Consider the following 576,716-nt stretch of genomic DNA (forward strand, 5'->3'; position numbering starts at 1 on the left):
CCCTTAAAGACGTAAGAATCAGTAATGATCAACGGCATGAAGACGCAGAAAGCAATGGAAACAGCAGCACATAACGTTTATCCATAGGATGTGTGATCCGTAATTGAAAAGTGTCATGATAACCCCTCCATTGGCAAAAAGATTCCGAAATCGTCCCCCATTCGGATCTCCGGTAGGAACTGCCATGAGGGAGGTGACCAGGAGAAAAAGACTGAATAACCAAAGAAAGGATAACTTTCTACTAGTGCGGGAGTGGCGTGTCAGAACCTTGAACGTGCTAGTGAAGCTAGAAAATCTGAAAAGGAAAATGCGGAGTCTCAGTCTAGATACAACATACGACAGTGAAGTGAAATGGAAAGAAGACAAGGATTTCTGGTCAGATGAGTATAGGGTAATACAACAGCAGTAGAAAATAGTATAACATGAGTAGAATTCGTTAGAGACAGAAAGGTAAGTTACGGCGGACAGTTCAGTGATAAGGTTTTTCATATCTGAATCGACAGCAAACCAACACCGACAACGATACTTCAGGTATACATGCCGACGTCGCAAGCTGAAGATGAAGATGTAGAGAAAGTGTTTGAGGTTATTGAAAGTGTTGTGTCTAGACAAGACAGCCTAGACACAATGAGAGGAAGCCGACAGGCACGCACTAAGCTAAAACAGGAGGGCGTGAGGTCTCAAAATGGATACGTAATGAATGCTATAAAGAAAAGTACGTAGCTTCTAGAATACTTAACTTTAATCCATCCTTTTGGTACATCTGGAGATTGTGGCGATACAAGTGAGACTCTTTAGATACATGCAATGTTATTAGTGGCGCCTTGCTAAGTCGTAGCCATTGACTTAGCTGAAGGCTATTCTAACTATCTGCTCTGCAAATGAGCGAGGCTTCGTCAGTGTAGTCGCTAGCTACGTCGTCCGTACAACTGGGGCGAGTGCTAGTCCGTATATCGAGACCTGCCTTGTGTTGGCGCTCGGTCTGCGATCCCTGACAGTGGCGACACTCGGGTCCGACATGTACTAATGGACTGCGGCCGATTTAAAGCTACCACCTAGCAAGTGTGGTGTCTGGCGGTGACACCACATTCCTCCCCCGTAAATCGGCGAACGGTCGTGTTATAAGGCTTCCGCCCGCCGTGGGGAGGACCCCATGTTGACGTATGCGATGGGGTGGGGAGTCTAACAACAGGCGAGGCTGTGCCACCCGCACTCGGCCATTCGGTCCGAGGGGAGCTAGGAAACGCCTGAAAACCTAGTCCAGGGTGCACGTCAACATGCGGTGTATGCGCCCGTAAAGAGACAGGAGGGGCCGAAGGGTCGACCTCCATTGCGTCGGGGTACCAGACGCGCGAAGACGCCATGTGGTCCGGAGCAGGCAAGAGTTCCATGGCGGAGGACAGCTGGTCACGGGAAGCGATCGGCGGCGCGTGACCCAGGGAGGCGCTTAGCGGCTGCAGCGAAGCGTCCACTGCGGGCGGTGCCGGCTTGAGGACAGGCGGCGGCGGAAGCGGCGCGTCGCCATGGGGCAAAATGGAAGGCATCGTCGGGAACACCTGGGGATGAGGCGAGCCAGTAGATGGGTCCCCAGGGCGCTGACCGGACGGCACCGTCGCTGAAAGCAGACGGGGAGCGGCAGAACCCGTGCGACGACAGAGGCGCAGCTGATTGAGATGCCGACGCACCTCACCAGAGGCCCCCAAAACCAAATACATCGCGCGGCCGAGGCAGCGAAGAATGCGCCCTGCGAGCCAACGCCGTGAACCTCGATAGTTGCGATAGAATACAACGTCGCCTGGAGCAAAAGCAGAAGTCTGCCGCTGCACAGGAACCTGATGCGGCGGATGCAGCAAAGACATCAAGGTTCGATGAGGACGACCGTGGAGCAACTTAGCCGGCGAGCGACCATCTCGGGGCTGAGAGCCATACGGGGACAAAAAGAGCAACAACGCGTCCTCCCGAGAATGCGACTCTTTCAACTTCAACATCTGTGACTTGAAAGTCCGGACCAATCGTTTAGCGGCACCGTTTGACTGAGGCGAAAATGGCGCGGATGTCAGATGTTGAATGCCATTGGCCTTGCAGAAAGACTGAAATTCTGCAGACACGAATTGTGGGCCATTGTCGGAAACAATAGTCTGCAGAAGACCTTCAATGCAAAAGATAGCAGACAACGCTTGGATGGTGGCAGATGACGTCGTGGAAGATATCCGGACAACAAAAGGATAATTACTGAAGGCATCTACCAGAACCAACCATCGAGCATTCCAGAATGGACCAGCAAAATCGATGTGCAAGCGTTGCCAAGGGTAAGTGGCTTTTGGCCATGCAAAGACTTTCCGCAGCAATGCGGATTGTTGTTCGGCACACGCCATGCAAGAAGAACACATATTCGTAATCGCAGCATCGATTCCGAACCAAGTACAGTGCTGACGAGCAAGTTGCTTCGTTCGCACTATACCCCAATGTCCTTGGTGAAGAACCCGTAAAACAGAGGACTGTAACGAACGTGGGATCACGACTCTGGACTGACCATTATCAGAACGCAACAACAAAACACCACGTCGAACAAAAAGTCTCTCCTTGTGAGGAAAAAATCGGCGAACCAACAGATCCTCGATCCGCAACTTTGACAAGGGCCATTACGTAGCAACAAAAGGCAAAACGGTAACAAGGACAGGGTCAGCAGCTGTGGCTGTAGCTACACGACGAAAATCAATCGGAAACGATTCGGCCACTTCATCGGTTTCCGAATCAATGAACATGCAAGCAAGTTCGGAAGAATCGATTGCTCTATCCTCACATAGACGAGAAACTCTGTCTGAAGGCACAGTCTGATTCACTGATAGGACCTGATTTACAATAGACAAGTTAAACAATTGAAATAAATCTAAACCAAACAAGTTCACCGCAGTAGAAGTACGAAGAACGTAAAATGACACAAGTTTTGTTTGTCCCTTGTATGTTGCAAGAAGAGTGCACTGGCCTAACACAGGGATATTCTGACCTGAATAACAATTTAACTGAACATTTGTGGCACGCAATGGAGGTTTGCCCAGTTGTTTGTACGTGTCGTGACTGAGCAATGAAACTGCAGCTCCGGTATCGAGCTGGTATGGTATGACCTTGCCATTAAAGTCCAAATCTACAAAAAGTTTATTGTCCTGCCGACGACAAGAGCGACTGTCTCGTGCAATGTGAACTGATACAGGTACAGCAGCACTTGCTAATTGACGTGATTTCCGGCGACGTCGACGCACACATTTTGTGGGACGAACACAGTCACTGTTAGAGAAAGTGGCACTGGACGAAGTGGAATTAACGACATGAACGTCCATGGGTGAAGGTCCACGAGCTTGAGTGTCGTTGGTTCGATTCCGGCGTGAAGCAAAGGCCTGGAAGGATTAAGAGTGTCTGTCTGAGCTTTTTCTGGCAAACACTTTGAACATGTCCTTTCTTATTACAGAAAAAGCAAATAGCTTGGCGTGACGGGCAATTGTCACGCGAATGTGTAGTAGCACACCGCGGGCATGATTTCACTGCATTTGTGTGCTGTCGCGGCACTCCTGGTTTAGTGCGTGGCGGCAGCTGCGCGGACGTGTGTGAGGGCAGTTTACCGGGCCGTGCAGCGCGCCCGGCGGGCCGGTTAATGTTACACATGGCTGGCGAAGTTGCAAATGATTCCTGAGCCAAGCCAAGCGTGTCTTGTCTATCCAATATGTCTATCACGTGTTGAAGCGAGGGATTGACGAGTTTCAAAATCTGTTCCCGTATACGAACATCAGAAACGTTCTGTGCTATTGCATCATGTACCATAGTATCTGAATAAGGGAGGCCACATTCACACTCAAAAGCACAATCCCTTGTAAGGCCTTGCAATGTTGCAACCCACTCCCTATTAGTTTGACTGGCCGTACGTTTTGTACGAAAGAAAGTATACCTTTTTGCAACTACATTAACTGTTTCCTTGAAATAGGCATCTAACGCCGACAAAATTTCTTCGTAGGACAGAGTTGCTACGTCGCGTCGGGGAAATAATTTCACTATCACATGGCACGTCTGCACTCCTACACACGCCAATAAATGAGGCTGCCGCTCGTTACCTTGAATTCTGTAGCCGGCGAGATGAAATCCAAACTGGCGTGACCACTCCGTCCATGTTTCCTGAGCTGGGTCAAACGGCCTAAAAGGCGGTGCAACTGCGAGTTGTGGCTGTGGTAGCGGTGGAGCGGCGGATGCCGCATCGTTTTGCAGTGCACGTTGACCCTGGACGAGCTGTCCAAGGGCATCCAATAACGCCTGCGTCTGCTGATTCTGCAAGCGAGAAAATTCGGACAGTACATCTGGCGAAGCCATGACACAAGTAAATGTAAGCAATTAGAAAGAACAAGACCCTTTCCGTTGACTCGTCGCCAAAAATTGGTGTGTCTAGACAAGACAGCCTAGACACAATGAGAGAAAGCCGACAGGCACGCGCTAAGTTAAAACAGGAGGGCGTGAGGTCTGAAATAGGATACGTAATGAATGCTATAAAGAAAAGTACGTAGCTTCTGGAATACTTAACTTTAATCCATCCTTTTGGTACATCTGGAGATTGTGGCGATACAAGTGAGACTCTTTAGATACATGCAATGTTATTAGTGGCGCCTTGCTAGGTCGTAGCCATTGACTTAGCTGAAGGCTATTCTAATTATCTGCTCTGCAAATGAGCGAGGCTTCGTCAGTGTAGTCGCTAGCTACGTCGTCCGTACAACTGGGGCGAGTGCTAGTCCGTATCTCGAGACCTGCCTTGTGGTGGCGCTCGGTCTGCGATCCCTGACAGTGGCGACACACGGGTCCGACATGTACTAATGGACCGCGGCCGATTTAAAGCTACCACCTAGCAAGTGTGGTGTCTGGCGGTGACACCACAGAAAGGGTAATATAGTATGTAAAGGGGCATGAAAATCTAGTAGTCATGGGGGACTGGAATGCAGTTTTAGGGGAAGGAGTAGAAGAAAAGGTTACAAGAGAATATGGGCTTGGGACAGGGAACGAGAAAGGAGAAAGACTAATTGAGTTCTGTTACAGCGAATATCCTGTTCAAGAATCACAAAAGTAGGAGGTATAGGCTACTTGGAAAAGGCCGGGTCATACGGAAGGATTTCAGTTAGATTACATCATTATCAGACAGACACTCAGAAAACAGATACTAGGAAGTGCGCGGAAGCCAAGACAAAATGACTTCATGAAAAATGTGAGGAATTCGAAAAACATACGATTGTCGGGAGGACTGATTCAACGATAGGACTGTCAAAACAACCTTTGGTGAAATTGAAAGAAGAGGTGGTGCTTAGGGTATTCCCCTGTTAAATGCACAGGAAAGAGCGGATAGGGGGAAAGAGTATATTGAAGGCCTCAAAGACAGGGAAGATTTGGTTGGTTGGTTGTTTGGGGAAGGAGACCAGACAACGAGGTCATCTGTCTCATTGGATTAAGGAAGGATGGGGAAGAAAGTCGTTCGTGCCCTTCCAAAGGAACCATCCCAGCATTTGCCTGGAGCGATTTAGGGAAATCACGGAAAACCTAAATCAGGATTTAACCGTCGTCCTCCCGAATGCGAGTCCAGTGTCTAACCACTGCGCCACCTCGCTCGGTCTGACAGGGAAAATTTGTCTGATGTGATAGAAGAAGACACAAGAGTCGATTTGAAGGGATAGGGGATCCATATTAGAATCAGAATTAAAGGGGCTTTGGAGGATTTAAGCTCAATTATGGCAGAAGGCATGGATAACATGCCATCAGAATTTCGAAAATTAGCGGGTGAAGTGGTACTAGAACGACTATTCACGTTGACGTGTAGAATGTATGAGTCTGGTGACATACCATCTCGCTTTCGGGAAAATATCAAACACTCAATTCCGAAGACCGCAAGATCTGAAAAGTGCGAGACTTATCACAGAATCAGCTTAAGAACTCATGCATCCGAGTTACTGACAGAAGAACCCCGAACCGAAAAAAAAAATTGAAGGTGTGGTGTCACCGCCAGACACCACGCTTGCTAGGGGGTAGCTTAAATCGGCCGCGGTCCATTTAGTACATGTCGAACCCGCGTGTCGCCACTGTGTGATCGCAGACCGAGCGCCACCACAAGGCAGGTCTCGAGATACGGACTAGCACTCGACCCCAGTTGTACGACGACTTTGTTAGCGACTACACTGACGAAGCCTTTCTCTCATTTGCCGAGAGACAGTTAGAATAGCCTTCAGCTAAGTCCATGACTACGACCTAGCAAGGCGCCATTAGCCTTACATAGTTTGATAGTTATCGTATGAAATGTCTCATCAAGAACGTTGTAAACCAACAAGGATAATTAAAAGTTAAGTATTCGAGGAGCTGCATACTTTTCTTATTAGAATTCACAACTTATCCTGTTCCAGAATTCACGCCCATCTGCGTTAGATAGCGTGCATTTCGGCCTCCTCTATCTACAAGGTGTTGGCACATTTGCCAACACATCATTGGCGACGAGGATGGGATGTTCGCATACGGGAGCAGATTTTGAAACTAGTTAATCTCTCCCTTCAACACGTGATAGACATATTGGATAGACAAGAAACGCTTGACTTTGCTCAGGAATCATTTGAAACTTCGCCAGCTGTGTGTCGTATTAACCGGCCCGCCGGGCGCGCTGCAAGGAACTGTAAACAGCCTTCGCGCACGTCCGCACAACCACGTCTCCCGCGAAAGCGAGCAAATGCAGTGAAATCATGCCCGCGGTGTGCAACTAGACATTCGCATGACAATTGCCCGTCACGCCAAGCTATTTGCTTTTTCTGTAATAAGAAAGGACATGTTCAAAGTGTTTGCCAGAAAAAGCTCAGACAGACACTCTTAATCCTTCCAGGCCTTTGCTTCACGCCGGAATCGAACCAACGACACTCAAGCTCGTGGACCTTCACCCATGGACGTTCATGTCGTTAATTCCACTTCGTCCAGTGCCACTTTCTCTAACAGTGACTGTGTTCGTCCCACAAAATGTGTGCGTCGACGTCGCCGGAAATCACGTCAATTAGCAAGTTATTCTGTACCTGTATCAGTTCAAATTGCACGAGACAGTCGCTCTTGTCGTCAGCAGGACAGTAAACTTTTTGTAGATTTGGACTTTAATGGCAAGGTCATCCCATACCAGCTCGATACCGGAGCTGCAGTTTCACTGTTCAATCACGACACGTACAAACAACTGGGCAAACCTCCGTTGCGTGCCGCAAATGTTCAGTTACAAATTTATTCAAAACAGCTTATCCCTGTGTTAGGACAGTGCACTCTTCTTGCAACATACAAGGGACAAACAAAACTTGTGTCATTTTACGTTCTTCGTTCTTCTACTGCAGTGAACTTGTTTGGTTTAGATTTATTTCAATTGTTTAACATGTGTATTGTAAATCAGGTCCTATCAGTGAACCAGACTGTGCCTTCAGACAGTGTTTCTCGTCTGTGTGAAGAATTTGCAGACATTTTTGCACCGGGCCTTGGTTGCACTACAAACTATGAAGCACATTTGGAACTGACCGTAAACGCGCACCCGAAATTTTTCAGAGCGCGCAATGTTCCTCACGCATCGCGTGATGAGGTCGCAAGAACATTACACGATTTAGCATCACAAGGTGTGAGTGAATGTGCGCAATGCCTCTTCCATTTCAGCTCCGCTTCATCGCTTACGCCGTACAGGTGTTCCGTTCGTCTGTACGACGGAATGCGAACGCGCCTTTCGCCAGTTGAAGTCGGCGTTGCTTTCTAATTCTTGCCTTACGCCATTCGATCCCTAGAAACCCCTTTTGTTGATGTAGATGCATCGGATTTCGGGATCGGTGCTGTGCTTGCGCACAAAGTTGGCTCGCATGATCGCCCTATTGCCTTTGCGTCAAAATTGCTCTCGTCTGCGCCAAGAAATTACTCACAGATAGAGAAAGAAGCTTTGGCTCTCGTCTTTGGTGTTACAAAGTTCCATGATTTCTTGTATGGTCGTCACTTTACCATCATCACAGACCACAAACCTTTGACGTCTCTTTTCCATCCGAACAAGCCTGTACCTCTGCGTACAGCGCAGAAATTCATTCGCTGGTCTATTTTCCTCTCGCAGTACCGCTACGATATCTTGTATCAGTCCACTGCTAAGCACGGAAAGGCCGATGCGTTGTCCCGTTTGCCTGTTGCTGAGGATAAAGCATTCGATTCTTCCGAACTTGCTTGCATGTTCATTGATTCGGAAACCGATGAAGTGGTCGAATCGTTTCCGATTGATTTTCGTCGTGTAGCTACAGCCACAGCTGCTGACCCTGTCCTTGTTACCGTTTTGCGTTTTGTTGCTACGCAATGGCCTTTGTCAAAGTCTCGGATCGAGGATCCGTTGGTTCGCCGATTTTTTGCTCACAAAGAGAGACTTTTTGTTCGACGTGGTGTTTTGTTGTTGCGTTCTGATAATGATCAGTCCAGAGTCGTGGTCCCACGTTCGTTACAGTCCTCTGTCTTACGGCTTCTTCACCAAGGACATTGAGGTATAGTGCAAACGAAACAACTTGCTCGTCAGCACTGTACTTGGTTCGGAATCGATGCTGCGATTACGAATATGTGTTCTTCTTGCATGGCGTGTGCCGAACAACAATCCGCACCGCCGTGTAAAGTCTTTGCATGGCCAAAAGCCACTTCCCCTTGGCAACGCTTGCACATTGATTTTGCTGGTCCATTCTGGAATGCTCGATGGTTGGTTCTGGTAGATGCCTTCAGTAACTTTCCTTTTGTAGTCCCGATGTCTTCCACGACGTCCTCTGCCACCATCCAAGCGTTGTCTGCTATCTTTTGCATTGCAGGTCATCCGCAGACTATTGTTTCCGACAATGGCCCACAATTCATGTCCGCAGAATTTCAGTCATTCTGCCAGGCTAATGGTATTCAACATCTGACATCCGTGCCGTTTTCGCCTCAGTCAAACGGTGCCGCTGAACGATTGGTCCGGACTTTCAAGTCACAGATGTTGAAGTTGAAAGAGTCGCATTCTCGGGAGGACGCGTTGTTGCTCTTTTTGTCCCCGTATGGCTCTCAGCCCCGAGATGGTCGCTCGCCGGCTAAGTTGCTCCACGGTCGTCCTCATCGAACCTTGATGTCTTTGCTGCACCCGCCGCATCAGGTTCCTGTGCAGCGGCAGACTTCTGCTTTTGCTCCAGGCGACGTTGTATTCTATCGCAACTATCGAGGTTCACGGCGTTGGCTCGCAGGGCGCATTCTTCGCTGCCTCGGCCGCGCGATGTATTTGGTTTTGGGGGCCTCTGGTGAGGTGCGTCGGCATCTCAATCAGCTGCGCCTCTGTCGTCGCACGGGTTCTGCCGCTCCCCGTCTGCTTTCAGCGACGGTGCCGTCCGGTCAGCGCCCTGGGGACCCATCAACTGGCTCGCCTCATCCCCAGGTGTTCCCGACGATGCCTTCCATTTTGCCCCATGGCGACGCGCCGCTTCCGCCGCCGCCTGTCCTCAAGCCGGCACCGCCCGCAGTGGACGCTTCGCTGCAGCCGCCAAGCGCCTCCCTGGGTCACGCGCCGCCGATCGCTTCCCGTGACCAGCTGTCCTCCGCCATGGAACTCTTGCCCGCTCCGGACCACATGGCGTCTTGCGCGTCGGGTACCCCGACGCAATGGAGGTCGACCTTCGGGCCCTCCTGTCTCTTTACGGGCGCATACACCGCATGTTGACGTGCACCCTGGACTAGGTTTTCAGGCGTTTCCTAGCTCTCCTCGGACCGAATGGCCGGGTGCGGGTGGCACAGCCTCGCCTGTTGTTAGGCTCCCCACCTCATCGCATACGTCAACATGGGGTCCTCCCCACGGCAGGCGGAAGCCTTATAACACTACCGTTCGCCGATTTGCGGGGGAGGAATGTGGTGTCACCGCTAGACACCACGCTTGCTAGGTGGTAGCTTAAACGGCCGCGGTCCATTTAGTACATGTCGGACCCGCGTGTCGCCACTGTGTGATCGCAGACCGAGCGCCACCACAAGGCAGGTCTCGAGATACGGACTAGCACTCGACCCCAGTTGTACGACGACTTTGTTAGCGACTACACTGACGAAGCCTTTCTCTCATTTGCCGAGAGACAGTTAGAATAGCCTTCAGCTAAGTCCATGACTACGACCTAGCAAGGCGCCATTAGCCTTACATAGTTTGATAGTTATCGTAAGAAATGTCTCATCAAGAACGTTGTAAACCAACAAGGATAATTAAAAGTTAAGTATTCGAGAGCTGCATACTTTTCTTATTAGAATTCACAACTTATCCTGTTCCAGAATTCACGCCCGTCTGCGTTAGATAGCGTGCATTTCGGCCTCCTCTATCTACAATTGCCAACACATCAGAAGGTATGTCAGATGACGATTTGTTTGGCTTTAGGAAAGGTAAAGGCACCAGAGAGGCAATTCTGACTTTGCGGTTGATAACAGAAGCAAGGATATCAATGATACGATTCGCTAATGACATTGCTATCTTGAGTGAAAGTGAAGAAGGGTTGCATGATCTGCTGACTGGAATGAGCAATCTAATGAGTACAGAAAAGGGACTGAGATTAAATCGAAAAGAAAGGAAGGTAATGAGAAGTAGTAGAAATGAAAACAGCGAGAAACGTAACTTAAGAATTGATCATCACAAAGTAGGTGAAGAAATTCTTATACCTAGGCAGCGAAATAATCATGACGCACTGAGCAAGGAGGAGATCAAAAGCAGACTGGCTCTGGCACAAAGGGCGCTCCTAGTCAATAGAAGTCTAGTAGTATCAACAATAGGCCTCAGTTTGATGAAGAAATGTCTGAGAATGTACTTTTGAAACATAGAATTGCATGGCAGTGAAACACTGACTGTAGGACAAGCAGAATGGAGGAGAACCGAAGCATTTGAGATGTGGTGCTCCAGACGAAAGCTGCAAATTAGGTAGATTGATGGGGTAAGGAATGAGGAGGTTCTGCGCAGAACGGAGAGGAAAGAAGATGTGGAAGACACTGAGAAGGGACGGGATGATAGGACATCCGTTAAGGCGTGACACAATGACTTCCATGGTAGCTGTAGAGGGCAAAAACTGTAGAGGAAGACAGAGATTGGAACACATTCAGCGAATAATTGAGGACATAGTTTCCAAGTGCCACTCTGAGATGAAGAGGTTGGCACCAGAGAGGAATTCATACCATGTCGTATCATACCAGTCAGAAGACTGAACACTCATAAAAAAAAACAGAGGAAGGATGAGCGCAGTGTGGTGTAATTGTTGCTATCTGTCGGTCGCGTGCCTGGGTCACCAGTTATAACGCGACCAGTTATTCATTATTTATCATTTCTGGAAGGTATTTACGGATATTATGTTTTTAATCTTTGTCTGCTCTGGAACGTTATTTTTCTTCTTTAGACCAGCATTATGGAAAATTCTATGTTGGTATAAATAACTGAATTGACTGTGCCCGCGGTCAGTTCTGTTGAGGCTGTATGTTGATGTTCATAGCAAACTTGCTTTCAGTGCCAATAGTTGTATTTCACTGGCAACTATCCTTTCAGATTTGGATTTCAGAGTGGTTATCACGTAAGAGTGTATAATATGTATAACTGAACCAGAAGCAGTTATAGGGATGGAAGACCAAGAAGAACTGCAGGAATTATGAGCTGTGTAAGGCAGGACCAGTCATGGCGAATCAAAAACTTCACATATGCCAGGTGTGCGTGCCGCGTGTGGGCCAAGTTTCGGCTTGTCTCCGCTTTGCTCGTTCCTTCCCTTGCCGGAAGTACACGCTAAAGAGCGACATTTCGTCTGGTATTGCGGTGTGGCACTTTTCGGTTGGGGCAACTCTCTTCAGATCAGTAGAATCGTTGTGTCAGCGCAGTTACTCTTTGCTATTTGTTAGAGGTACGCAGCACATTTACATGTCCAGTGACTGTTTGCACAAAAACAAGCAATCTATCGATTCTGCTATTTGTTCATGGTATTCAGGACGTTCACAGGTCCAGTGACTTTTTGCACAAAAACAAGCCATATAGCGATCTGTCAGCACAAGTCTTTGAAAATTAATGGAAAAACGGAAGACAGGGAGGAGAATTCCCAATATACACTATGTGATCAAAATTATTCGGACATCTGGCTGAAAATGACTTACAAATTCGTGGCGCCCTCCATCGGTAATGCTGGAATTCAATACATATTATACACTCTCACAGGCATACTTTCAGTCAGGTGCTGGAAGTTTTCTTGGGGAATGGCAGCCCATTCTTCACGGAGTGCGGCACTGATGAGAGGTATCGATGTCGGTCGGTCATGCCTGGCACGAAGTCGGCGTTCCAAAACATCCCAAAGGTGTTCCATAGCATTCAGGTCAGGACGCTGTGCAGGCCAGTCCATTACAGGGGTGTTATTTTTGTGTAACCACTCCGCCACAGGCCGTGAATTATGAACAGGTGCTCGATCGTGTTGAAAGATGCAATTGTAATCCCCGAATTGCTCTTCAACAGTGGGAAGAAGCAGGTGCTTAAAACATCAATGTAGGCCTATGCTCTGACAGTGCCACGCAAAACAACAAGGGTGCAAGCCCCCTCCATCAAAAACATGATCACACCATAACACCACTGCCTCCGACACATGCTGGCAGATGACGTTCACCGGGTATTCGCCATACCCACACCCAGCCATCGGATCTCCAAATTGTGTACCGTGATTCGTCACTCCACACAACGTTTTTCCACTGTTCAATCGTCCAATGTTTACGCTTCTTACACCAAGCGAAGCGTCGTTTGGCATTTACCGGCGTGATGTGTGGCTTATGACCAGCCGCTCGACCATAAATCCAAGTTTTCTCACCTCCCGCCTAACTGTCATAGTATTTGCAGTGGATCCAGATGCAGTGTGGAATTCCTGTGTCATGGTCTGGATTGATGTCTGCCTATTACACATTACTACCCTCTTCAACTGACCAGTCTCTGTCAGTCAACAGACGAGCTCGGTCTGTACGCTTTTGTGCTGTACGTTCTCCTCACGTTTCCACTTCACTGCCAAATCGGAAACAGTGGACCTAGGGATGTTCAGGAGTGTGGAAATTCGCGTACAGGTACATGGCACAAGTGACACCCAATCACCTGACCACTTTCGAAGTCCGAGTTCCGCGGCGGCCCCCATTGCGCTCTCTCACGCTGTCTAATGACTACTGAGATCGCTGATATGGCAGAAGGTGGCAGCACAATGCACCTACAATGGAAAACGTATGTTTTTGGGAGTGTCCGGATACTTTTCATCACATATTGTATATTATGGCGCTGCATAAGCGACAGGTAGTGCAAATTTGCTATGAAACGATATTAGAGCATCATGCAAAAAGAATTTAAACGTTCAGTAGGCACTAAAAGAGCAAAAAATTAAGATCGGCAGTAAGGCGTCATTTTTCGATACATCGAGAAAAACCTTGTGCCGAATTTTCAGGCTTGCAGCTCTTGAAGTGGTAAGAGGTGTGAATAGTGGAATTTCTGAAGTCGCACTTCTTCTTTACTTTCACTGAGGACAGCAACGTCATAAACGAATCTTATTATCCTTTCACCTTGAATTTAAATCCAGCTCTTGAAACGTTCTTTTATTTCCGTCATTGCTTCTTCGAAGTACAGACTGAACAGTAGGGGTGGAAGACTGCACCTCTGTTAATTTTCTTCTTTTTTTCTTTCTTTTTGAGTCATCAGTATTCTGACTGGTTTGATGCGGCCTGCCACACATTCCTCTCCTGTGCTACCTTCTTCATCTCAGAGTAGTATTTGTAACCTATGTCCTCAATTATTTGCTGGATGTATTCCAATCTCTGTCTTCCTCTACAATTTTTGCCCTCTAAAGCTCCATCTAGAACCATGATGTCTTAACGGATGCCCTATTACCCTCTCACTTCTCCTTGTCAGTGTTTTCCACATATACTTTTCCTCTCCCATTCTGCGCAGAACCTCCTCAATCCTTAACTTATCACTACACCTAATTTCCAACGTTCTTCTGTAGCACCATATGTCATATGCTTCCATTATCTTCTGTTCCGATTTTCCCATAGTCCATGATTCACTACCATACAACGCCGTGCTCCAAACGTATATTCTCAAAAATTTCTTCCTCAAATTAAGACCTAAGTTTGATACTAGTATACTTCTATTCACCAGGAATGCCCTTTTTGCCAGTACTAATATGCTTCTGATGTCCTCCTTGCTCTGTAGATCATTGGTTATTTCGCTGACTAGGTATGAGAATTCCTTAACTCGTTCTACTTCGTGGCCATCAATCCTGATTTTAGTTTCCCGCTGTTCTCATTTCTGCTGCTTCTCATTACTTTCGTCTTTCTTCGATTGACTCTGAATCCGTATTCGGTGCTCATTACATTGCTGATTCCATTCAGCAGATCATGTAATTCTTCTTCACTTTCACTCCGGGTAGTAATGTATTCAGCAAATCACGGCACTGATATCCTTTCATCTTGAATTTTAATTCCACTCCTGAAACTTTCTTACATTTCCATCATTGCTCCTTCAATGTGCAGATTGAACAGTAGGGGCAAATGACTACAGCCCTCTGTTGCACCCTTTTAATCTGGGCACTTCGTTCTTGGTCGTCCACTCTTATTATTCCCTCTTGTCTGTTGTACATATTGTATGTTACCCTGATTAGATTAGATTAGATTAGATTTTCGTTCCATAGATCTGTGCTGAGGAGATCCGCGTGGATGTGGAACATGTCAATTTTTTTAAGCTGAAATAACAATACTAATGGTATGAATATATACAATACATCAGTTGTTTCTATTAAAAAATTCTTCAATGAAGTAGAAGGAGTTGGCCACTAGTAAGTCTTTCAGGCTCCTTTTAAATTGATCTATATTTGTAACTAAATTTTTATGTTTGCTGGCAAATTATTGAAGATGAGTGTTCCTGAGTAGTGGACCCCTTTTTGAACTAAAGTAAGTGCTTTTAAGTCCTTGTGCAGATCATTTTTGTTCCTGGTATTGAATGTATGAACTGAGCTGTTCGTTGGAAAAAGAGATATATTATTTAGGACAAATTTCATTAAGGAGTAAACATACTGAGAGGCAGTAGTTAGTATACCCAGTTCTTTTAAGAGGTTTCTACAGGACGTCTGTGAATTTACTCCCCAAATAATACGTATTACACGCTTTTGGACTCTGAAAACTTTTGTTTGACTTGAAGAGTTACCCCAAAATATTAAACCATATGACATTATTGAATGAAAGTAGGCAAAGTATGCAAGCTTTTTCATTTTTATGTCGCCTATGTCTACTAACACTCGAATTGCAAATACAGATTTGTTAAGACGTTTCTGCAGTTCTGTGGTGTGCTGCTCCCAATTGAATTTATTATCAAGTTGTAATCCCAGGAATTTAAGACTGTCAACCTCTTCTATCTGCTCTTCTTCATACTTTATGCATATGCTGCATGGAAACCTCTTGCAGGTTCTGAATTGCATATAGTGAGTCTTTTCAAAGTTGAATGTCAGTGAGTTAGCTTTAAACCATTTATTAATATCCATGAAAATATCATTAGCAGATGTTTCTAGAACTACACTCGGCATAGTATTTATTGTAATATTTGTGTCATCTGCCAACAAAACGAACTCTGCTTCTGGCAGTGTAACTGATGAGAGATCATTAATGTACACAAGAAAAAGCAATGGCACTAACATGGGTCCTTGTGGGACACCACATGTAATTTCTTCCCATTCTGATGATGACTGATGACTTAATTCACTAGTCCCTTGCACTGACACCCTTTGTTTCCTGTTAGCGAGGTAAGACTTGAACCATTTTGCAGCACTGCCCATGACACCATAGAATTCTAATTTATTTAAAAGGATGTTGTGGTTCACACAATCGAATGCCTTTGACGAATCACAGAAAGTACCTACTGCTTGTAACTTGTTATTTAATGAATTAAGTACATTTTCACGTTAGGTGTAAATAGCCTTCTCGATATCAGAACCCTTCAGAAATCCAAACTGTGTTCTTGATAATATGTTATTTGTGGTCAGATGGCTGAGAAGCTGCCTGTACATTGCTTTTTCTAAAATTTTTGAGAATGCTGGCAAAAGTGAAATCGGTCTGTAGTTTGATGGTATCTCTTTATCCCCTTTCTTGAATAGAGGCTTAACATTTGCATAGTGTAGCCAGTCAGGAAATGCCCCAGTTATAACTGATTGGTTACGCAAGTAACTTAAAATTGTACTAAACTCACAAGAACATGCCTTAATCAACTTTGTTGATATTTCATCGTAACCACTAGAATGCTTTGTTTTTAAAGATTTTATTGTGGAAGTTATTTCTTTTGGTGAAGTGAGTAACATATTCATGTACCTGCAGCTATTTGTAAAGGCTGGTTTCAGATATTCAAGGGCATTATATACTGATCCTGACAATCCCATTCTATCAGTAACGGATATAAAGTACTTGTTAAATAGATTTGCCACACTATGCCCATCGTTTACTGATGTGTCATCTATCCTTAGTGCTATTTGCTCCTGTTCCTTTCTGATTCTACCAGTCTCCTCTTTCACTATATCCTATATTGTTTTTATTTTGTTCCCCGACATTGCTATCTTCTTCTCGTAGTGCATTTGTTTAGATATCTGAATTACTTTTTTAAATATTTTACAGTATTCCTTGTATTAAGCTAAATCATCAGCCTTGGAGCTATTCTTGGTCGAAAGATACATTTTCCTTTTTGTCTTACAGGAAATCTTTATTCCTTGTGTAATCCATGGTTTTATTATGGACTTCTGTTTAATTTGAGTAACTTTTTGAGGAAAACTGTTTTCAAACGTGCTACAGACATTGTTCATGAATGTGTTATATTTTTCATTCATGTCATGAGCACTATAAACATCTTTCCAGTTCATATCTTTGAGCAGTTTTCTAAAACACTTAATTTTTGGTTGATTGACTACTCTCCTGTACTCAGATTTAGCAGTCTTGATAATCTGCTTAGAATTTACATCTAAAACAAGGAGCTGCATGTCATGTTCTGATAGTCCATTTATAACAGGTTTTATGATATGATTTTGTTCCTTTGATTTGTCTATAAATATGTTATCAATGGTTGTCCTTGAGGATTTAGTGATCCTAGTTGGAAAGTTTACGGTGTGAATTAGATTGAAAGACAACATTACTAACTGTAGTAAATGTTTACCGCAAGATTGCATTAGAAAATCTGTATTAAAGTCACCAGCAATCAAAATTTCTTTGTTTCTTTCTGTTAAATAACCCAAAAGAGCTTCTAGATGATTTATGAATAGATTATAAGTTCCTGCAGGTGCTCGGTAAATAGTTACTATTATATAGGATCTGTTATGAAACTCTACTCCTGTTGCACATGCTTCTAGATGCTGCTCTTAGCAGAATTTGTTAATGTCAATGTTCTCGAATTTATGGCAGTTGTTAATAAATGTGGCAACTCCTCCTCCACCCATATCTACTCTGCAGACGTAGGAAGCTTCCTAAACCTCAACTCCATTTTTTTCAGATCTTCGAATGCCTTTCCCATTTTACGTTATCTAGGTCGACAGATACTGTGAAGGTGTAATGATTTTTCTTAATCTTGCTTCCATTACCAACTGCAATGTCAAAAATGCCTCTCTGGTGTCTTCACCTTTCCTCAAGCTAATCAGACCGTTATCTAACACATCCTCAGTTTTCTTTTACATTCTTCTATCAGCAGTTTGGATGCATGAGCTGCTGAGTTGATTGTGCAATAATTCTCTCACTTGTCAGCTCTAGCAGTCTTCGAAATTGTGCAGATGATATTTTTCCGACAATCAGATGGTATGTCGCCAGGCTCATATATTCTATAAACCAACGTGAATAGTCGCTTTGTTGCCACTTCCCCCAACGATTTTAGAAATTCTGATGGAATGTTACCTATCCCTTCTGCATTATTTGACCTCAAGTCGTCAAAAGTTTTCTAAAATTCTTATTCTAATACCGGATCCCCTATCTCTTCTACATCGACTCCTGATTCTTATTCTATCATATCAGACAAATCTTCCTCCTCATAGAGGCCTTCAATGTAGTTTTTCCACCTATCCGCTCTCTCGTCCGCATTTAACAGTGGAATTCTCGTTGCACTCTTAATGTCGCCACCTTTACCTTTCATTTCACCGAAAGTTGTTTTGACTTTCCTATATGCTGAGTCAGTCCTTCCAGCAATCATTTCATTTTCGATTTCCTCGCGTTTATCATGCACCCATTTCGTCTTGGCTTCCCTGTACTTCCTATTTATTTCATTCCTCTATGACTTGTAAATCTGTGTTCAGGAATTTCCCTGAACATTTTGTTACTTTCTTGTTTCATCGATCACCTGAAGTATTTATTCTGTTACCGTGATTTATTCGCAGTTGCCGTCTTTGAACCTACGTTTTTCTTTCCAGCTCCCGCTATTGTCCTTTATCGAGATCTCCATTCCTCGTCAACTGTACTGCCTACTGAGCTATTCCCTATTGCTGTATCTAGAGTCTTAGAGAACTTCAAGCGTATTCATCATTCCTTAGTACTTTCGTATCCCACTACTTTGCGTATTGAGTTTTCTTGACTAATCTCTTATACGTCAGCCTAATCTTCGTTGATACTGTATTGTGATCTAAGTCTATATGTGTTTCTGGGTACGCCTTACATGTACCTGATTTCGGAATCTGTGTCTGCACATGATATAATCTAACTGAAATCTTCCTGTATCACCCGGCCTTTTCCAGGTATGCCTCCTCCTCTTGTGATTCTTGAACAGAGTATTCGCTATTACTAGCGGAAATTTATTACGTAGCTCATTTGGTCTTTCTTCTCTTTCATTTCTTGTCCAAAGCCTGTATTCTGCTGCAACCTTTTTTTCTGCTCCTTTACCTACAACTGCATTCCAGTCCCACATGACTATTAGATTTTCATGTCCATTCACGTACTGTATTAGCGTTTCAAAATCCTCATATAGTTTCTCTGTCAATCTTCAGCTTGCGACGTCAGCATATACGCCTGAACTATCGTTGTCGGGGTTGCTTTGCTGTCGATTATGGTGAGAACAACCCTCTCTGCTCTACCTTCTTATTCACGATGAATTTACTCACCTAATTCCATTTTCTGCAGCTCATATGACGGGAGATCCATGTCTTCTTTTGACTTCACCTGACTGACCCATACTGTATCTAGACTCAGCCTCTGCATTAACTTTTTCAGTTTTTATAACTTCCCTATCACGCCCCGACTCGTAGAACATTATCTTTTTCTCATGGTAACCTCCCCTTCGATAGCGCCTCCCGGAAAACCGAATGGAAGACAATCTTTTGCCAATGGAGAGATCATCATGACACTTTTTCAATTACAGGCCATATTTCCTGTGAATACACGTTATGTGTCTTTAATGCAGTGGTTTTCTACTGCCTACTGCATTCTCTTGCCGTTGATCATTACTGATTCTTCCCCCTTTAGGGGCAGTTTCCCACCCGAAGGGCAAGATACCTCCGCCCTCTTTGACAAGGCCGTTGACAGAATGAGGGTGACTTCTTACGTCGGAAGTCTTCGACCGCCAATGCTGATAGCCATAAATTAAACTGTAACGGGTTTCGAACTCGAGAACGACGACGTTTTGATTACTAATCAAATACGCTACCCCAAAACCCACGGGTTCACCCTCATCCCTGTCCTACATAAGATTGGCAGACACAGAACGACGTGTTCATCCTTTTTAATCTGAGCACGTTGTTCTTTGTATCCTAATCTTATTATATAGTGAAAGCACCCACGACTAGATGCCATAGTTGCTGATGAGTCTTTCGGCCTATTGGCAGTGCTCGAAGAAAGTTTTCGGTTCCTGACGTTTCGTTCAGGGTTGCACTGGACGTATTCGGAGCTGCTCATGGCATCACCAGGAACACCTCTGGAGATGTCAAGAACCGCCGTGTACGAAACGTCAGGAACCGAAAAGTTTCTTCGGCCACCGCCAACAGACCGAAAGACTCATCAGCAAATATTCCAATCTTACTGTTCCCTCTTAGTTCTTGTACATACTGTTTATAGTCCGTCTTCGCCTGTAGCTTACTCCTGTTAGTCTCATAATTTCTAACATCGTGCACCATTTCACACTGTCGAACGCTTTTTCCAGGTCGACGAATGAAATGAGCTTGCCTTGATATTTCTTAAACCTCTGCCTCTGTGGTTGTCTTACCTTTGCTAAATCCAAGCAGATTGTCTAACTGTTCTTGTTTTCTATTTCATTCTTCTGTATACTATTCTTGTCAACGGTTTACAAGCACGAGCTGTTAGGCTCAGCGTGCGATAGCTTCCGCACTCATGTGGCTTTGCTCTTTTCCGAATTGTATGGACTATAATTTTCCGAAATCATGATGGTAAATCGCCGTCTCATGGGTTCTGCACACTTCCCCCAATGCCTTATAAATTCCGAGGGAATTTTGTCTATGCCTTAGGCTTTCTTTGATCTCAAGTCTTCCAGAGCTCTTTTAAATTCTGACTCTAGTGTTGCATCCCCTATGCCATCCCTATCTACTCGGTGTTTTCTTCCAACATTCATCCAACAAGCCCCCCTCCCCCCTTCCGTAGAGGCCCATCAATTTACTCTTTACACCTATCTGCGCTCTATTCTACGGAGGGCATTGAGTTGAAGAGCTGAAGCAGCACGAGATGATGTACACAGGTCTGTCATCGAAGGATCAGTTCTACTCGATGCCCAACCGGGTTAGAGCCGTCAGTGCTGCCGTATGTGGCAGCTCTGTATACTAAATTTCACTCGCTGTATACCCGTTAAATACTCTACAATCATGTATTCTTCCTGCTGTCTTGAACAAGCATAATAAATAATTCCGTTCCAGGCCTCAGACTTCGTTCCTTACAGCAGGTGAGGAACAGATTTACAGATTTACAAAAGGGACAGTAGAGAAGCTACAGACAAAGAATGTCAGCATAATCTGGAGAAACGTATATTTCAAATTAACACATAAATGAGAGGCAGTCCTATAGGAGTCTCCATAAATTATCACCCACAGAATGTAGCTGCTGGCGAGCAACAGACTTGCAGCAGGACAAGTTGAAAGTGCGCTAGTTCACACAACAAAACCGTCTTGAGAATAAAGACCAGTCACCAGAGAGAGCACTGAAACGAAACAAAGGGTATCACTATAACATAAGAAGCTAACCGTTAGTCACGCTAACAGTAATAGGGGTCGCCAAAAACAGTTTACGACGATACTGTTCGATCTTATGCGCAAGTGCCTTGCGGCACAGACGTAGCGGTAGTAGAGCCGCAGCAGCTGCTGTAATTGTGGCTTGATTAGTAACTCTAAACGTCGCGAGTGGTTCACGGATGATTACCAATGGCCGTTCCCAACGTAACGAGAAACACTAGCCACTAAATGGCGGTAACTGCCGTGCAGTGAACCTCGCAATGGTGACAGCACTAGAAACTGCAACGGAACGGGCTGAAGAGCTGCTACCCCTGTTGTTTAAAGACTCGGTGGACGAGGTACTTTGTATCTACGCAGTGCACAAAAAGGTCCTTCTAATCGTCCTAACAGCGGTGGGAGGTGGAACGATTTCTGTTGTCCTGGCCACCTGGAGTGAGCTGAACTGGCACGAACTCTCAGATCGCGGGAACTATGTGTGTCTCCGCCACCGCGTGGCTTCGACAACGATTCGAAATAACAGCCAAAAAGCCAAGCTATGTTTCGCCATCTTATGCGCTTTGTACATTACTCGCCATTAAAACTGCTACATCACGAAGATGACGTGCTTCACACGTGAAATTTAGCCGAAAGGAAGAAGATGCTGTGATATGCAAATGATTAGCTTTTCAGAGCATTCACACAAGGTTGGCGCCGGTGGCGACACTTACAACGTGCTGACATGAGGAAAGTTTCCAACCGATTTCTCATACACATACATCAGTTGACCGACGTTGCCTGGTGAAACGTTGTTGTGATGCCCCGTGTAAGGAGGAGGAATGCGTACCATCACGTTTCCCTATTGTGGCCTATCCCGATTACGGTTTATCGTATCGCGACATTGCCGCTCGCGTTGGTCGAGATCCAATGACTGTTAGCAGAATGTGGAATCGGTGGGTTCAGGAGGGTAGTACGGACGCCGTGCTGGATCACAACGGCCTCCTATCCGCACGGCTGTAACCGATCGTGCAGCCACGTCTTGATCTTTGAGTCAACAGATCGGGACGTTTGCAAGACAACAACCATCTGCACGAACAGTTCGACGACGTTTGCAGCAGCATGGACTATCAGTTCGGAGACCATGTCTGCGGTTACCCATGACGCTGCATCACAGACAGGAGCGCCTGCGATGGTGTACTCAACGACGAACATGGGTGCACGAATGGCAAAACGTCATTTTTTCGGATGAATCCAGGTTCTGTTTACAGCATCATGATGGTCGCATCCGTGTTTGGCGACATCGCGGTTAACGCACATTGGAAGCGTGTATTCGTCATCACCCGGCGTCATGGTATGAGGTGCTATTGGTTACACGCCTCGGTCACCTCTTGTTCGCTTTGACGGCACTTTGAACAGTGGACGTTACATTTCAGATGTGTTACGACCAGTGGCTCTACCCTTCATTCGATCTCCGCGAAACCTTACATTTCAGCAGGATAATGCACTGCCGCATGTTGCAGGTCCTGTACGGGCCTTTCTGGATACAGAAAATAGTCGACTGCTGTCATGGCCAGAACATTCTCCAGATCTCTCACCAATTGCAAACGTCTTGTCAATGGTGGCGGAGCAACTGGCTCGTCACAATACGCCAGTCACTACTCTTGATGAACTGTGGTATCGTGTTGAAGCTGCATGGACAGCTGTACCTGTACACGCCATCCAAGCTCTGTTTGACACAATGCCCAATCGTATCAAGGCCGTTATTATGGCCAGATGTGGTTGTTCTGGGTACTGATTTCTAGGATGTATGCACCCAAATTGCTTGGAAATGTACTCACATGTCAGTTCTTTGTCCAATGAATACCCGCTTATCATCTGCATTTCTACTTGGTGTAGCAATTTTTATGGCCAGTAGCGTACATTACTTGAAAGGAGAATGTTAAATTTTTCCTGGGTACGCTAATCCATGGTCTTCTATGTATCCCAAACCTTGATGTAGTCTATGGGGTTGGGAAAATTCACTAACTATTTTTGAAGAGTTGTTAATTAATTAATCGACTGGGCTGAGTACGTATCAGTTTAGTCGGAATTTTATTTGGATTTCGAATCTGTGATAAGAATAAAAGGATTAATTTTATCACTCTCTCTTTCTTTGTGACGAGTACTGGACTGGATAGATGTTGTGGCCTTGTCACGTGCGTTTTATGCCTGACAAAGTCGCCGCGTTACGACTTGGTTATTAGTAATTTTAGCATCGATTCCACTTTGCTATTTCCTCCTACGGTATGATAATCTTGTTGGGCAAGAGCTTGAAATTAAAGCGGAGCGCAGTGGCCTTCCGCTAGACTGCGGTTCTGATTTTGGGCAGATTCACGAGGAGAGGGCAGGGCCGCCAGCGGTCGCGCGCACCCGCGGCGTAGCGGCACGCATGCGCAGTTGGCGCAGGCGTCTGGGCGGCCGGCGTCCGCACACGACGAGACGCCGTCCCGCCGGTGAGACCGCACTGGCCCACCACAGCGCCGCCGCCGACGGCGCCACGGGTCCGGCGCGCCAAGCCGACAGCGGACCACGACGGCCAGCAGTAACGAGTGTGCGCGCCGGTTTCGTCTCGGATTCGCCGACTGCTATCCTAAACGTATTTGTTCTCTACTTACAAGAAGACGCCTCTTGCCAGTAGGAGCACATCACACTCCCGGTGACGTCAACAAAGTACATTACCGATTTGTTGTCACATCAAGTTGAGGAGTGTAGTCTACATCCAATCACAGTGCGTCGAACAGCTCTAACGTGGAAGCTGGTAAGATAACCTACACTTGTGATTTCTGAAGCAGGACTGTGCTCTTGAGTAAAGAAAGGGACTAGTGAAAGTAACGCGTACAAACTCGACAGGGCCGTGTGCTGCTCCAGCTGCGGGACACGGGAGTTGCGACTAGCGAGGCCAACGCTGAATGCGATCCGCGGGGCGAGGCAAATGGATGCTGATTCGATTAGTGCCAATGAAGGGCCTGCCTGAGGACCTTTTGTCCAGCTGATAGGTGGGGCGGCTCATTTGGATGCGTGCAGCCCGCCCGCTCTCCGAAGCGTTCCAGCGCCGTCCGCGTTGCTGAGCCCTGATGGTCGCCCTACCACTTCGGCCGCTCTGACGTGTGGACAGTACGGCTTTCCGACAAGTTCGACGGAAGTTTAGTACCTACAGCACACACTCTGCTTAAGCGACGACAAACCTTCCCCTACGGCGCTCTGCTTGCTGTGGCTGACTTAAATTTGTAAAAGAAGTGAACTGTCAACGTAACGATTTTAAGTTAACTAGTTTTTCGAAGGCAGTCTCCTTTTACTACATTTGCTGAAACATTACTATGATCTTGCGACTTCTTTTCCGCCTCGTCCTCGCTGTGAACCTTTAGGGCTGTGAGATTATAAGCAGCTACAGTCATTCGCAGTCAGTATGCCGATAAAATTGATGTCTTAAAAGCTTCAGTGCTTTAGCTTTAAACGCGTTATATTTGGCCCAGAAATGAAATAATTTCAAAATTTTGACGTTGAGACAATATTGTCGCAGTGGATGAATCTGATTAAGATCGCCGATCCAGTGTAACTGACAGAGTTCGGGCAGATATATTTTGAAAGCCGCTTAAACTGAAATCGATCTTCCTTGTTTACCAGTACCATCACCAGGACTCGAAAAGTATCAATGTGTCAAGAAATGTACGATGCAGTTCTCGAAAGGTAAGCACTTCAACACCTCTTTCAGTAGATTAAGATGTATAATAATGTAAGTTTAGTATACGAAGTCATTACTATTATTTTATCTATTTAGCCTTAATGATAAAAACTAAAAACACTTTATTGCCTAAAATGCTGGGAAATTGTTTAGAATTCCGGTTTTCAAAGCTAGCACTAGTTTCTATTTGCTGATACTGTTCCATTTGAGCTACCACGCATTATGCAACGAAGTATTGTCTTTTAAATATAATCTTTGACTGTAGACAAGACGCGAAGATTTGTTTGAGGAGAAAACATTCGATGAAATAAACTTGCGCCCTTCTTGTAGAATATACACTTTTTCTTGGTTTTTTGGCATAGCTGTCTTTGACGAAACTTTAAAACATTGACAATGCCAGTGCCATATCCTATTTGAATCAGTCAATAAATAAAACCTCTGAAGCAACATCTTTTAAAATTCTTAATTCCTTCACGGACATCTTCGGCACCCATTTTTGTATTTCTTGTGTGTCAGCGTCACCTGTTTGGCAAAAATCGCCAAGTAGCACTTTAACTAGTATTCCCCATCAAACGGTGGGTCCCGCAATAACTGCTTTTGTTTTGGGAATGTACATAGGCATACATCTTCCACTATGATCAGGGGAAGTAAAGCAGTGTGGCTTTCAATCAAACTTTTCTCTTTCCACAGCTTCGATTCTTACATTGCATTTAAATGTAAGGGCTGAAAAGTCGAAGGAACTGCATTAATAATACTAAATAGATGATGCCTACAAAAACAAATCAGTATTATAATATGTATTATTCTCTCTCTAAGGAAATACTTCTGGAAACTATACGTCGCTTGCTTCTTTCTCATACACTCACGAAATCCATTTGTAGTTTCTGAAAACGCCGTACGCTCTGTCGAAAGCAAAGAGACAAAAATTATCGGTAGTTCTATTATATGTGTCCAGACACTTGAAAAAAACAAACAGTCCTAAATTGGCTCACCGAAAAGGATGTGAAAAGATTCGCCTCTGTGATCTGTGATTGCACATTTAATCTAAGTATTCTGACTATAAATTACAAACGTTTATTTCTAGCTGTAGATAATGTTTGTATTTATGTTCAATAGCAAAGCCATTTCTTTCTTCACCTGTTGATGGAATAGTAAGAAAGTAACAATCAGACCCCTTTACTTCCTCTGTAACAGCTTCTACCACTAAACACTGTCAACATCCTTGGACATTTATTTCATCTTCACTAACGAATGTATACAACCATTTTGATAGCAAGACGCTACTGCCAAGGAGAAATAATTTATTAGGTTTCGATCTTCGCTTATTTTACGTTTCTTGAAAAGTTACTGCTTATACAACCGGTATCCAAAACAATTATTATTTAGTGCATTATTCGGGTGAAAATAACTTTGATAACAGTGATAATATTTCGTAAATAAGACACTGCCTTGCAAGCACCGTCCATAGATCCCCACAATGAAAAAAGAACGTAGCATTGTTATTGCTGATTATTACTTGTCATTACAGCCACACGCCCCGAAAACGATATCTGAAGCTACCTAGAAAGAGTATTGTCTTTATCATTACTAGAAATTCATAGAATTAGACGTGAAACATTTCACCATAAAATATTCAGATCTACTTATGACTCCCATTATATTGCTGTCAAAGAGTAGTATCGATTAATTAGTTATCGGATCAGCTTAAAACTTCTTTTTATATGCCAATAACAAAGGAAGAAATGTTTATGAATTAGTTAGAAGTTCACAGCGAAAGTAACGGTGTGCTACCATAAAACATTTACATCTTAAAATAACACATAAAACACATATACCCTTAATTGGTCTCCTAATCATACTGGTTCTCATCATTTAATGGAAACCGGCGTGACCACGAGGGACGATTGCTCGCACGTAGTCCATGTCCGCAGACAATAGCGGTATTGCAGTCGACATGTTAAGCGTCAGTGTTTCACCTGCAGGAAACCATCTCAGATTCCAAATGGCATGAGAAAATTGAATTGTGGGTAATTCAGTTTAAAGTTACAAATGAAATCTGTGCGCCAAAACCTTATAATGGCTCCAGGATTGAGCATCCGGTCGATGGCGAAGCCGTCTGCACTGGAGCTGTACACCCCACCTAATAGTAGGCGTACCAGGAAGTCGCATGAGCAAGAAACCGACTCTGTGCGATCCTCAGCTCTCAGTAAGCAAAAACTTCATTCAGTGTTCACACAGTCATAAACAGTCACGCCAGAGTAATTACAAATGGGGAGGATTTATATACACAGTGAAGAAATTTCGAGTACGTATAGAAAAAGAAACACAGAATTAATCACTTTTCAAATTGGATATCCGGTTTACATCCATTAATTAGATAAAAGGAAAGAAGTATCACAATTATAGGTGTAAAGTGACAAAATATAATACGGGGCAGAATGCAAAATAAAATAAAACAACATGAAGCAATTTCTTCAAAATTACTCCGCAGCGCAGGCAGTCAGTTGGAAAAGATTCAGTTAAGACCACTGATGTTGTGGCAACTGAACTACAAAGAAAGTTATGCATATCTTATTACGTGGCTCACTACACACTTTCGGGCTCTTATATAGTAAAAACGATCTTCACGATAAGTTAACATTTTAAAGCATATTCTTCAGCAAAATACACAGTAAAATTACATGTACTTAATATACTGAACTTAATACATATTAGTTGCTGCATAAAAAGTTTTAAAATTTTAAGTAGTACAAGGTTTCAGAAGAGCAAGTGAAGGCAGTCCCCAGAGGATACCACGTGCAGCACCTTGAGCGTCTAATGTACCAGTGGTGTTCGTGTTCAGTCAGCAATCTGCGGCCAGCCTGTCGTGCCGGCCACCCAACAAGTAGGGGTATTCACGTGTACGGAATCTGGAAGTTATCAGCCTTTCTAGGTTCACCATAGAAAGCTATCGCATATACTGAAATAGGCATTCCGAGGATACGCGTTGTCCTCATTCGGAATATTGTCTGATTCTTTTCTTTCCGAACAATATTCCTTTTTGCATATCTGCATACGGCCTCACATCGGATTTTATTTATTATTTCTACATCTACATCTACATTTCTACTCCGCAAGCCACCCAACAGCGTGTGGCGGAGGGCACATTACGTGCCACTGTCATTACCTCCCTTTCCTGTTCCAGTCGCATATTGTTCGCGGGAAGAACGACCGCCGGAAAGAATGTAGACGTCTCTACATTGAGAACAACAAGCTGTGTTCTGTTTGCTAAAAACTCTTCAATCCAGCCACACAGCTGGTCTGATATTCCGCAGGCTCTTAATTTGTTTATCAGGCGACAGTGCGGAACTGTATCGAACGCCTTCCGGAAGTCAAGGAAAATGGCATCTACCTGGGAGTCCGTATCTAATATTTTCTGGGTCTCATGAACAAATAAAGCGAGTTGGGTCTCACAAGATTGACGTTTCCGGAATCCATGTTCATTCCTACAGAGTAGATTCTGGGTTTCCAGAAATGACATGATACACGAGCAAAAAACATGTTCTAAAATTCTACAACAGATCGATGTCAGAGATATAGGCCTATAGTTTTGCGCATCTGCTCGATGACCCTTCTTGAAGACTGGGACTACCTTTGCTCTTTGCCAATCATTTGGAACCTTCCGTTTCTCTAGAGACTTGCGGTACACGGCTGTTAGCAGCTTATGTCCATACGAGTGATTATGTTGACATATGTGTGTCCATTTTGGTTTTATTTTTTGCATGAAAGTGTTCTTTAAAACGCGATTTACAGGTTCTAACGTGATGCACAATATATAGCTTTTGGCTGTCCCCACACGTTCGCCTATAGATGCCTAAATGCATGCAACTATATTTCCGCGTGAAATACACTGCTTTACTGAAATTAAGAAGGAAACTAACTTTCGAATGACGTGTCACGGCCAAGTAATAACGTTCGATGAAACTTGGACCATACTTTGAAAGCACTGCCACAGTATGGAACAGAAGGTACCTCATTCAAACACAATAATTACACTGAAGTCATTGCGATCGATGATGATCCCCTGGACACTAAAAAAAGGAAGGTTATGGATTTTAAATGGGGTGCGCGATCACCACGAACAGCAGTGGATACACTACAACGTTCTTTCACACAGGCCGTTAGGCTGGTAAGAAGTTGTTGAGGTAGGAGGTTCCATTCCTCTACCAACGCCGTCGCCAACTTTTGGATGGTGTTCGTGCTTCTGGGCGTGCTGCGATACGTCTTCCCAAGGAAGTCCACAACTCTTGGATGGAATTTAAGTCATGGAAATGGGTAGGCTAGTCCATTCGTCGAATATCCTCTCCTTGCAAAAGCTAATCTACCTGCGCAGTTCTACGAGGTTGCGCACCGTCATCCATAAAAATGAAGTCAGGGCCGAATCCTCCTCTGAAATGACGCACATGCGAAAGGATTACAGTGTTACAATAACTTCGACTGTTGTGCGTATCCTGTTCAAAGACTTGGAGGTCAGCACGCCTGCAACATTAAGGCTCCTCAAACCATGAGACCTGTACCACCAAAACGATCACATCTGACAATATTCCCTGACACATCACATATTTTCACTCGGTGCATGATATGAACACGTAAATCACCCGTTAACGTCTTAGATTATGACCGTTTTCGTGCTCCAGGTATTATGGTGTAGGAAGGCAAAGTTGCATGGGCGTGCTAACCTCCAACTCTCTGAACGTGGTTCACTCTCCGGTCACAGTTATTGCGGTACTGTACTCCGTCCACCGGTGCCTCATTTCACTTCATTTTTATGGACGACATTGTGCGACCACATCGAACTGCGCAGGTGGAGCAGTTCTTGGAAAGAGAGTATATTCAGCGAATGGACTTACTTGCCTGTTCCACCGCCTTAAAACCCATAGAGCATGTGTGAGATGTCTTGGGGAAACGTATGACAGCTCGACTATTTGCACCATCGTCCATCGAGTGGTTGTCAGCCTTACTGTTGGAGAGACGGAATGCCCTGCCGAAAGAACTCCCTACCGACATTGTAACCAGTTTGGTACCATGTTGCAGAGTATGCACTGTCATCCATTGTTATCACACATTCTATTGTGAACCATACCCGCCTTTATTAATGTCCAGGGAACCATCATAAGCCTCGGTAATTTCAGGCTTATTATTGTCCTTGAATAAAAGTGTCAGTTCCGTCCGTCTCTTTACGTATTGCTTCGAGTTACCTTCCGTGCCGTGCCGTGCCGTGCCGTGCCGTGCTGTAGCTGTTCCTTCTATGCAAGGTCGATGTGTCATCTAGCTATGTTACTTCGCAGTGACAAATCATGTGAAAGCTACAGTTTTGAACACCTGTGTATTAGTGGTGGTTTTGAGCACTATGGGACTTAACTTCTGAGGTCATCAGTCCCCTAGAACTTAGAACTACATAAACCTAACTAACATAAGAACATCACACACATCCATGCCCGAGGCCGGATTCGAACCTGCGACCGTAGCGGTCGCGCGGTTCCAGACTGTAGCGCCTAGAACCGCTCGGCCACTCTGGCCGTCCACCTGTATATTACATCTTATTCTCTGTCCTAAGTAGTTCTGTGGTTTGGAAGTAACTATTCACATAGTTTTACCTAAAGACTTCTCTGTTTTGTCGCATTTTAGTCCGTGATATGTCATGCTAACGTACTTGTGTTTCTTATTTAGGCTCTTTCGCTCTTCGTTTTGACTGGCTGCGGAGCTGTGGTAGTTATTTGGCCTATCCCGGTGCTTTAGAGCACGAATCTCTTTTCTAATCTCGTCCTGTGATAAGGCCAGACGGAACATCCTGATTGTGAGCAGCATTGAACGAAACATGGCTTCCTGGTATCTCATGGTATGACGGAGTTTCACTTGGATTGTAATGTCGGTTCACGTCTATTTCCTAAAGCTGCAAATATGCTTGCCACTGAATTCGCAAATAATTACATATAGGTAGCTAAGGAATCGGTATTCTGTTTCTAAAGTTAATTGAATTTCGGGGTACACCATTCGAAAGCGATCTACCTAAATACCTCCTGCTTCCCATTAAACAGAAGGTAACCTTCTTCGTAGTTCATTTTCCATAACTTGAGTAGTTTTAACTAAATACTTGTCAACTGACATCCTGTACCTGGCAGTAATTCGGTTTGATTTGGTTCATGTATTGTTTTTGTTGTGGATTGGCAAGAGAGCCAACCCACTATGAGAGGAAGCCGAAAGGCATGCGTTTTAGCTCACGCAGGCTGGCGTGAGGTCTAGAACAGGTCAAGGAAATTAGACTAGCAAAAAAGGACGTAGCTGTGGAATACTTAACTTTAATCCATAAATGGTGAACATCGCTCTTGAAGGTACATGTTTTACAGCATCAGTAGTAACTGGTAATGGCGCCTTGCTAGGTCGTAGCAAATGACGTAGCTGAAAGCTATGCTAACTATCGTCTCGGCAAATGAGAGCGTATTTTGTCAGTGAACCATCGCTAGCAAAGTCGGCTGTACAACTGGGGCGAGTGCTAGGAAGTCTCTCTATGCCTGCCGTGTGGCGGCGCTCGGTCTGCAATCACTGATAGTGGCGACACGCAGGTTCGACGTATACTAACGGACCGCGGCCGATTTAAAGGCTACCACCTAGCAAGTGTGGTGTCTGGCGGTGACACCACATTCCTCCCCCGCAAATCGGCGGACGGTCGAGGCATAAGGCTTCCGCCCGCCGTGGGGAGGACCCCATGTTGACGTATGCGACGAGCTGGGGAGCCTAACAACAGGCGTGGCTGTGTCACCCGCACCCTGCCATTCGGACCGAGGGGAGCTAGGAAACGCCTGAAAACCTGCTCGAGGGTCTACACCAACATGCGGTGTATGCGCCCGTAGAGAGACAGGAGGGGCAGAAGGGTCGACCTCCATCGGGCCGGGGCATCCGACGGGCGAAGACGACATATGGTCCGTACCGGGCAAGAGTTCCATGGCGGAGGACAACTGGTCACGGGAAGCGATCGGCGGCGTGGGACCCAGGGAAGCGCCCGGCGGTTGCAGCGACGCGTCCACTGCGGACGTCGTCGGCGGGAGAACAGGCGGCGGCGGCGGCGGCGGCGCGTCGCCATGGGGCAAAATGGAAGGCAGCATCGGTAACACCAGGGGCTGAGGCGAGCCAGTAGATGGGTCCCCAGGGCGCTGACCGGACGGCACCGTCGCTGAAAGCAGTCGGGGAGCGGCAGATCCCGTGCGACGACAGAGGCGCAGCTGATTGATATGCCGACGCACCTCACCAGAGGCCCCCAAAACCAGATACATCGCGCGGCCGAGGCAGCGAAGAATGCGCCCTGCGAGCCAACGCCATGAACCTCGATAGTTGCGGTAGTAGACAACGTCGCCTGGAGCAAAAGCAGGTGTCTCCCGCTGCACAGGAACCTGATGCGGCGGATGTAGCAAAGGCATCAAGGTGCGATTAGGGCGACCGTGAAGCAACTCAGCCGGCGAGCGACCATCTCGAGGCTGAGAGCGATACGAGGACAAAAAGAGCCATAACACGTCCTCCCGTGAATGCGACTCTTTCAACTTCAACATCTGTGACTTGAAAGTCCTGACCAAACGGTCAGCGGCACCGTTTGACTGTGACGAAAACGGCACGGACGTCAGATGTTGAATACCATTGGCCTTGCAGAATGACTGAAATTCTGCCGACATGAATTGTGAGCCATTGTCGGAAACAATAGCCTGTGAAATACCTTCAATGCAAAAGATAGCGGATAACGCTTGGATGGTGGCAGATGACGTCGTGGAAGACATCCGGACAGCAAAAGGAAAATTACTGAATGAATCTACCACAACCAATCATCGAGCATTCCAGAATGGACCAGCAAAATCGATGTGTAAACGTTGCCAAGAGGAAATGGCTTTTGACCATGCAAAGAATTTCCGCGGTGGTGCTGATTGTTGTTCGGCATACACCATGCAAGAAGAGCACATATTCGTAATCGTGGCATCGATTCCGAACCAAGTACAGTGCTGACGAGAAGTTGTTTCGTTCGCACTATACCCCAATGTCCTTGGTGGAGAAGCCGTAAGACAGAGGACTGTAACGAACGTGGGACCACGATCCTGGACTGATTATTATCAGAACGCAACAGCAAAACACCACGTCGTACAAAAAGTCTCTCCTTGTGAGCAAAAAAGGGCGAACCAACGGATCTCCGATCCGTGACTTTGACAAGGGCCATTGCGTAGCAACAAAACGCAGAACGGTAGCAAGGACAGGGTCGGCAGCTGTGGCTGTAGCTACACGACGAAAATCAATCGGAAACGATTGGACCACGTCATCGGTTTCCGAATCAATGAACATGCAAGCAAGTTCGGAGGAATCGAATGCTCTATCCTCAGCAACAGGCAAACGGGACAACGCATCGGCGTTTCCGTGCTTAGCAGTGGACCGATACAAGATATCGTAGCGGTACTGCGAGAGGAAAATAGACCAGCGAATGAATTTCTGCGCTGTACGTGGAGGTACAGGCTTGGTCGGATCAAAAAGCGATGTCAAAGGTTTGTGGTAAGCGATGATGGCAAAGTGACGACCATACAAGAAATCATGAAACTTTGTAACACCAAATACGAGAGCGAATGCTTCTTTCTCGATCTGTGAATAATTTCTTTGCGCAGACCAGAGCAATTTGGACGCAAAAGCAATAGGGCGATCCTGCGAACCATCTATGTGCGCAAGCACAGCACCGATCCCGAATTCCGATGCATCCACCATCAACAAAAGGGGCTTCCGGGGATCCAATGGCGTAAGGCAAGTATTGGAAAGCAACGCTGATTTCAACTGGCGAAAGGCGCGTTCGCATTCCGTCGTCCAGACGAACGGAACACCTTTACGGCGTAAGCGATGAAGCGGAGCTGAAATGGAAGAGGCATGGGGAACATATTTATGATAGTAATTTATTTTTCCCCGCATACTCTGTAGCTGCTTCAAATTCTGGGGCGAAAGCAAGTCTTGTATAGCACGGAGGTGCTCTGGACTGGGATGTATGCCTTGGGCATTCAGTACATGTCCTAGATAGGGTAAGTCACGAGCAAAACACACACATTTGTCCTTCCGCAAGCGAAGACCATTTTGTCGCAAGACCTCAAATAATGTTCTGAGATTGGCTAAATGTTCTTCTTCCGTCTTTCCGGAGATCACAATATCGTCCAGATAGTTTGCTACAGTAGGGACCGACGCACAAACAGTTTGTAGATATTGCTGAAACAATGCAGGGGCGGATGCACACCCGAATGGCAGTCGTTTGAATCGATACAAACCAAGATGCGCGTTAACCACCAAAACGCGCTGGGATTCTTCGTCCACTGGTATTTGCAAGTACGCATCTGCTAGGTCCAACTTCGAAAAATATTTACCCGGGCACAGTTTGTCAAAAAGATCTTCCGGGCGGGGTAAAGGAAAAGTGGCAGTCACTAGTTGTGGATTCACTGTTGCGTTGAAGTCCACACAAAGTCTCAATTTTCTGGAAGGTTTTTGCAAAATTACTAAGGGTGATGCCCAGAGAGAAGTCTGCACACGTTCAATTACACCTTATGATTCCAAATCGTGTAATGTTTTTGCGACTGCATCACGTAATGCGTGGGGAAGATTGCGCACTCTGAAAAATTTTGGTTGCGCGTTTACTTTCAGTTCCAAATGTGCTTTATCGTCCTTAGCGCAACCGAGGCCCGGAGCAAAAATGTCTGAAAATTCTTCACATAGACGAGAAACACTGTCTGAAGGCACAGTCTGGTTCACTGATAGGACCTGATTTACGATAGACAAGTTAAACAACTGAAATAAATCGAAACCAAACAAGTTCACTGCAGCAGAAGAACAAAGGACGTAAAATGACACAAGTTTTGTTTGTCCCTTGTATGTTGCAAGAAGGCTGCACTGTCTTAACACAGGGATATGCTGACCAGAATAGCTAGTAAGCTTAACATTTGCGGCATGCAACGGAGGTGTTCCCAGCTGTTTGTACGTGTCTTGATTGATCAGTGAAACTGCGGCTCTGGTATCGAGCTCGAATGGTATCACTTTGCCGTTAATGTCCAAGTCCACAAAAAGTTTATTGTCCTGCAGACGAAAAGAGCGACTGTCTCATGCAACGTGAACTGCCACTGCGACAAAATCACTTGCGACTTGACGATGGGAATTCCTGCGATGTCGACGCACACTATGAGTGGGACGAACACAGTCACTGTTAGAGAGAGTGGCACTGGGCATGAACTACATGAATTTCTATGGGCAAAGTGTCGTGGGCCTGAATATCCTTGGTTCGATTCCGATTCCGGCGTGAAGCAAAGGGCCTGGAATGGTTTTGAGCTTCCAATCTGAGCTTTTTCTGGCAAACACTTTAAACATGTCCTTTTTATTACAAAAAAAGCAAATAGCTTGGCGTGACGTCCAATTCTCACGCGAATGTCTAGTAGCACACCGCAGGCATGATTTTAGCACTGCATTTGCCTGCCGGCGCGGTACACGTGGCTGAGAGCCTGGTGGCTTTGGCACGGCCGGGCGCGAGGACTGTTTACTGTTCCATGCAGCTCGTCCGGCGGGCTGCTTAACTTGACACATGTGTGGCGAAGTTTCGAATGATTCCTGAGCAAAGTCAAGTGAGTCCTGCCGATTCAATATGTCCATCACTTAATGAAGGGAGGGATTGACTAGTTTCAAAATCTGTTCCCCTATACGAACATCAGAAACGTTCAATTGCATCACGTACCATAGTATCTGAATAAGGGAGTCGACATTTACACTCAAAAGCACAATCCCGAGTAAGGCCTTGGAAGGTTGCAACCCACTCCTGATTAGTCTGACCTGCCGTACGTTTTGTACAAAAGAAGGTAAACCGTTTGGCAACTACATTGACTGATTCTTTGAAATATGCATCTAATGCAGACAAAATTTCGTCGTAGGACAGATTTGCTACATCGTGTTGGGGAAATAATTTGACTATCACACGGTACGTTTGTACCCCGACGGAGGAAAGGAGAAAAGGCTGCCGCTCGTTACCTTGAATTCTGTAGGTGGCGAGATGGAATCCAAATTGGCGTGACCACTCCGTCCGGCTTTCCAGTGCCGCATCAAAAGCACGAAAAGTTGGTGCAACTGCGTTTTGTGGCTGCGTTAGCAGTGGAGCGGCGGCTGCCGCATCGTTTTGCCTTGCACGTTGACCCTGGACGAGCTGTCCCAGGGCATCCAGTAAGGCCTGCGTCTGCTGGTTCTGTAAGCGATAAAATTTGGACAGTACATCTGGAGATTGTGGCGAAGCCATTACACAAGTAAATCAGGGCAGTATAGTTACGAATGCTAATTGGCCTCATCGCCAAATGTTGTGGATTGGCAAGAGAGCCAACCCACTATGCGAAGAAGCCGAAAGGCACGCGTTTTAGCTCACGCAGGTTGGCGTGAGGTCTGGAACAGGTCAAGGAAATTCGACTAGCAAAAAAGGACGTAGCTGTGGAATACTTAACTTTAATCCATAAATGGTGAACATCGCTCTTGACGGTACATGTTTTACACCATCAATAGTAACTGGTAATGGCGCCTTGCTAGGTCGTAGCAAATGATGTAGCTGAAGGCTATTCTAACTATCGTCTTGGCAAATGGGAGCGTTTTTTGTCAGTGAACCATCGCTAGCAAAGTCGGCTGTACAACTGGGGCGAGTGCTAGGAAGTCTCTCTAGACCTGCTGTGTGGCGGCGCTCGGTCTGCAATCACTGATAGTGGCGACACGCGGGTCCGACGTATACTAACGGACCGCGGCCGATTTAAAGGCTACCACTTAGCAAGTGTGGTGTCTGGCGGTGACACCACAGTTTTTATTTTGCATCATGCCGCTTTACGTGTTTTATCACTTTACGAGTGTCTTTGTGCTATCGTGCTCTCTATTCTTTTTAGTAATTTATAAATCTGAAGATGACGTAAAAAGGGCCTAACTCAATTACGCACCGTAACAAAAATATCATCGACATCGAGTTTGTGTTTCTACGTATTGGAAGTGGACGCCGTGCACTGTGGAGGTTATGTTTTCAATTATGCCTACGTTTGTGCTTTAGGTAGATTCGCAAAGGCAATTTAAAACTTCTAATAATCCTCTCTACACAATCTTTTGTCAGATTATCTGTACATCATGTAAGTTTTCCATCTACATCTACATGATTACTCTGCAAATCACTCTTAACTATTTGGCATAAGAAACATAGAACCACTTTCTTGCTATTTCTCTTTCGACCGACTCTCCAATAACACAAGAGAATGAATATTTCTGCACGAGCTTTTATTTCTTTTGTTCTATTGAAATGGTCATTTCTGCGTGTATATAACGGAATCAGAAAATATTTTTGCATTCGGAGGATAAAGTTTCTTATTGAAATTCCATAAACAGAAACACTGTAAAGAAAAAGTCTTTGTGTTAATGGTTACAACCCGAAGTTGCTTATCAAACCTCTATTTTACAACAATACAAAATGAGTTACCGTTCTGTGCCTTCTGCATTAAAACGCAGTCTTTGATTCGCATTCTCCGCTTTTTTTTCTGTGATTCCAATTTAAGTTCTTCGTAATTACAATAGGTACGTATTTATTGCAGTCGAATAAAACATACGTTCACATATAATTTTTATTAGTTTTTTTTGGAGAGTGAAAGATAATGGACACGTATATGACTCCTGCTCATTTTGTAGATATAATATGCAGGAGACGAAACATATTAAGTCAGAAACGCAAGGTGCGGAGTAGAACTGTAATCGCTAACTTAAACCCGTAAATGAGTGTCGGCTGACAGAAATGAAAGAATGAAAGGTCCATTGACACTCAAGTACGTTGATAGGGTCCTGCTGCTCATTTTAGTAAAATTTTTCATTGGTTTTCAGTGTATAAACCATGAAGCCAGTACAACATAAGTGATAAATCTGGCGACTCCAAAGAAATTTTCAAGGACATACAGAAAACATGGTATAGCACTACTCCGTTGAAATGCAATCTATGATACGTGCACATGACAATCTAGAAAAGAGTTCACTACAATTCAGGAAATTATTGTATTTTCTAATGTTAAAGGTAGTGCTGTTGCTAGTGGAAGAGTCATATTTCAAAGTACGTAGTCTTCAGTAGAGTGACTTGCTGATCTGATGCCACTTAAGCAAAACGAAATCGTCTGACACTGAGTCACATGACCAAGCTGAAGAATCCCCGTTGCCTGCCTGGTTAAGTGACGGAGGAAGTTGCCGTCGTGGAAGCCCATACTTTGTGCGCAGACGTTATGTTCTGCTACCCGAACTCACACCAGCGTTCTTCACGAGCATGGCTACTACTAGAACACGTCGTGGTTTACTTGCAAGGATTATGCTCGCCTCCGTTTCATGTTACATAGGAAAACTTTCTATAATCTGAATTATAGTGATGTGATGAAGTGTCGCTCTTTGCGAAAAAGAATTCAGTGGATAGGAATGAAAGCTTTAACGTCCTATAGACAGTGACGTCACGAGGTATGGAATTCCAGTCCGGATTCCAACAATCGCACAACCTCAGCACGTTTCTCTTCGGCTCTAAACACCAATCGTTACAGCAGATCTTAGTTTCTACACATAATTTAATCCATGAGACTTGTTTTATTGTAAGAGGGCGTGCTGCATAGTAATGCCTCCGAATGTTTACATCAAAAATCTTAAAGTTTTTTTAATGAAACAAACGTTATTCTTCGTGTCTATATATTTGCAACCCTCTGCCGCTAAACGGCTCCGCACTGTGGCGTGTAAAATGGCGGTGTGTAGCTTCACCACGTAGGTGCTTGAAAAACAGCATGTTGTAATTGTGTTTCGACTTCAAAGAGTGAAGCACCCTCTTCTTCAGATTGCCAATGCCAGACTACACACTGGTTCTGAGACATCTGCAATAATCAGACGCCATTGGTTCACTGTAATCGATCATCCTCCGTACGGTCCCGACTTAGCTCCGTCAGATTTTTGTTTCCAAAACTTAAATAACAACTTCGAGGGCATCGCTTTCATACTGATGAAGCAATGCCAACAGAGGTGAGCTTGTGGCTCCGTTAACGAAATCAAACATTCTGCAGTCACGTTATCAACAAACTGGTCCTCCTGGGATAAATGTGTTCGTCACCAACGTGAGAAATAAATATGCACACATGAGAAATAACGATGTAGGAAGTTAATAACATTTGCTTTATTCAAAAAGCTTCAAGCGTTTTCATAAGAAATTCGGAGTCAGTACTTTTCAGCACGCCCTCGTGTAAATTCCAGCAACAGCGAAATCGCTAGTTATGTTCTAAAAAACAATCTATAGGAGTATTGTGTAGTCTCCGTGAAATAACAGTAGCAACAAAAAAGGAAAACAGTTTATGGAAAAGTAAAAATATCCATTTCAAATGCACTTATTTTGGACACATAAACTTTAAATGTAATTTGGTACATACACTTCGGCATACGCCAGAAGCTAGATGTGACGTATCAATATTTTAGGCAAAGTGGGGGGAAACGTATTGCCTTAGTGATATATTCGCAATTTCCGTGAAGACTGTAAGAGTAACGCGGGCAAGAGTAGGACATGTAAGCTGCCTTGCAATGAGTAACTTCATGTCTCATGAATGTGATTAGTGAGGGATTAATTAACAATTGTTCCGAATAATCCCCTGCCAAGTATAAGTTAGTGGTTTGTTAACTGTTAATGCATGCATAAAAAACTGATTATACACACGTTATGACTCTCCACCCAATCATATAGTCAGCATATCTTTATTCTTATCAAGCTTTGCATCTCGCTTTTGTTTTCATTTTTTGTGACCTATCAATCACTACGCCAACGAATATCTTATCTTGTATAGGTAACGTAGTGATAAAATTGCAATGAAGACTCAACACGGTTTACCAATCATCTGAGATTTATAGTACGGTCTGTGCTGTAGCCACTAATAAAGACCTTAATCATAGACGAGAATATACTTTTGAATCATAGCAAGGTTGCACCTTATTTATGCATATCATTAAAAGTGGGAAGCATTTTACCCCTCTTAAACTGTACCTCTGCAAATAACCTTACACAAGCGTTATGGAAAGCGTGTTACGGTTCTTACGGTTACGGGAAAAGAGATAATCTCCATTAAATGCCATTTCAGCTCAGAAACAACACATTTCAGAAATGGATACTAAGTCAATCGATAAATTTAATATAATCTAATTCAACAATGGACGGCAATCCGGCACGAGAGATACTGCAACTCCATGTTAAAAAACTTCTTTTTCACATTTCCAATTACACAACTAAAATGATATATCAACAAAAGTAAAATGAGAAGTATCCGATGATTTAGAAGTTTTCTTTAAGACTATACAAAGTAAGGACTTGTTTCAGTAGGTATTTTACTTCATTTGTTGATCTGAAGATGATCACCGAATGATCGAAACTAATCTTCAATCATTTACGTCATGTAGCAGAACTTTTTTTAAAAAAATGTAATTCAGTTGACAAAACATTGGAATCACAATGTAACTTCCGTCTCTCTTTGAATTGGAGGTACCGTACCAGATATACCATCTGCACAGAGACGAGAGGCCGAGCAGAAATAAAATATGGAAGCAAGCTGGTGCCCAAGTATTCAGAAATAATCATTGATCATTCATATTTTTATGAACTGCATTTTTGATGTATCCAACAATTCCATGAGACGACGCCAATCTTCTTTTACGTTTTCAAACGCCTCTTCGCCCATTCCATACTGATCAGAAAGGTATCCACTGCTCTATTATGAGCTATTCGCTCTATAATAATTATACATGGTGATTATAAATAAGCTTCAGTTTCGACAAAAGCGGACGTAAGCGGTTGAATACACCACATCATGTCAATCACATTCCATAGATTAAACGGAGAGTAGCCACTGCCGCTTGAAATCAAGTCAAAGATGCATGTTTTATTTAAAAGCAAGACCATAGCAACTGATGCAATGTATAAACTACTACCATTTTTCAAGTCTTCAGACTTTCGACAAGTTTCGTGTCGTCTTCCACTTCTTCTTTCCCTACGCCCTTGTTTTCAAATGTACGTCACAGTAACACCCATCATCTGTAAACCGGTTCGCGTTGTCTCTTCTTAGTTTCCTCTGCGATGTTCGTCCTCTTCTGCTGTTTTCTGCTCCAGATGAACTGCTCCTGACTACCGAAATTAAAGTTTCACGAAACTGGAAAGGTTTCCCCTTCTTTGTTTTCTCGCTTATTTCATCTTTCTGCACCTGTCGTACCTATTAAATTTTTAAAATTCACTTCGCGTAGTTTTTAATTTTTAAATTTCTCTTCGCGTAGCCCACCTTTCACTACCACACAACACTGTGTTCCAGATGTACATGTGTAGGAACTTCTTTGTCAAATGATATCAATATTTGATACTAGTGTGGCTATTTCATTGAACAAAACTTTCTTCGTCTGTGCAGATCTAATTCTGGGACCTTTTATCTTCCGTCCGTTGTTATCTTACTTCGTCGATGACAATTCAGTGCTTTTACTACTGTCATTCATCACTACGCTGTCTATTTTATTCCTAGTATTTTCCTTACTTTCCACCATAAGGTATTTCATCTGTGGATCTTAATAAAGGGTCTGCTGCTCTAAGACTTAGGTGCTTCTCCGAAAATTTCTTTCACTACTGTCACTGCACAAGTTAAACAGCAGTGCCAATAACCTTCAACTACGCCTAGCACCCATTTGACGTTGTGCTGTACTTAGTCCTACAGTTTCTACTTTCATTACTAGTTAGCTATTGAAGATTTTGTACGTCTCCCTTCTGCATCCGCACTTCCATTTACGACTGGTGCTTTCTTTCGTAAGGTGAACGCCTTTCTGGAATTCTCATTGTAAGTTAGGTGTTTCCTGTATTTATTACGTCAAAAAACCTTCTCACTCCTCGTATATCACCTGCGGATGTCAGTAGCTGTGAAGATATCATCGGCACCTGCAGACACGCCGCTGTCAAACTACGACCACATTACTGTACGACGTGTTTCATCAACATCAGCATATTGCTCCTCCACTTCTAACACGTCGTGAAATAGGTGTTCTGTATCGTACTCCTGCCTGTCTGCTCTTCTCTCATTTATTGCTGTGGTACTTTGGTCTAATTTCACCACTAAGCTACTAAAACCACTACTTCGTTTTTCATTCTTAGCATCCATGTAATTTCTTCTTTCATCACCGAGCTGAAGTATTTCTTGTGCTATTCAAGACTTTTGTGACTATGCTTTCACTGCACTTTATTTAATCGCTTATTAGATTTCACTTTTCCGCTGAAGTACTGGCGAACTTTTAGTTAAGTTTATGAAAAAAATAATAATTTCCAGCTCAGTTCATTCTGTTTTTAGTCTCAGTATATTTTATCGTCTGCTTCTATTTACTTCTTTTCTTGACGTTCAATTTGAGTAGCACTATTATATTACTATCTAATTCTGTCTATGCACCTGGGTATAATTCTAAATATACCTAACGGCGATGGGTTCCTGTTAACATATTCCATGTTTCTATCTTTTTCAAGGAAACCTATTCTTCCGTTTTGTTGAGTGAGCTCACTACAATAACACGTGTATTCTATTACAGAAGTCTAGAAGATTCAGTCTTTTCTCAATTTTTTTCCCGCGTACTGAAATTCTATGGTAATACTACGCAATATTCTGAATATTCTGTTCCGAACTATACCATTACTGCCCTACAATACATAGCTTACACACACATACACATAAATAAACTCAAAATTTTAATTTTTGGTTCCAGAAATAAAATACTTTCAACCCCTAGTCAGCCCAAATTATTCTGGAGGTTTCCCTTGGTCATCGGGCGAAAGCCGGAATTGGAAATCCCCTCAGAAATCCTACAACTATCAAATGCCAAGTATTATGTTTCTTTGTATATTTCCTGTATTTCCCCAATTGTATATATCCCGTATTTCCTCAGCATCGAATTATAACTTGGGTAAGTATTTTTGACACTGATGGATCACAGTGGATTCGGTGTACTTGTCAGAAGCACGTTCGCCACGTTTTTCGTTGTATTTCTCCAGTTTACCTGCCTTCCTATTCGACGATGCAAACGCCTATCAGACAATTACTATTGCTGTAATCATTACCCTATACTAATTTGACCAGACACTTGTTCTCCTTTCACTCTAACAAGCGAGTTGGCGCAGGGGTTAAGATGCAGGATTCGCTTTTTGTACGACAGGGATTCTGTTCCCTGGCTATCCAGATTTACGTTTCCCAAGCTCCCTTAAACCACTTAAAGAAAATGTCCGAATTGTTCTTTTCAAAATGACGCGGTCAATATCAGTCCGCATTCTCTCCCAATCCGACCTTGTGCTCCATCATCAGTGACATCGGCGTCGACGGGAGCGAAACTATGACCACCCTCCATTATTAGTGTTTTTCTAAACACATCACTTGTGAGTGGCGTATTAGCTTACCCAGCTCTCTTTTTATGTTCGCAAGTTCTCCGTTACATTCTTACTTCTAATATTATTCCCCACCATAGTTCTTTATTCGTTCACTTGCTCTTATACCAGTCGTGGGCAGACATCAGCAAAAACGTAACGGGGAGGACTAATTCGCCTCAGTTGTCAGGTAAACAGTGTATAAAAACAGTAGGGTGTTGGGATTTATGTTGAATACACTACTGGCCATTAAAACTGCTACACTACGAAGATGGTGTGCTACAGGCGCGAAATTTAACAGACAGGAAGAAGATGTGTGATATGCAAGTGATTAGCTTTTCAGAGCATTCACACATGGCTGGCGCCGGTGGCGACACCTACAACGTGCTGACATGAGGAAAGTTTCCAACCGATTTCTCATACACAAACAGCAGTTGACCGGTGTTGCCTGGTAAAACGTTGTTGTGATGCCTCGTGTAAGGAGGAGAAATGCGTACCATCACGTTTCCGACTTTGATAAAGGTCGGATTGTAGCCTATCGCGATTGCGGTTTATCGTATCGCGACATTGCTGCTCGCGTTGGTCGAGATCCAATGACTGTTAGCAGAATATGGAATCTGTGGGTTCAGGAGGGTAATACGGAACGCCGTGCTGGACGCCAACGGCCTCGTATCACTAGCAGTCGAGATGACAGGCATCTTATCCGCATGGCTGTAACGGATCGTGCAGCCACGTCTCGATCCCTGAGTCAACAGATCGGGACGTTTGCTAGACAACAACCATATGCACGAACAGTTCGCCGACTTTTGCAGCAGCATGGACTATCAGCTCGGAGATCATGGCTGCGGTTACCCTTGACGCTGCATCACAGACAGAAGCGCCTGCGATGGTGTACTCAACGACGAACCTGGGTGCACGAATGGAAAAACGTCATGTTTTCGGATGAATCCAGGTTCTGTTTACAGCATCATCATGGTTGCATCCGTGTTTGGCGACATCGCGGTGAACGCACATTGGAAGCGTGTATTCGACATCGCCATACTACCTTATCATCCGGCGTGATGGTATGGGATGCCATTGGTTACACGTCTCGGTCACCTCTTATTCGCATTGACGCCACTTTGAACAGCGGACGTTACATTTCAGATGAATTACGACCCGTGGCTCTGCCCTTCATTCGATACCTGCGAAACCCTACATTTCAGCAGGATAATGCACGACCGCATGTTGCAGGTACTGTACGGGCCTTTCTGGATAAGAGAATATGTTCGACTGCTGTCCTGGCCAGCACGTTCTCCAGATCTCTCACCAACTGAAAACGTCTGGTCAATGGTGGCGAGCAACTGGCTCTTCACAATAAGCCAGTCACTACTCTTGGTGAACTGTGGTATCGTGTTAAAGCTGCATGGGCATCTGTACCTGTACACGCCACCCAAGCTCTGTTTGGCTCAATTCCCAGGTGTGTCAAGGCCGTTATTACGGCCAGAAGTGGTTGTTTTGGGTACTAATTTCTCAGGATCTATCCACCCAAATTGCGTGAAAATGTAATCACATGTCAGTTCTAGTATAATATATTTGTCCAAGGAATACCCATTTATCACCTGCATTTCTTCTTGGTGTAGCAATTTTAATGGCCAGTTCCTTACCACATAATGATGTCCTGTGTGTATCTCAGAAGATTTGTAAGGCTTGATATATGCCAAAGCAAAGTCTTTTGCAGCATACTAATTAATAATGGCCTTATGGCTGAAATTGTAGTACTGAAAATAAATACTCTCTACAGTCAGTGGCAACTATGATGTACTTTAAATGGTTCTACATGACTTTGTACCCAGCAATGTGAAGTTGATCAGAAGTGTTCATTGGTAGATTTTTTAGAAGACGAATTTTCGGTTAATAAATCGTTTGTGTCTTTAATGGAGTTATTTCTGGAGTTATTTCGATTTCCTTCTGGATCCTCATGCATTTGATCATTCCTTAGACTTTCATCTTAAAGTTCAGATTCCTATGCAACGTCTGGACATGGCTGTCAGCAGCAGTGTTACGCTCTTCCTCTCAGAAATAGAGTTAGACTCATTATCTATGACATGGATGAAACTGAAGTTGGTATCTTTGCGCTAGTAATCTGTGATATATATCCCTTGACTACACTCATCGTCCGCAGCTCGTGGTCGTGCGGTTGCATTCTCGCTTCCCACGCCCGGGTTCCCGGGTTCGATTCCCGGCGGGGTCAGGGATTTTCTCTGCCTCGTGATGACTGGGTGTTGTGTGTTGTCCTTAGGTTAGTTAGGTTGAAGTAGTTCTAAGTTCTAGGGGACTGATGACCATAAAAGTTATGTCCCATAGTGCTCAGAGCCATTTGAACCATTTGACTACACTCATCAATCGGATGCTTGTACAAATGAGAAATATACTAAGTACTTCTGTGAAGGTATTCCGTAGTGGAGAAGGAATTTTCCAAAAATCACTTTCCTTATTTCAGTTACATCTGCAATTGAACTACGCGAAAAAGATTTAATGCGCTCTACAAGTACCTACATAGATGTATATCCATTACTGTGATTTTTTTTCAACTGATCTTCATTCCAGTCTACAGCTCTAGTACTGAAATCGTGCTTTTTTAGATAGGTCTCTGACAGATGTTCTAGGACTGAATCAGGTCTAACTCTTACTATAATCTTTACTAGTTTTCAGTTCTCTTCCCCATCCGAAAAATAATTGGCATAAACAACAGTTATCATTATCAATTAAATTGCAAAATAAACCAAGTTTTTCATTTGATAATACGTACAGATTTATCACTAAGAGGCTATTCGGATAGTAAGGTCCAATCGGATGCATAATAGAAACCACAGTGAAAATCCAATTAAGCTTTGGGCAGAGGTGTTGAGCAGTGTTTCTAGACACTGAGAACGCAAAGATGCCTAGAAAATAGTGTCTCCCGCCAAATATGAGGGGAGATTTAACCCATTGTCTTGTAGCCTACATAATTCTCGTGTGTTTTCTTCTTCATGACAATTCGCCCCGTACTGCTGGCACAATGAAGAAGCCCCCCTGTAGCGTTGTCGGTGGTAAGCGTTTTGTCACCCACAGTACAGCCCGTCATTGCCCCCCCCCCCTCCCCTCATCTGCGTTACATCTCTGTTCACAAGAACTGCTAGTTGTGAAGACAGCATTTTGGCGCAGACAACGAGCTGTAGGCCAGCGTAGAGCATCGACGAAAAGCACAGGCACCCACGTACTGTGACGCGGGTACTGGAAAGTTGTACAACGTTACGACAAATGTCTAAGTCGGAGCGGCGATTATGTAGAGATGCAGCTGGAAAGTGTAGTTAACTGTTGCCAATAAAATATTTTTGACGTTCACAGTGATTTCCATTTCGCGAGTGGCTGGACCTTACTTTCCAAATAGACTTCGTATAATCACTGATTTTGCAATTGCGATTGTGATCTATTTTTGGCCAAGAACACTGAACTATTTTCTCCTGTATTTCGCCGTTTGAGTGGATGTAATCTTCCTAACGCTATAAACGAGAAACTAATATTTTAGTTCCAATCTTAGATCCATTGTGCGTGTTCGCTGTGCGCAGTATGAAATACGTTGAAACGTCAGCTTTGAACAATTATACATGACTGTCCTTAAACTGACACACAATATTTTGTTAGCGCTACGCAATCTGACTTTCAATAATCCCTACAAAAGAATGGGCCCTGACTAACAGTAAACTATACCTTTCACAAATCACTTACCTCACAAAAATCTTCGCTGCTCAAGCTACTGCAATACAGCGAGCCCCACTACTGCCAGCTAAATAAAAGATTCAAACTATGGAAGGCACTAACTACTGATAGGGATAGTTAGCAAATGAAAGATATTAATAGAGAACAAACAATGTATTTACCTTGATATCATCATATATAAATATAGCAGTTCATGACAAATTTCAAAACTCCGCCATCTCTCTCCCCATATCCACCACTGCTGGCGGCTCACCTCCAACTGCGCAACGCTACGCGCTGCTCACAGCCAGCTGCCTAACACTACAATGGGCGAGTATTACAACAATGCAAAGCAGCCACAGACTGCACACAGCACAGCCAGTGATTTTCATACAGAGGTGGCGTTACCAATATCTCTCTCCCCACATCCACCACTGCTGGCGGCTCACCTTCAACTGCGCAACGCTAGGCGCTGTTCACAGCCAGCTGCCTAACACTACAATGGCGAGTATTACAACAATGCAAAGCAGCCACAGACTGCACACAGCACAGCCAGTGATTTTCATACAGAGGTGGCGTTACCAATAAAAAAACCTAAACAGCCTACTTACATAGCCCCCATGCTCCCCACAAAAAATTTTACAAATTGGATTGGGCAGTGGCCAATACAGATTTGAAAAAATTTTTCATAATTACAATAACAAAGATATTAAATGCACACACTTATTGATACAATGTTGGTCAAAAGCTAAAATTTTCTCACAGTCCATAAAGACAGTCCTCATCATTCATCACAGTAAAACTGCCATTTCTTTTCTCAAAGTCTGAGCAGTAAAAGAAAATGCACACGGAAGTAGTGGATTTCCATGCAGTCTTGAAGAAGTAGTGTTGTCCTTCCAACGGAAAGACAGTGCTGACTCTTGACATGCATACAGGTAATGGGCCACAACAGAGCAAACCCACAGCAGAGTCATTCGATGTTTTGAAGAATATTGGTAGGTAGAGTAGACCCACTGTAGTCCTGGTAGAGATTGTGGTATTGGTGGGCCACCAGAGGTGCAGACCCACTGCAGTCCTTGTAGAAATAATGGTATTGATGGATCATCAAAGATGTAGACCCGCTGTAGTCCTTGTAGAGATAGCCAACAGCCATCTGTTGTGACTGTGCAGGTGCACAATCACCATTGAAGAGTCTTGCGGATAATATAGCAAGTTCATAACCACCACTTGTGCACTCACAAAGTTTTTGGAATTGTCCTTAGAACCAGCAATGCTGTTATCCAGTCTCTTGCTGAATTATTAACACACATGCAAACACTAACAGTCCCTACTTCTCACATATTGTCCATATTCTATGACCAACAGAAACGTGTGCAGTGAAATGTAACTTACAAGTTAATAATAGGATGAACTATTGTCAATTACAATTTTATAACATGAGAATACAATTACAAAAGTACAAAATACATCATTAAAGAACATAACAATACAGATAACATTTGTAGTAAAACAGGCGTTACAAAAGAATAGAAATAGACATATACGTCAGTGTTACAGGAATTATGACATGAGTACATACATAAAAGATCACAATAACTTTTGAAACATCAACTTCACACATGAGCATTAACGCAAAACAGAATAAATAATGTCTAAACATCTTTACAAAGTAAATAACACATTATTAATGCCAATTGTATTTGAGGATAACAGTATTCCTCATCATAGTGAATGTAACTTAGTATTAGAAGAGAAAAAAGTTCTATGAAACAGTACACAGAGACAGGAAGAAAACAAATACACAAGGGTACACAAACATATAGTGGGATAACACAAAAGGGAAAGGACAGGGTTTGTTTTACTGCAGTATTTTGCATGGAGATCTCCCTTTGTTCATCATTATTCCCAAAAAGTCCTATCTAAGCCTGCTTTCTGTATTCTGTTCATATTTCTTTCAAAGTAATTATTTCTGTTTGTACAATACTCATTTGGGCCCAAATCTTTTTCATATAACTTCGCAATGCATTCTTTACCTATTCTCCATAGTCAGTTTCTTATATAGTCTACCCCCTCTTAAGCTAACTTAAATCTACTGAGTTCAGATGCTAAACTAAGGGACGAGGCAATGCAGCATCACATAAAACAATTAATATAAACAGCAATGAAAAAAAACCACAGATTTGCGAAGCAAGCAGCATTAAGAAATTAGCAAAGCAATTGTAATATTACAACTAATCTAAGGCAATGTGCAGCAAACAATAAAAATAAATCATTAGTAAACTGGCTTAACAGAATAATGTAAAGTCAAATTCAATAACACTATGCCTGGCAAACAGCAGCAGAAAATGAAATACCTAAACATGACATAGCTCAAGCAGAAAAAATAGTACACTAAAGATAACAATGCAGATAAGGGAAATGTATAATCACATCTTAATGTCTAAGTAATTAAAGTGGTGCACCACAACAACTTATTGTAAAAAAAATATTACCATGTACTTGAAAAGAAAATTATGTGTCCAGTTACTGTTACTAGTCCCTTCTTATTGTTCTTTCCTTTCCAAGTGCTCCTTTTTTTAAAGAATGTGGATTACAAAATTATCATTTAATAGATCTGTTGACAGAAAGTGTTCACATTAGCAAATGCATCTAAGTTTATTTTATAAAACTAATGCTGTAACACAGCTGGAAAACAGGTATCAAATGAAATAAGCAATTACACAAACCAAAGCATAAAAACATCATTCAATAGCTATGTGGCATTTCGTAAGTCAGTAGCTCTCAACTCTCGTAGAAAGACACTTGTCATTATTGGGTTTGCAGATGTAAGAATATTTCCCATCAGTTTATAAGCATTTCAGTAAGTAGCAGAAAGTAGCGCTCCACAATATAATCGTATGTTTCCAAGTAATGAGCGTGTCTTATTTGCGATGCTTTCCACAAAGGAATGTCAATAGCGAGGTTAATGGTCTCTTTTTTTTTTTTTTTCACCTGCGCCTCTGAAAGGCTAATGGCTTTTTTTCGGGCGGCTGTCGCCCAGGTGGGTGCCCGCGACGCATTATGTGCAGGTGGTCACTTAACTTTCTTACGGAAATATTTACGACAGCAGTTTCCGCTACAGTGACAGTCTCATATAAAAAAATTCACAGGTTAAGAATTTGCGTTACAAATCTGTAGAAACAAAATCCTGTAAATATAACAGCGTCCAAAAAATTTTCGCCAGCATTGTGATACATTCACGCATATACACACATTTCATAACTCTTAAAGTACGATTCTTGGTTTCCAACAACCTTTTTCACAAATCAAGAGTCCCTACCCACTATTCATTATTCCTTACCTTATTACACATATACATATTCGTCGACACTTCTTCAATATTTCATCATGAGAAATACGTAGCATAATAAACATTCCTCAACAACATAATACACATCGTCGTAATAATATCATAACATCTTAGTCAACTCTCAAAATCGTCGTAGCTTCCTCCAATAAATTCAAAACCTAAAAAAAAATTCTCTGCTCATGTCAAAAGTGTCATCTGCCTCAAACGTACTTTAAAAATCATGATCCCATACCAAATACATCATTCAAAGCTCTCATAGTATCACAATGATTCCGAAAAAATATGAACAGATTACAAAGTACAGACAAAATACAGTTTCATAAGTGTGAAGTTACCAACTGTGTATTGCGTAAACATGTGTCACTGATGTAGTAAAAAAATGTTTATCTCTCAGTTAAATGATCAGATAGCTGATAGCTGTGTAATTTGTGTGTTAGAGAAATATGGTACCGATGTGTAAAGTTGTATAAGCAAATACCATATTAGCTAGGGTTCCTTGTGGTTGCCACACACATGTAAGCGTGTACCCCCCCTGAGGATTAATGTAATTATACCCTCAGGTGTTACAGATTACAGCAATGGAATGAAATGTATCACGGAAAACTTTCTTTGTAATTCAAAACTCTTTAAAAATAAATGTTTTAAGTACAAAATTAATCATTCAAATACGTGTCCTGTAGCGCTAAATGTGCATCTTGTTGTAAGATAATCTCTGTGGAAGTGTCGTAGTTATTTCCTCCGAAAGCTAAGTTCTGCAGAAGCCAATGTACTTACCTCATGATAAACAAAAGTGAAATGCTTTGCGTAGAGATATCTTAGTTATTACGCTTATTGTTGTGATGATGAAAGTACTGTGCTGTAACGTATTGTTGTGCTACGGAAAAGGCAATCTCATTGTAGCTATACCACAAAAGTTACTAGTAAAACATGTTTTACTTTGCAGAATAAAACAGAAAAACTGTGCAGATATAGAACAGAAACACTACAAAAGCAACATTGTAAATTGTCACTCATTAGTAGCGTCGTGATAAAATCGTGTAACTGTCACATAAACTAACACTGTGTCATCTGGTATCTCACAGAAAGTACTTTAAATCCAGAATATATTTTCAGGTCTACCAAAATGTTGCATTAAAATCTCATTAGCAGTACTGGGAAATGTTCTAAGTATGTAAGCCTTATAGTCGTTCCATAAACGTGCAACTAACAAGCAAGAATGTACACACACAATAACACTGCGGCGTCTGTTCACTATAACAATGCATTCGTCATTTCTGTCTAAATAAGTTCTCTTGGTTCTTGATTGGATATTTAACTTCAAACATTGTTGTATGTTAACAGTTTCTTAAGTCTGACAAAGCATACTAGAAATGTGAAGTGAAAAGTTATATGGCAAAGACAAAGTTAAAAAGCAGATTATCTTTCAATAAACGGTTTTATATGTGAAGTGTGGTGAAATCCTTTACTCTTCATAGTACTCAGAGTTTGAACTTGAATGCAATTGTCATATGGTATACGTCGGTAAAGAATACTGGAATTTTGCTCAAGGTTAGCGTCTATGTTATTTTTCTCTGAGCCAGCCGGCGCACGCGGATGCCTGCGGTGCGAGTCCTTGTCTGTTCCTTTGTTGGCGCGCATCGTTATTGGGATTAGGAGACCTATCTTCTACAAATTCACCGTGACGAGAGGGCCCTGCCCTGTTTAAATCCCGCCAGTTCAGATACAGTTCAGGTCTGTCGTTACGATCACGTCGTCTGTCGTCATGTCGGTAGTTCCTGTAGAGTCTTTCTTGTCGGTTAAGTGGTGGAGAATTTCTCCCTGAATCGTAACTGCGCACTGGACCATTGCGTCTGGAGTTATTCTGTCTCCCTTGATAATAATCGTTTTTGTTCCCATATTGTCTGTTTCTATGGTAATCTCTGTCATATTCATTACTACGGAAATGCGATCTTTCTCTGTAACTTGTATTACTCTGCCAGTGGTTGTCATATGTGTGGTGTCTGTTTCGGTCACGATTTGTGTTGTGAGAATAGCCTTGTTGTGTCAAGTTATTACTTCTTTCATCGCGGAATTGCGACGGATGTGACCTGTAATTGTTGTGTTCCTGGTTTCGCGTTCCGCGATTGTCAGTGTCAATTTCTAATTCTTGTAAGAGTCCCTGAAATGCTTCAATGTCGTCTTTGCAACGTCCTGCCAAAATAATATGTCGTAAATGTTCAGGCAGTTTGATTAAGCAAATGCGGATGAGTTATGAGGGGCTGTATGGGTTTGAAAGATACTGATTCTTATGCAACATGTCTTCAAAATATTTCATAAGACTGGAAAATTCAGATTGTTCGAAACATTTCATCATTATGAAGCTATGTTTTACTCGGTCTTGTGTGGCTTGAGACCAATATGCTGAGAGGAAGGCATGGTAAAACTCTCCTTCACTGTGGCAATCGTGAATTATCGATCGCATTCTTACAGCTGGTTCATTCTCCAAGTAGCCACACATAAATTCTAATCTGTGTTCTAACGACCAGTTGGGAGGAAAACAATGCGAGAATTGATGGAGCCATGCTTGTGGATGAATGTCGTTGCCAGAATTCTTAAATGTTTTGAATTTACGTGTAGTAATGAACAGCTTATAGTCAAAATCATCATGTCGGTGAGTCACATATCGGTCATTGTTACGTCGTTTCGGCCGTTCCATCTCAAAATTCGGTGCACATTGCCAATTTCTTTCATAACTTCCGAAATGCCCTGTGTTATTATTTTGTGGCTGTTCCGTATTTCTGTGTCCCTCTTCCCATATTGGGGCGCGCGTATCCTCTGAAATACGTAATTCTTGTATTACCTGTGTCAGCTGATCTTGTACTTCCCGGATTTCTCTTTTGTACTGTGTATTGATTTGATTTTGATTCTGTTTGAATTTTCTAATTTGTTCACACTCTTCTGTGTCAGTGAAGGCTACAGGTCTTGTGTCATTCAGATCATCATCTACCTATGTAGATAAGTTAGTGACCTGATCCGAAAGTTCGGCTACTTTCTCCGATAGTGAACACATTTCCTCAGTGTGTTTTTCTGAACCAAGTTTCAGAGTGTCCATTTGTGTTGAAATCGAATCTACTGTGTCCTTTAAGTTTTCCTGAGTTTTTGCAAGTTGCGTAACCGAATCGGTAAATGCAACTGAGTCAATTTTAGCCCACAAGGTCTCATGATTTTCATGAACAATTGTTTGCAGTTCTTTTATGGCTGCTTCGTGATTCTGTAATGCATTTTCATGCCGCGAAAAAATAGGTTGAAAATGCTCACAAATTTGTGTTTTTACGTCATTACAGACTTTTTGACATTTCGATTCAATGTTATGTAACTCAGTAGTTAAATCTTCGCGTGTTTGTTCAAGTGTGGTGTCTAACTTTTGAAGATTTTGTTCCATTGCGTCTAACTGTTGCTGTGTTTGTCTCTGGTGTTGTTCCATTGTGTCTAACTTTTTAAGATTTTGTCCCATTTGTCTCTGATTTTGTTCCATTTGTTGCATTAATTGCAATAATAATGTATTAGTGTCTGGAATCTGTTTCTCTATGCTTTTCGGCAGTGCATTTGCACCGGCAACATTCACATTTTGACAAGCAGAAAATGTGTATTGACTTATTTGAGAAAACGGTGATGACCCAAAACCTGAGTCTGCAGTATTTGCAATATTGTGTTCTGTCATTCCCGATTCCTGAGGCGAGCTGTTGCCGACCAATCGATCGATAACGCTTCCCTGTTCACTACCTGTTTCACTGTCTACACCATTGTTTGCCGCCCGCTCCATTTTCCTATGCGCAATTACCAAATTACTACTTTGAACATTAGTTAATTCATTACTCTGCGGCGCTAACACACTGCTTTCGTCTTCACTGTCATTTCTCAGTTTACTTTGGAGCCCAGTATTACGTTTTTCACACGCCATTATTGTCACAATATTTCACACGATAACACAGAAAAACACAATTTGAAGATCAAAAATAAGAGAACACATTAACATAGCACTGAAAATAATATCTAGTTAATTGCAGCTGCGAAATACTTGGTGCAAATCTACATGCATGCCACAGCTGTTTTACTGTACAACAATGAAAGACTGCAACTACAAAGGAGATTTTCTCTACAATTACGCGCTAGCAATAAACAAAATCTACACTAATTACATAAACTACAAGAAAAAATCAGAAGATTCCAGTGAGGTATCCTCGGCTAAGGGTCGACATATGAAACGTCCCCTTTGAACAATTATACATGACTGTCCTTAAACTGACACACAATATTTTGTTAGCGCTACGCAATCTGACTTTCAATAATCCCTACAAAAGAATGGGCCCTGACTAACAGTAAACTATACCTTTCACAAATCACTTACCTCACAAAAATCTTCGCTGCTCAAGCTACTGCAATACAGCGAGCGCCACTACTGCCAGCTAAATAAAAGATTCAAACTATGGAAGGCACTAACTACTGATAGGGATAGTTAGCAAATGAAAGATATTAATAGAGAACAAACAATGTATTTACCTTGATATCATCATATATAAATATAGCAGTTCATGACAAATTTCAAAACTCCGCCATCTCTCTCCCCACATCCACCACTGCTGGCGGCTCACCTCCAACTGCGCAACGCTACGCGCTGTTCACAGCCAGCTGCCTAACACTACAATGGGCGAGTATTACAACAATGCAAAGCAGCCACAGACTGCACACAGCACAGCCAGTGATTTTCATACAGAGGTGGCGTTACCAATATCTCTCTCCCCACATCCACCACTGCTGGCGGCTCACCTTCAACTGCGCAACGCTAGGCGCTGTTCACAGCCAGCTGCCTAACACTACAATGGCGAGTATTACAACAATGCAAAGCAGCCACAGACTGCACACAGCACAGCCAGTGATTTTCATACAGAGGTGGCGTTACCAATAAAAAAACCTAAACAGCCTACTTACAACGTGAATAACTTAGTGTGATCAAGCCATTCTAAGTACAGTATGTCTAAGCTGTTTTGACGTGGGTAGCGACTTATGGTGAGGCGTCGTGTAGCTCTTTAAACGTACGTAAGTCACAAGTTATGTTCATTGGCACGGGACTTCCCGTGGAGTGCGTTACACCTCTCACAGCCGTTGATACCATTCGCTGTTTGGGAATAGATTTTTCATCTGATCTCCGGCGTTCAGCCACCATCAACCCCGTGAACGAGGTGGGATAGGTCTGTTTCACGTGCCGGATAGAGCTCGCGCCCTATTTGTCAGCTCCCATATGACGGTATGGATACGTTGCCCAACGAGCTTAACTGGTCTCCTCCTGTCGGCATACCCGCCGGTCTCACTGTCAGCCCCAGTGATGATCTCTGATGTTCCGGCCCAGTTCCATTATATACGATACTTCTTTCTTGAACTCAGTTATCTACGCCTCACCTCACCAAGACAACTTTTACTCAAGACAAAGGCAGTATACAATGTCCTCCAATTAGGTCGTCCACCTAACCCGATTGAACAAAAGTTCCCCCAGGTTGACTGGCGTCATGTATGGCGCGTGGTGTTCGCCTGTTACCTTGACACGAATGTTCAATCTGTCTGGTACCTAACTATCAATGGCAAGCAAATCAGCCAATTTCACCTTCGTCGTATCCACCTCGCCCAATCACCTCTATGTTCCACATGTAGAGTGCCAGACAATGATGAACATCGGTTTTTTTGCGGACCGGCGGCGGAGGTTTGGCACTTGGTTCGTCGTATTGTGGCTTTTCTAACGTGTGATATTCCATATCGGATTACTCCCCTTTCATTATTATTTCCGGAACGTGACTATTTTCCTCGGACAAAGACCAATGCTGTGAATTGGATTCGCGGACATGCCATTCACTACCTATTTGGACAAACTGTAGACTCTGTACTCGATTTTTGGACATACGTCAATGACCGTCATTATGTCGTTGTCCGTCACCCAAAATACAGACAATTGTTCTCAAACTTCCTTGGGAGTGTTTTCCACGACCCACCTCGCAGCTGGAATGTGTTAAGCCAAGAGAGAAGAAGGTTTCCTGTTTGAACCAATGAACATTTCTGAACAATTTAACGGAACACATCAATTTCGAGTAGACGTGACTCAACATATTACCAGCGGGGCGCAGAAGGCCTCTGATCAATTACACAACAAAAAAAAAGAAAAAAAAAGAAAGGAAAAGAGAAAAAAAATTTTTAAAAAATAAAAATAAAAACAATAAAAATAAAATTCAGAAAAAGGAAGATTTTGTATTGTTTGTAGGATAGCCCTAACCTTGATTTCCCATATTTCCCCTGGTATATAGGTAGCTCTCTGGAGTAGGTTGTCAGGAGCCAACGCCTGAAGTGGACCAGATTTTTTTGTTATAGGATGAAAAGTGACGGTGGCACTTCGGTTTTTTTTAGTTCCAAAAAAACCTACAAATTAAGTTTAGTTTTAAAAAAGAAAATAAAAAAGAAAAAAAAAGAAAAAAAAAGATGGTAGAGCACTTGTCCGCGAAAGGCAAAGGTCCCGAGTTCCAGTCTCGATCGGGCACACAGTTTTAATCTGCCAGGAAGTTTCATATTTTAATTGTTTAAGTGATGACAGTTCGTGGTTTTCATACACATCAGTCCCGTTTTGACAGTTGTTCCACGTTAGATGGAGATGGTCTCTATATCTTTTTCATTTGTTACTGGTTCACTGTTTTTCAATCGAGGATCAGTTTCTGATTCCTCGTTCTATTCTTTCGTTTTTAGATATGACATTCATCACTGATGATGGTTTTTATTAGTTGAGGAGGGCTGAGAATTTTGCCTAGCCCCGCCAGTTGTTACTCTGCGGTATTCTGTAACTACTCCATATACCATATGACACGCACTTGAAACTAAACATCTTCTAGTACGAAATTACAAATCTTATTTATTAAATACGTATGAGCCCGCCCTTTGTGCGACGTTCGTGACCCACACCTAGTTTCCTAACTAGATGTGTACTACTTGCTTCCATGTTTGCGTCTATTCATTCAGTACTTTTATATATCTCAGATAACTTCAATCCCCATCATCAAAGCATTAATTTAAAAAAAAAACATTAAAAAACCTTCGGTACAGATGTACATCAGAAGATGCAATTCTTGATATATTTTGCATACTGCCATTCAGTAACGTCTCAAGGAAAAATTTCCTGGCGTGACTTATCACTTAGAAAGTACTGACTGCACAAAGGCGATTGATTAGAAAAATATGAAGTGTTCACCCACGGTCGTCATAATTTATAGGTACCTATTCAGGGAGTTAGGTATTTTCACTGCACCATAACAATACATATATTCGCTAACGAAATCATGTGTGTATCTCTAATCAACGTAAATAAATACAGCTACAGTGGAATACTGGATTTTTCAGTTATATACATCAATAGTTTTAACACCTATATTTAAACAACTGTTTACTGCATGAACTGTCAATCAAACGCCCAGATCAGCTATGCTGGATATCCACCAATTAGTAACCAGCAGTATTCCGTCAAAAGCACTGATTCTGCAATGTCCTGATCCTGCACCTGAACCTGCAACTACCCTCCCATCATTATCAGTTCAACTGTCAAAATTTAGAGAACTTCGAATATTCCTTAAATTTCGCTAATATCTGTTCCGAGACCGTGTTCCTACCGGTAACTCATATTCAACTAAAAATTTCGTACACATCGCTATTACAAGGGAGACAATTATGTTGTCTGTAAAGAGAAGGATTTTCTTTAAACACTTTCAAATTATTTCTGAGTACCTACAGTAACATAGCCCACTTTTCGTTAGTATTAAAATTGACTCCCCTTCTGAATATAATCTCTTTAAATCAACTTAAGAAATGATAGGAACTTTTAAAATTGTAATGTTGCTGTCTTTCAATTAAAAAAGTTTTTGTAATTAACCATCTCTGTATTAATTTAAGGATTTTAAAGTAATGAGCATATAAAATTGTTTGTAATTATTGAACATCAACAATGACAGACGTGTCAATAAAAATATTTAAATACCATGAGATTTGTGTTTAAAATAACGAATTATTTCGAATAAAAGTAATTCCTTTTGACGAGTAAAAAATCTTCAATGTATCGAAAATATCGCTACTTTTCGGTCTTAATATAGCGCCTTCCACTCAAATGATTCATGAGAAAAGCAACATACCACCTCTTGCCTGAACAATTTCTTACAATTGCGTCATGAGATAGCTGACATTCCCCGCCAATATACGACATATATAATCATTAATACATGAAAATTTATCATGTGTTAGTTTTCTGGATTTTTACTTTTGCAGAAAGGTGAAGACGATAATAGGTACCAGTGGCCACAAACATGGAACCTCACATTGAAGATCGTCCACGTCTCTTTTCCACGGAAGAAAAGATCAGATATTCATCGTTTCTAACACGACTGTGATAATCTGAGAGACAAACAATTCTAATCTTAGAAAAAAGCTTTACATTGTGGGGAGCTATGGTATTCCAGAATAATTTCCGCGTAGGGGTGGAAAGAAACCCCCGTTTGTAGGTTAGCAGATTCGAGTAGACCGCAGTTGCATAAAAGCTAGTCGTCATTTCCTTGCATTCGGAAATGCAGAGAGCGCTCTTCAAGTTACTTCCTGGTGCAGGAAGCTCTTGACCTAGGTTTTCCAGCATACTTCGTTTCACATACGTGTGTAAGTCTTATCGTCTGATCCTTAAATAAACGTGCTTCATTTAACATGGGCGTCACCGTTTAACGCCTAAAACAAAGACCGTGTGTTTTGTTCCCGTTGTTCGAACTAAGTTATTCACAATGGCAATGATCAGAGGTCTATTCTTCACTCTTCTTTCCTGACAGTTAATTTTATATGAATGTGTTGGTCTTGAGTACTGAATACTGCTAACTAACTCAGGATCAAGAATCACTGTCTGGAAACCAGCTTTTCCTCATGACAATAAAACAAAGCATCATATTAATACTCGCATAGAATGCGATCATTTTCTAAAATGGTTCACATGGCTCTGAGCACTATGGGACTTACCATCTATGATCATCAGTCCCCTAGAACTTAGAACTACTTGAAACTAACTAACCTAAGGACATCGCACAACACCCAGTCATCACGAGGCAGAGAAAATCCCTGACCCCGCCGGGAATCGAACCCGAGGACCCGGGCGCGGGAAGCGAGAACGCTACCGCACGACCACGAGCTGCGCACGATCGTTTTCTCAATGGTAATGAGCGTATTAGTAACGATACACTATGAATGACGCAGTTAGTGATGATATAATGTATTCGCATAATACCTGCGCCTCTACATAACGGGGTGTTACTCGCAGCAATCTACACCAATTGGTCACAGTGCGTAGCTGACTGGCAAACTGTTCGAAATAGAAGCATCGTATTGCATACATGAGCAATTAATACCGGCTGTTATGTATACCCTGTACAATGGCTGTCCACGCATTCAGTCTTCATTCTCCTGTTACAGTAACGTCGGGAACCACTTATTGTATAACAAGGCAGTCTACGTTGCTGACGCACAATGGACGTCACTTGTTGGATAAGTCTATAATGATCTTTTGGTCTAACTTCCATTTTGCAAATCTGTACTGCTTTTATGTGAGAAGTAATAGGCAACAGGTGGCAAGGTCACCTACATTAAGAGCAGACAACAGATTCTCCACTTTGTTATTGCCTTTGTTTATGTTGTGCTGCTCCACTACTTTATTAAACGCCACATCTATTTCTGTTATGTGAACATAGGCCTATATCATAAAAGCCTAGAAAACATATTCCCAACACAAACACATCTGGAATTCGGAAACTATTATAGTTAATGGAAAGTATTCATCTATGAATATTGAAGGAGGAGGAAAAGAGTCTACTTTAGTATCGACATCCGTTATAGCACTTTTTTTTTGAAAACTTAAGTGATAACTGAACCATCAAACAATGAAATCCGGACTTTTCATTTTCATACAAATTTTTTCATTCAACCAGGAAGCAGAATGAAAACAATTATATTTATTACTTGCTTCACTGGAATAAAATTATGAACTCTCTTAAAACCCCTACTAACCCAGATTAAACTAAATGACAAAGTTGTGACAGATATTCACAAGTTGCCAGTACTTTTGACAAACACTTTATAAATGTACAGCAAAAATTGGATTAAACGGTTTAGCTGAAATGGCAAGAGTATATACTGGAATCTCGTTCATTAAAAATTAAAGTAACTAGAAGTAGCACCAGTAAACTTTACCGAAATTAACAAAATTCTAAAATTTCTAAAAAACAAAGCTCATGTTCTGTTGATGGAATTTCAAACAGAATTCTAAAAAGTTTCTCTAACTCAATAAATAATGTCCTCAACAATATATGTAATGCGAGACTCGTGTAGGAAGTTTTTCCAGACAGATTAAAATGTGCCACCGTTAAACCCCTTTATGAGAAATGTGAGAAGAACGAGTTACGTAATTATAGTCGAGTTTCGTAGGTGACACTTTTTTTCCAAAATATTCGAACAAGAAATGTACTTGGTAGTAGTCTCACATGTGAGGAGGAAGAATTTACCTAGCATACCAGAAATTGGATTGCATGGCAGTGATACTTACACATTCATCCCATGAAATACTACAAGACCTCAATAATAAAATGTCGACAGTTGGTGTTTTTTATCTTTCCAAGGCATTTGGTTGTGTAGACTATTTTATACTCAGGAAAACTCAAGTTTTATAGAACTGATGACTTTACACACAACTGGTTCGAATCAAACTTTACTAACAGAAGCTGTGCTGAATAATTCATTGTTGGAAAGGCAGCTAATTTTTAGTGACAGGATGAAATCACAAAGAGAGCCCCACAGGGTGAATTTGGGGTCTACTCCTATTCCTTATACATGCAAATCACCTTCGAATGAACATTCAACAAGCAGAATTAGTACTTCTTGCAGATAATATTAGTGTTGTAATAAATCAGATTAGAGATGAAGGGACGGAAGAAACTGCTATTGGGGATTTTGAAAGAATTATTAATTGGTTCTTTGATAATGGACGCCCCTTAATTTTGAGCAAACAAACTGTAATTAGTCATAGTACAATAAATACATTCGTACAACAACTGAAGTAGCACATTAACAGGAGTCAGTAAATACCATGGAGTGCTCCAAAATTTTGAGTCTACATATCGGCGAAAACTTGAAGTGGAAGAAGCATTTGGATTCAAATGGTCGCGAGCTACTCCCTGTCCGCTTTCAACTGACAGAGGTACTCTTGAAATTAGATTGGGAGTCGATCGCCGGGGCCACTATAGCACAACAGGTGTCATCGCAGAATAAGACCACAGAGGAACAGAAAGGGAAATTCACCCCTCTCTTTCAACAACACCACGGTGCAGAGCGAAAAAGTCCAGAACGAATTGTCATCACTATCGAGGAGAGAGATACCGACGCGGGCACCATTTCGCACCAGCATCTCGGAGCATCCCTGTTTGTGAATAAATGAGTGTCAACAGGCAATCCGCAAGATGGCTAGTGAGAGTATTCGTAGCGAAACGTGCCGTGTTATTTCAAAATCTAAACTACCGTCATCTTACTCGACTAGAGCTGAAAGCAACGGACTTCACGCATTCCGCAACGACCCTCTCATTGTGTATATGCCAGCTGACAAAGGCAGTGCATCCGTCTTTCTAAATTGAGTTAATTGAGGAGAAGCATACCTACAGGAAACTGCCACAGGACCCAACGTCAGTAATAATTAGGAAGACAGCAGAGCTCCTAAAACAGTCATCATTGAAAGAGGCCGTTATTAAAATTATCCCCCCTCAGGCGCCGATATCGCCTACGCTTTATGAGCAACCAGAAATCCACAAAATGGGTTTTTCTCTTCACCCTGTTTTGAACAATACTTCAGCACTAACTAACAGACTAGCAAAACATCTGGCCCGGCTCCTGACGCCGCATGTGGGTCGCTGTGTGCATCACAACAAGACCATCTACTATTTTATCAACCGAATTAAATATCTGCTTCTTGGGAAAGGTGATGCGGTCTCCCTAGTTACGCGTGTTCCTGTCAAGGACTCCACTCCCAGTTTTTTTTTTTTTTTTGGTCATCAGTCTACTGACTGGTTTGATGCGGCCTGCCACGAATTCCTTTCCTGTGCTAACCTCTTCATCTCAGAGTAGCACTTGCAACCTACGTCCTCAGTTATTTGCTTGACGTATTCCAATCTCTGTCTTCCTCTACAGTTTTTGCCCTCTACAGCTCCCTCTAGTACCATGGAAGTCATTCCCTCATGTCTTAGCAGATGTCCTATCAGTCTGTCCCCTCTCCTTGTCAGTGTCTTCCACATATTCTTTTCCTCTCCGATTCTGCGTAGAACTTCCTCATTCCTTACCTTATCAGTCCACCTAATTTTCAACATTCGTCTATAGCACCACATCTCAAATGCTTCCATTCTCTTCTGTTCCGGTTTTCCCACAGCCCATGTTTCACTACCATACAATGCTGTACTCCAGACGTACATCCTAAGAAATTTCTTCCTCAAATTAAGGCCGGTATTTGATACTAGTAGACTTCTCTTGGCCAGAAATGCCTTTTTTGCTATAGCGAATCTGCTTTTGATGTCCTCCTTGCTCCGTCCGTCATTGGTTATTTTACTGCCTAGGTAGCAGAATTACTTAACTTCATTGACTTCGTGACCATCAATCCTGATGTTAAGTTTCTCGCTGTTTTCATTTCTACTACTACTCATTACCTTCGTCTTTCTCCGATTTACTCTCAAACCATACTGTGTACTCATTAGACTGTTCATTCCGTTCAGCAGATCATTTAACTCTTCTTCACTTTCACTCAGGATAGCAATGTCATCAGCGAATCGTATCATTGATATCCTTTCACCTTGTATTTTTATTCCACTCCTGAACCCTTCTTTTATTTCCATCATTGCTTCCTCGATGTACAGATTGAAGAGTAGGGGCGAAAGGCTACAGCGTTGTCTTACACCCTTCTTAATACGAGCACTTCGTTCTTGATCGTCCACTCTTATTATCCCCTCTTGGTTGTTGTACATATTGTATATGACCCGTCTCTCTCTATAGCTTACCCCCACTTTTTTCAGAATCTCGAACAGCTTGCACCATTTTATATTGTCGAACGCTTTTTCCAGGTCGACAAATCCTATGAAAGTGTCTTCATTTTTCTTTAGCCTTGCTTCCATTATTAGCCGTAATGTCGGAATTGTCTCTCTCGTCGCTTTACTTTTCCTAAAGCCAAACTGATCGTCACCTAGCGGATTCTCAATTTTCTTTTCCATTCTTCTGTATATTATTCTTGTAAGCAGGTTCGATGCAAGAGCTGTTAAGCTGATTGTGCGATAATTCTCGCACATGTCAGCCCTTGCCGTCTTCAGAATTGTGTGGATGATGATTTTCCGAAAGTCAGATGGTATGTCGCCAGACTCATATATTTTACACACCAACGTGAATAGTCGTTTTGTTGCCACTTCCCCCAATGATTTTAGAAATTCTGATGGAATGTTATCTATCCCTTCTGCCTTATTTGACCGTAAGTCCTCCAAAGCTCTTTTAAATTCCGATTCTAATACAGGATCCCCTATCTCTTCTAAATCGACTCTTGTTTCTTCTTCTATCACATCAGACAAATCTTCACCCTCATAGAGATCTGCTCTCTCCTCTGCATTTAACAATGGAATTCCCGTTGCACTCTTAATGTTACCACCGTTGCTTTTAATGTCACCAAAGGTTGTTCTGACTTTCCTGTATGCTGAGTCTGCCCTTTCGACAATCATATCTTTTTCGATGTCTTCACATTTTTCCTGCAGGCATTTCGTCTTAGCTCCCCTGCACTTCCTATTTATTTCATTCCTCAGCGATTTGTATTTCTGTATTCCTGATTTTCCCGGAACATGTTTGTACTTCCTCCTTTCATCAATCAACTGAAGTATTTCTTCTGTTACCCATGGTTTCTTCGCAGCTACCTTCTTTGTACCTATGTTTTCCTTCCCAACTTCTGTGATGGCCCTTTTTAGAGATGTCCATTCCTCTTCAACTGTACTGCCTACTGCGTTATTCCTTATTGCTGTATCTATAGCGTTAGAAAACTTCAAACGTATCTCGTCATTCCTTAGTACTTCCGTATCCCACTTCTTTGCGTATTGATTCTTCCTGACTAATGTCTTGAACTTCAGCCTACTCTTCATCACTACTATATTGTGATCTGAGTCTATATCTGCTCCTGGGTACGCCTTACAATCCAGTATCTGATTTCGGAATCTCTGTCTGCCCATGATGTAATCTGATTGAAATCTTCATGTATCTCCCGGCCTTTTCCAAGTATACCTCCTCCTCTTGTGATTCTTGAACAGGGTATTCGCTATTACTAGCTGAAACTTGTTACAGAACTCAATTAGTCTTTCTCCTCTTTCATTCCTTGTCCCAAGCCCATATTTTCCTATAACCTTTTCTTCTACTCCTTCCCCTACAACTGCATTCCAGTCGCCCATGACTATTAGATTTTCGTCCCCCTTTACATACTGCATTACACTTTCAATATCCTCATACACTTTCTCTATCTGTTCATCTTCAGCTTGCGACGTCGGCATGTATACCTGAACTATCGTTGTCGGTGTTGGTCTGCTGTCGATTCTGATTAGAACAACCCGGTCACTGAACTGTTCACAGTAACACACCCTCTGCCCTACCTTCCTATTTATAACGAATCCTACACCTGTTATACCATTTTCTGCTGCTGTTGATATTACCCGATACTCATCTAACCAGAAATCCTTGTCTTCCTTCCACTTCACTTCACTGACCCCTACTGTATCTAGATTGAGCCTTTGCAATTCCCTTTTCAGATTTTCTAGTTTCCCTACCACGTTCAAGCTTCTGACATTCCACGCCCCGACTCTTAGAACGTTTTCCTTTCGTTGATTATTCAATCTTTTTCTCATGGTAACCTCCCCCTTGGCAGTCCCCTCCCGGAGATCCAAATGGGGGACTATTCCGGAATCTTTTGCCAATTGAGAGATCATCATGACTCTTCTTCAATTACAGGTCACATGTCCTGTGGATACACGTTACGTGTCTTTAATGCAGTGGTTTCCATTGCCTTCTGCATCCTCATGTCGTTGATCATTGCTGATTCTTCCGCCTTTAGGGGCAATTTCCCACCCCTAGGGCATTAGAGTGCCCTGAAAACTCTATCCGCTCCTCCGCCCTCTTTGACAAGGCCGTTGGCAGAATGAGACTGACTTCTTATGCCGAAAGTCTTCCGTCACCAATGCTGATTTTTTATCAAAATTTAGGCAGTGGCGGGGATCGAACCCGGGATTCTTTTATTTTTTTTTAATCTCATTTTGTTCTATATTGTTCGTTGAATTTGTTCGTGGCGGACGTCCGATGATACTCGTTCAGGTTGTTCGTTGATCCGTTCACTCAGTGTTTTTATTACAGAGGTTAGCTAAGCCCTCTGACCGAACACGCTGAGCTATCGTGCCGGCGTCCCTAGACCACGGGTACCTTTCCTCTCTCAGTGATTTGATAGTAAATTTGTAAGATTGTGTAAGCACACGTTGACATCATCATGTTTCCTAAATGGCGGCCAATATTTCGACCATTTGGACAGCGCAGCGATTGGAAGTCTGTGAGCTCCGTCCACAGCCAACCGTGTCATAGAGAAATTTGAAGGCGTCGCCTTGGACACGGCTCCAGATAAGCCAAGTTGCTTTTATTGTTCTGTCGACAACACAATCATCTGACCACACGGGCATGAAAAACTGGGAGAATTCTTAGAACACGTGAACGGCATTTTCGACCACATTACAGATAGGGTGGAAGTATCCTGAGATGCATGCAGAAGATGGTGCGTATCCCCTCATTGACGTCCTCGTTCGGCGGAAAACCAATGGGCACCTCAGTCACAGTGTGTAGAAGAAGCCTATTCACATACAGGTCGGTATCTGCATACTCTTAGCCACCACCGTCCGGCACAAAAACATGGCGTTCTGAACACCTTCTTCCACAGTGCTTAAGTCGTCTCAGACGTTGAAATGCCACTAGAACTAAGGCACCTCCGAAAAGCCTTCCGGGAAAACGGCTACAATCACCGTCAACTGTTGTTGTCACAGATTATTTCTGGTGAGACTCGCAGGGAAAACACCACCGAAGAAGTTAACAAGAGACTTGCGTTTTTGCCTTTCTGTGGCTCAGTGTCGGGAAAGACTTGTCGGCTCATGAAGTGTTCAGGGCCCCCCAGCTAAAATACAACTCATGAGGCCTATGAAGGAGGTCTTAGAATGCCTGCAGTGTACAAAACGTCATCTCAGTGTAGTTGAAACTGCGAAGACCCAACAGTGCGCACTGTGCAGCAACGTCGGACGGATCACAAGACTTGCTTAGGCCTACGCTATCCTGAAAAATCAGCCGCGGCAGAACAGTTTTTAGAAAATCGGCACAGATTTCTATTCAACGAAACCTCTGTTATTATGTAGACGGAGCGATTTTTTGGGACAGAAACATAAAAGAAGCGGTAGGAATAAAAATATCTGAAAAAGCATCAATAATGAAGGCGGTTTGCAGTTCACTACAGCCTGGGACCCGGTCATCGTGACGCTGAAGCGGACGTGACGGATGCGGGACGAAATCATTATCACAGTTGGCGAGGAAGAGAGCACCAGTGACGTCTCATGCAGCAGCGTGGCTATCGGGGCGAGGCCACCGCTACATGGCAGTCATTTACCTCTTCACAATGGCTGAGGAGAGCTCGGTCGAAAGGGTTTAGACCACCTCATGCGGCTGGAAACAAGAGAAGATTTGACTGATTCGTGTCGCCGCGAGACCATGCATTCATAAAATAATGTGTTCATTACTGCTAACACTCAATATCAGTACAGATGCTGTAAAATGACTCGTTCCACATACTTTCGATAAAAAAAATCGTTCGAATGATCTGTGGAACATGTAACTAAGTAATGCGATAATTCAAAGAACCGTCGACATCAGGACCTACGACTCGGTTTCGTATCTCGTATGTATAACGAAGTGTACAGAGAAATTAACGGTGCGAATGGAGTTAGCAGGACTCTGTCGTCTCCAGAATTAAACCTACACTCAAAAACAAGTGGATCAATCTTGACCAAATAGGGAGCATCATGACAGATACAGGGATTAGTGACCAGTAGGTTGTTGTAGTTAGACTGAATACCATAACATCCAATCCCACCAAAAATAAACGCAAACTATATCAGTTTCAAAAGTCAGATAGTAATAAAAGATGGTACTGATCCCCCACGGTAGACAAAACAGGTCAAAACCATATTATAGAAGCAACCAGAAATGCAACTCAAAATTAATAGACGCAAAAGCTCCAAGATTGGTAAAATTTTACAGAAGCTCCAACTTTGGAGCGAACTTCAATGCGAGATGCTTTTAATAGTTTCAGGAATGAAACTCTGTCTCGAAATCGGCAGAAAACCCTAAGACAGTCTGCTCGTATGTAAAGTACATCAGCGGCGAGACACAATACCTTCATTGCGCGACAACAATGGTGACGTTACTGATGACAGTGTCACTAAAACAGAGTTCCTAAACAAGGTTTTCTGCAATTCCTTTACAAAAATGAAGAAGTAAATACTCCAGAATTCGAACTATGAACAACTGACGACATGCATGACTTAGGAATAGACGTCTTCGGTGTAACAAAGCAGCTTAAAACAATAACGGCAGGGCTTCCGGTCCAGATTTTAAACAGTCAGATTCATTTCAGAGTATGCTGAGACAATAGCTCCATACTTATCAATCATATACAACCTTTCGCTCATAGAAATATCCGTACCCAAAGACTGGAAAGTTGCACAAGAGACACCAGTACCCAAGAAAGGAAATAAGAGTAATCCGATGAATTACAGACGTATGTCACTGACGACGATTTGGAGCTGTATTTTGGAACATATATTGTGTTCGAAAATTATTAATTAACTCGAAAGAAACGATCTGTTAACACATAGCCAAGATTCAAAAAATATCGTTCTTCTGAAACACTAGCTCTTTACTCTCCCGAAGTAATGAGTGCTATCGACTGGGGATGTCAAACTGATGCCATGCTTTTAAATTTCCAAAAGCCTTTTGACACTGTTCTTCACAGGCGACTTCTAATTAAATTGCGTGCCCATGCAATACCGTTTCAGTTAAGTGATTAAACTTTGGGATTTCCTGTTGGGAAGATCACAGTTCGTAATAATTGACGGAAAGTCATCGAGTAAAACAGCAGTAATATCTTGCGTCACGGAAATGTTATAAACCCCCCACCGGTTGCTCTCGATCTACACAAAAGATTTTGGATACAATCAGAGCGGATTTCTTATATTTTTTGCAAGCGTTGCTGTCATTTACCGTCGAGTTAAGTCATCAGACGATCAAAACGAACTGCGAAATGATTTAGACAAGATGTCAGTACGGTGAAAAAGGTGGCAAATGACTCTGAATAATCAAACGTGTGAAGTCATATACATGAGCACTAAAAAGACTCAGCTAAATTCCAGTTACACGATAGATCACTCAAATTTAAATACTGTAAACTCAACTAAATACTTAGGGATGTCGATTACAAATAACTCAAATTGGTACGAACTTATAGGTAACGTTGCTGTTGTTGTTGTCGTCTGCAGTCCTGAGACTGCTTTGATGCAGCTCTCCATGCTACTGTTGTAGGGAAAGCAAATCAAAGACTGCAGTTTATAGGCAGAACACTTACAAAATGCAACAGGCCTACTGAAAAGGGTGCTTACCCTACGCGTGACCGCTCTTTTCTGGAGTACTGCCGTGCGGTGTCGAATACAAGTCAAATAGGATTGACGGAGGACATTTGAAAGTTCAAAAAAGGGCATCTAGTTTTGTATTACCGCGAAACAGAGAGTTCCCTGTTAGACGAATTGCGGTGGCAATAAAGAAAAAAAAAGTATTTCGCTGCGGCAGGAGTATCTCATAAAATTTCAGTTACAAATTGTCTCCTCAGAGTGAGACAAACCTACATCAGGAGAAGAATTAAGTGTTCATTTGTCCCTGTTCGAGAGTTCAGTGGTAGAGAAGTAGCGTAAAGTTGGTTCGATGAATCCCCTTCCAGACACCTAATTGTGAATCGCAGAGAGAGAGATGACGTATATGGCGATGTGCAATGGGGTTGTGTGGTGGTTCTCAACTTCTCGCAAAATGAAAATCTTGTGGTGGACAGAGACGTGATCCCTGCCGCCGTTGGATAAGCAGCTGCAGCAGCAAGTCGTATACTCCTAGCTCACTCATTTGTTACATAGTTTAATTCTTAATTTCTTTGCGTGTTTTTGGTACTTGCATTGTTTAATTCATAAATTTCTGGCGTATTATAGTATTTGAGAGTTGTAGCATCGCGTTTTAGTACCTGAATAGTGTAAATGCGCGTAGTCTCCTTCCGCCGCCGAGCCGTGTCAGCAGTGCGCAACTAGCAGCATTACTGCATTTACTAGGCAATCTTGTATTTTAATAACCGTTTAAATTTTGTCAATTTGTTTGCGCTCTCTGTAGATTAGTTCAGACGTTCTTTGCAAAACAGTTTTTAGCATGGATAGGGACTGCAACTGCTGTGTTCGGATGCAGGCTGAGTTGGCATCCCTTCGCTCCCAGCTTCAGGCAGTGTTGGCTTCGGTCACACAGCTTGAGGCTGTTGCCAATGGGCATCACTGTGGGGGTCCGGATGGGGGTTTGTCGGGGACGGGCAGCTCGTCCCACGCATCCCCCGATCGGACTACGACTGTGGTTGCCCGGGATACTGCCCGCATTGAGGCTGATCCCTCACCTGTGATAGAGTGCGAGGTCGTCTCAAGGTGCGGCAGGGGGCGAAAGACATTCCGGAGGGCTGAACGGAAGGCCTCTCCAGTTTGTCCGACGAACCGGTTTCAGGCTATGTCTCAGACTGATACTGATCTTCGGCTTGACATGGCTGCTTGTCCTGTTCCAGAGGTTGCCCCTCAGTCTGCAAGATCCGGGCGGTCGCAGAGGGTGGGCTTACTGGTAGTTGGGAGCTCTAACGTCAGGCGCGTAATGGGGCCCCTTAGGGAAATGGCAGCAAGAGAGGGGAAGAAAACCAATGTGCACTCCATGTGCATACCGGGGGGAGTCATTCCAGATGTGGAAAGGGTCCTTCCGGATGCCATGAAGGGTACAGGGTGCACCCATCTGCAGGTGGTCGCTCATGTCGGCACCAATGATGTGTGTCGCTATGGATCGGAGGAACTCCTCTCTGGCTTGCGGCGGCTATCTGGTTTGGTGAAGACTGCCAGTCTCGCTAGCGGGATGAAAGCAGAGCTCACCATCTGCAGCATCGTCGACAGGACTGACTGCGGACCTTTGGTACAGAGCCGAGTGGAGGGTCTGAATCAGAGGCTGAGACGGTTCTGCGACCGTGTGGGCTGCAGATTCCTCGACTTGCGCCATAGGGTGGTGGGGTTTCGGGTTCCGCTGGATAGGTCAGGAGTCCACAACACGCAACCAGCGGCTACACGGGTAGCAGGGGTTGTGTGGCGGAGGCTGGGCGGTTTTTTATGTTAGATGGCCTCGGGCAAGTACAGAAAGGGCAACAGCCTCAACATGTGCGGGGCACAGTCAGGACATGCGGGGACCAAGCAGCAATCGGTATTGTAATTGTCAACTGTCGAAGCCGCGTTGGTAAAGTACCAGAACTTCAAGCGCTGATAGAAAGCACCGAAGCTGAAATCGTTATAGGTACAGAAAGCTGGCTTAAGCCAGAGATAAATTCTGCTGAAATTTTTACAAAGGTACAGACGGTGTTTAGAAAGGATAGATTGCATGCAACCGTTGGTGGAGTGTTCGTCGCTGTTAGTAGTAGTTTATCCTGTAGTGAAGTAGAAGTGGATAGTTCCTGTGAATTATTATGGGTGGAGGTTACACTCAACAACCGAGCTAGGTTAATAATTGGCTCCTTTTACCGACCTCCCGACTCAGCAGCATTAGTGGCAGAACAACTGAGAGAAAATTTGGAATACATTTCACACAAATTTTCTCAGCATGTTATAGTCTTAGGTGGAGATTTCAATTTACCAGATATACACTGGGACACTCAGATGTTTAGGACGGGTGGTAGGGACACAGCATTGAGTGACATTATACTGAGTGCACCATCCGAAAATTACCTCGAGCAATTAAACAGAGAACCGACTCGTGGAGATAACATCTTGGACCTACTGATAACAAACAGACCCGAAATTTTCGACTCTTTAAGTGCAGAACAGGGAATCAGTGATCATATGGCCGTTGCAGCATCCCTGAATATGGAAGTTAATAGGAATATAAAAAAAGGGAGGAAGGTTTATCTGTTTAGCAAGAGTAATAGAAGGCAGATTTCAGACTACCTAACACATCAAAACGAAAATTTCTTTTCCGACACTGACAATGTTAAGTGTTTATGGAAAAAGCTCAAGGCAATCGTAAAATGCGTTTTAGACAGGTACGTGCCGAGTAAAACTGTGAGGGACGGGAAAAACCCACCGTGGTACAACAACAAAGTTAGGAAACTACTGCGAAAGCAAAGAGAGCTTCACTCCAAGTTTAAACGCAGCCAAAACCTCTCAGACAAACAGAAGCTAAACGATATCAAAGTTAGCGTAAGGAGGGCTATGCGTGATGCGTTCAGTGAATTCGAAAGTAAAATTCTATGTACCGACTTGACAGAAAATCCTAGGAAGTTCTGGTCTTACGTTAAATCAGTAAGTGGCTCGAAACAGCATATCCAGACACTCTGGGATGACGATGGCATTGAAACAGAGGATGACACGCGTAAAGCTGAAATACTAAACACCTTTTTCCAAAGCTGTTTCACAAAGGAAGACCGCACTGCAGTTCCTTCTCTAAATCCTCGCACAAACAAAAAAATGGCTGACATCGAAATAAGTGTCCAAGGAATAGAAAAGCAACTGGAATCACTCAATAGAGGAAAGTCCACTGGACCTGACGGGATACCAATTCGATTCTACACAGAGTACGCGAAAGAACTTGCCCCCCTTCTAACAGCCGTGTACCGCAAGTCTCCAGAGGAACGGAGGGTTCCAAATGATTGGAAAAGAGCACAGGTAGTCCCAGTCTTCAAGAAGGGTCATCGAGCAGATGCGCAAAACTATAGACCTATATCTCTGACGTCGATCTGTTGTAGAATTTTAGAACATGTTTTTTGCTCGAGTATCATGTCGTTTTTGGAAACCCAAAATCTACTATGTAGGAATCAACATGGATTCCGGAAACAGCGATCGTGTGAGACCCAACTCGCTTTATTTGTTCATGAGACCCAGAAAATATTAGATACAGGCTCCCAGGTAGATGCTATTTTTCTTGACTTCCGGAAGGCGTTCGATACAGTTCCGCACTGTCGCCTGATAAACAAAGTAAGAGCCTACGGAATATCAGACCAGCTGTGTGGCTGGATTGAAGAGTTTTTAGCAAACAGAACACAGCATGTTGTTATCAATGGAGAGACGTCTACAGACGTTAAAGTAACCTCTGGCGTGCCACAGGGGAGTGTTATGGGACCATTGCTTTTCACAATATATGTAAATGACCTAGTAGAAAGTGTCGGAAGTTCCATGCGGCTTTTCGCGGATGATGCTGTAGTATACAGAGAAGTTGCAGCATTAGAAAATTGTAGCGAAATGCAGGAAGATCTGCAGCGGATAGGCACTTGGTGCAGGGAGTGGCAACTGTCCCTTAACGTAGACAAATGTAATGTATTGCGAATACATAGAAAGAAGAATCCTTTATTGTATGATTATATGATAGCGGAACAAACTCTGGTAGCAGTTACTTGTGTAAAATATCTGGGAATATACGTACAGAACGATTTGAAGTGGAACGATCATATAAAATTAATTGTTGGTAAGGCGGGTACCAGGTTGAGATTCATTGGGAGAGTGCTTAGAAAATGTAGTCCATCAACAAAGGAGGTGGCTTACAAAACACTCCTTCGACCTATACTTGAGTATTGCTCATCAGTGTGGGATCAGTACCAGATCGGGTTGACGGAGGAGATAGAGAAGATCCAAAGAAGAGCGGCGCGTTTCGTCACAGGGTTATTTGGTAACCGTGATAGCGTTACGGAGATGTTTAATAAACTCAAGTGGCAGACTCTGCAAGAGAGGCGCTCTGCATCGCGGTGTAGATTGCTCGCCAGGTTTCGAGAGGGTGCGTTTCTGGATGAGGTATCGAATATATTGCTTCCCCCTACTTATACCTCCCGAGGAGATCACGAATGTAAAATTAGAGAGATTAGAACGCGCACGGAGGCTTTCAAACAGTCGATTTTCCCGCGAACCATACGCGACTGGAACAGGAAAGGGAGGTAATGACAGTGGCAAGTAAAGTGCCCTCCGCCACACACCGTTGGGTGGCTTGCGGAGTATTAATGTAGAAATGTAGATGTAGAATCTTGATATTGCGGCAGTGTTCTTGGTTCTACTCATAAATCGCCTTCAGAGCCTCAGCCAGTATCTCTCTTCTGGTTTCCAAACTTCGCCGATGCTCTCCTACATACTTTACACCCCTGAAAGAAAGCTGAATTGTGGGGCATGTCATTTTTCCTTGGAGAAAATAAAACAATATACTACGATAGAGCCACACCACACATATGCTGACACCATTCATATGTTTCCAGTCAGTGGCATGTATTATAATTCAATAGTGTAACTTCTAAATATTTATTTTGTTATACGCCTTATATCACATATGTAACCACGTTTGTAAATGCGGAATTCAAAGCTAAACTGGATCGGTTAAAAGAACAATAAACAAAGACACCTCTTGACAAACAGATCAACATACAGTGGACTGACTTCATCACATCATTACGTATGTGACCATCTGGTATCGTTGTTTAAAGTTCATGTTCACCGCGACGGATTGCTGATATTAATAAACTGGTCATCTTACAACAACGCATTTTGTGGAGACCGTCTACCACAAAATAATAAAGATATTTATTTTTGTTTAATATTTTCTTTCAGTTACTCAAGACCCTCACCTAAATTATAATTGTAGGTTGTTTTAATATGTCATTTTTTTTTAAAATTTGTGTTTATGTTTTCATGCTCACCTACTGTGTTTATAAAATAGAGGGTGACGCTTTCCATATGCAATATTAAAATGTGTGCTACAATACATACGACTAAAGTATCATAGTAATTATACAGGGTGGTCCCGAATTCATGGTACAAACTTTAATGGTAGGTGCAGGACATTGTAACAAGGATATATTGTATAGGAATGTATAGTCCCAGGTGACGCGGTGAGGCGTAAACAGGGGAAATAACGGCCGAAAGGAAAACGAAAGATTTTATTGAAATCGTTGTTGACAAGTGTCATGTTTACAGTAAGTGTTCAAAATTGCGTCCACCATGAGCGATACATGCTTGACAGCGTCGGTGCAGCGATTGGCGTACACGTTCAAAGATGCCTGGTATTTCACGCACACCTGCAGCAGCTACAGATATGCGAGCAACGAGATCCTCATCTGAGTCAACTGGAGTCTCATAAACAAGACTCTTAAGATGTCCCCATAAAAAGTAATCGAGGCAAGAGAAATCAGGAGATCGGGGTGGCCAAGGGACTGGTCCACCACGCCCAATCCATCTAGCACCAAACGTGGCATTCAGGTAATTCCGTACAGCAGTGCTGAAGTGTGCTGGCGCTCCATCGTGCTGAAACCACATGCGGTTACGAATGGCGAGCGGAACATCTTGCAGCAGTTCTGGTAACACGTCTTGCAGAAAAATAAGATAGCTTTCGCCACAGAGTCGCGTGGGTAGTAAGTATGGCCCAATCAAAAAGTCGTTCACAATACCAGCCCACACATTAATACCGAAACGTTGTTGATACGCATGTGGACGCGTTGCATGTGGATTATCTGTTGCCCACACATGGGAATTGTGCGCATTAAAGACACCCTCGCGTGAAAATGTCGCTTCATCTGTAAATAGCACATGACCTACGAAATCCGGCTGCAACGCACATTGCTGCAACAACCACTGGCAGAAGTTCACGCGAAGAGGATAATCTGCCGGATTCAATGCTTGTACTTTTTGAAAATGGAAGGGGTGTAAGCGATTTTCATTTAACACTCTGCATACAGTCTGATGACTCACATGTACGTCACGCGCAACAGTTCTTGTGCTTGACTCGGGTCTATCAGCCACTATGTTCAAGATGCGTTCTTCCAGTCTTGGAGTGCGTACAGCTCTTAATCGACCAGCGTCATGTCTGTTGACGTCGAACGTACCTGTTTCACAAAGTTGACGATGTAACCGTTGAAAAATTCTATGATCCGGCATTCGTAGATTAGGATACTCCGCGCGATACATTCGTAACGCAGCTCTGGCGTTACCATTTGCAAGGCCGTACATGTAATGCATGTCTGCTTTTTCTGCATACGTAAAGTCACCCATCGTCTACGGCAGCACAATTGTGAATGGCGCTTGTCCCTACTGCGATACATCATGTTCATCTACTGCCCTCTACCGGCAGTGACACCAACCGATCACTCCATTTCTCTTTCCCCTGTTTACGCCTCACCGCGTCACCTGCGACTATACATTCCTATACAATAAATCCTTGTTACAATGTCCTGTACCTACCATTAAAGTTTGTACCATGAATTCGGGACCACCCTGTATGTCGAGTTTACATGTACAGTCATGCTCAAAAGTATCCGAACGACCTGAACTGCATTTCGCCCGATTCGCATGCAACCCACATAACGCAGCTACCTAGCAGGTTCTCTAATCGCTCCTTTGTACAGTCGTTTGACTATTGAAAATGGTTCCAACAAGTCACCACTAGAAAACACTGCTCCGTATCGCAATAACTCAAGATTTAAAGTTATACCACGATATTAGAAATATCAGAGAACACCTTATCACCGATAAGACTGCCCTTAAGGCTTGTAAACTCGCATTTATTGAAATAAATCACATACCTGAAATGTTACCACTCTCATTATTACGTCACATACGTAATGCACGTAGTAAGTTCGTCGTATTCATGATTTCCCCTTGAGAGTAACATACCGTACTTGTTATTTAACACAAAATGACATTAAAATTTAAGTTATTCAAGAGCAGATAGTTGAGAATATGTATAAACTTCAAATGACACGACGAACCGTATCGTTCTGCATATGGATTCAAACCTAGGTCATGAAGACTAAGATTTCGCAACTGACGCAAACTAACAATTATTCCTGACTAGGCATACAGAGTGTGATATACATCGATTTTAGAGAGTATCAGTTAGCAAATATCAACTTTAAATTACATAACGTAAACATTTTTAATGGACGCGAATTCCTACCCAGTATCTGTTAACGAACTACGAGAGATGTTAAGTACTGCTTATTCACAGGTAACTTACTTGAAAGGCCGTGAGGTGTGTTGAACAGCGATTCGAACCCAAAACCTAATCGAATTGTTAGCGAAGCAAAATCAACCGTGACATATCCGTTTTTCTCGGCAGTAGCTAGATGTTTTAACTGAAATAACGACAGGAAACATTACTTTTTTCATTCCCAGAACTCCAACCCGGCACATATCGCTGTTATATTCTAGAGAAAACTGACGTTAAATATGGGTTTATTACACCAGCAGCGATATGTGAGCATGTTTAAACTAGAATTAATATGACGAAGAGTTCAGTGCTGACTGGGAATCGAACCCCACTCATATCGTTGTTGACTACACACAAAGAGACGTCAGCTACCGAATTTTTCTCCGCCAGCAGCTCGGAATAACATCCATGATCTTAGAGTAATCTCTGAAATAGTTCTGTATTTCACTGGGAGTTAAAAACGCCAGATATCGTTAATGTTGACAACGAATGAAAATGCTTTAAAAATCAAAATTATTATCCACCAACAGATAGTTGTTCTCATGTTAGAGTTTGACAATGCATAATAAAAACTTTTGTGCCAGGTCTGGATTCGAACCCATTCACGCGCAATATGTGGAGATGTTGAGGAATCTGCAGTTTTGAACAAACAACAAATAGTAGTCGAGCTGTATTGTCACGAAGGGATCAAATTCCACGTTAAGGGCGGTCTGAGTTGCATTCCAAGTTCATACACGTGGCTGGTAGTAGCGTAACGGTAAGCGTCGCGCAACGTAGATAAAACGTCGCGAGTTCTATGACATTTGCTGCTACATGATGATTAATTGCTCTCTCATGTTTAGTATTGCTTTAACAACACTAAAAGAAACCTTACGAAAATTGTGCACTCTATTATAAGAAATGAAATGAAACTACCTACGATAACATTACGACTAAAGTCTGTTTTAATAAAACTGAGTAGCTGTTCACAAGCGTTCCTCTATCGGCACGCATTAGTAAAATACTACTCACTTAGATTTCGATAGGGTCTGTGTTTAATTGGTATGCTGTGTCATACTCATCAGGGTATGTAAATGTGGCATTTCATAAATAAAGTTATGTATTCTTGGAAACCCAAAATTTGCTTGTCTGCAGCGGAAAGAGGTGCCAAGTGTTGTGCAGCATTGTAAGTTTTTCATCATTGCACTATGAGCTGAAAGTATTTTTTCCTTATCGATGTTTGATCTGTCTGTTTGTAGCTCTTTCACAGAAGGGATAAAAACGTTACAGTCTGCGAGACTGGAACCGCGAACCATAACAGACGCTTTTCCACAGCTCAGAACATCACCACACAGCTAGCCCCCTGTAGCTGTGGGAATCATTGGTTGAAAACTAGTTTAACACCAGTGGTTACAGCACTGCTAAATATTCAAAATGATTATCAACGTAAGTCTGAGTTCGTCCACAAACTCAGGTGTATTTATAATACTGAAGCTAGACTGTGTATCCTTGTCTTCCTTGAGTGGGCATTGGAAGGCGTTTACACACACGTATACAATACAATGAATACTTCGAACGCTATAGTTATCGTTGCTCTCACAAACTAATTTTGTTTTTTTAATTCTTCCGGTTCTTAAGTGTGCTGTATGTGTTGTGGATACAGTCTTAAGGAAAAAAACTGACCGTCGAGTCTTTCACGTAAGGTGGACAATACAGTCGTGCTCAGAATTCTATGTCCGGCAATATGCTCAATCTGGCAACATTGTAGACTGCTACACTTCCTGGAGGAACTCTTGACTGCAGTCTGAGTACATCACGCTTGTCTACGACCCTAGTCTTGAGGTAAAACGCGAGAGTAGCCAATACGACGTCTGGTAACCAAAAGCACACGTCAACAAGATTTTTATCGCCTCTTTCCTCTCGGTGCTGAAGTTATGAGTATAATTCAAGCGAATCTACAACGTATTTCACTTTCTGTCATATTGGTAATAACAGTTTGGTTCGACAATATTTTAGCGAGAGATTTCTTCGCCGACCATCTGCCTCTGAACACCGCATGCGTCTGAGTGGCCTGGGACCCGTTTGCTGCCTACTGGCGTTGGCTGAGGCACTGCGCTGCTTCGCCTTCTGCGACAACGTCTGCTCCACTCCTCACTCTCAACGGTGTAAAGATTTCAATCTTCTTGAGTGGTGACGCATAAAATCTGTCTACGATTTGTGTTTCATACTTGATAGCAATGGAGGCACAAAACCGTTTTTATTTGATGAGTATTTTATTACGCTAGTATGTAATACATCAATGTGGCACAGAATTAATTTCATTGTTTCTGATCCAGTGCACTATAATCAAAGCGTCACGCCCAGTTCTTTTTCCTTTCACAGGAGATTCTTCAAATGATTTATTTTTGTCAGGGATTCATACGTGTTAGTCAACGCACAGAGAATAAATGCTATGTAATGTGTTTGGTTTCTTTCTTTGATTCGGTATGGTAAATGGATGTGGAACATTGTGTCAATACCTTTCAGAACCTGCTCTATAGCTACTAAGGCAAATTGCTTGTTTTGAGACCCGTACATTAAATAATGGAGAAGTGAACGCTGTTCGAAAGTGATATTTTAAATATTCACTTGGATTTAAGGCGACAAAATTGCCGATATTTGAAGATACCCAGAGAAAAAGTAAGTTGCCAGAGCCGCTGTTAGCAAATGTCTGCAGAGAGTTCCTAATTGCTACTGTGTAAATTTAGCATAGAGGCCCTGTAGTAACCAAGAGCTTCCGTTCCTTCATACTTATCACCCTGGCATGTGAGTCTTAAGTGAAGAACAATACTGAATTTCATATCGTTGACGGTCGATTCGTATTTCTTCAGAGACGTTTCTATTGTGAAGCAGCTTTGCAGTCAGAAAGCCGAGATCTGTGACCATTAACGCAACTTACTGTGTTGAGCTACCAAGAGGATTTGATGCGCAAAGGTTTTCTCCTGATTTCGTTACAGAATTTTTTCTGGAAATTCCCAGCCCCATAAAATATTTCAGAAAAAAGCTTGCACATGCTGCCCCCTACCACGATTAGAACTGAAGACCCATGGAGCTGTTGCGACACGAGACATGGGCGGTACCACGGGGCTATGGACACACTGCTGCAAGCATGCCACTCTCATCATGGTGTTGGTCGCTCAGCCTCATAATGCATCGTGAAAGATAATAAAAGTTGTCACTTATGTGAAGAATAGCATTTCTTTAGCCAAAAAATAGAATTTTCTGTCTCAGTGTCTTATACTTCATGAGGATTATATAGCACGAATCATTCAAATCGAAAGGGAATATCAAGTAAATTTAGCGAGTCAATTCAGTACCATAAGCGGAAGTGATAGCACTGTCACTGTGTTGCCAAATGTTTGTGACGATGTTGCCAATTCTCAGCTGTGCTAGGAACAGCTCTGTAGCGTTATGGGAGGAGAATCCCGTGCTTGTGTCATAGGAGGATACGTAGAGGAGGTGCGGGGTTTGGTTAATATGTAGCATTTTCTCCTACCAGTAGTGTCAAACACTCAGGTGTGTAATCTTCCATCACGATTACAGTTTCCCACAAAATATATACGAATAAAACACTCACCTTGTTAGTTTGTGACAAAAGATTATTTCAGTACAATAGAAAGTCTTTGGAAATCAACTTCGCCCACCTGTCACGATAATTAAGATAACAAACACTTTGCACCACGAAATCGATTGTATGTATGTGCAGTCTTGTGATCATACAAGTAGAATTTCATGAATTGCACGAGAATGTAGATAAATGTTGGTGCAAATGGAAGCTGTAAGAAACAGAGTTAACTAATTATTCTGTACCACGTAATAATCAATTAATTTGAAAATTCAGAAGAGAACAAACTAAAAAGACAGAAACTAAAGTGCAGATGCGGGCAGTGTGCAGACCTGCGCTTTTTCATCTTCAGATCTATACAAATAATGTATACTAACCAGCGTATTCATTGCTTTCGTAATGTTTCCCTGTTGTTTAGTCTTCTAGTGATGAACTGGATCCACACCCATGAGTCTGATTGTTTCTTTGTATCCTTCCAACTACTATCTTTGTGTGTTATTGTTCGATGTTCAAAAAGCAAAATATTATGCCTGCGCCCACGAGTTATTAAAACGACGTCGCATGGAGGCTAACGAATTATAATCAAAATACAGTAAAACGCCAATTTGTTTGTCGTCACGGTGTTAAGTCGATAGAAATAGTTGGGTGTTATAGCCTGCATCACCGGCATCCCGGTGTCGTCTTCTCTTACTGAGATTTTCATATTACCCTGTATACAAGACGCCGAGATAAATGTGTATATTCTCCGTGACGAAACATTCCACATTCCATTCATCCTGATCCACTCTTTATGCGCATCGGCAGCAGTGAGTGATAGGAAAGCTGTTGTGAGGTGACGAATAACAGTGAAAATGGTAGTAATAACAAATCAGTAATCAAGGATGTTTACTGCATTACAGACGATTAACGAAATAACCAAGAAAGGCTGAATGTTTAATCGGCACACTGCATAGGTGTTCTTACCACTTTGTTACTGAATTCTGTTCTGGTTGTTTGCAGAGAGAAAACCCCTGTAGCCATACATATCGCTAGTACAACGAGATATTACCTATCAACTATACTTGCTTTACATCACGAGACGAACATGGCGTCACCGAGCTGATATTTGAAATACATTTCTGTTTTCTCTCTCTGTCTCTCTCTCTCTTTTTATTTTTATTTTTATTTTTTGAGGAAAGCATCGAAAAGCGCGAATAATAAGCAAGTTGGAATTCGTGAGCTTCCTCGCATTCAGTGGGGTGAAACCTATCAAAGAGGCAAGCAAAACATAAATATTTCTTGCACCATGCCCAACACACAAACGAAATCTCGTTGCACTGATGTGTTGTCCGTTATATTACACGGAAAACATATCTGATTCATGTTGCTAAATACAGCTCTATCAGATACCACGGTGTTAAGTTTGGATGCGTACCAAGTGTATAAAAGTATATCCTGAAATACGCAGAAAGTCACATAGAGGTAGTCACTGAAACATAGCCATGACAAGATTGTAACTGGGGTCGACAACTCGAACGGTAACAGTGCTCGGCCGGTTAGTTACGTTTATTGGTACAAAGCTACAGCATGAAAGACAAAAATGTTAATAACCCGAAGATAATTAACGTTGGAACCCATAGAAAGTAAGGCAGTCATCAGTGGGAAGAGTGGTTTGAACACCACAGTGCTTTAATAGGCACGGTCTTATTGGAGGTGGTATGCCGTTGCTTTCCTCCAACCTTTGAGTTGACTTACCTAGCCAGTTAATAGGGTAACCTACAGTTAAACGTGGCTTTCGGACCACAGTGCAACTCGGCATTTTTCACATCAACAAACAGTGCCCGATGGGAAATAAATGTAAAATGGCACAAAAAAATTGTGGGCCTGACGAGGAATTGAATTTGAGACCTTCGTATCCGTAGTCTTGCCATTTATCACTTTGCCACCATGCAGCTGCTATTGTGGTTTCTGCTGAGCATTAAAATTATGAATCTCTCGTTTGTGCCTGCGTTGGCACTTGCGTGTGCCTTAGGATACCTTACTTTTGGGATTACCCTCGTATACGTATGTGTAAACGCCTTCCGATGCTCACTCAAGGAAGACAAGGATACACAGTCTAACTTCAATATTATAAATACACCTCAGTTTGTGGATGAACTCAGGCTTAGGTTGATAATCATTCTGAATATTTAGCAGTGTTGTACGCATTGGTGTTAAACTCGTTTTCAACCAATGGTTCCCACAGCTACAGGAACACTACTTGTGACACCTCTTACACAAAATACTTACGCAGTGCTATCAGACGAAAAGATCAACCTGACATAAACTGTGGGAAGTTTGTTTTACAACCTTCATACATGGATAAAGAGTTTTCCTATTTGAGATATCTGTGAACGTTGCTGCATAAGACGATTTAAGAAGAAACTAAATTACTTCAGCTACGTCAATCGTGGTTTGTGAATCGTTTACTGGCTGTACTCTGCCGCATTTCGCTGACTGGAAGGCAAAAAGCTTACTGACAAATTTCACAGAAAGAAAATGGGGACGAAATGTCTACCACTGGAAGGTCATGTTGTTTTATTTAAATGATTACAAAATCAGGTAAAACGAACAGTGAGGTTGTCAGTATAAGCATATTACTATTGTCTTGTTACTTCTGAATGGAGGTATATCAGACATCTTCAGTGGTTAGTTAACAGGGATGAAAGGGTCTTGATAGGAGGTCCGGTTTATTACAAAAACTGTCGTCTTTTATTTTCAAGTTTAGTTTTGTTTACTGATACTGGCGAAAATTTCGGTAATTCATGTCTGTTCACAGCTAGACAGCAATATGATGTGATTAGATTAAGTTAGATTATTACTTGTATCATAGATCATGAATATGACATTTCGTAATGATGTGGAACGTGTCACTTTAATGAAAAATTTCTTTATATAGTGGTATTCAATTTCTTTACAACAATTTTTTACCCTCTCGCTCACTCTCTCTCTCTCTCTTTTCTCTCTCTCTGTGTCTCTCTCTCTCTGTCTCTCTCTCTCTCTGTCTCTCTCTCTCTCTCTCTCTCTCTCTCTGTCTCTCTCTCTCTCTCTCTCTCTCTCTCTCACACACACACACACACACACACACACACACACACACATTCTTTTTTTATTTTTATTTGTTTGGTGTGCTCAACTATCGGCGAGGCACGAAAACGTCAGTGAATGAGTTCCTTAGTTTTGAGTGCAGTTACGAATGAAATATAAAAACAGGTATGAGAGGTACTGATTTATGATGTTTAGTTTGCAGTCAGTTCTGAGTATTATTAGTAACTATGCTCCAGTCCCTAAACCTAGTTACAGAAATGCGAATCAGACGCATTACGTATTCCAGTCCATAGTACCCGCTTCTATGACACGCCAGCTATTGTCACTTCCCAGCCCGCTGTAGGATCACATAAGTTCGTCTTCTTCCTGCTGGTACTGTAACTGAGATTTGGCAACAAGGCAAGGTATGTTTGGCAACTCTGTGATCGACGAGTTACTTCGTGGTGTGCACGGAAGTAAGCCTCAAAGTTCACTTGATATTTCCTGTCATTTGCATTGAATAATCTGACTTATTATCGCTTGAGGTGTAACAAAAGATTTTAAATTCACGCAACTAATCTCGTCCTTTAAATAGCGGTTTACGAGTTCTAGCCACTATTAGCCTCGTAAGAGGAAAGCGTGACGCATACCGCTTCGCTAGCTGTGTGGTGACGTGTTGAGCTGTGAAACAGCGTCTGTTATGGTTCGCGGTTCCAGTCTCGCAGACTTCAACATTTTTATCCCTTCTGTGAAAGAGCTACTAGCAGACAGACCAACCATCGATAAGGAAATCGCGACAAAATACTTTCAGCTCATAGTGCAATGGTGAAAAACTTACAATGCTGCACAACACCTGACGCCTCTTTCCGCTGCTGGGTTTCCAGGAATACATAACTTTGTTTATGAAACGCCACATTTGAATACCTGTTGAGTATGACACATCATACCAATTAAACACAGACCCAATCGAAATCCAAGTGAGTAGTATTTTATTAATTCGTGCCGATAGAGGCACGCTTGTATACAGATACTCAGTTTCATTAAAACAGACTTTCGTCGTAATGTTATCGTGGATAGTTTTATTTCATTTCTTATAATAGAGTGCACGATTTTCGTAAGGTTTCTTTTAGTGTTGTTAAACACGAGAGAGAAATTAATCATCAACGATACATGCAAATTCTCTGATGTTATCTATAACACTCTGACAATGCACATGCAGTGTATTGTTTACATCCACGTAGAAAACTTGTTCTGAGTCAAAGCTGTCAAACAAGATTTGAAGAAGAATAAAATGCCACTATCAGACGACAGCTAATGTAGAAAATGCTTTTCTATTTTGGCACGATGCGTCCTTCCCATTCATAATTCAAAATCTTCGAGATGCATCTGTTGCCTAGCCGTCTATTAAACCTGAAAAGATCAAAATGTCGCAGAAGTTAGCTCTTTTTCCACATGCGGCTATTTTGGGTTGAGAAGTGAAGGGAATTATGTTCAAAGTTCCATTAAATTGGTAACTTCAGCTGACAGCAGAATTGCGATTTAAAAAATGTAGCAGCAAATGTAGTAGAACTCATGTCGTTTTATCTACGGTGTGCGACGCTTACCGTTACGCTACTACCTAAATCTAAAAGTCAACAACAGTTCTTCCAGAACTTCCTTGTTCCACAGTGTCGTGAGATAATGCGTATGGCTGGATCTAGACTTCTGAGAGACACAGTTACAGATTTTCTTTTGCGCTGCACGACGTTTTCAACAAACAGATAGCGCAGTAGAGTAGCTCAAATGGAAAGAAACACTTCCTATTTAAATTACTGCATCCTACACTGTTGGCAGTTCTGCGTAGCTGGCAGTTACGTGATTTTATTTCGGTGATCACAAAATAGAGTCGAATGTATGTACTGGGTAGCCGAGGTAGCTAGTTCATAGCAATTCGGTCAACCAAGTAAATGAACGTACTGAACATGCTGCAAGCCTGTGTGTCAGAATTCCCATCGAGTGTGCCGCAACGGTGTTATGATAGAAAAATGTGTGGTCTCTTGGATTGATGGTAGGTTGCTATGCTGATGCTCGGGGTTCGATTTCAACATCTGACAATGATTTTTAATAGGGAGAGACAGATTCTATTCTCTTCTGGCTACGCCAAGTGAAGAGGGTATAATGGCATTGTGGTCTGAAATTCACATTAAACATGATATTCCTTCTCTACCAAGTAGACGTCAGGTTGAACCACAATAAAGTCAGGAGTGGCGAAATGTGGGAACTCTATCACCAGTAACCTTTCTTATACTAGTTATTTATTTCTAGTGACGAAAAAAGCGCTATGTAGGGTCACAGGACACTTATTCCACCTTTTATTTGAGTTTCTGTATGTCGATGAAATTGGTTCTGAACTTGGAATGTAACTCAGACCACCCTTAACGTGGAATTTGATCCCTTCATGACAATACAGCTCGACTACTATTTGTTGTTTGTTCAAAACTGCAGATTCCTCAACATCTCCACATATTGCGTGTGAATGGGTTCGACTCCTGGCCCGGCACTAAGGTTTCCATTATGCGCTATCAAGCTCTAGCATGAGAACACCTACCTGCTGGTGGATAAAAATTTTGATTTTTAAAGCATTTTCATTCGTTGTCAACATTAACGATATCTGGCGTTTTTAACTCCCAGTGAAATACAGAACTATTTCAGAGATTACTCTAAGATCATGGATGTTATTCCGAGCTGCTGGCGGAGAAAAATTCGGTAGCTGACGTCTCTTTGTGTGTAGTCAACAACGATATGAGTGGGGTTCGATTCCCAGTCAGCACTGAACGGTTCGTCATATTATTTCTAGTTCAAACATGCTCATATATCGCTGCTGGTGTAACAAACCCATATTTAACGTTCGTTTACTCTGGAATATAACAACGATAGGTGCCGGGTTGGAGTTCTGGGAAAGAAAAAATTATGTTTCATGTCGTCATTTCAGTTAAAACATCTAGCTACTGCCGAGAAAATCGGATATGTCACAGTTCATTTTGCTTCGCTAACAATCCGATTAGGTTCTGGGTTCGAATCCCTGTCTAACAGGTTGGTTGGTTGTTTGGGGAAGGAGACCAGACAGCGTGGTCATCGGTCTCATCGGATTAGGGAAGGAAGTCGGCCGTGCCCTTTCAGAGGAACCATCCCCGCATTTGCCTGGAGTGATTTAGGGAAATCACGGAAAACCTAAATCAGGATGGCCGGACGCGGGATTGAACCGTCGTCCTCCCGAATGCGAGTCCATTGTCTAACCACTGCGCCACCTCGCTCGGTGTCTAACAGAAAGCTTTACCTCACAGCATTTCAAGTAAGTTACTTGTGAATAAGTAATATTTAACATCTCTCGTAGTTCGTTAACAGGGACAGTAGATGCTGGATAGGAATTCGCGTCCGTTAAAAATATTTACGTTATGTAATTTAAAGTTGATATTTGCTAACTGATACTCTCTAAAATCGAGGTATATCACACTCTGTATGCCTAGTCAGGAATGATTGTTAGTTTCCGTCAGTTGCGAAATCTTAGTCTGCATGACCTGGGTTTGAATCCATATGCAGAACGAGACGGTTCGGCGTGTCATTTGAAGTTTATACATATTCTCAACTACCTGCTCTTGATTAACTTAAATTTTAATGTCATTTTGTGTCAAATAACAAGTACGGTATGTTACTTTGAAGAGGAAATCATGAATACGACGAACTTACTACGTGCATTACGTATGTGACGTAATAATGAGAGTGGTAACATTTCAGGTATGTGATTTATTTCAATAAATGTGAGCATAAAAGCCTTAAGGACAGTCTTATCTGTGATAAGGTGTTCCCTGATATTTCTAATATCGTGGCATAACTTTACATCTTGAGTTATTGCGATGCGGAGCAGTGTTTCCTAGTGGTGACTTGTTGGGACCATTTTCAATAGTCAAACGACTGTACCAAGGAGCGAGTAGAGGACCTGCTAGACAGCTTCGTTATGTGGGTTGCATGCGAATCAGGCGAAAATGCAATTCAGGTCGTTCGGATACTTTTGAGCATGACTGTACTTTGCAACTCGTTAACTGCAGCTTTATTGAGGGGTGTAAAAGAGGAAACTAAACCTTAAACATTGGCGTGCATGCCGCCTTAGGAAAATATACTCGTGTATACGCTTGAAATCAAACCGTGTGAATCTGTACTATGTGTGCACCATCTAACGAGTATTATTGACATATTTACACACTGACGCCGTTTCATATGTAGAGGTCCTGTGACGAGTGCATATCGTTCCACCAGAAGTTAAAGAGATATTGAAGTCGGTTGTATCGACCGTCATTAAACATCTAGCACTGGCACCACATTTAGAAAGACGCTGAGGTCCCTGGAGCCTTTACTGTATTTGCATGTCTCAACAAGATCTTTGCGCCACTGTTTCATGAATATGGATTAAGGGCCACAGTGTCGTCTGCGCATTTCACCCGCGGGATCGTCTATTACGTCGACTGTTACACCAAGAACTTCAATACCGTACGTGGGAGCGACAGAGTCTATGCTAGGAGTTTCATTCCAGATACAATTATAATCTTCGTATAATAATTTTTTTTAGAAATACCGATCACAAAGAAATCCGGGTGGCTATAATTAAAGTATAGGTACTCACTGAGGTCCAGTGTGGGGTCAAACTATAGTATGGCAGCGAAACCTGGTAAATACCCTAACAAGTTAGTATGAAACCGATTTACGCTTGAAAAAATATTTGTTCCAATTTTGGAACCAAGATGCAAATCTAGTGCTGTTTGTATGACGGTGTGACATCAGTGCCGTCACCTGACAAGCCATAGCGTGAGTGAATAGTATGGCTATCGCGAAGAGAGTTAGTGAAACTTTTTTATGTGAGCGGGAGCAGTTACAGTGCTGCATTGAGAGAGTAACACCGAATGAGAGGTCTGAGGCCCGATGTCATTAAATGATTTAATGAGGATATAATGAAGTCCGAAAACACGGGTGAGGTTGATGTGGCACCTGGAGCTTCCTATCCCGGTGGAAATTATTGACGAGGTTGCTGTTGCTGTAACTGACCATGTAGCACGTGCCCCGGGTAGTGCTAGTGCCCGTGCAGTGTCACGAGAATTGTCCATCCCATGGTCAACAGTACGATATGGGTTGCGACCTCTTTTACATTGGTATCCATACAAGATGCAGGCGGTGCAGCAACTGGAACCCCTTGATCCGTAGGAACGTTCTGATTTTGCGCTTCGGTTTCTGGCACGGATCGAAGTTGATGACATGTGACCGGGAAAACTGTTAGCTAGTGATGAGGTACAGTCTACACTATGGGGTGCAAAGAATACAAAGAACTGCCAAATTTGGGGTACCGCGTATTGTGCACGAAGAGTCACTGCACTCGCCGTACGTGACTTCTTGTGTGGATACACAAGCATCTTAATTCTCGGCCCCTGCTTCTTTGAAGAGAAAACACCCAGAGAGCTTGTCAGATGCACCGTGACGTCTGCTCTTTATCGACACCTCATTGTACAGTGTGTATTCCTACTTTCGAAGGTTATAATTGAGTGGATACCACTGTTTCATGCAAGGTGGGCAACACCTCATGTCACTTGTTGGAACCATCCACTAATGTTTTATCTTCAGATGTTTTATTGACGCAATGCGTATAAGATCACCTGATCTGAATCCATGTCCGCCCCGGTAGCTGAGTGGTCAGCGTGACAGACTGTCAATCCTAAGGGCCCGGGTTCGATTCCCGGCTGGGTCGGAGATTTTCTCCGCTCAGGGACTGGGTGTTGTGTTGTCCTAATCATCATCATTTCATCCCCATCGACGCGCAGGTCGCCGAAGTGGCGTCAAATCGAAAGACCTGCACCAGGCGAACGGTCTACCCGACGGGAGGCCCTAGCCACACGACATTTCCATCTGAATCCATGTGAATTTTGGGTCTGAGGATATCTAAAAGAATGCTTCTTCCAGACACACGTTCCATCTCTACCTGGTCTGAAGGCCAGTATACAGGAACACATATTCCAACGGATATGCTGCGAGCAACTACACTCCTGGAAATGGAAAAAAGAACACATTGACACTGGTGTGTCAGACCCACCATACTTGCTCCGGACACTGCGAGAGGGCTGTACAAGCAATGATCACACGCACGGCACAGCGGACACACCAGGAACCGCGGTGTTGGCCGTCGAATGGCGCTAGCTGCACAGCATTTGTGCACCGCCGCCGTCAGTGTCAGCCAGTTTGCCGTGGCATACGGAGCTCCATCGCAGTCTTTAACACTGGTAGCATGCCGCGACAGCGTGGACGTGAACCGTATGTGCAGTTGACGGACTTTGAGCGAGGGCGTATAGTGGGCATGCGGGAGGCCGGGTGGACGTACCACCGAATTGCTCAACACGTGGGGCGTGAGGTCTCCACAGTACATCGATGTTGTCGCCAGTGGTCGGCAGAAGGTGCACGTGCCCGTCGACCTGGGACCGGACCGCAGCGACGCACGGATGCACGCCAAGACCGTAGGATCCTACGCAGTGCCGTAGGGGACCGCACCGCCACTTCCCAGCAAATTAGGGACACTTTTGCTCCTGGGGTATCGGCGAGGATCATTCGCAACCGTCTCCATGAAGCTGGGCTACGGTCCCGCACACCGTTAGGCCGTCTTCCGCTCACGCCCCAACATCGTGCAGCCCGCCTCCAGTGGTGTCGCGACAGGCGTGAATGGAGGGACGAATGGAGACGTGTCGTCTTCAGCGATGAGAGTCGCTTCTGCCTTGGTGCGAATGATGGTCGTATGCGTGTTTGGCGCCGTGCAGGTGAGCGCCACAATCAGGACTGCATACGACCGAGGCACACGGGGCCAACACCCGGCATCATGGTGTGGGGAGCGATCTCCTACACTGGCCGTACACCACTGGTGATCGTCGAGGGGACACTGAATAGTGCACGGTACATCCAAACCGTCATCGAACCCATCGTTCTACCATTCCTAGACCGGCAAGGGAACGTGCTGTTCCAACAGGACAATGCACGTCCGCATGTACCCCGTGCCACCCAACGTGCTCTAGAAGGTGTAAGTCAACTACCCTGGCCAGCAAGATCTCCGGATCTGTCCCCCATTGAGCATGTTTGGGACTGGATGAAGCGTCGTCTCACGCGGTCTGCACGTCCAGCACGAACGCTGGTCCAACTGAGGCGCCAGGTGGAAATGGCATGGCAAGCCGTTCCACAGGACTACATCCAGCATCTCTACGATCGTCTCCATGGGAGAATAGCAGCCTGCATTGCTGCGAAAGGTGGATATACACTGTACTAGTGCCGACATTGTGCATGCTCTGTTGCCTGTGTCTATGTGCCTGTGGTTCTGTCAGTGTGATCATGTGATGTATCTGACCCCAGGAATGTGTCAATAAAGTTTCCCCTTCCTGGGACAATGACTTCACGGTGTTCTTATTTCAATTTCCAGGAGTGTATTTATCACGTCGTTTTACGAATGGAGCATCTCGCCGATGTTCCGGTGCTCATATTGAACACTTTATGTAAGCGACGGTTAATAATATAATCAGCATTACGCCTGTAGCATTTGTTTGACCTTTCCTGCCATGTCCCGTTCCTAGTCCATTTCCATATGTCTTTTTTCCATTCACAGCGCCAGATATGCACCTGGTGGCCAAAAATAGAACAAATTTTTTTCAGCGTAAATCGGTTCCGCTTTGACGCATTACAGTATCCATCATGTCTGGTGCCGGACTATAACTACAACGCACTCTGGACCCCTGTGAGTATCTGTATATTAATTATAACCACTCGGTACGGATTGATTCGTAAGTGTTATGATTTGCTAACGGTACTCCTGTGTAGAAATTAGTAGGTTTTTCAATAAGCTGTTATTTCAAATAAGTTATGGAGCGTAATAGCGCCTAGTTTTGTTTCTTTGTGTTAAAAATTCTACCAGAGATTTGTGTTTCCAAAAATTTTTGCCGTTCATAGAATGCAAATGATCTCTGGAGTTAAGTTAAATGCGTTGTCGCTTATATTTTAGGTGGTATTGACGGATCCCAGCATCATACTTACATGACGAAGAACCAATGTATAAAGTACTGATAACCACTAATTAAAGTTCTAAATTCTGCGTAATTTACTTTCGCGGCCTGTTGTTGGCCTTGGTCAGGATTCACAGAACAAGGGAGTAGGCAAAGTATTAGGTTTCGTCACCTGAGACGCCAGCGTTGTTAGCAATCTGGCGCACATAAATGGATGTTACCTATTGAACGAAAATTAATTATAATCAAGAAATGGTAGTAGACGAATTGCCTATATTTTACTGGTTCCTAATTTGTGTCACTACTATAAAATTCGTTCCACTTGTACTATCCGACATTTCTACATTTAGTGAGGTCAGCGTGAACTACACAGTTCTTGGAGCGGTATTGTCGGCTATGAGTTCTGTGCGTTGGGGAACAGATCGCCTGAGGACAGCACTGATTTTGTTGTAGTTTTCATCTGACTTTCTGTGCACTTGGCGAAGAGAATTACTGTTGTAAATGTCAAAATAATGTTTTATTTATGCGTGAATATAAATGAAATAACCTTATTTTTCAGACATTCATTACTGTATTCGTTGTCGTTCGTTTGTAGGCAAATTGACAGAAAAATTGACGACGTTGCCTATAATGTGCCGCTATAGGTTTCTGATGATTTGCCGATACAGTTCAAGAAACTTGCTTGTATAGTGAACTCCAAAAAATGCGTTTAGCATTATTACAGATGCGTAACATTTAGTTGCATAAATCTAGCTCATAACGTAAGAGGCTATTCGTGGATGATGGTCTTGCATATAGGCTAATTGCAGGCCAAAATATGACAGTGGAATGCTCGAAGGGTCGAAGCTCCGTCCAAGGACTGACAGTTGCCCCCCGATGAAAAGAAAGGTATTACTCATACATAAATAGAAAGACACGTTACTATTCTGCTAAAATATCATCAATAAATTATTTGGAACAGCAGAAACAGCAAAATATCTAAGAGTGAACTTCCAGATAGACTTTCTCAAAACAGTAGTTGTAGGGAGATGAGATTCCAGGCTGTGGTTCACTGGAAGAATTCTCCGGAAACGTATTTCATCCATGTAGGGACGTGGCTTGCAAAAAACACCTGTTGAATATTTTTGGCCATTTCGGTCTCATTATCAGGAGAACGTCTAAAGAAGGGCCGCGAGTTCCCTCGAAGGTTCACTATGTAAGCTTGATAGCTTTGTCGAGAGACTCATGAAACTTAGTGAAGACGCTACAAGACACACGCAGTCTATCACGAAGAGGTTTAGTACTAAACCCGTACGTTCCGCTAAGATTAAAGCTATATATTACTTCCTCCCGTACATATTTTGCGAAATACGAGAAAGTCACGGGTTGGAGTTGTATGCACGGTTATCGAGATTCGTTCATCAACGCACCATTCACGAAAGGACAGGAAAGAGAGGACATGATACTGGCACCAGTACCTTCCGCCACACATTGTACGGTAGCTTACAGAATATTTATATAGAAGTAGACGTAAAAAATCTGAATCTTTACCAAATATCAAGCGAAGTAACCAGTATAAATTGTGAATTTCCTTTCTCGTTCTTGATCTGTGTATCTCACTGCTTACTTCTTTACCACCCCCGCTCTCTCTTCCTCTCTGACAGCCCCCGCCCCCACCCCCGCCACACACACACACACACACACACACACACATACAAACACACACACACACACAAAGACGCGTAGGGGTGCGCACGCAAAAGCTAATATGAAAATATCTAGAATCTTGCAGTACTCTTTATAGTAATGGGTCGCCAATTTATGGTTCAATCTTTGTTTTAAGACCGTGTCTTCCGCACTGTAGAACGATGTGACTCCATCGTCGCTACTGTTTTGGTAAGCCGCAAGTCGAGCTGCAGCTGGTGATCTCGTAATTTTTTGCTTTCTGTTTGGCGTTTCGGTGTTGTGTTAAGAGACGAATGTGTGACAGCTAGATTCACATAGTTCGTAAACTAGATGTTTTTTATCTGTTGAGCTAAGGTCAGCCACTGCTCGTTCCCAGGATAGCGAAATGTTACAACGGAACTCGTGTAAAATTACAGTCCGTGAGGCGGTATTTTGCTCAGAGGTTTCTAAAGACGTGGCCTATTTTGAAATGTAAGAAGAATTCTCCACCTGCAATTCCACAACGCAACATTGTGTGAACAACTGGAACTCTTTGAACACAGCTCTCTTTCAAATGAAACTAGCTCTCTCTATACACGTAAATTATCTCATCTGTAGAGTGAGCAGCAATCTGTAGATGCTGCTGTCGATTCCGGGAAAGTCTCGTCGTTGGGTGACTGTGGAACGGTACATGAGGACTCAGATAGAATTTTTATCTGGTGTGATGAATGACAGCTTTCTCTAAATGTAGTACAAGAACTTTAACACAAATGCGTAGGAAAAACAGTACTTTATTTTGGAAAAACTGTATTAGTGGTATACTGCGGTTCTAGGCCCTTCAGTCTCGAACCGCGCGACCGCTACGGTCGCATGTTCGAATCCTGCCTCGGGCATGGATGTGTGTGCTGTCCTTAGGTTAGTTAGGTTTAAGTAGTTCTAGGGGATTGATGACCTCAGATGTTAGGTCCCGTAGTGCTCAGAGCCATTTGAACCATTTCGTATGCCGCCTGACACAGTCACGATGAATAAAAATATGTGCCTAAGGTAGCAAAGTCTCATGAAATGGAAGGAGCACTTAACGTCGGTAGTAGGGAAGACTTGGGAGAATTCGAGAGAATTGTAGGTCGTCTACAAAGGAGATCAAGTACAGAACACTATTGCGACCGATACTTGAGTACTGCTCGATTGTTTGGAATTCTCACTAGGCCAGGTTAAAGGAAGACGACACTGAGACAATTCAGAGGCAGGTTCTATCAACACACATTGTGGAAATGCTCGTTGAATTTAAATTGGAATCCCTGGAAGAAGGGGACATTCTTTTCCCGAAACGCTTATGAGAAAATACAGAGAACCGGCTTTTGCGGCTTACTGCATTACAGTTCTACTGCCACGAACGTACATTTCGCTTGGTGACCACGAAGATAAGATAACAGAAATTAGGGCTAGTACAGAATCATATAGATAGCCATCTTTCCCTTGCTCCATTTTCGATTGGAAAAGGAAAGCGTATTACTAGTTGTGGCACGAAGGACACTCCACTATCCACCGTAAGGTGTCTCGGGGAATATGTACACTTTGTGATCAAAAGTATCCGGACGCCTGGCTGAAAATGACTTACAAGTTCGTGGCGTCATCCATCGCTAATGCTGTAATTCAGTATGGTGTTGGCGCACCCTTAGCCTTAATGACAGCTTCCACTCTCGCATGCATACGTTCAGTCATGTGCAATGGCAGCCCATTCTTCACGGAATGTTGCACTGAGGAGAGGTATCGATGTCGGTCGGCGGGGGCCTGTCACGAAGTCGGCGTTCCAAAACATCTCAAAGATCTTCTATAGGATTCAGGTCAGGATTCTGCGCAGGCTTGTCCATTACAGGGATATTATTGTCGTGTAAGCACTGCGCCACAGGCTGTGCATAATGAACAGGTGCTCGATCATCTTGAAAGATGCAATCGGCATCCTCGAATTGCTCTTTTTCAGTGGGAAGAAAGAAGGTGCTTAAAATTCAATGTAGGCCTGTGATGTGATAGTGCGACACAAAACGACAGCGGGTGCCAGCTCCCTCCATGAAAATACGACCACGCCGCCGCCGAATTTTACTGTTGGCGCTACACGCGCTGGCAGATAGCGTTCACTGGGAATTCGCATACCCACACACTGCCTTCGGATCGCCGCATTGTGCACCGTGATTCATAACTCCACACAATGTTTTCCCACTGTTCAATCGTTCAATGTTTACGCTTCTTACACCAAGCGAAGCGTCGTTTGGCATTTACCTGCGTGACGTGTGGCTTATGAGCATCCGCTCGACCATAAATCCAAGTTTTCTCACCTCCCGCCTAACTGTCATAGTATTTGCAGTGGATCCTGATGCAGTTTGAAGTTTCTGTGGGATGGTCTGGATAGATGTCTGCCTATTACACATTACTACCCTCTTCAACTGTCAGCGGTCTCTGTCAGTCAACATACCAGGTCGACCCGTATGCTTTTGTGCTGTACATGTCCCTTCACGTTTCCACTTCACTATCACATCGGAAACAGTGGACCTATGGATGTTTTGGAGTGTGGAAATCTCGCGTACAGACGTATGACACAAGTGACACCCAATCACCTGACCACATTCAACGCCGGCTACGGTGGCCGAGCGGTTCTAGGCGCTACAGTCCGGAACCGCGCGACTGCTACGGTCGCAGGTTCGAATCCTGCCTCGGGCATGGATGTGTGTGGTGTCCTTAGGCTAGTTAGGTTTAAGTAGTTCTAAGTTCTAGCTGACTGATGACCTCAGAAGTTAAGTCCCATTGTCGTCAGAGCCATTTGAACCATTTTGAACCACATTCAAAGTTCGTGAGTTCCGCGGAGTGCCCCATTCTGTTCTCACGTACGATGTCTAAAGACTACTGATATGGAGTACCTGGCAATATGTGGCAGCACAGTGCACCTAATATGAAAAACGTATGTTTTTGGTGGTATCCGGATACTTTTGATCACATGGTTACAAATGTAGCACTTTAGCAAGGCATGTGGTGCTGTTATGGGGGATTACTTTCTAGTAAACCTCGTTTACATATTGAGGACACAGGTTTTTATTTATTTCACATCTGGCTAAGGTAATTCCATTTAATTTACTGGTAAAGAGTATGCGCTGATCAGTATTCTGTCTCACGTACTTTAGATTTGATTTCATAGCTACAGATAGATCCAGTACTGTTTTCGAGTTGCCGTTCTTTGTAAATGAGACTTGACCGTTACAAAACAAATAATATTTTGTTAGAGATCAGTTATTAATCTGTGCGGTAATATTATGGTGTTACAAGAATTTTATCCGACAACAATTTATGCCATTCTTCGCGCTCAGCATCAATAAACATACCTCAAAACGTTTTCTGTAAAATTCATGATTACAAATGTAGCACTTTAGCAAGGCTTGTGGTGCTGTTATGGGGGATTACTTTCTAGTAAACCTCGTTTACGTATTGAGGACACAGGTTTTTATTTATTTCACATCTGGCTAAGGTAATTCCATTTAATTTACTGGTAATATGTTCCTTACAAATCTGAATTGTTTTTGTTGATGTGTTTAATAAATTATCGCCATTTAACGTTCACTGAAATTTCTTTTGGGCATCGGTGCAATGTAGGCCAAGAGCCGGTGGGGTAGCCATGCGGTGAGGGGCGCCTTGCCACAGTTCGCGTGCCTACCCCCAGCGGAGGTTCGAGTCCTCCCTCGGGTATGGGTATGTGAGTTGTCATTCGCGTAAGTTAGTTTATGTTAGATTAAGTAGTGTGTAAGCTTAGGGACCGATGACTTTAGCAGTTTGATCCCATAGGAACTTACCACAAAGTTCCCAAAAAAATATTTTTTACCCAAGACGTTGTTCCACTAACTAAGACGAATAGAATCTATTACATTTATTTAGTTGGAAATAGTCGCCCTTTTTTCTCGAACATATTAGTAACATCACTTAGGCATGGCCTTCATCTCAGAGTAACACTTGCAGCCTGCGTCCTCAATTATTTTCTGGATGTGGCTCGTCAAGCTTTCCCGGCCGATATGTTATAAATAGTCTTCACAGGTATGCCGGCGGATGCCGATGTGCAAATGCTGCAATGTTTACTCGGAGCAACTGTCCGACGTCCTCAGGTGGTTGAACCTTGCTGGTGGCTGGATACGACTGACGATATTTGCAGGATGTATTCCAATCTATGTCTTCCTCTACAATTTTTGCCCTCTACAGTTTCCTGCAGAACCGTGGAAGTCGTTCCCTGATGTCTTAACAGATGTCCTGTCATTCTGTCCCTTCTCCTTATCAGTGGTTTCCACATATTCCTTTCCTCTCCGATTCTGCGCAGAACCTTACCAGTCCACCTAATGTTCAACATTCGTCTGTAGCACCACATCTCAAATGCTTCGATTCTCTTCCATTCCGGCTTTCCCACAGGCCATGTTTCACTACCATAAAGTGGTGTACTCCAAACGTACATTCTGAGAAATTTCTTCCTCATATTAAGGCCTATGTTTGATACAACTAGACTCCTCTTGGTCAGAAATGCCCTTTTTGCCGGTGCTGTTCTGCTTTTTGTATCCTCCTTGCTCCGTCCGTCATTGTTCATTTTTCTGTCTGGCCAGTAGAACTCCTTAACTTCATCTCCTTTGTGACCATCAATCCTGATGTTAAGTTTCTCACTGTACTCATTTCTGCTATTTCTCATTACTTTCGTCTTGAAGTGGACGGACAAGGCAGCCAGTCCACAGTGACGGGTAGCCGATAGAAAGGCACGCGTACACACTCACGCCGACGGGCGTCAATTCTGGAACAGGATAACTATTGAATGGTAGCAAGAAAATTACGTAGCTGCTTTATACTTAACTTTATTATTTGATGACTACAGCATTCTTCTGGAGACATTTATACTATAACTCTCAAAGTAGGTAAGGCTAATGGCGCCTTGCTAGGTCGTAGCCATGGACTTAGCAGAAGGCTATTCTAACTGGCTCTCGGCAAATGAGAGGAAGGCTTCGTCCGTATGGTCGCTAGCAATCTCCTCGTACAACTGGGGCGAGTGCTATATCGTCTCTCGAGACCTGCCTTGTGGTGGCGCTAGGTCTGCGATCACACAGTGGCGACACGCGGGTCCGACATGTACTAAATGGACCGCGGCCGATTTAAGCTACCACCTAGCAAGTGTGGTGTCTGGCGGTGACACCACATTCCTCCCCCGCAAATCGGCGAACGGTCGTGAGATAAGGCTTCCGCCCGCCGTGGGGAGGACCCCATGTTGACGTATGCGACGAGGTGGGGATCCTAACAACAGGCGAGGCTGTGCCACCCGCACCCGGCCATTCGGTCCGAGGGGAGCTAGGAAACGCCTGAAAAGCTAGTCCAGGGTGCACGTCAACATGCGGTGTATGCGCCCGTAGAGAAACATGAGGGGCCGAAGTGTCGAACTCCATTGCGTCGGGGTAGCCGACGCGCGATGACGTCATGTGGTCCGGAGCGGTCGGGAGTTCCATGGCGGAGGACAGCTGGTCACGGGAAGCGATCGGCGGCGCGTGACCCTGGGAGGCGCTTGGCGGCTGCAGCGAAGCGTCTAATGCGGGCGGCGCCGGCGGGAGAACAGGCGGCGGCGGCGGCGGCGGCGGCTGCGGCTGCGGCTGCGGCGGCGCGTCGCCATGGGGCAAATGGAAAGGCATCGTCGGTAACACCTGGGGATGAGGCGAGCCAGTAGATGGGTCCCCAGGGCGCTGACCGGACGGCACCGTTGCTGAAAGCAGACGGGGAGCGGCAGAACCCGTGCGACGACAGAGGCGCAGCTGATTGAGATGCCGACGCACCTCACCAGAGGCCCCCAAAACCAAATACATCGCGCGGCCGAGGCAGCGAAGAATGCGCCCTGCGAGCCAACGCCGTGAACCGCGATAGTTGCGATAAAATACAACGTCGCCTGGAGCAAAAGCAGGAGTCTGCCGCTGCACAGGAACCTGATGCGGCGGATGCAGCAAAGACATCAAGGTGCGATGAGGACGACCGTGGAGCAACTCAGCCGGCGAGCGACCATCTCGGGGCTGAGAGCGATACGAAGACAAAAAGAGCAACAATGCGTCCTCCCGAGAATGCGACTCTTTCAATTTCAACATCTGTGACTTGAAAGTCCGGACCAATCGTTCAGCGGCAACGTTGGACTGAGGCGTAAACGGCGCGGATGTCAGATGTTGAATACCATTGGCCTGGCAGAATGACTGAAATTCTGCGGACATGAATTGTGGGCCATTGTCGGAAACAATAGTCTGCGGAAGACCTTCAATGCAAAAGATAGCAGACAACGCTTGGATGGTGGCGGAGGACGTCGTGGAAGACATCCGGACAACAAAAGGAAAATTACTGAAGGCATCGACCAGAACCAACCATCGAGCATTCCAGAATGGACCAGCAAAATCAATGTGCAAGCGTTGCCAAGGGGAAGTGGCTTTTGGCCATGCAAAGACTTTCCGCGGCGGTGCGGATTGTTGTTCGGCACACGCCATGCAAGAAGAACACATATTCGTAATCGCAGCATCTATTCCGAACCAAGTACAGTGCTGACGAGCAAGTTGTTTCGTTCGCACTATACCCCAATGTCCGTGGTGAAGAAGCCGTAAAACAGAGGACTGTAACGAACGTGGGACCACGACTCTGGACTGATCATTATCAGAACGCAACAACAAAACACCACGTCGAACAAAAAGTCTCTCCCTGTGAGCAAAAAATCTGCGAACTAACAGATCCTCGATCCGAGACTTTGACAAAGGCCATTGCGTAGCAACAAAACGCAAAACAGTAGCAAGGACAGGGTCAGCAGCTGTGGCTGTAGCTACACGACGAAAATCGATCGGAAACGATTCGACCACTTCATCGGTTTCCGAATCAATGAACATGCAAGCAAGTTCGGAAGAATCGAATGCTTTATCCTCAGCAACAGGCAAACGGGACAACGCATCGGTGTTTCCGTGCTTAGCAGTGGACCGATACAAGATATCGTAGCGGTACTGCGAGAGGAAAATAGACCAGCGAATGAATTTCTGCGCTGTACGTGGAGGTACAGGCTTGGTCGGATGAAAAAGCGACGTCAAAGGTTTGTGGTCTGTGATGATGGTGAAGTGACGACCATACAAGAAATCATGGAACTTAGTAACACCAAACACGAGAGCCAAAGCTTCTTTCTCTATCTGTGAATAATTTCTTTGCGCAGACGAGAGCAATTTGGACGCAAAGGCAGGGGCGATCATGCGAGCCAACTTTGTGCGCAAGCACAGCACCGATCCCGAAATCCGATGCATCTACCATCAACAAAAGGGGTTTCCGGGGATCGAATGGCGTAAGGCACGTATTAGAAAGCAACGCCGATTTCAACTGGCGAAAGGCGCGTTCGCATTCCGTCGTCCAGAGAAACGGAACACCTGTACGGCGTAAGCGATGAAGCGGAGCTGAAAGAGAAGAGGCATTGCGCACATTCACTCACACCTTGTGATTCGAGATCGTTTAACGTTCTTGCGACCTCATCACGCAATGCGTGGGGAACATTGCGCGCTCTGAAAAATTTCGGTTGCGCGTTGACCTTCAGTTCCAATTGTGCTCCATAGTTTTTAGCGCAACCTAAGCCTGGTGCAAAAATGTCTGCAAATTCGTCACATAAGCGAGAAACACTGTCTGAAGGCACAGTCTGATTCACTGAGAGGACCTGATTTACAATAGACATGTTAAACAACTGAAATAAATCTAAGCCAAACAAGTTCACTGCCGTAGAAGAACGAAGAACGTAAAATGACACCAGTTTCGTTTGTCCCTTGTATGTGGCAAGAAGAATGCACTGTCCTAACACAGGTATTGTCTGTCCTGAATATGTGGTTAGCTTAACATTTGCGGAACGCAACGGAGGTTTGCCCAGTTGTTTGTACGTGTCGTGATTGAGCAATGAAACTGCAGCTCCGGTATCGAGCTGGAATGGTATCACTTTGCCTTCAAAGTCTAAGTCCACAAAAAGTTTATTGTCCCGCTGACGACAAGAGCGACTGTTTTGTGCAATTTGAACAGACACTGGTACAGAATCACTTGCTAATGGACGTGATTTCCGGCGACGTTAACGCACTCTTTTTGTGGGACGATCACAGTCACTGTTAGAGAAAGTGTCACTGGACGAAGGGGAATTAACGACATGAATGTCCATGGGCGAAGGTCCACGAGCCTGAGTGTCCGTGGTTCGATTCCGGCGCGAAGCAAAGGGCCTGGAATGGTTGTGATTGTCTGAACGGAGCTTTTTCTGGCAAACACTTTGAACATGTCCTTTCTTATTGCAGAAAAAGCAAATAGCTTGGCGTGACGGGCAATGTTCACGCGAATGTCTAGTAGCACACCGCGGGCATGATTTCACTGCATTTGTGTGCTGGCGCGGCACACCTGGCTTAGCGCACGGCGGCAGCTGTGCGGACGTATGGGAGGGCAGTTGACCGGACCGCGCAGCTCGAGAGCGCCCAGCGGGCCGGTTAATGTTACACACAGCTGGCGAAGTTTCAAAAGATTCCTGAGCACAGTCAAGTGTGTCCTGTCTATCCAATATGTCTATGACTTGTTGTAGGGAGGGATTAACTAGTTTCAAAATTTGCTCCCGTATGCGAACATCAGAAACGTTCTGTGCAATTGCATCACGCACCATTGTATCTGAATAAGAAAGACCACAGTCACAGTCAGAGGCACAGTCCCCAGTAAGTCCTTGCAATGTTGCTACCCACTCCCTATTAGTTTGACTGGCCGTACGTTTTGTACGAAAAAACGTATACCGTTTTGCAACCACATTAACTGTTTCTTTGAAATAGACATCTAATGCAGACAAAATTTCCTCGTAGGACAGAGTTGCTACGTCTCGTCGGGGAAACAATTTCACTATCACACGGTAGGTGGACACACCGACACAAGAAAGCAAAAACGGCTGCCGCTCATTACCTTGAATTCTCTGGCGGCGAGGTGGAAGGCGAACTGTCGGGACCATTCCTGCCACGTCTCCTGGTTCGGGTCGTAGTGCCTAAAAGGCGGTGCAACGGCAGGTTGTGGCTGCGGTAGCGGTGAAGCGGCGGCGGCCGCATCGGTGTGCAGCGCACGTTGACCCTGGACGAGCTGTCCAAGGGCATCCAATAACGCCTGCGTCTGCTGATTCTGCAAGCGATAAAATTCGGACAGTACATCTGGCGAAGCCATGACACAAATAAATTAGGGCAAAGCAAAACACAAGATCCTTTGTAGACTCGTCGCCAATGAAGTGGACGGACAAGGCAGCCAGTCCACAGTGACGGGTAGCCGATAGAAAGGCACGCGTACACACTCACGCCGACGGGCGTCAATTCTGGAACAGGATAACTATTGAATGGTAGCAAGAAAAGTACGTAGCTGCTTTATACTTAACTTTATTATTTGATGACTACAGCATTCTTCTGGAGACATTTATACTATAACTCTCAAAGTAGGTAAGGCTAATGGCGCCTTGCTAGGTCGTAGCCATGGACTTAGCAGAAGGCTATTCTAACTGGCTCTCGGCAAATGAGAGGAAGGCTTCGTCCGTATGGTCGCTAGCAATCTCCTCGTACAACTGGGGCGAGTGCTATATCGTCTCTCGAGACCTGCCTTATGGTGGCGCTAGGTCTGCGATCACACAGTGGCGACACGCGGGTCCGACATGTACTAAATGGACCGCGGCCGATTTAAGCTACCACCTAGCAAGTGTGGTGTCTGGCGGTGACACCACACGTCTTTCTTCGATTAAATCTCAATCCACATTCTGTACACATTAAACTATTCATTTCGCCGGCCGCAGTAGCCGAGCGGTTCTAGGCGCGATCGCTACGGTCGCGGGTTCGAATCCTGCCTCAGGCATGGATGTGTGTGATGCCCTTAGGTTGGTTAGGTTTAAGTAGTTCTAAGTTCTAGGGACTGATGACCTGAGCAGTTAAGTCCCATAGTACTCAGAGCCATTTGAACCATTTTCTAGGGGACTGATGGCCTCAGAAGTTAAGTCCCATAGTGCGCAGAGCCATTTGAACCATTTTTTGAAACTGCTCATTTCATTAATCAGATCACGTAATTCTTCTACACTTTCACTCAGGACAGCAATGTCATCAGCGAATCGTGTCATTGATATCCCTACACCTCGAATTTTAATTCCACTCGTGTAAGCTTAGGGACCGATGACTTTAGCAGTTTGATCCCACAGGAACTTACCACAACAGTAGGGCCGAAAGACTACATCACTATCTTACACCCTTTTTAATCCGAGCACTTAATTCTTGGTCGTCCACTCTCATTATTCCCTCTTGGTTTTTGTACATATTTTATATTACCCATCTCTCCTTATAGTTTACCCCTATTTTTCTCAGACTTCGTACATCTTTCACTATTTTACAATGTCGAACGCTTTTTCCAGGTAGACAAATCCTATGAACGAGGCTTGGTTTTTCTATAGTTATGTTTCCATTTACCGTAACATAAAACGATTTTTCCAGATAGACAAATCCTATGAACGTGTCTTGGTTTTTCTTTAGTTATGTTTCCATTTACCGTAACATAAAACGGTTCGCCCGAATTTCTGGATTTCCATTAAAAGCGAATCTTCACTGCCTGATAAAAACGTGGAACATCCGGAAGGGAAGGAGTAAACGAAATGTAACTTCATGGGTTCAGGGGATATCTGATGCTCTCTCAGTGATTAGAAACTCAAGTGAGATTTACAAAAAACTTGGCTATATAAGGTCGGTTCTGACGTTGCACAGCACTTCTACCCCTCCCTCTTCTAGTCTGAATGCATGAACCGGTTGCACTAGGAACAGTGTGATCAAGCCGATGATCTTCTCCTGAGTCCATCTGACCCACAACAATTGTAGTTGTGCGTTGATGTTCTGGATATTGGCGCTGGGACGGAACTAATTTCACACATTTTCTATCGGGACAGATCTTTCTGGCCACGGGAGTACCTTGACCATAGACAGTTAAAACCTGCCAGGTTTGGGCAGCTGTCGTCCAATTGAAATACGCCACCACGGTACCGTCGCCTGGGAGGTAATACATGACGACTCAAGATGTCCGTGAGGTATTGGTTGCTCGATCAGCCTTCCCTCAGTAACTCACAGTGGTATTTATTTATTTAATCGTGTAAGAAGCATTGTACATAAAATCAGAATAATTAACACATACATATCAAGTATATAACAAATACAAAAAGAATATAAAAGTATACAGATATATAAGCATAGTCAAGTAGTTTTCTATTTTATGAAGTCTTGGCCCAGAACCTGGCCACGTCCAGCGCTTCCGAGGTGGCATTCATCGAATCCTTCATGGTGCAGGGCTCGGGCACAGCACGCACTGCGTGAGGTGGGTGGTGGTTTGAGTGTGTCCACAGTCACACAGCGCCAGTTCATTTGAGAGGCCCCATTTGCGTATATTCTCTTTGGATCGTGTGACACTAGAGCGAAGCCTATTAATAGATTTCCATGTCATCCATCCTTCCATACGGAGTTCTTCGTTTGGGACTAACTATTCCCCAATGTGCGCGTTTTCTTCTCGCCACATTGCACCAGCCTCACTTGCTGCGGTATCCCGACGATGTTTTCTGCTGTGTGCAGGAAGCTTTTTCTAGATTTTAGTCGAGGGCGGGCTGGCTGGTGTTTGTACAGCGGGTGGGCTGGTGAGGTCAACGCCCTTGTCTTTTCCTTCATGGCCGCTACTTTCCTTCTAATATCTCGTGGGGCCACGCCTGCCAGGCAGTACAATTTATTAGTCGGGGTTAGTCTCAGACAGCCTGTGATGATGCGGCAGGATTCATTAAGCGGTATGTCCACTTGCTTGGCGTGGCTAGAATTGTACCACACTGGGCAGGCGTACTCCGCTGTTGAATAGCACAAAGCAAGAGCTGTGGTTCTCACTATTCCAGGCTGTGCCCCCTATGTAGTGCCCGTTAGTTTGCGCACAATGTTGTTTCTCGCGTCTACTTTGTGTTTAGTGTTCATGCAGTGCTTTTTATAGGTGAGTGCTCTATCCAAGGTGACGCCTAAGTACACTCCTGGAAATGGAAAAAGGAACACATTGACACCGGTGTGTCAGACCCACCATACTTGCTCTGGACCCTGCGAGAGGGCTGTACAAGCAATGATCACACGCACGGCACAGCGGACACACCAGGAACCGCGGTGTTGGCCGTCGAATGGCGCTAGCTGCGCAGCATTTGTGCACCGCCGCCGTCAGTGTCAGCCAGTTTGCCGTGGCATACGGAGCTCCATCGCAGTCTTTAACACTGGTAGCATGCCGCGACAGCGTGGACGTGAACCGTATGTGCAGTTGACGGACTTTGAGCGAGGGCGTATAGTGGGCATGCAGGAGGCCGGGTGGACGTACCACCGAATTGCTCAACACGTGGGGCGTGAGGTCTCCACAGTACATCGATGTTGTCGCCAGTGGTCGGCGGAAGGTGCACGTGCCCGTCGACCTGGGACCGGACCGCAGCGACGCACGGATGCACGCCAAGATCGTAGGATCCTACGCAGTGCCGTAGGGGACCGCACCGCCATTTCCCAGCAAATTAGGGACACTGTTGCCCCTGGGGTATCGGCGAGGACCATTCGCAACCGTCTCCATGAAGCTGGGCTACGGTCCCGCACACCTTTAGGCCGTCTTCCGCTCACGCCCCAACATCGTGCAGCCGCCTCCAGTGGTGTCGCGACAGGCGTGAATGGAGGGACGAATGGAGACGTGTCGTCTTCAGCGATGAGAGTCGCTTCTGCCTTGGTGTCGATGATGGTCGTATGCGTGTTTGGCGCCGTGCAGGTGAGCGCCACAATCAGGACTGCATACGACCGAGCCACACAGGGCCAACACCCGGCATCATGGTGTGGGGAGCGATCTCCTACACTGGCCGTACACCACTGGTGATCGTCGAGGGGACACTGAATAGTGAACGGTACATCCAAACCGTCATCGAACCCATCGTTCTACCATTCCTAGACCAGCAAGGGAACTTGCTGTTCCAACAGGACAATGCACGTCCGCATGTATCCCGTGCCACCCAACGTGCCCTAGAAGGTGTAAGTCAACTACCCTGGCCAGCAAGATCTCCGGATCTGTCCCCCATTGAGCATGTTTGGGACTGGATGAAGCGTCGTCTCACGCGGTCTGCACGTCCAGCACGAACGCTGGTCCAACTGAGGCGCCAGGTGGAAATGGCATGGCAAGCCGTTCCACAGGACTACATCCAGCATCTCTACGATCGTCTCCATGGGAGAATAGCAGCCTGCATTGCTGCGAAAGGTGGATATACACTGTACTAGTGCCGACATTGTGTATGCTCTGTTGCCTGTGTCTATGTGCCTGTGGTTCTGTCAATGTGATCATGTGATGTATCTGACCCCAGGAATGTGTCAATAAAGTTTCCCCTTCCTGGGACAATGAATTCACAGTGTTCTTATTTCAATTTCCAGGAGTGTATTTTGGTGTTTCTCAATGTTCCAGGGGCATTCCTTCCCAGTTAAGTTGTAGTCTTCTTGCAGATTGCCTGTTCTTTAGGTGGAAGACGCAGGTTTGGGTTTTCCCTGGATCGGGTTTGAGATGGTTCCACTTACAGTAGGTGGGAAGCTGTTCGAGGGCTTCTGACAGATTCTGTTCAACAGTTTCAAAGCTGTCTGCTTGAGCGGTAATGGCGCAGTCATCTGCATATATGAAGCTTTCGGTGTCTTGGGGGAGGGGCTGGTCATTAGTATATATATTAAAAAGTGTTGGGGCCAGCACGCTTATTTGGGGGAGGCCATTTTTCTGTATCCTCCACAGGCTTCTCTGTCCCTGAAAATCCACGAAGAACCTTCGATACTGGAGTAGGTTTCCAATCAATAAGGTTAGTCCGTAGTCCCTATTCATTGCGTATATTTTCCACAGGAAAAGTCGATGGTTGACTGTGTCGCAGGTTGCTGATAGGTCTAGGAAGACAGCCCCAGTGATCTCCCTGTTCTCGAACCCATCGTCTATGTGTTGCGTTAATTTTAGCACCTGTGACGTGCAGCGTTTGCCCTGTCTGAAGCCGGCCGCGGTGGTCTAACGGTTCTAGGCGCTCAGACCGGAACCGCGCGACTACGACGGTCGCAGGTTCGAATCCCGCCTTGGGCATGGTTGTGTGTGATGTCCTTAGGTTAGTTCGGTTTAAGTAGTTCTAACTTCTAGGGGACTGATGACCACAGATGTTAAGTCCCATAGTGCTCAGAGCCATTTGAACCATTTGAACCCTGTCTGAAACCTGCTTGTTGTGGGATCAGGAGGGGCTCAATTGGGTAATTGATTGTGTGGAGTATCATCCTTTCCAAAACCTTGTACATATGGCATAGCAGAGAGATCGGCCAGTAGTTTTTGGGGTTGTCACGTTCTTTGCCTGGTTTATGATGGCAATGACTCGCGATATTCTCCAGATTTTTGGAATTTTGCAGGATGTCATGCAGTTGTTCATCATATCGACTAGCCATTTCCTTGGTACAGGCCCAAAATGCTTTATTTGACCGACACATATATCACCAAGGCCGGCTGCTCTCCGCATTTTGCACTTACTGATCGCCTTCTCCAGTTATGCCAAGGTAAATGGCTTGGATAGTTCCTCGGTCTCCTGAGGGGGGTTTCGTTCTTTGCCCTTCTTTTTTGTCTTTAGGTTGTCGTATCTTGGTGGTTTCCCATTTGTGAGATGCTGGTGTGCAATTTGGTCTGCTGTGACGTTCGCGTGTAGATTTGGTTTGGTGGAGTCATTGGCTAGGTGTTCTATGAGTTTCCAGGCCTTTTGACTATCTCTGCCAAAATTAGTTTCCTCCATCAGTTTGGTCCATTGCTCCCTTCTCGCTTTTGATATCCGGGAGGTAATAACTCTTCCTTTGGTTAGGGTTTCTTCACTGAAGGGGTTTCTTTCGAAGAGTATTTGATACTCTTCCAGTAGGGCTACTGTTTCCTGGGTGAGTCCTGATGTGTAACTTGTTCTGCATCCCCTTGGAATAGACGCTCGGGAGCAGGTTTTGCCGGTGTCCACGAAGCTGTCATAGTTCTCTGGATCTGGACTATATGTCTGGACTCTCTCTTCTAGTATTCTGGTGAATTTGGGTCAGTCTGCCTTCCTGAAATTATATCTCCTTCTGAACTTTACTCTTCGTGGTATAACTATTGGCAACATTTGGCACATTATTGGGCGATGTTGTGTCTTTGGGATGGGGGCGCAGATGGACTTAAAGCACTGTTGTGGTATTTCTTCGCCGACGAATAGGAGATCCGGATTGTATACGCGGCGCCACCTACCGCTGTTGAAAGATGTGGGAAGTTTACTGTCGTGGATGAGTGCCAGGTGGTTTGACTCGCCCCACGCTAGAACGGCTTCACCGTTTTTGTCTTCTAGTGCATATCCCCATACGTGACTATGGCTGTTAAAATTGCCCATGATGAAAGCCGTTTTCTGTTTACCGATTTTTACTGGTGGTTCAAAGTGGAAGTCTACATCTGGGGGCTTATATAGTGAGGTCACCGTGTATTCGCCAAATTCCACCGTGAAAATCTCGATATCTCTCTCCTCAGTGTGATCCGCCATCCTCACTTGGAGGTTAGGTCTGGTGAACACGGCACTCCCGTATTGCGCGTGCGGTCTTTCTGCTACCAGTTTTATCCCTGGAACCTTTGGGCGTCGGTGTTGGATGTCCCTATGCGTTTCTTGCACGCAGAGTACGTCACATCTGGTTTTTTGACAAAGCTCGCTCAGCAATTGTTCTTTGCAAGACGAAAGCCCTTCTATGTTCACAGAGATGATCGTCAAAGTTGGTTCTGATAAGAAGCTATCCGATTTTTCTCGAGACATTATGTCGCTCTACTGTGATGCTTCTGGTGTGAGAGAATCTGCCGGCTTAGAGCCGTTGCCCAGGGGACTCCCGAATGTGTTACTAATGGCAAATCCTTCGCGGAGGCTTCTCTCGTGTCCCCCACTAACAGTGGTGACCTGAACTAACACCCGATGGCTCCCCACACCATGAGGCCAGGAGTAACACCTCTCTCCTGGCCGCCACTGTACTCGTCGACGATGTCCATCCATGGTAATGCAGAACCGTGGTCCATTGCTGAACACAGTGCGACGCCATTCATCAGTAGTCAACGGTTCCTGGTACGGCACCCCACCAAACGCCGCCGTTTGTATTTGTTAAGGGTAGCCTCTACACGGGACAGTAATTTCATAGTCTTGTTGCTGCTGGTATCCGACTAATGGTGTGGGATGACACAGAATGTTTCAGGGAGGCCTTCAACTGTCATCGGATGAAGGCGCAGACGTGAAGAGGCCAAGATGTTCTTGGTGCACAATACGGTGATCTTTCATCACGGTGACAAGCCATAGTCGGCCGGAACCTTCACAATGAGTACGCCTAGTCTCACGTTCCCTTGGAGTCCAGCATCGAGCCACATCCTATTGCCCGAAAATCTCAATTTTGCACAGTTGGTCAACCTGCAGACTGGAGATCCTCATTGTGACCCCTTTCAATCTCTATTGCATGGTGACGATGCAATCTCATACTTGTGTGAGATAGCGTCGTGTGCATCATACTAATCACACCTGAAGTCGTTCATGTCCCTTATATGCCTTAGCAAACCTGGTGGCTGTTTATCAGTCACAGATAACAGCAGCTCCAATAATTTACACACACCCCGATGGTCTGTACCTGTAAGAGGTTACATTCATACCCGACCATGTGCTTTACTTGCTTTATCAAGCACACGAAGCGCATTTTCCTGAAATGAATCTAAGGAGCTTCAATGTTTCGAAGATGTGGCAGAGATGTACTTTTTTGAGATGGTGAGTATTTCGTTTATTGTCATTACGAAATTGACTTCAATTACAGATGTTAGAATAGAAGCCATTTTATTAAATTATTCATTTGTCTTTCATTTTAAATGTCTCAGGATTTTACATACTCGCAATTCTAGCCAATGCATAGACCGTTTGACTGCAGGATCACAGTTATCTGGTATTATTTGCAGCAAATTAGCTGCGGCGCATGACAGAAGACGTGCGTGGCTGGCCCCTAAAACTACACTCATGTTCAGAAAAAAAAAAACAGAACACCTTGAACGACTAGAGATAGGACGTTCGTATTCGCAGAACATGTACATTAGTATGTTCTGTAGAAATGATTAGCATTTGAACCATGTCGGCCAGCGGATTGAAGGTTAACATCGATATCGCGGTGCAACACCACCCACCGGAAAAATGTGTCTCCGGCGCTCGTTGTAGTTAGAAACAGAAGGTAATGGGTCAGTGTGACATGAGCAGGCGTGCTGGATGCCTCGTAGACGTAAGCGCGAACTGTGCCATTAAATCGATGAATTTGAAACAGGGCGCGTTATTGGCATGAGGGAATGCGATGCAGCCACCTGCGAAATTGCTGCTCCTGTGAGACAAAGTGTTTCGGCAGTACAACGGTTGTGTGCAGAATGGTTCACGGAAGGCCGCAGGATACGATGAGACGGGTCAAGCCTCGCCACACAGACCATCCCACGAGAAAACCGGCTGGTCATTCGAATGGCATTCCAATACAGATCTGCGTCCTCCTCGGGTCTGGCGCAACAGTGGAACATTGTAAGCATCGTACGCTATTAGGAGTCACTGCCCGTAACCCTTTATGGATTACGTGCACGTCATCCACTTCTCCGCCTACCTTTCGCGAATATGCAGAAACATTCTAGACGGCAGTGGTGTATGGAACGATGTCAGTGGGGACAGGAATGGCATCAGATAGCGTTTTCGAACGAGTCCAGGGTCTGTCTGTTTGAAAATGATGGCCGCATTTTGGTTCGCCGCAGACATACAGCTTAAAAATTCTAATGGCCCGGAGGACTATGGGACTTAATAACTGAGGTCATCAGTCCCCTAGAACTTAGAACTACTTAAACCTAACTAACCTAAGGACATCATCCATGCCCGAGGCAGGATTCGAACCTGCGACTATAGCGGTCGCGCAGTTCCAGACTGAAGCTCCTAGAACCGCTCGGCCACACCGGCAGACACATACAGCTTAAGCTCAAGGCCTTATGGTGTGAGGTGCTATGGGGTACAACCACAAATCACAGTTGGTGTGTGACCAGTGTGACACCCGTAGCCTTGCCCTTTCTACACAATACCCCAGTCGCCAATTTTCAGCAAGGCAACGCATAACCACATGTTGCTGCACGAACATGTGCCTAATTGGTTCACAGGATGTCAGCCTTTGCCCTGGCCCGCGAGATCGCCAGACTTATCGCCAGTCGAATATGTGTGGGATACGGTGAAACGAGGGCACTGTGACCCAATGCCAAACACGAGAGACGACCTTTGAAACCAGGTGTATGCAGCTTGGATGGCTATACCACCCGACAACATTTGCGTCTAACATACGTCGATGCCATCACGCATGAAACTAATTATCAGGGCCCATGGCGAACCCTGTATCTACTAGAGAGCAGGACACATGCTGAAAGAAGGTGACTGAAATGCTAACCGTTTCTGAAGAGCATACTGATGCACATGTTCTCTGAATATGAACGTCCTATCTGTAGTCGCTGGAGGCGTTCTGTTCTTTTTTTTCTTTTTTTTTACGACTATCAGAGTACTTCGTGTTATGCAACTTACATGAGGCACTTAAGTACTGAGTTACAGTTAAATAGTTTTCACTAAGTACACTATTAGTTTCCCCACAACATGTGTATCTTCTGCTTAGAAAAACTGGATTTTGTTTCAGAGTTCCGACAGTAGATGTACTAACCATAGCAGTAGAGAGACGGATACGTATGTTACGGACTCATTAACACACAGAGGAAATAATTTAAAATATAGAACTCGTTAGAAAATTCACTATATCTTTCTAAATATTATGCTGCGCCAGTAATCCCAAACACATTTTTTAAAATCAATTGTGCGAGCAATTCTGTGAAATTGTACCAGAACAAAACAGGAACCTTATGTTGCCACATTATAGACAACGTCACCGTTTTCTCTTCATCAATTTGCCTATGAACGAACTATAACGAATACAGTAATGATTTTTAGAAAAATAAGGTTGTTTCTTGTATATTAGTACATAAATAGAACATTATGTTCACACTTATAACAGCAATTCTCTTCGTCATGTGAACCAGAAGCTACGTCTTCAACGGTTAAGGGAATATCACCCTCCACTGGAATACTCCCGAAGCAATTTCTGCATGTGACAAGTTCTTCCCGTTAAGATTGTCCAACCTACTTCTTAAGGGGTGTTTGTAATAGCACGTTGTTGCGTTTGCAGTCCATTAATTCATGTGCCACGCATCCTTGCTGCCCATTACTCTGTCTTTAATACGACTGTATAATAGATTTAGTAAAAATCATATCAAAGGTCGAGAATTTATTACTTTAAAACTACTGTTTTTAATTCAAAAGTCTACTATTTTATAACAGCAAACGGTGGTGGATAAACAGCAAGAAGGCACAGTTACGTGGAACGAAGAATTTTGGGAAAGAATGGTTATTTGTTCGCAATTTATTGTGAACGAGTTCCGAGAAATCGTAATTTTGAACACAGCATATAATGAAAACGCCCATATCATAGAATATCTCAAGCGGATGTTTCACTTTAAGTAGAGCATAATTTTTTTAGTATTCTCAAATTGTTTTGGTTTTTTGTTTGCGATTTCCGTAGCCACGCCTTGGATGGTAACCCGTAGCAACCCTGGCCCATAATTCAACATAATCGTAATGGAATGGTAACAATTTCTCGAAGAAAGAAAACTTTGCAACTGATTAATACTTAATCCAGTGGATTTGTAAATACAGAGACAGCGATAATAAAAAAAAATTGACTACAATTAACAAATAACGTCCTTTACGAAAACAAGAAAATGAGACTTAAAAGATCGTTCGGCATATTTTCGGCTGGAGACCCCGTCTGGGGTTGTCAACCGCCAGGTGCAAGTCTTACTACAAACATCAAAATAAGTTTTACATCACCTCGGTTCCGAGAGTTCCGGAACCTGTACAGAAAATTGGAGAAGAGATCAACATAAACATCATTTCCGCCATTTTTATTCCTCATGAAAACCACACATTGCATGTTGTACCACTATACAGCGAGACCTTCAGAGGTGGTGGTCCAGACTGCTGTACACATAGGTATCCCTAATAACCAGTAGCACGTCCTCTTGCATTGCCTGTATTCGTCGAGGCATACTATTCACAAGTTCATCAAGGCACTGTTGTTCCAGATTGTCCCACTCCTCAACGGCGATTCGATGTAGATCCCTCAGAGTGGTTGGTGGGTCACGTCGTCCATAAACATCCCTTTTCAATCTATCCCAGGCATGTTAGATAGGAATCATTTCTGGAGAACATGCTGGCCACTCTAGTCGAGTGATTCCGTTATCCTGAAAGAAGTCATTCACGAGACGTGCACGATTGGAGCGCGAATTGTCGCCCATGAAGACGCATGCCTCGCCAATATGCTGCCAATATGGCTGCACTATCAGTCGGAGGATGTCATTCACGTATCGTACAGCCGTTATGGCGCCTTCCATGACCACCAGCGGCGTACGTCGGCCCCCAAATATCAGCGAACCTCCAACTAGCTGCCCTCGCTGGAGAGTGTGTCTAAGGTGTTCATCCTGACGGGTTTGCCTCCAAACACATCTCCGACGATTGTCTGGTTGAAGGCATATGCCACACTCATCGGAGAAGAGAACGTGATGCAAATCCTGAGCGGTCCACGTGGCATGTTGTTAGGCCCATCTGTACCGCGCTGCATGGTGTTGTGGTTGCAAAGATGGACCTCGTCATGGACTTCGGGAGTGAAGTTGAGCATCATGCGGCCTATTAGGTATAGTTAGAGTCATAACACGGCGTCCTGTGGTTGCACGATAAGCATTATTCGACATGGTGGAGTCGCTGTCAGGGTTCCTCCGAGCCGTAATTCGTAGGTAGCGGTCATCCACTGCAGTAGTAGCCCATGGACGGCCTGAGCGAGGCATGTCAACGACAGTTAATGTCTCTCTGTATCTCCTCCATGTCCGAACAACATCGCCTTGGTTCACTCCGAGACACTTGGACAGTTCCCTTGTTGAGTGCCCTTCCTGGCACAAAGTAACAATGCGGACGCAATCGAAGCGCGGTATCGACCGTCTAGGAATGATTTTACTACAGACAACACGTGGTGGAATGACTGGCACTGATCGGCTGTCGGAACCCCACTCCCACCCCACCCCTTAATAGGTGATGCTCATGCATGGTTGTTTTCATCTCTGAACAGTGTAAGGGACTGTGTCTGTGATACAATACCCACAATCAACGTCTATCTTTAGTTCTGGGAACCGAGGTGATGCAAAACTTTTTTGATGTGTGTATTTGCCACCACGTCAATGAAGGATCGGGAGGAAGATGATTCAAATTCGCGTCCGACCATCCAGAGTTAGGTTTTCCGTGGTTTCTCTAAAACGCTTACGGCAAATGCCGAGATTAATCCTACGAAAGAGTAAGACCGCTTTCCTTCTCCATCTTTCTGTAATCCGAGCTTGTGCTCGCCTCCATGAAGATGAGATGAAATGACTAAGACCTTAGAAACATCCAGTCCTCCATCGAAGAAGATCTGCGAGCCGGCTGATCCATCTGACGTGTAACGGAGTAAGGTGGAAAACACATTGTTAATGCTGAGAGGTTCAGCTTGGTGGGCACTAGTACATACTATGTGGTCCACCCTTCACACTTCCTCCATCTGTGCAGCGAAATACAGTATAACTTGAACACTGCTCTACAACGTATAAGAAGTCATTGTGTCATTCACCCGAGAAAGTGTTTACAGTGTCGCAAAGAGCGCCACCTCTCCACATTGTAACTGACGAACGGACAGTGTGGACAAGAGGACGAGTGCAATCAACTACCCTGACTGGTACAAGAGAAGGCACACCACTCATACAGTCAGAGAAAGGAAATGGCATATCTCCTCCAGTACGACTTCATCATGGGAGCAACTTAGATCATCGGACACTTCTCCTCACTCGTATGTTTGACATGAATCCACTAGAGCACAGGTCTTACGGAAATCAGTTCACCTTTATTATCAGATGTATTACTATTTACACGATAGTAGGCTCGGTACTAACTCACGTGTATGCTATTCGTATGTCTGGTGATATGATAACACAATAACTTGTAAGCAGTACATTATCAAGATATCTCAACATCACACATAACAACTTCCGCTGTCACGCTACACACTTGCGTTAGTTATATTCAAAGGCACCCACCATTCTCCTCCTCCAGCGAATCACCGCAACTGATCAAGGTCACCCAGGGGAACATCTGTCCTAATCACACACCTTAGCTAAGTGGACTAAGTACTCGTATCTTCAGGGTTATCACGTAACTCGATGTTGGTCATGTGTTACAAAAGTGGAGAAAAACCCCTAGACCAATGGGAGCACATAAAAAATAGCGGGAAAACCGTCTCTATTCCAATGCAACAATAAGATTCAAGCTCCCCCTTTATAACAGTGCGGTTGCGTAGGTCTCTTCATTTGAGGTCTCTGCATCATGTGGAGACGTTCAGGTCTGCTGTAAACAAATTATTCCATAGTGACAGGTTTTGGATATAAAAACAATTATATAACAAATTTACTGATGGTTTATTATTAACAAATTCTTTTGCAAGACAATTTTTACATAAATTTTTGGTTGTTTAATAACAATCCTTTTTATGGTTATATTTACAAATACAATGTATAAATTTCTTCTGATGAGCTATATACATTGTGTTATTTAAATAGCTGTTTGTAGAGAGAAGAAGAATTTAGATGCTATATTTGCCGTTTTTGTTTCTATATACACTTGTTACTCTTTTATACAATATTTATAGTACAATCATTTTTCTTTCTGATCTTCCTTACAGAATATTTATATTTTCATCACATCTTTCTGATAATTTTTTTGTATGTGGAACACCATAATTGACTTTCGAGGTCATCACCAATATGGATGACATCATCAGTCACCTGGAACTACTGATATCATCTTCTTTATTGGTGGCATCATCATCGTTTCAGTGGGAAACCATGCCCCTTTGCTCACCCTCCCGTCTAGTTATCTCCAGGCACTCATAGCGTGGTGCGAACAAAATCCAAGATGATGGAAAAAGCACACTTGTGTAAGCAAAAATTATAAACTACGTCCTCTTCCTTCCTATTTCCAGCCAGCCATAGCGCAGTATTAAAAAATGCATGAAGTGGTGGAAACAGAACATGTGCGTTTTATACCCACTTCTTCCTTCCTCTTTCCAATCAGTATCAGAAAATTGTTGTGACCAGACGAAACTACTCGTACCTTCGTCTGGCAGCAGTAACTGTAGGTTCTTTGATTACTCTGGGTGAAAGCTCATCGTACTGTAACACATGAAATATTGTTTCACTTTATTACCTAAATGCATAAAGGTATTACTTAGCATTCACACACTACCTTGCCACAGGAGTACCGGATAGTTTACAACTGTCAGGGACTAGCAAAGCATTACTTGATACACTAAATAACGAACAATTCTCTTGAGGTTCAACGTTTGACATTAACGCCAGTACGAGTTCAACTGAAACTTTAATTGCTTTCTGGTCCTAGACGACGAAGTTGACTACTGTAGCTGGGGTCTCGAATTGGGCGGAGGTCTTGCTAGCTCGACACTAAAATGATCTCTGTATGATTGTGCTGCAGTAATGAGAGGGTAGTCGTGGTCTTCTGACCACCTCCCATACATCACTGCGGATTGCAGCCCTCGCTAATGCCTGTGTTATCGATTCGCATTGCCAACTTTAGTGTGACAATGCAGTCTGTAAACAACACTACAAAAATATCCCAATTGTGTTAGTGAAAAATAAAAAACTCTTTCCACTTTTCTCCATTCTCCATCTCCCCCCTCCTTATATACAGCCAATCATAGTGGAGTCAGAGTACAAGATTGCATAACAATGACTATGTTGTGACTGATAATCTACCAGTTTTGAGTACTTTCACTTTCTAAAAATACCAGCGAGTATAGTGTTAAATTGTTCAGTTGAGTAAGCAAGAGATACTCCACAAAACTTTGAGCAACTAGAAGCAGTACCAACATCCCTCACTGAAATTAATTAAATTATAAAAATTCTAACAAATAACCCTTGTGGGGTTACGGTTACTGGAATTTAAAACAGAATCCTGAAAAGTTCTTCCACTTTCATAAGTATTGTCCATAGTGATATAAATTATTCATCACTGGCACAGGGAATTTTTCCAGCCAGGTTAAAATTCGCAATTATTAAACCACTTCATAAGAAAGATGACAAGACAGACTTAGTTATCATCCACTTTCCTTACTGTCATTTTTTCCCAAAATATTCGAAAATGTAATGTCCTCAAAAGTAGTCGCACACTTAAAAGGAAACGGTTTACTTAGCACATCACAGTTTGTATTCCAGAAAACGTGCTTAATTGAGAATGTTGTTTATACATTCACTCATCAAACAGTACAAACCTTAAATAATAATTTCTCTCCAGCTGGTATTCTTTTGCGATCTCTTCAAGGCCTTTAGTTGTGTAGGTCATACTACTCTCTTAGAAAAACTCACGTTTATGGAACTGATGGCTTTAAACACAGCCAGTTTGAATCATACTTTATAAACAAGGAGAAAAGTTGTGCTGAATAATTCAAACAATGTCGGAAAGGTGGAAAAATTTTGTGACTGGGATAAAATCACGAAGGGAGTTCCAGAGGATTCAGTTTCGAGTCCGCTCCTATTCCTTATTTAAATGACTCATACGCCGCTTAACATTTACCGAGGAAAATTGGTACTTTTTGCAGACAATATTAGTGTTATAAAGAATCCCATTAGTGAGAAAGTAACAGAAGAGTTAGTAAAAGATATTTTCCAAAGAATTATTAAGTGATTCTCTGAAAACGGACTAACAGACTACACTCAGTTCTGTACAACAGACACAAGCATAACAACAGTTGTACCACACGAGCAGGAGCCAGTAAATAGGGTACAATACTCCAAGTTTTTGGGTGTACATATTGATGAAAACTTAAACTGGACGAAGCTTATTACTGAGCTTCTTAGACAATTAAGTTCAGCTGATTTTGAACTTCATATAATTGCTAATCTTGAAACAAATATATCAGCATCCTGACATATTTTGCGTGTTTCCCTCAATAAAGTAGTAAGAAACAATTTTCTGAGGTAACTCATCACTTAGAAAGAAAGTATTGATTGCACCAATGCGAACAGTAAGAATAACATGTGGTGTTCACCCATGACGTCATTTACGTACCTCGTGAAGGATCTAGGCGTTTTAACTGCGCCATCACATTATTTATTTTCTCTAATGAAATTCCTCATACATAATACATCAGAGTTTGAGAACAGTGGTGTATATACTTACGACACTAGAGGGAATAATGACCTTTATTACCTATTGTTAAATGTGTCAGTGGCTCAGAGAGGAGTTCTACATGTAGCACTAAAATTTTTGGCCATTTGCCTAGTAACATAAATGTCTAACAGGTAGCGAAGAAAGACTTAAAAATCTAATTTATTTCTCCTTAACAACTCCTTCTATTGCTTCAAAAATTTCTATTCAAAAACTATGAGCCAATTAAAAAGAGCTTATTTTTAAATTCAGTTGCATGAATAGGAATACAATGATAATGTGCTCATTAATGTTAGCACTAATCATGTATTCATATCCTCTAAAATGACTTATTTCACGTCATTTCGATTAATGAATCGTTCAAATGATCTATGCAACGTTTAACTAACTGACTAACTTACAAATGCAAGGTGAGGGACAGAAACCAGTTGTGCTTTATACACCAAGGTGCCGATCCTCCCTATAACCAACCAGTCTGGTTGTAATATTGGAATGTGTAAAACAATTACTTCAAATTACATAATTTCTAATGTACATGTTAAGTGATTCCCCTCTCCCCCCACCTTAACGCCAGCCAATCAAGAAGTATAAGATGATGGAAGCAGAGAAGTTGTGTGTTTTATACCCATTTCCCCTCCTTCCAGCTAATCAGAGCATAGTATTAGAAAATGGCCCAGCTATGTTAATGGAAAAATGAATCTCAAAGATGATGGAAAGAAACCAGTTGTGCTTTATTCCCCCATGTCCCTTCCTCTATGCCTCCAACAAGTCAGATTGTAGTATTTAAAGGATGTACAAAATAATTTCAAATTGCATTATTTCTGATGTGCACTTCCCTCTCTCCTTCTCTTATCTGCAGTGAGTCAGAGTTTGGTATGAAAATGATACGTCAGATACGCAGTAAAAAATTACGAAACCATTATACAACGTGAGATTTCAAGGCTGGTACTCACATCACTTAAAGTTTCCGGGCTATAGGCCAAGGTCAATGTTTCTCGTAACGTTTCCTCTCCGACTACGGGAGTCATCTTCAAAGATAAAATGGCGAAAAGATGTCTCCTACAATCATAGAGTAAACGTTAGGGAAAAGTTTTATATATCAGCCATTGCCTATTAGCCCAGAAGTTTTGAGTGACGTACACAACCTACAGTTTAAAATTAGAGACCTTTACTATTGCTGTGTACCTAAACATACATAACATCGATACCTCTGACATAGTATTTAAATAACTCCAAGATATAAGTTATGCGTAGTGTACGTATACCTCACGGAGGTAAGAATAGAGAGACATGGCGTTACCTATGCTCAGAACAGGGATTGGGTGAAGCCAGTGGTAGAGCACTCCGCCATCTTGCTCAGACCAAAATAAGAGTTTTACCGTTGAAGTAGTGTGTGAAACTTGCCCTGTCTGCTTAAAACCACTGAAATGTAAGTCAAATCTTTGTATGTACATAGATATGCATATTTTCGTGGATGAATACGCATACGCAGAAAGCTGAAAGCTTAATTTATTAATGGGAAATTTCATTCGTTGGATGTCGACCACATCGCGGCTAAATAGCCGATCGTCTCGATTTAACTCTTAAAAATAGTTGTAATAGTTGGCAATACGAGCGGCAGAAGATCCTTCCGATCATTTCAATATCAAAATGCACGACTTTCATAATGTAAGCACTGAAATTACGATTTTTTGTCGAAGGTACACGGTAGTGTTGTATGAAAATTGATTCAGCTTAGCCGCAACTTAGCATTATCACTAAAACCTAAATCTCACATTTAATGTGAAGTAAAGCCTACCCTTGTCTCTTGTGTCACACATTTTACCCTTTCTAAGGATGTGTAGGTCCACGCACTTTGAGTTTCGTTTTCAGTTCTGCACAATCAGGAATATATGTGTGTCACGATTTTAACTTACCATTAGAATCACCAATGTACCTATTTCCAGTTACGGTGTATAGAAATGGAATTTTTACAACAAATGGGTTATATACTTAAATTATCATTTGATATTCATTAAAATTATAATCAAATGCTTTGTGAAATCAAACCCTTATTTCATTTTCACAAGCGAAAGAAACTAGCGACTTATAAACCTGCGTACTTTTTCACAAACCTTGTTTATTGTCCTGCAAAATACCACGTTTTGTACTTGCATTCACTTTTGTCACTGTGAGAAAAAGTCGTATTGCATGAACCATAGTAAACTGTAATACTTTGTGACCAAGTTCAGAAAAAAAACTTATTTAAAGACGAAACTTCACTTATGAAACCCGGTTTCTCACCTTAATATCACTTATTGTTGTATAACGTTGTCATGACAGCTCTTCATTGATGCTACACCGAAGGCACCAAAATACTCTTCGTCTATGTAGCTCTTTTTTCTAAGGCCTTTATGACGCGACTCAAATGACTGTTTCGCTACTTGACGTGAAAACTGGCCTGCTGAGGAGGCTTTACTTACTCCCTGTTTCACAGGTTAACTTCGACGCAGTGTACGACTTTATCTTGACACGGGAAACATGCCATGAGGTGGTGTGCCTGGATTTAGGGTAACGTCCTTTTTCAACAGCATAAAACAAACAGATGTGTAACACTAGCCTTACATGTCAAAGTTTTTGATACACGTAACTTGATATTACTTCCTGGAGCAGCGATTACCAAAATAAAGAAACCCGCACGGCATAAGAATTACCGTACCACAGAGCGGAATAGTAGTACACGCACAAAAAGGAATTACCTGTGAAAATTTTAAAAGAGTAGTTTGTTGTCCAGACACAACGTTCACTCGCTGGATTATCTCAAACGTAAATGTTTCAGTAAAATATACAACGCATAGGCAGCTCCTTTAAAACCAGCTGCCAGCAGCAGCATACAGATACGTATAATATGTCTTGCTTGTGGTAACTAAAAGCACATATAAATGAAGTAACGTTACTGCGAATTATCCTTCTGCAAATACCAATATTAAAGGGAGCAATTCGAATCGTAAAATAACGCAGCGTCTTATTAATACTTTACTTCTATTAAATTACGATTAGCTTGTGAAATGAATAGATCATGTCAGAACGTGAATACTGAGAAAGTAAATCATGGACCACTTCTCGAATACCTGTAGTGCATATATTCTAAACAGAAAAATTAGCTTGGAATCTACGAATTAACATACCTTTTGCAAATTTTTTGAGTGATCAGGAAAATCTGATGGCACAGCATTTTCCCTAAGAAAACGTCAGGTCGATGTTCTCTTCTCCAAAATGCTGGAAACATATAGTATTCAATTTAGATGCTCGACCGTCCTTTCCCCCCACGGCACTCACTTGCAGAGCTTTCCGACCTTCAGAGTGGCAAAATAACATGTTAGCGAGACAACTTACCCATGAATAGTTATTCGTGCATATTTCGCATTACAATCGCAATGATTTGTGCACCCAAACACTTAGGACGTCAGCATTATAGCCTAAAACGTAGAGACAACCCTTTACACATAAGCTTCGAACAGCGGCATTTTGGTCATACCAAGATGACAACCAAACAATTTTTTTGGTTTCACAATTGTAACTTTAAGGTCTCTCCATTTACTTGATACTACCGTCATATACCCAAACGTATCTCTCTATTTAATAAGTCAAATGCTGTGATCTCAAGTAATCACTTCTCAATCCCTCTCTCTCTCTTTCTCTGTCTCTCTCTCTCTGTCTGTCTATCTCTATCTCCGTCTATCAATCAGAAACCAGTTCTTCCAAATTTTCCTAGAAATTGCAACAAGTATCCTAGGAATTACTCTCCGTAGTGCCTTGCAACTTAAATTCCTCTAATTACATTTCATCTCATACATATATTTATGAACGCCTTTCTACCACTGCTCCCCGGAAAAATTTTATTCGTACAATGTTTCAACGTATAAATGTTTTTGCACTATATAAGTAATTTCAATGGATGATCCAATCTTCATTGAAAAATCATACGATTAACATTATTTACAATTTCACATTCCATGTTTTCTACATAAAATGCAGTTTCAATGAATCATTAAATTTCTATCAACATAATGAGAAAATGAGTTTAATCAACAAACTGAAATTGATTTATGCTAAACAGAATGCATATAGTTTCGCCATTGATTCTGTTTCGTATTCCCAGCAGGCACATTTGCATAAACCATACAACACAGGTCTGTATGCATACTGCATTTATATTGATGAATATTCAGACTTTCGGCTGTACCAAGAGTCAGATTGCGTGGAATGGTGTAACAGACGGCTCTATTAGATTGCTGAGTGCATAAAAAAATTACCTGTCGCAGAACAAGCTCGTAGCTCTGAAGAGGAAGAAGCGTTACAAGTAGCAAAAAATCTGTAACGGCTGCAAAGAACTCTTAACGAAAACAGATATTAAACACAGTGATCACGGCCATTTTACGGACGGATTTCGTTGTGCCACACGTGACAGCTCTAAAGGAAATTATGGACCTAATTTTACTGCTCCTGTAGTGTTTCACAGTCTAATACTATGACACATATTTAATCGTCATGAACATCTGCAAACGAGTGGAAGAAACAGCTAAAATAAATCCAGGTCATGTTTCGGTGATCGCAGAGAATATGCAAAAGTGCAAATATTCGCAAGAGCTACTGCAGTGGACTATCACAACAACATAAAATTTAGATATGCCTAATGGAAAAATATGACTCGTATTTGGAGCCTGAAGATTTAAAAATAACAGGCAAGCATTTTCCCGATTGTGCGATTGTGACCACATTAATTTTATCAACAACATAGGCCTATTTCCCTATTAGCATTCACAATATCTGACATATCTGTTTTGATGGAGGGCCACGATGTAACACCTACCGCACACTTACCTTAACTGCAAATTCAAATGAGTCAAATTAACTGACAATTTTCACATGATCTACAGTTAATTCCAGAGAAAATTACAGCGCCAAGTGGAGATAACGAGCTGGGCGTTCGAAAGACGCTCATATCCACATTGTATGACAAGAAAATTTATGTAACTCAGTGCATAAATTTAAAGAAGTGTGTTAAGAAGAAACGTATTCACCGAATATTGCTATTCCCACAGTAAGCGTAGATGAAACAATACATAGATATTAATGGCGAGAACCGCAAGAATGCGTAGAATGGTTTCGAAAAAATTTCTTCAAACTGAGGGATAATGCTGTTTCTGACAAAACTAGCCAAATGTTCAAAACCTGAGCGACATGAAACTGATAACTATTGGGAATGGAGCTACAGAGTCGCTGCTCTGGTTTCAAGACCTAATTTCGAGCGCAGTATCATATTTAACGAATCTTAACATGCAATTAAAATGAGCAGACTTAATATTGTTTTCGGTAAAACAATAACTTTAATAATGTCTACTCTCGACCGTTCCAAGATCCTACTCAGAGGTTTTCATTATGATTTTATGATAAATAATTTCACCCAAAAGCGTTAAAACGTGTTATACAGATGCAGATATTATAATACGTCATTTAATGATATCATATTATACACACATCAAAAAAGTTTTGCATCACCCCGGTTCCCAAAACTCCTGCTGAGCGACGTTGGCTGTGGATATTTTATCACAGACACAGTCTCTCTGACTGTTCAGGGATGTCACTAAACCCGCCCAAAGATGTAAAGAACCATGCATGAGTAGCTCCTATTAGACGGAATGTGTCCGACAGCCGAACAGTTCCAGCCATTCCACCAGGAAGGAGGTACACAGCTCCTGTAGTCGGTAGTTCACCCAAGCCAAGACGGTCAATACCGCCGTTCGACTGCGTCCGCATTGTTACTTTGTGCCAGGAAGGGCACTCAACAAGGGAAGTGTCCAAGTGTCTCGGAGTGAACCAAGGCGATGTTGTTCGGACATGGAGGAGATACAGAGAGACATGAACTGTCGCTGACATGCCTCGCTCAGGCCGTCCATGGGCTACTACTGCAGTGGATGACAGCTACCTACGAAATACGGCTCGGAAGAACACTAACAACAATGCCGCCATGTTGAATAATGCTTTTTGTGCAACCACAGGACATCGTGTTACGACTCAAACTGTGCGCAACAGGCTGCATGGTGCGCAACTTCACTCCCGACGTCCACGGCGAGGTCCATCTTTGCATCCACGACACCATGCAGCGCGGTACAGATGGGCCCAACAACAAGCCAAGTGGACCGCTTAGGATTTGCATCACGTTCTCTTCACGAGTGTCGCATATGCCTTCAACCAGAGAATCGTCGGAGACGTGTTTGGAGGCAACCCGGTCAGGATGAACGCCTGTCCAGCGAGTGCAGCAAGGTGAAGGTTCACTGATGTTTGGGTGTGGCATTATGTGGGATCGAAGTATGCCTCTGGTAGTCATGGAAGGCGCCGTAACGGCTGTACCATACGTGAATGCCATCCTCTTATCGATAGTGCAACCATATCGACAGCATATTGGCGAGGCATTCTTCTTCGTGGACGACAATTTGCGCTCCCATCGTGCACATCTTGGGAATGACTTCCTTCAGGATAACGACATCGCTCGACTAGAGTGGCTAGTATGTTCTCCAGACATGAACCCTACCTCTCATGCCTGTGATGGATTGAAACGGCTGTTTATGGACGACGTGACCCACCAACCACTCTGAGGGAGCTAAGCCGAATCACCGTTGAGGAGTGGGACAACCTGGAACAACAGTGCCTTGATGAATTTGTGGATAGTAAGCCACGACGAAAACAGGAACGCATGAATACAAGAGGACGTGCTACTGGGTATTAGAGGTACTGGTGTGTACAGTAATCTGGGCGACCACCTCTGAAGGCCTCGCTGTATGTTGGTACAACGTGCTATGTGCGGTTTTCATGAGCAATAAAAAGGGCGGAGATGATGTTTATGGTGATCTCTATTCCAATTTTCTGCAAAGTCTCCAAAACTCTCGGAAACGAGGTTCTGCAAAACTTGTTTTGATGTCCGTACTTGCAATATTATCAAAAACTATGTGCATGGGTAATTTGACACTTCGGCATATGACTGGCTATTACACCTGTAGGTATTTGATCTTTAAAAGCTAAATTGTCACAAACCCACTCTAGATTATCGTCACTGATTTCAACAAGTTCTGTAGATGTCTGTCATGATATAAAACTATACACTGCACTGTCAGAAGTCGCGGAATAGCGATAGCATATGTACACATGACGGTAGCATCACGTACACGAAGTATAAAAGGATAGTTCATCGGCGAAGCTGCCATTTCTGCTCAGGTGATTCATGTGAAAAGGAGTCCGATGTGATTATGGTCGAGCGACTATAATTAACACACTTTGAAAGCAGAACGGTTGTTGGATCCAGACGCCTAGGAAATTTCATTTCGTAAATCGTTAGGGAGTTCGGTATTCTGAGGTCCATATCGTCGAGCGTGTGTTGCAAATATCAGATTTCGGGCATTATCTCTCCTCGAAGACAACATAGTGGTCGACGGCCTTCACTTAGCGACTGAGAGCAGCGGCGTTTGCGTAGAGCGGACAATGGTAATAGACAAGCAACACTGCGTGGAATAACCGCACAAGCCAAGGTGGGACGTACGACGAACGTGCCCGCTAGTTCAGTACGGCGAATTCGGCATTAATGGGATATGGCAGCAGACGACCGAAGCGAGTGCCTTTGCCATAAGACATGGCCTGCAGGGCCTCTCCCGGATCGTGACCACATCAGTTGGACTCTAGACAACTGGGAAACTGTAAGCTCGTCATATGTCCCGATTTGAGTTGGTACAGCTGATGGTAAGGTCTGAGGGTGACGCAGACCCCATGAAGCCATGGACCGAAGTTGCAGCAAGGCACTTTGCAAGCTGTTGGTGGCTCCATGGTGGTACGGACTATGTTTACATAGAATGAACTGGGTCCTCTGGTCCAACTGAATCCATAAAGAGTGGAAAAGTTTATTTTCGGCAACTTGGAGACTATTGGCAGCCATTCAAGGACTCCATGTTTCCGAACAACGATGGAATTATTGTGGACGACAATGCGCCATGTCACTGGGCCACAATTGTGCGCGATTGGTTTGAAGGACAGTCCTGAATATTCGAGTGAAAGATTTCAACACCCAGATCACCGGACATGAGATATAATGGAGAGGTCCGTACGCACGCAAAATCCTACACTGACATCACCTTCGCAATTGTAAACGGGTATAGAGGCAGCGAGGCAGCATGGCTCAGCATTTCTTCAGTGGCCTTCCAATGAGTTGTTGAGTCCATGCCACACTGAGTTGCTGCTCTACACGAGGAAAAAGGCATTCCGACACCCTATTAGGAGGTATCTCATGACTTTTCTCATCTCAGAGTAAGGTACTACTTTACTTAGTATGAAGGGGGCAGCCACGACGATGACGATGACCACAAAGTTCAGGTAGTCGTATTCTAATGCTGCTGCTAATGCTGCCTCTCAGTCAGGAGGAAGAGGGCAACAGGAAGCAGATTCTCCACAGATTCTGTAAAATTAAAAAAGAAAACACACATGAGTGATGGTTAATAGTGTTCATTCTTTCCACGCGCTATACGAGATTGGAATAATAGAAAATTGTGAGTGTGTTTCGATGAACCCTCTGCCGGGCACTTAAAACTGATTTGCAGAGTATCCATGTAGATGCAGATTAAAGTCTGTGTGGAATAAAAATAAAAACATGCATGAGACTTCAGAATGTTAATCGTAAAATTTATATTTCTCAGACTTACATTTCTGTTGTAAGAGCTGAAACAATGATGACAGCTACAATGATGGTGGTAATGGTGGATGTGATGGTGGTGGTGGTGGTGGTGGTGGTGGTGGTGGTGTCGGTGATGCTAGTTGTGACGACATTGACGGCTCAGCGTCAGTTGCAAACTTCCTATTCAGTTTTCGAGCTTTTATAGTACGCCTCCCTACAGATTCAGCAGGAATTTCTAAGCTCTCGTTCTGAATCAGAAATGAGTTAATAACATTCCTGGGAGTGACCGTTTCCCATTAAGTATGTTGAAAAAGGTAAATCTAAGCAAGATGACAGACTTGTCTTTCCTAAGAGCCAAAAAAAGATGAGTCGATACCTGCTCTCACAGGTTTGCTAAGGCTTTTCGCACTCTCTTCTTTTCCTGACTGCAAGACTCTAGAGAAGCAGAGGAGAGATGATCTGGACTAAAAAAAAAAAAAAAAGAAGAAATAACCGTGGAGTGAACTAGCTTTAAAATCCCAACATTTATTTGTATCGTCGAGAGAAAATTTCCCATTAACGTTCGCGTAATGATTCGATACAGTAGCTCGTGTCTCAGCAGCGACAGAAGGCCGGACAGCGCCCTTGATAGAGAAAAAATACGTGTGTGTGTGTGTGTGTTTCACGGGCTGTCATCTGGAGCACGCACTGGTAGCCTCGCTCCACACTCTTGCAATCGCACTGATTCAAATATTTTTAATTCTCCTGCAGAATCCCACTATCTACTGAGTGTTGTTCTCTCCAAATAAGTAGTTACATCCATTGTTTCTGAATCTAGTCTTTCAGTGTAGCATTTTCGTCGGACATTACATTTAGAAAATAATAAATGCTTCACGAAGTTCTTCTTTAATCGAGAGTATTTCAGTACCGTGTGAATTACTGCCCACTGATTTCTAAGCTAGCAAGAATACAGATAGCTCCACCAATTCATTCAGATCACTCCAGTGAACAAAATCAAAATGTGCTGGTGATTCGACGGAGACTTTTTCCAGTCGCGAGTTTGAAGCGTATTTTCTTTCTCTTTCCTACCGACGTCATCTCTCAAAATACATGCCATCATGTCTCGCAGTTAGTCCACCAACTTTATTTAATGGAGGCTTAACGATATGAGTGTATTTACAGCGTCGGTTGGAATTTAATGGTTTGTGAAGAAGATAGCATTGCTTGTGGACATTCCGAGCCTTAAGACTTTTTCCACAGCTTTGAAGAAGTAGAGCTGTGTAAATCGTTTTAGGAGGTCTAGTTTTAAACAACAGATAGTATCTTCCTCTTTTTCCCTGGTAGAGTACATTGTAAATTATTGGATTATTTCCTTCGACATTTACTTGCAAATTACCAGTCATCCTCACTATTGTTATTGGTTCAGATATGATTCTGCATACAGTATCATGCATACTGGCTATTGCTTTACTAGATGGTGATGTTTCCAGTCTACTCCATACTTCCGGCACAACATTTTCTCGTGGCTGTACTTCAACCCCATCACCACCACCGCCAACACCACCACTACTACCAACCACCACCATGATCATAACAGCTTCTTCTTCATCTCCTATAAATACTATAAAAACTTCTTCTACTAGGTATTTCTTATTCTCCTGTCGGAATAGTTCTTCCAAGCCCTGTAGTGGTTGAGAAACAGCTTGCCTCTTCTGCAACGAGACCATTTCGTGTGAATATTTCATCCAGATATCAGCACTTGACTCTTAAGGCCGATATTTGCTGCAATCAAATATTGAGACGTGTTGACAACAGCAGTGCTCTATCACAGCTTTGCTCATTACAAGAAAACGTCTCAATTTATTCCACTCCTGACAGTGTTTGGCGTCACGTGCTACTAGCTCTTAAATACTATTCTAACACCAGATAGATGTCAGCTAATGCAGGGCGAATATTGCACCACTCTGTAATACACACGTATCATAAAAGTGAAGATGTGCGTTTGTAGGCATGTGCGTAAGTACGTATGTTTGCACGTATATGTGTGTGAGCCACTCTTCTCCTAAATCACTGGGTCGATTTCAACCAAACTTATCGCTTACTCTCTGGAAAGAATCGCTGTGGGGGTAAGAACTACCTACACTTGCTGATGATCCAGTATTGAAATCTGCAGCAATTTGTGGAAGGGTTACACTTTTGTCAAGTTGTACGATTCTCTTCAGTCATCGTTGGTCCCGTTCTTGCAGGATCTTTTTCCGGCTGCAGCGATGTCGGGATTTGATGTTTTGCCGGATTCCTGATATTCACGATACACTCGTGAAACGGTCGTACAGGATTATCCACACTTCATTGCTACCTCGGAGATGCTTTGTCCCATCGTTCGTGCGCCGACTGTACACCACTTTCAAACTCATTTAGATCTTGATAACCTGCCATTGTAGCAGCAGTAACCGACTCAACAAATGGACCGGATACTTGTTGCCCTATATAGGCGTTGCCGACCGCAGCGCCGTATTCTGCTTGTTTACATATCTCTGTATTTGAATACGCATGCCTATACCAGTTGCTTTCGCGCTTCAATGTAAGAGAAGAACGGTCTGACTCTTAGACTATTCTTCTGTCCAATCAGACGAAGACATGTTGAAGCTGCAGCGCTCAATTGCAACTGATATACTACATATATGGAGTATCATTTTAATAACATGCTCTGATTGGATGAAAATAGGATAAATGAAGGGAGAAGTGTACATTGGAAATAAAGCAGTTTGAGACATCTTTGTGTATCATTTAAATACTACACTCAGACTGGTTAGAGACTTGGAGAAAGGGATGTGAGAGTATAAAGAACAAATGGTTTGTTTCCATCACATTGGGGGTACTACACTCTGGCTAACTGGAGGTGGGGATGCTGGAGAGGGTTTTCAATTTTACATTTAACACAACTGAGTGTTTTTTAATACTATGCTGTGATTACTTGGATGGAGGAGAGGAAGTGGATGTAAACAACACAACTGCTCTGTTTCCATTATTCTGGATTTTTTGATTGACTAGAGATGACATGAGGGAAAGGGGTGTGACTTGATGTGTACATCAGAAATAAAGAAATTTGTCGCCATTTTTGAACATATGTGTTAATACTGGAATCTGACTGAAAAGTTTTCGATGGTGTTGAGCCAGTCATACAGAATTTTTGTACCACCATCTGAGTGCATATTTCTGTACATTTCCTGTGTACAATCAAGAATTCGGCTTTCACGCAGTTATAGATTACAGTATTCTTAGACCGTTAACAACACTGTGTTGTGTACTGTGCAAGATGATAAATACACAGTTCAACACCTTTGCTTAATATGATGTAACTGGTACAAGATTATCAAGTTAAGTATATGTATTGAACTGTATACTTACCATCATGCCCAACACACCAAAATGACGATGTTCCAAAAACATTGTGCTCCATAATCTAGATTGTATACAGGAAATATACAGAAATATACAGTCAAGGATGCTGTATTCCTTTTTTTAAAACGAAAGTAGTCTAATTGGTTGAAGACAAGGAGGAGGGGAGCTGTGAGGAACAAAATGGGTTCGTCATTTTGTAGTGTGATACCTATACTCCTAGGGAGAAAGTATGATGTTGTCGTCTGAGTCTTTGGAGAACTCTCGTTAGTTAAATTGGATTTGAGGTCCTAGTTTGTTCCACAGTTGTATTACCCGCCTGTTCGGTGATGTAAGGGACAACAAATCATCTTTTTCACTTGTATGTGGTATATAACGTATGCTCCCAAGGTATTTTTTGAGTGTTCTTCGTATGTCCTTTGCATTCCGTTTTTCACTTAACATGTTGTCGGCCGATGGGTTCTGCTTCTGGTTGCGTTTTTGATGCTGTGGCAACTAATTATATCACCAGTAGATATGCACAATATTCTGTACTTCGTATATTATAACGTGACATTTTATATTGAATGAGGACAGGTCGTCATACATACTAGAGTTTTTCTCATCTATGAGAATTATGTAGGATATTTATATTGACATAATTTCCAAGATTTGTTCGGCGGAGCTACTGATTGTATATTATCTATTTCCGGTCTTTTTAATGTTTGGCATTTTCTCTTATAAATCCGTGATGTTAAAATAGTTTCAAGACTAACAAGTATGTATACATATTTTATTCTGTTGTTTTGTATGTACACGGAGTTTGCCTTAGTCCTGCTACTTTCATTTTGTAGGTTTAAGTGCTTTTATTATTACCCGTCACTTTCTGTAGAGCTTGCTGTAGTACCCCTTGATGTACATATTACTTGTATACTCCTTTTATTATGTAGGGACGTGAAGATGGCATAACGAACAGCCGAAACTGGTAGCGAAAATAAAATAAAATAAAATAATATCTCTATTGCACAACTGTTTGGAAAATTTCAAATTTGTTAAGTCCTAAGGGACCAAACTGCTGATGTCATCGGTCCCTAGACTTACACACTACTTAAACTAACTTAAACTAAGTTATGCTGAGAACAACACACACACCCATGCCCGAGGGAGGACTCGAACCTCCGGCGGAAGCGTCCGTTGGCGAATTTCATTGCGAGTTTCATTGCTAACTATTTAACCAACCGCTGTCCCATATTCATAATGGATCAAAAGACAGTTTCACTATTTCCATAATGCAATGTGCTTGGCAGGAGATAAGGAGACGGGAGAGGGTGTGGTTTGCAACTGCAAATAATGATGATGACACTAATAATAATTATGACGTCATGAGTTCTAGGTCATGGATGGCTTCATGCTTGACCTTCAGTGTCACATGTGCCCAGGTAGTCGAACTGTGAGGATTATAGTTAGGCCAAGTAGTTGGTAGGTACCTTCTTCTTCTTCTTTTTCTTCGTCTTTAGCGGTACAGCCTTTGGTGAGCCTTGGCTTCTTCAACTATTCTCCTCCATTCTTCTCGTTTTTTGCAGCACTTTTCCACTCCTGGACTCCCTTGTTGGTGAGATCTATTACAGAGGCAGTCCACCTTCTTACACGTCTCACTTTCCTTCAAGCAACGTGGATCATACCTTTCATCGTTTTCTTTTGTGTTCTATCCTCCTCCATTCTCTCCATGTGTCCTATACATCGTAGTCATTGTGCTTAGAAAAACTGAAATACATCTCTTCCTCCTATCAATGCTTGTAGTTTGGTGTTATTGCATATTCTCCAGCTTTCTTCATTCCTTAGTGGGCAATAAATTGTACGAAGTGACTTTCGCTCTCAAGGGTTCTTAAAGCATTTGAGTCTGATCCATACGTGACAACTGGGCGAACTACGAAATTATGTATTACGACTTTTGCTCATCTTGGAACATGGCTGTTTCTGAAGAATTGTCACTTAGCAAAGTAACCTTTATTCCCTGCTTCTATCTTCTCTCTTATAGCCTTTCCGACGCTGTTATCTTTTGATATTAAAGCTCCAGTGTAACTAGAAGAGGACATTCCTTTGAAGCATTTCCAACTTATATTTGGAGCTTCAGGAATTTTTCTGGCCTCAGCGTGTTACGTTACCATTTGTTTTGTCTTACTTTCATTTATTATGTGGGTTACTTTTAATGCTGTTTCCATTTCCAGGTATGTTCCCTAATAACCTAGCTTCAGTCCTTCATTAAAAACAAAGCTTTCACTTGTCCCGTTAAAAGTTTTTTTTATTTATTTTTGCTCTTTTCTCTTTCAGTGTCATTTTTAGATATATTATTTTGGCCCATATATCAACTTCTATCAGCGCTCTGTATATTTCTTGCCAATTTATGATGGTAAAGATTTGTTTGAAATCAATGAATAGGAAGTGGAGATCTATCTTAGGTTCAAAGAACTTATCCATCATTCAATAGTTCGTCAGTCGTACCTCTGCCTGGTCTAAAGCCACACTGATGCTCCCCAAGCATTCAGACCTCACATGTCGTCCTCAGCAGTGTTATAAGAGTATCTCCAAAGTTTTTTTCATTCTGTTGTGTCTCCTTTCATATAGGTGGGGCTTATTACTCTTGTTTCCTATATGTCAAATAACCGTGTATGCAGATTCTTCATTATAGCATTTCCACCACTTTTTCTTAACTCAGAGATTATGTCGTCTTCACTGGGGCTCGATTGCTTTCCATTCTGTGGCCACACAGAGAAACCTCTTCCAGCATTAGTTTCTTGCATCATTGCCTGCTCCTAGCTCCCTCCTATCTTCCTGTGGCGCTCCCTATTTTGCTTCACTTCTGTGTACCTTGTAGACTTACAACTACTTTCGTCAACTCTGTATGGTGAGTATCCCACACCACACAGCTGTACTCAAGAAGAAACAGAGGAGCGTATTAGTAGATATGTCGCATCTTCTAACTTTTCTGTCAGTAAGACGCAGTATTTGACTCTCTTTACCACGCAGTTTTCTATGTGATGGTTCCAGCTTAAGCTGTTGATAATTGTAAACTTTAGGTGCAGTAGGCGTGTTAAAAATGAAGGCAATCGAACTTCTTACGTGAAAACTCTTAAGGCTATTTTTTAAATAAAACAAACGTTATTAACAGTCTACATCTTTATTCTTCATGTCTACATATATATTTCTCAACTTAGTCACCTTCACGACAGACACATTTCTTCCAGCGAGAGACCAGTTTGTTGATACCGTCACCGTATAATGTGTGACTTGAACCACAACATGACTTGTAGCACTTAATCACTATCAAAGTGAAGTCATCGAACGTGTTCTTTAAGTTATGGAAACAGTTGAAATTCAGATGGGACCAAGTCGGGACTGTATTGACGGTGATCGATGACAGTGAACACGAGGTGTCGGAGTGTTGCGGGTGTCGCTGCGCTCGTGTGCGGTCTGGCATTGTCACGCAGAAGGATAGAGTACTCCATGTGTGGACCAACTCTTCGAATTCGAAACTCTGTTACAGTACGTTGTATCTCAAGCATCGACGTAGTTACGTTACACACCGCTATAATTCTGAGTCCTCCAGCGGCAGAGAGCTGCAAATATGGAGGCTTCATGAAGAATAAAGTTGCTTGTTTTATCTATAAATCTTTAAGACTGTTGTTAGTGAGTAGCCTTTACTTGTATGTGTATTATCGTAAATACAAATATGGGAATGTGAACTGCATCCTAAATGTGCCACTGAGCTCAAAGTCACATCACTTACATGCAACTGAAAAGAATCCTTTGTGTGAAAACCGATCTCATTCATAAACAAATAAAGATGGAAACCAATAATTTCAAGCTCAATAGACTTGGTCAGTGTGAACTGTTTTTAAAAAAAGAACGTAACAGTATAAGAAAACAGTGTAATGTCGAGCTGTATAAGAATGTAACCTAAAACATACGAAAATTTCTGCACTGACATATGGCCCTGGTAAAATAAAGAAACTGCATAATCTACGTTGCACAAAATAACAATCACGTATTATGAATCCCACCTGCAAAATGAAGTACTGACAGAAGCAGAAAAGCAAGAAGACTCCGCAACAGCTAAAAAAATACTGCGAAAGATTGATTACAGTTGGTACATGGAAACTGGGTTCATAATCTTGACACAACCTTTAAGTTCTGAAATTTAAGTTAGGGAGGAACTTATCAAAGAAAACAATTATAGACTATATTATAAAAATTCATTTAATTTAAAAATTTCCATGGTACAGTTAATTAATTCGGAAGATCAATCAATAGAATAGTTATGAAAACCTCGACAGTGATAGGGCGAAGTGGACCGACAATACGAGTCTACAAAAATAAAAATAAACTTTTTACCTCATCAAATAATACCTGTGCTATCCAGTCACTATTCTGAGTCATCATTCCTTCTCTTAATAAATCTGCAATTCACATAGGTCCGAAAGTGCGTCCATGCATTGCACTGTTCTTTCAACAACTCCCCGCACACAGCAGCTATCCACTATTGACTGTCAGAGATTCTACGACTCCACAGTACTGCCATCGCAGACACAGATACTGTTACTTAACAACGGCTTCTCTGACCACATTTTTTAAAATATATCATTTTTCCTTTACAAATATTAATACGTCCAATAACATTATCAAACGATAGCCGTCTTAACACGATTCAGATATAAATTTGGAGGGATTACTTTTCAGCACGCCCTCGTACGATTTATTGTGTAAGTGAAACGTAATGCAATTTTTTGCACTCATAAGGAATAAAGCTATTGAACTACTTGAAAAACTTTTTTAGTTAAAATTGGTTACAAAAATACTTTACTTTGCCCGGAAATGTATCTTTCCAAAGTCAATAAAATTCTTCTGGGTTTGGGGCTGAATTGTGAACTATAAACTTCCGACGTTTCGGCGACTATTGCAAGACGCCTTCCTCAGGGTTTATTGCTAACTGCAGTTTGTCGAAATTTTATAGTTGACAATGCGGCCTCAAACCCAGAAGAATTTTATTGACTGTGATAACGGCCGCGAAAGCCTACATTTACATATCATTCCGAAGTTGCGTATCCCGTACGTTTGCTTTGTATAACAAGCGTACAATAGAGTGTTATTGCAGTTTTCTTGATTTTTAACTTTATTGTTACGTTTTTGGTTAATGCTCTGTCTCAATTCGTGAAGTTATCCCCTATGGATACCATTTTGGTATAGTGGCTGGGAGATCCCGTCTGAGGCTGTCCAGCCGCCTGGTGCAAGTTTTTCAATTAGACGCCACTTTAGCAACTTGGCTGTCTTTGTGATGAAGACGAGATGAAATTATTAGGAGAAAACAAACACCCAGACCCCGAGCACAGAACATCTCCAACCTTAAACCCGGGACTCTGAGTTCTAGAGGCAGCGACGCTACCACTACAGCACGAGATGCGGACTTCTACTTTTAACAACAGACGTTGCAATTTAAAAACAACTGTCATGGACAAGTAAGAGAAGAGGTTAAAGTTATACTTCTTAAAATTGTGATACTGCTTCGTTTTCTTAGTTTGTTGTGCACAAAATTTTCTGGTCGTAGACCACACATCTTCGCAGAATATCTGATCGCCCAGTCGTACATGGTTTCTCGGTTTCGAGTGTCTTTCCACTGCTATAGTTTAAAGCTTTCATACTTTGGTTGGAAGAGCTTGGTGATCAGGAAGTGTGGGTTTCACCCCTCTGTTTCTTTATATGTTACCTGATTTCGACTCAACATTAAGTACCTTAAGTCAGCACAACACTGTTATGAGTGAGGTGGGGATATAGAGCTATGCAAAGAGGAGAAGAAATGGTGAAGATCAGGCCCAAGCTGTTACAGCCTTGAGGTCAATGCAGCCAAAACATTAAAAGGTTTCAATCTCAATAACATATTATGTTGGCGGGCCCACACTATGTCGCAGATACGACTAAAGACGCACAGAGGTAATGACCATTCGGAACCTGAACGACACCCTTCGATTTCTTTACCGGAGAAATGATTGCTGCGCGGGATTAGCCGAGCGGTCTTGGCGCTGCAGTCATGGACTGTGCGGCTGATCCTGACGGAGGTTCGAGTCCTCCCTCGGGCATGGGTGTATGTGTTTGTTCTTAGGATAATTTAGGTTAATTAGTGTGTAAGCTTAGGGACTGATGACCTTAGCATACGATTTCATACACATTTGAACATTTTTGAACAGAAATGAGTACTTCGAGGAACGAATGTACTTCCACATTCAGCATTCAGTTGGTTAGTGAAAATGAGTAGAACTGTTCAGCGTCGCATTTATTACAGTGTTGTATATTATCTGATCAAAAGTGTTGGTTCACCTGTGAGTGGAATTAATGCGATGTAAGTCCACCCTTCATTTCGTCTGCTTGGGACGCTTGCAGTGAGGTGTCTGAATGCCTCTGGAAGAACACTTGTTATTGGACATTAATGTGGTGTAAGTGTAATTTCTCTTCAGCGATGACTGGAACTCTGCTGGGGAAGCATTTAGTGAGACGTGTGAAAGTCTATGAAAGAACGGCAGCCCAGTCTTTCTCACGAGCCGAAACCAGAGGAGACCGTGGTGTTGGAGCTACAGTCTGGAGCAAACTCGAAGTTCCACATGAAAGGTGTTCCATTAGGTTCACGTCCGGTCTCTGGTCATTACAGGAATGTTATTGCCCACAAGTCATTGCTTGACACATGCTACTTTGCGACAAGGTGTCTTTTCATGCTGGTACACTCATCGTCTCTGCGTACGGTACACAATGCTGTGATATGCATTGATATTCTGCCGCTACTAGAGTTTTCTTAAGAGTAATATGGGGGTCACCCGTTAATTCCGGGAGCCCCAGCAGGCTGGAGTTGCCTAGCGGTTCTAGGTGCTACAGTCTGGAAACGCGCGACCGTATGGTCGCAGGTTCGAATCCTGCCTCGGGCATGGATGTGTATGATGTCCTTAGGTTAGTTAGGTTTAAGTAGTTCTAAGTTCTAGGGGACTGATGACCACAGCAGTTAAGTCCCATATTGCTCAGAGCCATTTGAACCATTTGAACCGGAACCCCCCCTCCCTCCCCCTCCACACACACACACACACACACACACACACACACACACACGCACACACACATGTGTACTTCCCTTTTGTCGCTATTGTCGCCGCGCATGATGGCAGTAGCGTTCTCCAGATTATCAACAAACCCATACCGTTCCGTGTTACAGGATGTTGAGTGATTTTCATCAAGCCAACTCGCTCGTTTCCAGTGATCCACTTTCTAATAGTGTCTACTAGCATTGCCTAGAGAAATGTGTGGCCTGTGAGGAGCAGCTTGACCATTGTGCCCATTCTTTTTAACTCCCTAAGCATGGTCATTCTGCCATCTGGACTGCTTGGGGCACTTTGGAACTCACGAGTGAGTTCTTCCGCTTATTTCATGCGGTTTTTCACTACCACTTCCGCAGTTCTCAAGGGTCGCTGTTCGTCAGTACGTGAAGTCTGCCTGGTTTCTGTTTATCTGTAGTTGTTCCCTTCACTGTCATAACATCAACAGTCGACGTGGGCAGCTTTATAGGGATTGGAATTTCTCTGATGGAAATTTTTGGAAATTTGTGGTAAGGTCTTACGGGATTATCGGGAACAACACACACACACACACACACACACACATATGCCCTAGGGAGGACTCGAACCTCCGACTGTCCCTGATGGATTTCTCACTCAGGTGACATCACGTTCAAAGTCGCTGAGCCCTCCTGACCGATCCACTCTGCTGCTACTAATTCTCTAGTAACAACACAATACTTGCAATATCAGTTTTGTAAATAAAACCGTATTTTCTTGCTGTAACTGTAACTTATCTCTCCCAGACGTGCTTCGCCGTCATTTTTTATTCTAAGGCATTTTCAATGAGACGTAGAACGATACAGTTTTGTTGTCATATGTGCTATTTTTAGAATTTCAAACAGTTGAGATCGTTTTTCTTTATGTAAATAAGCAATTTCTTACAGTTTGTTGGCACCTGCGTTTCCTGTCATCTGATTTGGAGGTGGCACTACAACTTCATTTCCGAAACATAAGCATATTTTTATGTTCTGAACTTTTTCTTTTACATTATTCGCTATGTTTATCCATATTTTGGTGGTACACTGTTACTCTTTTGCCACTAGTGGAAATGGAAATGTCGTGTGACTAGGGCCTCCCGTCAGGTAGACCGTTCGCCAGGTGCAAGTCTTTCGATTTGACGCCACTACGGCGACTTGGGATGAAATGTTGATGATTAGGACAACACAACAGCCAGTCCCTGCGCGGTTTAAATCTCAGACCCAGCCGGGAATCGAACCCGGACCCTTAGGATTGATAATCTGTCGCACTGACCACTCAGCTACCGGGGGTGGATTGCCACTAGTTATAGCTATTTGTTCGAAAATTGCTTTTAACGAAGTAATTATTGTGAGCTCATTATATGTTTCCCTCTGTTTCGTCAGTTTATCCACACGTACCCAACCTATCGAAATCTATGTTGAAAAATAACGTCTATTCATGATGTTTATATCTCTTTGTGTGTTATGAGACTGAGTGAGTGAGAGAGAGAGAGAGAGAGAGAGAGAGAGAGAGATTGAGCTGAAGAGAGTGTATATGGTTTGTGTGTGTGTGTGTGTTTGTGTATGCGAGGTGGGGGTGGGAGGGTTAGTGGTTTGAGATGTAGAGTGTTGAATATGAATGTAACAGCTGTTAAAGAGTGGTTGAAAGCTTTGGTGATTAGCTGATTCGTGTTTTGGTTTAAATGTTCTGTGGTGGGGTTCATGGAGAAGTGAGTGAAGAGGTATTGGGTGGTATTAGAATCATTATCATTGTTTGTATTATTATTATTGTCCGCAGGTAATGGTCTCGCGGTAGCGCTTTCCCTTCCCAACACGGGTCCCGGTTTCGATTCCCAGCGAGGTCAGGGATTTTCACCTTCCCCGAGATAACTGATTGTTGTTGTGTTGTCTTCATCAACATTCATCACCATTACGTTTAGAGGAAGGCAACGACAAACCACCTCCATTACGACCTTGCCCAGTACAGTGGTGCGAGTCTCTCGCATCGTTCCCCTACGCTCCCCCTTCGGGTCCGGGGTAAGAATAGGCCTGAGGTATTCCTGCCTGTCGTAAGAGGCGACTAAAAGGAGTTTCAACCGTTTCGGCCTTCCATGTGATGGTCCCCCTTGGGGTTTGACCTCCATTTTTCAAAATTCTACAGAAGTACGAGCTTTTGGGGAAGAACACCTTACGTGGTGTACCACTGGTTCTAAGTGCACTAAGACCTTGGCACTCAGCATTGTACCAGCGTTGTAACCATACCCACTATTCCTCAAATTGGGCCTAAACGACTGATGGGTTGTACAAGTTACGCCCATAGTGCGTCCCCATCTGCACCAGCGATCATGATGGACTTTCCATGGCACCAGAAATCCAGCACGGTAGCCAGACCGTTGTGGTGGGGTCATCATGTACCCTCTAGGTTGTAGCCCCCTGACAACACAGGGATCGTACCGCCGATACCTGAGCTGCACCCTCCCCACGTCGGCCAAGGAGTAGATGCCCGTCTCCTTGCGGCATCAGGACTCCTGGCAACGGTCATCCTGCCAGGTGGCCCTTGCTGAGGCTGGGTGGCGCCCGTGGGGAGAGCCCCTGGTCGGAGTGGGTGGTATCGGGGCGGACGTTTTGCAGATGAAACGTCAACACATATCAGGTCGCTCTGCGGCCGAGTCTTTCAAAAGAAAAGGTACCATTTCTAGTTCTGGTTCTCCTGCCCTTTCCCCCTTGGCCACTCCCTGGGAGGAGGGACAGGCCCGCCGGCTTGGGGCGAAGTACTTCCCCCGCTATTTGGTCTGTTCTCGAACCGATGGGGGGATGTTCGCCACCTCCAAGTCCATGTTCTTTGTTCAGCACATTGAGGACATCTTCGGGGAAATCGAAGCTCTCAGCAAGATGCGTTCAGGGCCCGTTCTTATCAAGACCACCTCCGCCACACAGTCGGCGGCGCTACAGGCGTGCGACCGCCTAGGGGACATCCCAGTGTCCTTTGCCCCGCATCTGGCACTAAATAGGACGCAGGGGGTAATTTTTCATCGAGACCTCCTGCTACAATCTAATGAGGAGCTCAGGACCAACCTGGAGCGCCGAGGCGTGCATTTCGTCCGGCGAGTCCAGTGCGGCCCTAAAGACCGTCGCATCGACACCGGGGCCTTTATCCACGCCTTCGAGGGGTACGTTCTCCCAGAGAAGGTAAAGGTGATGTGCTACCGATGTGACGTGCGACCTTACGTCCCGCCCCCTATGCGCTGTTTTCGGTGTTTGCGCTTTGGGCACATGTCGTCACGGTGTGAGGCTGAGCCCCTTTGTGGCGATTGTGGACGTCCTCTTCGTGAGGAACATACATGCACCCCACCACCTCAGTGCATTAATTGTCCTGGCATCCACTCGCCTAGATCCTCTGACTGCCCTGCGTATCAGAAGGAGAAGAAGATACAAGAACTCAAAACTTTGGATCGGCTCTCTTATCCTGAGGCCAGGAAGAAGTATGACCACCTCCATCCCATGCCATTGACCACTTCGTTTGCCTCAGTTGTGTCCACTCCTTCCGCGGTATCCTCACCCCTATCCTGTCCCCCCTCCACCTGCTCTGCCCCTCAGGGGGCTCAGCCTCCGCCTTCCAAATCCCTCCCGTCAAAAATCCTCCTCCCTCGTGACCCCCGCCCCCTCTGCCCCAGGGGCCATCCTTCCTCCTCCTCCTCTCCCCCCGCCACCTGAGAAGCGATCCTCTTCTCAGGCGTCCATCGGGGAAATGTTCCGGACCCCAGCTTCCGAGGTCCGGCGTTCCAAAACTGACCCCGCGCGTGAGGACCTTCTTCGGGTCCAGTCCACCATCCCTGTGCCTCCTCGGCCTTCCAAGAAGACCTCCATGAAGAAATCTCTATCCCCCTCTCCACCCCGGCGCGTTTCGTCTGACGCTCCATCCGTGAGTCGCTGCTACCGGCCGTCCTCAGTTTCGCCGGGACGCTCTGCTGCCAGGCGCTCAGCTGGCCTCTCATCGGCAAGTGATGCTGCCCCTCCTACACAACCAGGGACAGCGGCCGCAGCTGGCGACGACTCGATGGAACCGGATCCGCCTCCCGCCGGTTGTAGCGTTGTTCCCTCGCAACCTGGCCCTCCGCAGCCGTCGAGGTGACCAGCTCTTCCCCCGTCTCGTTCCCTCAACTTTTTGACTAGCGATGGCCTTGTTGCATTGGAACATAAGAGGTATTCGATCTAATCGGGAGGAATTACAACTGCTCCTCTGCCTGCACTGTCCGCTCGTCCTTGGTCTCCAGGAAACGAAGTTGCGCCCGACTGACCATATTGCCTTTACCCACTATACCTCAGAGCGGTATGACCTCACCCCTGTGGACGGTATCCCAGCTCATGGTGGGGTCATGTTACTCGTTCGGGACGATGTCTATTACCATCCCATCCCATTGACCACCCCACTCCAAGCAATAGCTGTCCGTATTATTCTTTCTGCTTTCAATTTTTCAGTTTGTACCATCTACACTCCACCGTCATCTGCTGTTAGTCGGGCTGACATGATGCACCTGATCGTTCAGCTTCCCCCGCCGTTTTTATTGTTTGGCGACTTCAACGCCCATCATCCCCTTTGGGGCTCTCCTGCATCCTGTCAAAGAGGCTCACTCTTGGCGGATGTCTTCAACCATCTCAATCTTGTCTGCCTCAATGCCGGTGCCCCGACTTTCCTCTCGGACTCTACTCATACCTACTCCCACTTGGACCTCTCGATCTGTTCTCCCACTCTTGCCCGTCGGTTCGAGTGGTATGTCCTTTCTGACACCTATTCGAGCGACCACTTCCCCTGTGTCGTTCGTCTCCTGCACCACACCCCATCCCCACGTCCTTCGCGCTGGAACATACCGAAAGCTGACTGGGGACTTTACTCCTCCCTGGCGACCTTTACGGACCACGATTTTCTCAGTTGTGACAGTCAGGTCGAATACCTCACGGCTGTTATCATCAATGCTGCCGAACGTTCCATTCCTCTTACTACCTCTTCTTCACATCGCGTTTCCGTCCCCTGGTGGAACGAGGCTTGTAGGGACGCTATCCGTGCTCGACGACGTGCTTTACGCACCTTTCGCCGCCATCCTACGTTGGCGAATTGTATTGAATACAAACGACTCCGAGCGCAATGCCGTAGAGTCATTAAAGACAGCAAAAAGCTTGTTGGGCCTCTTTCACCAGCTCCTTTAACAGTTTTACTCCCTCTTCCGTCGTTTGGGGTGGCCTGCGCCGGCTGTCGGGCATTAAGGCCCACTCCTCGGTACCTGGCCTGACCTCAGGTAATGAGGTCCTTGTTGATCCTGTGGCTGTCTCCAACGCCTTTGGCCGCTTTTTCGCGGAGGTTTCAAGCTCCGCCCATTACCACCCTGCCTTCCTTCCCAGGAAGGAGGGAGAAGAGGCTCGGCGACCTTCCTTCCACTCGCTGAATCTGGAAACTTATAATGCCCCCTTTACTATGCGGGAACTCGAATGTGCGCTTGCACTGTCCCGGACCTCTGCTCCGGTGCCAGATGCCATTCATGTTCAGATGCTGGCACACCTTTCTCCGGCGGGCAAAAGCTTCCTTCTTCGTACCTACAATCGCGTCTGGGCTGAAGGTCAGGTCCCCATGCGTTGGCGTGACGCTGTCGTTGTCGCTATACCCAAACCTGGGAAGGATAGACACCTAGTTACCGCCCCATTTCTCTTACAAGCTGTGTCTGTAAGGTGATGGAACTTATGGTTAATGCTCGGTTAGTCTGTATTCTTGAATCACGACGGCTACTTACTAATGTCCAATGCGGCTTTCGTCGCCGCCGCTCCGCTGTTGACCACCTTGTGACCTTGTCAACATTCATCATGAACAACTTTTTGCGAAGGCGCCAAACGGTAGCCGTGTTCTTCGACTTGGAGAAGGCTTGTGATACCTGTTGGAGAGGAGGTATCCTCCGTACTATGCACAGGTGGGGCCTACGCAGTCGCCTGCCACTTTTTATTGATTCCTTTTTAACGGATCGAAAGTTTAGGGTACGTGTGGGTTCCGTATTGTCCGACGTCTTTCTCCAGGAGAACGGAGTGCCTCAGGGCTCCGTCTTGAGTGTAGCCCTTTTTGCCATCGCGATCAATCCAATTAAGGATTGTATTCCACCAAATGTCTCAGGCTCTCTCTTTGTCGATGACTTCGCGATCTACTGCAGTGCCCAGAGAACATGCCTCCTGGAGCGCTGCCTTCAGCGTTGTCTAGACAGCCTCATGGAACGTGGCAAATGGCTTCCGGTTTTCTGAAGAGAAGACGGTTTGTATCAACTTTTGGCGATATAAAGCGTTCCTTCCGCCATCCTTACATCTCAGTCCCGTTGTTCTCCCATTCGTGGAAACAACTAAGTTTCTAGGGCTCATGTTGGACAGGAAACTGTGTTGGTCTCCATATGTCTCTTATTTGGCGGCCCGTTGTACACGTTCCCTTAATATCCTCAGAGTGCTTAGCGGTTCATCTTGGGGAGCGGATCGCACTGTCCTGCTTCGCTTGTATCGGTCCATTGTCCGATCGAAGCTGGATTATGGGAGCTTCGTCTACTCGTCCACTTGGCCATCCCTCTTACGCCGGCTCAACTCCATCCACTATTGGGGGATACGTCTTGCGACTGGAGCCTTCTACACTAGTCCTGTCGAGAGTCTTTATGCTGAAGCTGCCGAATTACCATTGCCCTACCGGCGCGACGTACTGCTGTGTCGGTATGCCTGCCGGCTGTTGTCTATGCCCAACCACCCCTCTTACCAGTCCTTCTTCGCCGATTCTCTCGACCGTCACTACGGGTTGTATGTGTCTGCCCTGCTGCCCCCCGGAGTCCGCTTCCGTCGCCTGCTTCGACAATTGGATTTTGCCCTCCCTACCACCTTCAGAGAGGGTGAGAGCCCGACGCCACCTTGGCTCCAGGCTCCGGTTCATATTTATGTCGACCTCAGCTCACTCCCGAAGGAGGGTAGTCCGGCTGCAGTGTATTGCTCACGGTTTGTCGAACTTCGTGCTAGACTTGCCGGTCACACCTTTATTTACACCGATGGCTCCAAAACTGACGATGGTGTCGGCTGTGCCTTTGTCGTCGGGGCCGCCACCTTTAAATACAGGCTCCTCGACCAATGTTCGAGCTTTACGGCCGAGCTTTTTGCTCTCCATCAGGCCGTTCAGTATGACCGCCGCCACCGCCATTCATCGTATGTACTCTGCTCTGACTCACTCAGTGCTCTTCAGAGCCTTGGAGCTCCCTATCCGGTCCATCCCTTGATTCAACGGATACAGCAGTCCCTCCATTCTTTCGCTGATAATGGTTCTCCTGTCAGCTTTCTGTGGGTTCCCGGACATGTAGGAGTGCCTGGGAATGAGGCTGCGGATGCTGCAGCCAAGGCTGCAGTCCTCCTGCCTCGACCAGCCTCCCATTGTGTCCCGTCATCTGACGTTCGTGGGGATGTATGTAAGAGGCTTGTGTCGTTGTGGTGGGATGCTTTGTCATCCCTCCAAGGAAACAAGCTCCGGGCAGTAAAACCGCTCCCAACTGCATGGACAACCTCCTCCCGACCATCTTGGCGAGAGGAGGTCCTTCTGACCAGGTTGCGGATTGGGCATTGCCGGTTTAGCCACCGCTACCTGCTCTCCGGTGACCCAGCCCCGCAGTGCCCTTGTGGTCAGGCATTAACAGTGCGCCATGTTTTATTGTCGTGTCCCCGTTTTAGTCAATTTCGTGTTGTCCTGTCCCTGCCATCTACTTTACCAGATGTTTTAGCTGATGACGCTCGAGCAGCTGCTCGTATTCTGCGTTTTATAACTTTGACTGGCTTGTCCAAAGACATCTAACCTTTTTACTTATTTTATCTGCATCTTTGTCAGGTCCTTCTGGTGTCCCCCCCATCCCTTTGAGTTTTACTAGATTCCGTGTGCTCTAACAACAGTGACTGGGCGCTAATGACCTCAGTAGTTGAGCGCCCTTAAACCGAACAAAAAAAAAATTCCCCTACGCTATGTCAAGAAGCATGGGACTTCATTTCAATTTCTATAATTACAGTCCTCTTTTGGAGCGTTGTTCTATTATTTTATCTGTTAGTATAAACAATGAATCTTGCTTTGCTTTTCTGTATGTGATAATTCCTTGCAGGGTTTGGAGGTGTTTTTTTATTGTTGATTCTAATAATTTTTATGTCTTCTTCTCTAATGGTTGGTTTGTGATTATGAGTTTTTAGGTGTTCAGCAAATGTGGAGTGATTTCTCCTATATTTCAAAAGGCTCCTATGTGTTCTTTGTATCTGACATCAAATGTTCTGCGTATAGGAAAAATAAATTACAGTTGCAGTGAGAAAAGGTGGTTTTATTTACAAAGAAAATATTTCTGTGCTTGCTGTGTTGGATGGCCACGCAAACAAACTTGACAATACACGCAGCTGCTTTTTATACTCCCAGGACCGTCTTTCGTGATATCTACTGGTCATTTCTGCATTAAGTAGGAGTGTTTGCATACTTTTGATCAGGTAGTATATAATGAACAGTGTAACGTTTGCGATATCCTACGTTTCAGTATAATGCCCTGTATTAAATTTGTGGATACCTGACGTGTAACTCGTAAGATGCAAAGTCTGGGGCCTGGCTGCACGGCTAGCCGCTCTTCACTACGTTAGTCTCAACTTTCTACAAATATCAAATAGAGTTAAGAAATCTGAGTACAGTTGTGATTTCTAGTGCCTTCAAGCACGTCAGAGATCTGATCATAGTTTCAATTATACCAGGGTTACCTTAGTCTTTGCAAACTAGTGAAAGTTTCCCGGTGAGAAACAGCAACAAATTTAGCACATCAGATTTCGAAAACTATTGAATTGACTGAAATATTATTCTTTTTCCTTGGTTACGAAAATATCTTGCTCGTTGGATCTTTCACTACGTTTCGTACGTATAAAAACGTAAGATGGAGCTCTACCGAAATTTTATTAATTTTTAACTGGTAAAAAGTGTGAAGTTTAATTAAGGTCCTGTCTCCTAGAAAAGTTACGTAAAAGTTCTGAAATTCGCGCATGTTATGGATCTCTATAACTTCTCTCCAAGATCGTTAAAAATCTGTTCTTAATTTTAATTTAGACCTGAATTACATCTTTTCTTGAAAAACGTGAAATTTTCACTACTGGATAATTTTCTTATTTGAGAATTGGTGGCCAGGATGATCTGTGCAGCGGGAGTAGGAACATAGTGGGAGCCAGCAACGACAGACTCCCAATGGCGTAGTGGCGGCCATAGCAGTTAGTCCACTAGCTGCTAAATCTCAACTGCTTTAAATCGGACTACATAAACAGTTGACAGGTAAACAACAAATTGTACAAAGAAATGTTATTCCCTATTTACATATCGCTTAAAGCCTAATTCATCAGATTAAATAAATGTCGTGTGACAAGGGCCTCGCTTCAGGTAGACCGTTCGACGGGTACAAGTATTTCGATTGGACGCCACTTCGGCTACGTTGCGTCGATGGGGATGAAATGATGAAGATGAGGACAATACAACGCCCAGTCCCTGAGCGGAGATAATCTCCTACCCAGCCAGGAATCGAACCCGGGCCCTTGGGATTGAGATTCTGTCGCGCTGACCAGTTTTTCTTTCCTTTTTTTTTGCATTTTATTCGTTGTGTTTGGTCGTTGCGGACTCACATGACATCCGTTAAAGTTCGTTATTGATCCATTCACTTAGTTCTTTTTTATTATTATTATTTTACAAAGGCCAACCAGCTCTCTGACCGAACATGCTGAGCTACCGTGCCGGCTGCACTCAGTTACCAGTGGCGGACATTCATCACATTAGTGAGCTATATTACATACATGGATGTTAACTAGATAGTTACAAATTCCACAGGTCACGTGACCGAATTCTTTATGGAAATTACGTGGAACGAGTTTTTCAGAATATGTATACATTATTAATTTTAAAATTAATTAAGAGATTATTCTTGAGTCCTACCTGTTGTGTATAACTTGGTACACAACTGTAAGAAGATGTGGATTATAGACTGGCGCTGCGACTGTCATTGTAGGAAAGTTGGGTAGAAGCAGAAATGATGAGTGAAAAAACACAATAAACACAAGATTTACTTGATTTGTACTTCTCGAAGAGAACGAAGTCTTATTACAAATACTGCAGCAAGAAATAAAGTCCAACAAGGATGAGGCTTAATGAACAACGATGGTGTCGGAGTTGTGACTAAGCGCGTCCTCTGCGTATCATAAAGTAGCAAAGGGCCTCCGGTGCCAGTGGGCTGAGTGGCTGCCGCCGGCCTGCCTGTATCGCGGTGGCAGAGGGCTCTCGGGGTACGGAGCCGCTGGGGGCGTGGGTCAGTGGCCGCGCGTCGGATCCCTCACGATCACTGTCCGTGTCTGACAGAACCTTGCAAATCTGTTGCCAACTTTAAGACGTTCTTGGGGTGGTACTGATATGTGATACCAAACTACACATGGAACTACACTTCAAAACATCGGTTTTTGAATTTAAAAAAATGGTTCAAATGGCTCTGAGCACTATGGGACGTAACAGCTGTGGTCATCAGTCCCCTAGAACTTAGAACTACTTAAACCTAAATAACCTAAGGACATCACACACATCCATGCCCCGCCGGCCGGTGTGGCCGTGCGGTTCTAAGCGCGTCAGTTTGGAACCGCATGACCGCTACGGTCGCAGGTTCGAATCCTGCCTCGGGCATGGATGTGTGTGATGTCCTTAGGTTAGTTAGGTTTAAGTAGTTCTAAGTTCTAGGGGACTGATGACCTCAGTAGTTAAGTCCCATAGTGCTCAGAGCCATTTGAACATCCATGCCCCAGGCAGGATTCGAACCTGCGACCGTAGCAGCCGCGCGGTTCCGGACTGCGCGCCTAGAACCGCGAGATCACCGCGGCCGGCTTTTGAATAAAAATTCTTCAGGAAATAAAATCGGTACTGAAGAAATGCTGTTACGTTTGATTTAAAATTTGCTGGCCTACGTGACAAAGATTTTACGATATTTGGCAAAAGAGAAAAAAAGTCTTTTTTTAATGCAACTTGAACTGTTACTTGAGCGCTGGTAGGTCGCATTCGGGAGGACGACGGTTCAATCCCGCGTCCGGCCATCCTGATTTAGGTTTTTTGTGATTTCCCTAAATCGCTCCAGGCAAATGCCGGGACGGTTCCTTTGAAAGGGCACGGCCGACTTCCTTCCCCGTCCTCCCTAAGCCAATGAGACCGATGACCTCGCTGTTTGGTCTCTTCCCTCAAACAATCCAATCCACTGGTAGGTGTTGTATAATAAAGGTTGTTTATTTCCTCTTGTCTTGTAGGTATGGATGGCGTTTCTGTTAAAGTGCTGCATGATATGACTCTATTTGTTGCACAGAACTGAATACAGTATTTTTTCTCAAAATTTAGGAAACCACTTCATAACACTTTGAGAAAGAAATTAACAATTACTTCTCTGCCGGCCGCTGTGGAGGAGCTGTTCTAGGCGCTTCAGTCCGGAACCGCGCTGCTGCGACAGTCGCAGGTTCGAATCCTGCCTCGGGAATGGATATGTGTGATGTCCATAGGTTAGTTAGGTTTAAGTAGTTCTAAGTTCTAGGCGACTGATGACCTCAGAAGTTAAGTCGCATAGTGCTCAGAGCCATTTTGTAAAGCCATCGATTCCATAAAATTATGTTTTTCTAAGATAGTAACATGATCTATCCTATAAACGCCTTCGTAAGATCACAAAAAATACGAACTGTTGATGCTTTATTACTTAACGCTTGTATTTTGTGTAAATAGCATTGTAGATGAGCAACGTAACAACTGCCTCAAACTGTGAGGGCCTGAAACAACCGTGCAACCTCACAGTTAGTCTCGGCTCGCGGTACGTGAGAGCAGGTGTAGCGAGTTCTAGCGATGGGCGGAAGCTGCTGCCTGCTGGCTGTTGTCTGGCAGAAGCGGTGCAGGGGAGGGGCGGTCCGAGGTGCGGCGGCAGCTGTTTACGGACCGAGCGGGCGGCCGGCAAATTGCGCTGACGTGGTGCGCCGGGCCGCGCCGCGTACTCTCCGGGCCCATCCAGCCGTGCCGAGATCGACCGGACCAGCCCTCGAGTTGCTGCCTCTCGCGACACACACACAACGACTCCTTCGCAGCGCATAGCTCACGCTAATGACACAACATACGCTATTACCAACACAGCTGAGACAACTGAAACTATGTGCCCTGAGGGGCGCTCAATAAGTAAAGCAACACCTTTTTTCTGTAATCAGGTTGGTTCTATTCAGGCTTTCAGTATGTCATATTATAGTCCATTCATATGGCTACAAAACGCTGTTTTTCAATATAATCTCCATTCAATGCGACGGCCTTACGCCACCTTACTGGGAGGGCCTGTCTAGCGCATGGTAGCGCTCTACTGGTGAACGTCGGAGGCAACGTCTTGTGCACGAGTAACCTCCTCATCACCCGTGAACTGTTTCCTGTGGAGTCCGTCCTTCTTTGCGCCAAATAGATGGAAGTCGGAAGATGCGAGATCCGGGCTGCAGCCGCCCGGGATTAGCCGAGAGGTCTCAGGCGTTGCAGTCATCGACTGTGCGGCTGGTCCCGGCGGAGGTTCGAGTCCTCCCTCGGGCACGTGTGTATGTGTTTGTCCTAAGGATAATTTAGGTTAAGTAGTGTGTAAGCTTAGGGACTGGTGACCTTAGCAGTTAAGATTTCACACACACATAAATACACCGGGCTGCAGGATGGATGAAGAAGGTCAATCCAATGAAGTTTTGTGAACACATCTCAAGTGAGCAGACTTATGTGAGGCCTTGTGTTGTCATATCATGGAGTGGGAGAAGTTCGTTAGCATTTTTGTGGTGACAAACACCCTGAAGTCGTTTTTTTTTTTTTAACTTTCCTGAGAGTACCACAATACACTTCAGAGTCTACAGCTCCACCATGACGGATGACAAGAAGCAGAATAACCCCTTCAGAGCCGCAGAAGAGCGTCGCCACGATTTTACCGGCCGAGGATGCCGCTTTGAACTTATTCTTCAGAGGAGAGGCGTTGTGGTGCCACTGCATGGATTGCTGTTTTGTCTCCGGCTCGAAGTGATGTACCTGTGTATCATCGCCAGTGACAGCGTTCGACAAAAAACTGTCAGGACTAACCTAGTAAAAAACAAGCAATTCCGTTGTTACTCTTTGTGATATTCTGTTACGCAGCGATGAATCCAAAGGTCAAAAATGGTTCAAATGGCTCTGAGCACTATCGGACTCAACATCTGTGGTCATAAGTCCCCTAGAACTTGGAACTACTTAAACCTAACGACATCACACACATCCATGCCCGAGGCAGGGTTCGAACCTGCGACCGTAGCGGTCACGCGGTTCCAGACTGAAGCGCCTTTAACCGCACGGCCACACCGGCCGGCGAATCCAAAGGTCACACACCTTTGAGTACCCCAAATGGTGGACGAGCGTATCACCACATCCAACAGAGGCGTCCAGTTGAGCAGAATATTGTTTGGTTGTGAACCGCCAATCATTTCGAATAGGAGTGTCGGCACGATCTAACATTGCAGGATTGACAGCTGTGAGCGGCTGGCCGGTACGCGGAAGATCGGGTATGCTTGCGCGACCTTTTTACGAGGATGACAGACGCCTCGCCCAACGACACATCGTGCTTTTGTTCACTGTCAGGTCTCCGTAGATGTTTTGCAACAGCCTATCAGCTCTCTACCTGGAACGCACCTCCGTTACAGACACCATTTTGAAGGCTATATATGGCGCCACCACCTATCGCAACATCATGAAAGTATAAGGGATTTAGCTGTAATATTCCACAATGACACACAACAAATTCAACACTTTTTCAACCAAAACTGGCCGACTAACAAATGTATTGCGTTGTGAATTGAACGCCCCTAGTATATTTGTAGTTGGCGATGTGGTTTCCAAAACCAAGTTTAAGAAATTTGGGAAGAGTTTCATTCTTTTAATGTGATATTACTATAAACAGAAGCAGCAACAATTAGTTTTGAAATGCCGCAAGGTGCGGGAGCGTAAAGGCAACATGATATATCAGGATCCACGTAGACCGGTGAACAACGAAAATTAGGAGACAAAATTCTGTAATGAAATTTTTTGTACACTGGTAGGTGGGAGAGGCATGAGCAACGTACTAAAATCATCATTGATGAGCTATGAGCTTGTCAGGATGGGGGTTTAAGGGTCATGGCTTGATGTTTTTATTTAATAGCTGGAAAACCAGGGCTTGTAGCGCAAATTTTTGCGGAACAAATTTAATCGACATTGAATTTCCTACATAAAAGTCCTATCAATATTTTTTTTCTAGAACAAATAGTTTCCACGTTGCAGGGGATGAAAAAATTTCTGATTATTAAAAATAATATTTTATTGATGTAAAATTACAGGTTACTATTAAAAATAATCTTTTAATGATATAAAATTAGAAGTTACTCTTAACGGTAATGGTTTAACAATAAATATTAAACATGCGTACCAGATTTAAGTGCAGTACATCCGTATTAAGGGATAAATTAATTTCTGTGGGTGTAACAGTACCGAGAGGGCGAGAGTGGATGGTAGAAGTGCACGGGAAAGTAGGTCGCGGGATTGTGCACATGCATTAATAGGTCTGCAAACTGAAGAGCGAACTGGCGATTTCCCACTCCTTCTATCCCACTACGTCATAAGAAACAGCTACAGGTTGTTCCACGAAGTTAAACAGACCCTTCGCAGCGTGGCTTAAGAATCACTGGTTACGCAGTGCGCAGACATGCCCGGGAGCGTCCGCTTTGCACGAAGTGCGTTGGCGCAACATCTAATACAGACAAGAGGTATAATACTAACCCAAGAAACACATTTGGCATAATCTAAGTAAATCTGTGCACTCTGTTCTGCACTGCTACAGAGGAAATCGATTCTTAGTCATCCTTTACAGCATCGGAGGCGTTCTTCCAGAAAAGGCAACTTCCCTCCTCCGCTGCTTAGTGTGCAAACAGATCATACTTCCCCAACATTTCCTATCATTTCTCTTACGCTAGTAGTCAAAATAACATCTCTGAGTTTGTATTTATGTAGGGGATTTCTTTTCAGTCTTTTAAATGTGTTATTAGTAGATGTTGAGTGACCTTTTATGAATACTTTCCTATAAGCATTGCCGAGAAGTGTATAATTTGCAAGTGTGATGTCAGTAGCCTTTGTAGTTTTGCTGGGAAAGCGAATGTGCCCCTTGCTGCTGTCTATCGTCCACACCATATTGTGAAGCCATGTATTTCTCCTGTAGTCACTTGGTGCTGAATTAACGAATGACCACAAATTTACTGCACTTCTTTCATTAATACTGTGTTACCGGCACACTGCATGAATCTCTTCCATTCAGCAATTGCTATCAGGTATAGAGTTAGCCTCACTGAGTTTATGCTCTTCCAAAACGTCTACAGTATGTCATCCAAGGTGGATATGTTTAGGAGTGGCGGAATGGAAAAGGTTATGCTCCAGCCTAGAACACTAATCTGCTGTAATGCTTTGCTCGACTTTCGGTGAAATATTTGAAGTTCCGTAACACCTGGGGAGCCATTTTAAGCCTCTAGGTCCTTCAGAAGTTGGAAGAGCTCAAGCTGTGGTGATACATTAGATAGCTCTCATGCTGTGAGAAGTATTTCAGTCAGTGATAGTGGAGGCAAAGAACTAGACATTTCCGAATATATATCGACAGCATGTTACACATGGAACAGATTCTTTGGAGTGCCAGACTTCTGACAGCTCCAGGTGTTGAAATTTTTTGCATAACAGCTCACCTAATGACTGATAATAAATAAAGACACGTAGTCATTTAATCAACTGAAAATAATTCCTCTCTATAAATACGAACTCATTCAAGTTACACTGTCCAGTCTCATAAATATCACCACCTGACAAAAGCCTGAATAACCACTTTTGGTGCCCGGACAGCTGTGCGAGGTGCAGGAAGAGAGTCGTTTAGGTTCGGAACGATACCGAGTGGGATGTGGAACCATGCCGACTCTAGTGTCGCGGACATCTGCGCTAGGTCTCATGCTTAAGGATCCACGGCACGAACACACCTATCCAAGTCCCACAGATTTTCGATTGAGTTTAAATGCGGAGAGTTCGGTGACCAGGGCAGTACAGCATATTCACCCTGGTGCTCTTTGAACCACGCTCTTACACTACGAGCTGTTGACGGGGTGCGTTGTCCTGCTTGTACATCCCTTCGAGTCGAGGAGGAGTGGAAAGGCTCACAAGCTTGTACAGCACTTGTGTTGATCCATTACGACTGACGAGATCCCAAGGAATGTCACCAAAAGATTCTGAGCCGTGCGCGGGTGGTGTTTATCCCATTTATTGTTTGTCATCTTCTATTACGGTGCTGCTGCTTCGTTTTCTTATTCCATTTACTGGTATCACTAACTTCCTACCTTACTTGCCCGTGAGCGGCTGCAGCAGCGCATACTGATAAATGTATTGTCGTACCAGCTCTGGAGCAACCGATAGTATTTCCGGGTCGTCGTGTGTCTGGCAGTCAGTTGGACACGGACCAGCAGTACAGTCGCGACGCAGCAGCAATGAAGTCGGGGACGGAGCGCCGATGTGGCGCGGACAGCCAGTGCTCGCCGACCACTGGCGAAACACATGAACTGTCCGACGGAAGGAGATTGGAGCGGGGCGACCACTGGTTGGTCGTCTCATCGGCCGACGTATATTTGGTCCTTTCACCTTCTCCTGGCCTAGGGAGTTCGTCAGTTGGCGTGGAGCAGCGAGGAAATCTCCACGGCGCGTAGTTTGGCCTGGCCCGTTGGCAACCTCTATGCCGTATTGGAGTGTGTGGTGCTGTTCCCATTGCTACGAGGGTCGTGGTTTACCGATTCTGGACATGAAAGTTGAGTTTTGACTTAATATACCTGCAAGTCACGACTGTTCACATTGTGTCGTTCGGAGTTCGTTGTCGGCTGTTGGGATATTCCCACGAGCAACAACGTGTGTTTTCAAGTTGGCAAATTTTAGCCACCCTCCGGTGGAGTTTAACTGCACTTGGTTATTTGAATCGAAGTGCACCAGTGGAATCTTCTGCCTTGTGGTCGTTAACGTTCCGGTTACCGGTTACCTATCCTGGCCGTTGACGTAAATTCAGGCAGTGTATTTTCCTCATCGTGTTGTCGCTGTCCAGCATGGTGTGTAGTTTGACAGCTCAATGTTTATTTGGTTGTGGGCGCCAATACCTTCTACGTTGTTCCATTGAACTCCCTGTTATGTGCTGGTTGGGTGAAGCAGAGGTTATCTTGTCGGTGGGTCCGTTGACTTTCTGTCGGTTGGGTTGTCATCAGATTGGCAATGGGCGGGCCGACTGCCTGTCTCACCTAAGCGAGCGGTAGTGTTTGAATTCCAGGCCAACCCTCGGAACTTCTGAGCGCCTTTGGGTGTACTGCCTTTTCTTGTTTGTTCTTGTTGTTTGTACTTGTATGGCTTCCAGCCGATTTTTAGATTAAGGTTGTTTTGCCCGTAAGGAGTCAGATGGTTTCGGCCTGCAGCCTAATTTAAGAACTGTTTTACGTAAAGCCTTTGGCATTTTTAAAATTAATGTTTATTTAGTCTTAGGTGTTGGGCCTTCAGCCGATTTTGAATTCAAGTTGTTTTAGTCTTAAAGTGTCAGATTTCTGGGGGCCTTCTGCCGATTTTGAATTAAAGTTGTTCTGAAGGTGTTACATGGTTTGGGCCTTCAGCCTAATTTAAGAACTGTTTTACGTAAAGCCTTTGGCATTTTTAAAATTAATGATATTGCGTCTTAAGTGTAGGGCCTTCAGCCGATTTTAAATGTAAGTTGTTTGCTCTTAAAGTGTCAGATTCTTTGGGCCTTCAGCCTAAGCTTTGCCTTTTAAATTTCTGATTTTGGGTGAGCGTTAATATATTAGCTTTCAGCTGTTTTTAAATTAAAGTGGTCTTGCCCTTAAGGCATGAGATTGTACGGCCCATTCAGCCTCTAATTAAGTTCCAAAACTAAAGCTGTGTGTTTTTTTAAAATTTCTTGGCTCTTGTAATGTTTGATCAAATAAAAGATTTTATGTTCAAATGTAACTGACAGCCGCTTGTTTTAGCCCCTTTCCACAACTTAAACTACCTGTCCTGTCCTGCGGGTTTAGCAGGGGTCTCACATTCCCCAGACCATAACGATTCCTCCTCCAGCCTGGATCCTTCCATGATCCAACAGTCATCTGTCTGATGCATCATAGAACGTGATTTGGTTAAAACTCACTTCCAATTGTGCTATTGGCGTACAAATTCCATCTTTCGTGGCCAGTGAATAGCAGTCAGCAGGGTTGCATGGAGGCACCTACTGCGGAGACTCATACGCTGCAAAGTTCATTGAACGGTTGTTGATGAGACAATGTTGGTAGCTGCTTGGTTCATCTGGGTAGTCAGTTGTTCACCTGTTGCAGGTAAGTTCGTATTTATACATCTATGCAGCTGTGGTTCACCCCTGACATCTATTTTGGCTCGTGGTACACATCAGTTACCTCGGCTCTAGGTTTGGAAAGCACCATTTTGCCATACACTATATGCTCTAACCACGGCGGTCACTCAAACAGTTTCGAAAAGCCACATTAAGACAATGACTGCATGCCGGCCGCTGTGGTCTAGCGGTTCTAGGCGCGCAGTCGGGAACCGCGCGACTGCTACGGCCGCAGGTTCGAATCCTGCCTCGGGCGTGGATGTGTGTGATGTCCTTAGGTTAGTTAGGTTTACGTAGTTCTAAGTTCTCGGGGACTGATGACCACAGATGTTAAGTCCCATACTGCTCAGAGCCATTTGAACCATTTGAACCCATAGTGCTCAGATCCATTTGAACCATTTTTGAACAACGACTGCACTGTTTTTCGCTTATCCCTCACACATTTCATACCACCATACCCTCCACTGTTGGTGTTGCCACCTGGCCGCGCGGAATGGTCGCTTGGTTTGAGGCGTCCTGTCACGGACTGCGCGTCCCCTCCCGCTGGAGGTTCGAGTCCTCCCTCGGGCATGGGTTTGTGTTGGTCTTAGCATAAGTTTCAGTTAGTTTAAGTAGTATGTAAGCCTAGTGACCTATGATCTATGCAGTTTGGTCCCTTAGGAATTCACACACGTTTGAACAGTTTTGAACATTTGCCGCCACCTGCCGTCTGTGAGTTGCTACTGTACACTGACGTCGAATACGGGCAGCGGTCACCTTGATGTGACTGGACAGTGTACTTTGTCTACTCACGTGTGAGCAAGAGAACTGGGCAGGAAACACTGCAGAGGTAAAGTCTGTCTGCTATGCGAAAAGCGAGCAGGAGGAAGATACAGACGCTGTACAACATGACTAAGAATCAATTTCCCCCTAGCGACTTAGAACAGTGCGCAGAGATGCTGACCAAATGCGTTTCTTGCGTTAATATTATTATTATCTCACACCTGTATTCCATGTTATCTTAATGTGCTTTATGAAATAAACAGCTCCCTCTCTCCCCTAAGGCATGTCTGTGCAATGCATCTCAAGTCATTCTTAAGACATGCTGCGAATGGTCGCTTTAAACTTCGTGAATCAACCTGCAATTTTTTCTGGGAATGTAATGCATAAAGAGAGTGGGGAATCGCCTGCTCGCTCTTTAGTTCGCAGAAATATGAAGGAGGAAAGTGACCGACCCTTCTACCACGCACCCCAAGGTGGAAATCGAAGAAACTTTGACGTAGGTAGGGATGGCGTATTTATAAGTGAGAATGATGGTCGAAGCATGTAGATCCTAGATGCGGCTTGTTAGTAGTTTTAGCCTGTTTCAGGCCTTCTGTTGATGGCAAGGAGATGTTCATTCCGTATTGGTTTTCTGTCGAGGGTTAATCCTAAAGTATTGCGTTAGTCGGATGGGTTGGTTGTAGACAGAGAAATGGGGATCTGGGCTATGGAAACGCCAACTGGTGAGACCAGTCGTGGTGGCTTAGCTTTTCTATGGATTTATTTGTAATTTGCACGTGTTACACTACTCGACCAGTAGATTCACGTGACTTTGGTAGGAGGCGTTACAGAGTTGAGAGGTGTGGTGGGCGGCCAGGTAGGTGGCTTCTCCCATACTGCAGGAGGTACGTGGGCAATGGTGTAAAACTCGTTAGGTGAAATATACTTATAACGGAGACATGTTAACTTATCAAAGTGATGGAGGCGATGGAGGCTGCAAGCTGTATAGTACTTGTGTGGGAAGCAAAGAAACAGCCAAATTCCAATAGAGGACATCATTCAAAAACGTAGTAGAGCGTGCTTTGGACATTAAACTGCTGTAATACATGTATGGAACGAAGGTCTGTGTCTTCCAAGTGTTGTGTCAGGTTGACGAGCGAGGATATAACTTACGCTGACATCTGTGAGAGTAAGTTGTAGCGTCATTTACGGTAATACCAAATGAAATACATATTTTTACGTTTTTAATGTGAATTATGCTCAACAGTGGTGCATATGTCGGTTGTACCCATTAAAACCATGATCATAAGAAACCTTTATCAAGGAGATAGTTCGACGCAGTTCCCAAGCACATCTGGCGAGGCTATACCATCCACCAGCATGGCGTCGACACCTGCATTCCACACTTGCCGGACCACTTCCTCAGACGTCTCACCTTTCGTGCGAGGAGGTGCAGTGGTCCGATAACATCCCCATCTGACACCTGGAACATCAGGTTCAGCTTCCAGTGCCCTAGCAAAGGCCGTACCTGCTGGTCGTGATTGGCGCCTGCAGTCTCTGATGTTCACCCTTTGAACGACCCTTTCCACTGATGTCTATCCACCCGAATCGACGTCAGATGTCAGGTTTTCAGGAGCAGCACCAGCTTGCTTAACCTGCACTACAAATGAATGAGAGTGAGTGGAGTACCATGTGCACAAATGTGTACAAGATGTTATGCATAGTTTTTTTTAAATTTTAGTGTTCCTGTTCTTGGAGTTGATACTATCTGATATCGTTTTACTACCAGGTAGCATTAAAATCAAGGTGCAAGAGAAAGAAGAAAACCCTTATGGAAATTTAGGTAATATCCGAGGCAAAAGCACAATTCATTCATGGAGTTGAGGAAACATGTAACGTCCATTAAGATCGGATTGGAGGTTATCGGTCGGGTGGTGAGGAATGGGTTGCGAAACGGTGACAGAGTGACTTCTTAACCTGATATATTATAATAGACGAGCAGTAACTAAGGATAACTGCGTTCTGTAAAAAATGCTTTGCACCAACACAGGCCAGTACGTACTCTACGCTGGCTTATGCTTCCTTCTTTTCTGAGGGTTTTTTTCACTTGTTGCAGCCGAATATGTGCATCACTTGACATTTACAAGTAAGAGGGATGCCCGGTGCCAGCGTTCGATGTAGCACAGATCTATCTCGCGCCAGACGCTATTTATTGCAATCATTTAGAAAAATAACGAATTTCTATTCCGCCCGATGTACAATCTCGTAAAATCACTCTTTTAGTGATTAAAGAAAGTTAAACGGCCGGCCGCGGGGGCCGAGCCGTTCTAGGCGCTTTAGTCCGGAACCGCGCGACCGCTACGGTCGCAGGCTCGAATCCTGCCTCTGGCATGGATGTGTGTGATATCCTTAGGTTAGTTAGGTTTAAGTAGTTCTAAGTTCTAGGGAACTGATGACCTCAGATGTTAAGTCACATAGTGCTCAGAGCCATTTGAACAATTTTTGAAAGTTAAACGCAGCAAGTTCTCTTCGACAGTGAGACCACTTCGTACGCTGAATTTTCGATACATATAATAATTAGCATAGGACGAGAAACGCATGCGTCGGAGTTCATTTTTCAGAAGGCCGACCACGCTCCAGCTAGCCCCGAAAAAGTTGAGTGAGAATTTTATTTGGCTTGTAAATAGTAGATTTCAGCTCTCAATCCTTTTTAAATTTTATTGGCAGGTCTAGATTTCAGCTAGAAATTAGCCGTTCTCAATGCACTATCATATTTGATCAATGAATGTAATGCCTGTTGGTCGGGCTTCATCCACAGTTCCTTGAATACACAATGAACTGTGGATGAAGCCCGACAGACAGGGATTACATGATTGGATAAAAAAATGATAGTGAATTGAGAATGGCGGGTTTCTAGCTGAAATCTAGATCTGCCAATAAAATTTAAAAAGAACGACTGATAGCTGAAATCTTTTATTTACAAGCTAATATAACAGTCGCTGAGTCCAACAGCCTTCTGAATGGAAGGCAACCTGATGGAGAATTTTATTTATTCATTTTTTTAATACGTAAAAAATACCATTCCATTTCCCATTGAATCATATTCGATCTAACACTCTTGGCAAAAGTGTAAATATTTCGTTTCAGATTAGCTGGTTCCCTGTGGTGCTTTAGAGCACCTTGAGGTATTACAAAAAAGGTAATTATCTTATTTTACAAAGTAGTCACAATAAAATCACGTAAATACGAATGCGATCAGCAAGAATAAGCCCAGAGAACAACTGTGATTCCTGATGTTTCAATAATTACCATCCGCTGCAAAAAATAAAAAAATAAAATATTTATATTCTCAAACGTGAGTGTAAGCAGAAATAAAGAAGAGAGAACCATAAAGACAGAGTAATGTAAAGTTATTACTGAATAATACACCCATCAGATTCATAGGTTACTTCTTACGAGTACGAAAAAGAGCAGAGTGTATTAATTTCATGTCTCTCACTTAGCAACAGCTCTCAGTAATTGAAGCAATCACATAAAATAAGACTTTCTATAGTACAGTGATGTTTTACGTATTTTCTGTTATTTCTATTATAAGGTAGGTGCATCAGTTAAGGCACACTTAAGTATAGGCAACTTCTGTACTTTAATTCTGTGATACTAGATCATTAACTTCATGAGGACTGTCAGATGCTTCAACCGTCAAGCGATAGTTCACGTACACCATAACTGCAATTTACTTCAGTGGGACACTACTATAAACTCAAGATGCGAATGCAGATTCGGAGATTTGCTTGTGGACTGAAGGGAAAATTTTCTGTTTCATCGAAACCCAGAGTCAAAAAAGTTGATGTCTGATTAGCTTAGCGAAATTAACACATGTAACATTTATCACTCCCACGGCCATCCAGTATCTTAGCGCAGCCTGTTCCCAAAAATCTCTCAGTTCGTTTGGAAACACTATTGTCAAGTGACTGAAGCTCATGTATAAAAATGCTTAGTAGGCAGACGAGAATATTATGTTGTTGTCTCCAGCAGCTAAGAAGCAATTTAGCTCCGTCAAAAATGAGAAGGTTTCTGCCACGACTCTTAATGTTTAGAAACAATGATCAATCCAATTTACAAACAAGCTGGCTGTCATCAAACATTTTTCCATTTCTTCGGAACTATAAATTGTCATCTAATCATGCTTTTGTATAGGATAGTGCGATGGATGCGTTGACCTGCAGCATTTCCACATCCAACTATTGTTACAACCTAAGCTTCAGGAGCAACAATGTGATCTCTTCTTCCTTGTGGGCTTGAGCACAGACACTTCCTTTTACCTGTGAACAGCCTAGGGGCAAACCTACCCGACCACATTATGTTGTTGTTGTGGTCTTCAGTCCTGAGACTGGTTTGATGCAGCTCTCCATGCTACTCTCTCATGTGCAAGCTTCTTCATATCCAAGTACCTACTGCAGCCCACATTCTTCTGAATCTGCTTAGTATATCCATCTTTTGGTCTCCCTCTACGATGTTTACACCCCACGATGCCCTCCAATACTAAATTGGTCATCCCTCGATGTCTCAGAACGTGTCCTACCAACCGATCCCTTCGACTATTCCAGTTGTATCACAAGCTCGTCTTCTCCCCAATTCTATTCAATACCTCCTCATTAGTTGTGTGATCTACCCATCTAATCGTCAGCATCCTTCTGGAGCACCACATTTAGAAAGCTTCTGTTCTCTTCTTGTCTAAACTATTTATCGTCCACGTTTCACTTCCATACATGGCTACACTCCATACAAATACTTTCAGAAACTACTTCCTGACATTTAAATCTATACTCGATGTTAACAAATTTCTCTTCTTCAGAAACGCTTTCCTTGCCATTGCCAGTCTACATTTTATATCCTCTCTACTTCGACCATCATCAGTTATTTTGCTCCCCAACTAGCAAAACTCCTTTACTACTTTAAGTGTCTCATTTCCTACTCTAATCCCCTCAGCATCACCCGCCTTAATTCGACCACATTCCATTATCCTCGTTTTGCTTTTGTTGATGTTCATCTTATACCCTCCTTTCAAGACACTGTCCATTCCGTTCAACTGCTCTTCCAAGTCCTTTGCTGTCTCTGACAGAATTACAATGTCATCGGCGAACCTCAAAGTTTTTATTCCTTCTCCATGGATTTTAATATCTACTCCAAACTTTTCTTTTGTTTCCTTTATTGTTTTCTCAAGATACAGATTGAATAACATCGGGGACAGGCTACAACCCTGTCTCACTCCCTTCCCAACCACTGCTTCCCTTTCATACCCCTCGACTCTTATAACTGCCATCTGCTTTCTGTACAAATTGTAAATAACCTTTCGCTCCCTGTATTTTACCCCTGCCACCTTCAGAATTTGAAAGAGAGTATTTCAATCTACATTGTCAAAAGCTTTCTCTAAGTCTACAAATGCTAGAACCGTAGGTTTCCCTTTCCTTAACCTTTCTTCTAAGATAAGTCGTAGGGTCAGTATTGCCTCACGTGTTCCAACATTTCTACCGAATCTCAACTGATCTTCCCCGAGGTCGGCTTCTATCAGTTTTTCCATTCGTCTGTAAAGAATTCGGGTCAGTATTTTGCAGCTGTGACTTATTAAACTGATAGTTCGGTAATTTTCACATCTGTCAATAGCTGCTTTCTTTGGGATTGGGGTTATTATATTCTTCATGAAGTCTGAGGATATTTCGCCTGTCTCATACATTTTGCTAACCCGATGGTAGAGTTTTGTCAGGACTGACTCTCCCAAGACTGTCAGTAGTTCTAATGGAATGTTGTCTAGTCCCGGGGCCTTGTTTCGACTCAGGTCTTCCAGTGCCCTGTCAAACTCTTCACGCTGTATCATATCTCCCATTTCATCTTCATCTACATCCTCTTCCATTTCCATAATATTGTCCTCAAGTACATCGCCCTTGTATAGACCCTCTATATACTACTTCCACCTTTCTGCTTTCCCTTATTTGCTTAGAACTGGGTTTCCATCACAGCTCTTGATATTCATGCAAATGGTTCTCCTTTCTCCAATGGTCTCTTTAATTTTCCTGTAGGCAGGATCTATCTCACTCCTAGTGAGACAAGACTCTACATCCTTACATTTGTCCTCTACCCATCCCTGCTTAGCCATTTTGCACTTCCTGTCGATATCCTTTTTGAGACGTTTGTATTCCTTTTTGCCTGCTTCAATTACTGCATATTTATATTTTCTCCTTTCATCAGTTAAATTCAATATTTCTTCTGTTACCCAAGGGTTTCTACTAGCCCTCGTCTTTTTACCTATTTGATCCTTTGCTGCCTTCACTATTTCATCCCTCAAAGCTACCCATTCTTCTTCTACTGTATTTCTTTCCCCCATTCCTGTCAATTGTTCCCTTATGCTCTCCCTAAAACTGTGTACAACCTCTGGTTTAGTCAGTTTATCACGGTCCAATCTCCTTAAATTCCCACTTTTTTGCAGTTTCTTCAGCTTTAATCTACAGTTCATAACCAATAGATTGTGGTCAGAGTCCACATCTGCCCCCGGAAATGTCTTACAATTTAAAACCTGGTTCCTAAATCTGTCTTACCGTTATATAATCTATCTGAAACCTGTCAGTATCTCCAGGATTCTTCCACGTATACAACCTTCTTTCATGATTCTTAAACAAAGTGTTAGCTATGATTAAGTTGTGCTCTACGCAAAATTCTACCAGGCGGCTTCCTCTTTCATTTCTTCCCCCCAATCCATATTCACCTACTATGTTTCCTTCTCTCCCTTTTCCTTGTATTGAATTCCAGACACCCATGACTATTAAATTTTAGTCTCCCTTCACTATCTGGATAATTTGTTTTTACTCACCACACATTTCATCAATCTCTTCGTATCTGCGGAGATAGTAGACATTTAAACTTGTACTACTGTTTTAAGGGGGGGGGGGGGGGCTTCGTATCTATCTTGGCCACAATAATGCGTTCGCTATGCCGTTTATAGTAGCTTACCCAGCATTCCTGTTTTCCTATGCATTATTAAACCTACTCCTGCATTACCTCTAATAGATTTTGTATTTATAAGCCTGTATTCACCTGACGAAAAGTCTTGCTCCTCCTGCCACCGAACTTAACTAAATCCCACTATATCTAACTTTAACCTATCCATTTCCCTTTTTAAGTTTTCTAACCTACCTGCCCGATTAAGGGATCTGACATTCCACGCTCGGATCCGTAGAACGCCAGTTTTCTTTCTCTTGAGTAGTCCCGGCCCGGAGATCCGAATGGGGGACTATTTTACCTCCGGAATATTTTACCCAAGAGGACGCCATCATCATTTAATCATACAGTAAAGCTGCATGCCCTCGAGAAAAATTACGGCTGTAGTTTCCCCTTGCTTTCAGCCGTTCGCAGTACCAGAACAGCAAGGCCATTTTGGTTAGTGTTACAAGGCCAGATCAGTCAATCATCCAGACTGTTGCCCCTGCCACTACTGAAAAGGCTGCTGCCCCTCTTCAGGAACCACACGTTTGTCTGGCCTCTCAACAGATAGCCCTCCGTTGTGGTTGCACCTACGGTACGGCTATCTGTATCGTAGAGGCACACAAGCCTCCCCACCAACGGCAATGACCGTGCTTCATGGGTGGTGGTGGTTGGGGGGGGGGGGGGGGAGGGCACATTATATACACATCAAAAAAAGTTTTGCATCACCCCAGTTCCTAAAACACCTGAAGATAGACGTTGACTGTGGATGTTGTATCACAGGCACAGTCCCTTTGAATGTTCTGAGATGTCACTAAACCCGCCCTAAGATGTAAACAACCATACATGAGCAGCGCCTATTAGACGGAGGGCGTCCAACAGCCGATCAGTTCCAGTCATTCCATCAGGAAGGAGGTACACGGATCGTGTTGACTGTAGTTCAACCATGCTTAGACGGTCAATACCGCGGTTCGATAGCTTCCGCATTGTTACTTTCTGCCAGGAAGGGCTCTCAACAAGGGAAGTGCCCAGGCGTCTCTGAGTGAACCAAAGCGATGTTGTTCGGACATGGAGGAGATATAGAGAGAGAGGAACTGTCGATGACTTGCCTCGCCGCGGTGGTCTAGCGGTTCTAGGCGCTCAGTCAGGAGCCGCGCGACTGCTACGGTCGCAGGTTCGAATCCTGCCTTGGGCATGGATGTGTGTGATGTCCTTAGGTTAGTTAGGTTTAAGTAGTTGTAAGTTCTAGGGGACTGATGACCATAGATGTTAAGTCCCATAGTGCTCAGAGCCATTTGACTTGCCTCGCTAAGGCCTCCCAAGCACTACTACTGCAGTGGATGACCGCTACCTACGGCTTATGGCTCGGAGGAACCCTGGCAGCAACGCCACCATGTTGAATGACGCTTTCCAAGCAGCCACAGGACGTAGTGTTACGACTCAAACTGCGTGCAATAAGCTGCATGATGTGCAACTTCACTCCCAAGGTCCTTGGCAAGGGTCCATCTTTGCAACTACGACACTATGCAGCGCGGTACACATGGTCCCAACAACATTCCGAATGGACCGCTCAGGATTGGCATCACGGTGTTTTCACCGATGAGTGTCGCATATGCCTTCAACCAGACAATCGTCGCAGACGTGTTTAGAGGAAAACCGGTCAGGCTGAACGCCTTAGACACATTGTCCGGCGAGTTCAGAAGATGGAGATTCCCTAAAGTTTTGTGGTGGCATTATGTAGGGTTGACGTATGCCGCTGATGGTCATGGAAGGCACCATTACGGCTGTACGATACGTGAATGCCATCCTCCGACCGATAGTTCAACCATATCAGCAGCATATTGGCGAGGCATTCGTCTTCATGGACGACAATTCGCGCCCCCATCGTACACATGTTGTAAATGACTTCCTTCAGGGTAACGACATGCTCGACTATAGTATCCAGCATGTTCTCTAGACATGAAACCTATAGAACATGCCTGGGGTAGATTGAAAAGGGCTTTTTATGGGCGACGTCACCCACCAACCACTCTGAGGAATCTATGCCTAATCCCCGTTGAGGAGCGGGACAATCTGGGTCAACAGTGTCTTGCTGAACTTGTGGATAGTTTGTCATGACGAATACAGGCATGAATCAATGGTAGAGGACGTGCTACTTGGTATCAGAGGTACCGGTGTGCACAGCAATCTGGACCACCACCTCTGATGGTCTCACTGTATGGTGGCAAACATTTGATGAGTGGTTTTAATGAGCAATAAAAAGGGAGGAAATGATATTTATGTTGATCTCTATTCCATTTTTCTGCACAGGTTCCGGATCTCTCGGAACCGAGGTGATGCAAAACATTTTTTGATGTGTGTATAATTATATTTTTGGGTTTTCCAATGATGTCGTTATCGAAATTACTTTTCTCTATTTTTCAAAGTAATGTGGGAAGATAGATTTGATTATTTGTAATGCTGTGCCTGTATTCATTACTTGACATCCTGTTGTTGTAACGTCAGGATGACGCTGGAAAAAATTCAAATGATTCTGAGCACTATGGGACGCAACTGCTGAGGTCATCAGTCCCCTAGAACCTAGAACTACTTAAACCTAACTAAGTACATCACACGCACCCATGCCCGAGGCAGGATTCGAACCGGCGACCGTAGCTGTCGCGGGGTTCCAGACTGTAGCGCCTAGAACCGCTCGGCCACTCCGGCCGGCGATACCACTGGAGATGATGATGCTGTCGGCTAGCTTATTTGTCTCACTGAAGAGTGTTTTAATATCATTCATTTCGCAAAAATTAAACACTAATCTTTTTAAAAGTTTTCTGGTCAGGGGCTCACCAATGTCATTCAGTATAAATATTCTGCCACAAAGTTCCTCTTTGTTTTCCCTTGTTAATATAGTTGGTGTATCAATTTTTTGTAAACGGCTGTAGCTTTGAATATGACTTCGATGAATTCGAAATTCCTGAGCAGTGGTCCTCACACTCATTCCATATAGAATTGGATGTAATGGGTTTCCTAGAATCTAGTTTGGCCTTTGTCTCCGCTTTTTGGCTATGTTGTTATGAAACATGTTTTTATCTGAAATTTTTATTAACTTTAGCTTAGTTATTTCATGACCTGAAATTAAAATCGACAGCTCTACTCTTCGCAGAACGTTCAGGGAGAGAGGTGGTCGCATGTGCTAACTCTCACGTAAACCATGCTTAACTGCGACAGAGAGCAATAAAGTAAACTGTAATAGACAGGGCGTACTTAGGCTTCATTACAGACCGCCCACTTTTCCTCCTTCAATTATTGACTAATTCCATACAACTAATAACTCTGCAAATTTAATTACACAATTTAAAGACGAATAAAAGAGATTTCTAGGTATAAACACGAAGTAGATTTCTTACAAATTACTCCAGTTATTTGGAAAAGTCGTATTCTCCGAAGCTGGGAATAGATAGCACTCAAAAGCAAAACAATACGAAATAAAGTTTAACAAGTTAAAGCTGAAATGGGTTACCAGCGCAGTCGACTACTACTTACAGAAATTCTCGCTCATATTTTCGGAATTACGAGCTTTGGTCTTTATTTAAAACCGGACCTTATTTGCTACATTCATCTTACGTAAATGATACTGCACGTCTATTGCCAGAATACGAAATAGAATAAAGGTAGTAGATATTCTTAAGTTTTCTGGTGCAATTGTAAAAACTACAACTAAGTATTCTTGAAATGCCGAAGTTCACGTACTTTTATTAACACTACAGGCGACTTAAAAATGAAGAAATTATTGTAATTTGCATATTTTCATGGCACAACGTCTTAAAGCTGTGTATTTGGGAAACTAATGGAAGAACAATAATATTTTCATAATACAGGCTTGTATTGCAACAATTATCCCTGGAGTTAATTCCACAACTTCCTGCTGACACCTCTTCATAAAATATTTCATACCAGATATATTTATTAACGCCCTTTACTGTTACTTTTTCCTGAAAAAAATAGAGGAAATCATAAATACATACACCCTAAATAAAGACATCAAAGAATTAATATTAGTACAGAAAAGTCACTTGCATAGGCACATATATTATTTTCCACCATCTTCCGCAGCATATTAAACGTATTATGGGTAATGTAGAAGAATTGGGAGAAGAAGACATTGCACGAATGAAAGTTTTTTTTTAAATTTAGTTAACATCTTGACAGTAACTCTTGCGAGTGATATTTTAGGTTATGCCGCAATTATTGTTAGCACTTGAAATATAATAGTTTTTGTACGTCTAATGCTAAATGATTTCAGTGCACTTCATAGAACGTACGTTCGTGACGTTTCCTATACACAAAAGAATTTTTCCGTAGGATCCGTTGAATACGACTAAAGTAAAGTAATGCAGTATTAATGGGAAACCTCGGCTAAAAACTTCCTTCCTTTGACGGGCATTTCTAAATTTTACTCTTTCTCTCAGTCTGCATTATGGAACGTGTACGAAGAAGCCCACGAAGGACGATCTCAGACTCAAAAACTTTTAAGTGCTAAAGTAGAAATCCAAGATAAAATGTAGGAGAACGTGTCAGCTGTAACAGATCTGAGAGGAATAAAAGTCATGTTACATTTTCTTGTGATTGTGGAAATCCGTTTCTCTTTGGTCGATTCGAGAGAGCAATTTTGAAGGTAATGCATTAACCGAAAGAAGATATTTCTAAAAAAAAAAATGCTGAAACGTTTGCGAAATGTTTGTGTTGTTTAATTGTCATAGCTTTTCTTTCACAACTTTGTATACAAGGCAGAAGTGCCACAGTCAGAGCCCAAATACGAAACTTCCAACTGCACGCATTTAAAGACTATTTCTTCTATACCGGCTTCATTTTTTATCGTTTGTTGTTCCTGACAATCCCAAATTTTAATCTGTGAATTAAAGGTAAACATTAGGACAGATGCCATCGTACAGTTGATTTGAATTCATGTGTTGAAAGCAAAACTTTTATGGCAACACATCTTGCTTCATCATTTAAATGCAATTTGAAACGCGTTTTTTGGGGTTGTTGTAACTATGGTGCTTCACTGCCTCATACTGATTAGTTCTGAATTCCTTAAATAGCTCCGTTGTTAAAATTAGGCAAAGGCATGTCAACAACGCCGATCCCACAGTAATGCTGTTAATGAACGCGGCAGTCCTTGCGAAAACTGAAATGTCTTCCCAAGTGCTTGTTGCAGGTAACAATGCAGAGCTATTCATAGATCATAAAGCATTTCAGTACGTAAAAGGGAAGACATTTCACGATTTAGAAAGTTATCATCATAATCGTCATTATCATTCATTAGATATAAAAAATATTACTGACAACTTGTTATTGGTGCCAAGCAAACGCTATATTGGCTTGTGTTTATTATACAGTTCTTGACGGTAAATTTAATAAACGAAATAACGTTTAAAAATGTGCGAACTGTATAAATACTATCTCCTTGGAAACTGGCATTAGGTTTTACCCACAGCTCAAAAATACCAGATCTCTTGTTGAAGGCTTCATACACCGAGGAGTTAGTTATTCAGAGAGCATACATTCTACTGCTGATATATTTCTTTTTACATTGAGTTATAAGGTATTAGGCAGACTGTACTATATGAAAATACCTCAGATTCTATTAAATAATTGTATGTATCGATTCTGTAAGTACACTGCTGGCGCTTACGAAGGCAGACGTGGAATAACGGTAGGAGATCTTACGCAGTCTTACAAAATGGAACAATCTCCACCATCTTAGCACTTTTTATGAATACTAGACCACAGCGACATTAAGGGCAATCGCATGTGCTGATAATTTGCGTAGAAAGTGCAGTACCTTTCATCCGCATTAATTCTCCTTCCTCACTGCATTTATTCTTGGCTTATGATCGCTAAACAAAGGATGTAATAGACTGTGTGTGATCAGATCATCAGCTTGACAGACACTGATACACTTATTACATCAGCCGGATTTCCTTACTTCTGGTCTCAAGCGAAGAGAAATTAGTCACTATTAACAACATATAAGTAGGATACATAGATACGAATAAAACGGAGCTACTGCCTAAAGTAACCCAATCTCCGAATGACGATTGCTGTTTCGTTCAAAAGTACATACGACAGGTATATGCAAAGAGCAGAGAAGCAACATAAATTAGAAAAATGTTTGTCTTATTAGACTCTGGTTCTAATTTTATTGAACATTCACACCATTAAAAGGGTTTATAAATTCATAGTCATTCGTAAAATGAAATTTTTATGCAAGTATCAGTGTTAGACTGGTACCGGTTTCAGTTCTGTATCTGTTTTATAGTGTTATCCAAGTGGCATTTAATTTACTGAAATTTATAAGCACAGGATCTACAAATACACTGTCTCATGAAATGAATACCGATGCCCCTATGGAAGGCGGAATTGACCATTAACGAGGGGCGAGCCCATCAGTATAAACTGGAGAATTTTTTGCAGAATTTTATGAAAGAGTCGTTCACCTGCAAAGGAGATCCCCGTATACGACAAGAGCACGACCTATTCTTGAGTGTTTGGGATCCGTACCAGGCTGGATTAAAGGAAGACATCGCAGCAATTCACAGGGGGGCTGCTACATTAGTCACCGGTAAGTTCGCACAACACGTAGGTATTAGGAAGATGCTTCCGAAACTCAAATGGGAATCCCTGGAGGGAAGGCGACCTTCTTATCGAGAAATGCTATTGTGAAAATGTAGAGAACCGTCATTTGAAGCTGACTGCCGAACGATTCCATTACCTCTAACATCCACTGCACGTAAGGATACTGAAGATAAGATACGAGAAATTAGGGCTCATAAGGAGGCGTATAGACAGTCGTTTCACCCTCGCCCTCCGCCACGCATCTCACTGTGGTTTGCGGGGTATCGATGGTAGAAAACGAGGCAGGGAGTAAGGTGTTGTTAGTAGACAAGCAGTAACAGCAGAATGAATCTGTCAAAAGAGCTCAGTGAATTTGAAATCCAACAGGAACATTTCCCACCCCTCTGAGGCTGCACGAGTCGACTGTTCGTGACGTGACAGTGAACTGTAAAAGCGGAGGAGCAAACATAGCTAAACCAAAAGCGGGCAGACCTGAAGCACTAGAGGACAGGGACCGTCAAGCATAGCGCATGGTGGTTGCACAGAATCGCATGAAATTAGCAAGGAAGGAATCACTCTTGACTTTAAAAGTGCTACCAGTATTGCTGTCAGCATGATAACTGTGCGTACGGCAGTTAGCATAATGACTGTGCCTAGAGAATTGAAGGAATGGGGTACAATGATCGAAAATCTCCTCATAAGCCACACATTTCTGCAGCGAGTGCTAAGCGACGTTTGAGGTTGCGTAAAGAACGACGCCACTAGAGAGTGGACGACTGGAAACGAGTGATCTGATGTGATGAGTCACTCAGTGTCTTATGGCAATACGATGGAGGTTTAGGTTTGGCGTTTGCCAGGAGAACATTGCCTGCCATGATGTGTAGTAGTACAGAGAAAGTCGGTTACGGTATGGGGTTGTTATTCGTGGTTAGCGTTTTCTTTTTTTCACTAAATAAATCGATAAGCGAATTGGTGTGAACGAATGTTTCACATTGTGTATTGTGTACAGTGGAGTAACTGTTCGGATATAGTGATAATGTACCCTTTAATAAAGCAGCTTCTGCGAGGGGATAGTTTGTGATTACTGTATAACATCACTGCAATTTACACCTGAAGACGCAGCTGCAGTTGCTGTGAAACAGTATTGAGGTAGACGACGTGGTTTACTTACAATCGGCTTGGGGTCTTGCTGTGACTTCCCACGGAGACCGAGTCATCTACGTTTACACTCCCTCGGGCACGGCCAAGCGACGGGAATGGTCGTGTTCTATTCATAACAGGTCGCTCCTTTGTTTGTATGCAGCTACGACCATATCATTCTTGGTGGCGCCTTCAATTGTGTGTTATCCCAGAAGGACCAACATCCTCATTTTACCATATGCCAGGAGCTCAAGCTGCTCGTGCATGAACTGAACCTCATCGATACTTGAGACATGGTGATCGGCCTGGTTATACCTACGTCACCAGCCATTCAGCAAGTCGTCTTGACCGTATCTACGTTTCCCAAGGACTCGTAACTGCCACGCTCGACGCTGAGTATGGCCTACCGCCTTTTCCGACCATATCGCCTACATTTGCACTGTTTCGCTCCAGAGGCAGAAGGTGTGGCGCGGTCGAGGCCTGTGGGAGCTGAATGTCGTCCATCTCAAGGATCTGGAATGCAGGCAGGTCGTAGAAACGACGAGGAACAACTGTGTGAGACGCCTTCCAGCGTAGCCTTCAACACTCCGGTGGTGGCTCGACTGCACCAAGCCTGCTTTACGTCGTTCGATGATGAATTACGGTCGCGGCAAATTGCTGTGGCAACGACATACCATGGAATACTATTTCACAGTTCTCCGGGAACTCTCAAACCATGCCCCCTCTGTTCAACGACAGGTTGAAATTCAACGTTCTAAGGCGAAGATAGTTTGTCTTATGGGTCACCGCCTTGAAGGCACAATAGTACTCGCAAAATGTCACGACTGTGTACTGGGAGAGCCCCCGTCCATGCATCATATTATCCGAGAGAAGCAGCGGTGTCGGAGAAAGCGTGTCAACGCCCTCGATATGCCAGATGGTCGTCGATTGACGTCCGAAAATGACATCGTAAAAACCTTTGTGGATCACTACAACCAGTTCTATGCAGAAGAGGACCAGAACATAGCGGTAGCGACTGACGTCCTTCGTTCCTTGACGGGTACCCTGGATGAGGCTGCTGCGGAGATTCTCACAGCGACAATTACGTCTGATGACGTCGCCGATGCTCTTCATTAGGGTGCGGTGAATAAAGCCCCAGGTCCAGATGTGTTCCCGCTGGAGTTTTACCTCACATTCCACGACATCAGGGGCTCACGCTGGACTGCGATATATGAAGAACTGATGAACCATTACATTCCCCTCCCACCCGAATTCGTAGAAGGCTTGCTTATCCCGGTCCCCAAGCCATCGGGAGGTCGGGGAGTTGGGCATTATCGGCCGCTGACCATGTTAAATTGTGACTTCAAAATTTTTACCCGGATTCTTGACGCTCGCCTTCGGCGCGTCATTCTTTAAGTCATCTCTCTGGATCAAAGTGCTTTGGTGGTGACAGTAACATTCAGACGGCATTCAGCGGCTACCGTGACGCCATAGCACTGCCACGACCTGCCGCCGTCGCGGTGCCTTAGTGACAGTGGACTTCGACCACGCCTTTGATAGAGTGAGTCATGCATTTCTAGTAAACGTTCTCAGACAGATGGCCTTTCCCCACAGGTTTATACACATCGTCTCGCGGCTCCTCCAAGGTGCCACGTCGCGAATGCTGGTCAATGGCCGTGTGGCGGACCCTATTAATGTCATGCGGTCGGTCCGTCAAGGCGGTCCGCTGTCGATGCTGCTTTTCGCCATCGCCCTTGAGCCACTGTTGCACGGTTTGAGGAGCCGGCTCACAGGGTAACAATGATGGGGAATGCTTTCATCTGCCGCGCCTGTGCAGATGATGTGGTGTTCTTGGTTCTATCGGAGGATGAAGTGCGAGAGGCACTGGCACGAATCAACCTGTACGGGACTGCTACGGGTAGCCGTGTATACCTGACGAAATCTAGTGCTATGTCCGTCGGTATAGGTCTTCCATCAGAGAATGTGGCTCCATTGCCATTAGTGGACAAGCTCAAATGTTTGGGGATCGCCCTCACGCGTGATATACAGCGCACGATCTCATTTAACTATAAACGCTTGCTTCAAGCTATCTGCGCGAACGTTCGTGGCAACCTCCTGAGAGCATTGTACGTGTTACAAAGGGTGGATTTTGTTAACACTCATCTCGTCTCGCGAATGCCCCATTTAGCAGAGATTTTACAGAAGCCAAAGGCAATGGCACACAGACTTCAGGTGGCGTTCGGCTACTCTGTAAGCGCGGGTCTTATCCTCAAAGTCCGCTACGCCATGCTTACACTTCCCCCCCGAGATGGGGGCCTCGGCCTTGTCAACGTCCAAGCGAGAGCAGCTGCCCTTTATGTAAGTACGATGGTTAAGTCGTGGACCGCCGACGAACCGGATTGTCGGGAAGCCTGATTGACAAACTGGCCCCTTTCTTTCGAGTGGCACCTGTTGCAGCAGCCCATATCTCTTCCTCCCTCTCGGATGTCAGGACCATTTTCACCGAAAACGGTTATGTCCATGCCGACTTGTCTAGTACCAGAAACTCTACCGCACGTGATGTTTACCGCCTAAGATCAGAAATCACACTAGGAATGTTGTGGAAAGCCGACATTGCATGGCCTGTGGTTTGGCGTTCTGTGCACCATATACTCGTCGACACGAGCGATGGTGCGACCTGGTATCTGGTCGTTAATGGTAAATACGTGACACAACTTCGCGTACATGCTATAAAAATGACAGATCCGCTGCTGTGTCCTCGTTGTCACACGCATGATGCGGACGAACATCGACTGATGTGTGGATCTTCTGCAGAGGTGTGGCAGCTGATTCAGGAGATGCTTGCGTTTCTTCTACGTACGGCTCCCCATGCCATTCCACCGCGATCTCTTCTGTTCCCAGATGAGACATATTTCCCACGTAACATATTTCCCATCTACGAAGACCAACGCCAGCCGGAGTGGCCGAGCGGTTCTAGGCGCTACAGTCTGGAACCGCGCGACCACTACGGTCGCAGGTTCAAATCCTGCATCGGGAATGGATGTGTGTGATGTCCTAAGGTTAGTTAGGTTTAAGTAGTTCTAAGTTCTAGGGGACTGATGATCTGAGCAGTTAAGTCCCATAGTGCTCAGAGCCATTTGAACCATTTTCTAGGGGACTGATGACCTCAGAAGTTAAGTGCCTTAGTGTTCAGAGCCATTTGAACCATTTTGAAGACCAACGCTGTGATCTGGATAAAAGCCTTCTCGATCTCTTATTTGTTCCGTGAAGGTGATAAGAGTGTTCTTGATTTTTGAACGTTCCTGCAAGATCGCTTTATTTTTCTCGTGCACCATCCGCGACACCATCAGCACTATGCCAACATTTTGGGTAGTGCCTTCTTCGATCCCACCTGCAGCTGGGGTGTCCCAGGTATGAGAAGGTAATTTCAGAGAGATTGTGTAATACCAGAACTCGATCCAATATATCGGCAAATGCAATATTCTTCGTGAAGACGTGCCTGGAACATGCATGACTGCCTTAAGATTCAGTGTGCGTCTGCCCACAAGTTGGCGGGATGCGGATGCCATTCGGTCTCTTCTGTCAGGAGGGCGTTTTCTTTAAATTCTGTAATTCCCTTTTTATTTTGTTTGTTACTGGTGGTAATTACACATAACTGTTTTTCGCCTGGAAGGCGTTCCATGTGATCTCAACGAATATATAAAAACACATAAATTAGTATGATACATGATCTGAAAAAAAACAAAGATGGTAGAGCACTAGTATTTCGCAGTTGTGACTTATTAAACTGACTGTTCGGTAATTTTCAGACCTGTCAACACCTACTTTCTTAGGGGTTGGAATTACTACATTCTTCTTGAAGTCTGAGAGTGTTTCGCCCGTCTCATACATCTTGCTCACCAGATAATAGTTTTGTCATGGCTGGCTCTCCCAAGGCTATCAGTAGTTCTAATGAATGTTGTCTATTCCCGGGGCCTTGTTTCGACTAAGGTTTTTCTTTGCTCTGTCAAACTCCTCACGCAGTATCGTATCTCACATTTCCTCTTCATCTACATTCTCTTCCATTTCTATAATATTGTCCTCAAGAATATCACCCTTGTATAGACCCTCTATATACTAATTCAACCTTTCTGCTTTCCCTTCGTTGCTGGGTTTCCATCTGAGCTCTTGATATTCATGCAAGTGGTTCTCTTTTCTCCAAAGGTCTCTTTAATTTTCCCGTAGGCAGTATCTATCTTACCCCAATTCATATGTGCCTCTACATCCTTACATTTGTCCTCTAGCCATCCGTGCTTAATCATTTTGCACTTCCTGTCGATCTCATTTTTGAGACGTTTGTATTCCTTTTTGCCTGCTTCATTTACTGCATTTTTGTATTTTCTCCTTTCATCAATAAATTCGATATCTCTTCTGTTACCCAAGGATTTCTATTAGCCCTCGTCTTTTTACCTACTTGATCCTCTGCTACCTTCACTATTTCGTCTCTCAAGGGTACCCATTCTTCTTCTACTGTATTTCTTTTCTCCATTCTTGTCAATTGTTCCCTAATGCTCTCCCTGAAGCTCTCTACAACCTCTGGTTCTTTCAGTTTATCAAGGTCCATCTCCGTAAATTCCCACCTTTTTCAGTTTCTTCAGTTTTAATCTACAGTTCATAACCAATAGATTGTGGTCAGCGTCCACATCTGCCCCTGGAAATGTCTTACGATTTAAAACCTGGTTCCTAAATCTCTGTCTTATCGTTATATAATCTATCTGATAACTTGTAGTATCTCCAGGCTCGTTCCATGTATACAACCTTCTTTCATGAATCTTGAACCAAGTGTTAGCTATGATTAAGTTATGCTCTGTGCAAAATTCTACCAGGCGGCTTCCTCTTTCATTTCTTCCCCCCAATCCACACTCACCTACTACGTTTCCTTCTCTCCCTTTTCCTAGTATCGAATTCCAGACACCCATGACTATTAAATTTTAGTCTCCCTTCACTATCTGAATAATTTGTTTTATCTCATCATACATTTCATCAATCTCTTCGTATCTGCGGAGCTAGTAGGCATATAAACTTCTACTACTGTAGTAGGTGTGGGGTTCGTATCTATCTTGGCCACAATAATGCGTTCGCTATGCTGTTTATAGTAGATTACCCAGCATTCCTGTTTTCCTATGCATTATTAAACCTACTCCTGCATTTCCTCTATTTGATTTTGTATTTATAACCCTGTATTTACCTGACGAGAGTTCATGTTCCTCCTGCCACCGAACTTCACTAATTCCCATTATATCTAAGTTTAACCTATCCATTTCCCTTTTTAAATTTTCTAACCTACCTGCCCGATTAAGGGACCTGACATTCCACGCTCCGATCCGTAGAACGGCAGTTTTCTTTCTCTGGATAACAATGTCCTCCTGTGTGTCCCCGCCCGGAGTTCCGAATGGGGGATTATTTCACCTCCGGACTATTTTACCCAAGAGAACGCGATCATCATTTAACCATACAGTAAAGCTGCATGCCCTCGGGAAAAATTACGGCTGTAGTTTCCCCTTGCTTTCAGCCGTTCGCAGTACCAGCACAGCAATGCCGTTTTGGTTAGTGTTACAAGGCCAGATCGGTCAATCATCCAGGCTGTTTCCCCTGCAAATACTGAAAAGGCTACTGCCCCTCTTCACGAACCATACGTTTGTCTGGCCTCTCAACAGGTACCCATCCGTTGTGGTTGCACCCACGGTACGGCAAGGTTCATGGTTCATGGGGGGTGGTGCAGTATAGAATAGAATATTGAGATTAAATCGTTAAATCGAAGGAAGACGAAAGTAATGAGAAGTAGCAGAAATGAGAACAGCGAGAAATTTAGAAGTAGAATTGGGGGTCACAAAGTAGATGAAGTTAAGGAATTTTGCTACCTATACAGCAGAATAACCAAGATGGACGGAGGAAGGAAGATATGAAAATCAGACTAGCACTGGAGAAATCTGCCACTAGAAATCTGCTAGCATCAAACACAGGCCTTAAATTACGGAAGAAATTTCTGAGAATGTGAAACCGGAGCACAGCACTGTATAGTAATTAGACATGTACTGTGGGAAAATCAGGATACAAGAGAATCGAAGATTTTGAGATGTGATGCTAGACAAGAATAAAAGTTATGTGCCCTGATAAGGGACGCGCGGGGTAGCGGCGTGGTCTGAAGCACCTTCTCACGGTCCGTGCAGCTCCCCCCGTCATTGGTTCGAGTCCTCCCTCGGGCATGGGTGTGAGTGTTGTACATAGCGTAAGCTAGTTCAGGTTAGATGAAGTAGTGTGTACGCTTAGGGACCTATGACTTCAGCTGTTTGATCCCATAGGACCTTACACAAATTTTCAAAAATTTACCTGATAAGGAAAGAAATGACGACGTTCTCGGCATAATCGACAGGGAAAGGAATACATAGAAAACACTGACAAGAGGCTACTGGCATTTTCTGTGACCTGTCAAAACCTTTGACTGTGTGAATCACAGCATTCTCTTAAGTAAATTAGAATATTATGGTGTCACCGGCAGTGCTAGGAAATGGTTTGAGTCTTACGTAAATAACACGAAACAAAGGGTGCTGTTGCGAAATACCTGTGCAGTAAGCAATCAGTTTTCGTCTGATTGGAAATAAATCACATGTGACGTTCCTCAAGATTCCATCCTGGCTCCGTCGCTTTTTCGCTTTTTCCTGTGTACGTTAATGATATCTCATCTGTTGCTTTGCCAGTTGTTAAGTTTGTCTTGTTTGCAGATAATATAAATATTGCAAAAAGTAACAAGTAAAGTACAGATTTAGAAATGGCTTCTGATCAAGTTTTCACTGGCATTAATAAATGTTTAAAGCTAACTGATTGTCATTAAAGTTTGAAAAGACTAACTATATGCAGTTCAGGACGTGTAAGAGATCTCCTTCCAGCATATGTATAACACATGAAGATAAGCAGATCGAAGAGGTTGACAGTGCGAAATTTCTGGGTTTACAATTCGTTAATAAATTCAGTTGGGAAGGGCATTGCTAGAGTGCCTAAACAGATCTGTATTTGCTGTGAGAATGATGTCAGATGTAGAGATATAAATAAAATTGCTTGCATACTTTCCTTATTTTCATTTTATTATGTCATACGGAATCATATTCTGGGGTACCTCGTGAAACCGAGAAAATTTTTTAGTGTGCTAAAGCATGTAATAAGACTCATTGATGGTGAAAATTGAAGAACATAATGTAGAAACCTGTTTGAGGAACTTGGTATTCTAACCACTGTTTCTCAGTATATTTTTTTCCTGAGTGAAATTTGTTGCAGGTAATGTATCTTTATTTCTAACCAATATCTATACTAGGAATAAGAACAATCTACATAAAGACCTGAAAGCACCTACCTTGGTCCAGAAAGGGGTCCAATATTCAGGAACGCACATTTTCAATAAATTTACAGCAATTATTAAAAACATGATTTCAGATAAATGTAAACAGAGTTTGAAACGCTTTTTGATAAGCAATACTCCTATTCTTTCGATGAATATCTTAACAGGGACTGTTCGATCAGCCTAACTAAAAATGTCTGTTACATTGCAGCTTTGACACCACTTGATGAAAACAGTCAAGGTATTTTGTATATGATAAATGTATTAACAGTGTATAACTATGTTTCACTCTGATAGTATATTATGTCTGTAAATATTACCAGTTACAGTTTCCTGTAATGTGTTCACCTATTTTGACAATCTCCTGACAGATGATCAGGATACTGAGAACTATATTCAAATGTTTTATGTTCTTATGTTATATTTTATGACTTGTTCCACACCCATGAGAATCATTTCATTTTTGGATCTACTCAACGAAAACTGAATCTAATTCTTATCTAATCTAATCAAAGAAGAAGGGACAATACGTTAGGACATCGATTGAAACATCAGGGGTTAACTTCCATGGTAGTAGATGGAGCTATAGAGGGTAAAAACTGTAGACAAAGTGAGATATTAGGGTACATCCAGCGCATAATTGAGGACCCAGTGCATAATTGAGGACGTAGACTGCAAGTGCCACACTGAGATGGAAAGGTTGGCACAGGAGAGGAATTCGTTGAGGGCTGCATCAAACCAGGAAGAAGACTGATGAACCAAACAAAATAGCGCCCTTTATCGATTTCTTCTCCACCCCCCTCCCTCCCTACCTCACCCCTCAGAGTGATTCGAGAGTTCATAGGTACAGCACTAGAGGAATTATTGAGCGACAAGGTGAGAAAGAGACCGTTGCTAGAAGAAGAACGAGACGAAAGTGCGTATCGTACTGTAAAACAAAATGAAGAGTGTGCAACTACCCGCCTATGTCTAACTGTCGTTCGTTTGTGTGTGTGTGTGTGTGTGTGTGTGTGTGTGTGTCTGCGTATGCCCTATTCAAAAGGTTTGTGTTACAGGTTGCAGCGAGCCATCGACGAGAAAACCTGTATGCTGAACTAAGTTTCAAATTGCGAGCGACGAGCCGCAAAGACTATAGGTTAAGTACGTTCGCCATAAATTTTCAGTCATCACCTCGATAAAAATCAAGTTGGGACAAAAAAATTTGGTCGTTCCGTGCATATTCACACCTTCAAGCGACATATTTTTGCCAATAGTGGATGACTTATCTGAGATCTTGGTCGTCGAAGTCTGCATTTTATCGTTCATGAAACATACCCCCTAGGAAATCGCCTCGCTGTCATTCTAGAAACGCCTCTCATACAATGGTTTCTTCATTCGAGGAAACGGGAAGAAGTCATTGGGTACCATCGCAGCAGAATATGGGAGAAGAGGCCAAGGAAGCAGCATGTGCGACGGGGTTCAGTTGAGAATGAGCTTGGATCTTGCCCTGGAGTGAAAACTGTTACATCCCCAAAAAATAATTTAAAAAGAACCAAGTGTAACCTCCCCACAGAAATAATAAAATGAACCAAGTGTAACCTCCCTACAAAAATAATAATTAAATGAATTTTAAATATTGTAACCTCTCAACAAGATTGGTTCCCATTTATAATCTCCGTGCAGAAATGCATTCACATTTAATGTACCCACAAAATTCTTTTCTCATTTAATGTTAACTTCGAAACAGAAAAATTCCTAAACACCAAAATCATAAAAAAATTCAGTAACATGGTAAATTTTATGACGACAGCAGCGCTGCACCTCGGCCCTGTATTCTGAATAAAAAAAAAAGCAAAAATTCTTACCCCAATAAAAACTGCGAATATATCTGCTCTTACCTATTATTTTTTTTTTTTTTTTGCACAGCTCCGTGTAATGCTGGCCTATGCTTTGTGATTCGTGAAAGGAATGATTATGGATTGGATAAAATCTTTGAATTGAAATGAATGCTTTTTTTAAAAAAAATTACTTTATATTATAAAAATTATTATTGGGGCATTTTTTTAAAGAAATTGGATGACAGTTAACATACATTACTAGATATGCGCAAGGCTTCTTCTTTACCTTCTACAATAACACTCATCCTCCAGAGTCCCGACCAGAGCAGACTGCCGACACGCGCCGACTACTGCCGACTACTGCCGACTCACGCAGACTACTGAAGACTCACGCAGACTACTGAGGACTAACGCAGACTAGCGACAAGCAACAACTAACTACATACTGCTCTCCGGTCAGAGACTCTCCTAAGTCTTGCCTGTTGCAGGCAGCGCATATAGCGCATACCTCTTACATAACCCTCAACTGGTGCGGGGGGGGGGGGGGGTGCAAAAATTTGGCAGCGATGGTGACTCGATTGGACTTGCCGTGAGCATCAAATATTTCCTAATTAACTAAGTTTACAATCACAGAATATATACATATATATAAGTGCAGAACATGAAATAAAATATAGTGCACATGCACCGAGTACAGAACATATCAAGCAAAGACAAAATGTGTACAATGAGTACAAAACATATTAACAAATGGCAAAAGTGCACACGCACTGTAGTGCAGAACATATCAGGAAATCACAAAATGTATAGGCAATGAGTACAAATCATATTAACAAATGACATAAAGTGCACACGCACTGTAGTACAGAATATATCAGCAAATTACAAAATGTATACGCAATGAATACAAATCATATTAACAAATGATATAAAATGCACACGCACTGTAGTTCAGAATATATCATCAAATCACAAAATGTATACGCAATGGATACAAATCATATTAACAACTGACATAAGTGCACACGCACTATGGTGTAGAACATATCAGGAAATCACAAAATGTATAGGCAATGAGTAAAAATCATATTAACAGATGACATAAAGTGCACATGCACTGTAGTTCAGAATATATCAGCAAACCACAAAATGTATACGCAATGAATACAAATCATATTAACAAATGACAAAGTGCACATGCACTGTAGTTCAGAATATATCAGCAAATCACAAAATGTATACGCAATGGATACAAATCATATTAACAAATGACATAAAGTGCACACACACTGTAGTTTTTTTATCCTATTTTACAAGAACTAGGATAGCAAAGGGAAGGATTGCATCATGGTTGTAGCACATTAGGTTGCACGCAGCTGCATTGAAAGTCCTTATCTTTCTACAGAAGTACAACACCAACTGAGACAATCTGAAGTTCTTTTCCCTGATGTATTAATCAGTGTAGCCAAGACACTGAAATGTCGTAGTAATATTCTATGTTATCATTTGGTAGTACATTAGGTACACCAAACAGTGGGACCATAATAACATCTCCATTGCTCAAGGTGGTGGACAGCATGTCGTGTCAACACCACGTTTTTGTAAGGTACACCAACGTAGAATTAGTGCAAAAACCAAATATAGTGCTCCATGATCATGAGGATAGACAGGACGAACGGATATTGCAGTAATTTCTGGTAATTAGGTCAGAAGGTGAAGGATATTAAGTCACATGCTGCTCTTCATTGAGAATTACACTAGTCTAGCAACTGATTTGAGTAATTGGTGGCACTCATCGCCCAGTTGCTGAACATTTCTGTACCATGTATGAAGTATTACAGAATAATGTTCATAAGTAATCTGTTTACAGAGAACATTGGCACTCATTGACCAGTTACAAACCATCAGAAGTCATCAATCAAAACAGGAGGTAATGAGTGTAGCATCAAGCTACTGGTATTCATATATACAGTATGAAAGTGACATAATATAAATTTAAAATATAAGAAACAGTGGCATTCGTTGGCCAGCAAGTATTGAGTATTACAAAACATTTTTCATCATTCAAGTGACATATGACATATAAAAAAAATAATAATTGGCACTCATTGGCCAGTTACAAAACATCAGAAGTCATCATTCAAAACAGGAGTTAATGAGTGTAGCATCAAGCTACTGGTATTCATATATATAGTATGAAAGTGGCATAATATAAATTTAAAATATAAGAAACAGTGGCATTCATTGGCCAATAAGTATTAAATATTACAAAACATTTTTCATCATTCAAGTGACATATTACATGTAAAAAAAATAATAATTGGCACTCATTGGCCAGTTACAAAACATCAGAAGTCATCATTCAAAACAGGAGTTAATGAGTGTAGCATCAAGCTACTGGTATTCATATATATAGTATGAAAGTGGCATAATATAAATTTAAAATATAAGAAACAGTGGCATTCATTGGCCAATAAGTATTAAATATTACAAAACATTTTTCATTATTCAAGTGACATATGACATATTTAAAAATAATTATTGGCACTCATTGGCCAGTTACAAAACATCAGAAGTTATCATTCAAAACAGGAGTTAAAGAGTGTAGAGCATACATGCATTATTACAAAATATCATTCGCTATTACTCAGAACTCATCATTCAAGTGACATAAGACATAATTAAAATGTAACACTCTGTAACTATCACTCAAAGTCTGTGATTAGAAAACATCATTCAGTATTACTCATAACTCTTTTAAATTGGTAGTATTATTTGGGACTGGTAATCTATTTTTTTTTTTTTTTGTGCTAGCAATGCATTGTGTTGGGATCGATAATTAATTGCTGGGGCATAACAATATTTGCATTTGACTTATTGCTGCAAATGAAGATGTGTAACGTCATTCGTCATTAGTCAGCTGTAGCAAGGTTATGAAACAAATAGAGTATATGTGATCACATTCATGAATGACACAGGTTTAATGACCAACTGCTTATAGCACATTAATTTCGTGAATAATTTCTCCTGCAAAAAGTACAAAATTGATTATTAAGCTGAAAGAAGAAACGCATATTATGCTGAAAAGTAGTGAACTTCGAATTAACAGGTAATGAAATGTGTGTCAAATATATATGTTCTCTAGCTGTCCTTTCCAAAACCTTCAGTCATTATACCATGCGACGTAAGACATACTGTCAAAATGAACTGCAACAAATACCTAAATAACTACATGGCATTTCTTAACTAACAGCAAATATATAAACTTCATCATTATTTTCATCTGCAAAGAAAAACTTCATTATCATTACTATCATCACCTGCAAAGAAAAACTTCATTATACATATCACTATAATTCCATTATTATCATCACCTGTAAAGAAAAACTTCATTATCTATATTAGCATATTCTGCATCACTATTCATCATCATTCATTATCATCTGCAAAAAAGTCACTTCATTATTCATTATACAACTATTCATAGTATAGAGTTCCTTATTTCTAGCATATTTCGCACTAAAACTAAGATGTGTAGTTCTGTCTGACAGTCTACAAAAATCGCCTCGTATTCTGAAAGAAAAAATTAGTTAAGGCTGCTATCATACGATATGTATGGTATATTCTTGTCAATGCTTGTTAATTCTGATCCATTTACTCTTCATGAGTAGGTATTGCATCTTCTTTCGTTCATTGCGAAGGTGAAATTCCCATAATTTATTTCTTTTACACGTTATTTCTTTCTGAAAATGATGAACAATGATTAATGTCTTGCATTTAAATCATATACCCCTTAAATAAAAACTGGTTTCTAGTGATATAATTAAGCATACAGCATAGCATGACAGAAAACGTAATATGTCAAAAACATAGACAGTGTACAGGTGCAAAAATGTACACAGAGTATCACAATGCAGCAGCAAAAAAATGTAAAATAGTCACGATGTTGAGATATCATAAGGCAAAATGTCAAAGTCAACTAGTGTTTGTTACATCTTAAATATTTCATTGTGCATACAAACAAAACAGGAAAACAATCATACATACATAAAAAATGGAAAATGTGCGCAGTCTTCTGTGTAACGACAAGAAAAGCGACCTGCTAACCTTACCTTGCTGGGCACTTGCCAGGAAAAAATATGATAATCATCAGTAAGTAATCACATAAATATAATTGCATAAGTGGTCATAAAATGTGTAAGTTCATCTGGAAAAATGTGCACGGTCTCATGTGTAACGACAAGAAAAGCGACCTGCTAACCTTACCTTGCCGGGCACTTGCCAAGAAAATATACGATAATCATCAGTAAGTGTTCGTGTGAATATAATTGCATAAGTGGTCATAAAAAAAATCAGGAAATAGCATTACAGTGTGATAAATCATAAAGTATGTTCATTCAATAAAGGGTTAGATGTTGGAGATAAGGTGATTCCCTTTGGTTTTTCTGGTTCTCAGAGTTTCGACGTGTACTACATTGGGGTGAGGAATGCTGCGAATTCGATATGGACCTGCATATAGGAGCTCAAATTTACTACATCTACTTTTTCCTCTGTTAGATAAATAATGTGTGCGTACTAATATCTTCTGTCCAATGTGAAAGTCACGGCATGTACAAACCTGTTTTTGCTGTCTTCACCGGCGCTCTGCGGCACGTTTGATGTCGTTCAGCGCAATGTCAATTATTTCATGGTGTCGTAGTCGACGAGATGTAGGAAAGGTTACTAATTCTTTAATTTTTCAGTATAACAGACGGAGATAGCATAGTAGATTCATTTGGTATGGAATTAATTACATCCTGGAATGAGAGTATGTGTGTGTCCCAATCAATATGTTTTTTATGACAGTATATTCTATATAGTTTACCAATTTCTTTCATTAGTCGTTCACAAGGGTTCGAAGAAGCATGGTACCAGGATATATAGATCGGAGAAATGTTTCTAGCTCGTAACATACGTGTCCATATAGCAGATCGAAACTGTGATCCATTGTCGGAAATTACTTTCAATACATGCCCTACATGAAATAGAAAATGTTTTACAAATGCTTTCGAAACAGTTTTAGCAGTAGCTTTGCGTAACGGAGTGAAGGTAACAAATTTTGAAGTGAGTTCAACAGCGACAAAGATATAGAAAAAAACCTCCATTAGCTCTGGGAATCGGACCAAAAATGTCTACAGCGGCCATGTGTCTCAATTTAACAGGCACAGTGGGATGTAATGGAGGAATATGTGAAGTCGCATCTGACATAGCCCTCTGGCAGATTTTACATGACGCCAAAACTAGTCGAATACGTTTCTCCATGTTGGCAAAATAACAGTTCTGTCTCAGTATAAGAAAACACTTTCCGGCTCCGTAATGTGCGTAACTTAAATGAGTGTACCAGATTAATTTGTTAACAAGTTCGTCAGGAATGCATAATAACCAATTGTTGCTGTCAGGGTGAGAGCGGCGAAGCAGAATATTATTGCGTACAGTGTAATGGTTTCTAATGGTAACATTATTCCTATCTTGCCAAAGGTGTTTAATTTCTTTCCATACGTTGTCTTTACTCTGCTCTTGTGCTATGTCTCATAATGACGACGAAATGAAATTTTCAAATGCAACTTGTTGAATGTACATGACGCTGAAATTTGCTTTGCAGAAGTTGGTTGCGATGTCTTGCTGATTGTTGCTGAGAGAACGGGATAGTGCGTCTGCCACAATATTTTGTGCACTGGGAATGTGAACAATTGTAAAATTAAATTCCTGTAAACAAGGTTTCCATCTACTTAATCTGTCGTGTGTAAATTTAGCGGAAAGTAAAAAATGTATCGCTCTATGATCTGTGTAAACGGTCGTATGTTTTCCATAAAGGAAATGACGAAATCTCGTAAATGCCCATACAACACATAATGTTTCAAGTTCTGTAACAGAATAATTGCGTTCAACAGGTGACACAATGCGACTCGCAAAGGCTATGTTCTTAACTACTGACAATCATCTTCCTGAATTACTGTACAACCAATTTCCTGAAAAATGTGTACGCCTAAAGCGGTGTTAGAACTGTCGGTGGCAATGGAAAAATTTTTAGTAAGATCTGGATGTGATAAAAGTGGTGCATTCAACAAAGCTTCCTTCAGATTCACAAATTCAGAATGTTCTTGCCTATCCCAGGACCAAATAGTGTTTTTACCTGTAGTTGACATAATCTAGGGGTGTCTAAAGCAGAGTAATGAATAAATTTACGAAAAAAGTTAATTAAACCCAAAAAGCTGCGTAGTTGTTTCTTCGTCATAGAAACAGTAATGTCACGTAAAGCTTGAAGTTTTTCCGGATCAGGCGCAATGCCTTCTGCTGAAATTACATGTCCAAGAAATTTTATAGAAGTTTTTCCAAAGTGCGATTTACTGAGATTAACTGTGAGTCCTTGTGCACGAAAAGTTCGTAACAGTTGTTCCAGAATCAGATTATGTTCAGACCAGTTAGCTTCTGCAATAAGAATGTCGTCTACATACGTTGTGATTCTGTCTTTAAGTTCTGTCGGAAGTATTGTATTCAAACCACGAATAAACGCTGCTGAAGAAATAGTTAAACCGAACGGTAATTTTCAAAATTGATAACAGTCACCAAAACAGGGAAAAGCCGTGTACTTTCTGCAGTCCGGATGGAGTTGAATTTGCCAAAATCCCGATTTCAAATCTAATGTGGAATAAAGAGCAGTACCATGTAATTTATGTAGAGGTTCTTCTAGTGTTTGTGGGCGATCTGTTTCATTAATAATAATGTCATTGATGTGACGCGAATCAAGTACGAGGCGAAGTGAACCATCCTTTTTCTTAACAATATGGAGCGGGTTTATGTACGGACTAACTGCCGGTTCAATAATTCCTTGGTCAAGCATATCTTGCAATTCTTTCTTAACTTGTTCTCTGTGAACATATGGAATGGGATAATGTTTGGCTTTAAATGTGTCGTGCTGTTTAACTTGAAATTCATACATAAAACCGTACATAGTACCAGGAACGTTGTCAAAAACTGGAACTTGCTGTAAAAGAATTTTGCGTGGTTGCGTGCGTTCGTCGTCTGTATTTGCACTGCTCTGTTTAACTTTATCAGAAATCATCTGTATAACGTCATAGTCAGCTTCGTCCGGAGTATGATAGTTGTGTACGTACGTATCTGTGAACAATGTGGAATGACAGTCTATGTCACGTGATGCGGGAATGACCTCTGTACGATTAATTGTTTGTTCTTCTGCAGATAAAAGAGTGCTGAAATTCTAAAGCCAGTTGTACATTTTCATCCTTTAACATTAAATAGGAGTTTTGAAAGTCAATAATTGCGTCGTGTTGTACCAGAAAATTCGTACCTAAAATAACGTCTGTCGTCAATAAGGGAACAATCCAAAAATTTGAGTGAAATGTATGTCCTGCAATACAAAATGATAAATGTGTCTGTAACTTTACATCTACTCCTTTACCAGATACTGCTCCTTTTACTTTAGTTTTGCCTAATGGTAACGTGGGATAAGTATTCTCTTTGTTACATTCGTTGAAAGTTTCCTCATTTATGACTGACATAGGAGATCCAGAATCGATTACTGCTGAAAATTTGGATGATCCAATTTTTACTTCGATGACAGGGTGAGAAATGGTTTTTTGAATAACTGGTCTTTCCTGCAAAAGAGTGTCTCAGATGTCGTCAAAAGTAATAACATTTTCGTGAACAAGATTCTCTGTGTCAAAAGTATTGCTTGCGTTACTGGAAGATGCAATCTGTACTGTATTTAGTCAAATTCTATCTGACGTGCTATTATTTTCGGGAGGATGCTGTGGCATTTCTACTATTTGAACTGTTCTGTTATTTCTTCCTGACGTATTACGTTCGGGATGACATCTACTGTCTGGTTCATTCATGATAATACACTCCTGAAAATGGAAAAAAGAACACATTGACACCGGTGTGTCAGACCCACCATACTTGCTCCGGACACTGCGAGAGGGCTGTACAAGCAATGATCACACGCACGGCACAGCGGACACACCAGGAACGGCGGTGTTGGCCGTCGAATGGCGCTAGCTGCGCAGCATTTGTGCACCGCCGCCGTCAGTGTCAGCCAGTTTGCCGTGGCATACGGAGCTCCATCGCAGTCTTTAACACTGGTAGCATGCCGCGACAGCGTGGACGTGAACCGTATGTGCAGTTGACGGACTTTGAGCGAGGGCGTATAGTGGGCATGCGGGAGGCCGGGTGGACGTACCGCCGAATTGCTCAACACGTGGGGCGTGAGGTCTCCACAGTACATCGATGTTGTCGCCAGTGGTCGGCGGAAGGTGCAGGTGCCTGTCGACCTGGGACCGGAGAGCAGCGACGCACGGATGCACGCCAAGACCGTAGGATCCTACGCAGTGCCGTAGGGGACCGCACCGCCACTTCCCAGCAAATTAGGGACACTGTTGCTCCTGGGGTATCGGCGAGGACCATTCGCAACCGTCTCCATGAAGCTAGGCTACGGTCCCGCACACCGTTAGGCCGTCTTCCGCTCACGCCCCAACATCGTGCAGCCCGCCTCCAGTGGTGTCGCGACAGGTGTGAATGGAGGGACGAATGGAGACGTGTCGTCTTCAGCAATGAGAGTCGCTTCTGCCTTGGTGCCAATGATGGTCGTATGCGTGTTTGGCGCCGTGCAGGTGAGAGCCACAATCAGGACTGCTTACGACCAAGGCACACAGGGCCAACACCCGGCATCATGGTGTGGGGAGCGATCTCCTACACTGGCCGTACACCACTGGTGATCGTCGAGGGGACACTGAATAGTGCACGGTACATCCAAACCGTCATCGAACCCATCGTTCTACCATTTCTAGACCGGCAAGGGAACTTGCTGTTCCAACAGGACAATGCACGTCCGCATGTATCCCGTGCCACCCAACGTGCTCTAGAAGGTGTAAGTCAACTACCCTGGCCAGCAAGATCTCCGGATCTGTCCCCCATTGAGCATGTTTGGGACTGGATGAAGCGTCGTCTCACGCGGTCAGCACGTCGAGCTCGAACGCTGGTCCAACTGAGGCGCCAGCTGGAAATGGCATGGCAAGCCGTTCCACAGGACTACATCCAGCATCTCTACGATCGTCTCCATGGGAGAATAGCAGCCTGCATTGCTGCGAAAGGTGGATATACACTGTACTAGTGCCGACATTGTGCATGCTCTGTTGCCTGTATCTATGTGCCTATGGTTCTGTCAGTGTGATCATGCGATGTATCTGACCCCAGGAATGTGTCAATAAAGTTTCCCCTTCCTGGGACAATGAATTCACGGTGTTCTTATTTCAATTTCCAGGAGTGTATGTTGTTGCAGATGATTTTGCTGCTGGTAAGACCGACTGTTATTAAACTTACGCTGAAAATTGTGCTCATTACCTTTACGTCTGTCATGATAGTCATTTCTATACAGTGCATTGCGATAGTAATTGAAATGGTGTGTTTTCTGTGCGTACTGGTTTCCTTGTTGCTGTGCATTACTATTTGTTGGGGCCGACGCTATACGCGTACGCGGCGAAACATTAAAGCTTGGTTGACGTTGTACATTACATTGTTGGTTAGGTATGCTAACCGGATGGTTTTGTTGCTGTTGTTGGGAAAAAACTCTATTGTTACCAAAATGTGATTCCTGTTGCTGATAGTTTTGACGATACTGATAATTAAAATTTTGTCTGTCATTAAAGTTCTGGTGGTTGTCGTTCCTGAACCGTCTATTACCTTTGCTATTGAAATTGCGTGGCTGATCGTGATTGCTATATGTTTGTTGAATTTTGTTATTATATGAAAAATTTTTGTTTATAAAGGAATAACCCGATTGCTGCTCTTCCAAAAGCTGTAACTGATCTCTGAATGACGAAATATTTTCTTTCTGCTGACCCATTAAAAGTGACACTCTTAATGATTGTGGTAATTTAGGAATACATAATTGAATAAGTGCAGATTCACTGTATGGTTCACTTAAGTACTGGTTTTGTTGGACCATGTGTTCAAAAAATTGCGTGACAGTGGAAAAATTTGAGTTTTCATAATTCAGTAAACTAATTAATTGATCCTTAATTCGGCGCTGTGTCGTCTTCGATCAATACGCTGACAGAAAAGCATTCTGAAATTCTTCTACCGAGTAGCATTGTCTCGCGATCGGTCTCATACGAGTTGCCGGTTCGCCTTCCAAAAAACTGCAAATAAATTCAAGTTTATGTGTTATGGGCCAAGCCGGTGGAAAAGCAAAGCTAAATTGTTGTATCCAATCCAATGGGTGAATCTGTGGTCTGTCATTTTTAAATACTTTAAATTTTCTCACTGATAGAAAATGTTTGTAATCAAAATTATCGTCTCTGTACGTCTGAACAGGTTCAGGATTGTATGAGAATCTATTTGTCTGTGATTGTTCAGAATCTAAGTCACGTACTCTCTGTAAATTACCTAAATTATACTGGCTGTGTGAGTGTGACATATGTTCGGAATGTGCCGTATGCTGTGACGTGCTATTGACTGAAACATTTTTCATCTCTGTCACTTCTTGCTGTAAAGTTGACAATTTTCTATGTAATGTATTATTGGACGAATCTATCTCACTGATCGTCTGCTGTAAATTTTGGAACTCAGGTGTTTGATTAAACGAAATCGGTGAAGTATCGTTTGATTTGCTGTCATTATTACTTTCGATAACATCAATACGACTGGCCAATTCATCATATTTTTCAGTCAGTATTTTTACCTGATCATCGTTTTTAGTGTCACAAGCATTAATTTGTTTTTGTATTTTACGTGTGGTTTCGTTCAATTTTTTAACGTCTGTTTTGATGACATCGGAATCCTGTATTAGTTGTAATTGTTCAAGTCTATCGGTCACTGTCTGAAAGTCTACTGTGTGTATCTGTTTTTGATTTAAGATCGGAAATTTCATCGCGCAATTCGGTGTTCAAGTGTTTGATAGTATTAATTTCGTCTGATACTGTAGCAATATTGTCGTCTACGTATGTTTTTGCTTTCGTAAACAATTTACGTTTATCTTCCTGTCTCTGTGCAGTAATTGTTTCCATGACTTGTCGTTTTACTTTATTTTGTTCCTGTATGAATTTACGGTAACGCGTTTCACTGTTTTGTAGGTGGTGATTAAAACGTTCGTCAATTTGGCTGTTCTGTTGTTCAAATTTCGCGTCTACCTTTGCATCCAGTATGCGCAAAAGTTCTGCTGACATTAATTTAAACTCGTCGCGTAACCGTGTTGCGTTTTCAGAGCATTGTTTAGCGACTGCACTAATTTCGTCTCTAAGTGATTCTGTTGTAGCTGTTTGCGTATTCCTTAATTCTTGGGCAACAGATCTAATTTCTTCACCACTTTTCCTAGCACAAGCCTTAATTTCCTCATGTAATTGTTCTTTAGTATCATGACATTGCGCGGCAACGGCTGTAATATGTTCACTAAGCTGTTTATTCTGTTCACTAAGTTGTTTGTAATTGTTGTCTTGTCTTTCATTAAGTTGTTTGAAATTTTCATTCTGTTGTAGCAATACTGCCATAATTTGATCCAAGCCAATATTACCTACTCTATTCTCTGTGCTGTTTGATGGCGTACCTGCAATTGTCCCGTTTTGTGTAACCATTTGATCATTCTGTGATTCTCGAAAAGGTTTCCCAATCGGATATGCACTGTTAGTCACTACCTCGGAATCAAATAAATCTGTCGTATTTTGAGTACGCTGTTCATTTTCGTTAGAAAAATTCATCTGTTCACAATTCAAATTTTGCAAATCGGGCGTGTCGAACTGGGCACCGATCATTGTAACAGAACGACCCGCGTCATCAATTGTCGTTAAATTAACTGAAGACACAATTGAATTTATTTGTTCATCATTAGGATCAAAATCATCACTAGTGATCAGTACACACTAATTGTCAGTAAATAGAGGACTATCATTAAGACCCTGAGTGTCGCAGGTATTATCGGTCAAATTATTAGAGTCGGCTATTTCACTCATTGCACATCGCGATGTACTGTTAACAGTTTTTCGCGGCATTTTTACACAAATCAAAATTAAGCACAAAAATGAAACAAAGACAATGCAAAAATGCAACAAACGTAGTTACAACAAAGAGCAACAAATTGCTGATGATCTGTGAAAGCAAGAGTGACAAATTAGTAAATGCGTTGCGCCAGATGCAAACTACGTTTGAGTAAATAAGAGCTGATATATGACTATTTCTCAGAAGATTCACAAAGAAATACGATCCTGGCCGGATGTCGCCAAGTGTAACATCCCCACAAAATAATTTAAAAAGAACCAAGTGTAACCTCCCCACAGAAATAATAAAATGAACCAAGTGTAACCTCCCTACAAAAATAATAATTAAATGAATTTTAAATATTGTAACCTCTCAACAAAATTGGTTCCCATTTATAATCTCCGTGCAGAAATGCATTCACATTTAGTGTACCCACAAAATTCTTTTCTCATTTAATGTTAACTTCGAAACAGAAAAATTCCTAAACACCAAAATGATAAAAAAAATTCAGTAACCTGGTAAATTTTATGACGACAGCAGCGCTGCGCCTCGGCCCTGTATTCTGAATTTAAAAAAAAGCAAAAATTCTTACCTCAATAAAAACTGCGAATATATCTGCTCTTACCAAATTTTTTTTTTTTTTTTTTTTTTTTTTTTTTTTTTTTTTTTTTTTTTTTTTTTTTGGCACAGCTCCGTGTAATGCTGGCCTATGCTTTGTGATTCGTGAAAGGAATGATTATGGATTGGATAAAATCTTTAAATTGAAATGAATGCTTTTTTTTAAAAAAATTCTTTATATTATAAAAATTATTATTGGAACATTTTTTTAAAGAAATTGGATGACAGTTAACATACATTACTAGATATGCGCAAGGCTGCTTCTTTACCTTCTACAATAACACTCATCCTCCAGAGTCCCGACCAGGGCAGACTGCAGACAAGCGCAGACACGCGCACACACGCGCCGACTACTGCAGACTCACGCAGCCTACTGCATACTACTGCAGACTACTGAAGACTACTGCACACTACTGCCGACTCATGCAGACTACTGCCGACTAGCGACAAGCAACAACTAACTACATACTACTCTCTGGTCAGAGACTCTCCTTAGTCTTGCCTGTTGCAGGCAGCGCATACATCGCATACCTCTTACAAAACGCCACCATGGACAGCTACCCGCGACGTGATATAGTGATCTATTTGAACGTCATCTACCTCTACATGATTACTCTGCAATTCACAGTTAAGTTCTTGTCAGAGGTTTCCTCGAACCACCTTTAGGCTACTTCTCTTAAATTTCCACCCTCGAAAAACGCGCGGGGGAACGGATCTTAAATCTTTCCGTGGCGGCTCCGATTTTCCTTATTTTATTAAGATGATCATTTATTACTATGTAGGTTGATGCCAACAAAATATTTTCAGACACTGAGGATAAATTTCGTGATTGGAATTTCATGAGAAGGACTTGCCGCGGCGAAAAACGCTGTTGTTTTTATGACTGCCACCCTAATTCGTATATCATATCGGTGGCACTCTCTCCCTCAATTCGCGACAATGCAAAACGAGCTGCCCTTCTTTGAAATTTTTCGATGGCCTACGTCAATCCTATCTGATGAGGATTCCACACCGCACAGCAATAGTCCAGAAGAGGGCGGGAAAACGTAGTGTAAGAAATTGCAGACTTCGGTTTCCAGTCCTCACATCATTATCTACATGATCGTTCCAGCTTAAGTTATTTGTAATTGTAATTCTTAACTATTTAGTTGAGTTTAAAGCCTTTAGATATATGTGATTTATCGCGTAGCTGAAATTTATCGCCTTCTTTTCAGCGCTCAAGTGGATGACATTGTACTTTTCATGATTTAGAGTTAACTGCCTTTTTTTTCACCCTACAGATATCTTGACTAAATCATTTTGCAATTCGTTTTGATCATGTGATGACTTTGCATGACGATAAATGACAGCATCACCTGCAAACAACTTAAATGATTGCTCAGATTGTCTCCTAAATCATTTATGTAGATCACGTACAACAGAAGGTCTGTAACACTTCCTTGGAGAACGCAAGGTATTACTCCTGATTTACTCGGTGACTGTACATCAGTTATTACCAACGGTGCCCTTTCTGACAGGAAATTACGAATCCAATCATACAACTAAGACGATAATCCATAGGCGCGCAATTTAAACAGAGTGATACGCCCTGCTAAACCCGCAGGACGGTACAGGTAGTTTAAGTTGTGAAAAGGAGCCAAAATAAGCGTCTGTCGGTTACTCTCGAACATACACCCTTTTATTTGATCTAACGTTACAAGAGCCAAGAAACTTAAAAAAAAACACACACACACACACAGCTTTAGTTTTGGAACTTAATTAGCGGCTGAATGCGCCGTAAAATATCATGCCTTAAGGGCAAGGCCACTCCAATTTAAAAACGGCTGAAAGCCAATAACTTAAAGCTCAACCAAAATCAGAAATTTAAAAGGCAAAGCTTTATCTTAAAACAGTTCCTTTATTAGGCTGAAGGCTCAAAGAATCTGACACTTTAAGAGCAAAAAAAGTAAACTCGGATGAAGGCCCATCACCTAAGACTCAAGAACATTAATTTAAAAAAAATGCCGAAGGCTTTACGTAAAGCAGTTCTTAAATTAGGCTGAAGGCCCAAGCCATCTAACACCTTAAGGGCAAAACAACCTTAATCTAAAAATCAGCTAGAAGCCATACAAGTAGAAACAACAAGAACGAACAAGAAAAGGCAGTTCACCTAAGGGCACTCAGAGGTCCCGAGGGTTGGCGTGGGATTGAAACACCAACACTCACTTAGGTGAGACAGGCAGTCGGCCCAACCATTGTCGATCCGATGACAACCCAACCGACTGACAGTCAAATGACCCACCGGCAAGCTAACCTCCACTTCACCTGACCAGCACACAACAAGGAGTTCAATGGAACAATGTAGAAGGTATTGGCACCCACAACCAAATATACATTAAGCTGTCAAACTACACACCGTACTGGACAGCAAGAACACGATGAGGAAAATACACTGCCTGAATTTACTTCAACTGCCAGGGCAGGTAACTGGAACGTTAACAGCCACAGGGCAGAAGATTCCGCTGGTGCACATCAATTCAAATAATCAAGTACAGTTAAACTCCATTGGTGGGTGACTAAAATTTGCCAACTTGAAAACACACGTTGTTGCTCGCAGGAATATCCCAACAGCTGATAACGAACTCCAAACGACACAATGTGAACAGTCGTGACTTGCTGGTAGATTAAGTCAAAACTCAACTTATATGTCCAGGATTGGTAAGCCACGATCCTCGTAGCAATGGAAACAGCATCACACACTCCGACACCGCACAGAGGCTGCCAGCGGGCCCGGCCAAACTACACGTCGCGGAGACTTCCTTGCTGCTCCACCCCAACCGATCAAATCCCAGGCCTGGAAACGGTGAAAGGACCAAATATACGTCGGCCGAGGAGACGACCAACTGAACGACCAACCAGTGGTCGTCCCACTCCAATCTCACTCTGTCGGACAGTTCATGTGTGTCGCCAGTGGTCGGCGAGCACTGGCTGTCAGCGCCTCACCGGCGCTCCTTCCCTGACTTCACTGATGATGCGTCCCGACTGCACTGCTGGTCCGTCTCCAATTGACTGCCAGACACACGACGAACCGGAAATACTATCGGTCGCTCCAGAGATGGTACGACAGTGCACTTATCGATACACGCTGCTGCTGCCACTCACGCGCAAATAAGGCAGGAAGTAAGTGACGCCAGTAAATGTAATACGAAAACGAGGCGGCAGTATCGTAATAGAAGATGACAAACAATAAATGGCATGAACACGAGTCGTGCACGACTCATAGAGGTCTTTATGAGAAACTGTGTCAAACGCCTTCTGGAAATCTAAAAATATGGAATCAATCTGACGTCCCCTGTCGATAGCACTCATTACTTCGTGAGAATAAAGAGCTGGCTGTGTTTCACAAAAACGACATTAACTGTTTTCTTCAAGGTGATTCATAATGATCGTGCATCTTTCAAAATCCTTATGCAAATCGATGTTAGTAATATGGGAATGTAACCAGCAGATAACTGCTATTTCCTTTCTTGGATATTAGTGTGACTTGTGCAGATTTATAGTCTATGAGTACGAATCTCTGTACAAGCGAGAGGTTGTATATGATTGCTGAGTATAGAGCTATTATGTTAGCATATGCTGAAAGGAACCTGACTGGTACAACGTGGTCCACAAGGCTTGCCTTTCTTAAGTGCTTCTAAATTACTCATATTGTCAGTTGTTCTTGATTGGAGTATTTACTTCTTCATGTTTTGTGAGGAAATTTCGGAAAACCGTGTTTAGTAACTCAACGTTAGTGGCACTATCATCAATAACGTCACCACTGTTATCGCGCAGTGAAGGTATCGATTGCGTCTTGCCACTGATGTACTTTACATACGAGCAGAACCTCATTGGGTTTTCTCCCAGACTTCGAGACTATTAAAAGCATCTCGCATTGAAGTTCGCGCCAAGTTTCGAACTTCTGTAAAACTTTGACGGTCTGATAATTTTGCACTCTTTTAAATTTGGCATTTTTTGTTGCTTCTGCAATAGTGTTCTGACTTATTTGGTGTACCATGAGGAATCAGTACAATCTCTTATTTATTTATGGCCGGCCGACGTGGCCGTGCGGTTAAAGGCGCTGCAGTCTGGAACCGCAAGACCGCTACGGTCGCAGATTCGAATCCTGCCTCGGGCATGGATGTTTGTGATGTCCTTAGGTTAGTTAGGTTTAACTAGTTCTAAGTTCTAGGGGACTAATGACCTCAGCAGTTGAGTCCCATAGTGCTCAGAGCCATTTGAACCATTTATTATGTGATGTATTTCCCCCATTGCCGTCGATACTATTTCATTGAATTTAAACCACATCGGGTCTTCGCTTAAAGAACGAGCTTGGAACGAGTAGAGATTGTCTATTAGGAAGTTGTCAAACAAACTTTTTTCAGTAGCCGTCTTTTGCTTTTATTTTTGGCGGGTTTGCATGTTACGGTATTTAGTGTAGCGACAACAGTCCTGTGGTCATTAATCTCAACATTTGTCATTATTCTCCATATTCAGAATGGAGTATTTGTTGCTAAGAGTGAAGAATGTCTTCGCTGCCATTTATACTTAGAATGGGTTCATGAAGAAGTTGTATAACATAATTTTCTGAGAAAGCGTTCAGCAAGATTTCGAGTTATTCGAATTACATTTTACGCCTGCCATCGACTTTAAACGTGTATTTTCGCCAACATTTCGAAATAGATTGAAGCCACCGCCAACTATAATTGTGTGAGTGTAGTACCTATTTGAACTCTTGCACAACTGTATCATCTAAGTCGAGGAGTCGGTCAAAGAAACCAATTACTGATTTATTCCGGTTGCCAAGTATAACCTCTACCCATACTTACTCACAGGAACTACCTACTTGTATTTCACTACAAATAAACTATTTATGACAGCAATAAATACTCCACCACCAAAATTATTTAATTTGTCCTTTTTAAATGCAGTTAGATCCTTTGCATAAATTTTGGCTGAAGCTATTTCAGGCTTTAGCCAGCTTTCCGAACCTATAACGATTTAAGATTCATTGCTTTCTACTAGCATTTGGCGCTATGGTTCTTTTCCAACACAGTTACGATAGTTTATAACTACAATATTAATTACAAGTAACCGTATAGGTCTGGGAACCACAACTGAAGAATTTGTGCAAAATGTGAAAGGCAATCAAACAAAGTGCAAGTGCGCACAAAGACATGTCACCCCACGGTAAAACCTTGGATGAAATGGCAGATAGGCATCCGATCGGAGCCATGCATGATCAGTAAAACACCTCCAAAATTCTGTCAAAAGACGACCCTGGACAGCACATGGCAATCCACGTACGATAGGACGAAGCTAACGTTAAAATCCGCAAGGGAACCTAAGAATTAAAAGACACACAATCTTTGGGAGTCGTCAACATACCAACGTTGTTCCTATGCCTGCCCTCTTCCATCGTTCGTCCTGCCCCCTTGAAACTGAATCCCTTTCTTCACTTTCTCGAGACACTCTAACCTAAAATCATGCCAAACCAAAAAAAGACTCAGCATCACTTATCCAATGGCAACTTATCCAATGGCGAATCTAAGGCAGAGCCTGAAAAAGTGTCCAGGCTAAGGTACCTCTATTTTTTTATCTGTATAGCAGTAGACGGAAATGCATAGAAATGGATTACAAGATGCAACTATGGAAGTATAATATCGAATAGTTTAATTACCTTAGCACCACCTTAAGCTATTTAAACAATTCACGTTTCATAAACTGGCAAAATGGCTACATTGCTCGACGTGAGCGGGAAAGGTGCCCCTTTTAAACTCAAAAATAAGGAATAAAAAACCTGTTTTGACGAAGATCTAAATGTATTTTATTGTAAAATATGATTAGAATTACATTTTTTTCACAAAGATGTCCTGAACTCTTGAGCCAAGAGCTCGTGGGTCCAGGGAGAGCACAATTGGCACTAAATCCACTGTTCTTCTGGCTTTGAACCTGAAAATTTTTCCTCGCAGTACATGCATACTCTGCGTTCATCAGTGTCGTAACAAAGAAGTCTTTCAATATTGGGTTTTCTACTCTTTGCACTCTTCTTCTTACTGCCTTTCTTGTGTTCGGCTGCTTCCCGTTTTTCCTTCTTCTTTTATTTTTAGTCCGTTTCTTTATTTGCTCCTTCTAGGTCACTCTTATAAGGGCATGCTGTAAAAATCGCTGGCCACAAGCCATCGCAAAGATGGCCAGTTTGCCTGTAGTGATGCCATTACACAAAAGATGTATACCCTGTAATACCATTTCTGAAATTTCAATAACTAAAGTAAGATTATGCAGCAAGCAAATTATCCTTTGTACTCAATTTCATTAAAACGACCTAAGTCCTGTTCCCTCTCCACAGTAAATATACAAACTAACCATTTACCTTACATCAGGATAACTCAAATTCACAAAAATTATTATAATTCATTTCCCGCGCCATGCCATCGCCTCATAGCCCCCAAGACCCCAATAGCCACTTTCCCCGCCATAGCTGGCTCTTCCTTTCATGCTACCACTGTTTTCTTTGTGCCTCGTGGTCACAGTGACTCAATCGCCATCCGTCCGTGTTTACTTTACGGCCAAGTAAGTCATTTGGATTGCTCTACTGCAATTCCGCTGCAGCCTCTGTTCGGCGGGGTTTTTGAATGGCTGTAAACTCAGTACCAGCACCCAGCGGGTAGAGACCTTTGTCATATTCGAAATGAGTTACAGAAGTTGACTTCTGATCCATGACTTATTTTCTCTTTTTCCACTATCACCTCGATTGGGACAAGCCTGTCGTATAACCAACACGGCTTCTACTCCTCATGCCGTTCGCTACTCTTCACAGAGAGATCGTCTGTCACTTCATTTTATGTCATTCAGGCTACTTTGACGATAATGGAAGCGTTTGATTCTCTTATTCATAATGTCATATTAGTGGACGTTGTAGTCGAACACTTTCGCCAACTCAATATGAAGATCTGCAGCGCTTTCTCTCGTCATATGCACAATACTTCACTTCATCAATGGGCTGCGTCGTTTGTTTTGACAAGCGTTCCGCTACAGTACAATGGAATGAGGATTTTGACATCGGGATTTTGCCGCGTTTTTGACACAAGGATTTAGTAATGGACTCACATGACAGCAGACTAGATCGTCTCTGTTCAGCATTCGTTTTGTCCATCCATAGCTAACAGTGAACTTCTCAGACTGTGCTTCTTTTTTCGTTTCTTAAAATATTCGCCGCAACAGGTATTTATAGAGACCGTGACCTCTCCCTTCTTAGATGCCTTATTTAGAGGGTGAGACATTTTCTCTATGCGCAGAACAATAAATGAGCTTGTCGCGCCTAATGTCAGAAATTTTCTTCAGTCATACATTCAGGGTCATGAGTTGTCAAAGTCAAATTAAACAATAATCGAATTTTCGAATTTTGAAAAGACAGAAGGTGCGATCTGTTTTACTTGCTAAAAACTTTCTGAAACCAAGATCACATAAATATTTCTTTGTTTAAAACAACTGTTTGCGACAGACTTTGCTGTCATCCTCAGGCCTTAAAAATTCGCTTTGTTGTGAAAGGTGTTCATTTTCAGTTGGACCACTCGACAAAGTCAAAAGAGCACATTGTAAAAGGTTTCGCATAACTGAAATATGTAACAGCATATTGTAGAATACGTCCAGCTTATGTAAACAGAGGTGCTACTGTATACTGTGCTTTTGTGACGTACCAATCATTTGTAAGCGATATATGTATGGGGTGATTGGCAGAAGAAAAATAAATATTTACAAAATGTAGCAATAGATGACGCTGTAAGCTTAATAATTTAATAGTGGTCGACTACAAATGACAAATCAATCATACAACAATCCTAAGGTGTACGTTTGAAATCAAACAAACTGTACTACTCAGTGTGCGTGAGTGTACAGGTGTGATACTGTTAGTTACATATGCCCATACATCGCATCAAGGTCACATCGGGTGGAAAAAATCGGTTTTTAATTTTACTGAGGCCAAAAACCACATAAAAAGCATCAATTTCGTCGGTTTTTAATTGTCCTGAGGCCAAAAACCGCATAAAAAGAATCAATCAGAATAAAATCGAATTGTTTTTTCCGTGTGACTGGCGCAAAACACGTTCAATACGCTGTCCACCATTTTCTGTAACAAGTTGAAATCGAGAAACAGTATGTTCCACAACTGATCGAAATGTTTCCGGTGTTAAATTCAGAGTGTGTTGCGCAATGCATGCCTTCAGTGCAGCTAAGTTTGCAATCAGAACACTGAACACAACATCTTTCAGATAGACCCACAACCAAAAGTCACATGGATTAAGATCAGGTGATCGGGACGGCCAGGCTGTAGGGAAATGGCGACTGACGATTCAAGCATTTCCGAAACGGCGCTTCAGCAGCCTCTTAACTGGATTTGCAATGTGCTGAGGTGCGCCATCTTGCGTAAAAATGACCCTATCCACACATCCACGCTGTTGGAGAGCTGAAATGACGTGGTTGCGGAAAAGAAACTCATAGCGCTTACCAGTGACGGTACAGGTAACAGGACAGGAAGCACCTGTCTCTTCGAAAATATATGGCCCTATGATAATTGATGCCCTGAACACGCACCACACAGTGACCTTTTCAGGATGGGGTGGTACTGGTTGATTTGCGAGTGCATTTTCCGTCGGCATATTGGATAATTCTGTGTACTGACATATCCTGTCAGATGGAAGTGGGCATCGTCTGTCCACAAATCTTCCACAGCCAATCATTGTCCACTTCCATGCGAGCAAAAAATTCTAAACAAAAAGGTCTGCCTTGCTGGCAGGTCAACAGGAAGCAATTCGTGCACATGGGTAATTTTGAATGGATAGCAGAGAAGGATGTTTAGCAGGATTTTACGCACCGTGCTCACGGGCCTGTCTAATGTTCTGGCAGTTCTCCGTGCACTACTCGCTTGCACACCAACACTCGTCTCCTCCTGCATTCTTGTGGCCACTGCTTCCACTGACGTCGAATCAATTCGTTTCCTCCCTCAAACAAGTTGGACACCAACAGAACCGGTCTTCTCGAATTTCCGAATCATTTTCTCCAGACCCACGGCAGTCATCGGACCAACCCTTCAGTGTCCGAACTTCTGCAGAGCGACGTGTGCACAGTCATTATTCTTGTAATACAGCTTTACAAGCAGAGCGCAGTCCTGCATTGAGACAGTCATGGCGAACGTCGCAGACGCTAACGGAGGAAAATCCGTGTACCCGGCTTGTTTATACCAACTTCAATGTAATCATGACAGGTGTTTTCATTTACGTATTCTGACACATCTATTGATCAATTTTCACACTATTTTTCTTTCCTCTGCCATACATTTGCCACTTCTCCGATAATATTCCATTGCAATTTGACATCATTCCGACCAGTGGTGTTATTTCTAAAAAATGGTTCAAATGGCTCTGAGCACCATGGGACTTAACTTCTGAGGTCATGAGTCCCGTTGAACTTAGAACTACTTAAACCTAACTAACCTAAGGACACCACACACATCCATGCCCAAGGCAGGATTCGAACCTGCGACCACAGCGGTCTCGCGGTTCCAGACTGTAGCGCCTAGAACCGCACTGCCACTCCGGTCGGCAGTGTTATCTCTACAGCGGTTTGAAAGTTTAACTTTGATTATAATCAACCTGTATATATGTTGTCAAATATTTTAGTTGTGACAAATCTTGTATAATGTGCTGTTTCTTTTCCACGTGACAGCTTGGCGTAAGGTCCAACTTAAAATGAAAATGTTTCGTAACAAAAATATTTCTGTAAGACCTGAAGATGATAGCATAGTCTGTCGAAACCGGTTGTTTCAATAAAGATTTATTTATGCAATCTTGATTTTGAAAGTTCTTAACAAGTTATGAGCAAACATCAATTATCTCAAGACAATACTACAGCACTTTGCAGCAGACATGTCAAAGAGTATTACCCTAACGTTCTTGGCAAATAACATTTGGCAACGAACCCAACAACGGGACATACCGCCGCTATTAAGCGCTTTAAGTAAAATCTTTGTAAGTAGGCTGTTTATGTTTTCTCTATGTAAGTAGGCTGTTTATGTTTTCTCTATGTAAGTAGGCTGTTTAGGTTTTTTTTATGGTAACGCCACCTCTGTATGAAAATCACTGGCTGTGCTGTGTGCAGTCTGTGGCTGCTTTGCATTGCTGTAATACTCGCCATTGTAGTGTTAGGCAGCTGGCTGTGAACAGCGCGTAGCGTTGCGCAGTTGGAGGTGAGCCGCCAGCAGTGGTGGATGTGGGGAGAGAGATGGCGGAGATTTGTAATTTGTCATGAACTGCTATATTTATACATGATGATATCAAGGTAAATACATTGTTTGTTCTCTATTAATATCTTTCATTTGCTAACTATCCCTATCAGTAGTTAGTGCCTTCAGTAGTTTGAATCTTTCATTTAGCTGGCAGTAGTGGCACTTCTGTATTGCAGTAGCTTGAGCAGCGAAGATTTTTGTGAGGTAAGTGATTTGTGAAAGGTATAGTTTAATGTTAGTCAGGGCCATTCTTTTGTAGGGATTTTTGAAAGTCAGATTGCGTTGCGCTAAAAAAAAAATATTGTGTATCAGGTTAAGGACTGTAGTGTAGAATTGTTCAAAGGGGACGTTTCATATGTCGACCCTTAGCCTAGGATACCTCACTGGAATCTTCTGATTTTTTCTTTTAGGTTGTGTATTTAGTGTAGCTTTTGTTTATTGCTAGCGCGTAATTGTAGAGAGAATCTCCTTTGTAGTTGTAGCCTTTCATTGTTGTACAGTAAAACAGTTGTGGCTTGCATGTAGATTTGCACCAAGTATTTCGCAGCTACGCTTGCAATTAACTAGATATTATTTTCAGTGCTATGTTAATGTGTTCTCCTATTTTTGCACTTCAAATTGTGCTTTTCTGTGTTATCGTGTGAAATATTGTGACAATTATGGCGTGTGAAAAACGTAACACTAGGCTCCAAACTAAACTGAGAAATAATAGTGACGACGAGCGTAGCTTATCAGCGCCGCAGAGTAATGAATTTACTAATGTTCAAAGTAGTAATATGGTAACTGTGCACAGGGAAATGGAGCGGGCGTCAAACAATGGCATGGACAGTGAAACAATTAGTGAAGAGGGAAGCATTATCGATCGATCGGTCGGCAATAGCTCGCCTCAGGAAGCCGAAATGACACGACACGATCTCGCAAATACTGTAGATTCAGGTTTTGGATCCTCACCGTTTTCTCAAATAAGTCAAGATACATTTTCTGCTTGTCAAAATGTGAATGTTTCCGGTGCAAATTCACTGCCGAAAAGCACTGAGGTACATGTTTCAGACACCAGTGCATTGTTATTACAATTAATGCAACAAATGGGACAAAAGCTTGAAAAGTTAGACACAATGGGACAACATCAGAGACAAACACAGCAACAGTTAGACACAATGGAACAAAATCAGAGACAAACACAGCAAAAGCTTCAAAAGTTAGACACAGTGGAACAAAATCTTAAAAAGTTAGACTCATTGGAACAAACACTTGAACAAACACGTGAAGATTTAACTACTGAGTTACATAACATTGAATCGAAATGTCAAAAAGTCTGTAATGACGTAAAAACACAAATTTGTGAGCATTTTCAACCTATTTTTTCGCGGCATGAAAATGCATTACAGAATCACGAAGCAGCCATAAAAGAACTGCAAACCATTGTTCATGAAAATCATGAGACCTTGTGGGCTAAAATTGACTCAGTTGCATCTACCGATTCGGTTAAGCAACTTGCAAAAACTCAGGAAAACTTAAAGGACACAGTAGATTCGATTTCAACACAAATGGACAGTCTGAAACTTGGTTCAGAAAAACACACTGAGGAAATGTGTTCACTATCGGAGAAAGTAGCCGAACTTTCGGATCAGGTTACTAACTTATCTACAAAGGTAGATGATGATCTGAATGACACAAGACCTGTAGCCTTCACTGACACAGAATAGTATGAACAAATTAGAAAATTCAAACAGAATCAAAATCAAATCAATACACAGTACAAAAGAGAAATCCGGGAAGTACAAGATCAGTTGACACAGATAATACAAGAATTACGTATTTCAGAGGATACTCGAGCCCCAATACGGGAAGAGGGACACAGAAATACGGAACAGCCACAAAATAATAACACAGGGCATTTCGGAAGTTATGAAAGAAATTGGCAATGTGCACCGAATTTTGAGATGGAACGGCCGACACGACCTAACAATGACCGATATGCGACTCGCCGACATGATGATTTTGACTATAAGCTGTTCATTACTACACGTAAATTCAAAACATTTAAGAATTCTGGCAACGACATTCATCCACAAGCATGGCTCCATCAATTCTCGCATTGTTTTCCTCCCAACTGGTCGTTAGAACACAGATTAGAATTTATGTGTGGCTACTTGGAGAATGAACCAGCTGTAAGAATGGGATCGGTAATTCACGATTGCCACAGTGAAGGAGAGTTTTACCATGCCTTCCTCTCAGCATATTGGTCTCAAGCCACACAAGACCGAGTAAAACATAGCATCATAATGATGAAACGTTTCGAACAATCTGAATTTTCCAGTCTTATGAAATATTTTGAAGACATGTTGCATAAGAATCAGTATCTTTCAAACCCATACAGCCCCTCAGAACTCATCCGCATTTGCTTAATCAAACTGCCTGAACATTTACGACATATTATTTTGGCAGGACGTTGCAAAGACGACATTGAAGCATTTCAGGGACTCTTACAAGAATTAGAAATTGACACTGACAATCGCGGAACGCGAAACCAGGAACACAACAATTACAGGTCACATCCGTCGCAATTCCGCGATGAAAGAAGTAATAACTTGACACGACAAGGCTATTCTCACAACACAAATAGTGACCAAAACAGACACCACCCGTATGACAACCGTTGGCAGAGTAGTAATAACTACAGGGAAAGATCACCTCTCCGTGGTAATGACTATCACAGAGACAATAAGAGAAACAGACAATATGGGAACCAAAATAAATACTATCAAGGGAGACAGAATAACTTTAGACGCAACGGACCAGCGCGCAGTTACGATTCAGGGAGAAATTTTCCACCATGTGACCGACAAGAAAGAAACTATGGAATCTACCGACATGACGACAGACGATATGATCGTAACGACAGACCTGAATTGCATCAGAACTGGCGGGATTCAAACAGAGCAGGGCCCTCTCGTCACGGTGAATTTGTAGAAGTTAGGTCTCACAATCCCAATAACGGCGCGCGCCAACAAAGAGGCAACAGGCAATGACTCACACCGCTGGCAGCAACAAAACGTATTTATGAAACTGATGACGCAGCTGCCGTAGCTAGTAATTACGTAAAAATGGAAGACATTAGGGACATCTTACTCTAGGGACACGACGTAAAACTTAACAACATTGCATATCCTGTGATTCACATTACTGTAAATGACGTAAAATTTACGGCAGTACTTGACTCTGGCAGTCCCATCTCAGTAATTAGTGAAACAGCCTTTAGCAAATGCAACAAATCGAACGATTGCCCCACACTTCCGTGTCGTAAGATTAAATTACAAGGTGCAATCTTTGGAAAAAGTGTAGATGTACGCCAACAAACCAACTTAGAATTCTTTTGTCAAAGCCACAGCTTCTCTACGAGCTTTCTTATTGTTCCATTATTGTCGACGGAAATTATATTGGGAGTAGACTTTTTGAATGAATTCAAAGCAATCTTAAACTTTCACGATGCTGAAATAAGTTTAGAGAAGGAAGGTAAGTCAATAGCTTTGAAATTTGAAGACTGGCTCTCAAACCATGACGAAGAAATCAATCGGCTTTACCTTCTGTTGGACAACAGTTCGGAATTTTCTACGGAACTAGACACTAACAATCACTCTACAAGAACTGACAGGGATGATATCGACGGCATATTTGAAATTAATGAGTTAATTCAGAATAAAATTCAAACAATTGAGAATTGTAATGACACTGATAGGCAGGACCTTTTTGAGATTTTACAAGAATATTCCACAGTTTTTACTCATAAAACAGGAACAATCAAGGGATTTCAATACCAATTTCGTGTTCGTGAGCATACTAAATATTGTGTTAGACCATATGTAATTCCAGCACATTATAGGGACCGTGTTAGAACAGAAATACAATCTATGCTTGACGAGGGCATTATTGAGCCTGCAGTAAGCTCATACAACAATCCATTACATGTTGTTGAGATTCGAGACAAATCAATACGATCATTATTCCTGAAACAGACAGGCCGCAAACGTTAGAAGAACTTCTTCAAAATTTTAATGGTGTAAAAGTGTTCTCTTCCATTGATCTCAGATCCAGCTTTTATCAGATCGAACTTCATCCAGAATGTAGAAAATCCACAGCTTTCCTTTGTTTCGGCGTTTGTTATCAGTTTCGGAAACTTCCCTTTGGTTTGAACATTTCTTCAGCAGCATTCATTCGCGGGCTAAATTCCATATTACCTGAGTTCTTAAAACGTCACATCACCTTATATGTGGACGATATTCTAATAGCAGAAGCTTCATGGGAACTACATAATCGCATCCTCAACAGTTTGTTACGTATTTTTGCAGAATCTGGAATTACAGTTAACTTGGAAAAGTCTGAATTCGGTAGGACAAAGGTGAAGTTTTTGGGACATATTATTTCTTCTGAAGGCATTCAGCCGGATCCTGAAAAGTTAGAAGCAATCAGAGCCATTCCAGTTCCATCCACAAAAAGACAAGTCCGCAGTTTTCTAGGTCTCGTAAATTTTTACCGTCGTTTTCTGAATATGCAAATTCTTGTTACACCAAAACTTTGTTCTATCACTGGAAAAAATACTATTTGGAACTGGGACGAACAAGCACAATTGGAATTCAGTTCTTTGAAAGAAGCGTTACTTCACGCGCCAATCTTAGCTCATCCAGATCTGTCACAAGATTTCTGCCTTAGCACGGATTCTTCTAAAGTCGGTCTTGGTGCCCATTTATTTCAAGAAGCCATAGAAAATGGCACTACCATTCAGAAAACCATTGCTTTTGCTAGCCGAGTGCTAACAAAATCTGAAAAAAATTATTCCGTTACTGAATTAGAAGCTTTAGCTATCGTTTGGGCATTTAACAAATTCCGTTTCTTTCTTTCCGGTAAGCACGTAAAAGTATACAGTGATCATCGTGCATTACAATTTCTTATGTCTTCAAAATTAAATCATGACAGGTTAAAACGTTAGGCATTGTTTCTGCAAGAATTCCGCTTCACAATAGTCTACATTCCCGGCAAGAAGAACATTGTTGCGGACGCACTGTCACGCGCACCGGCTGGGCTTGAGAAAAGTACCACAGAAGGCAACCTCGAGAAAAATTTCAGTATTCTTTACATTCAGAAAGTCGCCTTTGAAAACTTCATCACCACATCTTTAAAGGACATTGCTCATGAACAAGATAAAGATCCGATTTAGAAAGACATCAAGAGCAAATGGCATGAAAAGACACACACACAGATCCGGCATTATTATCTGGTTATAAACAACATACTGTTCAAACGCTGCACTGTTGATGACAAGCTATGGGTACTTTGCATTCCTGACGATTTTGTTAATAAGCTCATTTGGTACATTCATTTCAGCTACGCACATTTTGGTCCACGAAAATGTTATCATATTCTTCGAACGACTTGTTATTTTAACAATATGGAAAAAAGAATTCGAAGAGTCTTGTCTGTTTGTAAACTTTGTCAAAAGGCGAAACAATCTACTGTCTCACATCGTGCTCCGTTGTTTCCTATTATTTCTTCTAAATTAAAAGAATTTGCTGCTGTTGATCTCTTGGGACCGCTTGTCAGAACATCCAATGGATTTTCGTACGTTCTAGTCGCTGTTGAACTTACTTCAAAATTTGTTTCTTTCACTCCGTTACGTAAAGCCACTGGACGATCTGTATCCAACGCCTTTGTTAAAAATTTATTACGTGAAGTTGGTCACGTTGCTAAAGTCATTTCAGATAACGGACCGCAATTTAGATCTGCTGTTTGGTCACGCACGCTTCGGAATCATAAAATTAAAACTGTTTTTATTTCATTGTACTCACCACATTGCAACCCGTCTGAACGGATTATGAAAGAAATCAATAAGCTTTGCAGACTTTATTGTCACAGCAAGCATCAGCATTGGGACAGATATCTACAATTATTTCAAAATGTGCTGAATGAGATGCCTCATGATTCCACTGCTTTACCACCTACTCTTGTACTGAAGAATGAAGAACCACCGAACAGAATCAGAGAGCTTGTACCTTTCCCGAATACACGTAAACTTCGACACAAAGACATAATTGATTTGGGTCTTAAAAATATAAAATCAGCAGCAGACAAAAGGAGAGAACTACACGGTAAAGCAAATGCAAAGAAATTATATATTGGTCAGAAAGTTCTCATTAAAGCTCATTCATTGTCACATAAGAAGAAACACTTGAGTCACAAATTCTTTCTAGTTTACAATGGACCTTACAGAATCCGACTTATACCACATGATAATTGCGTTGAAGTTGAAACTCTGCGTACTAGGAAGAGTAAAAGTTTACACCACATTTCACATGTAAAACCGTTTATTGAAAGATAATCTGCTTTTTAACTTTGTCTTTGCCATAAAACTTTTCACTTCACATTTCTAGTATGCTTTGTCAGATTTAGAATCTGTTAACATGTAACAATGTTTGAAGTGAAATATCCAGTCAAGAACCAAGAGAACTTATTTAAACAGAAATTACGAATGCATTGTTATAATGAACAGATGACACAGTGTTGTTAGTTGTACATTCTTGCTTGTTAGTTGCACGATTACGTAACGACTATCAGGCTTACATACTTAGGACACATACTGGTACTGCTAATGAGATTTTAATGCAACATTTTGGTTTACTTGAAAATACATTCTGGGTTTAAAGTACTTTCTGTGAGATACCAGAGGACACAGTGGTTAGTTTATGTGACAGCTACACGATGTTATCACGACGCTACTAATGAGTGACAATTTACAATGTTGCTTTTGCAGTGTATCTGTTTTATATCTGCACAGTTTTCTGAATTCTTCTAGGAAGAAAAACATGTTTTAGTAGTAACTTTTGTGGTATAGCAACAATGAGACAGCCTTTTTCGTGGCATAACAATACGTTACTGTACAGTACTTTCTTCATCACGCCAATAAGCATAATAACTACGATATCTATACGCAAAGCATTTCACTTTTGTTTATCATGTGGTAAGTACATTGACTTCAGCAGAACTTAGCTTTCGGAGGACGATAACTACGACACTTCCACAGAGATTATGTTGCGACAAGATGCACAGTTTAGCGCTACAGTACACGCATTTGAGTGATTAATCTTATACTTAAAACACTTATTTTTAAATATTTTTTTAATTACAAAGAAAGTTTTCTGTGATACATTTCATTCCATTGCTGTAATTTGTAACACCTGGGAGTATAATTACATTTATCCTCAGGGGGGTACATGCTCACTTTGTGTACCATGTGTTTGGCAAGCACAAGGAGCCCTAGCTAATATGGTATTTGCTTATACAACTTTACACTTCGGTACCATATTTCTCTAACACATAATTACACAGCTATCTGATTATTTGACAGAGAAACAAACATTTTTTTTTTTACTACGTCAGTGACAGATGTTTACTCAATTACAGAGTTGGATAACTTCACACTTATGAAATTGCATTTTGTCTGTACTTTGTAAACTGTTCATATTTTTTTTTGGAACCATTGTGATACTATGAGAGCTTTGAATGATGTATTTGGTATGGATTCATGATTTTTAAAATACGTTTGAGGCAGATGACACTTTTGACATTACCAGAGAATTTTTTTAATTATTGGAGGAAGCTACGACGATTTTGAGATTTGACTGAGGTGTTGTGATGTTATTTTTACGACGACGATGTGTATTATGCTGCTGAGGTATGTTTATGATTAATAGGCTGAGGCTATATGAGTTATTTGATTATGCTTCATATTTATCATGACGAAATATTGACGAGTGTCGATGGATACGTATATGTGTAATAAGGTAAGGAGTAATGAATAGTGGGTAGGGACTCTTGACTTGTGAAACAGGATGTTGGAAACCAAGAATCGTACTTTAAGAGTTATGAAATGTGTGTAAATGCGTGAATGTATCACAATGCCGGCGAAAATTTTTTTGGACACTTATATTTATAGGATTTTGTTTCTACAGATTTGCAACGCTAATTCTTGACCTGTGAAATATTTTTATGTGAGACTGTCACTGTAGCGGAAACTGCTGTCGTAAATATTTCCTCAAGAAAGTTAAGTGACCACCTGCACGTAATGTGTCGCGGGCACCCGCCTGGGCGACAGCCGCCCGAAAAAAAAAAAAAAAAGCCATTAGCCTTACAGCGGCACAGGTAGAAAAAAAAAGGGGAGGCCATTGTCCGCGCTACTGACATTTCCTTGTTGAAAGCATACTGTGGAGCTCGTAATTTATGATATTTACTGAAATGCCTAATAAAATGACAAGAAATATTTTTACATCTGCACACCTGATTATGACAAGCGTCTTTCTATGAGAGTTGAGAGAATTTCTACTAACTTATGAAATGTCACATGACTACTGAATGATATTTTTATGCTTTGCTTTTCATAGTTGCTTATTTCATTTGATATCTGGTTTCCAGCTGTGTTGCAGCATTGCTTTTATAAAATGAAATGCATTTGCTAATGTGAACACTTTCTGTCAACAGATCTATTAAATAATTATTTTATGATCCACATTCTTTAAAAAAGGAGCACTTGGAAAGGAAAGAACAATAAGAAGGAACTAGTAACAGTAACACGTAATTTTCTTTTCAAGTACATGGTAATATTTCTTTTTACAATCAGTTGTTGTGGTGCACCACTTTAATTACATAGACATTAAGATGTGATTATACATTTCCCTTATCTGCATTGTTATCTTTAGTGTACTATTTTTTCTGCTTGAGCTATGTCATGTTTAGATATAAGCTGCTGTTTGCCAGGCATAGTGCTACAGAACTTTAATTTGTGTTACTCTGCTAAGCCAGATTTATTTTTCTTGTTGCTGCACATTGGCTCATATTAGTTGTAATGTTGCATTGCTAGGTAATTTAGATTTACTGTAGCTTGCTTTGCGATTTTCCATTTTTTTTCATTGCTGTTTATATTAATTGTTTTATGTGCTGCTGCATTGCCTCGTCCCTTAGTTTAGCATCTGAGCTCAGTAGATTTAAGTTAGCTTAAGAGGGTTTAGCCTCTAAGAGAATGAGTTGCGATGAATTGGAAGAAATGCATTCAGAAGTTATACGAAAAAAAGTACAGAAAACAGGTTTAGGTAGGATTTTCTTGGAAATAAATGTTGAGGTAAGAAATGTGTGAACATATAAATACAGAAAGCATGCTTAGATAGAATTTTTTTGGTGGAAACAAAGGATGAAATAAGAGGAAAGATATATGAAGTTTTGGGTTGGACTGCAGTACCACATGTTACACTGAAAACGAACCCTGTCCTTTCCTATTGGTGTTATCCCACTATGTGTTTGTGTACCCTTGTGTATTTGTTTTCTTCCTGTCTCTGTGTAGTTTCATAGAATTTTTCTTCTTTTAATATTGAGCTACATTCACTATGATGAGGAATACTGTTATCCTCGAATATAATTGGCATTAATAGTATGTTATTTACTTTGTAAAGATGTTAGACATTATTAGTTCAGTTCTGTTTAATGCTCATGTGTGAAGTTGATGTTTCGAAAGTTATTCTGATCTTTTATGTATTTACTTATGTCATAATTCCTGTAACACTGATGTATATGTTAGTTCGATTCTTTTGTAAAGCCTGTACCACGAATGTTATCTGTATTGTTATGTTCTTTAATGATGTATTTTGTACCTTTGTAATTGTATTCTTATGTTATAAAATTGTAATTGACACCAGTTCATCAAATTAAGTAACTTGTAAGTTACATTTCACTGCACACGTTTCTGTTGGTCATAGTATATGGACAATATGTGAGAAGTAGGGACTGTTAGTGTTTGCACGTGTGTTAATAATTCAGCAAGGGACTGGATAACAGCATTGCTGGTTCTAAGGACAATTCCAAAAACTTTGTGAGTGCACAAGTGGTGGTTTATGGACTTGCTATATTCTCCGCAAGACTCTTTGATAGTGAATGTGCACTTGCACAATCGCAACAGATGGCTGCTGGCCATCTCTACAAGGACTGCAGTGGGTCTGCATCTTTGATGGCCCACCATTACCATTATCTCTACAAGGACTACAGTGGGTCTGCACCTCTGGTGGCCCACCAATACCGTAATCTCTACCAGGACTACAGTGGGTCTGCTCTGTGATGACCTACCTACCAATATTCTTCCAAACTTCGAATGACTCTGCTGTGGGTTTGCTCTGTTGTGACCCAATATTTGTCTGCATGTCGAGAGTCAGCACTGTCTTTCCGTTGGAAGGACAACACTACTTCTTCAAGACTGCATGGAAATCCACTACTTCCATGTGCATTTTCTTCTACTGCTCAGACTTTGAGAAAAACATTATATTTTACCGTAATGAATGATCAGGACTGTCTTTATGGACTGTGACAAAATTTTAGCTTTTGACCAATGTTGTATCAATAAGTGTGTGCAATTGATATCTTTGTTATTGTAATTATGAAAAATTTTTTCAAATCTGTATTGGGCACTGCCCAAACCAATTTGTAAAATTTTTTGTGGGGAGCATGGGGGCTATGTAAGTAGGCTGTTTATGTTTTCTCTATGTAAGTAGGATGTTTATGTTTTCTCTATGTAAGTAGGCTGTTTAGGTTTTTTTATGGTAACGCCACCTCTGTATGAAAATCACTGGCTGTGCTGTGTGCAGTCTGTGGCTGCTTTGCATTGCTGTAATACTCGCCATTGTAGTGTTAGGCAGCTGGCTGTGAACAGCACGTTGCGTTGTGCAGTTGGAGGTGAGCCGCCAGCAGTGGTGGATGTGGGGAGAGAGATGGCGGAGATTTGTAATTTGTCATGAACTGCTATATTTATACATGATGATATCAAGGTAAATACATTGTTTGTTCTCTATTAATATCTTTCATTTGCTAACTATCCCTATCAGTAGTTAGTGCCTTCAGTAGTTTGAATCTTTCATTTAGCTATCAGTAGTGGCGCTTCTGTATTGCAGTAGCTTGAGCAGCGAAGATTTTTGTGAGGTAAGTGATTTGTGAAAGGTATAGTTTAATGTTAGTCAGGGCCATACTTTTGTAGGGATTTTTGAAAGTCAGATTGCGTTGCGCTAAAAAAAAAAAAAAATATTATGTATCAGTTTAAGGACAGTCGTGTATAACTGTTCAAAGGGGACGTTTCATCTTGTTACCATCATCCGTTAGAGTTCCGACAACTCATAATTCATATCGCCCATGTTCTGTGCATTATTCGGACGGGAGCTGAAACATGCCCAGTGACTGAAATACTTCAAGACGGTTTGGGCACATCATGTACTTCGGAAGTCCTCATGAAATGTCATATCGTCGACCATTATTCCTTAGTCCAAAGCCGCAGACAGGTGTGGTTCGGATCACGTAGAACTGTAAGCTGCTTTAGTGGCAGGGTGTCCCACTTATCTTTACCACCAAAGATACCTTTCTGTGTGGAAGCGAAATATAGAATTATATCAGACAAATGTTGTTTGGCTACCTGGAGATAATTAACCAGCGTGAATGCGTTTCTTGTAACTTCGGCCTTCGTTACTTAAATATGAAGTTAATATAAACGTACCACAAAATCGATTTTGATTTTCCTGTACTAGCACACAATGCATGAAACAGGCGTAACGTAATTCGCCCATTTGTTGCAAATGGTAGTAAACAAATGAAAAACCAAAACTTTAGTTGAAGGTTTGTGCGTTGAAACGTCCCCTTAGAAAAATTAGTGAATTACTGTGCTGATAAAACTCTTACGCTATTTGATTTTCAAACAGCTGACCAAAACTGAATGTACTCAGACATTTCGCTCTTTACCTATTCTGATCAGCACTAAACTGACACACAATATTTTTAGCGCAACGCAATCTGACTTTCAATAATCCCTACAAGAGAATGGCCCTGACTAACAATAACCTATACCTTTCATGAATTCTTACCTCACAAAAATCTTCGTTACTCGAACTACTGCAATACAGCGAGCGTCACTACTGCCAGCTAAATAAAAGATTCAAACTACTGAAGGCACTAACTACTGATAGGCATAGTTAGCACATGAAAGAATTTGATAGAGAACAAACAATGTATTTACCTTAATAGTTCGACACGCAGGTCGCCGAAGTGGCGTCAACTTGAAAGACCTGCACCAGGCGAACGGTCTACCTGACGGGAGGCCATAGCCACACGACATTTCATTTCATTTTTTACCTTAATAGTGTTCAAAAGTCATAATATATATAGCAGTTCATGACATCCAGTCTTACAAATTTACTGTCTCTGATGGACACACGTCCAGATCATCCGCTCTCAAAACTCCACCATTTCTCTGCCCACATCCATCACTGCTGGCGGCTCACCTCCAACTGCACAACGCTACACGCTGTTAACAGCCAACTGCCCAACACTACAATGGCGAATATTCCAACAATGCAAACCAGCCACAGACTGCACACAGCACAGTCAGTGATTTTCATACAGAGTACTACGTGGCGTTTCCAATATAAAAACCTAAACAGCCTACTTACATAGCCCCCATGCTCCCCACAAGAAATTTTAAAAATTGTTTTGGGCAGTGGCTAATACAGATTTGAAGAAATTTTTTATAATTACAATAACAAAGAAATCAAATGCACACACTTATTGATACAATGTTGGTCAAAAGCTAAAATTTTCTCACATTCCATAAAGACAGTCCTGATCATTCATCACAGTAAAATTACAGTGTTTTCCTCAAAGTCTGAGCAGTAAAAGAAAATGCACACAGAAGTAGTGGATTTCCATGCAGTCTTGAAGAAGTAGTGTTTTCCTTCCGACAGAAAGACAGTGCTGACTCCTGACATGCAGACAGGTAATGGGCCACAACAGAGCAAACCCACAAGAGAGTCAGTCGAAGTTTTGACGAATATTGGTAGGTAGGTCATCACAGAGCAGACCCACTGTAGTTCCGGTAGAGATTACTGTATTGGTGGGCCACCAGAGGTGCAGACCCACCACAGTCCTTGTAAAAATTATGGTATTGGTGGGCCATCAAAGATGAAGACCCACTGCAGTCCCTGTAAAGACGGCCAGCAGCCATCTGTTGCGACTATGCAGGAGCACAATCACCATGGAAGAGTCTTGCGGACAATATAGCAAGTCCATAAACCACCACTTGTGCACTCACAAAGTTTTTGGAATTGTCCTTAGAACCAGAAATCCTGTTAACCAGTCCCTTGCTGAATTATTAACACACATACAAACAATAACAGTCTCAACTTCTCACATATTGTGCATATACTACGAGCAACAAAAACTTGTGCAGTGAAATTAAACTTAATTTGAAGAACTGGTGTCTATACAATTATAAATTTACAACATAAGAATACAATTACAAAGGTACAATATACATCATTAAAGAACATAACAATACAGATAACATTTGTAGTAACACAGGCTTTACAAAAGAATAGAAATAAACATATACATCAGTGTTACAGGAATTATGACATACGTAAATACATAAAAGGTCAGAATAACTTTCGCAACATCAACTTCACACGTGAGCATTAAAACAAAACAGAATAAATAATGTCTAAACATCTTTACAAAGTAAACAACATATTATTAGGAAAATTCTACAACATAACTCTTATCAGCTGAACACATAAAGACAGGAAGAACACAAATACACAAGGGTACACAAACACATAGCAGAATAACACAAAAGGAAAGGACAGGGTTTGTTTTACTTCAGTATTTTGCAAAGAAAACTTTCTTTACTTCTTGGAGATCTCCCTTCATTCATCATTATTCCCAAAAGGCCCTGTCTATACCTGTTGTCCCTAAACCCTACTGTTTTTTTTCATATCCTCTTTCTAAATAAATTTTTCTCATGTACAATACTCATTTTCGCCCAAATATTTTTTATACAACTTCTCAATGCATTCTTTCCCTATTTGTCATAGTTAGTTTCTTATATAGTCTACCCCCTCTTAAGCTAACTTAAATCTACTGAGCTCAGATATATATACTAAGGGACGAGGCAATGCAACACCACAAAACAATTAACACAAACAGCAATGACAAAAAAATGGAAATTGGCAAAGCAAGCAGCAGTATATCTAAATTAGCAAAGCAAATGCAATATTACAACTAATATAAGGCAATGTGCAGCAAACAAGAAAAATAAATCAGTAGTAAAACTGGCTTAACAGAGTATACAAAGCGAAATTTAGTAGCACTACACCTGGCAAACAGCAGCAGCAAATGCAATAACTAATATCTGAACATGACAAGGCTCAAGCAGAAAAAATATTACAGTAAAGATGGCCATGTCTAATACCTAAGTCACATCTTAACACTAGAGTGAGGCATCACGATAAGTTACTCTACAAAACAAGTTACCCAGTCTTTGACAAAAATTATGTATGCAATTCCTGTGAAGGGAAATGTCTTTTTGTGCTCCCTCGTTTTTTTTGGAAGTAGATCATAAAATTATTATTTACTGGATCTGTAGGCATAAAATATCTATATTAGTACATCTATTAAATTTTATTTTAACCAATGCTGCAGTGCAGCTCGAAACTAGATATTAAACGAAATGAGCAAATATATATATATATATATACATATATATATATATATATATATATATATATATATATATATACAGCAATATATGAAACGTCATTCACTAGGCAAATGGCGTCTCCAAAGGCAAAAAAAAATCTCTCAACTAGAAAGACAATAGATGTAAAATGTTTTTCATCATTTCATTAGGCATTTTAGTAAATATCATAAATTAAGAGCTCCACAGTGTAATCATATATTTCCAAGTTTGAGCGTGTCGTATTTGCGATGCTTTCTACAAAGAAATGTCAATAGCGAGGATAATTGCCTCCTTTTGTCCTCCTGTGCCTCTGAAAGGCACACACTAATGGCTTTTTTTCCAGGTGACTGTCACTCAGATGGGCCTCCACAGCACGTTACGTCAAGGCCATCTACCTTCTTTATCGAAATATTTATGACAGCAGTTTCCACTACAGTGACAGCCTCATATAAAAATTTCACAGGTCGAGAATTTGTGTTACAAATGTGTAGAAACAAAATCCTGTAAATATAACAGTGTCCAAAAAATTTTCGCCGGCATTCTGGTACATTCACGCATATACTCACGTTTCATAACTCTTAAAGTACGATTCTTGGTTTCCAACATCCTTTTTCACAAACCAGAGTCCCTAACCACGACTCATTATTCCTTACTTTATTACACATATACTTATTCGTAGACACAATATTTCATCATAATAAATACATAGCATAATCAAATTCCACATATAGCATCAGCTTATTGATCATAAACATACCTCAACAGCATAATACACATCATCGTCATAATAATAACATCATAACACCTCAGTCAAATCCCAAAAACCGTCGTAGCTTTCTGCAATAGTTTCAAAACCTAAAAAAAATTCTCATCTCATTTAAATAGTGTCATCTACCTCAAACATACTTTAAAAATTATGATCTCATACCAAATACATCAGTCAAAGCTCTCATAGTATCACAATGGTTCCGAAAAAAATATGAACAGTTCACAAAGTACAGACAAAATACAATTTCGTAAGTGTGAAGTTATCCAACTGTGTAATTACGTAAACAACTGTCACTGATGTAGTAAAATAAATGTTTGTCTCTCTCAGTTAAATGGTCAGATAGCTGTGTAATTGATGTGTTAGAGAAATATGGTACCAATGTGTAAAGTTGTATAAGCAAATACCATATTAGCTATGGCTCCTTGTGCTTGCCAAACACATGGTACACAAAGTAGGCGTGTACCCCCCTGAGGATTAATGTAATTATACCCCCAGGTGTTACAGATTACAACAACGGAATGAAATGTATCACGGAAAACTTTCTTTGTAATTCAAAAATCTTTAAAAATAAATGTTTTAAGTACAAAATTAATCACTCAAATGCATGTCCTGTAGCGCTAAATGTGCGTCTTGCTGTAAGATAATTCTGTGAAAGTGTCGTAGTTATCGTCCTCTGTAAGCAAAGTTCTGCTGAAGTCAATGTACTCACCTCATCATAAACAAAGTGAAATGTTTTGCATATAGATATCGTAGTTATTACGCTTATTACCGTGATGAAGAAAGTACTGTACTGTAACATATTGTTGTGCTACGGAAAAGGCTGTCTCATTGTAGCTATACCACAAAAAATGTAAATTGTGTCACACATTAGTAGCGTCGTGATATAATCGTGTAGCTGTCAAAGAAACCAAATACTAAGTCATCTTTAATCTCACAGAAAGCAATTCAAATAAAGAATGTCTTTTCAAATAAACCAAAATGTTGCATTAAAATCTCATTAGCTGTACCAGTATATTTTCTAAGTATATTTTCTAAGTATGTAAGCCTTATAGTCGTTACGTAATCGTGCAACTAACAAGTAAGAATGTATACACACAGTACCACTGTGTCCTCTGTTCACTATAACAATGCATTTGTAATTACTTGTCTAAATACGTTCTCTAGGTTCTTGACTGGATAGTTAACTTCAGAACATAGTTGAATGTTAAGAGTTTCTAAGTGTGTCAAAGAGTACTAGTAACGTGAAGTGAAAAATTTCATAGCAAAAACAAAGTTAAAAAGCAGATTATCCTTCAACAAACGGTTTTACATGTGAAATGTGGTGTAAACCTTTACTCTTCCTAGTACGCAGAGTTTCAACATCAACGCAATTATCATGTGGTATACGTCGGTAAGGAAAGCTAAAATTTTTCTCAAGGTTAGCGTCTATGTTATTTTTCTCTGAGCCAGCCAGCGCACATGGCTGCCTGCAGTGCGAGTCATTGTCTGTCTCTTTGTTGGCGCGTGTCGATATTGGGATTAGAAGACCTAACTTCTACAAATTCACCTCGACGAGAAGACCCTGCCCTCTTTGAATCTCGCCAGTTCTGATGATATTCAGGTCTGTCGTTACGATTATATCGTCTGTCGTCATGTCGGTAATTTCTGTAATTAATTTCTTGTCAGTCACGTAGTGAAGAACTTCTCCCTGAGTCGTAAATGCGCGGAGGACCGTTGTGTCTGAAGTTTTTCTGTCTCCCTTGATAATAATTGCTTTTGTTCCCATATTGTCTGTTTCTATGGTTGTCTCTGTCACATTCATTATTATGGTAATGCGATCTCTCTCTGTAATTATTACTACTCTGCCAATGGTTGTTATAAAATAAATAAAATAAAATAAAATATAATAAAATAAAATATTAATTATTTTATCTGTATGATTGGCTCTCCTATGAGTCGTCAGGTTTTGATTATTCGGTATCAGACGCTTGACAATGGCTTTTTCGTAAAGGCAATGTTACTCGTACTTGACCGTGAAATAAAACTGAAATAATCGGACTTCGTAATTAAATCGATTCCAAAGACTGCTGCGGTAGGTGCGGACTCATAAACTAAATCTCAATATTACAATAATTTGCCAGCCATGCCAAAACGTCGTACAGAGGTGATTGTCTACTAAACAAAAAATTACACAGTTAGTTAAATCAGATATATTCAATGAATAAGCCTACAGTTCATAATCCTACTTACTTTTATAAATATAAATTCTTTACAGAATCGAGTGCCTAGTATGGTTGCAACTCGCAGTAATTTTCTATATCATGAAATATGGCGGTGTGCCAGACAATAAACTAAAATACGTGCTTCTCGCACCACTTCAACCAGGGCTCTTTTCTTTTTTTTAATCAAACATACGAGTAACGTAAATGTACTTTTGTTTTATCAGCGACACAGCGCTGCAGTTGTGTGCCATAGGCTTTATTTATTTGTCACTGATTATTTATTTAATTAATATCTCGCGTTTCCGAGGAAACTCACGCTCGGCATGCAAATGTGCCTTTATATTGCCCCCTGAATTGCGAGGCGAAAGGACACACCTGCAGGCGAGCAATTCACCTAAAGGCACAAGAAAATCTAAGTTATCTACAACTATTTACATGACTTACATTATACTGTATATTATATACAAAATTTGAATGACGCGCGTGCGCCGAAAAAGTTCTTATGTTGGCAAAACAGAGTGCGCGCATGCGCAGAAGCGTCTGTGTAACTACGGCACTGCCGTTATTTCGTAAATTTAGATCACGCGGCACAGTATTGCAGTTCATATTGTTCGTGTGCGCGCGCATTTCTTAGTCGTTGCACAAAGAAAATATTCCACCAAGATTACATATGAAGACTACATTCTATGACAGGTAACTTAGTTTTAAAATTACAATATTTGTTATAATACAATACAACTTTAGATTGTTGAATGTTCTTAGTTACATAGCATTGCAATGAAATGCTTCAACGAAAATGTTCTGTTGTTTCAGGTGCGTTGACCTATACACATGGTGTCGTTATCACAGTTCATATTCGTCTGCTGCACAATAATTTTTTACAGGTTAGTATCGTCGTGGTAAAGTTTTTTGATCACAGTAACATCGTTGTATAACAACGTGATTAATACATAAGCGTGTCCATTTCCTATTTCCATTATAGTCGTTGTGATGCAGTTCGTTGTGACAAAAAGCATTGTTTATTACAGATCAGACGTGACCCGTCGAGTAATTGGTCCACGTGCAGTTCGTTTTTTTTTACATTCCGTGGATGCTTGGTTGCAGAACCTCGGACGGCACATAGCTGGCATCGATCCTTGGACAGTCCAGGTAAGCGTGTCCGTCACATTTCGAGAACATTTCATTCCCTGAAGTTCCAACCAAAACTCTTCCACCCGTCGTGTTGTTTTCTGGACAGGCACTTTGTGTCCATTTAATCCAGTTAACATCTTGAAGTTGGGTACTGTAGTAATGTCACTAGACGATGCACGAATTATGCACTTCACATATTCAGTTTTTTTTTTAAATATAGCTCACCTAAATGTTCGTGGTTACTCATCGAAGAAATCGTTCATCGCGTTAACAAAGGTACGATGCATCATGAATGTCATTAACAGTTTCTTTCACATAGGTTTCTGCGTAGTTGCAGACTTAGTAATGTACGTTAATGTCCGTGAACAGTGGTTCACTACGCATTTTTTTTTTTTTTAAAAAAAAAGTTTTTCACATTTTGGCACTCGTTATCGTTCAAATTTTCACACAGTAACAGTTACATTATTCATCAGTTTAAAAAAAAAACATAAGTAATAATACATACACACGTCACATATTTTCTTAGCATAAACATAATACAGTTGCACATAAACATGTTTACATCATCATTACATAGCTATAGGTTATTACATTGTGTCACATTTGATTACATGAATTGCAGATATTTACATCCTCTTTAGCGGTTTTGCTGGGATATTATCGATGTTTTTTGTGATGTCATCTGAAATTAAGATAGGTTAGACACAACATTCATTACATCAGTAGGCAAGACCAGGCGTTTTCATTACTCAATAAATATTCAAAATAGTAAGAGAGAGAAAATGTTCGATTCCTCGCGTTTTGTGCGTGTGTGTAGAGTGTCTGTGTGGCCTTGACTACTGATAGATGCTTTTCGTGTTGAGAGATGTGCGTCTAATCTATTTCTCAAAGTAAAAGATCGCTTCAAAGATGACGTCTGTCAGTTCGTCAGGTGTCATATCAAGTCAGTGGTACCTACAATAACAAATGTTCCGTGAAAAATTAACATGTCATTCACTGCTACGTAATCACAAATTTTACTTTAATATTCAGTCTTCTCGGTGGAGCCGCGGCGTTGAAAGATAAGTTCTTCTGTCTTCAACTGCGACTCTGGAACGCTGAAATGAAAATTTCTATACTACTTATAATCTATGTTGTAATTTGTTTTAGTTCTTGCCACACAGCAGGTCGTTGAGATAACGGTACGTTATATGTCTTATGGTAGAAGATCTTGTGAGGCTTAACTTCAATCTTGTACACATACGTGTTGATAACACCTAATCGTTTGGTAAAAACTTGTAAATATTTGGATAACACTTCCTGTAGTTTTATACGTTCATGTACACTGAGAGCTGTAGCTTCACTTATCTTATGATCAAGCAATGTTTTCATGTCCATTAGCTCTGTGTCAGATGAGTGTGTTTGCATGTCTTGAATGTCTTTGTCAAGTACTAACTGAACCTTGTACCCTGTACAGTGTTTGTCATGCTTTAGAGTTCTCCTGTCCAAATCAATAATAATTACCCTGCTTTTATCATTTAAAATACATTTACCTTTGGAGAAGTCTATAATGCAGTCCTTCTCGCTCATAATATCTATTCCTAATATGCAATTAGTCACAAGGTTTTGTACAACCAGGAATGGCCATTGTACGGTTCCATTACCTATTTTAACGTTTACAAAAACTTGCTTCGTAACCCTACATGACTTATTACCTAGTGCAGTAGTTATTTTACAGTTTTGGGCAGGAAACTCAGGCACAGGTTCCAATTCACACATCTTTTTATAAAAATTAAAAGATAAAACGCTCACAGCTGCACCTGTATCTAGGATAATAGTAGTTGGAATCCCACCTACTACACCAGTAGTGGATGCTAAAACAATTTCATTTGTGTTTAAACGACATTGTGTACTGTCTTGTAAAAGTTCATCTGATATATTGTTATTGTGGTTGTATCTTATAAATAAAACAGGTAGTTTTTGTTTAGAATTACTCGGCATATCATTATTCTGTTGTTCAAGTGTGGTGTCAAATAACTGATTAACATTGAAGCCGCCCCCCAAGGATTCTTCAGCCACGACCTGGGGCAAAGTAGTGACTGTTTCTAGTTTGTTGGATTAGTATTTGTACTAGGTACTGACACAGATTGAGGTTGTGCATCAGGTGTCATTTCTGTTATATTCACATTCGGATATTGCCTATTATGATCTCCAAACTTTTGCGGTTGTTGTTGCTGTTGCGCATTATAACTTACCTGTCGGTCGTAAGGTATGCTCCAATTTTGACCTGGTGGCTGTTGTGGTAAAGTAGAGTTTGAATGATAGTACTGATCGTTACGAGTCCAACCTTGATGCTGTCTTGGCTCGTAGTTATTATTTCTATTTCTGTTTGTGTTTTTGTTATTACCTTTGTATCCGTTGTTACCGTTGTAGTTATTATCGCGGTGCCTTTTGTATGGATTGCCGCATGAAATGTTATTACTGTTGTAACTATTGTTTGTATTGGAATACGCGTGTTGATTTTGATTTCCGTACTGAGACGGCATGTGAGTTTGCTGTTTTTGTTGTACCGCGTATCCAACTGTGGGCGCGCCAGAATTGTGTTGGCAAGCCTGCATGTTTTGCATACCACTAGTGTAAACATTGTGGCTGCTGTTTTGCCGCGCGAAGCGCTGATCTTCAAGTAACATGTCAACCGAATCTAAAGCTGTTAAAAAATAATCTGAATCGTCATCCGGGATATGTAGAAGTTTTTCCTTAATGTTGAAAGGCAATTTGGCCTTCAACGCTCGGAGTATATCACGTGTTGCGACTGGTTCGTCTAAAAAATGTCCCATGTTCAAGTATTTTTCAAAATATCTGCGTAAGTTACCATTTTTACTGTTAAAAGTTTCAGGTTCTAAGATTTGTCTTCTGAGTCGCTCCTGGACGGATTGCGACCAGAATTTGTTCAGAAAAGCACGCTCAAACTCACTGTACGTGGTACATACGTCAGCTTGACTGTATGCCCAGACAGCTGCATCGCCTTGGATGTAACCGACAATATATGAAATCTTTTTCCGGTCACTCCAAGTGCGTGGAAATGCGTTACTAAAAGATTTGAGAAAAATCACCGGATGAATGGTTCGTTTTTCTGGGATAAAAATCTGAAATTGCCTGTGTTTCATTAAGCTTTCTTCTTCCTTTGCATTATGATATGGATTTGTACCACTGTAATTACTGCAATGCTCAGCTGGCGAGTAATTACGATAATGTTGCTGTGGTTTACCATGATAATACCTTGTGTTTGTGTTTGCACGTTGTGGTATGTGTTGTTGTCGTGGTGTGTTTTGTTCTTGTGTGTATGTTGTGTGCGGTATGTGTGCGTCATACTCGAATGTATATTGATTTCTGAACTGTACATTTTGACTGATATTTTCGTTACATTCAGACTGTGGTTGATCGGTGAATTGTCTCATGGGTGCAGTGACGGATTGTACTACGTCACTAATCAGCTGTTTGTTATTAGTGATGTATTCCGCTACGGAGTCGTGCACAATTGTTGGTAAATTTTCACGTATGCATCTATCAAAATGTTTGTCTTTGTTCTCTACCCAATCATGAAATTCTTTATTAATATTTTGAAAATGAGCTGTGGCATCAGATTGTAAGATGTCAGTCAGGTGTTGTTCAACATCGTCAAATTTATTCTGCACGTCAGTAATTCGTTTTTCAAGGTTGTCGTGTACTGAAGGATATGTTTGAATTTGTTCAGTAAGAGCTTCACACGTGACATTAAGGTTTTTTAATTGTGTCTGTAAAAGTGCTACGTCATTTGTAGTCTTTTCTTGTCTCGTATTAAGCTTGGAAAATTTCGTACTGAGTTCAGTCATCTGTTTGGTCAGTGTGGCGTCTATAAGTTCCACACGCTTACATAAAGTGTCATTAGCTGTCTTGAGTGCTATGAGATCAGATTTGATTCCGTCATTTTGTGTCTTTAACTGTTCATTTTGCATCTGTAAGGTTGCCATGTTTTCGGCGTTTTGCTTCATTAGCATTTGTAACATGTCGGCAATGTTTACCGTTTGCAAGGTCTCTGCCCCCGCCGCGTCATTAGACGTGACGTCATGCATTAACATGGGCTCTGATTGAGACTTTGAAATTTTTGTGGTGGAAGGCCTATTGTCAAAATTTTCGTCAACACTCGCGTCAATGTTTGATGAATCGTCACTACCGGTTGCTGTCGTAAAGTCATTTTCTAACATTTGTCTCTCGTCCGAGTCGGATTGCGTCTGAATAGTACGTCTTTGCTGTTCCATTTTTGCGTATTGTTTTCTAGTTATTACCATGCCACACGTGATATATATTTCAAGAAATTAATGTTTGACACTGGTTTTAAAATAAAATGCAGTTGAGCATGAATCGGTCGTAGCAACAATGGCTGTCTGTTAATTTAAAAATATAAACTGAATTTGAGATTATTGGTAATGGCTGCTGGCCATGTTACATGATATCGTACAGAAGTCGGCCATATTGTACACTCGTGTATTGGTATTGTTGCATACGTTATTGTTTAAGGAAAAATACTGAGAATGGAATTTATCACTGAAACTGTTATGCGGAAAAGAAACACTACAGAATTTTACTGAAAAGCTAATACACTGAATTATACGTCTGGTCAAGCCTGCTAATGCAAAGATGCTGCGTCTTACCTTATTTTGCTGGAAGCTTCTTTGCGTCTTCCCGCAAAATTTTATAATTGGCAAATATCTTCTGATTTTTTTTATTTCTCATATAGTCAAGTCCAGGACCAGAAGGTTGATTTTTCACATGAAACAAAGAGAACAATGTAACAAATGACAAAATAACAAGTCCGACACGCAGTCGCCAATATAAAATAAATAAAATAAAATAAAATATAATAAAATAAAATATTAATTATTTTTATCTGTATGATTGGCTCTCCTATGAGTCGTCAGGTTTTGATTATTCGGTATCAGACGCTTGACAATGGCTTTTTCGTAAAGGCAATGTTACTCGTACTTGACCGTGAAATAAAACTGAAATAATCGGACTTCGTAATTAAATCGATTCCAAAGACTGCTGCGGTAGGTGCGGACTCATAAACTAAATCTCAATATTACAATAATTTGCCAGCCATGCCAAAACGTCGTACAGAGGTGATTGTCTACTAAACAAAAAATTACACAGTTAGTTAAATCAGATATATTCAATGAATAAGCCTACAGTTCATAATCCTACTTACTTTTATAAATATAAATTCTTTACAGAATCGAGTGCCTAGTATGGTTGCAACTCGCAGTAATTTTCTATATCATGAAATATGGCGGTGTGCCAGACAATAAACTAAAATACGTGCTTCTCGCACCACTTCAACCAGGGCTCTTTTCTTTTTTTTAATCAAACATACGAGTAACGTAAATGTACTTTTGTTTTATCAGCGACACAGCGCTGCAGTTGTGTGCCATAGGCTTTATTTATTTGTCACTGATTATTTATTTAATTAATATCTCGCGTTTCCGAGGAAACTCACGCTCGGCATGCAAATGTGCCTTTATATTGTCATACGGGTGGTGTCTGTTTTGGTCACCATCTGCATTGTAAGAATAGCCATGTCGTGTCCAGTTATTATTTCTTACATCGCGGAATTGTGACGGATGTGACGTGTAATTGTTGTGTTCCTGTTCTCGCATCCTGCGATTGTCAGTGTCAATTTACAATTCTTGTAAGAGTCCCTGAAAAGCTTCAATGTCGTCTTTGCAACGTCCTGCCAAAATAATGTGTCGTAAATGTTCTGGCAACTTGATTAAGCAAATGCGGATGAGTTCTGAAAGGGCTGTAAGGGTTTGAAAGGTACTGATTCTTGTGCAACATGTCTTCAAAATATTTCACAAGACTGGAAAATTCAGATTGTTCGAAATGTTTCATCATTATGATGCTATGTTTTACTTGGTCTTGTGTAGCTTGAGACCAATATGCTGAGAGGAAGGCATGATAAAATTCTCCTTCACTGTGACAATTGTGAATGACCGATCGAATTCTTACAGCTGGTTCATTCTCTAAGTAGCCACACATAAATTCTAACCTGTGCTCCTGTGACCAGTTGGGAGGAAAACTATGAGAGAATTGATGGAGCCACGCTTTTGGATGAATGTCGTTGCCAGAATTCTTAAATGTTTTCAATTTACGTGTAGTAATGAACAGCTTATAGTCAAAATCATCATGTCGGCGAGTCGCATATCGGTCATTGTTACGTCGTGTCGGCGGTTCCATCTCAAAATTCCGTGCACCTTGACAATTTCTTTCATAATTTCCGAAATGCCCTGTGTTATTATTTTGTTGCTTTTCTGTATTTCTATGTCCCTCTTCCTGTGTTGGAGCGCGAGTGTCCTCTGAAATATGTAATTCTTGTATTACTTGTGGCAACTGATCTTGTACTTCCTGGATTTCTCTTTTGTGTTGCGTATTAATTTGATTCTGATTTTGTTTGAATTTCTTAATTTGTTCATACCCTTCTGTGTTAGTGATGGCTACAGGTTTTGTGTCATTCAGATCATCATCTACCTTTGTAGATAAGTTAGTTAACTGATCCGAAAGTTCGGCTACTTTCTCCGATAGTGAACTTATTTCCTCAGTGTGTTTTTCTGAACCAAGTTTCAGAGTGTCAATCTGTGCTGAAATCGTATCTACTGTGTCCTTTAAGTTTTCCTGAGTTTTTACAAGTTGCGTAACCGAATCGGTAGATGCAACTGAGTCAATTTTACCTTGCAAGGTGTCGTGGTTTTCATGAACAATAGTTTGCAGTTCCTTTATGGCTGCTTCGTGATTCTGTAATGCATTTTCATGACGCGAAAAAATAGGTTGGAAATGCTCACAAATTTGTGTTTTTACGTCATTAGCAAATTTTTGATATTTCGATTCGATTTTATGTAACTCAGTAGTTAAATCTTCACATGTTTGTTCAAGCGTTCCATTGCGTCTAACTGTCTCTGGTGTTCTTCCATTGTGTCTAACTTTTGAAGATTTTGTTCCATTTGTTTCTGATTTTGTTCAAGCTTTGTGTTACTTTAGTAGCCTTTGTCCCATTTGTTGCATTAACTGCAATAACAATGCACTGCTGTCTGAAACATGTTCCTCAGTGCTATTCTGTAGTGAATTTGAACAGGCAGTATTCGCATTTTGAAAAGCAGAAAATGTGCCTTGACTTATTTGAGGAAACGGTGAGGATCCAAAACCTGAATCTACAGTATTTGCAAGATTGTGTCCTTCATTTCGGATTCCGCTTCCCTGTTCACTAATTGTTTCACTGTCTACACCATTATTTGCAGCCCGCTCCATTTCCCTAGGCACAATTACCAGATTACTACTTTGAACATTAGTTAATTCATTACACAGTGGCGTTAACAAGCTGCTTTCGTCTTCACTGTCATTTCTCAGTTTACTTTGGCCTAATGCTACGTTTTTCACCCGCCATAATTAACACATATTTCACACGATAACAAGAAAAGCACAATTTGAAGAGCACAATAAGAAAACACATTAACATAGCACTGAAAATAATATATAGTTAATTGCAATCGCAGCTGCGAAATACTTGGTGCAAATCTACATGCATGCCACAACTGTTTTACTGTACAGCACTGAAAAACTACAACTACAAAGGAAATTCCCTCTGTAATTACACGCTAGCAATAAACAAATGCTTCACTAATTACACAAACTACAAGAAAAAATTAGAAGATTCCAGTGAGGTATCCTCGGCTAAGGGTCGACATATGAAACGTCCCCTTAGAAAAATTAGTGAATTGCTGTGCTGATAAAACTCTTACGCTATTTGATTTTCAAACAGCTGAGCAAAACTGAACGTACTCAGACATTTTACTCTTTACCTATTCTGATCAACACTAAACTGACACACAATACCAGGTGAGTCACCTATCGTTACCGCGGGATATACACTCCTGGAAATGGAAAAAAGAACACATTGACACCGGTGTGTCAGACCCACCATACTTGCTCCGGACACTGCGAGAGGGCTGTACAAGCAATGATCACACGCACGGCACAGCGGACACACCAGGAACCGCGGTGTTGGCCGTCGAATGGCGCTAGCTGCGCAGCATTTGTGCACCGCCGACGTCAGTGTCAGCCAGTTTGCCGTGGCATACGGAGCTCCATCGCAGTCTTTAACACTGGTAGCATGCCGCGACAGCGTGGACGTGAACCATATGTGCAGTTGACGGACTTTGAGCGAGGGCATATAGTGGGCATGCGGGAGGCCGGGTGGACGTACCGCCGAATTGCTCAACACGTGGGGCGTGAGGTCTCCACAGTACATCGATGTTGTCGCCAGTGGTCGGCGGAAGGTGCACGTGCCCGTCGACCTGGGACCGGACCACAGCGACGCACGGATGCACGCCAAGATCGTAGGATCCTACGCAGTGCCGTAGGGGACCGCACCGCCACTTCCCAGCAAATTAGGGACACTGTTGCTCCTGGGGTATCGGCGAGGACCATTCGCAACCGTCTCCATGAAGCTGGGCTACGGTCCCGCACACCGTTAGGCCGTCTTCCGCTCACGCCCCAACATCGTGCAGCCGGGAATGGAGGGACAAATGGAGACGTGTCGTCTTCAGCGATGAGAGTCGCTTCTGCCTTGGTGCCAATGATGGTCGTATGCGTGTTTGGCTCCGTGCAGGTGAGCGCCACAATCAGGACTGCATACGACCGAGGCACACAGGGCCAACACCCGGCATCATGGTGTGGGGAGCGATCTCCTACACTGGCCGTACACCACTGGTGATCGTCGAGGGGACACTGAATAGTGCACGGTACATCCAAACCGTCATCGAACCCATCGTTCTACCATTCCTAGACCGGCAAGGGAACTTGCTGTTCCAACAGGACAATGCACGTCCGCATGTATCCCGTGCCACCCAACGTGCTCTAGAAGGTGTAAGTCAACTACCCTGGCCAGCAAGATCTCCGGATCTGTCCCCCATTGAGCATGTTTGGGACTGGATGAAGCGTCGTCTCACGCGGTCTGCACGTCCAGCACGAACGCTGGTCCAACTGAGGCGCCAGGTGGAAATGGCATGGCAAGCCGTTCCACAGGACTACATCCAGCATCTCTACTATCGTCTCCATGGGAGAATAGCAGCCTGCATTGCTGCGAAAGGTGGATATACACTGTACTAGTGCCGACATTGTGCATGCTCTGTTGCCTGTGTCTATGTGCCTGTGGTTCTGTCAGTGTGATCATGTGATGTATCTGACCCCAGGAATGTGTCAATAAAGTTTCCCCTTCCTGGGACAATGAATTCACGGTGTTCGTATTTCAATTTCCAGGAGTGTATTTCGTAAACCACATCAAATACCTACGAACCGATTCCACAGACCGAACGTGAGGAGAGGGGTTAGTGTAATTGTTTAATACAAACCATACAAAAATGCACGGAAGTATGTTTTTTTAACACAAACCTAGGTTTTTTTAAATGGAACCACGTTAGTTTTGTTAGCACATCTGAACATATAAACAAATAAGTAATCAGTGCCGTATGTTGCACTGTAAAATGTTAATTATATCCGGAGATATTGTAACCTAAAGTTGACGCTTGAAACCTCCGACGTTCAGTTGCGTGTTGTAACAAACACGGGCCACGGTCAGCGAGCAGCATCTGCAGGGACATGTTTACGATGACGACCGTGTTTACGAGTGTGACTGTAGTGCACTGTTGTGGTTTGGTCTAGCTGTCGCAGTGTCCGCATGTAGCGCTTGCTGCTATTGTTACTCTGCATTCGTCTCCGCACGCAGACCAACTGTAGTACACCGTGATATCAGACGTCTGTGATAGTGTAGTGTTGTAGGAACTGTGACCATGGTGTATTCGAACTCTGAAAAAGCAGAGATGATATTCATATATGGCGAGTGTCGACGAAATGCAGCTGAAGCCTGCAGAGTGTATGCAGAACGGTACCCGGACAGAGAGCATCCAACGTGCCACACATTGCAAAACATCTACCGCCAACTGTATGCAACGGGTATGGTCGTAGTACGCAAACGGGTCCGTAACAGGCCCGTCACAGGAGAAGCGGGTGCAGTTGGTGTGTTAGCTGCTGTTGCCATGAACCCACACATGAGTACACGGGACACTGCGAGAGCCGGTGGACTGAGTCAAAGTAGTGTCAAGCGCATACTGCATCGTCACCGCTTTCACCCGTTTCGTGTCGCTACAGCAGCAATTCTGTCAATGGGCATTTACAGAGAATGCGTTGCAGTTCTACCTGTTTACCGATGAAGCGGGTTTCACAAACCACGGGGCAGTGAATCTACGGAACATGCATTACTGGTCCGTGGACAATCCTTGCTGGCCCAGACAGGTAGAGCGACAGTGACCGTGGACTTTAAATGTATGATGCGGAATCATTGGCGGCCACCTCATTGGTCCTCACTTCATTGCAGGGGCCCAAACAGCTGCAACATACATCGCGTTTCTACAGAACGATCTGCCAACGTTGCTCGAAAATGTCCCACTGGAAACGCGTCGACGTATGTGGTATCAGCATGATGGTGCACCTGCACATTCCGCAATTAACACTAGGCTGACCCCTGACAGGATGTTCGACGGGCGTTTCATAGGCGTGGAGAACGCATAAATTGGCCAGCCCGTTCTCCTGATCTAACACCTCTGGACTTCTTTCTGTGGGGTACGTTAAAGGAGAATGTGTACCGTGATGTGCCTACAACCCCAGAGGATATGAAACAACGTATTTTGGCAGCCTGCGGCGACATTAAATCAGATGTACTGCGGCGTGTAACACATTCATTACGCCAGAGATTGCAATTGTGTGCAGCAAATGATGGCCACCACATTGAACATCTATTGGCCTGACATGTCGGGACACACTCTATTCCACTCCGTAATTGAAAATGGAAACCACGTCTGTACGTGTACCTCACCCCTCATGGTAATTTACATGTGCGTCAGTGAAAAAGACAAATAAAAAGGCGTTAGCATGTGGACGTAATGTGCTGTTCCAGTCTCTTCTGTACCTAAGGTCCATCACCGTTCCCTTTGGACCCCTACGTAATTCGGTGCTCTCCGATACACACGATCGAACAGCGGAGGAGTGGTACTCAAGCGTCAACTTTAGGTTACAATATCTCCGGATGTAATTAACATTTTACAACGCAACAAGCGGCACTGATTACGTATTTGTTTATATGTTCAGATGTGCAAACAAAACTAACGGGGTTCCATTTAAAAAAACGTAGGTTTGTGTTAAAAAACATACTTCCGTGCATTTTTGTATGGTTTGTATTAACCAATTACATTAGCCCCTCTCCTCGCGATCCATCTGTGGAATCGGTTCGTCAGTATTTGATGTGGTTTACGAAATATATCCAGTGGTAATGTTAGGTGACTCACCCTGTGTTTTTAGCGCAAAGCAATCTGACTTTCAATAATACCTACAAAAGAATGGCCCTGACTAACATTAACCTATACCTTTCACAAATCACTTACCTAACAAAAATCTTCGTTACTCGAACTACTGCAATACAGCGAGCGCCACTACTGCCAGCTAAATAAAAGATTCAAACTACTGAAGGCACTAACTACTGATAGGCATAGTTAGCAAATGAAAGATTTTGGTAGAGTACAAGCAATGTATTTACCTTAATAGTGTTCAAAAGTCATAATATATATAGCAGTTCATGACATCCAGTCTTACAAATTTACTGTCTCTGATGGACACACGTCCAGATCATCCGCTCTCAAACCTCCGCCATTTCTCTCCCCACATCCACCACTGCTGGCGGCTCACCTCCAATTGCGCAACGCTACACGCTGTTAACAGCCAACTGCCCAACACTACAATGGCGAATATTCCAACAATGCAAACCAGCCACAGACTGCACACAGCACAGTCAGTGATTTTCATACAGAGCGCTACGTGGTGTTACCAATATAAAAACCTAAACAGCCTACTTACAGCGTTTACGAAGTAACTGAACGATGATTCCATAGAGTACACCTTACATCAAAGTAATACGCAGTACAGCATTGCAGAGTGGAACTCTGCTTTGTTATCCTTACCTAAACTCGGTTTAAGAATAATAAAAAATTACATATGTCATGGCTATGAAGGCGATGTGTCGAACACCCATGGAAAACGCCGCTTTTATTATTTGTCAGCAGTACAACCAAAAGTGAATTATTCATAAGTAAGTAATTTTCAGCTAATCCCTTCTGTAAAGGATTGTTCGTTTGACAGTTTCTGTCAGATGGGTCAAGAGCACACACGCTCATGAAGTTCGGACATCTACGGAACCACATACGAGTATTGAATACTAGTATTGATGTCGTGTCTTATACATGCACGAGTGGTGTTCGGTGTCATTCTTGGGACAGGCCTGAAGATGACGTGATTCGAAAGTCGAAACTGGTTGCCTAACAAAACAATACCATTAAAACGGCTGTTGATATAATATTATTGTACTTCTGTGAAGAGTCTTAAGTGAAAACACTGAATCGATCCACGCAAGACTAACTACAAGAATTAAAGAGGAACTTTTGTGAATGAATACGACATACTGCTACACTGACTAAGAATATGCAGCTATTTTGTTGATATTTGATTTCTGAACCATAACATGTAAAGGAGGCTGTCAAGTGTTAAACACGTCAGAAGAAAGGCATACGTGTATATATGTATAATAAAGCTTTGTTTGAGAGTCTGACGTTCTGCTCAGGTTTCAACGATTGGTTGTAATTTGGGTGTAGCCGTCGGTACTGAAGGAACAATGAATCAAATTATTAACTCGGGACGAGAAGTTAACAGTCGCCGCTGCTGGATTATTACTCCGGAACTGCGCAGCAGCGGTAGGGGAGCAGATGGGAGGCCTGTCGGCGTGCGGAAGAGAGATGGCAGGGGCGGAGGGGGTGCAAACGAGTAATCAGACGCCTCGCGACGTGTCTTCCCCACCCTGAAGCCAAAGTCTCGCGCGAACTTCTAGCGAATACGCAACTCGTCAGGAATCTCATGAATTTGTTTCCCATCTTTTTCAAGGGTGTGAATTCTCGCGTATGTCTCCACTGGTAATCGCAAACAGTTTTTACAAAACGCTTGCATTCGCTCATTTGGCGTCTTGTCAACAGCTCCGTCAAACTGAGTGGTCACTCTGCCCAGCAGGAGCATAGCAGTATTCCCTCCACACTATGATATACGCTAATCAGTCAAAACATCATGACCCTCTGCTTAAATGCACGCTGGTATTCCACCGGAAAATAATATAGCAGCGGTTCTGCACGGCAGGTTACCGGCGGTAAGTGACACCAGGTGTCTAAGCACAGGTCACGTGGTTCTCAAAAGCTGTGGACAGCTGGTTTGTGGGCGTGGACCTGAATCCGAGATAGATGCCATCGGCTTCGGATCTAGTGAATTCGATGGCCAAGACATCAACATGAGTTCACAGCCCTTCTCCTGAACCCACTGTAGCACGATTGTAGTTTAATGGCAGAGACAATCATCCTTTCGGCAGATGTCATACCCTTAGGGGAAGTCATCGTGCATCAAGTGATGTGGGTGATCAACAACAGCGTTCATGTAGTCCATATGTGTCAACGTGACATCAGTTATTACCACAGGCTCCGGGGAAGCCCAAGTGAATCTCCTTAACAGTACATCTACATCTGTTGTTGTTGTGGTCTTCAGTCCTGAGACTGGTTTGATGCAGCTCTCCATGCTACTCTATCCTGTGCAAGCTTCTTCATATCCCAGTACGTACTGCAGCCGACATCCTTCTGAATCTGCCTAGTGCATTAAACTCTTGGTCTCCCTCTACGATTTTTATCCTCCACCCTGCCCTCCAATACTAAATTGGTGACCCCTTGATGCCTCAGAACATGTCCTACCAACCGATTCCTTCTTCTAGTCAAGTTGTGCCACAAACTCCTCTTCTCCCCAATTCTGTTCAATACCTCCTCATTAGTTATGTGATCTATCCATCTAATCTTCAGCATTCTTCTGTAGCACCACATTTCGAAAGCTTCTATTCTCTTCTTGTCCAAACTATTTATCGTCCATGTTTCACTTCCGTACATGGCTACACTCCATACAAATACTTTCAGAAACAACTTCCTGACACTTAAATCTATACTTGATGTTAACAAATTTCTCTTCTTCAGAAACGCTTTCCTTGCCATTGCCAGTCTACATTTTATATCCTCTCTACTTCGACCGTCATCAGTTATTTTGCTCCCCAAATAGCAAAACTACTTTACTACTTTAAGTGTCTCATTTCCTAATCTAATTCCCTCAGCATCACCCGACGTAATTCGACTACATTCCATGATCCTCGTTTTGCTTTTGTTGATGTTCATCTTATATCCTCCTTTCAAGACACTGTCCATTCCGTTCAACTGCTCTTCCAAGTCCTTTGCTGTCTCTGACAGAATTACAATGTCATCAGCGAACCTCAAAGTTTTTATTTCTTCTCCATGGATTTTAATACCTACTCCGAATTTTTCTTTTGTTTCTTTTACTGCTTGCTCAATATACAGATTGAACAACATCGGGGAGAGGCTAAAACCCTTTCTCAATCCAACCACTGCTTCCCTTTCATGTCCCTCGACTCTTGTAACTGCCATCTGGTTTCTGTACAAATTGTAAATAGCCTTTCGCTCCCTGTATTTTACATCTGCCACCTTCAGAATTTGAAAGAGAATATTCCAGTCAACATTGTCAAAAGCTTTCTTTAAGTCTACAAATGCTAGAAACGTAGGTTTGCCTTTCCTTAATCTTTCTTCTAAGATAAGTCGTAGGGTCAGTATTGCCTCACGTGTTCCATATTTCTACGGAATGCAAACTGATCTTCCCCGAGGTCGGCTTCTACCAGATTTTCCATTCGTCTGTAAAGAATTCGCGTTAGTATTTTGCAGCCGTGATTTATTAAAATACATCTACATCTACATTTATACTCCGCAAGCCACCCAAAGGTGTGTGGCGGAGGGCACTTTACGTGCCACTGTCATTACCTCACTTTTCTGTTCCAGTCGCGTATGGTTCGCGGGAAGAACGACTGCCGGAAAGCTTCCGTGCGCGCTAGAATCTCTCTAATTTTACATTCGTGATCTCCTCGGGAGAGCAATATGTTCGATACCTCCTCCAGAAACGCACCCTCTCGAAACGTGGACAGCAAGCTACACCGCGGTGCAGAGCGTCTCTCTTGCAGAGTCTGCCACTTGAGTTTGCTAAACATCTCCGTAACGTTATCACGCTTACCAAATAACCCTGTGACGAAACGCGCCGCTCTTCTTTGGATCTTCTCTATCTCCTCCGTCAACCCGATCTGGTACGGATTCCACACTGATGAGCAATACTCAAGTATAGGTCGAACGAGTGTTTTGTAAGCCACCTCCTTTGTTGATGGACTACGTTTTCTAAGGACTCTCCCAATGAATCTCAACCTGGTACCCGCCTTACCAACAACTAATTTTATATGATCATTCCACTTCAAATCGTTCCGCTCGCATACTCCCAGATATTTTACAGATGTAACTGCTACCAGTGTTTGTTCGGCTATCATATAATCATATAATAAAGAATCCCTTTTTCTATGTATTCGCAATACATTGCATTTGTCTATGTTTAGGGTCAGTTAACACTCCCTGCACCAAGTGCCTATCCGCTGCAGATCTTCCTGCATTTCGCTACAATTTTCTAATGCTGCAACTTCTCTGTATACTACAGCATCATCCGCGAAAGGCACCATGGAACTTCCGACACTATCTACTAGGTCATTTATATATATTGTGAAAAGCAATGGTCCCATAACACTCCCCTGTGGCACGCCAGAGGTTACTTTAACGTCTGTAGGCGTCTCTCCATTGAGAACAACATGCTGTGTTCTGGTTGCTAAAAACTCTTCAATCCAGCAACACAGCTGGTCTGATATTCCGTAGGCTCTTACTTTGTTTATCAGGCGACAGTGCGGAACTGTATCGAACGCCTTCCGGAAGTCAAGGAAAATAGCATCTACCTGGGAGCCTGCATCTAATATTTTCTGGGTCTCATGAACAAATAAAGCGAGTTGTGTCTCACACGATCGCTGTTTCTGGAATCCATGTTGATTCCTACTACAACGTTGTTCCCACCGGCATACGACCGTGGCGTAGTGCAAGTTTCGAGCAGTTCGTTGTTCACCTCGATAACGGCGTCACAGTACACGACCATCAAACTGGAAACGCGGTTCATCCCATCAGGTCCATTCACAATGATCCAGTGTCCACTGCAGTCGTAATTGACGATGCCATTGGACCAACATCGGAATATTTACAGGTCCAAATACGTGCGCTCAACGTTGTACTATTAAACACTTATACCTTACGAGCATTGTGCCCTGTCTTTAGATTGCCACAGATCGCTGCCTAACCAGCTTTATAGAGCGGTGACTTGGACGTCCAACACCTTGTCGTTTATATGTGGTTCCACGGCATGCGGTCGGCCGACCATCTTCGCCCTTATCAAGCACCAGGACACAACAATTTGTTAAAGTTGCTAAAGTCAACGGATTTCTTCTTTTGCACTCCGTATCGTCTTTAGAACGATGCCGCATACCTCTCTGCTCCGTTTATACGCATTCCTAAGATCGTCACTTGCCTGGAACGGTGCCAGATGGCATTCAGTTTTTCATTGGGCAGTCATCATGATGGTTTGCCTCATCAGCGTACCTTTCACGTAGTGAATCAGGATATTCTCCTCCCTGTTGTACCATTTGCTTTATTCCTTACGCGAGCCACAATCGTCATCAACAGTAAGATGTTCCCGGACGTGAAACCACGTCATCATGTTGTTAGGTAAACCACTATTTCGCCTACTGTTGTAAGCTACCTCCATCAGTGCGGGGAGTCTACTGTTGGGACTTTGCTACATTCAGTTTTTGTTATCTCATCCCGCCTCAGTGTTCAAGAACATTATTTGTGTTTTGGTAGTTTGGGAAGAATGGGGTGCAAAGACTGATGGGGTAATGCTGATAATATTTTGTATGAAATTTTAATTTGCTCTACGTGAACTGTTGTACTATTTTTAGAAACACTAATCTACTTAGGAATGGAAGGAATGTTAATACTGGCAGATTTGGGAAGTAAAAAAAATGGTTCTGAGCACTATGGGACTTAACATCTGTGGTCATCAGTCCCCTAGAACTTAGAACTACCTAAACCTAACTGACCTAAAGACATCACACACATCCATGCCTGAGGCAGGATTCGAACCTGCGACCGTAGCAGTCGCGCGGTTCCGGACTGAGCGCCTGAACCGCTAGACCACCGCGGCCGGCTTTGGGAAGTAAGCAGTAGAATAAATCAAGCAATTAGCTGCGTGGTTAGCGAACTCACGCATGGCGGACGAAGTAAAGTGGATACGAGAAGCAGACTAGCACAGGCAAAGAGGGCATTCCTCACTAAATCGAGAAATAAATTTCTGAGAACGTTGGTTTGGAGGACAGCATCACATGGAAGTGAATCGCGCACTGCGGGAAAACGGAGTGTGTGAAAACCAGTACAGAAGAGAATAGAAGCCTTTTGCGATTTTACTCCGTAGAAATATACTAAAAATTAAGAAGACTAAAATGCGCTGTTCCGTGGCACCGCAAGGAAAGAACTATGTTGAAAACTTTGACTAGAAGGGACAAGATGATAGGATATTTCTGAAGACACGTAGACGTAAAAACTGTAAACTGAATGTATGAATTAAAAAACGCCTTTAGTCACAAATTTTCGTGTTTCATTTAATAAGCAATACATTTCTGACCCTTTGAGTCCATCACCAGGTGTAACTTGTCTTAATATATGATTTATTTTTGCTTTCGAATGAGGTGAAATGCATGTTCCTGTCATGAAAAGATTTGATGCTAGGTTATGAATGGGGAAAGTATATGCCGAACAGTGGGAAAACGCTGTTCATTTTTTCCACCGTTTCAAACATGTTTTTCGCATTTGACTTACGAAATTCATAAGCTAACATGAAACCTTTTCATGACAGAACATGCTTTCATCTAATCCAAGAGCAAAAATAAATAGTGTTTTAACTCTACTTACACCATCTGATGGACCCACAGGATCCGAAATCATCGTGTATTTAATAAAAGACGAAAATTTGTGGCTAAAGACGTTTTTAATCTATACTTCGAGTGTATTGAATACAGTCACGCTTGCAGGTGAAATACACTCCTGGAAATGGAAAAAAGAACACATTGACACCGGTGTGTCAGACCCACCATACTTGCTCCGGACACTGCGAGAGGGCTGTACAAACAATGATCACACGCACGGCACAGCGGACACACCAGGAACCGCGGTGTTGGCCGTCGAATGGCGCTAGCTGCGCAGCATTTGTGCACCGCCGCCATCAGTGTCAGCCAGTTTGCCGTGGCATACGGAGCTCCATCGCAGTCTTTAACACTGGTAGCATGCCGCGACAGCGTGGACGTGAACCGTATGTGCAGTTGACGGACTTTGAGCGAGGGCGTATAGTGGGCATGCGGGAGGCCGGGTGGACGTACGGCCGAATTGCTCAACATGTGGGGCGTGAGGTCTTCACAGTACATCGATGTTGTCGCCAGTGGTCGGCGGAAGGTGCACGTGCCCGTCGACCTGGGACCGGACCGCAGCGACGCACGGATGCACGCCAAGACCGTAGGATCCTACGCAGTGCCGTAGGGGACCGCACCGCCACTTCCCAGCAAATTAGGGACACTGTTGCTCCTGGGGTATCGGCGAGGACCATTCGCAACCGTCTCCATGAAGCTGGGCTACGGTCCCGCACACCGTTAGGCCGTCTTCCGCTCACGCCCCAACATCGTGCAGCCCGCCTCCAGTGGTGTCGCGACAGGCGTGAATGGAGGGACGAATGGAGACGTGTCGTCTTCAGCGATGAGAGTCGCTTCTGCCTTGGTGCCAATGATGGTCGTATGCGTGTTTGGCGCCGTGCAGGTGAGCGCCACAATCAGGACTGCATACGACCGAGGCACACAGGGCCAACACCCGGCATCATGGTGTGGGGAGCGATCTCCTACACTGGCCGTACACCACTGGTGATCGTCGAGGGGACACTGAATAGTGCACGGTACATCCAAACCGTCATCGAACCCATCGTTCTACCATTCCTAGACCGGCAAGGGAACTTGCTGTTCCAACAGGACAATGCACGTCCGCATGTATCCCGTGCCACCCAACGTGCTCTAGAAGGTATAAGTCAACTACCCTGGCCAGCAAGATCTCCGGATCTGTCCCCCATTGAGCATTTTTTGGACTGGATGAAGCGTCGTCTCACGCGGTCTGTACGTCCAGTACGAACGCTGATCCAACTGAGGCGCCAGGTGGAAATGGCATGGCAAGCCGTTCCACAGGACTATATCCAGCATCTCTACGATCGTCTCCATGGGAGAACAGCAGCCTGCATTGCTGCGAAAGGTGGATATACACTGTACTAGTGCCGACATTGTGCATGCTCTGTTGCCTGTGTCTATGTGCCTGTGGTTCTGTCAGTGTGATCATGTGATGTATCTGACCCCAGGAATGTGTCAATAAAGTTTCCCCTTCCTGGGACAATGAATTCACGGTGTTCTTATTTCAATTTCCAGGAGTGTATGTGGGGAAAAAACTTCTACAGGAACACAGAGATTTGAATCTATCAATAGTTAGCCGAAAGGGGTGTAATGCTACTCTGAGAGGAAGACGTAGTCAGAAGAGAGAGAGTTGTCGTGGGTTACATCAAACCAGTCCGCGAACTGACTACAAAATTAAAATTATACTATATTTTACTACTATTTCCTTTAGGAGTTATGATTTAATGTTGCCACTATGGTTACACCATGTGCTGTGGTGTGAGCAGTGATGCGAAAATGTTAAGGACTGGGAAACGCACACACATGCACACACACGTAATTCTTTTTCTTTTCCTCTGGCCACATCCCGTGCTTCAGGGCACCGGAAATTCAGTCAGTATTTGGCAATGTTAGTGGTATAGCATAGCCGGATCCCCTTCCTGTCAGCCACGCCCTCGACCGCTCTCCCCTCCCCCCCCCCCCCCCCACAACCCCACCTCCATCACCACCACCACCCTGCGACGCTACTCGTGACTCGTGTACCTCATACACACGTATCTTCGTGAAACTGCGAGAACGTGCCCGAAATATTTTCAAATCTTGTCACTGAGGCGGAAAGTGGGTACCATCGTGCTACTCGTCTAGTCAGATGAGGAAAACCGCCTAGAAAGCAAATCCAGATTGGTCGGCACACCGGCCCTTTTCGTTAATCCAAGCTGGGTGGCTCCCCGAACCCGGAAGCGGTGTGCTAATGCGTCTGGCGCTATCTGTGTGAGTCACAAACAGACATATACGACCATCGAATATCTTTCAAACTCCTGCACAACATTTCCAGACACTCGAGAATTTTTCCCGATCGATTTCTTATCATGTTCCTTACTGGATCCTAAGTTTCGCGAAAAGCCCTTAAGCGATAAGAGAAGACGTTTCTTTCCAACAACTTTAAAGCGCTCTTTGATCGGATGTTATCTCGTAATCTTCCACGATTTTCTCTAAAGTGTCGTTTCTGTGATACTATCCGTATAACAGCCACAAAACTGGAAAGAGGTTCACTCCTAAATCAATTTGAAATTTTCTTATGGAACAAGCTAATTAAATAAAACAGAATAACTTTGTTTTAATGAGAAGTAATGTTACATTAATCTAATTTGAAACTTTTAATGTTAAATGTTTGTTGGAAATACTTGCCATTGTACGTTCCTCAGAACTGATATCAGTAGCTGTGGCAACGGCGACCACCTAAACAACTGCCGAAATTTAACCATAAATCGAATGCGGGATGATAGACATAACTTCGTGCAGTATTGCTCTGGCGTAGGATCAACAATGTACAATCTACTCATAAAATCTACAAACACTTACTTGCTTGTGTTCAGAACTGACTTTCTGAGCATATCTCTTTCGAAAATACAGAAATATGCACTATTTTAACATCGAGCATAAAGTGAAAGCGATGGAACAAATGTTGATAAACAAGCACCTAAAATACAAGCAAAACATTCCTAATTTAGAATGTAGAACATATTCTGGGTCTTCCGTACACAGGTACCTTTGCTTCAAGATTCTCTGTATTAACGACTTTTCATCTCTTACTTCCCCTAGGTTGCCCCTTACGATCCATGTCTCACATAAATAACTTCCGTGGTACTTGGTAATCGTTAGGTTTCTTTAAGTCTGTTTCGCACATAGATAATTGTCAAAAATCACAAGATCTAAGAAAATGTTTGCCTCAAAGCAAATATCGAAACAAAAAAAAAAACATGGTTTAAGTAAACTGCGCTTAAGCCATTGCTGCTAGATGAGGAGAATACACGACACAACCATGTCTGCCGACAGTATCTGCAAGCAGCGTGTCCCCCTGCTAGCTGGAAATTTCCCCACAGGCCTTTCGCAACTCGACGTCGGTCTGACTGATCGATACTCGCTGTTTATCTCTCGTGGAAATATGACACCCCATTGTTTTGTTGCTTGCTGTCTCGTATATACCGAGTTTCCACTCTTCTCTCTGCCACTCTGTAGCGCGACACTGGATTTTCCTAAGAGGTATCCTTCACCGAAGTAGCACGTCCTTCAGAGAATCAAATGAGATATCAAATACAATCGATGACAGATACACCATCCACAGAGTGACTGAATATTTACCAAATATCAAATGCTTGATCACGTATTGCTAACAACAATACAAGCATTCGGCTGAAGTTTGACACCAACATACAAGACATGAACGTAAAATTTTAATGGTTGTTGTTATTGTTGTGGTGGTGTTCTTCATTCCGAAACCTGATTATTTCCGAATAACTATTGCAACCTTCATCCTCCTGTGTCTGATTACTGTATTCATTTTACTATTTTTACCCTCACACTTACCCCCGTAACGTCTATGAATTTGTCCTATTAACTGATCTCTTCTCTTTTGTCCAAATTATGCCACAAATTTCTTTTCTCCCAAATTCTGTTCGTTACCTCCTCGTTGTTTACATGAACCACCCATCTAATCTTCAGAATTCTTCAGTAACACCACATTTCAAAAGCTTCTATTGTCTTCTTGTCTGAAGTGTTTATTGTCCTCGTCTCGCTTCCATAAAAGCCTGCACTCCAGACAAATACTTTCAGGAGAGACTTCCTAACACTTCAAACTATATTCGACGTTATAAATTTCTCTTCACAACCGCTTTTCTTACCATTGCCATTTTAAATCCTCTCTCCTTCGGCCGTTATCAGTTATTTTACTGCCCAAACAGCAAAAATTAATCTACTGCCTCCAGTGTCTCGTTTTTTTATGTAATTCTCTGTGCGTCACCTGATTTAATTTGACTATATTCCATTATCCTCCTTTTGCTTTTGTTTATGTTCACCTGGTAGCCTCCTTTCAAGACACTGTCCGTTCCGTTCAACTGGTCTTCCAAATTATTTGCTATCTCTGACAGAACTACATGTCCCTGGCAAACCGGAAAGTTTTTATACTGCTTGTTCAGTGTATAAATTGAATAACATCAGGAAGTTAACTTTATTGAAGAGTTAAATTAATGGCGAATGAAAAATCTAAATCCACAAAAAATATTACATGTTTCGGGAAGCTGGCTTGATTTCTTATTTTCACGACCGCATCACCTTCGAATATCTTAAGTGCACTAATATTGTTAGCAGTAACAAATCAGACTTCGTAAATTAAATAGCAAGCAGCTTCTGAAGAGTTAATACAGCTCGCAGTGATCTCAGTGAGATAATCATAATGGTTGCTAAACAGACATTCCTCAAGCCGGTTATTCGCCTTATTACAATCAGGCTGATCCTCAAGTCCATTGTAAATCCCGTCAGTAACGTACCAAGGCGTATTTGTGGTACAAAATAAAAGGATGTTAAATAACGCTTGTATAAAAATGAGTGATTATTCTTTTGTAAGGAAGCTTAAATTGATACATACGTCTTAACAGATCGCGGCTAGAAGGAGAAAAGGTAAAGCAGAGAAGCGTAAAGTCTGTCCTACAAAAGACGGATATTACTTTACAACGAGAACTTATTTTCTGAACTGATTACGCCAGACTTTACGCATTATGACTGCATATTTCATATAATTGTGTCTTCTCTTCATCAAAAATAGCATATTTATAATCGTACTATTACATTTGATCTAAAAATTGTTTTATTAAAACAAGGAAAAACAGAAAATTACTAATACGTCGTTATACAGCCCTCTCTGATTGATGCAAGGAAATGATCTTTACTTGACATTGAACTCAAAAGTCTATCACTAATTCTAAATGTCCAGAAGTAAATATTCAGTATCTTAAAAGGATAATAAATTACAAATAAGTGCTTCTCTGTGGGCCTAAATAAAGTCTCCCACTATTTTCTGTATCAGACACATGCATTGTTCAAATAAATATTTACAAAAGATAGTGCTGTTCTGTCAATTGACTTAATAGTTTTTATGTCTTGAAGAATCATATGAATTACACAATTATCACAAGTAATAGTTGTACATTACATTTAGTTCTTTCAATTATTCATCATGTATTCCGAAATCTGAATAGCTTCGTCATTGTTTTAATCTTTTACTTAAAATTCTGGGATGATACTTGATTAGTCATAACAATCAAGGTAATTTTAAATGGGAGCTTCCGCTAGATAGGGCCGGTGGCGTGTGCATTTGCACTCAACGGAGCAGGTGCGTAGGACTGCAGACACGATAGTGTGGTGTCTCAGGACACACCATTGGAGGCCAGGACCATGCAGGAAAGTTTTTTTATGTAATAGGCACGATACCTCTTGAGCGTTCAGGACCGGACTCCAGGAGATTATGACGACGTCCACATTCACTGGATTACATGAAAAAATAGATACACGCGTATACGGTATAACTGTTTGTGTATGATAAAAATTTATTTTTAGAGTAGAGTTTATATATTTTCCCTTTGACCGGTAATGTCGTTCTACTTGCATCACTATTTATTTGTAGGGAATTCTCATGAGTATAAATTCTTTCATGCCTATGTCAGTCTTACTTCTGCACACTTCATTTACGGAATACTGTAGATAGTTTTTACTCCTTTTCATTAGTGACTGTTTAGTCTGTGGATAACTAAATACAGACATAGCATACAGTGCCTTTATAATCATTTAGTATTTTAAAACACCTTTTAGTTACCTGTTGAACGTTAACTATATCGGCTCCTGTATCAGAAAACCAACAACAATTTTTACGTTACCGCATCAGGCAGCAGACTGATTGAATTCCACCATGCTACCTCACTAACTTACCCATACGTACATGCCGTTGATCTAGTGAACGTTCAAGACTCGCGTGTCACCAGCAGTTCACATATTTGACACAGTCTACTTTACGAAGCGAAGATTCCTTTTGTGACTGCAATTGTCGCTCGCCTTGCAAGGTCACGTAGTTTATTCAAAATGCGACACAAATACTTCGCACCGCCACCTGTCACCGTTTCACTCTTTATTCATGACGAACAGTCTTAGATGTACAGAACACAATCAGTTGCCATGACTGAATCAAAAAAATTTATTCTCTCAACCACGCCCTAATTACAGAATCTTTTATACATATTTAGTGCTCGCTCACGAGTAAATGACTACCGTTTAGCGAAGAGTTAATCTGACGCCTTTACATTATGGTACAAAATGTTATACATTTATAGTTTTCTTTTTCTGTCTGGGGAGATCATCCGAGGGTTCGGATAATTTGTATTTCGTGCTTCAATTCCACTCGAACGTGAAAACAGTTTAGTACATACAGTGTCCCGGTCAATTGTACTTAGCAAGACATTACATCACTCATTCACGCGCACAAAAGTGAAGACCATAAATTGCCAGTACGAGAACTAAATCGTTACAACAATCAATAAGTGCAAAAAATCGGCCCCAACACGGGAGCGAAAGAGTGAACATGCTAACCACGGTGCTTACGGTAAGATAAAGTGGAAATAAAATTTATTTATTTGAGACTTGAACATAGAATTCTATAGCACCTCTCATTCACTTATTTGTCTATGGAAATAAGTCTGGCTCATTACTATTAATATACATTTATTTATCTGGTTACCTTCAGTTGGTATTTTAAAGCCATAACTTGTTCTTTTGGTTTATCACGTACCAGATGATGTCCTAATATCTATTATTACTAATTTCTTACTACCACTAGTTTTGGTATATATATATATATATATATATATATATATATATATATATATATATATATATATATATACAAAATCATGTACACAAGAAAAATCATCTTAATCCAATTGTTTTTTTTCTATTCAAAATTCCGCACTTTCTTCAAAATTTAGTCAGAAGTATTTGTGTAATACATCAAGCGTAATATTATTACTTACTGATTAGCACCAATTGTTAAGTTTCTTATCGTCTACTATACACAGGGCTGCAGATTGGGTTACCCAGGTAAGGTATTTCTGTGTTATTTCATCACACCATTTTGTGGCCACGATTTTCACTAGGATATGATCATTTTAAGTCCATAGCAAAGAGCTCTATTGTTTTACCTTTCTAGGAAGAGTACATTTCATTCTTAGCGACTTTGAGGACGAAAATCTCATTACTTTCTAATTACGTTACTAATACAAATAGTTTACTGTCAGGGTTTATTACAAATGGTTTTACTGCTTCCACTCGATAACATAAGGAAATTAATTATATATTAGCGAACAATATCCTCATGTCACTACAACATCGCATTCCATTAATTAAATTATTTCCATTGTACTCAGTTCTATATTTTTACCACTGTGTGGTGAGAAGCTTGCTTGGATCCATAGTGTAGAAATGGAATATTTTCGAGAAAGGCTATAAGTGACCAGGACTTCAGACTAGAGTATTCATATTTACCTTATCAGTTGACATAGTTGAACGTATATCCGCATAAGCGTTTGTTAAATGGTGCAAATTGCTCTGAGCACTATGGTCATCAGTCCCCTAGAACTTAGAACTACTTAAACCTAACTAAACCTAAGAACATCACACACATCCATACCCGAGGCAGAATTCGAACCTGCGACCGTAATGGTCACGCGGTTCCAGACTGAAGCGTTTGTTAGTACATTACTTATTCATTCAGGTGTCTGAGACTGCTAGTGTTCATAATTTAGCTTACGCAGATGGATAAAACCTTACCTGTTCTACATGAGACAGTACCTGTTTTATAACATACTTATTTCGTAAATAACACACCTGTTTACATGTCCATGTGTTAAACTACGTTCATTATGGAAGGTCGATCCATTCGTCCCTTCGAAATATTCCATACTCTCGACCAACCTGAACCTAAATACTTATCTGGGCAGTGTCGTTTGACTCCGATTCTCTTTCACGAACTTCTCTTAAGAATTACAGTGATCGTGTAGTATCTTTACTCGCCAAAATAAGTTTACACTTACTGAATAACAGCAGCCAGCCACCAAAGTACTGTAGTTACTTACAAAATACTATTAAAATTCATTTAGTCAAACATAGGTAAAGCACCTCAGAGGCAACCTAGATTTTTATTCATTTCATAAATGTGGGACAATACCTGTTCACTTTTATTTTGCCTTAGTTCAGCCATAATTTGAAAGAACAAGTAACAAATATGACCTCGTATAAAGAATTGTAATTTCTAAGTCCGTTGTTCACTTTCTGCTTCTATAATCACGAACATATTTCTTAAGACTTCGGTGTGACTGGAGTCATACTTCTGGTATTGGCACACGATAACAAATAACTGATTTAGATTTAAATTACCCCCACCCATTCTGGTGGTACGTTGTTTGCGTAATACGCCATAGCACGTTGAACATGGCATGCTCATTGTATTGTGTCATAACCAGGAGGCCGGTAATCATTTGGGTTTCCCTCAGTCTTACTTTGTTGACACAGGGCGGACCGCGCTCTGCATGGCGTCTGTATCGCAGCGGTCCCGTTATCGCTCGCGTGAGCGAAATTGCGTCTCCGTAACGACGACCGGACGATTTTCAAAGGCGAACGATTGCTGGTAGCCAAAATGGAGGCTTCTGCAACCAAAATCCCCGCCATCCATCGATGGGAAAACGTGAGGCGTTGAAGGCTAAATAAGCATAAAAGGTCAAACACTACATTTCGTGGTAAGAATTTGATATTTTCTAGATGATAATTAGAAATTTATGACTTCTCTTGGTACATCACTATCCGGATGGAGAAGCAGCCAAAAGAGAAAAAGCCAGGTATTTTATGGAAGGCGCTAGTTGTCAGTTTCCGATTGATCTTGCCTTTCTATAAACACTAGGACGTGTGTGACGGAGACTGTATGAATGCAGTAAAGCATTTGTAACGAAGGCCATCGCATCTCACATAATATCGTCTCATGCCGTACTACGACGACTTTTATAGGACTCACTGGGATCTTCCCTAACCAAGGTCCAAGAAGATGTGTTAGTGTCTTGATTTGAAAGTGTGCTGGGATTGGATTAATTCAGTCTCTACTTAATGGTGTAAGCTGAAATTACTTGCTTGTATTTCGAAGCTGGAAGCATGCTACAAAGTCCGCCGTGAAAGACATGGTTTCAACAGTGAAGATTGGAGTCGTAACGTCATCTTGAGCTAAACTGCTCCTTGACGATCATTTACCGATTAAATATCTTAAATACTGGCATAGGAAAAATCGTATGAAGATGGGAAGACAGCTACAACAATATATTGGCTGCCTTAAACAGTCTGAGAAGCTTTTAAGTATGATGCAGGGGAGGTTGCGCTTAGAAATAAATCTTAAAAAAAACATTCGAAACGTTGCGCCGAGGTATTTAACTTTGAAGTTAGCCGATCAGGTCGTTACACGCACAAATCCAAGCAACCTGCGAGATACAGTGTCGCCAAACGTGCTCTTCGCTTGCTTTCCTTAAGCCGAACAAAAGAAGTTTTTGCTCTCTTGGCTTATATTTATTACTTCTGAAAAAGGCACACTTTAACTGGTAATGAGCATTTGAACAAGTGGTAACTCACGGACCCACAGATCTCTGTGCATTACCGCATTCCAGCGTGTGGAAGGGCTTGATTTGCTCGCGCAACGACCTGATTGGCTAACTTCAATGCAAAATAACTCGGAACCCACGCAAGATACAGAATTTTTTTTCTTAACAACTGTCTCTCGGCAAAACCTCTGCCGCAACACCCTTACGTGCTCTTAAGAGCGTTTCTGGTTACCCTGTGAATCTCTGAGGAAGTATTCCCCTACAAGTACCAACACAGTCGAGAAGAAGACTATCAAGTGGTGCCTGAGAAGAAAAGTCCTTCGGCAGCCAGCCGCAGAATGTCGGAAACAGTGGAAACATGCCTCTTGGACCTTGGCTGACTACAAGTTGATTCATAAGCCAATTAAATTCCATTACGTGCATGATAAGCATCGGAATGAGGTGGAATGTGTCAGTCCGCGTATTATGTGTAAATGATTTTTTTTCTACATGACCGCTTGCTGGTCATTTACAGAGTACTAAGTAGTACAGTAACATTTAATAAAACTATTAGTGTTTGTCACTACTCACGTTGCAGGTGAAACACAGATTTAAGAGGTACGTTAAATCTATTTTACTATATCACACATGCAACGAATTGTTAATTTACTGTTATTTTAACGTATAGAAGATGCTTTCATTCATAGTAAACGATTTTAGATTACTTTTCAAATTTGTTTTTCTATTTGTCAGTCTTTACATAGGGCGACTTTTAAAATACTTTTTGGGTGTACATTGTACTTATTTCCGAACCAATAACAACTGAGTAATGACTTATTGTTGCAGTTGTGGGGAAAATTATTTTTCTCAAATTGTGATGGGCTATATATGAACAGTTTCAATACCGTACATGAATCCGTTGACTCCACAATAAACAGCTAGTGAAGCTAACACAACGACAGTAACATGGGTAGGACGGGTACGTATGTTCCAGCGGAAGAGGCAATGAAATTCGTGTCTTCTTACGAACTTCTCATACTGCATTCTAAAGATATTCTACAACTAATCCTGCAACGCCTCTGCTAATGACCAGACTGAGTCAGGATCAGCGAGCCGCGTATTGTACTCGCTGTTACTAGCTGAAATGTATTACAGAACTCAGTGTTCTGTGACTCTCATTCCTGCTAACCCCACATTCCCCCGTATCTCTCTTTCTCGAATTTCCCCTACTACCACGTTCCAATCCCCCATGATCGTTAGATTATCAATTACTCTTAAATACTGAATTACACGTTCAATGTCCTTAAACACTTTCTCTTTCTCTTTATTTTCTGCATGTGATATCGGCATGGTTATCTATTGTTGTTGGCGTTCAGTGGTTGTCGATTCTAGTATTGTTGTTGGCGTTGAACGGCTATTGATACTGAGAACAGACCTATCACTGAACTGTTCACAGTAACTCACTCCTTGTCCTTCTTTCCTATTCGCGACAAATCCTACACCAGAAATACCACTTTCCGCTACAGCTGATATTACCCTATCTCACTAGAAATCCTAAAATTCTTTTGACTGATTCACACTGTATCTAGATTAACCCTTAGCAGTCCCCTTCCAGGCTGCTGATATTTCACGAAACCTGCGGGTCGCAATTATTTTTTTCTCTATACCTAACTGTTTAAAATTCCTGTCCAAAACGCGCCCTCCCCTGCACCTACGTGTAAAGTCCGCCAGTCTGGGAGGGTCCTGACCCCAGAAGCCTGCATTGGGTCTCCAATCGTCCGTATGTTTCATTTCCACCGTCTCCGGTCTTTTTTGATCCCACTGCTACAATCTCAGTTCATATCTCTTTGTTTTGCTGTCACTGTCTCTCACTGACCATCAATATTTCCTCTCTCTTTGAATCCATGGATTTTTTCTTCATCGGTCTGTGTTTGACTTTCACTGACGCATTCTCTCTCCCACAATCATTTTCTCCTCTCTCTTTCTCTCTCACTGAAACTGTCTTCTCTCTCTTCCACCATCACTGTCTCTTTTCTGTAATCTTTCAGCACAAAAGATGCGCGAATATGTTCTCATGCCAAAATTTTTGGTGAGGAAGGTGGAATGTGGGCTAGGTCAGCTGATTCGCAAGTTTCCAGTCAGAGTCTTTTAAGACAAACATTTTCACTCTTTTTGTGCTCCGACACGAGCTTTTTATCCCTGGTTCCCTTCTTTTTCTTGCTTCAGTACGACGTACTGATCATACAGGGTAAACATTTATAAAACCGACAAACTGCAGAGACAACTGCCTGACTAGAAAAGGAGGAAAAAAAGCCATGTCAACCTGTGCCGTAACTGCATCGTTGCCACGGTGGATGACGCTGATGAATGACAGTTTCTCTGACCACGTGCCGTGTGTCTGTTGTGTTCTGCAGGCTATTGACGCGGCATACTGTAAGCAGCAGAATGGTCCTGTATTCATGTCGGGAACAAGCCGGGATGGTGTTTGTGTACGGCCAAGCAGATGGAACGGTCGAGAGGCAGCACGGCTATACCAAAATAAGTGCCCTCACAGACACCAACCACATTACACAACATTCCAAACCCTTTTTGGGTGTTTAGGTGATTATGGGTCCTCTCAGAAAGACAAACGTGTAGGGAGGCGGGGGACTGTCCTTACACCCGATTTTGTGGACTGGTTTCTTCAGAATATTGAGGCGAACCCTAGTACAAGCCCAAGGAAAGTGGTCCACCGACATGGTGTAAACTAAAGTATGATTATGTGTATCCTACATGACACTACATCCCATGGATACCACTCTGAAGTCTGTTGTGACGTAGATGCGATGCAGCTCTGTAATGTGTTGCGGGACGACTTCTTGTCAATGCACGCTCACCTTCCATTTCCGGACACATATTCATAGTACCGTTTTCCCTCCAATTCCAGTCAGGAGTCCGTCCCTGGAAATTTTCAGTATTATCAACGTTCACCCTGTATGAAACGAATTCTATAGTTTAGTAAAGTTTTGACGTCTTATTTATATATTTGGAATATTTACATACCTTGGCACATATAAACAAAAGTAAATACGCATAAATATCAAAAATATACCTTGTAGGATTTCTAAGTACAAAGAATTTCGCATGACAAGAATGATTTTTTGGAAGGTGCTTACTTGACCAGATAGCAATATAGCATAATTTAAGGACAAGACAGCCTGCGTAGGCGTGAAGTACCCATTATACAGAGACAGTCCGTCATAAAGTTTATTGGTAAAAAATGGCGTCTAAAAACATAGTCTCGTGGCCTCACAACACTTTCGATGAAACCCTTTCGATGACCCCACTACCCTTGCCTTGTGTTCATTGCGTCAGTTAAAACTAGATTTACGCCTCAGACCGGATTTTATGTGCATAATTTACATGCATAAAGTCGGTAATTTTGAACTTCTGGATCTTGGTACAAATAAAAGTTTCAAGGTTCACCGAGAACACCATCTTAAGAACTTATGGTAAACCTTTCGACGATTGGCCATCAATAGTTATTATAGAAGTGGCCGCCCGCATAATTGGAATTTTTGTGCCCAGGAATCATAGTTTCCCAGATGCACTTTGATAACGGATACAGATTTTCGTAAACGGGAATATAGCGTTTGTATATGAATCTTTAAGAAAAAGTACCGTTTAAGTTCGAGTCATTTGTTACGATCAGATATTTACTTAAAAGGCAGGAATTTAAGAAGATGGGACCTGGATAAACTGAAAGAACCAGAGGTTGTAGAGAGTTTCAGAGAGAGCATCAGGGAACGATTGAAAGAACGGAAGAAAGAAATACAATAGAAGATGAAAGGGTAGCTTTGAGGGATGAAATAGTGAAGGCAGCAGAGGATCAAGTAGGTTAAACGACGAGGGCTAGTAGAAATCCTTGGGTAACAGAAGAGATATTGGATTTAATTGATGAAAGGAGAAAATATAAAAATGCAGGAATTGAAACAGGCAAAAAGGAATACAAACTTTTGACAAATGAGATCGACAGGAAGTGCAAAATGGTTAAGGATGGATGGCTAGAGGATACATGTAAGGATGTAGAGGCATATATCACTTGGTAAAATATATACTGCCTACAGGAAAATTAAAGAGACCTGTGGATAAAAGAGAACCAATTGTTTGAATATCAAGAGCTCAGATGTAAAACCAGTACTAAGCAAGAAAGAGAAAGCAGAAAGGTGGAAGGAGTATATAGAAGGCGATGTACTTGAGGGCAATATTATGGAAATGTTCAAATGTTCAAATGTGTGTAAAATCTTATGGGACTTAACTGCTGAGGTCATCAGTCCCTAAGCTTACACACTACTTTACCTAAATTATCCTAAGGACAACTACACATACCCATGCCCGAGGGAGGACTCGAACCTCCGCCGGGATCAGCCGCACAGTCCATGACTGCAGCGCCTTAGACCGCTCGGCTGATCCCGCGCGGCTATGGAAATGTAATATGATGTAGATGAAGATGAAATGGGGGATATGATGGGTGCGTTTGACAGAAGAATGAAATGCCTCATTCGAAACAAGGCCCCGGGAGTATACAACATTCCATTAGAATTACTGATAGCCCTGGGAGAGCCAGCCACGACAAAACTCTATCATCTGGTGAGCAAGATATATGAGACAGGTGAAATACTCTCAGACTTCAAGAAGAATGTAATAATTCCAATCCTAAAGAAAGCAGGTGTTGACACTATCAGTTTAATAGGTCACAACTGCAAAATACAAACACGAATTCTCTACAGACGAATGGAAAAACTGGTAGAAGCCAACCTTGGGGAAGATCAGTTGGGATTCCTTAGAAATGTTGGAACACGTGGGGCAATACTGACCCTACGACTTATCTTAAAAGATGTGTCAAGAAAAGGCAAACCTACATTTCTAGCATTTGTAGACTTAGAGGAAGCTTTTGACAATGTTGACTTGAATACTCTCAAATTCTGAAGGTGGCAGGGGTTAAATACAGGGAGCGAAATGCTATTTAGAATTTCGGGTATGAATTAAAATCCATGGAGAAGAAATAAAACTTTGAGGTTTGCGATGACATTATAATTCTGTCAGGGACAGCAAAGGACCTGGATGAACAGTTGAACGGAATGGACAGTGTCTTGAAAGGAGAATACAAGATGAACATCAACAATAGCAAAACGAAGATAATGGAATGTAGTCGAATTAAATCAGATGATGGTGAGGGAATTAGATTAGGAAATGAGACACTTAAAGTAGTAAGTGGATTTTTCTATTTGCGGAGCAAAATAACTGATGATAGTCGGAGAAGATATAAAATGTAGACTAGCAATGGCAAGGAAAGTGTTTCTGAAGAAGAGAAGTTTGTTAACATCGAGTATAGATTTAAGTGTCAGGAAGTTTTCTCCGAAAGTATTTGCATGGAGTTTTGCCATGTATGGAAGTGAAAATGGAAGATAAATAGTTTAGACAAGAAGAGAATAGAAGCTTTCGAAATGTGGTGCTACAGAAGAATGCTGAAGATTACATGGGTAGATCACGTAACTAATGAGGAGGTACTGAACAGAATTGGGGAGACCAGGAATTTGTGGCACAACTTGACTAGAAGAAAGGATCGGTTGGTAGGACATATTCTGAGTCATCAAGGAATCACCAATTTAGTATTGTAGGGCAGCGTGGAGGAAGACCGACATGAATACGCTAGGCAGATTTAGAAGGATGTCTGTTGCAGCAGGTGCTTGGAGATGAAGAATCTTGCACAGGATAGAGGTGCAGAGAGAGCTGCATCAAAACAGTCTCTGGAGTGAAGACCACAACAACAACAACATTTAGTTAACTGGAGCCCCATGGCGGAGAACGGCTAAAACCTTTTTCGCTGTTATCTCTGTAAGTAAGGAAGATTTGAACTTTTTGGTGTCTGTCGATAACGCATAATGATCGGTAACAAATATTGAAACATGTGTCCTCGGAGTCTTTCGTGACGGCATACATGAATGAAACGTTCTCGGTTTTCAAGCCGCATCAATTCGAATAAAATCCTCGAGCTTTCGATGACAGTCTCCGTCATCGTCGTCAGGACGTCAGTGAACTGACGACGATGGCGGAGATGGTCATCGAAAGCTCGAGAATTTTATTCGAATTGACGCGGCTTGAAACCCGATAACGTTTTATTCAATAGTGAAAGAAGTTTCGACTTTCCCCGAGAATAGCTTCTTAACAACATATGATAAAAATTTCGACGATCTTCCATAAACAGAAGTTATAGAAATGGCCATTCTCACAGAACATATGATAAAAATTTCGACGATGTTCCATAAATAGAAATTAAGAAGTGGAAATCCCTACGATTAGTACTTTTCGTATTCAGAATGCATGGTTTTTCGGGGTTTTCTCAGGAACCCCATATGAACAAATGGTGATTTTATCAGCCGCTTTAGGTCACCCAAAGACCACACCTGATGCAAAATGACCAATCTATTTGCTCAATTTGTCAGCGATGGAGGAAGTGTGTAATGTTTAAATTGTGACCTTGTACTGTATGATACCTACAGCATTCCCGTTCTTCCTGTACATACGCAAGTGGTCGCTAGGCTATCCAAAACACCTGATTCCTTATCTCTGTGGTCAATAGACTCCGAGATAGGGACCCCTGAAAAATCGCATTTTCGCGCGCGGCTCTTCGGAAAATACTGGTACACTCCACTCTTGTGCATGGACCGATAGGTAAATATTAATTTCATGTGCTTAAGAAAGTTTAACACGTGAAGGTTGAAACGTACCCTTTGAACAATTTATACATGACTGTCCTTAAACTGACACACAATATTTTGTTAGCGCAACGCAATCTGACTTTCAAAATTCCCTACAAAAGAATGGCCCTGACTAACATTAAACTATACCTTTCACAAATCACTAAATCACTTACCTCACAATAATCTTCGTTTCTCCCACTACTGCAATACAGCAAGCGCCACTACTGCCAGCTAAATAAAAGATTCAAACTACTAAAGGCACTAACTACTGATAGGGATAGTTAGCAAATGAAAGATATTAATAGAGAACGAACAATGTATTTACCTTGATATCATCACAAGTCATAATATATATATCAGTTCATGACAAATTACAAACCTCCGCCATCTCTCTCCCCACATCCACCACTGCTGGCGGCTCACCTCCAACTGCGCAACGCTACGCGCTGTTCACATCCAGCTGCCGCTGCCCAACACTACAATGGCAGACAACAATGCAAACTAGCCACAGACTGCACACAGCACAGCCAGTGATTTTCATATTGAGCGCTACGTAACGTTGCCAATAAGAAAACATAAACAGCCTACTTACATAGAGAAAACATAAACAGCCTGAGAAAACATAAACAGCCTACTTACATAGCCCCCATGCTCCCCACAAAAAATTTTTACAAATGGTGTTGGGCACTGGCCAATACAGATTTGACAAAAATTTTTCTTTTCATAATTACAATAACAAAGAAATCAAATGCACACACTTATTGATACAATGTTGGTCAAAAGCTAAAATTGTCTCACAGTCCATAAAGACAGTCCTAATCGTACATAACAGGAGAATAGCAGTGTAATAACAAAGATATAAAATGCACACACTTGTTGATACAACGTTGGTCAAAAGCTCAAATTTTCTCACAGTCCATAAAGACAGTCCTAATCATTCATTACGGAAAAATAGTAGTGTTTTTCTCAAAGTCTGAGCAGTAGAAGAAAATGCACACGGAAGTAGTGGATTTCCATGCAGTCTTGAAGAAGTAGTGTTGTCCTTCCAACGGAAAGACAGTGCTGACTCTTGACATGCATACAGGTAATGGTCCACAACAGAGCAAACCCACAGCAGAGTCTTTCTAAGTTCTGACGAATATTGGTAGGTAGGTCATCACAGATTAGACCCACTGCAGTCCTGGTAGAGATTGTGGTATTGGTGGGCCACCAGAGGTGCAGACCCACTGTAGTCCTTGTAGAGATGACCAGCAGCCATCTGTTGCGATTGTGCAGGTAAGGATTTGGGCCCAAATGAGTATTGTACAATCAGAAATAATTATTTTGAAAGAAATATGAACAGAATACAGAAAGCATGCTTGGATAAGATTTTTTTGGTGGAAGCAAAGGTTGAAATAAGACGAAAGATCTATAGAATGAAGTTTTGGGATGGACTGCAGTACCAAATGTTACACTGATACTGTGCTTAAACTGACACACAATATTTTGTTAGCGCAACGCAATCTGACTTTCAAAATTACCTACTAAAGAATGGCCCTGACAAACATTAAACTATACCTTTCACAAATCACTTACCTCACAAAAATCTTCGCTGCTCAAGCTACTGCAGTACAGCGAGCGCCACTACTGCCAGCTAAATAGAAGATTCAAACTACTGAAGGCACTAACTACTGATAGGGATAGTTAGCAAATGAAAGATATTAATAGAGAGCAAACAATGTATTTACCTTAATATCATCACAAGTCATAATATATATATCAGTTCATGACAAATTAGAAACCTCCGCCATCTCTCTCCCCACATCCACCACTGCTGGCGGCTCACCTCCAACTGCGCAACGCTACGCGCTGTTCACAGCCAGCTGCCTCTGCCCAACACTACAATGGCAGACAACAATGCAAACTAGCGACAGACTGCACACAGCACAGCCAGTGATTTTCATACAGAGGTGGCGTTACCAATAAGAAAACATAAACAGCCTACTTACATAGAGAAAACATAAACAGCCTACTTACATAGCCCCCATGCTCCCCACAAAAAATTTTTTACAAATGGTGTTGGGCACTGGCCAATACAGATTTGACAAAATTTTTCACAGTTACAGTAATAAAGATATAAAATGCACACACTTATTAATATTATGTTGGTCAAAAGCTCAAATTTTCTCACAGTCCCTAAAGACAGTCCTAATCGTACATCACAGTAAAAATGCAGAGTTTTTCTCAAAGTCTGAGCAGTAAAAGAAAATGCACACAGAAGTAGTGGATTTCCATGCAGTCTTGAAGAAGTAGTGTTGTCCTTCCAACGGAAAGACAGTGCTGACTCTCGACATGCAGACAAGTATTGGTCCACAACAGAGCAAACCCACAGCAGAGTCAGTCGAAGTTTTGATGAATATTGGTAGGTAGGTCATCACAGAGCAGACCCACTGTAGTCCTGGTAGAGATTGTGGTATTGGTGGGCCACCAGAGGTGCAGACCCACTGCAGTCCTTGTAGAAATAATGGTATTGGTGAGTCAGCAAAGGTGTAGACCCACTGTAGTCCTTGTAGAAATGGCCAGCAGCCATCTGTTGCGACTGTGCAGGTGCACATTCACCATTGAAGAGTCTTGCGGAGAATATAGCAAGTCCATAAACCACCACTTGTGCACTCACAAAGTTTTTGAAATTGTCCTTAGAACAAGCAATGCTGTTATCCAGTCCCTTGCTGAATTAGTAACACACATGCAAACACTAACAGTCCCAACTTCTCACATATTGTCCATATACTATGACCAACAGAAACGTGTGCAGTGAAATGTAACTAACAAGTTAATAATGTCATGAACTGGTGACAATTACAATTTTATAACATAAGAATACAATAACAAAGGTACAAAATACATCATTAAAAACATAACAATATAGATAACATTTGTAGTACAGGCTTTACAAAAGAATAGATATAGACATATACATCAGTGTTACAGGAATTATGACATGAGTACATACATAGAAGATCAGAATAACTTGCGAAACATCAACTTCACACATGAGCATTTAAACAGAATGAATAATGTCTAATATCTTTACAAAGTAAATAACATATTATTAATGCCAATTATATTTGAGGATAACAGTATTCCTCATCATAGTGAATGTAGCTTAATATTAGAAGAGAAAAAAATTCTATGAAACAGTACACAGAGACAGGAAGAAAACAAATACTCAAGGGTACACAAACACATAGTGGGATAACACCAATAGGAAAGGACAGGGTTCGTTTTCAGTGTAACATTTGGTACTGCAGTCCAACCCAAAACTTCATATATCTTTCCTCTTATTTCATCCTTTGTTTCCACCAAAAAAAATTCTATCTAAGCATGCTTTCTGTATTTATATGTTCACACATTTCTTACCTCAACATTTATTTCCAAGAAAATCCTACCTAAACCTGTTTTCTCAATGCATTTCTTCCCATTCATCGCAACTCATTCTCTTCTATAGTCTACCCCCTCTTAAGCTAACTTAAATCTACTGAGCTCAGATGCTAAACTAAGGGACGATGCAATGCAGCAGCACAAAACAATTAACACAAACAGCAATGATCAAAAATACAAATGGCGAAGCAAGCAGCATAAATTACAACTAATATAAGGCAATGAGCAGCAAACAAGAAAAATAAATCAGAAGTAAACTGGCTTCGCAGAGTAACACAAAGTCAAATTCAATAACATAATGCCTGGCAAACAGCAGTAAATTATACCTAAACATGACATAGCGCAAGCAGAAAAAATATTACACCAAACAACAATGCAGATAAGGGAAATGTATCATCTTAATGTCTATGTAATTAAAGTGGTGCACCACAAGAAGTTATTCTACCAAAAAGTTACCAATTACTTGAAAAGAAAATTATGAATGCAGTTACTAGTTCCTTCTTATTGTTCTTTCCTTTCCAAGTGCTCCTTTTTTAAAGAATGTGGATCATAAAATAATTATTTAATAGATCTGTTGACAGAAAGTGTTCACATTAGCAAATGCATTTCATTTTATAAAAGCAATGCTGCAACACAGCTGGAAACCAGATGTCAAATGAAATAAGCAACTATGAAAAGAAAAGCATAAAAATATCATTCAATAGTCATGTGGCATTTCGTAAGTCAGTAGCACTCAACTCTCGGAGAAAGACACTTGTCATAATCAGGTGTGCAGATGTACGAATATTTCCCATCAATTCATAAGCATTTCAGTAATTAGCACAAAGTGCGAGTAATCATATGTTTTCAAGTAACGAGGGTGTCGCATTAGCGATGAAAGGCACACCCTAATGGCTTGTTCTCCAGGTGTTTGACACGTCCCACGTCCCCTTTTTTTTTTCTACCTGTTCCGCTGAAAAGGGCTCGCAATAATGGCTTTTTCTCCAGGCGTCTGACACAGCTGGGTGCCCGCGACGCATTACGTGCAGGTGGTCACTTAACTTTCGTACGGAAATATTTACGACAGCAATTTTCGCTAAAGTGACAGTCTCACATAAAAATACTTCACAGGTCAAGAATTAGCGTTGCAAATCTGCAGAAACAAAATCCTATGAATATAACAGTGTCCAAAAAATGTTCAGTGGCATTGTGATACATTCACACATGATTCACACATGTCATAACTCTTAAAGTACGATTCTTGGTTTCCAACATCCTTTTTCACAAGTCAAGAGTCCCTACCCACTATTCATTACTCCTTACCTTATTACACATATACGTATCCATCGACACTCGTCAATATTTCGTCATTATAAATATGAAGCATATTCAAATAACTCATATAGCCTCAGCCTATTAATCATAAACATACCTCAGCAGCATAATACACATCGTCGTCGTAAAAATAACATCATAACACCTCAGTCAAATCTCAAAATCGTCGTAGCTTCCTCCAATAATTAAAAAAAATTCTCTGCTCATGTCAAAAGTGTCATCTGCCTCAAACGTACTTTAAAAATCATGCTCCCTTACCAAATATATCATTCAAAGCTCTCATAGTATCACAAAGATTCCGAAAAAATATGAACAGTTCACAAAGTACAGACAAAATACAGTTTCATAAGTGTGAAGTTATCCAGCTGTGTAATTACGTAAACATCTGTCACTGACGTAGTAAAAAAAATGTTTGTCTCTCTCAGTTAAATGATCAGATAGCTGTGTAATTTGTGTGTTAGAGAAATATGGTACCGATGTGTAAAGTTGTATAAGCAAATACCATATTAGCTAGGGTTCCTTGTGGTTGCCACACACATGGTACACAAAGTAGGCGTGTACCCCCCTGAGGATTAATGTAATTATACCCTCAGGTGTTACAGATTACAGCAATGGAATGAAATGTATCACGGAAAACTTTCTTTGTAATTCAAAAATCTTTAAAAACAAATGTTTTCAGTATAAAATTGATCACTCAAATACGTGTACTGTAGCGCTAAACTGTGCGTCTTGTAACATAATCTCTGTGGAAGTGTCGTAGTTATCGTCCTCCGAAAGCTAAGTTCTGCAGAAGTCAATGTACTTACCTCATGATAAACAAAAGTGAAATGCTTTGCGTATAGATATCATAGTTATTATGGTTATTGGCGTGATGAAGAAAGTACTGTACAGTAACGTATTGTTGTGCCACAAAAAAGGCTGTCTCATTGTTGCTATACCACAAAAGTTACTACTAAAACCTGTTTTACTTTCCAGAAGAATTCAGAAAAACTGTGCAGATATAAAACAGATACACCGCAAAAGCAACATTGTAAATTGTCACTCATTAGTAGCGTCGTGATAAAATCGTGTAGCTGTCACATAAACTAACCACTGTGTCCTCTGGTATCTCACAGAAAGTACTTTAAACCCAGAATGTATTTTCAAGTAAACCAAAATGTTGCATTAAAATCTCATTAGCAGTACCAGTATGTGTCCTAAGTATGTAAGCCTTATAGTCGTTACGTAATCGTGCAACAAACAAGCAAGAATGTACACACACAATAACACTGTGACGTCTGTTCACTATAACAATGCATTCGTCATTTCTGTTTAAATAATTTCTCTTGGTTCTTGGCTGGATATTGAACTTCAAACATTGTTGCATGTTAACAGATTCTAAATCTGACAAAGCATATTAGTAATGTGAAGTGAAACGTTTTATGGCAAAGACAAAGTTAAAAGGCAGATTATCTGTCAATCAATGGTTTTACATGAGAAACGTGGTGTAAACCTTTACTCTTCATAGTACTCACAGTTTGGCTGGAATACAATTATCATGCAGTATACGTCGGTAAAGAATACTGGAATTTTTCTCAAGGTTAGCGTCTATGTTATTTTTCCCTGAGCCAGCGGCCGCACGCGGCTGCCTGCTGTGCGAGTCATTGTCTGTCTCTTTGTTGGCGCGCGTCGTTATTGGGATTAGGAGACCTAACTTCTACAGATTCGCCTTGCCGAGAGGGCCCTGCTCTGTTTGAATCCCGCCAGTTCTGATGCAATTGACGTCTGTCGTTATGATCATATCGTCTGTCGTCATTTCGGTAGAATCCGTAGTTTCTTCCTTGTCGGTCACATGGTGGAGAATTTATCCCTGAATCGTAACTCCGCGCTGAACTGTTGCGTCTGAAGTTATTCTGTCTCCCCTGGTAATAATTGTTTTGGTTCCCATATTGTCTGTTTCTATGGTTATCTCTGTCATATTCATTACTACGGAAATGCGATCTTTCTCTGTAACTATTATTACTCTGCCAGTGGTTGTCATACGGGTGGTGTCTGTTTTGGTCACGATTTCTGTGGTGAGAATAGCCTTGTCGCGTCCAGTTATCGTTTCTGTCGTCACGGAATTGTGACAGATGTGACCTGTAGTGATTGTTTTCCTGTTTTCGCATCCCGCGACTGTCTGTGTCAATTTCTAATTCTTGTAACAGTCCCTGAAAAGCTTCAATGTCGTCTTTGCAACGTCCTGCTAAAATAATATGTCGTAAATGTTTAGGCAGTTTGATTAAGCAAATGCGGATGAGTTCTGAGGGGCTGTATGGGTTTGACAGGTATTGATTCTTGTGCAACATGTCTTCAAAATATTTCACAAGACTGGAAAATTCAGATTGTTCGAAGTGTTTCATCATTATGATGTTATGTTTTACACGGTCTTGTGTAGCTTGAGACCAATATGCTGAGAGGAAGGAATGGTAAAACTCTCCTTCACTGTGGCAATCGTGAATTACCGATCGCATTCTTACAGCTGGTTCATTCTCCAAGTAGCCACACATAAATTCTAATCTGTGTTCTAACGACCAGTTGGGAGGAAAACAATGAGAGAATTGATGGAGCCATGCTTGTGGATGAATGTCGTTGGCAGAATTCTTAAACGTTTTGAATTTACGTGTAGTAAAGAACAGCTTATAGTCAAAATCATCGTGTCGGCGAGTAGCATCTCGGTCATAGTTACGTCGTTTCGGCGGTTCCATCTCAAAATTCGGCGTACCTTGCCAACTTCTTTCACAATTTCCGAAGTGCCCTGTGTTGTTATTTTGTGTCTGTTCCGTATTTGTATGTCCCTCTTCCCGTATTGGGGCGCGAGTGTCCTCTGAAATACGTAATTCTTGTACTACTTGTGCCAACTGATCTTGCACTTCCCGGATTTCTCTTTTGTACTGTGTATTGATTTGATTTTGATTTTGTTTGAATTTTCTAATTTGTTCATACTCTTCTGTGTCAGTGAAGGCTACAGGTGTTGTGTCATTCAGATCATCATCTACCTTTGTAGATAAGTTAGTGAACTGATCTGAAAGTTCGGCTACTTTATCCGATAGTGAAATCATTTCCTCTGTATGTTTTTCTGAACCAAGTTTCAGAGTGTCCATTTGTGTTGCAATCGTGTCTACTGTGACCTTTAAGTTTTCCTGAGTTTTTGCAAGTTGCGTAACCGAATCGGTAGATGCAACTGAGTCAATTTTAGCTTGCAAGGTGTTGTGATTTTCATGAAAAATAGTTTGCAGTTCTTTTATGGCTGCTTCATGATTCTGTAATGCATTTTCATGCCGCGAAAAAATAGGTTGGAAATGCTCACAAATTTGTGATTTTACGTCATTACAGACTTTTTGACATTTCGATTCAATGTTATGTAACTCACTAGTTAAATCTTCACGTGTTTGTTCAAGTGTGGTGTCTAACTTTTGAAGATTTTGTTCCATTGTGTCTAACTTTTTGAGATTTTGTTCCACTGTGTCTAACTGTTGCTGTGTTTGTCTCTGATTTTGTTCCATTTGTTGCATTAATTGCAATAATAATGTATTAGTGTCTGGAATCTGTTTCTCTACGCTTTTCGGCAGTGCATTTGCACCGACAACATTCACATTTTGACAAGCAGAAAATGTGTCTTGACTTATTTGAGAAAACGGTGATGACCCAAAACCTGAATCTACAGTATTTGCGAAATTGTGTCCTGTCATTTCGGATTCCTGAGGCGAGCTGTTGCCGACCGATCGATCGATAATGCTTCCCTCTTCACTAATTGTTTCACTGTCCACGCCATTGTTTGCCGCCCGCTCCATTTCCCTGTGCACAGTTACCAAATTACTACTTTGAACATTAGTAAATTCATTACTCGGTGGCGCTAACACACTGCTCTCATTTTCACTGTCATTTCTCAGTTTACTTTGGAGCCTAGTATTACGTTTTTCACACGCCATTATTGTCACAGTATTTCACACGACAACACAGAAAAACACAATTTGAAGAGCAAAAATAAGAGAACACATTAACATAACACTGAAAATAATATCTAGTTAATTACAGCTGCGAAATACTTGGTGCAAATCTATATGCATGCCACAACTGTTTTACTGTACAACAATGAAAGCCTACAACTACAAAGGAGATTCTCTCTACAATTACGCACTAGCAATAAACAAAATCTACACTAAATACACAAACTACAAGAAAAAATCAGAAGATTCCAGTGAGGTATCCTGGCAGGGTCGCCATATGAAACGTCCCCTTTGAACAATTTATACATGACTGTCCTTAAACTGACACACAATATTTTGTTAGTGCAACGCAATCTGACTTTCAAAATTCCCTACAAAAGAATGGCCCTGACTAACATTAAACTATACCTTTCACAAATCACTAAATCACTTACCTCACAATAATCTTCGTTTCTCCCACTACTGCAATACAGCAAGCGCCACTACTGCCAGCTAAATAAAAGATTCAAACTACTAAAGGCACTAACTACTGATAGGGATAGTTAGCAAATGAAAGATATTAATAGAGAACGAACAATGTATTTACCTTGATATCATCACAAGTCATAATATATATATCAGTTCATGACAAATTACAAACCTCCGCCATCTCTCTCCCCACATCCACCACTGCTGGCGGCTCACCTCCAACTGCGCAACGCTACGCGCTGTTCACATCCAGCTGCCACTGCCCAACACTACAATGGCAGACAACAATGCAAACTAGCCACAGACTGCACACAGCACAGCCAGTGATTTTCATATTGAGCGCTACGTAACGTTGCCAATAAGAAAACATAAACAGCCTACTTACATAGAGAAAACATAAACAGCCTGAGAAAACATAAACAGCCTACTTACAAGGTTTCAATGGACTACTGTGATAGAATCTTACCGAAAAACTCCTCACGTAATCTAAGGAAACACTTAAAGGCTGTCCGCAACATCAAATTCAGTGTACAGTCACTCATGGATGAGAGGAACTGAAATTTAGGGTAGCAAAACAAAGCAGAAATACTTACCTTCGCCAGTAAAAATCCAGAAGTACTGTCCCTATTCAATTCCAGTACAACTAAAAAAATGACGACATAGATGTTGATATCAGTGGCTGTTTTAATATCAGTGGCTTTGGCGACAGAAGGCATGATGTGAGAGCATCATACCGCCGTGTGCAAAATTTACATACGAAACTAAGTTTCGCATTATGTGTCATTGCCACCTAACATAGTTCGATGAGACTTGGACCCTACGTAGAAAGAGCTGCTAAACTATATAATATAGAAGGTAACTGAAAGAAATATGAAATGAAACTATCGGAAATGACACTTTTATTCAAAGGCAATAATTACATTGAAGTCATCGCGATTTATGATGGTTCCCGGACTTCACGAAAGGCGGGGCATGGTTCTTAATAGATCGTGGGATTATCCTCGGAGGAGTTGCTAGTCTCCTACCTAGTGCCTCCCCAGGTGGCGGATAGGGGGATGCTGACGAGATATGGTGGGTATCGGGGAAATAAAATACCCTGAGTTGACCAAAAGTAGTACCAAGGGCACGACGGTTCCACATGTCCACTGCTACAGCGTCTGTTCCACATGTTAGTGGCGACTGACAAAATATACCTCAGGGCTAACAACCTTGAGAGTTAACTTCGTCACCCACTAGGGTGACCCCATACACACACTCGTTGGCTTCAACATGAAGAGAAATATCAACAGATATAATACTGCAGGTGGTAACCAATCCATCCTAGTCATAATGGAGCAAGCAGGTCAACGGATTCTGGGTTGCCTGCACTTTCATGTATTCTCTACTACTGACCTCACATAAACAAGAACAGAAAAAGGAAAGAAACAGTGAACAAGAACTTCCTGTTAAAGGTTGGTATACTCAAACACACCCTTGGTGTGTTGGAGGAGTATAACATTAAGATAGACGCATTACAAGAGACTCGGTTCCCAAATGACGAGGCACTGGAATCCCAAGGAAACCAGGTGAAGGAGTGATGAAGACAGTTTACACCTTGGTACTGGATTTGCTGTACATCATAGAATGGTCGACTATGTTTTAGAATTCACATCCCCCAATGGCAGAACCTCCTCGTTATCCTTTAGATCCCGCAATGGAGCAAACACAATAGCTGACTTCCATGCAACTACAAATGACACCAATAGGAAAGATCTGGAAGCAGTAGAATACTACTGAAACACCCTTGAAGATATCCTAGACGACATCCCTAACCACCACACCATCATACTCATGGGTGACTTCAATGCACAAGCTGGCAAGGAGAAGTACTTCAGGATAGTAGGCGGCTACTCAGCCTACAAGAGAACCAACAGAAATGGCGTGCGCCTCATAGGCCTTTGTGACAACTGCATCCTGATCCTAAAATCAACCGTGTTCAAGCGACTAACAAGGAAGGCCATGATCTGGAGGAATCAAAATCACATGCTGGGTGAATTTAAGATAGACCATGTGGCTACTGACAGGAGATACCACAAAGAAATACAAAATGTCAAGGTACTGAGGAGAGCAAACCTCGACTCTGACCACTATCTCTCCCTAGTTAAGACCAACCTACAACCTCTAAGAAGAGCTCACAATACCCCCAAGGTTTCTAGAATATGAAAGTTTAACATCCACCTGCTGACCGATAAGTATTGAGACTTCCAGATCACCCTTGAGAAGAACACATAGAAACAAGGGTGGCCTACTCTTCAAAGGGCTCTACTGGATGCCGCTCATGAAACCATACCTGCTTCTTCGAACAAAGGCAAGCACCCCTGCTGGACCACACAATGTGATCAAGCTATAGGGGAAAGTTGTAGTGACAGATGAAGTGGAATCAGTGCAAAGATGAGCTCAACCATCAGGCTTTCATGGCCCAAAGGAAAACAACAGTGAGCTTCATCCGCAAAACCAAGAGGAACTACCATAGGTCTCAAATACTACAGGCAGAAGAAGACTTCAAGAAAAACAATTCAAGAGATCTTTACAAGCGACTCAAGAAACAGGCTACTTCATACATGGCCCCAACCCTGCATCTCAGAGGGCCAGATGGAAAACTCCAAATGAATAGCAGGGACTGCACAAAAACCTTTGCAGGATACTTCCAGAAACTCCTCAATGCAGAACAACCAAAAGAGAGACTTACTTTGGCCGAGCCCACTGTCAGGAACCAGGACTCTATACCACCCAAAGGGAAGAAATAGGGATCATCAAAGATCTTAAGAACAACAAGGCCCCAGGTGAAGATGGTATAGTTGCAGAAATGGGGAAGCAAGTAGACGACTAGTCCCTGTAGAGTATCACTCAGATCATTCGGGACATTTGGAGAACAGAGGCCTTGCCAGAGGGATGGACCTCAGCTGTGATCCATCAACTACACAAGAAAGGAAGTAAGACCGACCTCAACAACTACTGAGGCATCTCCTTGTTGCTTATAATCTACAAGATCTTCTCTAAAGCCCTGCAATATAGAGTCACCAAACAGCTGGACTCCTAACTAGGTGAATACCAGACTGGTTTCCATACAAGTAGTTCCTGCACAGAACAGATTCAAAATCTCAAGACCATCCTCTCATATAGGAGCCGAGGAGGACACCCCTAGGTATCTATTACGGTAGATTTCCAAAAGACATATTCAATAGATCGACAGACCCTCTTCTCTACCCTGTGGGAACTAGGCCTAGATGGGAAGACTACCAGACTGGTTCAAGCTACCCTGAAGAAGACCACATCCAAAGTCAAGTTCAGGGGCGAACTCTCCGGTAGCTTCCCCATCCAGACAGGAGTCAGTTAAGGGGATGGCCTCTCTTGCATCCTCTTCAACTGTGTTCTGGGGAAAACCGTCAGAGAATGGACTTCCACATTGTCACCAGAAGAAGGACTGAATCTTGGGTACAAGAAAGACAACCTAAATGTATCCTGTCTAGCCTTTGCTGACGATCTCACCCTACTGGCCAACAGCCTGGAGGAGGCAACTCAACAAATACAGAGCCTCTAGATTATTGCGGCAAAAAAACGGCTTGAGACTCAACATACAGAATGAGTTCATCACCAACATCAAGCAGGCTTCTTCTACAATCCCACTAGGAAACAATACTATCTGTAAAGTTCCTGCAGTCGAGTACTTGGGAGAATGGATCTCAGCAAGCGAGAGCGAAGCCTTGACCATAGACGCCAGGTGCACCAAGTTGGCCTATCATTCCTGTAAGAACATGTATACCTCCAAGTAACTATCCAAGAACATAAAGCTGAAGCACGACAACTCGATAGTAAAACCCTCTGCACTCTATGCCTCTGAGTGTCTCCTGATGAATCGAAAGGGCCCACTCAGGAAACTAGAACTGAAAGAGAGGAAGATCCTGAGGAGAATACTAGGAACCATAAGAGAGAAAGACTACAGAATAAGGCACAATAACGAGCTCTACGAAGATCAGGAAGACATAGTCACATGTATGAGGAAAAGGCGACTGACCTTCTATGGGCACATGACCCGCAGACAACCGAGAACCGAATTCAATACCGGCAGGCCATCCTGCAGGGAGTCTTCCCACTGTCTCTCACAAGCAAGAAGTTAACAGGCACCACCAGACCTAAGTGGACGGATGAAAGGAAGCAGGCTCATAGCCAGAAGATGAAGGCTTACTGGGCCAAGAAAAAGCCGAAGACCCTAGCTGAGAGTTAAGACGAGCCCCGTGGTCCCTAGTAGGCCGAAACTAAATGAAAAAAAAAATTGTGGGATTATCATGAAAAGCAGTGCCTACTCTGCAACATGCTCCCATACTGGCCACAAGTTTGGTTAGTTCTTGTGGTAGAGCGATCCATTCCTCTACCTTCAACTGTTCGATAGTCGTTGGCGCATGTAGACGTGCTCTAGTTTACGTCTACTCAACGCATCTCACTCGTACTCGATAGGACATAAGTCGGGGAAACAGGTAGCCAGTCCATTCACCGAATATCATCTCGTTCGAAGAGCTCCTCCAGCTGCACAGTTCGATGTAGTGACAAATTGTTATCCATAAAAATGAGACTTCTATAAGACTTTCAGAGAAGTTTTAACAGGATTCCAGTCACCAAGTTTACATTTTAAAGATAAAAATGGAAAAATGGTTTAAGCAATAAAGAGAACTGCCAAATCTTAGCTGAATACTTTGAAAATCTATTAAATTGTGAGGAGCCTAATGACAGGTTACAATTTCAAAAACCACAACATGAAAATCCACCGTCGGAACCACCTACAGTAGAAGAAATAGAAAAGATTATCAAAGCATTGAAGAATAACAAAGCACCAGGTGAGGATGGGATAGTGGCAGAAATGTGGAAACTAGGGGGCTTATCCGCATGTCAGAAAATTCACAAAGTAATTAAAGACATTTGGACAAAAGGACTCATACCCAGTGACTGGAAACAAGCATTGATCCGCCCTCTCCATAAAAAAGGAGATAAAACAGACGCCAACAACTACAGGGGCATATCCTTGTTACCAGTGACATACAAAATACTTTCTAAAGCACTTTTAAATAGAATAGAGGAACAAGCAGGACCTAATATAGGAGATTATCAAGCAGGATTTAGAAAAGGTAGATCATGTGCAGAACAGATTCTTAATTTAAAAACAATTTTGAGAGTGAGAGCTATACAAAATAAAAATACAGTAGTTACTTTCGTAGACTTCAAGAAGGCCTACGACTCAGTTGACAGACAAACACTATTCCAGATACTTTATGAATCAGGGATAGATGAAAACACCAGAAGACTTGTTGAACAAACGCTCACAGATACAACATCAAGAATTAAGTTTCAAGGCGAAATTTCTGAACCATTCAAAATCAAAACAGGAGTTCGACAAGGTGACGGACTGTCCCCAATTCTCTTTAACTTGGTTTTAGATAAAGTAGTAAAAACATGGGAAAACACATTAAAAAACAGAGGTACAAAGGGTATAAGCATGGGCCAAGGAAAGAACAAATTTGAAGTAAAATGTTTAGCCTTGGCGAATGATATGGCATTGATAACTGAAAACCGAACAGACGCAATAGTTATGCTTGATATGTTACACGAGATTGCTGAATAGACTGGGCTAAAAATATCCTACGAAACAACCGAGAATATAGAACACAAACATAATACAGAAAAGTTTATGAAAACAAAGAATGGAAAAATTAAAAGAGTTGTGACTTCTGAAATTTTCCCGGCGTATTTCTTCTTCTAATAATTTCCGGGTATGCAGCCGGATCCCGTCGACATTCTGCCACGATATTTCGGCCCAGAGACGTCCGGCCATCATCAGGTGAGTAGTTGTGTACTCACCTGATGATGGCCGGACGTCTCTGGGCCGAAATATCGTGGCAGAATGTCGACGGGATCCGGCTGCATACCCGGAAATTATTAGAAGATTAAAAGAGTTGATAGATTCAAATACCTGGGGGAGTGGATCCAAGCCAGTGGACTGGATAACTCAACAAATAAAGAAAGAATAAAAAAGTTGGAATTTGCATATAAATTAACACAAAACTACTACAATAAGAAATCAATATCCATACAAACAAAGATTAAACATTATAATTCAGTTATTAGGACACAAGCAACATATGGATCAGAGTGCCTAACATTGAATAAGAAAGGTGAATTAAGAGAACTAGAAAAAAGAGAGAGAAAAATATTAAGAAAAATTCTAGGTCCTGAGAAAAACAAGGAAAACAGGTGGATTAAAAGGAGAAATGAAGACCTATACAAAAATACAGAAAAGATCACAGATACAATGAGGAAGAGACGGTTAAAATTTTATGGACATTTAAAAAGAATGGAAGAAACACGAATTACAAAGAAAATTTTTAATTACGTTAGTAAGCTGAAAAACACCGTAGGATGGATAGAAGCAGTAAAGAAAGACGCCAACAAAATAGGTGCTACAGAAGAAATAATACGTGACAGGAATAACTTTAGGCTACTTATAGAAAACGCAAACTATGAAGAAGATGCGCCAAAACCTCGACCCAAGAGAGTGTGGACAGATGAGCAGAGACGAGCAGTTGGCGAGAAAATGAAGAAGTACTGGGAAGAACGGAAGAAAAAGAAACACCATAAGTCTTAAGTTGTATGCGGTCCATAGCTGGCCAAATTCATAATTTAAAAAAAAAAAAGTGAACTCAGGGTCGGACTGCAATCCTGAAATGACGCACATGGGTAAGTAGCACAGTATTACTGTAACGTCATCCAATACATGTACCGTGTTCAAAGACTGGAGGCAGTACGCGCATGGAACATTACGGCTCCCCATACCAAAACACCTGCATTACCAAAATAATTCTGGACGTACCCTAGTATGGTGAGGGACGGGAACACGTAATGCAGCCAGGAACACTGTTAAATACGATCATTTTGGTGGTCTAGGTGTTATTGTATGGGAATGTACAGACCTCCAAATATTTGGACACTGTACACTCACTGGTCAATGTTGTTGTGACATCGCATTCCTTCCCCATGTGCTTCTTTTCAGAGGTGCATTCGGTCCTGAGTTCACTTTTGTGAATGATAACGTACGACCGCATCGAACTGCTCATGTGCAGAAATTTTGGGAACGAGAATGTATTCGACGAACGGACTTGCCTACCCGTTCTCCCGACTTAAATCCCGTCTAAGACGTGTGGAATGCCTTAATGAGACGAACTGCGACACGTCTAGGATCACCAACGCCCAACAGCTGTCAACTGCGTTTTCGGAGAAATGGAACCCTCTACCAACCTTATGGCCACCATGGGAGTACGTTGCAGAGCATGAACTGCCGTCCGTGGTGATCACACACCCTATAATGAACCACGTCCCGTGTTTTGTAATGTCCATGGGACCGTCCTAAATCACGGGGACTCCGTTGTAATTATTGCCTTTGAATAAAACTGTCAGCTCTGTTCGCGTCAATGGATATTTCTTTCAGTCGTCTTCTATTCTATGCGGTATCCGTTCTTTCTACGTATGGTCAATTTCACCGAGCAATAGCACTTATTTGTGACACATCATGCAAAAGTTACTTACGCCCTTTAGGTACTGCACACCAGTGAATTTGAAGATTTAATAATGCACCGTCAAGCAGTAGGGGAAAGTATTACAGCTAAAGGATAGTGTATCTAGGATCACACGTTGTTTTTTGGTCTGTACTTCTGTGCAGCAACTGATTTTATATTCACATGTAGCAATACGCACTAGAGACGGCCCTAGGCAATTACCGTTTTTTGTGAAGTATTTATTGTTGTTAAGACATGAAGTTCTGTTCTGCGCCGCATTTATATAAATTTCGCATTCCACACGTTTAAGAGCGGTATAATATAAAAAGCTATTAGGAATGAATCCTTAATTTTTCAGCCATAGAATTTTATATTGCCTAAAGTGGTACACACTCTTGTTCCTAGAACTACATATGGCGGTGAAAACTCAGTCCATGTTTGAGAATTCGTAGAACGTGCGTTGTCAAATGACCATAAGTCACAGAAATCAGCGTATTCGCCTAGCCAAACATATGAGAAAACACTACAACATCAAAGCCGTAAGTTACACACAAATAAAAGTGATACATACTCACTTCCGTTCGACTAGCTACCAACATAAATACGCAATAGCTTCATATGAGGTATGTAAACTAACACATACATCCACTCTTTTGAAAATCAAACTATAACTAGAACATCAGACATAATTAAATAAACAACATACAGTGCATCAGACGGCGCGGAGTGGCCGCGGGGTTTCAGGCCCCATATTACGGATTGCGCGGCCCCTCCCGCCGGAGGTTCGAGTCCTCCATCGGGCATGGGTATGTGTGTTGTTCTTAGCATAAGTTAGTTTAAGTAGTGTGTAAGTCTAGGGACCGATTACCTCGGCAATTTGGTCCCTTAGGAATTACGTGTATTTGACGTTTTTGAACAGTGCATCAGGTCGTTAGTACATATTTCAACAGTGAACTGCAAACAAATGATGTATAATATTTTACAACAATTATTCAAATGTTTTGTACCAAAAGATTAATATGTAACAACAATTTTTCAGTAATAAAATACAATAACCTACTGTAGAAAACACAAAAAGTGCTGAAACATGTCTGGGTAAAACGAAACTGAAAACGTTTCTTGCATAGGGCGAAATTTCTCGTCCTATCTTAGAACTATTTATGTTAATGGCAATTTAAAAAATTGGGAGACTGTAGAGAATGAAATTCATAATATTTTGATATAAGAAACCTACAGCCGGAAATGCGGAATAAAGTTTCTGCAGCCACCATTGGGCTGTCGAAAATACACACGCTTCCCGTACGAGAAGTTATCATGTGAGATTCTCACTGAACATTTCGCTTGGAATACTTGGAGATCACCTTACTAAACAAAACGTCTTCCCAGATGGTTTGAATGCTACATGGTATTTGAACTCTTTTTGGAGTATGGCTTGTCTGAACTTCTGGAGGACGTGCGCTAGTTTGCGGTTTCACAACAATGATGCTCCAACGCACTTCGCCGGCCGCGGTGGCCGAGCGTTTCTAAGCACTTCAGTCCGGAACCGCGTGACTGCTACGGTCGCAAGTTCGAATCCTGCCTCGGGCATGGATGTATGTCATGTTCTTAGGTTAGTTAGGTTTAAGTAGTTCTAAGTTCTAGTGGACTGATGACCTCAGACGTTAAGTCCCATAGTGCTCAGAGCCATTTGAACCATTTGAACCGGTGCACTTCGATCATTGAGCCAAGGCATATCGAACGGACAGACTCAGGTGGAGAGCAATTGGAAGGCCGGCCGCGGTGGTCTAGCGGTTCTGGCGCTGCAGTCCGGAACAGCGGGACTGCTACGGTCGCAGGTTCGAATCCTGCCTCGGGCATGGGTGTGTGTGATGTCCTTAGGTTAGTTAGGTTTAAGTAGTTCTAAGTTCTCGGGGACTGATGACCACAGATGTTAAGTCCCATAGTGCTCAGAGCCATTTGAACCATTTGAGCAATTGGAAGAAGATGCCCTGTCGCTTGTCTTATGCAATGATTTTTTTTACTTTCGGGTGTTATATATTTCCGGTGTATGCTCAACACCAGTTAGAACTACCTACGCTTATCGAATGCATTTTTACAGAGTTTGACATGATCATAAGAGAGGCGGATCCTTCCAGAGAATCTGGCAAAACATGGTTCGTCGTTGCACATTATATAATGAAGTTGATGGTTATCACATTGAACAATTACTTCACAGTGGTGAAGCTGCAGATTCGGTTTATAGTATTTAATTACGTCTACCGTCAACAAAAGTTTTCCAAACTACTGTTTTCTGGTGTTTCACTCAGCCTATTGAATTTGTAGATGGTGCTGCAGAAACTTTATTTCACATTTCCAACTACAGGTTCCTCGCAGCAAAATGTTCTGAATTTTATCGTCTACAATCTCCCCAATTTTTAAAACGTGATTCTGTAAAATCCTGCATAATTAGTGGACAATTGAACTGTACTTCGACGGTTATGCGCGAATTTTTACCTTGGTACGGAAGAAGATATTTCACCGTGAATCTTGAGATACTTGCGAAGGAACTGAGTTTCTTTAACATCTTACGTATTTTACCAGTCCTCTAAATTGAATTTTGTATTGCTTTTCAATAGCTTGTATTCTAAAAGTATTTAACGTACAACTGGTTTTTAATAATACTTCTTTTAATTATATTTCACTTACTGATTATTGATGTGTAGCGGAATAATAATGTAACGGGTCTTGATAAGATTTTCGCGATTGCCACACTTTCAAAATTCAGTAAAATATTTGTTCCTAGGTACATGACCATGTTACACCTTGGAACATGTTTACACATTTGGGAAAACCTAAATTTTCCAGACAATTTTTTGTAATTTTAGAAAAAAATTGCAGCACATAACAAGTTAAAACACGATTTAAAAATAGAGTAAAAAATATATTAAACTTCTATCACAGGACAGGTTTGAGATGAAAATCTAAGAAATGCAACAAAGTAAAACACTATCCCCTATGCTTGCTACGACGTTTACTATTCGTATAGGTCGCGTAAATGGATAGAGAATATCGAAGGGGCACAGCTTCATATTGCAAACACTAGAAATATTCGGTACCTTACTGTGTATGGAATCTGTGCAGTTTTTTCCTCATAAAACTGTCTATGATGTTGCCTTCCGTCGTATGTTGGTCAGGGGAAGTCTGGGGCCCCGAGACAAGGGGTGTCGGCACATGGAGTTCAGCAAACTCCAGTCTCTGGATTGCCGAACTGGGTGGACACGCACCTTGCTCGTGCTTTGACCTTCTACAGGAATGTTATCACCTAGCGTTTTCACGGTTATATTGTCTTATATTTTGAAAGTTTTAATAGTTTTTATCTACGAACGTCTTTAACAAAGAAAATTTCCTATGAACACATAACGTTCAATAGCAGGTAAGTCAGACACACTGCAAAGCCAACCTCCATCCGCTAACGCCACCTCGCACCCGTGAGTCGTAATATCCGTCTCATCAGTACAGTTTACGCTGGCGTCGTACATACTTCTCAGCTGTCGACGGTATGGTTAGACATTCAAGCTCTATTTTTCCTGTTTGTGAAGTCTTCTTCTTCTTTTACTCCTCGGTCTTCTGAATGCTTTGGTACGGCCCGTGTCGTATTTCTCCCCGCGCGAAGCCAAACTTTTCATCTCAGAGTAGTAGCTGCAACCTACGTCCTCAATTATTTGCTGTATGTATTTGAATCTAGTCTTCCTCTACAGTTTTCACCCTCAACAGCTACCTCTGCTACCATAAAAGTTATTTCCTGATGCCTAAACTGATGTCCGATCAGCCAGTCCCATTTTCTTGTCAATGTTATCATATGTTCCCTTCCTCTCCGATTCTGCGGAGAACATCCTCTTTCACTACCTTAGCAGTCCAATTAATATTCAATACTCTTCTGTAGCATCACATCTCAAAGGCTTCGATTCTCTTTTGTATCCGTTTTGCACAGTCCATCTCTAACTATCATGTAACGATGTACTCGAAATGTACAGTCTTAGACATAAAAACTGACCGCCGGCCAGCCGCACACAGAGACAAAGTCCAAGTCGTTCACTTACGGTGGCCAATAAAACTGACCGCCCCTGACAACTCTAAGTCCGGCCATCTGCACAATCTGGCAACACTGTAAGTTGCGGAAGTGTTAGGAGGAAGTGTTGTCTACTTGCAAGATGATTTGGATTGAGTGAGTCCGTGGTCTTGTGGTAATCGTCGTGCATTCTAAACTTACATTCGCATGTTCGCGACCAACCGCATCTTTTTTTTAATTTCTTTTTTTACCGCATTTCGGTCTAAAGTTATGATATGACTGAACATCGAAGATAATTCGCTTAACATTCTTCCCAACAGCAATAACAAGTATTCCAGAAACAACTCCGCAGGACAACTCGTGGCTGCGTCGCGATCATAATAGCTGACGCTCGAGCGTTTCCTCGCACTGCAGAGGCTACCGGCACCGGCCAGACGCGACCCGCCGCCTGAAATCGGACGCCGTACCCATGTGAACGCGGCGCCACGTTGTCAGTGTGTGTATAAATGACATTTTCGAATTTGAAGTTCTAGTTATTATCTTGCAGTTAAGCATTGCATTTTGCATACTTGAAAATCATGAACTACAGTTAAGCATTGTAAAATTGAGTCGCAAGTGGGAAAAGGTGTAACATCTGTAACACAACGTTTACTTTTGGTATAACAGAGAGGTGAATGTAGAGGAGGCAGCTAGGAAGATTTGAACTGTGTGTGGAGCGAGTGCTTTTGGGAAAAATACGCCACAAAAAGATATTCTTGTTTCAACAAAGATCGTTCTGGCATGAATGATTTTCCACATCAAGGAAGTCTCGACTACTGATATATGTGACAGATTACCATTTTACCATCATGCGACATTTGCATTCAACAGGCAAAGTTCAGAAGTCTGGTGTAGCAGTACTGCATGCTCTAATTCGAAACAACGAAAATCAACGGAGCGACTTATTGAACGTCATCAGGTCGCTCATTGAGCATTCCCATGCAGTACTGTTACTGGTGACGTGTTATGATGCCTTTATCGTTAACTTCCTAAGAAGAAATGAAAGGCTGAGCTCCACCCCAAAGACGTAAACTCGAGCAAAGAGTAGTGTGAACATAATATTTTACATTTTATAGCTCCAAAAGTGTGTTTTGGGCTACGAATTCTGCCCCAAGGGGTGTGTGCAACACAGCTATAATTTGTTGCTAACAACTGAGACACCTTTCGGTCCCAGTGTAAGAAAGTCGAGCAACAAAACTATATCACCTGTGCTACTGCATGATAACTCACTCTGTTGATTTGAGAAACAAAACTATCCAGGATATTGATAGGAAAGTCGTCTCTCAGGCCCTTTTATTGATAGTGAAGTCCTTTCTCAAGCACTTGTCCCTCTCGTCATATATTCGAAAAATTTTACCTTTCCCGCTCTTGATCGATCAGCCGTCAAGGCAATTCATTTCTAGACGAAAATACTCTTAAAACTACTCTGGTTTAATGATATCGTTAGAACAAGTAGGTTTCGACAGGTGTAGAATTTGTAAACAACTTTAGCATTGTCAGATTGTTTTAGATATCGTGAAAGAAAATTCTGCTGCTGAATAATTTCTCTTTGATGATTACTGTTGCGATTAGTAAACTAATGGAAAATGCAATTAAAATATTCACTGTACTAATACAAATTAAATTCAGCTTACTACAGAAACATCACGACGGCAGTCTATCTTAATAAAACATTAAGTGTCTGTAAGACGATTGAGCCTGTTGTAACACGAATTAGTAGGATATTACCGACTTTTGACTTAGAAAAGATCTGTATTTACTTCATTTCCTCTATCATTCGCAAGTATTATGAAAATGTGGCATTTCACAGATAAAACTATGTATTCACAACAACAACAAATATGTCGGTAGAAAACAAAAGTGGCAGTATGGATTTGGCAGTACCGTAAGGTTTTCGCTCTGACACTATGGGGTTACTGTAAGTAGCAAGACGAATTTTCCTCGAGCGTTATCTTACGATACCCTTACTGAGTTTTCATCTGCCTGCTTATAGCTCAGCTACTAAAGAATTAAAAATCTGACTTTCAGCGAGTCTCTAAAGGCGAACGAAAGCAGCTTGCACCTGGTAGGCAAGCATGTTACCTGGGAACTGGTTTTTTCCTAAAGTGGGAAGACATCCTTTTGTGGTTGAATTGTTGGCAAATGTCAGTCATACGTGTGCCGTTGGTCTAAGCGTTTCGGTATGTTGAATTTGTAGCAATGATTTTTCTACAGGTTTTTTCTGTCCAAATAGAGAGTTGAAGTCTCCCATTAGTATTTTCACGTTATCTTGGTGAATTTTGCTCATAGTATTTTCGAGTGTGTTCCAGAATTTTCCGACATTTTCGGTATTTTTCTTATTTTCGATGTTGGTTGGGGCATGTGCATTGATGAGTGTATAATTTTTACTGGGGCTCTGAATTAGCATAGTCATAAGTCGATTGTTGATGTGTGTGATTTCTTTGACAGAGTTGATGATAGATCTGTGTCCGAGAAAAACAATGCCGAAGATTGGTACGCCTTCCGCTACCTTTTGTTGTATTTTGCTCTTAAAGATGCAATGGTTTCCGTAATGCAAGGTTTCACTGTCATTTAGTAGTGGTTCTTGAAGAGTAAGGATGAGAATTTTTTGTTGGTCGAGATTATTTCGTTTTCGTGCTTGGATCAATGTATCGATGTTTACTTTTCAAATGCATGTTTTCTACTTGTAGGGGAATATACCAGAGATCTTCGATATTCTCTGCCGTGATAACCTGGGCTCCCCAGAATCCGAAAATCCAACTGCCGACAGTCGACAGGCGGGTTGTGTACCACCTGGGGTAAAATTGACTTTGCTTGCACAGTTAATGTTTTCTTGTGTTTCACTGGTTTGACTTGGGTGATACCAGGACCGGACAGGACCAGAGGGTGTTGAAGCCTTTGAAAGCAAATATTTTCAGCCGAGCTCATTGAGATAACAGACGGTGATCAGAGTAGCGGTGATTTTCACTCAGACGTGCCTGGATTTTGGGTTCAACGGATTGAGTAGCCGTTCAGGATTGTGATAGTATTTGGTTCACCCCAAGTATTTGATTTCCTCGGTACAACGAATATGGGGGAGTGTTTCCCCTACATCTACATCTACATCTACATCCATACTCCGTAAGCCATCTGACGGTGTGTGGCGGAGGGTACCCTTAGTACCTCTATCGGTTCTCCCTTCTATTCTAGTCTGGTATTGTTCGTGGAAAGAAGGATTGTCGGTATGCTTGTGTATGGGCTCTGATCTCTCTGATTTTATCCTCATGGTCTCTTCGCGAGATATACGTAGGAGGGAGCAATGTACTGCTTGACTTTACGGTGAAGGTATGTTCTCGAAACTTTAACAAAAGCCCGTACCGAGCTACAGAGCGTCTCTCTTGCAGAGTCTTCCACTGGAGTTTATCATCTCCGTAACGCTTTCGTGATTACTAAATGATCCTGTAACGAAGCGCGCTGCTCTCTGTTGGATCTTCTCTATCACTTCTATCAACCCTATCTGGTACGGATCCCACACTGCTGAGTAGTATTCAGGCAGTGGGCGAACGAGCGTACTGTAACCTACTTCCTTTGTTTTCGGATTGCTTTTCCTTAGGATTCTTGAGATGAATCTCAGTCTGGAATCTGCCTTACCGACGATCAACTTTATATGATCATTCTATGTTAAATCACTCCTAATGCGTACTCCCAGATAATTTATGGAATTAACTGCTTCCAGTTGCTGACCTGCTATTTTGTAGCTAAATGATAAGTGATCTATCTTTCTATGTATTCGCAGCACATTACACTTGTCTACATTGTGATTGAATTGCCATTCCCTGCACCATGCGTCTATTCGCTGCAGATCCTCCTGCATTTCAGTACAATTTTCCATTGTTACAACCTCTCGATACACCACAGCATCATCTGCAAAAAGCCTCAGTAAACTTCCGATGTCATCCACAAGGTCATTTACTGTATATTGTGAATAGCAACGTACCTACGACACTCCCCTGCGGCACACCTGAAATCACTCTTACTTTGGAAGACTTCTCTCCATTGAGAATGACATGCTGCAACTCTTCAATCCAATCACACAATTGGTCTGATAGTCCATATGCTCTTACTTTGTTCATTAAATGGCTGTGGGGAACTGTATCGAAGGCCTTGCGGAAGTCAAGAAACACGGCATTCACCTGTGAACCCGTGTCTATTGACCTCTGAGTCTCGTGGACGAATAGTGCGAGCTGGGTTTCACGCAACCGTCTTTTTCCAAACCCATGCTGATTAGTACAGAGTAGATTTCTAGTCTCCAGAAAAGTCATTATACTCGAAGATAATATGTGCTCCAAAATTCTACAACTGATCGACGTTAGAGATATAGGTCTATAGTTTTGCACATCTGTTCGACGTCCCTTCTTGAAAACGGGGATGACCTGTGCCCTTTTCCGATCCTTTGGAACGCTACGCTTTTCTAGAGACCTACGAAACATAGCTGCAAGAAGGGGGGCAAGTTCATTCGCGTACTCCGTGTAAATTCGAACTGGTATCCCATCAGGTCCAGCGGCCTTTCCTCTTTTGAGCGATTTTAATTGTTTCTCTATCCCTCTGTCGTCTATTTCGATATCTACCATTTTGTCATCTGTGCGACAATCTAGAGAAGGAACTACATTGCACTCTTCCTCTGTGAAACAGCTTTGGAAAAAGACATTTAGTATTTCGGCCTTTAGTCTGTCATCCTCTGTTTCAGCACCATTTTGGTCACAGAGTGGCTGGACATTTTGTTTTGATCCACCTACCGCTTCGACATAAGACCAACATTTCTTAGAATTTTCTGCCAAGTCAGTAAATAGAACTTTACTTTCGAATTCGGCTCCACGGGGTTTTTATTATTGTTATTATTATTATTGTCATTATGTCATCAGCAAATCCGATATGGTGCATCTTCCCACCACTGAAATAAATGTGCACTGTTCGATTAAGTATTTCCATCACATTAATAGGGGTTATAATTACGTTACATTGCTGCTAGTAGACATATTTCTCACTTTTTCTTAGATAGTTGCTACCTGTTACTCCATCATAGGAATTTATGTGCGCAGCATTGTTGCAATACTGACGTTCAAATTATCCGATTTCCGTAATTTCATTTCGATAACAGATCGTTCTAATCGGATTCAGCCAGTCAGGCTTAATGTGGATTTCCGAATACGACTCTCATCATTTGTTCGACTGGGTAAATCGGACGGTTGAGTCTAGATCACTTATTTATGACAGGACGTGAATTCTTAAACACTGTGGAAAATAATAATACAATGTGCTTATTACAAATACATTATTTAAATATGAATATATGAACGAACGAGATAACAGTTTATTTACAGGAGCAGAGCCCCATCCATCATAGCCGAGCAGTGCGAGATTGGTTTAAGGGCCAAGAGAGGATAAAGCTGTTGCCGTTTGTTCCACGGTCACCGAACATCAACCAGATAGAGAATATGTGGGCAGAGGTAAAAAGGTCATTGCCATGTGGACCTACAAATGCAAGCTACCTTTGGACGAATATAGAAAACGTATGTTGGGAAGTAAACCATCACGCTACACTGTCGACGACTTAATGAAATCAATGCCCCTACACCTTCGAGAAATCTTACGTAATGATCGTGGGTGTGTTGGTTACTAGAAGAATACTCGTCCACAAAACCCATGTGGACAATTATCTGATAGTCGGTCAAGCTTTGCTTTGTCGCTGCTCTTTAGATACAAGTCCATTTACTTTAGTCTCATCCTTACAATTGTTGCAATGCAAGGTAATTGAAAAATCTCATCCACTCGACGCCAACTGAGGAATTAACTGGTGCATGTGTTGTTCAACACACAGTAGTTGTCACCCTCACTGGAATCAATGACTGTTGGTGTGTGTGTTTGTGTGAGTGGGTGGGTGGGTGTGTGTTTTCGTGTTCACGCACAATGTGAATCAATACTATGAACGTTAGAGAGACAACCAACAATAAATATTGCATCAAATATGACTATAAAGTATTTTAATGCGATGGGAAGTTACAAACTGAATTTTTACCCAACCCACGACCTGCATATTACGTTAAGTAAGATGTGTTAACTCCATAGTATCGTTAGCAGAGACAGTGCGCTCTTGTTGTCGTGGCTCGCGACAAGTGCAGCGATTAGGAGTGCCCAATGCCGCCGCGATTTGTTTATGTTAGCTGAGCGTGGACACTGCAGCAGACGCTTCGCCATAAACAGAAAGAAATCACCTTGGCTCTAACTGCAATGAGCGGATATCACTGCCTGTGTGTTCTTATAGTAACCAACGTGAGACTCTACTCACAGGTGCCATGGAGCAATTGCAACGGCTGTCTTGTCAAGAGTCATCAGAATATTAACCAGTGATGAAATGTCCACTCTATTTGAATCCCAAGAAAATAGGAACCTTCTCACAAAGGAATGTGAGGTGATATCAAAATTTATCCAACATACAAAAATTAACTGCAGGGCTTTCAAGTATGCAGCAGTAGCACACAAGGAAATTTTATGTCTTGGAAGCGTATATCTCATTTCCTCTTCTCACATTAACGCCCTTGTTTTAGTATGAAGTGAGAAAATAAACACGAAAAACTGAAGTTCCTGAGAAGCATATCAGTCATTTCCTCTTCTCATATGTTAACTTTTGTTTTAGTGTAAGGTTGTGAAACATAATATGACACCAGATTCTTATCGTAGGTGCTATCGGAAACGCAAAAAGCAGGGAGCTGTCCATTCTTTTGTCCAACAGTCTGTCTCCTTTCATGCATTACTCCCGCTAGGAGATTCTTATTTAAGGACTTGTGGGCATCCATGCGGCAGGGAACACAACTGTGCGTGCACTTCAGACTTCGTTCAGTAAGACGACAGGAGATGGATGTAAACGTCAAATTAACGTCGCTTTCCGAGTCGTATTCAATCCAGAATGAGGTGTTATTAAGGTAGTTGAGCGTTCTAGTAATTACACTTTGATAATTCCCATATGAGTATTCCGATAGCCAAAAGAACCCGTTAATGTGAAACTATCGGGGACTGCATTAATATCAAACTGCAAGAACTTGAGACAATACGTGGACTCTTCTCTTCGCTGGGTGACCTACTACTGTTATTTAGGATTCTCTCCGTCCTAGGCGTTATGCAAATGGAACTTCAGAGGCGCTTTCCCCTGTTCTTGACGAACATCAGCAACTTGTAATCACTGCGAGTTACAACTGCGTGATGATATGGTTCAGGTTGTCAGTAGTCGTGGTGGTTTTATGCTGTCAAACTGCTTACAGTAACGTTAATGGTGGCCCACATAATTTAGCGCTGCCTACCTACTTAAGTAAAGATAGTGTTGTGGTTTCGTCGCTTCTGTTTATTTGACCTCAGCTTGAGTAATCCAATTTAACGAACATAGTACTCCATTCGAGGGCTGCTAATGATACAGTATGACTACAGCGTTTATCGTGCGGGTATTACATTAATTCTGCAATTAATTTGCTTCACAAATATTACCCTCAGCTATACAGCTGGAATGACTCATTACACAGGTACTCTATGTTGCACTTGGTTAAGGGATCAGTTCGCTGCAATCCTGCTTCTACTGTTCGCAAATACTTGTATACTTCAAAAATGGATGTATAAGACTTTCACCAGCACAAACCAACACTAGAACCGTCTATGATTATATTACCAGACATCGTCTTCACAAACCAATTCCAGTAAATTAACCTACAAAAAACTGGAGGAACGTGTGGAAAAATACCAACAATAAAATTCTACCAACTAGAGTCAGTGCCGTATGGTGCGACGTTGTAAACGAAACCATACCCTCAGCGGAACGATTATGGAAAATCAAATTGAAACCATCTCCATACTGTGACAAATGTCGGCTTGTAGAAACTGTAGCGCACATCTTCTTATGTGAAAATAGAATCAGAATTTGTTACTGGACTAGGAAGAAATTAGCACTATCAACAGAACCGCAGAAAGTCATATACCGATAACTGAAGCTTTACAACCCGACTGGAAATGTTACCCGTCCACAAAGAATAACAGTTATTCGTGTCTTCTGGGACAGTTTGTTTTACGTCGTAACAAACAAAACTTAGAAGAGTATATTTTTTATATTGCAGAAGAACACTTTTCGCTGAAGAAGAATAACAAATATAAGGAATGGTTTCATTCTTTTTATCTATTGCTTTATGTGAGCTACGAAGAGGTGGACAGTCTTTTGATTAGAAGCAGAATACCGACAGTTCTTTCACTTTTTTTATTCCTGTAATATTCTTTTACGTTGGTTCTAAAATCAGAACTATTCTAATTTGGCAAAACCCCTGTGGCTCCGAAATTTTTTCCATTTGTTGAAAAATATGTCGTTTCCTTACAGATCAGTGTGATGTGATCCACATGAGTTCCAAAAGAAATCCGTTGGAATTCGATTACTCGATAAATAGTACAATTCTCAAGGCTGTCAATTCAACTAAGTACCTGGGTGTTAAAATTACGAAAAACTTCAGTTGGAAAGACCACATAGATAATATTGTGGGGAAGGCGAGTCAAAGGTTGCGTTTCATTGGCAGGACACTTAGAAGATGCAACAAGTCCACTAAAGAGACAGGTTACACTACACTCGTTCGTCCTCAGTTAGAATATTGCTGCGCGGTGTGGGATCCTTACCAGGTGGGACTGACGGAGGACATCGAAAGCGTGCAAAAAAGGGCAGCTCGTTTTGTATTATGACGTAATCCGGAGAGAGTGTGGCAGATATGATATGCGAATTGGGATGGAAGTCATTAAAGCAAAGACGTTTTTCGTCGCGGCGAGATCTATTTACGAAATTTCAGTCACCAACTTTCTCTTCCGAATGCGAAAATATTTTGTTGAGCGCAACCTACATAGGTAGTAATGATCATCAAAATAAAATAAGAGAATCATAGCTCGAACAGAAAGGTTTAGGTGTTCGTTTTTCCCGCACCCTGTTCGGGAGTGGAATGGTAGAGAGATAGTATGATTGTGGTTCGATGAACCCTCTGCCAAGCACTTAAATGTGAATTGCAGAGTAGTCATGTAGATGTAGAAGTAGATCTCATGTGCATCCAGTGCATAATAACTTAAATTGTGAATATATTTCTGAATAAATGTTTGTTATGTATTTTTCCGTCACCCTTTTCACAGTTGTAAGTTATGTTCTACAAGGAACGCACGCCATTGGAGGCGGCAATCTGTAATTTATTTTACCTTAATTACCACTTCAATTTTGTTCCACAATTTAAAGGCATATATGGGTGCAACCATGGAATACATGGGAATAATGCAGCTGCTCAGTGACAGGTATGGGGGAGGCATTGAGGCCAGGCCTCGGATCTTCGACCCCTGCCCTCTTTGCCTCCGCCTACCTAGTGCTGAAAGTATTCTCAAACGTTTTTAAAAAAATAATAGTGCAGTGATCAGCATGTCTGTCTAGTAAGCAGGAGGTCCAGATTGGAAGCCCAGTCGGTCACAAATATTCATCTACCGTATTTGCTGTTATTTCAACGCACTGTGACAGTGTGGACGTCGGTCCTTCGATATTTAAGATGAAATTTTTTTTGAGGCAATAGAGGTGATTTGCGAACATTTGTCTTGCCATCAGTGTAACGGGACTTCAACGGCATCCAACCCTTAGTCATTGCTTCGTGCCGGCGCTAACCCATGTCATATATATATATATATATATATATATATATATGCGAATCAGGTTGTAGTTCATATTTAGTCAAATAAAGAATGGTCAGTAGACAATTATGCAGGCCGAGGTGGCCGAGCGGTTCTAGGCGCTACAGTCTGGAACCGGGCGACCGCTACGGTCGCAGGTTCGAGTCCTGTCTCGGGCATGGATGTGTCTGATGTCATTAGGTTAGTTAGGAAGTTAAGTCCCATAGTGCTCAGAGCCATTTGAACCATTTTTGAAGTATACAAGTATTTGCGAACAGTAGAAGCAGGATTGCAGCGATGTGATCCCTTAACTAAGTGCAACATAGAGTACCTGTGTAATGAGTCATTCCAGCTGTATGGCTGAGGGTAATATTTGTGAAGCAAATTAATTGCAGAATTAATGTAATACCCGCACGATAAACGTTGTAGTCGTACTGTATCATTAGCAGCCCTCGAATGGAGTACTATGTTCGTTAAATTGGATTACTCAAGCTGAGGTCAAATAAACAGAAGCGAGGACGCCACAACACTATCTTTACTCAAGTAGGTAGTCAGCGCTAAATTATGTGGGCCACCATTAACGTTACTGTAAGCAGTTTGACAGCATAAAACCACCACGACTACTGACAACCTGAACCATATCATCACGCAGTTGTAACTCGCAGTGATTACAAGTTGCTGATGTTCGCCAAGAACAGCGGAAAGCGCCTCTGAAGTTCCATTTGTATTACGCCTAGGACGGAGAGAATCCTAAATAACAGTAGTAGGTCACCCAGCGAAGAGAAGAGTCCACGTATTGTCTCAAGTTCTTGCAGTTTGATATTAATGCAGTCCCCGATAGTTTCACATTAACGGGTTCTTTTGGCTATCGGAATACTCATATGGGAATTATCAAAGTGTAATTACTAGAACGCTCAACTACCTTAATAACACCTCATTCTGGATTGAATACGACTCGGAAAGCGACGTTAATTTGACGTTTACATCCATCTCCTGACGTCTTACTGAACGAAGTCTGAAGTGCACGCACAGTTGTGTTCCCTGCCGCATGGATTCTGTGAAGAGTAGTGGCGGCTGGCACTCATTGCTGAATACAGACATGTGCAAATATCCCCACTGCTTTAGGGGAAATCGTCTTTGTTGCATTTTTTCCATACCGTAATTAGCAAAATTACATAAGGCTTGTTCTGCTGAAGAACGTGATGCCCACAGGTCCTTAAATAAGAATCTCCTAGCGGGAGTAATGCATGAAAGGAGACAGACTGTTGGACAAAAGAATGGACAGCTCCCTGCTTTTTGCGTTTCCGATAGCGCCTACGATAAGAATCTGGTGTCATATTATGTTTCACAACCTTACACTAAAACAAAAGTTAACATGTGAGAAGAGGAAATGACTGATATGCTTCTCAGGAACTTCAGTTTTTCGTGTTTATTTTCTCACTTCATACTAAAACAAGGGCGTTAATGTGAGAAGAGGAAATGAGATATACGCTTCCAAGACATAAAATTTCCTTGTGTGCTACTGCTGCATACTTGAAAGCCCTGCAGTTAATTTTTGTATGTTGGATAAATTTTGATATCACCTCACATTCCTTTGTGAGAAGGTTCCTATTTTCTTGGGATTCAAATAGAGTGGACATTTCATCACTGGTTAATATTCTGATGACTCTTGACAAGACAGCCGTTGCAATTGCTCCATGGCACCTGTGAGTAGAGTCTCACGTTGGTTACTATAAGAACACACAGGCAGTGATATCCGCTCATTGCAGTTAGAGCCAAGGTGATTTCTTTCTGTTTATGGCGAAGCGTCTGCTGCAGTGTCCACGCTCAGCTAACATAAACAAATCGCGGCGGCATTGGGCACTCCTAATCGCTGCACTTGTCGCGAGCCACGACAACAAGAGCGCACTGTCTCTGCTAACGATACTATGGAGTTAACACATCTTACTTAACGTAATATGCAGGTCGTGGGTTGGGTAAAAATTCAGTTTGTAACTTCCCATCGCATTAAAATACTTTATAGTCATATTTGATGCAATATTTATTGTTGGTTGTCTCTCTAACGTTCATAGTATTGATTCACATTGTGCGTGAACACGAAAACACACACCCACCCACCCACTCACACAAACACACACACCAACAGTCATTGATTCCAGTGAGGGTGACAACTACTGTGTGTTGAACAACACATGCACCAGTTAATTCCTCAGTTGGCGTCGAGTGGATGAGATTTTTCAATTACCTTGCATTGCAACAATTGTAAGGATGAGACTAAAGTAAATGGACTTGTATCTAAAGAGCAGCGACAAAGCAAAGCTTGACCGACTATCAGATAATTGTCCACATGGGTTTTGTGGACGAGTATTCTTCTAGTAACCAACACACCCACGATCATTACGTAAGATTTCTCGAAGGTGTAGGGGCATTGATTTCATTAAGTCGTCGACAGTGTAGCGTGATGGTTTACTTCCCAACATACGTTTTCTATATTCGTCCAAAGGTAGCTTGCATTTGTAGGTCCACATGGCAATGACCTTTTTACCTCTGCCCACATATTCTCTATCTGGTTGATGTTCGGTGACCGTGGAACAAACGGCAACAGCTTTATCCTCTCTTGGCCCTTAAACCAATCTCGCACTGCTCGGCTATGATGGATGGGGCTCTGCTCCTGTAAATAAACTGTTATCTCGTTCGTTCATATATTCATATTTAAATAATGTATTTGTAATAAGCACACTGTATTATTATTTTCCACAGTGTTTAAGAATTCACGTCCTGTCATAAATAAGTGATCTAGACTCAACCGTCCGATTTACCCAGTCGAACAAATGATGAGAGTCGTATTCGGAAATCCACATTAAGCCTGACTGGCTGAATCCGATTAGAACGATCTGTTATCGAAATGAAATTACGGAAATCGGATAATTTGAACGTCAGTATTGCAACAATGCTGCGCACATAAATTCCTATGATGGAATAACAGGTAGCAACTGTCTAAGAAAAAGTGAGAAATATGTCTACTAGCAGCAATGTAACGTAATTATAACCCCTATTAATGTGATGGAAATACTTAATCGAACAATGCACATCTATTTCAGTGGTGGGAAATGCACCATATCGGATTTGCTGATGACATAATGACTATAATAATAATAACAATAATAAAAATCCCCTGGGGCCGATAGGGGAAACCCTTCCCCGTATTGGTGGTACCGAGGAACTCAAATACTTGGGGTGAACCAAATACTATCACAATCCTGAACGGCTACTCAATCCGTTGAACCCAAAATCCAGGCACGTCTGAGTGAAAATCACCGCTACTCTGGTCACCGTCTGTTAGCTCAATGAGCTCGGCAGAAAATATTTGCTTCCAAAGCCTTCAACACCCTCTGGTCCTGTCCAGTCCTGGTATCACCCAAGTCAAACCAGTGAAACACAAGAAAACATAAACTGTGCAAGCAAAGTCAATTTTACCCCAGGTGGTACACAACCCGCCTGTCGACTGTCGGCAGTTGGATTTTCGGATTCTGGGGAGTCCATGTTATCACGGCAGAGAATATCGAAGATCTCTGGTATATTTCCCTACAAGTAGAAAACATGCATTTGAAAAGTAAACATCGTTACATTGATCCAAGCACGAAAACTGAATAATCTCACAAAAGAAATCGACCAATAAAAAATTCTCATCCTTGCTCTTCAAGAACCACTACTAACTGACAGTGAAACCTTGCATTATGGAAACCACTGCATCTTCAAGAGCAAAATACAACAAAAGTAGCGAAAGGCGTACCAATCTATGGCATTGTTTTTCTCGAACACAGATCTATCATCATCTCTGTCAAAGAAATCACACTCATCAATAATCCACTTATGACTATGCTAATTCAGAGCCCGTGTAAAAAATATACACTCGTCATTGCACATGCCCCCACCAACATCGAAAATAAGAAAAATACCGAAAATGTCGGAAAATTCTGGAACACACTCTAAAATACTATGAGCAAAATTCACCAAGATGACGTGAAAATACTAATGGGAGATTTCAACTCTCTATTTGGGACAGAAAAAACCTGTAGAAAAATCATTGCTACATATTCAACATACCTAAACGCTTAGACCAACGGCACACGTATGACTGACATTTGCCAACAATTCAACTACAAAAGGATGTCTTCCCACTTTAGGAAAAAACCAGTTCCCAGGTAACATGCTTGCCTACCAGGTGCAAGCTGCTTTCGTTCGCCTTTAGAGACTCGCTGAAAGTCAGATTTTTAATTCTTTAGTAGCTGTGCTACAAGCAGGCAGATAAAAACTCAGTAAGGGTATCGTAAGATAACGCTCGAGGAAAATTCGTCTTGCTACTTACAGTAACCCATAGTGTCAGAGCGAAAACTTTACGGTACTGCCAATTTCATACTTCCACTTTTGTTTTCTGCCGACATATTTGTTGTTGTTGTGAATACATAGTTTTATCTATGAAATGCCACATTTTCATAATACTTGCGAATGATAGAGGAAATGAAGTAAATACAGATCTTTTCGCAGTCAAAAGTCGGTAATATCCTACTAATTCGTGTTACAACAGGCTCAATCGTCTTACAGACACTTAATGTTTTATTAAGATAGACTGCCGTCGTGATGTTTCTGTAGTAAGCTGAATTTAATTTGTATTAGTACAGTGAACATTTTAATTGCATTTTCCATTAGTTTACTAATCGCAACAGTAATCATCAAAGAGAAATTAATCAGCAGCAGAATTTTCTTTCACGATATCTAAAACAGTCTGACAATGCTAAAGTTGTTTACAAATTCTACCCCTGTGGAAACCTACTTGTTCTAACGATGTCATTAAACCAGAGTAGTTTTAAGAGTATTTTCGTCTATAAATGAATTGCCTTGACGGTTGATCGATCAAGAGCGGGAAAGGTAAAATTTTTCGAATATATGACGAGAGGGACAAGTGCTTGAGAAAGGACTTCACTATCAATAAAAGGGCCTGAGAGACGACTTTCCTATCAATATCCTGGATAGTTTTGTTTCTCAAATCAACAGAGTGAGTTATCATGCAGTAGCACAGGTGATATAGTTTTGTTGCTCGACTTTCTTACACTGGGACCGAAAGGTGTCTCAGTTGTTAGCAACAAATTATAGCTGTGTTGCACACACCCCTTGGGGCAGAATTCGTAGCCCAAAACACACTTTTGGAGCTATAAAATGTAAAATATTATGTTCACACTACTCTTTGCTCGAGTTTACGTCTTTGGGGTGGAGCTCAGCCTTTCATTTCTTCTTAGGAAGTTAACGATAAAGGCATCATAACACGTCACCAGTAACAGTACTGCATAGGAATGCTCAATGAGCGACCTGATGACGTTCAATAAGTCGCTCCGTTGATTTTCGTTGTTTCGAATTAGAGCATGCAGTACTGCTACACCAGACTTCTGAACTTTGCCTGTTGAATGCAAATGTCGCATGATGGTAAAATGGTAATCTGTCACATATATCAGTAGTCGAGACTTCCTTGATGTGGAAAATCATTCATGCCAGAACGATCTTTGTTGAAACAAGAATATCTTTTTGTGGCGTATTTTTCCCAAAAGCACTCGCTCCACACACAGTTCAAATCTTCCTAGCTGCCTCCTCTATATTCACCCCTCTGTTATACCAAAAGTAAACGTTGTGTGCAGATGTTACACCTTTTTCCACTTGCGACTCAATTTTACAATGCTTAACTGTAGTTCATGATTTTCAAGTATGCAAAATGCAATGCTTAACTGCAAGATAATAACTAGAACTTCAAATTCGAAAATGTCATTTATACACACACTGACAACGTGGCGCCGCGTTCACATGGGTACGGTGCCGGATTTCAGGCGGCGGGTGGCGTCTGGCCGGTGGCCGGTAGCCTCTGCAGCGCGAGGAAACGCTCGAGCGTCAGCTATTATGATCGCGACGCAGCCACGAGTTGTCCTGCGGAGTTGTTTCTGGAATACTTGTTATTGCTGGTGGGAAGAATGTTAAGCGAATTATCTTCGAGGTTCAGTCAGACTCATAACTTTAGACCGAAATGTGGTAAAAAAAGAAATTTAAAAAAAATTCAGTTGGACGCGAACATGCGACTGTAAGTTTAGAATGCACGACGATTACCACAAGACCACGGGCTCACTCAATCCAAATCATCTCGGAAGTAGACAACACTTCCTCCTAACACTTCCGCAACTTACAGTGTTGCCAGATTGTGCAGATGGCTGGACTTCGAGTTGTCAGGGTTCAAATGGTTCAAATGGCTCTGAGCACTATGGGACTCAACTGCTGAGGTCATTAGTCCCCTAGAACTTAGAACTAGTTAAACCTAACTAACCTAAGGACATCACAAACATCCATGCCCGAGGCAGAATTCGAACCTGCGACCGTAGTGGTCTTGCAGTTCCAGACTGCAGCGCCTTTAACCGCACGGCCACTGCAGCCAGCCAGTTGTCAGAGGTGGTCAGTTTTATTGGCCACCGTAAGTGAACGACTCGGACTTAGTCTCTGTGGCGGCTGGCCGGCGGTCAGTTTTTATGTCTAAGGCTGTACATTATCAGAAATTTCTTCCTTAAATGAAGACCTACGTTTGATACGAGGGGACTTCACTTGGAAATTAATGCCCTTTTTTCAGAGCCAGTGTGCTTTTTATCTCCTGCTTGCTCTGTCCACCATGGGTTATTTTGCTTCCTAGGTAGCAGAATTCTGATGTTAAGTTTCTCATTACTTTCGTCTTTCTTCGATTTAATCCTAATCTGTTCGACTGTACATTCATTCAACAGATTCTATAATTCTTCATCGCATTCACTGGGGATAGAGATCTCATCAGCAAATTTTATCATTGACATCTTTTCACCTTGAATCTCAACCCACTGTTGAAGCTTTAATTCCCTCATTGAGTCTTTTTATGTATAGAATGAAAAGTAGACACATTAACACATATTAATGTGCTATTTTTAGTTGGTACGCATATTTATGCGTAGACAGGAATTTCAATAGGTTTACCAGATTTATTATCACTTACCGGAGCTCCACAGTCATGGACTAACGTTTTTTTAGCACGCTATCCGTTTCAATCCCGACTATGAGCGATGGTACTTGGCTCTAAGCAATCTCTTTGCCGTGCCATTTTTGTTTAAAAATCTGTGAGTGCGCAGCTCTCATTGATATATGGTGCTCTGTGGCAGTACACATCCAATCTCACGCAATTGTAATTCTGTAATGTTTTAATTTTTGGGTACACATCACCTGAAGATGTATCTTTGTTGATGCGTAACCGGTAGTGACTTTGTAATGAAAATATTTGTCCATGGATTACTGTTGGGAGTTGAGATGTTCATCAACTGAAGACAACTGAGTCCGTGATTATATTTTGGCACTTTACTTTACAAGTGCGTCTTGATCATACAAACTTCTACACTTCAGTGTTACCGATTTCAGCTACGCCCATCTTCAGATTATAAAATATTCTAATGTAGTATCAACGTCAATTTAAACATATGTGTACATAGTAAGTTAAGATGATCGTCTAAAATATATTGAAATACACTCAAAAAGACATAAAATGCCTTCCACGAAGAAAATACCCGAATGGGACGGAAATGGTAGATGCGATGTAAAAACAAAAAAAAAGACAATTAAAAAAAATTGCCTTAGAGAAAGACCTTCACAAATTGAGCCAATAAATAATGCTTTGGCTCACCTCTGGCCCTTGTACAGTCTGTTAAGCGGCTTGACATTGATTTACGAGTTGTTGAATGCCCTCCAGAGGGATATCGTTCCAGATTCCGTCCAACTGGCGCATTAAACCGTCAAAATCCAAATCTGGTTGGATAGCAGTGCCGATAATGCTCCAGACGGCCTCAATTTGGGATAGATCCAGTGACCTTGCTGGTCAAGGCAGGGTTTGACAAGCACCAAGAATAGTGATAGAAATTGTAGTTTAGTGCAGGAGAACATTACCTTGCTCAAATGTAAGCCCCGGATGGACTTCCATGAATGGCAACAATAAGGCGCTCAGAATTTCGTCGACATACCACTGTGCAGTAAGGGTGTCGCGGATGACAACCAAATGGGTCCTGCTATGAAAAAAATGGCGCTCCAGACCATCCCTCCTGGTTCTCGGCCTGTATGGTGGGCGACAGTCGTGTTAGTATCCCACTACTGCACGGGCCGTCTTAGACGTCGTGGCTCAGTTAGAAGTGGAACTCATCACTGAAGACAGTTTTACTACAGTCAGCGAGATTCCAGGCCAAAGACGCCCCAAACAGTGACGGGATACCAACACGACTGTCACCCGCCTTGCGGTCCGACAACCAAGAACGATGGTCTGGGGTGCTACTTCGTTTCGTCGCAGGACCCCTTTGGTTGTCATCAGCGGCACCCTGGTGGCACAACGGTATGTCGACGACACTCTACACTTCGATTTGTTGCATTTCAGGGTAAGCCATTCTGTACTTACTTTTCAGCAAGGTAATACCCGATGTCAGACGGCGAGAGCTTCTACTGCATGTCTTTGTGCTTGCCAAACTCTGCCTTGGCAACACGGTCATCGGATCTCTCCCTTATTGAAAACTTTAGGAGCAGTATGGGCGGTAGCGTCCAACCAGCTCGGTATTTTGATGATCTAAGCGCCAATTTGACAGAATTCATTGCGTAAGTGCCGGAAGTGGACCAACGTTATTGACGCCTTAATTCGTGAAACTCTTTCTCTTTAATAAATGACGCAGTTTTTCTGCAGTTGCAATCACTTGTTTGTCTGTACACAATTCCTACCGATTTACGTCCCAAAAAAGATTATATTATCGATTTGTACAACACGGAATTGTTTTTCCTATTTAGAGACGTCTTTCTGTTGATAAAAAGATACAAGAGAGTTAAATGCTGCTTTATTTGCAATGTCTGTTATACGTTTCTTCAAGGAAAGGAGCTTGTGCAAGTAAAATCCAAGATATTTGATGGATCTAGTCCAAGAAATGCTTTCACTAAACAGTAATAGCGGAGTTTAGAAGTCCTGTCTATTTCTTCTATAAAACGAGTCTTAACTAATTTTCACATTTACTTTGATCCACCGTTCTGCAAAATACTTGCAAGCAGTAATAGAACACACTGGAGTTTACTGTGAATGTTCGTCAGTTTGTTATCAATGTATCGTCAGTGAAGAAAGCTACGTTAACTGGATGCAAGTCTAGTACGCCACATAAATACACGCTGAAGCGCCAAAGAAACTGGTATAGGCATCGTATTCAAATACAGAGATATATTAACAGGCAGAATACGGCACCTATTAACACAAGTGTCTGGCGCAGTTGTTAGATCGGCTACTGCTGCTACAATGGCAAGTTATTAAGATTTAAGAGAGTTTGAACGTGGTGTTATAGTCGGCGCATGAGCGATGGGACACAGCATTTCCGAGAAAGCGATGAAGTGGGAATTTTCTCGTACGACTATTTCACGAGTGTACCCTGAACATCAGGAATCCGGTAAAACATCACATCTCCGCAATCCCAGTGGCCGGAAAAAGACCTTGCAAGAACGGGACCAACGACGACTGAAGAGAATCTTTCAACGTGACAGAACTGCAACCCTTCCGCAAATTGCTACAGATTTCAATTGTGGGCCATAAACAAGTGTCAGTATGCGAAACTTTCAACGAAACATCGTCGATATGGGCTTCCGGAGCCGAAGGCCTACTCGTGTACCCTTGATGACTGCACGACAAGAAGCTTTACACCTCGTCTAGGCCCGTCGGCACCGACATTGTACTGTTGATGAAACATGTTGTTGGTCAGACGAGTGTAGTTTCAAATTGAATAGAACGGATGGACGTGTACGGATATGGAGAAAACCTCATGGATCCATGGACCCTACATGTCAGCAGTGGAGTGTTCAAGCTGGTGGAGGCTCTGTAATGATGTAGCTAGTGCGCAGTTGGAGCGATATTGGACCCTAATACGTGACAGGTGACACGTAAGTAAGAATCCTGTCTGATCACCTGCATCCATTCCTGTCCATTGTGCATTCCGCAGACTTGGTCAATTCCTGCAGGAAAATGCGACACCCCAAACGTCCACAATTGTTACAGATTGGCTCCACGAACACTCTTCTGAGTTTAAACACTTTCACTGGCCACCAAACTCACCAGATATGAATATTATTGGGCATATCTTGGATGCCTTGCAACGTGCTGTTCAGATGATATCTCCTCCCCCCTCCCCCCTCAAGGACTCTTACGGATTTATGGACAGCCCTGCAGGATTCATTGTGTCAGTTCTCTCCAGGGCACTACTTCAGACATTAGTCGAGTCCTTGCCACGTCGTGTTGCAGCATTTCTGCGTGCTCACTGGGGCTTTACACGCTATTAGGCAGGTGTACTAGTGTATTTGGCTCTTCAGTGTATATCAAATAGTGTCGGTCCCAAAACATAACCTTGTAGTATTCCGGCTTTTATACTGTAGACATCAGAAAGATTGTCACCAATGATTACACTAAATATATGGTCTTAAAGATGGGAGTGAATTAAACTTAAAATATATCACGTGAAATTTACACTACTGGCGATTAAAATTGCTACACCACGAATATGACGTGCTACAGACCCCAAATTTAACCGAAAGGGAGAAGATGCTGTGATGTGCAAATGATTAGCTTTTCAGAGCATTCACAAAAGGTTGGCGCCGGTGGCGACACCTACAACGTGCTGACATGAGGAAATTTTCTGACCGATTTCCCAAACACAAACAGCAGTTGACCGGCGTTGCCTGGTGAAACGTTGTTCTGATGCCTCAGGTAAGGAGGAGAAATGCGTACCATCACGTTTCCGACTTTGATAAAGGTCGGATTGTAGCCTATCGCGATTGCGGTTTATCGTATCGCGACATTGGTGCTCGCGTTGGTCGAGCTCCAATGACTGTTACCAGAATATGGAATCAGTGGGTTCAGGAGGGTAATACGGAACGCTGTGCTGGATCCCAACGGCCTCGTATCACTAGCAGTCGAGATGACAGGCAATTTATCCGCACTGTAGCGGATCGTGTAGCCACGTCTCGATCCCAGAGTCAAGAGGTGGGGACGCTTGTAAGACAACAACCATCTGCACGAACAGTTCGACGACGTTTGCAGCAGGATGGACTATCAGCTCGGAGACCATGGCTGCGGTTACCCTTGACGCTGCACCACAGACAGGAGCTCCTGCGATGGTGTACTCAACGACGAACCTCGGTGCACGAATGGCAAAACGTCATTTTTTCGGATGAATCTAGATTCTGTTTGCAGCATCATGATGGTCGCATCCGTGTTTGGCGACTTCGCGGTGAACGCACATTGGAAGCGTGTATTCGTCATCGCCGTACTGGCGTATCACTTGGCGTGATGGTATGGGGTGCCATTGGTTACACGGCCCGGTCACCTCTTGTTCGCATTGACGGCACTTTGAACAGTGGACGTTACATTTCAGACGTGTTACGACCCGTGCCTCTACCCTTCATTCGATCCCTGCGAAACCCGGCATTTCAGCAGGATAATGCACGACCGCATGTTACAGGTCCTGTACGGGCCTTACTGGATACAGAAAATGTCCGACTGCTGCTCTAGCCAGCACATTCTCCAGATTTCTCACCAACTGAAAACGTCTGGTCAATGGTGGCCGAGCATCTGGCTCGTCACAATACGGCAGTCACTACTCTTGATGAACTGTGGTATCGTGCTGAAGCTGCACGGGCAGCTGTACCTGTACACGCCATCCAAGCTCTGTTTGACTCAATGCCCAGGCGTATCAAGGCCGTTATTACGGCCAGAGGTGGTTGTTCTGCGTACTGATTTCTCAGGATCTATGCATCCAAACTGCGTGAAAATGTAATCAGACGTCAGTTCTAGTATAATATATTTATCCAATGAATACCCGTTTATCTTCTGCATTTCTTCTTGGTGTAGCAATTTTAATGGCCAGTAGTGTAATTTCAATAACTCGTCCAGTGATCCATTATGCTATATTCTGTCGAAGACTTGAGCAATGTCCGCTCCTACTACTACTGTGGATTTATTGTCATTGCAGGGAGGCAACGTGTTGTCGACGAAATGTGAGCTGGGTATTTACTCATTCTATGTTTCGCAGATTCGAAGAAGTGCAAGGTGGGTCTAAATTCTCTGTGCAACTATCAATGATTACTTCATAAAAACTGTAAAAATTACAAATTTATGGTTTTTGAGAGATAAAAGAATATATCAGCAAGTTTTTGTTAAGGTGACAATAAACTTCAACATGTGAGTCATTTTGTTGCTCGAAGAATGTCTAATCTATATCTGATTTCAGGCCATACATTTGATAACATTCGTTGCATAACACCAGAGACAGCCTCTGTTATTCTTCTTCTTAATGGATCCAAATCAGTGTGTAGCGGAAACCATGTCATTTACGTAGTCCTACAAACAGAAACCTGAAGGCGTTATGTCTGGTGATCTTGCAGGCCAGGCAGTGGGACCATCAACCTCAGTCCACCTGTCAGAAAGTATTTCGTTAGCAAAATTTCGAACATACAAACCACAATGCAGTGGCACACAATCTTGTTGGAAAATGACATCAGGCTGCAAGTCTCTTATTGCGGTTCCTCAAACTGTTCTAGCATATGAGGATGGATGTTAGCTGTTAATGATTTTTTGACAAAAAATAACGGGACAATGAATCTGTTGTGCATTAAACAGCACCACACGTACATTTTCGGGGAATTCCTAAAGTGATCTAAGGCAACATATGGACTTTCCGAACTTATATTCTCACTTCGTGCTTCTTAACTTTATTTGCTACGTGGAAAGTAGTTTCATCTGAGAAACATTTCGCGTAAGGTACTCATTGCTGGTGTCGATTCGTGGCAGCGTCTCAGTCGCAATAGTTGCTCGACGTCTTCCATCATCCGTTTGTGACACGTGCCTTATCTCCACCTTATATGCATGCAGGTGCAACCTGTTGTGTAGAATTTTTCACACTGTAGTTCCCGGAATCCCAATTCACGAGATTTGCGTCTAGACGATTTGGAAGGACTTCGTCAGAACGTCTATTGCACAGCTCCGACATCTCGTTCAGTGACCGACTGCTGCCGTCTTCGCGAAAGATCCAACACACTGCCGGTCTGCTTAAACTTCCGCAGAAATAAACCTTCAGTTGAGTGCTTCTCTTCTGTATTGTCTTCGAAACTTTGAGTGGACAGTAACTGGAGATATTGTCTCACGATACCACATAACATACAGCGCCTTGACTTCGCGTGACTCCGTTTTGCATTAACAGCGATTGTAGTGCTCCCTGCTCTGCTTCTACCTGCAACAAAAATATGCAAATAAACTTGATAATTTATTCTTTCATTGGTCACAAACCACAAATTTGTAAATTCTGTAGCTTTTGTTAAAAAAAAATATTGTTAACTGCAAAAAGGGTTTAGGCTCACCCTGTATAACTCTTTCAGCTACGTTCGAAACTGTCAACAAGAGCATCTTAGTTGGTATTTGGCAATACTAGTGGCTGAGGGTGACCTGAATCCCCTTCTGCAGCCGGCCATTCCCTCCCGGAATAGAATTTCTGCAGCCCATCTGTCTGCGTCTACTGTTATCCCATGTTGAGGCGTGAGAATGTTTTCTAAATGTTTGCGAATCGTGCAGGTGAGGTGCGACGTGGGTACCTCCCTAGTCGGATGTGGCAAACCGCCTAAATAGCACATCCAGGCAGACCAGCTCACCGTACTCCGTCGTCAGTCCGTGGTCTGAATTCGATCCCAGACCGGAACCCCTCCCCGAATCCCGGCGTGCGATTGTACTCGGCTATCCGGACGGATCTAACGACTGCTTCATCGTCTGGACATTAAACCCTAACCATCCTACCTGCTCTTAAAAATCATTGAGTTCCAACTTCAAATACGAGACAAAAAATACTTATAACAAAGTGACTCAAAATATCTCCAACGAAATTCCAAAGGCAGTTCAGACCTGCCCGGTGATTCTAGGAACCCTTTGTCTCCACTGTCTAAACGTAGAAAAAAAATTAGTTTGCTGCCAACGACAGTAGCTACACCCCAGCGTAAATGCTTTTGCGACGTTTCCATTGGCCCAAAACACTCGCTGTTCACGACAGCTCTTCACCCTCAGACTGGTCTCCGTAATATCACGTGACGATCCTAGTTTACGAGACACACTAGCTAAAGGTGTATAGCAAACTAAAGGGTTTCGCACCGTTGAATACAACCAATGATTGTTGCTGCACAATCTGCCGTCATCATGGAAATAGAAAGATTAAAGAGATCCAGGAAAGAATCTGTCTCTATTCGCATGTGCTTAATACCGGATGTCAGAGAAGCTGGTTGCTTCTTATTTTGTGAGGTGTCTCCAGCTGTCCTGTTCACATGATGATGTTTTGCCAGTGTTCGAATCCGAACTTGTTGGAAAAGGCGAGACGGAATCTAACCTGATGACGATAACGATTATCGCGAGGTAATGGAAATGTTTAATTTGTAAGTATTTGTACAACTACAATTCACACTAAGTTCAATTCCCACTGTAATGCACCCATCCACAAATGAACAGAATCACAAAGGTAACACGGGTAACATAACAGAGGTCACAACCCGAACGTACTAACCTGTAACCAGCTGCTCAATACCAAGGGTCTCTAATCTCAAAACACTCAACAAACAGTCTTGATGAATCTGTTAACTTCAGTACACTAGTACGTACCATATGAACAATCGCGGCTGGTGTAATAGGAAGGACTAATGATGTTACTACACTATGCATGCTCCATCATACACCATAACCGAGAGTGAAATACAAAATAAAATATGTTTGTAGATGAACAACACCTGATGGCCAAAAGCTCCAAGACGAGACTTGTTAGAAGAGAAGTAGACTCAACATACAGACTGTCTAGTCATGGTACTTAGGACGCTATCAGTATAAATTTTAATGGTTGGTTGGTTGTTTTGGGGAAGGAGACCAGACAGCGAGGTCACCGGTCTCAGCGGAGTAGGGAAGGACGGGGAAGGATGTAGGCCGTGCCCTTTGAAAGGAACCATCCCGGCATTTGCCTGGAGCGATTTAGGGAAATCACGGAAAACCTAAATCAGGATGGCCGGACGCGGGATTGAACCGTCGTCCTCCCGAATGCGTCAATCTTAATGGGTCCACGTCTCATTTCCAAGCACACATTGCACAAACAATGAAACAATAGTTGAGAAACTTCATAATTAGCACAGACGAACTAATTACAAATTTCTTGTTCTCGTTCTTTGTCAGTCCACTGGCTTGAAAGACTCTCAGTAACTCGGGTTAAAATGCAGTGAAGAACGCAATAGCACAATCGGCCAGCGATTGCGTTTCAAAAGGCTCAAAATGGTTCAAATGGTTCTAAGCACTATGTGACTTAACTGCTGAGGTCATCAGTCCCCTATAACTTAGAACTACTTAAACCTAACTAACCTAAGGACATCACACACATCCATGCCCGAGGCAGGATTCGAACCTGCGACCGTAGCGGTCTCGCGGTTCCAGACTGTAGCGCCTAGAACCGGTCGGCCACACCGGCCGGCCGTTTGAAAGGCAATAAGTTCTAAGAACAGGAAAGCCACAGTGTACGGAATGTGTTTAGAAGACCATCGTCTACGCCCTTGTGTCGATAACGTTGAGCCTATAGTCAGTTTACACTGTAAATTATCCTGCTCTCCCCCGTTATTATGAACTTCGCGTTACTTCTGTTTTCTGGCGACGAGCAGACTCCAGTATCGATTCCCGCCCAGCACATCGGGTTCCTGTCTCCGGGATAAATTGTCACAGGCTCTGTCTCGTCGTCTTCCTCGTTTTCTGTTGCCTTAATTTTTCTTCATCTCGAAATCCTGACTCCTTCACAGGGGTATTGCGAAATACACTTCTACAAAATTCCTAACTTATCGCTGAAGACATGACTGTTCCTTTGAGAGTGAATATTATTAAATAGAAAAAAAATTTGAATCTGTATATGAAGAAGAACTTATTTATCGTATTACAGAAATTTTCAGATACGTTATAAATGTACAAAACAGGACAATACTGACGACAGCCGCTCTTAACTTACGTTTGGAAGTCTCTCTTTAAATGGTTCAGATGGCTATGAGCACTATGGGACTTAACATCTGAGGTCATCAGTCCCCTAGAACTTAGAACTACTTAAACCTAACTAACCTAAGGACATCACACGCATCCATGCCCGAGGCAGGTTTCGAACCTGCGACCGTAGCGGTCGCGCGGTTCCAGACTGAAGCGCCTACAACCGCTCGGCCACACCGGCCGGCGAAGTCTCACTTTAGATCGGGAAGCTAGTAGCAGTGGCCTTGTTGAAGTAAAATAAAATAATGGAGTGCTGATATTAAGATGCAAGGACCGTCTCTCTGTAATACAGGGCCATTGTTTTTCGGGCACATTAATTACACTATGATATTCAACTTATAATGTTAAACATGTAATTTCTATTTAGAAATGTAAATTTCTGTCCATCAAAATGGAACAGAAACTTCTATCGCAGTAATCGTCAAAACAGGAATAGAGTTTGAGGAGAGAAGGGGAAGGAACAGGTAAGTCGCACTGACAGCATTTTTGAATAGCCATTTGTTAAAAAAAAAAAAAAAAAGATTGTCACATTTTTTATGGTTTTCGCTTTTTCACTGATTGTGTAAAATATTACTGTTTTTATCACATTAAACACCATGGTTTCCTCAGATGAAGATGAATATTCTTTGAGGAAAAAGAAAATCAAACCCCGAAAGCTATAATGGAAATGTGTTAAAGAAAACAATTCTGAGAGGAGCTTATTATAAGAACTGCGCGGAAAAGAATGTAAATCCGAAATGATTGGTGGAGACTGCAGGTACTTTCATATTGTTTAGTATTTTTGTCCAGCAAGTTAAATCGGTTGGACAAGGGGACAGTTGTCTCTCTAGAAACGTCGTTCAGACAAAGGAATGAGAGAATTCATTTAGCGTTAAGTTCACTGCACCACTTCATTTATGATTCCTGTAATCCTGGCTGTTCTGTGGGACTGCCATTCATCACTGGTCTGGTCAAACATACCTTTGATGTTGATCTAAGCCAGAGTGTTGATTTACCTAGAAATGTATGCTACGCTTCTGGTAATGTGCCCATAAAAAAGCAAATAATGGAGGACATTTAAAAAATCGGTCAGTATTTGGAAGACAGCTGCAATAAATGTAATATGGACAATCTGAAGGACGCTTTGGTAGGGGAAAATAACGGATTAGAGGACAAATATGAACTTGTTACAAATGTTTTTCTTTTCAATTTCCTTTCGGGGAGCATACCAAAACCGTCGGGTCATGTACAAGCATTAAAAAGCCAGGAAAAAGTCTTTTTAATTTAAATATTGTTTATTTCCTCAAAATTAATTAAAGGGGCACAAGTGTGGTGTTTTTGAAACATAATAACTTTATTATTCTGCTCAATATTAAATATTTCAGACCAACCATCCTCATTAAGAGTGATTGTACTGTGTTATCGAATGGAAAATTTGGAAAAAACTCAGGAAATGTGGCGAAAATAAGTTTTTTCTTCATACCCCTTTAAGCAAATAACTATTCATTTGTTATGCACAGTCTTTTAAGGAAGACTTCTGAGCTAATACAATATCAAATGCAGCACTAACTTCCTACATCGTGCGCTTTGAAGTGGTTAGCCTCGTTACCATAAAGACATTTATTTGCTTTTAAAACAGTTTCTCTGTACTCTGAACTGCCAGTCCTGCCTCTGAAGTTCGTATTGTTTCCATGTGTTGGTTTTTTTAATTCTAAATAATGAGACATCGAAAATGATCAAAAACTGCGTTTTTATTCTACGTTACGTGACGGCTCAGTAACGGTGTTCCGTTACTCAAACGAAAAATTCTGGAACTGTAAAAACTTTTTTTAATTGGAAGATTATTTTTATGAGCGTAGGTTGATGATTCGTGATCAACTGTGAGATTCCTTCAAATAGCTGAGTGATCACACCTGTTCACTCCACCCGTTCGCTTACAAGAATGGCATTAAGGGATATGTGGCAGTTTCAATCACACATTTAGAGCGTTTTTGGAACTACTGTCCGGAAATGTCCTGTTTCCACGCTCCAGAAATGAACGCGTGAAATTATATATTCCACGGTCCAGTGTCTGCGATGTGGCTTTGAGAGGAACCATTGTCGCTTTTGACTGTTGAAGTTATTTATTCATAACACCCACCATTGAATTCTCGGTCGTTTAATCATTTTCAATTGTAACAACGTGAAATTGCAAAAACAATGTCAGCAAATTGATGTGAAGTGTTTCAGGCAGATGGCAGTTACATTACAAATCCACACATTTAGCGTATTTTGTGTTTCATGTAAAAACATTAAATACATGAAATGTGTTTGTCTGCCTGGTTGTCTTAGGTATCTCACCAGACATTACATACGAATACACAGGTCTTGTATATCGTATCATGCTGTTGTCGTTCCCTTTGTGCCCTAGGAGGAATCACCGTTAACCGTGCAGGAACTTGGAATAATGATGTAGAAGAGACTAACTTTGCAATAGCATAAAGCTTGGCACCGAGATTAAATCTGTTGCCATGCAGAGGACGGAGAGATTAAATGAGTGTCCTTGACTGCTTACAGCGTTTTCAAGCGCTACGATTACGTTCTTCTACAATGGTGGTACGATTAGTGAAACAGAAGACAAAAGATTTCTGGAACTGAGGGTTCTCGTGCAAGGCACAGATTCACGACCGCCAGGAGAATCTGCTTACAGCTATATTTACGATAAGAATTTAGATCATTGTCAGCAGCACCGATGCACTAAAAACTGTTTCCTTGTACACGTTCATTAAATCATGTTGCATTACATTTTGATAATTGAAACTCATTCTCAAACCTTATGCAGCTCATTTCCTGTAAAGCTGGGATTCCTTCTCTGCCGTGTGCAAGCTCCCTCTCCATTTTTCACCTAATACTACAATGCATTTAATTTGAACGCAATCGGATGATTCGAAGACGCACAACTTACAGCCAACGCCCTAAGAAATCATGAAACCATGTGCTTTCTGCCCCTGACGTACCTGTAACTGCTACACAGAATTAATAGCCACTGATGACAAAGATCGTCTGCGACAGGCCACGATGTTCACTTAGTTTATTAAACTTCAAGTGGTGGAACACACCTACCTATCAATTTTCCGTTCTCGGTGATATAACTAACAATCTATATTTATTCCAACAAAGCCACATTTCGTTGACGGTGGTTCAGTCTGAACCTGATTATATGTATGGTAACGCCAGCTATGATTTATTCCGCGAGCCGATATTTACATTGACTATTTGTATTCACACGAACTAGTCCGGTGAAACTGTTTTGCAAAGCGTGAGGGACCAGCACATCTTCTAATTAACCTACATGAATCAGACAGTAAACAGCCTGATGTAATTGCTTAAACACTTCCTATCTTAACTTTCACATGTTCATTTCCCCCGTCTATATGACTAAATGTTAATGCAGCCGATCTGAGCCTTTAACTCGATACCACTGTGCTTGCTTCTAGCAACATTTGCGTTGCGAAATCTTTATTTACCACCATGTATTATAACGTAAAAACACATAACAACTTCTGCAGGAATCTCTTCCATAGATGAAATGAGAAGTAAACAATATTGCGCCCAGGAATACTTCATACCAGAAATGGTTACAGCAAAATGGCAAAAATAAAAAATTATTCTAAACAGATCCTAATATTCCTAAACAAAAATCTTACCTAGCCCAGCTGATATTACAAATGGGTACCAAACAAGAAACAAATGTCGCAATATCACCCTTAATAGCTTAAAAACGGGGTCCCAGAATCACTCTGTATAACTAAGGCTAACAACTGCCACAGATAGAGATACATTCTTCTAAAATCCACTTCCATCGATTATCCAACCAGTGCTCACGGACAGCACAGCTACACAGAGCTACCTATTATACAGACGAAGGTAAACAGGACAACACAAACAACTTATTGGTATATACAACTATTGAATCACAATCTCTGCGTGAGTGCAGTCACCACAAATCAATAAAATGTCACTTCTTATGCACCACGGTTCCGCTGTACAACCGAGAATTTCACATTACACATGCATTTTTTGTGTTTGAAAATACCACACCAGGCACCAGCACCTTTGGAACCTCCCGTACGATACTTTACTCCGAGAAGCCTATCAGCTGCCCACTAATAGGATACGTAAGTTCACCACTTGGTGCTATGCACAACACTGCGGTAACTAAACTCACCACCGTTCCTCGTCTCTGGCTGAGAGCTGCCGTCTTCTTCTGGACACTGGGAAAAAAAACACCATCCATTCCCCAAGTAGAAGATATCCACGTATAGACATTACTACTTCGTAAACACGCCGCCCGATTCCACAGCGCTTCTTGTTACAGACTCTCTTGTTCGCTTGCTGGCTATCAACGAACTGCCTCGCTTTACCATGTTTGTAGCATCTTATGCTGATAACTGCGACCATTTCCTTCCAGGCAGGCCGATAGAAGATAGGGCCAGACAGTGCACCGCCGGGCAGCACTGCCCATGACTTTTCCGCCACCAGAACAGTGGCCTCTGATGCTGGCACAAGACGATGCTCTCTTCCACTCCTTCTTTCTGCCTAAGTACCACAGCGCCTCGTTGGCCAGCCGCCAACGAGGATTGTTAGTACACAACCACCACCGTGGCGCCACCTCCCAACCAATCAGCCACTGCCACAGCGATCAGTGGCGCTAGCCCGTGTTGATGTCACGCGTTTGGCCCAGTACAGCGAACTCCTCTGCTGACTCTGGCACATTTTTGATCAGACCAGCAATGCAACAGACAATCTCAGCCAGCTGACCGCCGGTGACGTGCAGCAGCTTCCACAGCAATCCCGGTGCTGGCCTCAGACAAGGTAGCCCGTTTCTTTTCACATGCAAAAATAACTACCGGCGTGCCACGCCACTGCTGCAGCTCAAGCGCCAACTGACGCGCCGTCTGGCTGGACACCAAGCGTCAGAGCAGTGGTGTAGCGTCCGGCTGACGGGAGGCAACACAACGACGCAACATTGTTCAGTGTGACAGCGCAAGGTAATTTTCTGGTTACTGCGTGCCTCGTCAAACGGTTCACGTACTGAAGACACAGTGTTTACATATTCCCACCTTCAATTCGAAAACATAACTGTGAAGAATTTGTTCAGTAATGAGGGATTTCTTCCACTTGACACTCAAATAATTAGCACAAGCCGGCCGGGTTGGCCGAGCGGTTCTAGGCGCTACAGTCTGGAACCGAGCAAACGCTACTGCCACAGGTTCGAATCCTCCCTCGGGCATGGATGTGTGTGATGTCCTTAGGTTTAAGTAGTTCTAAGCTCTAGGGGACTGATGACCGCAGAAATTAAGACAGTGCTCAGACCCATTTCAGCCTATTAGCATAAATAACTGAAGCCATTTCTCGCTTTCCTCCATAATCCATCCCTACGTTGAAAAATTCTTCGATTTATAATATTGTTTACACTTCTGTTAGTACAGGCAGTATTTAGATGTGTGATAAGCAAGGCACTTAATCTGTATATTTCGTAGACTAAAGAACAACAAAATATTAAATTCTCGCTATTTTTTGCAAAAATTATTTCCGCCTCCCACTACTGCAAAAACAGTGGTCAGGTCATGCAAACAAAAATTGTCTACCCTGTAATGAGAGTTATTACTACCTCTTATTAAAATTGCTAGTTGTTGTGCAACTGCCGGCCGCGGTGGCCACGCTGCAGTCCGGAACCGCGGGACTGCTACGGTCGCAGGTTCGAATCCTGCCTCGGGCATGGATGTGTGTGATGTCCTTAGGTTAGTTAGGTTTAAGTAGTTCTAAGTTCTAGAGGACTGATGACCGATGATGTTAAGTCCCACAGTGCTCAGAGCCATTTGACCCATTTTGTTGTGCAGCTCAACATCTATTCATCTTCCTATTGTATTAACATCAACTTACAATAATGGTACAATAAGGGAAATATGTACAGGGTAGTCAGAAACAGTCTGAAAATCTTGTAAGGTGCTGAGAAATAACTGCTAATAAAATATACGATATTTTGCGCCGTTTCCGAGTAAGTACTGAAGTTAGTCAATGGGCCGTTGCGCGCTAATTCAAGCGGTCCGCAGGAAACATTGGAGGTGTCTGGAAAACGACTGAACTGCATTATCTTGAAATCGAGAACGACAGCATACAAAATTTGACACGGTGTTTTCATCCATTTTAAACCCTCGTACATTAACGTCATTTTAGTCAAATAGAAACGACGTATTGTTGACTCAGAATAAATGACTCGATGATGTATTAGATAGGACTTACGCACTGATTTGAACAGTCAGTGCAGTACCACATTTAAGTTCTTTTTCCGTAAATCCCTGTACAACTTGGAAAAGAAAATGACTGTTGAAGAGGTTGTTAAAACTGAAAGTAGCGTACTGAGGACGCAAAGCAATAAAAAATTACGTTTTCATTAAACAAACTTAATTGATTTGCAAAGTAGTATCTCAGTATGAAAGTGTTCCTGAAGGCTTTACACGCAGGGATGACGGAGCTCCTGGGATTCCTTCTAAAACCATGGCCGACCACCTTTTGCACAGCGTAGTACAGCAACTCAACGTGACATGGATTCATCAAGTCGTGGTAAGTCTCCTGCACAAATTTTGAGCCATGCTGCATCTACAGCCGTTCATAGGGATCTATGTCGGGCGATCTGGGTGGCCAAATATCTCGCTCCAAGTGTCCAAATCACTCTCAAACAGTTGTGCCACGGTGACATGGCGCATAGTCTTCCTTAAAAATTCCATTGTTGTTTGACAACTCGATACCCATGAATGGTTACAAATGATCTCCAAACAGTCGAACGACCAGAGGATCCAGTCAATTCCATGTAAATACAACCCACACCATTATGGAGTCATCACTATCTTGCACAGTGCATTGTTAACGACTTAGGCCCGTGTCTTCGTGAGGTCTGCATCACACTCTAACCCTACCATCAACTCTTCCCAACTTGAATCGGGACTGGTCTGACTGGGCCACGGTTTTGCAGGCGCCTAGGGTCCAGCCGATATTATCACGAGGCCAGGAGACGCGCTGCAGGCAATGTCAGCTACACTCCTGGAAATGGAAAAAAGAACACATTGACACCGGTGTGTCAGACCCACCATACTTGCTCCGGACACTGCGAGAGGGCTGTACAAGCAATGATCACACGCACGGCACAGCGGACACACCAGGAACCGCGGTGTTGGCCGTCGAATGGCGCTAGCTGCGCAGCATTTGTGCACCGCCGCCGTCAGTGTCAGATAGTTTGCCGTGGCATACGGAGCTCCATCGCAGTCTTTAACACTGGTAGCATGCCGCGACAGCGTGGACGTGAACCGTATGTGCAGTTGACGGACTTTGAGCGAGGGCGTATAGTGGGCATGCAGGAGGCCGGGTGGACGTACCGCCGAATTGCTCAACACGTGGGGCGTGAGGTCTCCACAGTACATCGATGTTGTCGCCAGTGGTCGGCGGAAGGTGCACGTGCCCGTCGACCTGGGACCGGACCGCAGCGACGCACGGATGCACGCCAAGACCGTAGGATCCTACGCAGTGCCGTAGGGGACCGCACCGCCACTTCCCAGCAAATTAGGGACACTGTTGCTCCTGGGGTATCGGCGAGGACCATTCGCAACCGTCTCCATGAAGCTGGGCTACGGTCCCGCACACCGTTAGGCCGTCTTCCGCTCACGCTCCAACATTGTGCAGCCCGCCTCCAGTGGTGTCGCGACAGGCGTGAATGGAGGGACGAATGGAGACGTGTCGTCTTCAGCGATGAGAGTCGCTTCTGCCTTGGTGCCAATGATGGTCGTATGCGTGTTTGGCGCCGTGCAGGTGAGCGCCACAATCAGGACTGCATACAACCGAGGCACACAGGGCCAACACCCGGCATCATGGTGTGGGGAGCGATCTCCTACACTGGCCGTACACCACTGGTGATCGTCGAGGGGACACTGAATAGTGCACGGTACATCCAAACCGTCATCGAACCCATCGTTCTACCATTCCTAGACCGGCAAGGGAACTTGCTATTCCAACAGGACAATGCACGTCCGCATGTATCCCGTGCCACCCAACGTGCTCTAGAAGGTGTAAGTCAACTACCTTGGCCAGCAAGATCTCCGGATCTGTCCCCCATTGAGCATGTTTGGGACTGGATGAAGCGTCGTCTCACGCGGTCTGCACGTCCAGCACGAACGCTGGTCCAACTGAGGCGCCAGGTGGAAATGGCATGGCAAGCCGTTCCACAGGACTACATCCAGCATCTCTACGATCGTCTCCATGGGAGAATAGCAGCCTGCATTGCTGCGAAAGGTGGATATACACTGTACTAGTGCCGACATTGTGCATGCTCTGTTGCCTGTGTCTATGTGCCTGCGGTTCTGTCAGTGTGATCATGTGATGTATCTGACCCCAGGAATGTGTCAATAAAGTTTCCCCTTCCTGGGACAATGAATTCACGGTGTTCTTATTTCAATTTCCAGGAGTGTATTAGGTCGCCTGCTGCCATAGCCATTATCGCCAAATTCCGCCGCACTGTCCTAACAGATAAGTTCGTCGTACGTCCGACTTTGATTTCTGCGGTTAATTTACGCACTGTGGCTTGTCTATTAGCAGTGACAACTGTACGCAAACGCCGGTATTCTCGGCCATTAAGTGAATGCCATCGGCCACTGTGTTGCCCGTATCCACATCTACATCCTACTTCGCAAGCCATCTAATGGCGTATGGCAGAGAGTACTTTCGGTACCAAAATCTGATCCTTCTAACCCTATTCCACTCGCAAATAGTGCGTAGGAAGAATGATTGTCGCTAAACCTCTGTATTGGCTTTAATTTCTCGAATTTTCTCATGGTCAATACGCGATATGTATGTTGGGGAAAGCGATATATTGTCCGACTCCGAGATGCACAACGCCTCTCTTGTAATGTCTGCCAATGGAGTTTGTTTAGCGTATCCGCCAACTAAACGAGCCCGTGACGAAACGCGCTGCTTTTCGTTGGATCTTCTCTATCTCCTCTATCAGTTCTACCTGATAGGGATCCCAGATGGATGAACAATACTCAAGAATTGGGCGAACAAGCGCCTTATAAGCCACTTCTTTCGTGGATGAGTTACATTTCCTTAAAATTCTTCCGATGAATCTGAGTCCGGTGTCTGCTTTTCACACTATCTCTTTCATATGGTCATTCCACTCCCGTAGTGAGAGGAAATGCTTGAAATCTGATATTCAAGGAACACACTTGATGATGTGGATTTCGGAATATTGCATTCCCTGACGATTTCTGATATACAATCTCCCATGAGTCGTACGGTTTTCACGTGAATCGCATGGGGACATATGACAGCACCACCAATGCGCTGCCCTTTCATAACTTGGTGTACGCGGTACTGTCGTCATTTGTATATGTGCAAATATATGACTGTTGTCACCTCATTGTATATGCCAACGAACATAATACGTAATAATTCTCTTTAAAAGCCGAGTTGCAACATAATCACGTACAAAGTGAAAAAAAAAATAATTTTTTCAGCTACAGACGTACATAGCACACATTGCCTTCCTGAACGATGATGTGCAACAAACAGTCTTTGGGCTGTTATGGTCGATCACGTTTCTGTTTCGTATCCCGAGTAGGCATTATCTGTCGCAGATGCATAATCGCCGACAGTCGTCTTTAGCATTTCTGCGATGTCTTCTCGAAGGAACGTGCGTAGTGTGAAGACATAAGTGTTCTTTGCACCGTAATCCCAAAACGACACGTCTTCCCCATCGCAATGTCCCTGTTCCGCATTGGCAATGTACATCATCGTTTCTTTATTTGAGAAGAACTGTATGTTTCTGCACAAGCAGACGAGACTGAAAATGCGTTTCGGCTGTAATACAAATCAACATAATTTTGTATTCCAAACAGTGTCTTTCCTGTGAGTTCCGTGACATAGTATGATGTCAAAGCTAACGCCCAGACCTCAATAATGTCCACTCCCTCAACCACATCAAAGGGTGTTGGATTCTTTATGCACCTCTGGAGCACTGAAATATATTTGGATCATTCTCAGTGTTTTCAGTATTCTTAGCATTTTTCTATATACGTCTAAATTACGGTTTCAATAAATGTACTTCGTCTCCTACTTGGAAATAAGCTGATAAGGCAAAACGAAATGACCCCTGCTTAGTAGGTTGTTTGTCCGTCTTTGGAACGAAATATATCACTTATTCTTATCAGGAACCGACAGTATTTTGGTATGTTTGTTGAGGTTATGTAGCATTATGTGGCAAACCAGTCAGTGAAACTTCTTCTGCCAGTATCTCGTCTCCTACCTTCCAAACTTTACAGAGCGCGCACTCCGCTGCAGAGTGAAAATCTCATTCTGGAAACCAGTCAGTATTTATTTTCTATGTGATGTTGGCAAAATTGTCTCACAAAAGCGCACACGCAACACAGGTTCAAGCGACGTGGAAGTTGCCTGCTGGACACTGATCTGTGGAACATCTTGGAGCAGCACAGGCGCCAAATGTTTGTAGAGGGCATCTCGTCTGTCGTAAATATTAATAACATTACGAAAAGTATAGATTGCTACTCACCGTAAATATTACATGTTGAGCTGCATATAGGCACGATGAGAACTGTTACATATAAGCATTCGGGCAAAGCTTTCACACAATGAAGCATACCTCACACACACATAGTAACTATCTCCGGAGAACATGCATGAATGTCCGAAGGAACATTACATCGTGCTTCATAAAAACACAGACACTGCTATTTCGTATTTATTCGCTAATACCAGGCACTCGACTGGCAATAAACATGTCCTTCCTGAGTGGGAAAACACGTAACATATGGTGCAGGTTGTAACACATGTATGGCTACCTATGTAAGTTTGGATTTCGTCGTGGTTCTTCCTCTGATAAGCGAAGTAGTTACAGCGACCGCTCGCGTAAAGCGGGAAATCCAGGTTAAAGTCTCGGTCCGAGACAAATTTTCACTGTCGTCATTCCAATATACAGCCGAGGGTGGTTCATATACATAATTGCGAATCTTGTTGGCTGCAGTCGCTGAGGTGCCTGTTCCTTCGGACGTGTCAGAAGGCTCGTTGTATCGCACTTCTTAGTAACAGAGCCATACTATTCGTTCGTTTTTTTTTCCCCTTTACTTTACTGCTTAGTTAACGTGCACGTTGAATAAAATCGGGGATAGGCTACATCGCAGACTCATTCCTTTGTCAACCACTGCTTTCCTTTTGTGCCCTTCGACTATTGTAACTGGCGTCTGGTTCCTGCACAACTTGTAAATTACCTGTCCTCCCGGTTTATTTCATCTGCTTCCTTCAGAATTTCGAAGAGTTTACACTGTTCCAAACAACACTGTCAAATGGTTCAAATGACTCTGAACACTATGGGACTTAACATCTGAGGTCATCAGTCACCTAGAACTTAGAACTACTTTAACCTGACTAACCTAACGACATCACACACATCCATGCCCGAGGCAGGATTCGAACCTGCGACCGTAGCGGTCGCGCGGTCCCAGACTGAATCGCCTAGAACCGCTCGGCCATACCGGCCGGCCAACACTGTCAAAACGTATCTCCATATCAATAATTCTATAAAAGGAAATTTGCGTTTTCTCAGCCTATCTCGTTGAGTCATTATTGCCTTGCGTGTTCCTACATTTCTCCGTCACCCAAAGTGATCTTCCTCGAGGTAGGCTTCACCAGTTTTTCCTTTCGTCTGTAAGGAATTCGTTTTAATTGTTTGTAACCATGACTTACTAAACTGATAGTCCGACAATTTTCACACATGTCAACACCAGGAATTAAAAATAATTTAGAATTGAAATAATTACATTCTTCTTGAAGTCTGAGGGTATTTCGCCTCTGTTACACATCTTGTTCACAAGGTAGACTAGTTTAGTCATGGCTGGTTCTCCTAAGCATATCTGCAGCTCAGGCGAAAGGTCGTTTATTCAAGAGTCACTGTCTCGACTTAGGTCTTTTAGTGATCTGTCCAGTTCTTCTCCCAGTATTGTGTTTCCCATCTCATATTCATTTACTTCCTCTTCACTTTCTATGATATTGTTTTCAGTTCCTTTTCCCTCGTGTATCCCCTCTATATACTCCGTCCACCTTTCAGCTTTCAGTTCTTTTCTCAGTACTGGTTTTCCATCTGAGCTCTTAACACTCACGCAGCTGTTTGTCTTTTCTCCAAAGACCTCTTTAATTTCCTGTAAGTGTATTTATTTTTCCGTTATACGTGATTTTATTGTCTTGCATTTGTCCTCTAGCATTTCCTGCTTAGTCACTTTGCACTTCCCGCCAATCTCATTTTTGGATGCCTGTATTCCGTTTGCCTGCTTCATTTCTGCATTTTATATTTTCTCCTTTCGCCAATGACATTTAATAACTCTTGTGACATCAAAGGATTGTATTTTTTTTTTTACTTTTTCATCCTTTGCTGCCTTCAATATTTCATATTTTACAGCTGCCCATTCGTTTTGTAATGTAATTCTTTCCCCTGTTTCACTTTGTTTGAAACTCTCAACATCCTCTGGTTCTTTCAACTTATGGGTTCCATTTCTTTAATTACAGACCTTTTTGCAATTTCTTCATTTATAATCTACATTTCATAACCATTAAATTGTCGGTAGAGTACACATGTGCCTTTTTAAATGTCTTAATATTCAAAATCTGGTTCCGCAATCTCTGTCTTACCATTAGTTAATAAATCTGATTCTTCCAGTGTCTCCACGTTTTAACTCGTCGTAATTAGAAACTAGCGGGTTTTGACGAAGGGCTTACGGAATTAAATTAAGAAACGAACATTATTCTCTTAAATAACTGTCTTGGTTTCGTATTTTCGTGATCTGAATATCTGGAATAACTCAAGTGGAGTAATTTTATTCGCACTAGGCAGTCGGACTTTTTTTTTTCATTCAGACATTATGCAGGTTCTAAGGAATTACTACAGCTCATGGCTATCTCTTCGAGATGGCGGCAGTGGCTGCTAAACAAATATCGTCCAATCCGCTCATAGACTCATCCACATATCAATTTCGGAACCTATTAGTAACATATTTAAAAAATTTTAAAAACTGGGGTTATCACTTGAAAAAAATAATTATTCGTGTGTTTACAATGAGACATATATCTTAGCAGACCAAGGTCATGACGATGAAAGGTGACGAAGGAAGTGACAGAAGAAGAAAGACAGCCCAGAGATAGAGATGACATCACAAAGTTAATGTAATTTATGCCTCTTGCTCCAGATTTGGAACACTATGGAGTCATAATACAAAATACTGCTATGTCTTTATAAAGTCTCTTGTACGTATAACACTTCTTTCATGATTCTTAAACAAACTGTCTGCGATGATTAAATTGTACTCTGCATAATTCTACCAGGCGGCTTCCTCCTCCATTCTTTCCCCGAAGTCCATATAGTCCTAATATTTTTTCCTTTTCTTACTTTTCCTAGTATCGAATTCCGGTCTCCCATCGCAATGAAATTTTCCTCTCCCTTAACTGTCTGAATTATTTCCTTTATCTCATCATATATTCTTTCAGTATCTTCATCAACTGTGAAGGTAATTGCCATGTAAACTTGTAACACTACGGTGGTTGTGGACTTTATTTCTGTGCAGAATTCTGCTCTATCAGTTACAATCAAGACTTCAATGAAAAATGGCAAAGGTAATGTTAATCAGAACACTACGCGGAGTCGAGGTGTAAATAACAATCGATTTATTCATTCTTAACATCACAAGACAAAAAAATGGCTAAAGAAACGTCACACAAACATTTTTATTTAACAGACGCTTTCACTAATATGCGGTCTTTGGTGAACAAAGTGATCAGCTGGGGATCAATACATCACACTAACCAGAACTAATAGCTTTATCTGACTTTATAAATGTGAATCCGTGGTATGGCATAAAAACAACGCTACTATCAAAGATCTTTACTCCACTATTCCATAAAGAAAAATGTGGTTCTAAAGAACAGGGTGCTAGGAACATATATGGGAGCCCTACGCCACAGCAGCAAATACATTACCCTTCTGCAGGTCAGAGAGGCACACCACGATGCGCTTGCCGACTGTAGTCATCTGTCATTAAAAACGCGCGACCGACAAAATGCAAGTACTCGTTCAACTAATTCGGAATCCCCTATGAGCCTCTGAAACCCCGGTGGATTCCAGTGTGCAGGTAGACACTTTTGGTGGTCTGCCAAACAAATACGACTCCGTACCATGAATATGCGTGACGGAATACGTCAAATGTTTTGACAGCTGATTCAAGAAATGTAAGTACACCCACGCACACTCGTTGTGTGCGTGGTGTTAGAAGCAGTACCTCTCACGTTTCAGATGGTGACTGACACAGGCTCTAAGTGGCACACTGGCAAAGGACACAAGTTTGGCCGTTTAGATAACGACCTGCAGTTCTTTACTAGCGAAGTACCAGAACAAGAGTGTCCTCTTCTCTTTCTCCCCGCTTTCCTCGCCACCTCAGTAACATAGCACATTTACGTGCTTAGACCACACTCAGTCTAGCCCAAGCCAATCATGAGCTGGAGCGCAGCATTCGTTGCCGGGAGACTGCCTTTCTCTGCATATACAGATTCGAGCAACCAGCGACTTTAAAAAAGGAAAAAACATTCAGCTTCGCGGCCTCTTGCCCACGCATTTACACTGTGTCTTTGCTAAAAGCACGACCTGAATGGAACCATAGCTCTGAACCGGGGTACTACTCAATTCTTTATAAAATCAAAATTACTATCTCACCGCCGCGCGGGTATAGCCGATCGGTCTAGGGGCTGCAGTCATGGACTGTGGGGCTGGTCCCGACAGAGGTTCGAGTCCTCCCTCGGGCATGGGTGTGTGTGTTTGTCCGTTTGTCCTTAGGATAATCTAGGTTAAGCAGTGTGTAAGCTTAGGGACTGATGACCTTAGCAGTTAAGTCCCATAAGATTTCACACACATTTTTTTAACTATCTCACCACAGTCATTTAAAGGAAATAGGAAGTTCGGGATCACTGGTGATGGACAAGCCTGTGATCGTTTTACAATTTTAATTTGACTCAAAACAGATTTTATTATAGACTTCAGTTCGGACATTTGCCTCTTACTGATGCAATATACAAATTTTCACTTTAATTGAATAACATAAACACGAATAAGAATCATATTTTGCATCCGCAACCAAAAACATAGATAGTAGGCACGGTGAATAATCGATCATAACAATCGTTCTTGTTTAACCATATCTCAAAAGGCTAGTAACACTATACACTTCCAACCCAAAGTTACACAGCCACGTAATACCAGAACTTCATTAAAAAAAACAAAGATCTTGAAGCTTAATAAAAGTGAACTGCCCACATAAAGGTCCACAGTGAAACATGCTTAAACTAAAAATGCAAAGTGGGCCAAACAAGGTCGCAAAACTGGCACACAGGAAAAATAACAAGTTGCACATTCATTAAAGTACACAAATGATTAACATAAGTGTTGAACAAGAATGGCTAGTAATAACCAGTAAAATAACTTACAGAAACGCTAATATTAACAAAGTGGTCTCGCTTAACTTTAGAAACAGCATTAAGGCCCACAGCAGTATTTGGAAGTAATATCGCTACGGCCGGCATGCAATACGAGCGTTCACTGCCCACGGCTTGTGCACAGACTCACAAGCAGGCGGTATATATTTATATATAGTCCGACCGGCCTTACAATGCGCGGTCCTTACAGGAATCCATAACCGCACCGACACCAGGAAACGAGCAGACTTAACAAATGGCCTGCAGCACAAATAGACTGCAATGAAAACAAGGTCAAATCACAGCCTTACTTTAATATATAATAAGCATGCCCCCAAATTCTTATGCAGCAATACTCTAACAGTACTCGTCTCCCAGTAAATTAGCAGGAAACTTAGAAATCACCTTAAGGCACTTTCATCATTAAATAAACATACCAAATCCTGCTGTGAAAAATGATTAAACCATTAACTCTATAGCTGCCGGTCGCGTACACAACTGCAACCAGTCTCCAAGAGGTCAATAGTCTTAAAACAAGTTAAAACTTGTATGAAAACCACTTAAAACACACACTCTACAAATGAAACGAGGAACATCAGCCTCCTTAAAACAGCCACTGTGGAACCAAGTTCATATCCATCTCCGGCAGCTACCCATGCCACAATAAATTTCAACAATCTTCCTAGTTAAACACAGAATAACTTGGAGTTTGCAAATTACGAGCTGGGAAATTGTTCAGCTTGAGACGATGAACCCACCACAATTTTGCACGTCAAGGTGCCCAGTGATCGGCACCGCACATCCGACGCGACAATATACAAGGACGGCGAGCGCGGCGAGGCCCATGCACCACGGTTAGGGACGCGGGTTTGTTTTCAACACAAGTTGGCTCGGTGAACGCCGACCCCGGAGACTCTTCCACCACACGTTCACCCGGGAAACCTGCTGGGGGGGGGGGGGGGGGAGCAGTTAAAGATAGCGAGACAGCCGAATATCGATATCAGCGATACGAATAGAACACTCTAGCGCCAGCGCCACGGCTCAACCTCGCCCTCCTATAGGAGAATCACTCACTAAAGGAGCAACCATCAAAACAACTTTCACGCTAACTTAACCTGGCTCAAGTGTGCCCTGTAAACCTTACCCGAGCTAAGCTCCTTTACCTTGAAATTCATGGGACTAAGAATCTTAGAAATTCCGCACGGCCCACGGTATCTCGGCTTAACTTGCCAGGGAAGACTCATATTCCATCTACTCGGTGACTTCGAATGGTATATCATCAAGGCCGCCTTTAAGTTGCGTTTGCCCCTTTCCGCAAAGGACGCCTTTGGGTAATAAGGAGTGGTTGAGATATGCTTGATTCCCTGGTTGAAACAAAAGGCCTTAAAACTCCTGGACAAAAAGGCTGGAACATTATCACTCACCAAGGACTTAGGTGGTCCAAACCATGACATTACTGTAAGTAACTGGCGAGCGGTAATGTGAGCCGTAACGCCACGAGTCGGCAGCAACCACACAAAGGGAGAGAATGCATCAACTGCCACCAGGATATACTTGTTTCCCCTTCTGGCGTGCGGCAACGGTCCGATATAGTCAATAAAGACTCTATCAAGAGGATAATCTTCCCTTTCAGATTCTAACAGCCTGTGAGATACACCCGAGCTGGGCTTCGCCCTTTTACATGCCTGAGAGCTAGCAACTAAGCGACGCACATCGCGATACAGTGAGGGCCAAACAAATCTTTCATGTATCTTGGCTAAGGTCTTATAAAGGCCTAAATGACAACCAACTACGGATCCGTGAAAATACTTGAACACCATAGGAACCAAACTGATCGGCAAGCAAATCCTTAACTGCTGGTCCTTGCCCACCTGCTTACAAAGGACGCCACGACTGAGGCAATAACTCGGATAAGGCCCCCCACCCTTAACTTCTCCCTCACCGGTCCCCAGACCGGATCTTCCGACTGTTTTTCTTGCAGATCACAAAATAACTCTGGAATATCCGACAATATAGCTCCTACCATACACTGCGGCTCAGCTCTTCGGACCTCGGAAGACTCCTCAGTGAACATACGACTTAACGCGTCAGTTACCGCGTTATCGGACCCCTCAATATGTTTGACATCAAAGTGAAACGCTGAAATACGCACAGCCCAACGAGCAATTCGCCTGGTTTTCCTTGGCCTAGTAGGACCCATCTGAAAGCCTGGTTATCAGTCTCCAGGAGAAAGAGCTTATGCTCAAGATAAAACCTAAACTTCTCTAAGGAAAATATAACTGCCAAACCCTCCAGTTCGTAAACAGAATAGTTAGACTCGGGACCACACAAAAGGCGCGACGCGTAAGCTAAAGGCCTCCTTTCCTCCTCCTCCTCCTCCTGGATCAAGACAGTGGCAACACCAGTATGGGAGGCGTCGCTTTGTACAACCCAATTCTTATCGAAATACGATAAGCCAATAAAGGTGGATTAGAAATGACAGCTTTAAGTTTTTGAAAGGCAATTTGCTGGGCCTCACCCCAAACAAATTCCTCATGTTTCTTACTAAGGCTGTTGAGGGACACAGCTAATTGGGCAAAGTTGGGTACGAACTTGCGAAATATATTCGCCATTCTCACAAAACGGGCAATTTCCTTCTTACTCCGAGGAGGGGAGAACTCGAGCAAAACCTTTCCAGATCAACACTGACCCCTTTAGCCGAGACCAAGTGTCCCAGAAATGAAATCTCTGACTTACAAAGGGTAATCTTCTAAGGTCTGACGGTCAGTCCTGCCGAACGTCAGCGGGCAAAAACTTGATCTAAATGGCCTATGTGTTCCTCTAGGGTTCGACTATAAACTATCACATCGTCAAGGTAATTATACACACAGACAAACTTCAAATCGCGGAGAACGGCATCTAGTAAACGAGATAATACTGCTCCACCTGTGGCCAAACCGAAAGGGACCCGGTTGAATTCAGAAAAGGTTCCAGTCAGTGCAAAACGCCGTGACCGGCCTTGACACTTCCGACAAAGGAATCTGGTAATACGCCTGGTTTAAATCAAGGATGGTAACGACGGTTGCGCCAGAAAATCAGGAAAAACAATTGTGTAAGTCAGGCAGTGGCACCGACTCCAGGACCACCTTCTTATTAAGACGACGATAGCCAATGACAACCCGAAAATCTTTACCCTGTTCTTTCGGAACCAAAAACACTGGGACAGCATACGGCGAGGTGGATTGTCTAATTTCTCCCTCCTGGAGCATTTTATTAATTTTTTGCTTTAGTATCCTCATTTTGGGGGTGATAATCTATATGGTACCTGACGCACAGGAACACTGTCATTCAAAATTATCTCGTACTCCAGCAGTTTCGTCTCGCCTTACCGCTCGGACAACATTTCAGGATAGTGCTCTCGGACTTCCCTCAACCCGCGCACTTGCTCGGTGGAAAGATGACCCGTCTCGTCCTGTACATTACCGAAATAATCGATATTGGTGCCCCTTGACTGACTGCACGAGCAGAGCGACACGACAGAACCGAGAGAAAATTTAAAATGAAAAACCCCTGCCGCATAATCAACAACCAACCCTGTGCGTTGCGCAAAATCACATCCCAGTATCATGGGAGTCTGCAAATTACACGCAATGATAAAGCTCTGTGCCCATGAAAAACCATTAATGTGCAAATAACCTCGCACCTCCCCCTGCAAAGGCAACTCACGGCCGTCAGCGAACCGACATGTTTGCACAGGACGGGGCGGTAATGAAAATTTACACAAATGCCGGAATTCTAGATACCTCGTCCGGCCAATTAGAGATACCGAACCACCAGAATCAACTAAATCACAAACCGCCTCATCTCCAATCGGACCCCAAACACAGGGCAAGGGAGAACGACTGGCACCCTTAATTGCCTTACAATTCAAAGGCCAGTTACGATCTTTGTTGCCTCTACCCCACCTCTGGCGTCAGCTGTTCGGATTAGGGCTCCTGGACACTGGACACTGCCGCACCAAGCGATCGGTAGCTTGACAACGGTAACACCGCAACGCACGGGGACTATAGGCTCCCCGTTCTCGATCCCCCCCGGCAATTCCCACACAACGTTGTGAAACTGGGAGTTGCGTCCGTTGATGGTCGACTAAGGAGTCCTTTTCTATATAACCAGTTAGCTGCTGAAACTGTGCCGCGCGGGATTAGCGGAGCGGTCTGAGGCGGTGCAGTCATGGACTGTGCGGTTGGTCCCGGCGGAGGTTCGAGTCCTCCCTCGGGCATGGGATATCCTTAGAAAAATTTAGGTTAAATAGTGTGTAATCTACGGACTGATGACCTTAGCAGTTATGTCCCATAAGATTTCACACACATTTGAACATTTTTTGCTGAAACTGTGGCAATAAAATCGGCCGCTGCGCAAAGGTTAAGCGCGAACGATCTTGAGGGCGCATCCCTTCCAGAAGATGTTCAATATTATCCAGCTCTGATACCGACATGTCAAGAGCAACATCTCAGTACGTAATCGATCAAAATGTTGGGCTAGCGTCTCATCATCGGCTTGTACCCTCCAATAAAAATCACACTCCAACTGCAGTCGTGTTCGATGCGAGAGCTTCCTCCCCAAAATCTTTCAGAGGAGTTTAACCAATGTTCCTTTATGCTGCAATTCCTCCGCTAAGATCTTACCAAAACACCCCATTGCCATCGGATACAATACAGACAAAATTATGCCATGCTCCACCCCCAGTGCATCAGCATAAACTTACAACCGAACTACCAACCGCAACTATCCTTGAATATGATCTAATGTTTCAATACGTATCTCTGAAATACCTTCAAACAATTTTACAATAGGATTCGGCAATTTCAAAAACCAGTCAGAATACCCAGTTTTACACTGTACTGCCCCGCCTGTATCCTTAAGCTGTACAACGGACTCGCCTTCCAAACCTCCCTCACCTAAAGCATGCGCGACGACAGAAGCTTGCAAATCCCAAATTTCAGAAGCAATCTGATTCCTAAGTTGCTGCATCGCGTCACTGAGATCGACATTCAGAAAATCCATAAAACAGTTTTTGCAATGAGTTAGGTGAGCTTCCACGGGGAAAATTTGCCTCGGCGTAACTGGAGTAGATCGAAAAAATTCGAGTGTACGGGCAATGTCGGCCACCAATGTTTTATTGCTTGGAAGCCACTCACCTATAGTCGCGACGTAATCAAGAGGGAGGGAGACTGGGGTATCGGCCGCCGCCACGCGGAGCCGCGCCGCTAAACTCATCATTGCCCTCCCTGGGCAAACCGCTTACGCACAGCTCTTAAATTAAGTGCTCGCGGAGCAAATATGAAATTTCAGGGCAGGCACGTCTACTCATGCTGGGCAACTTCCTGAAAGAGCAAAACGTATTAGTGAACATGAACAAACACTCAAATCACAAGCTTCGACCATCAACATGAAGGGTTGAAAGGAAACCCCCCCAGTATTACTCCGCTACCAGTTGAACCGTGGAAAATAGGAAGCCCGGGATCACTGGTGATGGACAAACTTGTAATTGTTTTACAATTGAGGAGCGCCGGAACAAATCCCAATACATCCACTTTTGCTGTATTCGCGTATTTGAGCTGTAGGAGGGAGATACGGGAGTAATAATACATGCAGCCACAAAATAATTTTCAGTACAACGCGAAATCAAGTGTTTTATGGTGTGTTTCTTCTTTTTTATAGCTTGTGGAGCCATTTAGAGATCACTATTTTTTACTTTCTGTATTAACAGCAAATGCGGATTTATCGGTTTTTGGTCCGGCGCTCCTCAGTTTTAATTTGACTCAAAACAGACCTTATAATATAAACTTCGATTCGGAAATTTGCCCTCTTACTGATGCAACATAAAAATTTTCATTTTAATTGAATTACATAAACAAGAATAAGAATCATATTTTGCATCCGCAACCAAAAACATAGATAGTAGGCACGGGGAATAATCAATCATAACGATCGTTCCAAAATGAGATTTTCACTCTGCAGCGTAGTGTAAGCTGATATGAAACTTCCTGGCAGATTAAAACTGTGTGCCGGACCGCGACTCGAACTCGGGACCTTTGCCTTTCGCGGGCAAGTGCTCTGCCAACTGAGATACCCAAGCCCGACTCACGCAACGTCCTCACAGCTTTACTTCCGCCAGTACCTCGTCTCCTACCTTGCAAACTTTACAGAAGCTCGCCTGCGAACCTTGCAGAACTAGCACTTCCGAAAGAAAGGAATACATGATCTGGAAAAAAAAAGATGATAGAGCACTTTCCCGCGAAAAGCAAAGGTCCCGAGTTCGAGTCTCGGTCCGGCACACAGTTGTAATCTGCCAGGAAGTTTCATAACGAACGTTTTTGTTTGACCATGTCTCAAAAGGTTAGGAACACTATACACTTCCAACCCAAAGTTACACAGCCACATAATACCACAACTTCATTAAAAAAACAAAGATCGTGAAGCTTAATAAAACTTAACTGCCCACATAAAGGTCCACAGTAAAACATGCTTAAACTAAAAATGCAAAGTGGGCCAAACAAAGTCGCAAAACTGGCACACGGGAAAAATAACAAGTTGCTCTTTCATTAAGGATACACAAATGTTAAACATAAGTGTTGATTAAGAATGGCTAGTAATAACCATAAAATAACCTACTGAAACGCTAATATTAACAAAGTGGCCTCACTTAACTTTAGAAACAGCGTTAAGGCCCACAGCAGTATTTGGAAGTAATATCGCTACGGCCGGCAGGCATGCGCGGTCCTTACAGGAATCCATGACCGCACCGACTCCAGGAAGCGAGCAGACTTAACAAATGGTTTGCAGCACAAATAGATTGCAATGAAAACAAGGTCAAATCGCAACCACACTGGGATATATAATAGCCCCCAAATTCTTATAGAGCAATACTCTAGCACTACCCGTCTCCCAGTAAATGAGCAGGAAACTTAGAGATCACTTGCAGTTACCTTAAGGCTCTTTCAACATTAAATAATCATACCAAATCCTGCCTTGACAAATGATTAAACCATTAACTCTACAGCTGCCGGTCGCGTACACAATGGCAACCAGTCCCCAACCGGTCATTATGTCCTAAAACAAGTTAAAACTTGTATGAAAACCACTTAAAACACACACTCCACAAATGATGGGAAACGAAACGCGGAACATCAACCTCCTTAAAATATCCACTGAGGAACCAAGTTCAGATCCATCTCCGGCAGCTACACATGCCACAATAAGTTTCAACAATATTCTTAGTTTAACACAGAATAATTTGGAGCTTGCAAAATTACGTGCTGGGAAGCTGCTCAGCGTGAGACGACAAACCCACCACAATTTTGCACGTCAAGACGCCCAGTGATCGGCACCACACATCCGACGCGACAAAAGACAAGGACGGCGAACACGGCGAGCAAGTAGAACACCCTAGCGCCAGCCCCCACGGCTCAACCCCTCCACAAAAAGATCATTATCCCCCCTTTTGTGTCCACTTCGAACTTTCCAAAGAACAGTCATAAACTCGCTAAAACCCTCGTACCTTCATAAATATGTTTTGTGGCAGAGTCTGGACGCCTGGGCGCCATTGACCTGTTCCACGGAAATTCGCAGAAACTCACAGTCGTCTCATCGGCTTCCTTCCTAACAAGGGCCCATCCTCTGCTTAATTGCCGGTCATCAATTCTCTGGCCATAGCAGCAGCGACTCCTTGGCGCTAGTCAGCCTACCTGTATACGGCCGCCGACCGACCGGCGCCATCCAAAGTGTCTGCACAATGAGAGCGAGGAACTGGGCAGTCCGAAAACATTTTCACCCAGGTTCCGCAGAAAAAACACTCCCCTCGGCCCTCAATCGCCATACTGTTACTACAGTCCTTTAATTCATCACCGTCTTCCTCTGAATGCAGGTAAAGCTTACCACTATTCCTTTACTGGAGCACACAAGCAAGAGCATTAACTACTGCCAACCATTTCATCATATGAATGAAGTCAGATCGTATACAGTTACAGAAACCAAGTAATAAAGATCATCTTCCCTAAGATCATTAAGTGGCATGGCACCCTACCAGAAGTGAGAGAGCCCTGCAATCTCTCATCTGTCTTATCTACAGTAATGTGTTCATTATGTAGCTCACCCACATTCCTATTTTCATATCCCATATTAGACCCATTTCTGCGTTACTCCTATTCGATTTTGTATTTATAGCCCTCACCTGACCAGAAGTCCTGTCCCTGCCGTCACTGAAATTCAGTCATTCCCACTACGTTTAACTTTAAGCTAATCATTTCATTTCTTAAATTTTCTGTCCATTCTCCCCGTTTAAGTGGATCTAACATTCCACGCTCTGACAAGTAGAAAGCCAATTTTGTTTTTCTTGATGAAGACATCCCCCCCCTCCCCGCTCTTGCTCCCAAAAACAATTTCACCTCTGGAATATTTTACACGAGAGGATGCTAACATCTTTCAACCGTACAGTACAGCTTCATGTCCTTTGAATAAATAACGGTTGTAGCGTCCCCTGGCTTTCGGTCGTTCGCAGTATCAGCAGATCAGAGCTATGTTGGCTGACATTAGAATGCCACAACAGTCAGTTATCCAGATTGCGTCCCTGAAGCTTTTGCTGCTGCCCCTCTTCAGAAACCACCCGTTTGTCTAGCCTCTCCGTAAATACCCCTCTGTTGTGGTTGCACCAACGGGACAGCTATTTATATTATTTAGGAGCGCTAGCCACCGTACCATGACAAGATTCGTGGTTCATGGATGGTGGTTATTTTGCATATGTTGGTTAAACGGAACGATTTCAGATGTTCAGATTTGTCTGCCTGATTTATTGCTCCATACGTGATTTTATAGATACGTGAATGTAATTACTTATTTTTTTCCTTCTGCAATATTGTTCCGAAATCTGTGTCCTAACATGTTTTCTGATTTAAAGGGATCTTTTAAATTTAATTTAGACAGAGGCCGCTAAGTCTACTTTCATTCAGTGCTGCGTAAAATGGTAATTCTGCCGTTGTCACCAGCTTAAAAGAACGTATTTTTGAGTAAGTTACAGAACTAAAGGAAAGCTTTATAATTACACGCATAAAAGACGAATCGCAACGAAGAGACAAAGACACCTAAGTATATTTTAGTAATAAATGCCATGGCTTAACGTTTTATATATCCAAGCTATGCTATCCAAAACCTTGCTATATCTGATTTGCTTCCAACTATAAAGTGCTAAGGTTTTACGGGATATAATCCTCTCTCGATGGCGTGCTTTTGGTTTATTACTAAGTATTTGAACGTCTATGCCTGAAATAACAGTCGTGAGATAAATACGACGAACTGTGACCCATATATACGTAAACAACTTCACACTTAGGTAAAGGGACTCTTTGTCCGGTTACCGTAAACTGAAGTATATTCGTTTACCGGCCAAACACGATTCAGCGTAAATTCATTAAAAAGGTGAAACACGTCTGCAACATCCATCCACTTCGCTACCACTCGAGCAACTTTGAGCCAACCAGGAAACTCGCGTCCTCTTCCGTGCAATAAATTCCCCGCTAAATTTTCCCCGGTATGAGAATTAGCCTACAAACTCTTAAATCACTCGAAATACGGATTAAATGAGCAGACTGCGTATATCGCGCACATACCCACGGCATATACTTTCGCGACTACTTAGACAGTATTACGCAGTTTCACTCTTCAATGTGCTGGAATATCAGGTACGAAGGAAATATCTTATTAATTTAGAGATTCGTTCACCTTTTGGTAACGGTGTATGTTACGCTGGTAGTGGTCATACTGAGAAATGTCTTACGAGTCTTGATAAACATTTACAATGATCGTAGATATATTTTCTACTCAATTAGCTGTGTAATAATGTCTAGATATTTAAACTATAATCTATAATGTACGTTGTGAAACAATTCGTAAATTACTCGTATTGCGCAAGTCCATCACTCGTAGTTTTAAGAAGACTGAAAAATTAAGACACTTCCAACTACTTTTACTTTCAATAGTGACATATTTCAAATACCCTTATTTTTTAAATATCAAACAAACACACACACACACACACACCAGAGAGAGGAATGGAGAGAGAGAGAGAGAGAGAGAGAGAGAGACAAAGAGAGGGAGAGAGAGAGAGAGAGAGAGAGACAGAGAGAGAGAGATGTGGCGCAGTGGTTAGCACACTGGACTCGCATTCGGGAGGACGACGGTACAAACCCGAGTCCGGCTAGTCTAATTTAGATTCTCAGTCGCCTCAGGCAAATGCCGGAGTGCTTCCCTAACCCGAAGGGACCGATGATCTCGCTGTTTGGTCCCCTGCCCTAAATCAACCAATCAACCATGGGGCATAGAGAGACTTATCACTAGCTTGTAACATTAATTCCGAGTATGGCTGCTAGAACATTACAAGCATTCTGAGCAGGAGTCAACAAATTTTTCAAATGTATCGCGTCGACTCAACGGTTGTGTCAATTGTAATGTCGAAAACAATACAATGTGCGTCTCTTCAGAAAGTCCAATCTGAAACGTTCTGCGCTCTGTTACTGTGAATAAAGGCGGGCCATGGCCATCTCACCTAATTACAGCTTTGTCAGTTAGTGGTGGTATCAAATATTAGCAAAAATTACGGAAAAAGATCAGACGTATATATATTTTAGTCTAGACTATGACGGAGTACTTCACAAAAGAAAATTGTTACCAAATCTTAGAAGAGAGTTTCAAGAAATTTATTATATTTTACTTCAGTTTGTGGACAGCCAGAAACACCAACAGATTTTTGCTGAAAAATGTATGAACAAATTCAATGTTTTTAGACGCATGTGAAACGTATTTTCAAGTAAAAACATAAAAGTATTTCGAGACAAGGAATAAAAAATCGTGAAAGTGTGAAAATGTTTCGCCTGTGCTAAGGAAAACACCGTTCTCGATAAGGACTTGCACGTCGGCAACAGATATTTTGTTCCGACAGCTCGCCTTATTACGATCGAGAATATCTCTCAGCTCCAGAAAAAATTATATTTGCGCTGTTACAGACACTTCTTCACTGCACCCAGTACCAAAACACCGATTTACACTACATGTAAGTGTCTATGGCTACCTTCCGTCCACCATTCCCCTGAGAGCCGTGCGAAATTTCTTTGTTCGTACAGCTTTGGGAAATATTAGTCCAGATAAACCACATCTGTATTGCGCTCCGTTTGCGACAGGTGCATAGTACACGAAAATGTAGCTGTCGAGGCGGTAGTATCCCATCGTTCCATGAAAAATTTACACCAATCGTTACATTTTCTAAACTTGAAACCAACGTCATTAGAAGGCCGAAGAACGGACGTTTCCGAATCCATACTCAGTTTTGTGTTGTAGACGAGCATAGAGCATAGGGCATAGGGCACTGTATTCTGACACAGTCCAGTGGACCACTTCTTTGGTAAACTTGTGAGTAAAGCTACTGTCTCGTTTACATAGTGGCAATGCATCATAACACTCGCACGAAAAGTCTCTGAAGAAATTTCGATCTCGCTAAAACATTTCACTGTCTTTTTCTGAGATATCTCATACATGTGCCATCAATTTTTGTACTTAGGAAAAATTAATGTTACGTGTAGCTTCTTCGTTATGAACACGCTGCACATTTTCTCAAGCTTGGGAACATGGATGGTTCTTGCCCCCCTCTTTCGCCAATGTAAGCTAAGCTAAGCTCCTTCACGTTACACCTATCTGTTTCTCTCTCTCTATTTATCTCTCTCTCTTTGTCTCTCTCTCTCTGCATCCCTCTCTCTGGTGTGTGTGTGTGTGTGTGTGTGTGTGTGTGTGTGTGTGTTTGTGTCGTCTGTGCAAAGGCACCTTCAGATGCGACACATAATATGCCATTCTCGCTACTCAAAGAAAACTCTTCTACATCTATATCCATACTCTGCAAGCCACCTTGCGTTACTTGGAGATATACATTTTGCTGCCTCAAAATACACTCCTGGAAATTGAAATAAGAACACCGTGAATTCATTGCCCCAGGAAGGGGAAACTTTATTGACACATTCCTGGGGTCAGATACATCACATGATCACACTGACAGAACCACTGGCACATAGACACAGGCAACAGAGCATGCACAGTGTCGGCACTAGTACAGTGTATATCCACCTTTCGCAGCAATGCAGGCTGCTATTCTCCCATGGAGACGATCGTAGAGATGCTGGATGTAGTCCTGTGGAACGGCTTGCCATGCCATTTCCACCTGGCGCCTCAGTTGGACCAGCGTTCGTGCTGGACGTGCAGACCGCGTGAGACGACGCTTCATCCAGTCCCAAACATGCTCAATGGGGGACAGATCCGGAGATCTTGCTGGCCAGGGTAGTTGACTTACACCTTCTAGAGCACGTTGGGTGGCACGGGATACATGCGGACGTGCATTGTCCTGTTGGAATAGCAAGTTCCCTTGCCGGTCTAGGAATGGTAGAACGACGGGTTCGATGACGGTTTGGATGTACCGTGCACTATTCAGTGTCCCCTCGACGATAACCAGTGGTGTATGGCCAGTGTAGATCGCTCCCCACACCATGATGCCGGGTGTTGGCCCTGTGTGCCTCGGTTGTATGCAGTCCTGATTGTGGCGCTCACCTGCACGGCGCCAAACACGCATACGACCATCATTGGCACCAAGGCAGAAGCGACTCTCATCGCTGAAGACGACACGTCTCCATTCGTCCCTCCATTCACGCCTGTCGCGACACCACTGGAGGCGGGCTGCACGATGTTGGGGCGTGAGCGGAAGACGGCCTAACGGTGTGCGGGACCGTAGCCCAGCTTCATGGAGACGGTTGCGAATGGTCCTCGCCGGTACCCCAGGAGCAACAGTGTCCCTAATTTGCTGGGAAGTGGCGGTGCGGTCCCCTACGGCACTGCGTAGGATCCTACGGTCTTGGCGTGCATCCGTGCGTCGCTGCGGTCCGGTCCCAGGTCGACGGGCACGTGCACCTTCCGCCGACCACTGGCGACAACATCGATGTACTGTGGAGACCTCACGCTCCACGTGTTGAGCAATTCGGCGGTACGTCCACCCGGCCTCCCGCATGCCCACTATACGCCCTCGCTCAAAGTCCGTCAACTGCACATACGGTTCACGTCCACGCTGTCGCGGCATGCTACCAGTGTTAAAGACTGCGATGGAGCTCCGTATGCCACGGCAAACTGGCTGACACTGACGGCGGCGGTGCACAAATGCTGCGCAGCTAGTGCCATTCGACGGCCAACACCGCGGTTCCTGGTGTGTCCGCTGTGCCGTGCGTGTGATCATTGCTTGTACAGCCCTCTCGCAGTGTCCGGAGCAAGTATGGTGGGTCTGACACACCGGTGTCAATGTGTTCTTTTTTCCATTTCCAGGAGTGTATATTCGTTCACCATCCGTTTCGATCGTGGACCATCTTCACAGTAGAAAAATATCTCATTTTAGTGTGCTGATATGTCATTATTGCCTGTTGTGCTGTGCTGGGCAATGGATCAAAAACAATTTTCGGGCGGCTGTCAATAGCATCGATATACTTGGACGCATGCATGATACACACTTCCTGTCTTACAATATATTTATTCAATACCATCATGATCATGATAATTGATCATGGACCATTTGCACAGCGGGAAAATATCTCATTTTCCACTGTGAAGATGGTCCATGATCGAAACCGGTAATGAATAAATACATTGTGAGACAACAAAGTGTGTATCACGTATTTTACCAAATATATCGATGATTTTGACAGACGCCGGAAAATAATTTGTAACGTTGTGGTATGTGACGGAGGGTACTTTTTGTACCTTTGTCACTTCCCATCTTCTCTGTTTCAGTCGTGAACGGTGCACGGAAGAAGTGATTATTAATAAGTCTCCGTGTGACCTCTAATCCAATTTTGCTTTCACAATAGTTAAGCGACATGAGGAGAAAGCAGTACAGCATATATTGACCTGTGGAAGCACGCTCATGATGTTTTACCAGTACACCACACCGGCATGGACGACACCTGTGTTGAGACGTCTGCCATTGGAGTTCGATGACCATCTAGATGATGCCGAAAAAGCTAAATGAACCATCTTTAGATCTTTTATATTTCCTCCATCAATCCTGATACGGGTCCCGGATTACCGGTCCAACGGTAACGTTGTTAACTGTCTCCCTCGTGGGTGAACTATACTTTCTGAAGATTTTTCCAGTGATCCTCAACCTGCGATTAGTTTCATCTGGTCGTTTCATTTTAAATCGCTCCCTTGGCATACCACTAGATAACTAATGGATGTGTCTAATTGCGCCGGCAGGAGTGGCCGAGCGGTTCTAGGCGCTACATTCTGGAACCGCGCGGCCGCTACGGTCGCAGGTTCGAATCCTGCCTCGGGCATGGATGTGTGTGATGTCCTTAGGTTAGTTAGGTTTAAGTAGTTCTAAGTTCTGGGAGACTGATGACCTCAGAAGTTAAGTCCCTTAGTGCTCAGAGCCATATGACTAATTCCAATATTTGTCTATAATCATTTAATGACGAGTCTACCCGCATATTTCCACGCAAGACGTTACATTTGTTTACACTGAGCGTCAACTTCTAGTTCCTGCACCGAAGTTGATCGTTAGCAGTTCTCTGCACATCTTTGTGGAGGGTTTCAGCGTTGTCACTTCAGTTAGCATTGCGAAATTGAGGAGTATATAGCGCTTCACCTCTCTATATTTGCCCCAATGAAGAAGAACATTCTGCAATCCATTTTTTGTGGTGAAGGTGTATCAGGCGCTGAAATCCCAACAATGTGGGGTCAGTGTTTTACTGGTGGACCAAACAGTTCAAAGTCGGTTGAACGATCGTGAAGAACGGGAAAAGACCAGAACGTCCAGTCACATCACCTACTGGTGCCAACTCTGAGCATGTCCGTCGATTGAGTTGGTATAACGACGAGTGACAGTTGATGGAGTGACAAACTAAATGCATGTTAATCATGATTTTGAGTATGACGTCATCCATAACAGGAACGGTTTTAGTAAAATCTGTGTAAGACAGGTCCCAGAACAGGTAATAGGTGATTTGTATCATAATGAAGATGAAGCATAGGTTCATCACATAGAAACATCACATAGAAACAAAGAAGAAAAGCCAGTGCATTAAATGACAACAGCCAATGTCTCTAGCCAAAATGAGATTCGAGAATCAGCTCTCTTCAGGGCAAATTATGCTCTCTGAGGACACACAATGCTTAATTATGGATCATTACGGTTTAATTCGGTACGAGTTGAGGTGCAGTTACAATACAGCCCAGACAAACACTGTAGAATAGATTTATTGTAAAGTACATGAATTAAAACCCAGTTTGTAATGGTTCGTGGTAAACAGTGAATTTACCAAAATTCGTAAGTAGGCAGATAGCACCAGTGATGGACAAAATCAAAACTCTTGGATTCACGTTGGAAGTAGAACAGTACGATATAAGACAAGGTCGACGGCCGATACCAAAGTCCCTCGCAGTCTCAGGTGTGCAGGTCACGTCCCAGTGATGCCTGGCAGCTCCAAGCTCCAGTGGTCGGCGGTGACTGGCGGACAGCATGGCGTCCAAAAATTCGAAAGTTCCCTCAAGGGAACAGTTCTGAATGACAGACTGCGGGTGCAGTCGGCACCTGGCCCAGATGATTCTGCTCCCTCTAGTACCATGTATCTTAACAGTCCTGTTATGCTGTCCATTCTCCTTGTTAGTGTTTTCCACATACGCCTTTCCTCTTCGATCCTGCGCAGAAACTCCTCATTCATTACCTTATTAATCCTCCTAATGTTCATCTCAAGCACCAAATCTCAAATACTTAGATTCTCTTCTGTTCCGGTTTACCCACAGTCCATGTTTTACTACCATAAAATGCTGTGCTCCAAAAGTACACTCTCAGAAATTTTTTCCTCAAATGAAGGCTATGTTTGATATTAGTAGACTTCTCGTGGCCAGGAATGCCCTTTTGCCAGTGCTAGTCTGCTTGTCCTCCTTGCGTCTCGACGTCGACCTAAAAGCCTTGGTGACGCCAGGATACAGCACGAACTATTTGCGGCCACATGACTGGAGGAAGCAATTACATCCGTGGATCCAGTGACCTGTGATGGCGATAACGCTGCTGCGTCTAGGGATTTATGAGAATGCATGGTCGTTGACTTGTCTTCTACTTGTGTGCCCCGTGCCGGGATATGTCATTCTCGTGCCACAGGTGTGACAAGGATCTGTCGGGATAGGGCGAGCGGCCCGTTTATAGCACTTACCGTAAAAAGGGCTCAACAATAAACAATGTTACAATGATACCCTCTGCAACGAGTTGAAGCTCGCAGATCGAAATACACTACTGGCCATTAAAATTGCTACACCAAGAAGGAATGCAGATGATAAACGCGTATTCATTGGACGGATATATTATACTAGAACTGGCATGTGATTACATTTTCACGCAATTTGGATGCAAAGATTCTGAGAAATCAGTACCCAGAACAATCACCTCTGGCCGTAATAACGGCCTTGATACGCCTGGGCATTGAGTCAAACAGATCTTGGATGGCGTGTACAGGTACAGCTGCTCATGCAGCTTCAAAACCATAACACCATCAAGAGTAGTGACTGGCGTATTGTGACGAGCCAGTTGATCGGCCACCATTGACCAGACGTTTTCAATTGGTGAGAGATCTGGAGAGCGTGCTGGCCAGGGCAGCAGTCGAACATTTTCTGTATCCAGAAAGGCCTGTACAGGACCTGCAACATGCGGTCGTGCATTATCCTGCTGAAATGTAGGGTTTCGCAGGGATCGAATGAAAGATAGAGCCACGGGTCGTAACACATCTGAAATGTAACGTCCACTGTTCATAGTGCCGTCAATGCGAACAAGAGGTGACAGAGACGTGTAACCAATGGCACCCCATACCATCACGCCGGATGATACGCCAGTATGGCGATGACGAAAACACGCTTCCAATGTGCGTTCACCGCGATATCGCCAAACACGGATGCGACCATCATGATGCTGTAAACAGAACATGGATTCATCCGAAAAAATGACGTTTTGCCATTCGTGCACCCAGGTTCGTCGTTGAGTACACCATCGTAGGCGCTCCTGTCCTGTCTGTGATGCAGCGTTAAGGGTAACCTCAGCCATCGTCTCCGAGCTGATAGTCCACGCTGCTGCAAACGTCGTCGGACTGTTCGTGCAGATGGTTGTTGTCTTGCAAACGTCCCCATCTGTTGACTCAGGGAACGAGACGTGGCTGCACGACCCGTTACAGCCAGGCGAATAAGATGCCTGTCATCTCGACTCCTAGTGGTATGAGGCCGTTGGGATCCAGCACGGCTTTGCGTATTACCCTCCTGAACCCACCGATTCCATATTCTGCTAACAGTCATTGGATCTCGACCAACGCGAGCAGCAGCGTCGCGATACGATAAACCGCAATCGCGATAGGCTACAATCCGACCTTTATCAAAGTCGGAAACGTGATGGTAAGCATTTCTCCTCCTTACACGAGGCATCACAACAACGTTTCACCAGGCAAAGCCGGTCAACTGCTGTTTGTATATGAGAAATTGGTTGGAAACTTTCCTCATGTCAGCAAGTTGTAGGTGTCGCCACCGGCGCCAACCTTGTCTGAATGCTCTGAAAAGCTACTCATTTGCATATAACAGCATCGTCTTCCTGTCGGTTAAATTTCACGTCTGTAGCACGTCATCTTCGTGGTGTAGCAATTTCAATGGTCAGTAGTGTATATGCCCAGGTCTATTGACAAACGGTGTCCTTTAACTGCAAGCATATTCAATATCACTGCTCACATAGTTCAAACTCTTCAGAATGTGCATTACGAGTATACAGCATGCAGTCCTCAACCCTCCCCATTAGATATCTATTTGCTCATCAACTTCTTCACGGTTTAATAGGCCGTCGATTCGCCTGAAGATGTGCGGGAATCAGTGATAGAAAACCTGTGGAACGGTGGACAGATAGAAATTTTGATTTCCGTGAAGTTTAGTTCCGCCGTTAGTGTGGTCTGTATCGCTTACAGAAACTGCTGTGCCTGTCCACCTCATCGTTCGCTGAGCGCCCTGTGTTGCATTCATGAAAAGTAACTTAGTTGTGATCTCTGGCTGTAACGATTGTGGTAATAGTTTATTATTGTTTGGTTTTAAGATGCCTCCGGTAGCGGAGTTACGAGTATTTTCGCCGTGGTGAAACTTCTCCCGTAATACTGTTTCTCCTCGTCAAATGAGGCCTAACGCACTTCCTGTCACCGTCTATGCAAGCGGCGGGAATGTGATAGGTGTTACAGGTGTTGCTGATGCTCTCAGGAACATTTATGATTGATCTGCTCTTTTAATTACGTTTTATATTCTGATGTGGTCAGATATCTTAGTGTATCGTGCGCGCTGCCGGAGAGCAGTGAAATTTTCTGCGTTGGCACCCTTGGGTGTTATAAGGCCAGATTCTTTACCTGGTTCCTGGAGTCTGACTGGATCTGCAGGCTGTATTTTACTGGTATCAGGCCGTTATTTATTTTTAATAGAACTAGGATTTCAGCCCGGAAGAGACGTTCAAAATTGTTGTATAAAATCTACTTTAACTATGTTGTAGCTTGGTTATATTAATATACTTAATCTTGGTTTTCACCACTGTTTAAATAGTACTTTTCTTATTCTTAGTTTAGTCTGTTAATCGCCCTTTTCCGGCTGTTGTTGTTTCTTATTCCAGATTGCTTGTTCAGACAACTGTTTGCCGAAAGTGTGTTTCTAAGCGTTTTCTTCTCGCATAACGGTTATTTTACAAGCGTCTGTTTCTGCAGTACATGCGTGCAAATGACCCGGCCAGACTAAGGTGAGTGCTCCGGCGGCACGATATTTCTAGACGGCATTTGGGATTTGCCGTTTCCTTGTGTGAAGCTGCTCTACAGCACGGTGACTACTGCTTAAGTTAAGGCTTGTCTTCACTGGTCCGCGTATTTCTTGCCTTTCCATGTTCTCCCTAGTAAGCCGAACCATTTTCTGGTCCTTGAATTTAATTAAATTTATCAGCTCTCTCAAAGAACAGTGTTAAATACTAGTCTGTAATTTAAAACCATTGTATCAGACTGGAACATTTAAGGTATCATACATTTTGCTATCGTTGGTGAATTGGTTAAGCCATTGTGCTCCTTTGAGTTTAAAGCTCACTATTTCAACAACTGCTGATTTCTAAAGGATTATTTTTGTTTTACTATTGTTCCTTTCTTTTAAAAAATTGATTACTAAACGTGAATCACTTTGCAAAGAACGAATTCCTGTTAATTTGGCTTGCTGAAACTTTGTAACGGAACAACTACCTCACCAATACCTTCACATTTCCGAAAACCAAACTGATCGTCCGATAGGTCCTAAAGTTTCTTAGTCATTTATCTGAATATTATGCTTGTTAGCACTGTGGATGCATGAGCTGCTAAGCTGATTGGGTGTAGCCCTTGAACTTATCTGGTCTTTCGGACTGAGTGGACGATATTTTTTCGAAAGTATAGTGCTATGTCTCCAGACTCATGGATTCCACACACAGACTTGAATATTCGTTTAGTTCCCACATCCAATGATTTTAAAAATTTCAAAGAAATGTTACCCAGCCCTCTGCCTTTTTTTGATCTCATGTCTTCCAGAGCTCTTTTAAATTCTGACACTAAGCTTCCGTAAGATGTCTGATTTCTCTCACCTTATCTTCGCGGTCACGGCGCGCGATGTAGGTCGGTGACAGTACGACGTTCTGCAGTCGATTGGACGTGACAGTTGTCTAAACTTCCTCAATAATTTTTCGCGAAAAGAACTTCTTCCCTTCAGGGAATCCCATTTTAGTTCACGAATCATTTCCGTAACATCCGCAAGTTGATAAACGTTGCGGTAACACTTCTAGCAGCTCGCCTCTGAATTACTTCGATATCTTCTTTTAATCTGACGTGATGGGGATCAGAAACACGCTAACAGTACTCAAGGACTAGTCGCACATATGTTATGTAAGTGATTTAAATTCGAAAGATCGTATTGCCTTCAAATTAAGTTGTCCGATCGCATTACTGTGTCCACGTGCCAAAAGCCTGAATGACCACCTTTTGCAGTGCGATCTGCTGCGAGAGGTCCAGGAAAAGAGTCAATGACGTTGTGGAACGTACCGACAGGGATGCGGAGCCCCGCCAACTTCGGTACTGTGTCCAGCTGCACTGTGGTTCTCGATTTAGGATCCACGTGTGAGTAGCCCGATCGGGGAATCTGGTGGCCAGTTGACTACGGGAGGATTATCATGATGCTCTCCGAACTACGAGTGTGCGCTGTCAGCTGTGCCGCGCGTTGCATTGTCCTACTGGTAGATACCACCAAGGTGACGAAAAACAAACTGCATGTAGGAGTGAAAATGCAGGATAGATGCATACCAGTGTTGATCGACTGTGCCTTCCAGAGTAATAAGATCACACAGGCAATAACACAAAAACGTTTCAAACACCATAACGGTCCCTCTCCGATGATTGTTGTAGGGTGTTTGCTTTCAGATGTTTCTTGCTATACACGCCAACGGCCATCTGTCCGATGGAGCAAAAAATGTGATTCATCTGAAAAGGGCCACCTGTCGCGACTCAGTCGATGTCCACTTGCGTTCGTTGCAAATATACAGTAGCCAACATAGGTGCATGAACCAGGGGTCATGCACCTGTCATTGAGGAGACACTGTTCGTTGGCCTCTCCGATGATTGTTGTAGGGTGTTTGCTTCAGATGTTTCTTGCTATACACGCCAACGGCCATCTGTCCGATGGAGCATAAAATGTGATTCATCTGAAAAGGGCCACCTGTCGCGACTCAATCGATGTCCACTTGCGTTCGTTGCAAATATACAGTAGCCAACATAGGTGCATGAACCAGGGGTCATGCACCTGTCGTTGAGGAGACACTGTTCGTTGGCCTCTCCGATGATTGTTGTAGGGTGTTTGCTTTCAGATGTTTCTTGCTATACACGCCAACAGCCATCTGTCCGATGGAGCATAAAATGTGATTCATCTGAAAAGGGCCACCTGTCGCGACTCAGTCGATGTCCACTTGCGTTCGTTGCAAATATACAGTAGCCAACATAGGTGCATGAACCAGGGGTATGCTGCGGAGACCCAGCGGAGACCCAGCAGCCTTTTTCAGTAGTTGCAAGGGCAACAGTCTGGATGATTGACTGATCTGGCCTTGTAGCACTGTTCGTTGGCCTTTCGTTCATCTGAATGGTCAGCTGCTCCACATTTGAAGGTCTATTCACCTGAATATCTTTCCACAACTGCTCTTCACACCTGTCGTCCACGGCCTGTGGTGCACCGCAGCTGCCTCGGCGCCAGTTCTGGATAGCGCCATTTTGCCATGCACCGTGTACTTCAACCACGGCGGCACGCGGACACTTTACAAACTTAGCCGTTTCGGAAATGTTTCCATCCTTGGAGGTTAGTTAAATGTCTACGTCTCTGCATTACAATGACCGCACTGTTTTCCGCATCCTCCAGACACGTTTTATATATCTTCCACTGCTAGTGCTGCCACCTGTCGTCTGTTAGTAGTTATTGCAAGTTGACATCGAAATAGATGGGAGTCACATTAATATGTCAGAACCGCATTAATGAAACGTAGTGTTTTGAGTGTGTGTGTGCGTGTGTGTGTGTGTGTGTGTGTGTGTGTGTGTGTGTGTGTGGTTGTGGGTGGGTGTGGGTGTGAATTTCTTGCTGTTGTCTGTTTTCTTTGCAATAAATTAGAAAAGTGTGTAGATAATTTTCGTCTTACCTTCACACTTATTCTAAAAAGAAACTGTTAAGCATGGTTATACAAACAAGGATAACCCCAAAGCGTTATGTGACCCTGTTACAGACCAACACCGGGAAGGCAGGAGGACGGTGAGCCGTGAGTGAGGCGGGTGGACGCCATGGAAGCCGCAGCCCGCCAGCTGGTGCTGCCGACGCTGCTGGGGACGGCGTTCCCTGAGGCGGAGGCGGGGGCGGGCGCGGAGGCGGCCGTGGACCACGCCTTCCTGCTGGAGGCGCATCGCAACCTGACTGAGCGCATCCGCAACCTGACGCGTGTGCTGAGCGCTCTCAACGACTCACTGGACCCACGCGTGCTGGCGCAGTTCAGCAGCAACCGCAAGCTGGACGACCCGGCCGCCTTCTACGCGCTCGTCGCCGCCTACTCCCTGCTCATTGCGGTCGGCGCCGCCGGCAACTCTCTGGTCGTGTGCGCGGTCGTGCGCAAGCCCGCCATGCGCACGGCGCGCAACATGTTCATCGTCAACCTGGCCGTCTCCGACCTGCTGCTCTGCCTCGTCACCATGCCGCTCACGCTCATGGAGATCCTCACCAAGTACTGGCCGCTCGGCCGCCAGCCGTTCGTCTGCAAGATGCTGGGCACTCTCCAGGCCACGAGTATTTTCGTGTCCACCATCTCCATTACTGCGATTGCGCTCGACCGCTACCAGGTGATCGTGTATCCCACCAGGGAGAGCCTGCAGAGGGTTGGGGCTGTCGTCATCCTCGTCTTCATCTGGATTTTCTCCCTAGTACTGGCCCTTCCCATGTATCTCTGGAGGACTCTCAAGCATCACGACATAAATCTCCCCGATATAGCTTACATTTCGTACTGTCTGGAAGAGTGGCCCATAGAACACGGCCGCGCTTATTACTCCATATTCTCGCTGATCTGTCAGTACCTGCTCCCCATCGTCACAGTCACCGTAGCGTACTCCAGAATCTGCCACAAACTGCGGTACAGGTTCTCCAGCAGTTCTCCCGTCTCCCACAGTAAGCGCGGCGAAGCGACTGTCGAGTCCCCATTGCGCCTGAAATCTAAAGAGGATCGTCGCTTGAAACGAACCAATTCCCTGCTCTACTCCATAGCTCTGATATTCTGCATCAGCTGGCTGCCGCTCAATGTCTTCAACGTAGTGCTCGACTTGTGGTACCCGTTCGACAGCAGTCAGGGTGAGACGATGATCATCTTGTATGCGGTGTGCCATATGATGGGCATGTCCTCGGCGTGCTCCAACCCTCTGCTATACGGCTGGCTCAACGAGAACTTCCGCAAGGAGTTCCGTGAGATCGCCTCATGCGCCTGTCCGTGCTTGCCGGCGGTGAGGAGGTCGCTGCGCCGCTGTCTCGACTCACTGCGCAGGCGCACCTCGGCCGATGCGCGTCTGCGACACGAGACAACCACCAACGGCTCCGGCCCTACTACTGGGAAAACAGCCACTCTCCTCGTAACAGCGCAGATCGGTGAGTAGCATATGTTTTGCACATATCCTGCTACCCGAGCACCGGGAGAGGTCGCAGCACATTATAAGTCGAAGCATTCTGCGACGGCCTAATGGTAAATCTGCAAAAATTGTAACCTGTAAACATAAAATATGAGCATTTTTTGAAATTCAATTTTAAATGGAGTTTATTTCTCATGGAAAGCGATCCAATCGGGCAAACATGGCCAAAAAAATCCCGCAAAGAGACAGAGAAAACGGTTTTTCTTCAACAAGTAAAAAACTATAGCTCCGATTGAAAAATGTAAAATGAGAAAGCTGTAGGGCTTAAAAGGAGCTGTCGATTAAGCATCGCATAATTTGTTCTGTTTAGAGATATATCGTGAAAACCGTTAAAGATCTCGGCTACAGATCTTAGAAAAAAATATTTTTTTATTTTAAATGGTGAAAAAAGTCAGTACTTTCTTTATTTAAAAGTTATTTTCATAAAATAAAAATTGAGATAGTTAGTTTAATAAAGGACCAACAAAAGAGCAAGTTCTTCGGAGTCATTTGTTGACCCTTACAGTTTATAAAATCGTAAAAATTATTTAACAGCATGGTGGAATAGCTCTTTACGCAAGAAATACTTCTAAAACACTTACTGTAGGACCATCCACTGAGATGATCCAACCGATTATTGAGAGCACCTTTCTTTTTTTTTTCAAAAAATCGGTATATCTCGAATAGTAATTAATATCTCTTATTAGTCAGACAGCCGCACTTGACTTCAGCTGCCCGCTGGCTGTTGTGGACAAGTGTGCGACGGCCACGGGCTTCACGGTCCTTGTACGTCTGAAGACGGACTTACACCTCCCCGAATACGGTCGTGAATTTGTACCAGTTCAAATTTTTATAACTGAAACGTTGATTATTCGACTGTTATGAAGGTCAGTTGTAGCCGTCCTTCCAACTAAATCGTACATTTTTTTTTTTAATATTTCAAACAGGTACTTTTACGACTTACCACGGGCTATACTTACAGTAAACACCAAATCTGGGAATGTAGACGTTAACGAGATTTTTAACATTTTTTCGACGTATCTGGAAACATCAATCTATAGTCTAAAAAAGATTAATCCATACATCTTTTTAAGTCCTACAACTTTCTCATTTAACATTTTTAAATCGGTGCTACAGTTTTTTATTTATTGAAGATAAATCATTTTTGACCCTTCGAGGATTTTTTTTGCCATGTTCGCCATCTTCGATTGGATTTCACGAAATAAAATTTCATTTCCTCGACGGTCTTTTTTTCACGTAATAATTTTTGCAGGCACTTCTCTATAATGCTTGAACTGTGGTCATGTCAGCTGGCACCGACGCTGCCTTCCGAACGCCAGTATTAACTTACTCAGGCACACCGACCATGAGGTGCATGATCTCTGCCGTTAGAACTTAGCTACTCGTGCTGCACACACGCACGGGCCCCTTGCCCTAGCCGTGCACCTCGCCGTGGTGACAAGACATATCGTGACGCGACTGTAGCAGCTCATCCGGCTGAATGCGGAGGACGGAAGTTCATACCTCGTCCAGCCATCCTTATTTGCTAAATAATCTTGATCATATTGAGCACCCCAGCCAGCACTAATGTTAATGATTAATAAAAACCACTTCAGCTTTTTCTTGCATATTTATTATGTGTCCTCCCCCATGAACCATGGACTTTGCCGTTGGTGGGGAGGCTTGCGTGCCTCAGCGATACAGATAGCTGTACCGTAGGTGCAACCACAACGGAGGGGTATCTGTTGAGAGGCCAGACAAACGTGTGGTTCCTGAAGAGGGGCAGCAGCCTTTTTCAGTAGTTGCAAGGGCAACAATCTGGATGATTGACTGATCTGGCCTTGTAGCACCAACCAAAACGGCCTTGCTTTGCTGGTACTGCGAACGGCTGAAAGCAAGGGTAAACCACGGCCGTAATTTTTCCCGAGGGCATGTAGCTTTACTGTATGATTAAATGATGATGGAGTCCTCTTGGGTAAAATATTCCGGAGGTAAAATAGTCCCCCATTCGGATCTCCGGGCGGAGACTACTCAAGAGGATGTCGCTATCAGGAGAAAGAAAACTGGCGTTCTACGGATCGGAGCGTAGAATGTCAGATCACTTAATCGGGCAGGTAGGTTAGAAAATTTAAAAAGGGAAATGTATAGGTTGAAGTTAGATATAGTGGGAATTAGTGAAGTTCGGTGGCAGGACGAACAAGACTTCTGGTCAGGTGACTACAGGGTTATAAACACAAAATCAAATAGGGGTAATGCAGGAGTAGGTTTAATAATGAATAGGAAAATAGGAATGCGGGTAAGCTACTACAAACAGCATAGTGAACGCATTATTGTGGCAAAGATAGATACGAAGCCCACACCTACCACAGTAGTACAAGTTTATATGCCAACTAGCTCTGCAGATGACGAAGAAATTGAAGAAATGTATGATGAAATAAAAGAAATTATTCAGATCGTGAAGGGTGACGAAAATTTAATAGTCATGGGTGACTGGAATTCGTCAGTCGGAAAAGGGAGAGAAGGAAACGTAGTAGATAAATATGGATTGGTGCTAAGGAATGAATGAGGAAGCCGCCTGGTAGAATTTTGCACAGAGCACACCTTAATCATAGCTAACACTTGGTTCAAGAATCATAAAAGAAGGAAGAAGCCTGGAGATACTGACAGGTTTCAGATAGATTATATAATGGTAAGACAGAGATTTAGGAACCAGGTTTTAAATTGTAAGACATTTCCAGGGGCAAATGTGGACTCTGACCACAATCTATTGGTTATGATCTCTATGTTAAAACTGAATAAACTGCAAAAGGGTGGGAATTTAAGGAGATGGGACCTGGATAAACTGACTAAACCAGAGGTTGTACAGAGTTTAAGGGAGAGCATAAGGCAACAATTGACAGAAATGGGGGAAAGAAGTACAGTAGAAGAGTAATGGGTAGCTCTGAGGGATGAAGTAGTGAAGGCAGCAGAGGATCAAGTAGGTAAAAAGACGAGGGCTGGTAGAAATCCTTGGGTAACAGAAGAAATATTGAATTTAATTGATGAAAGGAGAAAATATAAAAACGCAGTAAATGAAGCAGGCAAAAAGGAATACAAACGTCTCAAAAATGAGATCAACAGGAAGTGCAAAATGGCTAAGCAGGGATGGCTAGAGGACAAATGTAAGGATGTAGAGGCTTATCTCACTAGGGGCAAGATAGATACTGCCTACAGGAAAATTAAAGAGACCTTTGGAGAAAAGAGAGCCACTTCTATGAATATCAAGAGCTCAGATGGAAACCCAGTTCTAAGCAAAGAAGGGAAAGCAGAAAGGTGGAGGGTCTATTCAAGGGCGATGTATTTGAGGACAATATTATGGAAATGGAAGAGGATGTAGATGAAGATGAAATGGGAGATATGATACTGCGTGAAGAGTTTGACAGAGCACTGAAAGACCTGAGTCGAAACAATGCCCCGGGAGTAGACAACATTCCATTAGAATTATTGACGGCCTTGGGAGAGCCAGTCCTGACAAAACTCTACCATCTGGTGAGCAACATGTATGAGACAGGCGAAATACCCTCAGACTTCAAGAAGAATATAATAATTCCAATCCCAAAGAAAGAAGGTGTTGACAGATGTGAGAATTACCGAACTATCAGTTTAATAAGTCACGGCTGCAAAATACTAACGCGATTTCTTTACGGACGAATGGAAAAACTAGTAGAAGCCGACCTCGGGGAAGATCACTTTAGATTCCGTAGAAATATTGGAACACGTGAGGCAATACTGACCCTACTACTTACCTTAGAAGCTAGATTAAGGAAGGACAAACCTACGTTTCTAGCATCTGTAGACTTGAGAAAGCTTTTGACAATGTTGACTGGAATACTCTCTTTCAAATTATGAAGGTGGAAGGGGTAAATCACAAGGAGTGAAAGGCTATTACAATTTGTACAGAAACCAGTTATAAGAGTCGAGGGACATGAAAGGGAAGCAGTGGTTTGGAAGGGAGTGAGACAAGGTTGTAGTCTCTCCCCGATGTTATTCAATCTGTATATTGGGCAAGCAGTGAAGGAAACAAAAGAAAAATTCGGAGTAGGTATTAAAATCCATAAAGAAGAAATAAAAGCTTTGAGGTTCGCAGATGACATTGTAATTCTGTCAGAGACAGCAAAGATCCTGGAAGAGCAGTTGAACGGAATGGATAGTGTCTTGAAAGGAGGATATAAGATGAACATCAACAAAAGCAAAACGAGGATAATGGAATGTAGTCGAATTAAGTCGAGTGATGCTGAGGGAATTAGATTAGGAAATGAGACACTTAAAGTTGTAAAGGAGTTTTGCTATTTGGGGAGCAAAATAACTGTTGATGGTCGAAGTAGAGAGGATATAAAATGTTGACTGGCAATGGCAAGGAAAGCATTTCTGAAGAAGAGAAATTTGGTAACATCGCGTATAGATTTAAGTGTCAGGAAGTCATTTCTGAAAGTATTTGTATGGAATGTTGCCATGTATGCAAGTGAAACATGGACGATAAATAGTTTGGACAAGAAGAGAATAGAAGCTTTCGAAATGTGGTGCTACAGAAGAATGCTGAAGATTAAATGGGTAGATCACGTAACTAATGAGGAAGTATTGAATAGGATTGGGGAGAAGAGAAGTTTGTGGCACAACTTGACCAGAAGAAGGGATCGTTTGGTAGGACATGTTCTGAGGCATCAAGGGATCACCAATTTAGTATTGGAGGGCAGCGTGGAGGGTAAAAATCGTAGAGGGAGACCAAGAGATTAATACACTAAGCAGATTCAGAAGGATGTAGGTTGCAGTAGGTACTGGGAGATGAAGAAGCTTGCACAGGATAGAATAGCATGGAGAGCTGCATCAAACCAGTCTCAGGACTGAAGACCACAATAACAACAACATTTATTATGTTGGGTCCAGTTTCGTTCGTTGAGCGTGTTCAGTTTTCCAAGTTGTGTTAAAGTCATGACGTAAATGGTATGGTTTCATAGGTAATGTTAAAGACTAAATCCAGTAACAGTAGTCATTAACATTCTGCCAATCGCCTAGAGGAAGTATGCTGAACCGACAGGGAATGCTGCATACAGTAAACTGTTTAAACAGCTACATCGCTGACGTACAAGTGGTCTACGGAATTTTGACCTTTAATCTTCCTTTCTCATTTACATCCGGGTTTATTAGTACCCATCTGTCTATTTTGACAGTCGTAACATCACAGGACAGTTCCTTCGCCTTCGCCAGCCTGCTTCTCAATCCTGTTTCGATCATCTTGTGCAATGTTCAAAACACCTGTTTTCCTTTACACTGCATACGTATTTCGGTAAATGTAAAGTTGTGAAGGAAGGTTCTGCCCATTTCATTCGAAGAGTCTTCATTTTTCTGAACGGGAGGTAAGGAAATTATACATATTTTACATGGTATTTGTAGGGAGTACCAGAGAGCAGATTGCTATTCATCTAGTCAGATGTTTACATTAACAGTATTTACTTGCTGTGAACACTGTTCTTGCGAACGGCGTCGCAGAATTTTGCAACTGAAATTTTTAGGGCAGCTATTGTAAAACATCCTAAGTAAAGAAAAGTGTTCACGTCGCGTAAGTAAATGTAAACATCTTAAGATCGTATGAAAATGAATGTACTCTCAAAAGCGGGTGTTTTGAGGCATAATTTGCTGGCGTGCCTTCTTGGGAAAGCGATGCTATTCATATCGGTGTGTTATCCTGTGAACATGAATGTCACGCTATAACACCCCCCTCCTTCCCGGGATTTGCGAAATTACAAGTTGACAATGACCGTGAATTATGAACTTTGACCTGCGTCGGTATAAGGCATCCGAATCCGAAGTAAATAATGATTATTCCGCGGGAAACAGGAGTTGTTATAACTTGATCGTTATTGAATAAGTAATTTCATTCAATAACGATCGGTAAATGATATAATGGAAATAATTTGGAAATAAATTTTGCCAGTGGAAATTTTGCCGAAAGAAATGATTAAGTTGTAAAAGCAATTAAAAAATCGGTCGCCAGCTCAACTGATGAGCGACAGTACTGTTAAGTACGTGAATAATTGTGTCAAAAATAAAGTTTAGCTGTTTGTAGCGCAGCAGGTGGAACGGGAACTTTTACGTAAGTGCTGTGTCAGGCTCAGTAGTCATATAAAACAATGTCATAACAATGTAACTACACTTAAACATTAATGGTTAACTTTCAATAAGTATTTCGATAGTTATTTTGTTCACAATTTGTCAGCTAAGTGCAATGCTGACAACACAGATAATTATCTATCGAGATTTTGAATAATGGAATGTCATTCTGTCTTTAACATTAGGTACTTTGCACAGTTTAATCTACTGATAATGAAATATATTGCCAATAATTGATTAACTATGTTTTGAATGATAATAATTCATTAATTGGGGGATTGTCAGGTGGAATAAGCTTTATAGTTTCATGAAATATCCTTAAACTAACTTCAGCTGAATATACATTGAAATAAATCTTAATAATCAAATTTATTACTTCAGTCTATTATTAAGTTACTACGATTGCCGTAAGCTTATTAAGTGCAACAATTAACTACGATAACCAGTCTCAAATTTACTCTTCACCGTCTATGCCAATAATTTGATAATTAACATATTTTCTCTTGATAATGGCGTGACACACTCGATTCAATAAGATAAGGATCGAAAGGAACCTACTTGGTGTTATTGTCGGGTGGAATGTAACTAGAACACTTCGATTATAAAGTGTTTGTTATTAATTGTTCAACTTCAGAGAAAAGCACAGTCACTGGCAAGCCTTCTACAATTTTATCCTACGAAAATTACGTAGATCTTACTTCTCTCGTTGTCGGTGGATCGACGGAAGCCCACGGCAGCGACACAATGTGGCAGCGGGCTTTTACTGTTGCGACTTGGGCCCACAGTGCGCTTCACATTTAAGTCCTCGTTTCTTCAGCACTATGCCGATTAATCAATAATAACTTGCCCGGCCATGCTTCCAGATATGCCGACCATTACTTTCCCGTCGTACTTAGATCTACACAATAGCCGTTACATGTAACACAGGTAGGACCAGCAGCACTCGACTGTACTTACTCCGAGCACGGCGTTACTGCTACTACTACTCGCTGGCGCGGTCCCGCGCCCAGCGGCACGACAAAACAATCTCTCTGACTTCAACGTTAACTAAATATGCCCTGACTTGCCAGTGTTAAATACTATTTAATTTAAACATAGTATTTCCAATACATATTTATACTAGACAATACATCGTATACAAACAGTTTCATGTGTTAAGTAAGCGAAAAAATTCATAGAAAGGACTGCGTTGTAGCGTCACAACGCTTGTTATAGTTTTGACTGATGCGCCAGGAGCATTACAGTCGCATCACGTGACGAGACGGCTGCGAGTTTAAATAAACGTTTGAATTAGGACCACGGGTCGCCAGAGGTTCCCCATCCTTGTTCTCTGGTCTCAGTTCTTGAGTAGTAATGGGCTACCATGCCTCCACAGACTTTCAGACACCGCCCAGTGTCCCCCGTAGAGTTCAGGCATTCATATCTGCGACATATCCCATACTAATGTCCGGGAATAGGTGTCCGCATACTTTTAATCAGAAAATGTACGTTTTTTTATAGTCTGTTGCAGTGTGTTGTTCGCTGCTGCTGCAGGTGCCAACGGGTCGGCGGCGCTGACGACGCGCCTGGTGGAGGCGCAAGCGGTGGGTGTGGGTGCGGGGGCGTGGCCTCGGCGGGACACGGACACCGACAACGGCGCCACAGGCTCGCTGCAGCCCGACACCGAGATGACGGTGCTGTCCAGGGCGTAGGGGCCGCGCCGCTCCGCGCCGCAGCACCACAGGTCAGTCTCCGTCTGTGTCGCTACTGCACACAGTGTGCCAAATCACTTCAAAACCTGGACATAAAGGGAAAATGATTACAAAACCCTACATCACTGTGTTCTTTTTAGATTCCTTGGTTCTCCGATTACTAAAACGACATCTGAATTACAAAACTGAAAATGGCGGACCAATTTGGAGGATCAAAAATTATACTTTTAGAGGATTAGATTAAAACTTTGGGCATAAAGTAACGTGATATCGTTGCAAACGAATTAGAAGTCAACATTGTTCCATAAAAACACGGGAGAACTGCCGGATATCAGTAACGTCCTGCCACGATATTTCGGCGCAGAGTCTTCTGGCCATCTTCAGGCGAGTGCCACAGTAGTAGTACCGGCGAGTACGCGCTGAGCTCCGTTATTTAAAGCCGTACTGAGGTGACATTGCGCATGCGCTGCTCAGCGTGCGCGTTCACAACGGCTCCGTGCGCTGCGCCTCGCGCCCTCCACTGTGAAAGCCTGGCGTATCAAATGGTTCAAATGGCTCTGAGCACTATGGGACTTAACAGCTGCGGTCATCAGTCCCCCAGAACTTGGAACTACTTAAACCTAACTAACCTAAGGACATCACACACATCCATGCCCGAGGCAGGATTCGAACCTGCGACCGTAGCAGTCGCACGGTTCCGGACTGCGCGCCTAGAACCGCGAGACCACCGCGGCCGGCGCCTGGCGTATCGGTATCAGGTCGATTTCCATCTTTATGCAGATAACTACGTCGACTACGAAGTTCCTCTATAACAGGATTCCAAGCAGAGTTTAGCTGATAACCGTTATCTCGATTGATGAGAGTCTCGTTGTCAGACAATCTTATTTCCACAGAGTCATTGATGATCGAGCTCCAAAAGTTTGATGTATGGGCCAAAATTTTTGTGCCGTTGTAATTCTTGAAATGGTCTGTGGAAATACAATGTTCGGCGATTGCGGACTTGGTGGGTTGGAGAAGGCGAGTATGCCGTTGGTGTTCCACAATGAGTTCCTGCACAGTTCGTGTTGTTTGCCCTGTATATGATTTCCGCATTCACACGGAATTTTGTAAACATCTGATTTGCGCAGGCCCAGATCGTCTTTAACGGATACCACCAGTGATGAAATTTTGGAAGGAGGGCGAAAGATGACTCGACCTGATACCGATACGCCAGGCTTTCACGGTGGAGGGCGCGATGCGCAGCGCACGGAGCCGTTATGAACGCACACGCGGAGCTCAGGGCGTACTCGCCGTACTACTACACTGGCACTCAACTGAAGATGGCCAGAAGACTCTGCGCCAAAATATCGTGGCAGGACGTTACTGATATCCGGCAGTTCTCCCGTGATTTTATGGAACAATCAGTACGCCGGGAAAGCTTTAAACATCACAGAAGTCAACATTGTCGTACTGAGATGTTTTGTTAGATACGAGGGTCACACCAAAAGAAATACACACTATTTTTGTAAAAATAGGGTTTTCATTCTGCATGTGTGAAAGTTTTACAGTGTGTAGATACATCCTTCCCGCTTGTTTTCAAACTTAGTTCAACCTGTTCCCGTGACTGTCCCCGTCACAGCATGGCTTCAAGATGGCTCCTACACTTCACGTTCGTCAGAAGCAACGTGCTGCCATAGAATTCCTGTGCTGTGAAAACGAGACAGTGGGAAACATCCACAAGAGGTTCAAAAAGATGTATGGAGATGCTGCTGTCGATCGCAGTACAGTTAGTCGGTGGGCAAGCAGGTTACGTGATGTAAGTGGGCACGGCAACATTGAGGATTGTCCTCGCAGCGGCAGGCCTCGAACTGCACACACTCCAGACAATGTGCAGAGAGTTAACGAATTGGTGACTGCTGACAGACGCATCACAGTGAACGAATTGTCACGCTACTTTGGGATAGGGGAAGGAATGTTTGCAGAATACTGGGAGTGTTGGCGTTAAAAAAGGTTTGTGCCACGTGGGTTCCCAGGATGTTCACAAAGAAACAAGAAAAACGGTATGCAGCAAACTTTTGGAACAGTACGAGAATGGTGAAGATGAATTTCTTGGAAGAATTGTGACAGGTGATGAAAGATGGCTCCATAATTTTTCACCAGAGACAAAGAGGCAATCAATGAGGTGGCATCATGAAAATTCACCCAAGAAAAAAAAAATTCAAAATCACACCTTCTTCTGGAAAAGTTATGGCTACGGTGTTTTTCGATTCCGAAGGACTCTTGCTTGTGGACATCATGCCAAGTGGAATCTCCATAAATTCTGATGCGTATGTGACGACTCTGAAGAAACTTCAAGCTCGATTGAGTCGTGTTCGACCACATCGGTAAAAGAGGGGTGTTTTACTGTTGCACGACAATGCACGGCCATATGTCAGTCAAAAATCATGGAAGCGATCACAAAACTTGGATGAACAACACTGAAACACCCGCCTTACACTCCTTATCTGGCTCCATGTGACTATCATCTCTTTGGGAAACTGAAGGACTCTCTTTGTGGAACAAGGTTGGAAGATGATGACTCCCTTGTGCACGCTGCCAAACAGTGGCTCCAACAGGTTGGTGCACAATTTTAACGTGTGGGTATACAGGCACTGGTTCCAAGATGGCGTAAGGCAGTTGAGAGGGATGGAAATTATGTGGAGAAATGAAAATATCGTTTCTAAAAGATGTATCTACACACTGTAAAACTTTCAAAAATGTAGAATAAAAGATGGATTTAAAAAAAATAGTATGCATTTCTTTTGGATTGACCCTTGTATTTTACATTTTTCACTCGAAATCATAGACACATCCGTCGGTTGTATCGTTATTGCTTTCAGATGGGACCTATCCATCTTATTTCACTCTGAAAATTGGACAGTATTGTTGTCATATACAGGGTGAACATTAATAAAACCGACAAACTGCAGGGACGAATTGCTGACTGTAAATGAAGGAAAAAAGTCCTATGAACAGGTGTCCGGAGACGCATCGTTGCTACGGTAGACGGCGCTGACGAATAACAGTTCCTCTGACTACGTGCGTGTTCAAGTCGCAGAATGGTCCGGTATTCATGTCTGGAATAGGCCGCGATGCTGTCTGTGTACATCCAAGCAGATGAAAACATCGAGAGGCAGCACAGCTATACCAAAGGAAGTACTCTGACGGACACCAACCACATCACACAACATTCCAGGCCCTTTTTTGGCGTCTGTGTGATATAGGTCCTTTCAGACAGACGAACGAACAGCAAGGCAACGGACTGTGTGTATACTAGATTTGGAGGACCGGTTTCTACAAGATACTGAGACGAACCTAGTACCAACTCCAAGCAAGTGGCTCGCCAACATGGTGTAAGCCAAAGTACTTATGTGTATCCTGCATGACAGCCGTCACTATACCTATCACCTATGGATGTCACTTCGACAACTGTTTTGAAGTGGATGCGATGCAGCTCTGTTGTCTCTCAGGACGATTTTTTATTGTTGCACGCACTCCATCCGTATCCGGACACATGTTCATCGGCCTTTTTTCCCTCCATTTCAGTCAGGAATCCATCCCTGTAGTTTGCGGTTTTATTAGTGGTCGCCCTGTATTAAACAAACCAAGCAAACAACATCCAAAAAATATATCGTTGGCCGATTCACTATTTACCGTCAACTGTGACGTCACGATCATAGCGACTCGAGACTGGAATGACACCACAGCATTGAACAAGTATGCACCAGTTCAATCTACACAAGATTTCGCTGGACTAAATTCGGGATTCGCCCCTTTTTTTTATTCTGTCCGAGTTTTGAAGCGAATTCGCCCACTGTCGAGTGGTCCAAGTCCAGCGGCGCAAATAAAGTGAGAAGCTTTAAGTCACGGGAAGGTTTGTCCAATTTGAAGATGTGCCGTACACGACGTTTGAATGTACCGGGCAAATACGGTTTCTGGTACGAATGCACTGTTACCTACAAGTGTGTACCGAACATGGCAACACGTAGCGAGTTAACCAACTATCATGGTTGGATGAGAACACGAGCAGAACGCGTGGGTTAAAGCATGTAGGACATTACACAAAAGCTCAGGTTTCCAAGGTAAACATCGTGCATATTATTCTTAATGCAGAGATAGTGTTTCCAGACGCGTAAATCGCTACACAGGATGACCGCAAGTCTTGACGAATGGGCTTCAGTTGTTTATTCGCTGATGACCAGTTGATGAAGACAAGACTGAAAAGCGCTGTCCACAAGCTAAGCTTACCGCACCAAAAGTGATAAGACAAAAGTAATGAAATTTTGCGAGGTTCGGAAATATAACGCGAAAAATTATCATTTGTGACAAGAAACAGAACGCACAAGATTACCTTTGAAATCAAAAAGGTATGTAGAAGATAAAGATGCAGATAAAAATACTTGTAAAATTCCGTAGTACCTGCGAGACTGGAAACAGATCTTTAAAATAATTTTTGTTTATTTGTTGAGAGAGTTACTTTTTTATGAAACAATCATAGCCGCTTTTAGCAACATCTGCGACCTTAAAGCAAGTAAAAACATCTGAACTAAGTCTTCTGGCGAGCTACGAAAGGTACTATTAAGAGAGGTCTGTTTGGCAGCTAAGTACAGTGTTATTAAAATATGCGCGGATCATATCTAAGAACAGCATTTTCTGAAAAAAATTTCATCCGTTCTCAGACTGTTCTTTTTACGAAAAATCTGGGATTATATAAATACAACAAAGTGAACCTTTCTCTCCTTACTCTTAGCAGTAGATCCGCGCATCATATGCAAACCATAAAATATGACCATTTTTACAACATTGTTGCGATCAGTTACATGTAAAACCTAAAACTAGAATTCAGGCCGTTAAATCAGAAAAACCATGTTTAAAATACAGTAATTACTTGTCATAAAAGAAACAAAGGAGCAGTAATAAAGATCGTCTATGTGAACCATAATATAGTCCCAGATAAATTAAAGTTTTATGGGATTATTGGTATGGCTAACCAATGGATAACGTCGTATCTAACCAAAAGAATGCAAAAGCTCTACTTATTAATTCAACCAGTGTAGCCCGCCGACATTTCTCTAATCATCAGTCTTAGGTCCAATATGGTTCCTCACAAATGCAAGTGACTTTCCGCCTAATATACTGTGCAATAAGCACAATCAATTCTTTCTGCAGATGACTCTAGTATTATACTCTCTGCAAGCACATACAGAAACAGAAGCACAGGTAAACAATATTCTTAGAAATATCTCTGACTTATTTTCTACAGATGCTCTCATCTTCAGTTACAAAAAAAACGCAACATTTTCAGTTCTGCACATCTAGGGTCAATACACCAATGGTAAGTGCAACGCATCGTGAGGAAATAATAAATAGAGTAGAAACTTCAGAATTCTTAGGTGTCCATAGTCATGAGAATTTAAGCTGGAAAACATACATTTTGGAACTCCTAAAACAATTTAGTTCATCCGTATATGCACTTCAAATCATTGCAAATCTTGGGTAGAGACAAGTCATTAAATTGACATGTTTCGCATATTTTCATTCAATAACGTCGTATGGAACAATTTTCTGGGGCGACTCTTGTTTAAGAAAAAGTCTTCATTTCTCAAAACCGTATTGTAAGAGTAATATGTGGTGCACACCTACGGTCATCTTTTAGACATCTGTTTAAAGAGTTGGCCAATCTGATTACTGCTTCACAGTATATTTATTCCGTCACGAAGTTTATTGTAAGTTCAAAAGGAACAATGATGTACAAACTCGTAATTAAAATAACAAAAGAGAAAATGAGATTCATTACTCCGTATGAAGGTTGTTTTATCAGAGAAAGGGGTGCACAATGCTGCAACTAAAATTTTTGATCGCTTACCAGCTGATGTGAAACGTCTGAGAGACAAAAAGTAACAATTGAAAACGTACTGGAAAAGTTTCTCCTTGACAACTCTTTCTGTTCCACAGACGAATTTTATTATTGTGATGTGTAAAAGGTGATAAGTACGAATTAGCAACTCACATTTCATATTAAAAAAAACTTGTCAGTTTACTGCTCGTTGACATATTTACAAATTAATTTGCAATGTGAAATGACCCATTCCAGACCATTAAGACTTTTCGGGCAAAATTATTCACATAACATGAAACAAATTAACTCTTATTGATGACATGCACATACAGTGAGAAGATTAAGGAAAGAAGGGTACGCTTTGTTGTATCTGTATTGTTGGTAATATGGTCAGTTTGACAATACATGAATATTTTTTTCACTAAATGCCGTTCTTGGGTACGATCCACATACGTTATAGTAACATTTTCCTTAGATCACAAGTAGACACTTTTAATAGCTCACAAGCAGACCTAGTTCCAATCCTTTTAGCTACTTTAAAGTGTGAATATAAGCTTTTTATTAATTTCTCTAGCATCTGCTGAAGGTCAATGAGGCTGAAACCAGTTATTTTTCATAGGAAAACTGTTGCGTCAACAAATACACAAAAATTATCAAACGTCAGTCACCATCTCCTTAAACGAAATGTGGTTTTCTCAAGAAGTTTAAGAAACTGAGTGATGAAAGAAACATAGAACAAATTTTATAAATCTATAGAGGCCTGTAATGTGACAACCTTCACGAAGGCACGAAGGGGCGGAAGAGCAATTCTTCTCGTCGTCAGGATGGTTCTGAACTCTAGGCCTTATGGGTTGATGTGTTGGCGAGGTCTACAGGCGTCCGTCGGAGCTGAAGTCGCTGCATCAAGGCAGACGCTTGCTGAACACGCTTTTTTGACCCTACGAGCTAGGGCAGTTGCAGGTTGTCACTATCCAGCATTGGCCCGCGGCGTGGCCACCGTCTCTGGCTCGATCCTCCTTCTGGTGGCTCGAAATACAGGTCGGCTGTGAGGTCAGCAACATGCTTTCGGATCGTTAATCGGAAAACTGTGTCCTGAATATCCTTGGAGCAGCCATGTGCCACAGCAGTTGTATGCTACTTCTCTGTGTCAGTGAGACTTGGTCCCTTCCCGAACAGCAGAGAAATAAGGGTGAAGCAGCCGAAATGAGGTCCCTAAAATTTCTTAAAGTACGTACAAAAGTAGATAATTTAAAAATGTAGGTATTAAAAACTAGTTAAAAGAACCATTGATAAACGATCCAATAGCTGAATATACAGATAACAATTACCACTACAGGTCATGAAATACACTGAAGCACCAAAGAAACTGCTATAAGCATGCGTATTCAAATACAGAGATATATGAACAAGCAGAATACGGCACTGACAACGCGTGTATAAGACAGCCGTCTGTCGCAGTTGTTAGATCAGTTATTGCTGCTACAATGGCAGGTAATTAGGTAGTCTGAACATGGTGTCATAGTCGGCACACGAGCGATGGGACACAGCATCCCCGAAGTAGCAACGACATGGGATTTTTCCGTGCGACCATTTTACGAGTGTACCGCGAATATCAGGAATCCGGTAAAACATCAAATCTCAGACGTCGCTGCGGCTGGAAAAAAATCCTGCAAGAACGGGACCAACGTCAGGAGTGCAACCCTAGCGCAAATTGCTGCAGATTTCAGTGCAGGGCCATCAACAAGTGTCAGCATGCGAACGACTCAACGAAACATCATCGACATGGGCTTTCGGAGCCCAAGGCCCACTTGTGTTCCCTTGATGACTGCACGACACAGAGCTTTACGCCTCGCCTGGGCCCGTCAACACCGACATCGGACAGTTGATGATTGGAAACATGTTGCCTGGTCGGACGAGTCTCGTTACAAATTGTATCGAGCGGATGGACGATTGCGGGTATGGAGACAATCTCATGAATCCATGGACCCTGCATATCTGCAGGGTACTGTTCAAGCTGGTGGAAGCTCTGTAATGGTGTGTGGCGTGTGAAGTTGGAGCGATATGGGATCCCCGATACGTCTAGATACGCCTTTGATTGGTGAAACGTGCGTAAGCATCCTGTCTAATCACCTGCATCCATTCATGTCCGTTGTTCATTCCGACGGACTTGGGCAATTCCAGCAGGACAATGCGACATCCAACACGTCCAGAATTGCTACAGAGTGGCTCCAGAAACAATCTTCTGAGTGCAAACATTTCTACTGGCCACCAAACTCCCCAGACATGAACATTATTGAGCATATCTGGGATGTTTTGCAACGTGCTGTTCAGAAGAGATCTGCAAAGAGCTCGTACTCCTACGGATTTATGTACAGCCCTGCAGAAGTCATGGCGTCAGTTCCCTCCAGCAGTACTTCAGACATTAGTCGAGTCCATACCACGTCATGCTGAGGCACTTCTGCGTGCTCGCGGGGTCCGTATGCGATATAACGCAGGTGTACTAGTTTATTTGGCTCTTCAGTGTATGTATCACATGGAAAAACAAGTGTAGCAACACCCAAGAAGAGCTGGCATGAAAAATGTTCGACCACTAAGACGGAACAGACTTCATGCCTGAAAGTGATGGTGATGGTATGATGATTATGACGCTTTCTGCAGAGCTGCAGACAGCGATCGATGGCATGTTATGAATGAGATCGCCACAACACGAGTGTGAAGTGTAGGAACCCTTTCCTAACAGTAGTGTATGGAGTCAAAGTAGACAACTTACTCGTTTTTCAGGGCCTTCTCACGACTTGTGCTCAATCGGTATACATGGTGTTAAAAAGAGGTATCCGATACTTCGAGGGGTGATAGTATACATCAAAACGAGACAAAAATATTTTATGTCCATGGAGCCTAAAAAGCATATGTTCTGACATATGATATATGAAGGGATGATGTTATCCATGGCAATGCATTACTTGTCCTACTACAGACGACCACCGATGATTACCATTAGTTACAGCTCCTCGCATGGAATACTGCGAGATAGGAATGCATCATGAATATGTGGTTCTGGATATGAACTCCATTGTTGTATTGGCGCTCTGCGGCTTACCACTGTCAACAGTGTCCTGAGGTATTGTACCGCAGTATCTATGTAAACATTAGTTGGCTCATTGACCTGCAGTGAGTTGTTCCGTTTACATTGTGTGATTGTACTATAGCCTTCTTACATCTGTTTATGCGTACGTACATTTCTGCTAACTCTGGCTGCGTACTGTTATCTTTGGCCTTCTTACCGGACACGTTTGAAGTACCTGTCATTATGTTTCCTCTCTTGCACATACTCTGACACGACCAAGCAACGGAGGTCTTTTATACCACAAGGGAAGTGGCAGACGTGATGTGCTGCTATGGTTTAGTAGATGGAGTTAATCTGAGAGCCTGTAATCTGTACACTGAACGATTTTCAACACGCAGGGTACCATCTTTTAAGCTGTTCAGCGAATTGTTCCAGCGCCTTCGGGAAACAGGTTCCATAGCACCCAACATAGCAGACAGTGGAAGGCCTCGTTCAGTTCGCACGCTTGAAATGGAGGAGCATGTTCTAGGTGCAGTGGACGACAATCCTGAAAACAGTGTGCCACGTATACCAGGCGCTGAATGTATTAGTCATCCTCTGGTCTCGGCGGTACTTCATCAGCAGTTGTTGTATCCGTACAAAGTTAAGCGCGTCCAGGGTTTACAAGAGATGGAATTGTAAATCTCCATATTCAGCATGTATGAGCCGATGAAAATCCCCATGTGGTTCAAGAAACACGGCATCAATCAGGATCGATTCTCAATCAATGCATGAGTTGGTGCTCTTAGTGACAGATTACTAGTGCCACACGTGCTACCATTGAGATTAACCCTGGAATGCTACCCAAGAATTTTTGACGATCACTGCTACCCATTCGTCGATTCGACGAACACCACCACTTTTCATGTGTATAATCAACAATAACAGCAGTTTATGTAGATTTGAGCCTCGGAATGTGTGTAATACTCGTTTAAAATCAATAACATATCAAAATTTCAAAATATGTATGGTTCAAACGAGGACTAGTATGGGGATATAGGTAAAGAACTATTTCAGAAGTATGTTTGGTTTGATGTTTATTAATGTAAGAGCAGGCAATTAAATTCCTTCTGTCTTTTTGACAACACTCACTTGAAAATCTGTAAGAAAAGAACAATATAACAATAAGCATTACAATAGATTCCACTGTAACAATCACAGTAATACTGTAAGAATAAAAGTAACACATTACTATATAGAGATTTAGAAACAAAAAGAAACACCTATTCTTCAGAGGCTCCTCACCATGCATGTTCGTGAATAGTGGCTAGTAAATAAATGCTTTTGAACGTGTACTTTATATACTACTACAACCAATCAGTCACGGTAAATTACGAGTACACAAATATCACATATATATATATATATATATATATATATATATATATATATATATATATATATATATATATCAGAGCTCACAAAGAAGCCAAACAATCTCCACAAAGCATGTGTTTATGATCCCCACAAATATTTTTATTGCACTTTTCACATATCGATTTTGTCATTCTTCGTTTTTTGTAAGAACAGTATGCACATATTTTTCTATCGCCGTGAAGTCGACTAGGTTGTTGGATAGGTTGTTGGTGGCTATTATCAGCTGGATGCATCACATTCAGGCATCTGCATATCGTACTGTTGAGCAATTGTGGGACTGGTTGTGTGAGTCGAATGTGCATCCAAGGCGACATCAATTCGTCAGCCATTGTCATGGGGAATGCAAACTTTGTAGGTGCTCTTTGGTTATTCTGAATATTGGCAACGTAGATAACATAGGAGTTGTGAATAGCTATGTTCACCATGTTACAGAAGAGGGAGAGGAGCCAACGTCTAGTATTTCTACCACAATTCATATTACTGCACACTTGGTCCAAGGTATCCACTGCGCCTCTTACAATTTGTGGTTTGCCAGTTTCTTCATTTACGCTGTTGCCATAATGCATCGTAGAAATAAGAATAACCATTTTATTTTTCCTGGTTGGTTTGAACGAAACAGCGTTGATGTCCTCGGAAAACAAGAAGAAGCTTGAGCCAGAGCCCCGATTCATGAACTTGGGATCTGTAAAATCCTTCGGTAGTTCTCGCTTAGTCCGCAGCTCGTGGTCGTGCGGTAGCGTTCTCGCTTCCCACGCCCGGGTTCCCGGCTTCGATTCCCGGCGGGGTCAGGGATTTTCTCTGCCTCGTGATGACTGGGTGTTGTGTGATGTCCTTAGGTTAGTTAGGTTTAAGTAGTACTAAGTTCTGGGGGACTGATGACCATAGATGTTAAGTCCCATAGTGCTCAGAGCCATTTGAACCAGTTCTCGCTTATTTTTCTTTATTGTCCTAAGCATAGTTATTCCATGCCTGATGAGCAAGGTCTTTGCAAGAGGTATGCTACTGAACTAGTTGTCACACGTCAAGTTACGGTTAGAATTGCTCAGAGGCTCCACAAGTTTAGTAGTTATGAATTCGCTAAAGGACATTTCTCTTGGGAGCGTTGTTTTGTCAGTGTATATTTCAGCATTGAATGATCACATATCATGAAAATTTTAACCTCGTACGTATTGGGTTCCGATGGAAGGTACATCTTGAAAGGACAACGGCCTCGAAATCCAACCAGCTGCTCGTCAATAGTAACATAAGGGCTTGGTTTGCAGTTGCTTTTACAATTTATAAGGAATGGGTCCCATATGGCAGACAAGAGGGCCAATCTGTCTATCTTTCGCCTGTCTGCTCTCGTTTCTTTGTCATCGAATCGCAAGCAATTTATGAGAAACTTGAATCATGATGATGACATTGCGGCTCGATATCTCTCTCCGGACCTCGCTGTGTCAAACAGAACGTCAGCTGACATGTGATTGTTCTTTTTAACAGCACTCATCACAAGAAATGGTTGTGTTTTTATTTCATCATTGGTGTAAGTAATTATTGCGTCCAACATATTTGAAGTAAACAATAAATGAAAGCACTGACGTGGACTTCGTGCATTTTTCGCGTGACCTGCAGGGCCTGGGGTGAAGTGAATCACATTCCTCTTCGAGGTTTTTCCCGTTTGTTTGGTAGGTGTCTTCCAGCTGTAGCTACCACCTTTCCAGGTACTAAGAATTTCACTCTTCTGACGCCCTGTTCGTTTGTTTTTCTGCATGGATGGAGAAGTTGAGGTTGAGGCTTCAAAGGTGTTGTTTGCAATTTCCTGTTCCACGTCGTCGATGGGTCGACGATTGGTCTCATCTCCATCTGACTGAACTCCAGGAAGGCTCATAGTTAGGGTCGGCCTCTTCTGACATGTTCAACAACTCCTCTTCCTCCGACGACAGCACGTCGCCCAAATCTTCTTCTAAAAGTGCTCTAAATTCGTCATCATCCAAGCATCTACTACTCGAAGTCATGTTCTACAGACAAAATGAAGAGCGTTGTTATTACTACCAAAATATGTAACGAATTTACTAATGGAACTACACTACTTCTAGTAAATGTGCGCTGTTACTGCTACCCCTTCGTCATGCCAATGAAGGAATTTTATTCTGTAATGCTACACATTAGTCGCTCTGACGAATATGGTTTCTTCTCTTACTGCTACTCATTCGTCGTATCGACGAACTGACATCTCAACTATTGAAAGAAACTCACCAGGGGCTGCGTGCCGCCGACTGTTCGTGCCAAGTTCGCGTAGACTACTAATCACTCGAAGCATAGCTGAGCGCGCATGACGCTAGGCAGCGGTACTGTGGCTCAGTACAGTAAACATCCTTGCATGTTCGTCGCATCGACGAAGGGTACCATTCCAGTGTTAACCGGAGCTCGCTAACACTGCTTTCTGAAGAACGTACTGCCTATGTTGCTGGAGGACGTGCCATGTCAGGAAAGACTGCAGACGTGGTTCATGCATGATGGGGCACCAGCACATTTTCTCTGCACTGCGTAGGCATCTGACGAGCACATTTGAAAAACGGTGGACTGGTCCCATACGTCTACCTGCTCGTTCAAAAATGGTTCAAATGGCTCTGAGCACTATGGGAATTAACATCTGTGGTCATCAGTCCCCTAGAACTTAGAACTACTTAAACCTAACTAACCTAAGGACATCACACACATCCATGCCCGAAGCAGGATTCGAACCTGCGACCGTAGCGGTCACGCGGTTCCAGACTGAAGCGCCTAGAACCGCACGGCCACATCGGCCGGCGCACCTGCTTGTTCCCTGCACCTAAATACACTAGACTTCTTATAATTTGGACAAATGAAGCAAGTGGTCTATGCCACTCCAGTAAACAATGTGCAGACACTACGAAATCCTGTCTTCCGTGCACCTCAGCACATTCTGAACCAATAAGGGCGATTTCGAAGAGTGCGTGAGTCTTTACACCGAAGCGCAGAGGCACGCACTGAGATGAACTGACCTCTTGTTGACCACCTCCTCTGAACAAGTGGTCATATGTCAGAACGTATTCTTTGCGGGACACGTGGTTATACGACATTTTTTTCTAGTTTTGGTGCTTACAATCATTCCCTGAAATACTGGTCAGGGGTTTTTTTCTGGCACTACACTAATGAAAATTATACCATATTTTCAGGAAGTATTGCCCCACAGCTCGTACACACTTCAAAAATGATGTTGCTACAGTTCTTCATTTACTTAACTGTTTCGGTTGACCGACTCTAATTAGCTTCAAGCTAGGAGAAATATAAAATCGTTACCGTCATACAATAAAATCATGAATTAGATACTGTTGTCATGTCGTAATGTAAATTAAATCGCCAATCTATAAAAACCAAACATTTGACGATAATTACTTTTTGTATGGCCTGATATGAAGCTGTGGTTACTTTTATGAACCCTATGACGTCTGTCGACGGAAACAGGTTGTGTAAATAAGGAATTTTACTAGCAGCCCAAGACGGTTATATATTATTTTTCAGATACTAGATTTCTTAACGAGCTTAACACACGTGAACAGTTGTGTTACTGCTGGGACTTTCAGTATGAGAATTTCTTTCATACAACTCTCAATCACAGTCTATCCTGTGGATGTCTGTTCACCTATGCGTAGCTACCGCAATCTAGATCTACTTCAATCTGATTATTGTTGTCAAGTTTTGCCCTCGCACTACTGTTTGTCCCATTCCTTCATCCACTAGAAAATTAATTACGTATATGCCTATGACTATTAACTTATCCATCGTTTTAGTCCATTTGTGCCGTAAAGCTAAATCTTTCAGATCTATTCAGTTCCTCTACATTCGTTACTCAGTCAAACCATCTCATATTTGGCGTTCTTCTGTAACACCACATCCCAAAAACTGTGTCTCTCTTCTTGTCTCTAGTCCTTTTGTCCACGTTTCACATTCATATAATGCTACACTCCACTATTAGTAAAGTTTTCCTAACATTTATACTTGTACCAGTTGTTAACAACTTTATGTTCATCAGAATACTTTTCTTGCCAGTTTACGTTTTATATCCACCTTACTCCGACCTTCATTAGTTATTTTGCTATCCACTATTTATTTTCCGTGTCATATTTTCCAACATAATCCTCTTACCATAGCCTGATTTCATTCCGTTACAATCCACCCCTTTTGTTTTACTTCTGTTGTTTTCCCTTTTATGAGTGGTCCATAAAACATATATTGACATATTTCAGTAGTGTGCAAAATATTTTTAAAAATTAGTAATAAGAAAATCCAAATTTATACAGAATACATCCACGGAAGTGTATTATTGACATACTATGAATAATGTAGGGAACTCAAATTGAAACAAAATGGCCAAATGTGGAGTGAGGTCATGCAGCGAGACAAAAAGTAAAGCTGATAAAATTACGAGAATCGTGGAATAAATTCCTGAGAAATGGACAATTTGCTCAGGGGCATCTCTTTTGGTGAACCAGATTCTGTAGGATCTTCAGCGCTGAATGATGACACTGTTGATCTTACATACATCATTACACAGTAGAGCCGAGGCAGCACTCAAACGTACGAAATCGGATAATAACGTGCCGAGGAAAGCAAATGAAAAGTTAGCATCCTCACGCATTATCTTCAGATGGGTGGAACTACTACTGGAGCGTTTTATACATAATGTTGTTTGAATCACGAGTTGACTGCAAAGTGATCAAAACAGTACGCAAAAATTTACATCTTTGCTCGCTTTAGCAGTCGCAACATCAGAAGCGCATGATTTAGAAATAACTAATACCTCATTTTCCATCTTTTGCAGATTTATCCCACTTCGCCCTGTGAGCTAACGATAATATTTGAGAGAGTAGTCTCGACGGTATGAAAAAAATTAAGAAACTCATTGATTCAGAGTTGCGGCTGTAGATGGAAAGTGTGTTCAATTTATTAAGTTTCTATTTTCTAATATTACCGCGTATTTGCTTTTTCACTATACTTCTCAAAAATAATTATGTATGGTGTCATTTCTTTTCAGTTCCTTGCCGGCCGAAGTGGCAGTGCGGTTAAAGGCGCTACAGTCTGGAACCGCAAGACAGCTACGGTCGCAGGTTCGAATCCTGCCACGGGCATGGATGTTTGTGATGTACTTGGGTTAGTTAGGTTTAACTACTTCTGAGTTCTAGGGGACTAATGACCTCAGCAGTTGAGTCCCATAGTGCTCAGAGCCATTTGAACCATTTTCATTTCCTTACCATGACACAGCATCAAAAAGGTAATTTTATCAAGAAGTGGGATTAGAATTTTCCGCTCAGAAGTTAGATTTATTTAGGAGTTATCTAAACAGAAAGGCCGCCACAGCAGCAGAAATCTTTCCACTTGTTTGGTTGTAAATCAGTAGCATAAACGACACCCTGGGCTGTATGGAATAGGGATTCACTCGTCATCCTGATACGATTCCTGAACTTCACTCGATTCAGTCAACGCTAAATTTACGGTAGTCATTTGTCGACCGTTGTACAACAGCAACGCACGGCGGATATAGTCCTTCCTGTATCAGTCTCCAGTTTTGTTGACACAGCCCTGTCGTCACTCGCAAATGTACTATGTAGGGCATACGAAGTTAATATAAAATGAACTGTTTAATTTCTCACAAAAAATGGTTCAAATGGCTCTGAGCAGTATTGGGCTTAACATTTGAGGTCATCAGTCCCCTAGAACTTAGAACTACTTAAACCTAACTAACCTAAGGACATCACACACATCCATGCCCGAGGCAGGATTGGAACCTGCGACCGTAGCAGTCGCACGGTTCCGGACTGAAGCGCCTAGAACCGCTCGGCCACCGCGGCCGACTTAATTTCTCACAGAAACGCATTATTCTATCATCCACATCCACTTTTCCTGCATTTAAAAACCTTCAACTTATAACTGAATTTTTTTTGGTATGTCTGCCTTTGCTCTTCTAAAACGAGACGTCGATGTGTACTGCCAAGTGGGTTCCCTTAGTCTAGTGAACAGACTGATTTGGCTGCGAGCTTAGGTCAGTCAAGTGTCTAGCATGGCTAACGTCATGCCCAGGCGACGGCGCCTAAGCCAAGGATATTGCGGGCGACTACTTTAGCTCCCTCCCCCCCCCCCCCTCCTCATCAACCCATACCTGCTTCCTGCTCGTTGTCTTCGACTTCCGACAAGCGTTATGAACAGCAATAAACTCTAAGGTAGTGTGATTAATAATCCTAATTAGCTGCCTCACTGAATGTTTCATTTTAGTTGTTCACAACTTTAACACACAGTTTTACCACAATGTCCACCCCTGTACTTGTACGCATGTGCATTATTTGCCCTCTTTATGCTGAATACACTCTTCAAGACTTTTCTTGTTATTGCTTGTGTCTTCTTCTACTTCCTTGTTTCTAAATGTTGGAAGCTCCATGGTGGCGTCACAAAACCCCATCTTCACTGCCACTTCAGCATCACCACTAATTACAGTGTCGCTTTACCACTACTGTCGTCACGCATTTAACGATCATCAACGCTTTAAATTAAATGGTGTTGCCTTTTGAACTGTTAGGCGTGGTTTCTCACTGACGTGATACGCTGTGTGTAACGACACGTTGCAGTAAAGGTCGCACGACGCGACGGTTGCCCGTGCGACACCTGTGTTTCACACAGGAGTGATATGACAAGCAACAAGACACAGCAAGCTGTAATAGGTTTTTCTGTGACGCTTCGCTGCTCGCCTTGTGGCGGACAACTTTCAAATACGTCGTCATTTATTTACTCGATATTACAAGAGATGTGGCTATCCTTCTGACGTAAAACAAAATACGATAAGTTAGCTATATCTGGTACGCTGCATTTTTTGACCTAAAAGGCAGAAAACGTAATCTGAACAGCGACTACATTTTTATGGCAAACTTTTCAAAATATGCGCTGTGTTTTAATTAATACTGAAGTATCACTAACACTATAGACAATAGCAAAATAAAACCAGTTCATTATCAAACTCTGATACCAGATTGTAAGACGCAAAAATATCAATTTTTTGTCGAATAATTTCCTCAAATTCACGTTACTGTTCCGTACGATACATGGTTAAGGAAATCATCTGATGTGCTTAATACATATGTTTTCACGTAGTCGAAGAAATGCTAAATCTACCTCTGTAGTTAGACGCTCAGTAAAACTTTTACTTCTCGCCTAAAAAAATAAAAATCAATGTTTTCTCACGCGTTTCTCATATGATTTCATATTCTCAACAGTACAACGTTTCAAGTTTATACTCTGTCTCTCCCGGCAATTTATTGTTCAATTTTATTCATTCACTGTGGAAACTCTTCTTTACAATTATCACATTTTCTCTAACTGGTAAATGTAGCTTCCATCCACTTCTTCTTTGACAGTCACAGCCAGAAAGGTTTATATTCATGTTATTTATATTTTTCTTTATTTATTTTGCTAGCAATAAACGTTCTTGATCACAGTTTCGAACTTCTTTATTAGATTTTTCAATGAGATCTATTACTATTCCATCGTCCTTTCTTCGTTGTTTCAAAATAGAGCACTCGTTTCACAAACCTCTTTGTGAAACGAGTGCTCTATTTTCAAACAACAGAAAATACTTTCCATCTACAGCCGCAGATCTGAATCAACGAGTTTCGTAATTTTTTATCGTCCCATCGAAGCTACTCTCTCAAGTATTATTGTTAGCTCACAGGGCGAAGTGGAGCTAAATCTGCAAAAGATGGGAAATGAGGCATTAGTTATGTCTAAATCATGCGTTTCCGATTTTGTGACTGCTAAAGCGTGCAAAGATGTAAATTTTTGCGTACTATTTTGATCACTTTGCAGTCAACTCACGATTCAAACGATGTTATGTATAAAACGCTCCAGAAGTGGTTCCACCCATCTGAAGATAATGTGTGAAGATGCTAACTTTTCAGTTGCCTTCCTCGGCACATTATAATCCGATTCTGTACGTTTGCGTGCTACCTCAGCTCTGCTGTTTAATGATGTATGAAAGATCAACATAGTCATCATTCAGCCCTGAAGATCCTACAGAATCTGGTTCACCAACAGAGATGCCCCTGAGCAAATTGTCCATTTCACAGATTATACGTGCTACAAGGTGGTTGTTACACTACTAACAGAACTTTATTAAATTTAACGGGAATGTTTATGTTCAAATTATTTACATTTTTTATGTATCTTGATGGAGAAACAAGATGTTTACCAGAATCTCTGACTGTCTTATTAGATCATTTTGAGGCCGATTAGTATTATCATTAATTGTTCCTATGCATCTTTTCAGTTGTTTGAAAATAGCTTTCATGCTCTGCGCATCTGAGCCCCAAAGAAGATTACATGAGTAAAAATTTAGGATATATGCGACAAGGTGCTAATTGTTGCGCTCCTAACAGAACTCCGTAAAGGAAGTAACAACGAAAGTTCTTTTTCTATCATTTTCGAATGCTCATACCACTCTGCTCATTCTCGATGTTCATCGCAAAGATATCTGTACTTTATGCAAATTATATAAATGTCATTCGTATGCAGATATTTTTCTACTATTTGCTGATGTTTATTTACATTTTATTGCATAATACCAAAGATCTTGAGCAGAATCCTTTATACAGTCATATCGCATTCAACAATTCATTTGTGTTTCTTACTGGAATCATATTACTATCAAGAAGATCTTTGAGCACCTGGAGCGAGTGTACGTATTCGTTACATGACAGATATAAAATGCTAGCTATATTTTCCAATTTATAAGCAATTAACTATTATCAATGTTAATATACTCTATTTGTTCCTTCTTCATATCTTGTCATTATGACCATTGCCAGATAATGAATTCTTCAACAATACTTCGCATATTTTGTTTTTCAGTTTTTAATTGCTGAGGTTTTTCATTCTAATGACCTTTACGAATCCTAAACCATGCACGCTTCACATCAGCAGCAAGGTGTGGTGCTTGATACATCAGTAAGTCACGTTTTTGCTAACCTGTCAATCACAGGTGCCACATCCACGAAAGCAGTTACAAGTGCATTTTGTAATACTCTCCTTGTCTTAACACCGCAGCTACAATAATTTCTTTTATCTCACTTGGATACCTAATGCGTTGCAAGTGATTCTCACCTGACAATATGTATATCGAGTTGTCTGTAACATGCTCCATTCCAAACAACACTCGAAGAAAGTTAACTTGGACGAATCGTTTACAGCAGCTAGAAAGATATAAACAAATATTACTGTTAGTTCTCCTTAGAATCTTCCGCTTTTCTTCTCCTAGAAAATCTCACTTTTGCCGTCTTCCAATATTGTTGCTCCTCTTTGTTAACTGAGACTACGATAAATCGTTATTAGCATATTTAGGTTTGTTCACTTTATTTATTTCGATCGGTTTTCAATAGTCCTTCTCCTTTCCAGTAGTATCAGAACTAAACAGTGCTGCCAGTCAGTTATTTCTTTCCATCAGAATTTGCGTAAGACATTGTAAAGAGTCAGCGAAAACATTACACAATTATTTATCGCCCGTATTTTCTGTTTAAAGCCTTAGTAAGAATTTTATTCAATTAGAGTACATCCTGTGAAAGAATTCGCCCAGAACTAGAAGTTTTATAGTTCAGTCTGGAGTAAAACAAGGCTGTCTCCACTTGTTTGATATAGCAGTCTTGTAAATTTCACTGTCCTTTCGGCGTCTTTCGTAATAACAGTTACCACTATTAGAGCTACTGTTTTATGTTACTTAATGCAACAAACGGCAAAGTTATGCTCTTAAACTTACAACTTCAAAGTGAGCGAATCTCTATTTCTGAATCGTGACCAATATATTCGCAAAATGTTCTCTTTTCAGCCTACTTCTCCAGATTTCCGGAGAAGCAAACATTTAACAGAAAACTTAGCACAAACTGTTACGAAACGGTATCTGTCATTATACATGTCCTCGCAAATGTAGTACTGCGGTGAGTGATCTTGTAAGCAAATGAACGGTTCCGTTCTTTGTTATCATCTCTCATAAGCCACACAATTTCTGGAATTATCTATAGAGCAATAACAAACATTTCTTTGCCTTTATCTCTCATAATTTAACACTCGGTCTCCAATCACTAATTTTAACCCGTAATATTCCTACCTTCCAGTCACTAAAGAGAGACCTATCGCCTCTCCAGTTTTCCTGAATGTCTGAGATCACGATCCGATTCAGTGCTTAGTTTTAAAGTCATGAAATTTATTTATAAAAGAGTAGCAACGTAGTCTAAAAAATACCTCGCTCCTTATTATACATGTAAATCAGTGATGTAATCTCCTGACTAGTTGTAGGATATTGACAGAAAATACCTTGGTAAATATTCAGTACAATTCTGTTTCTTCCCTTAGGTCACTCGCCAACAGCCCTGACCGTGCAGGCTCAGCGTTCGTCAAGGAGGCAGCTTACGCCACAGCCATCGAGCAGTATCATCCCGTTCTACCAGCAATCGTGGGTGGTGCTCACCCACAAGGATTATCGTAACAATCAGTACACGCTCTGAAAGATCCTCACTTCACTGCTTTTTCACCTAATAGTGCATCAGGTGTGTCCAGAAGTATTTTGAAAACTGATACTACAATGGTGTGCAAAATTAAAGCAAAAATCGGAAATTTTGCAAGGTTGCTTTTATTTTGCCACAAAACAGTACAGACAGGTGATAGAAAAGTAGAAAAAATGTAAATAATACAGAACGTAATCAACTGCAACACGGATACTGGTAGACAAAAATGTTCTTCTTTTTTTCCCACTTAACGGATTTGCACACACCTTGTGACAACAAGTTAATGTGCTCAGTAAGGGGTGTGATCACCTCTGACACCAATACAGGCCTGACAGCAACGGGACATGCTGTGAGTGCTGTCATCAATCTCATTTTGAGGCAATGACGCCCATTCTTCCTACAGAGCTGCACGCAGATCTTGGACGTGATGGAACCAGACTCCCTAATATATCCCAGACATGTTCTATGGGATTCAAATCTGGAGAGCAAGCAGGCAACCCTATGCGTGCAGTATCTTACGGTTCCAAAAAAACGTCAACCACCCGTGCTCTATGAGATCGAGCATTATCGTCCATCAATACGAAGTCTGGGCCAACAGTACCTCGCAACAACGATGCATGAGATCCCAATATCCCCTCACGGTTCCTGACAGCAATTAAATCTAGCTGATTCACCCGTACAATTAAAGAGGTATTCGAGTGGTCAACATAATCCCTACCCACACCATTAAGAATCCTCCTCGATATTGGCCTCCTTCCACAATGTTTGGGTCCCTCCAGATGCGAGTCTGTCGAGAATCACTCTCCAGGCCAAATCGTGACTCATCTGTGAAAAGAACGTTGTCCCACCGTTCGACCGTCTAGGTGGCATGTTGACGTCTCCTGTGAAGACACGCAAGAGGTAAACAGACAGCAGATCTCCAACAATAGACGCCACTCCGCTGCAGCCTTCTGTTCACCGTTTGCCTCGATACAATACCTCCAGTGGATGCTGCGCTGTCAGATGCCATTTGCAGTGCAGTACTTAAGCGGTACCGACGTGCCCTTATAACCAAATAATATTCCACTCTTTCTGATGCTAACGCGATCGGCCCTGTCCTGGTCTCCGGTATATAGTTTCAGTCTCTATAAACCGTCACCTCATCCAAGAAACAACAGAACGCTTCATGTTAAGCCATCGCGCCACATCAGTTTGCGACTCTCCTGCTTCCATTCTTCCTATGGCCCTCCAGAGAGTCCGTAGCCATCTTGTCTGTGCCATACTGCACCGTCTGTGGGTGTGTACACAACGACTGTAGATGTGGGACTACCCCGCTACATAGGTGCCCCTGATGTCATTGCTGGCTTGTTTGTCCGTTGATCGGAATTCCATCTTTGGTGCAGAACAGAACCGTTACGACATCTGTTGACAGTTTGTATGATTATATCGTGAATTAGACACAGTACGGGGACATAGTAGTTTATTGCTTTAATTTTGGACACCAGTGTATATGTAATTTACGTCTCTAATGTATTAACTGATTATGTGTTATTCTCCGAGCGTATGTGAACCATTACAGCGATCTACGAAAACCTCGTTTCATGTCACAAGAACATGTTTCATCTCTTGGACAGAATATCTCAACTGGTATAACCAAACCATTACAAACAATGGACCGTGTACGTAAGCCCCGCAAGTGGCTTCTTTACACCGTTTATGGTAATAAAACGGTAAAGAAAACAGAATCGTAATTTACGTTAAAATAGTAGTGTGACTTCAAGAAACTTAACTGCAAATATTCGTAAATCGCATGTTCCTTCAGTTTTGTGACATATTCACATGTACTGCTATTATTACTTGTGACTGTTCCGTATGATATGCATTAGTATTACGACATTCTTTACAGCACGATGAAATGTATTAATGTGTTGTCTGTTCTGATATATTTTCCATGTATGACGAACATACTGAAATTTATAATGAGCCCCACACTCCTCAAAGACTGAGTGACAATAAATTTCAGGCAACTGTTACGTCTAACATAATGTCAGGTACGTAAATAAATAATAAATTAGCTTTGAACAGTGTGTCTTACTATACACACCCGTTACAAATGAACCTACTAAGTTCTACAGCTCACTGATTGAATGGTCCTCTAATCTGCAACAATTTCATAAGATATGATGGAAGTGAAAGGTCATCCGAAATAACTAGTAATATTAAACAATTACAGAGTTACCTGAAAATCGCAGAATAATCTGTTGCTCAGATTAATGGTGATGCTACTGTAATGGGTCTGTATCTACAGATTACCGATTCATGTCCACGAGCCGCACGAAATCGACTATCAAAATAGCACATTCTTCCGTTTGACTGGTAAAGTCATCCATGTTTAAGGTATGTGACCATTCGAACTTGGCATGTAGTAATTCCTTGGAAACGTCTTGATCGTTAAATATTTATGATGCATTTCAAGTAATCATGACCAGGTAACTTAGTTAAATTTGGCCCCCAGTTATCTGGTGGTGACTACTCGAAATCCGTTACAAATAAAATATTTAGTGATTAAGACGTTTCCAGGGAATCACCTCTTGCGAAGGTAGCACATTGTCTATACTTTGATTCTCATTTCAGTTATCTGGCGTTCAGCTCTTCCTGAGATTGTAGAAGAGCTGAAAGAAAAATACGTCTTTCGTCCAATTAAAATTCACACATTTCACTTGCCAAGCGCATAGATTATACACTGATCAGCCAGAACATTATGTTGAATGCCCACAGCGATGTCGAAAGCCGCCTGGTAGCGTTGCAGGCACGTGACGTGGTAACAAACGTATGTAAGTGGAGCAGACATGGGCAGGGGATCACTCTAGCGTAGATATGGGCAGCAAATGGGAAAATCCATTGAGATAAGTGACTTTGACAAAGTGCGGATTATTATTATGCAGAGCCTTTGAACGAGTATGTCGAAAACGGTGAAATAGTCGATTGTTCACGTTCTACTGTCGTGAGCATCCACGAAAAGAGGTAGAAGGAGAGTGAAGCTACCACAAGGCGCTAAATGGTTGGATGTCCCCGATTCTTCACAGAACGTGGGTTCGGAGGCTTATCTGATCAGTAAAATAGGATACATGGTGATCAGTGGCATCTCTGCCGAAAGAGCACAATGCTGGTGCAAGCATAAGTGTTTCGGAGCACACCATTCATCGTACACTGTTGAACATGGAGCTCTGCAGCAGTCAACTCCTACATGTTACACATGTTAATCCAAAGACGTCGTAAATTACGATTACAGTGGGCACATGACCATATGGATTCGATGATCGATCAATGGAAACGTGTCGGTTCTTCGAATGAATCATATTTTTGCAACATTAAGTCAATGGTCGTCTGCACAAACGCCATCATCGAGGTGAACGGTGACTCCAAACTTGCAGCCTGCCCCAAACGAAGGCTAGTGGGAGCAGTATCGTACTATTGGAGGCGTTCTCCTGAGCTTGCTTGGGACCCGTGGTAGTTATCGAAGACACACTGACAGCTGCGAACCACCTGCACCCCTCCATGCTTGATGTCTTCCCCGTCGGCATTATCATGATTCGGCAGTATAACTGTCCGTGTCTCGGAGCCAGAACCGTGCTACAGTGATTTGGGGAGCAGTATAGTGAACTCACGTTGATGTCTTGATGACCTAATTCGCCTGATGTAATTCCGACGGAACCCATCAGAGTCGCTACCGGGCGCCATCACCCGTGTACGCAAATCAGCGGCCCGTTACTTACGCTAATTACATAACCTTTGCGAGGACATCTAATGCCACATACCTCCACAAACCTCTTAAACAACTGTCGGATCAGTGATATGTAGAATCAGTGATGTATTTCGTTTCAAAGACGGAAAAAAAAGCTATTAAGCAGGTGGTCATAATGTTTTGACTTATCAGTGTGACCACAAGTGCTGCTAAAAAAGATGCTGTTATTTCGACTGGTGAACCACGTTAACTAGAGTTATTATATAACATTATCTTTGAAAAGGTACAGTATATCCTTACGTACTTTATTTTTAGTAAAGTTTTTACAAACTGCTTTAAGGCTCAAATGATTTGTCATATATAAATTTTTCATAACAGCGATTCATTAAACCGAGAGACCAAAAATATATTTTAGCGTAGGGTTTCCCATGTTGAATTGGCAAGGAACAGTCAATTCTATATTGTACATACTTTTTTTTTTTTTTTTTTGTCCAAACAGGTAGTATAGCCCACACGAATTTTGGAGAAACTTCACAGAAATTTGCTAAGAGCTGTTACTGTGAGGCACCAGCTATGATGAAAGGCACGCTACCAGTACCATTATCTTTATACTATTGAGCAAGGGACTGAACGAAGTGACGCAATGGTTAAAGCACTGCAGTCTCATTCGGAAGAAGCTGGGTTGAAATCCACATACCGGCATCCTCACCGTTGATAGGACGATAAATATTAATCTCATTCCTTCCTTCTTTGCCGATCCCATAGAGAAAGAATGATGCGGAGCGTCATAATGCGTGCTATCTCGAATTTACCAGATGGTGTCGACAATGTTGCCATACAGACGTACTGTTGAACAATAAGTTCTGATTGAAGAGACACGTAATAGATTTGGAGCTAAGGCTTTTCCTTTCAGTTAAATCTCTGTGGTTTAGTGAGATGAAATCGCAGAATTCTCAAGTTACTTAGGCAAAGATATCACACAACCATCGTGATGTGACTTCCAGTGAGGAACGCTGCACGCCTCCGTAGGCTTTAGGCCTATAGCTTGGCGCCCTCCCACAACTTCACACCACGTAAAAAAGGGAAAATCTGGATACGTGCTGCGCGTCTGCCTTTGTTTACCTTTAGAATGGCAAGATGTACGTCTATACACATGAGACCAATATCATATGGATGCCCATATTTAAGAGGAATCACCCCTGCTTCAGTGCAACAACGGAAGAGAACTTGTTCTACAAAATACTATCGATTTGCTGATCCCAATAACCGAAAAACTGAGTGGAGACTACCTAATAAGTGAGAAGGCATTGGCATTCAATATAGGTGTGCACATATTGTTCCTATATTTCAAAAAGGCTTATGTTCGCGCACATCACCAAACACTCCTAAAAATAATGAGGGACTCTGAAACACCCTCGAAGTTTTAACGGATTAGTTAAAATGTGTATAAATAAATCTTTACGTTGGATAAAGACACCCTGTAGGAGAAACTGAAAAATTTACGGTACGTAATGGACTGAGACAAGGGGATGCCATTTCATCTATTCTGTTTAACGTCGTCGTAGAGAAGGCCGACAGGGAATTCAGTAAAACTAATGCACAAGGGTCCGAACTGCAAAGCGTGAATATTAGTAGAATTGCGTATGCAGATTCTGTGGCTTTAGTAAGTAGTTCCAAAACAGAACTAATGGGAATAATTCAAAACTAATACAAAATCTCTGATAAAACAGGATGAACGGTTATTGAAGAAAAGACAGAATACCTGGTCACAAGTAAGAAAATCAGAAGTTACGCACCTTTAGCAATAAATGTATTCACTTTTAAAAAGTGCCCGATTCAGATACTTAGGGAGAATTCTTTCTAACAATAGAATGAACATAGAAATAGATGTCCGGCCAATAGCATTCTAAAGGAAAGATCACTTACTATTAACTTCAGAATTCGCTTGTTTCAGTCGACTATTACACTGGTAACATCATACAGATGTGAACCATTGACACTTAAAGAGAAGCTGTTAATAAACAGAAGAAATATACTAAGGGAAATTTATGGACCAGTATATGATGAAAATAACATGATACTGAGCATGAGAAAGAAAATGGAGAGTGTACAAATGCCACATCGTCGAAAAGTTAAAGAAGGAAACGTTGAACTGGGCAGGCCGTATAGCAAGAATGATGGATAAGAGACTACCTGGAATAACATTATGCAATACATTAGATGGAACGAGGGGAAGAGAAAGACTCAGAATTAGGTTGCTAGTTGGCATCCGGGAGGACACGGTTCGGAGGAACTTCAGCGCCAAATAGTCAAGCAGTGCACACGACAGATATAAATGGAAAATACTCTTAGAGCAGGTATATGGTCGATACACTTGTCGTATGTAAAGTAAAGTAATTGCCAGTATGCACCTTGTGAAGAAAACGGTTCCTGGAGATTTACTATGACCGTGAATTTGTAATCATAAAATGTTTAAAGAAAAACTGTATGAAGTAAATTAATATTGTATAAACCCCAAGAACTCGTTTTACTTCCGGAAACTTCAAAAGCAAACCTCTATATGAGAAGTTTCCCATTCCTATTAAAATTCAGATAATACAATCCTTTGTAGTGGAAAACAGTAAAACACTCTGAAGCTAATGTAATAAATAAAGACACAGTATACTGTAATTTTGCTTACCAGTAACAGTTAAACCCAGATAAATTTGCATCTAAACATGAATGAATGGAAATATGACGTTAAGTGGCATCCAAACAAAAATCACGTACTTTGACCGATGTTAGATTCAAAGTTCCCTCTAATACGTTAAATTTAACAATGGCGAATAAGCTACTTCTTTGTAATTGGTCGGTGTAAATAACTTCAATGGCGGATGCCTCACCTTACATGTCTGGCCACGTTTCACAGTACAACACATAAATTCTCCTGTCTAAACTACTGTATATACACTGCATGGGGGCTTAATTTTAAAAAAATACATTAAAAGTAATTTTAGTAGCTGTGCGCGGTTACGAAGTCTCGTAACCGGTTGGCCCTGACTAGTATTAGTACGCAATCTGACTGCATAAAATAACAATAAAGAATGAAAGGAAATTTCCGTTAACACAATTGATTAATTAAGTCCCCTGCAACTATAAAAGCTACGAAACAACAAAGCACAAGTGTAACTGTTCTGTGTGTGGTAGTGTGGTTCAACGTACATGTATCTGGCACGATTCTTCCTCAATACGACAAGAAATTTTAAACACCATTTACAATGAACTAATTGAAAAATCACAAATACTATAATTGCACACCGAAACCAGAATTACAAGTCTAATACATGAACACGAGCCAGATGCTTTGTTGACTGAACATGTGACCAAGAGGCATTATTATTAAGGAGATTTGAAATAAGAAAATTTTTGTGTTACCTCCACATATATTGACGAAAAATACACTGAGATCATTGCAACATCTTCCATATATACATTACACCAACCGAACAGCATCTACTCTCTCGCCCAACAGAACAATAACTGCACACGACATGGTCTCAACTAGTACTGCTCTCGACATCCTCTCAACAAGCACTGCCCACGGCAACCTCTGAACTACAACTGCTCCCGACATTCTCTGAACAACTACTGCGCCAGCGGAGGCGGCGGAATAATACTCTTTGGCGCAATCTCTGGCGCTGTGACTCAGTGTAGCCACCTTTGAGCACATCGAAGCATACCCTTCCAAAAGACACATAAAACGCATGCAACGACTAGTACAAATACACTGAAAAGCAAAAACTAATATATGACGGCAATAACTACTGTCAGTGGTGGGGTCAACAATCACTGACGGTGAACAGTCCTTACAATACACTACTACACTTTTATTTACAGAGAGAAACGTTAAGAGATAGTCTATTACAGAGCAGAAAGAAACTAAATTGGTTACAACTGTGAGTTTCGTCGGCCGGTGTGGCCGTGCGGTTCTAGGCTCGTCAGTCTGGAGCCGCGTGACCGCTACGGTCGCAGGTTCGAATCCTGCCTCGGGCATGGATGTGTGTGATGTCCTTAGGTTCGTTAGGTTTAAGTAGTTCTAAGTTCTAGGGGACTGATGACCACAGATGTTAAGTCCCATAGTGCTCACACCCATTTGAACCATTTTTGTGAGTTTCTCGAAGAGAGGAATAGTTCTGAGTCTTATCTGTTCTGGGTTGGCATGATGTGGCAACGGCGGTAGAAGCAGTTTGAAGTTGCTGATATGAATCCTGTAAGTTCATCCAGACGTGCCCCTGGCATTAATATATCCTCTTTTCCCTATATCCTGTTTCGGCTGGCGGTGGTAATAAGTGGCGTAGCATCATTCGTCGTAGGGTAGCAACACAGTTCACAGTTTCCACATTGGCTGTTAGTGTTTTAGCATAGTCATATATAGTAGTCAAGAAAATGATCAATATTAAATTCACAGTTTATGTAATGCAGCTCAATTCTAAACCGACGACAATATTGTCTGCTCACGAGTGGTGCATTGTCACAACCACAAGCATCATTCTGCAAAAACCAACAGCGTTTGCGTAATACAACGTCCGTTTAGAATATCCATCATAAAGTCAAATTTCAAACCTGTCAAACACAAGAAAGTCCGGTATTAATATGCTGTTAAAGGCACACCATTACTACACACAGTACTTACTTTCGTACCGCCACGCTCATGCGCCTTGCGCGACTGACTGATACACTCCGTTCGACCCGAAAAATATCGATACCTCTCTCGCTCCACAGTTCTTACAAAACTTCTGCCTATTGCGTTCTGTTTCACACAATACATTTAATAAAACTGTTTGAAAGATCATCAGAAAAAAAATCAACTCTTTACGTAAGGAACTCGTAGAGAAAATAGCACAGTAAACATAGTCACACACTCTTCATGTTCTACACTATATAATCAAATGAAAAAATATGCTATTTCATCAGAAATACATGTACGAAGTACAAGGTAGTAGAAGAAAGGAAAAAAATTATGTCTCTTTATTAGTTATGGCATCGCAACCTCTAGCAACACAAGAGGTTCTTTGTCGTCTGGGTACGACCCCTTAACATATGTATGTATCAGACTACCCGGTGTAAACTGTTGATGAAGGGCAATCAGGTTTCCATCGAGATGGTAGCATTAAGAAACTGCGAGTTTCGATGAGCATCATCATATCCTGGCTAAGTGTCGTGAATTGCAGATATCTCGTTATTTATAGTAGCGCTGCGCCCCTCCATCTGTCTGCGAGTGGATTTGGCAAGCGTGGGGGTGGTTCAGGGTGGGGTCGGAGGCTGCGCCCGAATCTCTGTATGGATATTTTGAATGTGTGTCCCGAGCTGGTCAGTGCTGACTGATCTCTTGGCGTCTTGCTCTTAACGTGGGGTTCCATGTCGAATGTAGTTCGTAATCATTGCCCCTGTTGAGGTTCTCGTAAATCCATATTTCTATTGATTCCTTAATAATGCTCTCCCAATGGCCCGTCGATCCGTATAGAATCTATGTGTTCACAAACTCAAATGAGTGGTCTTCGTTTATGCTGTGCTTTGCCACTGCTGATTTCTCTGTGTGTCTCAGTTGTACAAATCTGATATGCTCATCGCAGCGTTTTGAGACTCGATTCTGCCATCTTTATCACCAATGTATTGGTTTTGAGACTGAGTACTGGAACAAATGACTACACTTCGATCGATTGACGTAGTTCTAGCTTGTGTTAGCGAGGTTTTGTTCTCGGACAGATAATGAGAAGCCACCGCCAGAAAACTGTTTCATTATATCACAAAAAGTGCCATGTTCATAGTCCGGCACGTTTCACTGTGAAACCGGCAAATGTGCTGCATGAAGCTTTCGTGCCTGTTCTGATAACTGTTTTATCGACACAACAACGTCCCACGTACAGAATAGAGCCAATTTTTAAAAAAGTAGCAAACACGCTCTGCAGTCACTTGGAAGGAACAGATAAGTATCAATGCAAGTACTTCCAGGTGTTGTTTCTATGAAACTCCTTGTCATCTGTGAGTAATGAAGTCCGCGGAAGCACAGACTATACACATAGCGCATGAGTGGATGTAGACTAGACTGAAGGAGGACTACCTAACGGCTGCGTAATATTATGCGTAGAGGCAAATCACCGGATTTTCCCATGCATTCCACTGTTGGTCGTGCCCACTACAACTGAACTATTCCCCCTTTCGTCTGTTTGCTACTTCAGTGGCCAGTTTATCAGAGCATATACATATCGCTGACTAAATGTCCTCTTCATTTATTATGCTTTGCTGTTATATTCCACCCCCTCTGATCGGTCAACTGCTTTAATAGCAGTAACGAACCGCCGCCTAAATATCGTATTTATTTATTGCGCTTTGCTGTTGTACAGTAGCTGGAATGTATTGTTATAATTTGCTCTCCCTGTTGCACAATTTTGAATGTTGTAGGTAACGAGTAAGTAAAATAAACTGAGGAAGGGCAGATTACAATTGAAGGAGAGGGCAAAAAATCGGCGTAAATAATGGTAATCGGTCCGTGGTTAGTAATGCGATGTGTCACTGTGAAAAGATAATTCAGAATTTCAGTGCCAGGAAGGGCTATGCAGAAAAATTACTCTTCAAAATAATATCGGACTTCGTAATGAAAATCTAAAATTGAAGGCAGGTTCTAGCACTAATCTTGCGACATACAATTAAACCTGCTCCAATAGCGACTGATCAGTGGAATCAGCGTTAGAAGAGGTGCCTTGCCCATTAAAAGGGATCCGGAATGGCAGGACCTCCCCTTTCACCACATAACGTGTATTCTGCTCACAACTGCTCTATCGGTGTGACTTTTCCTTTTATAGAAGGGAGGACTGGGGTTGAATTTCATACAGATAACCAAATACAAGAGTCGTCGGCGCATTAGAAAGGATTAGGACCTGGCGCAAGGATCGTCTATCTGACTGCATAAAAAAATATCCACCACGATCAGACAAAAACTACTAATTGAATTTACAATTAATTTTACCTTCTTAAGAGGAGCATTTTCAACAGGGGACTTTGCAACGCTAGTATTGCATTGATATCTCTATAAATGGGGTAAACAATTTTCATTGAAAGCCGGATTAAAGGCACAACAATTTATTACAAATCTAAATTACACTTGTACAAGCGAAGTATAACTATTGAGTATACATATTTTGTTACATATGGATGATAATACAATATAGGGGGGCATAAGGAGATATGGCCTAAATTCAGCAGTCACCCACAATACTAACATTCGAAATGGACAAGGAAAGGTGGGAGCTGATCATCCAGAAAAGAGTTCACGCTAATAATTAGTGAAAGGTAAGAGACGGGATCCAATAGCTAATATGTAAATATATTGAAAAGGCAAACTACGAACTACTTGTGGGTGCACGTTATTAAAGCGTCCTGCCGTCAGTAAACTAATAAAATTCATAAAACTCATTCTACAACACCTTGATTTACGAATACGAATAACAAGAAAGGCGGTCCATGCTATTTCTGGTTCAATTTAGATATAGTGTGCAGTACTAATCGCCACGTTTTCACACGTGGGCGTCAAAGAAGAGAATACCTAACACATAGAAGGCCGTTATGAAATGTTCACTAGTATCACGGAGTATTGGAAAAGAAAAGACATTCGCTGAAGGCAAAGTGGTTACAGAGGGAGTTGAGTTATACCGAACGTGGTGACTGAGAGTCCCATGTATATTTTTCATACTGCAAACGATCAGGCTCTGACGCGAAATCCAAGAGCAGAACTGCAAAAGGAGGAAAAAATAAAAGCAAAGAGGAACAAATCTTCCCGAAATTAAAGATCACCTAACACTTTAATATGTATTTGCGACTCAATCCACTTCTGAGCCTGGCAAGAGCACGCATGCTTACCAGCTTGCAACCGTCTTCTTCTGGATCTCGCCATCGACTCCCCACGACTGCTAACCGCTTACTGCCAATGCTCCAGCGGTGCCGGTGCTTGTGGGGGTGGGAACTGGCACACTTTACGCCGGCCAATTAGGGGGCACGGATCTGCCGCCGAACTAGCTGCCGTTCAACCAGACATTCCTGACTTTAAAAAATGGAGCAAATGGCTCTGAGCACTATGGGACTTAACTTCTGAGGTCATCAGTCCCCTGGAACTAAGCACTACTTAAACCTAACTAACCTAAGGACATCACACACATCCATGCCCGAGGCAGGAATCGAACCTGCGACCGTAGCGGTCACCTGGTTCCAGACTGAAGCGCCTAGAACCGCTCGGCCACCCCGGTCGGCATTCCTGACTTGGCGGACTGACTCGTGATTGGCTAGAATTTAGTCAGGGAGTCGTCAGGGAGGCCTGTTTACAGAGCGAAACGTGCAGGAGAAACTGAGTTCTAGGTTGGTACTACTACTTAGAAGAATAAGAATAAGGACTACTTTGGTTTATCTAAGTCGATCAAACTACCGGCCCATGCTTCCAAGCGCAAACGTCAGCACGGGAAAAGGAAAGCCAACATGGCTAGCTGATGGAGACTACTGAATATGAAAATAAAATACCTTGCTCCACTCCTCTCTCCAGTTTCATTATGCTGTCGATGCGGAAAAATCAACAGAATGACAGGCATGCTAATGCCGTATTAATAATAACAATAATAATAGTATGACTGCAATATTGTGAATGGCAAATAAATCAAAGAAGTGCAAGGCAGATGCACGTCTTTCATCATCCTGCCATCTGAGTGATTTTCGCAGGGACTCAAAATTTTGAAGAATTATGAGGACCGAGAAAATCTATCAGCTCATCCATCTTATGAGGCAGTGGGGGCTCATGCACTCAGCCATGTGACCTTATTTTCATTTAGTTATTTTGGGTTGTTCCCCTTTTTATAAGCAAAACACAATCAAAAACCCATTAAAAAAACAAAAAATACAAATCACACACAAATAAAAATATGTATATTATGCCAGACGGGCAGTGCACCAATTACAAAATTTAAGTAAACATGAAAAATTCCTGAAAATGGCCTGCAATAAATAATCATTGAACAAACATTGTCCCACCTTGACATCATAAGTTACGAACATGAGAAAAGCATGAAACAATCGATACAAAGTAAGAGCTCCGATATTCTCGTAGCTAAAAAGACATCCTTGTGTTATGAGCTTAAGTAGAACCATTAGGAAGAGTAACAATTAAGGAATAGCTTTACAGCATAATCATCATAATCACGGAACTTGCGAGCAAGTGGTGTACTTAGCGAGTCACTGTCAAGTGTACACAAAAAGAAACGAAATTTGAACATCACTCTACGCCTATATTAATCAGTTTGTTGGTTATTAACAGAAGCAAAACATATAGTCAGTTCACATATAGAAAAGAAACATGATACAGCGTCATCCAATTTCATTTACAAAAACTCACAAGTAAACATGAATAGCTGAACATCACGCAGAAGGTGAGGGGAAAAGAGATGGTGCACTCTAAACTGAATGGGAATATCACAGGGCATATTTCCAACAAGGGGATGGAATCATTAGGGGGAAACAAATAATTAGCTTAACTAAAAATACAAGACATGAATATACACAAACGACACGTATAATAAAATGAGTATTATGACAGAGACAAAAAAAATGCAACCAAACAACGATACAAAATGATAAACTTTTCTTTATATCGGAAGCACACGCATAAAGAAAGAAATGACACTTGTCGCAGAAATGATTCACTCAGTATGGTACTGAACTCATAACGACGGATCACAGACAACTGAAGCGAAGATTCGGCGATGATGGATAAATTCAATGTACTAGCTCAAACGGAGATTCCGGAAAGTTCGGTTTCGCTGTTGCATTGCCACAGGTGCGCGAACGTTTATCAGTGCAACCTCGACACTGCCCTTGACACATAGTCCTATTCATCCACCTGTCTCTCACCCGCTTTCATAGTCTGTTGCACTGTGCATGATCTGCCTTTGCCGGTAACATATACTGCGTCCATATGAGTAACGTCTTGCCCCTACACTTACATTGGAGCTGTACCATTTCTGAGCACGCTACTAAACTTCTGTCACTCGCCTGACCTCCCTCAATCAATTTTTTTAGGTCCTTTAAATATCTTTAAATTAGTCACATGGTGCATCCTGCGTGAACGTTTACTCCTCAAGGTCTCAATCTCAACTACATTCGGGTGCAAAATTCTTCGGAATCTGAATGGGCCACAATTCACGTTAAAGAATTTCTTGCACAGGTATTCGTGCTTCTTACATGGCCGGTGGGATTCTACCAATACTTTTCCCCCAACGAATAAATTCATTTCTCTAATTGTACCTTTCTGTCGTTGTTTCCTTCTTTAAGCCTGTTTCCTTATCTGCTCTATAGATGACCGTACCACCTCCGCGTGTCTTCTAATCGCCGCTGGGGGGGGGGGGGGGGGGGAGAAATTAACAAGCTCGCTGGTTCTGTCGGTGTGTGCTCTATTCTTCAGAACAAGGACGGGGGACTCACCTGCAGATTCGTGCGGGAGATTGTTAATTATTTCGTGGAATTCACTCAGGAACTCGTCCCACTTACGATTCTGCTTATGTCAGTACAATCTGCACATTTTATTTAGTTCTTTAATAACCCATTCATTTGGGTTCGAGGACAGGTAAAAACGCGAGGGGGACACTGCCTTTTTTTTTTTTTTTTTTTTTTTTTTTTTTTTTTTTGCGTAACATGTGATCGGAACTGTACCCCATTGCCCGAGATGACATTGTCTACCTTTCCAACGTCCGCCAGAAACTTCTCTACGAATGGTTTGGTTATCGACTTCGCCACTGCATACCGCAAGGGCGTTAAGGTCACATGTTTCGAAGTAAGCTCTACCGTCACGAGTACGTACCGAAAATCTGATCGCGTGACAGGAAGTGGGCCTAGTAAGTCCGTAGCGGCAAACTTTAGGCATATGCGAATCAGTTTGGGCGGGTCATACGGTGCATTTAAGAACTGATTTCGTTACACTAACTCTTTGAAATAAACCGTCGGATGCTGAGGATTAGCTTAGTCATCAAAATGCCAATCTTCACTCGGTCTTGAGTGCTCTTCGACCAAAACTCGTCGAAGAATGTCTGCCCAAACTCTCTGTATGACCGACAATCTCTCATTAAAATCCCAACTCTTGCCGCCGCTTCACTACGGAGAAACCTGCAGATGAAATTCCATGAGGAAGGGAACTCATCTTGGAATTGATCGATCCACAAGCGGGGGTGAATTTCACCAGATGGGTCAGGAAAGACACTGTATTTTTGCACTGAGAGTTAAGTGCCGCATATTTTCGTCTTCCTCGGCCTCGCTGATCCTGTCTTCGTTGTGCGGCCTCCGTGAAACGTTCGCGTCCCGCAGGCGGCACAATCTTTCACTAAGATCTAGCAAATCGTTCGCTCTGTCTCGTCTCTTCTCACGTTCATCGCAGTGTTGTCTATTGACGGCCGACATTCTATCCTGGATTGTCTCGCTACGTCCCCTCACCTGGTGTAGTTCATGTAACGTCCTTCGATTTGCTTTGTTACTTTCGTTTTGATCCTCCTTGAAACGAAGCAGTGACTGCTTCCAGTGTTTCGGAATAAGATGTTAAGTAGAAGGCCCTTATGGTCAAACCGTTAATCCTATGAAACCAGTACATAGAACCTTTATTTGTGGATAATTTTGTGTTCTGCAATTTTGTACTGAAGTAATTTGCACATTAATGGAAACATTTTCTATAAAAATGTGAAAAGCTGATTTTTGCCGTAATTTTCTAATGTTGCGGACGAAACTCCAGCCTTATCGATGGGGACTTTTAGTATGTTGTTTAGAAAGGTGTTGAGAATTCTGTACAAAAATGCAGTTCATTACTAATTTTCCCCTGAACGTCAGAGCTTGGTCTGATTTGAATGGGGTCACTTCCATTAAGCATCTATTGTCCACTGTGATTATACCACCGAAATAACAAAATTGTTGCACTGCTCAGTCCTGGCGTCGTCCATTTTCACATTGGTTTTAAATCTTCACAAGTTTTTTGAACTACAATTACATTTGTTTTCTGTTACAGGAAATGGAAAAAAATGAAATTTATTATTAACGTCATCAGATGCAGCACTTTCATCATTAATATACTTGAAGGGAAAATGCGGGAAAGAAAAGTAAAGGACGGACTACAATGAAGTATTTGGAAGGTATCGAGAAGAGGATAGGATGTGAGATTTACATGTAACTGAAGCAAATAGCCAATAACAGAAGAAGGCATTAGCCTTTAGAATATTTATGTATTTTTACGTATGGAACTAATAGTTTAGCAAACAAATTGATGCCTATTGGTTTATTCCATAATAGCATCTTACTGCAAACACTGCAAGGCAATTGGGAAAACATACGAAGCACGGCTTATGCATAGTACTCGTAACGCTTTTGTCAACAATCTCATCCTACGTTATGGATATAATATGGATTGTGAATAATATTACCGTTTCACTGGTAGTCCTTTTCACGCACACAGAAATGTTGGTTTGATTTTAAGTACTCATATAGGTTCATTTCGGTAAAAAAGTCTAGTAGCGCCTTGCATTGTATACAGAAGCTGATGGAATAGTCTAGGCACTTAGTTCATTACAACATCTGTTTTAATGTCGGCCAACTCCGACACAGCCATATGTTTTTATATTCCCTGTAAATGGTTTCCAGAGATTCCCTGCAACGCTTTTTGTCAATGTGGCAATTGTTGATACAGAATGGTTGACCTGAAGGGGAATATAGCAGTTTTATCTTGACTCCATGAAAGGAGAATGTCCCGTCTTGCCACTGTTAATAGAAATGTGTGTGGTGTCATCCCTTATCTGTATTTTTCTATGGGTTACATTAAAAGTGCAACCACAATTTTCTATTACTCTTTCCGTATAATGCTTCTTTTTTTCTGAGAGTATATCAAGTGCTTATGCCACGAATTTCGATTAGTCCATCTGTATAAATTCAGAATATCCTACATTACCATTTCGTATTCATAGTTAACATTTTTTCCACGTTTTTCCGTATTTCTCCATATCTCTCCATATCATCCACTGTTTTATCCATTTTTCCTTATTTTTATCCATATTCTAGTAGCAGAGGTGCAAAAATGTTTACGCTTTTATTGCGTTCCCTATTAAGTTTCTTTAGCTTCCAATAGTGATTCGGATCCTTCCATCAAGCGAGAAAGTTTCTACAATGTGTCCGGAAGATCACTTCTTTCTCTTCTCTTTGTCCCTCTTCTTCCTCCAAATAGCAGCCTGAAAGAAAATCTCCATCAACACACAATGCTAACTGCCAGAATCGACAATTACATACGCTAAAAGACATAAATATGGATGCTGACGTTAGGTGTCTTAAATATAGGTTTATGACTAGTGATTATTACAAAAATATCACTCCGTGACCACTTGCCAACGATGACATTCATTTGTACTTTCTCATAACTTAATAACAAAGACTACAGTCGAACTACGGCTGGCAAAACTTCATACATATACTCTACAGCCACAAGATTTATTTAACAGACAGAAATCACAATAATACATAGGGAACTGACTTTATTGTATTAAAGACAAACATACCTCAATTACTCTATTGTGTTTGTCAGTTTCGTATGTCCAGTCAGTAAACCAGTTTAGCACAACTAATCCAGATCTGCCCTACGAGTTTTGTGGAACGACATTCATGGTATTGGCACGTGAATACTGAGTGTGTTTCCACATCGTCTGTGAATAGGCGCCTTGTGTTGAGAGAGTAATATGTCAGAGGCAAGTTAAACACTTTACTAACCTAGTAACGACTCAGTTCTGCAGGTGGATGTATACAAAGGAGAAAATTATCTTAAAATGCTTTTTTATTCCAGTCTATAATCGCAAATGAATTCTTTAGACGATGACCGGTTTCAGTCTGTAATGACCGTCCTCCGATATAAAATATATAAATATATACATCTAGTGAGCAGTGTGTCTTTTAAGATAAAACAGCAATATGTATCACAATATACTGTCATACACCATCGAAATTTACAGATAAAAAATGGTATAACGTACCTTTTTTATACCATGTTCTAAAGTGATACGGCCATAATGGCATCGTCAAAATATATAAATATAATCAGCATAGCATCGTCACATAGATTTAAAATATGGTGTAGAATAGGCCACATCGTCCACATAGTGATTATTGCCAACTAGCTACTGCGGTACAGTAGCATCCAGAACCCTGTTTGCCTACATCCTCCCTAGATGTCGCTACTGTGGGCTTGCTTATATGTAGTCATCATTTACGCAAAAACATTATCTGATAAAAGCACATTAGATAAAATGCATGAAGCAGACTTATTAAAATTGATGATTATCATAGAAACCTATGATAATCTGCTTCATGTATTTTATCTAATGTGCTTTTATCAGATTATGTTTTTGCGTAAATGATGACTACATATAAGCAAGCCCACAGTAGCGACATCTAGGGAGGATGTTGGCAAACAGGTTTCTGGATGCTACTGTACCCCAGTAGGTAGTTGGCAATAATCACTATGTGGACGATGTGGCCTATTCTACACCATATTTTAAATCTATGTGACGATGCTACACTGATTATATTTATATGTTTTGACGATGCCATTACGGCCGTATAACTTTAGCACATGGTGTAAAAAAGGTACGTTATACCATTTTGTATCTGTACATTTCCCTGGTGTATGACAGTATATTGTGATACATACTGCTGTTTTATTTTAAAAGACACACTGCTCACTAGATGTATATATTTATATATTTTAGATCTGAGGATGGTCATTACAGACTGAAACCGGTCATCGTCTAAAGAATTCATTTGTGATCATAGACTGGAATAAAGGAATAAAAAAGCATTTTACAGTGTTGGAACACTGTTTGTAGACGCGATTATGTCGCAGTTGGTGAGAAAATTATCTTATTCCCCTACCACACAACCCCTGCATAACATAACAACAGTAAATCTTTATGTACACCCATGTGCCAGAATAATTGTGCAATTTCTGCTTTGGTCTGCAGTCAGTGGTTAACTATTTTTTTATACGAGGAATCACTTAAGATGGTAATACTGCATTGCTTTATGCTTACAAATTGGTCACATGATCATGACATCACTTCAGGTTACGACTCCCAATAAGTACAATACATATTGATATTACTGATTAAATTGCAGAATATGACTGGTTGGTCCATAACGTCATTTTCAATCGTATGTCACAGCACTATGTCACAGCACTTTCTACAGTTACAATACATCGAAGAAATCATCGTGTCCATCACTTCAAACCAGATGTTTTTATTGTGACAGAGGGAAAACTGCAAGCAACGGGAAGATGAGCATGTGTAAGTCTCAAGATAGTTGAAAATTTATACACATGGGGATACTGTATAATGCTGACTGCACTGGGAAACTTCCGTGTATTAGCAGTTTGCTGTTTTGGTGTTACGGGCTGTTGTTCTTTTTTTAATGAATCTGTTACCGATTAAACAAATATAGAACTAGACTCTTTCAGGAACAAAGTATACTGAAGAGCTATGTGACGTTACACTTTAAAATCGCTTTGTTCATAAGGGGTGACCCTATAATTCATTATTTACTTCACCCTTCATTTTTTCTTTGTAGGCAATAGGACTGACAATACATCGTTTGGAACCAATGTGTGTACATGTCTTGCAAGGAGAAATGTAATACAATGCTCGTAATATACTACTGTACACGTAAACGAAACGCATATTTAATGATTCCATCATGGTGGTCAAGCTGTCACCATTACACGATTAAGCTGGGGCTCTAGAGCTGCCAGCATTTACACTGGAAGAAAAAAATGGTTCAAATGGCTCTGAGCACTATGGGACTTAACATCTACGGTCATCAGTCCGCTAGAACTTAGAACTACTTAAACCTAACTAACCTAAGGACATCAGACAACACCCAGTCATCACGAGGCAGAGAAAATCCCTTACCTAGCCGGGAATCGAACCCGGGAACCCGGGCGCGGGAAGCGAGAACGCTACCGCACGACCACGAGCTGCAGACACACTGGAAGATGTGTAACGTTTTAATATTAGTGTTATGGATGAAAAAAGAGGTAAAATTAAAATCAACGAATGTTGTTGGCTAGAAGAAGAAGAATTTCAGGATGGAATGGAGCTTATAGTTAAGGGATTTCGCAGGGGAAAGAAATTAGGTATATATTGAAATCTGAGAACTTACTTTCTTTGCGCTTGTCGAATTACTGGCTGTAAAAGGAATTAGATGATTCTAACGTACATTTAAATCATAAGTCAAGAATAAAGGTGGATGTTATTCAAACTACACTAAAAAGACACAAAGAAAGAGTTATTTCCTGTGTGTAAGTGAATATTCAGAAATTAATAAAGATATTGCACGAGAATATTTGTTTTTCTTATTTTCTAGCCTGCCAAAAACTGTGAGAAGTTTTCTGCTACGGACGATCTATGTGCAAGTGTTGTGGACAGGTAGGGGAAGGGGGGATGCTTGTTGTGTAAGGAAATAAACACTTACATATTAATGTATATGAACCTCAAAGCACTTCGAGCGTTCCACCTTCATACTCACTGGGAACCGTCAATAACGAAACGGACCGTCCACTACATGTGCTTAGCAAATGAGGTATGGGTAAATAGTGACACACCTGTACACAGAATAAAATACCTCTCCATGATGCACTCCACTCCACGCAGTGTTACTGTTGTTGACTGGCGCCCAATATTCTCGCAGTCCTACGACAAGAAAGCACAGCCCTTTTACTAAGCGAGCCTGGTAAAAGTCTCAGGCCAACGAGCAAGTACTCAAAAAAACCGAGCGCGGATTGACTGCATGTGGGACTGCACCACCCCTCATCCCATAGTTGTGGTAAAATGCGGTCCTGCCTGTCCTATCAAAACCCTGCTTCCGGCTAGCATGTGCTGCTGGCACGTGGGCGTTCTAGGTATTTCCTCGTTGCTCTCTCGGTTTTGTTGGTCATCAGGCCACTATTTCTCTCTCGCCCACTGTTTGTGATGTCTAGGCGTTGGGGTGGGAGCATACTTCAGTTCTTTCAGCTGTGACGAGGGGGTTACTGGTGGACAGCGTCCATGCAGTGGCACTGTGTCCTCAGCCACCTGAATTATCGTGAAGACGATTACACATACGCTTTTAGTAAATTTTTTAATAAAGTGCTTGTTTATCCTATTCCAACCCTATGACGTAGGAGAAACTCTTTACAGTGTGAATTTAGTGAAGTGTTGAGGGTATAAGCACTCAGACTCTCCTCCATATTTATTTAAGTGTATATTGTAATCCTATAACGTCAAACGCCTTTGAGGAAATCTCATAGTGACGTCACAGATCAATAGTACAGGAATAACTTAGATCTGGTACTTAGCAAAATCGTATTCGTTAAATAATGGTCTTTGAATTCCATCACCTCGTATTTTCAAACTCATATGTGATCTGGAATACTGGGTGGTGGTACGTACGAAAAACATCATGATATCATTAAATCAATGTAAGTCTGCCGATAACAGACACACACTATGATGTTCCACACACACTAATAATGTATGGGTGATGTACTTTTGGATAATGCAAGAGACTATTTGTTTACGTATCATGATGTGGTGGGTTAATTTGTACTTACATGAGGGTGTTCATTTTACTTTTATCAAAAAAGGGGACATTTCAAAAAGTTTAGAGAAATTCCTGGGACAAACAAGGCAAAAAACTGGATAAAAACTGTATAATACGTAATGGACATAGTTTACCTTTACATCACGCACTCTGATGACCCAAACAATACAACTTTTATTCAGCTGCACTGTTACCGCATTTTTTCACTTTTATGCATTTTATCAATAGCTGTATTTTCTTTTGGTATTGTGTCATAAAAATCAGCACATTATACACCATTAAACTGTATTTTGGCAATAAGCAATGCCTTAACTGTCGCACATTTCATTCTGTTTTTCTTTTTTTCATATGACTACAAAGAGTCCACTAAAGAAAACACACGTTCCACAGCAGCATTTAACCCAGGAATTTCCAGGCAAAACTCTGCCATATGAATCACATTTCTCATGTTAATGTTTTTACTTTTGAAAAAGGCAAACATTTTAAACAACATTGCACTAACGCTTTCATTGCTTCCTCCTTCACTTTTTATTAAGTTCTGTATACATGAAAATTCATCGAAGAATTCATCTCCGTCAACAGAAAAATTTGATCGCTCTTTCTAACACATGCACAACAGTCCTGAATATTCTTCCACTATAGCTGCTCCTTCCCAGTGAACACCCAGTGAAATGCTTTAAAGGTGTGCCAAATGATAACCAGCATTCATTAATATACTCATTGGAAGAGTCATAGAAGATACCAGCATAACTATGAAATTCTTCAACAGTAATTTCATCCTCTTCCTCTAGCTTTCTTACCTGCTCATGTACAAGTGATGTGAGAAATTTTCAGACTTTCTACACTGTAATTTGCCCCATAATTTGTTTATTTCTTGACACACTTCCACTACTATGATTTATTGTTTCTCAGTACACTTCATTGTTGTGGAGAAATATTTTAACTAGCTAACAAGAAAATGTAAAATGACATTTCTCAAAGAAATGTTTAAGAATAACAGGACACTTATCAAGTGAAATGAAATACGATTTTAAACCAGGAAATAAATATATAATCTTTTCCAGTGCTGGTAGCAGAGATATCCATCTTGTCTTGCTGTACACGAGTATAGTTCTGTATTCTGTTTCAGTTGTCTTGCAAATGACTCAAGAGATTCAACCCTATTATATATGTGCGAAAATGCTGGTAGATTTTGTACACAATTAACTGGCAGTCAATGGGTAAGACGTCTGAGCCAGCGTGTAAGGAATTGTTTACTACATGTGCTGGACAGACAACCAACACCTATAATATTATTCACCGTCTTCTGTTAGAATTTATAGGACGTTTCGTTTTTTCCTTTCCTCTGTTTACCATCAAAATTGATGTTAGTGTTGTCTGCAGAAACTGCAACGACATTTCCCTCAAATTCGTATTTCCTTAAACTCTCCAGCACATAACTATGAAGTAAATCTGAAGTTCCTCCAGACAAATTAACCAATTCAAGCACTTTCAGCATTACACTATTTTCAGGGTTTTACGTAGTAGTCATACTGTTATTTGTACTTTTCGTTTGGACAGTCATGCGCTGTTTCTTCGTCTTAATATGATTCACAATGTCAGACCTTCCACCATGTCAAATAGCGAATTTTGATTTACACAAACTCCCCTATTAAATTGCTGTTGAAATTGCATTTTCGTTTTGGCATGGTGAAACAGTAGTGACTGCACAGATTTAAAGCTGTCACGTATCCGCTATAACGTCTTCAGACTGTTTACAACAACCAATCGAAAGTACAATATGAATCTGGACTACCAGCAGTGCTAAACATTAACACTGTGGCGACGAAATCAAGCAGCAGTGGTGTAAAGTATCTCTAGACGGAAAGGCGGACTAGAGGAGGATAACTTTGTGACTGTGATGTTTAAAGCTTTCCCGGCGTACTGATTGTTCCATAAAAACACGGGAGAATTGCCGGATATCAGTAACGTCCTGCCACGATATTTCGGCGCAGAGTCTTCTGGCCATCTTCAGGTGAGTACCACTGTAGTACTATTACAGTGGCACTCACCTGAAGATGGCCAGAAGACTCTGCGCCGAAATATCGCGGCAGGAAGTTACTGATATCCGGCAGTTCTCCCGTATTTTTATGGAACAACTTTATGACTATTCGTAAACTAGTTGTATGTAATTGCTTTGCTTGCTGTATTGTTTTCACTATTCCTTTCGAGTTAACGAGGAAATAAAGTGTTAAAAGTCATCACAACATTAATTAATTGTCGAATGTAGTATCCAGATCAGTAAATAATTAAAGTTTGAAAACAAGTTCTACAAGTGGCGCTTTAATTACGCCGACAATTGCAAATCAGGCATCCAGTAGAGTAAAACACCTTAGTCAAGCGGAATCACAACAAAACGGGACTTTTGAGCGACCCTAAAAAACTTTTACTACAGTGGGAAATTTTGGAAAGAAACGGGAATGTCCCTACAAATGGACACCATAACTTACATGTCTTCTAACTCTTTTTATTCTGCCTGCTGCTGCTTGCGTATCGTGCTGACACTCTCACTATGATGATCATATCATGTATAATGCGGGCCGTGCGGTTGCTCTAGTAATACAAGCAGAAGGGGAAGGGGGAGGGGTGGGGGAGCTTGAGTCTTATTGGTTCAGAGTGAAAGAGGAGCGAGGAGGATTCTTTTGGGTGGTAGGGACATAGCAGTGTACTTCCACAGATGAAAATGAAATGGTCGTATGGCATTTATTGGCCTGGATATCCCCCTCGGAGTTCGGCCGCCGTGTTGCAATTCTCTTTAGTTGACGCCGCTTCGGCGACCTGCGTCTCAATGATGATGACAATGATGAAGGACACAACACCCAGTCCCCTGCCGAGAATCGAACCCGGGCCCCGTTGCATGGTAGGCTGTAACGCTACCGCTGCGCTACGGAGGCGGACACTTCCAAAGATACAAATAAATTATTATTATTTTTTTTTTTTTTTGCTTTCGTTTTGGCCTGCTATGGACCACGAAGATTTTTATCTCTTCCTTGATTGTGTTTTCCTCTTTTGCCAGTATATTTTCATTTTGGCTGATTGTGCTTCTTTTCTCTGTTTTGACCATTTGCGGGCAGGACGTGGAACTTGCGTAGTAAGTGAAATAAGGTTTTTAGTAATTTTGACTTTTTCTCTGGAAACTTCTCGATCCTGAATGTCATCAAATGAAATTTCAGTTTCCTGTAAATCCTTTTTAACTTGGCTTGCCCATTTTGAGTACTATTTTGTTTTTGAAATTGATGAATGTATGCGATGAGTAAGTCTTTGCGGGTTCATTCTTTCCAGATGACCAAAAAACATCATTCTCTGCTTCCTCATGCTGGTACCAGTGTCTTCTGTACTGTAAATTCACAGTTGCGTCTTCGACGGAATTCTCCGTTTTCTTAGAAAGGGGCCAAGGATTTTCCTCAAAATTTTCCGGTCTTTTATTTCAAGTTTTCGTAGTGGTCCTTTCTTCGTCATGTTCAAACATTCTGATGCATACAAAGCTGACGGTCTAATTACAGTGTTATAATGACAAAGTTTTAGCTTTAAAGACAGGCTTTTGCTTTTGTATAAGTCTTTGCACAGATGAAAAGCGCCTTCTAGTTTAGAACACCTACAAATAATAATGGATGCATGTGATCATTCCTCAGTGTTTTCGCGGAAGTGTTGTTAAATATGCATTGAAGAATTTGTTTAACATTTAAATTTCATATATTTACGTGTAATAGAATGGAAAGTGGTGTCTTTAGACAAATTTGATCTAAATTGTCAGTAGCAGTGGGAGGTTGAGATCTTGTGTCGTTGTCTCTTAAGAAACGACACGTCACATATCAATAACGCAGCAACGTGTTTCTTGCAGCAATAGGTTATTTGTTGAACTGCATCGGACTTAGTGGGGGTATTTGTGGAAAAATTAGCCAAAATTGTAAATGGCACTTCGCTGCTAATTGTATTAGCTGAGATACAAAAGTGGAAGACGGCCATTTTAAGCCATGAATTACGGTAATGTTGGCTATAATATATAAGTAGGACAATACTCTGTCATACAGTTCAGCAAGAAGTCTAATATGTTCTGTTATTTTTTTTCAGTATGTACGAGATACTATTACTTTATAGTAATTCAGCCACACAAGCTAACATCAGAGTTGCGTACTTCAAATTATGATAATATTTACAGCCATTTTTAATTAAGTTAAGTTTACTGCTGGCCCTCCATAATCCCCCATTTCCCTCAGTACTGTGTACGTGACAAGGATGAGTAGATGCATACAATTTTCATGGTAATAAAAGGAAGGCCGGCCGATTTGGCCGAGCGGTTCTAGGCGCTTCAGTCTGGAACCGCGCGACCACTACGGTCGCAAGTTCGAATCCTGCCTCGGGTATGGATGTGTGTGATGTCCTTAGGTTAGTTACGTTTAAGTAGTTCTAAGTTCTAGAGGACTGATGACCTCAGATGTTAAGTCCCATAGAACTCAGAGCCATTTTTTTAATAAAAGGAGGAGGAGAGGCTGGGAGATCTCGATTCCTACTGGTCCAGTCAGCAGAGAGGAGAAAGGCACCCTTTTCCTATTCATCTAGATAAAAAGGGGGATGAGGAAAAGGAAAGGCAGAAGGGAGGGGTGAAGGCGCTCCCCAAGGAGTGGTGAGAAGGAGGGTGATGTTGAATGTAGCTCACACCATTGGCTGAGGAACAATGTCTTCTCTTACCTTGTCAGTGGAAGTCTTACCTTCAAGATCAAACTCATCTAGAACTGTCACCGCCCCTCTGGGGTTCTTCACTGATGACATTGTTATTCACCGTGAAAGTGAAGAGATTTACAGGGCACATTGATTGAAATGAGCAGTCTAAGGAGCAGAAAATATGTATTGAGAATAAACCGAAAAAGGTGAACATAACGAGAGTTAACAGAAACAGGATTACCGATAAACTTAACATAAAAAATGATGTCCAAGAAGAAGTCAATGTTAAGAAATTCTTCTACCTTGGAAGTAAAACAACATATGATAGATGAAACAAGAATGACAATAAAACATATCTTCTGGTAAACCTTCCGGGATGTAAGGTCGTGGTCCATGAAACTCTTCAGCTCCTAACGTTTCGTCCAGAGCTGCGCTGGACATCTTCAGAGGGGTGTTTCTCCTCCGGTGAGTCTTGCCGACTGACGGGTCGGACGTCTGAGAGCGACTTATGTATCGTAGAAAGTGGGCGTGACCAGAGTTACACGTGATATGCCGAGATAACCTTTGTCAGAGATAAAACTTAACTATCGATCGTAATCTCGTCACGGATAAAACTGTCTAGCAATTCTGTAGTGCTACTGTCCAAATATCACTAAGTAGCACTACAGAATTGCTAGACAGTTTTATCCGTAACGAGATTACGATCGATAGTTAAGTTTTATCTCTGACAAAGGTTATCTCCGCATATCACGTGTAACTCTGGTCACGCCCACTTTCTACGATACATAAGTCGCTCTCAGACGTCCGACCCGTCAGTCGGCAAGACTCACCGGAGGAGAAACACCCCTCTGAAGATGTCCAGCGCAGCTCTGGACGAAACGTTAGGAGCTGAAGAGTTTCATGGACCACGACCTTACATCCCGGAAGGTTTACCAGAAGATATGTCATCCGGTCGTGAAAGCCTTCATACTATGACAATAAAACAGTTTAGCAAAGGAGAAGAGGGCAATCCTGACCAAGAGAAATCTGCTAGAAAACAACATGTACCTTAGTCTAAGGAAGAATTTTCTGAGAATGTTCGTTTGGAGCACAACGCTGTGTACAATGACTCATGTGATGTGGCAAAACCGGAAAAGAAGAAACTCGAATTGAAACCTGGTAGTCAAGGGAAGGCAGTATTCGGTTACGATAGTGGACGGGGTCGTAATCAGTTACTATTGGTTGCCTTTTACAGTTACACACTTTTATTTTTTAAAACAGTAATTCCAGACTCAACAATAAATAAAAAATACCACACGTTAATAGTGTAGGAATAAACAACTGTATAAATAATAGTGTTTTCAGTGCGTTGCAATTTAGCAAATCACCCTAAAATACAGATACAGATAATGTTTAAAAAACAAGCCACTGTGATCATGGCTGAAGGCCTCACACGCCAAGAATGGCAATAAATTAAGAATGTTTAAGAACTCGCTGCAATTTACAACGTACAGGTGGTGAAATATTATGAGGTAAGTGACCACAAACACAGCAGAAGTTACCATACGCCCGGAATGGCAGTAAATGAGGTTTTAAGGCTTACTGCTAAAATACAAATGTCGAATTATTTTGTTAGAAGCAAAAGACCGCAATCACGGCTGATCGAATTACACCCCAGACACGGCAATTATATAAAAAATGTAGAAACCTGCTGTAAAACAGCAAATGCATGCAAAGGTTAATTAAAAGAAACAAGCAACTGACCACCAAGTGAGTGAAATAAGATGATGGTAAGCTTTTAACACAACCCTCACACTGCTAGATTTATTCCAGAAGGCGACTGGAACTATTAAATATACATACATAACCTTTAATGTAGGCATTGCAAGGTATAGTAATAAATAATACAATAATAAAGCACAAGGACCAGTCACAGACGCTGCTCCAGGAATCGACCTCTGAGAAGGTCCGGCAACAAACATAGCGGCGAGCGATGAGATAGGCAGCCAAGAGTTGCATCCACTTTGCAAGATGGTAACTCAGACTAGTGACAGTCTAATGAATGACTAATGATAATCTTGCTGAAGCTACCTGACGTCCGATAAACAAATGCAACGATGGAACAATACGCCAAAGCCGAAACCGGTGGACTGCACTACGTCCCCAGAATACTGTTTTTAGAGCGCCCAGAACGAGAAAGGAACCACTACCAGATTTCCATCCGATTCCACAAATCCGAAAATCTGAAGAAACAAGTCGCAGTACAGAACACCAGACAAAGTACTAGTAACTAAAACCCCACTCGATTTGAGTGCGAGGCAAACCGTATTGTAACCAACCAGAATCAGCAACCACACGTCATTGCGTAAACAGTCGCAAAGCGAGCCCCACCGTCTGAAATCTGGTTTCGCAGGACAGAGCGGATCAGGTTGTGGAAAGGAGCCAAGGTCAATTACTGTTAGTTTTACAAGAACAAACACAACTTTATTCCTCAAACCAAAGCACGGTTTTCTCTTTAAAACAACAAAGATCAATTCACGGCTGAGGGCCCAAGTAACTTCTCCAGAATAAATTTTAATGATTGCTTTTAAAACACCACGATTTAGAGTAACGAATGAAGACCAAGTAAAATTACAATATCTTCTCGGCTAAATGCAGAAAAAATACTTCAGATCAGATAAGGAAATTCTTTAAAAGCAAGCATTTACAAATTCCGGCTAAAGGCCATATTAAGGAAAAATCAAGTTAATTCCTTATCTGAAAGCCCAATAAAAAAAATTTCTTTACGTAATAAAAGAGAGGCCGGAATCCGACTAGGAACAAAAAACAAAGGCATCAAGGTTAATTGCCTAGCATTTGCAGATGATATGGCCCTACTAGCTGAAACATGGGAAGAAGCCAAAGAACAGATCCTCGAATTACAGAAACAAGCAGAGAAAATAGGCCTTAAAATTCCTTTTGAAAAAACCAAAATAATCACAAATATAAAAAAGCCAATGAAATATCTTAAAGTAAGAGACCAAAAGATCGAAATTGTTAAAGAATTCAAATATCTTGGTGAATGGATTAGCTGGAACGCCCTTGAGAAAAAAGCAATAGAATTAAGAAGAAACAAAGTTGAACTAGCCTTTCAGCTTACTAAAAATACTTATAATAAAAAGTCCCTCTCATGGAATTCAAAAATAAAACATTACAACACTGTCATTAAACCAGAAGCACTATATGCAGCTGAGACATTATCTATCACTAACCATGGCCCAATTGAAAGGCTAGAGATCAAAGAAAGAAAAATATTGAGAAAAATTTTAGGCTCCAAATTTCATAACGACAAACTAATTCATACCAAAAATGAAACACTCTACAAAACCACAGAAAAACTTTCGGATACAATGAGGAAAAGAAGAATTGAGTTTTATGGGCACATTCTCAGAATAAACCCAAATAGACTTACAAAAAGAATGTTTGACTACTTCAGGAATAAAAAATCCAAACCAAATTGGTTTATCCAAACAGAGAAAGACTTAAGAGAACTACACATCACAGAAAAAATGCTCACAGACAGGACCGCAAAAATGATAAGCAAAGACAGAAAAGAGGGATTCCAGCTCCAAAATAGAAAGAAAAGAACGATTGTCATCTCTGATGAGGACAGAAAAGCAAGATCAGAAAGAATGAAGCAGTACTGGGCGAAAAGAAAGGCACAGAACACACAGAAGTGATTGATTCAACGTACCCCAAAGTTGGGTGAAACGAAGAAGAAGAAGAAGAAGAAAAGAGAGGCTTTAAAGATAAGCTTTTACACAGTGCAACAGAAAAACATCTCAAGAAAACTTGAAGTATCTTGTCGACTGAAGGCCCAAACAATTACTCAAGAATAAATAAAGACAACATTAAGACAAACATTTATAGAACACGGCTGAAGGCCGTTTCAAGAATTCAAGAGAATTAAGTAGAAACCTTACAGACAAGGATTTACATATTAAGGCCACAGATTCTGAAATAAACATGGCTGAAAGCCTAAATACAGAGCAACAATAATTTTAAATGAAACAGAGCTGAAGGCCTAATCTTAAAGTTGTTGTGAACTTCAGCAGAAGGTGAAATACTAAACATAAAACATACAATATTAATACACAGCTGAAGGCCCGGCACAGTACCTGCGACCAAAGAAAATGACAATCACAATCAACGCCGCCAGCCGGGGTGGCCGAGTGGTTCTAGGCGCTACAGTCTGGAACCGCGTGAACGTTAGTTAGGTTAAAGTAGTTCTCAGTTCTAGGGCTCTGATGACCTCAGAATTTAAGTCCCATAATGCTCAGAGCCATTTTAACCAAACAACACCAACAGTGGTACTCAGAAGTGTTCCAGGTGTCGACCTGGGGAATAAACTCTAACCACAGTTTAGGTGAGACAGACAGCCAAGCGTAACACTAAACAATCGGGTTGCAGCACGACCTACGGACGGCTGACGAACCAACCAACCGCCTAATCAATTCCCTTCCACCTGACCAACAGCACGACTACCCAAAGTGCCAGCTAAGACGAGGATCGCAGCAGGATTATGTTTTAATAATAAGTGTATAAACACGGTCAAGGCACAATAAACACTCAAGGAGGAAAGGAGAACAACACCAAGCTGTCGAACTACACGCCGACCGAGCGAGGTGGCGCAGTGGTTAGCACACTGGACTCGCATTCGGGCGGACGACGGTTCAATCCCGTCTCCAGCCATCCTGATTTAGGTTTTCCGTGATTTCCCTAAATCGTTTCAGGCAAATGCCGGGATGGTTCCTTTCAAAGGGCACGGCCGATTTCCTTCCCCATCCTTCCTAACCCGAGCTAGCGCTCCGTCTCTAATGACCTCGTTGTCGACGGGACGTTAAACAACACTAACCTAACCTAACTGCATGCCGTGCCGGACCGCATCAACGCAGTGAGGAAAACACACTGCCACCAAACTACGCTAACGACCAGGGCAGGTAACTGGAACGTTAACGGCCACAAGCCAGAAGATACCGCTGGTGCAGTTCACTAATAAATTGTAACCATTCCAAAGGTTAAACACCATACAGGGAGATGGCTGCAAAATTTTGCCGATTCGAACACACCCTCACGTTGCTGCTTGAGGGAACAGCCCAGGATGCAACAACCAGCAATCAAGGAAGAGATGTCACAACGGTTGAGCTTTCATGACAGGTTCACTGATTTCTCAACTCCAGTATCCAGGTGCGGTGGGCGACGATCTTAGCAGTTTTCGCAGCTAGTGCTACACAACTCCGACCGCGAGTGCCCGCCGCCAGCGGCCCCGACCTGATCGCACGCCACAGAGACTTCCTCGCTGCTCCACCACAACCGAACAACTGCTCACACACGGAAACGGTCAAAAGATCAAATACACGTCGGCCAATGAGACGACCGACCGAACGACCAACCATGGGTCGTTCCAACTCCAGTCTTCTTCAGTTAGACAGTCCATGTGTGTAGGCAGCGGTCGGCAAGTACAGCCTATCCGCACCTCACTGGCGCTCCGTGCCTGACGCTCCTTCGTCTCCGACTGCTGCTCCGTGCATGACTGTGCCCAACTCACTTCCAGACACACGACGACCTTGAAATACTATCGGTCGCTCCAGAGATAGTACGACAGAGCACCTATCGATAAGCGCTGCTGCTGCCACTCATGGGCAGGTACATACATACCTGACGGTGTGTGACGGAGGGTACCTTGAGTACCTCTATCGGTTCTCCCTTCTATTCCAGTATCGTATTGTTCGTGGAAAGAAGAATTGTCGGTATGCTTCCGTGTGGGCTCTAATCTCTCTGATTTGATCCTCATGGTTTCTTCGCGAGATATACGCAGGAGGGAGCAATATACTGCTTGACTCCTCGGTGAAGGTATGTTCTCGAAACTTCAACAAAAGCCCGTACCGAGCTACTGAACGTATCTCCTGCAGAGTCTTCCACTGGAGTTTATCTATCATCTTCGTAACGCTTTCGCGATTACTAAATGATCCTGTAACGAAGCGCGCTGCTCTCCGTTGGATCTTCTCTATCTCTTCTATCAACCCTATCTGGTGCGGATCCCACACTGCTGAGCAGTATCCAAGCAGTGAGCGAACAAGCATTCTGTAACCTACTTCCTTTGTTTTCGGATTGCATTTCCTTAGGATTCTTCCAATGAATCTCAGTCTGGCATCTGCTTTACCGACGATCAACTTTATGTTAATGACGCCAGTAAATGAAATAAGAAAAAGAGGCGACGGTACGGTAAGAGAAGATGACAAACAATAAACGGAATGTTCAAGAGCCGTGCACGGCTCACCGTCTAATCACTGAGCCAAGTGCTTTTAACACAGTAAGGTCTTCAAGTACTAATCGGTACGCAGATCCACCAAACTGCACATGACGGCACGATGACAATCTGTCACAACATCACATACATACAATGGGGCCCACACGGGCGACTGACTCCGCTCTACTTGGATTGAAATGCACTCATACTAAGGCTTGTTGGATCAAATTTACGACGAGGTCGTGCACCCTCGTGACCACAGCCCCTGCATCCGGCAGCCCATGCATGACGCCAGCGGTTCTAGGCGCTTCAGTCCGGAACCGCGCTGAGCCTCCGGTCGCAGGTTCGAATCCTGCCTCGGGCATGGATGTGTGTGATGTCCTTAGGTTAGTTAGGTTTAAGTAGTTCTAAGTTCTAGGGGACTGATGACCCCAGATGGTAAGTCCCATAGTGCTCAGAACCATTTGAACCATTTTGAATCATGCGGCCAGCGGTCCCGCCGTGTTCCCGCACTGTGCGGACCTGGCTCCTCCTGAGTCCCCAACCGAACTAGCCCACTCACACGACCCTGACAAACAACGACGTCACCCCAAAGATAGGGCAACAGTTACTACATATCGATAACCGCCGCTGCTGCCACTAGCGGACAGTTTACGCTTGCGAAACCGAGTGACGCGAATCAACACGAGAAGAAGACAAACAACCGCAACCATGCCATCTAAACAATACCGTCTGGCCTCCAACAGAGGGCGGAAACCTACAAACAGCACGAACGCGAGCCGCAGCACGGTTCACGTTGAAAATTATGTCATTAGGTGAATTGATGAGACAGGGAATGTGGAGAGTTTTTCCAGATTCGGCTGAAAGGAGAGTACAGAAAACACTATCAAGAAAAAAGGTCAGGATAATAGAAAACTCATCAAGACACCTGTTAATAACGTGCATGGTAACAGAGGGAACTGTATAGCGTAAAAACTGTAGGGTACGACAGAGAGTGGGAAACATCCAACATGTAATTGAGGGTGCAGAGTACAGATGGTACTCTGAGATGAGAGTGTTAGCATACGTGAGTTATTCATGACCGGCTATACTGATCATTCAGAAGTCTACTTTTGACCTCTCATATTCGTTTTGTAAATATCCAGAAAAAAGATTTTACTTTTTGTATCTTGATACAAAACAGAGCGTAGAATAAAGGATAATTGTACGCGAAAACAGCCGGTGGCAAGGGCTTGTGTATGGACTGTCGAGGAGGCTGGGGAATGTTTGAGGACGTTATTTTAAACTCGAATTGCACGTTGTTTCTGTGGTATTACTTCAGTTGAAATAAAACTGTTCGCTCAGATAAACGGAGGATGTTTCCCTGTTTCAAGAAATTCCTTGTGGTGAAGCAGGTTGGTCTATGACTATCCTCTAAACAACTGTCCACCTAAATGGTTAGGCTCCAGATTGTCTGCCTATTCACTCTGCTATGGGAGATACTGGTTTAGCCGATAAAAGCAGCGGTGACGAAAATTCGACTAAATCCCTTCCACGCAAAGGCCACATAAGTACAGTTCATGGAAAGTATCTGAAAGCTAAAATATCGAGCGTTCGGTATTCTGACATGAATCGTTTGAAAAATTGTCTAAAATTTCCTTTTAGTTCGTTTACTGTCTTTAAAAGAAGGAAAACGGCTGTCAAGTCCGTAGTTAATGTCCCGACATAAAATATACAATGTTGCTGACTGTCTCAGTAACAAGTTCACACCCAAAAGCAGCCAAAAGGTATTTAGTCCGACGCGATATTTTAAACGTGCTAAACAGTCACTGACCCTCGACTAATTGCGAGTTAACACAGTCAGTTGTTCTGTTGTAGGCTTCTTGTAATGAAGCGCTCGCCATAATGTCTCGTAGCCGGCCGAAGTGGCCGTGCGGTTAAAGGCGCTGCAGTCTGGAACCGCAAGACCGCTACGGTCGCAGGTTCGAATCCTACCTCGGGCATGGATGTGTGTGATGTCCTTAGGTTAGTTAGGTTTAACTAGTTCTAAGTTCTAGGGGACTAATAACCTCAGCAGTTGAGTCCCATAGTGCTCAGAGCCATTTGAACCATTTGAATGTCTCGTAATCTGCAGTAAACAAGCCACGCTGACTTTATGTACGACATGAAAGGTTCACACGCGAATATCTCATAAAACAAACCACTCACAATGCTCATACTTTCAGAAAACAGTCAATATTTTAGTCTATTTTCGTCAACGAAACGAGAACCGATCAAATCCGAGAATTTCACCAATTTGGTACAACGTGATCAGCGCGGTTTAACATACGTGTTTACCAGAAGACGGCTCCCCAGTGACTCTCTCGACTCATAGATAGATCTGAGGCACAAAGCCCTACCCAAACGCGCGGTAAACAGTGAATTCCTATTCGCTAGTATATTAAGCAGCCAATCAGGTCATCTCGAGCACTTCTATCCTCGCGGCATTTCTAATGTCAGGCAATCAGATTACCACAAGTAATTTAGACAGACAATCTCGTAATGCCGAAATTAAATGAAATTTAATGAAAACGAAACACAATTATTTCAATAAAATAAATTATTAATAAATTTAATGCTCTACGGCCCTTCAGGCTGCCTTTAACAAAATCGAGGTCACTCGGACGCACGTCACAAATTGCCTTATACCACAGTAACTTTCTCACGCTTACATTTAAATAGTGTTAATAAAATATCACAGTCTCAATTTACGTATGTCCTCCATTCACTCTCAGCCTCTCCAAAACACTCACACAACCAAAACACGATGAAATAATAGTTTTCCAAAGTATTTTTAATTACCTCAGTAATCTGTGATAATGAAACTAAAGAAAATTCCAGAAAACTAGAGTGCGTGAACCTGTCATCTTGGTTGTAATCCCAATTGATACTACAGATGTTACATTAATGTTCGTAACTCAAGTTTCATAATGCTGTGGTGTCACCGCCAGACACCACACTTGCTAGGTGGTAGTTTTAAATCGGCCGCGGTCCATTATTACATGTCGGACCCGCGTGTCGCTACTGTCAGGGATCGCAGACCGAGCGCCACCACAAGGCAGGTCTCGAGATACGGACTAGCACTCGCCCCAGTTGTACGGACGACTTTGCTAGCGACTACATGGACGAAGCATTGCTCATTTGCAGAGCAATAGTTAGAATAGCTTTCAGCTAAGTCAATGGCTACGACCTAGCAAGGCGCCATTAGTAACATTGCATGTATCTATGGAGACTCACTTGTATCGCCACAATCTCCAGATGTACCAAAAAGGATGGATTAAAGTTAAGTATTCCAGAAGCTACGTACTTTTCTTTATAGCATTCATTACGTATCCTGTTTCAGACCTCACGCAATCCTGCTTTAACTTAGCGCGTGCCTTTCGGCTTCCTCTCATTGCGTCTAGGCTGTCTTGTCTAGACACAACAAATGCCATTACGCTTATTATGTGTTTTAAGAATAAATTTATATCTCCAAAAGTATTGAAGTTATTGATCTGAAATTTTAGTATTAGGATTGTGTTAGCCATAAAATTTGGTACACTAAGTATGAATAAGTCGATTAATATGTAATAGTACTTCTTCACTTTCGTAGAGAGTATGTGTAACACAGCTCGCAGCATCAGTCAAGTACACCGCTCGCCCCGGCCAGTAGCCAGCGTCAGCTATGCGAGCGTGAGAACCACAATCTGCTATCCTTCTGGCTCCACGGCTAGGTGCGCTTTCATTGCAAGATGACAACTCTTTATAATTTGCGTCGTTACACACCATTTTTGAACAGAAAATTACTTTGAAATATATTTGTGGTTCATATACCAGCAAAATTACTATCACTAAACACTGTTAACTGAAAAAACGAAAACTGATTACCCACGGATTCTGCATCTTCAAAGTTTCGCGGCGCAATGATGGTTCCACAAAATTTTGAGCGTGCAGCCGCATAATTTTCACTTCTTCTTCTCATATTTCAACTGTATGTCGTCCACCGATATTCAGAGTGAGCCGATGTGATTGATCTTCCGGCAATTTCTCCGCTCTTTTAAACCCGCGAACTGCACCACTGCTGGTGAAGCCACAGATACACAAGGCGCCAGAGGCGTTGATCGGCGGCCAAGAGGTATTACATACCAATGAATTTAGATCTATGGCAGCGCGGTCGATCTACACGATGATATCGTCTACCACTGCGACCTGCGTTGTCGCGACATCTTTGTGAGTTTATCACAGAAAGTGCTGGACTCCATGATTTGTCCAAGCTGAGGACACTGTATTAATGTAATTCGCCAACCGAATATCAATTGCTTCTTTCACTACTGAGTCCCAGAAAGATGAAGTCAAGGCTAAAATTTCGGCTTTAACGTACAGAATAGAGTACCCAGTGTCAATACAGTGCTCGCCGATTTATTAGGTTCTAAGAGCCTGCGGTGTTCTGTGCATCTCTCATGGATTGTACGTATCGTCTGATGAACGTCCACAATCACAGGCTTTCGAAGCACCAGATCCTCTTTAACGGAACCCGGAGTGCTGCTGACTTTAGTGAAGTGTGAAAAATCACTTTCACTTGGTGTTTACTGAGGATCCATCGTATTTTTGACGATAGATTGCTCATGTTTGGTAGAAAAGACATGGATTTAAAACTTTCCGTGTCTTCTTCTGCATTCCTTATGCTTACTATTGGTTTCATTTGTAGTGTCATACGTACCTGCCGTAGAGAGTACCCGCTGGCTTCAAAAACTCTTCTCAAGTGTAGAAGCTTATCCTCCAGACCGCCCTCGTTAGCAATGACGTGTGCTCTGTGTACCATAATTCGGAAAACATTCATCGTCTGTGAAGGATGGTGGCAGATATCTGCACATAAATATAAAACCGTGTGGTTAGGTTTCCGAAGTACTGCATCACCTAAAGTGCCAGTATCTTTGCGTCGTTCCAAAACATCCAAAAATGGAAGCACCCATCTTTTTCGATTTCCATCGTGAGCTCGATTTCCATTGTCTATGGATGGCATTCAGATTATTTAAAAAAATTGTTGATTTATCTTCACCATGGGGCCACATTGCAAATGTCAGGGTCAAAACATGTTCAAACAAAGCTGAAATCTCTTTATCACAGTTTTCTCCAATGAGAAATAACGATTCTGAAAGAGAAGACTTTGTGCAATGACATTACCTCGAAACTGACTAACATATAAGAACTGTTTAGTTTGAGTGATTTTAGTTTGCCAGACGATACGTACAGTCAATAAGAGGTGTACAGAGCACAGACATCAAATATGCAATGTTAGATAACAACTCACCAGTGTTCATGTAACCAATGTTAATAGAATGCGAAGAACTTCAGTCAGGGGGCACACTTATTGCCTTCAAAGTGGTGATCCCAATGCAAGAGCTAAGAAAGGTGTTTTTCGCTCCCAGGGGACAGGAACCAGAATCCCAACTTAGCCTGCTTCTGTGGAAAGTGGAAGGACTAAAGAGCGTCCTAGCACTAACAGACAACAATTTTCTGCACGCACATGACATAATAATCCTCGTAGAAACTCTGACAACTAAAGCCTTGGAAACAAACGGATTGTACTCTCAACATATACCATCAACACAAGGACTAAGAGGACGGCCGAAACGAGCAATTTCCTGCTTCTTCAAGCCAAAAAGAGGAAAATTACTAAGCATACATCAGGATCAAGACATGCTCGTAATGAATTTCGAAAACCTTTCCGTAATAGCCATGTACGTAGGAACACTAGCACCAATACAAGACACAACAGCGGCCATTATGACGACCTTAAGACAAGTGACGCCAGGACGAAACATCATCGTAGCCGGAGATCTCAACTGCAGATTAGACGTCATTAGTCACAGAACAAACGAGCTGCTAGACGTGATGATAGAGGAAGGGTTCACCCTGGTCAACAAGGCAGACGAACGAATATATTGCGCACACTCAGGATGTATCACCACAGACTTAATATTCTTGGAACGAGCCAACATCACACTAAATAATTATCAAGTATGTTACTCAGCAGATGAAACACCTCTAAAGAAGCACTGCCCAGTCGTGGCAATCTTTCGCTTCCCAAACGCGGAGATCAGAGTAAAAGCCTCGCGGCAGCTAAATAGGCACGTACTCAGTCAGAAGACAGAAGAGTGAAAAGAATTTGAGAACCGCATAACGGGGAAACGACACTGAACCGGCCGTCATAACGCTGAAAAAAAAAACTATGCAGTCTGCCATAATGTACAATCCTAAGAGGAAAGCGCAGAAACGGTTCGACGAAGAATGTTATGGAAAAAGAAAGATTACCTACAGGCACTACATACGGCAAAATCCAGCCAGAGCCCAGAGGATATGAGATCCTACAGCCAAATGAGAAAAGAATACAAAAATCTACTGAAGACCAAACGAAAGGAATACATGGAACAGAAAGCAATCGATATGGTGGAGGAAGCCAGAAAGGACCCATACTTACACTGAGGCCACGAAAACCTCAGAGCACTGGACAAATAGATATATCGGTTTTGGAAGAACATTTCAGCAACATTTTCAACATAGGTAAAACCAACACCGCATATGAAGCGATCACTATGGAGACAGACCTAGCGGAAACTAACCCCTTCACGACGGAAGAAGTAAACGAGATAATAGCATGATGATTTTCACAGGTTTGCAGCCGGGTTCCGTCGTCCTGACGACAACACGATATTTCGGCGGACCATCTGGCCACCATCTTCAGGTGAGATTGAGCATCTCTAAAACACAATAAGGCTGCAGGCAGCGACGGACTATGTAATGAACATATCAAAGGTTCAACTAGCCTACTACTCCAACCAATAACAGATATATTAAACTTATGTCTACAAGAGGGCAACATACTAGAAATATGGAGGACGTCGATAATTAAGATGCTATTTAAGGGGAAAAGCAACCAAATGGATCGGAACTCCTACAAGGGAATTGCCCTGGAAAAATGCACATTGAAGATACTAATAAGAGTTTTCACAAAGAAGATTTCTGAAGAAGTAGACCAGAAGATCCCGGAAGAACAATTCGGATTCCGGAAAGGCAGGAGCACGCTACACGCCATTAGCAACCTAATAGATGACATAGAGGACGCATTAAGACATCCACAAGGAAAATTCCACGCAATCTTCGTAGATTAGACCAAGACCTTCGATAAACTAAGCAGGCGCGTACTAATCTCAAAACTAGGATCAATAACAGGGAAAGATAAACTTACAACGTTGATCGATAACATGCTGACGGTCAACTTCATTCAGATCACTGACAACTTAAGAAAGTCCAAAACGATAACACAAACCAACGGCGTATTGCAGGGGGACCCAATAAGCACTTTACTTTTCAATATTGCCACATTCGATGTTGTTCAGATGATAAGACAAGAAACGGAGGACTTCAAATGGTTCAAATGGCTCTGAGCACTATGGGACTTAACTTCTGAGGTCATCAGTCCCCTAAAACTTAGATCTACTTAAACCTAACTAATCTAAGGATATCACACACATCAATGCCCGAGGCAGGATTCGAACCTGCGACCGTAGCGGTAGCGCGGTTCCAGACTGTAGCGCCTAGAACCGCTCGGCCACCCCGGCCGGCAAACGGAGGACTTCAAAATCTGCTTACATGCGGACGACATGGTCATCGGATCGAACTCCAGATTCAACCTGTGAACAGCAACCAACCAACTCGAGAAGTGGTCGCAGGAGAACAAAATGGAATTTAGCATCGGAAAAACCGTAAAGATAACAGTCCGCAACGGAGGTATAGAAGCTGATGGGGATAGAATATATCTTGGGACGGAACCTCTTATGCCAGTCAATAGCTTCAAATATCTGGAACAGACTCTGCAAACCACTGCCAGATCATTCCGAGTAAGTAAAATCTCGATCACCAGCTGCCCCAAGCCGTCCGGGCTGGCCGTGCGGTTCTAGGCGCTACAGTCTGGAACCGCGTGACCGCTACGGTCGCAGGTTCGACTCCTGCCTCGGGCATGGATGTGTGTGATGTCCTTATGTTAGTTAGGTTTAAGTAGTTCTAAGTTCTAGGGGACTGATGACCTCAGAAGTTGTCCCATAGTGCTCAGAGCCATTTTTTGAAGCTGCCCCAAAAGCCATGTCTGACATCAAGGCAATATCCAAATTGTTGCTGGAAACAGCTGTAAGGTGTCAGGCAAATCCAACACCTTCCATGAAAACCCTGACATGATAAGCAAATCCAGTAGTATGTCACATACCTCCGAGTAAATCGTGACATTAAATTAACCAAAGTAATACAAGTAACGAGTGAGCAAATGGAATACCACAGACTAACACAAGAATGCCTAAATGCATGTCATATCTTCCCACCGTGAGATAGACGCAGTTCCGAGAGGAGAAACGACAACAGAAGCCGAGAGCAGAACTGTGTTAAGCTAGAAGGCCCTACGATAAGGGACGGACACCCACGTCGCCAGCTAACCACCAGGACCACCCCCCAGCCCATGTTAAAAGATAGAGCCCTCCACAAGAACAGTATAGATCATACGATAACACTAAAAGGGCCACACCAGCCGAAAGTTTTAGGGTGAGACTTTTTCGCGTCTCTGTTACGTTGCAAACGTTAAAAACATTGCCCCACCACGAAAAGTATAACGTTTCTCATTGGACAGACAGAATTTTTGTAGGCGGAGCTTAAGCTTAACATTGAGACCCTGATTGGTCAGATGAAAACACAGCCAGATAGCTTTTTTTAAACCAACTTCGGTAACTTGTAGTAAGGAGAGAGTTGCTTCCGAGACGGCGAGCTGGATGGAGCAGCGCCGGCAGCCGCCCCCTGACGAACACCGACAAGGTAATGAACGCACGCGATGCCACATTTTTGAGCGCATAAGGCTTCACCCAGAACTGCAGAAGTCTCATCTGTTACATCCCCTTTTTGCGTAATACTAGTGTCGATCGTCAATTAAAGCTCATGGTATTCACATTTGCTACGTAAGTTAAAATCTGAAACGCGATGATTTTTCTGTTATATAATTATTGAGAAGCCACATCAGCCACTGTAATTTACGACAAGTTACATAAGTAATTAAAGATAATTGAGGGCCACTGTAGACCATTTTGATGGTTTTCTCTTTTGTGAAACTTAATTTAAACCTAGATTATTGATGTGATATGGCATAGGTCATCCTTCGATCCATTGTAGAACTTGGAAATCCATTCAGGGAATATTCTTTCACATTTTTGTTGAAGGCAGTTGGTTTTTATCATCCTGTATTAAGACATTTCCTTTTATCAATAGTGCAATTTATAAACAATGTTTTGTGAGTAGAATAAAATTTCCAATGGTAAACTTAACTGCTTTTTCGACGTTATTTTACCAGCTAACTAAAAATAGGAAAGCCTTAAACCCCTTCCACTAAATTTAGTTAGTATTAAGATTCTTTTACAGGGAGTGCAGTGGAGCTGACGCTGAAATGATTAAGTATTTGGTTATATCATCGCTAGTCTCACTGAACTCTTCTGAACTCTACATGTCATGTGTGGTCTGGCGTCTCCTTATCAGCAACAGGTCCCAGGTTCAAACTAGTCAATTCCCTAAAAAACACGCTCAGAGCGTCGTTGCGCGAAAGTGGTAGGGAGACACGACTTAGAACAAACAGAAACCACGCAGAATGTTAGACAGCCATCGCCTTGTTCGCCTCGAAAATAGTTCCCATCGCAACCTATGGAATAGATTTCATTTGGGAAACGCTGAGTCCAAGAGACTTAAGGACTCTGGAAGCAGTGCTTCTTTAAAGCCGCCCTAGGTGTTTCAAAACACACATAGTCGAGGCTAGTATACGAACTCGCCAGGGAACCCTTTTTCATAGAGGAACTGCTTATGAGGCTCCCATCCACCAACTCGTATAAACTCCTACATGAAAGAGAGAAGAAGAGAAGGGAAATTTGGCTGGACTTTTATACAACAAAAGCCATGACAAACAGGTCCTGGAGCAACACAAATCAAGAACTCCGACACCTGGTGAACTCAACAGCAGTGCATGGATACCACCACAAAATATGCAAGGACATGAGTTTCCACGACCTCGGCAGCAACTGTGTTTGTGAACTGTGAGACCAACCCTGTGACTGTTGCCATGTGATTAGCTGTAATATACGAGTAAAATCACTGGAAAAACTCTTGGTAAACAATGTGAACACTGAAATGTGACGAACAAGGTGTGATATCACAAAGCTATGTAATTTATGTAGCTTATGCAAAACTTGTATTTAATCTAATAATATGTATGCAATGTTATTGTTTGTCTCAGAAGTTCACACCCAAAAGCAGCCAGAACATATTTATTCCGACTCGATATTTTAAACATCCTAAACAGTCACTGACCCACGACTACTTGGGAGTTAACGCAGTCAGTCGTTCTGTAGGCTTCTTGTAATGAAGTGCTCGCCATAATGTAATCTGCACGAAACACGCCACGCTGACTTTATGTACGACATGAAAGGTTCACACGCGAATATATCATAAAATAAACTACTCAGAACGCTGAAACTTTCACAAAACACTCAATATTTTAGTCGCTTTTCGTCAACGACACGAGAAGTGATCAAATGCGCGAATTTCATCAATTTCGTACAATTCTGATCAGCGCAGTTTAACACACGTGTTTACCAGAAGACGGCTCCCGAGTGACTCTCTCGACTCATTCATAGATCTGAGGCACAAAGCCCTACCCAAACGCGCGGGAAACGCTAAATTCCTGTTGGTTACTATATTAAGCAGCCAATCAGATCAACTCGAGCTCTTCTATACTCGTGATACTTCTAATGTCAGCAAGTTTATCACAAGTAATTTAAACTAGCAATCTCGTAATCCCGAAACTAAATGAAATTTAATGAAAACAAAATACGATTCCTTTCCACAAAATAAATTATTAATTAATACTCAAAGCCCCTTTTGGTTGCTTTTTACAAAATCGAGCTCTCTCGGACACACGTCACAAATTCCTCTATTACGCAACAACTTCCTCACGCTTACATTTACCCAGTGTTAATAAAATATCACATTCTCACTTTAGGTATGTCCTCCATTCACTCTTACAATATCTCCAGAACACTCACACCACCAAGACACGATGAAATTATAGTTTTCCAAAATATTTTAATCACATCAGTAATCTGTGGTAACGAAACTAAAGAAAACTCCACAAAATTATGTTAACCTATCCTCCTGGTTGAAATTTGACTTGATACTAGAGATGAATACATTACAGTCCGTAACTCATGTTTCAAAATGCCAGCACGGTTATTATGTGGTTTAGGTAAAAATTTATATCCCAAAAGCATTGAAGTTATTGATTTGAAATTTTAGCTGTGTGGATGTGTTATCCATAGAAATTGGTACACTAAGTATGAAAAAATCGATCAGTAGTTAATAGTACTTCTTCAGATTCGTCGAGAGTATGTGTAACGTATTGCACGTGGCATTAGTAAAGTTCACCGATCGCCCGGCCCAGTAGCCAGCATCAGCTGTGCGAGCGTGAAAACCAAAGTCTGCTCTCCTCCCAGCTCCACGGCAAGCTGGGCTTTCAACGCCAGCTTACAACTCGTAATAACTTGCTACGTTATACTCTCTGAGCAAACGCTTATGCAAATGAGGGATAACTGTCGTCCCAAGCCATGCAGCACGACACATTTAGTTGTGACCCGTACCACGTCCACGGTGAGCTTCGTTTCCCACTCTAATACATTTACATGTGTTGCGCAGGTGCGAATCAAGAAAATGATTTAAAATTCGCTGTTCCGTATATTTTTAACTGGTCGGAACTGGAATTTTTATGGCTACTTAGAAATCGCCATTCTCTTCCAATAGAATGTTACATATCCCAGGTGTAGTCCGCTGCCCCCCCTCCGGCCCTGCCGGCCACAGCAAACCATCGTATGGATGATTTTGAAATCACTATTACTATAGAGATGACACACACAGAATTAACTTCATCTGCTGTTAGACTCTGATAAATAAAATGTATTCTCGTCGAGTGTTGTTTTTAGTTAAAAACACATTTTTCTAGAGCTGGAAGACATCCTGGGCCATGTGGACCCGCATCAAGTCGACGGAGCTTCTTTTAATGTGTTACAGAATATGTAAAGTACTCATGAAAAAAAGATAACCACTGTTGCATCCAAGATTTTTTTCGTCTCTAAGAAGTGTTATGTAGGCTGAAAAAAGCTGAGTGCATGGATAATCTCCTTTATTTCACTGCGAAACCAGAGTGCTTTTAGTGCTTCAAAGTGAAATAAATTGTATTACCCACGCACTCAACTTCATCGCCCGGCAGACTAGTCCCTTCGTCAGACATTGTACATCTACGATGCTGCACTGCCTGTATTCTAAAGAAGAACGATGCAGTGTTCCTTCGGAAAGGAATGCATGTCCGAAGGAACACTGCATCGTTCTCCTTAACAACACAGGCATTGCAACTTCGTATTCTTCCGCCGATACCATGAAGCGTCTTCAAATTAAATGTCCTTCCCCGTACGGGAGCTATATAATGTGTGTACAGTTACAAGTTCTGGCATAGGAAAAACTACATATGGAAGTTTGGGTCGCTGTGAGTTTCGCACGGGTAGCCAAAGCGGTTAAGGTGACCAATCGCGTAAAGAGGGAAACCCGGCTTCGAGTCCCGGTCCGGCAAAAATTTTCAGTGCCATTATACAGCTGATTGTATTCGCAACTACGAATATATTTCATGCATTATTTATCTTACACACTGCAGATATGTTGACACCACGCGAAAGTACTGTGTAACCCGAAGGTATGTTTTATAGCAACAGCTAACCCACATTCCAAAGATACACAACATAGCAAAGAGTATAGTAAATTCTACGTGAACACACTGGTAATAAAACTAGAAGACTCTGGAACAGTTTACTCTGGTGGAAGACGTTCATTTTTACACTACTGGTCATTAAAATTGCTACACCACGAATATGACGTGCTACAGACGCGAAATTTAACCGATAGGAATAATACGCTCTGATATGCAAATTATTAGCTTTTCATAGCATTCAAACAAGGTTGGCACCGGTGGCGAAACCCTACAACGTGCTGACAAGAGGAAAAAAAATGGTTCAAATGGCTCTGAGCACTATGGGACTTAACATCTATGGTCATCAGTCCCCTAGAACTTAGAACTACTTACACCTAACTAACCTAAGGACATCACACAACACCCAGTCATCACGAGGCAGAGAAAATCCCTGACCCCGCCGGGAATCGAACCCGGGAACCCGGGCGCGGGAAGATAGGAAAGTTTCCAACCGATTTCTCATACACAAACAGCAGTTGACCGGTGTTACCTGGTGAAACGTTGTTGTGATGCCTCGTGTAAGGAGGAGAAATGCGTAACATCACGTTTCCGACTTTGATAATGGTAGGATTGTAGCCTATCGCTTGCGTTTTATCGTATCGCGACATTGCTGCTCGCGTTGGTCGAGATCCAATGACTGTTAGCAGAATATGGAATCGGTGGGTTCACGAGGGCAATACGGAAAGCCGTGCTGGATGCTAACGGCCTCGCATCGCTAGCAGTCGAGATGACAGGTATCTTATCCGCATGGCTGTAACGGATCGTGCAGCCACATCTCGATCCCTGAGTCAACAGATGGGGTCGTTTGCAAGACAACAACCATCTGCACGAACAGTTCGACGACGTTTGCAGCAGCTCGGACTATCAGCTCGGAGACCATGGCTGCGGTTACCCTTGACGCTGCATCACAGACAGGAGCGCCTGCGATAGTGTACTCAACGACGAACCTGGGTGCACGAATGGCAAAACGTCATTTTTCGGATGAATCCAGGTTCTGTTTACAGCATCATGATAGTCGCATTCATATTTGGCGACATAGTGGGGAACGCACATTGGAAGCGTGTATTTGTCATCGCCATACTGGCGTATAACCCGGCGTGATGGTATGGGGTGCCATTGGTTACATATCTCGCTCACCTCTTGTACGCATTGACGGCACTTTGAACAGTGGACGTTACATTTCAGATGTGTTACGACCCGTGGCTCTACCCTTCATTCGATCCCTGCGAAACCCTACATTCCAGCAGGATAATGCACGACCGCATGTTGCAGGTCCTGTACAGGCCTTTCTGGATACAGAAAATGTTCGACTGCTGCCCTGGCCAGCACGCTCTCCAGATCTCTCACCAATTGAAAACGTCTGGTCAATGGTGGCCGAGCAACTAGCTCGTCACAATATGCCATTCACTACTCTTGATGAACTGTAGTATCCTGTTGAAGCTGCATGGGCAGCTGTACCTGTACACGCCATCCAAGCTCTGTTTGACTCAATGCCCAGGCGTATCAAAGCCGTTATTACGGCCAGAGGTGGTTGTTCTGGGTACTGATTTCTCAGGATCTACGCACACAAATTGCGTGAAAATGTAATCACATGTCAGTTCGAGTGTAATATATTTGTCCAATGAATACCCGTTTATCATCTGCATTTCTTCTTCGTGTAGCAATTTTAATGGCCAGTAGTGTAAGTAACTGAATTTCGTTCATTGCATGTTAGTATTCCGTATCAGGTGAAGTTAAAATCTAGGCATCGGTATGTAGGAAGATATATTAAATGTGTATGTATCACAACAATTTTAAAAGAGGAAGCAGCACATTATTTCATTTATTGCAAGTATGGCTAGCATCTGAAAAAACATTGCTTTCTAGGTAGGTATAGCATAACATTTGCTACTCGTTTTGTAACTTTTGAAGAAAACGACGCTATTCAGTACGAGACGGACCTTGAGATAAACACCCAACTTTCTCAACAAATCCAGAGTCTATCTGCAGACGACACTGCTGAACAATGAGGCTCAAGAGAGAAGATAGTGACTAAGAATGTGTCTCGAGATAAAGACGTTTGCAGGTAAGACATTTTCATCCTACTGTTAATAAGTTAAAATAATTTGAGTGAGACATTAGACTGATGAATGATCATTTCCGACAAAACATTGTAAAACCCCAGTTCGTCTAAGCACCTTTACTTAGCCCCGAAATGGTAATTGTTACTTCTAGCACCTTGTCCAAGCTCACGAAACCTTTTATGAGCGTGGTTAAGATTTCAGACCTCAACGGGAAGAAACAGGGTCGCCATCAGTATTGCTCTTCCTAGATTTTCTAGAGCGAACTTGAATTCGTCAGCCAGTGTGACTGTTGACTGAATACTTAACACAACTTAGTGAACTTAATTACTCTTCATTCCCCAAGCAAGATCAATTATTGAACGTAAGTAACATGAAATACTGCTTAAATGGGACTGCTGATAATTAATAAATAGGTGTGAGACGAAATATTACAATTGACATGATTTATTTCTAAGTTCACACGTAAATGGGGAGTACATGTACGGTTTGCACGCTGGTGCCTGCTCACTGCTAGCGTGAAATGCAACTAACATTTACTGAAGTCCAATTGGAATAAGGGAACGGAAATTAGGACACGTTGACACATATTCATACCATAGGACAATTACTACAATTTAATACATAATCATGAGCGCAAGCCATGGTGGCTCTCTTTAGTCTCAATAAGGTTGAGCACCACGTGGCTACTATTTGATCGAGCGCCCACAGGAAAGTGGCACAAGGACATGAAAATTGCGTGCGATCGGTTAATTATGAGGAAAGCAGTTTAGTTAAATCAAATCACACCCCAGCTCAATGAACGGTATCAGACTCTGATCCGCTACAGAACACAATGGGAAACACGTGTTTCAATGACACACAATTTTCTACAAAGCATTCAAAGGGACAGGGGAAGACAATACACGTACAAGAATTCATTCATACCACATTCACACCTAACCAAGATAACTACTAACACATCAAGCCCGCCTAACGCCAAAGAATCCTTTCTGCAACTCTGCCTGGACCTGGGAAGTTTCGTTCAGGGGGGTAGGTCTAAAATAATTCATCTCGAAGTACGAATTTCAACTATTTTGAATAATAAATTGAGTTAATCTGAAGTGACTTAAATATTTCACTATGAATTTACATTACGCTCAATCGTGCCCAACACAATGCTCTAAGCAGAGCGTTCCCTTAACATAGGTACTCACCAGCCTCAGAACGGACAGCAACGACCACTGACCACGATCCAGTTCTGCACAAAACCGACGCTACCCCCACCCAACACCGGAACTAGTTAGAGGTATAGCTTCTTCGATCAACCTGACAATAACACCTAAAGGTTCAAAGAGGTAGACCTCTCTGTCCAGAACGGAGAGACTGAGAGACCGAAAGTTGGCCAACCTGCACCAGAGCAGAAGACAAGCAGCTTCTCGTCTGCGCTGGGCAGACGACTCTGTATTCACAACACTACCAATTACGGCTACCAGTAACTTCAAAACACACAATAAACTAATCATACATTCTCAGGCCATGCATACCTACGAGCACTCAGAGGGGAGGGAACATATATCTACAGAATTTAATTATGACATGAAATTTCAAATTGATCATTGGGTAACGTTCACAAACAGCAGCCTACACTGTCGTCGGACATGTACAATCTCATCTAATGCGTCCTGCCCAGCCTCCTCGAGGGACTGCGAGAAACGTAGTGAAATAAGAGATGGCAGGTGTCTGTGACACACCGTCATTGTCAATAGGTTTATGGAGCGACTCCATTGACTAGTTTAAACTGTAAGTAGGATGTTTAGGTTTTTATATTGGTAACGCCACGTAGCGTTCTGTATGAAAATCACTGGCTGTGCTGTGTGCAGTCTGTGGCTGGTTTGCATTGTTGGAATTTGCTATTGTAGTGTTGGGCAGTTGGATGTGAACAGTGTGTAGCGTTGCGCAGTTGGACGTGAGCCGCCAGCAGTGGTGGATGTGGGGAGAGAGATGACGGATTTTTTAGAGCGGATGATCTGGACGTGTGTCCATCACAGTAAGACTGGATATCATGAACTGATATATATATTATGACCTTTGAACACTATTAAGGTAAATACATTGTTTGTTCTCTATCAAAATCTTTCATTTTCTGACTATGCCTATCAGTAGTTAGTGCCTTCAGTAGTTAGAATCTTTTATTTAGCTGTCAGTATTGGCGCTCGCTGTATTGCAGTAGTTCTAATAACGAAGATTTTTATGACGTAAGTGATTCATGAAAGGTATAGGTTATTGTTAGTCAGGGCCATCCTTTTGTAGGGATTATTGAAAGTCAGATTGAGTTGCGCTAAAAATATTGTGTGCCAGTTTAAGCACAGCCATTTATAATTTTTCTAAGGGGACGTTTCACAACATCAAGCCCTCAGATATGATAAGTTACCTACTCATTGGGCGTTGCACCACTTCTAACATTTAGCTCCAGACGGTCGTTTTTATATTTAGAAGTATTTCGTGCATTCTCTCTCTCTCTCTCTCTCTCTCTCTCTCTCTCTCGCTCATTCCGTCTCCTCTTACTGTCATTATTGGCGTATTCATTGTCTGCACATACGGTCATTTGTATTGAGATGTCTGTATGTTGTGTTTATGAATCTATCACTTTCCTAGTTGGTGTGGGAAGCCATAGAAGAAGTACACTCAGGGTGTGTCAGAACACTTGTTATCAGGGCGCAATTCGGTTCACGAGTGGATCACAATTCAAAGTTCTACGCATTACGTGATATGAGCTGGTGCCACTCGATCCATTCTGCTATTATATGGGAAAAATTCATAAATAAAACATAACTGCATACAGCAACTTGCAACATTTTTTCCTTAAAAGAAGAATATTGTTCAGGGGTACACAACGGTTGTGCAGCAGTAGCACTGATCAGCTGTACTCCATCAGCAGATTACACTGAATCCCTTCCAGTCAGATATAATAGCAATTTACTGGAAACAGCGGAAACGGGCGTTGGCGACATTTATGACAAAAGTGAACAGTTTCTTTTCGATTTTAGTTTTAACATGGCCAAGGCCTATATTAGCTTGTCAGTGGCTGTGAAACAACGAAGCTGATACACAATGGAAAATCGAGGATGGAATAATGATAGTATTATGAAAAAGACTGATTTATACTGACCGTACAGCGGAGATGTTGAGTCGCGGATAGGCACAAGAAAAAGACTGTCAAACAAGTAAGCTTTCTACCAAAAAGGCCTTCTTCCGAGTTAGACAACACACACGCACACACACAGACTCACGCAAACGCAACTGGCACGCACTTGTCTGTAGCTGCCGATGCTGAGTGTGTGTGAGAGTGTGTGTGTGTTTGTTTGTGTGTGTGTGTGTGTGTGTGTGTGTGTGTGTGTGTGTGTGTGTGTTTTGTTTAATTCGGAAGAAGCCCTTTTTGATCGAAAACTTACTTGTTCGACAGTCTTTTTGTTGTGACTGTCTGCTCCTCAACATCTCCGCTATATGGTGAGTAGCATTTTATCGTTTCCATTACCATCAAGACACCGTCATAATACCTCGTAGCTACAGAACAAGATCAAATATTTCTGTGTCAACGTGTAACACGCTCAGAACAACGTGGGATGTCTGTTGAGAAATTAGTGTATGCCAGAGATGCTACGTTATGCTAACCCAGTGACCTATGTAGTGAACGTATCGCTCCCCATGAGCTCATGTGATGTGAAATGAAAAACCCAAGTCGCGCAACGGGTAACTAATTATGCTTCTGGAAACAGGATTGGTACAATTAAACATGAAATAAGAGTATCACAGCTCACATACACATACTGATAAAAGTTGCAGTCAGGCTACTACATGAAACTAAAAGTCACAAAACAATCGGTTTGACTGCTACTGAATGAGCAATAAAAATAATTACAAACAGGTACAAAAATATGTACGAAAGACATTGGCGCAGGTGGGTGAATTTGACACAGAAATGACACAAAAACTGTGTCCACGATAATCGCTAATGATTGCGGATTAAGTTGACAGCAGAAATAAAAGCCCCAGAAAAGTACGTTCCAGCATCAGTTCTCTCGCCTAAGCGCATACTGAGTGCAAGTAACTGGCTGTATGTATTAATTCAGAAAAAAGCAGAACTTTGAAGCGAAAAAAATAACTTCGCGTTCCTCTCGCCATGACGTATGAAAATCCGGTTCAAGCTCACAACTCTGCTGATACTGAGCTGCAGAGGGTGGCTGCAGTGGTGACTGGTAATTCTAAGTTCATCCCGGCATCTGTGCTCGGTTCTGAAGTGACGACAACTCCCAGTGCAGTACTGAAGTACGGATATCTCTACCTGAAAATCTAGGACGATGGTGTACTGTAACATGCCCTGAGATGAAGTGTCTCTCTACTCTCCTGCACAAAATGAATCTGGTTCTGCCAGCGCTGGAACCTCGGTAGCAAGTAGCAGTATACTTACTGAGTTCGGACCAATAAAAAGTTTATACCAATTGCAACAGTTTCCCATCTCCCCCTCAAACTGCTATGGTGGACCAATACTGCACCATTCTCTGTCAAAATGTAGCAATAGACAGAACTTCTCTTCCGCTGTGTGTGTGTGTGTGTGTGTGTGTTTTCGCGTTTTGTCCAATAGAAAAAGCTGCACGTCTGCACTTGTGAGTCTCCAAGACCGCCACGACATTAATTATCATGAGTTAACGGTGGACCTCCTTCCAGCAGTCTCCTCCTGCCCTCTATTGCTACGTCCCATGCTGAGTGTTTCGTGTTTTTCTCTTCCCCTTCACAGACCTCGTCTTTTCTGAAAAGCATTCTTCAAGCCCCTTGAAGACTGAAAATTTACAACGTGCTAGGCTCTCTTGGTCTGCTGCTACCACGGCGACTGCCCAGGGACCTCACATCTGTCGAAAAACACTGCTAATTTCCCACCATGTACCTGACTGGATCCTAGCTTTCAGCAGAAACATTTTTATAGTCTCCCCTCAGAGCTCTTCAGTGTTCTCACATCTGGCTAGTTCTCTCAAGTTGCAGAAAAGCACCCGTCAGTCTTAAAGGGAAAAATATTACTTAGATTTGCAATTACTGGCATCAGATGTAGTTGTGTGCATACTTTCAAGCAGCGTGAATAATTTAAATGGATTGGGCAGTCTTGCCTGAATAAGGATTTAATAATATCGTTACAGAGCACTTTTGGAAAAACTGTCCAGTAACATCATCCCTCCCTCGGCTTTAAAACTGATGCTGATGCACTTGTGCTGGGACTTGTTTGTAGCACAAGTACAACAAAGAAACTTTCCTCTGGCTTGTGATATATTTCTTAATTGTGTTTTGGTGGGCACTGGGTTAACGTGCCTCATGGCATGGATTATTGAATGCATTTGGGTGTCCTGCTTCCAAGGTGACAACTTTAAATTCACATTCACAGTTAACTACAATCCTCCACACAAGTACTCATATCTGCTGGCGTGGGGGTAAACTTCCATCCGGATGACATGAAAATAAGGGAGCACCAGCTCACAAATCTGCACTCGCACTTACTATTTACTTCTACAATAGTCAAAAGAAAAGGCATTGCCTTAACAATCCCATACAAACATGAATGGTATGTTGGTCAAATTCACTATTACTCAAAGTCAGTTTGACAGTTATTTATTAGACATTCACGCTTGTAATGTTATAATCGCAAACCTTTCATATTTTTAGATACTCTGCATATCAACATTATTGACAAATTAAAACTTATTCACATGTTTCACAGTGCCAATACCAAAGAGCGCATCTGCCAACAGATGTGAACAATATAGGGCCCTCGGTTTGGTAAAACATGCCTCCAATATCTTGACTTCTATCAGTCTACGGCGGTTAGGAGGCTGGATGGATGCAATTATGACAGTACGTCACATAAATGGACATTTGGAGAAAGTGAAAACCTTATCACGGTATAAGCGTATACGCATGTGTGTGTGTGTGTGTGTGTGTGTGGCCACTTTATCACAGGATAATTATATATTTTTGTTTTTTATAATTATATTTTTATGATTTTGGTTGGGGTGGCTTTAAATACCGTGGGCTAGCATGAGACTTTTAATTAAGTTATACCGCGATAACACTCGTACGGACATCGGCTGCTCCGAAGTACGTACGATATAATATTTTTTTAAACAACGCGCGACTCACCGCCTTCTAATAAATAGTTTGCGTGAGCGCTGCTATTTAGGAAAGAAAATATGCATATTCTTACGCAAACTGTAATTATTAATATGGGTCTCAGGGACTACTGGTTATTTATGTACCAAACTACACAAAGATTAACTGAGATATTACGGAATGTAATGATTTTCAATATTTCTTGTTCATTATTTGCAGGCAAAACTGGAGACAATCTCATGTGCCGTTAGGCGGCCAAAATGAAACATACTAAACTCATCCAGTGCTGTGAATTATGGTAAATAAATCTATCACTATTCTTTTTAACTTTGAAATTAATGAAAGATCAAAACTGAGAAGTCTCTCGCATTTACATTTAATAACATGAATCGTCAGCGTAATGGCCGACTAAATGCTGCTAGGGGAAATAAGCTCCCTGCACTACGAAGTTCTGTAAAAACTTTGTTAATTATAATTAATGGTTGCGATCATGAGAGGTGACTACAAAGTCAATAATACAACTTTCTAATAACAATTTCTATTATATTTTTCAAAAATACAGAAAAACTTACATTAATTATGGTCCAGCGCTAGAATGGCGGCCTGCCTCTAGACGAAACAAAACAGTAGAGCTCGTTCAATCAAAACATTATCTCTGATCTTCATAGCCTATGTTACACAGAGATTATACCAAAAAACTGTGTTTTGTTAATTACATCGATAACTGTGTTTTTATAATAATAACTTGCGTTCTTTACTATTTGTTATACATCGCTCACACGTACACAGTCTTGAAATAATTTATAATTCACACGTCTCATAAAAAAGACTTCTCCATTTACGTGACGTACCGTCACACAATGACCACTGACGACCATTCTGGTTTCAGAAGAGAAGCAAATTCGGCTTACAATTAATCAATTAATTCTTGAGGAAAGAATAAATAAGGGTCAACACTTATTTTGCCTTCATCGACTTCGGAAAAGCAGTTGACAGGGTAGACTGGCGACAGCCTTTTAAGATGCTGAGAGAGACTGGCACAAAGTATGAGGACAAAAGGGTAGTGCAGAGTCTGTGTAGAAAAGAGGTACTTGTCATGATATGTAGAGAATATCAAAATGAAGCACTATTAAGCTGCGTTACTCTCTCTTGCCTTAATCAATGGATTTGTAGAAGGAATTGAAAGTCATGTTAAGAAATTAGGCGCTGAGATTTTCTGATGACATCGCAGTATTGAGTGAAGATTAGAAGCGATGCTGGCTCAGATGGAAACCACCCTCAGCTCTTCCTATAACATGAAAATTACTGAAGGTAAACAAAAATCTTAATAGCGAGAAAACAAAACTCAATGCCGTTGCCCAGTGCTCATTTAACAATGAGCGACTGGAGACCGTCGAACTGTTTGCCTATCGAGGGGGAAATACATCACACGGAAGGTCAAGGTCGGCTATTGCAAGTTGAATCTATCAGACACAAGCTCCTTTTAACAAGACAAGAGCCGGCCGGGGCGACCGAGCGGTTCTAGGCGCTTCAGTCCGGAACCGCGCGACCGTTACGGTCGCAGGTTCGAATCCTACCTCGGGCATGGATGTGTATGATGTCCTTAGGTTAGTTAGGTTTAAGTAGTTCTAAGTTCTAGGGGACTGATGACCTCAGAAGTTTAGTTCCATAGTGCTCAGAGCCATTTGAACCATTTTTGAACAAGACAAGAAACTTTTTCACATCAGCAGCATAGGCAAACATCTCAGGAAAAATTTCATAAATATGTTTGTTTGGAATGTGCTGCTGTATGGAAATAAAATATGGACACTTGCAGAAGCAGAAAACGTAAAATAACAGCTTTCGAGATGTGGTGCTAGAAGGGCCAATTTTGGGTACTTTTTGCCACACTAATGTCTTGTAATTTTGAGCCCTCCCCTTTCCCCCATTTCCCTCGTACATTTTCACCCGTTCCAGTTATACATTTTGCACCTGGGCGCCTCTTTCAGCTTGGTGTTCCACGCGACGGCTTGTGTCGCTTGGGCCTTAGAATGTCCCTGGCTGCTACCTCAGAATGCTCAAGACTTCCTGGATAAACAAGATATCAAACAAAGGGATGGTCCACAGAGTGGAGCAAGAGAAGTCTTGTCTCCTGAAGGTAGTCGAACACAGAAGGGACACATGGGTCGGCCATCTGCAGACACATGGTTGTATTACTAAAAATAACATTGAAAGGACAGTAGAAGGGAAAAACACAAGAGGCACATCATGGGGATATCAGCTGCGCCACATATACTGCTCTCAAGAGGAAGCCAGAAAACAGAAATGTCTGGCAAATTGGTGCTAACCGACCTGATGTTTGAAGATCTAAGAAGAAGACTTTGACGTAGTGTCGTTTGAATGTATATGAACATAAATAATGCATTGATCTCCATGACTTTGTAAAATTCGTCTAAAATATCATTTGTGTTACTGTGTGAGAAAATTTAAGTATAACTTTGTAAAACATTGTTTCTCTTGTGGTAACTTAACTACACAAAACCGAACACTGACATGTTCAACATAGATTACAAATATTTTCACACTAAACAAATTCACAATAAAGTATTCTGCTTCACAACTGATAAGGAACAACTGACACTTGCTAAGAGACAACTGCCAATTGCTACGGAACAACCGACGATTGCTATGGAACGCCCGATCAATGATAGTAAACATAATGTAAGGGGAAGGACGTGTAAACTGCAGCGAGGCCTGTGCAAAAGCGTTCTGTATAAATTCAACGGTTCACACACTACGGTGTGTGACGAACGTCGTTGTGAAAACGATTAGTGCGATATTCCGTGTGGTACAGCAACATCTCTGCGAGACATCACTTGGGCGCTTACAAGCGTGGAAGAGCGTTTGGATTGCTCAAAGCCAGTCAGAGTGTCACTACAAGGGCCAAAATAACAGGCGTGTCCAAAAGCGTCATCTCGCAATCAACAAAGCCCACTGAAGGTGGAAATGCTTTGCGAAAGCATGCTGATGGTCGTAGACGGAGCACCTCACCGCAACACGTTCGATACGTTACCTTAGACCTGAAAAGGAACCGGTCGCAGGTTCGAATCCTGCCTCGGGCATGGATGTGTGTGATGTCCTTAGGTTAGTTAGGTTTAATTAGTTCTAAGTTATAGGCGACTGACGACCTCAGCAGTTAAGTCGCTTAGTGCTCAGAGCCATTTGAACCATCTGAAAAGGAACGGACATCGCACTTCTAAGCAGATCGCTGCAGACCTTGCAACCGCTACCGGTACACGTCTCGCGGCTATTAAATGAGGCTGATTTGTGTGTTCGGAATCCTGTTAAATGTAACGCATGTCAACCACGCCACAGTCGAGAGCGCGCTCTTTGCTGTAGGGAGCATGCAACAGTGGTCCAAAGTGATGTTCTCAAACGAAACCCGCTTCACTGTTGCAAGCGATTCTCGCCACCAATTAGAGTGGAGAGAGAGGGGAAGAAGTTACACCTCACAGTCACGTCATTGAATGTTCATGAACGTCATCGGTATGGCTTAGGAGTTACGGTGTTGACTGGCATTATGCATAATGGCCCAACACTGTTGTCCATCCCTGCGTGAGGTACCGTTTCAGCATAGCGGTATTGAATGGAGATTATTCTGGATCATATCCATCTGTTCAGGGGTGCGGTAGATCCCGACTTTATGGATGACAATGTCCGCTGTTACAATCTATCACATTACACATTTACCCCCGATGTTTAAGTCCATACTTAGCGGATACCTGAGTACCTTGCTTATTTGCACGCTGTTACTCTAACTACTGTGCATACACAGCAGTCTACATTTTTTGTATTTCCTTGCTTAATGATTTTCCTTTATGCTCCTGGAATCCTGAATGGATAATGGTTACCATAAAATGGTTTGTTACTCTGAAACACACAACATATGCACACGTAAAATATGGTAGACAAGGTAAAAAATACATAACTCTCTGTAATGAGCCGCAGCTCAGTAATATTACCTTTCATAAATCTATGTACGTACCTGTGAACTCTCAACATTACCTTTCCTCTTATCGAACTATATTATTCTTTATTATTCGTTTCCTTCATGAGCTGTACCTCTCTTTTTCCATGATATTTGTAATTACAAACAAGGATTCCCTCCAGACTGCAGTTGCACTCGCTGTGAACAGCTTAACAAGAGCACATTAAAATCGTGCATCTTTAGGCCATTCGACTCGGTACATTCAAGTGTGTCTCTGTAATCTAACTACCCTTCTTAATGCCCCAGCATCCCGCAACCGGCTCTCTGAAACATTAATACAAAAGAATCCCTGCGGGCACGGCGCTCTATCACGACCGTCAAATCGACATCACTGAGTGCCTCCGTGCTATGGGCAATCATGACGCAGTGCAACACGCTACTGGCTCCTAGTGAAAACTTCAACACATAGATCATACTGAATGGGCAAACTCATCTAATAGCTCATGTGGTGCTGTAGCCCTTAACACGTTACACACCGTTACAATGATTCCAACTTTCACGGGAAGTCATCCTCTACTATTCAAACATGGTTTAGATTAATTTTCCTGTTCTTCAAGTCTACTACCGTCAATGGGTGTAAGACCTGCTGTCTGATCTCAGACTCTCATAATTCTGCTAGTTGTTTCAGGTGAGAAATGTGTTGCCACCACTTCGATTTGTGGCTCTTGATTGTTTTGATATCTACGGAACTGCCGCGAATTCTTCTCCTTAATCAGTGCAGTTCACAGTAGAAACAGAAAAATTTGTGTCTTATGAACTTATTTTTTCATGATTTTACCTTATTAACGTTCAACACAACACAACATAGAACGTTCCAGTGTTTACTGTCTATGCACGTCCCTTAACTCGAATAGCACGCCCTACAGGTGATCCTCATCTTCACTGTTCAGTGCTCCTACTTTTTTCTCTGTTTCAACCATCAAACATCAGAAGGGCTGGACTCCAAGTGCCTATAACACATTTCTTCTCATGGAGTTTTATCACGCATTCTGTGTTCGTACATTCGTATTCACCTCTGCTTAAATGATAACCGTTTTTCGGTACATCTACCACCGCACCTATCCACTCTCTTGTGTGAAGAAATATGTCAAATGTCGAACCTACCTTCTGAAGATTGGACACTAAGTATTTTTCGTCCTCTGTTTGGCGTAACTGAACCAACCATCTACCCACTTGCGGGCTTTCAAACAAAAAATTTGTGACCCTCAACTAGGTACCTTCAGACTCAGAGCTGAAAAATTAAAAGTTTGGCTGGTTTCGTTGTCCAGAGGCTAGGTCACGTAGTTGCCGCATTACAAGCCAAAAACTGCTGAATCTACAGTATACAATATGAATATACACATGAATCGAATAATCGAAGGTTCCTATCACTGGTCAATTGGGAATTTTGAATGTAACATAGAAATTTATAAATAAAAGATTGCAATTAAATAAACTCAGCAGGTACTATTTTTAACGACTTTAAATGATGACTAAGACAGCAAAAAATGGTTCAAATGGCTCTAAGCACTATGGGACTTAACATCTGAGGTCATCAGTCCCCTAGACTTAAAACTACTTAAACCTAACTAACCTAAGGACATCACACACATCCATGCCCGAGGCAGGATTAGAACCTGCGATTGTAGCAGCAGCGCAGTTCTGGACTGAAGCACCTTGAACCGCTTGGCCGCAGCGGCCAGCGACTACGATAGCAGAAGTACCTTTAAGAATGCCATTTATTACTGCAAAACACTTCCTGGTGTCGATGGTCCAGCAATTAAATAAAATATAAGTTGAATAACAGGTAAATAATACATTCCTACTTCACGTAATTACTTATGAACAAAAACATAGCTCGCGAGATATTCACTTCCAAACGCATGCTACGTCTTCACTGCAGAATCCACGGAAATCTCACAAGGGCACAAGCCGGCACTACGAAATATTTCAATTTCCCGCTACCACGCGCATACTCCTCAACACTCTCCAAGTATATCCTGCGACCGTCCACCGCGCCTTCCCGTCCAGCACTCCCTCGTGTCCTGTGCGACCCGATGTTCCTCCCCCACTTCCATACAGTCTCTCTACTGACTTCGGTAGTCGCCTACCATAGTAACGAGACGAGCGCTGTGATTGGCTAGAGCGCTCCCGCCATGTTTCCAAACCAATTCACACTCACAAACATATTGAAACCGATACGAAATACTGGATTTACATTTAAATAACTTGAAATTAAATAAATATTCCTACGGCTGGACCATAAACATGCTCTAACGCACACTATTAAATACATAAACAAATTAAATGAACATATATCATAGGAATAGAAACAGAAGTAGGCCAGTAGCCTAATGTTTCTGTGCTTTCTAAAACATAGTAAATATTTGACTAATTTCTTCATGAATAGTATATATCGGATATAAACAAAGACATAGACGAATAAATATATTTATAAGCATGCTGTTACCGTTTTTTCAAGTAACTGTGGAGTGCTTATGGCCTGACGCGATAAATAGTAATCGGTCACTTTGACCTGCAATAACTCATGTACTATTCAAGTTAGATGCCTGTAATTCGTACCAGTTTAGATTTACACTAATAGCTTTCTAAAGACACGTCGATCGACAAAATCTGATGAACCATTTAGATTCTGGAAACTCGTTGCTGGGTGTTACTTGTATAATTTACAGTCAGATACTAAACTTTAAACTAATAAAGATATTGAAAATCTGATTACACCATCAGAATCATCGTGCAAATAATGGTAATGTACATGTTTCTTTTTAAGGTATCATGATTCCTCTGGCTATTATTAATTTCTACATGAACTGTGAAATTTCTGCCATTATGGTTTCACAAAGTCCGCCATTTTTGGCACTCTCGGCATACAAATCTCCTTCATCGACACAAAGCACAGTCCTTGACACAGTGTCAGCATGGAATTCCCAGCCACGCGGTCGGCCTGCGCTGGGGCTTCCCCCCTTGCTCCGGCTTGCTTGCCGAGCGGCCCGTGCGGCCACGCCAACTCCGAACTTAGAATATTTTCAGGGCGCCACAACTTTCCCATTACCTCTAACGCTCCTCATTATCTTCGCAGCCTCCCACAGCACCTGACGCCTCTTCTTCTGGTACTAATTCCATTAATTGCTCTCCCATGCATTCTGGTAGCAGTCTTGCTTCCCCAGTGAGTACAATTCCTAATATGTCAAAGTTCTTATTAGCCAAATCATCAAAATTGGCCTTATTGATTATTTTAATTCCTTTTTCATTCGAACATACCTGTCCATATTTTTGTTTCAGGCATAGTACTACTCTGTAAAACTTCAAGAACTCGAGTCACATAATCGCCTTCAAAGACAGGTTCCATATAATTAAGAAGTTTGCACTGAGAGTGTGTGATTCACTTTCGAAATCGGGCCTGATCTGCTATTCGACTTCCGTGCGCTTCCATGTACTGCATCAAACTCTTTCATTTCCAGCTGCTGCTCTTCCTTACTGCACATCTCGTAAACTTCTTTATCTGGATCCAAAACTTGACTGTCTGAGTCCTGAATGCACGGCCCTATTTGCAGCACCCTCTTTACATCGATAACAAGATCTGCAGTATCCATCATACGATTGTCGTACTTAGCGACACCTTCTCACAATTTTCCTTTCAGTTCGTCACGATCAATAAATCCCGGTTAGTAGTATACCTTCTAATGGCAAGATCGGAGCTTCGGCCGCTAGTCAACTGCACTGGTTATTCCTGTCATGATTGCATTGATTCCTTTGCGGGTAAGAACTACGTTCTTCCATAATGTCCATGCCTTTTCTCCGCTGACCACTCCTTCCTCCGTCATCTGGTCGGCACGGTGGTCGCCATGGTGCACGAGGATTACTCTGTTTTTTTTTTTTTTTTTTTTTTTTTTTTTTTTTTTTTTTTTTTTTTTTTTTCGGGCCAATGCCTCCCTCACCAGTTTGAATTTTGTGGAGCGTATTGCTCCACCTCGAAGTGAGATTTTGTGAAGTGTACAGGTTCTCTAACTTCAGTTCTACGTTAGTACCCAAGTTCAAGCGACTACTGTTGGAATGCAACGATATCACCTGTACTGTGACCCTTAACTATTATATTTTTATACTTTTTTGTCACATAGTTATTCATTTCTTCTGCTCGTAAGCTGCGTCGAGAAACTGGTTACATTTCACCATCTCTCTGAAGTACTGAAGCGTATCTCGATATTGCGACTGTGACCTCGGTAGTCCGCCTTGGAACTGTTCAGTACTAATCTTTGGACGAAGACTGTATGAACGGTCCAGGAATAGAACATATTTTTGTACCTAGACAAAGTATTAGCGTTTTCCGTCATCCTTGACTTCTTTATACCCCGTACCGACTGTTATTGCTGGCTGACATGTGTGTATTGCATGTTGTAGGGTCTGTTAATTAATTGACACAATTCTTTCTCTTCCTTTCTCCTTTATTTTCCTCTCATGAGTGGTTCGCTAATCTCGCTGCACTTACCTGAACCACTGCTTGGTTCCTTTTCCTTAAATAACTCGACCAGTGCTTCGCAGCTTCTGCGGTTAACGTCCATCTGAATTTCCTTGAATTGAGATAATAAATTGATTTCTTTCGGATCTAAAGTAACTGTCATGGTCCGGTCTGACGCGGTGTCTGTCGCAGCGATAGCTGTTCGAGTTGTTCCTTGACCTTTGTTACTTCGTCTGTGACTTCGCTTTTCCTTTCTTTGATTTCGTTTATATCTTATGCAGTTTGTCCGTTGTGCCTTTCACTTTCTGAAACAAGGTACCTATTTAATGACGCAAATATGCAATTGCTCATCAATTTTCTGAGTCGTTTTGACTTTAGTTTTTTTATCTCCTTGCCAAGTTTCTTATCCACCTTGACGACCCTCTCATCGCACCCTATTACGTGACCCGCTAGCTTCTGTTCGATCCTCGCGAAATATTCCCTATTTTTCATAAAAAGTTCCTATGTTTGTTTGTTTTTTGTAGCACTCGCCGTTTTTCTCGTCTTGTTGCATATTTATCAACGGCAGAACTTTTTTTTATTTTCCTTAAAATGTTCCACTGTCTTTTTGTGGAACTCGTCCTTTTTATCGTATTGTCATTTTTCCGAGGTCATTTCAGTCAAAAGGATTAGAGGTCAAACGGTGACGGAACTGGAGGAGTTGGCGCACGATTTTTAACACTCTACGTTAATTTCTCGAGTTCAATGACTTCTCAGTTTTCCGTTGCCTGTGACATTGTCACACCTTCTTCACACAAAGTCTTTAGGTTCGGACACGTCCCCACAGTCCTGTAAGTTACTCGGTTCACTCTCTGCTACAACTGATCGTTACACATTATCATTTTGACTTTCCCTAGTTTCGATCTCTTCCGATTTATCCTACCGAACATCCATATCCAACTCATTATCTGTGGTTACTGATTGACTACTCCTTTCTGAACTTCGCTTATTCTCGGCAAACTGCATGCACGAGCGCGAGTTAATTTACATATGCCCGAATGCAGACAAGAACGAAACTCCCCTCAACTATGACGAAACTTCTAACCTACGCACACAACAAAACACAATAAACCCAAACCAAAAGCCCTAACACAATTAAATCGACCCTCAAAAGTTCAACGTTGAGGCTCGGGACAACGACTGACGACTATATATCTACCTTCCTTCTTCTTCCTGTAGTAATAGGACACATTTGCCCAGCGCTTGCAACTTAGTATTACATTGTAGATGTAGTCTGTCATTTTATGGTGTTCGTATGAACTTCTATTTTCCTACAATACAATAAATGGTTAAATTATTCAAACTGAAACTGTCAGCATTCGGAAAAATTCTGGACCAGGGGCGAAAATTTATGTGAGGTATCGGTTGAGCATTTAGGACACCCCTGAGATGCTGCGAGATCTGAACCCAGACCGTTCCCCACATCATGTGAAATGAAAAGTCACGCAACACATAACTGATTACATACACGAGTTAAACACTGGTGGCACAGTTAAACATGAAATATCGGTACCACAAATCGTCTACGTACATTGGTACAGCTTCAACTGAGGCCCCATGCGAAAGATGTCTTCATCGTCCGTTATACGGATCACCTAATGATTGTAATCACACGGAAATACATTTATACGCAAATTATTTTGGATGGGAATTTCAGTATCTTGCACAATCTTGAAACAATGACACGAAGATTTGCGACTCTGCTACATTACTCATATCCATGCTCGTTTCACCAATCATTCGCAATACCAGATTACACTAAAGGGCCAAAACGTATTCGAATACAGAGATGTGTAAATAGGCGGAATACGGCGCTCCGGTCGGCAACGCGTATATAAAACAAGTGTCTGGCGCTGTTGTTAGATCAATTATTGAGGCTACGATGACAGGTTATCAAGATTTAAGTGAGTTTGAAGGTGATGTTACAGTCGGCCCACGACCGATGGGACACAGCATCTACGAGGTAGCGATGAAGTGGAGATTTTCCTGTACGACCATTTCACGAGTGTACCGCGAATATCACGAATCTGGTAAAACATAAAATCTCAGGCATCGCTGCAGTTGGAGAAAGATACGGCAACAACGGGAGCAACGACAACTGAAGAGAATCGTTCAACGTGGCAGAAGTGCAATCCTTCCGCAAATTGCTGCAAATTTCAACGCTGGGCCATCAACAAGTGTTAGCGTGGGAACCATTCAACAAAACGTCATCGATATGGGCTTTCAGAGCCGAAGGCCCACTCGTGTACCCTTGATGACTGCACTACACAGAGCTTTACGCTTCGCCTGGGCCCGTCAACACCGACATCGGACAGTTGATGACTTGGAATATGATGCCTGGTCGGACGAGTCTCGTTTCAAATTGTGTCGAGCGGATGGACGCTTCCGGGTATGGAGACAACCTCATAAATGCACGGACCCTGCATGTCAGAAGGGGACTGTTCAAGCTGGTGGAAGCTCTGTAATGGTGTGGGGCGTGTGCAGTTGGAGTGATATGGGATCCCTGATACGTCTCGATACGACTCTGACAGTGACACGTACGTAAGCATCCTATCTGATCACCTGCATCCATTCATGTCCATTGTGCATTCCGACGCACTTGGGCAATTGCAGCAGGACAATGTGACACCCCACATGTCCAGAATTGCTACAGAGTGGCTCCAGGAACACTCTTCTGAATTTAAACACTTCCGCTGGCCACCAAACTCCCTAAACATGAACATTATTGAGCATATCTGGGATGCCTTGCAACGTGTTGTTGAGAAGAGATGTCCACCCCCTTCGTACTCTTACAGATTTATGGACAGCCCTGCAGTATTCATGGTGTCAGTTCTCTCGAGCACTACTTCAGACATTAGTGTGTTGCGTCACTTCTGCGTGTTCGCGGGTCCCCTACACGATATTAGGCAAGTGTATCAGTTTCTTTGGCTCTTCAGTGTGTACAGTGAACTACAAAGTATTTAAGTGATAAAAATTAATTACCAATTACAAAATTATTGATTATTATTGTGTTTGTTTCTTCTTCACAGACCAGTTCAAACTACACTCTGATTTAGAAAAATCCCTCGTACATCTTCAGAAGATCGTTGGATAATGCTGGAAGTGTGCACCTCTGTTTCTGGCTGCGATAGAACGTTTATTTGTCTGTGCAGGAACGGAAACAAAATAGCCTGGATGGTGCCATAAATCTACCCTGCATTAGTCACGTCTCCGCAACAAAAACCAAAGACGAACAATCACGATGGCTGTAGCACCCAAAAAAATAATCAGCAGAGCGGGTTGTGGCTATACAGGGGATGGACAGAAATATGGAAATACCAAAAACATAACACATTACCAAGGCTAATGCGATGAAGAAAAGTCGTTGGCATACAAAACAGAGTGCAGTTGTGTCAAAATAGAGAAAAACAGTTGCCGTGTAGTTTTTAATAGACACACTAACAATATGTTCCATAATTCCACGCGTAAAACCGGGATTTTTCCGAGGCTCGTACCTCGGGTTCTATTAGTTTTACAAAAGAAGGGTCAAGTATTTTGGATAGCCCGTAGGTAGGGACCATACGAAACCCAACAGAAGGATCATCTTACTGTAACTATACTTCATTACAAAGTTCGAGTCTCATACACTTCCTCCAGCTCAGACAAATGGAGCAAATCGGTTTGTCCTTTTCACATTAGATGTAGTCACACTGCTCCTTAAGCGGCTTACGGCGGCACCATTTTGTTCTTGGGCCGATACCTGGCAAGACCCGAAAATATCGTTTTACAACCATTTTTTCACCGTCAGCAGTCCATTGCTCTAATTTTAACGGTAAGTTCTCTAGGAATTGATCTAGGAGTGCCATGCACGTTTTCAATCCCCGAAACATAGTTTTTGGGTAAGTAAACAGAGCGGCCGCCGGCCGGGGCGGCCGAGCGGCTCTAGCCGCTTCAGTCTGGAACCGCGCGACCGCTACGGTCGCAGGTTCGAATCCTGCCTCGGGCATGGATGTGTGTGATGTCCTTAGGTTAGTTAGGTTTAAGTAGTTCTAAGTTCTAGGGGACTGTTGACCTCAGAAATTAAGTCCCATAGTGCTCAGAGCCATTTTTGAACAGAGCCGCCAATTCCAAGGCAGCAATTCGCAAAAAAAAGGCTGTAATGTTTAGGATATTCGTAATCCCTATTGCGAACAACCACAAAAATTTTCTTGACATCTTTATCCGTTTGCGAGATACAGAGGTTTAAAGTCACGCTGCTTGTGTGAGTAAAACACCCACGTAAGACCCGGTGAAGGGTGAAAACGTAGTTTGTGAAGTGGCGGACAACAGAAAAATATACTGTAAAGCATCTCCGTTATCATCAACAGGGCTTTTGGAGCCCTATATTCTAGTACTGAGGGACATCCACAATTTTTGTGCGTGTAAAGTCATGTCTGATGTGTAAAATTAATTTTGCGTTATTTCGTTTTCACGTAAGTAGACTATCAAAATTTTATTGACCTCTAAAGTTCTTTTCATATCAGCGACATGCCCGGCTGTAGCAGGAAAAAAAAGGGAACCAGCGGAAAAATGCTCCTATCGGAGCACAAAAGGCAAATATGCCCCTGTTTAAAACACACTGACAGAAGAGGGGTACCAGCTGGCTCATTCTATATTTCCCAAAAATTTTGGCATTGTGACATATTCACATTTTTTTTTTTTTTTTGTGAGAGACAATGACTGTAGGAAAGAGTCAGAAAAGAGGCAAATACTGGAAGTTGTGGTTGTGGTATAGAAAGAGTGAAGGAGACAATGGCAGTGTGAGAGGAAAAGGGGGTCACAATGGCAGTGGGACATAGGTAACAGTGACAGAACAACGCTAGGAAAAAAGTGAAACAGGCAGTGCCCTTGAGAGAGGAATGAAGAGAAGGAGAAAGTGGAAATGAGTGAGAGCCAGTGATGATGAGAGACAGTCTGTGACAGTGACAACGAGGAACAGAGAGGAGAGTGACAGTGAGAAGCGACAGCAGCAGTACGAAAGAGTGAATGAGATAGTAGTAATAACAGAGCAAGAGGAAGAAAGTGACAGTGCATTAGGACAGAAGGAAGGAGACTGTCACTGTGAGACAGGAGCCAGTGACACAGAACTCAAAGGGATAACGGCAATGAATGAGTGTGAATGATCAAATGGGAGTAGATGTGTATGAACGTCTTACACTGTGTTACAGTCCCGTTAGAACTGCCAGTGTGAAATTCCAAACTGCAGCGCTATCCCGTGGCGTGTGTCCTTGAAGTTTCAACAACACCCGTGTAGATGGTGTCCTGGCTGCGAATGTAACGGTACATGTCCGACACTCGTCGGAAAATGGCTGTGGAGCAGTGAGCCAACAACAAGTTTTTTGAGTCCTCCATCATTCGTGGGCGACAATTCGTCGAACTCTTGTGGAATATCGACAGGAATGTTCCTGGTCGCTCCTCCACGACAACGCCCCAGCCTGTAATGTCAAGTTCATGTGCGAGTTTTGGCCAGCATGCGAATCACAATCCTGGATCACCTGCCGTGTTCGCCGGATTTGGACCCAGTCAACATCTGGTTGGCCACCTAATTGAACAATGAAATAACACCGCTACGACGCCATAAAGAGCATCCAAGAAAACTGTACTTCAGTATTAAATGCATTTCTAGAAAAGGACTGCACCGACAGTTTCAAAGCGCTCTTATAACGATTTCAGCTGTTTATTATTTCGAGGGGAGGGGGGAGACTATTTTGGATAAATACAGTGATTTTGTGAATATAATCCATGACTTTTATTTCTCATAGCCACAGTCCTCACGGAACTGGGACTCACGGTGCACAACGATGGACTAATCGGTGCCAGCGAGTTACAGTTAGGGGGCTCACGCGAGTGAGAGGTGAGTTGCAAGTTAAAAAGACCGCAAATATGTTCACATCTCAAAATTTTTGGGTGCTGACGAAAGTAGGATGAAACTGCTGGTAGCCCAATTTTCAGTCGGAGTCATTTAAACAGGACCATATTCGTCTATTTTGTGCTATGACAGGAGCATTTTTCCGCTGGTCTTAGACTTACTTGAATTTCTGAAAAACGGAACATTGTAGGCGATACACAGCTGTAGGAAATACTTCGAAATTATTTCGCTGACCGCTGCTGTGTTATGCGTAGACTACTAGCCAATAGTCACATATGAAAATTTGTGTCGGACAGGGACTGGAAGCTGAATATCACACTTTTCACGAGCTGTCACCTTAACCAATTCGGCTATCGATGAACGCTCCTCAGACCGTCCCAAACTCCCATATGTCACACTGTCTACATCCTCATATCGTATTCCACTAAATTCGTTTCTAATTCTAGCACTATTACTTGGATTCCTGTACAGAAATCAATATTGTTATCATTGTATGCCCACATTGCTTGTAATTAACGTGCTTGTCGGCGAATTATCTCTTTGAGCACCAGTGGTTTCTGCCTCAAACCACCATTCTATTAATTACTTTTTGTAGTAACAATGCCTTTCTCATGAAACTATTACAAGGCAGAGACACCTAGCGGTACGCTGAGGCGCTTCTACAAATGTGGTGCACTGCAGCGGTAACAGCGTTCAACACAACAATCGTCGCTGGGATGCGGGGATAGTGCTACGTGACTGTTGGAGGGCATCTAGGAAAAATGCGAAATTGATATCATATACATCACACAAAATGATGGGTGGTTGGAAACTGTATATCGCAGTGGCCCCAATCTGAAATTAGCTGCTGAAAACAATTGAATGTTATACTTTTTGAAAATTTCTTTTGCTTCAGGGCTTGCTCTGATAATAAAGATTAAGTTTCTGAAAAACTTTTAAAATTATATATTTGTGCACATTGTTGGAACTAAAAGGGTTAATCTCGAAGTATTTCGTACAGCTGTGAATCGTCAACAGCGTCTATTTCTTCCTGATATGCATGTAAGTAGGTATAAGCGGGTACACGAGGATAACTACAGTGGTCTAGCTCAAATGGCTCTGAGCACTATGGGACTTAACATCTGAGGTCATCAGTCCCCTAGAACTTAGAACTACTTAAACCTAACTAACCCAAGAACATCACACACATCCACCCCCGAGGCAGGATTCGAACCTGCGACCGTAGCGGTCGCGCGGTTCCAGACTGAAGCGCCTAGAACCGCTCGGCCACACCGGCCGAACAGTGGTCTCAGTCCCTCGTTGTATCACTCTCGCTGTGCAGAAATCCAAGTATTGTTGTGAGCATTGGGGATGTATTTAGTGGACTACGATATAGGAATGAAGACACTATGGTATATAGAAATACGGGTCGGTCCTGGGAGCATGCACGGATAGCCGTAGCAGTTAACTCAACGCCTCTCAATACGTAGGAAAGTCAGTTTCGAGTCCCGGTCCAGTGAACATTTTCGTATGCCACTACTGGCAAGTAGATTTGAACTTAATAAAAGGGTGAAAAAACACGGAGTCAGCTAATAGATCTCAAAGAATTTTATACCATTCTTCCTGTAAACTAGTGGCAAGTTCAGGTAAGCCCCAATAATATTTAGATCCTGTGACTGTGGTGAATAGGGAAGATGCAACAACTCATCCTCTTGACCACACAACCAGCTGCGGACGGTGAGAGCTCTGTGAACGGGAGCTTCAACATCTTGAAACAGAGCAACAGCATTGACAAACAAATATTCTATGATGGAACGCACCAGGTCAGCCAAAATGGTCACATCATCCTTGGCAGTAATTCGACCATGCAGAGCAACCACGGGTCCCGTTTAATACCGCGATATGTCTGAATATATCACCACCGAAATCGTCATGTTTCATTCCTGGCACGTGAACTCGGCCAGAAGTTGAAAACGTGAAATATCACTCATCCGACCACATGACTTTCTTCCACTGCTCCGTAGTCCTGGTTTTATGGCTCTAGCACCACGTTTTGCTCTTAGGGACATTTGCATCACCAAAAAAATGGTTCAAATGGCTCTGAGCACTATGGGACTTAACATTTATGGTCATCAGTCCGCTGGAACTTAGAGCTACTTAAACCTAACTAACCTAAGGACATCACACAACACCCAGTCGTCACGGGAACCCGGGCGCGGGAAGCGAGAACGCTACCGCACGACTACGAGCTGCGGACTTTGCATCACCAATGAGTGGTTTTGATATTCCAGCTCGCCCTGTGAGTCACTGCTTATGGAGCTCCCTTGGCGTTGTTTTGGTGCTGACAATATTCGCGAGTGCGACATTCAGTTCTGCAGAGACTTTTGCAGCTGTCGTCCTCTTACTTTTCGTCACAATCTCTTGAATGGCAGTCCGTCACGATCACTCAACACACACATTCGTCGGCGTTGTGACTCTGTGGTTGATATTATATCACTTTTCATGTATGCGGTACGAATCTTGGATGTGGTGCCTCTTGAATCCCCAAACACTTTCTGGTAAGTTGGTTACGAAAGCACACATCATACGGGCACCAACAGTTTGCTCACTTTCGAATTTTCTTAGTTCGAACTGAAACGTCCCTTTAGAAATATTAATGAATTACTGTGCTGATAAACCTCTTACATTATTTGATTTTCAAACAGCTGAGCAAAACTGAACGTACTCAGACATTACTCTCTTTTTCAATAAAATTCTTCAGGGTATCAGACCGCATCGTCATAATTTTAAAATGCGCCAACGTTTCGGCCAGCGTTGCAGCTAGCCTTCATCAGGGCCTTACGTTAACTGCTAAATGAACACACTTGGTTCCTTAAATAGCTGCACGAGGAAACCGTGTCGTTACTTGATTGGCTGTAAAAGGAGGAGGGGTGGAATGTATGCTTTATTGGTGTTTCCTTTATTATCTGTCATTGGCTGAAATAGCTGTTTTCTATTGGTCTTTATATTAATCCACCCCATTGGAGGATACGGACGAATAGCGAACAGGTGATGGCTGTGACGTCACACTGTTTCCATGCTGTCCAGAAGCCGGCTGCGGCGCGCCATCGCCCCGTGTGCCCGCGACCACCACTGCGGCTCTCCGCGCGTCTGCACGGGCCGCCACGGCTCTGCCGCCGCTCCGTAGCCCTGCTATTGCAGGCAGCCAAGACCTCGGAAGCTTGTACCCGTCCTCTCTATTCATGACGATGCGGTCTGATACCCTGAAGAATTTTATTGAAGAAGACAACGGCCGCGGAAGCCTACGCTTACATTACTCTCTTTACTTATTCTGATCAACACTAAACCGACACAAAATATTTTTAGCGCAACGCAATCTGACTTTCAAAAATCCCTACAAAAGAACGGCCCTGACTAACATTAACCTATACGTTTCACAAATCACTTACCTCACAAAAATCTTCGTTACTCTAACTACTACAATCAGCGAGCGCCACTACTGCCAGCTAAATAAAAGATTCAAACTACTGAAGGCATTAACTACTGATAGGCATAGTTAGCAAATGAAAGATTTTGATAGAGAACAAACAATTTATTTACCTTAATAGTGTTCAAAAGTCGTAATATATATATATATATCAGTCCATGATATCCAATATTACAAATGTACTGTCTCTGATGGACACACGTCCAGATCGTCTGCTCTCAAAATTCCTCCATCTCTCTCCCCATGTCCACCACTGTTGACGGCTCACCTCCAACTGCGCAACGCTACGCGATGTTAACATCCAGCTGCCCAACACTACAATAGCGAACAACAATGCAAAGCAGCCACAGACTGCACACAGAGCGCTACGTGGCGTTACCAATAAAAAAACCTATACAGCCTACTTACATAACATAACGCTGTCACAGCTGCACAGAACACTATTCTGACCAATCTAACACTTGCAGCGTATTGAGGGGAATGCACAGGACACGTTCGTGGTAAAATACAACAGCGCAACCTGAAGGTCTGACTAAAATCTGCATTTATGTTGAAGCATGAATTTCTAAGGGTGTTTGCATGTTTGCCTCCAGCCCATGCATCTTCGTGCTCTGCTGCAGCAGTTCACGGCCTTCTTTGATGCCATGGAATTCTGTACTTGCTATTTACGCCCAGTATTGGGCCATTGCACCTTCCTTGCAGTGTCCAAGATGGTTTTCATAAAACTGACATATGAGATAAGAGCTGGCGACTAAAGGTAGATCAGTAGTGGTACCTCATCTGACGTGGCGGTACATGCGTCATTAAACATACTGCTGCCATCTCGAACAAGAACAGTATTCATAAGCACAATGTTCAGACTATAGGCATCAACACCTCAAATCCCAAGTCTTGGGCGGTTTGGAAAGGGTGAGCTGTGATGTGTTGGCAAATGTGCCAACACCTTGTAGATAGAGGAGGCCGAAATGCACGCTAACTAACGCAGACGGGCGTGAATTCTGGAACAGGATAAGTAGTGAATGGTAGCAAGAAAAGTACGTAGCTGCTATACTTAACTTTTATATCGTCCTTTGGTTTATAACGTTCTTGATGAGACATTTCGTACGATAACTATCAAACTACACTCCTGGAAATGGAAAAAAGAACACATTGACACCGGTGTGTCAGACCCACCATACTTGCTCCGGACACTGCGAGAGGGCTGTACAAGCAATGATCACACGCACGGCACAGCGGACACACCAGGAACCGCGGTGTTGGCCGTCGAATGGCGCTAGCTGCGCAGCATTTGTGCACCGCCGCCGTCAGTGTCAGCCAGTTTGCCGTGGCATACGGAGCTCCACCGCAGTCTTTAACACTGATAGCATGCCGCGACAGCGTGGACGTGAACCGTATGTGCAGTTGACGGACTTTGAGCGAGGGCGTATAGTGGGCATGCGGGAGGCCGGGTGGACGTACCGCCGAATTGCTCAACACGTGGGGCGTGAGGTCTCCACGGTACATCGATGTTGTCGCCAGTGGTCGGCGGAAGGTGCACGTGCCCGTCGACCGGGGACCGGACCGCAGCGACGCACGGATGCACGCCAAGACCGTAGGATCCTACGCAGTGCCGTAGGGGACCGCACCGCCACTTCCCAGCAAATTAGGGACACTGTTGCTCCTGGGGTATCGGCGAGGATCATTCGCAACCGTCTCCATGAAGCTGGGCTACGGTCCCGCACACCGTTAGGCCGTCTTCCGCTCACGCCCCAACATCGTGCAGCCCGCCTCCAGTGGTGTCGCGACAGGCGTGAATGGAGGGACGAATGGAGACGTGTCGTCTTCAGCGATGAGAGTCGCTTCTGCCTTGGTGCCAATGATGGCCGTATGCGTGTTTGGCGCCGTGCAGGTGAGCGCCACAATCAGGACTGCATACGACCGAGGCACACAGGGCCAACACACGGCATCATGGTGTGGGGAGCGATCTCCTACACTGGCCGTACACCACTGGTGATCGTCGAGGGGACACTGAATAGTGCACGGTACATCCAAACCGTCATCGAACCCATCGTTCTACCATTCCTAGACCGGCAAGGGAACTTGCTGTTCCAACAGGACAATGCACGTCCGCATGTATCCCGTGCCACCCAACGTGCTCTAGAAGGTGTAAGTCAACTACCCTGGCCAGCAAGATCTCCGGATCTGTCCCCCATTGAGCATGTTTGGGACTGGATGAAGCGTCGTCTCACGCGGTCTGCACGTCCAGCACGAACGCTGGTCCAACTGAGGCGCCAGGTGGAAATGGCATGGCAAGCCGTTCCACAGGACTACATCCAGCATCTCTACGATCGTCTCCATGGGAGAATAGCAGCCGGCATTGCTGCGAAAGGTGGATATACACTGTACTAGTGCCGACATTGTGCATGCTCTGTTGCCTGTGTCTATGTGCCTGTGGTTCTGTCAGAGTGATCATGTGATGTATCTGACCCCAGGAATGTGTCAATAAAGTTTCCCCTTCCTGGGACAATGAATTCACGGTGTTCTTATTTCAATTTCCAGGAGTGTATGTAAGGCTAATGGCGCCTTGCTAGGTCGTAGCCATGGACTTAGCTGAATGCTATTATAACTGTCTCTCGGCAAATGAGAGAAAAGCTTCGTCAGTGTAGTCGCTAGCAATGTCGTCGTACAACTGCGGCGAGTGCTATTCCGTATCTCGAGACCTGCCTTGTGGTGGCGCTCGGTCTGCGATCACACAGTGGCGACACGCTGGTCCGACATGTACTAAATGGACCGCGGCCCATTTAAGCTACCACCTAGCAAGTGTGGTGTCTGGCGGTGACACCACAAGCTGTTTTTAATGTCCGCCACTAATGACGCTGCTGTTAACGTAATATATCGCTGAGGCGCAGTCATTTCTGTATACAGTGGTATGTACGTGGGATGGGCTATCCACTTCGAGATCGTTGCTTTGGCTATCCAGCCCACGATGGGTGCAGATTTACGAATGCCTGAGCAACTTGTACAGGAGGTAACCAAAAAGTTTCGTTCGAAGGCAACACTAACCCTTGTCTACATGTCGGTGCTTACACAAGGGTGGAAATTAGTATAGAGACACGTGGATGTAGATATTGGCTGAAAAAAAAGTTTATTTACGTATTTGATATAGAACGCATTTTTTTCCGGTACTTACAGAGTGGTAGAAATTAGTATAACGGCACGTGGCTATTTGTGGAAAAACATAAAAGAAAATACATTCTCATTTCAACATTAGAATTAGGCCGAGTACTTAAAAATTGAAAAAGGCGATCTTTCGGGTAGGGAGGGGTGGACGTTGGTCCGCTAAATGACGAGCTCAGTGTAGAATGCCAACAGTTCGCTACAGTTTCAATTTGGAGGTATTTCTGCTAATGTCGCACGGCAGTTGTGATAATGCCACGTGGAAACCCTCTATCTGGTGAGGAGGAAGCAATTTTAAGATTTACAACGAAATACGCCTCTCTAACCTCCAGAGTGTTAAGAAATTAGGCGTTCCAGTCGTTTATTGGTAATTTTATCACATTGGGTGCACAGTATGGCAAAAATGACAAATACGGTCTGAGATGTTTATATTATCCCACCTCCGCGTTGCAAATGTTTTGACTTTTGAGTGAAATGCCCAGTCTATGTGCTGTTGTTTTCACGTCAGTTCTACCAACAGTGAGAGTTGTTTAGTTCTCGGGCTGTTGTAAAATTCCTGGATTCGTCTCGTCGCTGTGCAGCCTATGAAAAGGATTGCGGAAGACAGCCCAAATAAATTCCAAAGTACAGTGCAGATTTTAACACCAATATATTTCCAGGACTCTTGTGTCTGATGAGCCTGGTGAACTGTACCGGTTACATCAGATGTACCCAAAGTTGACATCAAACGACACAGAGTTCACAACAATCAACAAACGAGTGAGCCTACAATACATTTGCTCGCAACCCTAGCCAAAAACGAGTGCCCCAAGGCACCTACGTGACCTCTATTTATACTTTTGTTAACAATTACCTACAATGAAAATTACAATTTTATGTAAAATCACAATTGAAAGTTAAACTGAATATGAGATACACATTGCTAAAAATTTACAATCTCAGTGCTGAACAAGGTGAACCTACTTTCAACTTAGTTACGAGTTAATATAACATTTTCTAACTAACTATGTTACAGGTAACAATTATATTTCTAAATTTGTTTATAACAAATCAACTAGTGCCTGAATTTTAGTGCTAACATATATCGGAGATTCAATTAACGTGCTTTATTTATATGTTCTATTTCATTTGCTGTAGTAATTTTATACTGATAGGTTTACTGGTACATCCTGACCATGTGCTACATTTCGTTCAATTATTTACATTATTAATTTCACATTTATTTTATGTTTCTCGCATAAGAACAATGTTAATCGGCAAAGCATCGTTTTCGAATTATATGTATACTGAAATAGTGGTTATTTTTTCTATGTCATTTGGCAATGGGTCACTTTACAACTCGGCAATTAGGACTGGTTATCTTTAATGCTCTCCGAGGGGTTCTGATAGGTAGCAATGAGATACAGTAATATTTCAGGTCGGACTCGAAAATTATCAGCATCAGATACTCGTTTGATTCTGCGTAAAGCTAAAGTCAGTGGCTTGTGTTCCTCTCAAATCGTGACTAACCTGAGGTTATGAGTCACCTCCAGACACGTTAGACAAATCCTGGCTCAAGACGCGATTCTCACATACAAGAAACGGCTACGTAAGCCACTTTTAAACAACGCGCAAAAGGAGGCTAATCTGGAGTTTGCGGAAAAACTTATATTGTGGACTGTAGAAAGGAAAAAAGTAACTTTCAGTGCTGAGAAGAGGTTTAAGTGAATGTGTCAGATGGTTTTCAGTACTATTGGCATGATGTCCGTACAGAATAACACGTTCACACGAGCATAAACTTTGGCGGTGGCAGCGTTATAATCCGAGCAGCTTTTTGTGCTAAAGGCACGTCCAACTCAGCATGGCTGCACCCCAAAGTGAATTCCTATAATTATACTGAAATGCTGCAAATTGAATTAGCTCGTACATATGAGAAATTTGACAACAATAATTTACTATTCCATCACTGGCCGGCCGGTGTGGCCGAGCGGTTCTAGGCGCTTCAGTCAGGAACCGCGCAACCGCTACAGTCGCAGGTTCGAATCCTGCCTCGAGCATGGATGTGTGTGATGTCCTTAGGTTACTTAGGTTTAAGTAGCTCTAAGTTCTGGGGGACTGATGACCTCAGATGTTAAGAACCGGAGAACATAGAACTACTTAAACCTAACTAACCTAAGGACATCACACACATCCATGCTTGAGGCAGGATTCGAACCTGCAACGGTAGTGGTCGCGCGGTTCCAGACTGAAGCGCCTAGAACCGCTTGGCCTCAACGGCCGACATCTACACGAAAAATGGGTGCAATAGCAAATATACAAATAAACATGTTTTCCCACAAATAATCATGTCTTTATACTGATATCCGCCACTGTATATCCGCATCGGAGTCGGGCTGGGGTGCATATACGCTGCAGCAGCGCCCTCAAACGGGAACTCTTGGATCGCCTCTCATTATTTTCTTATACACCTACGACTATACATCATTACAGCGGTAGTTGCTGAGTGTGGCTCGCGTCTCTCAGGCAAATTGTGAGGTGTCTGAGGTGGAGAGCTGGCTGGGCGCCAGCAGTGCTATGTCTGGCTGGGTCGGCGCCCGTGCTGACCCTGCAGACACAGCTAGGCCGGCGTAAGGCCAGGATGCGGGCGGATATCGCGATGTCCACTGAGGGCTGGCGAGAAACGTGTAGTTGAACACAGCATCCCTGAAAAAGGTTGGTGCATCAGGGGAACGCAGTCACAGGCCGGCCTGATTCTGGCAGCTCTAATTCGAAGCCCATGGTGTAGCGGCTAGTCGCACTTCGTCTCCATCTTTCATCCAACTCTGCAGTACCGTCGCACAGAAAAGTCCCTTTCTATCCCGAGTTGGCATCCAGAGGGGCCAAATACTGAAGTAACCTAACTCTACGAGAGCCTAAGCCGAAATCTCCGCTCAAGTATTCTCTCATCCTGTGCCATAGTTCTGTTCCTTTTTACATTCTCCGCCAATCACAGGACTGACAGGAAACTGCACTTACCCCTCCACTAGTCAGACTGGCGTGCAAAATATAAATCTACCATCCAATAGGACATGCTATAAATACAGCGTTAAGGAATAGCTCAGGAGGCAGTACAGTTGAAGAGGAATGGACATCTATAAAAAGGACCATCACAGAAGTTGGGAAGGAAAACATAAGTACAAAGAAGGTAACTGCAAAGAAAGCATGGGTAACAGAAGAAATACCTTAATTGATCGATGAAACGAGGATGTACAAAAATGTTCCGGGTAACTCAATTACACAGAAACACAAGTCGCTGAGGAATGAAATAAATAGGAGGTGCAGGGAAACTAAGACGAAATGGCTGCAGCAAAAATGTGAAGACATCGTAAACGAAATGATTGCCGGAAGGACAGACTCAGCATGCAGGAAAGTCAAAACAACCTTCGGTGACATTAAAAGCAAGGATAATAACATTAAGATAGCAACGGGAATTCCACTGTTAAATGCGGAGGAGAAAGCGGATAGGTGGAAAGAATACATTGAAAGCCTCTATGAGGGGGAAGATTTGTCTCACGTAATAAAATAAGAGACAGGAGTCGATTTAGAGGAGATAGGGGATACAGTATTAGAATCAGAATTTGAAAGAGCTTTGGAGGACTTAGATCAAATAAGGTAGAAGCATAAATAACATTCCATCAGAATTTCTAAAATCAGTGGGGGAAGTGTGAGACTTCCCCTTAGAACAATTATACATGACTGTGTTTAAACTGACACACAATATCTTTAGCGCTACGCAATCTAACTTTCAAAAATCCCTACAAAAGAGTGGCCCTGACCAACATTAACCTATACCTTTCACAAATCACTTGTTGTTGTTGTTGTGGTCTTCAGTCCTGAGACTGGTTTGATGCAGCTCTCCACTATCCTGTGCTCTACTCTATCCTGTGCAAGCTTCTTCATCTCCCAGTACCTACTGCAACCTACATCCTTCTGAATCTGCTTAGTGTATTAATCTCTTGGTCTCCCTCTACGATTTTTACCCTCCACGCTGCCCTCCAATGCTAAATTTGTGATCCCTTGATGCCTCAAAACATGTACTACCAACCGATCCCTTCTTCTAGTCAAGTTGTGCCACAAACTTCTCTTCTCCCCAATCCTATTCAATACCTCCTCATTAGTTATGTGATCTACCCACCTTATCTTCAGCATTCTTCTGTAGCACCACATTTCGAAAGCATCTATTCACTTCTTGTCCAAACTAGTTATCGTCCATGTTTCACTTCCATACATGGCTACACTCCATACAAATACTTTCAGAAACGACTTCCTGACACTTAAATCTATACTCGATGTTAACAAATTTCTCTTCTTCAGAAACGATTTCCTTGCCATTGCCAGTCTACATTTTTTATCCTCTCTACTTCGACCATCATCAGTTATTTTACTCCCTAAATAGCAAAACTCCTTTACTACTTTAAGTGTCTCATTTCCTAATCTAATCCCCTCAGCATCACCCGATTTAATTTGACTACATTCCATTATCCTCGTTTTGCTTTTGTTGATGTTCATCTTATATCCTCCTTTCAAGACACTGTCCATTCCGTTCAACTGCTCTTCCAAGTCCTTTGCTATCTCTGACAGAATTACAATGTCATCGGCGAACCTCAAAGTTTTTACTTCTTCTCCATGAATTTTAATACCTACTCCGAATTTGTCTTTTGTTTCCTTTACTGCTTGCTCAATATACAGATTGAATAACATCGGGGAGAGGCTACAACCCTGTCTCACTCCTTTCCCAACCACTGCTTGCCTTTCATGCCCCTCAACTCTTATAACTGCCATCTGGTTTCTGTACAAATTGTAAATAGCCTTTCGCTCCCTGTATTTTACCCCTGCCACCTTCAGAATTTGAAAGAGAGTATTCCAGTTAACGTTGTCAAAAGCTTTCTCTAAGTCTATAAATGCTAGAAACGTAGGTTTGCCGTTTCTTAATCTTTCTTCTAAGATAAGTCGTAAGGTTAGTATTGCCTCACGTGTTCCAACATTTCTACAGAATCCAAACTGATCTTCCCCGAGGTCCGCTTCTACCAGTTTTTCCATTCGTCTGTAAAGAATTCGCGTTAGTACTTTGCAGCTGTGACTTATTAAACTGATAGTTCGGTAATTTTCACATCTGTCGACACCTGCTGTCTTTGGGATTGGAATTATTATATTCTTCTTGAAGTCTGTGAGTATTTCGCCTGTCTCATACATCTTGCTCACCAGATGGTAGAGTTTTGTCATGACTGGATCTCCCAAGGTCATCAGTAGTTCTAATGGAATGTTGTCTACTCCCGGGGCCTTGTTTCGACTCAGGTCTTTCAGTGCTCTGTCAAACTCTTCACGCAGTATCTTATCTCCCATTTCTTCTTCATCTACATCCTCTTCCATTTCCATAATATTGTCCTCAAGTACATCGCCCTTGTATAAACCCTCTATATACTCCTTCCACCTTTCTGCCTTCCCTTCTTTGCTTAGAACTGGTTTGCCATCTGAGCTCTTGATATTCATACAAGTGGTTCTCTTCTCTCCAAAGGCCTCTTTAATTTTCCTGTAGGCAGTATCTATCTTACCCCTAGTGAGATAAGCCTCTACATCCTTACATTTGTCCTCTAGCCATCCCTGCTTAGCCATTTTGCATTTCCTGTCGATCTCATTTTTGAGACGTTTGTATTCCTTTTTGCCTGCTTCATTTACTGCATTTTTATATTTTCTCCTTTCGTCAATGAAATTCAATATTTCTTTTGTTACCCAAGGATTTCTATTAGTCCTCGTCTTTTTACCTACTTGATCCTCTGCTGCCTTCACTACTTCATCCCTCAAAGCTACCCATTCTTCTTCTACTGTATTTCTTTCCCCCATTCCTGTCAATTGTTCCCTTATGCTCTCCCTGAAACTCTCCACAACCTCTGGTTCTTTCAGTTTATCCAGGTCCCATCTCCTTAAATTCCCGCCTTTTTGCAGTTTCTTCAGTTTCAATCCGCAGTTCATAATCAATAGATTGTGGTCAGAATCCACATCTGCCCCTGGAAATGTCTTACAATTTAAAACCTGGTTCCTAAATCTCTGTCCTACCATTATGTAATCTATCTGATACCTTTTAGTATCTCCAGGATTCTTCCAGGTATACAACCTTCTTTCATGATTATTGGACCAAGTGTTAGCTATGATTAAGTTATGCTCTGTGCAAAATTCTACAAGGTGGCTTCCTCTTTCATTTCTTCCCCCCAATCCATATACACCTACTATGTTTCCTTCTCTCCCTTTTCCTACTGACGAATTCCAGTCACCCATGACTATTAAATTTTCGTCTCCCTTCACTACCTGAATAATTTCTTTTATCTCGTCATACATTTCATCAATTTCTTCATCATCTGCAGAGCTAGTTGGCATATAAACTTGTACTACTGTAGTAGGCATGGGCTTTGTGTCTATCTTGGCCACAATAATGCGTTCACTATGCTGTTTGTAGTAGCTAACCCGCACTCCTATTTTTTTATTCATTATTAAACCTACTCCTGCATTACCCCTATTTGATTTTGTATTTATAACCCTGTAATCACCTGACCAAAAGTCTTGTTCCTCCTGCCACCGAACTTCACTAATTCCCACTATATCTAACTTTAACCTATCCATTTCCCTTTTTCAATTTTCTAACCTACCTGCCCGATTAAGGGATCTGACATTCCACGCTCCGATCCGTAGAATGCCAATTTTCTTTCTCCTGATAACGATGTCCTCTTGAGTAGTCCCCGCCCGGAGATCCGAATGGGGGACTATTTTACCTCCGGAATATTTTACCCAAGAGGACGCCATCATCATTTAATCATACAGTAAAGCTGCATGTCCTCAGGAAAAATTATGGCTGTAGTTTCCCCTTGCTTTCAGCCGTTCGCAGTACCAGCACAGCAAGGCCATTTTGGTTAACGTTACAAGGCCAGATCAGTCAATCATCCAGACTGTTGCCCCTGCAACTACTGAAAAGGCTGCTGCCCTCTTCAGGAACCACATGTTTGTCTGGCCTCTCAACAGATACCCCTCCATTGTGGTTGCACCTACAGTACGGCCATCTGTATCGCTGAGGCACGCAACCCTCCCCACCAACGGCAAGGTCCATGGTTCATGGGGGGAGGACAACACTTACCTCACCAAAAATCTTCGTTACTCGAACTACTGCAATACAGCGAGCGCCACTACTGCCAGCTCAATAGTGTACAAAAGTCATAATCTATATAGCAGTTCATGACATCCAGTCTTACAAATTTCAAAACTCTGCCATCTCTCTCCCCACATCCACCACTGCTGGTGGCTCACCTCCAACTGCGCAATGCTACGCGCTGTTAACATCCAGCTGCCCAACACTACAATGGCCAGCAACAATGCAAACCAGCCACAGACTGCACACAGCACATCCAGTGATTTTCATACAGAGTGCTATGTGGCGTTACCAATAAAAAAAACTATACAGTCAACTTACATAGCCCCCATGCTCCCCACAAAAAATTTTACAAATTGTTTTGGGCAGTGGCCAATACAGATTTGAAAAAATTTTTCATAATTACAATAACAAAGAAATCAAATGCACACACTTATTGATACAATGTTGGTCAAAAGCTAAAATTTTCTCACAGTCCATAAAGGCTGTCCTGATCATCCATCACAGTAAAATTGCAGTGTTTTTTTTTTCTCAGAGTCTGAGCAGTAAAAGAAAATGCACACAGAAGTAGTGGATTTCCATGCAGTCTTCATGAAGTAGAGTTGTCCTTCCAATGGAAAGACAGTGCTGACTCTTGACATGCAGACAGGTAACGGGCCACAACAGAGCAAACCCACAGTAGAGTCAGTCGAAGTTTTGAAGAATATTGGTAGGAAGGTCATCAAAGAGCAGACCCACTGTAGTTCTGGTAGAGAGTATGGTATTGGTGAGTCATCAAAGGTGCAGACCCAGTGCAGTCCTTGTAGAAATAATGGTATTGGTGAGTCATCAAAGATTCAATCCCACTGTAGTCCTTGTAGAGACGGCCAGCAGCCAACTGTTGCGACAGTGCAGATGCACAATCATCGGAGAGTCTTGCGGAGAATATAGCAAGTCCATAAACCACCACTTGTACACTCACCAAGTTTTTGAATTGTCCTTAGAACCAGCAATGCTGTTAACCAGTCCCTTGCTGAATTATTAACACACGTGCAAGCACTAACAGTCCCAACTTCTCACATATTGTCCATATACTATGACCAACAGAAACGTGTGCAGTGAAATGTAACTTACAAGTTACTTAATTTGATGAACTGGTATCAATTATAATTTTATAACATAAGAATACAATAATAAAGGTACAAATTACATCATTAAATAACATAACAATACAGATAACATTAGTAGTAATACGGGCTTTACAAAAGAATCGAAATAACATATACATCAGTGTTACAAGAATTATGACATAAGTAAATACATAAAAGATCGGAATAACTTTCGAAACATCAACTTCACACGTGAGCATTAAAACAAAACAGAATAAATAATGTCTAAACATCTTTACAAAGAAAATAACATAGTATTTGAAAAATTCTACAACATAAATCTTATTAGCTAAACGCATAAAGACAGGAAAAAGACAAATACACAAGAGTACACAAACACATAGTGGGATAACACAAAGAAAGGACAGGGTTTGTTTTACTGCAGTATTTTGCAGACAAAACTTTCTTTACTTCTTGGAGATCTCCCTTCGTTCTTCATTATTTCCAAAAAGTCCTATCCAAACATGCTTTCTGTATTCTGTTCACATCCTCTTTCAAAAATAGTTTTTTTCCACTGAACACTACTTTTTTGGCCAAACCATTTTCTTATAGATTCTCGATGCATTTATTCCAATTCATCATAGTTAGTTTCTTATATACTCTACCCCCTCTTAAGCTAACTTAAATCTACTGAGCTCAGATATATATACCGAGGGACGAGGCAATGCAGCAGCACATAACAAATTAACACAAACAGCAATGTCAAAAAATTCAAATTGACAAAGCAAGCAGCAGTAAAATAAATTAGCAGAGCAATTGCAATATTACAACTAATATATAGCAATGTACAGCAAACAAATCAGTAGTAAAACTGGCTTAACAGAGTAATTTAGTAGCACTCTGCCTGGCAAACAGCAGCAGCAAATGCAATAACTTATATCTAAACATGACAAAGCTCAAGCAGAAAAAAATATTACAGTAAAAATGGCCATGTTTAATACTTATGTCACATCTTAACACTAGGGTGATGCATCACCTTAACTTACACTACTAAATAAGTTACCCAGTCATTGACAAAAATTATGTATGGAATTCCTGTGAAGGGAAATGTCTTTTTGTGCTCCCTCGTTTTTTTTAAGTAGATTATAAAATGGTTATTTACTGGATCTGTAGGCATAAAATATCTATATTAGTACATCTATCAAATTTTATTTTAACCAATGCTGCAGTGCAGCTAGAAACTAGATATCAAACAAAATGAGCAATCTCTCAACTAGAAACACAATAGATGTAAAATGTTTCTCATCATTTCATTAGGAATTTTAGTAAATATCATAAACTAAGAGCTCCACAGTGTAATCATATATTTTCAAGTTTGAGCGTGTTGTATTTGTGATGCTTTCTACAAAGAAATGTCAATAGCGAGGATAATGCTTGTGCCTCTGAAAGGCACACACTAATGGCTTTTTTCCAGGCGACTGTCTCGCAGCTGCCCACGTAATGCGTCGTGCCCACGACGCATTACGTGAAGGTCACTTAACTTTCATACTGAAATATCTACAACACCAGTTTGCACTACAGTGGCAGTCTCATATACAAAGTTTATGTGAAGGTCACTTAACTTTCATACTGAAATATTTACAACACCAGTTTGCACTACAGTGGCAGTCTCATATACAAAGTTTCACAGGTTGAGAATTTGCGTTGCAAATGTGTAGAAACAAAATCTTATGAATATAACAGTGTCCAAAAAATTTTTGCTGGCATTGTGATACATTCACGCATTTACACACATTTCATAACTCTTAAAGTGTGATTCTTGGTTTCCAACAACCTTTTTCACAAACCAGAGACCCTAAGCATTACTCATTATTCCTTACCTTATTACACATATACATATTCGTCGACACGTCTTCAATATTTCATCATAACAGATACATAGCATAATCAAATAACTCATACAGCATCAGCTTATTGATCATAAACATACCTCAGCAGCATAATACACATCGTTGTCATAATAATAACATCATAACACCTCAGTTAAATCTCAAAAACGTCGTAGCTTTCTGCAATAATTTCAAAACCTAAAGAAAATTCTCTGCTCATTTCAATAGTGTCATCTACCTCAAACGTACTTTAAAAATCATGATCTCATACCAAATACATCATTCAAAGCTCTCATAGTATCACAATGGTTCCGAAAAAATATGAACAGTTCACACAGTACAGACAAAATACAGTTTCATAAGTGTGAAGTTATCCAACTGTGTAATTGTGTAAACATGTGTCACTGATGTAGTAAAAAAAAGTTTATCTCTCAGTTAAATGATCAGATAGCTGTGTAATTTATGTGTTAGAGAAATATGGTGCCGATGTGTAAAGTTGTTTAAGCAAATACCATATTAGCTAGGGCTCCTTGTGCTTGCCAAACACATGGTACACAAAGTAAGCATGTACCCCCCTGAGGATTAATGTAATTATACCCTCAGGTGTTACAGATTACAGCAATGGAATGAAATGTATCAAGGAAAACCTTTGTATCATTGTACTTCAAATATCTTTAAAAATAAATGTTTTAAGTACAAAATTAATCACTCAAATACGTGTACTGTAGTGCTAAACTGTGCGTCTTGTTGTAAGATAATCTCTGTGGAAGTGTCGTAGTTATCGTCCTCTGAAAGCTAAGTTCTGCAGAAATCAATGTACTTACCTCATGATACACAAAAGTGAAATGCTTTGCGTATAGATATCTTAGTTATTACGCTTATTGCCGTGATGAAGAAAGTATTGTGCTGTATCGTATTGTTGTCCTACGGAAAAGGCTGTCTCCTTGTAGCTATACCACAAAAGTTACTACTAAAACATGTTTTACTTTACAGAAGAATTCAGAAAAACTGTGCAGATATAAAACAGATACACCGCAAAAGCAACATTGTAAATTGTCACTCATTAGTAGCGTCATGTAAAATCGTGTAGCTGTCACATAAACTAACCACTGTGTCATCTGGTATCTCACAGAAAGTACTTTACATCCATAACGTATTTTCAAGTAAACTAAAATGTTGCAGTAAAATCTCATTAGCAGTACTGGTAAATGTTCTAAGTATGTGAGCCTTATAGTCGTTATGTAATCGTGCAACTAACAAACAAGAATGTACACACACAATAACACAGTGTCGTCTGTTCACAATAACAATGCATTCGTAATTTCTGTTTAAAGAAGTTCTCTTGGTTCTTGACTGGATAGGTAACTTTAAATCATAGTTGCATGTTAACAGTTTCTAAGATTGAAAGAGAGTACTAGTAACGTGAAGTGAAAAATTTTATAGCAAAGACTAAGTTAAAAAGCAGATTATCTCTCAATAAATGGTTTCACATGTGAAATGTGGTGTAACCCTTTGCTCTTCCTAGTACGCAGAGTTTCAACTTTAACGCAATTATCATGTGGTATACGTCGGTAAAGAATACTGGAATTTTTCTCAAGGTTAGCGTCTATGTTATTTTTCCCTGAGCCAGAGGGCGCATGTGGCTGCCTACGGTGCGAGTCATTCATTGTCTGTTTCTTTGTTGGCGCGCGTCGTTACTGGGATTAGGAGACCTAACTTCTACAAATTCGCCTTGCTGAGGAGGCCCTGCCCTGTTTGAATCTCGCCAGTTCTGATGAAATTCAGGTCTGTCGTTTTGTCGGAAGTTCCGGTAGATTCTTTCTTGTCGGTTAAGTGGTGGAGAATATCTCCCTGAATTATCACTGCACGGTAGACCGTTGCATCTGAAGTTATTCTGTCTCCCGTGATAATAATAGTTCTGGTTGCCAAATTGTCTGTTTCTATGATTGTCTCTGTCATATTCATTACTACGGAAATGCGATCTTTCTCTGTAACTATTACTCTGCCAGTGGTTGTCATACGGGTGGTGTCTGTTTGGGTCACGATTTATGTTGTAAGAATGGCCTTGTCGTGTCCAGTTATTATTTCTTTCATTGCGGAATCGTGACGGATGTGACCTGTAATTGTTGTGATCCTGTTTTCGCGTCCCGCAATTGTCAGTGTCAATTTCTAATTCTTGTAAGAGTCCCTGAAAAGCTTCAGTGTCATCTTTGCAACGTCCTGCCAAAATAATATGTCGTAAATGTTCAGGTAATTTGATTAAGCAAATGCGGATGAGTTCTGATGGGATGTATGGGTTTGACAGATACTGATTCTTGTGCAACATGTCTTCAAAATATTTCATAAGACTGGAAAATTCAGATTGTTCGAAACGTTTCATCATTATGATGCTATGTTTTACTCAGTCTTGTGTAGCTTGAGACCAATATGCTGAGAGGAAGGCGCGATAAAATTCTCCTTCACTGCAGCAATCGTGAATGACCGATCGCATTCTTACAGCTGGTTCATTCTCTAAGTAGCCACACATAAATTCTAATCTGTGCTGCAATGACCAGTTGGGAGGAAAACAATGAGAGAATTGATGAAGCCACGCTTGTGGATGAATGTCGCTGCCAGAATTCTTAAATGTTTTGAATTTGCATGTAGTAATGAACAGATTATAGTCAAAATCATCGTGTCGGCGAGTCGCATGTCGGTCATTGTTACGTCGTGTCGGCGGTTCCATCTCAAATTCGGTGAACCTTGCCAATTTCTTTCATAACTTCCGAAATGCCCTGTGTTATTATTTTGTGGCTTTTCGGTATTTCTAAGTCCCTCTTCCCATGTTGGAGCGCGAGTGTCCTCTGAAATATGTAATTTTTGTATTACTTGTGCCAACTGATCTTGTACTTCCCGTATTTCTCTTTTGTACTGTGTATTGATTTGATTTTGTTTGAATTTTCTAATTTGTTGATACTCTTCTGTGTCAGTGAAGGCTACGGGTCTTGTGTCATTCAGATCATCATCTACCTATGTAGATAAGTTAGTGAACTGATCCGAAAGTTCGGCTACTTTCTCCGATAGTGAACACATTTCCTCAGTGTGTTTTTCTGAACCAAGTTTCAGAGTGTCCATTTGTGTTGAAATCGAATCTACTGTGTCCTTTAAGTTTTCCTGAGTTTTTGCAAGTTGCGTAACCGAATCGGTAGATGCAACTGAGTCAATTTTAGCCCACAAGGTCTCATGATTTTCATGAACAATGGTTTGCAGTTCTTTTATGGCTGCTTCGTTATTCTGTAATGCATTTTCATGCCGCGAAAAAATAGGTTGGAAATGCTCACAAATTGGTGTTTTTACGTCATTACAGACTTTTTGACATTTCAATTCAATTTTATGTAACTCTGTAGTTAAATCTTCACGTGTTTGTTCAAGTGTGGTGTCTAACTTCCGAAGATTTTGTTCCATTGTGTCTAACTTTTGAAGATTTTGTTCCATTGCGTCAAACTTTTGAAGCTTTTGCTGTGTTTGTCTCTGATTTTGTTCCATTGTGTCAAACTTTTTAAGGTTTTGTCCCATTTGTTTCTGATTTTGTTCAAGCGTTGTGTCTAACTTTTGTAGCCTTTGTCCCATTTGTTGCATTAACTGTAATAACAGTGCACTGGTGTCTGAAACATGTTCCTCAATGCTATTCGGCAGTGCATTTGAACCGGCAATATTCACATTTTGAAAAGCAGAAAATGTGTCTTGATTTATTTGAGAAAACGGTGAGGACCCAAAACCTGAATCTACAGTATTTGCAAGATTGTGTCCTGTCATTTCGGAATCCTGAGGCGAGCTGTTGCCGACCGATCGATCGATAATGCTTCCCTGTTCACTAATTGTCTCACTGCCTAGGCCATTATTTGCAGCCCGCTCCATTTCCCTATGCACAATTACCAAATTACTACTTTGAACATTAGTTAATTCATTACATGGTGGCGCTAACACACTGCTTTCGTCTTCACTGTCATTTCTCAGTTTACTTTGGAGTCTAGTATTACGTTTTTGACACGCCATTATTGTCACAATATTTCACACGACAACACAGAAAAACACAATTTGAAGAGCAAAATAAGACAACACATTAACATAGCACTGAAAATAATATCTAGTTAATTGCAAGCGCAGCTGCGAAATATTTGGTGCAAATTTACATGCGTGCCACACCTGTTTTACTGTACGACAATGAAAGACTGCAACTACAAAGGAGATTCTCTCTACAATTACGCGCTAGCAATAAACAAAATCTACACTAATTACACAAACTACAAGAAAAAATCAGAAGATTCCAGTGAGGTATCCTCGGCTAAGGATTGACATATGAAACGTCCCCTTAGAACAATTATACATGACTGTGCTTAAACTGACACACAATATTTATAGCGCAACGCAGTCTGACTTTCAAAAATCCCTACAAAAGAATGGCCCTGACTAACATTAACCTATACCTTTCACAAATCACTTACCTCACCAAAAATCTTCGTTACTCGAACTACTGCAATACAGCGAGCGCCACTACTGCCAGCTCAATAGTGTACAAAAGTCATAATCTATATAGCAGTTCATAACATCCAGTCTTACAAATTTCAAAACTCCGCCATCTCTCTCCCCACATCCACCACTGCTGGCGGCTCACCTCCAACTGCGCAACGCTACGCGCTGTTAACATCCAGCTGCCCAACACTACAATGGCCAACAACAAAGCAAACCAGCCACAGACTGCACACAGCACAGCCAGTGATTTTCATACAGAGCGCTATGTGGCGTTACCAATAAAAAAACCTATACTGTCTACTTACAAGTGGCAACAAAACGACTATTCACGTTGGTGTGTAGAATATATGGGTCTGGCGACATACCATCTGACTTCTGGAAAAGCATCAGCTTAACAGCTCATGCATCCAAGTTTCTTACAAGAATAATATACAGAAGACTGAAGAAGTAAATTGCGGATGCGCTACATTACGATCAGTTTCGCTTTAGGAAAGGTAAAGGCACGAGAGATGCAATTCTGACGTTGTGACTAATGAATGAAGCAAGACTAAAGAAAAATCAAGACACGTTCATAGGATTTGTCGACCTGGAAAAAGCCTTCGACAATGGAAAATGGTGCAAGATGTTCGAAATTCTGAAAAAAGGAGGGGTAAGCCATAGGGAGAGACCGATCATACACAACACGACAACAGCCAAGAGGGAATAATAAGAGTGGACGACCAAGAACGAAGTGTTCCTATTTAAGAGGGTGCAAGACAGGGATATAGCCTTTCGCCGCTAATGTTCAATCTCTGCATCAAGGAAGCTATCATGGAAATAAAAGAAAGGTTCAGGAGTGGAATTAAAATTCAAGGTGAAAGGATATCAATTATAAGATTCGCTAATGACATTGCTATCCTGAGTGAAAGTGAAGAAGAATCACATGATGTCCTGAACGGAATGAACAGTCTAATGAGTACAGAGCATGGATGGAGAGTAAATCGAAGAAAGACGAAGGTAATGAGAAGTAGTAGAAATGAGAACAGTGCGAAACTTAACATCAGGATTGATGGTCACAAAGCAGACGAAGTTAAGGAATTCTGCTACCAAGGCAGTAAAATAACCAGTGACGGACGGAGCAAGGAGGACATCAAAAGGAGACTAGAAATGGCAAAAGGGCATTCCTGGCCAAGAGAAGTCTACTAATATCAAATATCGGCCTTCATTTGAGGAAGAAATATCTTAGAATGTACGTCTGGATTACATCATTGTAAGGTAGTGAAACATGGACTGTGGGAAAACCGGAACAGAAGAGAATTTGAGATGTTTGGCTACAGACGAATGTTGAAAATTAGGTGGACTGATAAGGTAAGAAATGAGGAGGTTCTGCTTAGAATCGGAGAGGAAAGGAATATGTGAAAAACACTGATAAGGAGGACAGGATGATAGGACATTTGTTAAGACATGAGAGAATGACTTCCATGGTACTAGATGGAGCTGTAGAGAGCAAAAACTGTAGAGGAAGACAGAGATTGGAATACATACAGCAAATAATTGAGGACGTAAGTTGCAAGTGCTACTCTGAGATAAAGAGGTTAGCACAGGAGAGGAATTCGTGGCGGGACACATCAAACCGGTCAGAAGATTGATGACCAAAGAAAACAAAATGAAAAATCACCACTCCCGCCAACGAATCGCTGGTGTTTATGGGTATGGAAAGTGCGCGCCAATCGGTTCCCAGGATTGAAATACAGACGGGCGACGTCCTCCGCTCCAGAGCTGAAAAACAATGTCACACAGGTTGGCACCTTTAGCGCGCCGCATTTATAAAGACGCTGTCAGTAACTTCCGCTGCAGCCAGCTGTTCAGAGAGGACAGTTTTTTTGGCACAAACTCGGCTGTCCTTACGGTTGCCCAGACTGACACCTCCTGAAAGACATATAATGGCAGGCCAGGACACAATGCACTGTTCGGGTGTACGAGCTATAGGAACACACACGTGCCAAACGCCAGGAAGGGACCTTTTGAAAGCACAAGACTGTAGTGAATTAAGAAAGTGCACAAGGAAGTTAAGTTGCCATACGATCACGCAGTCACCTCTAGCTGCGCATGAATTAAATTTACTACTACGGACCTCACTTTATTAATTACTGTGATAATTATATTACGATTATGAAGGGTAAAAGGTGACTAATACTGGGAGGAGGACCAAACACGCGGCTGCCGAATCACAATCTGCCTGGAAAAATTCTCTGTGCCAGTGGTGCATTACATATATCACTAAGGACGTTACGTATCTGCAGTATTTATACTGCCTCTGTGCAGATGTATGGTGCAGGAGGCAGGCTTCCATCACACAATAGATTGCGGGAATGGCGTGTAGTGCTGCGCCATGCAGCCTCGTCATTCGGCGAGCCCCAAAAGACAGAAGGCACCGATGCTCGTTTCTGCTGGCTTCCGATAGCATTACTAGAGCGCACAGCGGAATTTGGCTGCGGTTTACCCGCAGATTACCTAACTGGTTGATGCAGGCTAGCCCGCTACAGTGAATACAGTACAAGAAAATGCATAAACTCAATTCTGCTCAGACTTACGCCTGATACACCTGCTAAAGTACTTCGTCTATGTGTTGGACGAAATTATTCACAAATTTATGGGAACCATACAGCTTTTCAATTCCCCGATAATTTCAAAAGATGTAAATTGAACGGGATCGCTGCTGTCAGTTGCAATGGGACATTACGGGGATATCAGCGGCGACAAGTGAAAATGAATAGCGGACGGGAATTCGAACCCCGGATCTCTTCCTTACTAGACAGGTGCCTTATCACAGCGGCATGCGGAACACAGCATCGCGCAGTGGTACACGCCTAACAGCTGATCCACATTCACACCGAGCAGTCTCTGTCTATTGACCCGCTGTTCGTACTCTGAGATTCCCACATCAGAAGTATTCGTGCATCGGCACTGAAGAAGGAAGAGCAGACACCACGCATTCATGTAACAGACACGCCTAGTTAGACAATGGATCCACCTTCTTCAGTGTGAATGCACAAATACGTACGATCTCCTGTGGAAATCTCAGAGCAGCGAACAGTGAGTCAATGGACAGGGACTGCGAATAGATGGCGCTTGCCGGGAATGTCTAGCGGCTATGAGGCGTGCCGAGATAGTCCATGCAGTCGCGATACCGCTGTGTCCCGGATCGAGCAGCGGTAACGCACCTGTCTAGTAAACAGGAGATCCCGAGTTCGAACCCCGCTGTGGTTTACATTTTCTCTCGTCGCCGCTGATTCCGCATAAAGTCCTGCTGCAGTTGACAGCAGTGATTCCTTTCAGTTTGCATATAACGTTTCACAGCTGCGGATTCTGTGTAGTGTCCGTTCTTTCGGATATGTCCAAAAGAACAGACACCATAGCTTCATATAATTTCAAAAGATTTCATCCGAAATTTAATATCAGTTTTGGCAAACACGTTCGCAACACTGAAAAGAAAACCAAGTTTTCCGGAAAAAGATGATCAATGGATTTCGCAACAAGAATCCCAATCTTTACAAAGTGTGGAATAAATCCTATTCGTATACAAATTCATGCAAGTGGTTTCACACTTCACTTAGACACACATGTCGTAACGTAGCAATGTTAAGCAATATATACACTACCTAGGCGCAAGTCAGTGGGGGCACGTGCAGTTGAGTTACTGTTTAGCATTCATTTGCGTTAATAACTTCTAACACCCCTATTTCTACGTGCAGTTAATCTTTACAGAAGTAACAAGGACCTATACGGTTCAGATGATAAATTTTGAACTGAATTAACACCGAGTAGCAAAAACGATCAACACTGCGAATTTTGTGGGAGGGGTGAAATACTAAAATACGGCTTTATGCTGTCACCAGACGTCTCCATTTTATTTTCATTGGCTTCAAGCGATCTATCCTCTTTAACACATTTGAACACTAAATTGAGTCGAAGATGGTTGCAGAATTACTAGAATTTACAGCAGATGAAATCAGAGACTTTTTCAACACTTGCAAAATTTGCCCTTAATTAACATATTCGACGAGGAAATTTTGTAACTAAAATGTTTTAATATTGAGTAGATAATTATCAGGATTGTAAAAATAGTTTTCTTCAGATAAAAAACGATTAAAGAATTTGACAGAACAGAAAGAAAGAAGAAATATTTTTGTTTGATCTTACAGTAATATCACTACAAGTTTTTCAGAAGGACAATGTAGCTCGTCACAATCCTGCATTCTAGCCTCATTCAAATTCAGTGTGTCACACAGATTCGCTCGTCATTGTTTACTAGCTGAGTACAATGCTCCAGACAGTAGCAACAGTTCTTAATGTTAAAGATAGTCATGTCAGTCTACTAAAAAAAAACTGTCTGCCAATTTCGGAATCTGTACCACTTTGGAGCAAGTCAGAAACAAAGAAATATATTATGCAGTTTGGATGATAGAAAATGAAAAGCATTGAAAGCTAATAATGATAATATTCGCTAAGTACTCATACTTACAATAGTAGCTTTCATATACAGTACATTCCATGTGTTCCAGTCGTGGGTTAAGGAAAACGTATGAATGCTTGATACACATTTCGAGCGCTTGGTGCACGGAAGCCACAAGATACAAGAGGAATGTGGATATTCTCGACAAATCCTTAGCAAGACACTAACTGACATTCAAAAAATAACAATAAAACTTATGGGCTCAGAGGTTATTACGTTGAGCTAATGATTTAACTCTGTCGAAACGATGGCGATTTCACCAACAATCGTTACTGTCCTCAGTCTGTGCCCCTCGAAAACATTGTATATGCTGGGAACAACAAAACGATTTGTATATAAGGAAATGAAATCCGATAAAATCAGAACTACGAAATTATTTATGAATGGACCGTAAAGTGGACGAAATGATTCAGAGAGGGAAACAGTGAGACGGATTTGTCGGACGTCCTCACGTTAATGCGAGACGAGACAAGGGAAAATGATATGGGGTGCGTTGCCAAGAGACGGGTACGCCTGAAAGAGGCTCCAGCTGCGCGAGATATTGACATCACAAAAGCCCGGCTGTGGGAAGAAAAAAAGGGGAAAATCCAACAGCGCGACGGGAGGGACGCTTCCGCAAAGAAAGGCTGCACTTTTTTGCCGGTCCCTCCCGCTGTCCGCCAGCGCAGTATTGACGCCCGCGGTGCGCGTCTGTGCGGCCGATAATGACTACAACGCTGAAAGCACGAGCACCCGTCTCCCTAGCAACGGCCGAAGGACTTTGATGAGCAGGAGCCGGCAAAGACGCGTGCCGGGCGAGTAATGACTGCAACAAATTAACGGCCTTTGTCGTCGCTGCTCGCTATGTGCCGAGTGAGGGACTTCAAGAGCCTCCGCGTCTGCACAGAGAAATACCCAGATGACTCGAGGCTGGTTGCTCCCACTTTACCTGTTGCTGCTTTTAAGCCACTTCAGTTCCAGCTTCCTCTCTGCTCCCTGGCAAGAAGACACCTCTGAATCTTTAACATTACCAGCGCTGCGGAATTAACTCCCGAGCTCACACACAGTTTGAACAGCAGTGACGCAAGGGCTGGCTTTCAAAAGATTGCCTTTAAACACACGTTTTTCTAGCCAGCGAGGTCTTAGCTTTGCAACAAAAAAATAGTAACAAGTATCATGATGAATAGAGCTTTTATTTTGAATTTTGTTGTGCAAACCAGTATTTGGAATCAGAAGTTAACCGTTCTGAATGGCGACATTGGAACTGCGGTTTTCAAGCATAATCCCTGTGTAAGGAACCAAGCTGTAAAAAAAACTTTTGCACCCGTGGTGCTGTGCTTTTCCAGCAGTTCCCCATGACTGCACAGAGATAAAAGGGCACAGGTCATCCCCGTTTTCAAGAAGGGGCGTCGAACAGATGTGCAGAACTAACGTCGATCGGTTGTAGAATTTTGGAACACGTATTATGTTCGACTATAATGACTTTTCTGGAGACTAGAAATCTACTCTGTAGGAATCAGCATGGGTTTCGAAAAAGACGGTCGTGTGAAACCCAGCTCGCGCCATTCGCCCACGAGACTCAGAGGGCAATAGACACGGATTCACAGGTAGATGCCGTGTTTCTTGACTTCCGCAAGGCGTTCGATACAGTTCCCCACAGTCGTTTAATGAACAAAGTAAGAGCATATGGACTATCAGACCAATTGTGTGATTGGATTGAAGAGTTCCTAGATAACAGAACGCAGCATATCATTCTCAATGGAGAGAAGTCTTCCGAAGTAAGAGTGATTTCAGGTGTGCCGCAGGGGAGTGTCGTAGGACCGTTGCTATTCAAAATATACATAGATGACCTTGTGGATGACATCGGAAGTTTACTGAGGCTTTTTGCAGATAATGCTGTGGTCTATCGAGAGGTTGCAACAATGGAAAATTGTATTGAAATGCAGGAGGATCTGCAGCGAATTAACGCATGGTGCAGGGAATGGAAATTGAATCTCAATGTAGACAAGTGTAATGTGCTGCGAATACATAGAAAGATAGATCCCTTATCATTTAGCAACAAAATAGCAGGTCAGCAACTGGAAGCAGTTAATTCCATAAATTATCTGGGAGTACGCATTAGGAGTGATTTAAAATGGAATGATCATATAAAGTTGATCGTTGGTAAAGCAGATGCCAGACTGAGATTCATTGGAAGAATCCTAAGGAAATGCAATCCGAAAACAAAGGAAGTAGGTTACAGTACGCTTGTTCGCCCACTGCTTGAATACTGCTCAGCCGTGTGGGATCCGTACCAGATAGGGTTGATAGAAGAGATAGAGAAGATACAACGGAGAGCAGCGCGCTTCGTTACAGGATCATTTAGTAACCGCGAAAGCGTTACGGAGATGATAGATAAACTCCAGTGGAAGACTCTGCAGGAGAGCCGCTCAGTAGCTCGGTACGGGCTTTTGTTAAAGTTTCGAGGACATACCTTCACCGAAGAGTCAAGCAGTATATTGCTCCCTCACAAATCAGAGATATTAGAGCCCACACAGAAGCATACCGACAATCCTTCTTTCCACGAACTGGAATAGAAGGGAGAACCGATAGAGGTACTCAAGGTACCTCCGCCACACACCGTCAGGTGGCTAGCGGAGTATGGATGTAGATGTAGATGTAGACTACATAATCGACTCAGCTATAGAATTCGATCTTTGGTACACGCGAATGGATAAAATAAATTGCTACGTTCACGGGGATAATAGCTACAAAAATTCTATGAGCAATAGTTGCAAACAGTTTAGAGAAGAACAGCAAATTGGAATGAGGCTTTTTTTCTAGCATTTCACAAAGCACACACATTATTTGTAATGCCCAAGAATATTAACTAACAAGTCGGTAATTCAATAATGAGATTTTCGCTCTGAAGCGCTGGGCTGGAGGAATCCTCAAATTGGCGTAGGTATCGTTAGTATTAATCTCCTTATACAAAATAATAGTGTCTCACAGAGATCATAAGATAAATTTACTTCTTTTTGTGCTAATAGGTGATGGACAAGTGAAGAGCATTTTTCTTTCTTTTCGTAGTAGTAGTAGTCGGCAAGCAAGCTTCTAACAGCACGGCCAATTAGCCGTGCTGTCTAACGCACTGCTTTCCGGGCGGGAAGGCTTGCTGGTCTGGCGGATTAGTGTCGATGTCCGGTGTGCCGGCCAGCCTGTGGATGGTTTTTAAAGCGTTTTCCATCTGCTTCGGCGAATGCGAGCTGGTTCCCCGTACTCCACCTCAGTTACACTATGTCGGCGACTGCTGGGCAAACGTTTTCTCCACGTACACGTACACCATAATTACTCTACCACGCAAACACAGGGGCTACACTCGTCTGTTGTGAGACGTTCCCGTGTAGGGTGGCGGGGGGGGGGGGGGGGGGGGGGGGGGGGAAGGGGGTTCCACTGGTGGCCGAACCGCACAATAACCCTGGGTGTTCGGTGTGGGGCGGCGGTGGGGTGAGTGGACTGCTGTAGCCTGTTGTGTACCACTGAGGGCTACGGCGGGGACGAAGCCTCTCCGTCGTTTCTAGGTCCCTAGTTCCATACAACACAATACAAGCTTATAACAGACACAAACTGGGTGGCATCTGTGGCGTCGTAAACATACGCTGACACGCCAGAGAAACTATTTAGTCTTACTCATAAAACACTACACATCAAAAAATTTTATATCTAGACGCTGCAAGGGGCGATCAGAGAATATTTTACCACACAAGTTACAAATCATTTATCCCCCACACCCACACGCACCCTGTCCCTTGGGGTCATGGGAAGACCATTTTAAGATGAATGTCACAATGATGTATTTGGTTACAGGGAATGTGGAATGATGCACCTTGTACAGAAGGAAAAGAGCACTTCATGTGACGCAACAGAGATTTGCACTAAGTACTTAGGGCGTTTGACGCACATGCTCACTTGCAATGCCTCCATTAAGATGTGTTTTTGTGAAGGCGGTATAGTATGAAGGATTGGACAGTTGCCAGCAAAATATTAGAGACTCTACTGTTTTCGTCATTTTTTTTAAAGATCGCATTACTCCTACATAAATGAAACACGTGAAAGTAAAAGAGATGCTGTATATCTACGGGAGCCACAGAAAGGCCTTGTGCGCGTGCGCTGTGGGCAAAGACTGTGCTGCCGGACGCTACTGCCGCTCAAAGCTGAATTAAATTCAGCAGTGCACTTCGTCGAATCACAAATCAGAAGTTCTTGTTTCTTCTGTTTTAATTTAATGACAGCCAATGCTGGATTCCAGGCGGTGCTTAACTGAAAATGTGCATCCCTGTTGATGAGATTGCCCGCCATACAGCTGTGTGTCTTATCAAAAGGGATGAAATGTATTTGCAACAGATCCACGGGAAAACCCCGAAAAGTTACAAATCTCCATCTAATTTGGTACAAATTTCGCCCATTGCTTACCTTACTCTAAGCATCCTTGAGAAATACTGTATAGGTACATTGCTGCTGTTAGAGCACGACATCCAACGTATCATTGTGGTCCAAAATGGACAGTCTGAGCACAACTACTCGTAAAGGACTGCGCACGAAGTAAGCAGCCGGCCGCTGTGGCCTAGCGGTTCTAGGCGCTCCAGTCTAGAACCGCGTGACCACTACGACCGCAGGTTCGAATCCTGCCTTGGGCATGGATGTGTGTGACGTCCTTAGGTTAGTTAGGTTTAAGTAGTTCTAAGTTCTGTGGGACTGATGAGCTCAGATGTTAAGTCCCATAATGCTCAGAGCCATTTGAACCATTTGAACTAAGTAAGCCGGCACGTATCTGCACAGACTGCGCTGTAGGAGAGGGAAGACATATACTGCTGTGGACTCTAGCCTGAATGACCACTGCATGGTGGTGTGGCGATTGCACACTCTAACCTAGTATACCAGTAACACAACCAGTTTGTATTTGCAATACTTCTTTATTGATTACACATACACATGAATTCATCAGCAGTAATAATCAATTAACAACGTTTGCGTATCAAGGCCCTATCCATAATTAGTATTTACAATATTAACCGTCACACTTGTGACAACGGCCCCTTTACGTGCCGGTAACAACAACCAAAATAAGAGATGAAATAGATAACCAAATGTTTACAATGTCGGCTATCGCCTTTCTCACTCAGTTTTACACTTACTGAAAAGGTAAAATTGATTTATGCTATCTGACCTGAAGGGTACTATTAATTGTTCTGTTTACACTTAGCATTATACTACACTCAACGTCCGGAAGATTCTTGACTTTATGCAAGCTTAAGTCAAAACGTCAATTTGATGAACATGTGATAGACGCGAGCAAACGTTAATTTCACAAACACACGATCCAGAGGATGAACTTACCCTCAACTTTGGGCAGTAGGAAATCTTCTGCCTAAAACAAGCCTCTCGTTGAATGGGATAGAGAAATTGCGCGTTGACGGGGTCCGGACGGCCCTGAGATCATATCCTGAGATTTCCGTCACACTGCAAGCTCGCTGGGCGAGGTTTGCTTGCGTCGACCCCTATACACGTTTCTGAAAACAGGAAAACATGAGCGGCAGACACACTGTAGTATATACAAGTTACACAAATATATATATATAGAAAAGCAATACCTTAATATAAACATATTACAATTTAACCAATGAACATAATTAAGGAGCTTAGTTTCCTTTGATCCAAAAAAAAATCTAGGTACTATGTGAAAAGATGTGTCAATCCACATCCAATGACTTAAGGTCCACCTTACGAGATAATCTGTCTTTGCTGAATGACTGACACCGCATAAATCAAACGTGCAGTACCTAACGTGACAATCAACCTTCAGAAATGTATTTGAAACAGAAAACTAATGTCACTTCAATAGGTCGCTAATGCAATAAGCACGGCCCATATGTACTATACTTAAACAATCTTGCCCCTCACATCTAACATTACAGTTAAAACAATTCATCCTGCACACCAGTTGCCACAGGGTCAAAATGATGACAAAATCCACTTACCCCAAGTTTAAAATGATGGAAATTTTGCTGCCTGCTAAAAATACAGAGCACTTGTCCTAACTTCAAAATGAATAGCCCGCTGATGCATTCAGTATGGTTATCACTATCAAGTTCAGGGGAATAAGATAGGGACATCTGTGTTTTTATTGAACTGGGCACCATATTGGGTAGGGCTTCTTCCACAAAGTTGGATGCCTTCAGACCGTGCACTACTATCGGCAAATACTCACGGGGTCACGTCAGGACTGCCGCATCTGCACACCACTATCAGCAGCACCCACTGCTGTGCGGCTGGAGACCAGCTGCCCACCTTCAGCTGGGTGCTTCCAGGTCACCAGGAACCTCTGCTAAGATGCACATGACGTCACACAGCGCGAATTCACCTCTACAGAGAGCAGTTACCTCCATGTCACACAGTTAAGAATGCCGGCAGACATGCCTCGCCTTTCGTCTGATATGGGCTGTGTGCCCCCAACACAGCTGGCACACTACATAAGACAACACAGCTTCCAGACATATTCCCAAGACTACACTATTTTGCACTAAAACATATCCTAATTTTAGAACAGGACTGAAGTCTATTGTTCTAGACGAAGGCGATGTAACAGCTCTGACATTCCATAGTTGAATCAGTATATATGGCTCCCTGCAAACTACTATTCAATTTCCAACCGGTAGAAGTATTTTAAGAGATGAATGTAGTTAGTTATTTGATGGTTTCAGCAACCCCATGGTTGTATGATGTCATACTCTGCGCCAGTTCCCTCTGGATCGCTATCTTGGTTTGTTCACATTGCAGACTGCATCAAGGTCAGACATCATGCTTACAGTTTATTGGGGGGGGGGGGAGGGGGGGAGGGGGCATCACATTACAATTTTTGCTAAAACATATAGATGTATGGGATGAAGTGTCATGTAGTTTCCACTGTGCAGTGCACAAATTTTTCAATTTCCTTCCATATTCCCACTTCATACAGAATACTCCAAGTCCAAACGTCCTCTGAGGCACTGCAAAGTAGCATTTATCAAATTAAACTCATTGTGACCTTGAAAAACTCTAAATTTGACTATAGTCAGAACTGTTTCACTACTGTCGAAGATATTTCAATGTCCTACAACCTAGCGGGATTGTAAAATTTCCCCCAAGACCACGTACATGATCGTTTCACATCAAATCTCCTGGCACCCCTATTTTCACCAGCATGAATACTTCCTGCAGAAGCGCCCTTGTTGGAGGAATCAGGGACTATCAAAAAAATATTTAGGAAACATGTATACACGCTAATAAAAGTCCCACTTCTCTGACAGTCGATTATGAACATGTTTCACATATCACTCACTTCTTCAGATCCCCCATCTGTCACCATTTGGAAATACACTGGAAATGTTAGGTGTCTTATTTATAACGCAAAACTCTTATAACTGGCTTGAGGAATCACTTAAAAATGCATTATATTTAGATTAAAGTTCAGTCTTGATCACGTTATGTCTGTTTTAATGAGTAACCGGTTTCGGTTTTTTCTATAAAACCATCATCAGATCCATTGGCTCCCTTGGGTTGGTAGGTGGAGCTCTCCTTGCTGCTGTGCAGTCAAGGAGAGCTCCACCTACCAACCCAAGGGAGCCAATGGGTCTGATGATGGTTTTATAGAAAAAAACCGAAACCGGTTACTCATTAAAACAGACGATGATGGTTTTATAGAAAAAAACCGAAACCGGTTACTCATTAAAACAGACATAACGTGATCAAGACTGAACTTTAATCTAAATATAACAATTAATTGATCACTGAATTCCAAAAATGTTTACCAAAATTGTGTAAAACTGCATTGTTAAGCTAGACAATAGATCATATTCTGTGTATAGGAGGGTGACTGAGTTTAAAGCTTCATCCACATCAATGTAAAAATTTCCATTTGACCAAGGTGTACCTACATCGAAAAAACAGTTTTAGTTGAAATATGATAACTGTCACCGTGGAAATAGGTGTGCTCGCTGTGGCACAGCTGGCTGAAAATCCATTGTTATGAATCTACTACTACAGTTAGTTGGGAAATTACAGCAGTCTACAGTATGAATCTACCACTACCACCTTACTGAATTCACCATGGGACCTATTGTTTCTATCTACTGAATCTACTACTACTACTAATACTAATGCTAATACTACAATCACTATTACTCTACCAACTGAGCCACACCAATCCACACAGCTGTATGAAGTATTATAGCATATTTTCCTGTACAAACACCCACAACATTCATCAGAACTGATTTAGCAATCCCTTTGAAATGTTTGAGGTATTTTGAGATGTATGACGTTCCCAGTCCAAATCAAAACGGCTATTCTGCCACGTCTGGTACTATTTGCAACACTTCTAAGTACAAGATGTTCACGCTACTTCTGCTAAGCTAAACACTGATATAGTGACCATGTGGACCGTGACTGCTTTAGGTTAGATACAAACAGCTGGAAAATAAATTTCTTGTGTCTGACGCAAAACTGAAAAATCAAGTGGTATACCCTCTAGATGGTAGTGCCTGTCAAACGAAGATGCATGTGGAATGAGGTGAAATACATCATTTCCCTGTCACAAGTTGGATATAAATTTAGTTGTTCAGTTTCGTAGCAGTAGCAACCGTAAGTCAGTGACAGCAAGTGACGAGGTTCTGTCTATCCTATGCATTTGTTTCTGTAGCCACTTGGTTGATAGTTTTTGCGTTTCTGAGAGAGAGAGAGAGAGAGAGAGATAGGTAAGCCATTGTTCTGTTCTCTTATTGATCATGACCTTAGTGCAGCATTACGTTCGGGTGTACAATGCCGCTGTCCTGACACATCTATTGCTGACAAAGAGTTTGCTTTAATTGGGTTGTTTTTATAACTGGTGGAATAACTATATTTACTGATATTTATTTGTTACATAATGGGTAACTTAAATCGTTCTTTGACTTTGTAGAGTATAAGAGAAGTGAATGAAGGACGTAGATTTACTGGGAAGGTTCTTGTAAAATTATGTATACTGGTGAAAGGAAATGGCACAGAGGACACTAGTACAATCAGTTGTGGAGGGCATGACAACAGATATCTAACAGAATCAGAGACGCTCTGCTAGGATCATAAAAGTTACCTGCCCTACAGAACTAGAAGAATGATTGTAACAGCCTCAGATTGTGAATACAGTGTGTGTTTCGTTCGTTGGATGGTGCATCGAGTGATGTCTGCCGGTGTCTCGCGCAGTGCTGGAGGGGCATAACCTGCAGTGCCCGTCTCCCCAAATCAGCTCTACTATAGCCACATGGGTTCAGTACACAATCATAGTGATCTTGCATCCGCAGATAGATGGTTGTTGCCGTGTACGGATCTCGCCTATAACTGTTCAAATAAATTTAAAGAAACTACCTACCGTATCACACACATGATACAACAGCTTCAGCTGTGAGAGGGACTTCGTGCAGCTTGTCATGGATGGTGTAGCGATTTTCACACACGACCTCTGCAGGTGGTGTTTGTTTGGATAAATAAATGTTCCTGTCATATTCTATGCTACAACATACTGACTGATGGTCTTATGTCTCATGCGTTCTTCTAGTACAGTCGGTGTATAACATCGTTGTGCCGGCCGCGGTGGTCTAGCGGTTCTAGGCGCTCAGTCCGGAACCGCGGGACTGCTACGGTCGCAGGTTCGAATCCTGCCTCGGGCATGGATGTGTGTGATGTCCTTAGGTTAGTTAAGTTTAAGTAGTTCTAAGTTCTAGGGGACTGATGACCACAGATGTTAAGTCCCATAGTGCTCAGAGCCATTTTTTATAACATCGTTGTGCTGTTACACGTTACGTGAAAACGCATCAAACCATCAAATAATGTTGCTTGAGCAATGAGAAAACGATGTGTTGGGTTCAGCTGGAAATATTGCCATCCGAACAGCAAAGTTAGAAAGCCGTTAAATCACTGTGCCCAAGTTTTAACGACGTTATAGAGACTATATTCAACACTCAAGTACCCTTGTTGAGGGAAACAAATCTTCATGTGTCAGAAATTTGATATAAATCCTGTGGTAACATTTGATATCTCTGCAAACATCAGTATTAGTCAAAAATATGTGTGGCACTCTCAGTTTCCTTGTTGTGGGTTTGAGTCTGTAGCAGAATTGGGAACACCTTAAGATGGTAATTCAATGGATAATACCGCCTCATATTTCCATCTGTTCTGCAGCCTGTGTTGTTCCCCAAGAAGTATAAAAGTAATTGAGATTGGATAACTTGGTGACAATGAAAGTAGCTAAAACTGCCTGCTCCGTTTCTTACCTTGTGTGTGAAATCCAGATATCTGTTCATAGCTCGAAGCGACCGCTGATGATCATTGTACAGAAATTATGTGAACGTACCATCATTTCCGATGAGTTCTAAAATAATAGTATGTTAAGCATAAAACTATGCTGTCAGATCACTGTATAAACCATTCCACTTGGCTGCCAATACTCCGGCAACCGCCTGACTACCATTCTCCATCCTTTCGATGTTACCTTTCTGCTGGGATATCATTCTATGCGTGTAATTTACATGGATTTCATGAACCAATTGACACTTTTTATCTCCAGAACCTTAGCAATGTCTAGCATAACTCAGAATCACCATTGTCAGACCCTCACTTGTGCTATGCATACTGTACAGATATCATAAAAGTGATGATAGTTAAAGAATAATACAGACTGTAGTGACAGACAAGAAAACAATTGAGGCATCCTCTTTGGCACTGTAGGGTGTTGTAGCAAGCCCGGATTTACTTCTGAAGGAGGTTGTTCAGGTACTACAACACACACAAAATATTAGCTCACTTTATTATTGTTTGAAGAATGTGAAATATTTAACTTAAAAGCAATCCATGTCCAAACAAATGACAATTCGTATTTGTTACAGTTGCTGAACAGCATGACTGTTGATACTTCATACAATGCAGAACCATAGGCTCACATCAAGGTACAGTTGACTATAAACCTTAATATACAGAAATGACTAGAAGTTCCATTAGTTCGTATTCAGCTCTGATGAGGTAAGACAATGTTGTCATCGTAGATGATGATTACCAAGTGGAGTGAGTGACACTGCCCTCTGACATAAGTAAACTTCCAGCAGTGGCAATATATGGCACTTCTTGTGGTGTTGCTATGCCATCGTCTCTCATTTGTTACTGTGTCAGCCAGGATCTGTCCCTACTTGTGCTTCCATCACAGGTTCAAAACTGGTTCAATTGGCTCTGAGTACTATGGGACTTTACATCTGAGGTCATCAGTCCCCTAGAACTTAGAACTACATAAACCTAACTAACCTAAGGACATCACACACATCCATGTCCGAGGCAGGACTCGAACCTGCGACCGTAGCGGTCACGCGGTCCCAGACTGAATCGCCTAGAACCGCTCGGCCACACCGGCCGGCGTCATGAGGTACCAATCCTAACATAGGACCTCTTTCTTCTGATGACAACAATTTCCTCCTACCCCCTCCCCCCCCCCCCAAAAAAAAACTCCATAGCATCGTCGTGTAGCGCTGGTCATGCCAAGACGGCGGCAGGGGGGTGGGGGTGAACAGCTTGAATGCAGATGTAGACAAGGAGATAGGGAGTGTATCAATGGCTGATGGCAGCTCCCTGTGTGCAGTCCGGTATCCAGGTTGCAAGTGACTGGGAACATCAGTCAACAAACTGGTTACAGGGTGCACACATACATCCACTGACAAAGAAGCTATGGTCGGGTAGACTGCAAGTAGAATTCCACAGGAATCATGATGGCTGTGTTGGATCAGCGCTTACACGCACAATGCTTCAGGCTGCATGGCGAAGGCAGTTGTAGCTGCGACAGGACATTGATCTCCATCATCACCACTCTAGATGACGCTGACTGCAATAGGCAGAGGGGGTATGACTGCTGTTGTCGACCCCAGAAGCATGCAAGGTCTGTGGCAAAAAAATTCTACTGCAGAATCATTGATAAGAGAGTGCTGCAGCTGCTTTTACAAGACCGATGAAGCTCAGAGAAACTTTAAACGGCTTAAGGCTAACGACCCAGTATTCATTTGATTACACTGTGTTTCCAACGCTGTTTATAGCCAAAACTCTTACAGAAAACTTCATCCTGTAGCCTTAACTTTGTCTGACCTGGCGCAATGAACTGTTTCTGAGGCAGCTACAGAAGATGACGTCCATGTAATATTTCTGCTGTGAACTTCCCATCACATAATAAAGAACAGGAGAAGGACAGAAAAAGTCTTTAAGCTTTGCTTCGATGTGTGGGAGGAGTGCAGTTTCTCCATGTGACTTTTGAATGTTCAAACGAAATGCTGAGCCTCACAATTAGACTAAGGGTGAAATGGAGCTGTAGTTACATGGTGTATGCTGTTGTTGGCACAAGACTGTTGAAAAGCTGCTGACATGAATTGTGGTCCATTATCCGATATAAGGACCTCAGAAAGACTTTTAAGACAAAAAATAGTTGTCTTGTCACCAACAATCACAAAGAATTCCAGTGTGGTCCTGCGAAACCGATATTGACGTGTTTTCATAGTCTGGACAGATGTGGCCACTGAAAACTGTGATGTGGCGAAGCAGATCGATTTTCCCCACACAGATTACAATGGAAGGTCATTTTCTGAATGGGTGTGTCCATACCCTACCATGTGCAATGACTTCAAGGGAGTTGCTGCGTGCGAGCTATGGCCCAATGACGAAGATGCAACACAGACAAAGCTTCCTGCTGGAAGGTCTGAAAAACCACTACCAATGCATCGTCATTCTGTGCATGCAACGGCTGAATACCTGACGCCACAGACAGAACATGTCAATACGAAAAGTAGTGACGAGCCAGTGGGCGGGGGATTTATATAAAAGTACGTGGCCACCGAACGTGCATGTATTGCAGAACTTCTCAAAGAACTGGGTCAGAAGCAGTTGCTCCAGCAATTCGCCAAAAATCGAGAGCAAAATTTTGAAGAATTTCAAACAATTGGGTATCAATTACATTACGAGATTCCTTCAATGGATCAGACACTGTTTTGGTACCAACCAGTAACCAAGACAATTAGTCGAATGTTGTGCAGTGGGTGAGCCTGTACAACAACTCATTTTGATAATTAAACAGCAACAGAGCCCATCGTTGTAATTTTTGCACCGTCTTTGGTGGCACAGCTGTGGAAGGATCGAGCAAAGCCATTAAAGGGCGGTGATCTGTAATCATATAGAAGATTCAACTATTGAAATATCGATGGAACTTAGTAACTCCATAGAAGACGAAGAGAGCCTCTTTTTCAAGTTGACAATAATTGCACTCCTCTTTGCTGAGAGTTTTCGAGGCAAAATCAGTACGTTTGTCAGATGAACAAATTCTTTCGAAGAGCACAGCTCCACTGCTATAAGGAGATGCACCCACAGCTAATACAATAGGGTTCGCTGGATCAATGGGAACCAGGCAATTCATCCTTTAACCGCCGAAATGCATTCTGACATTTCTGAGACCAAAAAATGTGAAGGCCTTTCTCACCAAGTTAAACGGAAACAATTTGCACATTGTCTCAAATAAAATTAATCTAATATGTGAGCTTCTCCATGACGGCCACTGGCTCCTTGATGTTATGAGGACTGGGAAACCTTTAATCACAGACCAATGCTAAGAAGCAAGATGAAGACCCTGTGCATTTATTACGTGTACTACATATTTAAGTCCTACGTGAAAGAAGGAGCAGTTTTCTTTGTTATACTTTAAGCCAGACTTTGCGAGCATTTTAAATAAACACTCTATATCTGCCACGTTCATCAGTCATATAAACCGTGACATCTATATTATACAGCTATTTTGCACATGGAGGGACTTTGGTTGTTAATTTTTCCAGGAAAGGTAAAAAAAAAGCAGGAGCTGAACCACTTCCAAAGGGTAGTCGTTGAAACTGACGCAATCCCAGGTCAGTGTTGATCACAAAATATTGCTTAGACTGCTCATCCAGCGGTTACGTGTGGTGAGTACGCCTCACGTAAATCACTCCTGGAAAAGAATCTGCCCTGTCCCAGTCTGCCCATTAATTCCTGCAGCTTTGGGAGAGGAAATGAATCCACGACAGCGTATGGGTTTACTATGATTCTGAAATCAGCAAACAGACAAACTTTCTGATGACACTTTTATATGACCAAGGAGGATGTCCAATGGCTTGCAGACACAGGCTGTATCACCCAAATGCCTTCCCACAGTTGCAGTTCCTGAGAAACCTGCTCACATATGCCGTGATGGACAGACGCAGCACAGTAAAATCTTGGTTACGCAATGTTTGTAAGAGAGACGTGCTCCTCAAAATCTTAAGCCCTTCCTAAACCTGGTTCAAAAAGTTCTCTGTACTTACGGCAAAAATCAGAAACATTAGCATGAGGCACTGAAACACTGATTCTTAAAACACTGTCTGTTATGCGCAGGTTGAGTAACTGAAAGAAGTCTACACAAGAAACGTTTACATTGTTTCTAGAACATAGTACATACAATGAACACTCTTTTACTCATAACAAGAAGTTACTGGTAAATTGCACATGCCAAGTACCGTTAATTCATGTCCGTTATATGCAGACAATGTAAGGTGTCAGGCAAATCCAACACCTTCCATGAAAACCCTGACATGATAAGCAAATCCAGTAATATGCCACATAATTCCGAATAAATCGTGACATTAAATTAACCAAAGTAATACGAGTAACGAGTGAGCAAATGGAATACCACAGACTAACACAAGAATGCCTAAATGCATGTCATACCTTCCCACTGTGAGACAGACGCAGTTCCGAGGGGAGAAACGAGAACAGAAGCCGAGAGCAGAACCGTGTTAAGCTAGAAGGCACTACGATAAGGGACGGACTGGACACCCACATCGCCAACTAACCACTAGGACCACCCCAGCTGCAAGTTTTAGCGTGAGACTTTTTCGCCTCTCTGTTACGTCAGGACCACCCCCAGCCCATGTTAAAAGATAGAGCCCTCCAGAAGAACAGTATAGATCTTACGATAACGGTAAAAGGACCACACCAGCTGCAAGTTTTAGCGTGAGACTTTTTCGCGTCTCTGTTAAGTTGCAAACTTTAAAAACATTGCCCCACCACGAAAAGTATAACTTGTCTCATTGGATAGACAGAATTTTTGTAGGCGGAGATTAAGGTTAACATTGAGACCCTGATTGGTCAGATGAAAACAAGGCCAGATAGTTTTTTTAAACCAACTTCGGTAAATTGTAGTAAGGAGAAGTTAGGAGAGAGTTGCTTCCAAGACGGCGAGGTAAGCGGAGCTGTGCTGTCCGCTGCCCCCTGACGAACACGGACAAGGTAATGAACGCACGCGATGCCGCATAACAGCGCATAAAGCTTCACTCAGAACTGCAGAAGTCTCATCTGTTACACCCCCTTTTTGCGTAATACTAGTGTCGATCGTCAATTAAAGCTCATGGTGTCCACACTTGCCACTTGAAGTAAAAATCTGAAACGCGATGATTTTTCTGTTACATAGTTATTGAGAAGCCACATCAGCCACTGTAATTTACGACAAGTTAGATAAGTAATTAAAGATAATTGAGGGCCACTGTAGACCATTTCGATAGTTTTCTCTTTTGTGAAACTTAATTTAAACCTAGATTATAGATGTGATATGGCATAGGTCATCCTTCGATCCATTGTAGAACTTGGAAACACATTCAGGAAATATTCGTTCACATTTTTGTTGAACGCAGTTGGTTTTTACCATCCTGTATTAAAACATTTCCTTTTATCAATAGTGCAATTTATAAACAACGTTTTGTGAGTAGAATAAAATTTCCAATGGCAAACTTAACTGCTTTTTCGACGTTATTTCACCAGCTATCTAAAAATAGGAAAGCCTTGAACCCCTTCCACTAAATTTAGTTAGTATTAAGATTCTTTTACAGGGAGTGCAGTGGAGCTGACGCTGAAATCATTAAGTATTTGGTTATATCATCGCTAGTCTCACTGAACTCTTCTGAACTCTACATGTCATGTGTGGTCTGGCGTCTCCTTACCAGCAACAGGTCCCAGGCTCAAACTAATCAATTCCCTAAAAAACACGCTCAGAGCGTCGTTGCGCGAAAGTGGTAGGGAGACACAATATAGAACAAACAGACACCATGCAAAATGTTAGAACAAAACAGAAGTAAGCTTCTGTAACCTTGGGCTACCGATCATTTCATAGGTGTCTTTATTGATTAGGGAAACAGACACACCGTGCCTAATTGAAATTTAATTGACTTTGAGCCATTCTTAATTAGACAAAATGTTTGTTCTTCTCTCTGTGGACAACAGCAGGTGGTTCCGGCGAATTGGAAAAGTGAGCCTTCGTTAGCGCCGGCGTTAATGTGTGTGCCGACAAAACATTTACTTCCTGAAAGCTACACATGAGCTATGCGCGAGACCGGTGCCTACCTTGGTTGCTTTGTAAATAGACGGTTTGCATATGAACTTGTTTACCACAAATGAAACTCTCTGAGTCATGACAAGGATCAGAATTTCTATCATGATTTAAAAAACACTTATTCTGTAGTACACCTCGTGTACCATGTGGCTGAAGTGTTTCACCTTCATGTTTTCTTTTAATCTGTCAAGGGGACCGCACCAACTCGTCATCACTGATTTCATTCAAATTTACGCTGAACGCAGGGCTTGGCCAGAAATGAAAGTGACGGAAGTGGGAGCTCCAGATGGCCAAGGGTTTAGAAAATAATACAATTTTAGGCACAGATAGGGCGAGGCGTGAGTCATTTAAATCATAATAGCTTCCAGCCAGTGTTGTCACAGCGGAACGAGTACAGATCGGTAATCCGAGGTCACGGTGTCGAGTCCCTGTGCACAACTACTTTCTTCATTTTCAATTTTTACGTTAATTACGCTGCGTATAAATGGAAATAATGCTCTTTATAGTGTAGTTATTAACATTTTCATAAAAGGCTTGAAAAGGAAATTCAAAGGAAATGTCGCTCTTGCAAATAACTTTCCGAGAAGGAACTGTTATTCTAGCTTATATACTTTGCTGCGCATCGTTTGCAGCCCTGTAATTGTAAAAATGTGACGTTCATAACTCGTGCAAGATACCAAGAAAGTTTCGGATTCTCCTGTTGTTGCGATGAACAACACGCCAACATGTGTAAATTGTCAAATGCCAAATAATAGAATTTTCTAATTTTATACGAGAAGGTCTTATGTATCATTTACAGTCGCTCCCTAGAAATTTATGTCCAATCCTAAAATTTCTTTTCCTTCCCTTCTAGTATTTTTTATGAACATAAATGTAATATAGCATTATTTCGAATTATTTGCATTGTAAGTAAGGTAAAAATTTCAAAGTAAAAAGTGTTTCTGCGTAGACACTCGACCTCACCACCTTCGCATTATAGCTCCGTACTCTTCCCCTCTGCCCCAGCCGCTTTTTAAAACTTCCTTTAACATAGTTGCTTATGTCACGCCCGGCCCGAGCCACGATCGCTATTTAAGCTAAACACTTGACCATCTAGAGTTCCCAGTTCACTTTTATTTCTGGCAAGCCTTCCATACACGAAAACAATGTTGTGTAGGGACGGTCCCGCTGTGAGCCCTGTCTTTATTCACTGTAACATCAACCTTACACTTTTCTTATGGGTGAACGAGGAAAACATTCGATACGCAGCGCCGCTCAGATTCGACACGAAGAGGCTTCAGGGGGGTGAAAAAAGGCCGTCAGTGACAGCACTACTTTCTTTGGGGCGTCGGTTCCCACACATTTCCCAGTCGAAAACGAGAGTTCGCAGTGCGATGAGCAACAGCATCATGTTCTTGAGAACATTTTACACTGCTGACATCCCCAGACATTTCAACCCTTCTCGAACGGCACTGTGAGACTGCATCCCCACTGACCGTAATCGCACGCTCTTGGAGTGCAGTGCAGTCGCAATTTTTCTCAGGCGTACAGTCGGAACCGCTAGGGACCGTGCAAGACCATTCAACAAAATTTGAAAGTGGTCCGAAGCAGCAGAAGGTGCTTATGAATTTTCAGTCCTCCTGTTTCCCACCCACCTCTGGCATGATTATGGGGGAGTACGACATTGACATGAAACAGCAAAAGGGCTCCTCTAAAAAACCACAGTTCACGCATGTATCATTGTCACACCAGTCCTCACTTCACGCCTCCCACGCCTCCCCTTCCCCCGTCCTCCCCCCACTCCTCCGGGTCCTTACTGGCACCACCCTATACACCAGAACACAAACTACGATCTCATTGCATTCCAAATGAATGAAATCGCACTGAATAGGGATTCACGCCAAAATCTCCCTAGAGGAGGGTTGAAACGTTTGGAGGGTGTCTGCAATGACAAAGGATGTCAAAAACGTTGTCCTGTTGCTTACTGCAGTGCGGTTTGTCGTTTTCGACCGAAAAATGTGTGGGAATCAAGGCCCCAAGAAAAGGGATGGTATCATTGACGGCCTTTATGCGATTCTGAGCGGCGGTGTGTCTGAAATATTTTCCTCGGCTGCCCATAATAACACCACGTGATATCAACGCTGGGCATCTCGGTTCTTACCTCCATCGCAGAGGTATCAAAGGTAGGGGTTAAATGTGGCTAAGAGTGACACGTCCACAACGGCGGTGGAAAGACTTGTGAGAAATTTTTTTTAAAATGTGACATCATTAACCTGAACTTCTGGTATGAGGCCTTTTCTTCGCATCTGTCGACGCCTTTAGTTTGAAGCGTCCTCGAGTCCGAGAGTAGGTAGCATGTCGCCAAGCTTTTGCACCGTTACAGAAGAAGGCTGCAGGCAACTTTGAAACAAATTTCAAATTTCTGCGCCGCAATGGAAGACAATTATGGGTTTCGAAGAATTGATCCTTTAATGTATTGTGCAGTGTAGCAGACCCAATACACAAATTGCAATGACCGAATCATAAGACGTTGCCAGAGAGAAAGTGTAAGTAGGCTGTTTATGTTTTCTCTATGTAAGTAGGCTGTTTATGTTTTCTTATTGGTAACGCCACCTCTGTATGAAAATCACTGGCTGTGCTGTGTGCAGTCTGTGGCTGCTTTGCATTGTTGTAATACTCGCCATTGTAGTGTTGGGCAGCGGCAGCTGGATGTGAACAGCGCGTAGCGTTGCGCAGTTGGAGGTGAGCCGCCAGCAGTGGTGGATGTGGGGAGAGAGATGACGGAGTTTTGTAATTTGTGATGAACTGCTATATATATTATGACTTTTGATGATATTAAGGTAAATACATTGTTTGTTCTCTATTAATATCTTCCATTTTGCTAACTATCCCTATCAGTAGTTGGTGCCTTCAGTAGTTTGAATCTTTTATTTAGCTGGCAGTAGTGGCGCTCGCTGTATTGCAGTAGCTTGAGTAGCGAAGATTTTTGTGAGGTAAGTAATTTGTGAAACTTATAGCTTAATGTTAGTCAGGGCCATTCTTTTGTAGGAATTTTTGAAAGTCAGATTGCGTTGCGCTAAAAATTATTGTGTATCAGCTTACGCACAGTCATGTATAATTGTTCAAAGGGGACGTTTCAAAAGGAAAAATCATGTAAGTATGGTTGTTAGCTGTGAGCCTTTTAGCTTAGGTAGAGGCCCACAGTGGAAACTGCTTTCGTCAGTGGATTAAGAGGTCACGCACAATGAGAAATCGCTGATTTCATGATCACTAGTTGGAAATTTGAGGTAAAAAGCGACGTAGTCAAGTATCATACGCCGTATATAGAGGATCTCAAACGCTAAGTAGGCCAGGGTTCGCCATAGTTCGCGAGGTCCAGCGGACAGAAGATATCCAGTGACACCCCCCACAGATAATCAAGCCTACAGCAAATGCTATGTAAGTGAGCAGTCTGACTTAATTATCTTTGTGCATTAAGAAGGACTTGCAAAGCTTCGCTGTACGTACCTGAAGGCTAGGGTTATTCATAATGGTGTCAGTAATTGACATCTATGCGGAATGGAGAAAACCAAAGAAAACAATTAAGGATCAAAAGGAAGCACAACTTCTTAAAGTTTACCTTTAAGAAGAAAGCAGCATAAGAGATCTCTGTTAAAAGCGTATGACAAAAATACTAGCAAATTCAGAACCGGTAGAAGGCTTGCAAGAAAAATGGAAAAATTGAAAATCAGTCGCATCGAATACAGCTAATGAGGTTCTCGACAAGAAAAGGAAACACAGGAAACGTAGAGGAGTACGGATTTGAACGTCAGAGATGGGAAATGCAGTTACGGAACAACAAGAAGCTTTCAAGATCAACATAAACAAATCCCACTAATGAGAAGTGTAATGAATCGAAAGAGAAGAGGAATAATGCGAAATTCGTAACTCGGAAAGTGCTCGCAGAATCATGTGAACGCATTATTAGCAATATAGAGTATGATTTACATTTTGGATAAACTATCGCTTATAAAGTGATTAAATCACTCAACAGACAAGAAAATGATCTTATACGTGTTAATAACGTAGGAGAGAATGAATGGATAGCTCATAATAAAAAACTGTGGCATGCTGATACTTCAATTTAAACACTACCGGAACTAAATAACACAAAGAGCCTGAACGATACTGATATGAGATATCTGACGGAAGCTCTAAAAGCTACAAAAAATAGGAAAGCCACTGGTTTAGATGGTGTTAATGGGGAACTGAGGAAATGTGGAGGGTTATTCATGCATGCATGCATGCATGCTTCTTGACATATTTAACAAATCTTAGAGAATCAAGAAGTTACCAAGAGACTGGCTGGAAACCAAAGTAATACCTATCTTAAAAACGGGAGACAAAAATAAATGTAGTCTATCCATGTATACGCCTCCTACGTTCTGCCTATAAATTATATGCCAAAATCCTGAATGCAAGACTTAAAAATATCACAGAAAAATGAATATCTGAAGAACAGTCAGGTTTCAGCAAAATTTGACAATGTTTTGACACTGCAACAAGTTATAGAAAAGAGACGAAAGTTCAATAGGGAGACCCATCTCGCTTTTGTGAATTTTGAGAAAGCTTTCGATAATGTGAATATATAAATGTAATGGAACATCATGGCAGAAAGAGGTTATCCATCTCACCTCGTAAATGCTGTTGAGAGTCTGTGTATATACAAACACAGAAATTGTTATAGATATAGGAAATGTAACAACAAAACCAATGAACACAAACAAAGGAGTACGACAAGGATGCTGTATTTCTCCAACACTCTTTAATATATGTATATTTATGAAGTTATCAGCAAATGGAAAATGTTGAACATAACAGGAGTTCTTTTAGATCGTGACATTAGACTAAATGTGGAGTTCTTTCAGATCGTGACGCTAGACTAAATGTAATTTTATATTCAGATGACTCAACTCCGATTACAGAGAATAGAGATGACCATCAGATGGAAGTCTGTAAGTTGCATCAGACAGCCTCAAATTACAACCTAACATCGTCGATAGATAAAACGAGAGTGGTGGTATTTCTGGGCAGACAACCAGTAAGATCTAAAATAGTCCTAAATAATGAAATCTTGAAGCAAGTAAAACGTTTTAAATACCTAGGATGCGACAACACTTACGAGTATAACTATGACTTGGACCAGAAATTGAATAAATTTACTTCCATATGTGGAACCATCAAACAAACTTTGCAGAACAAAGCCAGGAAAGAAACTCAGCTGAATTTTTATAAAACAATAGCAGTACCAGTCTTTACTTATGAAAGTGAAGCATGAGCAGCAACAAGACACCAAGAAAGAATACAGACTAGAAAAGAGATTTCTGAGAAGAGTGGAAGGATGTGCAAGGGAAGATCGAAAAAGAAATGAGGATATAAGGAAAGATTTAGAAATATACAGGAGGAACGTTAGTAAAATCGACAAACTGCAGGCAAAGTTTCCTCACTGGAAGTGAAGGAAAAAATGTCCTATGAACATGTATAAGGAAATTGGTGGTGTACGTACAACGACAACAGATCGTCCCAGAACACGGCACAGATCTGCATCGCAATCACGTCACAATAGATATTCAAAGTGGTCCCCATGGGATGCAATGTACGCGTTCATGCGTCGGATCATGGATTGCCGCACTCTTTTGCACCTTCCGGCCTCTCTGCCAATAGCGTCACAGGCGTCGTCAACACGCTATTGAAGGGTCTGCACATCTGAACTGGTTCACTATACACAAAGCTTTTCAGACACCCACAGAGGTCTAAATCCAAGGTTTTTGTGTCTGGTGGTCTACCAGGTCATGCCACAGGGCCTCCGCGTCCTATCCAAAGTCCGGGGAAGATGTTGTAAGGTGTCGGGGAACTGTAATGCGAAAGTGGGGTGGTTCTTCGTCATGCACAAACCACATAACCTGCCGTATGGCCAAAGGCGCATTCTCAAGTAGCCCAGGCACAGTATTCCGCTGGAACTGCAGGTACTTTCCTCCGTCAAAGCGTTGTGGACTAATAACCGATATAAGCATATGGTCACCAAGAATCCCTGCTCACACAGTGACGCTGAACCGATGCTGATCAGACCCCTCAACCATTCCCCGAGGATTGTCTGTAGCCCGCAGATGACAATTATGCAGACCAATAATGCCAGTTCTGGTAAAGGATGCTTCGTCGGTGAAGAGGACTGACGACAGAAATCCCCGTAATTGTGATGGTCTGGTGCAAAAATCATCGACAAAATCCTTCCCGTATAGATAAATCCGCTGCTAATCCTTGCACTCGTGTCAGGGGATAGGTCATACAGGACACACGTAGCTCGTCTTAATATCCTGTAGAACAAGGTCTTCCAATACGGACTATTATCCACCTCCCCGCACATTCGGCTCTCTGAAAGGACTCATGATCACACGAACTCCCAAAAAGGGCTTTAAATGATGGGTGATGTGTTGGTGACTCAGAGTGTACTTGTTTTGGTACAGCCGTGCTGCCTCTCGACGGTTTCCTTCTGCTTGGCCGTACACAAACACCGCCTCGGCTTATTGCCGGACCATTCTGGTACTTAGAGCACGCTTCGTAAGTCGCACAGCCTGGAACACACAAGGAACACACGGCACGTGGTGAGAGGACCTTCATTCGTCAGCACCAGCTACCGTGACAACGATGCATTTCTGGACACATGTTCTTAGGACTTTTTTTCCTCTACTTCCAGTCAGGAATCCGTCCCTGAAGTTTGTCGGTTTATTAATGTACCTCCTTATAGCCTAAACGAAAAAATAAGGGAAAATAGGAGAAAATGGAAGGTACATGTTGAAAGGTGGCTACACTGAGTCACAGCGCCAGAGATTGCGCCAAAGATTATTATTCCGCCGCCTCCACTGGTGCAGTAGTAGTTCAGAGGATGTCGAGGGCAGTAGTTGTTCTGTTGGGCGAGAGAGTAGATGCTGTTCGGTTGGTGTAATGTATAGATGGAAGAAGTTGCAATTGTCAGAGTGTATTTGAGAAAGGAGATGGGCTTTTGATTTATAATGCTGGTGTAATGGAAAATTATCGTCAATATGTAATGAGGTAAAAAGGTATTACAGTTTCCTTTAATTAGACTTGTAATTCTGGTTTCTATGTGCAATTATAGTACTTCTGGTTTTTAATTTAGTTCATTGTAAATGGTGTTTAAAATATTTTGTCGTACTGAGAAAGAACCGAGCCAGATACATGCACGTTGAGTCACACTACCACACACAGAACAATTACACTTGTGCTTTGTTGTTTCGTAGCTTTTATAATTGCAGGAGACTTAATTAATCAATTTTGTTAAAGGAAATTCCTTGTCAGTCTTTATTTTTATTTTATGCAGACTGATTGCTTGCTAATACTAGTCAGGGCCAACCGGTTACGAGACTTCGTAACCGGTCACACAGCTACTAAAATTATTGCATTTATTCATTTAATATTATAGTCTTCTCCCTTTTAATTAAGCCCCCATGCAGTGTAAACCATATAGGTGAAGAAAGGTTTCTAGAAAAGGCCCTAAATTATAAATGCACTGGAAACAGAAATGTAGGAAGAACATGCAAGAGACGGGTACCGTAAGAGGCAATTTACTTAATACATGAAGTGAACAAGAAGAAGATTGTACATTTGTCTACATCACCTGTAATCACATGGTGAAGAGAACTTGAACGTAAGGATTCGATTAAAGCAAGAGATGGTAACGGAAAATAGTTTGACAAGTCAAGATCGCTATAAAAGCATTTCATTGGATTACCAGTTTGACAGAGCTATGTTGTCGTCATCGGATCCCATAATGACAGCAAAGCTTTGTCAAAACTGGTCATCCAGTAAAATGCTTTTTTCAGTGATCTTGGCTTGTGAAATTTTCTTCAGTTACCATACATTGCAGATAGCCGCCAGAGTGGCCATGTCAGGAGTGTATAAAGCAAGAGAATCTGGTAGTTCTAAGGTTCGTGGTCTGTAACACCATACTGTGTACCCGAGTCTCAGTAAATTTATAGTCTTGAGTGGCCATTTGTTCTGGTAACTGATTGGAGAATCTTGTAAGCCTTTTCTGTGTTTTACAACTCAGTGTTCTTGTGCACGTTTCTTGCTAACGTGTGAAGAAGCAATAAAAATCGGACCAGTAAGCCAATCCAGAGTCTCATTTCACTATCATCACCGTATCTACGTCGTTAGCCTAACATCTGAGTCACTCTGTACTGTCTCCAACTACAGAGACCTGAAAAACCTTAGCTTGACCCCGTCGCCGTTTCACTCCTGTACACAGCTGCTCACGTACCAAGAAACAGATGTGATCTAAAAGTGAGCTTCGAAAGCAAATACGTCGCGACCCATATCGGGTTACGATATACAAAACTGGTGTTAGATATGGGGTCCAGACTTCGATTCCTGGCTGAGTACATTTATTAAGAAGTAAGGGATCTTAGAACATGAAGGATAGGATATTTTCTCTTGGAAGAACTAGCAAGTACTGTCTTGGAACGAAAAGGTTAGAGCTTTCGAAGTTACGGTGTACAAGAAGAGCAGTCTTAAGTTTACTGAGGTCAGGGGTATCGACACTAGTCAGCGGCATGTGTATGCGAACTGCATCGAATTCCAAACTCACACCTGCGCGAGATGTCAACATAATAGCGCCACCTGACCGAGAAACGCAGTGAGTGGATCACAACATAGTATGGAAACGAGATCTACAGTTGCGAAAATGAACGAAAAAATATCTATTATGAATCTGGAAGGTAATGAGGTCCTTATTGAGTATATAGTCTTGTCTTATGTATTTCAGTTTTGGTGGTAATTAAGATGAACCTCGAACTAACGCCAAGAATTGTCACAATGTACTACTAAAATTTGTAAAAACTATGATTATGGGTGCAGCTCGAAGAAAACTGCTCATATGCAATCTGACAGCAAAAATGGTTCAAATGGCTCTGAGCACTATGGGACTTAACATCTCAGGTCATCAGTCCCCTAGAACTTAGAACTACTTAAACCTAACTAACCTAAGGACATCACACACATCCATGCCCGAGGCAGGATTCGAACCTGCGACCGTAGCGGTCGCGCGGTTCCAGACGGAAGCGCCTAGAACTGCTCGGCCACCAGAGGCCGGCGATCTGACAGCAACTTGGACAAATGTGAAAGAAATTTTATTGGGGAACTATGATTCAAAACGGTCTATGGATTACCATGCGTGTCTGTTATGCTCTAATAGACAGAATAGGGACGAACGTATGGCCGAATCGGCAAGTAGCGTTGACGCACTGCGACACCAATTACGAGAGCTATCTAGGGTGTGATGAAGCATCAATCCTTCCAGGTAGCTACGCTCTAATTGAGAAGCTGACGCGAACCTAAGAGGATCAGCATCCATCGCCTCTTGTAAAAAATAAATAAATAAATAAAAATTGGTGAATCAAATCAACCGAGAGATTATTGTTTTAGGTGTAAGAGAGGGAGTCATTATGCGAGCAATTGCACCAAGGAGGAGCACGTCCGGAAAATGGACGAAATACAGCCGAGTTGTAGTAGAGCAGAGAAACTCCACCACCGCCGAGAAGGATAGAGAAAACACAACACAGAGGTCAACGCAGGGAACTTGGAGGTCGAAGCTACCTTCAAAAGCACCCAGAGCTGTATAATCAGGCGAAACCCATGATACGTTACGTTTGAAAAGAAACCAGGACACCTAAGCTGACAGTGCAATGCCGATGCTAGGCTGTAGAATACAAAGACTCGGAAACCGGCAACCGAAAGAACTGCAAACCTGTACTTAGTAGACAGCAAGGGTAGGGATGATTTTGTACATCAAAGATTCGTCCCGGCAAGCGCGGGAACCATAAATTTCATTGCAGATAGTGCTGCTCGGGTGCACGTAACAAGGGATTCAGCACTGAAGAGTACGGTGGGTAGTAAAGTCGACGAGAGAATGACACTTACATTGATCACTACAGAAGTAAGAGTGACGCCCGGAGCAGCGTTGGCAACGCTGTGGATAGCTGAACATGTGTGTGTGGAAAACAAGTTTAATTTAATAGAGGACGAGTTAGATGTCCCGTATGAAGGAATTTTAAGTAGAGATTTCTACGAGAATTCTACGGTGATCATAGATTGCGCAACGAAGACGCTATGGGCCAAGGGCAGACCAGTACAGTTACAGACGGAACTGGAAGCGAACCGGCAAATACGTGGATCGCGAGAGAGCAACGGAGGGAGGTGCAGCGTCCCAGGGAACGAACATTAGGCAGCCAAGGGAAACGGGTCATGAGGCAAATGCGACACCCCGACGTATCAAAAATGGCTCTGAGCACTATGCGACTTAACTTCTGAGGTCATCAGTCGCCTACAACCTAGACCTAATTAAACCTAACTAACCCAAGGACATCACACACATCCATGCCCGAGGCAGGACTCGAACCTGCGACCGTAGCGGTCACGCGGTTCCAGAGTGCAGCGCCCAAAACCGCACGGCCACTTCGGCCGGCCCCGACCTATCACTAGGAATTCAGGTAGCATCGTATTTAGAGCCGAGAAAGAAGAGAGACTGGCAAAGCAAACAACCAGAAGAAATAAAAGGCGATAAGACGCCTCAGCTAAGGAAGACAAGGAACAAAGATTAGCAAAAGATGGAAAGAAAATAGAGTCTGTGCGACGTTATACGAATAGCCCCACAAGAAGAAAAGATTTTAAGGATTACAGTGCAGGACACTGATCTTCCTGAATGAAGAGTGGAAAAGTAGCAGCTGCAAACGGGCGTATACACTCCTGGAAATGGAAAAAAGAACACATTGACACCGGTGTGTCAGACCCACCATACTTGCTCCGGACACTGTGAGAGGGCTGTACAAGCAATGATCACACGCACGGCACAGCGGACACACCAGGAACCGCGGTGTTGGCCGTCGAATGGCGCTAGCTGCGCAGCATTTGTGCACCGCCGCCGTCAGTGTCAGCCAGCTTGCCGTGGCATACGGAGCTCCATCGCAGTCTTTAACACTGGTAGCATGCCGCGACAGCGTGGACGTGAACCGTATGTGCAGTTGACGGACTTTGAGCGAGGGCGTATAGTGGGCATGCGGGAGGCCGGGTGGACGTACCGCCGAATTGCTCAACACGTGGGGCGTGAGGTCTCCACAGTACATCGATGTTGTCGCCAGTGGTCGGCGGAAGGTGCAAGTGCCCGTCGACCTGGGACCGGACCGCAGCGACGCACGGATGCACGCCAAGACCGTAGGATCCTACGCAGTGCCGTAGGTGACCGCACCGCCACTTCCCAGCAAATTAGGGACACTGTTGCTCCTGGGGTATCGGCGAGGACCATTCGCAACCGTCTCCATGAAGCTGGGCTACGGTCCCGCACACCGTTAGGCCGTCTTCCGCTCACGCCCCAACATCGTGCAGCCCGCCTCCAGTGGTGTCGCGACAGGCGTGAATGGAGGGACGAATGGAGACGTGTCGTCTTCAGCGATGAGAGTCGCTTCTGCCTTGGTGCCAATGATGGTCGTATGCGTGTTTGGCGCCGTGCAGGTGAGCGCCACAATCAGGACTGCATACGACCGAGGCACACAGGGCCAACACACGGCATCATGGTGTGGGGAGCGATCTCCTACACTGGCCGTACGCCACTGGTGATCGTCGAGGGGACACTGAATAGTGCACGGTACATCCAAACCGTCATCGAACCCATCGTTCTACCATTCCTAGACCGGCAAGGGAACTTGCTGTTCCAACAGGACAATGCACGTCCGCATGTATCCCGTGCCACCCAACGTGCTCTAGAAGGTGTAAGTCAACTACCCTGGCCAGCAACATCTCCGGATCTGTCCCCCATTGAGCATGTTTGGGACTGGATGAAGGGTCGTCTCACGCGGTCTGCACGTCCAGCACGAACGCTGGTCCAACTGAGGCGCCAGGTGGAAATGGCATGGCAAGACGTTCCACAGGACTACATCCAGCATCTCTACGATCGTCTCCATGGGAGAATAGCAGCCTGCATTGCTGCGAAAGGTGGATATACACTGTACTAGTGCCGACATTGTGCATGCTCTGTTGCCTGTGTCTGTGTGCCTGTGGTTCTGTCAGTGTGATCATGTGATGTATTTGACCCCAGGAATGTGTCAATAAAGTTTCCCCTTCCTGGGACAATGAATTCACGGTGTTCGTATTTCAATTTCCAGAAGTGTATCTGCCTGTAGCCTTGATGACCGTGAAGAGAAGTACTTAATATGCCCGTACACTGATTGAATTATGTTTTATATATTCTTCGAAATGCGTCAATATTTCAGTTTGTTATTATTAGTTTGATTAAAGACTACTATTATTGTTTCAGTGAAATAGTCTATATGTGACGTAATATTGCTACAGTTGATAAAACAGCACAAACAATCTAACAACGCTATGCGAATTCTAAGCCACATATGATCGTTATTTTACGGAAACATTACGACACAACCAAATGTACCTTGATAATTATTCTTCAAAATAAGTATGTTTTAACTGTCACTTTGCTTTTCGACATGCAGGGTCGAATATAATGTTCACATTTTGTAATGTATGTCGCCCTCCTTTACACGTAATACAGGCCAGGACCTAATTCCATACAATACTTTAAAATTACTGGCAGATTCGTCATGAAATGCCTGGTCCAGGTGTCCAGATATGCTGGAAGAAAAGCGTAATTTTGAAATGTGCTGCATAATGGCCGTGGAGTACAGCAATCCAGCAATGCTGTTTTCTCTCCACTGCAGACAATACCGTAATTCTGAAAACTGGGATAATTTCACATATTTTTAACACTTCTAGAAATAAAACTCAGCCAGCACTCAACTTATTTTCTACCTGATATCGGCACAGTAAATTCTTTACGTATATAGGTCAGTTGAAGACTGCAGATGAACAATTATCAGTAAAATGATATCGTTTATTTTTCAAATACTTCATTTTTGTCTTTCTTTTGTAAACTGTCAATTTGGTAATTGTTCGCATAAAACACTGTCTTTATGCATTTCATAGTCACACAAGTTTTTCTTAATTTTTCTGCGTCTCACTTCACTTGCAAAAAGTATTGTTATTACATACCTGTATAGGGACGCTAAAGGCACATGACTCACGAGTGTTTCGAATACCACACAAGGAGATGTTATATTTGAATGTCCCAAAGTGAAGATAGAAGCAGTACGTGACATGGGAGAAGGCGATGAACACCGCATAGTAATATAGTTTTAGTGAAGCGAGTCACAAGGTCGAGTATTAGCAGATTAAAGGAAATTGTTCAAGAGGATCAATTAAACAAAGAAGAAAGGATTCCGATTTTTGAACTGCCTATTGCATATCATGACGTATTTCACCTGCCAGCAGATAGATTAACGTACACTGAGACAATGAAGCATGAAATTAAGTTCAAAGCAGAAGTACAAGTTATAGTGGTAAATTTCCCATAGTATCGTCTACCAGATGCACAAAAGGAAGCCCTCCAAACCGAGATAGGTTCAATGTCAAGGGAGGATATCTTTATGCAGAGAACAATTGGATGCAATTTCCCGTATTGATGATTCCGAAGAAGATAGCCGCTTCCGGAAAGCGGAAGTGGAGAATATTTGCGGACTATCGGAGATTAAACGACAACGTATTATCATTGTATTTCAGCTATCTCCTATTGATTTATCTTTCATTAGACCGATTGTTCTACGGAACAATACCGTAAGGATTATCGGCCGTGTATGAGTTTGTGGCAAATTCTTACCGTAGTACCTCATCACTTCATATGGATCACAGTTCTTCACTCAGTAGATGAAGGTCTCTGTACCCACATACAGTAAATTCCTATCAGCGAAAGGAGTTTTCGTAAACTCATAGTGGAATCGGTACATGTAGAGTTTGGATAGTTCTAGTATGCACATCCCCACACAGGTAAGTTTCGAGAACTGTACTGCAACCTTTGTGATTTCCACAGCAACAAAGTTCTTAATGAAAATAATAACGCGCTTAAAATTTGGTCTGGCTGTACATTTTTTACGCCATAACGCCCACCACATTTGGATTTAATAAGAATTTTGAGATGTTTTCTCAAATTTTCCATTGTTTTGCCGAAAATTGCACTATTGATGAATTTAAAAAAATATTTATCAGAGTAGCTCATTATGGAAGCCCTCTTTGCAGTATTCAGATCAATGTACTCCTTTAACAGGGAGACTGCTTGAAGGATATAGCCCGGTTAATTCTATCCAGCTTCGTCCCCAAACTGAGACACTGCTGGAGATTACGGTAGTGAGTGAATGATATATCTCTACTTATTCTGCATCGTTGTCAGCAGCATGGGAGTGGAGCCCCCTTACAGAACTAATTGCAGTAGACATTGCAGCAAGTCGCTGTGCGCATCATGCAAACTAATAGGGTATGTGAGGTCTGCCTCAACAACGCATCCTACACCAGAATGAGCCCCAACACAGCGGATCTCTCCATATAATCCCTCGCATTCAGGCTCAGATAGCTGTCAAAACTCACCAATCGGCAGTGACTGTTGTATGGCATGCCCTTGTAAGTTATTCGTGTCTAATTACATGATATACCAAGAACAGAGAGATGCATCAAACCTCACACCCATCCGTAGATTATTCGCTCTGGCCTGCCTATGGACACAGTGGCACAGTCCTTCATGTATCCCATGCTCAAAGAGAAGAAGAATATCAACACATTGGTCAATAGTTCAATGCCGCCCTTCGTTTTCTTGTGCGTAGTGTCCCAAGATAACCCAGATGTTGTGTAATAAAAGGTAGGGTCCAGAGCATAAATGGTCATGCGTACACTCTGGAACTTCTTGAATACATCAGCAAGCAAGCGCATGTCAGTGCCCATCTAAAGTCTTGCATGCTCGCCCGAATTTGGGACGCTAAATTGCAGTCACACATTCACAACATGCTCGTACTCTGCACTCGTAATGGCATTGCCATTGAGGTTGCTGGAGAATGTAGCTATGTTGGGAAGCCTGGTTTTGTTGAGTTTTCCAATACTATTCAGATACTCAAATGGGAAAACGCCCTTCCTAGCTACAAATTGAAACTTTGCCTCATCGAGGTACTCACCTCGAGTTACGTACATGTCCTTCTGAGGCAGAGTTTCAACAAGCTTCTGGGGTGACGCTTGCATAAAACGTAGCGAGCCCAGGAAGCGGAGTGTAATTCTAGGCGTCATTCGTTTGGAGAAGGAGATGTATTTCTCAACGCACTCAAGCGTGACACTGACCTGATCTTTCTCCGTAGCGAATTTTCCCAAGTGTTCAACAAGAAAGAGGCCATCATACCCGCTTAAATTATGGAAAAAGACGGGAATGTGTCGTAGTAATTGATACTTCAGATTGTGTGCATTGTGAGCTGCGCCACGGAACTTCCCCGTATGATGCCAGAGATCTCTATGAGGAGTTTTCTCTTTTCTGTCTAACGGCAGCCCACAAATATGGCAGTCAATCACATTACTCTAAAAGTCATCATTTTCCTTTGTCTTGGTCATGGGACGTTGTGGCTGTAAAACCCACCAAACTCCCATGAAAGTTTCTGTAGCTCAGTGAGCAGCAAAATCGTAGGATTATCTGCAACAAATGGTCTATGGCGGTTAAGACTCAATCTGGAAAGCTACCGCCTATGGTTATTGTTCCTCTGTGAAGGTTGTATGTGAGGCAGTAGGGTCGCCTCCACAGTTTGTCACAGGAGTGAGGAGGCACTCGAAGTCAGCTTACACTGCAGAGGGACGTTCATCATGGTGGTGGGCATTGATAAGTTTTAAGAATTTATTCTCTTCCGTGGGCATCTCAACACGTACCGCATCCTGGGCAGAGCAATCAACAAGATGCTTTGCTGACAATTCGCTAGTGGAGAACGTTGTGAGACATCTAAAGCAAAATGCTGTTTGTGTCCATGTTCACTCAGTTGGGGTAAAACAAGTCGATTTATTGAGAGCTGAATTTATTATCTATGAACAAGGAATCCGAAAATGAAGCTGTACGTAAGAAAGGCAAAAAGAATGTTGGTGAGAAAATCTAATGACATACGAGATCGAAACGCAGAATAAAATCTATACTCTTGCGAAATTAACAAATGCGTTCAAGTAAGGAATCAAAGATGTTTTGCCACGTAAGTAGGTTGTATTCTTGATGAAACAAGATGGAGTGCGTGGCTCCTGAGAGTAATTTGAAGTACGAGGTCATACTCTGTTTCGGACAAACCCCTATCCAATACCTTCATCCAAACTTTCGGCAGTGGAAATAGAAAGCCTGTCCGATCAAGAACAATAAATGAAAGAGCAGAAAGAAGTTACTGTAATACTGTACACACACCAGCGACGGAATAGCAAATTGCATCAGTCTTATCCTTCAGTTTGTGAGGGATGATAGAATATAAATGATTGTCATTTCTAACATAAGAAATTGGATCCTGTATATTTGGTTTGTTAATGGGATAAAAGTCCGCCTCCGTAGCTGAGAGATCAGTGCGACTGAGTCCTATGCGGGAGACACGGGCTCGATTTCTGATACTGCCAGGGAGTTTTCCTTGGTGGGAGCACTGGTACGGGATACACTCAGCCTCTTGAGGCCAATTGAGTAACCACTCGAGCAACTAGTAGCGGTTCCAATGTCAAGAAACCCGACGACAATGGGGAGAGCGATGTACTGGCAAGACGCTCCTCCGTACCACATCCGATTACGCCGTCGGCAGCGGATGATACGGCTGACGGTCGGGTCAAATGGGCCTGTCACGGTTAGAACACGGAACTATATCTTAAAACGATAAACAGTTCTCACCTTGTCACGAGGAATATTGTTTAAATTATGTATGTATGACGTACTGTTTTAGATGCAGTGGACGAGACACCGAGATGGTGCAAAATGTTTTAATATAGCGTGATGTACGTTTTAGTTTACGACGGGTGGCCGCTAAAAGAAGAAAATTTCATATTCGTTCGAGTGTAGTGTTAACGTAGCGGTGAAACTACAGAGAAAGTATATGTTTCCATTACGTGATCAATGACAGACGCCGCATAATAAGGAAACAACTGATGCTGACGTACGTAACACGTCACGCGCAAGTAGTTCGTAACAACAGAGAAATGAACATACCCTTTCCTTCCCCCTTCCCAACGCACACACACACAACAGTCAACGCATCATGACAGACCGAATCAGCAATGGTCACCTATTCGTCACGAAGTTGCCCAAGATGGCATAGACAGCCCCTCCCAAATCACACGAAGTAAAAAACAGTAAAACTTTAATGGCTAATTAGTGACATTGCTGATAGTGTAAATTTTGAGGTGTTAATAGCGTAATTTCTGACGTGTAAATACTACATTAATGCCGAAACTAAATTTAAAAATAAAATCTCACGAAGACAAAATTCTCCTGCTCCTTTCTAATAAGACTACTGTCTTGGCACAACGCCAACTCACCTAAGTATTTCATGAGAAAATGGAAATGCACAGTTCAGTTTTAACTTCAAAATAGTTTATTTATTTATTTAACCTGGCAACACTAGGGCCAAAAGGCTCTCTCTTTCTTCTAACATGGAATTTTACGTATTCTACATTACATATATGTCGATAATCTTGTTTCACGACATTTAGAAGCTAAACTTTACAGTAGTACAGATAAGACACAAAGTACAAAACCTCAATTTGTATTCATACATGACAAATACAGCAATAAACAGGAACCACTGGCAGGTTTTAATCTTGGGTGCTGTAAGAAGTGAGAATGAAATTCCGTTGCTCGCTCTGTTTCACAAGAAGCCTCTCGACCTGCAAGATCTGGGCATTCACAGGGGCCAGGATTGCTAGTAGTTAAGAGCCCCAATGTTAGGTCCTTTAAAGGACTCTTAGAGATATGGCTGCCAAGAAGGGGAAGACGTCCTGTATGTACTCTGTGTGGATACCGCAAGGAGTCATACCAGATGTGGGACAAGTCCCTCTGCGTGCCATGAAAAGCACAGGGTGCAACCAATCGCAGGTGGTGTGGCTGATGTCAGCACTATTGATCTATTTTCTTTGGATTGGAAGACATTATCGCTGCGTCCTGCATCCTCTTCTGGGCATCCACCACTTTCCTGCAGGCGGCGACCATTCCCCCTAGATGTCCACGATAACCCTCCTATGTGACCTACATTCCCCTCCGAGGTGTCTACCATCCTCCCCCCCCCCCCCCTAGGTGTCCACCATGAATCTGCTAAGGGCCCAAAATCCCGTCTTATGTGTCACTGTTCCCCTCCTAAGTGTCCACCATTCCCTTTCTGTTTCACCACGTATCTCTGTATTTTGTATGTCAAATTCTGGACTACTTACAAACATTTAATCGGTCTCATATCAAGTAATCATTTCTTGTCTCCCCCCCCCCCCCCCGGTCTCTCTATTTCTCTCTCTCTCTCTCTATTTCTCTCTCTCTCTCTCTCTCTCTCTATCTCTCTCTCTCTCTCTCTCTCTCTCTCTCTCTCACACACACACACACACACACACAAACACAAGTGCATTTGTGCGTAACTATATCAAATTACCCCTCAAACTGTATCACCTTACCCCCAAATGTATCAACCTGTCCCAAAAGTGTATCATATAACCCCCAAATCGTATCAATCTCTCTCCCCCCCCCCCCCAAAAAAAGTGTATCAAATTACCCTTTGTTCTGCCTAGCCATTTAAATTAAAATATGTTCTCATTAAATCCCATCCCACAAATGTGCGTGTCTGTGGCTGTGAATCATTCCTTCAGTAGCTCACAGATACGCATACAGTACAAATGTTACAGAGCATCAGTTTTGCTCATCACCTGTTGCTAACAGAGTGGTACAGTGCAGAGGGAGTTATTCTACACATTTCAATTATCCCAATTGGGCACGGCCTAGGTAAATCTGTTAAGAGAGAAAGAGAGGTTTGGTAACATTATATGGTGTTTTTACCAGCCCAGACTTAACGGAAACAGTAAACAACTGGGGCATAAGTCAGCAGCTGATTTTATTTCACGTTTTTCAGGGTTCGCGGAATAGTATTTAAAACAAAACTCATTTTCAGCAACGCCATATTACTAATTCGTTAACTATAAAAGGAGTAGGAAGGAAAAAAATACAAAAGAACTACATATAAAAATGTGTTGTTAAAAATTGTTTTTTCATGCAGTGTTTTCTTAAAGATACGTTTTTTCATATATGCGCATTTTTATAGGTATAGAAAATATTACATTTTTCAAGAATTTACGTTCTCGAACTATTTCGTTTTTACAGTAATACCAGTTAAGTACTTACATCATATCTACCCATCAGAAATATTTACAGTATTAGATTTTCAAAATTTTTTTACAGTAAAGACTTGTGAAGTATTTACATTATAAACAATCAAACGTTATGCACGCAGATTTGGTCTCGAGGCCATCCATTTTTGGATGTAGGTCCACAAATTCTCCAATCCGCTCATCATTTAGTTCATCCTTCCTTAAACCCATTCACTTTTTATTCATAAGTAGAATAACATTTTTGTTATTCGGTGGGAATCCCATCTGAAAATCACTCCTAATAACTTTGAATATAAATGAATAGATTATTTTTAAGGAGTGTATGAGATGGTGTCGTCTGAAGGTGGTGTCGTATTTCTGGATATCGGCAAATTTGACTGTAAATCGTAAACACTTTCAGGAAATTCAACACCTACTTCCAGTATGTACCCTACGTTCGAGTTATCTGGTACTACTCCACCGCAAGACTTGTTATGTTCTCTTGAGGATGCCATCCAATATAAGAGACGAGAATATGTTGCAACAATGCCCAGCTTTAAAGCTATTCGCATGTATGATATAAGATATATGATATAAGATTCATCGATTTTCAATCGTCAGTGACCATGAATCTGTTATTGGCAACTTCATGTCTGCAAGAACAGTGAACAATCCCACCTCTGATGCATCTTTCAGTAAACTGGAGTTCTTCGATATCAGTAAGAACCTGCATTTTCGCTTTACTTATTTTCAGTAGTACATTCTAGGACAATCCAGGTGAGTTAATACAAGGCACAGAATCCAGTTCATGTGTTTTCAGGCACAGACCGCGTAAGTTTTCGAACGCATTCGCAAGGAGCAGCACATCAATTTTTAAATACAAGTTGGATATTCTCCATACACTGCAGACTTGTTGGTGCTCAGACTGTGTTATAGTCCCGCCTGTTAGCTGACCTTTAAACTTATTTTTGATTGCAGAAAGGCGATGTTCCGACGGAATGTGGTTGGAATCACGGTCACATAGCACTATTTAAAGAACAACATATTCGCCGTTCACTACGGAGGTTATTTATTTCACAATTCGGAATGTATTTCCGCACCAACTGCCTCAGTTCACATGCAGACAGTGTGTGAGACCATTCGTTTATTGTAATTTATGTTAATTTTACTAGTATTGGCAATACTCTAGGTAATTTTAGTCTTTTCACGATGTACTAAGCTTTACACTCGTTCAGTGCTGCTGTAGTCTTAAAGTGGAAAGGCTTAGAGATGACGAAGACCTGTATATCTGTCAGATGTTGTTAGGGTTTGACGTGTGTTGAAGCAAAATCTTTGGCCACTTCACAGTGACGTTAAGGTCTAAATGGTACCTGTGTAATAAATAATCTCTACAGTCAATGGGAAATATATTGCTTCTCTTCTGATCCATTTATGGAATGTTGTTGTTGTTGTGGTCTTCAGTCCTGAGACAGGTTTGATGCAGCTCTCCATGCTACCCTATCCTGTGCAATCTTCATCTCCCAGTACTTACTGCAACCCACATCCTTCTGAATCTGCTTAGTGAACTCATCTCTTGGTCTCCCTCTACGATTTTTACCCTCCACGCTGCCCTCCAATGCTCAATTTGTGATCCCTTGATGCCTCAGAACATGTCCTACTAACCAGTCCCTTCTTTTTGTCAAGTTGTGCCACATACTCCTCTTCTCCCCAATTCTATTCAATACTTCATCATTAGTTATGTGATCTACCCATCTAATCTTCAGCATTCTTCTGTAGCACCACATTTCGAAAGCTTCTATTCTCTTCTTGTCCATGTTCACTTCCATACATGGCTACACTCCATACAAATACTTTCAGAAACGACTTCTTGACACTTAAATCTATACTCGAAGTTAACAAATTTCTCTTCTTCAGAAACGCTTTCCTTGTCATTGCCAGTCTACATACTGGAATTATGGAATACCTTTAGCAAAATATTTTTCCACATTCGATGCTACAATAGAAACGCTACCTGGATTTAGCTTCACCTCTTCTTCGTTGTCGTCTCCTATTGTTTGTTCAGAAAGGATCATGATCAAGAAATGCCCGTCGCAATTGCTCAGATTGTAGAATAAGACAGACACAGTATAGTGATGTCTGTGATTCACATCACAGCCGGAAGGTGCTGCACCCTGGTAGACACCTGTCACATGACAATGATCTCGGTGCTTTACATCATCTTCCTCAAGTGATTTCTCGCAAATATGACAGACTTCTGTTGAGTGAAACGTCAATTCTTCTTCGATGCTTAATATCCTACGTTCCAGAATTCGAATCAATACACATTCTAGAAGGATATACATTCCAGAATTCTTATCACGAACAGCTGCCAACATGAGTTAGTTAGAAATAGATATCCTCGGTGTACCGAAGCAAATTAAATAATTTAATTAAGGCAAGGATTCCGGTCTACTTTGTGTATAAATTAGATTCCTTTCACAATATTCTGATACAATAGCTCCACAGTCAGCAGTTATGTGCAACTGCTCGCTCGACGAAAGATCATTACTTGAAGACATACTTACGCAAGGCAGCAGAGGTAATCGGATGAATTAGAAACTCATACCACTGATGTTGATTTCCACTTCGATTTTAGAACATGCAGTGTGTTCGAACATTATGAATTTTCTGTAACAAAACGGTCTATTGACAGATAGTCAGTATGTATTCAGAAATTATCGCTCTTGTGAAACATAACCAGCTGTTTATTCACACCAAGTAATGAGTGAGACCTATCCATAATAGATGTCAAATTGATTCCATATTTTTAGATTTCCAGAAGGCCTTTGACAGCACTTCTAATTAACGCGTTTCGCTTCTAATGAAAGTGCGTGGCTATGGAGTGAGGTCTCAGTTGTGCGACTGGATTCGTGATTTCCTGTTGTAAATGTCACAGTTCGTAATAACAGGCGGAAAGTCGTCGAGTAAAACATGTGTGTGGATTACTCTTACTACCCTTCTTGAATATTGGTGTGACCTGTGCATCTTTTTAGTCTCTGGGTACGGATCTTCCGTGGGTCGAACGGTTGCATATGAGTGTTAAGCATGGAGCTCTTGCATCAGCATATTCTGAAAGGAAACTAATTGGGATACAGTCTGGAACAGAAGACTTGCTTTTATTAAGTGATTTAAGCTGCTTCACTACTCCGACGATATCTACTTCTACGTTACTCATGTTGGTAGCTGTTCAAATTCTCGAATATTTACTTCGTCTTCTTTTGTGAAGGCATTTCAGAAGGCTGTGTTCAGTAACTCTGCCTTGGCAGCACTGTCTCCGATAGTATCCCCATTGCTATCGCGCAGAGAAGGCATTGATCTCTTCGGATTTTCTGCCAGGTTTCGAAACAAAGCTTCGTTGTGGAAACTATTATGAGCATCCCGCACTGAAGTCTGCCCTAAATTTCGAGCTTCTGTAAAAGATCGCCAAACTTGAAGATTTTGCATCTGTTTAAATTTGCATGTTTGATACGTTGTTTCTGCAATAGTGTTCTAACCCGTTTTGTGTACCAAGGAGGATCAGCTCCATCGTTTGTTAATTTATTTGGTATAAATCTCTCAATTGCTGCCGATACTATTTCTTTGAATTCAAGCCACATCTGGTCTACACTTATATTGCTAATTTGGAAGGAGAGAAAATGGTTTCTCTGGAAGGCGTCAAGTGAATTTTTATCCGCTTTTTTGAATAGGTTTATTTTTTTTACTTTTGGAGGATTTGGGGCTTACAATATTCAGTCTCTCTACGACAATCCTTTGTTCACTAATCTCTGTATCTGTTTTGCCGCTCGTTATTAACTCAGGATTATTTCCTGCTAAAAGGTGAAGTGTGTTTTCACTACCGTTTGCTATTAGCTTGGGTTCATGAAGTAAATGCTCGAAATAATTTTTAAAGAATGCGTTTAGCACAATTTCGGATGAGGTTTTATGCGTACCTCTGAAATTAAATATGTATTTCCACCAACATATCGAGGGTAAATTAAAGTCACCACCAACTATAATCATATGACTAGGGTACGTGTTTAAATCAGACTCAAGTTTTCTTTCAACCTTTCAACAATTATATGAATTGGGAGGTTGGTAAAAGGATCCTATTATTATTTTATTCCGGTTGCCAGCAATGACCTCTGCACATACTAATTCACAGGAACTATCTACTTCAATTTCGCGACAAGACAAACCACTTCTAACAACAACAAACACGCCTCCACCAGCCGTGTTTAGCCTATCCTTTCGGAACACCGTTAGGTTCTTCTCAAAAATTCTGCTGAGCTTATCTCCGGCTTTAGCCAGCTTTCAGTGCCTATAACGATTTGAGCATCAGTGCTTTCTATTAGCGCTTGGAGTTCTGGTACTTTCCCAATACAGATACGACAATTTACGACTGTTATGGTTCCAGTATCTACGTTCTTCCCGTGTTCGGCCTGCACCCTTTGTGACTGAAGCCCTATTTGTGTTCTCCGTGACCCTCTGACCCAAAAAACCGCCATTCTACGCCACACAGCCGCTGCTACCATTGTAGCCGTCTCCTGCATATAGTGGACTCATGACCTATTCAGCGGAACCCGAAACCCAACCACCCTTTGGCGCAAGTCGAGGAATCTGCAGCCTTCACGGTCGCAGAACCGTCTGAGCCTCGGATTCAGACCCTCTACTTGGCTCTGTGCCAGAGGTCCGCAATCGGTCCTGTCGACTATGCTGCAAATGGTCAGCTCTTCTTTCATTTCGCAAGCAAGACTGGCATTCACCAGCTGCAGATGGCTGCACCCTCTACTGTTAATGACATCTGGAAGGACCCGTTCCACGACTGGAATGACTCCATGTGGTATGCACACGGAGTGCACATTGGCTTTCTTCCCCTTCCTGGCAGCTATGACCCTAAGGGTCCCCATAAAGCGCCTAACGTTGGACCTCCCAACTATCAATAATCCCACCCTCTGTAACTGTCCGAATCTTGCAGGCTGAGAGGTTTCCTCTGAAACAGGACAGGCGACGGCATCTGGCTCAGTAACAGCCACAGTCAGCACCAGGAACCTGTTTGTCAGACTAACCAGGGAGGCCTTACGTGCGGTCCCCTGGGAAGTCTTTCGCCACCTGCTACCCCCTACACCTGCTCCCACTCGACCATAGGTGAGGGGTCAACCTCAGTGCGAGCAGTAACTGGGCTGGCCACCGCTGAGGACCGATCGGAGGAATCGGACGTGCTGGACATCCATTGGGACCCCACAGCCGGCCCACAACAGTGGTTTCCATCCACTGCAGCCTCAAACTATGTAACCGAAGCCACCAAAGCCTGGAGCTGAGAGCGAAGTGTCACTAAATCGGCTCCCATCCGCACACAACAATCACAGTCCCTAACCATAGTAAAGACCGTGGAAAACTAAACTATCCAGACAAACGGACTATCGACTCCCGCTGCGGAACTCTACTGTAGAGTCTTATGTCACAAAATCGGTTTGCTTTCCTATTCAAACTGTGATTCTTATTCCAAGATAATGGATAAACCTGTTAATTTAATTACTTCTAATATGTTTATGAATGAGGATAGCAGATTAACAAATATTCTTACACCTTACGCTTAGAAATCACACTTTTTTGAACACATCTTACAATGAGTGACTCGATAACGACGTCAAATCCCTGTGCAAGACACAAAACAACTTATGTTTGGAATCACAATCATAAGAAACTAAAAGCTATGACCCGTTTTGATAATTACGTTAACTTCAGGTTGTCTGCCCCATCTTGTAACTTTTGTTCCAGCTTGTGTTGTCTTACTTACTCTTCCGCGACCTGGAAATGTATCTGCTGGGCAATCCGGAAGCTTCTGCTCGCAGAAGATTGCAGAAGATGACGTCCCCAGAAAGATGATAGTTATTATGTGGAATAAAAGATCTGGATACCTGGAGAATTTTTTACCCTTTGACGTGCTTCGAACATCGAGACAGTTTTATTAAGAACTTGCTTAGAGCTCACTGCTTCGCTCACGTTGACTGTATGGCCTGCACAGTTTTTTTTGTTTTTTTGTTTTTCTGTAATCGAATTTTTATGTTATTCACAAACTACAACACGTTTTAACCTTTTCACGATAAGGAATGCCATAGAAGCATGGTCTTTTCCGGATGTTTCTGACCAAAAAGCAATTCTAGCAGCTGGAGTCGATATGCCTTTTGCATTCTTGTGGAGATAATTCCATAGAAACTTCCACCCCTAACACATATTCCTTTATATCTAACCGAGACGTGAAATATCAATTTCGATAGATTTAGCTTTCAAAATTTTCTTAAGCATTTTCATCCCCTATTTCAACCCCTTAGAGGTTTAAATTTCAACAGTAATGAAAAACATATTTTTACTTTTGTAACAGAGATGTAAAATAGAAATTTTTATAGATTTAGCTTCTAAAGTGTTTTCACAATGAATTACTTTCGTAAAACTTTTCATTTCCTATTTCACACCCTTAGAGTAATGAATTTCCATAAACATTGAAAGACACATTATTTTATTTCTAATCGAGAAGCCAAATACCAATTTTTGGAGGTGTAGCTTTAAAAGTGCTTTAGTAGTTCCTTTACTAATGATTTATTTCCTAAACATTTTTTCTGACCGAGAAACCAAATACCAGTTTTCGTAATTCCAGCTTCAATATTGAGATAATAGCGACATGTTTACAAAAAAGCGTCCTTGCCATATTTCACCCACTTAAAAGTGCAGTTTCAAACAAGCTTTTCTTAAACGGTGCGTACAGCGTAAGATCCATACATTCTCTGTCCTTCACGGTTTAGGCTGGGTCACCATGAGTCAATGAATCAGTCTGCTCCTATTTCACTCCCTTATGGGTTGAATTTCTAAAACCAGTGAAATACGTATTTCCTTCATTTCTAACAGAGAAGCCACTTATTTTCAAAGATTTACCTTTAAAAATGTTTTCACATTAAAATGTTTTCAGAAAACGTTTAATCCCATACGTTCCAAAAGCAGTGGAAAGCATTTTTTTTTTTCATTTATAACAGAGAAATCAAATACTATACACAATTTCATAGATTTAGCTTGAAAAACAACTGCATAATGAGATATTTCCATAAAAACTGTCATCACCTACTTCATCCCCTAAGGGATTGAATTTCCAAAAACGGTAAAATGCATTATTTTATTTTTAGCTGAGATGCGGGATTCAAATTTTTATAGATTAAGCTTTAACACGCTTTCATAATAAAATATTTTCGTAAAATATTTCATCCCTTAGGGGCTGAATTAACAAAAACACGAAAACAGGTATTTTTATTTATAACTGAGAAGTCACATACCAATTTTCATAAATGTTGCTTTAAAATATTTTAGTAGTCCTTTAACCCCCCCCCCATGAACCATGAACCTTGCCGTTGGTGGGGAGGCTTGCGTGCCTCAGCGATACAGATGGCCGTACCGTAGGTGCAACCACAACGGAGGGGTATCTGTTGAGAGGCCAGACAAACGTGTGGTTCCTGAAGAGGGGCAGCAGCCTTTTCAGTAGTTGCAGGGGCAACAGTCTGGATGATTGACTGGTCTGGCCTTGTAACACTAACCAAAACGGCCTTTCGGTGCTGGTACTGTGAACGGCTGAAAGCAAGGGGAAGCTACAGCCGTAATTTTTCCCGAGGGCATGCAGCTTTACTGTATGGTTAAATGATGATGGCGTACTCTTGGGTAAAATATTCCGGAGGTAAAATAGTCCCCCATTCAGATCTCCGGGCGGGGACTACTCAGGAGGACGTCGTAATCAGGAGCAAGAAAACGCGTTCTGCGCATCGGAGCGTGGAATGTCAGATCCCTTAATCGGGCAGGTAGGTTAGAAAACTTAAAAAGGGAAATGGATAGGTTAAAGTTAGATATAGTGGGAATTAGTGAATTTCGGTGGCAGGAGGAACAAGACTTTTGGTCAGGTGAATACAGGGTTATAAATACAAAATCAAATAGGGGTAATGCAGGAATAGGTTTAATAACGAATAAAAAAAATAGGAGTGCGGGTAAGCTACTACAAACAGCATAGTGAACGCATTATTGTGGCCAAGATAGACACGAAGCCAACACCTACTACAATAGTACAAGTTTATATGCAAACTAGCTATACAGATTATGAAGATATTGATGAAATGTATGATGAGATAAAAGAAATTATTCAGGTAGTGAAGGGAGACGAAAATTTAATAGTTATGGGAATTCGTGAGTAGGAAAAGGGAGAGAAGGAAACATAGTAAGTGAATATGGGTTGGGGGAAAGAAATGAAAGAGGAAGCTGTCTGGTAGAATTTTGCACAGAGCATAACTTAATCATAGCTAACACTTGGTTCAACAATCATAAAAGAAGGTTCTACACATGGAAGAATCCTGGAAATACTAGAAGGTATCAGATATATTATATAATGGTAAGACAGAGATTTAGGAACCAGGTATTAAATTGTAAGACATTTCCAGGGGCAGATGTGGACTCTGGCCACAATCTATTGGTTATGAGCTGTAGATTATAACTGAAGAAACTGCAAAAAGGTGGGAATTTAAGGAGATGGGATCTGGACAAACTGATTAAACCAGAGGTTGTACAGAATTTCAGGGAGAGCATAAGGGAACAATTGACAGGAATGGAGGAAAGAAACACAGTAGAAGAAGATTGGGTAGCTCTGAGGGATGAAGTAGTGAAGGCAGCAGAGGATCAAGTAGGTAAAAAGACGAGGGCTAGTAGAAATCCTTGGGTAACAGAAGAAATATTGAATTTAATTGATGAAAGGAGAAAATATAAAAATGCAGTAAATGAAGCAGAATAAAAGGAATACTAACGTCTCAAAAATGAAATCGACAGGGAGTGCAAAATGGCTAAGCAGGGATGGCTAGAGGACAAATGTAAGAATGTAGAGGCTTATCTCACTAGGGGTAAGATAGATACTGCCTACAGGAAAATTAAAGAGACCTTTGGAGAAAAGAGAACTACTTGTACGAATATCAAGAACTCAGATGGAAACTCAGTTCTAAGCAAAGAAGGGAAAGCAGAAAGGTGGAAGGAGTATATAGAGGCTCTATACAAGGGCGAGGTACTTAAGACAATATTCTCGAAATGGAAGAGAATGTAGATGAAGATGAAATGGGAGATACAATACTGCATGAAGAGTTTGACAGAGCACTGAAAAACTTGAGTCCAAACAAGGCCCCAGGAGTAGACAACATTCCATTGGAACTACTAACGGCCTTGGGAGGGCCAGTCCAGACAAAACTCTACCATCTGCTGAGCAAGATGTATGAGACAGGCGAAATACCCTCAGACTTCAAGAAGAATATAATAATTCCAATCCCAAAGAAAGTAGGTGTTGACAGATGTGAAAATTACCGAACTATCAGTTTAATAAGTCACAGCTGCAAAACACTAACGCGAATCCTTTACAGACGAATGGAAAAACTGGTAGAAGCCGACCTCGGGCACGATCAGTTTGGATTCCGTAGAAATGTTGGAACACGTGAGGCAATACTGACCCTACGACTTACCTTAGAAAATAGATTAAGGAAAGGCAAACCTAAGTTTCTAGCATTTGTAGACTTACAGAAAGCTTCTGACAATGTAGACTGGAATACTTTCTTTCAAATTATAAAGGTGGCAGGGGTAAAATACAGGGAGCGAAAGGCTATTTACAATTTGTACAGAAACCAGATGGCAGTTATAAGAATCGAGGGGCATGAAAGGGAAGCAGCGGTTGGGAAGGGAGTGAGACAGGCTTGTAGCCTCTCCCCGATGTTATTCAGTCTTTATATTCAGCAAGCAGTGAAGGAAACAAAAGAAAAATTTTGAGTAGGTATTAAAATCCATGGAGAAGAAATAAAAACTTTGAGGTTCGCCGATGACATTGTAATTCTGTCAGAGACAGCAAAGGACTTGGGAGAGCAGTTGAATGGAATGGACAGTGTCTTGAAAGGAGGATATAAGATGAACATCAACAAAAGCAAAACAAGGATAATGGAATGTAGTCTAATTAAGTCGGGTGATGCTGAGGGAATTAGATTAGGAAATGAGACACTTAAAGGAGTAAAGGAGTTTTGTTATTTGGGGAGCAAAATATCTGATGATGGTCAGAGTAGAGAAGATATAAAATGTAGACTGGCAATGGCAAGGAAAGCGTTTCTGAAGAAGAGAAATTTGTTAACATCGAGTATAGCTTTAAGTGTCAGGAAGTCGTTTCTGAAAGTATTTGTATGGAGTGTAGCCATGTATGGAAGTGAAACATGGACGATAACCAGTTTGGACAAGAAGAGAATAGAAGCTTTCGAAATGTGGTGCTACAGAAGAATGCTGTAGATTAGATGGGTAGATCACTTAACTAATGATGAAGTATTGAATAGGACTGGGGAGAAGAGAAATCTGTGGCACAACTTGACTAGAAGAAGGGATCGGTTGGTAGGACATGCTCTAAGGCATCAAGGGATCACAAATTTAGCATTGTAGGTCAGTGTGGAGGGTAAAAATCATAGAGGGAGACCAAGAGATTCAGAAGGACGTAGGTTGCAATAAGTACTGGGAGATGAAGAGCTTGCACAGGATAGAGTAGCATAGAGAGCTGCATCAAACCAGTCTCAGGACTGAGGACCACATTAACAGTCCTTTAACAATTGTTTATGTTCAAACACGTTATATAACAACTAATTCATCTCAAAGAGATTAAATTTCCTAAAATGCTGAAACACAGATCTCTCTATTTCTGACCGAGAAACCAAATACTGTTTTCGTAGGTCTAGTTTCAAAATTGGCTTAGTAGTTACATATTTTGAAAAACTTTTCATCACCTATTTCAACTCGTTAAGGGAGAAATTTCAAAAAATTCCCTTCTTAAACGACACCTAAAACATACTAATAAACAACGGATTATATCAGGTGTAATACAAAGAACAGAACTTCTACTACTCCTTACTGCGGAATAACACTGCAGTATTACGAAATATTGCTCGTTTCATAGAATGCTTAAAAATGTTATGATGATAAAAACAAAACTAAAAAAGAAAAGTAAACAAGCAAAGTGTCTCAGCTGCAGCCGTTAAACTACGCAGTATTATTCTGGGATTCAGGTACTGTAGAAAACATTCAAAAGCGAAGGAAATACGGTACCATCGTGAAGGTGACAGTGAAAATAACACCAAAGAAGCCTTGGGAACAACGAATACAAGAACGTAGGCAGCACACCTTGATAATTGGACTAGAAAATCAAAATAATGCTTTTATTAAGTCAAGATATGGTTCGCCCACACACTTAGATGTAAATATATAAAGAAAATTGTTAAATATCCTCAATGAGAGAGATTTAGACACTCTGCTTTCAAAACTTTAATTATGACGAATAACTGGAAGTTCATGCAAAAATTAGGTACATAACATTTTAATAATATTTTTAATTACGCTCACAGATTACTTAAAGGTCCCAGAGTAATGTTGAGTAGTCACGACATGTGAAGCAAACTAGATATCGATGTAAGCGTTATCTCCCACAAAGAGCGGCCCCTCTATAGCACTCAAGAGTTTATCTCAGTAACGCCCTCATGCCTATCATTCACGTCGGTTCCAGGCCCCCACCCCACAATCGTTGCCCGAAAGAAAGCAGAAATTGGCATTAATGAAGGACTTGGCTGGTGATACCGCGAGAAGATTTTGGAGATTTTCACTTTATGTTAGTGTTAACCTGCACACACACACACACACACACACACACACACACACACACACACCTGAGGAGAAAAGTCTCCGGTCTTCCTTCTGAACGTGTTGTATATGGCCTCAGACAGTGAATGTCATCGTATACGTGGCGGAATGGAAACTACATATACAAAATCTAGACGTGTCTGCAGAAGACAAAAAGAAACATTTGTTTATGTGCAAAAATGTCATAGCTGCAGCTTTTCCCGGTATGGGTCCATGAAGGTTTTGACAATAGTGATGATCACAGACGTTGTTCACACTGCCGTTTGATGAGTAAGTATTCTTTGAGAGATGTGCCTGACCTTCTACAAATTTTTTGTGAGGGAAGATAAAGAATTTGGTGAAAGATACATTGACAGACGCTCTAGAAGAGCTGCTTTTCCGTTTGTCAGATACGGCAGCTATTACTCACGAAACACCTGGTCGTTGAAAATCAAAGACGTGTGGTACAATGGCTAACTGAAAGTCAAGTAAAATATAAAGCCAACTCACATGGGGACACCAGCGAGATAAAAATTAACAGGAGAGGACGTCCTATTGTCCAAAACTTCAGTAAATTCCAGGAAGCCGTGAATTATTCATTTCGTATAAACACTGGTGTTCGACAGTTTCATCGGCCTAGGATACTTCCATCTAGGGAGATTACGATCCGAGTTGGAGTGGCCGGTGACCACGTGACGTCCGATACCATAGCAAGGAAAAATCATAAAATTCGCTCAGCATTGAATTTCGAGAAAACGGATCTGGTGCAACGGCCATCTAGCTGCATCTAAGGATCGCGAAAGCGAACTACAGAAAACATAGCCAACTGTTTCGTACCGACCACGTGACTTTTTACAACGCCTCGCAACTGGAATTCCTCACGATAAAATTAAACTTCTCATGAAAAAGTAAAAACGAGGAACATGGTTCACTCCCTACTTCTAAGGGTTTTGAACGCGGCCTAATTCATAGAACCTCAAGGCCATCTGAATCTTGTGTCTCACCGTCTGCCCGTGGCCTAGTGTCTCCAGCGAAAAAATTTCACAACCTTCCCCGGGCGCTGAGTCCAGAATCCGATCTTTATGGAGGGGCCGATTCCGGACGAATATTAGAAATCAAGGGCCACTAAGCCAACCAGGGGCGCTGGAAAAGCGCTGGTCGCCATTGCCCCTAGACTCTTTCAGAAAACAGAATAGGTTTAGCAAGTTCTAAAACGATATGCGCTGAATTCTATAGGGCCAGTCATGGGACTCTATTTTGGAAACGGCGAGAAGGGTGGCTTCTCATGCTCAGACTTGTCCCCCAGGCAGGCTTAAAGTAGTCCAATGAGCTTTTACCCATCCCATATAAGTAACTATTGCAATCTATATCCTTCTGAATCGCTTAATGAACTCATCTCTTGGCCCTCCTCTGCAATTTTTACCCGACTCCCCTCCCCCTCCCCACACTTCCCTCTAGTACTAAATTGGTGATCCCTTGATGTTCTAGAATGTGCCCTACAAACAGTCCATCTTTTTAGTCACGTTTTGCTACAAACGTCCTGTCTCTCCAGTTCTATTCCGTATCTCCTCATTAGTTACGTGATCTACCGATCAAATCTTCAGAATTCTTCTGTAGCAAGGCATCTATTCTCTTCTCGTCTAAACTGTTTATCGTTCATGTTTCAGTTCCTTACATAACTACACTGCAGACAAAAACCTTCAGAACATCTATAATCGATTTCAACAAATCTCCTTTCCTCAGAAACGCTTTTCTTGTCATTGTCGTTCTATATTTTATATCCTCTCTGCTTCGGCCATCATCAGTCATTTTGTTGCTCAAATAGCAAAACTCATCGACTACTTTTAATGCCTCCACTACATTCCATTATCCATGTTTTGCTTTTGTTGATGATAATCTTATATCCTCCGTTCAGGGTGCTGTCCTTTCTGTTCATCTGCTCTTCCAAATTCTCCGTCGTCTCAGATTACAGTGTCGTCGGCGAACCTCGAAGTTCTGATTTCTTCTAAATCAACATTAATTCCTATTCCAGATTTTTCCTCGGTTTCCTCTAGTGCTTGCTCAATGTGCAGATTCAATAACATCGAGGACACGTTACAACCCTGTCACACTCACTTCTCAAGCACTGCTTCCCTTTCACGCCTTTCGACTTTTGTAACTGCCATCTGGTTTCTGTACAAGTTGTAAATATCCTTTCGTTCCCTGTATTTTACTCTGCTATCTTCAGAATTTGAAAGAGAGTATTCAAATCAACGTTTTCAAAAGTTCTCTCAAAATCCATAAATGCGACATACGTAGCTCTGCCTTCCCTCAATCTATCTTCTAAGAGAAGTCGCAAGGTCAAATTGCCTCGCGTATTCCCACATTTCTCAGGAATCTAATTTTCCTCAAGATCGGCTTCTACCAGTTTTTCCATTTTGTGTAAGGAATTCGTGCCAGTATTTTGCAACCATGACTCATCAAACTGATAGTTCGATTATGTATACACCTGTCAGCACTTGCTTTCCTTGGAATTGGAACTGTTACACTTTTCTTGAAGTCTGATTTCGACTATCTCATACACCTCGCACACCAGATGTAGAGTTTGTCATGGCCGGCTCCCCCAAGGCTCTCAGTAGTTCTGAAGGAGTGGCGTCTGCTCCACAGAACGTGTTTCGACTTAGGTCTTCCTATAATATTGCCTTCAAGTTCATCTCCCTTGTGTAGACCCCCTATGTACTCATTGCTTAGTACAAGTTTTCTCTCTGAGATCTTGATATTCATACAGCTCGTTCTCTTTTCTCCAAAGGCCTCTTCAACTTTCCTGTAGGCGGTGAAATATGCTTCTGAATCATTACATTTGTCTTCTAGCCATTCTTAGTCATTTTGCGTTTCCTGTCAATCTCATTTTTAGACGTTTCTATTACCTTTTTTCTGGTTCATTTGCTGCATTTTTATATTTTCTTCTTTTATCAATCAAATTCTTTATTTCCTGTGATATCCAAGTATTTCCATTAGGCCATATATTTTTACTTATTTGATCCTCTGCTGTTTTCACTATTTCATCTCTGAAAGCTACGCACTCCTCTCTCATTGTATTCCTCGCCCCCGTTCTCGTCAATTGCTGCGTAACACTCCCTCCGACACTCTCAACAATCTCTCGTCCTTTCATTTTATCCAGGTTCCATCTCCTTAATTTCCTATCTTTTCTTAGTTAACTACAGTTCATAATCAATAAATTGTGGTCGGAGCCCACACCTGCCCCTGGAAATCTCTTACAATTTAAAATCTGCTACCATAATGTCTGTCTTACAGCGTGTTTCCGCAAAAGCGTGCAAAAATTTAACAGGACATAGGGGATGCTCCACTAATTTGAGGTACGAAACATGGGGTTGGAGAAGCCAGCTTAAGGAGAAAATAGGAACAAATCACATTGCTGCGTACTTTTTTATTTACATCAGTTACAGTTAACTGCAAATACCGCCAATGAACGTACCATTTGTACCATATAGCACAAAATGTGCTGAAACTGACGGCATCAACCTCAATACAAGCATGATATCGGCTAACAAGATTCTGATGCACCCTGACAACTACCCCTGGCGTGTTTCGAATCACATCAAAGGCAGCTACAGTTCTGGCATCTAATTCCATCTCCGTATCCGCTGGGATCTCATCCGGAAGTGACTTTAGATATGAAGGGGATTCAGGTCAGATGACCTCGCAGGCCATGGAATAGGACCTCCCGTTCCAATCCAGGGACCAGGAAATTCAGCACTGAGATGGTTGCGGATATCCACACTGAAGTGACGCGGCGTACCGTCATGTTGTATCCACATCCTCTCCTGAACAGCTAAGGGGACAATGTAATTACGATACAAGAGAACCACCTTAGGAGCTAGTAAAGTAAACAAAACCTGTACCTTGACTTCCCAGTAATCAGGTTTGTCCGCGTTGTTTCCTTACAGGGAATAAATAATGTGCTCGTAAGTAAACAGTACAGTATGTGTAAACTTGTACGAATGTTAGTTTAAATAAGCTGGAAAACACTAATGCTAGACAAAATGGTAGATAAGTTCCGTATCTACTTAAACTGGCTTTTCAGACCTCAGGTTCCCTGTCTCAAATTGTTGAGTGGAGCATTCTCAGTGTCCTGTTACAGTTTTACACGATCTTACGGAAACATCCTGTATAATCAATCTGAAACATTCCAGTGTCTCTAGGTCTCTTCGACTTCCTCTAGCATGAAATAATGTCGCAATCTTCACATCTCATGCAGGTTATTACACTGGGAGTTGGTATATAAAAAAAGACTGGGGCTGCTGATTCCCATGACAAAATAGAGAAAAAAATCAAATAAAATTTCGAGCAGGATATCTTCCTCCAAGTATTGGTATGTGACGGGCAGAAATGGATCTGGCGGAAATACTGAGTAGTAGAAATAAGCCAGGGAAAGAAAATATTATGAGAGGGGATGCGAAAGAAACGGACCCCCTCTCACACATTCCTCGAAAGGTCATCTCAAGCTTACTTTAGATCATGCGCGAATTATTGCTTTACGCATGAAGGGCTGTCGTCAAGAGAAGATGCTAACCAGATTGCAGTACGTCACACCAACGTCATTAGAACATTCAGTCGTTATCGGGAGACACAAAACACTGTAGATCGGCCAAGTATTGGCCGGTAGTCTCAGATTTAAGTCCCAGTGTTATGAGTGTCATTGGATCCCGGCTATTGGGGAGGGTTTCAAATAAACGGATTAAGAAATAATAAATAAAAGAACTTTAAGTCAAATTTTAAAACAGTGAAGACAACCTGTTCGAAAGTACAAAACTCCTGTTGGATAATGTTAAACAGTGTGTTGCCTTATAACTCGCTGGTATCCTTACATCTTTGGACACAGGCAGAATATGCGCCAAATGTCATGCTTTATCATATTCCTTTTAGTTATGAGGTGTTTTAAATATAGTATAAACAATACTATCCTTTTACTCTAGTAAGTCAAACACTATAAACCTCAAACGCAGACAGAAGGAAAGCATTGGTATGAGTCTTCTGTAGGTCCTCACCCTTAAATCGCTTCGTAATTCCTTGTATCATTCCCGATAGTCTGTAGAGCTTACTCGCTTTTAACCTTTCGGACAGCTAAGTAATTTACGTTCGTTCGCGCTGTCGATCGCACGAGTAGAGCACAGGCTGTAACAAGTAACGAAGTAAAACAAGGTGTTAAATCCAACACCGAATTACATTCATCAAAAGGTCAGCTTTAACGAGGACAATCACTGACACAAGCGTATATTGTTACTTTATTATGCTAATCCAATGTAATCGCTGCTTGCAGCACATGCGTTAGCGAGACTAATCGAAAGTAAATAACTCAGTCTGCAGCGATAAATCTCAATCCACTACAGGCACAATTCTGCTATTGAAGAGGCATCTGCTCCGGTGCCCGGGTAGCAGCCCAAGTTATCCTGCTTGCAAATGTCATCCCTTTCAGCAATAAGAATCATATGCTGGTGAATGTAATCTTCAGGGATGAATTTGTTACCAAATCAACTGAGATTGCTTCAATGTACATCATAAATTGTCAAGGAAGCTGTTTAATGGTCGGCAGCATATACTCGCATGTGTTCTTTCGGAAATGGTTATAAAGTTTCTCTTTCTTCGTTATTCGTGCCAGACCCACCGGCACCCATCCACTCTGTGAAAGACAAAGCGTGCCTCCTCAGGCATGGCAGTGTAATACGATACTGACGAGTAAAATTAAGTCATTGGTTGGTGCACATTCGCTAACACAGGCAGAGAAATCGTAAGTGTCCTTCAGAATCATATAAAGAAAGTTTAATTCAACTTTTGTAGACACTCGAGTTTCGCCGTGCTAAACGCTGAGTTTTTCCACTGTTGCATGTCTGTCGCCTTTCACCGACGTTGTAGTCAACGTTCTCCTCAAATGTCATTGACGTGTAGAACTCCGCAATTTCCGGTGGTGACACTGGGTAAACAACGTAACAAATACATTAAAAATGCTATAGACACCATTTGGTGAGAACAAAAACTAAGAATGAATCTAATTATCATTGCTATTAGTATAGCTACAGGCCTTCTGGCCTGCTTTTCAATGCACAGATGTGCAACGTGCTATGCTTAGTGCCATAACCCTGACATCACACACGCGGGTATCCTACACCCAAAAAAAGGAGAGCAGCAAGATGCTTTGTCAGCTGCAACCGGACACATTTTCATCATCAAGTATTCTGCCTTGTCACTAAACTGGGGATACTATGCTTTCAGTTAGTTTTGGATAATTTTCAAGGGCACCCAACTTCTCACTTTCAACTGCTTTTCCAGATCACCGCCCAAAAGACACACGTGTATTATCCAATAAGGAGACTTTATTTTAGGATTTTTGGCAGGCTAAGGAATAATAAAACAAATATTCTTGTACAAAATATTCATTAATTTTTGCATACGCCCTAAACATGGAAAACAACCATTTTTTTATGCTTGTTTGAAGTAGTTTTAATAGTATCAAGCTTTATTTTTAACTTATATCTAAATCAGTATCAAGTCATCTAATTCTTTCTCCAGCCAATAATCTGATAAATACAAAGAAGGTATGTTCTTGAATTCTACAAGTAAGACATATCAATTTTTTCTTGTAAACTATCTCTTCTATGGTCCTAATATTTTCGAACTTTTGCTTTTTCTATTTTGTTTTTATTGATTGAAATTGTTGGTAAAATTAACCTTATATTTCAGGCAACACCATTTCAGAACTTGGAGGCATTGTTGCGGTTGTTCAATCAACTTTTTTACATGGATTTGGACACAGCTACAAATTTTGAAGCCCACATAACACTGAAACCGTCAGCAGTTGCTAAATTTTGACGAATCTGTCCCATGCTGTTTGCTTTGCGGTATACTTTAAGTGAAGGTGGCACTAGAAAAATGGAAGAATCTTAGGATAGTGCCAACGATTTCATCATACAAATGATATAGTAGAAAGCGACGAATGTCTCTGCGGCTGTCTATAAAAAAGTAGAACCCCAGAAGATAGTAAAGATTTGCAGAATAACCTCCACAGAATTCATGAATGGTGCAGACCCTGTCAGTTGACCATGAACGTAAATAAATGTAACATACTGCGCTTACATAGCAAATGAAATCCACTACTGTACAGCTACACTATTGGTGAAAAACCTCTGGAAACAGTGTCTGCCGTAAAATATGTAGGAGTTACTATCCAGAGCTACTTTAAGTGGAATGACCACATAAAGCAGATAGTGGGAAAAGCAGATTCCAGAACCAGATGGAAATGTAACTCATCCAAAAAAGAAAGTGGCTTATAAGATGCTTGTTCGACCGATTCTTCAGTATTGTTCATCTAAATGGGATACCTACTAGATAGCACTGATAGAAGAGATAGACAAAAGCCAATGAAGAGTGGAAAGTTTCGTCATGGGATCGTTTAGTCAGCACGAGAGTGTTACGGAGATGCTCATCAAACTCATTTGGCAGACGTTACAAGAGAGGTGTTGTGCATCACGGCGAGATTTAGTACTGAAAATTCGAGAGAGCACTTTCCAGGAAGAGTTGGATAACATATTACTTCCTCACATCCATCTCGCTTAATGCTCCATTAGGTTTCGGGTGTGCAGCCGCAAGAATTCTCCTACTGGCATTGTTGTTGAGGCCTCTTGTGGGAAAATGTGCTCACCACATAAGAAACTCTGCTGATTTCATTAATAAACTGAAATCACTGAAAATGAACCCTTCTGATATACACTCCTGGAAATTGAAATAAGAACACCGTGAATTCATTGTCCCAGGAAGGGGAAACTTTATTGACACATTCCTGGGGTCAGATACATCACATGATCACACTGACAGAACCACAGGCACATAGACACAGGCAACAGAGCATGCACAATGTCGGCATTAGTACAGTGTATATCCACCTTTCGCAGCAATGCAGGCTGCTATTCTCCCATGGAGACGATCGTAGAGATGCTGGATGTAGTCCTGTGGAACGGCTTGCCATGCCATTTCCACCTGGCGCCTCAGTTGGACCAGCGTTCGTGCTGGACGTGCAGACCGCGTGAGACGACGCTTCATCCAGTCCCAAACATGCTCAATGGGGGACAGATCCGGAGATCTTGCTGGCCAGGGTAGTTGACTTACACCTTCTAGAGCACGTTGGGTGGCACGGGATACATGCGGACGTGCATTGTCCTGTTGGAACAGCAAGTTCCCTTGCCGGTCTAGGAATGGTAGAACGATGGGTTCGATGACGGTTTGGATGTACCGTGCACTATTCAGTGTCCCCTCGACGATCACCAGTGGTGTACGGCCAGTGTAGGAGATCGCTCCCCACACCACGATGCCGGCTGTTGGCCCTGTGTGCCTCAGTCGTATGCAGTCCTGATTGTGGCGCTCACCTGCACGGCGCCAAACACGCATACGACCATCATTGGCACCAAGGCAGAAGCGACTCTCATCGCTGAAGACGACACGTCTCCATTCGTCCCTCCATTCACGCCTGTCGCGACACCACTGGAGGCGGGCTGCACGATGTTGGGGCGTGAGCGGAAGACGGCCTAACGGTGTGCGGGACCGTAGCCCAGCTTCATGGAGACGGTTGCGAATGGTCCTCGCCGATACCCCAGGAGCAACAGTGTCCCTAATTTGCTGGGAAGTGGCGGTGCGGTCCCCTACGGCACTGCGTAGGATCCTACGGTCTTGGCGTGCATCCGTGCGTCGCTGCGGTCCGGTCCCAGGTCGACGGGCACGTGCACCTTCCGCCGACCACTGGCGACAACATCGATGTACTGTGGAGACCTCACGCCCCACGTGTTGAGCAATTCGGCGGTACGTCCACCCGGCCTCCCGCATGCCCACTATACGCCCTCGCTCAAAGTCCGTCAACTGCACATACGGTTCACGTCCACGCTGTCGCGGCATGCTACCAGTGTTAAAGACTGCGATGGAGCTCTGTATGCCACGGCAAACTGGCTGACACTGACGGTGGCGGTGCACAAATGCTGAGCAGCTAGCGCCATTCGACGGCCAACACCGCGGTTCCTGGTGTGTCCGCTGTGCCGTGCGTGTGATCATTGCTTGTACAGCCCTCTCGCAGTGTCCGGAGCAAGTATGGTGGGTCTGACACACCGGTGTCAATGTGTTCTTTTTTCCATTTCCAGGAGTGTATTAGTTAGTTTCGATGTGGTGTCTTTATTCACAAAGATTCCCCTTCCAGAATCTCTACAACTTACTGAAAAAAGTTTTGACAAAGAGATTTCAGCTTTATTCAAACATGTTCTGACCTCTACATCTTATTAACAACGAATTGTTTGAACAGATGGACGGAGTCGTCATGGGTAGTCCCTTATCCCCTCTGGTGGCCAGTTTATTTATGGAAGACTTCGAGGAGAAGGCGCTTGAATCTGCTGACTTGAAACCCACGGTATTCTGGAGGTATGTTGATGATACCTTTGTAGTTTGGCCCCATGGTGAAGATAACTTGCAAGACTTCTTAAGACATCTGAACTCCCTCCACGATCAAATACAGCTCACAATGGAAATTGAAAAGGAAGGATGCCTTCCATTCTTGGATATTCTGGTTCGACGCAGAGAGGATGGCACTTTGGAACATGAAGTGTATCGGAAGCCGACGCACACGGATTTGTATTTACGTGCAAATAGCTGCCACCATCCTGCCCAGACAATGAGTGTTCTCCGAAATTTGACCTCTTAGAGCGCATATTATTTCTGACGAAAGCAGTCTGGAAGATGAACTTTCCCACTTACAAAGAGTGTTTGAAGACAATGGGTACTCCTCACAACAAATACAGAAGGCACTGAAAATGAAACCGAAAGCGGCCACAAAGAAAGCGGAAGAAGATGAAGGAACCTTCAAATCGATGGCCTTCCTGCCATATGTAGGTAGCCTCTCATCAAAAATAGGACGAATTCTCAGCAGACACAAAGTAAAAGTAATTTTTCGCCCTCCACCCAAGACTCGTCGGCTCCGTCAAAGATGATATGCTGCTCTGAAAATCTGGAGTTTACACGATTCCATGTGAATGTGGCCTTTCTTGCATTGGACAAACAACTCTTACTGTCCAAGAAAGATGTACAGAACATCGGAGATACACACGGCTTTTACAATCTAACAAGTCGACAGTGGCAGAGCACTGTATTGATACTGGTCACAATATGTCGTATGACAACGTCGAAATTTTCGCAACTACATCATCTTTTTGGGACTCGATAGTGAAGGAGGCAATTGAGATTCGATTTACGACAAATTTAATTAATAGAGCTAGAGGTTTCAACCTTGATAAATCATGGAATCCGGCACTTGGTGTAATAAACTCACAAAGACCCCGTCACAGTGCAGTTCACAATGATATATCTACATGTCAACACAGATCGACTACGGAGTCATAGATGTAACTCGAGCATTGTGCACGTCTCTGTCTCCGACCAAAGTCTCTGGCGCATTTGCATCTGTGGCCGCATGCGTAGTTGCGCGGTACACAAGTATAAAGGGACGAAGTGAGCACTGTAGTGGCACGACATGTCCGAAACTTGCTCACGGCCAAGAAACCCTGGGACTGGCGACAGACATGCACCCGTCTTACTGCTACCCTACCTATTAACTCGTCTAAATACTGGTCAGCCGTCCGCCACCTTACCGGATCTAACCCCCCCCACCCCCCACCCTACTATCCTTCTCTCCTTCATGATGATCACCCCTTTCATGATAACCTCAGTAAGGCTAACCACATTGCTTCTTACCTCTCCGATATCTTTACCCTCCCTGACGATCCCCAGTTCGATTACTCCCTCTTCCCTGATGTCCGAGATCGAACTGACACCTCTGCCACTCCACTCGCTCCTGGCTTCCAGTACTTGGACAACATTACACACACCGAACTCAATGCCCTGATCACTACTCAAGGTATTATATCTAAACTCCGGCCGAAACGCAACACCGCTGCCGGTCACGACTGTGCTTCCCATTGTCACCTCCGTGAAATCAAATGGCTCTGAGCACTATGCGACTTAACTTCTGAGGTCATCAGTCGCCTAGAACTTAGAACTAATTAAACCTAACTAACCTAAGGACATCACACACATCCATGCCCAAGGCAGGATTCGAACCTGCGACCGTAGCTGTCCCGCAGTTCCGGACTGAGCGCCTAGAACCGCTAGACCACCGCGGCCAGCACCTCCGTGAAGCCCCTGCCTCCTTCCTCTCCACCCTGGCCAGACTATATTATGTGGTCTTGTCCACTGGCTTCCACCCCGACCTCTGGAAAACCTCTCTGATCCTGATGTTCCTCAAACCCACCTACCATCCCATCAGCCTTACCTCGGTCTTCAGCAAGTTCCTGGAATCCATCCTCACCCGACTCATCCACCAGCATCTTCACCAGCACCATCGCCATCCCGCTACCCAATGTGGCTTTCGACTGTCCTTCTCTGCCGATGACCTTCTCCTTCACCTCACTCACCTCCTCTCCGAACAACTCAACTCCCATCGCTCCACCATCTACCTCTTCCTTGACCTTGAACGTGCCCACGACCGTGTATGTCATTCCGGTCTTCTCTTCAAACTCCACACTTTCACCCTTCCTATTAACTACGTCCGTCTGATCGCCTCCTTTCTTTCCAACCGTTCTTCCTATGTCACCATGCATAACACAGATTCCTACACCTTCTACCCCTCCACCGGTGTGCCCCAAGGTTCTGTTCTCTCTCCCCTTCTCTACCTTCCTTACACGGCGGACATGCTGCAGCCTACACCTTCCTCACACCTTCTCCAGTACGCCGATGACACCGCCTTCCTTGTCCTTGCCCCCACCCTGCAACGCTCCCAGCACCTTCTCCAATCTCATCTTCACCGGTTCATCACTTGGTGTAACCAGCTGCTGCTCAATGTCAACCCTTCCAAGACCCAGGCGATCATTATAGGCAAAATCACCCCTTCCTTCCATCCCCTAGATTTCTATCTCACTATCTATGGCCGTCCTATCAACCTCACCCCCACTCTCACGTACCTTGGCGTCACCCTTGACTGTCGCCTCTCCTGGACCCCACATCTACGGATGATACAAGCCAAGGCACACTCCTGACTCCACCTCCTCAAGCCCCTTTCTGGCCATAAATGGGGTCTGGACCCCTCCACCATCCTCCACACCTATAAATCCCTCATCCGCACTATGCTATGCCCATACCACCTAGATCGCCGCCCCTCCTACCTTCTACAAATCCCTTCAAATCCTTGAACGTCATGCGCTAAATCTCGCCTATCGCATCTGCCTCCCCCATGCGGATCCTGTATGATTTAATTCCGTGCCCACACCTCCTCCTTTTCCTCGAACAGATACAGATCCTTTACACCTCCTGCATACTTGATTTCCCTCACCCGCTTGTCTCTCCCATCCTTTCCCACCCCCGTCTGCTGCCCACATCCCATGCACTCTCCATCTCTCCACACTCCATACCCCTGCCCAAGGTGGCTTCTGCCAACCCCCCCCCTCCCTGATGATGCCCTCCTCCCCTCCATCTACCCCTCCTACCAACATTGATCCTCCCCTTCCTCAAAAAATGGTTCAAATGGCTCTGAGTACTATGGGACTAAACTGCTGAGGTCATACGTCCCCTAGAACTTAGAACTACTTAAACCTAACTAACCTAAGGACAACACACACATCCATGCCCGAAGCAGGATTCGAACCTGCGACCGTAGCAGTCGCGCGGTTCCAGACTGTAGCGCCAGAACCGCTCGGCCACCAGCGGCCGGCTCCCCTTCCTCCCCCTGTGTTTTTCCTCCAGGGCAGGCTCTCTCCCTTCTCTCTTCCTCCCTCCCTCCCATCCGCCCCTGCGCTTCGACAACCTCCCTACCCTTTCCCCTCCCCTCCCTTCCCCTCTCCCACTGGTATCAACACCACCCCTCCCCATCCTCCATCCTACCAGCACCTCTTCCCTTTGGAAGGTCCCCAGCTCGCGCGCCGGAGAGCGTGCCCAGTGCTCCTGTGTCTTCGCATTAGTGCTTCAGTGTTTCTCAGTTTACTCTCCTCCGTTCACGTGTGTAAACTCGTTCTTCCCCGTTGTGTTAAGTTATGAACGTTTTTTATTCAAACAGTGCACCTGTGAATGGCTTCATTCATTTTACTATGTCTGTCTCCCGTTTTTGTCCACCATGTTCTTTGTTTTTCTGTCTTTCTGTTTCCTGTATGTGTTCACCGTGGCCAAAGAGCGGCGTACATAGGCCGCTGCCGGTGTACCTTTATTCTAAAGTTTTCAAAATAACAATAAAGAAAAAAAAAGAAGCGGCAGTCTTGCGGCTTACACTGAAGATAGCTGAACGTTATACAGCCGAAATATTAGAAGAAGAAGGAGAATTCATGCGGTTGCACACCCGAAAATTAATGGAACAGTCTTTGCGCTGCCAAAACCTGAAGATTCACATCTCGCTTAATGACCATGAGGAAAAAATTCAAGAAATTAGAACCAATAGAGAAGCTTACCGACAATCAACCTTCCCACACGCTATTCGCGAGTGTAACACGGTTGAAGGGCCCAGTTAGTGGTACAAACAGTCTCCTCCACCACATACGATTAGGTGGCTTGCGAAGGATGATGTAGATGTAGATGTAGAAGCCACTGGTCCACCCACAGCGGTCTGAGTCAAAATCCAAATGGCAATGTTAGACTTTGCAATGATTTCAAACACACACTTAATGCACAAAGTGAAATACATATCCCAAAAAGTGTCCCGAGAGGTTGCTGTTTAAATTGGCCAACAGTCAGTATTTTCCAAAACTGACCTCAGAGATGCGGACTTCCATTTTCCATTGGCTAGAGAGGCAGATTTTAGTATAAAATTCTTGTTTCGGAATGTTTTAGTTTTAACTGTTTGGCGTTTGGGGTAGCATCAATTCCAGGAATATTCCAGTATTCTCTTGAACAATTTATCAAATACATTCTGCGTTGTATCAGCTATTTGAATTGCAGCTAAGTTACAAGCTCCAAATCTGTAAAATCTCCAGGCAATTTTTAACGACTATTAGACAATGAAGTGCGTTGCAAGCTTGAGAAACGTACTTTTTCCCTAAGATTATTAGAAGATTACAGTAATTTTTAGAGCAAACTATTATTCAAAATTAATTCCTTGGTCTACTCGCCTTTTCCATACATTGAATCATACTTCCAAGAAAGGACTGACATTTGTGTGATCAGCAGCATTTCAGTTGGTGTTCCAAAAATTGGGGCAACACTTACACACAATTCCACATTTGACCACGTTCGCCCCATAGTAAGCCTCACAGAAATCCCTGTAACGTTCGCCTATGCCGGCACCAGAGAGAAATTATTCTCACACTGAGAAGGAGGCTTTCGTGATCAAATTTAAAGCAAGAAGTACCCTGTTTTCTTGTGCAATACTACGTTACACCTCCTTGCCCTGCAAGGGGCCTCTCGGCCAATGACGCCAAACGCTCATTTCCATTTCCACAAAACAAAGTCGCTCACGTGGCTGTTTAATACCCTGTTCAAGCTCCCAGACAGAACAGAACCGATTGCAACACTGGAACTATTTCTGAAAAATTATCACTACGACATTCACTGAACGTCCTCCAGACGGCACGTGAATGTTATTTCACTGTCATTGCGACAACGCTTTCTGCAGTGTTACATGTGTCTCACTAGTGGATATTTAACATGAAAGTGCTGGCCTGGTCAGTAATTCCACCACCAAGCATGCAGTGCGTGCCTTTTCAATATTCAGCCACAACCAGACAGCGTCACCATAAAAATTTTCTCCTTGACACATGCCAGAGCACTCGTAGGACTGAATGCATGTGGAGTTTACTGATCCCTTCTTGGAGGCCATACGGCTGTTGGTCATAGAAACCTCGTTTAAATTCTCACATGTTGGTACGTTGTCTTCAAGACCTCACACGCTAGAATTAGGGCCTTAGCTGCCATTTTCACAGTGAAAGTGTGCCACGCACTCTGGGCTCAGGCAATGGTTGCCTGGGTGTTGGAAGAATCTGAAGTATTCTGCCACTGAGTGGAATTAAGCTCCTGACCACTGCGCCGTTCTGTCTGGTATCAAACGCAGAGATCGAGCACTTCGTCAGGGTGTTCCAATCGCAATTAAATAAAACAGTCTTGGTTGTTACCTGGAGATGTTGCCCTGTCCAGCTTTTGGCGTCTTACCAAGCAACTTCGGGCTGAAATGCTACATAGCTATTAGCCACATGACCCCTTTGACCTGTTGTGTCTAGTGCTATGTGCCCCTTGCCAAGCCATAGTGTCAGCAAGATTCTTCCATTTGGGCATCTTCATTTAGTGGACACCTTGGCGGATGCAAGGAATCGTGGTGGGACATTAGAGGCGACAACTTTATATAGTTGCAGTAGGTCAGCAGCACCTCACACGTCACTCTAACGAGTTGCACACACTTCAAACTGAGCAGTGGGTGCCACAAACAATACATACAAGAGACATTTGAACGGGTGTGAGGAACCACGCAGTCCTCTCTCAACACTTAGTGGCACGCACAGACCTTATGGAGGTAGGTAGAGAACCTCCATCAATCATCACCACTGCCAGTCTCAGTGGTCCCTCAGCCCTAATCGGTTCTCGACCACCAGCCTCTGGTGCAGCATCAGCCTGTCACCACACCAAATGTCCCCATGATGTCCGTATTGAGAGTTTCCAGGCACAACCCGTGACAGAGATCCCTATCACCCCTTGTCCCTAGATTTAGTAATTTCAACACAGCTCTGGAAGAGATTTGTTCTCCCCACCAGACTCATGGTTGAGAGCTGGCGTGATTTGCCACTCCATCGTAACTGGCATGAGTGTCATATACACTGTGCAGTGGCTCTGATGTCATAGCTTTTCCTGGTTCAGCTTCGCAGATTCCAAAGTCAACTGCATGCTAGCATGAGCCCAGATTTTGTTTACTTAGCCTACGCTTGCTTCTCATAAATGTTAAATTCCTCTTGTGGTCGCACTCTTACAGTTTCTGTCTCTGACCGTGTCTTCAAACTCTCTGCTCACTGATCAGATAGACACGCAGTGATTTCAGCAGGCAGTACACATCGTGGTACTCTATGCTCATCCCAAGCATTTTTTCAGGTTGCTGTCATCTTTCTAGGGCAGATATAACTACCTGTATTATTTATGAAAAATACAAAAGATACTTATAAAACAGGTATATCTTACAGTACTTCCGAATCTAAAATGTGTGCATTACTTCTCGTAAATGAATAAGCTTTATAGCTATCTACTATCTGAACCACTTTATGATACCACATATCTGAGGTTATGATGTTCCACATACGTGTAATGACTTCACAATCATGGGATGCCAACATAACATACTGCGGCAGTATTGTCACAATTCAAGATAACGGAATGCAAGATGATGGTGATAGGATATTCAAAAATTCAAGACGGCGGGACTAGTCCATTTTTATTAATGGGAAGCTAAAAAATATAAGATAGTGAAAATACAGCACAGATATACACATAAACATACATACATAAACATACGCGCACACACACACCACACACACACACACACACACACACACACACACACACACACACACATGCAAATGTGAGCACACAGCATATCAGAAAACAGTTGAACAGAATGAGAAAGACATTTGTTTAACATTGTAACTAAATAATTTATGACCTCGAATGTGTAAAATATAAACTTGTCTTTTACATTGAACAATAACAGCAGTCTGCCTAATAATTTTATCGTTATTCGAGTTGTTGGCAGCAGCTTTTGAGTCGAGTAGGAGAGTTAAACACTATACGAGCACAAAAACAAAAACAAACACACATACACATTCATTCGTAAATGATTGTTTTAAATTCCACTAAAGAAACAGTTTATGCCAAATACCGTTCATAAAGCTCTACCGCATCAGTCTTATACTTCACTAAAGAAATGCTTACGTAAAATATTATACCAGAAGGAATGAGATTTTCACTCTGCAGCGGAGTGTGCGCTGATATGAAACTTCCTGGCAGATTAAAACTGTGTGCCCGACCGAGATTCGAACTCGGAACCTTTGCCTTTCGCGGGCAAGTGCTCTACCATCTTCTTCTTTTTTTTTTAGTAATCTCATTTTGTTCGCTTCTGTTCGTTGAATCTGCTCGGGGTAGACGTCGTAAGACATCCGTTTAAGTTCGTTGTTGATCGATTAACTCAGTTTTTTTTTTTCTTTGTTACAGAGGGCAGCTAATCCTCTGACCGAACACGCTGATGTCCCACCACGATTCCTTGCATCCGCCAAGGTGTCCACTAAATGAAGATGCCCAAATGGAAGAATCTTGCCGGCGACCATCGGAGCTACCGAAGCACGACTCACGCCCGGTACTTACAGCTTTGGAAGGTAGGAGACGAAATACTGGCAGAAGTAAAGCTGTGAGTACCGGGCGTGAGTCGTGCTTCGGTAGCTCAGATGGTAGAGCACTTGCCCGCGAAAGGCAAAGGTCCCGAGTTCGAGTCTCGGTCGGGCACACAGTTTTAATCTGCCAGGAAGTTTCATTATACCAGGAGTTTTGCCTTGTAAGTACATTTAATCTGCCTTACATAGACAAAGGTTACAAGTTATCAAATTAGAACTGTTCACTTATAGTTCCGTGCATGAAGATGTGAATGAGATTCAGACTTTGAGAGCTGGTCAGAAAATTATATCCTTTATGCTTTACTCTTTCGTTACTATGCCATGAAAAAATAAAGTTCGTCAATAATGTTCAGGTGGATAAATAAGATACTGTGTTCACCTAACCTTCAAATGAGTGTATTACCGTTTCATAAAACTCTCACAGGTACCTCAAGTGTTTCGTAATAATACCTTTCTTGTGTCAACAGTGTATCAAGCATTACAATGTGAATGCAAAGTTATCGGATGATCTACTTCCTATTAAACTGAACTGTAGAGATTGTATAATAGAAGCTTCAGATGAAATAAATGTATAATATTTTTATCTTCATATATGTAAGAAATTTGAGATCTCATGCTTTCAGGTACCAAATTTTAGCTACTTTTCAAGGTCATTGAACTTTGCACAACTAGCACCCCTCAAAATTGTAACGAAAGGTCCCATACGTCACCCTTTTTAATTGGGTTACACAATGTAACACGCATTCAGTGACACAGGGCAATTTGTCACAGTTTTGGTGACGGCTCGTTGTGCGTAGTTGTGTGCCCTTACAAACCAAACAAAACTAGGTAGCTGAAATCATGATGTGGCCCACTTCTTACCTGTATGTTAAATAAAACAGACATTGTAGATATGGAAATAACATTGTGACATTTTACATAATAATAGTGGTCGTCTGTCTCTGGCAAAGCTTACCAGTTTTTGATAAATAATACAGACAAATACACGACGAGAAAAAGTCGCAACACCAAGGAGGAGTCGTGTGACATAAACGAAAGGTGGTAGCTGTGTTTCTACATCTGAAAGATGATGATTATTCACACTCGGCACCCATCGCGTAAGTGTGGCGCTAGTAGGACCACTATGAGGAAGCAAATCAGGTTTGCTTTAAATACACACTATAACGGTCGTGAATTAGTTAACTTTGAGACTGGAGTGGTGAGTTGATGTTAGAAAACGATGTCTTTAAGGCAACAAAGACGCCATTATCAACACCTCACTGAATTTGAAAGAGGTACTGTAACAGACCTTTGGAGAAAAGAGAGCCACTTGTATGAATATCAAGAACTCAGATGGAAACTCAGTTCTAAGCAAAGAAGGGAATGCAGAAAGGTGAAAGGAGGATATAGACGGTCTATACAAGGGCGATATACTTGAGGACAATATTATGGAAAGGGAAGAGGATGTAGATGAAGATGAAATGGGAGATATGATACTGCGTGAAGAGTTTGACAGAGCACTGAAAGGCCTGAGTCGAAACAAGGCCCCGGGAGTACACAACATTCCATTGGAACTACTGACGACCTTGGGAGAGCCAGTCCAGACAAAACTCTACCATCTGCTGAGCAAGATGTATGAGACTAACGCGAATCCTTTACAGACGAATGGAAAAACTGGTAGAAGCCGACCTCGGGCAAGATCAGTTTGGATTCCGTAGAAATGTTGGAACTCGTGAGGCAATACTGACCCAACGACTTACCTTAGAAAATAGATTAAGGAAAGGCAAACCTACGTTTCTAGCATTTGTAGACTTAGAGAAAGTTTTGACAATATAGACTGGAATACTCTCTTTCAAATTATGAAGGTGGTAGGGGTAAAATACAGGAAGCGAAAGGCTATTTACAATTTGTACAGAAACCAGATGGCAGTTATAAGAGTCGAGGGGCATGAAAGGGAAGCAGTGGTTGGGGTTGTAGCCTCTCCTCGATGCTATTCAATCTGTATATTGAGCAAGCAGTGAAGGAAACATGGAGAAGAAATAAAAACTTTGAGGTTCGCCGATGATATTGTAATTCTTTCAGAGACAGCAAAGGACTTGGAAGAGCAGTTGAACGGAATGGACATTGTCTTGAAGGGAGGATATAAGATGAACATCACCAAAAGCAAAACGAGGATAATGGAGTGTAGTCGAATTAAGTCGGGTGATGCTGAGGGAATTAGATTAGGAAATGAGACACTTAAAGTAGTAAAGGAGTTTTGCTATTTGGGGAGCAAAATAACTGATGATGGTCGAAGTAGAGAGGATATAAAATGTACACTGGCAATGGCAAGGAAAGCGTTTCTGAAGAAGAGAAATTTGTTAACACCGAGTATAGATTTAAGTGTCAGGAAGTCGTTTCTGAAAGTACTTGTATGGAGTGTAGCCATGAATGGAAATGAAACATGGACGATAAATAGTTTGGACAAGAAGAGAATAGAAGCTTTCTAAATGTGGTGCTACAGAAGAATGCTGAAGATTAGATGGGTAGATAGCATAACTAATCGGGAGGTATTGAATAGAATTGCGGAGAAGAGGAGTTTGTGGTACAACTTGACAAGAAGAAGGGACCGGTTGGTAGGGCATGTTCTGAGGCATCAAGGGATCACACATTTAGCATTGGAGGGCAGTGCGGAGGGTAAAAATCATAGAGGCAGACCAAGAGATGAATACACTAAGCAGATTCAGAAGGATGTAGGTTGCAGTAGGTACTGGGAGATGAAGAAGCTTGCACAGGATAGAGTAACATGGTGAGCTGCGTCAAACCAGTCTCAGGACTGAAGACCACAACAACAACAGTGTAACAGGGCTACGAGAAGTGGATGTTACTTTTGTGGTATTGAAGAAAGACTTGGCAGGAATGCAGCCACCGTGCAATATTGTTGGCAGCGGTGGTCACGAGAATGTACGTTCGCAATAAGATCGGGCTCCGGACGGCCATGTGACACAACGAGAGTGAAGACGACTGTATTCGGTGTATGGCTCTGGCGCATCGTACTGAATCTGCAGCATCAATTTTAGCAGGAGTTGACAGCACAGGGACACAAAGAACTGTTACAAATTGGTTATTCCAGCGACAGCGCCGAGCCAGACGCCCTGCATGTCACTGACCGCAAACCGCCACCATTTGCGACTTCAGTGGTGTCAAGCGAGAGCTCATCGGAGGGCAGGGTGGAAGTCTGTTGTGTTTCCTGATGTTAACCGGTTCTGCCTCGGTGCCACTGATGGCAGTGTGTTGATTACGAGTCCAGTCGAGGGCCTGCAACCAACCTGTCTGCGTGCTAGACACACTGGACATACTCCTGGAGCTAAGGTCTGCAGAGCGATTTCGTATGATAGCAGGAGCATTCTTGTGGTTATCCCATGCAGCTTGACTGCAAATTTATACATCTGTATGGTGATTCGACCAGCTATGCTGCCGTTAATTAACAGCATTCCAAGGTGTGTTTTCTACCAGGATAACGCTCGTCCACACACCGCTGTTGTAACACAACATGCTCCACAGAATGTCGACATGCCCTTGACCTATTCGATCATCAGATGTGTCTCCTGTCGAGCACATACGGGACACCATCGGATGACAGCCCCAGTGTGATCAAAATATAGCCTGTCCCTGTAATGATCGACCAAGTGTAATAGGCATGAAACTCCGTCTCACATCCGGCACCTATAAAACAAAATGCGCGCACGTTTGTGTACATGCATTCAGCTTTCTGGCAGTTACACCGGTTATTAATGTACCAACATTCCACATTTGTAATTGCTTATCTCGCGCTTACATTAACCTGTAATCTGGTAATGTTATTCACTTAAATATTTTACCTAGACAAATGTAGCCCCGAAATTTCATTACTCTTCTTTAATAATTTTTTGGTGTGGCGATTTCGTTTCCGTTCATGTATATATACTTTTTATTTCCTTTATATTTCTATATCACTCGAAATAGTTTTTTCCACTCTAATTAAAATCGACTTTGAAGTCATATGACTCCATACTACAGATTATATTCCTTGACAGAGCACTTCGCGGTGACGTTAGCAAGGCCTATGTAAACATTACATCAAGCCCATACAAAGAAAAAGTGAGTTTTGTAAACCCAAAATTTAAATTTAGATCATAAATTCTGACAGCTGATGAAATTACAAATCGAATGACCGCAATCATAGGCGGGTTACATGTATATGAATCAAGTACATGAACTTAATATGCAAATCTCTCCCAGAATATCAATTATACTCGAAGTTCTGGAACTACCAACGTTTTGTAAAAGATTTGGATTATGAGACAGTGATGTCAGAACCTTTTTCATGATTCTCATAATTAATTTTCGTTACAAATTTCCGTATGGCTCTGACTGTTAGGAAAAATCGTATATGTTCAAATCCTGTGTGCGGACCACGCGGTCGCAGAATGGGAGCGTTTATTTCCGTGCTTTAGAACGGCGGCACGCGGAAAGAGCAACCCTGGAGCTAAAAAAGTTCTCGTCGCTGCCATAAATACGTAACAGAGGTAGGTGAGTGCCGCTACCCTGTAGGATTTGCAATGCGGTTTGTGTTTTTAGTTGCTCAGGTACACTGCTCAAGTTACGAAACTGCTGGAGGCACCGCGCTCCACATCACTCACTCGACTCACTCTTGCAGCTCACTCACTCGTTTCGTCTCGTTCGTAGCATTCATCTCTTACCAGCGTGTACAATGGTGCATTGGTCTGCCGCGATACTAGATAACAGCATCTCTGACTTCCGTTACCTTGGAATTAGGCTTGCAGAGCCCAGGCTTATTTTTAATTCTGACGCTTATAAAGGATATGGCATTGACAGACGTTCAAGTGGAGATCATGTACGCCGGTTGTCGACGCTGTTACTTGCCGCCACTTTCGTAGGGTTGACTCCTTGATAAGAGCGACGATCTGTTTCGGCATTTGAAACGAATTCTAGAACTCTTGCAGCTAATTAAGAACCATCATTCTATCTATGAATGGTTGCCCCCTGAGTGCATTTGGACTCGAATGATGTCTTTTGTTTCTGACGGAAACATGATAGTTAACTGGTCTGCTTTCATCTTGTCGTTTCGTTTATAACGCCTATGGGATGAAGTAAGAGAATTTTTGGATCTTTTAATTTTTTTAATTTTATTTTACAAATCTAGTTCCGTAGGACCAAATTGAGCAGTAAATCTCCAGGGTCATGGAACGTGTCAGTACATAAAATTACAGTGTGTAATTAATAACAGATTAAATAAAATGTTTATGAACCCGAAAAAAGAAAAGCCATAAGTTTATGTACACACAAGCAACAATATACCACAGGAATCAGCTAACTTTTTCAAGGAACTCCTCGACAGAATAGAATGAGTGACTCAAAAGGACACTCTCCAGTCTCGATTTGAAAGCGCGTGGATTACAGATAACACTTTTTAGTTCTTGTGGCAGCATACTGAAAATGGATGCAGCAATATGCTGCACACCCTTCTGCACGAGAGTCAAGCAAGTGCGATCCAAATGCAGTTGGATTTCTGCCTAGTGTTAACTGAGTGAAAGCGGCTAATTCTTGGAAATAAGTTGATTTTGTTAACAGCAAAAGACAACAAAGAATATACACTCCTGGAAATTGAAATAAGAACACCGTGAATTCATTGTCCCAGGAAGGGGAAACTTTATTGACACATTCCTGGGGTCAGATACATCACATGATCACACTGACAGAACCACAGGCACATAGACACAGGCAACAGAGCATGCACAATGTCGGCACTAGTACAGTGTATATCCACCTTTCGCAGCAATGCAGGCTGCTATTCTCCCATGGAGACGATCGTAGAGATGCTGGACGTAGTCCTGAGGAACGGCTTGCCATGCCATTTCCACCTGGCGCCTCAGTTGGACCAGCGTTCGTGCTGGACGTGCAGACCGCGTGAGACGACGCTTCATCCAGTCCCAAACATGCTCAATGGGGGACAGATCCGGAGATCTTGCTGGCCAGGGTAGTTGACTTACACCTTCTAGAGCACGTTGGGTGGCACGGGATACATGCGGACGTGCATTGTCCTGTTGGAACAGCAAGTTCCCTTGCCGGTCTAGGAATGGTAGAACGATGGGTTCGATGACGGTTTGGATGTACCGTGCACTATTCAGTGTCCCCTCGACGATCACCAGTGGTGTACGGCCAGTGTAGGAGATCGCTCCCCACACCATGATGCCGGGTGTTGGCCCTGTGTGCCTCGGTCGTATGCAGTCCTGATTGTGGCGCTCACCTGCACGGCGCCAAATACGCATACGACCATCATTGGCACCAAGGCAGAAGCGACTCTCATCGCTGAATACGACACGTCTCCATTCGTCCCTCCATTCACGCCTGTCGCGACACCACTGAAGGCGGGCTGCACGATGTTGGGACGTGAGCGGAAGACGGCCTAACGGTGTGCGGGACCGTAGCCCAGCTTCATGGAGACGGTTGCGAATGGTCCTCGCCGATACCCCAGGAGCAACAGTGTCCCTAATTTGCTGGGAAGTGGCGGTGCGGTCCCCTACGGCACTGCGTAGGATCCTACGGTCTTGGCGTGCATCCGTGCGTCGCTGCGGTCCGGTCCCAGGTCGACGGGCACGTGCACCTTCCGCCGACCACTGGCGACAACATCGATGTACTGTGGAGACCTCACGCCCCACGTGTTGAGCAATTCGGCGGTACGTCCACCCGGCCTCCCGCATGCCCACTATACGCCCTCGCTCAAAGTCCGTCAACTGCACATACGGTTCACGTCCACGCTGTCGCGGCATGCTACCAGTGTTAAAGACTGCGATGGAGCTCCGTATGCCACGGCAAACTGGCTGACACTGACGGCGGCGGTGCACAAATGCTGCGCAGCTAGCGCCATTTGACGGCCAACACCGCGGTTCCTGGTGTGTCCGCTGTGCCGTGCCTGTGATCATTGCTTGTACAGCCCTCTCGCAGTGTCCGGAGCAAGTATGGTGGGTCTGACACACCGGTGTCAATGTGTTCTTTTTTCCATTTCCAGGAGTGTATATGTAAGACTACTTTTCGTGTCGAATTATCACTTACTTCAAGCACCGTTCGAATAGTAAAAATGGTAGCATTAAGCCTTTGAACAAGATCCAAAACGTGGGCTTTCCATGCCAGTTTACTATCTATCAGAACAGCTATAAATCTGAACAGTTCAGTTTCACTAATCATAAGCCCATTCTGTGGAATTAAAATTTCGGGCTTCGTTGAATTGTGTGTTAGAAACTGTGAAAACTGAGTCTCACTGTGATTTAGCTTTAGTTGAGTTTCTATAATCCCACTTATGTCGTGAACTGCACTATTTGAAACAGGTCCCATGGTGCACACTGCAACGTCCCCTTATAAAAATTATACATGACTGTGCTTAAACTGTCACACAATATTTTTAGCGCAACGCAGTCTGACTTTCAATAATCCCTACAAAAGAATGGCCCTGACAAACATTAACCTATACCTTTCACAAATCACTTACCTCACAAAAATCTTCGTTACTCGGACTACTGCAATATAGCGAGCGCCACTACTGCCAGCTAAATAAAAGATTCTAACTACTGAGGGCACTAACTACTGATAGGCATAGTTAGCAAACAAAAGATTTTGATAGAGAACAAATGATTTATTTACCTTAATAGTCATAATATATATAGCAGTTCATGACATCCAGTCTTACAAATTTCAAAACTCCGCCATCTCTCTCCCCACATCCACCACTGCTGGCGGCTCACCTCCAACTGAGCAACGCTACGCGCTGTTAACAGCCAGCTGCCGCTGCACTACACTACAATGGCAGACAACAATGCAAACTAGCCACAGACTGCACACAGCACAGCCAGTGATTTTCATACAGAGCGCTACGTAACGTTGCCAATAAGAAAACATAAACAGCCTACTTACAACACAACATCCTTTACTACCAAGCTAGTGTCATCAGCAAACAAAATATTTTGGAATGGCCCATAATACTAGAGGGCATACCATTTATTTAGACAAGGAACAGGCCATGGCCCCATCCCCCATCCCTCAACCCTGGGGCACCCCTCTTCACCCCGTTTGACCATGCCCCATACTCCACTTCATAGCCATTCTCAACACTGTGGGCACTGTGGATAATGACCTTTCGCTGTCTGTTGTTAAAGTAAGAGTTGAACCAATTGTGGGCTACTCCCTGTATTCCAAAATAGTCCAACTTCTGCAGCAATATTTTGTGATCAACACTGTCAAATGCCTTAGTTAAATCAAAAAACTGCCTAGCGTTCGAAACCTTCTCTTTAATTCATGCGGTACCTCACAGAGAAAAGAGAATATAGCATTATCGGTTGTTAAACCATTTTTAAATGGACATTTGATTGCAAATTATGTGAAATAAAATTATCAATTATCTTTCCGTACACAGCCTTTTCAGTAACTTTAGCAAACACTGATAGGCATATAAGTAGGTCTAAAATTGTCTACATTATCCCTTTCTCTCTTTTTATAAAGCAGCTTGACTACTGAGTACTTTAATCGCTCAGGAAACCGACCTTTCTTAAAGGAAAAATTACAAATATGGCTAAGCAGAGGGCTAACACGTGCAGCACAGTACTGTAATTCTGCCAGTTACTCCATCGTATCCATGAGAGTTCTTCGTCTTCAGTGATTTAATTATTGACTCAATCTGCCCCTCGTCAATATCACAGAGGAGTATTTCAGACATCAGTCTCGAAAAGGCATTTTCCAAGATAGTTCTATGATTCACTGTAGAAATTAATTTTTATTTAATTCACCAGCTACGATCAGAAAGTGATTGTTAATGTAATGTACATATATCTGACTTCTCAGTAGCAGAAATACTTCTCTGATCTAACGATCTGCCGTGTGAGGTATGGGTATTTACCACTAATAATTCAGTCTTGTGAATTTACGGCTCACAAAATGGAAGACTGCTTCAGTTTCATTTGTACTGAAGAATATAGTTGAACAAAGTTAAAATGCGACAACCTTATTTTTATTCCTGTAACCTTTTCACTTGTCGCCGTACATTCATACAACATGTTTCGGCAGCAAAATCTGCTGTAAGCCAAGAAGTACGATGTTGCCACGGTCATGGTGAAAGGAGAAATTCCATAACCACGAGAAGGAAAGGAAGTGATAGCTATGGAAAGCCAACAGCAAAGATTTACGATATTAAGGCACTCGGCAGGAAAAACGAAGTAAATACATCCACAAGTATACAGGTGTACAACACTTAAGGAAGAAATTAACTGCAACGTGATGTGTTACCGCCCAACAAACATGGACCATACAAAGACAGAACTGTTACAGTGTAGCACAGAAGGAAACTTTATTCACAGACAGTAATTAACATTGAAGCCAAGGCGGTTTAGGATGGTCCCCCGGACATTACGAAAGGCGGGACATGGTTCTAAATAGGACGGTATATGATCACGGACGGCAATTCATACTCTGAAATGGGCTCCAATGCTGGTGTCAAGATTGGTAAGGAGTTTTAGTGGTGGTGCGGGGGGATTTAAGTGCGCGGGGGGGGGGGGGGGGTGGAGGGCCAGTTCATTCGCCGAATGTCTCATTCCAGGATCTGCCCCATCTGTGCAGTTCGAGGCAGTCGCTCACTGTCCTCTATAAAACTGAAGTCGGGACGAATACACCCCTAAAAAGACGCACGTGGGAAAGGAGCACAGCGCCAAAACAACGTTTACCACTGAGTGCACCATGATCAAACATTTGGAGGTCAATACGTCCACAACACCATGCCTCTTCATACCACAGACCCTGGACCACAAAAATGTTCATGTTCGACAGTGTTCCCGGGTGCATTACGTTTCTCTACCGCTCGCCATGTGAGTGTATGTCCATCATTGTCGAAATTATTCGTTTTGGTGGTCCAGGTGATATGGTCAGTGGAGACATAATGTTGAATACACGATACACTCATCGGACAGCGCCGGCAGAAGTGGCCGAGCGGTTCTAGGCGCTTCAGTCTGGAACTGCGCGACCGCTACGGTCGCAGGTTCGAATCCTGCCTCGGGCATGGATGTGTGTGGTGTCCTTAGGTTAGTTAGGTTTAAGTAGTTCTAAGTTCTAGGGGACTGCTGACCTCCGATGTTAAGTCCCATAGTGCTCGGAACCATTTGAACCATTCAGCGGACAGCGTTATTGAGACACTGTACTCCTTCCCCGTGTGCCTGTTTCCGGTAGTGAGTTCGGCTATGACTTCATTTTATGAATTAGAATGCGCGACCGCATAGAACTGTGCATGCGGAGGAACTCTTCGAGCAAGACGATATTCGGCGAAAGGACTGGCCTACTCGCTACCGCGACTTAACTCGCATCGAGCACATGTGGGAGGCGTTGCGAAAACTTTTCGCTGCAGATCCACATGCACCGACGACCATTCAGCAGTTGTCAACATTGCTCCTGGAAGAATGGAAGGCTGTACTATAAGAATTCCTCACCAGTCTTGCAGCCAGCATGGCAGCCACGTCGCGCCGTTAGTAATATCCAGGGGATTAGCATAAATCGCGGAGACTTCAGTATAATTATTGTCTGTGAATAAAAGTATCATCTCTATTCTTCTCATTGCGTATTTCTTTCATTACATTCATGCTTTACTGTAACAGTTTCTTCTGTTATGGTCCCAGTTTCATGGAGTTACGTTAGGCCGCAGCGACACGTCAAGCGAAAATTACTTTTGTTCTTAAGTTTTCCACACCAACAAATATCATCTGAATAGCACGGATTCAAAGCTGCACAGATATGAATACACAACAACTGATAGATCCAACAACAAGCAGTATTTTAGTAGGAGCTGTGAGATGAGCCCTACCCCTTCCGTTACTCTGTAAGCCAAGGCGAAATTTGCCATTTGTCTTCGTTGACGTCATCCGACGTGCCTTGCGCATCAGTGTACCGAAATTTTTGAAGACAGCTCTTTTGCGCAGCGGCTATAACAGGGTCTTCAAACTAAGTAGTATTAATGGGCCACCAGAAAGAACAGAACTTGCATCACATCTGCAATATTGCCATTGGTTACTAGTTAGTGATCAAGAAAATACAGGGTGTTACAAAAAGGTACTGCCAATTTTTCAGGAAACATTCCTCACACACGAATAAACAAAAGATGTTACGTGGACATGTCTCCGGAAACGCTTAATTTCCATGTTAGAGCTCATTTTAGTTTCGTCAATATGTACTGTACTTCCTCGATTCACCGCCAGTTGGCCCAATTGAAGGAAGGTAATGTTGACTTCGGTGCTTGTGTTGACATGCGACTCATTGCTCTACAATACTAGCATCAAGCACATCAGTACGTACCATCAACAGGTTAGTGTTCATTACGAACGTGGTTTTGCAGTCAGTGCAATGTTTACAAATGCGGAGTTGGCAGATGTCCATTTGATGTATGGATTTGCACAGGGCAATAGCCGTGGCGCGGTACGTTTGTATCGAGACAGATTTCCAGAACGAAGGTGTCCCGACAGGAAAACGTTCGAAGCAATTCATCGGCGTCTTAGGGAGCACGGAACATTCCAGCCTATGACTCGCGACTGTGAAAGACCTAGAACGACGAAGATACCTGCAATGGACGAGGTAATTCTTCGTGCATTTGACGATAACCCTAATGTCAGCGTCAGAGAAGTTGCTGCTGTACAAGGTAACGTTGACCACGTCACTGTATGGAGAGTGCTACGGGACAACCAGTTGTTTCCGTACCATCTACAGCGTGTGCAGGCACTATCAGCAGCTGATTGGCCTCCACGGGTACACTTCTGCGAATGGTTCATCCAAAAATGTGTCAATCCCCATTTCAGTGCAAATGTTCTCTTTACGGATGAGGCTTCATTCCAACGTGATCAAATTGTAAATTTTCACAATCATCATGTGTGGGCTGACGAGAATCCGCACGCAATTGTGCAATCACGTCATCAACACAGATTTTCTGTGAACGTTTGGGCAGGCATTGTTGGTGATGTCTTGATTGGGCCCCATGTTCTTCCCCCTACGCTCAATGGAGCACGTTATCACGATTTCATACGGGGTACTCTACCTGTGCTGCTAGAACATGTGCCTTTACAAGTACGACGCAACATGTGGTTCATGCACGATGGAGTTCCTGCACATTTCAGTCGAAGTGTCCGTACGCTTCTCAACAACAGATTCGGTGACCGATGGATTGGTAGAGGCGGACCAATTCCATGGCCTCCACGCTCTCCTGACCTCAACCCTCTTGACTTTTATTTATGGTGGCATTTGAAAGCTCTTGTCTACGCAACCCCGGTACCTAATATAGAGACTCTTCGTGCTCGTATTGTGGACGGCTGTGATAGAATACGCCATTCTCCATGGCTGCATCAGCGCATCAAAAAAATGGTTCAAATGGCTCTGAACACTATGGGACTTAACAGCTGTGGTCATCAGTCCCCTAGAACTTGGAACTACTTAAACCTAATTAACCTAAGGACATCACACACATCCATGCCCGAGGCAGGATTCGAACCTACGACCGTAGCAGTCGCGCAGTTCCGGACTGCGCGCCTAGAACCGCGAGACCACCGCGGCCGGCTTCAGCGCATCAGGGATGCCATGCGACGGAAGGTGGATGCATGTATCCTCGCTAACAGAGGACATTTTGAACATTTCCTGTAACAAAGTGTTTGAAGTCACGCTGGTACGTTCTGTTGTTGTGTGTTTCCATTCCATGATTAATGTGATTTGAAGAGAAGTAATAAAATGAGCTCTAACATGGAAAGTAAGCGTTTCCGGACACATGTCCACATAACATATTTTCTTTCTTTGTGTGCGAGGAATGTTTCCTGAAAGTTTGGCAGTACCTTTTTGTAACACCCTGTATAATTCTTCGGAAAAATAGTATAAAGACTATTTTTTATGTCTACACAAAAAACTGAACAACCTTCAGTGGACGTACTTGATTGCCCCCACAATGCGTGAGTCTTCAGTGTGATTGACGCATGGTGCGTATAGAGGAAACTGGGAGAGGATTAAATGAACGGATTCAGTGCCCGATGGAGTTCGAAAGAAATGCGAAATCTGTGGCAGCAGAACATTAGGAGGACAGGAGGACTCCAGCCAGGATACATATTATAGTAACGCGTGAGTGCTACAAGCAAATTTGACGCAATAAATATCCCGTTAGCGATATAATTAACTGAGTCATTCGGCTCTGTTGACATTTTGTCAACCATATAACGAAATGCCAGCCTTACGAAACTTCGTAGCTTTTGTCGTACAGAAGTAGACTAAAAGGTAGGGAAGAATTGTGAGAAAGGTTGGTTGTAAAAGGTGGCTGAATCAACGAATCACTAAGTGCGAACGAGACAACGTAGTCTGAAAACAGACCAACTACATTAAATTCTGACGAAACAATAAAGCTTCAGAATTTAAGAGACCATTGGTTCATTCAGACCCAACATACATTAAGATATGAACAAATTTTAAAACACAGAAAACGTCCAAGAAGTATTGTCAAACAAACGTTACACTCACTGTTTGAAATCTGTACATGCAAGACCTTGGCGCTCGTCTTGTAAGAATACTTGAGCGTTCAGAGTTACTACCAGCCGCCCTGTTTCTCTATGGTAAACAATTCTGAGCTGGCATCCTCGGCATAATATTTTGATAAACTTTCCCCTATGCTTCAATGACCTATCCAATCACAATGACCCACCGATGGTAGCCTAAATAATTTTACGGAATAACTGCAATTTCCTTGGAAGAAGTGCAAGAGAGTTCCTTCTCTAAACGAACACAATACTGGTTTTAGACAGTGTTCAACCAATCGAGGAGGATACTAGATGATTCTTGAAGACGATCGTAGCTGAAGGTTCCAAACTTCGACCACTCAAGGCTTGGTAAGTCGCTCCCTGTGGCTACGAGAGCGGTGCCTGGAAGTTCGCTTATAAACAGACTTCGGAAGTCCGCTCCACATAGCAGGCATCAGTCAGGCGCAAAAAGCATCAAGGGGTAAGATATATATATGTGTACACAGTTTCCACAATAACAATCAAAATACGCTTTATACAGTTAAGATTTAGGCCCAGTAATAACGGCGTGTCCGGTTAATTCCCTGCATGCAGACTGGAAGTCAGTGGGCGCTATCGATTGGTGGCCTAGTGGGCAGCGGAGGAGCGGCTGTCGGTGATGAAGGCAGAGCTGCGGCTAAGTGGGGAGGCCGGCCGGGTTGCGTCACGTGCAGAGCACACCACCTGCCACAGACACTCTCCCAGACCGCCCGCACGCACCGCCCGCCACCTGCCCATTTAGTGCGCCCTCTCCCTAACACACGGCGCAGCACGTGAATCTACACACCAACCATCAAAGCAGTATATACCTCAAAAGGCGTCTGATGTACTGCAAACACGTCGAGCCTACTCGTAAAAAGTGTTTGTCCCTCCTTTTTTGCTTGTCATACTAGGCTAAAACTGCACATGTATTGTCTAAAAGTGAACTCTATTGTGTAATCACGAAATGATTTTAATTATTTCATATTCAAAGACCGTTCCTGGTGCCTCTGAGAGCGGGAACTGGGGAGCCCACAGCAGTCCACGAAGCAATGTATTGTTCTAAAAGAAATAAATACACTCTAAGACAAAAAAGCAAAACACCACGAAGGAATTATCCGATTGGGACGGAAATCGGTTGATGTGATCTTCACTTACAGACAAATTACAATTTCAGAAAAACTGGATCATTTATTAAAGAGACAAAGCTTCACAAACTGAGCAAGTCAACAACGCGTTGGACCACCTCTGTCACTTATCCAAGCAGCTATTCGGTTTGCCATGGATTGATAGAAATTTTGGATGTCCTTTTGGACGATATCGAGCCACATTATGTCCAATTCCGGTGTTAGATCTTCAAAATCCTAAGCTCGTTGCAGGACCCAGCCCATAATGCTCCAAATATTCTGAACTGGGGAGAGAACCGGCGAACTTGCTTGCCAATGTAGGGTTTGGCAAGCTTGAAGCCACGCCGTAGAACCTCTCACCGTGTGTGGGCGGGCATCATCTTGTTGAAATATAAGACCAGGATGGCTTGCCATGAAAGGCAACAAACCGGGGCGTAGAATATCGTCGACGTACCATTGTGCCGTAATGGTGCCGTGTATGACAACCAAAGAGGTCCTGCTATGAAGCGAAATGGCACCGCAGACCATCACCCCTGGCTGTCGAGCAGTGCGGCGGGCGACAGTCAGTTTACTCTCCCACCGCTGTCCAGGGCTTCTCCAGACACTCTTTCGTCGTCATCGTGGCTCTGTTCGAAGTGGGACTCATCACTGAAGACCATTACTCCAGTCAATGGGATTCCAGGCTGAATACGCCCGATTCCGGTGCAAATGGGCTCTTTGGTGTACAGGAGTCACTGCTAGTCGGCACAAAGGGCGCCGTGAGCTCAGTCCTCCTTCTGTGAGCCGCCTATTAATGGTTCTTGTGGCCACTGAAGCATCCGTGGTGAGGAACGATAATAATGATGAATAAGGGCAGATGTCTCCAAACTACGGCCCGCGACGGCCGGCAAACCGGCCCGCGTTAGCTGGCCGGCCATCCCCGGCATCCTGTCCCCCCAACTATTTGAGGTGGTACCCATACTGCCAACAATTGAGTTTCGAGGCCTATCGTGACCGATACACCGCGACATTGGCTCTGCTACTCGCTACAAGACTACATGACTAAACTTATTGTTGCGCCGCTTGAATTAACAATGCGTTCACATACTCTACCTCTGTTACGTCTTGCAGTAATAGTGTCGCTAACAATGATTTTGAGATTTCGTTAACTTCGCAGGACGCTTTCGTGAAGAATGTGCAGTGACATACTTTTTTGTCGGTGAAATTCGTCAGAATAAAATACGCCAGAATTTCGGTCAGGTATGTCCACCAATCAAAATTATGTAATTAAATAAAAATAGTAGTATTACCACAACCTTAGATTTTTGCGATTTCATCTTTCCTTTAGCCTTACAAATGCTTCAAATGGCTCTGAGCACTATGGGACTTAACATCGGAGGTCATCAGTCCCCTAGAACTTCTAACTACTTAAACCTAACTAACCTAAGGACATCACACACATCCATGCCCGAGGCAGGATTCGAACCTGCGACCGTAGCGGTCGCGCGGTTCCAGACTGAAGCGCCTAGAAGCGCTCGGCCACTACGGCCGGCCACCGTTTAAAACTGAGAAATTCAGACACTTGTGATTATTTGGCACACTCGAGTAGTTTTTAGCGACTATCGACGGATATATCCGACGCACTGTGGAAAACACGAAGGCCACGCCTGTGCTTTAGTGCCAACACCGACGTCAGATCGTTAACTGCAGTTCTTGAACACGGAGATACCACCTCCCCAGTTTTGCACACACGAGGGGATTTCTGCCACGGTCCCAGTTCAGAAAGTCATGAATTTCGTGTGGTGTTCACGTAAGAGTAATTTTAAATTGCTTCAGGTGCTGTGAAGGAGTGGACAGACCGATGACCATAACGGCTTTCTTGGTGGAATACGACCATTGAACATAACATCCAGATGAATGTAAAACAACGTGCGTACAATGTCATTGAAACATTTCCACACAGTAGTCCAGTTGTGAACGAAAGCACTCTATAAACAAAAATTAAGCTAAAAATTTTGAGACCAAGTTTGAGGAAAAGGCTCACACATGTGGAGTCCACTGAAAGAGCTGTAAAAGATGAACAATGGCCTGTGTAAACCAATAAAAAGTTTCCAGAAAATTCGGTTGGTAGAGCACTTGCCCGCGAAAGGCAAAGGTCCCGAGTTCGAGTCTCCGTCCAGCACACAGTTTTAATCTGCCAGAAAGTTTCAAGTTGCTTGTGCTATGTTTATTATTATATTATGTCTAAGCGTGTTATGTCCATTATTTTATAGCTATTACGGTTTATTTTACTTTACAATGGGTCGACAACTTCCTCTTCCAGGCATGTCAAACCTTCACGGTTCTCACCGTAATTCCGACTATTCAGAAAGACAATGTTTCTCCCGCTGAAATACTTCGGCACATTACTATGTCTTGTTTATGTAGTAAGGGGCCCATCATTCCTAGAAATAGAAACATACAATTTGCTGTGCCTGATGCTCCACATTCATAGGATTCCGTAAGAGTGGTGGCGAAGGAAGGATAGGTGGGTGGGGGGGGGGGGGGGGAGAGGGGGAAGGGGGCCGGGGGCAAGAGGTGCCACTTGTGTGCATTACATTATGATGTACGAGTGTTGCCCAGAATGTAATGCACAGCATTTTTTTTTTCTGTAACAATTCATTATCGAACATAAAGAGAATTATACATACTAATTAACGGTGTTTTATCTACACATCCTGTTTTTCCACGTAATCTCCACCCCATTCTATGGCCTTCTTCCAGCGCGAAACAAAGGCATGTAGGCCCTGTCCTGTCTGTACCGATCGTCGTCATGGTGGCGGAGCCTTTGCTTCACTATGTGAACTTCCTTTGCTGACTGACAGATGCTGCGCCAACTCCCGACTCTTAATGCACCTCCCCTCGCGAGTGACATCATCAGCTCGCTGCAACGTGTCAGGTGTGACAGCCTTGGATTGTGTTTCTGACCGCTGCAAATCGTGGAGCTCCGCCGAACCGCCTCCTGATGACCTCACCCTCCGTGCCCAGCGACTAACTGTACTTCTGTCGACAGCAGTTGCTCCATAGACTTTGCACAAGTGTTTGTGCATATTCCCGACAGTTTCTTTCTCTGCAGTGAGGAATTCAATGACGCGACGTTGCTTGTAATGTACATCACCTACAGACGCCATTTTGGAACTGTCTTGCAGCTACGCTATCTGTGGGCAGTAATGGTAACTTGGCGCGCTCACTCGGGAGACTTCAGACAACACACATGTAACGTTTCGCATTCGTAGCATTGTTTTCGGCTGAGAAAAAAAGGCGATGCATTACTTACTGACAAGGGAACATTCCCATCGCACCCCCCTCAGATTTAGTTATAAGTTGACACAGTGGATAGGCCTTGAAAAACTGAACACAGATCAATCGAGAAAACAGGAAGCAGTTGTGTGGAACTATGAAAAAATAAGCAAAATATACAAACTGGGTCGTCCATGCGCAAGATAGGCAACATTAAGGGCAATGTGAGACGAGGAGCGCCGTGGTTCCGTGGTTAGCGTGAACAGCTGTGGAACGAGAGGTCCTTGGTTGAAATCTGCCCTCGACTGAAAATTTTAACTTTTTATTTTCAGTTTATGTGAAAAACTCTTATGTTTTCATCACTTTTTTTGGAGTGATTATTACATCCACAAGAAAACCTAAATCGGGCAAGGTAGAAGAATCTTTTCACCCATTCGCCAAGTGTACTAGTTAGGTGGGTCGACAACATATTCCTGTCATGTGACGCACATGCTGTCACCAGTGTCGTATACAAAATATCAGACGCGTTTTCCTGTGGAGGAATCGGTTGACCTATGACCTTGCGATCAAATGTTTTCGGTTCCCATTGGAGAGGCACGTCCTTTCGTCAACTAATCACACGGTTTTGCGGTGCGGTCGCAAAACACAGACACTAAACATATTACAGTGAACAGAGACGTCAATGAACGAACGGATAGATCATAGCTTTGCGAAAATAAAGAAAGCAAAGTTTTCAGTCGAGGGCAGATTTCAACCAAGGACCTCTCGCTCGGCAGCTGTTCACGCTAACCACGGGGCCACGGCACTCCTCGCCTGACATTGCCCTTAATGTTGCCTATCTTACGCATGGACGACCCAGTTTGTATATTTTGCTTATTTTTTCATAGTTCCACACAACTTCTTCCTTTTTTCTCGATTGATCTGTGTTCAGTTTTTCAAGGCCTATCCACTGTGCCAACTTATAACTAAATCTGAGGGGGGGTGCGATGGGGATGTTCCCTTGTGAGCAATCCTCGTACGTTATAATGTGGTACTCGGCCGCGAGCGTAAACAAACGAGAACTTGCACTGCCCGAGGGGTGAGGAGCATAGAGGGGAACAAGCTCCGCCTCCCTTTCACAGGGTGACAGCGTATGTCTGTGTTCTGTGCTCGTGGGAAAGGAGAACTCAGATAATGGATAATGTTCACATGGATCGCTGATCCCTTCTGCCGTTGTGAGGGCACAGAAATTTTGTTAATTAACTATTTTAGAGTGTAGCACCCCCCCCCCCCCTCGCCACCCCCCAGCCCTGTCACCCCCACCCCTGTGGAAAAAATTCTGTGGACGACCAGGTCTACATCAACTATCGACTGCTAACAAATATGAAAATTCACTCATCTAATAGGGCGTTGGCATCATACTGACTCACTCTACGGTAGTTCCCGTCATTTTCAGTATCTCAATGACTCTGCATCTTTGGTTGGACTGTTGACTTTCGGTAATGAAATACCTAGTTCATGGCCTACACATCCACGGCGACTGCCACAATTTACATCATACTGTCGTCCGTACTAACTTCCTAACGACGATATAAACAAGTTTCACAATTCTAAAATACACTCAAATAAAAATAATATCTAAAAACGAAGCTCTGTACAAGGTAATCCCGAAGAGATACAGTCGCGACTACTGAAACGGTTGCCTGTGTGTGGCGGTTCAGGCTCGGTCGTCTACATTCTCTCTTTCACTTATCGAAAGTCCACCTACCTCGACATGCTTCTTTCCGACGTCCCTTCACTCTGTAGAAGAAGATACGTGCTAGCCAGTGTAAAGCAGCGTTGATGAAACCACTACCTAATACCTACCACACAAAGGCCGCGTAACTCGAGTTGAATGTCAGTTCCTGAAAGTTCACGATTAAAAAATCAGGCGTTCGGAGGATGCAGTTTTCTTGCAGAAAGCCTTTAAAATTAAATTTAATCTACTTTTTATTCATATTGAAACACATGAAATGGCTATCAAGTCTGTATTTACTATGGTAATATTCTGTCTGTACAACATAGTTTCACTCTAAAAGTAGCCAGAACTTTTGTTAAGTCCGACCCGAATAATTTTCATGTTCTAACAGTCACAGACCCACAGCTAATTGCGAGTGAAATACTCGATCGTTTCAGTGGTCTTCCTAGTAAGCAGTGCTCGCCAAAGTATTCCATACAGAGCACTAAACATGCCACACGGAATTGCTACTACGACCAGAAAGTTCACACACTCATAACTCTAAAATATTTAATTTAGAAACACCAAACTTTATTTAAAATGTTTGTAACTCCTGTCGCATCAGTCACGAGGTATTCGAACCGCAATTAACTCACTATTTCTTAATTTTCCAGAATATTTTTATGGAGCTAATCAAATAGTATTATCCGTTGGCCAGTTAGCAAGCGACTATCTCGAACAACTCTACTCACTGCCCACTCCACTACATTCGCACTGGAACAGCTTAATTCTGATTGGGTGTTGATCACGGCAAAACTAACCTTATCCAATTAATAATCTGATAGTAATCAACGTCATTCAAATTTCAATTTCTTGTATATTCTTTAATCAAAATAAGCACCGTACGAATTATTCATAAAATTGATAAATAAACTTATTTCGTCTCTAACTTCCATTCTGGCTGCTATTACATAAAAGGAAGCTCACGCCGCCATATGTCATCTGAATCATGGTTGCACCATAACTTTCCCACGGTCTATCTGTACAAGGTTTCATGAAAAATGATATATTAAGTTTTAACATATGTCCCACATACACTCTCCCAATCATTCTCACTCATTCATACAACAAAATATAATGAAATTATAATTTTGACCGACTTTTGTATTACATAATGCACAGTGACTAAAGTGTTAAAAAAGAAAATTCTAATTAATTAATTTTTATGCACTGGTACTTTTTAATGGCTTCAAATGATAATACAAATCAATCTGTAATTGTTCCTAACATGGTTTTAAAAAACAAGCATTGGTTTTTGGACTTTTAGGTAATTTTCTGTATCTCTAGCACTATAATAAATAAAAATCTGAAATTTCGACAGCATCATTCCATCAATAACAAAAGGTTGTGTACAATAAAAAAAAACGTAGCCATTCTGTAGCCACCGTACGAAACGGCTGAGTGCCTTACGGCAACGAATGTCATCTAGTAATAAGTGGCTACGTTACAAGTGGCCTCTGGCCTGTCAAGCATACGCCGCAATTTTGGGTCTGCGGATAAACCACGAATATCCGCCGGGTTACTTCGCACACGGACTCGCCCTCCGGGCAGATATGGAACATGGAATGGGCCTGCTCTTTAGTGAAAACGACGGCCGTGTGGTAGGCGGGCCGGATCAGTCAAAAGTATGTGCAGAACTGCCCCGCAGTCTTGGCCTCTCACGGAAATCCGCTGGTGTGTCGCCAGTTATTGAAATAATTCACACAATGGTTAATCATTGAATCTTCGCTTTTTCCAAGCTACAGCAACATAAAGAACAATTTCCCTCAACACTGAGAAAACTAAGAGTTCCATTCGCTTCAAGAATTGCTGGTCTGCTAATAAAGAGTGATATGGTAGTTCTTACGTATCTGATAATATTTGTTTTAGCTAGAAACTTTAAAATCTAACCACAGACCTGTGGGTAAGGCGCAATCACCATTTTTAGCGTTTAATAATAAAACTGTTTGTACCTCAAACAGTCGTCATTTTACGAACCTGTTTGTAAATGTCTTTTGTACAGAAAAATTTTATTATTTCTTCTGAATGTAGAAATTAAGAACCCTTTCTTTTTTCCTAATAGTGAAGCAATAACTTTTAGTTTCTTTGAAGTCACATAAAACAATATTCGCTTCTTTTTGCAACTGTTGAGGGCTCAGTAGTGTAACAGTTGATCGTTACATAGTGTAATAGCTAAATAGTTCACACAAATGAAAACTTTTTTAAGGAAACCAGTGAGGAACCTAACCGAAGCACTGCGTTAGTTAAGGGATGTAGACTGGGAAGTCCAACGAATTCTTTGGTGTAATGCAGATCTCGTTAAACGGCATGACTACTGATTTTCTTGTAATATTTTTGTTCAAACTTTCAGACTCGTGTAATGTGCAGAGAGAGGGCTGTGAGTGTGCCAAACATTTTTCGTGAGATGCACAATTTCTATATTGTATATATTTTCTGTTCCTGTGAATATTCACATCCGAAATGTAAGGTACTGCATCCTGCATTGTATATATGAATCAGGTTCTAAAGACGTCAGTGTAGATCCGTCATTTTAGTCCGAAAGCATTTAAAGGCACAAGGAACAGTGAGACAGAATATACCATACGCCTACCTTTGTTATATTTTATGCATATAGAGACTCTCCACTGTAAGTGGAATTTTACTAGTAATGTGTATAAACAAAGAGAATTAAAAATGTTTGTTTTTATGGTGTTACATTCCTAATGGATATACAAGATTCATTCACGAGATAGAACATAAAACCCAGAGAGTGTATGGACTGGTGTAATGCACATAACATACTGAAGATGTGTTAATACGAGGAAGTGGGCACAATTTTAGTACGTATGGAATGGTACATGTGATTCTCACTCTGATGTTATTAATAACTAATCTTGAGAAGTGCTCAGATCGATAGGTACGAAAGGCCGTAAGAACCAAACCGCTTGAAATCTGCATATGCCGCTTAGGACAGCACTGTGAGACATTAAGGCAATGTAAGAATGCGTCTCACCTTTCCTTGAAAAACTTCAAAGCTATGCCCTGAGCAGCTAAGGTGATGCTCACCATCCTTTTCGGTGTCTGTCCTACACTCATAGAACTCGTCGAGCACGGAAAAAAAATAAACAGTGATATGTAATGTGAGGCACTCCATAGCCTCCGCAAGTCCATCAACAGCAAGCGGCATGTGTTGTTCACGAAGGGAGTGATTGTGCTCCACGATAACGCAGGTCCACGCGTTTCCAAGATCACACGAAGTGTAGTGACCAAGTTGGCTTGGTTCGCTAAAAAAAAAAAAAAAAAAAACATCTGGGAGGGAAGCGCTTGAACTTGGGCGATGGACTGAAGGACACAGGAGGACTGGCTCCTGTCACAGCCACAGGAATTCTTGGCACAGGGAATCCTTCGGCTTGTCAGACAGTGGGATAGTGCTTAGGCCTCTGGTGATTACTTTTGAACAAATAACAATTATAACCACAGTATTATTTTATTCCTTTTCTTTTGAACACCCCTCGTAATAGAAGCTGCCCTTGTGTTTTGTTACACAGCATTTAACCCAGAATGAGAAACATCATAAAGTATCATCAATAGTTACTTCTACAACAATCACATTATGCTGTGATTTTTATTTGTACCTATTGTTATTTAGCTGTAACATGTAATGCTAAATGTCAAGGGTATAAGATTATGTTCTTGAGTCATTATTAATTCAGTATTCACTTGGCAATTGTGAACTTTGTGCTGGAGTTTCTTAAAAACGAATTTCCTGATTAGTTGTAAATTAACTCTTCTACTAACGAAGGCATTTGCTATGCCACACCTATTTTTTTAATATGCAGAAGGGAACGGCAAAGCGCCATAGCGCATGAATCACTAAACTTTTCGTGTGCCAGGGGGTGTGTTTCGTCGCACAAATCCCAATGTGCAAGACAAGTAGTTGTTGAAATAGTGTGAACATACAATGATCAAAAATTTAGCTGAATATTTTCAGCAACAGCATGGTACACCAATGCAATTTCAAACGGACAAATGAGGACTAAATTTGTATTATCATTATATTATTGATGTGGTCAGGGGCAGACACTGTGTGTCCAACATTGCTCTGTATGAAGGCTACCGCTATAGTTTCCAGAACATGCACTAGAATGCGACACCTGCTCGTAACGAAACACGAAACAAATTTTTCTTTCTGTGCTCCATAAATAAATGACATTTCGCGTCTTTGACGATTGAGAGCACTATTTACTCAGCCTCTGTAGAACGTATGAAACGTTGTATGACACAAACAAACCGTGCGTACGCACTTTTATTCAGTTGATCATAGTTATTCAGTCAATCACATCTGCGGCATATCAGCTGACCAACTCTACGATATACACACATAAACGAAGAGAGGGCATATATTATATTGGGGCAGTCGGTCTCGAGGTTAGCAAACGAGAACTTAGATCGCCCAAGGGGAGAGACGCGGAGCAGGGAAACGAGCCGCTCCTCCCCCTTGCAGGCTGCCTACTTCCCCGTATTCCGTGCCCCTGCGGAACTCCTTCTGCTGTGGCGAGAGTGGCACTCGAACCAGTATTATTCTCTTCACTCTTTTTAAAACAATAAAATGAAATCAACGAGCAGAGCACAACACAAGACCAAAAAAGAGTAGGAATACAATGTAATCGACAATGGCTAGAGTACAACTGTTCACTGAAGTTATCAGAGTCGTAAACGTGGTAATTTATGCCCAATCTCTATCGGTATCTTTCACAACCATAGTTCACAACAAGCCCTCCTACAACTGCTACGTAAGTGCAGCCTACACACATTAGGCTTTCAAAACTTTTTTGTCTGGGACATGTTAGAATCAAATTAAAAAGAGTTCTGACCTCCGGTTCTGACGAAAGTTTACAGAAGATTTTCGTTCCCCGTAAATGAAATTCTGGACCAGTAAATTCTCTCCCAAATTTTCCCAGTTGGGGCTCCTTTTGTCTTATTACAGTAGTCTGTTCAAAATTACTTTCGGACTGACTGCTACGACGCAAGCAGTAGACGGCAAGCCCACGAATAAAGCCCGTCATATTTTCCTTCTGATCCACGAGACATGTAGCCGCAACAATGCAACAGGCACTCGCTATTGCCAAACCTTCATCCCCACCACCACAACATTTTCCGCTTACACTATGATTTAATTTCAGGCAGTTTGTTGATTTGTGTGTTCGTTGCGCCCTGTACTTCTGTTTCTTATAGATTTTACTGTTACAGGTAATATTATTTTGTATCTTCTTAGTGTTATTTGTTGTGTGATACTGAACAGTGCCAGATGGAAGCTCGTAGAAAGTTGAATGGTTGCGTTCGGCGTCGTCCTCTTGACCAGCGGAGTGCGTACGATATAAGTCAAGAGAAGCGATCTGCACATCCCTTGCCTACTTTGAGACTGAAAAACTTAATGGCGGCCTGCTGCTGCCCTTTGACAATGTGATCTATAGAACAGCTGCAGTTTAGAGTGCAAATAAACACACCATTCTGAAAATCGGCAAGGAAATGTTTGAGAAAGAAAGGATACCTGAAAGTCGTGTGGACAAGTGGACTACAAATGGATATCATTTTGTGAGGATGTCATCCGTCATGTTAATATTATTAGAGCAGAAAAGAACATACGTCACTCAGCAAGTTGTTGGTCACCCTTAAGGAATCGAGTGTTTTGCAAGGCAGTCAGTAGCACATCATTATCCACAGTGTAGAGCGCTGAGAACACTATAATCGCCTCACAGCCTGGCAGATCCATCTCGTTTGGGAATTAGTTTAATGGTTGGAGCCCAGGAACTATTAGAGGGGGGGGGGGGGGGGGTGAAGGTTGTATGGTACCACCTTCAAGGAGTTCGTCTACTGCTGGCTTAGTGACCTGAAGTAAATTCGGCAATGGTCCAAGCGGTCTGTGATACACGTTGAAACCAGGTCTACTAATAATCTTATGAATCATTGCGTTTTCAATGATGCACTATACGAACTAGTTTTGTGAGGAAGGGATCGGAGATACGTTATGGGGTGGGCGAGCTAAAAGTGCAGTACTGACATTTGTGTTAGTATACAAAGGCTGTGCTGTGAGTGTGTCCACATATGTCACAAAGGATCCAAGGTTGGAATGGTGTGGAGAGACTGATGGGGTGATGCAATCAGGTGGAGGCAAATGACATATCTGGTCGAGATGCCGCTGTGGTGTGTGGAATTCTTTATCGACGTCATGAATTTTGTATCAGACAGCATCTCTGTCATGTTGCAGATGTAAGTTGGTCATTAACATGTCGAAATAATGCTATTGTACTTTCTGCATGCGATCAGTGGTGTGGAGGTAGTTCTGAAAGAAGCAATGGCCGTTGGGGGTATCTGTGAGTGGTGGGAGCTGCTGCGTGAACTGGTTCACACCGTTGTGCCGAGCCACTGAGGGGATGTTTCAGTGACACCTGTGGCAGAGCAACCAGTTGCTATGTGAGTCAACATGCTGCCAAGTAGATTGGGAACTAAGCAGAAATTACAGGGAAAGTCTGTGCTGAGTACTGGTTGACTTCTATAAGTGTCCAGGTGAAACCATTGTCAAAGCAGTGCCCAAAGTGCAGATCTCAGACCCGTAAACTCGAATTATCTGTTGTTTGCTGCACAGTGCCGGATGGGTGAGCTGAGTTGTGTCGGGGACGATGAAGATAGTGGCCAATTACTAACTTCAGATCTAAAGTGAAAAATGGCTCTGAGCACTAATGCGACTTAACTTCTGAGGTCATCAGTCGCCTAGAACTTAGAACTAATTAAACCTAACCAACCTAAGGACATCACACACATCCATGCCCGAGGCAGGATTCGAACCTGCGACCGTAGCGGTCACGCGGTTCCAGACTTGAAGCGCCTTTAACCGCACGGCCACACCGGCCAGCACCGATCTAAAGTGATCCTGGTAATAGTAGTCATTGATTTGGTAGAGTACAGAGAGTCTGTTGTCGTAATGAGAGCAAGGAGGGTGAGGGCCATCATCGTCATTGTGAGTGCCCAGGTATCTTGATATCCTGCACGGTTCAGTGCACCTCCATCGAATCATGCGTCACCTTTGGGAAGCCTTATGGGGAACGACAATTGCGAGAAAACTCACCAGAACGTGCTTCGTACCAGCAGAAGCGACTCTGCCCAGGTGTGGGCATGGCATGGTCCTGCGCAGGCATGAGCGCGACGTTGTAGGTGGATGGCCAGGGATTTATTGTCGCGGTGCGAAGCTCATCGCTCCGGCCAGGTGCGTTGACGTCAGTGAGGGCAGAGCTTGGACAAGACGGGCTCGGGTCGTCGTAGGTGCGACGTCATCTGTTCTCCCACTGCGGTTGCAAATCGCGTTTGACGCCATAATTGTCAATGTTGTTAATATATCGTCAATTTAAATGAAAGTATTCTATACAAGTTTGAGTTGTACATCTAATGGATCTTGCGGTTGGGCGACCATGTTCAGTTGCACTTGTGTAGGCAGCTTGACAATCCATTATGCTCGTAGATTATGATAAGGCATGAGGTATAAAGTAATCTGAGTGCACAACGGATGCCATTGTTGTGATGGAGTCATGTCTTTTAACTTGCACCTCGGGGGGGAACGGGAGAGGCGACGGAGGGCAGCTGTTTTTGCAGCCTCGTATTTATTGTCAGCGAGTGGGGCAAGGATGGTACCGCTGATAGTACCCACGTGTTCACCCAGAGCGACTAAGCAGTGTGACGGAGTTCGAGCTAAGACTGATGACATCACTCGAAGCAAAAATGCTGTCTGCAGTGAAAAACCAGAGAGCAGGTTGATCTGGCAGAAAAGCTGACAGCTTAAGATGAGTTCACGTCCAGGGGTCCATCGAGGACGAACGGCTGTGCAATTAGGCTTCATAAGCGGCGTGAACTGATGCGCGGTAAACAAATTGGAACACAATGCACCCGGCTGCATGTGACCCGGAGCGAATGAATTCGCACGCGGAGCGGATGACTCCTCATCGACAGTGAGCAAACGCGAAGCCAACAGGTCGGATTGACGAGGCTCGGAAGTAACTCGGTTTGCGAACGAAACGGAGGCCGCTGCGAAATCACGAAGTAGGTCGTCCGATGTACTCCATTTTTCAGCAGCACTGTTCACTTTCTGAGCACTGTTGTGAAGAATGTGATTGTCAGTTTGGTAACTTGGGGTGTGTGATGGGTATTGCTCACAACTGAAGGTGCCGTATCGCGAGAAGTGCTGATCGGAAGCGTGAATTTCGCTGTACGATGAGAGTGTAACGGTAGCGTTGTAATCCCGAAAAATCTCTAAAATTCCCGAACCAAGCGGAACACGGTTCTCGTAGGTCACTAATGTAGTGCTACGCTGCGTGTAATCGCGAAAAATCTCTAAAATTCCCGAATTAAGCGGAACACGGTTCTCGTAGGTCACTAATGTAGTGCTACGCTGCGTGGATAATATGCAGGCGGTATAATGTTACTACACGGAGCCGATACAACACTTCTTTTTATTTTGCTTAAGGCCATACAAGACAGATACGACTGCACAACGGTAGCCGTTAAACGAACTCAGTTTCAGAGACTGTGCGCGTGGGATTCGTCGACCACCACAGATGTTCTTTGCAGTCGCGGAGTTCCCATAACTCCAGGACCGTATTGCAGCGGCAACCCTGATGGACGCCCCCCCCCCCCCCACTATCTCCCGAAGGCCCTACGACACCGACCGGCCGCCGCGTCATCCTCAGACCCCAGGCGTCACTGGATACGGTTATGCAGGGGCATGTGGTCGGCACACCGCTCTCCCGGCCGTTTTGTCAGTTTACGAGGCCGAATTCTCGTTTCATCGTCTCTCTAAATTAAATTATCGTCAATTCTGAGTTATAATTCATAAGTCAACTGAGCATTGCAATGCAAAGGAAGAATGAACATCAAGCGCCTGGAGTCGAGCATCTCGTCAAAGCCAAGAATGGTCGTCTCAGCGCGGCTGGTGTGGACGTCATACCGCGCTGTTCTGCACAAGAATGAAAAGTTCCGTGCAGTTTCGGAACCTGAAAGGAAATGCACTATCTTCTTGTACGGCATTTCTAGTTTTTCATTATTATCGACGCACACGCGAGCACACACCGGTGGAGCACTGCTGGGCACCTACAAAGACTCTGCTCCATTTTTGGCAGTTCTGTGCTGGCCTGAGCCAGCCGGTGTGGCCGTGCGGTTCTAGGCGCTACAGTCTGGAAACGAGCGACCGCTAGGGTCGCAGGTTTGAATCCTGCCTCGGGCATGGATCTGTGCGATGTCCTTAGGTTAGTTAGGTTTAATTAGTTCTCAGTTCTAGGCGACTGATGACCTCAGAAGTTAAGTCGCATAGTGCTCAGAGCCATTTTTGTGCTGGCTTGAGAGGCGCTGTGTGGCGTTACACATCCGATGTCGACTCGCCTTTAGATGCTCTCGTCGCGTGACGTGATAACAATGTCTGAAAATACTTAATTCCCTTCTTCCGCACGCTGATGTACTCTTTAATAATGCAACAGAACCTGACTCCTATCTCAAACTTAATCTGTAAGGTAAGATGTAAGTAAAATAAAAGTAGTTCTCACTTCCTTATGCTGATTTTGCAACCTTCAATGATCCAGCCACAATATCTAATGTCGGCTATTGATTTGACACTCTATGATATTACCACAGTATACCTACTTATAATTTCGAGTCATTGTCTTGCCTTTCGTTTGTGCGTTGACAGTCAAATTGTTAACAGCATGAATTGTCAGCCACTGCACGGCCGATACAGGTAATGTTATTCAGTTTTCTTTGAAGTGAAGTTAGAGGCATTGCACTGAACATCTCTGTTGATTCCTGTGGTGTGCGTACTGTAAGGCCTTCGGTACACACACCATCAGATTATTTGACTTGATGCTCTAACGAAGTAGGCGAGTGTGAGCAACATGTCTCGTGGTCTTATTGTGGCGTGTTTATCTTCTGCCGTTAGGTCAGACGATAGAAATGCCACTTGCATGCTTAGAGTAGCAGATTGACGGTGACCAACTTTAAACAGAACTTGATTAATTTTCACACACATTTATTAAAATAGTAACAAGCATAAACCTTACGTAACTTGATTCTGAATGCTATTTACAATTGACAATCTGAAGTTCCTTTGGTCGTGGTACGTTTATCTTACTCTCACATATCTCTGATACTTGACAAAGTGTCTATGTACAGGAATATGATAATCTTATTAGGCGCAGACTGAAACTTGACTATAGACTAGTACAGACTAATGTAGACTGATACAGACTGGTGCAGATAAATACAGACTGACTAATCGGAGGTCTGTACACTCGTTATAATACCTCGCGCGTTCAGGTATCGCTGCACGAGTGTGATACACGAGGAGAAAAGGTTCTACGTTAGCAGCAATCTCATTGGCTGCGTTACATATTAATACGCGGATCAGCAGAAGCAGAGTTTGATCCTTCTCTAAGGCAGCACCATCTCGTAGTGCAGAGACGGACGGGCGCTGCGCCTGCGCTGTTGTGCTTAGCGGGGCGCGCTCTGGTGGGAAAGTTGTGTACGCGCTGACTACGCGGAACTATGTACACAACAATTCCTTCGGTTCTACGTATTACTTTGCCGTTTTAAATCCTGGCATATTATATTTTTAAGTGAATGCTGTGTGAACTGTGCTAGTAATTGAACTGTACTAGTAACTGAAAATCAGTGTAGTAGATTATTTCAGTAAATATAGCTCCGCGGTGTCAGCTACAGGAGATGGTCCGTGTGGTTCGAAAAAACGTGAAGCTGATGATAGCCCATCTACTTCATATACGAATAGTAGCACCGGAACAGGTATTGTTGAAGATGAAAGCCAATCATTTGAAGTAATTGCTTCTTATTTGGATTCCCAAAACATATCTAGTTATCCTACTTGTTGGAACGACAGTATATGGAGAGAATTTAAGACGAAATATGAGTATTTAGTGTGTTTAGTGTGTAGGAAGTTGGATTGCTCAGTCTATAACCGTGTACAGAATACTGGAGTAAGTCACAGGGAGTGTACATTTCTAAAGAATGGAGTAGTATTCCAGCGGGTCCGGTTTGTGAAAGTAAACAAGCTTAATTAACATTACTGAGAAAAAATTTCATAAACATAGCACTTTCTAAGCCCAATTAACTGCATGCAGACAACGAAAGGAAAGACAAGACAATGTTGTAGAAAACCTTGTAGCTGAACAGCAGAAAGACATTTTTTTGAAACTACAAGAAAAGTGCAAGGCACAGCATATTTCGTAGCAAAAAATAACAAACCAATGCACACTTTCAAAAGCTTGTGGTTTATATAGTTCAGAGTCCGTCTGCTTAGCTGTGTGGTAACGTGTTCGCTTACCGTCCAAGCAGGCCCGAGTTCGATTCCCGGTTGGGTTGGAGATTTTCTCCGGTTGTGGACTGGGTGTTGTGTTGTCCTCTTCATCATTTTATTCTGATCACCGGTGCGCAAGTGCAAGTCGCCGTGTGGCGTCGACTGAAATAAGACTTGCACTTGGCGGCCGAACTTTCCCGAATGGGGTCTCCCTGCCAACGATGCCACCCGCTCTTTTTTTTTTTTTTTTTTTTTTTTTGCAAATTTAAAATAATCTCCACATGGGAAAACACTACATAGTAAGCTCAGTTGTGCAGGAATGAGATCTGCTCATATATTAAGGGCTTTTCTCAATAGTGGTACAAGTCCATTTTTGTTCATATTGAGATAGAGTCCTAAAGTTAAATAAGCGCTGAAAAATCTGCAGTTGAGATGTCAGAAATATTCAAGCATATGACTTCTTGCTAGAGACGAACCTTTCTTTCTGTTTGTTTAGATCATTAATTTCAGAAGCATTATAGGCAGAAAACTAGAGGTAATTGACTTGTACCACTATTGAAATAAGTCCTTCACATATGATATCAAATAATTCCAAGGTCTCTGTACTCATTGATGACTCTACATCTGTTGCTTCTCAGTCAGTGTATTTACCGTCTGAAATTAGAGATGGCTGTATAAATACCTTCTTCTTCGATTTTATTGAACTTAAAAGAACAGCTGCAGAAACAATAGAAGCAGAGCTTCTAAAATATCTCTCGAAGCCTGGTTTTCATTCAAGCTGTTTGGTGCATACAGTGATAGTGCCAGTGTAATGCTACGTAGGAATTCAAGCGTTTTAGAATGAATTAAGAACAAGTACAAAAAACTATTCAAATGGCATTGTGTGTGCCACCGAATTGATATAGGGGTTGCTGATGCAATCGAAGAGGTTCCTGGTGTCAATCATATTATCATTCTTTTTTAACAAACTGTGTTGCATAATCAATATCGTAAGAATCAGCATGAACTTTCAACTGTGGAACAAGAGTTAGGTGAAGAACTTAAGAAGATATCTAAAGTATTCTCGGTCGATTGGGAGGCCTCAAGCCTTAGAACAGTGCAAGCAGTATAAAAGTCCTATAAAGCTCTGAACGCTCATTTCAGTAGATGTTCGAATGATATGTCTAGAAAATCAATTGCAAGGGAAGAGGTCAAGGGATTACAGAAAACACTCTCGAGCCCTGAATTCGTGAGCAACATAGCGCTGTTTTCTGGTATTCTTGAAGAGATTAGCATCCTCTCACAGTACCTCCAAAAGGACGTGTTGTTATTCCCTCATCATATACGGCAATTACACGATCAATAAGAGCCACTGAACCACTAAAGGACTGCAAGGTGCTTGCATGAAGGTAGCAGAGAAAGCTATTTCTGAATGGTGGTTCAAAGATGTTTCACTGGTTCCCAGAAGAGAATCAAGCAGAATGACAAACCAAATTAATAGGAAACAGTTCTGTCATAGCCATGGCGACAACTTCAGCCAAAGGCTAATTTAGAATTACACTGAAGATTCAAATCCTTCGTGAAAGACATCGATATTTTGGACAGAAAAATTGTCCTTATGACGTTGTGAGCCCATGGCTAGAAGGGAAAGAACATCTAAGAAAAATGTGTGATTGTTTTCTTCTTTGTTATCTATATGTAAGAGAAAGCTTCAGAGATTATACAGACAACAGTCGAGAGAACATCCCTGAAAACCTGAAACCAGTTTTTGTTTGTGTAGATACACTCCCTGTGAGCACATCGGACTGTCATAGAGGCTTCAGCACAATGAACTTAGTTATGATAACACTGTGGAATCCGCTTTCTGTTTGCCAGCTCTCATCCTTAATGTTTATTTCAATTGTGGTGCCTCCGCTACATCAAAGTACGGATCAAAACCCACACTCAAAACATGCAGAAGGCCAATCTACATATGCAGTAGTCTGACCGATATTCCAACATGTTGGATCTTCTTTAGGTGAGTCCGCCCACTATTTTTGTTAGGAATACAGCACTGTACAACCCCTACCACCACAACACTCCCCTCTTACACTGTGCTAATTTTTCAGGCAGCTTACTGTTCTGCGTGTTCTTTGCTCCCTACGTTTTTGTTTGCTATCGAAAGTTATGAGTCATTAAATTCGGTGTTATTCTCTTGGCCAGGGGATTTCCGCACGAGGCCAGCCGAAAGAAATGATTTGCGCGTTACTTGCCTACTTTGAAACTGAAAAACTTACGGTGGCCCCCTACTATCCTTTCACTATGTGATCGATAGAAGTACTGCAGCTTTGAATACAAACAGAAACACTATTCTGAAGACTGGCAAGGAAATGTTTGAGAAAGGAAAGGAAGCTTGAAACTCTGACAGTAAATGTCGTGTGGAAAAACGGATTACGAATATAAATTCATTTGCTGAGGACGCGATTCGTCATGTTTAGTATTATTAACGCAGAAAAGAAAATTCGACAATCAGAAGGTTATTGGCAGCCGCAAACCATTTTCACAGTTTTGCTGGACCTATGATTTCTTATGGACAATTCTGTCGATGTCAGGTGTTAATGGAAAGAGAGGACAGAACAGAAACGCGTTGCCCTGTTTAAATGTACATCCGTGGCATGAAGATCGACGAAATTGTGTGGCTTGGCGAAGTGTGTTTCAATTTCGGCTGAACAGGCGACCCAAGTAAAGGAGCTATGGCAATGCTTTCTGGTAAGGGGGACAGGCGTCTTCTTTGTACGAGGTGCATTCAAGTTCTAAGGCCTCCAATTTTTTTTCTCCGGAATGGAAAGAGATAGAAACATGCGCATTGTTTTAAAATGAGGCTGTGTTCATTGTCAATACGTCCCAGAGATGGCAGCACCGTACGGCAGATGTAATTTTACCGCCAGCGGCGAGAATGAGAACTGTTTTAAATACTTAAAATGGCGACGTTTTCCTTACTTGAACAGTGTGCAATCATTCCTTTTCTGAATTTGCGTGGTGTGAAACCAATTGAAATTCATCGACAGTTGAAGGAGACATGTGGTGATGGAGTTATGGATGTGTCAAAAGTGCGTTCATGGGTGCGACAGTTTAATGAAGGCAGAACATCGTGTGACAACAAACTGAAACAACCTCAGGCTCGCACAAGCCGGTCTGACGACATGATCGAGAAAGTGGAGAGAATTGTTTTGGGGGATCGCCGAATGACTGTTGAACAGATCTCCTCCAGAGTTGGCATTTCTGTGGGTTCTGTGCACACAATCCTGCATGACGACCTGAAAATGCGAAAAGTGTCATCCAGGTGGGTGCCACGAATGCTGACGGACGACCACATGGCTGCCCGTGTGGCATGTTGCCAAGCAATGTTGACGCGCAGCGACAGCGTGAATGGGACTTTCTTTTCGTCTGTTGTGACAATGGATGAGACGTGGATGCCATTTTTCAATCCAGAAACAAAGCGCCAGTCAGCTCAATGGAAGCACACAGATTCACCGCCACCAAAAAAATTTCGGGTAACCGCCAGTGCTGAAAAAATGATGGTGTCCATGTTCTGGGACAGTGAGGGCGTAATCCTTACCCATTGCGTTCCAAAGGGCACTACGGTAACAGGTGCATCCTACGAAAATGTTTTGAAGAACAAATTCCTTCCTGCACTGCAACAAAAACGTCCGGGAAGGGCTGTGCGTGTGCTGTTTTACCAAGACAACGCACCCGCATATCGGGCTAACGTTACACAACAGTTTCTTCATGATAACAACTTTGAAGTGATTCCTCATGCTCCCTACTCACCTGACCTGGCTCCTAGTGACTTTTGGCTTTTTCCAACAACGAAAGACACTCTCCGTGGCCGCACATTCACCAGCCGTGCTGCTATTGCCTCAGCGATTTTCCAGTGGTCAAAACAGACTCCTAAAGAAGCCTTCACCGCTGGCATGGAATCATGGCGTCAGCGTTGTGAAAAATGTGTACGTCTGCAGGGCGATTACGTCGAGAAGTAACGCCAGTTTCATCGATTTTGGGTGAGTAGTTAATTAGAAAAAAAATAGGAGGCCTTAGAACTTGAATGCACCTCGTAATGCATGCACCTTGTAACGTTTTCTCTCAAACAATCTCTTGCTTTCTAAATCAAAGGACACAAGAAATGAACATGAAGAAATGAACCATGTTACGTTTACAGAGTGGTTCACTGAATCACTGATTAAAAAACTGGGAAAACTGTAAATTTTTCTACATAATGTTTCTTACCGTTTAGTTGTTGTTGACATAGCAAAGCGATAGAGGGAAATGATTGATTGGTTTCAGCGTCGTAACGTCGATCCAAGAGAGAATTTTAGAAAGATGGAGGGTGGGGAACTCATATCTTTCCATAAACAACAGTTCCTCGTATACGAAATTCATAAGCTAGCGAAAATATATGGACATTCAATCGCTGCCATTTCAAACCAGTATAATTAATATGGTTCCAAATAAAAGATTACTTCCCTAGGAATAAGAATAAATTTACCCTCTTTGAAGACGAAGTGCTCAAAAAGAAGCTGTTAGTAACGTCATCCCTGAAGACTGGAAGAAAATCGACAAATATGTATAGTTCGTCATGGAGAGAGCATGGCAGAATGAACGTTTTGGAAAATTCAGGGTAGGGGAGGTGGAGGTGATGATCATATCACTAAATAACAACAATGACAGTTACAATGATAGTTCCAGTACCCGTCATAGTGACGAGACTGATATCAGTAGAGTTCCATTATCACCACAGATGAAGGCTAGATCGAGTTAGCTGCGTGGTGTGCAGTTTACAGTGGTAAGTAACTACACGACGAAATTACATTTGCGTAAGATCTGACATTTTAATGAAGAGGCCTTATCAGTGACTTAAATTGAACTTTGAAAAGGCATTTCCAAAAGTATGCATGTGTCTATCAACATCTCACAAGAAAAAGATGGAGAACAGCAGGTATTAAGAAGTCCTCCCAAGCACTTAAATACCTCAGTTCCATGAAAAAGAGTCGCAGCGATCCAGAATTCTTAAATTTCTGTCACAGATATAAAACGTTACTATAGGCAGATGCTGATTGCTGCAAAGAAGTCATTTAATGACAAAATAATATGTAACGCAGAGAATAAAAGTAAAGCAGTCCGGGATGTCATAAAAAAGAAAACGGGGAGAGTCAAACAAACGCAGAATAATATACTGCTTATGGAGGAGTATAAGATAATAAATGATCCTCAACACTCGGAAAACTATGCAAACGAGAATTTCTCAAGTATTGCGGAGAAGGTACCGTGAAAATTCCCCAAAACAAATATAGCACCTGTAAATAATGTTGCACTAAATACAATGATGTTACTTCCAACCACAGAGAATGAAATAAATAAAACTGTACAAAAACTAGAAAATAAAAAAACCAGTAGGTTTAGATGAAGTAACAACGTGTGTGCTAAAACAATGCATATAGATTATACAAGACCCCATAACAAATATAATGAATGAATCCTCCACATCAGGTAAATTTCAAGACCAGTTAAAACAGGCAAGAGTTGTACCTTTGCTTAAGAAAGGTAATGCAGAAGGCATAGAAAATTACCAGCCCATTTTCCTGCTGTCGCCATTCTCAAGAATAATTTAAGCAAATATGAAAGACAGATTAATGAATTATCTGAATAAATACGATATACTAAGCGAATCACAGTTTGGTTTCCGAAGTGGCAAAAATACGGAGTTAGCCGTAGTAGAATACACAAAAGTTGTACTTGATGCTCTTGATAAAGATGAGTGTGTCACAGGCATCTTTTTGGATCTTTCTACGGCCTTTGATACAGTCGGCCACAAGATTCTTTTGAATAAATTAGAAACATTAGGAATAAGAGAGGTAGCTAATGACTGGTTTCGATCAAACGTAGCAGACAGGGTACAAAGAGCAGCGATAACACATACTTCAAGTAGATATAAACATTTGATAAAAGACTTATCGGAACCAAAATACATTAATATAGGGGTTCCGCAAGGTAGAACATTAGGACCAATACTATTCCTGATATACACTACTGGCCATTAAAATTGTTACACCAAGAAGAAATGCAGATGATAATCGAGCATTCATTAGACTAATTTATTATACTAGAACTGACATGTGATTACATTTTCACGCAATTTGGGTTCATAGATCCTGAGAAATCAGTACCCAGAACAACCACCTCTGGCCGTAATAACGGCCTCGATACGCCTGGGCATTGAGTCATACAGAGCTTGGATGGCGTGTACAGGTACAGCTGCTCTTGCAGCTTCAACACGATATCACAGTTCATCAAGAGTAGTGACTGGCGTATTGTGACGAGCCAGTTGCTCGGCCACCATTGACCAGACGTTTTCAATTGGTGAGAGATCTGGAGAATGTGCTGGTCAGGGCAGCAGTCGAACATTTGCTGTATCCAGAAAGGCCTGTACAGTACCTGCAACACGCGGTCGTGCGTTATCCTGCTGAAATGTGGGTTTCGCAGGGATCGAAAGAAGGGTAGAGCCACGGATCGTAACACATCTGCTACGTAACGTCCACTGTTCAAAGTGCCGTCAATGCGAACAAGAGGTGACCGAGACGTGTAACCAATGTCATTCCATACCATCACGCCGGGTGATACGCCAGTATGGGGATGACGAATACACGCATCCAGGGTGCGTTCACCGCGATGTCGCGAAACACGGATGCGATCATCATGATGCTGTAAACAGAACCTGGATTCAGCCGAAAAAAATGACGTCCCGTCGTTGAGTACACCATCGCAGGCGCTCCTGTCTGTGATGCAGCGTAAAGGGTAATCGCAGCCATGATCTCCGAGCTGATATTCCATGCTGCTGCAGACGTTGTCGAACTGTTCGTGCAGCTGGTTGTTGTCTTGCAAACGTCCCAATCTGTTGAGTGAAAGATCGAGACGTGGCTGCACGAGTCGTTACAGCCATGCGGATAAGATGCCTGTCATCTCGACTGCTAGTGATACGAGGCCGTTGGGATCCAGCATGGCTTTCCGTATTACCCTCCTGAACCCACCGATTCCATATTCTGCTAACAGTCATTGGATCTCGACCAACGTGAACAGTAATGCCGCGATACGATAAACCGCAATCGCGATAGGCTAGAATCCAACCTTTATTAAAGTCAGAAACGTGAAGGTACGCATTTCTCCTCCTTACACGAGGCATCACAACAACGTTTCACCAGGCAATGTGTATGAGGAATCGGTTGGAAACTTTCCCCATGTTAGCACGTTGTAGGTGTCGCCACCGGCGCCAACCTTGTGTGAATGCTCTGAAAAGCTAATCATTTGCATATCGCAGTATCTTCTTCCTGTCGGCTAAATTTCGCGTCCATAGCACGTCATCTTCGTGGTGTAGCAATTTTAATGGCCAGTAGTGTACATCAATGAATTTCCAGTAGTATTGCTCACGGTGAAAAATTCTTTTCGCTGATGACAGGAATATTATAGCCATTGAGAAAACAAGAGACTTCCTTGCAGGGAAAGCAAATGAAATTCTAAAGGGAGTTTACCATTGGTCAATAAGCAATAAAGTGACATCGAACACAATGAAAACTAATGCCATGAATTTCAGTTTGAAGGGAGAAAATTACAGTGTTAAATTAAATGTAGATGGCACCTTTATAGACTGTGTGACAAATGTAAAATTTCTAGGAATGAATATTGATTGTCAGTTGCAGTGGTGTGAATACACAAATTTACTTGCAAATACAATGTCATAAGCGTGTTATGCCCTTAAAATTATATCATCGGTGTGTAATATGCAGTGTCTTTTAGTTACATTCAATTCTTAGCTAAGGCATTCTTTTTTGGGGAACAAATGCACAAAATATTAACAATTTTCATACTCCAGAAAAGATCCATAAGAGTAATAATCAAGACCAGTTGTCGAGCTCATTATAAAGATCTGTTCAAAAACTTGGGTTTTAACTGCTCTGTGTGAATACACATCAAAAATAACATTGGCAATTACTGCACGAACAGCTCTGTCCATGACCATGGGACAGAAGCTAAACTCACATTTAGCAAGAAAAAATAAACATAAAACTCAAAACATCATATTCTACCAAGGAATAAAACTGTGCAATAAATTAGCTAAAGAGATTAAAGAATTTGCAAAAATATACTTACTTAAAAAGGCAGCTAAAAAGTACCTGTTATGCAATACATTTACACATTGAAGGATTACTTGGATAAAAGAGAGTAGGGGTTTGGTAAAAAAAAGTTATACAAATAAATAATGATAATAATAATGATTATAAAACTTCCAACATTCCACGCAACACCTTCACACTATGTTTTTTCCTTCTTTTTCTCTTTTCTGAAAAACCTTACCCCCAAGCTATGCACAGTAGAGTGTTAACACCTCTTCCTCTTTCTGAGCTCAACACCTCACTCATTATAGAAGGATGATGACTCAATTTTTCAGAGTAGCAAATGGGTAGTTACGGTATAGATATTGGCCCAGAAGTCACAAGTGTGTGTTTGTTTGTGTGTATAGTGAGTGAAGTGTTATGAAACAATGTGTGTATACTGTGTGCAGTGACTGATGGTGAGATATGTGTGAACAGTTTGGCATTACATTATTTAATAAATTATTTGTGAAGGAAGTATTGTATACCAAGAGTAAATCTATTGATTGTTTCTAACTAGGAGTCCGTAAATGTATGTGTATACGAATTAGCTTATTTTAAATTGGTATAATCTTGTAAACACTTTGACATGTCCTATATTCTTGTAAAAAGAGATCTACGGATGAATAAAGCTACTACTACTACTACTACTACTACTACTACCTCCCAACGAAGCTCGTCTCGGGAATTCAGCACATATCATAAAAAACAGGATTTCCTACCTCATAAATATCATCTCTTGCTATTTTAGGAATAATTAGGTGTATCAGAAACGTAATAACAGATTAATTATAAATATAGTGTTCCGTTTCTTGTAAAATAGCCATACGGGCAACCGCTTAGTGCTTGACGAGCAAGGAGACCGTTGTACTTCAGATTTAACTGACATTTTCTCATGTCGGGAAACTCTTACAAAGTTCCTGTCTGAAGTAGGCGACATTTGTTCTTAAGATCTCATTCGCTTAATGTATTCACCTAAAAACGACAAATTGTGTCCCATGGAAAAAAAGTTCGATAACGTCATCAAAAAATTCATTTCCATAAACTGTAAGTATAACGTCTTTATAACTTGTCGTCGCATATAAAACTAGAATGAAAACACAGTAAAACTCCTTAAGAACTCGTTTATGCGAGGTCCATATTTTTACATTGAATAATTTGTTGTTCGAGCGAGATGAATGAAATGTAAGATTACGCGTGTGCCCCGCGCGGGAAGTGGCAATTCTCATCCGTGCTTCCACGAGCTCGTGTCCGAGTGTCAATCCTAAATCAATTTTCAGTAGACTGCAGCTCCTCTGGTATTTGGCTGAGAAGTGTCTGATTACTGGACTGGTCTTTGCTCGAACACCCACCTCTTCCCTCAGGCTTATGAAATGTAAAGATCGGGGCTTTTCAGTTACTAAGGTCAGGTCATTCGTGAAATGAAAACCACAGTGAAAAGCTGATATGTTTTATTTCCAAAAGTTAGCTACTCCTTCCATTTGCTTCTGTACATTGTAACCGCTTCGACTTAGACATTTGTCGTGGCGTTTTACCGACTTTTCAATACACTCGTTATAGACGTGGTTTTCGCCAATTTTCTATGCTGGTCTGCCGCTCGTTGGCTTCCGAAATGTTGTCTTAATAACCGGCGGTGCATATGAGCAGAGATGAAAATCAGAGAGAGCCAAATGCTGGCTGATCGTGAGTGGTAAAATTCTTTCCATTGAAAACGCTGCAGGAGTCTCTTCATTTCCCCAGTAGTGTGAGGCCGAGGATTATCATGAAGAAGAAAATGTATGAAAGTTTCGTTATGTGAAGTTCCATGAAATCAGGCAAAATCTCTCAGCAGGCACTCATACCTGGCGGGAGACGCTGTTTTCTAGGCCTTTACGTGCTCACTGTCCGCTCAGAACTGAGAAGAGCGATGTGTCGCGATCTATGGGCATACTAGCGGCACTATCCAGCACGTCAGTGAAAAGCTTAATCTGATTTTCACTGTAGTTTCTATTTCTCGACTAATCGTACCTTAACAAACGAATAGTCCTCGTATAAAATAAAATTAAAAAGCAGTTAATGAACTTCACATGGCGAGCACGTCGTAGTCTTCACTCTACATACAAATAAATAAATAACTTTTTCATATAAGCCAGGCTTTCAATTTTGTCTCCCAGATATATTGTCTCAGAGTTAAATTAAAAGTAATTCCAATCCTCTATCTCTTACCAAGGTTTACGGGAGGTATCCCCTGACTGTAAGGCAAATACCGGGACTGGAAATACCCTCCCAAATATTAGCATTTGATACTCGCATTGCCCCACCATCAGCTTGCCTGATATTTGGCGGAACAGTCCCTAACTTTTCCATCGATCTTCAATCGAACATTCCACTCCACTTAAAGAACTCGGTTAATTAATGAAGATTTACGTATCTTTGCAGTAGTTTTTAGGATATTTGAAATTATGTCGTAGTGTTTCGTGTAGTATAACGTGAAGGACCCCACTGACAATATTTTTATAAACCATTTATAATGTTGTGAAGCTTGTTAAGGATCCAGTGCTTCTTGACATGCCGTGCAGCTGCTTAGCGTGCGATGTCAAGATTTGAGTTCGATACCGGTCAACCAACTATTCAGCGTAGAAGTTGGCTGACCAACAACCAAGTAACCAATACAGCCCATCACTACTGATAGTTGACTTTAAGTCTTCTGTCATGTAAAAATAAAAAGTAAAAATGCTTTTATTCCGCCCCGGATGTTGCCACCCTAAAGCTGTGTTTCATAAGTCTCTTTCTTACCATTATGTTGGGACAATTAAATTACATAGAAACTCCAAGCAGATAAAAATCAATGCGGTCCAGGATTACATAAAATCTTTGAATGGCAAGTTCAAAAATTTCACATCATTCAAAAATTTCACATCATTTTTTAACTTTAATACTTAACCCATTACTCAAACAGGAAAAAGACAATAAACCCACACTTTTTTCATGTGTTAAATGTCACATTTTTATCCATTTTTCTGGTGATGATTGTACATAGAATTTAAATGTACCATACAACTAATACACTTGCGAACAGCACACATGATTTGCAATGTGTACATTTTGTTTGGCGCCGAAGGGGAATTTGTGACGGGCAGCATCAAGCAGTCAGAGGTTCAAATGGCTGTGAGCACTACGGATCTTAACATCTCAGGTCATCAGTCACCTAGAACTTAGAACTACTTAAACCTAACTAACCTAAAGACATCACACACATCCATTCCCGAGGCAGGATTCGAACCTGCGACCGTAGCAGTCGCGCGGTTCCAGACTGAAGCGCGTAGAACCGCTCGGCCACCGCGGCCGGCAAGCAGTCAAAGGACTCAAAAACTAAATGTAATTAAAATTTACCTCAAAAAAATCCTGGTAAATATAAATGTGTATTTTTGTCCTTGTTAAAAAAACCCAGATGTGTTACATTCATGTTATCTTTGACGTGACTTCCAGCAAGATCGAATTCATTCATTAGCCGATAGAATTGCGCCGGGGGGGGGGGGGGCGGTCGGGGAGAGCATATCCCCGGGTATGGGCATCCTTGTTAGGTTTTTATTAAGACGCTTGTCCTCGGTAGCCCTTCTTCAAGGAGCGCTAGTCTAATAAGGTAGGCAGGATAAATTAGGTGAAGTTTGGAAAGGCCGAGAGGTGATCATAAAGCTTTAATTATTACCAATAAAAGTAAGATTACGTAGCTGACTGATTGTATGTTTCTACGTGCATATCTGGGCCTTTGTAAACAATAAAATCCTCCCGCCACAGAATGTAGTATGCCGCTAAAGGAGACAAAAGAAAGCGGTGCTGGCCTTTAATACCACGTTTCAATGTACCACATTTTTACCAACGATGGATAACTTGATCGGAATCTTGCTTGTCGGGGTCTGCATTTTCGCGAGTTACGAAAATTCATACTTCAAATATCACCTTGTTTTCATTCTGAAAATGCTGCCACGCAAAGATCTCTTCCACCTAAAGAAGCAGCATGTGCTCCAAAAACCCCAACTAATTCTGCATGTGACACCGTCACAAATACTGCTTCTTTGTCAAATAAAAATTTACCCTACCCCCGTATTCTCGTGACACCGCCCCCACCCACCCATTGGATAATCCAACTCATCGACTTCAACATATCTCTTCTCGAATTCGAAAACTGACTGAGTCTTTTGAGAATCGTATCACCCAAAGACTACTTGTAGCACCGTGCCAGTAGCTGTCAGGGTTTATTATGTTTTGTGTAACGAAAAATTAAAAAAAAAGAAAGAGCCATAAAATGTGGGTAGCGTCGCGACTGCAGCAAGCCAGTTTAGAGAAGCAAAATCTTTCCGTGTTAAGCGTTTTCTGTTTTTATTAGAAGAAGTAAAATGTTCGAAATTAACACAGTGTTTTGTAGTCACCCCTAGAAAAATCATTAATCATTTATTACCGTGTAATTCCGCTCCTGGCACCGAGCGAAGTGGCGCAGTGATTAACACACTGGACTCGCATTCGGGAGGACGACGTTTAAAACCCCCGTCCCGCCATCCTGATTTAGGTTTACCGAGATTTACCTAAATCGCTTCAGGCAAATGCAGGGATGGTTCCTTTGAAAGGGCACGGTCAACTTCCTTCCCCATCCTTCTCTAATCCGATGGAACCGATGACCTCACCTTTTGGTCCCGTCCCCCAAATCAACCAACATGGACTTGGTGAACCCTGGTTTCGGCTAGAAAGTGAATACACAGGGTTGTGCAGGCACATCGTATCGTGGTTAAGACACTCGGCGAGGATTTGATCCCGCAGTTCCACCACATTGCAGGGATGCTGTTGGTGTTCTACACGCTCTTGCAACGTGTCCCACAGACTTTCCAAAGGGTTCAAGTCAGGCGATTTTGCAGGCCAGTTGAGATGTTCCAGGACGGTACAGTGTTCAGAAAACCAGTCACATATTCTTCCAGCCCAATGAACTTTGCTATTGTCGTCTTCATATGTCTGTGTGAGCAATGGCCTCTTGCGAGGTGACTGTCTCCAAATATTCACTGCATGCAGTTCCCCTCGTAACTTTCTTTCGCTAACAGTTTAGGATGGACCTTCCTTCACTGCCTTCAGCAGTTCCTGTCGGATTTAGAACCTATTTTGATTCGCATGCCGCGAAATGCGTCTCTAGTCCCTCTCAGTTAGGAACTTCTTCTGACCACAATCCTGACGTTCTGTTTCGTGACCACGTTTGTTACATCACTGTTTGTAGACACGTTAAAGAGTCCGCCGAGGAACTCCAACAAAGCCAGCAACTTCACACACCATATGGTCATGGGCCCCTTTTTGCCATTCCGTTACGTCCTTACATTTGCTGATGTTTCCGTACAATGACCGTGTCCGGTCTTACGCTCCCATAGAAGCAGTGCACGAGCGTTTAGTACGTGACTCGACTGCTGTGTCATTTCATGTATGCGTCAGACGAGCTTATTATTTAGTGTATGGTGATTTTTCCTATTATAAATTTTTCTCTGTGCCCCAGAGTGTGAAGCTCAGTCTGGCGTATGTTGACATATTTTGCCACGAGCACCGGTCCAAGTTGTTTCTGCAATGAGATCTTGTATTTGAGACATTTCTGTTCCAAAGCGAAATGACAGAGAGCGTTTTCACGACTGTAAGTAGGAACAGAGCACTAAGTGAGAGATCCTCTTCTAGAAAATATCCTTAGCTTCGGGAGAGCAGCTCTTCCCTTATTGCTCACCTAACTGCGATAGCATCGGTACATCGTCATGAACTGTACATCTAGATTTATACTACATATGTAAAGTTCACGGTAGCAAATACTTTTTTCAGTATAGCAGACAACAGTATGGTTTGAAACTGCCCTATCTCTGTATATACAAACTTCCTCGCGATGCCCTATCTGACATTCACGCACTTCAGCCGTATTCTTGTCTTTGCGGATTATTTCGCTTTTAAGCTGTAGTTTCCCAGTATTCTTTTAATAAATCAAAGTCTGTAGTTGACTTTAATGAGAACTGAGCCCGTTGACAGTTTCACATCTTATCATCGAACACAGTAACACCGAGGATTTATGTTACGTGAATGACTGCGAATGTGACTCATTAATCATGAACTCGTTTGTACCTTACACAAATTCACATTTTTCTGCTTTACCAACCTTAATACGAGGTAGATATGTTGCCCAAGTCTCTCTTCATATTGTATAAAATCTTCGCAGTGTTCAAGCCGAATAACACACACGAGCTATCGGCAGCATAAAAAAACGTCTGAGAACATATCTGCAGCTTTAATAACTTTTTACTAATATTTATTGGTACGAAGTGTTTCGGCAGAACGCTGCCACCATTAAGAGCTTTAGAGTTGCATTTAGATTATATTAATCTGAATTGTTATGAGGCTCATTTGCTGGTTGTACAAGTAAGGTTATGTCCCGAAACTTAACCAACTTTCGTCAAAATTTGTCTGTCACACAGAGCACAGTAATAAATACATCATCATTGCTCAACACTTTCACATTCAGGTTGTTACATCGTTCCGGAGTCTCTTAAAATCCAATTCACTATTTCATATAATTCGTAAATTTATAGCACAGTCACAGACGCAAACAAATTTAAGTAAAACCGAAATTGGACGAACTTATTCTGACGAAATTAAGTGTCTCTGTCTGTCAGCTTGTTCCTTAGTGAACCGTATTAATATATATAAAGACTCGTTCTGACTACGTGTGTATTTGGTGTGAAGCATTTCAGTTAAAAAGGCGCAACGACCGCTTTTAAATTATTTATCGTGTGCAACATGAACAGTAATAAAAGGCCTTACGGTACTTCCTGAGGGCTGACCAGTAAACATTTTTTTATCTACAAGTATCATGTATGAGCAAATCGAGTTTCATGCTTCAGGTGCTATTACAGGCTCACGCAGTAAAACTTGCTGCATGAGCAGCCTTGCTCTGAACCTTACGTCCTGTCATAAATACAGCTGTGTAGTACGATCACGGAAAGAACTTTTCATTTCTCTATTGCTCTCGACATATTTCCTGCTTGTTGTAGCCCTCCACTGCAGTCATACTAACGATAATTCAGTTTTAACCGTAATTCACTTTCTCTAATGAGCCTTTTTTGTGGACCACCAGCTAGCGAGTCACTTAAGTCGCATTTTGCTAATTTTCTTGTCAAAGAGTGTGGGCATTTCGGGTTTAAAGAGAACGTTGTGATCTATCTCTATATTCAAGAGACTGTAGCGAACTGGAAAAAAGCAATCGCGTTGTCCGAAGGCCGGTCGCTAATCCGGCGCATGGATCCAATATGCGCTAATTCTCTCTCTCTCTCTCAAACGCTCGTCGGATCGGGAACAGACAGATAATTCTGGAAAATTTATATGAAATAGCGATCCAAACTGATATGTATCATTATTGTTAGTAAGCATGCTTTTTCTATATCTACATATGAAGGGAGTTATGTGATGATGATAGTGTCCTTCAGACGTGATTGTCAAGAGAAGACATAACAATATCTAATGTGTAAGCATGATCTGCAATGACTGAGTCTAAAGAA

The 576,716-nt window shown here is 42.5% G+C and overlaps 1 protein-coding gene across 1 annotated transcript; it reads left to right on the forward strand.

The window, feature by feature from the left end:
* Nucleotides 1-23,686: 23,686 nt before the first annotated feature.
* Nucleotides 23,687-342,835, forward strand: LOC126474486 (neuropeptide F receptor). The gene is made up of 2 exons (XM_050101959.1): nt 23,687-24,905; nt 341,431-342,835. Exon 2 carries the CDS (start codon nt 341,486-341,488, stop codon nt 342,833-342,835), a length of 1,350 nt encoding a protein of 449 aa, XP_049957916.1. The 5' UTR covers nt 23,687-24,905; nt 341,431-341,485.
* The last annotated feature ends 233,881 nt before the right edge of the window (nt 342,836-576,716 follow it).

This window comes from Schistocerca serialis, chromosome 4 (genome assembly GCF_023864345.2).
Source record: "Schistocerca serialis cubense isolate TAMUIC-IGC-003099 chromosome 4, iqSchSeri2.2, whole genome shotgun sequence".
Classification (NCBI taxonomy): domain Eukaryota; kingdom Metazoa; phylum Arthropoda; class Insecta; order Orthoptera; family Acrididae; genus Schistocerca; species Schistocerca serialis.

Excerpts from the sequence above, each read along its gene's own strand:
- LOC126474486 (XM_050101959.1), top strand. The coding sequence starts at position 341,486 with ATGGAAGCCGCAGCCCGCCAGCTGGTGCTGCCGACGCTGCTGGGGACG.